General features: G+C 34.4%; 2 protein-coding genes and 1 non-coding gene across 4 annotated transcripts; 2 read left to right on the plus strand and 1 right to left on the minus strand.

The window, feature by feature from the left end:
* Nucleotides 1–1,367: 1,367 nt before the first annotated feature.
* Nucleotides 1,368–116,379, minus strand: LOC118202522 (complement factor B-like). Its single transcript, XM_085814144.1, has 17 exons — nt 116,285–116,379; nt 106,721–106,807; nt 100,898–101,089; nt 98,559–98,735; nt 94,821–95,012; nt 89,281–89,469; nt 83,831–84,010; nt 75,008–75,285; nt 68,420–68,552; nt 62,917–63,036; nt 52,823–53,032; nt 32,434–32,610; nt 26,337–26,473; nt 24,525–24,636; nt 17,922–18,095; nt 7,708–7,932; nt 1,368–2,242 (listed from the first exon to the last, which is right to left on the minus strand). Exons 2-17 carry the CDS (start codon nt 106,794–106,796, stop codon nt 2,034–2,036), a joined length of 2,781 nt encoding a protein of 926 aa, XP_085670270.1. The 5' UTR covers nt 106,797–106,807; nt 116,285–116,379; the 3' UTR covers nt 1,368–2,033.
* A 45,536-nt stretch (nt 116,380–161,915) lies between these two features.
* Nucleotides 161,916–469,035, plus strand: LOC118181714 (uncharacterized). Of its 2 annotated transcripts, none has more exons than XM_085814145.1 (23): nt 161,916–162,054; nt 375,576–375,627; nt 381,884–382,170; nt 389,036–389,347; nt 392,955–393,084; nt 402,042–402,193; nt 404,815–405,000; nt 407,391–407,624; nt 410,769–410,996; nt 417,136–417,381; nt 429,338–429,589; nt 430,736–430,939; nt 434,363–434,605; nt 441,669–441,872; nt 447,964–448,233; nt 450,590–450,796; nt 455,642–455,848; nt 459,716–460,027; nt 463,595–463,810; nt 463,915–464,141; nt 464,260–464,491; nt 466,086–466,238; nt 468,203–469,035. In XM_085814145.1, the coding sequence occupies exons 1-23, from the start codon at nt 162,009–162,011 to the stop codon at nt 468,205–468,207; spliced, it is 4,605 nt and encodes a 1,534-aa protein (XP_085670271.1). In that variant the 5' UTR covers nt 161,916–162,008; the 3' UTR covers nt 468,208–469,035. The 2 variants fall into 2 exon arrangements, with proteins under 2 accessions (XP_085670271.1, XP_085670272.1); XM_085814146.1 differs by having other exon boundaries at nt 161,994–162,054; nt 375,579–375,627.
* TRNAN-GUU (transfer RNA asparagine (anticodon GUU)) lies at nt 268,994–269,067 on the plus strand. The gene has a single exon. It is a non-coding gene; the product is annotated as a tRNA-Asn (tRNA).
* Nucleotides 469,036–576,716: the final 107,681 nt, after the last annotated feature.

The following is a 576,716-nucleotide window of genomic DNA, read 5'->3' on the forward strand; positions in this document are numbered from 1 at the left end:
GTGTAAAATTTTATTGTAATTTCGAGCTAATATTTTTGCAAAGCAAGAATGAATTTCCCCTTAAGGGAATTTAACTTGAAGCTGAAAATTAATCTTAGTTCCTATGCTTTTAACTATAGTATTTTTAAAGATCCTTTGATTTATATTAGGTTCTTTATCTTTAAAAATTATTTTAGTAAACGAAGATCTTACATTTTGCTTTCATATTTCATTCTAAACCGTTTCAAAGAAAAATGTGCTTTTGGTCATGCTGCTAATTATGTACCTCTCCTTGTATTTAAGTAAAATAATTCTCTCTCTCTCTGATATCTGTTAAACTTAAGCATGACATATTTAGACAATATTTTAAACCACAGTATGTATATTTATAAGGTATTCTTTTTGTTCTAATGCATTATGGGCCAATTTTAAAAACAGGAAACAGCTGCTTGTCTAAAAATGGAGTCAAACAAAATATTTCCTGTTCATGCTTTTCATGTAATACGAAGAACTGCATGTTAATTGAATGCTGTTTTTGTAAAAATGATCAGGATGCTAAACGAAATATTTCTCTTTGGCTCTGTTCAATGGGTTAATTGATGTATTTGAAAATAATTTCTTGATATTAAAGTATTATCAAACGAAGTACAAAAAATCATTCATTTTGTTTTAATTTGCACATTTCTACTCTATATACTCAGCTAGATTTGATGTATCTTTCTGTATTATAAAGTAATCCTACCTTGTGAAAATATTATAAATTAAGTGTAATTTCTGTCATATAAAAATGCATATCTATCAGATTATTACATATAATTAAGGATTTGATAACTGTTGTTGCAAAGAGCATAGAATAACAACAAATGGTGTCATTTAAATACCATTTACTATTGGAGAAACGCTTCATAATGAGGGCAATACTTTTATTTGAATCAACCCATGTTCAAAATGTCACAGTTATGAAAATCTTCATAATTGTACCTTGGTCTTTGCATCCTTACGTAAATTATTTTCTAATATGTACAAAAATCTATCTTCCTGGTATCCACCTTTATGTCCATAATGTAAGTAAATGTTTCATTTACTTTGCTAATCTGCATAGCAAAACAAGTCTGCTACCCAGGTAGCAAACATATGAAGGTTTCTTTTTAGAACTTACAAACTGGCCTTCATACTGGTTGGAAATGCTCAGAATAAACGAGCAGAAGAATTAATGTTAAAATAGGCATTAAGTGAAACATATTTTAGGACATACCATTAATTATTTTTGTTTATAACATAATTCATAACATTAAATAAAAATGAATGTTTCATCTCTACTTTATTTTTCAGTGAGAAAATGACTTTTTGTCGTTAATTAATTGTTGTTTACATTGTTACAAAAAGATATAAGTTATACCAAAGTATGGCACATGCAGCATAAAGATTAAATTCATTTTTTACATTATTTACTATTCCTATAAAACTTGGCTATGCCAGTTTTGCTGTCAGCATTTGAATTTAGTATTTAATACTTAATTTGGTGTTACTGAAATTAAAAAAGGAAATATGTAGCAGTTTTCAATATTTAATAATATTTTCGTTGATATTTTGGTAATGTTCGTTTTACTAATTTGTTGTCTTCACTTATATTTCAGATTATGATTTTGGAAAAATTAATTTGGAAAGAGAAAACTGTAAAAGAACTACGACTCTGCTTTCTAGAACTGGAGTAAGTTAGCTCCGTAAAGTGAATCGGTTCTTTGAATCAATTCCGTGCATGATAGTCTAAATCTACATTCGAATACTGAAGCAGAATGCAACTGCGAATTTATTTTTATTCTAACACTTCTAAACCTATCCCAACAAGAATGTGCTCGCTACATTTAGCCCACATGTTCAGAAATCTGTGTCACAAAATCATCTTCAATAATCCGAGTTGTTCAAAATTGTTATTTAGTTGTTTAAAACTGTGAATGTTCGTGCATTCCTTAATTATTTAATACACTTAAGTAATCATTCTTTATCTTCTGCAAAGTGCCTAAAATTTCGAGTTTATTTGAAATTAGGGTTTTTTATTCATTTATTGTTTGTTCGATTGTTTCTTTTATCCATGAAACAAGATTCTGTACATGAGTGTAAAATCCGTAAGAACCTTCGCGGCCACACGGCCAGAAGCTCCAGCTGGCGATCCCAACTTGTGTCCAGTAAATGTCGCCGTCAGAATCGAATCGTGGCTGCACAAGAGGAGTTCCACTATGACCTACACAAGCGTCTTCTCCATCTAAAATAAATAAATAAATAAATAAATAAATGATAGTTAAAAAAATGAAGAACAAGGTAATTTTTAGAGATCTCTCTCTGAAACTACATTTTAAATATTAAATGCAGGAAATTTCTCTCAGTTAGATATTTTATTATTTATAATAAGAAGCTAGAAAATTCATTAATTTATGAAAGAATCAGTGAAATGGAATCCTTTATCGAAATGGACAAAACGCTGTAAATTTCCGTTAAACAGACTCATCGTGAAAAGATTACTTTTGAATGCCAAGTTAGAATATCTTCTTCAACAGTTCGAAAGAAAATTATAAAATTGCACGATGTTTCTCTATTCTCTCCCCCAGGATGAAATTCGAATTAGTGCTCAAAATTGAAGAGAATTTTCTCATTTGGTCAATTGTCTCCAGAAATGATCAATAGTGTTTAATGAAATATTATATAAACATAATATTATGTAATACTGTAATACAACAAAAGAACATATACAGTAGAACTCCAATTATCTGAATATATTGTGACCGGACCCATGCGGATAATCAAAAATTCGGGTAATTGGGTTTCTCCGAAGGAAAGGTCTACGTACCCTTTAATTAATTTCTGTATGTTGAAAATGGGAGAAAAAAGCTATTTTTAAAGAAAAGGAGGTTTTAATCAATTAAAATGAAAAGGCAACACTTTTACCTACATGTTATATAGCCAACATGTACAGTACTTACAAGTGCTGAAAGTCACTGCTTGCTGAGCATCTCGGTCAAAGTAGGTTGTTTGAGAGTCTTCATCCGTTTTCGGGCAGCCAAGCAAGCAAGCAAGATTTGGGCATTCCCTGCTCCGTGAACTGAATCACAGTACAAGTCCACTCCCCCTTTCGGCACAGTAACCTCCACTATTACCCTTCCAGGGAAGCAGCGCACCACCTGGATAAGACACCAGGCAGCACTGGTCGTCAATTACTCCTGCCAGTGGCATGGGCGAGCCCGTCGCAGAGGGCCGTTATCCAGCAAACCGGGGGGCAACCCCCCGGCTACAGATCCAATCGCTTAGGACATGCCAGACCCCGAGGTCGGCCAATCAGTGACATTTCCTGGGGCCTTCAGAACCACCAAGTTCATTCAATCGGCCGAGACTCCCTAGGTACAGATCCTAGCTAGTAGCTTCGCAGAATTCTCTACGTCGAGCCCCGAGTCGCGCATCCGCTTACAGTGCGAAGCTGCATGTGGTCACACTCAGGTTGACGCCCCATTCACTTCAACGCAGTTTCAAGGCCGGCAAACGCTTCACTAGCTGATAATCGAGTTGCTTCAACTTCGCAATTAAGTTCCTAGGTTCTGCCTAGACATTTTCTTCTCTCACACTTTCAACTCTCACACTTTCACATTTAGAATTTGAGTCAAGGTTCTGACGACTCACACACGATCCATTCTGCTGTATTCTCAGCATTACCTTCTGATTATACACGAATTTTCAAAAAAATGTTTCTAAATTCCTCAAATGACTCGTCATCCTCATCTTTTCCTGTTTGTTCCCTCTCTCTTTACCTTAAATTCTAAAACCGATTCGGATAATCAGAGTTCGGATAATTGTAGTTGTAGTGTACTCCTATACTATACAAGAGTTCTGGTACACACTCATGATCATGCATAAAACTGATCGGCTCAGAAAGGTCTAAAACAGAGACTACCAGACTAAACTAAATACAGGCTAACAGAGGAACTCTAACAATCATACAACTCTCACAGCGTGGCTTCGAGGAAATGAGGCAGTTTATCAATCCATGGTTCCATCAGTATATCAATCAATCCTGATTCTAGAGTTTTCAATCCTGATTCCTGATTTCAATTCTGATTCTAGAGGGTTCTGGAAAGGAAAGGCGATTCACGATTGACTTCCCCATAGCGTCCCAGATATATCTCTACCAACGTCTCTAGATGTAAGGCTTATATACTTACATCTAGAGACTTTGGTGGCGCATCCAACCAGTTTTAGTATTTTTTTGACAGAAAATTAAATGGTTCTTGCCCCTTCGATCATACTGCACTTTAATCGGTGCTATAAAAAATTGTACTCTAGAACGGCTGGACTGCGAAAATATGTTTGATTAATTTCTATAACAAAAATCGGAAAACGAAAAATTTTAATTTTTAAGACCTGATTAATCACTATTATTTTTCATAGGTTTTTCTTTTCAATATTATACCGTTATTTAGATTCTATTTTAGAAGCATTAATAAGATCCAAATTAAAATTTTAATTAAGGTCAGCTAGAGGTTAAATGTAGCACAAACGTCGATGAAAAAATTTCAGAGTTTTGCCGAAAAGACCTGCAATAGAAACCAGAATAGGCGAACATTAAGAAGATGCAAAGCATTGTACCAAATATGCGAAATTCAAAGAAGGTTAGGTTATTCGAACATGGCAAAGCACGGAAGGATTATCTGCCTAAGGTGAGGGATGCCTTCGTATAGGAATTTCTAAGTGAAACTGGCTCACAGTCAAGTTACGCATGGTGGAACCTACGAAATCCAACCATGCAGCTAAACCAAACGCCTAGGATGGAACTTCTAGAGATAAACGGTCTCAAGTACTCGATCGCGAAGGCGAAATTAAAAGAAAAAAATTACGAATAAAGAATTTACTTAGAAACACAACAGTTCTCTTTATACTGTTCTTTAATAAACGGAGTATAAGGTGATTTTATTTTGATATTCTTAAAATATTATTACTTTATTATTCACCTTAAGTTTTTCTTTTCTCTAAAGTAGATACAAATATTCGTTATAAAAAGTCATAATGCGTTTTCAGACATTAATAAGTAAAATCATTGCCGCAAAGATTCCTTTGCTCATCATGCTAATGACCTGAGGTGCATAATTTAAGTAAACGTTCGGAGATCAGCAACGATATATGGCATTCATATTTTTTCCTTTCTACTTTTTTCTACGTACGTATTGTAATTGCAAATACATTCACTATCATATTTCAACGAAAATATCCATTTTAAACGCTCTGTAATCCATCTAAACAATGTTTTTGCCTATGGAATAAAGAACTACCGACAGAATAAAGGACTCTTTTTTCCAAAACGAATTGTAAGATAGATTAAAAATGGATTCAGAAAAATTTTTTGGTGACATTTGTATGTACGTATATATGTATGTATCTCACATAACTCAAAAACGAGTGGTCATAGAACGTTGAAATCCTGTAGCATCTAGCTGTGCAAACGTAGAGTAATTTTCTCTTTTTCCACGTAAAACAAAATTAGATCCTGCAATGAACCTCGCAAATTCTCGCACATGCTCGAACAAATACCAGCACAGAAGAAGGATGAAAGTAATCTTTAATTAAATTAAAATAGTTAACAGAAAAGCACGATCTTCGAGTGTTATAATGGCACCGTCAAACTTGCGGTGAAACTAAAAACGGAGGATATAATTCGTCAAACATCTAAAATAAGTAGTGCTGGATAGAACGTAAATTAAGCCTAACAAGTTGTCTCGCAAAAACCTAACAGGCGTGATGATAATATGAATGGCCAAGAGGCTGACTAGCGTAACAGCGAAACAACAACGAAACATGCGCTGGCTAGCGAAAACACACTGTGAATAAACTCAAAGATGCACCAGTTTAAATAAGAACTTTACTTGACTTGAAATTTACATCCTGGTGAAAAAATGTGAGGGGAAATTGAGACGGTTAGTACAGGTATCAAACTTAAAATAAATTTGTTATGCACAATAAGGAAATCCCTACGCACCTCCCTTTTTTATTGTAATCGCCTGCACCAAACGTATATCTATAGATATGTGTGCATCCCACTCACTCTATTACCCGGCTAGGGTGAGGTCAGTTTTTTTTTTTACTCTTGTATGTTAGCAAATTGTACATTTTTTGCTTTAAAACTCGTTGAATTATGTTGTTCCTATGTTCCGGTTAAGGTATTTGAGCCTTTAGTTAATCTGCATGTAATAGCTGTAGAATTATCACCAATTTAAAAGTGTCACTAGGCCTAACGAGGTCGTCATTGATTTACACTTGACACATCTAATATAATAGTGAATTAAGTCAGTTGGTGCCCCAGCTTTAGTGTTAACTTTTGATTAATTGTTAAATTTTCGACTAAATGTTAACTTTCGATTTCGTGCACCGAAATTTTTCTCTTTCTGCCGCTGGACGATTTGTTTGGTTTTAGATAGAAACTCTAATTTTATTTCTAAGATTTACTTTTTCAACTGTTTTTAACTATATTTGATGTTTAAAGTTTTTTACAATTTTGAATGAACCTCTTTTGAATATTTATGTAATTTTTCCCTGCCGCGAAGTGAAGATTGAATTGATTCAATGAGAAATATATCTGTGATGCAATTCGAGGAATATGTTTAAATGCAGAAAAAAATTTGTATAATTTAATAGATAGTGCAAGGAAGTCATGTAGGATCCACATTTAGATACCTGATGTTATACTTAAACCTATTTTACGGCATTCTTATCCTATTTAAAAAGAATATACTAAAAATAAATTTTCTTTCCTTTAACTTCCCAGTACCCACGAGGTGCAATTTGAAGCTGCAGCAAATATGGGAAATAATACAAGTGCTTAAGTACATATTTTAGATATTTATATTTTAATGCATACTTTTGTTGTACAGTATTAGATATTTATTTCTATCTCTGTATGCTGTAAATAAATACCACGGGTTACCCGGAAGATATTCTGCGAAGTGGTAAATTACAGTTAGCTCGGATGACCATTAGTTTAACATTCGTTTTTAGACACTTTTTGAAAATTTTATGACGATTAACTTGTCTGATGAGCTTTTATTAGTCCAAAGGGGCTTTGTCTCTGATAGACTACTGTTTTCGTTTTGCGTTTTTCCTTCGAACCACTCTGCATGTCCGTTTCACTTTTCAAACTGTTGCCAGCAAATATTATCTCCATGTACTATATTTAAATAAATTAATAATGAAGAATCTGCATAAATGTATGTGTATGTGTTCTAGCATTGTGATAAAAAAACGGTACCTACAGCCATCCAATTTTGAATGACGTAATCCTACTGCGAATCTGGGCATCTGAAAGCCCAAATTTGAAATTTGGAATTTGTTTTATTATCGATTTCATATTTTGTGAAACTTTAACGATTTTTTGATTAAAAAACTCAAGGATTCCAAACCGAGCAATAGCAATGTTGTACAGAAAAAAAGAATTTTTCTCCAGCAAAATTCTAAAGATATACTCAATTTAAGATTATTTTGCGATATTGCTTTTGAACTAAATTTTATGATTTAAGTGCGGAGAATATGACATTTAATACATAAAGGTAACTCTCAAATATTAAAAAAAAGCCACTTTAGATGTAATTTAAAATCTGAAACATTTCAGATTTTTTTTTTTATTAATAAAATTAAGTAATGCATTTTTTATAAGCAATCAGGTCTGTTTTATCGTCCTCAATTTTTAATGCTTACCTCCACGGGTACATAGCATTCTTTCCGTGAATTTCATATTTCGAATCTTCTTTTTTAAAAAATCGACACAATTTTCTTTTGATTGTAAAGTAAGATTGACTTCTTTCACGTATCGCCTCATTCCGAGAGCTACATATATTCCTTCATCCTCTCTGACATCTGTACCCCAACCGGTTACAATGGCGGTTTCATTAGGTTTGTACAGAGTGGTCTCCGGAGATAAATCTGCAAAAGAAAGAGGCTGCGAATTAAAAAGCACACGGCATATCTTCGCTGCCTCAGCTCACAAGTAAGATATTTTCAACAGTAAATACATAACTTTCTTCCTTGAGGCAAGTCAGTGGTAATCTATAGAACTCAACCTGCATAGTTACCTAATTGTCATACGCTATCCACCAAATCCATAACTGTAATTTATAGAAGAACGATTGTCACCTCTTGTACCTGGGTAACTTTTGGCCCCGGTTCGAACTCCGAAGAAGACATAGATGTTTGTAAATATATGTCCGGGCGGCATTGGGTCCTCTAAATATGAGGTGAGTCGAAGGTCCTTTCGATTGGTTGTTGGTAGGGAGGGAAGACTCTGGGACCCGTTCCCCTCCTCGGGGTTCTCTTCATCAAAACTGGAGGCGGAACTAAGCTAAATTACACTGTCACCTGTAAAGGGGCGATCATATCTGCCGACTGGTACGGCTTTGTGGGACATTTCCGAGAAACGAGACTCTAGTAGCACTGGTTTAACCCTTCCCGGCACGCTACCTTTTAAAGTCGGAGTTTTGATTTAGAAAAAGGTAGTCAGTCTAACTAGGCCTAGAGGAGTACACAAGTAAAATTTTGTGAAGATAGTACTTATCGTTTTAATTCTGTGGGTGTGCCCAAAGTGGTACACTGATGGAATAAAGCTTCGAAAAGAGTGCTGAAACGAGCATTCTTGTCAATGAACTGACTGGTGAGATGCGGAGAAACAAAGAATACAGACTCTCCGTTGTCCTAGATGATCGGTGAGCCCGGTCTGGGCATACCTAGGGTTCGCCGTTTGATTTTAGACAAGATTTCAAGGTAAAAGTTTAAAACTAATATAGAATAAGGAGATTAGCATACAGCCAAAAAATAACATAGAAATTTCTTTTCAAACAATTCCTTTTATACCCTAAAAAAAAATCGGAAGATTTCTTTGAAAAATGAGGGTCTTAAAAAACTAAACATGGCTAAAATGTATGGACTGGTTTGTGTTGAGCTGCCATCTACTATAAATAAAGAAGGTTCAGAGTAACCTATACCAACCCATAAATCCTTTTTTCATTCAATTTTTCTGTGCGTATAGTAGGAAATTTTTAGGTGTGTCCAGACCGGACACCCTGTGCCGCAAAGGATTAAACGGGAGATGTCCGTAAAATGTTTCGCCTAGCAGAGGAAGAGTTGTTCCGGTTATGCGAAACACTTTGAAACTTTTCCGAAAATGTTTCGTTCGCAGAGATCAACTAATCAGACGAAAGTTCTGATTCTGAAGGATCACGGGTAATTTTCAATATAAGGATGGCTGCAACTGTGAGATCCTGAACGGTGAAAATAGGCGATTTAATTGAAGAAACACGGGAAAAGCCGTATATTTATTGTTGTTTTACTATAGTATAACTGTCTAAGTCATTTTAAAAATGTTTATATATTCATTAAATTTATTAATCGTGGAAATTTCAGATTGGTGATGACGTGCTATTTCTGATGATTGGTTTACAAATTTTTCGTCGCAAAAAGTTTTCTTAATTCGTTGTATTTCGTGCTGATCGTGTGAAACGAAATGTTATTGTTATATAATATAATATTTTTTTTTTACTATTTAATGTGAATATTTTTTTAAAATCTGTTTTCATATGCGCGACTTTACTTTTCTGCTAATTGCTTTTACTGCTTTTAAATTCAAATTGCATAATCAGCGGTTATGTATATTTATTAAAACATATATTATGCAATAATGAGGATACACATTAAATTTGTATGGCATTATCGTTATGTTATTAATGTGTTTTATAGTTCTTAATGTGTTTATAATCTAAAGATTATAAACACATTAAGAACTATAATTTTATTCTAAATGCTACATATTGAAACATTGGAAATTTATGGATTTATTATTATGAATGATGAAAAACATTTGTAGATACATTCATTAATATGAATCTTAAACTAAACTAAGTTCCGCAATTGCCCTAGTGGGCCAGGGGCGAGCAGTGCTCCGAAATCTGCTTTCTTGACTGTGGGCCCCGGGGTGCGTAAGCTTATGCCCAGAACAAATGGTATCCTCCCTAATGTACTCTGGCCTATTTAATATATTTGATTTTGATTTAGATTTAGTATTATCGTGATGTCATTAACTAGTAATAGGCCTATTCTGTCTTATCGTGATGCCCTTAACTTATAACACGCCTTCTGTGTTCTGTACTCATTTTTCCTGTAACTTGCTTTATCTTGTAATCTTTACTTCTTATTGTTAAATTTGTACAATCCTTGATATATTATTAATGTACTTTACTCAATTGTATCTCTCTACGCCCTTGTTTGTCCATGTAAATATTTCTTTGGTCTTTAATAAATCTGACGCCTGGGCGACGGGGTGTGGGTACCCTATGGGCCTTTGGTTCGTTGAACTGCCCTGGGTGGATCCGACGTTGGGCTTCGTCTCTCTGTGCACGGCTCTCGTGTGGCCTCTTTGGTTGCTCTAGATCTTGGGGGGCGCGGTGCTGAACTGATTCACCACTATGGTAGAGGTACAGTGCTCGCGTCTTCCGTCACCTGTCACCTGTCGCAGGATCACCAGTGTTTAGTTCCCAAGCGAAGTTGGTACTCATTTTATCGACCCAACGGATAGAAATCAAGGGATGAAAGGCTGAGTCAACCTTGCCCAAACCGGGATCGAACCCCGGACCTGTGGTGCTGCTGCGCGATGCCCTAGCCACTGCGCCACAAAGGCCCTAATATGAATCTTATTCATTACATTAATACTAATAAACATACATCAACAAATTCTAAACCATCGTATCTCTGTCTCTATGTGTATGTTAATATATGACTTATTAGATCTATATATATATATATATATATATATGAATACAAAAATGAACATTGGCAAAACGTTGATTTGAAGTTACTTCTAATTCATATAACGGTCATGTAATTGGCAGCAGCTGTAGTCATCAGTTCTTTGCAAATTATCATGGATATGGAATACACAGTTGAAAAATAATTGAAGCGCATTCTGCGCATTAGGCTAGTCATTAAAATTCACCCATCTGCACACAACCTTTGCATTTGTAATTTACTTGGGAATTTAAACTAAACAACAACAAAAAAAAAAAAAAAAAACTGAGCAAGTAGCTTTTACGAAATATTTAACATTTGGGAGATAAAATAAACATTTTTCACTCATCACAAAACATATATCAGTAAATCACATTATATTGTGAACATAAAAGTAATTAAATATATATATGGATACAAAAATATTGTTTATACTAATAAAATCAGAAATAATGACAAATCGCGAATGTACTATGTAAAAGGATTTGCAAAAATATATACTACAACAGATAATTACAAGAATCGGAGTAAAAAAAAATATACAATTTAAATGTAACAGTTAATGTAAAACACACATGTCATTTTGACAAGGTATTAAGCCAACACTATTAAATTAATTACAAAATATATTTTTAATATGCATGAAATTTGAAAGCAAACTTCTCTTTCGCCAATCTGATCGATAACGGATTCCTGTTTGGCTTTCAAGTCAGTTTGCCAAGTTAAGATGTTAACCCGTTTTCGTTGAACCGCAGTTCCAAGAAATGTTTCTTTCGACGTGGTGTTCCGGCAATAGCGTATGTGATAGGGGTTTAAGGTGCTCAAGGCTGTTGCCAAAGATAGGCGTAATCTTGCGCTCCTTGCTACGAGTAATTTCGTGGACTTGGACTGACTATAGGTGTAGGAAGGCTCTACGAATGTCCGCAACAACGCCTATTTTCTTTAATCTAAAACGATTCATGATGGCCGGAATGACCTCGACGGTGTTGGGACCCTTTTCCAGGCAGTCGTTGATAGAAGGTGAGTTCTTTTCTCTGGCCGATCCATCAAAGACCGGTTGAACTCTTGTAGTGGAATTTTCTTTCACTACAGCCCTGTGAGGTAAGAAGTGTTCACTTTCTTCTTTACAGGAATTCTTAACTTCTTCAATAACGCCTTCTTGAAGCCACTCTCTAAACACTTCTTCGTATGCTTCTAAGTTTCCATTCCTCTTCAGTGATTTAACGCAGCCCTTTAGCCTTCGTTCTGCAACATTTTTGCAAGGTGGACAAAGGAGGATGATCTTGTATCCACGGGAGACTTACAACGTACCTTCCATCGACGGCTAATTTTACACTTCTGTTAAAATGTTCTTCAGCTGCCATCTCAAGCTCTTGTCGACTTCTTTTCTCTCCAGGGTCTAAAATTCCAAGTGCATCAAGTCGCCATAAGTCTGAAATTTTTGCATCGTTTACATGTAGCGACATAACGCTATTTATACTATCTGAAGTTTCGATCGTATCAGTCTTACCCATTATTGTCCATCCAAACCGCGTTTCCATCAAGACTATACCTGAGTCTAACTGTTTTATGTTTCCGGTATACAGTTTACCTACGACATGAGCCCCTACGAGTCCATGAATCTCGTCAGGAGAGAATTGATACTACAGATCTATTTTATCATTCAAATCAGACAGCAAAACTTTACATTTCTTAACTTCAATCATAAATTTACCACGCGGTATTTTTGGGACTTCGGAACAAATTTTTTCTTGATTTAACACCTCGAAATTACATCGATAATTATCCGAAAAGTCACTAAGGGGAATTAAGTATCTCTTATGCGTTTCCGTAGTTTCTATATCGCTGAACGAACTATGTGTTAAAATTTCTTCACCAATACATTCATATCCCATTTCCATTATTGCAAAATTTGACAAGTAAGATTTACTGCTACCTGAGTCAATTAGTCCCCTTATGTATTTCGTTTTATTCTTATTTCTAAGACGAAAATTAAGTGTTTGCAAGAGAACTTTACGAGTAGCTGTTTTGTTAGATAGAGCGAAGTCCTTACTTTTGATTTGTTTCTCTTCAACCTGTAGCGATCGATTCGAATTTTCAGGATTACATTTTTCTGTACACATTAATTTAAAATGACCCTTACCGAAAATCTCACATGGTGGTACTTTCATTTTACAAAATCGGGAAATATGCTTTCTTATTGTTAAACATCTGAAACATGTACCCCTTTTTAACAACATTTGTTTTTTTCTCTTCATAAGGCAAATTATCAGCATACCTACATTGTCTACTCATATGTGCTTTGTTACAAAATGCACAAGTTTCCTTTTTAATATCCGAAGCGTTACATAACTCTGCAGCTGTCGGAGTAAATCCTTCCCGTCGTGCTGACGCGGGTGAAATAATTTTGCTTTCGATATCGGTTTCATGGTTAAATCCGATCCATGCTAGACGCACTTTCTCTTCGCTTTCAATCTCGTGACATAAAAATTTCATTAGGTTATCTAACTTATCAACAGTTTCTTCTTTAGATGTTAGGGATATGGAATTCAAATTTCTTTCCCAAACTGTCAATATGTCGACAGGCAAACAAGATTCAATCAACGGATACAATATTGAAGAATAATTTGCGCTGGAAACACCTAACATATTTAAAGACTTAAATAAGTTTCATTCTTATTGTAAAGTTTAAAAAGAGGCATTTTAGGGCCTTTACCGATTGCATTATTCATCATCAATGAAAGAACTTCTCTAATATAGACTTCAATTAACATGTCAGTTCGGCCAACTCTCGCCTTTAAACGCTCTATTACGTTTCCAAACTATCAGTTGTGGCCGGAAATGAATTAACAAGTTCTCGCGCTCTAGAACCCTTTAATGTAGCTTTTAATAAATACTGATATTTATCCTCCTTCGCGATTTCATTATCGTTGTGTATCTTCTCATATTGTGCCCAAAATGACAACCATTCTTTGATATCACAGCCGAACAACTTAAATTCTATTTTAGGAAGCTTAAAGTTCCGTTTCGATGAATCATTAACTATTTGAGAATTAGATTCTTCTGGTTTCAAAGTACTTTCGATTTCAGAATCAGCTATCTTAAGGGATTGAAACTTATCGTTTAAGAGTTCTAAGTCTTCTTCTAACAAATTTATATCAACAGAAGACTTATCTAGTTCTAATTCTATTTTCTTAAGAATTCTGGTAATGGATGTTCTCAAACCACCTCTCCTTTTCTTTAGTAATATCTTCTACTGACATGTTTACTGAATCGAGCATATAACATGTAAAATCTTAAAGAATTCAATTAGTGCTTTTCAAATTTAAAATACATAAAATCATTAATATCAGTCTGCGTTTAATTCGCTTTTGTCTCGGCACGGGATGCCAAAATTAATATTGCCTCAATTCAATAGACAATATTAATCAATGCGTAAAGCATTCCAACAGTAGATAAGCAATATAGCACTTACCTGAATCACCGGGTTCTTCATTCAGGTATATCCAAAAAACACGCACAGGTTCAGCTTTTTAAAACTTTAATTTGTACACAAGTTATAAAAGAGAGGTTATGGTTATTACAAGTGATCAAAAACTACGCATCCATTTTCTAAGGCATTCAAAAATAAACTAAACTAAAAATAGAACACTGATTACATCATAAATCGTTGAGCGCGCGGTTAAAACTTACGTAATCAGTTCAATCTGTCATGGGCACGCACAGGCCGAAGTATCACATATTCAACAGGTGATGCCCATATCGCTGCACAATACAGTGCTATGTTTCCTATATCAGTGTTATACAACAGCTTTTGTATCTTGGAGTTTAAGCCTCATCCGATAGCTTGCATTTGTTTCAGGTTGTTAGCTATACTTGAGATTTTCTTCTCAATTTGCTGTAGATGCTCAGTGAAGTTAAGTTTATTATCTATTGTAATCCCAAGATATCTTAAGGATTTGACTATTTTGATTTTGTTGTTGTCAATGTGGAATTTCGGTAATCTGGTTATTTTTTGACAAGGCATATGAAATATCACGGATTGAGATTTTTCATGAGATATTGTTAGTTTTTGGTGCTTGCAAAGTTCGTTGAAATTTTCAAAGTGGTATTAACATTGGCCTCTAATACTTGTTTAGAGCGTCCACTGATTACAAAGGCTGCATCATCAGCAAATGCAACGCACTCTGTGTGGTCTGGGCAGTGATGTTGAACTATTTTGTTAAATGCTATATTCCAGAACGCAGATCTAAGACAAGAGCCTTACGGACGGAATCTTTTTCGGTTTCTCTCGATGGTTCTGCTGTTGGTTATTATTATGCTCTTTCTATTGGAAAAATAGTTCTGGAATATTTTAAATAAGTTCGAACTGTGGCCAGGGAAGCATCTGTACACCTTATGCGAGCTTGGATAATACGAGCAGTGTGTGATCGAGCCTTATCCTGCCGGATAAAGGGCACTGGGCATTTCCCGAAGTGAGTGTCACCGGCCGCAGCACATCATCCACGTATCGTTGGGCCACCATAATGCCCTGAATACGAACTGTGACCAGGAGTGACCAGGAGTCTTACGCAATTGCACTCCAAACCGTGATGCCATATTGTCGCGCAGTGGGGCGTTCCACAGTTGCTGCCGAATTGGATCTGTCTCCACATCGATGCCATATTCGTAAGTAGTGACTATCATTGGAGAAACAGAAGCGTGACTCATCTGATAACATGACCCTGTGCCATTCCTACGTCCACATCGCTCGCGCCCGGCAGCATTGCATACGCTTCACGGGCGCAATTAGCCACCAATCGATGGTAAATATTCAATATGGGACATCCAGGGTGTCTTGAACATGCTACAGAATAGATGTAAAAGTGGTTTACGGGTGTTCCTTCCGCTTGGTGAAAGAAGTGGTTTACGGGTGTATGCAACGGTTCCGGGCGCGAGCAATGTGGACGACGGAATGGCACAGGGTGATGTTCTCAGATGCGTCACGCTTCTGTTTCTCCAATGCTAGTCGACATGTACGAATATGGCATCGATGTGGAGACAGATCCAATTCGGCAGCAACTGTGGAACTCGGCGGATGCGTCGATCCAGGCGTGTTAACGTCGTCCTGGCTGTACCGGCACACCTTGATCTTGCAACATTCCTTGTTCCAGCCATCGTCGCCACAGCTGGTGCGCTGTGGACGCATCCAGGTGTGTGTCAGCTGATATTTGTTGCATGTACCAACCTGCCCTTCTCAATCCGATCACCATGATTCTCGTAAAATCGTCTGTCTGCTGAAATTGCCTCCGTTGACGACGGCTACCATTTCGTTAGAAAATAGCCAACCTGTTACTCCGGAATAGCGTTCCCGCACGGGTTCCAGTTTTCTGCGAAGAGAGTTCATCTAAACTGACGGCTGGCATTATCTGCTATTACACGCGTTCAGATAAGAACAAATTTTCTACGATGATTTCCTTAGCAGAAATAACGGCACGAAAATTTAACATTCTGTAGGTTCTTTCCCTTATATCTTCTTCAACAGGCGCTGGAGAGCTTCGCATTTCACATCATTACCATAACCTAATGACGTGCGTCTACCCTGAAATTTGCACAATTTTCGGACCACACCTTCTTAGTGTTGCATACTCAATGCAGGTTAGCGTAGATCGTAATTCTAGCTGGTGCACACAGAAGTCCTCGCACTTCTTTTAAATAATCGAACAATAATTTCAGCAGAAAATAATTTGTATTTCAAAAATTTTATTTTGATAATAAATAAACATTAAAAATCGATCCTTATTTTCCTGACACAGTCTACTTGCGGGTTAGAATCATAAAGGCAAAACATCGTGACCTAAAAGTGGTGGACTTTTCGTTTTGATATCAACATATCTCCATTAAAACTTCCTTCTGTACTCTCACATTGTTTCTAGCATTCTCTCTATTCTCAGCAGAGAAGCTTTAACGGTTTATTCTTTTTCATTGGTGCGCCTGAAAAGTAATGGTCTTTGTTTCTTTCATCCTCTGAAATAATACATTATGCTGCATGTTCAGGTTTTAAATTCAGCCGGAACTCATTTAAGCAACATTTTAGTTTGTGAAACAGTAATTCTAGCCGGAATCCCAAACATGTCGAAGTACAGTATTTTATTTTGTTATTCAATTATTTCTCATTAATTCAATAATTTATAAAAATTTTATTTGCCTGTTTATATTTTATTCAATTTTAATTTTAATTATTAATTATTTTATTTATTAGCTCAAAGGAGCGTTAGTGCAGAAAGGCTATTAGTCTCAAAACGGCATTTTAAATCGAATCACTATATACCGCTATATTACTTTTCAAATTGTGGCCATGAAATATTATCGCCCTTTTATATTTAAGGACATTAAATAAGGAAGAATCTGCATTAATGTAGTACGTATGTTTCTCACATTGTGAAAAAACAACGATACCTAGAGCCGTCAAATTCTGAAAAATGTAGTCTTCCACGCGGACATGTTCACCTGGAAGCCCGAATCTTGAATTTCGAATTTGTTTTATTATCTGGCTCATATTTTTTAAGCTTTTGCGAACTTTTGATTAAGAAACTCAATGATTTCAATGTAAACTGTGCGGAATAAAATTTACCTCCAGCGGGCGATACTGTCTATCGAAAATTCTAAAGATATGCCGTTTTTAAATATTTTAAGCCCAAAAGCAATTACTCCCGAAACGCGTAGTATGTGTAAATGAAACAAAAATGCCCCTTTGGGCGTAATATCAAATCTGAAAGATTTCAGCACTTTTTCTGACGAATTTCTTTAGGACTCTGGTGTTTCTAATTTTAGAAATTAAGCTCTAGACATAGCACAAACGAGATTATAATCGACTGATAGTAAATATCGCATTGTCGAATCGAAAATAATTAACTTTAGCAATCTATTGTTGAAAATCCTCAGTTTAATTATTTGTCTATTTAGTGACTATTAAATTTACTGCTCTCTTAAGTTTGTTACTTATTCAGATTCTGAATGTTTTTTCTTAGAAGAAAGCTTTTTAGAGATCGATTGATTCAAGAAAACTGCCAAAGAAATGCTATTATAAATTGTATGCATTAATACATGTATGCATAAGAATAGAATACAACACTACATAAGAATAGGATTATACATACTTGTTGGGGGCAGACAGATAGGCCTTACAAAGTCATTGTATACAATGGATCTCCCTAACTTCAGGAGAGCGATATCATAATCATAATTCCCGTCGTTGCGGTGTTTTTCGTGAATATACAATTTCTTGACATCAATCACTTCCTCATAAAGTCTGCTCTCAATATCCGTCAGACCTGAAAAATTTTAATTTAGCAACACTTACTCACTGGGCATGAAAGATGAAATTTATTCTCTTAACCAGTACAAGAATTAAATCTAATGCAGATTCTCTTATTTCTGCGGGCCATTTTAGCTACAACTTAGAACTTTTTTAGAGTTTATATTTATTAACCAGTTTTTTTTTTATTATTTTTGCTTTACTGTCACTTTTCTTACGTCGGCTTCTATCAGGAACTGCGCATGCCCGGCGCCATTGATGTAGCGTGGATTTGGAGCTCTCGAATTTTGTGCTTATTTTTGGTTATTGTGCGGTTAAACATGAAATTTTGTGCTGTTCTGTGAGTGTTTTTGTGTTCTGTACGTATCACAAGAAGAATTTATTTTATGCCAATTATTTTATTTTATGATTTTTGAGCATATTGAAGATTATACTGAATCGGGCTTGCTAGGCCTAACTGCGCAGGATGCTGCTCCCCCTAACCTAGAGTACTTCAAGATCATCAGGAACAATGAATCATCATTATCCAAGCGCCAGGCATTTTTGCTTTCATTCTACGATCTTCATTGATTTATTGTGACTCTCCAGCATGATACTACGTGATTACTTCACATTCATTATGCTTCGACGAGGCAAAGATCGCCTCTCAAAAACAAAAAAAAAAAAAAAAAAAAAACACCCGAATGGTTCGCCACTATCAAGGATGACTTCCTTGATGAGTATGAAAATGCTCATTCCACTGCTACACATACCTCAATTTCTGCCAGTACAGCAAACATTCTTGCTAATGCTACACACTCAAATCACGACACCGAATTTCCTAAGCTAACTCCAATCACTAGTGACAAATGGAACACAATACCCATTAAAAAATCTGTTAAAAAAATCTGGACGACAAATCGCCAATTAAGATCCACCCATCGCCAAACTATCCCAGCTATCTCAATACCTCTAACCAATTTGAACAACTGCAGTTAGAAGATTACTTAAATACAGCACCCACTGTGGAGGATAACGTATCTTTAAATGATAACGAAAGCTCAATCAACTAGCCTACCACATAAACCAAAAATAAAACTCAAAGCAAAGCTGCTACTCCTAGCAAAAGAAACTCTGCCATCAAACCAAATCCACAAATACCTAAAAGAAATAAGATACCTTCGATTATTGAGAAATTCACATTAGACTTTAATCTGAAGAAGATTTCTGTACTGCTCAACGCCATCTAAAAGACACCAAAGTTCCTTTTCATACATACAAGCTTCAAAACGAATTTACTATCAAAGCAGTAATTCGCATGCTCCTTCCCATAATGAATGCAAAGTAATCACGTGATATGAAGTATCATGCCAAAGAGTCACAATATGCCAAAATATACTCACGAATAGTCAATGAAGATCGTAGAATGAACGCAGGAATGCCTGGCTCTTGGATAATGATGATCCTGAGTTCCTGATGATCTTCTATCTAGCAATCATACTGATATTATATATGATTGCTAAGAAATAGAAGCACTACTTGTCGAAATAGAAGAAATTGACGAAGAATTAAAGAAACTTAATATCTCTCACTCAAATATCCGCCAAATGCGCCGATTTGTTGATGGTGAAATCATCCCTTTATCTATCTTTACCGTAGAAGTTACTCTGTGGACTTCGTGTTGAAATTAAAAAGTATGTACCTATGGACAATGCTTTCGCTGTCAAAGATTTGGTCACAATCAAGAGTCATGCGATAACCCGGCAAGATGCCTTAAATGAGGACAAAATCACTTCTCCTATCAATGTACTCTAAAGAAAGAAGATAAAAAGCAAAAAAGTGCAAACTGCAATGGGAATGAGCAACAGATACTGTAAGGATCTTAAGTTTTACTCACGTTTATTTAATTTTAAATCTTTACTATCACTTCTTATTTTCTACTTCCGGCCAGAATTAAAAGCTTTAACTTATTTATGCAAATTTGTCTGGCGAACGCCAAGTACTTAAGTTGTGGCTTTTTGCCAAGCAAGAGAGAGGAAGGAGTTAGTAGAAGCAGGCCGCTTGCCTTAGCAGTTTTACTCGGTTGCTGGTTGCCTTCAAGGCCAGAGGTTTAATCCTCTTGATAATTTTAAACGTATTGTAGTGTTAACAGTTCTCTGTACTACATACGGCTCCCTGTTAATATACGGCCAATCTTCTCGGAGGCCCTTGTTTGTTACTCCAAAGTTAAGTTAGAGTTTAGTTAATATTTTTATATTCTTACGTTCAGACCACAAGTGGTTGATCTCTGTATTCCGAAGTCCGGAAATCATTGTAAAGAGTGAAAAATAAAGGGTTTCGTATACCCTTCCTGTGTATCTTGTCTACTCCCCACATTTATTGAACATAGCTTTAGTAAGCTCCCTGTTCCGAGTCAGGTTCTTGAATGTTCCCAAAGCAAGTAAGGAGAAACACTGAACCTGATAATACTACCAATAAATCAGAATGCATGGACACAACGATTTCCCGCCAATCGGCAAACGTGGACCGTCCCTCAACCAAATGCTTCTAATATCAATACAAACCCAACTGCCAATGCTACTACAGCTCATCTTGATAAAAATCCTGCAAACAAATCCGCTGGCGTAACTTCTAATAAGCAAAAAGAAACCCAAAACTACAATGATGTAATCAACTGGATAAAGCTTCTACCGAAACATCAAAGCAGTTCTTACAGAATTTCAATAACGCAAAAACTAGCATTGAAAAAAAAAGGAGGCTGGCTTCAAAGTTAAGAATTCTTTGCCAATGAATCCATTCAATAAACCACCGACTACCCATTTAACCAACTCGTGTCTCTCGGTCCTTCACTAGAGTCGCCTTTTTCAACGCTAATGGTATTAAAAAACAAAAGGATCAACTTCAAAACTTTCTACTTAGCAATCTTAGTGGTATTATGTGTATTAACGAAACGCATCTAAATGCATCAGCAAAATTCAAAATTGCCAACTACAACATTATACACACTGACAGATCCCACAATAGTGGAGGTGGTACTCCTATAATTATTAAAATGCATACTCAACACTCGCAGTATCCTCTGATCAATGCAGGCAATTTAGAGGCCACTGGTACCCTTATCTACAGCAGTCGTACTCATAGCAAACATATGCGTATCATATTTGCTTATAATCCATCCAGAAATTCTCTCCTCACTACTAAATTAATCAATTACTCAATCACCTTTATCCTACGCTCGTCATGGGAGACTTAAATGCAAAGCATGCCTGCTGAAACTGAAGAAACACAAATCCTAATGGCAATGCACTTCTCTACTACATCTCTCGGTATGCTATCAACTTGTTTGCCTCAGATGAACCTATGCATACAGCGACTAATAGCACCAGAGTCATTCTTGATATTTTACTCATCAAAAATTGTAACATTTCACCTCACCTACATGTCATCAACGATGTGGATTCTGATCATCTTCCTATCACCTTTACAATGCACAACTATCCTATTAATCTTCCTCCAAGCAACATACTTATCAACTGGAATTACTATAGAAACTATCTTCATCAAAAGAATCCGATCCTAGAAAATAACTGTAGCACTACTACAATTGATAATAATATACATAACATTACTCAAGATATCCAAGATGCTATTAAATATTCTACTAAATTCAGGAATATCTCTGCTCATCATTCCTTACCAGACAACATCAGCACCAAAATTAAGCAAAGAAATAGGATCATAAAAAGCTATCAGAGCTACCTTGACCCTTGTGACAAGAGGGAACTCAATAAAATTAATAAAGAAATCAGGCTTCTCATTCATAACTATAGCAATTATAAATGGAATTTTAATATTGCCAACATCAACCATCAACCTAACGCAGTTTGGTCTCTCGCCAAAGCCATCAGAGCCACACCTAATAAAATAGGTACCATACATGCTCAGAATACTCTTATACATAAGGATGAAGAAATTTGCGAGCAAATGAGTACTTACTTTTCTCACTGTTTTTACTGAAAATGCACTTTTTGATCAAGAAACACAGGAGGAAGTTGGCAATTACATAGAAAGTGCATTTAAAATTGAGTAAATGGGTATCTCGTTAATTTGGTGAGAAATCGCCAAAAGTTTCCGACTTTGGCGACCACTTGGCGACATTTTGGTCTGGTCTTTGTATCACCCTAATATGTATTGAAATTGAATAAAAGAACCACTATGTTACCTGTAACCGTAATTCAACCCTGGTATTGCTTTCTCGTAATTTCGAGAAACGGCAAATACTATAAATATCTCTGCGGCAGATTGAAAAGTATTTAAGGCCGATGAAAGAGCTTCTGCTCTTGGTTACTTATTTATTGTTTTTGCGATTTGTTAGTTTCACGTGAATTGAGATATATCCGACTTTATATTAGTTCTTTCTCTTTTCTTTGACTTATAGTTGTTAGTAGTTTGAAGCATAACTAGTGATTGTACTGGGGCACACTGTGGACACCTTTACGAATATGTCTGGGGAAAATTCCAGAAATTTGAAGTATTTATTTTGATAAAAACAAGTTTTCTTAACCTCTCATCGGACCAGTGTGCATTCAATCGATTACGAACCCGTACGCACGCAACAACATATATGACAATATAATAATGTTTATTATTAAAAACAGTAATATAGCTTTAAAATACAATAAATCTTTGCCGAACGCGAGGGCTAATACATTACGCGAATGGCGACATTGCTTTCCGCATAGTTAACTTCTTATGAAAAAAATGCGTCAGGTATACTTCAGATTAAGAAATCATTACTACGAATTTTTTGTAACGTAACATGAACGTTTAAGAAAGCAAAGCTTCGCCGGAGGAATAGGACTACAGGGACAAGTCTGTAAGGTATTACACCCGCCTTCTTAGTATGCCTTCGTAATGTAATGGTCAGCAAACTCGGCGCGTATTCGAGAGGTCCGAGGTTCGAGTACCGGCGAAGGCATTGCTCATTTTTCATGTGACCAGCTTCAAAAATACTTAATGTCTCTACAGTAGTGCCCGAATTAAAAAGGCTGGTGGATAATCATTCTTCACCACCAAGATTTGGCGATTGGGCCCTCTAATCCCTAGTCGCCCTTAAAAGGGGAAGTATATAAAGTATTACTCCCGCCTTCTTAGCATGCCTTCGTGGTGTAATGGTCAGCACACACTGCGCGTATTCGAGAGGTCCGAGATTCATGTCCTGGCGAGGTTCGTGTCCTCATTTTTTATGTACTCTTGCTTCAAAATACCTAATGTCTCTACAAGTCGGTAAGCAATGGTTTTCGCGACTCATTTTTGTCGTCAAATTTGATAAGAAATCAACAAATCTTCCAAACTTGGCAATCATTTGGTGACATTTTGATCCGGTCTCTGTAAAAGTGTAGTACTGTAACTAAATGATTTTAATTGATCCCTGTAGGTAACTGTAACGATATCCAGCCTTTATGTGTATTTAAACCAGAATATACCTTCCGTACTCGAAATTCTTCGGTGGCCGGGAGAAAATCATGTAAGACCGGGAAGAGCATCAGTTCTAAGTTGTTTATTTCAAAATTAACTTTAGAGTATTGAAAGATCTCCGTCCAAGCTTTGCTCTTTAGTTGCGTTTTGGTTCGTGTTTAACGTTCTTAGTAGTTTGAAGTGGTAACTACTGACTATGCTGTGTCATAATAAGAAGAGCTGCAGGAGTACATTTATGGAAGTTACAGAATTGTTACATACTTCTTTTGGGAAAATAAATTTTACCAAACTGTCTTCAATTCTGTATACATTCAATCCATTACTAACTCCTACGCACGTAACAGTTTTGGGTGTCAGGTTAGGAATGAATTCCGCTGACAAGAGCGATGGAGGAAGGAGCACTAAGACAAGCGGTGATTGCCTTTGATGCACTTCAAGAAAATAGAAGGCGCTGTCAAGTCTGTGGATGAAGAGATGAAAATGGGCCAAGAAAAAGATTGAAGCATCTCAGGAGGAAATGAAACGAGACATTTCTGCTGTAATAAAAAAAAATCTGCTACCGAACAACAAATTAAAGAAAAAGAGTATCTTCCGTTCAACAACAAATCGAAGAGAAAGTTTCTGCTTTCGAACAATGAACTGATGAGAAGGTTTCTGAAGCTGTCGCCAAACTTATTGACGGCTTGAAGAACTCCCACATTCAAACCTGTATCCTTGTCCTCCTGACCCACACTAAAAGTATCCACGTATAACGATAAACTCTTATCAGGTCGATTGGCCCTCATGCTGTTACTTATTCTAGCTAGTCGTTGTTTGAATGGTGGAGAAGGGAGAAGGAATTAGAGATATTTTCCTCATTTATACGAGGTACTTGTGGTGCAGCAATGAGTACTCACAATTCGCAGCTGAAAGACTCGGATTTAATTCAAGGCAAAGGTGCAGTTGAATTTGCAATGACTCTACATATGTATGTAAAAGAATTTCTTACCTAAATGAACAGTGATTGGGGTATCTTTTTTTCTTTCTTTGAAAATGTAGTCGACGCAATCAGCATTTGTCAATATGTAAAGATCGTGGATGATGGATCCACTGCAGTGCATCTAAATAAAGAAAATTGTAATTACAGATACTGTTGATGTGCAAGATATTTAATACAAGTAGATAGAAGAAAGTCTGAAATCGCTCCGAAAATCCACTTTCACGTGAATAATTAATTTTTTTTAACAAAAAGTAACATAAAAAAAAATTAAGTCAATTCCTGCTTGGGTCATCAAAGAAAAATTTTACTTTATTATTTAATTTATTTTTTTATTAACATTATTTCGTTTCTAATGTTTTAGCTGGTGGTGGTCTATAATTTCTCACTCTTTCTATCTCTTGTAATGTTTCATTATTGCAAGGAACCATTCTAGTGAGTTTCGAGCAGTCCATCTAATGATTTCACACGACTCAAGGCGATATATGCTTGACCTGCTGCGAAGAGGTTTCGTACTAGATACATTACTGAATACTCTACAGTGCTATAGTGGCTATAATGCTTACGGCATAATCTGCACTGCTTCGGAACTTACTTTTCGAAGTGATGGGACATTACAATAATCTACAGTGCTAGAATGCCTACAATACTTACTGCATAATCTACAGTGCTCCGCAAATTACGTAGAGAAGTAATGGGACATTACAATAATCTGCACTGCTAGGTTGGCTACAATGCTTACTGCGTAAATCTACAGTGATCCACAACTTACTTTGCGCAGTAATGGGACATTACTTCCGCTTCATCCAACTTTATAAAACTACAGTTCTTTAATTCCATACGCTTTAAAAATCTTTGTAACTCTGCCTTAATGTTGCCACTTATTTTTGTTAAATATTACAATTCCATTTTCGCAGTCATGTACCATTATTTATAAGTTGTTCTAAGATTAATTTTTACAGCGCGTGAGAATTCCTAATAAACGGCCATTATTTGTAAGTCTTATAATATATTTCATAAAAACAGCATAGCTTTAGTTCCGATAAAAAGGAATCAATAAGTAGGAATTGACTCTAATATGTAAAACACTGTATTAAGATCAAGTGTCATCCACAAGAAGTTTAAAAAATTTATTTGAACTTGAGTGGATGAATAAAAAGTGTTTTATTAACGATTGAAAATTTGAACAAGATATACGGAGAGTGTGAGCTAATAGTAGGAATTTAAAAATGACATGAGACATCCTTTTATTAATATCAAATAATAAAATAATAAAATTTCAGAAAATACTCTGGATCTTAATAAATATTTTCACTAGCAATTTATAATAAACTCATGATTTACTTGAATACGGGAAAGACGACGGGCATCAAAAGTTAACAAAACACAATTCGTTCACTACGCTACCTAAAACAAAAAGTCCTTACTTGGAGAAGAAATTTACTTAACAACACATCACGATTATTCAGTCTGTTTCTGAAAACCGGAAAGCCTTTCCGGGATTAAGAAACAATATTTGAGAGTTAATAAAATAAGATTAGACAAATAAAACATGTGAAATTAAAGCTCTTAATAAGCAATTGCAAGTATCATATTTAACAGCGGATAAAATCCGGGCGAAGGATTCATTCAATTTTCTCTTTTTCAATTAAAACACTTCAGTTAATATCGCATTCCCAAAATTAATCTTACATGTTTAATATCAAGATGTTTCCAAGCGGAAAACTTTTGTCACCTCGTGTTTTCCTACCACAATATTCAAGAGATGTAGTTGATTCATTAAGCATGTAACAGTATCAATTATGTGTAATGAATTTTTCTTACAACTGGGAATCCAGTTCTTGGCGTAAAATAAACAGCAGCCATCCAAGGCCATGCTTCAGCGGCATCTCCGCCAGTAATCGTGTTTTCTCCATCTGTTCTTCTACCATGATTAGGGCGCAAACCACAACGAGAATAATCTGAAATATCAAATATAATTTGTCACAAATTTCTCATGTTTAAAAACTCCATTTTTATTATTTTGTCTGTCAGTTTATTTAGCACACTGTTGAAGAATCAGTGCCATTTTTTTCGGAAATACTGTTATGTGAAATTTGTATCCAGGAATACAGTGGAAGAAAGGAATAAAAAATGTATTATCTTAAGAATATTCCGAAGTACTGGACGTTTTCTAGGCATGTGGGCGACTGGTTATACCATTCCGTTGAACATGATTGCCACATATTGTCGAATTTGTAAGCAGAAGTATCACAAGTATGCTGTAAAAAATCTTCCGAAATTTTCTCATCCCCTTCCGCGCTCAAATACTCAGTAGACCAACGGGCATATTTCTTTGCTTTTGGTTTTTTTTTTTTTTTTTTTTTTTTAATAATCCGTATCATTGTTGATGATTAAAGACACTTGTTGTACTCATTTCAGTGTACTGCATCTTTAATCCAACAGAAACGATAGTCCCGAATGGGATATTAGTCTCGCAACGGCGTTTTCCGCCGAAATAGTAAAATGCGTTCTAGCACTTTTCAGATTGTTGCCACCAAATATTATCGCCCTGCATTGCATTTGAAAAAATTAAGTAATGAATAATCTTGCATGAATGTATATATGTTTCTTACACTGTGAAAAACAACGGAACCTAGAGCCATCTGATTCTGAATAACGTAGTCCTGAACACTACCGGAGAATCAGTACCTGAAAGCCCGCATTTTAAATTTCGAATTTGTTTTATTATCTATTTCATACTTTTAAAAATTTACCTAGTTTTTTACACAAGGATTACAAAGCGAGCCGTGGCAACACTGTAAGGAATATAATATTTTTATCTCGGTGCGATAGTCTTCTATCGGATATTCTAAAGATATGCTGTTTATAACTGTTTTGGGATTTTGCTGTTGAATTGAATTTTATGTGGCTAAGCGCCAAGAACGTGACATTTAAGTAAACACAAAACGTTAGTAATAAAAAGACTATAAAACTTTCGTAAAACCATCTTAGTGAGAAAACTGAACATTGATATGGTGAAGTGAGAAAAGACTGAAAAAAAAAAAAAAAAAAAAAAAGAAGAAAAATGCATGCCAATACTTAAAGCTCTATCGGGAATTTTGAACATATACTGTTATGTTGCTTTTAAAGTTTTTGTAATTTTGCTGTCGAATTGCATGTGCCGTAAGTGTGAACAAAATTATGCTTAATAAAAATGCTGGGGGGGCTTAGTATGTGTGTGTAACAGTAGAGTGCTAGAGTACGATTTCAGAGAGAGCGTAAAAAACTTTAGCACACCCTTTTGGGCGGCCGTTAAAATCTGAAAACTTTCAGATTTCTTATTCCAAACGAGCTCTGTCCCTGACGGACTATTGTTTTCGTTTGCTATTTTGCGTCGAATCACTCTGAATGTCCATTTCGCTTTTCAAACTGTTGCCAAAACGTATTATCGCCCTGTATTATATTTTAAGAAATTAAATAATGAAGAATCTGCATAAATGTATGTATGTTTTTTGCATTGTGATAAAACAACGGTACCTAGAGCCATCGAATTTTGAAGGACGTAATCCTACTGCGAATATAGGCATATGGAAGCCCAAAATTGAAATTTGGAATTTATTTTATTATAGATTTCATATTTTGTAAAACTTTAACGAATTTTTGGTTAACAAACTCGAGGAATTCAAAGAGAGCCATGGCAACGTTGTACAGAAAAAAACATTTTTATCTCCAGCGCGCGAGACTGTATCGGAAATTCTAAAGATACGCTCAATTTAAAAATATTTTGCGATATTGCTCTCGAACTGAATTTTATCGTTCAAGTGCGAAAAACATGATATTTAATAAATAAACGTAACACACAAAATGTTAAAAAAAAAGCAACTTTGGCCGTAATTTCAAATCTGAAACCTTTCAGATTTTTTTTTTTTTCATTATTATTATTATTTGCACACTTTATTTGTTGTTTTTGTTTTTTTCAAAAACACTCTCAACATTTATTTTAACTTCGACTTCTACAAATTTATTAAAATCTACTGCTTAGAGTTAGGTACAGAACAATCATTAAATTTAGTTAACGCACTAATGTCTCCTTCTGATTCAAGATATGTGCGAAAAATTATATAAACTTGAAATTTTAAAGGAATTCCACTCAATATATTAACAAATCGCTTCAGCATACTGTATTGTCATTCATAAATAGTTTGTGTGCAGAGTTTGAGCTCGATAGCTTATTAGGAATGTCATGTCGCGAATTTATTATTAATATGTGTTTTAAGTCATTATTATTCTAATATTTTTGTTTGTATTCATGTGTATTTTAATCTGGAAAAAAGTATTCTTAAGCTCTTAAGGTGTTATTTAACTTGTTGTTCTTGAGTAGGAATTGTAACTAAGGCGGGAAACGGTTGCGGGAGCCATCTGGTTTATGGCTTTTACCAACAGTGGTTGCAGTAGGGTAGGGGTGTCGCCCTTTTAGCTAATGCGTGTGAAACGGAAATCGTTCGTCTTGTCGCTTTGTAAAGTTTGCAGTTTTCTTACTTCAAGACAGTGGGGGTTTGGGTAATTGGATTCTCGTGGAGCTTATTTTTCGCTTGTTAGTTGGGGGGGGGTCTATTCTTTTTTCTCACGTTGTGAGTACAGATGTTTCGGATTGCATTGTCAGATTTTCTGGTGTTTGATTCGTCATGGGTGTGTCATTTTCTCAATTTAGATAACATAAAATTCCGGGATTGGTAAGATTTAATTTTATGATTTTTTGAAAGCCTATGAACTCACAGAGGCGGAGAAACAAAGATTTCCTGGGTGCTTGCACCAGGCTAGAGATCATTCTGATTCAGATTTCTGAGCGAAAAGGAAAAGGAGAAGCAGAAAGTTTTGCGGGGCGAGCCACTTGTACAAGCGGGCTGCAGTGATGGTTCTAGCGGAGTTTGATTTGAGTGAATTTTGAGCAGCCTCGATGTGAAAGAGAAAGAAAGATCGTGGGGCGCTTTGCTCTGCTGCGGGCTTCCTGAGCAAGAGGGACTGGGTACCGTTTTTCTTTTCTGCGGGATATTTAAAAGTTTTGTGCGAGATGCAAGGAACATTTTCCTGCGAGATGTCTAAAGAAATGTGCGCGAGCTGCAAAGAGCATTTTTACTGAGAGCTGATTGAGATGTATAGAGAAGAATGAGCACAGATTTTCTCTCTTCACCTGAATCGCCGGTTAGAGCCTTTTTCCAAAACATTCAGCATAAATGTTGCCTCGACGCTTCGATGATGCACGTGATTGTGCTAAAAAACTGGTGTATATTCAGCTACCTGTTATTGAATTGAAAAAAGATCCTTCTGAATTGGACTATTGGTTCCCACCTAATGGACAGTAAAGAAAAATGGGCTTGGCTCATTTCCATGTGGATTGGACACTAAGGATCCGGCTAATCAGGAAAAACTGTTTTCCATCTGTGAGTGAAATTTTTTTTAAGTATATATATTCTCTCTCTCTCTTTCTTAGTTTTCCCGAATGCAGAAAAGTTAATAGTGATTTATCTACCTGTATATTGTTATTGCTTATATAAATTAAATATTACAGTTAGAAAAATTGAGAAGTTATTTATAATTTTCAAGTGAATGCCAGTTTTAGGAGGATTAAAATTTGTTACACCTATTTAATTTGGAAAAAAATAATGTTAATCTTAATTAATGTAAGCTGTAATTTGGTGTAGTATTATGCGTTATTTTGCTTAGAAAAATATGTATTGCTGATCAGTTATCCATTATTTAATTATATAAACTAGTCAAGAATTTAATAAATGTGTGTTTAAAATGTAATTGCATTTGTGTATTAAATGTTGTGTATATTTTACAGTGGTCTGTCATGTCCCTCCATTTGTTTGAGCCGGAAGGCTTTTAAGAAGCATAGAGTTTAATTGAATTTGGGGTTATTCCTTTTGCATAGGTTACTCAAAAAGCGAACCTAAAAGGTTAAATTGTACTACCACTATACGAATGTTTATAAGAATGTCGAAATGATATATGAATATTATGAATTAGATTTTGAATGTGAATTATTTGATATTGGATTATATTTTTGAGTTAGTTTTGTCCAGCACCATGAATCAAAGTTTAAAGTTAAAAATATAAAACAAAATTTTTTCTGCATAACAGGAATTATATTTAAAATCCATGACAAACGTTTTAGTCGTAGTGAAAGTACACCATCAGTGAGCTACGTAAAAGCTAATGAAAACGTTCAGAGGTTTCGATCAGCTGCCGAAGCTGCAATTACCATGATTATGAGATAAACCGGAAGCATAAAATGATCCTCAAGTGGATACTCTAAAACAAAACACTATAACACGCAATTTAATGGGATATTGCACCACAAATTAATTCCAAAATTTAGTTTTGGGTACATTCCTGAAACTGTATATTTACAGCAGATAATACTGTAATAGCTTTTTAAGCTGCTAAGGTCTGTATATACTAAATAATTCAAAATATTAACATACTAGCAGCTTCGCTGCCAGCCTTTGTCTGGCTTTTAAATGTACCGGAAAAATGGCTGAAGGGAACACCAAACGTTAAATTTAAAAACTGCGTAGAATTTTACTCAGCAGAACAACTTCATAAAAAAACGTTATTACGTATAAGAAAATTACAATGAAATAAGCAGTATCCCTTAATACAATTATTAATTATCCTAATAAATAAATTAACCAACTTCCCTTTGCAAAATCTTAAGAACTCGAATGGTATAAAGGAGGTTAAGAATTTTGTTTCCTAAAAAAATCACTCAAAACTTTTTAATATCTTAAAACAGTGAAATGTGCAATAAATAACATAAAAGAATACAAAAGAAACAAAAAATTCTGAAAAGCAAAGTGTAATAAATGATGTTTTATCTTATACTTCAAAGAGAAAAAAATTACAATGAAATAAGCTATATCCCTTAATACAAATATTAATTATCCTAATAAAAAAATTAATCAACTTTCCGTTGAAGAACAAAAATCATGCAAAACTTTTCAATATCTTACAAACAGTGAAATAAACAAAAAATAACATGAAAGCAACTCAAAAAACATAAAATTCCGCGCAGAATTTTACTCTGCAAAACAACTTTATCAAAAAAAATCAATAAAAATGTATTATATATATATATATATATATATATATATATGACAATGAAATATGCCAATCTCTTAAAAGCAGTAACGTAAGAGATATGATAAAATTGTTGCCAAACCCATATTTCTAAAAGACTGAAACTATTCAAAATGATGAGATTTCATCAAAAATCTATCAACAACACTAAGACAGGGAAACTGTTACCAATATCACATTTTTAAAGATGTGAAATGTGAAAAGTGTACTCGGAAGCTTCAATTAAAATATTTTTTTTTTAAATACAAAATATTATAATTTTTCCAAAATTCTTTTTGTAAAAGCAGTCGATGAAGGTTTAACGTGTCCAAAAATCAAAGAAAAATAATCTGTATATTTTAAAAAATAAACTTTTTTAGAACAAATCCCGTTGAAAAGGTGTTAAACTCCCTTTGATAAATAAATTCGTATTGAATCGATTTATTGAAACACAAAATTTATTTTAAGATAGTAAAATAGCTAATTGCCTACGTTTCATGATGATGTGAAAATGGAGTGTGTAGAGTAAAATCTCGCTTTCCTTTAGCCCATTATGTCTCAAAATGACGCGATTTCCTCACAAAACATAAAATTAAAAAAAAATTCGAATTCGAATTTAGAAAAAATCGCTTCGAGGTGCTCTGGCTCTGGTCTAAATGCACCTATGTACCAAATTTCGTAGCCGTGGGTCTATTAGCTTACGCGCAGCGCGAACGATTGACACACACAGACACAGACAGACTCTTTCTTTTATTATATGTAGAGATATACATATAAATTATAGAAAATCATTTCAGAAACAAAGAGAAACACTTACGACGACAGAGTGGTCTTGGTGAACTCCAGTTTCCAGTGGTCAAACAAGCGAGAGTATCTGTCCCAACTAATTCAAAACCTTTCTTACAGGAATACGTGACAACATCTCCGACTAAACAACAACTTCCTTTCCTTGCACCATCGACGGATACTCCAGGATCAGGACAAGACGTTTTCTCTGTTAGAAAAAAAAATGAAGTGATCGATGTCTCAAAAATCTGTTTGAACAGTTTTCTGCATAAGTACACAAGTCAAGGAAATCCGCATTCTACAGAACAGAATTCCGAATTCTACAGAATCTTTTAGAATTTCTTATTCCTAGTTTAATATCGATCTCTAAAACTCAGAAAAATTGACATGGAAATTCACACAACAGCTATCTGCTTAAGGAAACGAACGGCTTCGTGGAGGACCTTCTAAATGATAAACGAAAATAGAATACCTTACTGATAGGTATTGTTTAGTTCCTAAAGATTGTTCAGTTCTCCCCGTTGTTTTGCTCTTAACGATTTCATCTATGAATTTAATTCATAGGCAATTTATAGTAGTGTGGAAGTATACGATATTAGTTTCAGTGTGGTTTGAAATACAGAGTTTATGTTATACAGAGTATATATTTTTTTTCTCTATGAAACGATCATGAAAAAAACTTTCTCGACAAATGATTCCCCAACACCCTACCCGCCTAACCTATACAAATAAAATTTCAAACACTACCACTATAAGGCACGTGCTTAAGATAGGGATGATTTAAAATAACAGAACTCCTTTTCCTGATTCAAGATCGGAAAAATGCGTTTAGCTTTTTCTGCTCATTTAACGGCTTTTATTTAAAACAAGTAATAAAATAATATTACAAAAGTAAAACTAATATATTTACGAATATAAACTACTTTTGTGACCGCTGCTTAAGTTAATAATATGAATAGGTAAAAAATTATAAATACAAATAAGAATTATATTGCTTTGTGATTGTCACTGTTTATAATAAGATAGGTTCTTAGAGCCTGAAGCTTCCGGTGAAAAGAGAATCTGAGAATTCCTGAGAATCTGCTGAAACCATTCACGAGCATTGTTTGTTGTATAGGGCAAAAAATTTAGATCTTTGGTTATTTGACACTGAAACAAGTAGTGGTCTAATGTATGAGGTAAATCACAAATGCAACTATCTGTGTTATGTAGCTCAAAACGCAATAAGTAGGCCACAAAATGTATCTGAGCTGTCAGAAGTTATGTCACTGCACTATTTGTAGAAACTAATTTACGTGAGGGGATGGGTAAGAAGGTAAATGATCTTCTTCCAGTGATTTCTTGTGACCATAAAATGTTCCATTGTAACATAAGACCTTTTTCTAAACGAGAGTTTAAGTAAGAAATTGGATTGGGCAAAGAAATATTTTATGTTAAAATACTGTTTGCAACCTCTCGTGCTAGCTGATTGCCCACATGCCTGATTAAAGATAGCTGTACCATGCTTGATTGATGCCGACATGCCTGACTCAAAATAGCTGTACCCTGATCCCAGATAGCTGTACTACAAGATTTGCTGTTCCCGACCAGAAATCTTTGGAGCGTATGACTTTACCGATTCAGAATCTGTTCCAAGGTTACTTCGTCATCTGAAAATTAAATGCGCCTGTGTCTGTCTTCATCTCGCCCGCTTCTCTAAGTTACGTTATGTCATTGAACTTCATCTTTGAAAAGAGGTTTTTATCTTCGAGAAGAGTCCAGGTTTCAAATAAGAGGAAAAGTAAGATTTTTGCTGGAAACGTATTTCAGTTATTCCGAGATTCATCACGAAATCAGTTGTGTCTTCATTTCGCTCACATCTCTAAGTGAAGGTATGTTATTGAACTTAATCTTTGAGAAGAGGTATTCATCATTCAGAAGAGTCCAGGTTTCAAATAAGAGAAGCAGTAAAATTTGTGTTGGAAAAGTATTACAGTTGTTCCAAGATTCCCCATAAAATTAATTAAGGCGAGAGATTCCGTTGTTCCTCACTTGTTCCGAGATTCATCTTCAGATTACTTAAATTGCACGGGGTATATGCAACGTTGCGTTCAGCTACAGACAAATTGTGCCAGCACTTCGAATATGGCTGCACAGGATTAACTTATGCAATCGACAAAAAGGAGGCCAGTACCGCCGACCACAGAGGATACTGTCCAGAAGGCTGAGTAATGATGCGCAGTAATCCGGATGATTGATTTCGATTTCTCCTACAACAGTCAAAGAAAAATACAAAAGTGGGGGAAAATAATAAATTCATCTCATCAGAAAAGGGTTTTATGCCCGATATTAACAAAACAAAGCAGGAAAGGAGTTGGCAGGATACCAGAATTTTACCTATACTATCCTAATATAGTATAGTTACTATCCTAATTCTGATTGATCATTTTGGTGGAGAACACTCCAAGAGACGACCCGAGGATATCGCCTCTTTCTTCCACCGAAGCTTCTCAGGAGGACCTTTAGCTCTCCAGCACTTTAAATGTCTTTACGCCGAACAGATACTAAGCCCTCATAAATATTCAAGACCTACTCCGAGATTCGAACTCGGTACAACAGTACGGAAGCTAACATAACTAACTACTGCAGCTCTCAAGGTGTCTCATTTATTCACAGGTAGAGGTGAGTCGAACACCAAAATTTCACCATTTTTTCACCATTGGTCGAATAGGTACAGTCCCGCCCCACTATCACTTCTTACTCAATTTTGAGGCAGACTGTTCCAGGAGCCTCTCGATCTTCTCATAGCCCTTTTCGAAGATTTTCCATTGCTGGCACTTACACTCAAATACAAAAGTAGGGACACCTGCGCACAAAAAAAAAAAAAAAAAAAAAAAAAAAAAAACACGCTCATAGCTGAATCGGTATTGGTAGTTTGTATAGTTTAGTGAAAGATTCGCACAAAAACAAATCTTCTTGTTTATCTTTCAGTAATTTGGAATAACTACATGTATTATTCATTTGCTTCGCAAAATTTTGAGCTACTGAACTGTACAAATATAGAATTTAACAAAATATTATGCATGTGTTAACATGTAAACAATGATAAATAAAGGAGTGAGGTACCTAAAAATATCAAAATATCTCCTAAATACAACGCATTTTAAAGCTCAGTACCTTTATAACTTGTTTAGGGACGTGAAATTTTGTATACTTATTTCGATATTCTTAAAAACGTAATTGAATATTTAATTTTCCAATACGTTATTTCAATATTAGTCCAAATATTAATATTAGTCCAATATAAATATATTTCAATAAATATCATTTTTGTCATCCATATAATACTATTACAGTATATTGCGCACATCATTATGTAAATAATATATATTTTTAGCTGATTTTTTTAAATAGAAAAATAATGTACAATTAAAATCACCTATGATAAAAAACAATATAATTCTATTTTTAAAAATTAATAAAATGTTATCTTTTATTATTTTCGTAACTTCAGAATCAAGTATTTTACATAGTTACAGGATATTGTTAGAGCAACATTCACTTTACTATCTCACCACCAGATGGCTGCACAATGCAGGAAGCAGTCTATTCACAGTTTTGAATATGGCTTGCCTGCTAGCATGAAATTGTGGGAAATAATAATAATAAATTATAAAATAGTGATTAATTAGAAAAGAAAAATACTGGTTGATCGTAGATATTGCAAACTGATTTTTTAAAGTGTTTTTTGTAATTTTTGTTATTGTTTATTTGATTGCCTAAGTTCCTAATTTTTCTCTTGTGTTTTTTTAACTGCAATTCAACTGTAACCTGATGTACTGATAACCATGACTAGCAAGGAAGGAGGGAGGGTTCGCGGTTTCCTCCAAGGAGGTTAGAATAGAAGGAGGGAAGGTTCAACTCAAACGGTGAAGCTTGGCGGCCATCTTCCTGTTATCACCATGACTTGTGCAAGGAAGTCTGTCATTGCAACATTTTTTTCTTTTCTTTTTGAAGCATGTCAGCTTATATTGCATATTAATGCACAAATAGATTCTCGAAAAATATTCCGGGCATTATTTTTCACACGTAAGTATTAATTTTCTTTTTTTATGTAATATGACAACTATGTCAAAAATATCACAATGTTATGTAGTTTTCTTTCCAGATGTGAAAAAAAAGGACTTAAAATAGGTTATTTAATATAACTATAATCAAAATATATTAAATACATTTTAATGTTTCTGTTTATAGCTGGTATCTTCGTTCCTTAAGACACAATGCTATATGGTAGGATTTAAATTGTATAATTTGAACGTTTTAGTAAATTCGTTTTATAACTTTCATGAAAAGTAAGAAATCAGTTGTTACTATTTTTATTAATTGTAAAGGTGTTAAATAAAGCAATGCTTTCCTTTATATATTAATTATTATTCATTTTTTTAAGTTAAGATAAACTGTTCTGTTGTTAAGAATTTTTTGTATAAACTTACAAATTTCTGCGCAGTGTAGTGATAAAATTAAGTAAAATTTTTACACAATTGAACATGTGGAGAGATGTATCCAAAAACTTATATAGGTGTATTTCTGTAATTCATCTTAATTAAAGGCAGTTTCTTTGAGATTAATAAATATGAAATGCGCATAAACTGAAATCAATGAATTCACATAAATCTGTTTTATTTTATTAAGATTTATTTTCTAACCTAAGCAAATTCGTGAAATATGCAGAAACATCATTTTTTAAAGGCTTTAATGTTATGCGCATGCATTTAGATTTCGAACTATTTCTTAATAATTTGCTGTACATAGTAAATTATGAATATCATCTTTATTACTTTAAAACAAAAATTCAACAATAGCGAGGGATTTCATTATAAATTTAACATATCTTTACTGGAAAATAAATGCACGGAACAGCTTAGAAACACGTACATGTCACTGCCGTAATGCAATGTTTTGAAGTCACAAACATGGACGCCGCTTGTTCGGCGGAGTTTCATTCCCCGATAGTGGAGGAAACTGCGAACCCTCCCTCCTTCTATTCTAACCTCCTTGGTTTCCTCCACTATCGGGGAATGAAACTCCGCCGAACAAGCGGCGTCCATGTTTGTGACTTCAAAGCATTGCATTACGGCAGTGACATGTACGTGTTTCTAACCTGTTCCGTGCATTTATTTTCCAGTAAAAATATATTAAATTTATAATGAAATCCCTCGCTATTGTTGAATTTTTGTTTTAAAGTAATAAAGATGATATCCATAATTTACTATGTACAGCAAATTATTAAGAAATAGTTCGAAATGTAAATACATGCGCATAACATTAAAGCCTTTAAAAAATGATGTTTCTGCATATTTCACGGACTTGCATAGGTTAGAAAATAAATCTTAATAAAATAAAACAGATTTATGTGAATTCATTGATTTCAGTTTATGCGCATTTCATATTTATTAATCTCAAAGAAACTGCCTTTAATTAAGTTGAATTACAGAAATACACCTATATAAGTTTTTGGATACATCTTTCCACATGTTCAATTGTGTAAATATTTTACTTAATTTTATCACTATACTGCCCAGAAATTTGTAAGTTTATGCAAAAAATTTTTAACAACAGAACAGTTTATCTTAAAAAAATGAATAATATTTAATATATAAAGAAAAGCATCGCTTTATTTAACACCTTTACAATTAATAAAAATAGTAACAATTGATTTCTTACTTTTCATGAAAGTTATAAAACGAATTAACTAAAACGTTCAAATTATACAATTTAAATCCTACCATATAGCATTGTATCTTAAGGAACGAAGATACCAGCTATAAACAGAAACATTAAAATGTATTTAATATATTTTGATTATAGTTATATTAAATAACCTATTTTAAGTCCTTTTTTTTTCACATCTGGAAAGAAAACCACATGACATTGTGATATTTTTTGACATAGTTGTCATATTACATAAAAAAAGAAAATTAATACTTACGTGTGAAAAATAATGCCCGGAATTTTTTTCGAGAATCTATTTGTGCATCCATATGCAATATAAGCTGACATGCTTCAAAAAGAAAAGAAAAAAATGTTGCAATGACAGACTTCCTTGCACAAGTCACGGTGATAACAGGAAGATGGCCGCCAAGCTTCACCGTTTGAGTTAAACCTTCCCTCCTTCTATTCTAACCTCTTGATGACTAGCGTCTACGGAGAGAAGGCAACTTTTGGGATCATGATCTGATCCTCCCGTGCGCATCTCAGTTTGCGCATATATTTCCCCGCTCTTCGTGAAAATCTGTTTATTTACGTGTAATACCGTGTTGCTTGGAAATTTGTCCCATGCGTTCAGAGTGCATGCATTTGTATTATGTATTTGTATTAAATCTGCATTACGCATCTGTATATGATTTACAGTTGAATGAATAAATAATAAATCGGTGTTTGTTTCAAAAAAGTAATTTATGTTTGGAGATAAAAAAATAAAATTTTTGCTACTGCAATATGCTAGTTTAATTCTTAGCAGGTAGGACTATGACAGAGAGTGCCTATTATTTGTTCCAGAAATTTCTTTATTGCAGTTATATGCTAAGCGTATGCGTTAAGGGGTATTAAACCGCTTATTTATGACACATATGAGCACATTCTGATGCATCAGCACATAGCTGAGCTTGTGGCACCTGAACAATGAATTGAACTATTGACATTTCATCATCTGTACAAAAGCAATGAAGTGCACTGTTTTTCATATATGCTGCCTATACTGTTAAATCAGTAAGTCGTGCATGTGAGACAAATGCATTAAATTGCTATTGCGATGGTGTGAAAACATGAATATTAATGTGACTTTTGAAAAAATACTTTCATCATGTTTTTCTCTATACATTTACAATGTCAAGCTATGTTGGTAACTTACCTAGGTATTTGTAATAATATATCATTTTGAAAAAAGTATATTATATGTCAAGGACCAGGTTGACAAAGAACTGAAAAGAATTCTTTCTGTAGCTGCCAATGAATCGATTATCTGTGCAACAGCTGGAGAACAAAGTTCTCCGAATTATTAATGCTCTGTGTTTTGTCTTAAAACATACATCGACCTGGATTTACAAATTAAAATTAATAAACCAAGAGGCTTAAATAGAAGTATCTAATTTTACAAGAACTGTATGAACCATAGCTGCAGTTTGCTTAATAACTCAGATGTCTGCGATTTTAGCACTAGATTCTGAGCAGCCTTTAAATGGATAAGGAGTATATAACATAACATTAAGCAATAAACTACAGTTAGCAAATTTTCAAAATTTTTATTGCTAGTTGTAAAGTTTATAATAAAGATGTTAGTGATGACCAATCCAGGTAGAATGTTAACTATAACTACTTACATTACTTCAATCTTGCATGTATTTTTACTTACTGTCGCCAGAGGGGTTGTTTTTTTGTTTAGATCCAGAGCTTCGATAATGTTTGCATACATGACAGTTCCACACAAATCGAAAAGTGGGGACACTTTCGCTTAAAAGAAACATTCATTGCTGAATGGATAATAGCAATTTGTATAGTTATCTAAAAATCATATCTTGGTTATTTTTCAATAACTTGTAACAGTGATATTTATTATAAATTTGTTTTATAAAATTCTAAGTTACTGGACAACAAAAATATAGATTTTAGCAAAATGTTTATATTATGTATAAAGAATGAAAAATAACTTAAGTGTCTTTTAAAATGTGAAAATATCGCAAAAATATAACAATCTTTAAACCTCAGTTTCCTTACAGTTGAGTAATATAAGCATGAAAATTTGTATAATTTATATATTTTAAATTATTTGTAATAATGTATGTATTTGTGAGTTTAGATCAATTAGTTGTTTTAACTGTTTTAAAAAATGAAGCAATATTATGCAGAGAAAGGCAGTGAAGATTGTGATCCAATGACAATGAGATTAATGTTTAAATACGAAATGAAAATTTGTTATTTATTATATTATCAGAGGACTATTAAACTGGGCATAATTGCTATTGGAGGTATTGAATGCTTTGCCAAAATATGCTTACTAGAAAATAAGTTGATAATCAATGTGACCAAACACATGTTTTAAGTGAAAAGTTTGAAACTTGATGGCTAAGTGTAAATATAAAATTATGGATGCTTAAATACTTGTAATTAGGCACATAGATTAGGTCAAGCTTTTTAAATAAGGTAATGCATGCAAGAACTATATGCCTAAAGAAAGAGATGCCTTCGTTGAGGAATTTCAAAGCAAAACTGACTTTTGAGTGCATATTAAAAATAATGCATCTAATTTTCATTTATTTTATACAAATTTCTTATGTAAAAAATTCTGCTATATGCTAAGTGATTGTTAATTACTTTAGTCGAAAAATATAGTGAATATACAGAAATTAAAGATTTGCGCATTCCGGAAATAAAAAGTATTAAATATATGAGTATGCATATCCTTGTGAAAAGCATGTATTTGCCTCTAGGAAAATGCATAAATATTTATTAAATTATTTATAAATGTATTTGGAAATGAAGGATTTATTCATTCATAAATTCCTGTAAATGTTATTGTGAAGAAATATGGTTATTAAATAGTATCTAAATATACAATAATAACCTTACCATTTAATTGCAAACATAAATTGAAATTCTGTTGATGAATATATTTATAAAATTTTTTAAGCAAGAATTGTTCGTACTGGAAAGCAATCTGATAAAAAGTGCTGTAAAGCATAGTTTACCAGATGTGTACTTAATTTTATTTATCAAATGCCTGGCCATTGACCATTAGGTCATTAGGCAACAAGCTCTCCAATATTTTTTACAATACAGTCCAAACTCTTAAGTGCAGAGCACATGTCCAGATGAGCAGCATCCATGACTTGTCCAGAATCACATAAAGCACATCAAGGTGAGGCAGTCAGATGTGTACTTAAGGAATTAGTAAAGAAGAATTTTTAGAATATGTATTGTTCAAATTAAGGATATAAAAATTTATAATAAGTATTAAAAGAATTACTTCCTTACATTTTATAATAAATCAGTTACAAGTTTTAAATAACATTAAAAAAACATTTTTAATCGCTTTCAAAAATACTCATAAGAAGTTAAGTACATGGAAATCAGCAGCAATATTTAATGTATTTCACTCTTGAAATGCAAGCTCTAATTTGAAATGAACCGAACAGAACATTAATTATAAAGTGACTTTTTATTTAAAGGATGCCTAAAGCTAAAAGAATAATTTTCTATTTGAGAATAATTATCTATTATTATATTTGAGAATAATTTTCTATTTATTATTTCTATTAAGTACAGGAAGAAGCTCTGTAAATTGGAAAGGAATATTGTGTAATTTTGATATTAATAGTATAATAAACTTTGATCTTAATTTTTGTAATCATTAACCAAATAAAATCAAATTACCTTAAAATTTCTTTCTGATGTAATTAAAAAAAACTTGTGAAAATATTTTATTCAAATTACATTCAAAGTATATAATTTAATTCTGTGCAGAATTAAACCTTGTTTAAAAAAGTTTTCTTTCTACACACTTACAACTCTAAAGTATTATGAAAAAAGAAATTTACAGTATAATTACAAAATTTTTACCTCTGATCATGTCAAAACCTATTGATTTTAATAATTAAACAAAATTCTCCATCTATTATTTTTCCCTAACTGGGCCATATATTTTTCTCAGTATTTTTCTCTCAAAGATTAGAAGTTTTTCTTTATCTGTTTTTGTTAATGGCTAGCATTCACTGTCATACAATATAATAACGTCTAATAAAAGTTGAATAAAGGTTTATTTTTGTCTTGAAGTTTAATAATTTAGACACTAATAAATTCTTTAAACCATCAAAACATCTATTAGCTCTAAATAATGCATTGAGAATTTCAATTTTTATATTGCTATCGAGAGATGATAGTACCAAGATACATAAACCGAGAAATGCCGTCAAAAGTATTAGCTCTAAATAATGTATTGAGAATTTCAAGTTTTATATTGTTATCAAGAGATGATAGTACCGAGATATATAAACTGAGAAATACTCTGAGAAAAAATGAAAGTATAAGAATTTATTCGCAGTGGGAGAAGATTATGTACTCTTCTAATTACTGCCATAATTTTTTTTTAACATTCATAAAACCCTCTGGTCCTGCAGCCTTGTTTTTATTAAGACTTTCAATAGCTTTCTACACGTCACATAAGGATGGTGCATCAGGTTTCTGAGTTTGATCATTTTCAACAACATTCAACTCGACAGAGCAAACAGCACGTTAGAAACAGCACCTTATAAACGTTTTTCTACTGGAGCTGATGTATTTGGTAAATGGATAGCACATCCTACCATTTTAAAAGCATTTCTGATTTCTGAAGCTGATATCAAGATGTAACATAATATAGCTAGTATAATAAAGATGTATCATAAATGTATATGTAAATAACTTAGGTAATATATTTGGATATCAAAAACTTCAACTATGATATATGATAAATATTATATGTAAGTTTAAGCACATATTTATTCCCATGAAATGTAGTTCATATAAAAATATTTTATGTAATAAAGAACTGTCATCCAGCTTATGCCTGTATAATTTTGCATTACATAGCATATTTATTATCACAGGGGCCAGATCTTGCAAGCATTCAAGCCTCCACCTCCTATTCACTAACACTAACCTCTCTGAAAATGAAACTAAATCCAATATGTCAGACATAGGCAGTGGACTTTTTTTTAAACCAAGGGCATCTTTGTCGCTTGCCTCATCATTTATGAACATGAGCATAGGCCGCAGTAATGTCAGGGGCGTAGCTAGAGGGGGGCAAGGGGGCATCTGTTCCCGGGCGCCAAACTGATGTTACGACATTTTAGAATTAAATGTTTTCCATCCTTGGCAAGCAGTAGGGGGGGGCGAAACCTTCAGTTGTCCCTGGGCGCTGAAAACCTAGCTACGACTCTGAGTAATATTATTTTTATTTTTCCAGGCAAGAGGTGACCTCTTTCAATGTTAATTATTTTTGAAAACCATGGACACTGCTTTCAAATTTCACATATTGGTACAAAAAAGTACAGTACTTCATTCTTATATTATGGCTAATTCATTAGCTGGGTAAAGTTTGTTAGACAACAGAAATATAATACAAATATTTTCCACACTGAAGTCTTCAAATTATTAATCCAATATTTTTTTTAAATCCCATTGTCCTAAATTTTAGATTTATAGCTTCAAAAATGCAATTATTTTGATATTGCTGGTTGCAAGGGTTTAAAGCTTTACTGTTGAGTTGATCAGGATGGAAATTGATGTTCTTTTTACAAGAATCTTGTAAAATTTCACAAATCGGTAGCAGATTTCTTATAGACAAATATAATACTATTGATTTAATTTGAGCTTCATGTTCTTTTCCACAAGAATAACATGACACAGTATCCAGAGGCAACTGATCTTTGTTATAATTAATGATAACATATCATGATTAGTAATTTGTTATCTGAAATTCTGAAAGTTTTGTAGGGGTGGACGATCCTTCTTCAGGAGGATTTATAATATCTGCAGGCACATGTGGCATCTTCATGAGGTCAGAAATTTGGCATCATGAACCGTATAAGAGATAGACTAATCCAGTGGGCGGAGCGTGCGTCACCCACATGTCCGCAAGAAAGAGAAGGGACGATCTGACTTACTTTAACACGGAAACCTATGGGGTTTGCATCACATAACTGTTTTTAATTATTAAATGTGATACGTTGTATAAGTGATGAGATTATGAAAGTCACAGTTTTTGCAAATAAGATTTAATATAGCTTATTAAAGCACTTTTTACTGCATTTTGCACATTTTTTCATGCGTAATTCTTGTACAAACTTTACTTTGGTAAAACGATAAAAATTCTAAATGCTAAACTTATGAACTTATTTCTGTGTACAAATAAAGTAAAATTAAATAATATTGATAGCACATGATGCTTTGAAACAAATAAGGTAAAATTAAACAAGATCTGATAGTTTTGATTTTATGAGTATTTCAGGCAGTAGTTTTTTAAATTATTATAGCATAACAAGACGATCATTTATTTGATTATATGATCATTAATTATTAGCATTACAAGATGATTATTTATTTTACTACTTCATAAAATTCGGAGCATAAACTTTTCTAAGTGTAACAAGGGGGAAAAAAAAAGATAAACTCGGATTTGATTTTATATTACACCCAAAGGAGCGTTTTTGTAATGTTTTATGTGTTGTAGAGACATTAGGTATATTTTTCGTAGCAGAAAAAATGAAAAATAGCAACCGCCTTCGCCGGGAATCGAACTACGGACCTCTGGAATACCGACCCAGCGTGCAGAACCATGAAGGTTAGAAAGTGGGAGAAATACCTTATAGTATTACCTTTATTTATTAAATATCATGTTCTTCGCAAGTAAACCACATAAAATTCAATTCAAGAGCAATATCTCAAAATATTTGAAAAGGGCATATCTTTAGAATTTCCACGCTGGAGATAAAAATGTTATTTTCTGTGCAGGGCTGCTATTGCTGTCTTTGAACTAGTTGAGTTTTTTAATCAAAACTTTGTTAAAGTTACAAAATATGAAATGGATTAAAACCAATTCGAAATTAGACCAGGTGCCTATGTTCGGGCAGACGATTACGTTATTCAAAATTTGATGGCTCTAAATTCCGTCGTTTTTCCGCAGTGCAAGAAACATACATGCATTCATGCAGATTCTTCGTTATTTAATTTCTTTAAATATAATACAGAGCAATAATATTTGGTGGCCACAGTTTGCAAAGTGAAACGGACATTTATAGTGAAACAAAGCAAAATGCCGTTTCAAAGCTAATAGCCTTTCTGAGCTGCTGCCCCTTTGAGCTAATAAAAGAAATTCACAATAAATAAGAAAACTTATGCAGAACTAGAAATAAATTTTAAAAAATAATCACTATAATATACTAGCACAAGTTAATTATTGCAGTTAAATACAATTTTTAACATTAGAATAAATGCATAAAAATATTAAAATGTTTATCACTATGATGTATTACGAATATTATTGAAACAAAACTCCTTTGTAGAATATCATGCTATAATATTCACCTATAATTTTAAAAAAGCACTACAATTAAGAATTTTAAACAAAAACTTTCAAAAACCCATTTTTTTTGTATTGTAGTATTTTTTCTTATTTACACCAATAAAAAAGCATAAAAATTGTAAGAGAAAATTGTTTGTTTGAATTTTTCTATTAGTTAAGATTTAAAATATTATTTTTTAAAAGAAGCAGATACAAATTTCCCATGTTGCTGTATATTCATATAATGAGAAATAAAGTAAAATTATTATATTTTGGAATCGTAAATTTCTGAAAATATATTCATGTCTATAAATCTGAATTACTTCTTAACTTGGCAAGCCATAAGCAAATGGTACATAAAATATGATAAATTATTTAAGTAACTGGTTTTATTTCATTTCACTGATGAGATTACTTATGAAAATTTTAAAAGATACGTGAATTTACTACAGAAGTATAAGCTATCTACTAAACATAATGTCATAATAATTAAAATCAATATATATATATTAATATATTGATTTTATTTATGACATTATGTTGTTAATAATTAATATGTTGTTAATATGTCACTAAAATATTATAGCCATTATAATTCAGGAGGACCTACAACTGTAATTTTTAAATGTTGAAAATATGGAATTTTTTTTTTCACTTTCATATTAATAAGCACTTTTTCTTAAATTTCAAAATATTTATATAAAGCAAAAAGCAGCAGAACACATACATGTAAAACTAGAATATTTGTTAGAACATTTACAGAAATTTTGTCATTTTTTATTTTCATATCTTGGATATTGAATTAGGCCTAATGCAGTATCCTGAGCTTCTACCGCTGTCAGCTTTGGAACAGAAGTTGCTTTTCTTTTTCTCTTCGTTGAAAATAATCTTCTTTGAGTGTCAATATTTTTATTTGAAGGTATATTTTTTGGCATATCAGATGGATTTTTATTTAAACGTATTGCACCTAATTTTGCTTTTAATGATACAATATTTTTGAAGCGATTCATGTTCATATTTTTTGAGGCAATTAGCATTGCATATTCTTTTTGCAGATTATCTTTAAGTTTCGATGGTGATACACATGATTGTTTATTTTTTTTTAAATCCTTCAAGCAAAATATCAGATTCTTCATAAGCTAAATCAATTTGAAAAGATTGCTCATGATTATTATCTTCATTTGATTCTGGAAGTTTACTTTTATTTTTTAAACAAACTGAATGAATATGCTTACACATATTCCAGCGGATTGCAGAACCAACACAACTGCAAGAATATCTATGAATACAAGCATTGCATTCTTTGCGTAATAGCGGACAGTTGCATTCTTTTGTTATCTCCTGTACATGATACAATTCTGTATTTTTGGAAGAAGATATTACCCACCCATCCTCCTGCTCCAAAATTTCTGCTTTTAAGAGCATGCTTGCTTTATGCCTTATCCTCAGTTCCTTTAGTTTACTAGTTAGTTTGCCTTTGTGAAGAATGATCAGTCTGTCTATTAGTTTGTCCCTGACAAACTTCATTATAGCATACACTGCTTTGTCGAGCCTTTTGACATTTTTGCCATGCAAATATATATATTTAAGTGTTCTGTGCATGCGCTCTATGTGCATATTTGTGTTTAATCCACTGTGCAATCGGTAGCAATATGCCCAAGAATTTGTATTGTTTCCATAATTGTTTCTGAAATAAACTGCAAAATCTTGTGTATCTTTGTCTTCAGAAAATTTTTTAATTGCACTTCCTATCATTATTTTAAAAGTGTGGATATCACACTCTTGCAACAGTGTTCTTAGAATTTTATACGCTTCAATATGTTTTTCTTTTCCATTTATTTTTTTTTAAGTTATTCCTCCATGCCCTGTCTACGTGCCATGTACAATACAAACGCATTTCAGGCACATTCATTTGTCTGACCCATGCATTAAAAAAGCATTCTGCCATGTCAGACATAAATACTTTAGGTATTAATTGCCCTACTTTATCCTTCAGATGTGCAAAGAACACTGACAAAACTTCCTGGTCAGTTCTGTTCGTAATAAAAAATGCACAGGGAAAGCCCTGACGCAAATCATCCAGTACGAGCAGTGTGATTAGTTCAAATCCATAACTGTTCAACCCATGGGTGCCATCTATACATATACAGTCTGCTCCAAACTTCTGTAGTAAGTGCCTCTGGGAGTCATTCATTATAATTAATGCAAAATCATCATTTTTAAACTCGGGATAATTTTCTAAAATTTTATTTTGAGGCTTGTAAAATAGAATACAGTTGTTGTCCTCGCTCACCATTTCATTCACCCAGGCTTCTACACTTACACAATCATTTTTATTCCTTACAGCATTTCATTGCAGATTATAAGAATTTTCAATGTTCCATAAGTCTTTCTTTGTCAAAAGATGCAACCTCTCAAGCCCTGTATCAGATAAAGAATCCCGAATTTCATCTAAAATTGCGTCGAAAGGGACTTTTCCAGCAATTTTAGCTGCTAATAATTGTCGTTCTGATTTTGAAAGAGGCAGATGACCTATATCATTTTTGTGACCTACGTGGGTTTTTCTGATATAAGCAGTGCACTTTCCGTTATTAAATTGGCTTACTTTTATAGAGGCTGGGCAATAAGAGTTTATTTTATTACTCCCTTGTATTTTTAAATGTCGCATACCTTGCGCTTTAGATATATAATGACCTGAACGATGGCATCCAAAATAAATATACTTTACGTGCAAATGGTCATGCTCCTTTGTAAATTTAACAACTTTAGATTTTGTTTCTCTTTCAAAACTCTCCTTCCACAGCATGAAATCCTCAAACGTAGAGAATTCTCTCTCTTCTTTTTCCATGGGTATTTCGTGTTCCATTTGTAAGTGTAGAGTAAAATTTTTCTTTGAAAAATTTTCATTACATAATGGGCATTTATATAAGTTTTTACGCCGAATGCTTAAGGGCAGCGAATGCACTCTCCGCTTGTGAAACAGCAAATTTTTGTTATTATTAAATTGACGACTACATAAACTGCATTTGAATGTAAGAATTTTTTTTTAAGCATTGTTTGTTGTGGCATATGGAATTTTATGCGGTGACGTTTGATATTGCTGCTATTAGCGAAACATTTTTTGCAATCAGGGCAGTTAAAGTTTTTTGAACTTATTGTGGATTTTGTAGCCAATATATTTGAAATCGAATTACCATTTAAAATGTCATGCTTTTTATAATCTGAACTGGATACTTCTGCAGCAGAAATGTGTTCTTTATTGCAATGTATGTTCTTCAAATGACGCTTCAAATTGCTGGCATTTGAAAAACACTTTTTGCATACGGAACAGCTGAAAGATTTTGAAATTGTTTTCTGAAAGATGTTATCGCTCGTATTCAAAGCGGAACTGTGAATTTCAGATGCAATGTCTAGTTGATCATGGGTACCATCATCTAGCTCGTTTAAACTGGTATTACATTTTCTAATATTCTGAATCAATTGATCAGAATATTCCGAAGTATTTGGCCCTGAAAAGGGCCTTTTATTTAAAAATTCTTCACTCATTATAAATACGTGAAAGAGATATAATAAGGATAAAGCGCACGAAATCAAATAACAGGAATTATAAACAAATTTCAGCGTCAGAGAAAAACGTCATATGATTCGCAAAAGCGAATGCGCATAAGAAATGAGGATCAGATCACGATCCAAAAGTTGCCTTCTCTCCGTAGACGGTAGTATAACCATGTGCTCGACCGGCAGTGGAGAAATTATAGGGGAGGGCGCTGTGATCACGTACGATGGAGGCAGGATCTTGGAAGAGCTCCTGAATTTTCAAAGGTGTTTTCCGGAAAATTTTCGCGAATATCCTCTGCATTGTCTCGTTCTCAAAGCCGGGAGTTCTCCTGTACCTGGGGGTCTTGTCTTTCTTGCAATCTTTTGCAGCACTAAGACGGAGCGTTCAGATAAGTGGAACTTCTTTTCTCTAAGCTAAATCAAATATCTGTCACTAAAGTACCTTTAAATTCATTTATTTATTATGATCATTATTATTATTATTCTCATTTTATTATGTTCTGGCATTAAATACTTAGTAATTGCTTTAAATCATGTGGTTCTTTTTTGGTTACTATCTCGTAGGGACGCTATCCTTATCAGTAGCCCTTATCAGTAGTGTTAGCACTACCCACTGGGGCCCCTTTGAGGAATTTCTCGAGAGGGAAAAACACGATCTCGAGCCTCAATGAATGTATAGAGTTGTAGATTTTGCTCCTTTAATCTATATTTCCTATCTATTTAAATTAAAAGCATATATTAATACAGTGTGCCTCAAATTGATAAAATAGTACACATATAATAAATTATGACCATTAACTTAATAAATAAATAAAATATTTATTTAAAAAAATTAATTAATTAATAAAAAAAACTCCGTAATTTATTTACTTATTTATTTTTGCTGATATGTTCTCGCCTTGTTTTGGATTTATGATTTTATCTGATGGTTTTTTCTGAGTATATAAATATGCTGGAAACCGCAATAGGTGATGTTACTTAGTTTAATGTATAACTTTGCATGATATTATATGTATCTTGATCTTATGTGTCTTCTGTTACTGTGTCTCAAGGTAGAGGCTAATATGGTTTCTATGTTAAAAAATAAAAGTTTAAATTAAAAAATTTTTTAATTTTAGTTTCCCTATTATAGCAAAAGTTAGCTTCTAGACTTATACTATATTGTGACTGGACCCCCAATATTTATTATTTTATTATTAATTTTCCCCCATCTTTACATCTATTCAGCTTTACAAAACACAGTCATTACACACACCTGGAAGACTCTATTTAATGTAAATGATAACAACTTTGACTACACTCATGAACACAATCATGTTTTTTTTTTTTTTTTTTTTTACAAAATTCTTGTATTTCCTTTCCTTTTCTTTCTATAGGCCCCCCCTTTTTTTTATTATAAATAATTTTTTTTCCCTCTCCATTACTTTTGGGCCATTTATTTTTTACTTTATTTCGTCCCATCTTTTCTTCCTGGCCTTTCGAACTCGTATAAAATATACGAAGTTCCTTTTTACTCTCCTCTGAAATACGAAATTGCCCCCCTTTCTATATACCTTTCCTTCGCACCTATGCTTGATTTTTCGCCCATCGGTGCAACAAAAGACATCTGTCTACTTTGTCTGTCTGTCTGTCGACCGGCAGTGGAAATAAAGTGTGTGTTTTGTTCACGTGCTGTCTTTGATGAAATTATTATTATTCAAATGGGCTAAGTAATATCTTATTTTTTTTTTATTCTCAATCCGTGGACATGTGAGCAAACGACGTGATATGCCCAAACATATTATTTTACATAGCACTTGTGGGAAAAGCTGATACTTTCCAGAATGAGCTGAACGCGTGTAACTATAATATCATTTTCTGCGAACGACAGATGGTGCTACATGCTGTCTGAGAGAACTCTGTTTTTATGGCAAAACATAGAAGAGGGATATAAAAAGATAAAAAACGATATGTGCACTTAAAAAGACGAGAGGGCCTTTTTCTGTCTTTCTTTACTGTGACAGTTTTCTTGTAAATATTCATGTTTTTGCCGTCCGTTTTCATACTGTGTAAAAACTAAATATCTCCATTAAATGTTCGGGTTACTATCAATCGGACTATTTTATTAGTGTCCCTTAGCCGCTAAAGCCATTTATGAAGTAAGTTATGAGAAGTCCAGGCGAGGATAGTAAGTATCTGGCCTATATAATTAAAGACATCTTCTAACATTTTTGCGCCAGAGGCGTAGAAGTTGGTCATTTTAAATTCACTTAGGATTTATACAGTTATTCAAATGTTTTTGAAAGTCTGACCAGCAGTTTTGGAGAAATCGTGTATGCAAACAGAAAAATTATGGTTACGAGAAAGCTTAAGTTATATACTTAAAGAATTTTGCATGCATAATTATCTTAAATTTAATTAAAACGATGAAGGCTGAGGAGTTTATGATTTAAAATTTTATTATAGTTATAATAGGAGAGCATAATAAACATTATAATTGCCAGTTTTAAATAGTCTACACAGTTAACCTTGAAACTCTTATGAGCCAAATATGTTCTGTAACTTTCGAAACTGCTTAATTTTGCTTCGTCATCCACCCTTTACATCTTTAGTTTGCTTTTAATACTGCTCCAAGTTTTAGAATTTGGATTAACATGAAACTACGGATTTGAATTTACATGAAACTAAGCTTTTGCATTAACATGAAATTAACGATAGTCTGCACACGGTTTGACTTCACATGTTGAATAAAGAGGAAATTTACTTTCCGTATATGTTCTAAAAAGAATTCGGGAAAAAACTTTAAAAAAACTGATAATACACAAGAAACATTGAAAACAACCGTCATGGCAAGAACGGACACTAATTAAGACAACCATGTCAATAGATCATAAGGCTGATTGGTTGTTTTTGACAGGTTATGCGGTCAAGTCATTTATTGTAAAAAACTTGTTGTATGTGCTCGAAAATGTCATATCCTTGCAGGGATGTTGTCTGCAAATACCACTTGGGCGGAACTACCATGTGTCCAAGTGTCATATCACACTTTCTAAGAGTAAAACTATGTCAAGAGAAAATGGATCAAAAATACTTCAAAATCTTTCTCTACATGGCACTCCCTGAAACGCTGAGGACTGCTACAGCCATTTATCAAGGCTTTAAACGATAAAAAAAAGCTATCCTTCGAATCAGCGATAAATTTTAGCTAATTAAATATCAGAATAAACATACCAATACTTATTTCCACAGCATTTTAACCAAAAGAAAAGTCATTGTTAGTGGATTGTCTGCAAGTGTTATCCAAAATTTTTTATGTAAATTGTAATGTTGTGTAATGTTTCTAGAAATTATTTAATCGACAGCATTTATAGAGAATATTCATCTTTACATTGTTTAGAAATTTTATTACATGAAGTGCACAAATTTGTTTCAGAAAGCTCCTGGAAGATATCTTCTGTTATCTTCTTCTGTCTAAAGAAGAGAGACCTGTATATGGTCGTTCTAGAAATCAACAGAGCTGTTCAAAATCTACTCCAATAAAACTAAAGGATAGTTTTGTCTGATTTTTAAATGGTTAATTAAAATAAACACCGAGAAGGTTTTGAAGAAGAGAAATATTTATAAAATCGCCCTCAAACCAACTTTATGGATTAAATCTCTAATCATATCTACGCCTAACTTTATGCTTTCTACCGTTGTGTTCTGGGCCATCTTATATAGAGAATGAGTTGCTGAATATTAAAAATTTCATTTCCGTGAATTTGCAATCAAACAAAACTTCTTTTATGGGAGATAAAGGAAAACTGACCTACTACTGTCAAATCTGAGATTTCTTTGCTTAGCCAGTTGAATACAGTATAGTTCTGAATAATAAAAGCATGTTCATTCTTTGGCTCGGATGCCATTTTGATGAGAGACCTCTGTGGTATGTAACTTGCAACTCCGATAGTATAGATCTCCACGCCTTCCTCTTTCAACGCTTCAGCTTCTACAATGCTGCCTTCCGTATTGGCCCGACCTGTAAGAAAATTCAATTACAACTTCTCAGAAAAATACAGTATAAATCCAAAACGATGGCAGTCAACTCCTGATTCACCAGTAAATTACTGGGGAAGGCTTCCCCAGTCCATTTGGTTTGGTTTGATTTATGTGATTATGGCAAAGCCTCGATGGCTATCTGCCTAAAGGTAGGGACTCCTTCGTGGAGGAGTTTCTAAGGCAAACCGACTCTTATGCACGTTCCGCCTGGAAAAAAACCGCAAACACTACCACGCAGCCAACCCGTTCGCGGGATTCGTACCTCGGACCAGCGACTTCTAATAAACCGACCGGTCGCTCGGTTTATTAGAACATTCTTACGGCTTATTAAGGCAAAATGCTTTCAAGGGGAAAATGGCTCGTACTGCACAATACACTTGGGAAAACCCTCGAAAATACCCATCCCTGGGATGATCATTACGCAGTTCTACCCAGACAGGAATGCTTCGTCGAACAATAGGCTATATTATTTTTAATCAGAGCACTTGCTGCTGATTGATTGACTATTAAATGTTTTATTTGAATGAGTGCGTCGACATTTTCGACGACTTTTCGACATATATTTTCAGTATAATCAGAGCCATACAGGCCGTTGAAAATCCTAGTTTTCTCAATCATTTATCGACGATATTAATTCTTAGTTTTCCATAATCCATTGCATATGTTTTTCAAAATAAGGCATTTTATTTTGCTACTAGATTTAAAGCTGTGGGCAATCATCCACGTTGCGTAAAACGTTCGAATTTCATCTTTGGAACACCGAAATTTATTGAGTGGAACATCAATCAATTACGAGGGCAAATAAAAATTATCTACACTTTTATCATAACTTTTCTTACATTGCGAACTTTGTGTTCTGTCTTCGCATATTTTATTGTTATACTGTTGGTGTAATGCTGTGAAAGGTTTGATCTTAATTCCTCGATTTTTCTTCCTTCTGTTGCAGATATATCATGGCTGCTCCATTAGAAGATTGCACCAAAGAGGAATGACCATCACATAGCGAAAGACTAAATCAGTCAGAAGAATTTGCAGCGGAAACATCACGCTAGTACCTGGTATGATACACTCTAGTTAACATGCATTCCTTGCCAACGACGAAGCAAGCTGGTACGTAGTGTCGCTGATCGTTTATTGTACCAGTAGCACTCATTCCTGTAGTAATGCATGTCGGAGGTCTTGGAAGGTGCCTGGCGACACAATGCGACCTGCTAGCCGTCATCCCAACATGTCCCACACTTGCTATATTAGTTTCAAGTCCTGTGATTTAGCAGGCCACGACCGATGTACAATGGTTTCACTTTCCAGAAAACTCCTCACTACTCAAGTTTTATGCGGGCGGGCGTTATCGTGCATAAATATTGCGTCTTTAAGCATTGCAGAGATAAGAAGAAGCACAAGACGTGTGACGACGTAAGAGGACGGTGCAGTATTTCGTCACGATATTGGACGGCTGTGACCGAGCCACCAAGAATTACGTAGAGGCCGGTGCGACAGTTCGTTGCTACTCCAGCCAATATAAGTAAGCCTCCTTCTTAGTGATGGTCTCTTTGGACGATGTTGGCCACCGGATAGTGTGTCTCTGACTCTCGCTACATCATTGGCCTTCGAGAATCGTTCTGTATGTTAAATCGAGCCTCATTTGTAAAGAGTACGTGGTCCCCCACTGCTCTGGTGTCCAACTGCGATGTTCACGGGGCCGATTCAAACGCGTTCTGGCATGCGATGGGGACAAAAGAACACAAAACACCGGTATTCGGGTGGAAAGTTCAGGGCATGCAGTCGATGTGACACAATTTGGCGGGATATGGGTTGTCCTGCAGCAGGAAAGAGATGCGACACCGGTTATCGTGCTGTTAGTGATGTAAGGCGTCTTACAACAGGAAGCGTCAGGAAACGATCGTCTGCCATTATCATAATCCTCCGGCGTCCAGACCCACTTCTTCTACAGGGGATTTAATTTCTTTAGTAACGATTCAATAGCCTATTGTGACACTACGATGCACATTCAACTCTGTTACAGTAGCGAATTGTCTTGCACCAGCTCGCAACATCCCGAGAAGCCTCCAACGCATTTTATCGTGGAAATAGTGTCTTCGGCTTGTTCTTTTCTCTTTAGCTATCTCGTATTACGAGGACCTATCGCTGTTTGAGAACTAACACATATTTACTTCATGCTTCTTAATAGACTGCGGAATTGCATTTTATGCTATTTGCATTCGGTAATTCACCTCTACCTCATATTTAAACTGAATGTTTTAATTCCCTTTCTTACATTCCTACCTTTTCTTTTAGTTCTTTTAGCGTTTTGTGTCTTACTTTTTGAACAGGAGTGTATATATCTGCCCACTATGCCTGTGTCTGTGTTAACCAAAATTTTGATCTGGCTGGATAGGCCAGACTGCTCCGACACAAAAAACAGATAAAATCACTTATGAATAGAAGCAAAATAATAAAATTTTTAAAATACTGACATATTAAATATAATTAAATCTAATTTTACTTATTATATGTTTATGTTTCTATCATTTCTATTCCATTGATTTTAGTATATAGTGAGATTTTAAAAATTTTATTAGAAATTTTAAAAGGAAGTTCTTTTCTGAAATCAGAGTGAACAAGAGATTTAAAGAGAGATTAAGTACATAATTTAAAACTTTCTTATATCACAATATATAGAATCTTGATTTCATTCATAATGCATATTAAATTATAATGTGTACAACAAATTTCATGTAAATATATAAACTGAATGTAAATTTGTAATTTTTACATTTTACTTTATTTATAATGAATTAACAAATTGTAAAATTTGATAAGCATCATTAATATCTTTATAGAATTAACACATATATTAAAAACAGAAAAATTCAACGTATAATTTATTAATATATAAACACCACATACATATATTTAAAACAGAATATGTACCTTTAATATTGTATAATAAATAATATTAACATTCCGCATATTTATTTGATATTATGTTGACATATTATTCTGTATAATTAAAATGTAATTTTATTAATATTATGCATATTTATTTGACGTGTTAGGCCCACCAGCAGCCGAGTCGATTAATACTTGTAGTTCAGTCCCGAGTTCGAGTCCCCGCAAACGGGTTGGCTGCGTGGCCGTTTCCATGGTCTTCTCCACGTGTAACGTGCATATGAGTCAGTTTCCTTTAAAATGTCTCCACGAAGGCATCCTTCCTTCAGGCAGATAGCCGTCGAATGCTTTGCCATATTTCAAATAAATCAAACCTAGCCTCTGACGTATTGTGCCTCACCAGTGACCGAGCTTTACACAAGCTCCCGTCCCGGAGAACTCGCTGGCTGCTTGGAGATTTCGCGGTATTTCCTTTTGTAACTTGAAATTGAGCCGTTATCCCTTAAAAAGTCTTCTTTGAAGGTCCCCGGTTCGTTAAGACAGATAACTCATTTTATTTGCTGAAATTCAAATAATGCAATCTTTTCTAGAACATTAAAATCTATATTTTATCGTTACTACGTTCATCATGCTTTTTTACCTCAGAAAATTCATTATTTTTATTAATATTTATGGAATATAGAATGAATAAAAATTGTGAGCCCTTACAATCTACGTTTAGCAGCAGTGATTCTTAAAATTTAACACACAAATCATCTAAATTTTTGCGAAAATTGAACGCTTCTGTAATTTTTTTTTCCTTAGGTTATTTGTGATTTTTCTTAAATTTTTCCCACGAAATGAAAAATCGCTGTTAAACATCTACTGTTTATTCAGGTTAATCTACTAATCCCATGCGGGATTTAAGCTCTAGATAAAACCCTTGTTAAAATTTAAATTCGGATACCATCAATATTTGTTTCTTCTAATGAAACCTTACGCAACATCATTTAAAATTTTCATTAGTAACTAGTAATGTAAACATTTATGCAATAGTAATTGCATAATAAAATGTCTCATGTGGACACCACGACTTCCTTGTATAGCCTATTAAGTTATACATATTTTTGCTGCATTTCATTTAAACTGCGTCTTAGAAATATATCTTACTCAATTAATTCAGTTCTCACATCGCGGCAAAGCAAACATACATAAAAACTCAAAATACCTTCATTAAAAATTGTAATAAACAGGAAAACATAAAACACCAAATACATTTAAACCAGTTAAAAATATTTCTACAATTAAAATTAGATTTTTTATGCAGAAATAAGCAATTCGGTAGAAATAAGCTTCAAGATGTCAGATTTTTCGGTGCACAAACTGAGAGTTTACTTTTGATCTCACTGGGCAAAAAAGACATTGAAAGTGCAGAAACTGACTTAATTCATTATTCTACCGAGTTTTAAATGTAAATAACTAGCGGTCTGTTAGCTTAACTCGCTTTTTTAAATCCTTGATAAATCTACAATTATTGCATGCATATTAACAAAAACATAAAAACTTTAACGAAACTAAAGATCACATACTTTTATCACTTTTAAAGCAAAAATGCACAATAATATGCAATTATATATATTGTTGCGGATGTACGGGTAATATTTTGAATGCACAAGTCTGATAATAAGTTAATAAAGTTTTTTTGTTTTTAAAAGAAGTAAGAACTCTGGAATTTTCCTCAGAGATATTCGATCAAGTGTTCTCAATATCACGCAATATAATTAGAAATTATTCTTCAAAATACTAAAAAAGTTAAATACAACACACTACAATGGAGATCTATAGAGAAAGCTAACTCGGATTTCCGGAGGGCGACCAAACAGAATATCACAAGGCAGACGAATGTCATAACCGAAGAGCATCTGGGATGAGGAATAGCCGGTAGTCTCGTGGACGGCACTGCGGTAAGTCAGTAAAAGTAGAGATAACTTCTTGTCCCAGTCCTCTTGTTTTCTGGAAACCATCTCCACCTTGCCGTCTGATTAGGCACTCCAAACCTAGAAATCCGAACTTATGTTGTATCAAAACCTCTGCTACCGTAATAGCCTCTTGATCGCGAATGGGATAAGTTTCAGGCCACTTGGTTAAGTAATCAATGGAAACGAGGTTATATCTGTTGCCATCAGCAGTTCGCGGCAGAGGTGTCAAGATGTCAAGAGCGATACGTTCAAAATAGGCATCTACATTGTAACTTTGTAGCTTCTCTCCGCTGCGTTTCTTTGGTCCTTTCCAACTTGTACAGGCATTGCAAGATTGGCACCACTTTTGCACATAATCCTTTGCATTACTCCAATAGAAGCACTGTTGAAATCTCTGCAAAGTCTTCATAACTCCGAAGTAAAATCATGTAGGGCTGCTATGTAGTTCTAAGGACGTCCAAGATCTGGAAGTATCAGCAGCACTCGGAAAGACTTTTCATCATCCGATTCGAATTTCCGGTATAATACGCCGTTTAGATTGTGGATTGAGTCCCAGAGGGCCCAATATTATTTCGTTTTAATCCATTGTTTCCCAACTGTCATAGAGGTATAATGTCTTACCAGGTAGGTTTTCTGTTTGATGACTTTATTAAGTAAATTATAGGTTTGATGTCGCTGTCTTTCAGTTGGTCTTTTCTTACTTCCTCATCACGCCACGAGTCTTAATCAGCTGATGTTGAAGTTCTAACTTTCCGGACGACTCGATTCAGCAGCTCGTACCCTGAAACAATAGCGGCAGCTTTATGGACAAGGTCTTGTTGACATGGCTTCGGCGTCTTCGTGTGATGATTACTTCCGAGGACGGATAGTGATGCAATATTCCTCGAATCTCTGTGTCCACCTCGCTATTTGACCATCAGGCTCCTTGAAATTTAAAAGCCAGGACAACGATGCATGATCCATGCTGAGCAGGAATTTTTTTTCGTAGAGATAGTGATGGAAATGTTCTACGGGTTTAACTATGGTGAGCAAGCTTTCCTGACGACACAATAATTCCTCTTCGGTTTAGATACGCACTTGCTCTAGTAGGCCATGTCACGTTCTTGGCCGTTCATTTCTTCGAACAAAACAGGACCAAAAATTTCATTTCTCGGATCTGTGTCGAAAATTAATGCTTTGTCGAGGTGGGAATGGGTCAAGATTGAAGCAAATGTTAAAGCTTCCTTCAGGTTGTTAAATGCTTTCTCGCATTGGTGGTCCACAAAAACTATAGCTTGCTCTCTATCAGCTTGTGAAGGGGTCTTGCGATGAAAGAAAAGTCCTTCATGAATCCCCTATCGTAGTTGCAAAACCGAAGATAACTTCTTAGCTGATGGACATTTTGGTGGCATCTCCAGTCTTTAACTGCTGACACGTCTTCAGGATCCGTACGCACCCCTTCAACAGAAATGACATATCCGAGTTAAGTGACTTCCTTTCTGTTAATTTACATGTAGCGGGACTAATCTTTAGATTGGCTTCTTTAAGTTTCTGAATCACGTTTCTAAGACTTTCTGATGTTCTTCGAAACTCTTCCTGACGATGATGATATCATCGAGGTATATCAAACAGACTTCGTAAGAAAAATCTTTCAAAACAGTCTCCATGAGGCGTTTGAATGAGCATTACAGAGTCCAAACTGCATCACCTTGAACTGCCTTGTCCGGTAGTAAATTCAGTCTGTCATAAGAATATAGCTCTACTTTCCACCATCCATCCTTTAGATCGAACATCGAAAACCACTGACTTCCAGAGAAAAGGTCCAGAATATAGCCCATTCTAAGAATAGTGTAGCTGTCTTTCGTCGTAACTTCGGTGAACCGGTGATAGTCAACGCGAAATCTGGCTAAACCGTAACCATCTGTAGCTCCTGCAACAATTATAAAGCCGGAGGATTACGCCCATCGACTAGGTTTTTGCGTCAGAGTTCAAGGAAGCATAGGAGGATGAAAATTTCCCCACCAATGATGATATTCAGCGTTGAAGCAACGTTCAACTTATCCGGGAAAGTTGGTGAAATAGTGCATAGACTTGTGAGTTTGTGCTTCTTTTCATATATTTTTCATGTTTGTATGCTTAATACTTTTGAAAATATGGCTTTTTCAAAATGAATGAATCATTTATGATACTCTAGCATAAATGATTCATTCATTTATGCTTATATTATATTATTTATTTATTCTGTATTTAGATGCAGTGAGAATGCTTTCCAAATGTTCCCAAGAAAATAATACTGCATACCATTTACTGAGCGCCGTAACCTGGCGATACGGATCCATGATTTCACATTCATAGCTTAACCATTAGCACGACGCCGTCGGACGTGAGACTCATGGCTGCATGCTTCTCGTTCCTAATCGTTGATCATCCAGGCACGATGTTCTGTAGCCCATGCTGGACACTGAGCGCGAAGATGTGTAATAGGAAGTGGTATTTGGTACATTAAACAACGTACCCTTTACAACTATCACAACACCTCAATATTAATTGCAATAACTCAATGTATCACCACATAAGTGCCAGGAATATCAGTCTAGCTTCATTACGTTCTGAGTTAGCAATGTTGAGCTACAAACTACTGGTATGTAGCATACGTTAATCAGTTCGTTGTGCAGTATAGAAAGGCAGCATTGTAAATTTATAATTACAATTTCAAACCTTTTACAAAGCAGTTGGACATTCATAAAGAACATCAAGTCAATTACAATGTTTTAACTATTTTAATTTTATACATCTCTGTAACAGAATTGTGAACTGGACTGTAAACATTTTCGTACTTTTGCTTGAATTTAATCCTATAATGTAACATAATGTTAATCTGGATAATTGCGCACATATGTACGCACACCGAAATCAATAAAGGTCACATAAATAGCAAGTAAATAATGTATAGAAACAACCAATGGCTGTGTTAGTTTCTACAATGAATGTACTCACGAGAGCCTTGTATATTTATGAGGTGAATTTGGTGTATATATATTGTTAATCTGGATTATTGGGTACGTATGGACGAAAGTCAAAATCAATAAGATGCACGTAAATAGCAAGTAAATAATGTATAAAAATAACTAATGAGTATGTTAGTTTCTACAATGAATGTACTCTCCAGAACCTTGTATATTTATGTAACGAACCTGACGTATATATGTTATGAATCTTGTGTATTTATGTAGGTCCTTATTCCGTAAACCTTGAGTAGTCACAATAATTAAGCCGTCCATTTTCACGCTGAAGTTTTCCATCTGCCAGGATGATGTTATACTGGAAGATCACGTCAGTGATCATCACTGGTGGCGCACAATAAGAAGCGGTACCCTATTAGTTTTCAGTTGCAAACGTCCATACGGTAAATCGAGTCTGGGCACTACCTCTGCTGTCTGACTCTTGCCTCTTACACTGTGGGGTGTTATTTTACTTTTCTAACAATTAATCTTATTTTTAGAAACAACATTTCCTTTACAGCCTCATTTTTTTAATCCACGCTTTTTTCTTTCAGAAATTTTCATATTCACGCTTTATGCAAAATAGGATAGAAACAATTATTTAAGCTGAGGTCTGAACTACTTCAGACAGAGCGTGTTCTGGCTTTCGGTCACATTGTTGCTAGCAGTTAACGTGGGCTAATTTACTTCTGTGCATATTGTCTTTTAATCCACGCCTGTGAAATTAGCCAAAGAGCCTACTCGTTAAATCTCTCTGTGTAGCTTCGGCTGATTATTCTACTTAGGATTAGCTTCTCCTTTTAAGTTAAAGCCATAAGTGCACGCCCAGGCGAGGCCACCTTTGAATCTAATGTAGTAAAAATAAAAGAGTAATTTAACCCTTCTGCTGTTAATTTAACCCTTCTGCTGTTGTTACTGACGCAGTAGAGCTCAGGGAAGAGTAGCTTTATAATTCTAGTAAGATGTAGCAGTCATATAACGTTAATTTAGCTAGAACACTGCAACTCAGTGTGACGGTCATCTGACTCCAGGTTGAATGTAGCTGGCTACGTATGATACAACTGAGTGTTCGAAGATCAGAATTATTCACAGTTACTTATCTAACTTGGATTTGGAGTTTGCCTAGTTACTTTTATCCGTTATTCGTGTACTCTTGCCATATTTCTGACATTGCGAAATGAAATATTTTCATTATTAAACTATTTCTAAAACTGAATGACCATTACATTGAGCACCGATTACCGCATTCTCGCATACGCAAACCGCACAGATGCATAAGTTGCACTTTTAACTTACATTTAAGTTAAAAGAAAAACATTCTCTAGGATAAGCCGAAAATAGCCAGTCTGCAATCTACATTTTTTTTTTTTTTTTTTTTTTTTTTTTTTTTTTTTTTCGTTTTGGAGATGTGAAAGTAGCTAACACGAAAACAGTTCTTACGCTGAGACAAAATTTTTATTATCTGTCAAAAGGAACACATTTTTGTTTTCAGAACTTCTTATTCAGTGTCACTGTCAGTACCACGAGATAGGGAGTTGCCTAAACTACCAATATCATTATCACTGGACCTGTACCCTACAGCATGTCACCACGTTCTGCAACTACATCCAAGTTTGTAGAACCCTCGGTAACGTTCATCAAACAGCAATGGATTTTATTTTAAAGCCAAAACATACCTTGTAAGCTTTGTCCAAAAATTAGTTTCTAGAAGTTTCGAACTCACATGCTAGAAAACTACGATGGGGGATATGCATATAAACACGTTAAATAGATCTGTGTTCGTATGTGTACCAAAGAGAAGACTGGTTTTGAGTCAAGCATATCAGAAAAATAATAAGGAACGCAGCTTTGATTTTTGCAGTTTTTCGAGAAAAAGATAAAAAACAGGAATACAAAATATGTAAGTATTTAAAACAAATTGTAATTAAAATAATCATTAAACCTATATGTTATATTCATTATACTTTGACAACCTTCTAAAATGTTGTACCTAAATTGCTTAATATTTTGCTTAATTCTTACAGTCTGTTACTCACCATCTGTAAGAATAAAAACAATAGACTTCAGTCCTCTCTCACCAAAAACCTCTCGAGTAACAGGAATGAAGGTAAATATTAGGTCTTCTAAGGAAGACAGAAGTGTTTCTGTCCCACTACCTGCAAAAGAGACATAAATGTAACAAATTAATAACTGAGACATTACGAAGAAGCTTACATTAAATTATGCAACATAGCTATAGAAAGATGTGTAACCTTAAAATTAGAAATAATTTCAACGCAGAAATATAGTTTTTAAATTTAATAAAAAGCAACAAAATAATAAAAATAGCTAAGGAAAATATGCCGAAGAAGATTGTTTTAATTCCTGGCAGAGATTCCTTTAAATATAAGCTAGACCGCTTTTGTTTTCCGAATTTTAATTTTTATATTGACGTGTTTTGATTCTATTTGAAATACGTTTAACATTAAACTTTCACTCTGATTTGTGATAAGAATATTTAGAAGGTAAGACGGGATTATAAGTGTCTGTCTGTCTTAACGGTCTTTTTCTGGCAATTTTAAATAGTTCGGAACTTTACAATGTCACCAAGCGAAAATAAAACCTTTTCAAAAATTCTTAAAATCTTTCTTAGCACCTCAAGTCGGAATTAATTTCCTGCAGACTAATTTATTAGCATAAATATTACAAAATTTGACTTTTTATACGTTTTTTCTTATATTTAGAAACATTTTGCACTCTTTATGAAAAGGAAAACACAAAAGATTTGACTCCGGTACGACGAAAACTGACCTAGATATTGGATTTTAAAATCTTGGAATTTTGACGTCATATTCAATTTGCATTGAGGCGCCTACTTAGTAAATAAATTAGAAGGAATTAAAACTGATTTTTCTCCCTTAACTGCCACTCAATGATATTCTTTTGCGATTTAGTGGTTCTTTGTTTACACCTTTATTATATTTGGTATGCCGAAAGAGTTTTTACCCAATTTATACCGTTTCAAAGTCTAAAAATGCGTTATTAATATTCTTATGAAGTTTTAGACTTAAGAGTCATCGTTCGGTAATCGTACCAAAAATTGATTAAAATATAAATATTATTAGTCTAGAAGGGCTATTGATTTCGTTTTGGCATATTGCGTCGATTCACTTTCTTCGTTGATTTCCTTTTCAAATTGTTGCCACCAACTATTAACGTCCTGTATTATATTTAAATAAATTAAATAATGTAGAATCTACATAACTGTATATATGTTTCTCGTATTGTGATAAAACAAAGGTACCTAGAGCCATCCAATTTTTAAAAGCGTAATCCTCCAGCGAATATGAGCATTTGAAAGCCCTAATTTAGAATTTGTTTTATTATTTACTTCATATTTTGCCAGACATTAAAGAATTTTTGATTAAGCAACTCAATGATTTCAACGCTAGCAATGGCAACAATGTACGAAAAAATCTCCAGCGCGCGAGATTGTGTATCGGAAATTAGAAACGATATGTTCATTTTAAAATTATTTTGTGATATTGCTGTTGAACTGAATTTTATGGTTGAAGTGCGAAGAACATAATATTTAACAAAACCTAACGTTAAAAAACGCCCCTTTGGGTGTAATGTAAAAACTGGAAGCTTTCAGATTTTTTTTTATTTTATTTTTAGTTAGTGCAAATAATATTATGAGTTGGCTTTGTATCACAAGTAAAGACTTCGAGTGTTTTCTAGAACACGAATTCTATACGTTTCTGGGAGTCAGACCTCCATTTTTGAAAGCAAAATATATTGTTGAACATTTTTCGCAGTAATCTGCGTAAACGTGCCCAGAATTTAACCTCTTAATATCCGAAACCATTTTCTAAACGATGTTATATTTCTGTGACGTACGAATGATCGTACATCACAGAGATGGTCGAGATTCTCCTGATTTAGAGCAATAGAGCTCTTACGGTTATTCTTACGGTGAAAAACATTTCAAAATTTCCCAATGGCAACAACCACATTTTTTTTCCTGTGCAATCTGCTCATTGCACTGAGAAACCATAAATGGGATTAGAAGGACACACGTATAACAACAATTGTCAACGTAAAATATTTGTAAAGAAGAGCATCGTAAAGGATTAATAACAACACAAGAGGGGAGAGGAAAAATACTTTTATTAGAATTAAAAATAAGTTTTCAACGTGCCCTCTTTGCAGACGATAATGCATTGCATACGTGAGGTTGTTCACAACAATGACGAAAATAACATCGCAGGAAGAACCTGTATAACTTCATATTTTATGACGTCTTTAAATTCTGACCAATATTACGAATCTGATGCGTACACCTTAGATTTCAGATACTCCCAGAAGCAGATAGCCATTGAAGTCAGATCGGAAGATCACGATGGCTGGAACTGGAAACTGGAACATTACATTACGGGAGATTACTCAATCTTGAAGGTTTGTACAAATTGAAAACTTGTAATCTTAATAAAATTTTTTCTCTGTCCTTTCTTGTGTTGTCACTTTTACTTTACAATGTTCGTCTTTGAAAGTGTTTTACGTCTCATCATACGTGTATCGTTCCAACTCCATTTGTTGTTTTTCAATGAACAAATCAATTTGCGCAGGAAAAAAACGAGTGTTACTATTGCAAAATTTCGAAATTTTTTTATCACACATACGTTTATAAAACGCTGGCAGTAGATATCCGCAGTGCTTAAGATTCTGTAACTTGCAATTAAACTTAATAACCGATTTTCATCAAGTTTCTATGTAATATCTAACAGCCGCTGAGGTTGCACAGAATTTACAAAATCAAACTTGGAAGTGAAGAAAATATACCAAGACTGAACTTCACAAGCCATCGGATGGAAACTCATTGCCTCTGTGGGAAGTTTAAAGTGCTCCTCAGCAATATCATGTAGAGTTTCTCACTCTTGTAAATGTCGAGGAACCTAGTGAACTGTTAAGGGGACATATGACATAAAAATTTTCAAATTTTAAATTTTGGGCTAAAAAATAAAGTAACCTGAGACGATTCCAAAAATATATAATTTATCCATGTTTAGAAATTTTAAGACCGAAATATTTCATTAAAATATGTAAACGTGCACTAGCAAGCCCATCAGTTGAGAAGGGACAGATGTCTGGTGTGGCAACAATAAAGCCATATCAGCTGGTAAAAAGTATGTTCATAAACATTTTTCGTTAGAACCTGTTTTATTAGCTGAGAAGAAGTCTTTAGAATTCTCTCTGACCAAAAACTACTCTCAAACTGCATTCATGAAAGAAGTCAAAGCCTATCGCTCAACCAGTATAGTGGTTAACGACGCTGACTACCGTACCGATGGCCCCGGGTTCGAATCTTGGAGAAGGCACTGGTGTTTGTATAGTGTCCGTGCGGCATGGAAGCACCCGAAATATGCTGCGAGCCGAAAGTCCTCTCGAGAGGTGGGTATTAGGGCAAGAAGGGTGGGAGACCTTCGGACCTAGGTAGGACCGGTACTACTTGGGGTGCTCTCCATTAAAATTGGAGGCGGAACTGGGCTAAATCGCACTGTCACCTGTAAGGTGCTCAAGGATGTTGCCAACGACAGGTGCTCCTTGCACTGTTATACGTCAGACAAGTGAACAACAAAAACTCAAAACCTGAATGAAAGTTTTAATTATTGCATCTGGACACGCACACCAAAAACTGCTTTCGTGAGTGCCATCACATTAAAATTAGGGTTATTAGATGCGGTAACATGTTTTAATGATGGTGTACAAAGCCACAATAAAAACTTGAATTATTGGGAATACAACCAGGGTTTTATACGGTAAAGGTTTTGCGAAAATAGATTGCGATAGAAATCGTGAGGCCCATCTCGCTTACCAAAAGCTTTCTAAAATGGGCAGGAAGAAGCATAAGTTAATAAAACAAAAACAACTAGATGCATAAATGCCAGTTCAAGATGATTATAGTGCAGGAAAATGTTAAACTGCTTTTTTTAATAAATTATAAGTGTTGAAATTGGTTTTTCAGTTTTTCTCAAAACGTGGATTTTTTTTTTTTTTTTTTTTTTTTTTTTTTTTTACTTTCGGTACACTTTTCTTGAACACTATTCAGTCTAGAAGGTTTAAATTTTCCACAGTCGTTTATCTCAACTATTTATTTGAAACTACGCAGGATATAAAATTTAAGATCATCAGTTTTGGATATATTAAAAATTTAATACCATTTCTTTCTATGATTTTCAAAACATTTTACTAATTTATTTTTAATATTTTTTTAAGTAAAATGTAAAATACTGCTTATTATTCTTAAATGATATGTCTTTAACCAACCATCAAACAAAATTTGAGGGTGTTTGATGCAGTATTTTTTAAGAAACGCGTACCAAATGAGCACAATGTCACAAAAGATGCCTCAAAGGTAAGAGAAATTAAACAACTGGTTTTTAAAAACATTAAGCTTTAAATTTACATTTCTTGTGTTTTATATAATCTACAAGCTGTCTATTTTAAAAAGAAAAAAGAATATAGAGTACACGTTTATTTTGAGAAATGTTATACCGTAATAACCTTTGTCCCGAAATAGTTGCATTTCGTTAGTTGCTATGTTCCATGTAAGCGACTTATTGCTTAGTTCAGATAACAGAAATCGTAAACTCAAGAAGGGTTAACTACCTTTTATTACACTTAAAATAAGATGAACATTGGCCCCTTTTTTCGGGCTTACAACAAATCCTATACTCGGGCTTGAAATTAAAGTAAGAAATGAGAACTAACTATGATTAAGAGACTTAGCCTAAGCTAAAACTAATCTAACGTAGTTGGCCTTTAATCTAAACTAGCTGGCGAATATCAAAAGGTATGTAATATACAGCCGAGCTTCTAGAGAGACTTAGCCCGAATGCAAACACGCACTACTCAGGAATCCCAGCTCTCTCTCTCTCTCGAAGCAAGTTGAACTTTCCTTTAATACTTCTTCTAACTCATTTGCATTCAACGCGATTCTAAAAACTCATTCTGGTTATAAGTGATAAGTGATATAAGTGAGAAACAATAACTGTGTTAAACCTTCTTAAGTTAACCCTTCTTGAGTTTACGATTTCTGTTATCTGAACTAAGCAATAAGTCGCTTACATGGAACATAGCAACTAACGAAATGCAACTGTTTCGGGACAAAGGTTATTACGGTATAACATTTCTCAAAATAAACGTGTACTCTATATTCTTTTTTCTTTTTAAAATAGACAGCTATATAGTGAGAGTTATAAGTGAGAAACAATAATTGATAGAAAAGGTTATCTAAATTAAAATAACTGTTATAAAATTAAAATATACCTTACAACCTAGCTAAATGCAGAAGAGACCAACAATAAGAATTTTCTCTTGTTAATCTCCAGCGCCGATAATTAGCCAACTTTCGAATGGCCTACACTTGCATAACCTTCTGTTACGAGGGAATAATTGCCATACGCAAGAGGAAACAAGACAGTAGACAACTTAGAGGCTGGCTGTTAATAAAATTTTAAAAAAAATAATTGCAACGGACTTGAAACAATTTTACTTTACCAGTGTACTTGATTTCATCCAGGGCGCGGAGAACATCTTCCGTATGCTTGTAGCTAGTAGGTAAGAATGCTGTCTCAGCATTAGAACCGAACGTCAAAGCTCCAATTCTTGCCCCATACTCGCTTACGCCAACCTTAAAAAAAATAGAGATTAGAAGGAAATGCTATTGCTTTATTTTGTTTGTGTGTTCTAAGTCTGCAGGCTTTAAATAGAATTGTTGTTTATCGTTAAGCACATCATAAAGGAACATAATATATATTTCTGAAATATTGTATATATATATTTGAATATTGTATATATTTCTGAAATGCTTTTGTATAGGCAAAAATGCATACAGCGTTTTTCTGTAATCAATTGCTGTATAGGGTTATAAAAGGTATATTTGTTTGTTTTGCTTTGCAAATTATATTCAATTCAGCGATGGTGTGTTTTCTTATTTAAAATATATACAAATAAACAGAAAGTCAATTTATGAATTTTTAATTTACTCTGGAGTTTTCGTCTTTCTCTCCGCATGTCTTCGTAGTGTACATGAAAAGCACGTAATCCGACTAATACTAATAGCCTGGAGTTCGGATCCCGGCGAAGAGCTCTCTGAATGTTTCTCGTACTCGCTTAAAAATTATTAAGTTTCTACAAGCGAGGCTCAAGTAAAAATGTGATGGATGATAATTCGTCACCACCAAAGTTTAGTGTTCCTCTTTAGTCACCATTTAAAGAGAAGAATGTGAGAAATTTTCTCTTTCCGCACTACACGCTTTCGAGAAATAATTTAAAAATACGCCCGGTTAGCATATTTCACAAGTGCACATCTGTGCAGCCACCGAGGGAGTGGCTTCTAGGATGGACCAATGGGCATCCAGTAATATTTCTGTCTTGTCACATGGCCTTTCGAGAGCTTTAAAATTTAAGCTAGATGGTTGAAAATATTCTGCCACGCAATTTTCTGTACAAAATAATTAAACCATCGTGGATTTCTTCTGAATCTTTTCATTATTAGATCAAATATAAGCAATTGTTAAGATTTCACTACCTGACTGAAAGAAATTGAAATCAATACAAACAAATGTTGGATACAAAATAATCAATACAAAAATATCCATGTGAGATATTACTTAGTAAGTGGCAAATAAGATAAAGAAAGAAATATGTGATAAACATCTGAGCCCAAATGCTATCTTTACATAAAACTATGCATGTGAGAAAAATAGTTATACCAATTATATATGTAAATAGAAGTCAGCACTATTTATTGCAGTCTATATGAAAAAAATGTTCTACTATAATAATAACCAATGCGGGATTTTATCCAATTGCAAAATAAGTTTAAGTAAACTTTACTAATTTGGATCCGTACACATTTAGTGTGTTGAATTTCACATTTAATAACTGCTCACTCTTTCTTTTATGTACTGTCTACACAAGAAATACTCATCAAACAGAATGAATTTATCTTATTCACAACGAATATATTAAATTTATCCGCATATAACTTTTAATATTAACAATGGATATAATCAGATCATGCACAGTATGTATTCTGAATCTTGCATTTTAAAAATCAAAAGAATTCTAGCAATGAAATAAAAAAAACAGTAGATTCATTGTAACACTTCCAGTCCTTCTCAGCACTCAGCTCAATTAAAAAAAAAAAAAAAAAAAAAATTAAACATTTGAATTCACTTAATCCACAGGTGTTAGAAAATGCATAATATTCAAGGCTAATTGTAGCTTGAGTCATTTTCTCAATGTAAAGAGCGATAATATGCCGTGAAGATCAATTCAAATATCAATGCGTGATAAATATCGCGAAAGTTATATGTTAGCGATTAATTAAACTCATAGAACGAAAGCACTACGAGATTTTCTACTGTTACGCCATACATTTATAAAGGCGAAACAAATGTAAATTAACATGCTAACAACATACGGTCACATGCACGAAGATTTAGCGTCACAAGAGCAATAGAAGCTCATTGGTCCATTTTCGAAATCCCTCCCTCAGTGGCTACGCTGATGTGCATTTGTGAAATATGCGTCCGGTTAGCAGTCGGGAGGTCAGGAACACGAACCTTGCAAAGGCATCGAGTACGCTTCATATCTTTTGCTTTGTAAACCTAATAACCTCTGAAAATTCTCTAAAAAATGAACTCGTTTACATTTCTTAGCATAAAGGCACCGCGTGTTCTAAAACGGCTCCATAAAATTAATTATTATTTTCTAATTTCATATTTTTGGTCCTAGTAGCTCGTTACTTCATACTAAAATGACGTCTGACAATTTTGTACCAATGTTGCTTAAATGTTATAAATCTGTTGTTGAAAGAATCGATTGATAAGCAAATATGCTGTATTTTGTACTTTCTGGAACTTACCACACGTTAAAAATATTTTCGCATTGTAATATTAAACCTTTAGTGGTATTTTACATTAAGAAAACTGTACACTTAGCTAACACTTAGCAATTTGCATACATTTGTGAAAAGAAATGATAATAAATATTTGTGTGAGATAAGAAGATAATTGTGAGATATTAACTAGACTAGCCATGTGGACTCTTATAGTTCGAGCATAGGGACTATTATATACATCGAGACTGTTATAGTTTGATATCTAATAAGTTCGGTAGTTTAAAGAGTGGAAACAGAGGGTAACGTGGAAAGGGAATTCCTGTCGAAAGTAACACATGCCATTCTATGCAAGTTATTTAGAGTAACATATACTTTTACGATACCAACTCAACTACAAAGTAACACCTATTACTTAAAAAAATGTGAACCTGGGATTAGAACTAGCCTTTAACTCTCATTATTTCTTGACTGTCTCATCACGTTTCAGAAAAGGATGAAACCATAAAAGAGACTTTGGGAGTCACAGAAGCTTCCACTGAGAGTAAAGCTCTCATAGGTGCGTTTGTGAGTAAAGGGAAAACGCTGAAAATTTGATTTGATTTCAATAATTATTTGGATTTAATTTATTTTTTATTTGATGAACATGATAAACAATTTCTTAAATGAATGAAGCATCTTATATTTCATCTTGTCTTTTATTTTAGATTATTCTTTTAGCCCTTTAGATTATCTTCTCAGTCTTTCGTCATTTTTGCAAATGTTCTTTCTATGTGACGAAGAATTACGAACATTTAAGTAGCGCAGAAATACTGAGGGTACTTAACTAGGTGTCCATTCTTTGTTTTGTTCTGCATTGAAAATTCCTTTAACGTTTACAATTTCGTATTTCAAAAATTTTAACTCCTTTGATACATCTCAAACTTTACCTAAGAATTTAGATTGCAGTATAAAACAACACTATTATAGAATTAATTTAATTAGCATTAGAAATAAAAAACGGTCGAATGATCTGAGTTTTACCACCAATGAGTTGAAACCTCTGAGCTTAGTTGCAGGACACACAGAGCGCCAATTCACCATATTATTAACATATACTTGAATTAAACTGTCATTACGACCACACTTTTCTGTAAGTAACTCAATAGCTACATCATGTTTCTCTCCCAAATCAGCAGGCCTTTCTAAGACCACGATTACTGATCCTTTCACTATCTATTTCAGATAGTAAAATATTTCGATTTCATTAAATGATTCATTCTTATGAATTGACTAATTCTTATGATCGAACTAAGCTCACACCTCTTGAAACCTCTCTAATGTGCCATCGTATTTTAAGATAGCTAATTCCGCTACTTTTATATTACATTTCTTTTCGTGTTCCGTTTCTAATATTAATTGCTTTCCGAATTAAAATCCTTGGAGTAGCTCTCAGCTGCGTTCTTGTGACTTATCTCCCTTATCTGACGAAATTCATTGTGGCAGTTTCGTCCCCAATTCTGATGAAGAGCACTCTGGGGGGGGGGTCTCACCCACAACTTCTCGATAGAACTTTCGGCTCGCAGCATGCTTAGAGTGACCCCATATCGCACAGACACTACACATTTACAAACATCCATCCTTTCTCCGGGATTCGAATCCGAGCGCTTCGGTACAGCAGCCCGCGTTGCTAACCAGTATCCCGGTTGAGCTGCAGCTTTCCGGTGCATTCGAGTTTACTTTTGCTTCTGATTTCCACGTAGTCTCAATAGACGGTTTAGTTCATACATGGGTAACTGAAAACGCGATCACTGTAAAAAGTTGATGATTTTTTTATGTTAGCTACTTCGTCTAGTTCTGGGGGCTCAAACGCCTCCATACGCAAGGCCGCGTATGGCCTCCAACACAATTTCACGCAGCCCGCGAACACATTTCATGTAAATTATGATAGTAAGAATTATGACAAGAGTTTGAAGAAAGGTTTACTATTTTAATAATTTTGAATCCAAGTTTCCTTTACTTTCAATAAGATTAAAAACGAACATCAGTAAACGCCTCAGAAAACCTGCAAGAGTTATAATCATGATATGAGTTTTAATCATGAAGATACAAATTTGATTAACTTATTTTTCGCACTTATCAAAACGTCATTGACCGCAGTCATTAGTTTTTGCAACAGAAATATTTGCTTTGTTTTGGAATGATGTGATTATACGTTCTCCGGCTGTTAAAATTTAACAAGTGTAAAAAAAGAACAAGACGGACAGATCAGTTTCTGCACTTCGTCGTGAAGATAGTTTCTAGTAATTTTTATCTAAATTTACGAACTGTAGCAAATCGAAACATTATGTAGTCTAATTGAAAGTTCCACTAAAAAGGAAAGAAGTTAAATGATGTACAAAAAGAAAACATTAATAAAGAATAGAAAGAGTCAACATTATGAAGACTGTCATTATTTTTTTTTTTTTTTTAGTTTAAGATAAAAGTAAGTTATTTAGTGGTTTATTTAACACTTTAGAACTATTTGAAATAGATATGGGGTTGAAATTTTAATATTTAGCTGTCAATGTGTTTAAATACCAAAGAGTATCCTCCTTTTTAAATTTTGCAGTTGCCAACCCCAAAATCTAATTTAAAACTTTCGTCATGCAGTTTGAGGATATACCGACAAACGTTTGCCTTCCATCCATATGCAGTTTAAGACGACTCGCCTAAATCATCTTTTGAGGATTCTGCATCAATATCAGTCTGAAATAACTATTCAGACTTCTCACATAAAGTTACGAGAAATTCTTCGAAAACCACTATTCTTTCGTTTTCTAATAAAATTATTATTTATAATATAATCAGAGCCGTAACTTCTGTTCCGGTCTAATACGCTCACTCATCAAGCTCCACGTTATAACGACTTGGAGCGAGTTCTTAAATAATCCGTTATCGTTTCAGGATCTTAAACTGTACACCAGTAAATTTGAGCAGTACTTGTCAATCCGTAAGTGAAGATATTTCCGAGCTCCAAAAAATGTTCTTCCTTTTAAGAGGAAGAAAATAAGATCATTTTAATTCCTATACCTGTGTAACATCTCTACCTACATAATCCTATTTCTTTGTCAAATTTCATTTATCTCATCCAATATTATTTCATTTCACTAGCCAGATTCGTATATGCAGTGTTCTTCAGTCGCAATATTTTCGTATTTTCCACGTTGCTGATATCCTATACATGGTTACAGCCGAAAACATCGCGTATGAAGCATGTATGAAAAAAGCATGTCTGCGATGTTATCGTCATGCGATGATTTGTAGATACTTTATTTTTTACTACGATATTTTCGATGACGATGCTTTTAAACTGCGAAGTTTTTGAACCGCTTTTTTTTCGACGACGATGTTTTGTACCACGATGTTTTAGGTCTGCGACGCTTTCTCTTTGCGTTGTTTTCTTCCACGATGTTTTAGGTCTGCGATGCTTTCTCTTTGCGATGTTTTCTCCCACGATGTTTTGTAGTACGACGTTTTCGCCTTGCGTTGTTTTCTCCGCGACGTTTTCGTCCGCAATGTTTTTGCCGCGATATTATCGGCGGACACCCCTATACATGTACTAAGAAGGTACTCAATTACATTTACTTTATTTCTGCATATAAATATTAGTAATCGTACACAAACAAGATGTTCACAAAAGACTAAATGTGCCAACTCTTTTTGGTAGCATGCACCAAGTCTAGACTCTTGAACACACGTAAAAGACTTATCGTTCTGTCTAATCAAGCAGAAATGTGAGGAGGGTGCAAAAGACCTTTCTATTAAGAAATCAAATAGTTGAACAGAAGGCACTCCTGGTGATTACAAAACCAGCCAGCTTTTATGGCGTTGACTCAGAAGTAAATAATTCAAATTTAAATTAAATCTAAGTAAGTTAGCCAAAGGCTACGCAGAAATATTTAACGCGCAAGTTGGTTCAAATCTACACCGGCTTGACAGCACTATTTATAAGATTAAAGCAACGCTTTAGACAGAATGTTAACGTAGAATAGCAACTAGTGACGTGGTCTTTAACAGGCGGAACATGCTCTGACTAACGCAGTCTCAAACCCTCACTTAAATACAATCTCTTTCTGCTTAACTTGAATACGCTCGAGCAAAAATTTGCATTCTGGCAGGAAAAGAGAAAAGAAAAAGTGACAGTAAAGTTTCTAAACATAAAATAACGGTTAATTTAAATAAATAAATAAATACCTTACAAATGGTTCATTATCACTTACCTTCTTTATAATGGCCTTAGCAAACTCTACAGTTCTGCGAAAATTGGGTTCTCTAATACTATGTGACGTGTCAAATACAAAATACAGGATGAATCTCTTTGGATAGTTGAGATCAAGTATTCTTTTCGAAGGCAGGCTTTCGTTGGTTCTATCCGGCCAAATGGCGCGAGATACAAGATGATATTCCCTTAAGTCCCGTATTTGTTGATGTGCTATTTCCTTCACTTTTAATTTCAAAATTTCGCTTACTCGATCACTGTTAACAAATTCATAAGGACCTAAATAAATGTAATAGATTTTTTTAATTTAATTTCGATGCAGTTCGAAACTTTGATTCCTTAAAATACTCTATATTTTCGGAAACAAAATCTAACTCTGTTATGCTTTTAACTATAAAAGCTGCAACATCATTAAGAAATAATCAGAATGGGATGAAATATTTAAGAATGAAATGAGATTTACAGCTTATTACTAATGTTTATTTTTATTTCCTATGACAGAGAGTAAGACAAACATTATACAAAGGGAATAGAACTCTGTTAAAATGTAACGTAGAAACGCAATATCTCATCATTTGACCTCCAAAGCTCCTATACCTCTCGGCTCCACGCACACGATAGAGATGGCTCGCGAAGCACACGTGATAACTTTCAAGCCTAGCACTAGCCACATCTAATCCCCATGATTTGCCTTCCCAAGATGTCCGTGTACCTATTCGTTGAAAAACGTCTCATAAGTTCATCTCTCAGTTTTTGTTCTAAAACTTTACAAATGTATAATCTTGCAGAAGGGTAAGAACAATTTGCAGGTATCTTTTGAACAATTTCTGTAACTTTTTTGCGAGTTTTTAAAAATATTAAAATTTGGCCGCCAATGAATGAACATGTGACGCTGCAGCACACACTTAACTGCCCAACTGATAGAATTTTAAAGAGGATATATTTCGATTCCAGGTGATAATTCTTTGTGAATTTCATTCCGTGGACTCAGATAGACAGAAACTATGCCTCACATACAGATCCACGAGGAAAATACAAAGGTGTTAGTCTTTGAGATAGGATGTGCTGTTGGGCTGAAAGAAGCCGATTGGTCTAACCAGAGAATCTCTCGCTATTTCGACAGGATTGGTGCCACTATTAGACGATGTTAGCGAGAATGGTGAACAATGGCCATACAAAGCGTCAAGTAGGAAGCGTTCCACCTAGAGATACCACAGAACGTGAGGACCGATGAATCGTCAGAGTAACACCCAGAGCTCCAGATTCATCAATATCGTACGTGCAACTGGTGCTTCTGTGACTGCAGGGACCATATATAGGCGGCTCAGAGAAAGAAAGGTAAACTCATGGTGCCCCTTGCGCCGACTACTATGAAACTCTGTACACCGACAATGTCGTTTGAAGTGGCGTCACGTACATTCGACCTGATATCTTCAGTGATAGGTTTCGCTTTAAAATCAGCCTATATGAACAGCAAAGACATGTCTGAAGGTGCTTCGTACAGTGATGGGATACCAACCTGATTTTCGCACACCATACAGCCCGAAAACCAGAAATGATGGTCTGAGGGGCCATTTCACCAAAGGGTTCTACGGACCCCGATGGTTGTCAACCACATCAACCTTGCATCACAGCGGTACGTCGACGGTATTCGACACCCCATTGTGTGGGACTCTATTAGCTGGTTCTCCCTTCTGTCTATATTAAAAGAAATTGGCATCTGAAGAGATGTATTTGATATAATTAAAAGTTATCTGGAGAATAGAGAACTAATTTTTATGGTCAACTCTAATACAATTAATCTTCATTATAAAATTGAAAAGGGCTGTCCCTAGGGCTCATGTAGTGCTCCCCTGTTCTGGAGACTCATAGCAAATAAATTACTACAAGAAAATGTACCTGATACGAATATTACCTGTTATGCCAATGATATTGTGGTAACTATTGCAGGAGACTCCCTTGGATAAATAGAGGCTACTTTTAACCTCCTTGAAAATGTTTTTAAGAAATGGAGTACTGAGCAAAATATAGAATTTAATATTGAAAAAACAAATGGTATGTTTTCCCTCGGGGAGGGTGAAATGTGAGAACCCCAGATTGGAATATGATAAAAAAAATAAAATTTGTGAATACATTTAAATACCTGGTGTAGTGATCGATGATAAGTTGAATTTTATAGAGCATTTTAAGTCAATGCAACGAAAGATAGAAAAAATTTTTAATTATTATAAAAATACTTTTACTCCAATCACTCTTTCTGACAAAAGCTTTACCCTGAGGGATATTTACAAAAATGTTATTATACCGAAAATTCTTTATGGTATTAGCGGATGGGGTGATCGAGCAGGGGAGCTGTTTAAGACAAGGCATAAATTAGACTCATTGCAGAGGGCCTGGACACTTGCAATTGCAAGATCATTTAGAACAGTCCCGACAGAAGTTGCTTACTGGCTGGTGTACCGCCTCCCTCACTACAATTTTAATTTACTTATGACAAATTTTGTCTGAAATATAGTATAAAACAGAAAATAATGTGTGAAGATAAAGCAATTACCAGCGAGGCTTTTTAGAACATAATCTGACTTCAAGCCATCCTAGCGAATATTACGGTATATCCTACGATAAAGACTATATTTCAGCTGGAGAAATTGGAATTTATACAGATGGATCAGGGTTTGTGGAGAGCATCGGCTGTGCCTTTGTTCTATTTTTCCACGGTATTGAAATTGATTACAAAACGTTTACTTTGAAACCATGAAATTCAGTTTATCAAGCAGAATTGTTGGCAGTTAAAATGGCTTTATCCTGGATCAAGAAATTAGTTGTGAGGTATTACATTAATTTATACTCAGATGCCTTACCTGCTCTTATGGCGCTCTCTCGCCCCTTTCAAAAGAATAATATTGTTAATGAAATTAAGCATATATATTTAGAACTACGAAAGAAGCATATTTTTGAATTTACATTGGATTAAAGCTCACGCTGGTCATTATGGGAATGAGAAAGCGGATGCTCTAGCGAAAGAAGCCTCCCTGGGGGTTGGTACCGTAAAGGTTTTTATTCAAGATTCGAAAAAGAAGACATATACTATAATATATGACAAGCTTATTAGAGACTGGAAAAATTTATGGGATCTCCCTGAAAGAAACAAAAACTATCTAAAATATATAAAAATTAGCAAAAAAATGAGAGTTTTAGGAGATGCAGATGTTAATCAAACTCTCACTGTACATGGACGGTTCCCTGCTTACTTAAAATGGTTCCACCTCCAGGGAAATGATATGTGTAAAAATTGTAATAAATTCGGCGATTCAAAGCATTTCGTCGAGGACTGTTGCCTGACTGGAAGTGTGAAAGAAAAATATAAATTTGCGAAGTTTGAGGATTTGTTTAAAAATTATAAATTGTTTAAAAAATTTGCAAGAGATATTATGCAAACTGTGAATGAGAATAAGAAGAATATTGGTATCGAGATATAACAAAGCAGAAAATCATACTGAAAACAGAAACAATTGAAGTAACTTGTAAATTTAAGATGAATTTCGATAATATAAAGAAGATTTGAATAATAATAACTAATTTAAAGAAAAACTTATAAAGATTTTAAACTTCAGAAAAAAGACAGAAATAGAAACGACGCATTTATATACTAATTCACCGAGAGTGTTTGGAATGTATGTATCTACTTTACTAGGTGGGCTGGGGGCCAGTGCTTAGAACTGACTAACTAACTTGTGTGGCACTTCCTGAGCACGCTATCCTCTGCTTACATTTCAGCAAGATAATGCCCACTCACACACGGCAATAGTTTCTACTTCTTAGCTTCGTATTTGCCCAATATTACCTTTGCTAGCAAGGTCTCCGGATTTTTTTCCCATTGAGAACGTTTGGAGTATTGTGGGCAGAGCCCTCCAAGCATCTCGGGATTTTGCCGGTCTAACATGCCAGTTGGACAGACTGTGGGACGATATTCCGCAGGAGGACATTCACCAACTCTATCGATCAATACCAAGTAGAATTAGTGCTTGTTTAAGGACCAAAAAAGGAGCAACGCGTTAGTAACTTTTCAATTTGTAAACCTCTTTCTATTGAATAATTCATTCCAGTTTTCTGAAATTGTAATCATTTGTTTTTCTGTATATGTACATATCACATCTACTGATTTTCCTCCAATTCGAATAAATTCTTTTTTGTGCGACTTTTTTTTTTTTTTTTTTTTTTTTTTGTCTCAGAGTGTATATATTTTTATATTTAATTTCATTTACATTTAATTGTATATTGTTGTCTACAATACTGTAGTTTAGCATCATTTCATTCTTAACTTTGATATGTATATTGTGTAATCCAGAAATATAAATGGTACTGAATTGGGCATGTGTATTGAATTGCACATAAACGCTGCCCGCCATACATAATACTATTTTCGTTTGTAAAATAGCACCATAATGATGTATCTACATTTGAAACATGTACTCTTTTAAAAAGCATTGTTTGCTCATGTTATTATATTTTACAGAAACATAATACAGCTGTCAGTGCTGTCATTCCAGCCCTTGTCTGGTATTTGGCCGAAGGAAGATCCACTTGGATGAATAGGTGATAATCCCGTATGGAGAGTACCCTTGACTGGAGGCTGCTCAGCAAGGTGTAGCAGCAGTAGTGACCATACATATGCAACCTACAATGTATCTAGAAAGCGGGTAAGCCAAGAAGTAAAGAAGATGTTTTATTGATAATTCAATCTCACCAACAATAGAGTGTTATCGGCTGGATTGTAATATGAAAGTCTATAAAAGGTAACTTTATTCTTTTGGCCAATCCGAGATTTTTCGCTTTTATAAACAATTTTAGTCTAGTTGATCATGCATCCGAAAATTTTACTTTTCTTAAGCGACTGAGTAAACTCGAATATAAGTAACTACTACGAAGTCAATATCTAGGACGATTGCAGATAATTTTTATGCCTGTGTGTCGTTAGTTTGGATCTTTTAAATATCAAAGGCAAATGACCAGACTTAAAGTGGAGTCGCTAGCATGCGAATCGGAAGGTAGGTGAATGATTCAACGTGTTCACGAATGAATCTAAATTTGGGTTGGAATCGGATAATCAATTTGTCAAAGTCTACAGAGTACAGGAACGCGAAACAATATAATATTATTATTGAACACCACGAATTCAAAAGTGCTGGCAGAGCGATAGAGCTGATTGGTTTCCCTGATCGACCTTCAAGGCTAAAGGTCAACTGAATGATGACCTTGGCACTTATGAAAGAATGTATACTGCATAATGTGTATATAGAATACTTGTGCCAACATTTATTTTTATTAATGATAATACTCTCACAACCCAGTTTATGAATATCTCTAGAGTGAACTTAGTGTTCTCATGGATTCATCATACGTTCGTCTGGTGTCGATACCAGTCAAACGTCATTTGCAGATCTTGTATGATGGTGAAAATCAAACACATTCGTTATTTAAGTAACTTTGTTTTCAAACATAATTTTTAGTGTACAAATTTTGATGTACACTTACAAGTAAAAGTGGGCGGGACACCAGACGTTCACCCATTGGTCCTACATTGTTCCGCCGCACTAACTGCGGAATTCCAATCCAATTTTAAGGAACGCCCATAAATTATTAAAATATATTTAAATATGCTAGCTTTCTAGGTTTTAATTATGACAATTGAGCCGAATCGCTTACCTATGTGAAAAATTTTGTATCGATCACAATGTAAATTTTTCCTAGTTATGTCCAATTTACTTCTGAAAATGCTTTACGTACTTACTTTTGGAGGAAAATGTTTATCATACTGATCATCAAGAGACGGTGTAGACTTCAGTCCCGCTGTATAAGTCATGTAATATCCGATATATAATAAACATGTCTTGCAGGAAAATAACTTTTGGGATTATTTGGTTTATATCTCGGCTACAATCGAACAAAAAGTTAAAATTTCAAACAACATTTGAAAATTCCCAGCAAAACGTCTGAAACTCATCGAATGCAGAATTTTGCTTCATGTTATTATTAAAAGGCTTATTTCAATTATTTAAGAAATCAATTATTATTTATTATTAAAAATTATTTATTTCAATTATTTAAGAATCTCATCGTGAAATTATTATTTATTATTAAAAATTATTTATTTCAATTATTTAAGAATCTCATCGTGAAATAATTATTTAGGCTTTCCTAAACTGCACACTGAAATTTAAAAAAATCACACTTGATCTTGAACACGGTGTAAGGCTCTATTGTTGTTACTAATAGTTATTTTAATTTATTAGCCTTTTCTGTCACTCCTTGTTTCTTTTGCGTTTTCTCGCCAATGTGTAAATCAGTTAGGGTGAAGAGAATGTATTTGAACTGAAGTAGAGAAACGTTTACTTAGAATCTAGTTTCGCAACTGAGAGTGGACGTTGTTAATTCTTTTAGTTGTTTGAACTTTGAATCTCGGCTCCGCATTTTTGCTACCGAAATTATTATCGCTGCGGTGTAGGTATAAATATTAAACGGGATGCGAAAAAAATCAAATTTGTATCAAAAATATTACATTCTGGGATATGCAAAGGATTAGCATTGCAACGTATGCGCACAAAGCAGATTTGAATAACGCCATCTACATTGCGCAAAAACTGGAAGATTGCACAAATAATTTTTCATTTAGAAATCACATTTAAACGTTGGTTTCTTTTTTGGTCTAAAAGTCGTGTTTATACCTTGTATGACAAGGAGAAACTTCTACCAACCGACGCCGGAATCGAACGCGGCTATATCGGGGTATATCGGTGCATCGGTTTATCGTTCTGGGAGACTGTTACTTGTGATGTTCGTGACAAATGACTACCAGGAGAATATGAAATCAATGAATTCAGAAGCGCCCTACTTAACGCCACTAACACTCCAGAGGACAGATTTTTTTTCTAATTTTTTCAAATGGCGGGCACATTCCTATAATGGCATTACCCACTCCTAAGGCCAGAACTGATAGCCATTTTATTGTGGGGCACATAATAGGCGTCTACCGTTACATCCTATGAAACGACAGACAGTTTTACATCCGTGCCTTCTCCGGGATTCAAACTTGACTCCTTCGGTACCGCAGTCAGGGTCCCCTAACCACTATACTGCTTGGGGCGACGACGAGGATTGTTTAGGATCGCATGTTTCCCTTGCCATCCTGACCTTACTCGATACAAAGGGTGTCCTCTTAAATTTTCGGGATCTTACAGCCACGTCACGTTCCTTAAGTTTACAACTTAGCTCTTGTTCAGAACAACAAATGTCCGCACGGACAATTCGACGACATCTGCAGTACCACAGACTGTCAGCACGGCGACCACTATTGCAACTTCCCTTGACGCTACTGAAGAGAGAGTTGCGCCTACAATGAACGACGTCACTCGACGTATTAATGGCAACCATGTCGTCTTTTAACATTAATCTCGGGTATTCTTACAGCATTATGTTTGATGTATCCTTTTGTGGAGGCATCGTGGAGAACGAAGGTTGCCAGCTTGTATTCGTCATCGTTATACGGGCCCAGAAACTGTGGGCCACCTTCGTCATATATCCGGCATGTTAAGGGCTATGACTGTGCCCTATCTTAGAGGCCTATGCCCCTGCATCATTCAACAAGATTGTTTAGGACCGCATGTTTCCCTTGCCATCCTGACCTTACTCGATACAAAGAGTGTTCGACTGTTGCTCAAGATATCGCATTCTCCAGGTCTGTCTCCGACTGAGGACATCCAGCCACAGTGATTTTAACTTAAAACAAAATCATCATTAGATTGTCGCTTATTTTCAAGAAAAACGTGTATGCCTTTGCAGCAAACCTTATACACGTATTTCTTCTTCAAAGTGTTAAAACATTTTGTGTAATATTCTACACACCGAAAAAGAAGCATGCTTTGAATTCTGCCCAAATGCATAAAGCTTTTATTTAAAGTATATGCTAATTATGGTTGAAATTAATTTACTTTTCAGTTCAAGTTGACAAGCTCCTTTAACATCAATAATTTGATTTTGTTATTAGCTTTGTTTGTGGTAATTTTAGTTTCTAGTTTACTTCATAAACAGCACGTTGTTCCTCAGCGTACAAGATTTAGCGCCCTTAAAATGTTCTACATTTTCTTATAAAGATTTTAAACTTACCGATGCATTTCATTTCTTTTGCTTACCAGGTCTTGTTCGGTAGACATTCTATAACATCTGATCCCATCAAAGCATAACCAGGCTTACACTGAAAGTGAATCTTACTTCCCATATCATAATGACTACTATTCTTCATTCCATTCACAGGAACACCAGGGTTAGGGCAGTAGTTATCTAGGACAGTAAACATATCTTAGTGAAAGCACTTAAAATGCTCATTCAAATTTCAGTCACGCAATCTGACAAAAGTATTTTGTGGAATTTTTTTTTTTTTTTTTTTGTATAGTAAAACGTTTTACCTCTATGCAAGTGATAAATAATGTGGTAAATACCAAAGAAATTAAATAATTAGCAACATGAACTGAAGCAGCTATAAAAATAGTTGTAGCACTGCATAGATTCGAAGGTCAAATGGAACCTTCGTTTTCAGCTGCGAATGTGAAAAGAGAAAAATAAAACATTTGTGTATGTAGAAAGAAAAACAGTAAGAATCCTTTTGTCCAGTGATTGAAAAATGAAGACGCCATTTATTTGTGGGAAGTAAATGAAAAGCAGCAAAAAATGGAATCCAATATTTAAAAATACAATTAAAGTTACATAATTGTTACTTTGATTATATGTTAGAGGCAGATTGTTATGTTTTTCACTTCATTAGATTTACCTTTGTTGTCACATCTGGCGACTTCTCCGCTCCACTGACCATCAGGCAAACAATAAATTTCAGGTGATCCGATGAGATTGTAACCCGGTAGACAATCGAAGATGACTTTGCTACCAATTTTTAAGCTTCTACTAGAAGAAAGGCCGTGCTCTGGAAACCCTGGATCTGAACACCGGATCTCTATATAAAAAGAAATTCAATGCATTTAATGCTCTTATTTACAGTGGGTTCCTATAACACGAATCACTACTTAATAAAGTATTAATTTTAATGAGGGAAAATGTGAGGCAAAGTAAACAGCACGTTTGAAATTTATTTACGTCCAGTTATTTTAAAATGTGGGTTCTTTTCTTTTCATCAAAATTTTGTGAACTATTGAATTAAAGTATATGCACGGTATACAGGATCGAAAAAGCATTGTGCTCTGAATATAGCAGCTGTAGTAAAGCTGATGTAAATAAACATAGTAATGAGTAGAAGTTAGGCCTTCATTAGATATCTGCCGGTCGGTCGCTTAATCTCTCTCAATTCCTTTTTATACACGGAAAGAACTGACAACTCAGATAATCCACTATTGCTTCAGGAATTGCAGCAACGACAACCATTCAAAAAATCTCATCACATACCCTAAGGAAAATTTCCGCCAAGATAGTGAAACATGCAAACAAGTCTAGATGTTGTTAAGGATCAGCTAAAACACTGCTGTGAAAGTAAGTACACAGAAATACGTTTAATGTAGGGCTTTAATGACTTTCTATCTCTCTGGATATGGACATGTTACATCCTTGCATAAATTGAAGGATCTGCTAAGTAGAATGAAGGGTATCTTTCTCCCTGCTTACCGCGTGATATCTTAATGCAATTGGAAAACGTGTCCAGAGCTCGAAACCGACGAGAGCTTTGTTCTGTTTCTTCAAGTTTTCCGGCTTCAAAAACATTTTAAATAGCTCCAAAAATATTTGAGGTAAAACTTCGGTTCGAAAACTGCTGTGCCACTAGAGAAGCAATATTGAAGTACTAAGACATATACAAAAATGAAGCTTTTTTCTCCGAAACAATGAATATAGAGGTGTATAGCACTTTATTTTAGTAAATTTCTAAATGGAACACATTGCATTCCTGTCGTTAAAGTTATATTTATTACTCTTTCACACAAATGAGAAATCCGTCGACTGAATGATTAAAGGTAAGTTGTCTGAAGTAACTATTTAAAAAATCAAATGCACCTTCAGTAGAAGTTCTGCATTTAAAGATTTCTTTCAAAAATAGAGCACAAGGATTTGATTAAACTTTTATCACCCAATGTATTATACTACTATATTTCACTTTGTGCAAAGCCGCAAGTTTATAATATTTAAAAATAATTTTCTGTTTTCAAACTATTGATGTTATAACGTCTTTTCTGTATGCTTGAAGAAAAATATGACCGGCGGTTTTCGGAAAGAATTTTGTTTTGTAGCTTTTTCCAATGATTACCTTATTTATATTGTTCTTCACTTCATATAAATTATACGTTTTATATATTTTTTCATTTAAAATTAGGCGCAACAACAACCTTGTGTTTGGCATTATTTTAATTGAAAATCTACGGATTTCGAGGGCAAATAGGTGCAGGTCCCTCTGCCTTAAAAAAAAATTTAAGTTGAATTATCTCATCAATTTCAGTACATGTGAAATAGAATTATCGAAATCTTGCTACCAATCATTTTGCTGGAAAGTTTGTAATCAACGATTTAATACCGAAAGAGACCATAAATGAGTTTGGTGGAGAAATGCCTTTGGCGTTTTCGAAGACTTTGAAAGACTTTTTTTAAAGTATAAATATTATTAGAAGGTAAAGTGAAAAAACTTAGAAGGTATTATCAATAAAAATATATGACAAAGTTATCTTTTTGCCTAATTTAAAGTTTTACTTTGGCGTGGTTTTCTTCTCTTTTGATGTTTACATTGTTTAATGTTTCTTGCTATTCTATAAACTGTAGTTAACAGTTAGTTAGAATTATATTATAATAATGTTTTAACTATAGAATGCTGAGAATATAGTAAAAGTCTGTTACGGCATGATAGAGATATATCTGATATAGAAACAAACAAAGCAGTTTCATTGACATTTTGAAATTATATATAAAGAGAGAGGAATTTCAGTAACACCGTGTGCAACAGAACACAAGTACTTTTTGTAACGATTCTGAAACACCTTACAAACTACTTACAGCAGTGATTACAAAATGGCGGCCCGCGATAAGCATGCGACCTGTGAGTACAATTTAATTACGTCTTTATTGCTAATACAAAGATTAATTAAAATAACAGAAAAGCACCAGCATGCATCATAGCAGTCGTTACATTTCAGTTGAGTTCACAGCTAGAGTTAGTAAAACGTGGATTTTTTCTGCACGTGTCGAATAAAACTTTAATGTATGAAAGAAAGCGAATAGGTTAACACTATTCATTCTCAAGTTTTGTTCCACTCGGAAAGTTTTAACTGAAAACTTGAAAATTTTCAGATTTTATATATTTTCAGTTTATGTTAAAAAGCAAATTACTTAGGGGTTAATTCAACATATCAGATATATTTGAAGTAAATAGCAGTAAGCGAATTAAGTATTTAACTTTTTGAATTACAGCAGATTGTTCTTAAACGTATTTCCTTACGAACACAAAATAGATAGTGGAAACTTAAATTATTCCTTTGCATTATTATCATTATTTTTGGTAAAACTTTCGTAAGTGAAATTTAAAATTAAGTTGAAATTAATTCGAAATTAGTTTTATTTTGTTAAAACAAATTCCGACTCGACAGCTGCTTTCAGGTCATGCATTCAGCCGTCAGGCAATTTGTGTTTGAGTCAAGTTTTTTGCCAATAAATGGCAACATTAGTTATATGACTAACCCTTTTCAATACAATTGTTTTCAGTTTTACTTTAGCTGTATCTACGTTTCAAGAAAGCAAGTGATTCATAACTGAAACTATTTTTAAATCTGTGAATGTTTTTACAACTTGTTCCTAATCGTATGTGACAATTGAAATCATTAATAAGTGCACATTAAGCTTTTAAAATGAGTCACTATTTTTAAGGTCTTTTTAGGCAGCATGCATTACAATATCTGTCAAGAAGTATTTGGACACCGATGCAAATGCCCATATCTGCCCTCCGCCATTAAACGCCGCGTAAGGAACAACATTGCCATTAGTCATATGCAAAATGCCACGAATTATCTGATTTTGAAAAAGGTGCAATCGTCTCGTTTTACAAAAATGACTGATCCATAAGAGACATACATGTAACGAGCTGAATACCCCAAACTCGACAGTCGCCTATGTGATTCAGAAGTGGAAGTTGAACTGTGATTGCCGGAACGTGTCCCAAGTCGGCAGACCCCAGAAACTGGGAGCTAGGGACCGATGGGTGCTATTGAGAGAATTTCGGATGAACCGCACCCAACCCATGGCCCAAATAATCCGGGAATTATAACAGACAGTCTAGAGTGTTGTTTGGATGAATAATTCCCATAAGATAGCATATCTAATTGGTTTTAATGATCGAGCTGCCGCCCATAAGACTGTGATCACGAAATCCAGCAGTGCTGCTTCGTTAATGTGGTGTAAAATATGTTGACAATGAACCGTAGAAACGGGTTGTATGGAGATATAAATAAGGTTCACTTTCTACGTTCGGATGGCGGAGTCTGGGTCTGGCGTCTGCGTCCTGCCAGAATGCATTGCGCCCACAGTAAAGTTCGGCTGAGGTGGAATTATAATCTAGAGGTGTTTCTTTTCACACGGGCCTGAAACCTTGATCCAAATTCATGGTAAACTCAGTGCTGACGACTACTGTAATATTTAGGATGACAGTGTGCTTCCTACGTCGTGCCAATTTTACTCGTTAGACCCATGTTACTTTCAGGACGATATCGCCAACTGTCATATTGCATAGTCCATTATGGATTAGTATAGTGACAATGGGCCCATACCTGAACTATACCAACAACCTCTAGGACAAGTTGAATTGCCGAATTGAGGAGTGCAACAACCCTCCAATATCGATGAAGGAACTTAAATTTGTTCTCCAAAGCCAAGTGGAAGAAAATATCAATAGCCGGTCAGACAAGGACTTGTGCAAAGCATTCCCCGGAGGGTTGAGACTGTAACTTACACTCGTGGAGGCTCTACCAACTATTGACTATGAATAGATTTTGTTTTTATTTTCTGTCACAGGCGTTCAAGTACGCAGACGGCACCAACTCATGCTTACAGAAGCCAACAGTTTTTGCATAAGATAATGGATGAACTAAAATTAAAGGAAATAAGTTTAGCCTTTCGGTTTCACGATTTGAATAACACGCAAGTTGGTTCTGACCTAAGGTCGATGTGACAAGCCTAATGGCAGAATAACTCAACGCCGCAGAATATTAATCGCAAAAGAATCACTTTAGCAATGTGTCCTTCAAGCAGGCGGAATGCGCTCTGATTCTCTCTCTAAAAATCTTCATTTAAATAATCTCTTCTTTCTACCTCATTTGAATATCGCACGCGGTAAAAATTTACTTTCTGGCAGCAAAATGGAAATGAGATCTAGGAAATTAAGGAACGGAAGGTAATTTTTCAAATTTCATTGACTTACTGAATTTTTTCGATTTAGCTGACATTTAAAAAATAAGAACAGAAATGCTATACATTTCATACCCTTCCTCAAAACTTTTATTTTGCTCCTTACTAATAATATTTGCACTGTATATGAAATAACAATAACATGAAATAATTTCATATTATCATAATAATTTCATATGAGGCAAATAGTCCTGCCATGTTGCGCGATAATCAATTAAACCAAACCAGTTTCGACATTGCTTACAGCATTGGCATTGCGCAGCAGATACGATCGCCCAAGAACAATTGAAACTTTAATGTACATTCCGATGTTATGAAAAAAAAGAGGGTGTGCGGATTGATGACGTGTTTATATCCCGTAATTAAACATATGATTCCATATTTCACTGTCTAATATTTAATTAAACTAACACTATTCACAAAATCAAGAACATCAGAGCACAGTGTACAATGCCCAAGGAAGAAATATATTTCAGTCTTTTCCTATATGGGGAAATTGAGTTGTAGAATATATTCTTGTGACATTGACAATTAATGTGGATACAATAGCCATAAAACAAATGTGCTCAATACAGGTCCGTCGGCTGCCAAATAAATACTTTCTGGCAGTTGCGTGAGTTGCTACTTAAAAAACTTTTGGCGACATCATGAGTTGCTATATAACATCTTTTTGGAGGTATGGTGAGTTGTGCCATCAACAGTTTATCGCGTTTTTTTAGTGGAAGTGAGGGTGATCAGAAAATGCCGGTTATCATTCCTTAAGTGTGGGCCAGTAAAGAGATCCCCTTATATTAGTCGCTTGCACAAATAGAAAGAAAACATGGGTATAAATCCTACCTTCACAGTACGGTGCATCTCCGGACCATCCATTCTTACTGCAGAGCCTCCAGCTATCACCAATCAGTCGGTAACCTTTGTTGCACACATAGGTGATCTCGAAGTCGTAAGGGAAAGCTGTAATATTGGTAGACTGTACCTCCGGAATAGATCCATTCACAAGTGGCTCTGGTTGAGTGCAAAAGATCTCTAAAAATTTTAATTAAAAAGAGGATAACCATTGAGGATGACTTAAACAAAGTTAGTTCTTTAAATAAGATGTTTACGAAACACTATTTGAATAACTAATTTTTAAAGAAAACAAGAAAAGCATATTTTAGAACAGAATAAAAAGCTTTCACACTAACAAAAAGAAGGAACTATATGAAATGTATTTCGTTATGTTTCTGCAGTTTCGTTTCTAGTATCGTAAATAATAAGCTGAATAGTTAAGAATAACCTGCTGGATCCGCCAGTTCCAATAGATTAGCATTTTACATATTTGAATATTCTCGGATAAATTACAGGTGAACTTCCCGACCAAGAATATACGTAAAATTAAGACTAGCTGCCATTTTGCTGTAACTGAAAACGTGGTAAATTCTTTTTAATACCATAAGCTCCTGAAGATTCAAAGTAATGCTAGAAATACCGCATCCCTAGGGAATGAAATTTTTCTGACATTCTCATCATGCAGATACAGTTATATAACAATCGATGTAACATACCAGATATCAAAAATGAAAGCTCGCAGCTTTGATTATTTGTGCTTTTCTTGAGAGCATGTTTACCTATTAGTAGGTATTTCTCGAAAGAGTTATCGTGTTGACTACAACTGACAGAAACACGGGCTACAATGCAGCAGGCTTTATTTGATTGCTGTTGATGATACCTAAATCCAGAATTTACAGAACTAAAGACTTGAATACTCATCAATAATAACTGGTATGAACTAGGGGACTTCCTTTGAAAAGTACAAATTTTGAAATCTTTGAGACATTGATGGTTTCGTTTATTACAACAAAGCACACTAGGGCTATCTGCTTAAAGGAAAAGAGGACTTTCTAAGGGAAACTGGTTAGCATTTACGTTATACATGGGGAAAACCACGATAACAACCATGCAGCCTGCCCGTTTGCGGGATTCGAGCCTCGGATTGAACTACCAGTGTTCAGCGACTCTACGTTCGGCTGCTGGCAGGCCCTTTGAATCATTGAAAGGTTCAAACTCCTGAAAATATTCCACATCTGTTAAATTTTCATAATCAAATCCTCTAAAATTTGGCACCTGTTTTTATACGTGGTTAATCATTATAGAAACTGGCATGTGCAAATCTGGAATGACAGTGGGACTTCATGTTGCTTATGACCAACGCAAATCATTTTCCAATGCAGTAGGTGGATTCGCGCAAAAGCAATAAACAGTAAGGCAGCTATTTGCGTAATGAACGGTGAATTAACCTCCGATAACTTATGAATTGTTTTGGATGTGTCTGAACATGCATAACCTGCTGGTCTTAATGAATATACACTCTTAGACAAAAGAAAAACGACTCACCAAGAAGGAGTTATCCCAATAGGAAGAAAATCGGTAGAAGTGATGTACATGTACAGAAAAACAAATGATTACAGTTTGAGAAAAATTGGATGATTTATTGAAGTGATAGAGCTTCACAAAGAGAAAAAGTCAGTAACGCGTTTGTCCACCTCTGGCCCTTATGCAAGCAATTATTCGGCTTGGCATCGATTGATAGAAGTTGCGGATGTCCTCCTGAGTGATATCGCGTCAAATTCTGTCCAACTGGCGCGTTAGATCGTCAACATCCCGAGCTGGTTGGAGGGCCCTGCCCATAATGCTCCGAACGTGCTCAATAGGAGAGAGATCCGGCGATCTTGCTGGCCAAGGTAATGTTCAGCAAGCACTAAGGCAAGCAGTAGAAACATGTGCAGTGTGAGGGTGGGCATTATCTTGCTGAAATGTAAGCCCAGGGTGGCGTGACATGAAGGGCAACACAACGGGTCTTAGAACTTTGTCGACGTACCTCTGTGCTGTAAGGTTGCGACGGATGACAACCAAAGGGGTCCTACTTTGAAATAAAATGGTACCTCAGACCACCACTCGTGGTAGTCGGCCTGTCTGCCGGAAGACAGTCAGGTTGGTATCACACCGCTGTCCGGGGCGTGTTCAGACTCGCCTTCGCTGGTCATCGGGGCCCAGTTCAAAGCGGGACACATCACTGTATACTATTCTACTCTAGTCAGTGACATTCCAGTGCGAATAAGCCCGACACCACTGCAAACGGGCTTGACGTTGTACAGAGATCAATGATAGTCAGCGCAAGGGGCGCCGTCACCCCAGCTCCCTTTCTGTGAGCCGTCTATGAATGAATGGTCCTTGCGGTCATTGAAGCACTATTTGCACGTACTATCGATGATAATGATGCATTGGGGCTGTGAGTGCCGCTCTGACGATTGCTCAGTCTTCACATTCTGTCGTTTCTCTAGGCCTACCGCTTCCTTCTTGACGCTGTGTGGGGCCATGGTTCACCCATTCCTACCAAAATCGTCTAATATTGGCATCGCTCCTGCTCAAATGTCGAGCTATTCGCCGATAGGACCGACCGGCTTCTTTGACCCAACTACACGACCTCTCTCAAATTCTGACATCTGCGCATATCGTTCGCGCACCTGTAATCGAGGCATAGTTACTCTCTACCAGAGTACACGGAATGAAATTCGTGAAGAATTTATGACCTGGAATCGTAATTTCTCCTCTTAAATATCCTGCCATTTCCGCAGATTAGATGCGCTGTATTGACAACCGTTTATTCATTGGCTGCCAAAATGTAAAATTTTGCCTTTTCCGTCGAAACCTGTATGCATATTAATTTGTGTCCAGTTTGCTTTATGTCTTGTCGGTACGTAGCGGTGCGTCGCTTTTTTTCCCCTTCTCTAAGAGTGTATATGACGGTGATGCAAAATAATACTAGGATAACATTTAAATCAAGCTTAAAAATTAATAAATTCTAGTGTAATTTAGAATAATTAATCCTTATAAATTCTATATTTTGTCTTCTAATCCAGAAAAAAAAGCCGAAGTTTCAGGAATGTAGAAAATCACTAGTCTCCCACCAATAGCATCAGAACCATTGGTTTCAGAACCATTAGCATTTTTTTTTCTAAACTAATATTTCCATTTTTCGTCACATACAAATTTAAATATTTCACTCTTCTATTTGTACACGACGCTTCAGTTTTCAAGAAACGTGATATCAGAGTTTAAAATTAAATATCTCTGTTTACCTTTGTCTTACGAGAAAAATATTTTGCATTTTATCTTTGCGTTTTGTGTATAGAAGGTTAGCTTCCAAGTTATTTAAAGAACTAGTTTTTTGAAATAAAAATTGTAATAACACGAATAATTTCCTTATTTAATGCATATTTGTATGACATTACGTTTTCAAAATTATTTCCCATTTCTGCATCAAATTTTGTATAGAATTTACATTTTCTGTTAGTATTTATCTGCAAATACTTTCTTCTAGTATCCACTATAATGATTCTGAAACTGCTACAAGCTACTTAGAATACACAAGAATTACTTTTCTAATACATGGAAACATCGACAAATGATAACGAAAAAGGATCGGGTAAGAGCTTTGATGGAAACATTGCATATAGAGACGAACAGAAAATTCATCAAATGTAAAAAATCTGTCTAGATCTTGTATCCCTTTCCCTTAGTTCCAATAACTAATTATTCAAATTTTTGTTATTTTTCCTGAACTCCTCAATTTCCCCTCGCATTTCCTCTCCAGGATGTAAATTTAAAGTTAAGTGAAGTGAGTATTTAAACGGATAAATCTTGGAGTTTATTCAGAGCGTGTTTTCGCTAGCCAGCGCAAGTTACGAATCTGTCCTTCCTGTTACGCGGAGTTGTTGCTACGCCTTTTGGCCATTTAAATAATTATCACGCCGAGTAGGTTGTTGAGTCAATCTAGTTACCCTTAACTTAAATAGATAGACCTTCACAACTGTTTAACCTCTAATTTATTGTGGAAATGATTCTTAAGTTCCACCGCAAGTTGTCAGTGTTATTGTAAGTACGAAGTACGTGACTTTTCTATTCAGAGTTTGAATAATAATTAAACGGTTATTTTTCCCTGTTTTCTGTTTGGTTTTCTTTTACGCCTGTGCGACAAGTCACCAGGTTCCTTAGAAGGATTAGATTGGATTGAATTATTTAATTATGGCAAAGCACACGAGGACTATCTGCCTAAAGAGAGGGATGCCTTCGTGGAGGACTTTCTAAGGGAAACTGGCTCGTATACACGTTACACATGGGAAAAACCACGAAAACGCCCGTGCAGTCAGCCCGTTCGCGGGATTCGAACCTCAGACCGAACTATCAGTGTTCAGCGTCTTTACCGCTCAGCCGCTGGTGGGCTACGGTTCCTTAGAAGGATCTAATATAGTTCCTATGGCCAAAGAGAACACGATCCTACCGCCTGTCAAAAACAACTTAGAATACTCTGAATCATCATTTTGACTTGGAAACTGGTTTTAAAAATTATACAAAATTAAAGAAAGTGGCAGAAAAACTTATTAGAGAGATAAATAGCAGGAAAATTGAATTTGGATTTTTGGTTTCAGTTTATTATTTTCGTCCTTCAGAGCCGTCTTTTTAAATTTGTTCCGTTTTGTTTTAATTTCTTTAAGTTTCACAGTGTCTGTGGACTGGGGCAAGCCCTGTGAGCCTTATGGATGAACGTCGTTTCGGCTAGATGGGATGGGAACTGTGCTCTGCTAATTACCAATTACCATGCAACTAATTTTAGCTACATTACTTCCCAACGAATTATAATTTACAGCCTTCACTGAGCTCATCCATTAGAAATACATTGTCAAGATGCCAGTCATAATCACTTGTTTGTTTTTATACTTTTGTGCCATGATTAAAGCCATTGATGGCAAACTTGTTACAATGCAACCTCCCATGTTCCATGAAAGAAAGGTAAGATTTATTTTTATTTGTAGCGCAATTATGTTTTGCCAAACAAATGTTTAAAATCGAAACCGACATTTTCTCCTTTTAGGATTATAGAAAATTTGTATTTATCTTATATGCTTGCACATTTTATCCTTTCTTTATTTTCATTTTGTATTTTTTACTTTCTTATTTATTTTTATCTTTGTATTTTTAGGATTATTTTCTCACAGTTAGTACATTGGCAATAGAATAGCACCCAAAAAAAAATGTTTCCTTCTCATTACACTACGAATTTTAGCGGTGAAAAGCAGATTACTTAACAGTGCGTTTCTTTAAATTTAGTTTTATTTGCTAAAACATTTAAGCCAAAATGCCCAGTATTGTTACTGTAATTGGCTATTGTATAATTCACTGTAAATTTGAAGTGGTATTTTTATCTCGAGTTTGTAATTATTATATACAAACTATATTTTATTACATAAATTCAAAATTTAGTTACTTTACTGAATAGTGATTATTCTAATATGTTGCGATTGTTTTTTCAGAGACATTATTAAATAAGTATCTCATACCTTTACATTCAGAGAAGTCCTCCTCCCATCCAATTTCTTCGATACACAAGTTGAATTCGAAACCCTGATATTCGTATCCTGGCTCGCAAATGATCTCCACTGCATCGTACGGTCGGTAGAAATCCCCCTCTTTCTCCCCCATGATTGAGCCATGGCTAATGGGAGGAGGCGAAATACAGTAATCGTCCAAAGCTGAAATAACATAGAATTAGCAGCACGCAGTCTTCTGTGATCGTTCTAAAGTTCTAAATTGTTCCGGCATAAAAATTTCAATTAAGTAAAATTTTAATTTTTACGTTAAGCTAAAATTTTCATTCCTATTACTAAAGCCGGATAAAAATGAAATAAATCTCTTAAGTGGAAATGGGATATTGGTCTAAATTATTTTAAAGTTACATATTTAATAAATACATTACTTCAAAAGTAAATTAATTCGGTCATTCAAATTCCTCAAATCAACAACATGAAAGTAAAGAATCATAAATCTTCTCAGGTACCTTGGTATAAAAATCAAAACATATATTTCAACAAAAATGAAAATTTAATTTCATTACCAAATATACCGTCTCTCATAATTATGTATTTTACTGCAGTCTCCAATGGAATTATTAAAATATATATCAAATTGCCAATGCATACTCCAAAACTCTAGATATAGCCACTAAATATTTTTTTTTAAATATTACGCGACCTCACAAAACGCTACAGAAAGAAATGTAGTATATATATAATCAATCAATCTGTTCATATAAATAACAATAAATATGCTTTAGCTATTTCATCGGCACTCCCTAATAACCAAAATTTCTCAGTAAATTCCTATGAAAGTTGATATTTTTGCGTGGTGTTTAAGGCATAATGTTCTAGTAAGCTCCACGTTTCTGAAAACTTTACGATTCAGATAAATGGAGCGATGAATGAAGATCACTAAATAAAAATTACATTGCACTCATTCACATTTTAAACACTTTTATTATTTTCAGATTACCATAAGCAAAAATAGCAGGGATTACTGGCCACGTCTTATTTCTCATTACAAACCTAAACATAATAAATCATTATTTTTAAATTACTGTACAACATTACAGTTAAAACAACTATCCTTGTCTTAACTACACTCATGTCCAAAATTATCTTTACATACCCAAAAAATGATGATATTCAATGAAATATCGAATCAATGTGATCCGTATTTGCAGGGAATGTGTGAAAACCAAGCCTAATTAGCATTATCCAATCAAAAGTAATTAAACGGTTTGTGATATGCAAATCTAGGCGTTACGTAATCCAAGGGTGAATCAAGCGCTTTGCGCAAACTGAATATTTGAGTGAATTTCTGCAATATAGCGTTTGATTTCAGTGTGTAGGGACTCAAAGCGGTTTGCTATGGCTTCGAAGTATCATTTGGAAGAATCTGTAAAGTGGTGAATTATCGGCCGTTTAGAAGCAGGGCAGTCAATCATGGAAACAGCCACATGTCTGAATATTTCAAGACAGACAGTCTCTAAGCTATGGAAACAGTTTCAAAATGATGAAAGTGTTGTAAGGAGGCCTGGACAAGGTCGGAAACGAATGACAACTGCTTCTGAAGATCGGTGTCTGGCATTAACTGCCCGTCGTAACAGAAAGGCTACTGCTCGCCAGTTAAGTTCAGAGCTTGCAGCCGCCCCTGGAACTGTTGCATCACGGCACACATTATACAGAAGGCTTAATGAAAAAGGCCTTTATGCCAGAAGGCCAAGGGTATGTGTTTTACTGTCTTCACAGAAAAAGAGGGATCGCTTTAATTGGTGTAAAGAACATCAGAACTGGACTGAACATCAATGGTCCCATGTTCTCTTTACTGATGAGTCGCGGTTTAGTTTAATTGGTGATCTAAACGTGTTTACATCTGGAGGGAGTCAGGAACACGAAATGATCCCTCGAACATTGTGGGAACGTGACCGTTTCGGTAGTGGAGGTGTGATGGTATGGGGAGGAATAATGATCGATGGACGTACGCCCCTACACGTGTTCAGCAGCGGATCTGTGACAGGCCAGATATATCGGTATGAGGTCTTAGATCCTTATGTAAGACTTTTCAGGGGTGCATATGAACCTGACTTTTTATTTATGGATGATAATGCCCATCCACATCGAGCAAACCTCGTTGATGAATTCCTTGAAAGTGAAGACGTTAAGCGAATACTTTGGCCACCAAACTCTCCTGACCTTAACCCGATAGAGAACTTATGGGACTACCTTGGAAGAGCAATTGTACGTATACATCCTCCTCCTAGAGATGGAAATGCTCTGAAGACGGCATTGCTGGAAGAGTGGAGATTAATTCCCCAAACTGTGGTTAACAACGTTATTTCCAGCCTTAAAACACGTTGTGATATGTGTGTACAAGTCAGGGGAGATCATATTCCATATTAAATTTGTAAGACTTAATTCTTTTTCTGAATCATTCCTTTTTTTCTTAACTCTCTTTGTCACACTTTATTACCATTTTTATTGTTTCATGCTACAATTTTATATTATATGAGGTGATCTTCAATTTTTTCTTTTGCATTTATGTGTCATCATGTTATGTATGATTCCACGAAAATTCATTAAATTATAAGTCATAGTCTCTGAGAAATCCGTGAATTTATGCATGTAAACATAATTTTGGACATGAGTGTACTTAAAGCATTTAGGTGCAATACTTTTATGGTTAAACGCTGTACAGAAGCGTTTTATGGTTCAAACATATTATGTGATGATTATTTATGGATATTTTCTCGCAGCCTGCGCAGGCTGCAACTGTATTTTCAACTATTGGAGCATACCTTATCGTGACGCAGTTCTGATTTATCATGACGTTATTTAAAGTTACCTTTACAGTTATTTAGTTACCTTACATAATTTTTTCAATCATTCTTGCTTAAAAGAGAGTAAAGTGTTTTTTTTTTTTTTTTTTTTTTTTTTTTTTTTTTTTTTCGTAACCAGATAAAATTTCAAAACTTTATAGAGAACGCAATTTTTATAATGAAATGTTTAACTAATAGACGTCAAAAAGGCCAAAGAAATCCAATAATTTTTGGCGATTCAGCAAGCAACCAAAAATTATTTTCAAACTTTCATATAAATTTTATTTAGAAGATTTCTTGCCGCTCTATACGATGGTGTAAACTGTAAAATTTGTGATATTTTTATTTTGTTTTTGAAAGGAAGATATGTGCAAACAATTGTTAAATTTGAAATTTTAAAAGACTCAAAATTTTAATAAAACTCTTCACCACAATGTATTGTCATTCATAAGGACTTTGCATGCAAAATTTGAGTTCTATTGCTTATTAGGAAATATTTGGAAAATCCATGACAAACGTTTTAGTCGTACACCATTAGTGTGCTAAATAAAATCTAATAAAACAATTAGAGGGTCGATCATCTGCCGCAGCTTTCTTTACCATGATTATGACGTAACCTGGAAGTGCAAAACACCCATTTAGTGAAAATTCTAAGGCTATAACAGGCTATAACATAATATTCAAGGCTATAACAGGCAATTTAATGTTATATTGCAGCACAAACTAATTTCAAAATGTTCAAAATTTAGTTTCCGGTACATTCTTGAAGCGGTACATTTATAGCAGATACTACGGTAGTAGCTTTTAATCAGTTAAGATTCGTATGTACTAAATAATTGAAAATATTAACATTTATACATATAAATTATAGAAAATCATTTCAGAAAGAAGGAAGAACACTTACGACGACAAAGTGGTCTTGGTGTACTCCAGTTTCCAGTGGTCAAACAAACGAGAGTATCTGTCCCAGCTAATTCAAAACCTTCTTTACAAGAATATTTGACAACATCTCCGGTGAAACAACAATTTCCTTTCCTTGCACCATCGACGGATACTCCAAGATCAGGACAAGATATCTTCTCTGTCAGAAGTAAAAATTCTACTGATCTAGATTTCAAAAATCAACTTAAACTGTGTTCTACATACGTATACAAATCAAGGAAATCTTACAGAAGACATCGCATTCTACAGAAGAACAGTGTTACAAGAACGTAATATCTATTGAAATCAGATAAAGAACACGAAATTTCACACAACAGCTATCTTCTTAACCTCTTCGTCGTCCGTAACGTGTCTAGCGCCAGTGGCATCACTTCAAGTGGCATCCGAACTAAAAGGTGGTGGATAATGGATAATGATTCGTCACCACCAGGATTTAGCAGCTGGTTCCTCTAATCCCCAGTCGCCCTTTAAAAAGGAGGAATACATAAGGTATTTTCTCCCTTCTTTCCTCGTGCTTTCGTGGTGTAAATGGAAACACACTCGACACTTATTCGAGTGGTCCAGGGCTCGAATCCCGGAAAGGGATTACATTTTCATTCCATTTTTCTCGTCTCCTGCTAAAAAAAACACTTCACTCTATATCTTAAGTGGATGAACTTTAACAAACAATTGCTCTTTTAGGTGATTTAATCTTGACAAACAATAGCAATCTAAAGTGAATGAATCGTGACAAACAACAACTCTCTTCAGGAATTTGTTTTAGAAAACGTATACTTTTTTTTTTCTCTTCTGATTTTTCAAAGGAATGTGAATGCACGAACGATACAACAGCTTGAAACTGTTACTAAAACAAGAATTAGTAGAAAAGTACGTTACACAGAAAATGTGTTAGACAGAACCCATCAGTTTGAGCCTGATAAACGCCGCCATACATTAATTTTGAACGTAATGTAAACATACATTTAATTTTAGACTAGCAAAAATAAATAATATTGAAATAAAAATACTATTCATTATTTAAATTATAATGTTAATTTTCAGCCACTTCATATTAAAAGAATATTTGTGAAACGTTTTCTGAAGAATAACTTACAAAATCGTGACACTATCTATTTGCATTCTTTCTGTATTAAACTATGGTACTGAAAATCTTGAACAAAGCTACAAATCTAAAGAAAATGTTACCATAAAAAGTAAAACAAGATTCATTAGCAAGGAAATGTCCAGATAAAGAAAATATTTCTCGAAATTAATACTATTCGTGAAAAGCTATTCTCCACTATTCGGCCCACCCATGTCATCCATATCACTAAAAACTAATTTATTCATTAAGTTTTCATAAAATTAAAAACCAGTTATAAACCAGTTATAAAGTGGACTATAACTTTTTATTAACAGGTTTAACCGCAAAAAATGAAGATTAGATCATTGCTACTTATCGATTACGAAACGCTCACCATCAGTTTGCAAATTGAAAGAACTTTACATTCCTGAAATCTTCGAATATAAGAAGTGTGGCATAGGCAAGAACTTACAAACAGCTTGATTCCGAAAATGAAAATATGTTTCTCATTATAATTTATCAAATAAAAATTTGGTATTATCCTAACTCGAGTTACAGTCTCATTTTATTAATTTGAAGATATCTGCCAACTGAACACTGTTGTACACTTGAAAGCTATGTAAAATGTAGTCAACTAAAAGCTGTTCACATTATCACAGCACAGCAGAATTATTCTAAATAAATTAAGTTTTGAAATTTAATAATGTTTCCGCTACCTAACTTACTAGAGAATTTAATAAAAATATTCAAATTTCAATTCATGAAACCATCCTTTATACCTCATGACTATATTGGAAGTGTATGAAATAAAGATTTATGTCAGGAAGAGAGTAGAATCATATTATAACTGTTGTTAATGAACTGATATTGCTTCCAATGTGATCGTGATGGGAGGAATGGATCTGCCTCTATCCAACTATAACCTTGAGGAGTTGAAAAACATTAAATCTAAATCAAGCTGTATTTTTTATTGCTAGAAGGATAAATCAAACAGTACTCCTTCTTACATTTACATCGAATTAAATTGTTTTAAAGTTAATAATTAACTAAAAAATTTAAACAATTTCGAGTTCATGAGTACGAGAAGTATTAAATAACTAAGTCATTGTACGAATAGGTTCTTTGAGGTCTATAGTCCGAAAATATGTCTGCTGTACTTCACTTGTTGTTCTCGCAGCCGCTTTATATATGTACCACAAAATCGAAGAAAGTTTCCATTAGCAAACAAATCTACTTACTAATGCATTCCGGGAATGGGCCCGTGCATTCTTCATCTTTGCAGAGTATTGCTCTTGGACCTATTCTCGTGTATCCAGGATTGCATCTGAAATGCAGAATATATGCTCCCTGGGCCAGAGTGGGCTTGGCGTATCTTCGAATATGGCACCGGATGCTGCCGTTGGGAAGTGTCCTCTGCGGAATGTTGCAAGCTGTAGATATGATGTAGTTCAGGCATAATGTTTTAAAATCAGAGAAACTCTTAATGAGAGATTATTATAATTCTGATTCATAATATTTTTGCAATCTGCACTCAGCAAATATAGAACAGATACACAGATACTATGTATCGCAGGTTCACTGGTAATGCTAATACGACTCAGTAATCAGTATGGTAAAAATAGTTCATATTACAATATAAATCATAAACTGAAGCTCGAGTTGATATTTGCAGAAAAAGAGAAAAGAATGATTCAGAAAGAAACAATGATAAATAATGGAAAATATATGATTTTAATTTTACTTTCTTTTACGAAGGAAATATTGGGTACTATTCCGCTTTGAGGACTGTAAAAAATTGCAGCGAAAATGTATGCGCAAAAGCGCCAAATCCAGCAAACGTGCTCATTTAACAGAGAGCCAAATCTAGCGTACGCGCTAATTTCAAATTGCGTAAGTTTAGATAGTTCTATATATCTTAAGACGCCATTGAATACTAGCTTAATTATTAAATCCTTTTTTGATATCCTACGGATTTAACAATTTGGCAATTGCCCATGACGAAAAGTCTGCAATAGAATTTTTTCAAAGAAAAGGCATCATTCATCATAGAAAATTATGTTTGAACAATCAACGAGATGAAATTATGCTTTAGCGATTACTCCGTAGCGAAATAGCGATGCAAGCATCCATTCAGTTAGGTTTAGCAATTTTTATATAAATTATAATAAATATCTGAAATAGTTATTTACCCTTATGCTTCCATTCAGTTATGTTTTGCCGTTTTTATATAAATTATAATAATAAAAATGTATTATATGAAATTAACCTTTCATCTAAATTAAAACAATAATCTTAGATTGTTATTTACTATTATATTTCCTTTCTTGCGTTAGGGTTGCCGCAATTATTTTTGGCAGCATTGGCATCAACGATAGTTTGGCGATTTTTTAAGGGTCCTCAAAACGGAATAGTATCAAATATTGGAACTGCGAAAATTTTCCAGTGTCATATTTCAATGGAAATATCCACTTTGGCCTTTCCTGAATTCATTTGCACGATTTATTTGCTTAACATCTGTATGTACACACATAAAAAGTGACTCTTATTACCAACACGGAGTGTAAAATGGATTTAAAATGCATTCAAAAGGAAAATTTTTGTGACGTCTGTACGTACGTACGTATGGATAGATATATCTCATATAACTCAAAACAGATCAGCCGTAGAACATTGAAATTTTGTACATGGGTCTGCTGTAATATCTAGTTGTGCGCCTGCATCTCCCATTTTTGTTTCAATTGGTAGTACCAAAACACACGCACACATATATATATCTACTCACCCCCTCATCCGGGCTTATTTTCACAATCGTATATTTCCATTTACAGAAGTGCTTAAAATTATAAAATTATTCGAGCTTTAGGAATGTCAAATTAAAAAAAAAAAAAAAATTCGGCAAATAAAGGAATCTGATTTTAAATGAGGTTTTCCAGTTCTTATACTTAAACATTGCTGGACAGTTGCTAAGGAAGACTCTCAAATCGCAATGTACCATAACATTAAGTTGGAGTGAATTTATTATAATTCTGATAAAGCAGGATAAAATATTTTTATTACACTGTTCGTACATTATAATGAAGAACATTTATTATTCGAGAAAATACAGAACGTTTTGAAATATCCAAAAGTAAAAAAATTATCCTTTGATGCTGTGTAAGGGAAAATGGCAAAATTTGAACGATAGCACTCACCTTTCAGAAAAGAATCAGTACAAGATAGTACGTCCATCATGGAATGCGATGCAGCTTTCTACGTGTCATGTCATACTTTGCACCACAGCATCATCGGGAACCTGTTGAGGCAACTGAATGAGGTTTAGATCGGCAGAATATGCTGGCCATACTAGTAAAGAAATATTCTTCACTTTCTAAATAATCCTGAACAGCGAGTATTCGATATGGTGCCTTGTCGTGCACGAAAAGAAATTTATCACCGAAAGCACCACGGAAAAAGCGTATTGCTGGCCTGTCACAGACCCACTTTCGATCACGTGTAGAGGTGTGCAGCCACTAATTATGTTAGCGGCTTATACCATAACATTGCATCTCGGATAAAGGGGCAAAATGTTGTCCGTCATTTGCAATTGTCCAGCAGTGTATTTGGGAAAGTTTTAGACTCGTTATGAAAAAATAAAATTATAAGAATTTTGACTCCTGTACAACAAAAATTGAGCAGGATTTTTAATTTAAGTTTTGCAGTATTTCATGGCATTTTCAACTTGCCTTGACATACCGGTTATTCAAGTTAAAATAATCGGAGGAAACAAGTGTAAATGAATTGCAACAAAAATGTGTACCATGAAATAGGCCGTACAAGGAAATCTTATGGTATCGACATCAGAGTTTTTGACATAATCGTGTTTCTAATAATTTTAACTAATAATAATCGTTTATTGGGAGAACTAAGGTAACAAAAATTAGAGCAATATTCATAAATTTGCCGGACTAGTTTCGAAGGTTTAAATATAGAAACTTCTTCTTAAGCTTTTTTATGCATTTATAAGCAAATACATGAATATTATTCTGATTCTTGTTGTCTTAGCACCTTTAAAAATCGTTATTCAAAGTGTTGTTTTAACTCATGTAATCAATAGCCTTTCAAAGGTTTATAAACTAACCAGATAAACTATACATTTATTATTTACAGGATAATAAAATATTGAAATAAAGCCGTCTCCAAGCACACGTGACACATGTAGCCGTATAGAACACCCATTTTTCAAGGACATAAGCTAAGTGGTTCTTATTAGCCACAACTAAATATATGTATACTTCGCTTTTAATTTATACACCCCACCATCTGTGCTCGTCGGCTAAGGAGCAAAATATGGTTCAGCTTTGCCTGTTGAAGTATCAACACTTAAAATCCTTAGTTATATTATATCAGTAATAACCGAATTGATTACCATAACTTTACGAGATGATAGATTTTTTGCACGGGTACAAGTGACACGTTTCGGCACAAACACAAGATATGAGATATGAAAAGAAACGTTGTTGATATGTGTTTTCTTTCAAGCAGTATGTAAATACTAATTGCTAGAGCGTCCACGGTAAGTACAGAAAATCATGTATCCGCCCCATAGTCTCCATTACTTTTCTGAAGAAATTTCGTTCAGTTACGTAAACATCAAAATGCAAACCCTAATTCACTTTTAAATTCAGATAAATGATTCTGGTATAGAAATAGAGATTTTAACACAGATTCACACTTTTTCTCTTGAAAGAAAGGATCCTGAGTCTGATCGTCTTCGAAATCTACGCCAAAATATAGGTTATATTTTGCTTTCAATTACGGTTCTCGCTCATTTAAAAACAACTGGACAATAAAACTACTTACAAGGGATGACAAATAAGCATCCCTTGTAAGTAAGTAATGTAACTAATATCCCTTGTAAATAGCATCAAGTAAAGCTAAATAAACACAAAGCTGATTTACTTGTGTATCAGTTCTGCATGCGTACACTTACGTGTGATGTTTCAAGATGAAAGGACAATTATCAAAATATAGTTCCTGCTACACATTTAGCGAACCACAAAGCTTTCGTCTTGGATGTTTTCCATTGCATTTTTATTTTCTTGACATAACAGCATTTCTAAAAAAGTTATTTTTATTTGAACTGGCCAGTAAAATATACTAAAACTCTAAAACAGAAATGACTTGAGTCTCCATTCCTTCGCGCCTGCAATATGCCTCCTCGCTAACGTATTTCTACCATATACATTGGAACATCTAAACTTTTTCGATCTCACATATAAAAAGTTATTTGCCAATAAATTTCTTTTGCAGACATGTATTGGCAATGCTAAATGAATTTGAAACTTTCGTTAGTGAAACCATTTGTTGGTCTTTTTCACAGTTTATTGAATGAATGATGAGATAGGTTTTTCTAAAATGTTTAAATTTGAGTATACATTCTGTGATTAAATTTTCGGTTAGGAAAGATATTACTCTTAAAGAAGTCAAACAATATGTGACGCATACGATGATTTGTCTCTTTTAGGTTCTACAGTCAAACAATGTGTAAAACAATTTCGAATGGCCGAGAATCCATCCAAAATGATTCACGTGAAGGTTAGCTATTAGAATCATTGTCATCCAAAAATACTGCTTATGCCGAGAAGGAAATATTTAGAGCTAAAAGATTAAAAATAAAAGAGATAGCAGCAAGATCGGATTTACCTAAAACAACTGTTTTGAGCCTTCTACATGAAGGTCTCTGCAAGGAAAAGTCTTTGCAAGTAAGGAACCCAAGATTCTTTTAAGAATTCAAAAGCAGAAAAATGGCGTTTTCTATGAACAGTGCTTTAGACATTTACAGTGCCAGCCAGAGAACTATTCTATAGTTCATTGTCACTGGGGATGAAATAATGGTCCTATATTATGATCCGTTATCGAAGTGGGAATCACTGAAATGCAAGTAACCTGGTGAAGATCTACGAATAAAGGAAAATTTTCAGTAATCAATAAAATCGATAATGGTAACCATTCTTTAATTTTAATTTAATTCATTAATTTTAATTTTTTAGGTTCGTTCTACGTAAGTGTTGCTTTATTTGATGGGCTTCATAACCTTTTGCTAACAGTAATTTTGAGTTTGCTATGTCTTTTTCCGGGGGTGAGAAGGACGGTGTAACTTCTGTTTTTTTTCCCTCTGTTACACAAGGTTCTGACCTAATTTAATTTTGTTGATTTGATCCTTTTTCTTGAGGGGTGCCCAGCTAGCTTTCTCGTTTTTGGTTGGATTAGCCAGTACTCCTTTTAGTCGTATGGCCGGCTTATGCCGGCTAGGTGAACTGGTAAATGCGGTAGTTAATACTAATACTAACAGTAACCAATTCTGTGGAACTGTCAAGGAATGTTCCTGGTAGACTTTAAAGTAGAACGGCAAACATTACTGGGGATGATTATGCAAAACATTTGCATAAGTTATGCAATGAAATTAAGGAGAAAAAGTACTGTATCCTAAATCGCGGAATTCATCTTCTCCATGATGACTTTTCTGCAAAGTTAGCTGTCATCTAAAGAAAAGTAAGGAAATGTGGGTTAAAGGGTCTTCATTATCTCCCGTCTGTCCAGATTTAGTTTCGAGAGATTATTAGCTATTATCGAAATTAAATCTGATCTTTGTGTAAAAAACACTCAAATTAATCTTTCAGGATAACAGCAATGCTGCTCAGGAGATGTAAAAAAAGTATAAACTTACTGCAGTACAAATGGATTATATTGAAAACAAGCTATTGGAATTTTCTCTATATTCCACAGAAATATATCAGGCCGAAAATGTTTTGGACCTACCTATGTTTATATTCCTTTTTGCCTGTATATGTCTGCATACAACAGTATACATAAAAATTTCATGCTCGTTGTCATGAAATTTTTAAACTAAATGATTTTTGTATATAACGTAGAAAGGCAATATCAGCATTGTAAAATACAACATAATAATAAAGAATGCAACAGACAAAGTATTTTTTACATACAAAACAATTAAAAAATCGTGTAATTTTAATTCAAAAAATCGTTGTAAATATCTTACGGAATGAAATATAAAGTCTTACCTCCTAAGGCCATTTGCAGGAGAACTGTGACCACACAGATCTCAAGCACCAAGTGATGCATACGAACTTGCGACATTATATCTCCATCTAAAACAAAATTTCCGAAAGTGTAAATATTTTAGAAATACGTATTTAATATTGCACTATAAATAACCTTTTTAGTGAAACATTAAACAAATATTTTTACACCAAAAATATTTATGATGATACTGATACATACTGATTTTGAAAAAAAAAAATTAGATAATTTACTTCGTGAGCATTGGAAAGTTATTGCGAGTATAAGTATCAGCAGTCGTGGTAAGAAAGAAACTGACCTATATTTTTTCCATGAAAAATAACAGTATTGAATAATCGCATGGATTATTTGGAAAAACTTCAATAATTAATGAAGTTGGCACACTGATTTTGCATATGGTGTTTACTTAACACAGTTTCACTACTATTGTACAAAAAAAGGTTGATTATCATGTTGCAGTTATTTCACTTGATGTTTCAAAGGCCTTTGATTTAGTTATTTGGTCATCGCCTATTTTAGACCTTTGAAAGCTTTAAAATACCAGAAAACAATTCCAAGATATTTTGTGTTTACTTTAGTGAAAGGAAAGTGTTATATTCTTATGCTATGGATTTTAGAGTCGAGACACCTTCTATAGAAGATGTCATCAGGGCTTGTCTAGTGCTCCGCTGCTCTGGAATGATGTTATTTATAATTTAGTAAAAATTACTCTTCCTCCTGGAGTCGAAGTCATCTGTTATGCAGATAACAAACTATATGTTATATATAATGTCTCGGAGAAACTGGCATCCCGCTTCTCTTTGGTTGGTGAAATTCTTAAAACATGAGAGGAGAAGGAGAAATTAAGATTTTAAGTACAAAGACTTTTTTTCCTAAGAGAGGGATATAAACTAGGCCTCTCAAATTAAGGTTCGAAGGGAATCTTTTAAAAAGAGTCAATCATTTTAAATATCTAGGAGTCTTGATAGATGGTAAATTTAGAATTGCATTTCAAAGAAGTACAAAAAAGGACTAGATCTATTCTATTATTTTAGGAAAAGAAATTTCTCCTCTGATGTTTTGTCTCTTACAAGAAAAAAGTCCATTTATGACGCAGTAATTATTCCCATAATTATGTATGGTGTAGGAGATTGGGGCTCCAGAACGGCGGAGCTACAAAGAATTCGCAATAAATTGCTTACTATTCAGCTTCTGTCACTGGCAAGATGTTTTAAAACGGTTCCTGCATAGATTCACCTGCTACTCTTCCCTCTCCTCCTCCTGCTGCTGCTGATCCTTCTCGTCCTGCTGCTGCCCTTCCTCCGGCTGCCGCTCCTCTTCCTGCTGCTCCTCCTCTTGCTATTGCTCCTACACGAGCAGGAAGAGAAGCAGCAGCGGGAGGAGGACGAGCAGAAGCAGGAGGAGGAGTAGCAGCAGGAGGAGGAACAACACTACGAGGGCGAGCAGCAGAAGGATCAGGAGGATCTGCGGCGGCGAATATTATTTTCTGATAAATCTTCGTTATTTGAATGAACAGCTTATGCTCAGAATATATTCAAATCACACAGAAATGAATGACACAAATCCCGCCACAGAGTGGAATACAATTTATTAACAAAAGACTGATACTGCATCAGTTAAGTATAATCTCGGCCCATGTCAATACACTTCTGCCATCGGGCTGAGAGGTCCCGAAGGACTTTGGTAAACCCATCTGTGATGGTGTTGGTGCATCACCTATGGACAACTGCATGCAATTCGGGAGAAGATTCAACATGTTGGACCTTGGCTGCGTCCTTCATGTTGTCAAGCTCGGCGTAGTCCGAGATCTTTGTTCGAGGTCCAAGGTCCACCGAATTTGCACACACATTTGTCATCTCCAAATCACCATGCACAATGGCCTGCAGTGTTCCTTGCGCAAACCTGCATCTTGTTGAACGTTATTGTCCTGTTCGCCATGGTCAAATGTTACATGGTTGCCACTTTTGATGCTGTATGCGATGTTGCTAGTCGTCCCGCACTGACACCGTCGGCTGCATGGTTGGTTCTACGCCATGTCCGGCGTCACTGATGTTTGCGTAATTTTTTTGGAGCTCTTGAATTTTGTGCTTGCTTTTTGGTATCTGTGTGATTTAACTTGAACTTTTGTGTGTGCATTGTGCTTCGAAAGTATTTTAATGAGAATTTATTCTGTGCGAGAAGATTTTTGTGCAAATTGAAGAGCCTTCTGGATCGATCATGCTAGGCCTAACTACGCAAGTACGTTTATTATTGAATTTTGACTTTTCCTGCGTATTGTATTCCTTTTCCTGCGTATAACAAATTGGTTACTGTATCTGTACTGAAGTAGTATTTACTGAATTTTTTTTAAATTTGCCGCTTTTTACGTGCTTTTGACTTTGAAGATTATTTGCTACGTCAAACTTTACAGCTTAGTACATGAGACAGAAATTTGATTAGATATGCTATAATTTCATTTGAAATCGTCTATTTGTGTTTTTACAAATCTTAATTGCTTACTTTGATAAATGTATGCTGTTTTGATTATGATATATGTGATGTGAATCTCGATACGGTGAAAGACTATTTTGCCTGCATGAAAGCCTTTTTATAAAACTTTTGAGAAATGTTTGTGCTTTTTATGTATTATGTATGCTTTTACATATGTTTGCAGCGCTTTTTGACATGTAAAATTTTTGAAAAATTACATGTCTTGTAGTTTGACAGTGCTAAGTTTTCTATTATGCGCATGAACGACTTTTTGTTTAAAAATTACTTAAAAGTTATATTTTTTAAAATTGCTGAGTGAATTTACGTTGTCCCGCCTATCGTATTTTTAAGGGGTTCATACACCTTAAACCCCTTATGATCTTCAAATATGTGATTGTTGCAAAAACTGGTATATTTTATTTATTTCAAAAGCAATTACTTCCAACATTTTACATCTGATTACATAATATAACTTGCTTTGGAGGTTATGTGCTCAGAGCGGACAATGGGTACAGCGGACACATGAGGATAGCTGGGTGGGCAGAGCGGACATTCTTCCACCTATTGTGTTGTTTCCCTAATCAGTCACATGTCATCTGCTGTGTGGTTTCGAGCTTTGCACCTGGTGTAGAGATAAGTCGATACTTTTAAGGGAAAAGATTTTTCTCAATTTCTCAGTAGATGTTTGATCCTTATGAAGTGTGTATGTCGTTTTATAGTGTCGAAAACATATGTGATGGAACCAATAGCCATTTCAAAATTACTCTCGACAAAAAAAGAAATAGAATGTTTAGTTTTAGATGATTACCCACACCGTTTACATCGAAAAATACATTAGGAATGAGTTGGGTATGTGTAAAAGAAAAGACACATCGTTGTAAAGGAAATGTAAAGACAAATTTTCAATACGAAGTAGTGAAGAAAACTGAGCATTCCTGCGTGCCCAACATTGCGGAGATCGAAGTTAAAAGGAAGTTAGAGACTTACAGAAAAAGAGTCCGAGAAGAAACATCGGTTCCCGTTGCTCAGATATTTCAAGAATATTAACTTTCAGAATTATATCAGAAAGGTTATTATTTCGTTAATAAAACACCGATATATTCGAGTGCCAAGACTGTTTTAAGTAAGGAGAGGAGAAAAGCTTTGGAAGCTACCCGAAATCTCCAAAATGCTAACGACAGTCAGTTTGCAAACAATACACTTATACTTTTTAATGGAGGGAAAAACTTTATCCGTTTAGACTTTAAAAATAACCAACATAACAGGAGTTTAGCATTTGGATGAGAAGAATCTAGTTACCGTTTGGAAAACGGAGACTTTTTTTCTTAGATGGAACATTTAAAAGTTGTCCGAAACAATTTGCTCAAATATATGTGAAGAAAAGAGCTGTCGACTTAAGGAGATCAGCAACTGAGGCCAACATTTATCCTGCGCTTTTTGCATTTCTGCCTGATAAGAGACAAGCAACTTGCATTGCAATCTTTCAGGAAGTGAAACGTTGGTGTCCTAAGTGGAAGCCGGAGATTATAAATTTGGATTTTGAAGCCGCAGCCATCAATAGCTGTATGTTAGAATTTCTCAGTTAGACTATTTCCGGTTGTAACTTTCATTTTAATCAATATTTGTGGCGTAAGATACAAGAAATGAGTCTAGTAAAGGAACATAAAGAGAATGAAGATTATAAGAAATCTTTGCAGATTGATTTCTGCATTAGCTTACTTGCCAACAGAACACATAGATGATGCTTAGAGCATTTTATGGGGAAAATATTTTAGCATTGACAAACGTACCACATCCATTGATTATTTTGTCGAGCAGTGGATGGACAATCCAAATATGCCCATTAAAGTATGCATATGGAATGCATATGGACAGCATCATAGGATAAATAATTCTGCTGAGAGGTGGAATTCCAAATTAAATGCAATCGCTACCAGAAACCAGCCTAATGTACACTTATTAGTTAAAATACTGAAAGAAGAAAAACAAAAATTGTCTTTTAATTTGAAAGCCAGAGAATTAGACGACGCTGGAATAAAAAGGGAAAAAAGCATATGTAAAATTGGATGAAAGAATTGAAAATATCCTAAAAAAATTCGAAACATCAAACAGTTTAGAAAAATGTCTAAAATCTTTAAGTTTTGTTACTAGGTTGCACTGAATTCAATGGTAAATGATATTTATGCTTTTATAATAAAGGTTAGTTAATATTTATTTACGTGTATTTATTTTTCTTTTATTTACTTGTATCTGTTTTATATATTTTACTTCTAGTATTTATTTTTACTTACATTAATGAAACTAATTAATTTTATGACAACTGCACCTGTTCTAATATTTATTTGACTCTAAAATACAGTTTTCCACAAGTGTTTTCCAGACATACTAGAATTTGTTCACACCCGTATTTTTGTAATTTAATCCGCTTTGTGACAAAAATTTTCGTCATATTTCCACCTTGCGCGCATGATATTTTAAAAATGGCTAATGGTATATATTTGAAATTTGATGGAGTTTTTTATATGGGCAATATTTTCTACCTGAACGAAAAATAAGATGAATATTTTAATATTAAAAACTTTTACGCACGAAAACATTATAGATTTTTTTAATAAAATACATTTTCTTTTAAATCAACTCCAAATAAAATAAACTGCAGTGGTAACTTCTACATCGTGTTTGCCATTTTCACTAAAAATTTTAAATGTATAATTTGAAGTATTATAAAAATTTGAATGTCAAAGTTCTCCCTACCAGTGCAAACCGATGTTGATTGTTTACTTCCGCTAATATTTCTTTTCAGTATACAAAGATGAGTTTGATGCGACTTTAATTTTTTTTTATTTTTGCCATTTTCAGTTGCTTAAAAGTTCATATTGTGTTTATTGCAACTTTAAAGGAGCAGGGCCCTCCGCTCATGGTTATGTTAGTTAATGTTAAAGGTATGTTTTATTTTCTTATTTGTTCTTCAACTAATTTTGATGACCAGCCACCACCTTACCAATTGTAACTTTATACTATTAAATCACCAAAATAAACGTTAGTTTGATTTACTTACTTTTGTATTGTTTTTCATTTTAATGAATTTTTACTAATTTTTACTTCAGTATTTGAACGGGTTATTGCACGATTGTTAATAACAGAACGCAATTTTGTTATTTGAAATTACTGAATTGTTTTATTGTTTATGTTCACTCTGATAAATACACGAATTGTTCTAGATTGTGATTTACACCGTATAGGTGTCACATTGCTCTATCTTGAAACCCTCTGAGAAATGTTACTGATGTTGAACATATTAACGCCTTTGTCAAATACAATATTGGCATGAATACTCTCACTTATATGAATGTTATATTCTAAGCATTGTTGATTAGTGCACATAATATTAGATAAAACGTTATACCATTCAAATGATAATACACCACAGGATAGAGAAATTTCCAGAAATGAATGCAAACAAAAACTGAGCATCAACTTATAAGACGAACCCGTTTTTCAGACCTATTTTCAAAGAAAAATATCTGATGTGTACACCACATGACTTCCTTGTAAGGAAAATTAAATTATACGCATTTTTTTTTTTTTTTTTTTTTTTTTTTTTCCATTTCGTTTAAACTTATTGGATTGAATTAAATCTACTTCGCCGACAACGCATAAACCACAATACAATAAATGCATTCCTTAAAATTCACTCTATTTGTTTAACATAACGATACTCTGGCGCTAGGTTCATTCAACAGTATTAAATTTCGTTCATATTATAACTCAGAATGCACAAAATGTGTTGTGTAGATAATTCTCTGATCGCGTTATAAAAAACTAGGTGAATGATTTTCTGATTTAAGAAAGTCTTAATTTTATTTGATTCTGAATTTTTATTTTAATGCTTTAATTTTGGGGAAAAACAGATGCTTCTGGGAATATTATTTAGTTTCAAAGAATATTATTTATTTTCCTTTTATTTGTAATTTTTGTCCAAGCTTTGATTCATTGTGAAAAGAAGCAGGGAAAGGAGGCGATTTTGCTAAGTCATGATTTCGCGCGTTTTGTCCTTTAGAATGTTCTAGAAGAAATTTCTTTGTGCAATTGACCTTAGGACAGGAAGTACGTGACAGAAGAGTCAGAGGTTGCCACTTAATCTTCGTGTAAGTCATTCGAATTTTGGCGATCGTGGGTCCGGTTGTTGGCTAAGTGAAGAAGGGCGCATGTGTGATCACCCTAATTCTGTCATTCTGGGAAAGAAACGCAAATTTTGTCCAGATTAAGGGGGTGATAAATGAAGCCATTGTGGGAGCCCGCGTTTGTGAAGGAGACTAAGAAAATTTGAGTTTGAATCACTTACTCTTAGGACTTACTTTTGAAACTTGCTCTTGGGTTGAGCGATAGAAAGGAGGAGATGTAATTTACGTCGTGAGATGTGTTTCCGGCGGGGAGCGGCAAATATGCTCCCCGGCCGCGTTTTGGCAAAAGGGCGAAATTGAAGAGTGGACGAGTTTTGCTGTAAGATTTAAAGACTTTTGGACTTACTTTTTTGACTTACTCTTTGGACTTACTTTTGGACTGACCTTTGACTAAGACTATAACTTCGAACTTGCTCTTGGGTTCAGCGATAGAAAAGGAGATGTAATTTTCGTGATGTGTTTCCGGCGGGGAGCGGCAAATATGCTCCCCGGCCGCGTTTTGGCTAAGAGGCGAGATTGAAGAATGGATGAGTTTTTGCTGAAAGATTTAAGACTTTTGGCCCGAATTTTCGAAGGTGAGGTGTGGAAGTTAAATTTCTGGTGATGAATAAAGGAGGGTAGTTATTCATCCAGTTGTGCTTACGACAGGGAACGGCAGTTATGCTATCCGGCCGCAGATTTGCTCTATGCCATTATCTGAAAACCGAGGACAATGTCTTTCGGGCTTGTATAAAAAAATACCTCACTTCATAGTCTATGATGTCCTGTTGGAGCTGTAAGTCCAGGCAGGCAGCCGTGCGGGGCAGCAGTTCTCTTGCCTTCCAGAGTGAAAATTCTTCGTCGTTAGAAAAACCAGTTACCGGCCGTGTGTTTCGCCAATAGTGCCAGGACAAGACGATATACTCTAAAACTTTGATTTGTAACCGAGGGGCAGTGCCGTTCGTCGACAGCGTGGTATTAGGACACAAGTTCTCCACTTCAAGATGTCTACCTAAGATAAGTCCTTTTTTCTGTGTTTGACGTATGCCTGAACTTTAAGTAAGGTTCCAGAAACTTCCTTGGAATTTTAAAAACAACTTTGAATCTTTAAATTAATTCTAAAGGACTAAATTGCCTCCCTTTTCCCTTCTTAATTTACCGAGACAAACCTGTAAGTCTTAATATGAAATAGGATGTAAAAATATAATTTGTTTGTGTAATCATCCTTAGAACAGATGTTGAATTGCAGATAATATGTTTCTTTTAACCTCTTAGAAATTACTGCAGTGGTTCATGTTAAATTAAAAGAGTCATACAGTAGATTTGCAAATCATTGATTTAAATGTAACAAAAAAAAAAAAAAAGAAAATGATAAATTGAAGAATTCACCTCTGTGTAAAATAAGAAAATTGAACTGTATCTTAATAAGAAACCTTTAACTAAAATAAGAAGATTGAGTCTCTGATTAGGATAAGATTTAATTGTAATTGTTGAGGAATTTGAATAAACTTGTATTTTAATCTGGAAACCTATTACTTATATTTTCTGTATATCTTTTATGTGTTTATTGATTTTACATCTTGTTTATTCGATCCTCTCACGGCACGGTCCCGGATGCTTAATACACAACGCAATTTGTACTTTATTTTCATTTATACGATCACTAAAAATGTGGAAATTAGCTAACTCTTAAGAATTTAGTTCTCAGTTGGTATTTAGTTAGTTACGGTTTCACCTGTCTGTTTCTGCATTAGTTTCCTCGCTAAGAGGAAGTAGTAACACAACATTGGTGCCGTGATTCTCGCGGCACGGTATAGAAACAGAACATTGGTGCCGTGACTTTAACAAATTTATATCATTTGAAGAATTACCTAATCATTGCCACATATTCTATTCAAATACTCTAATATATCTATAGAAAGATTTATAAAAGAAATTAAGCAAACAAAAAAAAAAGGAAACAGTTTTTCACAGACGATTTAGTATTTCTCATTCAATTAATTCAGTTCTCACTCCGCGACAAGGCAAAAATACATAAAAACTCAAAATATCTGCATTAAAAATTACGAAGTAGATCTTAAACGGTTATTTCCTCGAAAAAATTCCAGAAAGGATTAAGCATGATTTAATTCGCAATAATAAATGAAGGCGTTATCTTTGTTGTTGCGAAGCTTAGTCTCTCTAGATTGGCAACAAATCTACTTTTCTGCTGTTTTAAATGTAAACAAATATGCCCGCCATGTCATTTAAAACTTAACCGCACTTAAACAGCTTTTAAACATAATTCAATAATTTTTAAAGGAAAAAATGTACAGTTTACAAACATATAAGAATAAACAAACTGAGATCACTGAGCCGAGTAACAGAGTGGATATACATATTTATATACGTTTGGTGCTGCCGATTGCAATCAAAATACGAGGTGCACATCTACATGTTATAGTAGTCCTATAAACAAAATTTCAACGTTCTGAGGCTCGTTTTTGAGTTATGCGAGATACGTACGTACATACGTTCAGACGCCACGAAAATTTCTCTTCAGAATTCATTTTAAAGCAGTTTTATAATTTTTTTTGGAGGACAGGAGTCTTTTATTCTGTCCTTACATACAGATGTCACGCAAAAGCATCCTTAAATTGCATTCGATAGCGGTCAAAATGGATATTTTCGTTGAAATATGCTGCCTGAAGCTTTTCGCGATTAGAATACTTCCTTTTTACTTCGTACAAGGAAGTAAAAAATATAGCTTACTTAAAATCGCAAAGAATTTCGACATTTGATATCTGCAGTGATTCACTAGCCTAGTTTTAAAAATTTTTCATGAATTTCTGCGTTAGTTGTAAAATGATATATTGAATGAAAGCTATACTGGAAGGTGTCGCACATTAGAAATGAAATAAAAGTGAAACTCACCGGTGGTTAATGTTTTTGATTTCCTCAAATATACGTATTCCTCTTTCTTGAAAACAGAACACTGACAATAGCAATGAGGAGCGAGCTCTTGCGAAAACCAGTGTGACTTTTATATTTTTTAAATCTTATCGGGTAGGAAATTTATTTTCTGAAGTAAGAGGTCAAGAGATGAGATAACATCATTCGACACTTCAGGAACATATTTGCCGCCGATCATCTGATAATATGGGAATCAAAGGAAGCAAACATACTGAGAATTTTTACTTTCACATTGACTCTTAAATGCTAATTGAAATATTTATTTCTTATTCTGTTACATTAAATTCAGTCTCTTGAATTTATTAAACTCTTGTAACCGACAGTGAAAGTAACATACTAAAAATCTAGAGATGGTGCGAATCCTAAATTTTCTTTAATCCTTCGGATGAGAATAATAATAAGAAATGTACTCAAAATTTTTAATGAATGCAAAATTTAAAACCTATGTTCGGTAAAATACCGGATTAGAAAGCAGGATTTTAAAATACACTTGCATTTTTTAAAAATATATAAATTCAATTGATTAAATTAAATGCATGTCTTTAATTCTGAGTAATTTTTCATCATTTTGAAAAAAAAAAAATCTGTTTGAGCAGCAGTTTTGATTATTTACATTTTACAGAAACTTTTTAGTAAAAAAGAAAGGGAGAGGGGAAAGTATTATTTCAAAAGTACACACAAGTGTAACTCCTCATTAGCTGTGACTGGATCGACCGGGCTGCGAGTTAATTGGCCATTTCCGAAAGAACATTTGAATTTTTTTATTTATTGTAAAACTTTGGGATAAAAGACCCTCCTCAGAAACGATAATTCGCTTGGATTCATAGATGTATGAAGGCTATGTTCCTGGATCTTTCAAGTCAAAAGAAACACTCTGGGAGACACGGTCCTTGTGCCGTTTTTCTTGTTCTTCACTATATTATAAGATGACGCAGTCACTCAAGTCAGGTTCCAAGGCGATGCCCTACCCTGTGTGTATAGCAGATGGAGAAACTTTTTGGCATATTCAATGTCTTGTACTGGCAGCGAATGCAAATGACCAGCACTGCCAGCAGCAATCGTTTAATCAGCTTCATACAAAGACCCTAACACCGGTCTTGTTGCTCATTGTCACCCTCACCGAGCCTCATTTCATCACGCGTTGCTGAACTATTATCCGCATTCATCTTCTTTCCGGTGACCTGGCTGCTGACTCACTTTCTCATCGAGAATAGCGGGTATTTGTTCGTCAGCAAAAGCATCATTTACTACCATTGTTGCATTTTATTTTGATGATGTACCGGCAGCAGGCGTACTATCAATAGCGTCGCGGCTAGAAGCTGTTGGATCTGTGAATCTAGCGACATAGTCAACAAAGCTCCTTTCTGCGACGCAATGAAAGCTTCTTCAGCGGCCTTTATCTTACGTTTAGCAGCACCAGAGTGATAAGCTCGCTTCATTTCCATAACAGGGAGGACCCGAGAACAAAATCGAAATCGAGTTGTCCGTAAATTAGTGATGACTAATTATACCACTCTGAACAGTTAGACAACTCTGAACGCGCATACAGCAAAAAATACACATGGGGATGACCTCAGTCAATATCTCTAAGAGTGCCGCCACCGTTTTCCTATCCAGAAAGAGGAATGTTCACAATCTACTTCCTCCACTCAAGCTCTTCGATGAAGATATTCCTTGGGTGGAATCATACAAGTACTAGGGAGTACATCTGAATGCTAAGCTACACTGTGGGATCCACATCTCCAAAACCATATCTAAAGCCAAGACTGTAAGATGTCAACTCATGAAACTAATCTCTGGAAGAAGCCACCTCTCTCTCTACAAAACAAGTTACTGCTATATACAAGTACCATCAGACCCATACTGACCTATGCTGCAATAGTATGGTCCACTGCTGCCAACTCACACCTCAAGAAAATTCAAATCTTCCAGCATGTTACGCTCGGGATACTCTCAAATGTTCACTGGTATGTGCGGACTAAAGTGATGCATTCAAATTTCCAAATTCTTCCCTTTGACGCCTATTTCCGGCTAAATTCTTTAAGCGCTTAGCGCAGATAGACAATCCTATCTTGCATACTATACTTGCTTATGATCCGGGAGAGCCTAGCTCTGCCAAGTAAACTAGGGCTGTCATGGACAGAACCTTTAACATCTTCCATAGGAAGCCTAAGCGAGTTTTCTTGCTTGTTTAGGACTCTATCCAAATTACCAGCACTTCACGGGCTTAACCCGAGAACCACCTAAACTACTACTTCCCGCTAGACCTAATCTAGACATGTTCATTGGTTCTACTCCCGTACTAAGCATATTTTATAGCCCTTTACCTAGACCTCTCCTCTGACATCTCCAGCTACCATCACGAGTGTCACCACCCAGACAATCTTAACTTTTCCTTGCAACTTAATATGTTGTTATTTCACCTAACTTAAAGTTTACTCTAAGTATGCACATCTTATCTGCCATTACAATCTCAATTATCTTAATCTTAATTTACTTAACCTATTAAAATTTATATAAAATAATCCCAATTAAAATAACTCATCCAGATTTAAACCTCTAAATAAATGCTACACTTAAATCACTAGCAAAATCAGCTACGCGAATACGCGAATTTCTAATTTACCGCGAGTACTGTAGAATAAACTGACTCTGTCTCCCCGCAGTCTTTACTGAGGATCTCTCTTCTTACGCTCCAAACTTTTCGCCTACTGGTTCTTTGGTCAATGACATCTCGCCTCACCCTAGACCACTGATCAAGGCTCTTAGCAAACGCTGTTACGATAGAACCTGACTTACCTTTCCCGAAGCAAACTTTCGACTCGCTTCTTTATATCTGATATCGCTTCTTCTGCATCCATTCACGCTGGAGCGAGCCGGGTTGCCTTCTCCTTACTTTTCTACTACCTGTCCCGGGGGCGTAATGGCAGACCGCACATTGAGTTGAACAGTGTTAAACGAATGTCGCATACTGCGCATGTCCAGAAAACAATTTGGCGTAATTACTATGTCGGCGCGATTTGAAAAGAAGATAAATACGGTGTATGGTAGATGTATCGCCATCTAATTGTAAACAAATCTGGAGTTTAAATCTTCGTATTGTATAATGTAAATTAATTACTGTGTCAAAATACTATTTTTTGCTCTACTGCTCAAACAACTAGAAAGCTGAAATTATTGCGAAGTAATGTGAAGCAGTGTTTACATTCAAAATGTAAAATATAATACTTATGAAATTCTGCACATTCCTTTGGAACTGTACAAATTTTCGTTCAGAAAAAGACTGTAACTTAGGATATATTAGTTGAAAATTTATTCATTATACTTTTAAGCAATAAAAACAATTCAGGATTTACCATACGTTCCATTCGTACATACATAAAGAAACACTGAGGAATATAACAAGTGCTTGCAAATAACACTGAAGAAATTTTACAAGTCTTTAATGCTAGTTATTAAATTTTTTGAAATGAGAAAATAAAAGCGCGAATATACGCTAACAAACTAAGCGAGATACTCCAGTTTACAATTACTGAATTGTAACATGTAAACAAATTACATTTAAATAACGAATTATTACGAACATATGTTAACAAATATTAAATGCACTGTTATTGACAAATTAAAATGAAACATATATTAGAAAAATAAGCAAGTGCAATCGGCATGGACGTTAAAATAACTAATAAGCAAAGTTCCACAACATTGCAATTTTAAACATCACTTGAACACACTCGACAGCCATGGAGATCACGAATAAGCTAACGTAGGGTTGCTTAGTCGCCAATATTTCTCCCCGCGCCAAAGGTACACCATCAAGCATGCGCAGTAAGCGAAATTCGCCTAACACTGTTCAACTCAATTTTATATAAAATAATCCCAATTAAAATAACTCATCCAGCCATTACGCGTCCCGGGTGGCTTTGCGCTTCGTATTGTGGCTGACTGCAGGTAAATGCTCCTTTGTCCGTAATGGAAGACTTCCTTATCGATCTCTTTCTTAACCATCGGCTCTCTTTTCTTTTAAGTTACCGTATGCTCTTTCTGAACCGTTTCATTTCTAATAACGCTGATGTGGAAGTTATTGCATTAATTTGCAAAGTTACTCCGCAACATAACGCCTTGGTCCTTGGTCGAAGCGAATCACGCACAGAAGTGCAGCTTTGCGAAACGCTTTCTGATGCATCTTGCTTCGGCTATTTATAGATGAAGTATGCTCTGTGCACCGACGTCCTGACAGGCGCATCATTATCTACCCTCCCACTAGCACAGGAGTCTCAGCCTCCCCGCCCAAGTAATGAGAGATGTTCATGCTCGGGCCTCCAAGGGTTCCAACTGCTAAAAAATGTTGTCCTTTGGCAGTCACAGCCTTAGACGACTGCTTACGTGGCCTATGTCTAAGAACGCCCTTGCACGAATTAACATTCAATCCACGATTTTGCTTAGTCAGCATCACATTCACATTCTGTAATTATTTATGAATTATTTAAGGTCTAAGGAGTAGCAGAAACACAACACGAACGGGTGAGATTCAAGTTACATGAGATATATAATAAAGGAAACACAATCCAAATAGAAATAAATATATCTTTACTATAAATGCGTCCTCAGAAATTAAATTATTCACAAAATTTTCCTCTTTCGATTTTCGGACGATGAACTTAATTAAAAACATCTGATGTGGGCATCACATGACTTCCTTGTACGGCTGATTACATTATACACATTTTTAGCTTAATTTTTTTTAAATTATTTATTTTTACCTTCAGTTTATTTCCTCGAATTTCATTAGAGATATACTTCTCATTCAATCAGTTCAATTCTCACTTCGCAGCAAGGCAAAAATACATAGAAACGCAAAACATCTTCATTAAAAATTGTGAAATTCAGAAAAAAGTTAAAAACAGATAAAAAGAAATTGTAAATACTTTAGAGATTCTACTCAAAAACAAGCCATTCAGCTAGTGTGCAGGAGGACGCAGTTTTCGATGCACAGAACTGAAAGTTTTCTTTTTGCCCCACTGGCAAAAAGACACTGAAATGGGTACACAAACTGACTTAATTCACTATTCTACTAAGAGTTGTAAATGTAAACAAATTACGACCTCGTTTGGCTTAGCGTCATTTTTAAATTTTTGATAACTCTACAATTATTGCATGGAGATTAATTAAGGCATAAAACCCTTTATCATAACTTAAAAACAACATAATTCAACCACTTTTAAAGTCAAAAATAATACGCAATTTACCCACATATAAGAATACAATTCCGAAGCTCACCGATTTGGGTATATATATAGTTGGTGTACATATACGTTTGGCACGGCCGATTGCAACAAAAAGGGAGGTGCACAACTACCCTTTATAGCAGTGCTATATACAAAATTTCACCGTACCGCTACTCGTTTCTGAGTTATGCAGTATATATATATATATATATATATATATGTAATGATATTTTTAAATCAATTGATTAAATTAAATTCTATTAATATTGCTTAATAATGTGTTGGCGATTCTCTACCTAAATTGCATTCCTGTTCCTAAATTTTGGCGAAATCCTTTCTTTAGTATAAAATATATTAACCTGGTGGCGCCCGCCAAATCGCCAAACTCATAAATCTGTCATATTACATAAAGTCCTTAAGAACGCTCCTGATGAGAAGATAGCGTCACCTCGTGATTTCAATTAATATCGCTGATTGGAGGAGCCTCGTGACGTACACATATGTATAAGTAGGGCTTCTGCTCAAGGTACGAGGAGAAACGCTTGTGAGATAGATGCTAAAATAAACCTACCACTTTATATTCCAAAATTTGTCTCATTCCTGTTGCCCCGGCTGCACAAAACAAATAATGTATGAGAAATTACATTTCAGAAAGTCGGTAGGATACCACCTTCAAAGGGATTATCTAAAAAAAGAAGATACCCCAAGGATTATACGGATAAAATGTTACGCACTTTAGATGAATTTGCCGCTGTGCGACTTCTATGTTTCTACATTTTTCGCTAGGCGTTCTTGCTTCAAGAAAATCATCCTTCTGTTACCTGTATTCTGGAATTCTGCAGATTATTTTACGTCCAGAGAAGCATCCTTCTGGCCCCTGTGATGCGTGATCTGTGTTTCCATCGAAAGTTCGTCGTTCATCAAATGTGCTCTTACCGTTGACCTACTTTTGAGGATGGAAATCTTTCCCTACGTCTACGCCGTTCTGTGTTGCTCTCGAGAGCTTTGTGCTTGTGTGGTGATTGATCGTGTTTTGCGAAAATCTAATCAAGAGTGCACAAAAATGTGTATTTTCGTGTCGATTTCATCACTCGTATTCTCGTCACAATAAGTCAAACAGAAGCAATTAGTAAAAAGATTGGCGATGCAAATGATATTATTACTATTGAATTATAATTACTGATTTAATAATAGTGTTTTTATTTTGAAAATTTTAAAAAGTATTATTTTGGTATAAATGTATTTTAAATTTGGTATTTAAAGGATGTATTTTGGTTTTAATATTGTTTTGGGAAAATTTAAAGAGTATTATTTTTGAATTAGTTTTATTTATGAAAGTATTATTAGTTTTATTTATGAAAGTATTATTAAAAGAATAATGGCTAATGAAAACCTCTCTGATCCTGATGATTCATTAAGGGCAGATAGCGCTGAACCTGAAACAAGTATAATTCCCTTTGACGCACAGAATGATATGGATATAAATTCATGGCTTGAGTACTTTAACAAAACTCATTTAGATAAAGATGAAACGTGGAAGCTTAATAATGTAGCTCGATATCTAAAAGGTAATGCACTTAGCGTATATGTCAAAAACTGCCATAAAATTACTAAATATGTGGAATTAGTCCAAATTTTAAAGGAAAATTTTTTCGACCCCACTTTAACTACTACGTTTGGTGATTTTGCCAATTACAAGTACAATCATAAAGATGACATAACGCAATATTTTCGCAAAAAATTAGATATTGGTAAAAAATTAAATCTAACTCATGAAATGATCTTGGAGGGTCTGACGGATGGCCTTCCTATAGAATTAAAATCCGTAATGACGATCAACGCACCCTCTGAACCCATCTCTTGGCTTACTCATGTCCATAAGCTTATTAAGATTAGCGAAAATCAACAAATCAAAAGTGCACCTGCCAGATTTGTTACTCCGATTGGGAACAGTCCCCAAGATTACAATCGATTTAATAGAAGTAGAATTTCAGCTTCAAGCTATGAAACTACTGTGAGACAAGATTCTCCTAGACCCAATAATTTCCAACGTTTTCAGAGACCAAGTAATTTTTATAATCGGTTCAGTGGTCCAAGATTTACCAGCCATCATAATTATAATTCTCAAAATAGATTGCCATTGCCACCCAGTCCCTGTAGACTTTGCACCCGGAACGGAATCCAAAATGCTTTTTACTGGTTTCAGATTTGTCCTTTCAGAGGGGAGGGATCTGATACACCTAATGTTACGCCCCTTGCAATAAAACCAACCCCAGAAACCCCTCACAGTAGTTGACTATTAAAGGTGTCGGGATATTTGTCCAATAAGAAACGTATAGAGTGTGTTGTAGACAGTGGTGCCACCATATCAATAATTTCTTCCAAAACAGCTAGACAATTACGTTTAAAAGTACAAAGAGTTAGATCATTTTCAGTAACCCAAACTAAAGGAAAAATAATCTTCAACAAAATATGTTGTATACAAATGAAAATTGGACGGATTAGTAAACAAATTACCTTGTTTGTTCTTGATAATAATTTGAATTATGTAATTTTAGGACTTTATGAATGCAAATTATTTGAGTTGAGTATTGATTGTACTAATTTAAAAATTAAACAGAGAGCTATTGTACTTAATGATGACTGCCATTTTGACAGCCGACCCATATCTCTACACCTCCAACTTCAAGGTGGTACAACAAATGTTTATTCATGTGTTAATAATGATGATGATGTAAGAAATTTTCAAACCTGTAAATCTCGGACTACAAATCCAAAGGAATTAGTTTCTCAGTCTAACATTTATGTGAAAAATGCTGTTTCTAATACTGTCGATAACAAAGAGTATAACTTGGAAAAATTCTTAAATGATTATTCGTCTGTGTTTTCTAAAAATAAGTATGGTGTAGGAAAAATTAATATTGAACCTCAACGAATTAATTTAAATTCTGATTTGCCTGTATCATTAAGACCTTATAGAACATCCCCTATGGAAGAAGAGGAAATTAAGACCCAAATTGATCAATTATTACAAGCAGGTATAATTAAAGAAAGTTGTAGCCCATATTCGTCCCCCGTGACTTTAGTACTTAAACGTGAGGAAGGTAAGAAAACTAGATTATGTATAGATTATCGAAAATTGAATTCCCTGGCTAAAACAGATGCAAACCCTCTTCCTCGCATTGACACTTTGTTAGACAAATTAAGTAAAGCAAAAGTATTTTTTACAATTGATTTGAGATCTGGTTTCTGGCATATCCCGATTCACCCTGCGGATACTGAGAAATTAGCTTTTTGCACGAATTTTGGATTATTCGAATGGTTAAGACTCCCTTTTGGTTTCAAAAATGCTCCTGCAATTTTTAACAGAACAATTAGACGAATATTAACAAAAAATAAAATTAATTTCGCTTGCAGTTACTTTGATGATATAATCTGTTCTTTACACTTAATATGTTTCACAAACAATAATCAATCAACAAATGGACTGTATTCCTACACTTTTATTAAATTACACTTGTCAGCGATGCAAAATAATTGATACAAAATAAGCGAGCCATTCTACATGGCTGTCACAAACACAATTCTATCAATCAAATATCTTGTTGCCACACATAAAGTTCAAAACTAAAGGAAGAAAAGCAAAAAGAATTTACGCTGTTTGCAACAATAAAATGAAGCAAACGATACTCACATAAACATCCTGGCCCTCGTTGAAATCCCAGGGGTGGAGCATTTTGAAACTTCTTAGTCTGTAATAAAGATAAACATAAGAAAAAATAATACAAAATATTATATGCGAAGCAGTTCATAGTTTTTTAGTCTGAATAGGAAGAGGACACAATTTCACGACTAGTCGTTTTATGACACCATGACCAGTTTTAATACTAGCAACTCTGACTCTTTGATCTGAGCCCGGATGAACAGCAATTATTCTCCCTAACCTCCATTTAAGGTATCTGCCTACGTTAAAAAAACGATTTCGGCGAAAAAATTCGATTTTTTTTATTGCCCAATTTGAAACGTCAATTTTGTAGGATTCCGAAAATGGTTCATTTTTACGTTTGGGATAATTAGAAGAGAAGGTATAGCCAATTAACCGCACTGGAAGTGAAAGCAGAAAGACCGGAAGTGCCATTTAAAAGGCTCAACTTAAAGGTAAACAATGTTGTTATCCGCGTTTTTTTTAACTGTTTGTGTGTAAAATTGTGCTAAAACATTTCATTTTAATTCTGGGTACTTTTTTTTTTGTTTCTGGCAATAATTATTTGCCTTAAATCTTTGAACTGGGACTGGCAACATTGCGGTTTTTTTAACTGGGTTTGGCAACATTGCGATTAGGTATAAAGAATATGTTGCTGGGTGCATATATAGCCGTTTTAATTTTTAATTCAGGGTATCTTGGATTACTTCCTGTGTTTGAACATTTAGGCATATCAATTGAACAAGAAATGATTAAAAATTACTTTGGAATTGATAACGAAAGAATAAAGAACTCGAAAATTCATTCGTCGCACATTTCGAAAATAGCCAGAAAAAAATTAAAATCAAATAGGAAATCAAAGTTACTTAAGTATAAAGATATGGAGGGTGTGATGTACAAATGTGGAGAATTTTAAGTGTGTAAATACAACAGAACAGTTTTTCTGTTAATGTGAAATCTTTAAATGCGTTTTCTGAAAAACTAATTTTTCTAGTGTTTTTACATACAAGAAATGTAATTACTCAAAATGTTCTAAAGATATCTCTATTAAATTTCACTAAAATGTTTTCTATATTATTTATTAGGTTTTAAGCTACAATCTAAGTAATATTTATTAATTTGATTGTTTTATGAGTATTTCTATATAAAACGATAAGAAATATTTTACAAAAAACTGTGTTTTTTCATGTAATTACACATATTTTAGTAAATTTTAGAAATATCATATACATTTTAGTTCATAACACAGATAAGTGTTGTAGTAGTATACAGTATAAAAAAAATTGAAATATATGCTGTGAGAAAAAATATACGGCATTTAACGTAAGTGTTAAATTCTCCTAAAAATTTGCATAAAATTGCATATATTTCAAAAATTTATAAAAATATTCCTAAAAATTTACCTATTTTCATGATTTGATATCATATTTTGACTAAATAAATATATATTTCATCAGAATTCTATGTTTTTAAAAAAAGGTGCTCCGAACGTAGGCAGATACCTTAAGAGGCGGAAGGTTGTCTTCTTTGATGAGGACTAAGTCATTGACTTCTAAATTGTTTTGACTTTTTTGCCATTTAGGTTTTTGTTGAAGCTGAGACAGGTATTCTCGACTCCATCTTTTCCAGAAGTGCTGAAAAATAAACTGTCTCACATGCCATCTGTCAATGTGATTGAAGGAACTATAATTTAGGTCTGGTTCAGGTATGGCAGTTAAAGACGTTCCTATCAGGAAATGACCAGGTGTTAATGCAGTTAAATCATTTGGATCAGCCGATGTTGGACACAATGGCCTAGAGTTGAGACAAGCCTCAACCTGCGCTATCAAGGTCTGAAATTCCGGATAGGTCAGCACAGTATCACCAACAGTCCTTTTTAGATGTAATTTCATTGACTTTACTGCCGATTCCCATAGTCCACCAAAATGGGGAGATGATGGCGGGTTGAATATCCATTTTATTTCCTCTAAAGACAAAAATTTGTGAATTTCTTGATTTTGCTTACATTGCAAAAAAAATTTTCTGATTTCTTTGTCTGCACCTTTAAAGTTAGTACCGCAGTCACTATAAATCTCAAATGGTTTCCCTCTTCTTGCAATAAATCGTTTCAATGCACTTAAAAATGCCTTTGTTGACAAATCTTCTACCACTTCAAGATGTACTGCCTTGATTACAAAACACACAAATAAGCATACGTAATATTTAAATGATTTTTGTCCACGTCCTGCACGATGTTTAATCATGAACGGTCCAGAAAAATCTATTCCAGTTCGATGAAATGGTCGTGATTGTGTTACTCTAAATTCCGGTAGATCAGCCATTATTTGACTTGCAGTTTTAGCTCTAAGTTTACAACACGTAATACAAGATTTCACTACTTTTCGGATAGCAGATCTAGCAGCTATGATCCAAAATTGCTGTCTAATTAAAGATAGAAGAAGTTCCGGTGCTGCATGCAGATATTTGACATGAAAGTGTCTAATTATGATTTCTGTCAGATTGTGTTTTGAAGGTAATAAGATTGGATGTTTTTCATTTTCTGATAGTTGCGCATTTTTCAGTCTTCCTCCTACACGTAACACTTTGTTGTCATCTAAAATTGGACACAAGCTAAGGAGGTTGCTGTTTGTAGGTAAGTCCTTTCCCAACTCCAAACATTGAATTTCTTTAAAAAAGTGAAATCGCTGTATTATTCGGACAATACAGAAAGTTGCAGCTCGAATTTCATTACTAGATAAAAAAGACGTATTTCTTTCTAGATATGCTACTTTAGAATTCGATATGAATCTTAATATCCAAGCAAATATGCGTTGTAACTTTGGAAATGAAGATTTATTTGATATAATAGCAAGTTCCTGTACAGGTTCAGAAACTACAAATGAGACTGTTTTACGTGCATCTGGTAATGCCTCTTCATCTATAAGAATATTTTTAGATAAGGCAATCTCACTGCACTTTAACCAAGAAGGACCATTCCACCACAATTGATGAGATAATAGTTCTGCAGGAAATAACCCACGTGAAGCACAATCAGCTGGATTTTCCTTTCCATCAACATAACTCCAGTTCTCAGGTGGTAAGATGGATTGTATTTCAGAAACTCTATTGGATACGAATACTTGCCATTTTTTAGGATCTGACCTTAGCCATGACAACACGATTTGTGAATCACTCCAAGCTTGCACTAAATCAAAATTTATAACTAATGCAGCTTTTACAGACTGAATTAAGCGTGCCAATAACACTGCTGCACATAATTCCAGTCTTGGAATCGTGATAGATTTTAATGATGCTACACGAGTTTTAGCTGTTACGAGTTTAACATTAATGTCAGAGTTATTGCAAGTTTTGATATAAATAACTGCTGCATAACCTCTTTCAGACGCATCACAAAATCCGTGAAGTTCACATCGAAAATAATCAGGTAGCAGAATTTTCCTATGTATATTTATAGAATTCAAAAGTTTAACTTCTCTACATAGATTTCTCCAATTTCGATCAATCTCTTCTGTTACAGGATCATCCCATGATAACTGTAATTTCCACAATTGCTGAAGGATCATTTTAGCGAGAATTACAAACGGAGCTATCCACCCCAATGGATCGAATAGTTTTGCTACGAATGACAAAATAATTCTTTTAGTCGGAACACTTTGATACTCTATTACACCGACATTACATTTGAATTCATCATTGTCCGGATGCCATTCCAATCCCAGAACTTTCAATGGTTTGTCTTATATTACACGATGAATATTGTCACTATCTGTGTTTGTTAAGCCAGAGGTTTTTAACAACGACGGTTCACTTGTCGACCATTTGTGAAGCTCAAAGCCATCACTTTTTAGCAGATGTTGCAATTCGTCTATCAATGCAATACCTTCCGAACTATCTTTTACACCAGTTAACATATCATCAACATAAAAATCTCTTAAAACTATATTCTTTGCCTTTGGAAAGTTCAATCCTTCATCAATCGCTAACTGACTCAACACTTTGGTTGCAAGATATGGAGCAGCTGCAGTTCCATATGTAACTGTTTTCAAACGACAAACTTGTATTTGCTTATATGGGCTATCTCTCCATAATATTCTCTGAAAATCTCTATCTTTTTCATGAACCTTTATCTGTCTGTACATCATTTTAATATCAGCGGTTATTGCAATGTTATGAAGTCTAAATCTTAGTAAAATACAAATTAAGTTATCTTGTATTTTTGGGCCTATCATTAGTGTATCATTTAAAGAAACACCTGTGGTTGTTTTAGCGCTCTCATCGAAAACAACTCTCAATTTTGTTGTTAAGCTAGAGTCCTTCAACACAAAGTGATGTGGGATATAATAGTGTTTATTCTCTAATTCATAATCTGTGTCTGGCACTAATTCTACGTGTTCTAGTGAAAAGTACTCTTTCATAAACTGAATATACTGGTTGTAAATTTCTTTCATAGATAACAGCCTCTTCTCCAAGTATTGAAATCTTCTGTACGCTACTTCACGGGAGTCACCTAGAATATCTCTATTATGTTTGAATGGTAATGCAACTGAATAACGACCTGATGTGTCTCTAAAATGCGAGTTTTTAAAATGTTCTTCACAAAGTTTTTCTTCATTTGTTAAAGGTTGTACATTTGGAAACTTTTCTAACTCCCAGAAAGAATTTACTAACTCATCTGTGTTTGTATTCAAATGATTTACATATAGTGGCTCAAAATTTGTAGATTCAAAATTTGTAGTACCCGAAATTATCCATCCCAACCTCGAATTTAGAGCAAATGCTAGATCAGGACCACGTTTGACAATTTCTCCCGTCATTAAATGCAGAAATACATTTACTCCAAATAAAATGTCAACTGGTTGTGACTTGTAAAATAATGGATCAGCTAATTGTAAATCACTGAAGTTATCGAAGATGATTGATGGCAAAGATACATAGGGAATGTTATCTGTCACCTTGTCCAGTACAAGCGCTAATGTTGATACACGAATATCACTTTTAAAATGAGAAGTGAATACTAAATCGTCTTCCCCATTACTTATAGTATTAAATTCTCCTAAACATGATACAGAAATGGAATTATCTTTCACTCGTAATCCTAATTTCTTCACACAATCCCTTGAAATAAATGATCTCTGAGATCCAGTGTCACATAAACATCTACACTTCACAAATTGTTGCTTAGAATTTTGAACTTTTATTAAAGCAGTACACAATAAAATGTGACTGGTTTGATTACCTTTTGCATTCGAATCATAATGAGAGGCACAAACTGTGGCTGAAACGTCCTTAGGACTCGTTAATTCATCTCTTTTAGGGATAGATTGCGTAGGCGGAGATATACTGTTTAACTGAGTTTTATTCTTTGAATTATTTACAATGTGCAAAATACTGTAATGCTTCTTAAAGCAATGTTGACATGTATTTAAACTCTTGCATTTTTGAGCAAGTGCATATTAGATAAACAATTAAAACAGTAACGATTAGATTTTACAAAATCTATCCTTTGCTGAACCGATAAATTTAGAAATTTCGAACATTTGGCTAAACTATGATCTTCTTTACAATAACCACAACCCAAAGTAGCAACCAGAACATTATTCTTATTTTGAAACACAGATTTATGTACCTTATTACTTGTTGATTTGCTATTTTGAAGTGTTCTTGCATAGTTTTTTAGGAATTCAAGTCGTAAGTTTTGGAATTTCATTAGATTTTAACTGACGTTCCCACCATAATTTTGTAGCACGGTCTAATTTTTGCAAAATTAAATAAGTCATTAAAGTGTCACCAAAATTATCAATGGTTTGATTCAATACTTCTAAAGAACGAATTATTTCATTAATATTGTCAACTAAATTTAAAATAGCAAATGCTGATTCATTTTGAATAGTTGGTAAACTTAAAAAACGTTTAATATATGCAAAAATTTGTTCTCTCTTATTTGAATATCTTTCGTCTAACAGATTCCATGCTATTTCAAAATTACAATCCGAAATTTGAATTGTTTGAATAATGCGATATGCTTCACCTTTCAACGAAGCCTTCAAATACTGCAATTTTTGAGCATTAGATAAATTTGTATTATTTCTTACACAAGCACTAAAAAGATCTTTAAAAGCTATCCATTCTGTAATATTACCACCAAAAGTCGGTAATGTTAACTTGGGTAATTTAATATTGTCAAGAACCTGTTCTGAAATTACACTATTAGAATTATTTTTATTATTTTGATTTTTTAATATTTTTTCACCTTTAAATTTCCACAAATAAATTTTATCTGTGTACTCCTGAACATTATCTATTTCGTTTTCTAATTCTTTAGTATCTGTAATTAAACTTTCGATTTCAGAATCAAGCTTCCTTAACTCAGTTTCTTTCTGTTTCAATAATTCGACACATTCCTCTAGTTCTATTAAATTAATTTCATCTGCAGTTAAAATAGTTTCAATTTTCTTTACATAATTAGTAACACTCCTGCGTAAGACCGCTCTTTTTGTTTTAAAAGTTATAAGTTCACTCATAATTGATCAATTCAAAAACAGAAATTGTTCTTAAATCACTTAACACTATTATTAAAAGGAAATCGAATTCTATGTTGTATTACAACATTGTTCTTAAAATTTAACAACAAATTAAACGAATTTTTGTTCAAAATCCACTTACCTCACAAAGTGGATAATTTTCACAAACCATATGCAAATTTGCGTTGTTAGAATACACTTAGAACAGTCACTATCTTCACTAGCTCTCCGGCTAGACTTTTGACCAACAATATGTTTTCTATTAAACTTAATATGTTTCACAAACAATAATCAATCAACAAATGGACTGTATTCCTACACTTTTATTAAATTACACTTGTCAGCGATGCAAGATAATTGATACAAAATAAGCGAGCCATTCTACATGGCTGTCACAAACACAATTCTATCAATCAAATATCTTGTTGCCACACATAAAGTTCAAAACTAAAGGAAGAAAAGCAAAAAGAATTTACGCTGTTTGCAACAATAAAATGAAGCAAACGATACTCACATAAACATAATCGTTTACTCTTCCTCTGAGAAGGAACATTTAGAACATTTAAAAATTTTATTTGAGGTATTTAAAGAGGAGCGTATTAAATTGAATCGAAACAAATGTGTGTTCGCCAGAGATCAGATCACATTTCTTGGCTATGAAATAAAAAATGGTAGAATAATTCCCGATAACCATAATATAGAAGTTATTAAGAAACTTAAAAACCCCAGTAACACCAAAGAGTTACAAAGAGTTTTGGGAAGTGTGAATGTGTATCATAGATTCATTCCGAATTATGCAACTATTAGAGCTCCATTAAACAGACTCTTGAAAAAAGATGTCAAGTGGGAATGGGATGACCAATGTCAAAAAGCTTTCGACGAAATGAAAAGAATACTGATTTCCAAACCTGTTTTACAATTGTATGATTCCAGTAGGCCATGTCATATTTTTGTTGACGCTTCTCAAACTGCTGTTGGAGCTGTTTTGAAACAACCAGATGAAAATGATGTCCTTCACCCTGTATCATATCATTCCCGAACTTTAAGAAATTATGAGAAAAATTATACGATTACTGAGTTAGAATGTTTGGCCATAGTAGATGCCCTAGACAAATTCTATTACTATATGCATGCACAAAAATTTGTTATACATACGGACCATGCGGCCCTCGTTTGGCTCAAAAATGTTAAAAATTTAAAAGGTAGACACTTCCGTTGGTCACTCAAACTAAGTATGTTCAATTATGAAGTAAAATATCAGAAGGGCTCTACCAATATTGAAGCTGACATGCTTTCTAGACATCCTGTTTCACAGCACCTCCAACATTATGTACATTTACTTGATAGAAATGAAATAATCCAACAACAAAAAACTGATAATGTCTGCGGAAAAAATTACCAAGAGATAAATGATATGATGGTAATTAAGAAAAAGAATTTCTATAAAATTGTAGTACCTAAATCTTTAAGATTAAAATTGTTGAATAAAACCCATGAAAATTTTGGTCACCCGGGAGTTCAAATTATGCTTAACGTAATCACCCCTCAATATTATTGGCCTCATATTAGTGAAGATATCGGAAATTTTGTTAAACATTGTCATACTTGTCAACTTAATAAAAAGAAAAAACAGAAAAAATTTGGTCTTATGCAAGACGTACCCCCAACCGACAAACCTTTCGAATGTCTCTCTATTGACACTGTGGGAGGATTTAATTATTATAATTCTACAAAAAAATATTTACATATAGTTATTGACCATGCAACAAGATATGTCTGGGCTTTTCCCTCTAAAAGTGTAACTTCAGAAACCTATGCCAATTGTCTAAAACAAATATTTCAAATACAAGTCCCCGAAAAAATTCTGAGTGACAGGAATGCAGCCTTCACTTCTTCTAGATTCAAAAAATTTCTTAAAAAGTATAATGTTAAACAACTTTTAACTTCATCTCACCATCCCCAGACAAATGGTAAAGTAGAAAGAGTAAATCAATCAATAGTAAGTCGACTAAAATGTAAAGTAAATTCTTCTTCTAAAAAAGTACCATGGACTAAAGTGCTAGAGCAAGTTGTTATCGAATATAACAACTCCCCTCATACGGTAACTAAGTTCACCCCAGCATACTTACTATTTGGTAACCTCCCTTTTGAATCTCCAATTGATCAAAATAAATACCCTTCCTTAAATGAAGCAAGGGCTTTAGCAAAGGAAAGAACTATCAAATACCACCGAAAGAATAAAACTAGATATGACATGAGATTTGTAGAATCTAAATTTCAACCTGGAGATTTTGTCCTTTACGAGGAATTCGAATACCCAAATACTAGAAAATTGACTTCACCCTACTCAGGCCCTTATCGGAGTATGCATAAATTATCTGAAGTTAATTATGAAATCGACAGGGAAAATTTTCACACGAAGAAACCAACTGAGATTGTACATGCGTCAAAATTAAGGTTCTATTATCCACCCGAGAACTTTAAATTACATCATGAATAAATCAAAATTTATAAATCAATAAACTATCCATAACCCTTCTTTTAGTTTTCATCCTGTTGTCCCCCTTAATAGTTGATTCATCTCTCAGTGTCTGAAAAGTTTGTCTGCCCTTTTCTTTTACTGGGCTCCTTCAAACTTGAGTTTCAGGTTCAATGCACTTTCCGTGTGGGAAACACTCAATTGAGGCTATACTACAAGTAGAGTACTATACCCTCACATTCCCTTGAGCATATGTTTTCCTATATTTGTGTTATAGATTGTAGCAACAGTTGAAAAAGTTAAATTTCAGTTGTTGAAATTTCTGAATTTCATTTTATGTTTCTGCAGCATCGTGTACAAAAAACTGGTATGGATGTTGGAAGTTAAATTTTGTTTTGTTATCATTAATAAGAGAAAAATAGAGTGACAAAATATGTTAAAAACCTAGCAAAAGTGTATTTTCAACAAGAGTATAAGAGCTCTAGTATCGTGACATAAAAACTCAAATGTTTTCAGTGCCAATGCTAATCCATAATTCTAGCGCTAATTAAATGATCCGGAGATCTCCAAAGACCAGTAAAAGACTGAAGATGAGCCTGAATGACAACTCTAATGATTGTACGGACTCATACACAAACTGTGAATGGCATGCCCTAAGATATAAACTTACAAATTCAGTTATATTACTATTTCCTATCGCCGCGTAGCTAACCAGCAATATGTTATTAGTGCTTTATTTGTTCTGCACTTAGTTACTATATTATAATTTCATTAATCATTTATTATATTTTATATACTGTATTAATTATATTCAAATATTTTATGTCATATTTTATGTAAACATTTTGTGTGCCTTGAGGTAAATCCAATCAGTTTTCCTACTCACTTAATTTCCTAATAATTAAATTTTCTGCTCGCACTATCTGGACTGTCTTGGGTCGACGGCCGCGACTGCAAGCCTTTTCAGATGGGGGGGGGGGATAATCTGTATTGATATTTTTAAATCAATTGATTAAATTAAATTCTATTAATATTGCTTAATAATGTGTTGGCGATTCTCTACCTAAATTGCATTCCTGTTCCTAAATTTTGGCGAAATCCTTTCTTTAGTATAAAATATATTAACCTGGTGGCGCCCGCCAAATCGCCAAACTCATAAATCTGTCATATTACATAAAGTCCTTAAGAACACTCCTGATGAGAAGATAGCGTCACCTCGTGATTTCAATTAATATCGCTGATTGAAGGAGCCTCGTGACGTACACATATGTATAAGTAGGGCTTCTGCTCAAGGTACGAGGAGAAACGCTTGTGAGATGGATGCTAAAATAAACCTACCACTTTATATTCCAAAATTTGTCTCATTCCTGTTGCCCCGGCTACACAAAACAAATAATGTATGAGAAATTACATATATAAGCTTACAAAAATTACATAGCCCATTTTAAATCCATATTACAATTCGTTTTGAAAAAAAAGAGTCTTTTTTTTATTCGTACGTACAGATGTCACGCATGAATAGCATTCAAATTAATTCGAGAGTAATGGAAATAGATATTTTCGTTGAAATATGATACCCCAAATTTTTTGCGATTACAAAACTTGCTTTACTTCGTTCAGAGAAGTAAAAAGGTGGAAAATACACGAGCTAAAGTATGTAAATAGACATTGTTTAAACTACGGAAATTCAAATCAAAAGCACTTCCAAAGGCATTTTAGTGGCCCGATGAAGATAAGTTAAAAACGAAACTGTCAATGCAATTTTCACAGGTTCTGTTTTCTTGAATTTTCCTCATAGAGAAGTTTACGAGATATTTGATAGTTATCTAAGCCAAATCTGCCTTTTTTGAAGAGGAATATATTTTAGGCTCCCCACCTTGTTGACTAAAAGAAAACACGCGCTGGGTCTTTCTCATACCTTTTCATACGCATCTCGTTCAAAAACATAGAGGAGGGAGAAAAAATGAATTCTATTTTTTCTAATGATGCAATCAGATGGCAAAGGAACTGGTGGATGTAAACCTCGTGACCCGTTGGCGATAAGCAGATGATTTAAATTAAAAAGCTTATATTTGTTTCAAATTTTGAAATCCAGAAATGCGCCATGAATAAATGTCCGATGACAAAACATAACAACCAGAAAACGAAAACCTGAAACAAAGAGCAATTTCTTTTTAAGAAAAATTGCCACTCTTAACATTTTCGTTGAACACAAGAGCAAGGCAGTTTGCTTTATTTGCAACAAAAATGTAGCTGCAATGAAAGAATATAACATTGACAGCCATTATGATACTAAGCACTGGGAATATTTTGCATTGGAAAAAATGCTTTCGAAATGATATAAATCACTGACCTTAAAATCAGAATTTGATTGCCGACATTCGTTTTCCTTCAGAGCGAATAAAGAGTCCGAAAATAGTTTTCCTCTCAGCTACCTGATAGCAGAAATAATTGCTAAACGTGAAAAACCTTTCCTTAATGAGTTTCATAAGGAATATTCTCTGAATCACAGGTTATCACAGGCTCAAGCTACTTCGAACATTAGCTTGTCTGGTGTGAAAGTAGAGAAACGCATGGAAGATCTGGAGGCATATATATTCAATAAGTTAAAATCCAATGAAAGGGCGTTGTATATTATTCTGTATCAATGGATGAACTGACGGATACAACAGGTATTGCGCAACCAGTCACTTTCTTCGCAGACAGAAACTTAACGATTGTAGAGGAGTACAAGTGTCACTGCATAGCAACATTACTCAAATCTGATGCGAAGATATGTGGCTTTACACTTTACCATCCACTAAATCTGTTTATGCAAAAAGTCCTCAACATTTGATCATCTGATGATTATTGTTGTAGTTAATTTTATTCGATCCAGAGGTCTTAATCGCAGGTAATTTCAATAGCTGAGTGATTTGCAAACAGAACATAGCGACGTTGTTTGTTACGAGGAATTGCTTGGTTAAGCAGACAAAAAAAGCTTCAGGGCCTGTTGCCTTTGAAGAAGGAAGTTCAATAATTCATAGACACTAAAGAGAAATCCATTTGCCATGATGAAAAGTGATTAAAGTGTCTTTTTGTTTCTTTCTTAAACGATTCCAAGTAATAAAATTTTTTTATGTGTAAGGTATTTTTGTGTTGCTTGCATTTAAAAATTAGTAACTATTTAAAGTTAATTCATTATTAAAACTATATTTTATCATTTAAAAACTCTTTTTAACATTTTGAAAAATTTCCCGATTTCTTTAAAAAAATCTCCTGATTTTTGAGTTCATAGGTTGGCAAGTATGTAGGTGTAAACTTTTATTATAATTTCGAGCTAATATTTTTACAAAGCAAGAATGAATTCCCCCTTAAGCGAATTTAACTTGAAACTGAAAATTAATTTTAGTTTCTATGCTTTTAACTATAGCATTTTTAAAGATCCTTTGATTTATATTAAGTTCTTCATCCTTAAATTATTTTAGTAAATGAAGATCTTAACATTTTGTTTTCATATTTCATTCTAGACCGTTTCAGAGAAAAATGTGCTTTTGGTCATGCTGCTAATTATGTACCTCTCTTTGTATTTAAGTAAAATCGCAGTAAATTAAGTAAAATTCTCTCTCTCTCTCTCTGATATTTGTAAAACTTAAGCACGACATATTTAGACAATATTTTAAACATAAGGTATTCGTTTTGTTCTAATGCAATACAGAGGCTGTTCACACATTTTTTAGGCGATGTATATTGTATTCACAAAACTAAATTACGTAAAAGTCTTGTGTTTTAATGTTCTATTTGACATCCCTTATTCCGAACTATCTTTCGACACCGCAATTTCCAGGATAATAATGTCTTTTGAAGTGGCAGAAGAGATATTCTATCCAATTCCTCCCGAACAGCTTTCCAGAGTCTTAGTGTTTTGGGACAACGTTTGGATAATGCAGTTTTTAAAAGTCCGAAAGCACAAAAATCCATAGGTGACACATCGGGAAATTTAGTAGGGATATCAGTGAAGGGTATAAGCCTTGATACCAGTTTTTTGTTCCATTTCTTTTAGGAAATTTACAGTGGATTTTGATGTGTGACTGCTAGCTTTGTCCTGATGGAGTATCACAGATGGATGGCACTGTGGGTAAAGCGATGGAATTTCATTCAAAAAAATTGGCGATAAAATATGTTCCTGATAGTATTTGGAGTTAATCTTGACATTCCTTTGCAATCTCTTTATTTTTAACTTGCCATTATAAGAAAAACCAGCAACAATCATGAATCCCTTAGAAAAACTTTCTTTCGATTCTTTGAACCATGTACTTAAATTTTTTTCTCCCCTTTTATGATCATAAATGACTCTTGTTTTGTTACAATAATTTAACTACACCCATGCTTCATTTATTGTGACAATTGTTTTCCATTTTTCTTTGGATAGGTATTTCTCATATAGAATTCTGCAGCGTGTCCTGCGTTGAGCGATATGCTTTGGAAGAAGACGATGCACATTGCGTTTTTTTCACTTTCTTAAGATTTAAATCAACGTTTATCATTTTGTTTACAGTGGACACCGAGCATTTTAATGATTTTGCAACTGTCCTTTGACTAGGGTAATTTTCTTTTAACATTAAACAATGTAACTTTGCACTAGTCGAAGATGTCCGTTTTTTCCTTGGATACTTGTTTGGAATTTTTGTCCCACTTGAGAAACTGTAAAAGAACTACAACTCTGTTTTCTAGAACTGGAGTAAGTTAGCTCCGTAAAGTGAATCGGTTCTTTGAATCAATTCCGTGCATGATAGTCTAAATCTACATTCGAATACTGAAGCAGAATGCAACTGCGAATTTATTTTTATTCTAACACTTCCAAACCTATCCCAACAAGAATGCGCTCGCTACATTTAGCCCAAATGTTCAGAAATCTGTGTCACAAAATCATCTTCAATAATCCAAGTTGTTCAAAATTGTTATTTAGTTGTTTAAAACTGTGATTGTTCGTGCATTCCTTAATTATTTAATACATTTAAGTAATCATTTTTTATCTTCTGCCAAGTGCCTAAAATTTCGAGTTTATTTGAAATTAGGTTTTTTTTATTCATTTATTGTTTGTTCGATTGTTTCTTTTATCGAAGAAACAAGATTCTGTAAATGAGTGTAAAATCCGTAAGAACTTTCGCGGCCACACGGCCAGAAGCTTCGGCCGGCGATCCCAACTTGTGTCCAGTAAATGTCGGCGTCAGGATCGAATCTTGGCTGCACGAGAGGACTTCCACTATGACCTACACAAGCGTCTTCTCCATCTAAAAATAAATAAATAAATAAATGATAGTTAAAAAAATGAAGAACAAGGCAATTTTTAGAGATCTCTCTCTGAATCTCATTTTAAATATTAAATACAGGAAATTTCTCTCAGTTAGATATTTTATTATTTATAATAAAAAGCTAGAATATTCATTAATTTCTGAAAGAATCAGTGAAATGGAACCCTTTAGCGAAATGGGCAAAACGCTGTAAATTTTCGTTAAACAGATTCAAACTCATTGTGAAGAGATTACTTTTGAATGTCCAGTTGGAATATCTTCTTCAACAGTTTGGATGAAAATGATAAAATTGCACAATGTTTCTCTATTCTCTCCCCCAGGATTAAATTCGAATTAGTTCTCAAAATTAAGAGAATTTTCTCATTTTGTCAATTATCTCCAGAAATGATCAATAGTGTTTAATGAAATTTTATATAAACATAATATTATGCAATACTGTAATACAACAAAAGAACATATACAGTAGAACACTAATTATCTGAATAAAGACCCATGCGGATAATCAAAAATTCGGGTAATTGGGTTTTCCGAAGGAAAGGTCTACGTACTCTTTAATTAATTACTGTATGTTGTAAATGGGAGAAAAAAGCTATTTTTAAAGAAGAGGAGGTTTTAATCAATTAAAATGAAAAAGCAACACTTTTTCCTACATGTTATATAGCCAACATGTACAGTACTTACAAGTGCTGAAAGTCACTGCTTGCTGAGCATCTCGGTCAAAGTAGGTTGTTTGAGAGTCTTCATCCGTTTCCGGGCAGCCAAGCAATCAAGCAAGATTTGGGCATTCCCTGCTCCGTGAACTGAATCACACTACAGGTCCACTCCTCCTTTGGCCACAGTAACCTCCACTATTACCCTTCCAAGGGAGCAGCGCACCACCTGGATAAGACACCAGGCAGCACTAGTCGTCAGTTGCTCCTGCCAGTCGCATGGGCGAACCCGTCGCAGAGGGCTGTTATCCAGCAAACCGGGGGGGGGGGACCCACGGCTACAGATCGAATGATCAAGCTAGTCAAATGTAAGGCTTTCAGCTGCTGATTTTTAAATTTGAACTTAAAGAAGAAAGGAAGCTTGAAACGTAGTAAAATTCGTTAGAAACATTTGTAGTATGCTATCAAAATTCCTGAAACGTTATGTAATTTGAGTGATAAAGCAAATTGAAAAATATTTAAAAGAATTTATCCAAACTACAGAGAAACTGCAAAACGTGCACTAAAAAATATTATTGCTAATCTTCTCTGTTATGCCTGTTTTGCCTTTTTGACAACAGCTTCAGTCGATCACATATCCAATTACAGTAAACACCATACATGTTTAAAACAAGTTGCTATAAAACATTTACTAAAAGTTTGGGAAAATAAATGTCATTTATTTAAATCCTTCATAATGAGAATCTCTATCTTTACGGTAGATGGCAGCACTAGACTTCCTCAAGAAAGCCTAATGATATCTCACTAGTAGATGGCGACACTAAACATCCTGAAATTAAGCCTGACCTTTTCGCAGCACCATTGGATCTCTTTGAGATAACTTTCGTCCCCGAACAGAAACGGTAGTAGAACCTACTTTATAGCAAGTTTTAAAGCAACATCTTCTCCAATACTGATAACCTATTTTTCGGAATCTTCCGCGGAATGTTATAATATATCCTCTAGATAAGTAACAGAAGCTATTTATCTTAAATTTGTTCGCCCTAAATTGTTCATTACTAGATAGCTGTCTATGCGACATATTATTTGTTGTTAACACAATATTATTATTATTTTTATTATTATTTTTTTCATTCACTTCATTCTCCATTACTATGGGAAGCCACAGACGTAAAGAATATTGTGTCGTGCTGCCATCTAGTGGTACTGTTAAACACTAAATGTAAGTAATGGATTGTAATGGAGAGTAAGAAGAATGTTTAAAAAATACAACTTAGACGATGGTATTGGAGTATATTACTGAATTAAGATAGATAAAGAATAAATGCATGTCTGACATTGGACCACTTCATTTATAGGTTAAAATGTATATTTTCAGAAGCATTAAAATTAAAGGAACCATTAGTGTTCCATTATCATAAATAAAATCATTTTGATTTCACAACTGAATTTGCCTGAAATTAATTTTAGAATTGAGAAGTATTGTTTTTATCTATAATAAAACATAAAAAACATTTTGACACAATATTTAACAGGAATTTGCACTCGATGATATTGTTCGGGATTTCTTGAAAATATCGCTCTATAAATAAAATCGATTTATGACAAACACATTTCGTTTCTAATGAATACCCAAAACAATTATTAAAAAAAAGAAAATATATATACATGATATGTATATATATATTATTTGATCTTTATATGAAATTTGTTGATTATGAATTTCAATTTTTGGTCTTTGTGAAAAATTATTTCTAAATTTCAGCAGCTTAATGTGCGAAAATACTAGGCATGTTCACATTTTGTTTTTAAAAATAGTTTTGTAATTATGAAATATATATATATATATCAATTCGGTCTTTTACAGTAATATGAGAATTCTATTATTAGTCCTTCACCATCATGGCAACAATAGTATCTTTCCTAAATATGACATTTATTTTAACTATATATTAAGGTTTTACTTTAAACCTTTCCTGTACCTTCTATTTCTTCCATCAGCTTGCTTTGAATACAAGGTATGACGAGTTTAAATAGCGAGCGAAGCTCTAATTTTGACACAGTGCTGTGGCCAACCCATCAATAACTTGTTGACCGATTGACAGGCTGAGGGACGTAGATTAGAGACGTAGATTTCGTAGATTTTAAAGATTAGAGATGTTACTTATTAGACTAAAATTTCTTTGGAGTGTTTTTATGACTTTAAATACTCGAGTTCCATGTTGCAGTGGCTAGCTATTGTTTATTTTAAGCTTCACCAAAAGCTGTAGTCTTAGAAATTTTGTTGTTCAGCTTTTCCTTCTGTCTGTTTTACTGAAGTTTAATTAAACTTGTGTTTAGTTGTGACGACGGTAATGAATCAAATCTTGAAAGGAGTTAAATTTAGACGATTAGGATTAATGTTAATCATTTAATAAAACCTCGTTTTTTACTCAAAAGAATTGCCTTATGTGGTGCTAAAATAATTAGTTGCATAATACTAATATATTAGTGAACCTATCTTGATGGAATTCGCCAAATTTTCAGAACGCAGGAAACTCTGGCCTCCATGGACATACTAGTTCTTCAAACCATCATGCCCACAATGATTCTTCATTTTTAATGACTTCGCCATTTACGTTTGCGTTAGCTTTGCTGTGTTTCGTGTTCCAACTTTTTTTTTTTTTTTTTTTTTTTTTTTTTTTAAATCAAGAAATTTTCAGAACACAGAAAACTGTGGCATCCATGGACATAATATTCTTCAAACCATCATGCCCATAACGATTTTTCGGTTTTAATGATTTCGCCATTTTCCTTTGCTTTAGTTTTGTTCTGCTTCATGTTCTAACATTTTTATATCCAGAAATTTTCAGAACGCAGAAAACTGTGGCATTCATGGACATAATAGTTCTTCAAACCATCATGCCCATAACAATTCTTCGGTTTTAATGACTTTGCCATTTTCGTTTGCTTTCCCTTTGATGTGTTTCATGATCTAACTTTTTGTCAAGAAATAGAGATATATTTTAGTTTATAAATCAATTATAAACTGAGGACTAGTGGGATTTACCTGCAACGGAAGAACAGTTCTGCAAGAATGCAGTATTTTCCTCCAAACTGCTGAAATGTGTTGCTTGAATCTACTCTTAAAACGATCAGTATCCAAACAAAAGAAATAAAAACCCGTTTATAAATAGGTTTCTGAAATGATTTTTAGGGATAAATACGTGAAATGTATATACAGATTAAAACATATGTTTTCGTAGTTATGTGTCATATTTTTTTTCGTCTCTAGAAAATCCCTAGATTGCGTCCCAGATAGTTGATGTAAAATGTAAGCATGTGGCTCACATTTATTTTTGAGCCTCTATGCTTTTCAGTTTTATTTGTAAAATTGTATTATCAGTTACTAAATATTAATGAATTTGTTTTTCTTTCACATGGACTTTTCATCAACTGTTTTCAAACCTGCTTGTTTTCGAAAAAGATTAATCGAGATTTTTTTGGTAAAAATAAATAAAAGAATGAATAAATAAAATGATAATTCTTCGTTCTTTGGTGTTAGATTGTAATTTGATCCCGGCAGCAGTGCATTTCCAAAAGTTCAACGTAATTTACATTATTCTAATACATCACAGATATTTGAATACTTCAAATCTTTTTTGGATATTTCATATGCTTTTGGCATGTTTAAAATGATGAATAATTAAATTTCTGACATAACGTTTTGTCAATTCGTGGCGTCTTGTCATACTCACTGCAGATATAAAACGGTTAAATATGTATATTTTCTAAATAAATTCCAAATAATGAATTTGCCAGTTCTAAATGCAGAATAATTCTTGTGGTGTATTCATGTTTAAAACCAAACAACCATGACAAGAGATATTGACTTACCAAAAGATCTCAACAAAATTATTGAGTATCTAAATCATTATGTCGGTTTCTTTATTAGCACTTTTTGAATAAGTTATAATTATTACAAGGAATATTTCGACATTAATTTTGCAACAAGCCAGGCTTAAAATAGAGGAATAACTATACATTTCAAATTTGAAGTCTATGTTTCAATATTTAGTACAATATCGATGCAAACACGTTTCAAACTGCAAGTATTTGAAACCAAACGCGAGCCATTGTATGTATATAGATTAGTAACTGTTTTAAGGTAAAAGGTTTTACATGAGTAACAGAAATTTCTCTACTTATTACTACCATTTTGTTTCAATTTAAAAGAACTATTTTTCGAATCTGCAGGAGGATGCACTATATATTTAAAATCAGTTTTTCGCAATAAAGTACATTTGAAGAAATTATACAAAATACTCATCAGTTTTGTAGACAACATTTTGCTATAGTATCTACTGTATCGTATCGTATTATGGTATTGTTTTGTATTGTATAGTATCTTATATCAGTTGGCTTTATACAGGTTAAATATGTTAATTTTTATTCATTATAATCGTTTAATTAGCTTTTGTATTGTAATGTATTGTAGTATTGTATAGTATTGTATGGTATCTTATATAAGTTATCTTTTATGCAGGTAACTGCATCAATTTATTTGCTGCATTAGGATCACTGGTATCATGACAATTTTAAATGTATTTTTGTGTCACCAACACTGAATGTATTTTGTATTTTCATCACTAGTGTCATGAAAATTTTAAATGTATTTTTGTGTCACCATTGTACCGCTATTGCATTCTGTTACATTGTATTCTTTTATTTTTATTTCTTTTGGTATATCCTCTGTGTATTGCTGTAATCATTTACATTCATTATTTCACTATGTTCTCTATTTTTATGTTATATTGTCATTAAGTCTAATTCTACTGTCTATATTTTATTCATTGTATATTATTGGGCTGCCCAACATCAGACTGTACTTTAGCTTATGTACATTCTATATTTGTGTGTATTACACCTTTGTAAAATTTTTGCTTATTGTCAAAACTCGCTCTTTTTGGCCCTGCACGCTTTTGTTATTTTATTTAATAAATGTGGGGCCTGGGCGGTTGTTGGGACTGTCTTTCGTGGGCATTTGGTCTTTTGGACTGCCCCCGGGTTGAATTTGGCTCTGGGTTTGGGAGCCCGGTGCGTGGCGTCTTGTGATTCCTCTTTAGGCTCTAGATATAGGTGGACGTGGTGCTATACCGATTAACCTTTTGGTAAAGGGACAGTGCCCACGTCCTCCGTTGCTTATCGCTTATTATGTAACGCCACGGGGTACGTGTCATTACAGCACCTGTCAAATAAATCCCAATCAATAAAGATATACATGCAGGGAAGCCAGAAATCATACTCAGAGTTCATGGAATAATGCTTGGCTTATAAGGTATTTCTCTTGCCTTCTTAGCATGCCTTCGTGGTGTAGTGGTCAGCACGCTCGACGCGTATAAAAGAGGTCCGTGGTTCGAGTTCCAGAGAGGGCACTGCTCATTTTTCACATCTCCTGCTTCCAAAAAATCCTAATCTCTTTACTGTGGCGTCCGAACTAAAAGGTGGTGGATGATCATTCTCCACCACCAGGATTTGGCGATTGGGTCCCATAACCCCCAGTCGCGCTTTAAAAAGGGGAGTACATAAGGTATTTCTCCCGCCTTCTTAGCATGCCTTCATGGTGTAGTGGTCAGCATACATAAAACATAACTATATGGTGATGGTACTTAAGATATATTTACAAACAGGTACAGATGGTCCTTATTTACATATTGCGGTACAAGTAATAGACATAATTCGGTTGGTTGGCATAATGCAAATTGATTAAATAGTAGATTCTTGCTATATTACTAGGAGTGTTGGATACACCTTACGATAATTCACAACTATTCTGTGGTGTTGGTAGTTGGTGCACTGAATTACTATTCGTCTATATGGCTGACTAAGTATGGCACAGGGGTGTGTCAAGGTCAGCCAGTTTATAAATTAAAAGCCCTATTTTTCTAACCAAGTGCCTCTGTTTCATTGGCTCTGTTGATACCCAATGCAAAGGGTTTTGAATGGTAGAAAGGTATTTAATTTTCCTGCTTTGCATTGGGTGAGCCCATACTGCTGCTGCATAGGTAAGTATCTTTTCCACCACTGTGGTGAAGAGGACTTTCTGAATATGGGGATTGAGGCCCCATTTGTGGCCATGAAATAATCTCATTTTCTTCGCTACTGTCACTGTTCTAATTTTGATGTCCTTGATGTGTGGTATCCAGTTCATCTTGTTGTCGAACGTAAGACCCAGATATTTTAGTTGATTGTCTATTTGTATTCTCTGATTGTTGATCTTAATGTTTGGACTTCTTGCGAGAGAACCTCCCTTTTTAGGTATTAATAACACTTTGGATTTGTGCTCTGCAATTTTCAGTTTAAGGTTGTCACATAGGGCGTAGAATTGTTGGCACACTTCGTTACAGTGTCTCTAATTCTCTTCGGGTTCGACCTTTCACTATTAGCGCTGCGTCGCCTGTGTAGGCGTAGATCTGGGTGTGCGCTGGTTATGTAGCTGTTAAAACTTCGTTGAAAGTTCGTTTCCACAGGTGTGGACCAGCGCACGACCCTTGCGGACAGCCTCTCGTCTACTCCTGTTCTATTATGTCTGCGTTGTGAACTGCTAGTAGTTTTCTAACCTGTAGATAGTTGCTTAGCATCTTATACAGGTTGCTCGGACATTTTGCCTTCCGCAGAGCCTGTTTGATAGCCGGCCACCATAATGTATCAAAAGCGTTCTTGAAATCGATGCTTATCATGGCAGTATGGTGGGCGCTAATAGCCTGTTGGCTATATTCTCAAGGGTTGTTCACCACTTAAAGAGGGCTAGGCCAGAGGCATGAGTTCCTTGAATAAGAGTTGACGAATTGTCTTCCACTATATCCCTGTTCTGGCGCAAGTGTAGAATTTCATTATTCTTTTTAAGAGCAACATGAAGACCCTGCTCTGCTTTCTGCCCAAAAGCAGAAGTCCAGATCCCCAAAAGTAGAAGTCCATATTCGCATTAGGATTACGTCATTCAAAATTGGATGACTTTAGGTACCGTCGTCTTATCGCAATGCGAGAAATATACATACATTGATTCAGATTCTTCATCATTTAATTTCTTTAAATATAATACAGAGCGATAATATTGGGTGGCAACAGTTCAGAGTGACTCGACGCAAAATCGCAAAATGAAAACAATAGTCTCTCAGGAACAAAGCCCCTTTGGACTAAAAAAAAATCTGAAAGCTTTTAGTTTTTACATTACTCCCAAAAGGGCGTTTTTTTAAAGTTTCGTGTGTTACTTTATGTTCTTAGCATTTAAACCATAAAATTGAGATCAAGAGCTATATCGCAAAATATTTAAAAGAGCGTATCTTAAAAATTTCCGATACGCAGTTTCGCGCGCTGGAGATAAACATGTTTTTATTTTCGTACAGTGTTGCCATGCCTCGCTTTGAAATCGTTCAGTTTCTTAATCAAAAACACATAAATGCTTTGCAAAATATGAAATAGCTAATAAAACAAATTCCAGATTCCAAATTTAGGATTCCAGATCCCCATATTCGGGTGGAGATATACATTATTCAAAATCTGATGGCGCTAGATATCGATATTTTATCACAATGCGAGATACATGCATACATTTATGCAGCTTGTTCTGTAAAAAAAGTACTGTTCGTTAGATTTTGTGGTGTGAATTCACACTAATTGTACTACTGGCTACTTTAATCGCAAATAAAATTCATAGTTTGCTGTTTGATGTTTAGTGTACAGGACATGTGAACTTAAACTGTTTATCAACTGCTCTTTTTACCCTCACAAATATCGTGCCTCTATTCTCGTCACACCAAAATGTTCATTACTACTGCTCTCATGTACGAAGAAGGAACAGAGGTATTTTCCCATCACATTCCACAAGGACATGATGAATGTGATACGTGATAATTTTTAAAAAGATAGCATCATTGTGCGTATGATATTATTTGTGTATTACAATATTAAGCTCACTTTGCTGTCCCTCTACGCGAAATGAATTCGCTTTTACAACGTGCAAAAATGGTATCTTAAAGTTTGTTTCAAATAAATATTTTTCTTTTGCCTTTATATGTATATATAGACACTCAGGCGTTACAAATTCTGGCTCTGACAATCGTGACTCTGGGAGCATAAAATTGGGTTCTTAATGCCAAAAAGGCAGCCTATGCTGCCCAGGAGGATAGTAGCGTAAGCCATCCGAGTAGACAGCTCGATGGCCAGATGACAGGTCTTTCAAATTAGCTGCCTCAGCCTTTATGGTCTCCATATCCCTGAAGTGGTGACCTTTGCTGGGAAGCCGATTTAGCATCGGTTGATATAAAGGGAGATTTCAAATTCAAAAGTTCGTCGTCTCCGGAGTGGGTTCCTATGGACACTGCAGCAAGCGTAGTTATTATTAAAAAGGAGAATTTTTGACTTGGCAGCCCACATCCCGCCTAATACGGACACAAGGAGATCAGTCCGCTTAGTGTCTTGTTCAGTGCTGAATTCACACGTATCTGAATAGACTTACCTTTATATAATTAATGAATGAGTAAGTAGTATAAAATGCCATAAGTTACATATTTGGAATATTTGCCCACCTTCGCTGAATGGAAAAGCATAAAGCAGTCCCGCAAGAGATTTCAGTGAGTGGAACATTTAAGTGGGTAGGGCTCAAAATCTTCAGGACTATGGCAGGTACTAGACGGTATGGTCAACATTGAGTTCCAGTCGCTTCTGTTCGGTTACAGCTGAAAACATCGCGGACGAAAACGTCACGGAGAAAACAACGCAGGGCGAAAATAAGGTATAAAACATTGTGGGAAAAAAGAAAGCTGAGAGATAGCATCGCAGTTCTAAAACATCGTAGTACAAAATATAGTCGTCGAAAATAAAGCTGTTCAAAAACTTCGCAGTTTAAAGGAGGAATCTTTCCAACTTTGCATTATACTAACAAAAACATGGATATCTTTGGATAATGAGCCAGAACCACGTTTTAGACACTAATCTTAATTCAGATATTACATATCTAGAGAAAATTAAACAGCATTTTTATCCCGACTAAATATTACAATAAATCTGTTTTAGATTTTATAAAAAATTACGATTAAAGTTTTTTTTTGCTGCTAAAAAATATGTTTGTAGAGCCTGTAAATTAGATATGAGATTTTAATATTGTTTTCTGTTAATTGTTATTAACTCCCCCCCCCCTCGTAGAGTGTTGTTGCCATAGCTCGCTTTGAAATCGTTGAGTTTGTTAATTAAAAAAAATCGTTGAAGTTTTACAAAATATGAAATAGATAATTAAGCAAATTCCAACTTAGGGCTTCCAGATGCCCATATTCGGTGGAGGATTACGTTATTCAAAATTGGATGGCTCTAGTTACCGTTATTGTATCAGAATGCGAGAAGCAAACATACATTTATTAGATTCTTCATTATTTAATTTCTTTAAATAAATATAATACAGAGCTCTACTGCTTGGTGGCAACAACTTAAAAAGTGATTCGCCGTTTATAGTAAATCGACGCAAAATGTCAAAGCGGAGTTAAGAACTCTTCTGGACTAATAATTAGAGAAGGTATAGCCGATGAGTCGAAATCGTAGACTTGCAAGATTTGGTCTATATTAACAAGACAAGAACACACACTACTCCATTTTAAAATTTAAAGAAACTCAAACTCTGGAAGAACGGAGGAACAGAAAAATAACGCAGGTATTTTTAAAATTGTCACAGCCTGGCGCGGAGTCTAGGAGGAAAAAAAAATACGAGAAAAACACGGTAGTTCGTCTTGCGACAAAATGCATATCTAATGGAAGGCGTTTTTAAACTCTTAAAATTTAAGACCGCTGCCACAGAAGAAAAATATTTTCTCGAGCTTTCAGGAAAAGCGATTTCGTCTTTCCATGATGGCAACGTTCTCTGCTAACAGACACGAGTAGTAAATAAATAATTTTGCTTCTCAACTGCTCCGGAGAATTCATCATTCTTCAGATTTTATAAATGACAATCAGATCGATCCTCTTGAATGAAACTGATGAAAAATGCGAGCGCACATAATCTAACAGACACGATTTGGTTTAATAGATTAAGGCAAAACACATTAGGGCTATCTGCCTACGGGAACGGATGCCCTCGTGGAGGATTTTCTAAGGTAAAGTGGCTCGCATACACGTTAGATGTGGAAAAACCACGAAAACATCCATGCAGACAGCCCGTTCGCCTGAAATCGAACACAGACTGGAACTACCAGTGTTTAGCGATGCTACCGCTCGGCTGCTGGTGGACTACAATAAATACGGGACAGTTAACTGAAAATATAATTTTATCAAGAGACAGGAGAAGCACGCCAGAGGGCGACATAAAATTAGGCAAAGCAATAACCCTGTATTTGGCTTACATTTTCGTCAAGACACTATCGATTTCAAACTATCGATTTCGTCAAGACACTATCGATTTCAAACTATCGATTTCGTCAAGACACTATCGATTTCAAACTATCGATTTCGTCAAGACACTATCGATTTCAAACTATCGATTTCGTCAAGACACTATCGATTTCAAACTATCGATTTCGTCAAGACACTATCGATTTCAAACTATCGATTTCGTCAAGACACTATCGATTTCAAACTATCGATTTCGTCAAGACACTATCGATTTCAAACTATCGATTTCGTCAAGACACTATCGATTTCAAACTATCGATTTCGTCAAGACACTATCGATTTCGTCAAGACACTATCGATTTCAAACTATCGATTTCGTCAAGACACTATCGATTTCAAACTATCGATTTCGTCAAGACACTATCGATTTCAAACTATCGATTTCGTCAAGACACTATCGATTTCAAACTATCGATTTCGTCAAGACACTATCGATTTCAAACTATCGATTTCGTCAAGACACTATCGATTTCAAACTATCGATTTCGTCAAGACACTATCGATTTCAAACTATCGATTTCGTCAAGACACTATCGATTTCAAACTATCGATTTCGTCAAGACACTATCGATTTCAAACTATCGATTTCGTCAAGACACTATCGATTTCAAACTATCGATTTCGTCAAGACACTATCGATTTCAAACTATCGATTTCGTCAAGACACTATCGATTTCAAACTATCGATTTCGTCAAGACACTATCGATTTCAAACTATCGATTTCAAAGGCAAACAGGTGCAGACTCCTGTGCACCAGGAGCAAAAAAATTTGCAAAGACGTATCCTTTTAGGTATAAATACAACCGTAACCCACGGCGGGGATCCCTGCACCTGAAGACAAATATCCGGAACAGACAGCTGGTGGTAGGAAACCCGGTGCTTGATCCGAGGGTGCAGTCGTCGAGGAATGGAGGCCTATCCTCGTCTTCCTCAGTCTAGCATCGGCCTACTCATGGCACCCTCTGGAAAACATGCCGGCTTCGGCTGGCATGGGCTAACGATGCCTGACAACCACCTCTGTGGTCCGTCTGAGCGGGATTTCGAGAACCGACCATTTATGGAAGGAGACCCTGGGTTCTTCCAGACCACTGGCTAGACTTGTGTCTAGACAGCTTCGGCCTGCGGAGTAAATAATCAGACTTCACAGACTAGAGCTTTAGTTCATACTAAGGAAGGTTCGGGCTTGGCAGGGATCGTACTGATGCTGTCGTGTCCGTTCCTTTTGCCGTGGTGGAGTTAAATGGCGGAGAGTAGTAAAGGCTGTCTGTCATGTAGGTCGTGCCCCCGTCGGCGGGGTCCGTGCGCCTCTAGCGAGCAGAGCGATCGCTTAAGGTTGCCAATGGGCGTTTGGACCCTTATTAATTTTGGGCTGTGCATATCCTTTCTCGCAGCGCCACTGGGTGGAAGCCTGGAAGTACATGGAAGTTTCTTGATAAACGTATTGAGTTATGCTTTCCTGACTTTTGATTTAAACGTGACCGGAGTGGTGTCCCGCGTCGCTTTTATTTGACGAAAGCTAATCGACATAGTTTCCTCTTCCCCCCTTTGTGGGGTCGTGAAATGTGAGTTTTCCGTCTCTCTGTTTGCGGGGGCGGGCCGGTCTGGCCGATTGGCGCAGGGCCTACAGTCATCGTCTCCGGAGATTGGACTTTCATTCTGCGTAGGACTGGTCCGAGAGACCGGCCAGGAAAAGGAGTCTTTACTCTCTGGCGTTCCTTGTATTTATACCTAAAAGGAGTAAAGCGAATGAGGAGGTAGCGCGATCTGTCGGTAGAAACAGTAACTAAAAATTAAGTTAATAGAAATTCAAATTTGTTAGGAACGAGTGGATTCGAATTAATGTCATTAATTAGATAAACAAGTTAAATTTTCTTGAGTGTGAAAAGCTCCAAGAAAATCCATTTTTACCGGTAGAAAAAGCTTTTTGATAGTTTTTGCTTTTTGCCTAATAATAATGACTTGGAAATTGAATCACAATTTTGACTTTAGGTCTGCAAAAATTATGCAAAAGCTTCTTCCTTTCGTGTGTTGGGCCTACCATCGGCCGAGCGGTAAAGTCTCCGGACACTGATAGTTCGGGCTGAGATTCGAATTTTGACGAATGGGCTGGTTCGTTATTCCCTATGAAAATCACGTAACTGGCTCGTATTCACGTAACAATGTATATATGAGGCAGTTTCTCTTAGAAAGTCCTCCACAAAGGCATCCTTCCTCTTAGGGAGATAGTTCTCGTGTGCTTTGCCGTAATTAAAAAAAAAAAAAAAAGCCAAACCAAACCATTCGGGCATTGGATTTTTTTCAAGCTTTTCCAATCCAGTTCACTCTAACGCTTTTAAAATTTTATTAACTTCATTTTAATTGCTATTTTTGCCGACAGCTGGCGCTACCTTCCCGTTCGCTTTACTACTTATGGGTATAAATGCAACCATGTCTTTCCCTTTTTTGTAGATTTCTTTCCTTCCTGAAAAGGAGAGAGATGTATCTGTTTGCTCTCGAAATTGATAGAATCTTGACTAAAGTGCACGCCAAACACAAGTAGTAGCTTTGCCTAATTTTATATAATTTTATGTCGTATCATCGAACCCCAGTTGATGACTCCGAAAAGCCTGCATGCGGAATTCCTTAAAAAGTGTGCTTTGATAACTAAAACATTCTAATTCGGTTTTAAATGCCACTAGTGTCCGCAACATACCTAATGATCATTGACAGAGTATAAAAGTTCCCTATTCCCGTGGATAACATTTCTCACTGCGAATATTTATCAAAGGTAATAAACTCTTTGCTGGAAATATCTGGTTAATAATACGGTTTCAAATGTTATCTGATTGAAAGTGATTTCTAAATGAATTGACAAACCTCTCGAGAGGACTTTTAGTTCGCCATATATTTAAAGTGCCCCCATGTCGCAAATGCACTGTACATTTACAAATATCCGGGCCTTCTTTCGGGATTCGAACCCAGGACCCTCGGTACTGCAGTGGGCTCACCTAACCACTATACCGTTTGGGACGCCTAAGAAAAGATATCTGCGTTTAATGAAAAACAAAATTTCGACGACTTACGGTAACCGAGAGGTCAAATCGCTGAATACTGGTAGTTCAAATCCCGAAGAACGAGCTGGTTGCATAGGCCTTATGTGTTTTACCATTATCCAACTAATCTAGTTTAATCTAAATTTCAGAATACACTTTTAAAAAGCCTAATGACTAACCATACGACTTTCTTCTAGAGGCTAATAAATGGCACATTTTTTGCTGCACTTCATTTAGATTATTTTTCATGGAATTGTTCTAACATAAACGATCTCTTAAAGAGAGCTGAAAGTTAAAAATTTGGAAATTAAATATCCCAGTCAATTTTTGTCACTGGGAGCCAAATTTCTTGCATTTTTTTTTTTTTTTTTTTTTTTCTTACGAAGTGTTAGAATTTTCCCAAATATAAATAGTACAACAGTCAGACCACATTAAAATTATATTTGACATTACCTAAGCATAAATATATTTGTGATTTAAAAACTTCTGTAATTGTAAGTATACGACTATGACCAAAGATTGCAAAAATAAAGGCCAGGTAACGAGGTGGATATATATATATGTATATATACATATATATATCATTCATTTTATAACTCAGAGATCGCAAAAATTATATCATCAGAAAAATTATCTAATTGTTGCCACATGTTCTATTCAAATACTATAATAAATCTAAAAGGATGTATAAAAGAAATTAGAAAACAAAAAAGAAACAAATGTTGCTGCGAAGCTTAGCTTCTTTAGATTGGCAACAAATCCACTATTCTGCTAAATGTCAAATGTAAACAAATATGGCTGCTATGGTAAAAAATTAGGCTTAGTTGCACTTAAACAACTTTTAAATGGTTGATAATTCTACAAATATTGCTTGCAGATTAACTAATGTAGTATTTACTTTCAAAAGACATGGTAGAGCACGTTCAAAGCGTAATTACTCCTTTATTTTTACTAATATTAAATAAAGGAAATAAAAGATAAAAAAAAGTAAAAGTTAATAATTCCACTGGCAATCTCATGGTGAAGGCAAGTCCGACACTTATATAGGGGTCATATAACGATGGCTAACACTCAGTCCTTAAAAACATTCAAAGGCACGTTTTACCCACATAACGCTACTATGGACAAACGATTTGATGGATCTGCGGACCGTCTGTCCGCATCCATTTCATCTCAGATATCCGCTCGTCTGGAACGCGTCTCGTCTCCAGCACTTCCAACGCTCATCTGTAGCTTTTTAGGCTGAGCTACACTACGTCACGGCTCTGCCAAGTTGAAGTAGAAGTAAATGGTGTGGAAGGATCTACCGCTACACTAATAGCATAAAAACCTCGGCCAGAAGATAAGAACAACACAATTCAATCATTTGTAAAGCAAAAAAATGAACACTTTATATTTAAGAATATAATAAGGCAGCATATAAGAATAAGAAGTGTGCTCACGGAGCCGAGTAACAGAGTGGGTATATGTATATAATATATACATTTATTTACTTTTGGTGAACCGATTGCCACCCAAAAAGGAGGTGCACAACTACATCCCAAAGCTGTCCTATACAAAATATCAGCGTTCTGAGGCTACTCGGTTTTGATTTATGCGAGATACGTACGTACGCACAGACGCCACGAAAAATTCTCTTCAGAATTCATTTTAAATGAATTTTATAACTTTTAAAGGAGTCCTTTATTCTGTGTGTAGATTCTTATATGTAGATGTCATGCAAAAACATCTTTAAATTGCATTCGATAGCCGTCAAAATGGATATTTTCGTTGAAATATGATACCCGAAATTTTTCTGGATTACAATACTTCTTGTTTACTTCGTACAAGGAAGTACCAATATCAAACCATCTCGAAAGTCCATTAAAGCTAAAGAGTGATACACTGTATTTTATTTTCTAGGTGCTTTGTAAATTTTCCCCAAAGAACATAAGCACCAAAATCACGAGACTCGTGTTTGCTCCATTTTTTTCAAGTTAGTCTAAAAATCCCTGTGAGATAAAACGTTCCTGATCTCTTGGGGTTCGCATGCTAAAAATAGCATTCCCCACGTCATAGTGTTAATGTTTCTTTCCGCGGTAAAAAGTCTAGATTCCTAAAAGGAAGCATCTGCGTCCAGCATGAGGCGACTGATCGGGAAGATTAACCGACTGATTCAGCAACACATTATGTTCTTTAAAATGTCGCTAAAAAGTAAACAATGGATCGAAGGCTACATTTTTTTGCTGTTCGAAGAGAAATATTCTTATTCAATTATTAAAAAAAAAAAAAAAAAAACTGATGTGTACACCACATGACTTCCTTGTACGACATATTAAATTAGACCCATTTTTTCACGACTTTTATGTAAACATATATAACTGAATTAAATATATTTCATCGATAGCGCATAAACCACAATAGAATAAATGCACTCTTTATAAAGTTCACTAGATTTATTTACAATAGCGAATGTCTGGCGCGAGGTTCATTTAACAGCGTGACATCTCATTCATTTTATAACTCAGAATGGCAAAAGAGAATTATATCACCTGAAGAATTATCTAATCGTTACCACATGTTCTACTAAAATACTATAATAAATCTGAAACGATGCATAAAAGAAATTGTACAAATAAAATAAAAAATAAACAGTTTCTCACAGGCGATTGAGAGCTGCTACTAGAAAAGGTATTAACACATTTTTGTAACGATTTTGTGTTCCCCCACGAGTTTAAATATTAATTTTAAAATACAAACGCGAGTGGCCTTAAACTGGAACATCTAATTATCGTCTAATTATCGTCTGCAGCATTAAAAATATTCTTTTCTTTAATATGTCGCTATATGTAAAAATTGGATCGAAGGCTATATTTTTGTGCTGTTCGAAGAAAAACACTCTTAGTCAATTATTAAAAAAATGATGTGTACACCCTATGACTTCTTTATACGAAATATTAAATTAGACGCATTTTTTCACGACTATCATGTAAACATATTGAACTGAATTGAATCTACTTCGTCGATAGCGCATAAACCACAATAGAATAAATGCACTCTTTATAAAGTTCACTAGATTTATTTACCATAGCGAATGTCTGGCGCGAGGTTCATTTAACAGCGTGACATCTCATTCATTTTATAACTCAGAATGCAAAAAAGAATTATATCATCTGAAGAATTATCTAATCGTTGCCACATGTTCTATTAAAATACTATAATAAATCTAAAACGATGCATAAAAGAAATTGAACAAATAAAAAATAAACAGTTTTTCGCAGACGATTCAGCGCTGCATACCTAATACGCATGCGCTACTCGTAAACATTCTGCTTTGTCCGAAACAGACTGGCGACAGTATTTTCTGCTAATATGAAACACTTATTTCCTCGAATTTCATTAGAGATGTAGGTTAATCTTTGGATTATGGTAACTTGGCGATTTTTGGCGAACATTTGGCGACCAACCCTGTTACAGCAACCTGCTAGTTTTTGTTTGGACGCCATTTTGTTTTCACGAAGTAAAGGCAATTTTTTTTTTTTTTTTTTTTTTTTTTTTTACTCAACAAATTTTTTCCAACAATCTGCTAGCCGAATTAAGCTTATGCTAGAACTTTTATGGAACAAAAGTGCTTAATGATGACGAAGATTAGGTGCGAAATTGGGACAAAATCCAGAATCGCCCACTGCTTGCCGTGTTTCACGAATTGCACATACACGGTATCATCCATGTACACGTCGACCTATTTTCACTTAAAAAAATCCTAGAATTGCATAAAAATGGCATTGCGCACACTCTTGACTATATCCATGTACACTGCTAAAGTCCTAGCTAGTAACCTTTATCGCCTTACCAAAATGTCGCCAAACTACTTGTTACCATATTCCAAAGATTAGCCGAGATATATTTCTCGTTCAATTAATTCAGTTCTAACTTCGCGGCAAGGCAAAAATAATAAAAACACAAAATATCTTCAGTAAAATTTAAATATATATCCCAAGTAGCACGCGATGTTGCAAACTAGCTCGAGTAAAAGAGGTCGTGGTAACTTTTGCGACGTCTTTACACCGTTGAAAGACGCAAAATATTTGCCGTTGCATTTTGGCAATTTGTCGACGTCGCTGAGAAGCCATGATATGACTGCTTTTAGACGTGGTAGTTTTAGCATTTTTTTTTTTTTTTTTTTTTTTTTTTCATAGTTCATCAGCGTTACATTTTAAATGAAAAGAGACTAAATCTGCCCTTTCAAGAATCTGAAGTCTGCATAAGATTTACTTTGAAATGTCTCATTACTTTATTTCATCTAAAAATATTTAAAGTTTTACATAATATGAAATCAATAATAAAACAAATTTTAAATTTGGTCTTCCAGATGCCTATATTCGCAGTAGGATTACGTGATTCAAAACTGGACGGCTCTAGGTACCGTTGTTTTATCACAATGAGAGAAACGTACATACATTTATGCAGATTCTTCATTATTAATTTCTTTAAATAAAATACAATGCGATAATATAATATTTTGTGGCAACAATTTAAAAAGTGATATAGTCTTTTAAAGTTTTCAATGCAAAATTTCAAAACGAAGATCCTAGTCCTTCAGGGCAAGTTCCCCCTTAAAAAAAGAAAAAAAAAAGATACTTAAAAAAGAAAAGAAAAAAAGATAATTTCTGAAAGGTTTTAATTTTTAAATTGCGTCCAAAGAGGCGTTCTTTAACGTTTTGTGTTTTACCTTTATTCATTAAAAATCATGTTCTACGTACTCAAACCATAAAATTCAGTTCAACAGCAATATCGCAAATTAATTTTAAAATCATCAGATCTTTAGAATTTTCGATACAGAATCTCGAACGCTGGACATAAAAAGGTTCTCCCCCCCCCCCGTAAAATGTTGCCATTGCTCGGTTTTAAATCGTTGAATTTGCTAATCAAAAATTCGTTAAAGTTTTGCAAAATATGAAATCGATTATAAAACTAACTACAAATTTCAAATTTGGGCTTTCAGACGCCCATATTCGCAGTAGGATTACGTCATTCAAAATTGAATGGCTCTAGGTATCTTTGATTTTTCAGAATGCGAGTTATTAGTTAATTAGTTTTTCAGAATTAACATATATTTATGGAGATTCTTTATTATTTAATTTCTTCAGATATAATACAGGGCGATAATATTTGGTGGCAACGATTTGAAAAGTGATGTAGCCTTTTAAAAGTTTCCAACGAAAAATCGCAAAACGAAAACAATAGTCCTTCAGAGACAAAGCCCCTTCGGACTAGTAAAGATAGAAAAATAATAAAATAAATCTAACATAGTTTTTCAATAGCTTTATCGATTTTGTTAGAAATCAAACACAGATCGTTTTTCTTTAGGAGGAAAAAATATTCCCTGAAAACAGTCCGTTGGATTAAGGTTGCTTTTTTTATCTAATTTTAATACTTAAGAGTATAGAATTGGCCAAATAATTTCTAGGAACAGTTATGAATAGTAGATGTATTAATTTCTTAGTTAAATACATTATAAACAGTTTATATAAAACTTTCGCATTTTCTTAGTTAGAACGTTGAGAAATTATTTAGTTATTTTTATATCAAACTAGCGGAAGTACCGGATGCTAGTTAAGTTAGATTAAGAGTAATGTATTAGTTTATTCATGACATCATTTGAAAATTCGTATAATAGCATATTGCACGTCGTAAGGAATATTATGCGTCATTGTAATGCATTAAAAATGCCAAAGAAACAAAGTAATATTCGAAACATGTACCACAACTGACTACGTAATCATAGAATCGTATGGCATATATAACCCATATGACATACTATATTGGGTGAACAAAAATAAAAACAAATACATCATTATTTTGAGTAAAATGAATCATTTTGGGAGATATGGAACCCACATAAAAATTTCGCTAGAAAAATATACTAATTATCTTTCATTATATCATCAACAATGGCCCTCTGCCATTATTCATGATATGTCACTGTTGCCACTGTTGCTCATATCAGCACTGTTAACACTTGGAAAAATGAGGGCGTTAAATTAGTGTTTTAATAGCTTTTAATTAATATCTCTAATTTTAGCTCTTTTTTTTTTTTTTTTTAAATTACACGACGATCTTTTTCCAGGACCCAGAAAGAAATTGTAGAAGGTCTGGTGGTGATAGGTATACTGAGTTATTAGCGAACAAACAAACACACAGACTTCCTTCTTTATATATATATATATATAGTATATATATGTGTGATGTACCAGCTTTAGTCGTAGCTTAAATGATCAGACGATAAGTTTAAAAAAACAGGATCCATTTATTATTATACAGGATAAATAGCAGTTACAAAATCAGATATCCAGAGTAAGTAAAAAGAATTACTAATAACTTTTTGTATGAAGTTTACTGCATTGTGACATTTAAGAAAAAGCCCCGATATTCCCTTTGCGAGTCCTTTTATAGCCTCTGTAAAGGTGGAGCTTCCAAGAAATGATGTCAGCCTCGTAAGCCAATCCAGTTTGCTTTAAATATTTCCAAAACATTCTATAACTGTACGTGTAGAAAAGGTGGGAAAAACAACTTGACTACGGGGCTGTGGATTTAATTCCATGTACTTTCAAATAAGAGAACGTTGCCGTTAAAAATGAAAAGAACATACAATTCCATTGCAGTTAGAATTTAAGTGTATTCTTGACTATGGAATTTTATTATTACATATATATATATAAATTAGCGGAAGTACCCGATGGCAGTTACGTTAGATTGAGAGTAATGCATCTAACAACAGCGAGAACGATACCGAGGTAATTCTTCTCTAAAAACGATGCAAAAAATACTATTCATAATTATACATTTTTTTAGTCTAATGCAATAGGAAACCCACATAAAATTTTTCGATAGAAAAATAAGCTAATTCTCTCTCTATCAGCAACAATGGCAGGCAGTTTTTAATAATTTTCGTCTTTCTAATCAAATGATCGTAAAAGCTCAAGTTCCATCCCGTGTTTCACTTATATTCAATTTTAGTCGATTAAATATGGCAGAAAATTTATCCTAATTGATCAGAAATCAATATCGTGAACAAACACACAAACAGACATTCTTTATATGTATAGATTTTGTAAAATTTACACATTTTTGATTAACAAACTCTACGTTTGAGACCGATCAGTAGCTACACTTTTCGAAATAAAGCATTTTTTTCTCCAATGCACGAGACTGTTGCCATTCGGAAAAATAAGAGCGAAAATTAGCGCTTTCAGAGCTTTCAATTAATATTTCAGCTGATTAAAGTCGTACGAAGATGGGAACAGTCGAAATGGCTTCTCACGAATTTTTGGAATCCGGAATATTGTATTTAATGTTTGGCAATGCTAATTTTAATTCATCGTAAAAACTTAGAGACATTTTTTATTAACAAACTCTAGGATTTGAAAGCGAGCAATGGCAACAACTTTCGAAATAAAATAGATTTCCATCTCCAGCTTGCGAGACTGTTGCCATTCGGAAAAATGAGGGCGAATGTTATCGTTTTTCCGAGTTTTTAATTAATATCTCTGATTTTGTAGCTTTTTTTTTTTTTTTTTTTTTTTTTTTTTTTTTTTTTTTTTTTTTGGAAAAAGTGGACAGAGACCTTTTTAAGGACCCAGAAAATAACTATAGACAGTTTGGTGACCGCAGATATAGTAGTGATTGAGTTATTAGCGAACAAACAGACAGGTTTTCTTGTTTATATATATATGGATTAGTTAAATTCCATTGCAGTTTTGAAGTATCATTTTTATCATCTTCTAATGTTATCATACGGTTAATTTTATCAAAATAGCCGTTTATGTTTTTACCGCCTTCGGAATATCCACGACTTTTAATTAACCATGGACTTCGCCCCTGGTGTTACTGTAATAAACAGTGAGTTAACTGTAAATAAAAACGTAAACAATGCCACTATGAGTCTAAGAGCAACTACCTGGTCACATGCCAGAATAGAAACTTCGCTTAAAATTTACGCATTTCTTTTATTCTAAAAACAAAAGTGAGCTTTGTTTGCATGTGTCAAGCAGGAAGGAGCTTTACACGTTACGTATACTTCTTCCCGCTTTCATCATTCCCAAAGTATTGTGTGTTTTTTTATTGCGTTTATTTGCTCTAATTTAAAATTCTTCTTTCAAGGTTCCCGTTTGTCAAATTCCTTCCGGTCTGCGTGGTCTCGCGTTTTCGAAAAAGAAAATAAAACGGCGGTTGAGCCGCGTGTAGCTAGTTTCGTTTCCCCGCCTTTTAGTCATCCTTATACTCTTGGCAGTTGCTGTTCTAGCGGTTGGCAGCGCTCCCCCCTGGCCACTTGTGGAATCAAGCTAGAACTCGGAGTCATTCGATTCTCCGCAGCCAGCAATGGTGTTGTATTGCGAGCTTCCCGCTTACCGGCTGCTGTTCATAGGTAAGCTGCGGGTTTTTTTTCCGAACCATTTCGTTATTTTATTACGATTTCCAGTTTACTTGTTTTAACACTGAGTAATATTTTCATGTCTTTCTAAATTTTGTCTAAGAGAAACAAACATAAATCCTATCAGATCACATTTTTGAATTTTTACCCAAATAATATGAAACTTAAAGTAGACAAGTTCCGTTTCTCCATGTGTAGTGATTCTCGGGATAATTTTAATCCAAAGAGCGTTAACCCAAAAGGGCTATTAATTTCGCTTTGGCATTTTGCGTTAAAAGGTTTAATTGTCGGTTCACTTTTCAAGCTTTTCCCACCAAATATTGCAGCCCTGTTTCTTGTGAGACCAACTTAGTTGGCACCCTTGGGAATATTTAAATAAATTTAAATAGTGAAGAATCTGCGTAAATAGATGTATGTTTATGTATGTTTTTCGTATTGTGACAAAATAACGGTACCTAGAGCCATTAAATTTTAAATGGCGTAATCCTGCTGCGAATAAGGGCATCTGCAGCCCAGATCTGAAAATTTTAATTTGTTTTATTATAGATTTCTTTATTTGTAACACTTTACCGAGTTTTTGATTAGCAAACTCGAGGATTTCAAAGGGAGCCATGTCAGCGTTGTAAAAAAAAAAAAAAAAAAAAAAAAAAAAACTGAAATGTTTCAGATTTTAAATTGCGTCCAAAGGGGCGTTTTTTAACATTTTGTGTGTTACCTTCCTTTATTAAATATCATGTTCCTCGCACTTAAACCATAAGATCCAGTGCAACAGCAATATCGCAAAATAGTTTTAAAACGAGCATATCTTTAGAATTTCCGATACAGAGACTCACGCGCTGGAGATAAAAATGTTTTTTCTGCACAACGTTGCCATTGCTCGCTTTGAAATCCTTGAGTTTGTTAATCAAAAATTCGTCAAAGTTTTAAAAAATAGGAAATCGATCATAAAACAAATTTCAAATTTCAAATTTGGTCTTCCACATGCTCATATTCGTTGGAGGATTACGTTATTCAAAATTCGATGACTCTATGTACCGTTATTTTATGACAATGTGAGAAATATACATACATTTACGCAGATTTTCATTATTTAATTTCTTCAAATATAATGCAGGACTCTAACATTTTATGGCAACAGTTTGAAAAGTGAACCGACATTTATCCGTCCGACGCAAAATGCCAAAACGAAACTAATAGTCCTTCGGGATTCAAATCCCTTTGGACTGAAAAAAAAAAAAAAGAAAAAAAAGAAAAAAAGAAAGAAAAGAAAAATTATCTCTAGCGCGTGAGACTGTGTATCAGAAATTCTAAAGATACGCTCAATTTAAAATTACGTTGCGATATTGCCGTTGAACTGAATTTTATGGTTTAAGTGCGAAAAACGTGATATTTAATAAATAAAGATAACACACAAAATGTTGAAAAAAACGTTCCTTTGGACGAAATTTAAAATTTAAAACCTTTCAGATTTTTTTTAAATATATTTTTTCTTCTTACATTTTATTTCATTTGAAGTATATTTTTATTGCATTTTATTTATGACATTATTAAAATTTCGTTTGATCGTTTTTTTTAATCTACTGTAGACATCAGTAGATTTTATTTAATCCCTAATCATTAATATTTGTGTTTCATTTGATTTTACTTCGATATATGGTACATTTCTAAGCTTATCCACACAAATGCTATACAAATTATTTAATTTTGTTTACGTCGTATTTAAAAGCACTTTGTTAAATAAAAGCTTCCCTTCAGGAATCGGGATTTTCTCGATATAAATATACAAGAAAACCTGAAACGAAAATTAGTCAGAGAGTATAAAATTTAGAATATATAATTAAATGCTAGTATACTATTTTTCACACAAATTGTGTTTAAAATAGCTGAATAGCATGAAACATGCATTGTTAACTGAATTAAAGTCAATCTGGAATGTCTTTGAAATGGTGTTGCCACCCAAAGTCAAACACTCCTGGTTTCTTTCTGATTTTCTGCAAAAGTCTCCCCCTTTTTAAGATTTCAAGGTTTGTAGCTACGATATAAAATATAAATCCGTGTAATATTGAGATGTCATCGGGTTGTATAAAACAAGCCCAGATTTCATTGCAGCATCGTATTTTACTGAATGATTTTTTCTTTTTATGAGGGTAATTTATATCCTTACCTTTGAGTGAATATTTGAGCACGATTATCTTTAATTACAGAAGGCATGGCTTAATACGATCACCTTTATTCACCGCTATTTTGATAATATTAAGGAAATGATAACATTAAAAGATGAGCGAAAATATCCCTCAAGGCATCACAGAATTGAACCATACTTTCTCACCATGTTAGTTAACCAAATTCCGAAGTTTTCTTATAAATTGTTTGTAATGTCTTTAACGAAGAAATTTATACATGGACGGTTCGTAATTGTTTCTAGAAATTATTTGCCTGATTCTGTACTTCTAATCTTAATACTCGGAAAGAGAACATGCCAATGGAAGACTTAAAATTAGGCAAAATTGTTGCCACCAAATATTATCGCCCTGTATTTATATTTAAAGAAAGTAAATAATGAAGAATCTGCATAAATTTGTGTATGCTTATCACATTTGCATAAAACAACGGTATCTAGAGCCATGAAATATTTAATTCTTTCCACCTGAATATGGGCATGTGGAAGCCCAAATTTGCAATTTGTTTTATTATAGGTTTCATATTTTATAAAGCATTAATGAATTTATGTTTAAGAAACTCAGCGATTTCAAAGCGAGCAATGGCAACACTGTACAGAAAATAACTTTTTTTCATCTCCAGCGCGTGAGACAGTGTGTTGGAAATTCTAAATATAGGCTCATTTTAAAATTATTTTGCGATATTGCTCTTGAACTGAATTTTATCTTCATGCTATTGCTTATAAGGAAAATATTTCTGCTTCTGCTTGCTGTCTCTCGCTATGATTGTATTTTACCTCCATCTGATCTTCCTCATCCTTCAGAAAGAAATGCTGTTAATTTTATTCAGTTCAGCAATAAAATCGTAGATAATTCTCCTGTAACTTGCTGTATTGATGGCAGCAAAATCGATGGCAAGGTTGGTCTCGCATTTGTTGTCTTCACAAATGGTCTTGAATTTGAGCACTTTCAATTTAGAATTAGAGATGAATGTACTGTTTTTATAGCTGAACTTTAGTGCTTAAACTTCGCCATCAAACGGGTTTCTGAACAAAATAGTGCTGTTTCAGACTATCTCATTTGTACTGATTCCCTTTCATCCTTGGAAATCTTAAAATGTATTTCTTCTTCTAATAATATCATTATCGAGATTCAAAAAGAACTGAAAAACTTAAAAGATAAAAATATTTCGGTTGCATTTTTAATTGTTCGTGGTCATACAGGTGTTGTTGGGAACGAACGAGCCAATTTCCTTGCCAAGGCTGCGACTAAGCGGGAAATTGACACTTTTGTTAATATCCCTAATTCCTTTTATAAGAAGGTCATGTATGAAAGTATTGTGGAGTCCTGGAACCACGAATTCATTAATTCAAATAAAGGGAGCTTAACAAAGAGATTTTTCCCTTCTATCAAGATGAAATTACTATAAATTAACCTAATTTCTTACTGGCCATGGAAATTTCAAAAGTATTGAACAGATATTATTTGAACAGATTTAAGTTGAGCTCCTAGTTTGTCTGTGATTGTAGCCTCGGTGGAGAGGAGAATGTTGAACATGTGCTTCTTCTATGTCCTAAATATAAGAACGAAAGAAAAGTCTTGAAACTGGAACTGAAAAACTTTAATATTAACTGGCGTCCAGAATTTTACCAATTTATTTCCGAGAGAAGTGCTTTTAACACTTTATGTCAATTTATTGTGAAACTTTGTAATCATCCTTAATTTTATTTCAGTTTTTTCTTCTATTTATTTTGTATTGTGTTTCGTACTTACTTCTGTAAGCCCCATGTGGTACACGGGGAACTTATTGTGTTTCTTTAATAAAAAAAATAAATAAAATAAAATAAAAAACTTAATTTTATGGTCTAAGTGCGAAGAACGTGTTATTTAATTAACAAAGGTAACACATAAAACGTTAAGAAAATGCCCCTTTGGGCGTAATGTAAAATCTTAAAGGTTTGAATTTTTTTTATTTTCATGTCTAATTTTAAGTATTTGATCAAAACCTAAACCTAGCTGTTTGGTGATTTAATTTCCGCACTTGCTAATATTTCTCTGTCACTGTGAAATTTTTATAATTCATTTTGCTTTACACGATTTTATGTGCAAACGAGCGACTCTTCGTCACTTCTATAGCAATAACCGAAAAATAACATTAATCGTGATGACATTAATTGTCGTCTATATTAATTTTCGCATGGTATGTCCCACCATCTGAAGCATCATATTTCTCCGAATGCGATTTTTCTCTTCATGTGGGGAATTTATCTTCGTACTTTTGTTAATGAGTGAAAATGTGAACACGTTTTATCATAAACTAGCGGCAGTACCCGATGGCAGTTAAGATAGATTGAGGGTAATACATCTAACAGCAGAGAGAAAGATACCGGTGTAATCCTTCTCTAAAAAGGATGCAAAAAATACGATTCATAGTCATCCAGTTTTCACTCTGATGCGATAGGGAACCCACAAAAAAAAAATTTTCATAGAAAAATAAACTAATTCTCTCTCATTATATCAGCAAAAATAACACGCAGTTTTTAAAGATTTTCGTCGTTCTAATCGAATGGTCGTAAAAGCTCAAGTTCTGTCCAATATTTCACTTATATTCAATTTTAGTCGATTAAATGCATAAAAAAATTTATTGTAGTTATTCAGAAATCAATAACGCAACAAACACAAAGACAGACATTCTTCTTTATATGTATAGATTTTGTAAAATTTACGAATTTGTGACTAACAAACTCTACGATTTGAAAGCGAGCAGTAGGAACATTTTTCGAAATAAATCCTTTTTATATCCATGTTGCCACTCTGAAAAATGAATCCGAAAATTAGTGATTTGAGAGTTTTTAATTAATATTTCGGCTGATTTAAGTCGTACGACGATGGGAACAGTCGAAATGGCTTCGCATGAATTTTTAGAACCTGGAATAATGTATTTAATGTTTAAAAATGCTATTTTTATTCATCGTAGAACTTAGAAACATTTTTTCAACAAATTCTAAGATTTGAAAGCGAGCAGTGGCAACAACTTTCGAAATATAGCAAATTTTCATCTCCAGCGTGGGAGACTGTTGCCACTCGAAAACATGAGGGCGAAAATGGTCGTTTTTCCGAGTTTTTAATTCATATCTCTGATTTTAGCTACTTTTTTTGGAAAAACGTCGACGCCGACCTTTTCCAGGACACAGGAAAGAATTTTAGAAAGTTTGATGACGATACCTATAGTAGTGAGTGAGTTATTAGATGACAAACTACTTTATTATTTACATATATATATAATATTATCTCTAGAAATAGGCGAGGACATTAACATTCTTGATGGTTACGACCTTGCGAAAGATTCGAAATTCCGAAACTCGAATCTTTCGCACTTACCCAATAATCGCCTTGAATTTTTCGAATTCTAATCTAAAAATCCATTAAACAAAACATAAATATAACTGAAATATGTGGAAAGAACGGTTGTGTTGAATTTCAATGAGAAGAATCTTTTGCGGGGGCTGGAAGCGATTGTTGCAATTCTCAGTGCACCGGTATTACCTCATGTTGTTTCTGACTGTTTTAATTATCTGGAGATAATTTAAGGTTCTGTATTGAATATTTATCTCGATTCTGTCGCTAAAATAGATTTTCTAAGAAAATATTTCGAGGAAGATAAAAATTTAAATGTGTTTAAAAATATTAGCAACGTGTTAAAAATTCATCAATAATTCCAGAATAAAACAGAATCTGGTGTGAAAGCGCCTGGGAAATTTTCGTATTTTCCATAGAATAGTTTTTCTTGTAAACCTATGAAATTAATAATATGATTATGTTTGTACTTATTGAGAAAAAATGCAAATGCAACAACAAAGTGTGCATTTTCGTATGTGATCCCTTAAAAAATCAAACTAAAGATCCACACTGTGAAAGCTATGCTAATCAAAAAAAGTCCAATTTTATAGAATCATGATAAGGTATTTTCTTGTTTGGTGGCAACTGCATTCCTGTAGAAATTTTCTCGCTTAAATTTTCCGCTTCCTGCAGGAGATCCAAAAACTGTATATTTTAAAATCGAATTTAGGGTGAAAATTATCAGGATTTGTTTACAAATATCTATCATTCGAACTTGGACTACAGTAAGCATAAAACATACGAAAATAGCACATTGCTTGTTAAAACTTAAGTATTACTATCCGTATGATTGCAACAATACTGCCAAAATTCTCATTTTAGCTACTTCTACGAAATGGTTGCACTAATATAGAAGTATCGAATTATGTTTAGTTTTAAATAAATTAATTAAAAGATAACTGTTAGCGGTAAACATTAAAAAAACAATTAAGTTGAACCTACAGCCCCATCCCCTGTAAAGAGTATTCCAAATGTTCGTCTGGGCCCACCAGCGGCCGAGCGGTAAAGTCGCTGAACACTGGTAGTTCAGTCCGAGGTTCGAATCCCTCGAACGGGCTGGCTGCATGGGTGTTTTCGTGGTTTTCCCCATGTGTAACGTGTATATGAGCCAGTTTCCCTTAGAAAGTGCTCCACGAAGGCATCCCTTCCCTTAGGCAGATAGCCCTAGTGTGCTTTGCCATAATTAAATACACCAACACCAACACAAAATGTTCGTCTGAAGTCAGTCTTGATTTACCTTTTAACTTCCTTGTACGAAGTAACACGATGACTGCCAGAGTTTGTAAGAAAAATCTTCTTTAGACCACGGGGACCCACATGCGGCCTAGCGCTGAACGCTGGTAGTTCAATCCGAGGTTCCAATCCCGCGAACGGGTTGGCTGCATGGGCACTTTCGTGGTTTCTGCCGTGTGTAAGAGCTAGTTTTCCTTAAAGAATCCTCCACGAAGGCATTCCTTCCCCTAGGCAGATAGTCCTCGAGTGCTTTGTCATAATGAAATAAGTCAAGCCACGACCGCTACTATTACATGTGCCAATTGTTTTCGATCGTAGGAGTTTAGAACATCTGGAACGAAAGATTTTCGGACATGCATTCAGTTTAAAATCTTTCCTCAAGAAAGAAGTATCTAAGAAAGTTTTGAAAATTATTTTTTTTTTAAGATAAATGGTTGATTTTTTTTTTTTTTTCTTTTTTTTCTCTCTCTCTTTTTTTTTTTTTTTTTTTTTTTTTTTTTTTTATGTGAGTGTGTGTGTGTGTGTTTAAAATTGTTGCCCCACCTTTTAGCAATGTCTAAAAGAAAAATGAAAGAGTCATTTTGAAGTGAATCGCATGGAAGTGAAGGAAAAAAAAACCTGTTCCAAGGCTTACAAAAATTTGAAATAGTAGGCGATGAGGAAACGTCGAGACTTTTGAGAAAGTTTATAAGCAAAATTGTCTTCAGATTCCCATTCGAATATTGGTAAATGCAGTGATAAGAAATGTGGTGTAGATACGACTGGTCATATTTTACAAGTATTTCTTCTTTAAGAAGAAAGCAAAGTTGATACCGAAGAAAGCACAATTCAATTGAGTGAACGGAATGAATTTAGCTGTCGGCAACAATCATTTTCGTTTTTCAAATAACTGTCTCCCGAATACGAGTGATGCTGCACTCAAAGTAGTAACGGACGTACAATCAGGTTCAGATTTCGGTTTTTCAGATTTCATCGGAAGAATTTCTAGTTTCAGATTTCAACGGGAAATGGCCATTTCCACCGTTCTGAAATCCATTAAATTTTTTTTTCGTAATATATGTACACCCCCTTCCCCCAAAAAAGACACTTCTATATCTCCCGTTCTACTGGGCCGATTGACGAAATTCAAATTGCGTTTTTCACTTCTCAAAAGCGCGACTTGGGATCTACATTAGATTTATATATAGCGTTGTTATAACATAGGTATTTCACAGAATGGAACTTTTTCTGAAATGACATGCCACTTTTTTTCCATACGTCGATTCTACGACTCAAATTATGCCTAGATATTAAATTTTTTAATTTTGAGAAATTTATAGAGAAATTTAAAAATTTGTCTTGGCGCAATTTTTTCAGTTTGCGCCAAGAGTAATTCACTTGGCAAACTTCTTAATTTATACCAACTTATTTTAATTTCCGAGCGGGAAAAAGTCATCGTTCATTATTTCAAACAATTTTAACAAAGTGCGTAACCCACGTTTGACGTTATTATCGCTTATAACAAATATGCCTAATTTCAAAACGCGCCATTATGTAAATTCACAGATATCGTAGGAAATTTTGAATTAAAAACCTGTAATTTTTTACAGGTATACTTAGAAATACATCTACTTTAAGATGATGGTAAAAATATTGTTACGTTATTTTCTTCCTTCACGTTCGTACGGGGTTCATGTGGATTTGAAGTTAATAATGAATACACTTGATGAAGTATCGAAACACACTTTATTTAGCCAATATTAATCAGGATAGCTCCAATAACACTTTTTACAGTCGTCGAAGATCTACTATAAACACGCTTCAACAATCAGCGGCACAGCACTGTGAGGCAATAACGGTGGAGACAGCTTCCTGCAAAGCACCCGACTCTGCTTTCCGGAGGACAGCTCCCGACTCTGCTTGGTCGTTCTCGGAACTCCACGTACTCTCGAAACTGTCCACGCTACAACTCGCGATGCACTCGACAACCCACTCGGCACTCGCTGCCCGGCTGTCAGCTCGATCGACTCCGCACGGACTGACTCGCTAGACGAGACACACACTCGATACTAACTCTAGACGAGGCATTCACACTCACCCTCTCGATGAAGCACACACTGACTGACTGCGGACCAGCAGGGTTTATATAGCTTTCGGCCTGTGTTGGAGAACATTCTGGCCTAAACCGGTAAGAACTCGTTCCAGAAGGTTCTCCATACGTCCATGGGATATCGCCAATTCTGTCGCCACATGTCGCCAAATGTGGCAACCCTGCCTTTTCTTGCCATTTTATGGCAACCCTAAAACTGCTTTGCGGGGAAGCCATCTTACCTGTACGTTTCGTAACAATATTATAAGTTATAATATAAAACCTTTCAGAAATTTTTTAAAATATTTAAAAATACAAATTATAAAAATAAATCATAAAAAATGTGCGAATTATATTTGCATTAAGTCTAAATTTTGAATTCTGGAAGAAGCAATCAAAGAAGTTTAACTTAAAAAAAAAAAAAAAAGAAAAAGAAAAGAAAAGAGGAGTCGCGTTCCAAGTCTTGCTTTCGAGACGTGAAGAACGCAAGTTGAATTTCGGCAATCGGCCCAGTAAAACGGAAGATATAGGGTCCTTTTTTTTTTTTTTTTTTTTTTAATCCAAAGGGACTTTGTCCCTGAAGGACTATTGTTTTCGTTTTGCGATTTTGCGTCGATTCACTACAAACGGCGAATCATTTTTCAAATTGCTGTCCGAATGTATTATCGCCCTGTTCTGACATATCGTGTATTTGATGTGTATACCCACAACCAGTAACCCATCAGTGTGAGGTCCGGGTATCGCGGTGGTCACTAAACTGCAGTGTTGCAGGAGATGATTTAATCCTAAAACGTTGTACACGTTGAAAACTTGTCATTTCAATAAAGGTTTTTTTTTTTCATTCTTCTCTCTTGTGTTATAATGTTCTTCTTTACAAATATTTTACGCCGACAGTTTTCGTCATACTTTTCGTTAAAACATCACTTATTGTTCTTCTTTGCGCTGAGAAAAAGAGTGGCTATTGCCATTTTCGAAATTTTTTACTGTAACTGTAACCGTGAGAGGTATGTGGTTTTAAATCATCAAAATCTCGGCCGTATATCTTCAGATTGCAGTAACTGAAATTTCCTTTCGACTGGTTTAGCGGGTGGGCTGTTAGGGATTCGTATGTCGGAGAAGATTATGATCACTTTTCGTAAAAGCAAACTGTTGCCACCGCCAGATACGAGAAGTTGATAATGAGGGAGAACGAATTGGTTGTAGGGAACTTTCGTTATTTCCCCATGCCTAATCTGAATAAGATTCGGTTTTCCGTAGAAAGATCTCGCTTCCTTAAAGCATGTAGCCATAGATTGCTTTGCTATATAATAAATCATCCAATCCAATCGAGAATTAAGATTAAAATTTTGAAAATATAACTCTTTAGCTTGCTTGTTGTTATATAGAATAAAATTTTAAAAAAATTCAAAAGAATCCGTAGTCGCAATACAAATAAATATATTTTATTTTTCTCCAATACTTTTTAGTATGATATTTTTCTATATACTATATAAAGAAGAATGTCTGTGTGTTTGTTCGCTAATAACTCAGTCACTACTAAAGCTATGGTCAGCAAACTCTCTACAATTCTTTTCTTCGTCCTCGAAAAGGTCGACGTCCACGTTATTCCCCCAAAATTAGCTAAAATAAGAGGTATTAATTAAAAACTCGGAAAAATGATAAGTTTCGCCCTCATTCTTCTGAGTTGCAACTGTCTCGCAAGCTGGAGATGAAAATCTGCTTTAATTCGGAAGTTGTTGCCACTGCTCGCTTTCAAACCCTAGAGTTTGTTATAAAATATTTCTAAGTTGTACGATGAAATAAAAATAGCATTTTTTAACATTGATACACCATTAACTCACAATTAAAAGAGTAACGGGTAATCGAATTTTTACCTCATCAATTTAATCATCTAACATCAAAGTAAAGTTTCTAAATTAAAAGAATTATTTCAAACAGTCATATTTCTTTTCTTTGAGAGCAAAGGCAAAATGCAGGTCGCTTGACTTAAACTTTTAAGTCGCATCGTTTTCTATTCCGATTTTCAGTTATCATTAATCTGACAATCTAATTCAAAGCTGACATCCTGTGCGCTGTTCTGAGTCCAAAGGTTATTGGCGAAGTTTAGTAGGAAAGCTTCTAAGTCTTCTCTGAACTAATTTTATGGGAAACTCTTAAATGTAAGGATATAAAGCGGGGGAGTAATTGCCTTTTATCGAAACAGGCATTGCACTCTTTCGAACACTGCGGTTACTCCCACGCTTTAAAGGGCTTCTATAGAATTAAAGCCCGTGGTGTTAACTGAGGTTACTTGTGCGTATAAATAACATATTTATATCAATAACATATTTAAGGATGGTACGCGAAACAGCTCAGCGTCTTGATTGTTAAATAAAAAAAGCAGAAAAGAGTTGAGTGTATATATATATATATATATATATATATATAAAGAAAAATGTCTGTGTGGTTTGTTCGCGATTAACTCAGTCACTACTATAGCTATCGTTACCAAACTGTTTACCATTTTTTTCCGGTTCCTGGAAAAGGTCGGCGTACACTTAAAAAAAAAAAAAAAAAAAAAAAAAGACTAAAAGCAGAGATATTAATTAAAAACTCAGCAAACGCTTAATTTTATACCTCATTTCTCCGAGTGGCAACAGTCTCGCATGCTCGAGAGAAAATTCTACTTTATTTCGAGAAGTGTTGCCACTGCTCGCTTTAAAATCGTAGTTTGTTAATAACAAAATTGAGTTTTACTATGAAATAAAAATAGCATTGTCAAACATTAGCTACATTATTCCCGATTCTAAAAATTCGTGTGAAGCCATTTCGACTATTCCCATCTTGTTACGACTTTAATCTGCCGAGATATTAATTAAAAACTCTGGAAACACTAATTTTCGCACTCATTTTTTCCGAGTGGCAACAGTCTCGTGTGTTGGAGATAAAAATGCGTTATTTCGAAAACTGTTGCCACTGCCCGCTTTCAAATTGTAGAATTTGTGAATCAAAAATTTGTAAGTTTCGCAAAAATCTATAGATTGTTTTCTTTTGTTTGCTTTATTCATTTCTGATCAATTAAGATAATTTTTTTCTCTGTTTAGATGCATTACTGTCAATCTAACTTAACTGGCATCGGGTACTTCTGCTAGTTTTCATATAAATAAAAACTAATTCAGAGTATGATTTTTTCGTTGAATGAAAACTAATACGATTGAAATTTAAAGAAGTAATATTTCTTTTAAAAATCAATGAGGTATTTTTTCAAGTTTTAACTGGTTACAGGATTTCTGGCATCAAATCGTCCACTTTTCTGCTCTTTTCCAGGAAAAAAAAAACTGGTAAAGTGATTTCTATTTCATATGCTATTTTTTACTGATTACTAAATACAGAAGAATTTCAAAACCATTTTAATTTTCGTTATAAAAAGGCGTTTCGAGAAACTACTAACATCAGTGCTGAGTAATCCGACTCGTAGGCATGGACCTTATAAGAAATAGACTAAACCAAACGGGTTTTCTCCCTCGTCTGAGGCGTTGCCGGCTGTCACCTTGATCACAACCGAAAGAGTAGGGACGACTTACAGAAATTTAACATTGGTTGCCTATTGCAGCGTGTATAACTGTCAAGAAAAATCTGGTTGTGGCGTCTCATTTCACAAATTAGAATTTCTCCATATTTTTATTTTTGAAATTGAGATTGATTTTTAAAAATTTAGCATATTTGTTAAGCATAATTAACTTTCCGAATATTATGAAGCTATTGCATGCTTTCAGGACTGGATATTTTTTAGCTTTTCCTATGCGCTAAGGAAATTTGTAACTATTTCTTTTAGAAAATAATATTTTAAATCTGAACTAATAAAAAATTTTCTCTTGCAATTTTTATGCTTTTTATTGGTGTAAATAAGTAAAATATACTAAAATATTTAAAACGAATTTTTGAAAGTTTTGTTTAAAATTCTAAATTGTGCTGCTTTTTTTAAATTATGGATGAGTATTATAGCACAGTTTCTATAAAGGAATTTTATTTCAATTATATTTCATAATACATCATAGTAATAAACACCTTTGACTCCTTAAAAATTTTTATACATTTAATTCTAATATTAAAATTGAATTTAACCATAATAATTAATTTTGCTTGTATTTTATAGTGATTATTTTTTTTAAATTTATTTTTAGTTTTGCATAAGATTTTTTTATTTACTGTAAATTTAATTTATTAGCCCAAAGCGGCGGTAGCCTAGAGAGGCTGTTAGTTTCGAAGCGGCATTTTGCGCTGTTTTACTATAAATGTCCGTGTCTCCTTGCAAATTGTTGTTACCAAATATTATCGTCCTGCATTATATGTAAAGAAATTAAATAATGAAGAATCTGCTTGAATACATGTATGTTTCTCGCACTGTGACAAAAACAACAGTATCTAGAGCCATCAAATTTTGAATAATGTAATCCTCCACCCGAACATGGGCATCTGGACGGCCGAATTTCGAATTTGTTTCAATGTATTTCATATTTTGTAAAACTTTAACGAATTCTTGATTAACACACTCAACGAGTTCAGAGCGAGCACTGAACGGAAAATAACAGTTTTATCTCCAGTGCGGAAATTCTAAAGATATGCTGTTTTCAAAGGTATTTGGTTTACGGGCGAAGAACATGATATTCAATAAATATAGGTAACACACAAAACTTTAAAAAAAGGTTCCTTTTGGGCGTAATATAAAATTTGCGTGCTTCTAGATTTTATTTTATCTTTTTTTTCCCCTTCATTACGCTTAGAAAATTTTTTGCTCCGAATTTTATGAATTATTAAAATAACTAATCCACTTTAATGTTAATAATTTAATGATCCTATAATAAAATAAATATGATCGTTTTGTAATGTTATTATTGTTTGGAAAATCACTGCCTGAAAATTTTCATTAAATTTTTTTTAAAAAGTTATCAGATCTTGTTTAATTTTACTTATTCATTTCAAAGCATCACGTACTATCAATCTTATTTAATTTTATTTTTACACAAAATTAATTTCATAAATTTTGTGCTTAGAGTTTTTACCGTTTTACCAAAGTAAAGATGATTGTACAAGAATTACGCGTGAAAAAAATGCGCGAAATGCAGTAAAAAGTGCTTTAATAGACATAATAAATCTTATTTGGTAATAACTGTGGCTTTCATAATCCCATTACTATACAATGTATCACATTTAATAATTAAAAAGAGTTATGTGATACAAACGCCATAGGTTTTCAATGTTAAAGTAAACCAGATCGTCCCTACTCTTTCTTGCCGACATGTCGGTGACGCACGCCCCGCCCACTGGGTTAGTCTATTTCTTATAAGGTCCATGGCCGTAGGTTAATCTTTATAGTGCACTGCATAAAAATCCTCGTCGTTTTGATATTTAAGAGTTGGGAACGGGGAGACATATGTTTGAGAGATCGGACGTGTATCGTTTCGCTCCTGTTTTTTCGAGATTTTCTATTGGAAATTCTGCCGCCGAAAGTGCGCCGTTGGTTTTAAAGTGTGTATGAATATCTGCTACATGCGTGGATACTTTGTTTATGTGTGTGTGACCATTTTTTACGGAGATATAAGTGTTTCAGTGCAATAACAAAGGATTATAGGCTGCTGCAATTTCAGCGGACTTCTGTTCACTTACCTCGCCGCCTTCCCTACGGAAGGTTCCCGCCGGCGAAACACGTGGCACCGAGGTAGGCTTAACTTTTTGCTTGAAAGTCCAGAGATTAGACAATTGTTTTCAAAAATCCATAACTCTTCAAATTTTAGTGATTTTCATACCGGGTTTTTGCTCAAAATGTGTTAAATTTTAAGTTCTATCTTTTTGTATTACTTAATATAATCTTGTATTGATATTTAACGAGTTAGTATATAATAGCTATGTTTTTATGCACTTATGCTAAATTTCACCCTGTATTTAAATAGGCTTAACTGTATTTTCATATGTATTTGCTCCGAAGGGTTTGTCCTTTTGGCAGTTGTTTTTCGCGAAATTTTTAACATTGTCGAGAAGTTGAACTTTTTGCCGAGATCCAGTTCTCGTCATTAGACTATTGTCGAATCTCACTCGACAAGTGTTCGGTTTTCGTTTTTTGACATTTGTATTGATTAAAATAGTGTTTTAAGTATATTTCTTGATCTCTCAACTGTCTTATAATATTCCTTAAGCATTGTTTCACTTTATTTTATGGGTTTTTTTATGTAATTTAATTAAATTTACTGGACTTAGTTGTTTCATATTGTGAAGATTGAAATCTATAATCTCTGCCTATATTTAGTGTCTTGCTATTATAACTGCTGATAATATACCTCGATATGTATTTGAGTCAGTTAAAATTTTAGTCATTCTGCTGTCTAAACATTACTTTGTGTATATTGATTAGTTATACAGGAATTTTGCTTGTATTATTCTCTGTTATCACGTGTCACATAGACATTTTAATCTGATCGTTCTTAGTGACTTTTGGACATTGCACTTTTAGTCTATGTTTTACTACTGCTCTTTAATACTTTATAATGTCCCGTAAATCTGTTTTAACAACTGCCAGAGAAACATCACAGGGGGCTACTAGCGCACCCGATTTGTTAGACTCTGACTTACCTTATGCGGATAAAATTACACTACTCTGTGCTGATATACGCAAAGTAGCTACCACCAGCAGAGGTGGCAGAATCCTCTTATCTTCGGACATTCGAGAGCATCTGTTACAATCTCTGACAACGTTGCAAACTTTGGCCTTACAGGGGCCTGAGGGCTTACCTATTCCAGAATTGGTGGACGCTGAAGTCAATACATCTACCATACTTTGCTGTGAAGCGGTTCGACAACATTCTTTCCAGTCACCTGTTCTCCCATCTACAGCTGATCAGGCTTTGGCTCCTGCTCCATCTTTTGCGGATATTATTCGACGACCCAAAAAGCCTAGCCTTATTATTCGTCCTAAAGCTGACACTACTAGTGATACGCTTAAAGAACAGCTTAATACCAAAGTTCCGCTCTCACAACTTAAAGTTGGAATAGATCGTATTACTAAAATAAATAACGGAGGTTTGGAGGTCTTCTGTCAAACACCTGATGATGTTGCGATACTCGAACAAGAACTCACGCGCTCTGATGTACCAGCAGATGTCAGTAGACCAATCAGACGAAAACCAAGAATTGCTATCCATGACTTGCCGGAATCAATCACACCGCAAACAGTACTTTCAGAACTCAGCGGAGCCACGGGATTGCCAGAAACAGCATTCACGATGCGATTCCGTCTCAGGGAGCGACGGAAGGGATACATTAAATGGATTGTTGAATGTGTTTTGCTGCGGTCATGCGTCGGCGAAAAATTTTCGTCGGCTGGCAAGCTCACAGAGCCACTGAATTTATTGGAATTAAAAGATGTTACTCCTGTCAGCAATATGGCCATGTGCAAACAGAATGCAAGAGTAAGCGAAAATACTGCTCCTACTGTGCAGGAGATCACGGGCTCAAAGATTGCACAGCTCAAACACCTGAATGCATCAACTGTGGCGAAGCCAATAATCGTTACGGTACCAGATATGACTTCGCCCATCCCGCCTACCACCCCGATTGTCCAGAGTATCAACGTCGCGTCCAGCTCATCAGGGCAAACACAGACTACTAACTTTAATCCTTATAGTCTAGCATCAGGTAACTTAGTATCTGATTCTTCATTGGATCATATACAAAAAGATCTTAATACCACTCTTCTGCAACGAACTTTACCGACGGAATGTCTACAAATAAACCTTCAACATGCTCGAGCTGCGACGGCACAGACTGTAGAATATGCTACTTCTGAGCATATTGACTTCATCTTAATCCAGGAGCCGTATTGTCTAAATGGTAAGGCGGTTGGCTTTCCACTGCACTGGACACTATATCAAAAGGAAGATCCTTTACTTCCACCCCGTGCAATTATTGTCAATTGTAATTCTTCCTGGTCTCCTTTACTTGTCACTGCGCAGCGAGATATTGTTGCTGTTCTTCTGGAAGTTCATCATCTGACAGTCCTCCTGGTTTCCATTTATTCCTCACCGTCCTCAGAAATCGAACCTGTGCTCTCTGCGATGCAAGATTTACTGACCTCAATTCAAATTCCAAATTTGCTCTTTTCTGGTGATTTTAATGCTCATAATGTTTCGTGGGGATATGCTACTACGGACGTAAAGGGTAGACTTCTGGAAGATTTTATATCCAGTTTTAATCTCGTGAAACATAATTCACATGATGCTCCTCCGACTTTTGATCGTCAACATTCACATGGTTGGCCAGATTTGACTTTGTCTACTTTGCCTATGGCCTCTCTTCTTCAAGATTGGCGAGTAATTGAGGGTCTAAGTCTATCAGACCATAACTATATACGTTTTTCACTCGCGGGAACTACAGCCACCTCAATCATACGGCGTTATAATTTACCTGGCCGAAAGGTCAGACAGTTTACTGCAGCCATTCAAGCCAATTTGGCCTCTTATCATTCTCGTCTTCAATCTCTGCATTCTCGTGAAGATCTACAAAATTTTACTAGTGATCTTATGGCTACCATTCGAATAGTATGTGATAGTGTTTTGCCTATTCGTACCACTAAGAAGTTATGTACATTAAATTGGTGGAATGCTCAGCTTCGTACTCAACAACAAAAATGTAGAGCTCTTCGACGTCGGCTAAAGCAAGAGCGTCGAAATAATATCAGCTCCAATACTCTGCTTCTTTACCGACAGGAAAGAGCATGTTACAAACAAATGATTATACGTGCCAAATTAACTAGCTGGCGCAAATTTTGTTCTGAGACAACATCTGTTTATGGTATTCATCATAAGATTGCGACCGACAAGCTGTTTAAGCCAGCAACTTTCCATCTTTTACCTACAGTTAGTCCTAATAGTCACCTGACTGAATCAACTCTATCAGAAGTCCTTGATACGGTTTTTTCTACAGATGATAATTCAACTGATTCCTCCTTTCATCAGACTATTCGAAATCAAACTTCTAGTCTTCAAACACCAGACGATGTTATTTTTACTACTCAAGAAATTCGGCAAGTCTTACGCCAACTCCCTAATAAGCGCGCACCGGGTAATCTGGTGCGCATCTGGTGTCCCTAATAAGCAACACCAGATGGTGTTGACTATCATATTGTCAAATTGATTATTAGCACCAATCTCAGTCTCTTCCAAAGCCTGTTTAATAAGCTATTCAATAGTGGAACTTTTCCTCAATGTTTTAAAATTGGCCAGGTGATCTTATTTTTAAAGAAACACCGTGATCCAGCCCGTGCCGATTCTTATCGCCCTATTTGTTTGTTGTCAGCTTTTGGCAAAACTTTTGAAAAACTTCTTATGGGACGATTGAGATTTCATTTGCACTCAACAAATTATCTGTGTCCTTTTCATTACGGTTTTCGCACCAAAAGATCAACACTGCACGCTTTAAAGGAAGTTCAAGATACCATCCTGCGCAATAAGTTCTCCGGCCACCACACAGCGTTTATCTCAGTGGATTTAAAGAGCGCCTTCGATACGTTGTGGTGGCCGGCAGTTCTATATGCATTAAGAGATGCCAATTGCCCCCACAATTTATATAATACTCTTGCACATTATCTGTCCGATCGACATTTGATCATTTCCTATAATGGAGGCCTGGTACATAGATGTCAGACTCGAGGGTGCCCGCAGGGTTCATGTGCGAGCCCGTTTCTCTGGAATGTGACATACAATCTTATCCTTAAGCAGCCATGGCCTGAACATACAACTGTGGTTACTTATGCCGATGATACCGCATTCATAGTGCGAGGTAGGACTCGTGATCAACTTCAAGCAAACTCACAGGAGACCTGTTCTTTGTTTCAGACTAGATGTGAAGATTTTAAATTGCAAATCTCTGAAGAGAAATCGCAAATTCTGATCATTTCTAAGAAGGGTGGTTCTATGACTCGTCAGCCGAGAATAACCATAAATGGCAAGCGTCTTCGTATTAAACGTGAACTTAAATACCTTGGAATTATTTTCGACGACAAACTCAATTGGATTCCCCATGTGTTAGATCTCAAGAAGCGTACTGCTGTGATTGCTCAACGCCTTAAACTTATGAAGGGAATCCACTGGGGCTTAAATCCACATCTTCTTAAAGTTTTATATGCAACAGTAACTGAAAAGATTGTTTCATATGGTGCTGCAATTTGGGCAGCACCAATGCAAGGACGCAAAGTCCGACATTTAAATAGTATACAGAGACCATTTCTCTTAAATATCACTCGTGCCTTCCGCACATCACCAACTAACGCCCTCGCAGTTGCAGCTGGAGTCTTGCCTTTACCTATTGCGGTTGAAAAGGACGCAGCTTATCAGTTGATTAGACAACTTGGCTGTTCAGTTCAGTTTGGAGATCACTCTTTCTCCTCCCATGATTATGAAGCAGCAATAAACAGAGAAGATCAACACCCCTCCCTCTATGGTACGGGAGTTAAAGTTAATCTCAAACCGAGTCATCAAGTTTCTCATGCTGATCTGGTCTTTTATACTGATGGCTCTAAATTGGAAGATCAGGTTGGCTGTGCATATATAGCCATACTGCAAGATCAGACAACTCTTCACCAGTGGAAATGCCATTTGTCTTCTTTTAACAGCGTCTTCCAGAGTGAGGCTATTGCTATTCGACAAGCAATACAAACAATCATTAATCATCGATATTCACATTCCTATGTTTTTACCGATAGTCTTTCCACATTGTATGCCATTTTAAATCCCCTGCATTCATCCCCCATTATTGTGGACATTCAAACTAGCTTGTCTCGACATAAAAATCTACACATTTGTTTAGAATGGACAAAAGCTCATGTGGGGAACTACGGTAATGAAACTGTCGATAGGCTTGCTAAAGAAGCAGCACAGAATCACGAGATAACACAGACCTTGACGGTTTCACGCCCAATATCTAATCTAAAGCGTCACTTACTTCTCACAGCCATCTCCTTGTGGCAAAATGCATGGAGTTCGGAGGAAACTGGTCGCCGAGCATTTGCCCATGTCCCTAAAGTAGATTTAGACCGATTAATCATGCCACCACAGCTGATCTTCTACATTACGGGCCACGGGCCTTTTCCCTTATATTTCGAGAGACATGGACTCTCTTCCTCAGCACTCTGTAGTTGTGGACAACTGGGCAATCCAGAACACTATCTAATCGATTGTCCACTTACTACTGAATTCCATATTCCTTTTCCACCAACGGATAGGACTGTATTTAGTCGTTTTTTGATTAAGCAACGGCATCAAGTCAAAAAGATAGTCCGTTTAATTGACAAACTGATGAATCTGGGACTTGATCTTTGTGCCTTATAATATCGACATATAATTCAACTTCTTCAACTGCTTGTATATATTATAACCAATCTACTTTTATGCTCTGAAGTGTTTGTAACCATTGTAATCTATTGTAATCCTTCTGTTATAAGTCGCTGTGTATAGCAGCAGTCAAATATTTGTATATTCTCTCTCAGCATCTTTTTCTAAGTGCAATCAGGTAATATTGTCTATAACAGCTGTCCTTGAACCTATGGTACATTTAATACCAGGTGCTGTTTAATATCTGTATATCTTGCATTTGCCTATTTACCGATGAATAATAATGTTATCTTTTGCATATGCACATTTATTATCAAGTGCTGTTAAATATCTGTATATATTGAATTTGCATATTTATCTGTTGCATATGTATTGTCCTAATAGTCTCTTTGTTGTCCATAGCAGCTATCAATGTACTTATGGTACATTTTTTACCAGGTGCTGTTAAATATCTGAATATATTAAATCTGCATATTTACCTATGAATAATAATGTTATTGTCTTTATTTTTATCTTTTGCCCATGTATTATCAAACATATAACTGTCTGTATTCCCTCATAATGCACTATGATAATATCTACATTAAACGTATTTTGCGTTTTTCACTGTATAATAGTATATAATATCTTGGCATATCTAGTTGGGCGTATTAATGGTACATTGTTTGCCAGTTGCTGTTAAACATCGGTATACCATATACTTGCATATTTGGCTATACATTATACTGTTACTGTCTTCTTTTCATCAGTTGCCCATGTAATATCATACATTTAATTCTCTATGTAATAATAACACTGAATGTATTGGGGTCGCTAGAGATTTTCATTGTATAATATATCCAACCATTATCCATTGTTTTAAATATATCCATTGTATTTATACCAACATTGAATGTATTTTGTGTTTTTCACGGTATAATATATGTTCATAATTTGTGGCATACTTAAGTCTATATTTCATCCTTTGCAAATGTATAGTAACACATTTAACTGTCTGCATCAATTTATTTGCTGCATAAGGATCACAAGTGTCATGACAATTTTAAATGTATATTTGTGTTACCAACACTGAATGTATTTTATATTCCTATTGTATAGTATTGTATAGTATCTACTGTATCGTATCGTATTATGGTATTGTTTTGTATTGTATAGTATCTTATATCAGTTGGCTTTATACAGGTTAAATATGTTAATTTTTATTCATTGTAATCGTTTAATTAGCTTTTGTATTGTATTGTATTGTAGTATTGTATAGTATTGTATGGTATCTTATATAAGTTATCTTTTATGCAGGTAACTGTATCAATTTATTTGCTGCATTAGGATCACTGGTATCATGACAATTTTAAATGTATTTTTGTGTCACCAACACTGAATGTATTTTATATTTTCATTGTATAGTATTGTATAGCATCTACTGTATCGTATTATATTGTGGTATTGTATCCACTGTATCGTATTGTATTGTGGTATTGTATAGTATTGTATAGTATCTTATATCAGTTGGCTTTTAGTACAGGTTAAATATGTTAATTTTTTTTTTTTTTTTGTATTGTATTGTATTGTAATATTGTATAGTATTGTATAGTATCTTATATTCGTTAACTTTTATGCAGGCTAAATATGTTATTTTTATTCCTCATAATCGTATAATTAGCCTTATTGCATGTTTTTCCCACAATACCACGTGATCAAGTGTATTGTACCGCTATTGCATTCTGTTACATTGTATTCTTTTATTTTTATTTCTTTTGGTATATCCTCTGTGTATTGCTGTAATCATTTACATTCATTATTTCACTATGTTCTCTATTTTTATGTTATATTGTCATTAAGTCTAATTCTACTGTCTATATTTTATTCATTGTATATTATTGGGCTGCCCAACACAGACCGTACTTTAGCTTATGTATATTCTATATTTGTGTGTATTACACCTTTGTAAAATTTTTGCTTATTGTCAAAACTCGCTCTTTTTGGCCCTGCACGCTTTTGTTATTTTATTTAATAAATGTGGGGCCTGGGCGGTTGTTGGGACTGTCTTTCGTGGGCATTTGGTCTTTTGGACTGCCCCCGGGTTGAATTTGGCTCTGGGTTTGGGAGCCCGGTGCGTGGCGTCTTGTGATTCCTCTTTAGGCTCTAGATATAGGTGGACGTGGTGCTATACCGATTAACCTTTTGGTAAAGGGACAGTGCCCACGTCCTCCGTTGCTTATCGCTTATTTAAGAGTTGGAATTCCAGATTTCTTTGTACATCCATAACGCATGTACATGTACTGCGTCATGCAATGTACAGTGCATAAATGTCATTTGAGTGTAACAGCATTTTGAATTGCATCATGCTTTAAAAGAGCAAATGCAGCGCAAAAGGGGGCTTGAATTTTCGAAAAAGCTCCCATTCCGACTAATAATTATATATAACACATATTAAGATATTTTCTCTCTCCTTCCAGCATGAATTCATAGTGTAACAGTCGGCGTGTGTTTGAGAGGTCCAGGTTCAAGTTCCGGTGAGGGCATTGCTTATTTTTTATATCTCCTGCTTCATATTTTGAAATCATTCATTTTTATATTTCCTGCTTCAAAATATGAAGTAGTAGACATAAAAATGAATGACTAATGACTCTGCACACAAACAATAAAATATAAACTTATTTATTTAAATCTCGAAGCCTTTGGAATTATATTACGCCCAGAAAGGCTTTTTTTTAACGTTTTATGTGTTACCTTTATTGATTAAATATCATGTTCTGGGCACTCAATCTCATAAAATTCGAGAGCAATATCACAAAATATTTATAAACAGCATATCTTTAGAGTTTCCGATAAAAGTGTGACACGTTGAAGATTTTTTAAAAATGTATTTTTCCTATACAGTGTTGCCATTGCTAATTCTTAGATCCTTGAGTTTGTTAATAAAAACTTCGATAAAGTTTTACAGATTATGAAATCGATAATAAAACAAATTCGAAATTCAAATTTCGGGGTTCGAAGTGCCCATGTTCTTTTCGAGAACAACGTTATCCAAAATTAGATGGCTCTAGGCACTGTTGTTTTACACAATGCCAGAAAGATTCATGCAGATTCTTCATTATTTAATTTCTTTAAATATAATACAGGGCGATAATATTGGGTGGCCTCAATTGGAAATGTGAACCAACATTTAATAGTAAACCGGGGTAAAATGCTAAAACTAAATTAATAGCCCTTTTGAGCTAAAAAAACTTCAATAATACACAAATTTATTTCATTATAAGTGATTGCATTCACAGAGATTTCTCAAATATTTAACACATAACAAATATAAATAATATTTGCAAATCAGAAGATCTTTACATTTTATGCAGTCGACTGTGAAAACTGGCTACTATCGAACCTTGAAAGTTGAGGTACACTCTGCACAAAACAAAACAAAATAAACAACTACAAAATAGGACGCTTCTGTATCTTCCGTTCTAGTGGGTCGATTGACGAAATATAAATTGTGTTTTTCATGTCTCGAAAGCGAGACTTAGGATAATTGACTTTTTCTGAAATTACGAATTTTTTTTTTTTTGGATATTTCTATTCTACGATTCAAATTATCCTTAAATATGAAATTTTGGAAAATTTGGCGAAAACCAGAAATTTAAAAATTTATCTTGGCGCAATTTTTTTCAATTTCCACCAAGAATAATTCACTTTCCGTTATTATTATCTCTTGCTGAATTTAAAAACTCCCCAAAATATAAATTCACGTATATCCTGGGAAATTTCGAATAGAAAATCTTATTTTTCTTTTCATGTGCGCGTAGAAACAAATATGTTTTAAGGCATAAATGGCATAAATTTTATAATAGTAAAATTTTTAATAAAAATTATGTGTAAATAAATAATTAAATAAAAATATATCGTAAATTTGTAAAAATTAGCAAAAAAATATAGAAAATAAATATAAATATAAAATTATATGTAAATTAAAAATAAATCAGAAAACATCTGCGAATTTTATTTGGATTGAACCTTAATTTCAAACTGCTGAAGTAGAAATAAATCTGTTAAATTTAGTAAAATAAATCGATGTTAATAAATATGTATCAAATTCAATTAAGACTGACGAGCTAACATTTTGAGAGCTAATTTTTTGAAAACTACTCGTGTGATTTTTACAAAACTTGGCAGTTTGCCATAATTTGAGTCATAAAATCGGAATACGGAAAATGATCGGTATGCTATTTCAGCAAAAGTCCCATTTTATGTCAGGATACCTATGCTAGAACAGTGTTGCATATAAATGTAACATATATTCTAAGGTGCTCTGCGAGATTTTGAGAAGCAATAATGACTGCTTGTTCAGCCATGGTTCTAAATTCTCGCAAAAAGGATCTGTATTCTAAATAGTGGCTAGCAGTACAAATGTAACTTATCTGGAGAATTTGCAAGGATGTTTTAGTTTCGAAACACCATTTAATTTAATAGTAAAGATCTTCTGGATAACTTTTTGTGTGTAAGAACTTCATATATTCGACCGTGGCAGACGCAGTTGTGTATTACTTTGTCATAAAATTATGTATATTTACGGTGAAACACCGAAATCTGGAGAATGTCGACTTTCACCAGTGAATGTCAACATTCACATAGTCTCTTGGTGTATGTCCGAAATATTTTCCAAATACTCTTATTTCTGACTTACACCGGTCAGTGTCGACATTCACCATGTACTAATGGTGAATGTTGAACATATAACAATATTATATTTTCTTATCCGTAGTTCAGTCGCGAATAAACGCACTTGAGACTTGAAATAAGAACTTAAAAACATGAGAACCTAAAACACACAATACATTCAAAATGAGAATGGAAAATAATAGAAATTAAAAACTTACTTAATTGTACAGTACGTTCTAAATGAGAAAATAAAATAGCAGTAATAAAAAAAACTTCCTAAATTATGTGATTCAAATCTTATTTATTGCAACAACTTAAACTATTATGGCACTTTATGACCTCTCTTTTCGACTCAGAGCATATCTGTGATTGTCGACATACACCGGTGAGGGTCCGAATATACAAGAATGTAGTGAAATATTCGGTCTTTCACCGACGTATTTGGTGAATGTTGATATTCTCCGGTGAAAGTCGATATTCTCCAATTTCGGTCTAGCAAAATTAGGTTTTGCAAGCACGTTTTATAAATAACTAACTAAATAAATAAGAAGATGCAAAAATCAAACACAATGTAATCACAGAGTTAATTACAAATGAAAAAGGATCGGTATATTATCTTGAATTACTTAAGAGTAGATATCTCCCTTCTCAAGTGTTCCTTCTTTGAACACTAGAAAAATAAACAGAGAAAAAATTCCTACTTTATGAATCATGCCCATCCACACTATTTCATGAATATATCGGTGTGATTGGCGCATCCTTTTTTTGCTCATGATGGCGGCTGTCGCGTTTAAACTATAACAGAAAAAAATGGCGGTTAAGTCTAAACCAGCGGTTCTCAACCTTTTGAGTAACGCATACCATCTAAACAAAAATGGAAAAACGTTAGTACCATTTTGCAATGATTATTTTTTAGTTTCTCAATAGAAATATTAAAAACAATATTTTGCCATTTGTATTAGATTTGACCACATAAAAAATACTAGATTAAAAAATTGATTGCCATTTTCACTACCAAAATTTAAGTTATAATAATTTAATTCTAAAATTTAGTGTGAAATTGGGGCATGTTTAAGAGAAATCAATTTTCTTATGTCTGTCTGATCTTATTTCACTTAGTTTTAACCGTACATTAAAATTCATTTTTAATTTTTTTCTGTATTTTATTTTTCAAATATAAGATGGAGTAAAGTACTTGCTCACAAAAACAGGTTGTGCAAAAAGGTAATAAAAATTTATTAGATTTATTTGAAGTGCCTTTAAATTCTTTTTCTCGTTTCAGCCAAAAGTTAACAAGTGTGCTGTTTTTTAAATCTTCAGTTAGAGTTCGATCATAGGATATGTCTATCACTTGTTCTTATTCTTTTTGAATTTAGTAGTTAGAAATACTTTGCGTACCACCTATTTTCTCTTGCGTACCACCTATTTTTCTCTTGCGTACCACCAATTTTTCTCTTGCGTACCACCAATTTTTCTCTTGCGTACCACCTGTTGAAAATCTCTGGCCTAAACAATCGAGCATGTTATGGCATTTTCCGCATCAGCAACGTCGAGTATCTTCCACCCTCGATTTCCAGGTGAGCAAAGACGCAGAAGTTGTAGAAATCTGGACGGACGGAAAGAATGAGGAGTTAACACCTGTCCTTCTTCATTCTGCTATTCAATCTCCCGATGGTCATATTATCCATTTTGCAATGAATAATACGAGCGTCAGGAGCAACCGCTATATCTAAGCATTCCATCCAGCTTACCTTCCATCGAGCTGTGGAATTAGATTTAATGGGGTATGGGAAAAAGAAAGCCTACAAAGGTATCTTCTTAATGGGAGGGATGCTTTCGTAGAGGATTTTCTAAGGAAAATGAGCTCGTATTAAGTTATACATGAGGGTAACTATGGAAACACTAAACCATCCAAGCCATTCTCCGGGATATGATGAACTAAAAGTATTTAGAAAGCTCTCTTTACGACTAGTAGTAAACCACAATTTTGGGATACCGGAGGATAATAAATACAGTATACGGTAGTATGACATAAATACGCATAAATCATCTTTTCTTTCGTAGTTTAGAGTTAGGTTATAATTTTTTTTTAAATATTCACAATTTTTCCTTTCCCCTACTGTACATACTTAACCTGAATACAGTAGTTGTACAATTATCAACAATTTAAAATTTGTTCTAATTTTTTTTACGAAATACGTACATACGTACGTACAGAAGCCACGAAAAATTCTCTTCAGAATTCATTTTAAATCAGTTTTATAACTTTTTTGAGAGAAAAGAGTCTTTTATTTTGTCCTTACGTACAGATGTCGCACAAAAGCATCGTTAAATTGCATTCGATAGCGGTCAAAATGGATATTTTCGTTGAAATGTGATGCCTGAAAATTTTCGCGATTACAATGCTTCCTTTTTACTTCGTACAAGGAAGTAATAAAGAGGAGAAAAATATGCGAGGAAATACGGCACGTTGAATATTTATCAATGAGACAGTTACGGCCTTTACTTATAGGTGCTAGTTTAAATTTTATGTATTTATGAAATGATTTGGGGTGTTTTGCGTTCTCAAATATTAAACTTGTAAATTAATAGTTTATTAATTTTAGTCCAGTTCGGCTTAGCAAAGGTTTTACAGGAATGCTGTGCTTTTAGAAACTGCATATCATAAAGTCACATATTGTTACGAATTTTGTACTTAGGTAGATGAACTATAATCGTGTTATTTCGATTTTAGTACGAGTACAATCGTATGTGAAATTGTTTTGTTGCGTAATGCGACATGAAAAAAAAAGAAAAGAAAACTAGAGATATAAGCTATGCCAGAAAAGTAAAAATACAAGGGCAAGTCAATTTAGCATTGAGTAAATAGGTACCTCGGTGACAACAGTTTTGAAACCTTCTTTTGTCCCCAAATTTGGTGATAAATCGCCAAAAGTCGCCAAATTTAGAGAACATGTGGCGACGTTTTGGTCCGGTCCCTGTATCACCGTAATCAATCAGCCGTAACATGAAATAATACTTCAATAATACAGCATCCCTGGCCAAAATCCTGCCTAAAATTTCATCTTGGAAAAATTAAAACAAATATCTGGGAAAATGAATGGCAAAATAATGATGCAGGTAGAAGACTGTATGAAATCGCTCTTCATGTTATCGAACAATGCACAATGGTCAACCACTACAAAAATTGCTTTCTCACAGGACATGGCCCATCCCCCCCCATACTTTCAACAAAGAAACTTTCGATCAATGCGTATATGAGCATAGAGGAAGCCCTAATCATTGTATAAATGCCTATCCCTTAATTTGATCATTTCATATTAAATTGCCTACCTCAAACGCAAATGCTTTCCTTAAATTTGCAATCAAGTATAAGCATTTCAGAAAGAAAATAGAAAATAACATGATGTACCTTTCATCCACAGGAGAAAATCTTTTTACTAATTAATTAAACACAGCTCAGTTACCCAATAATTATAACCCCACAGATTAAGTATTAACACTCCTATTACGAATTGCACATAAATTTGACTATTATAAATCATGGATATGCAAACATATACTACAAATGATAAACTGTGAACTATGAAAACTAAATCTATTATAAGCCTGATCCTAAAGATCTAATATCATTAATTATGTACTGTGGCAAAATTCTGCAAACTTAAAAAAAAAAAAATGTCTTTGTAACAAAATTTGTACATTCAAAATTTTGGAAATGACTCCAAAGTTTATAAGTGCAAAGGCACCGATTGTAAACATTTATTTTTTATTACATTCTAAATTTTAAAAAATGTAATTAATAAAATTTCATTAATTACACCTCCGTTTTTGGAGCATAATTAATGGAGGCATAATGCTAAAAAATTGGAGTAATAACCCATTTATTTATAGGAAACATTGGGTGCCCTATTACACTTCAGCCTGTACCTGTATCACCGTAATAGGTATTGTAGTTAAATAAATGTAATTCATCACTATATTAGCTGCGACCGGAATTCGAACCCCATATTGCCTTCCAGAAATTTCGAGAAGCAGAAAGGACTAGAAATATCTCTGCGGCCGATTGAAAACTACATAAGGCCTAAGACAGCATCTGCTCTCAGTTATTCTTATTGTTGCAGATTGTTGACTCAGCGGGAGATTGGAGATATTTTTGGGTTAGCTTTCTCTTTAAATGCGCTTTACATTGCGTTATGCTTAACGTTCTTAGTAGTTTGAAGCGTAATTACCGATTGTATTCTGTGATACTGTGAACACCTGTACAAGTATTTCTGTGGAAAAATCCAGAACTTTGAAGTGTTTCGTTTCATAAGATAAATTGTATTAACTATCATCGAACGAGTATGCATTTAGTCCATTACAAACCCGTGCGCACGACACAATATAGCAAAAATTTGTAAATAGCCCCAAAATTTATTTTTAGCCCAAAAAGGGGCAATTTGCCTAGGAGGGCTATTAATTCCGTTTTGACATTTTGCGTTGATTCAAGCCTAGCGTTTCTCTTTTTAAATTGTTGTCACCGGATATTAGAGCCCTGTATTTTGTTTAAAGAAATTAAATAATGAAGTAAATAAATGTATGTACGTTTCTCGCATTGCGAAAAAACAACGGTATCTACAGCCATCCAATTTTGAATGTAATCCTCCTGCGAACATGTGCATCTGAAAGCACAAAATTGGAATTTGTTTCATTATCGATTTCATAATTTGTAAAACTTTAACAAATTTTTGATTAACAAACTTATGGTTTTCAAAGCGAGCAATAGCAACGCGCGCTAGGAAAAAAAATTATCTCCAACGCATGAGACTACGTATCGGAAATTTTAAAGATGTGCTCATTTAAAAATTATTTTTCGATATGGTTGTTGAATTGAATTTTATGGTTTAAGTGCGAAGATCATGATATTTAATAAATAAAAGTAAAACACAAAATGTTAAAAAACGCCCCTTTAGACATAATTTAAAATCTGAAACTTATCAGATTTTTTTTGTTTTAATCGTTAAGAGATTTAGTTTAGGTTAAATAAAATAAAGTTACCAGAGCATAAAAAAAAGTGTCCATTAGTAGGTGAAAAAGGTTGCTTGAAGAATATTAATTAACTCTGTAACAAAATTAACTTCTTCTTTTTCTGCCAACAATTTGTTTTTTGTTCCTTCGCATAGCCAGTTGTTTTGCTCCAAGTTTAGTTCTTTTCTGCGCGCAGTTTAAGCAGAAATGTAAATAATTCACACGAGACGGTAAATTAAACGTGGGCGAAAGAATTAATTAGAATATAATGTCGAATAAAAACTGCAGGAGGTCGCCAGCAGAGGGCAAGGACACTCACTCCACAGAACCCTCTAATTTAATTATCTTGTTGACGCGAATCACGGTTAGCAGAAAATAAAATGCCAAATATATCTTTTTCAGTTCATTTTTTCTTTTTATAAAGCTTAGAATTAGTTTCTTTATATCATATATTCTTAGCTGAAATGTTATTAAAAAGAGCGAATACTTAGTCGTCTTTGGCGGCAGGATATGAACTGTATCAAGGGGTATAACACAAGCTGCTTCTCTGTTAATTAGTAGGTTTCTGTCTGAGAAAAAAAAATCCAAATAAATGTAGTAAGAAAGTATCGACAGTAAGTAAAACAAGAGTTCGTTTGTAAATTTCAGATTTACAGTATGGCGACCCCAAAGCAAAGTTTGCTGTTAAAAATTTCAGAAAATGGTACTTAACAGTTTTATCAATGATCAGCGATTTATTGCTAAGTTTGGCGGCGTTTATCACCAAATGATATAACCAAAACGTAACCAAAGCCAAATAAAGTAATTCAGGAATCATTTCTCTCGTTTCCGCCCTCCAGTTCGAATTAAAAATGGTGACAATCCCGTTCCTGACAGCGATAAGATGCTATTGGCCCTTTTTGGATCCCTGGAAAGCAAATTACAGCATTCAAGTATTGGAATTAAGACATTTTCTTTACATTTTCATTAAAATTCCAGCCTGCATTGTTTTCAGTATGACGCCTAAACGTGGCGAACAGTGGTAAAAAGCCGTTGAACACTGGTAGTTCTTTTCGGTGTTTGAGTCCCTGCGCAAGGACTGCTCTGCACGGACGTTTTCAGGGTTTTCTACATGTGTAACGAGGATGTGAACCAATTTTCCTTAAAAAGACCTCCACGGCGCATACATTCCTTTCCATGTAGCGTCTGATGGGGGAGAAAATAATAAATAAATAATAATAAAAAATAAATAAATAATACGCTTCCCCCCAATCTTTTGTTTTTAAATTTCAAACTAATCTTATTGAGGTTTGATTTCAACATCTAGAACAGATTTGCGCTACTTATAATTCGAGTTTATTTTTTTCATGCTTTATTTTCTTTCTTTATTTATGTATTATTTTTCCTTTGCTTTATTTTCTTTCTTTATTTACGTATTAGTTTCTATTAGCAAGGTAACCTCGAAGATGTCTCCTCTTAGATAGATAGTTCTCATGTGCTTTGCCGTACTTTAATAAATCCCATCCAAATTACTATTTAAAGAAATAATCCCAAGAAATTTAAGGTACAGAAACATAAAATCATGTACTGTAAATCGTAACTGGCAACCCCAAAGACCATGCCTTCTCCGGGATTCAAACCCGGGCGTTTCGGTACTGTAGTTAGTCACTAACCATTGTCCTGTCTGCGCAGCGTGCCCTCCAGGCAGGGCAGTAAAGTCGCTGAACACTGGTAGTTCGGTCCGAGGTTTGAATCCCGCGAACGGGCTGACTGCATGAACGTCTTCGTGGTTTTCCATGTATGTAATTTGTATAGGAGCCAGTTCCACTTATAAAGTCCTCCACGAAGGTATCCCTCCTCTTAAGCAGATAGCTCTTTAGGCTTTGCCGTAATCGCATACCCAAACCCGTCTACTACGCAACACGCGATCAGAGTCTAAACATGATATCCGTTTATTTTTTATATACACTTTACAACAGATAAAGGTTGGGAAGTAATAAAGTATTTTCTCAATTGATGATGCATCTTAACATGCACGATCTCGCGATACAATAAGCTTTGATTCTGAAATGTTATAGTAACTAACTCTGCCGTAATTCATGATAAGTATGCTTCAGAGCTCTTTACTCCAAAGTTTGTCAAGACAAGCTTGTTAATGTTCATAAAATAGCACGAAAATGTTTTCTGGTTCGGTTTTGGGCGAAGTAAACTTTTATTTTTTGTACTCAGGGTTCTGAGATTTTAACGTGCTTACAACGACTGAATTATCATCCCTTCTGCTGCCATTTCTTGAGATTGTTTTCCGTTTGTGTTATTCGGAACAAAAGTCTTTATGGATATCTCTAAAAGTCTTAATCCAGTAGCGGTTGAGCGGTACAGTCGCTGAACAGTACCCATAAAGACTTAGTCCATTAGCTCAGAACGGTACAGTAGCTGAACAATGCCCACAAAGACTTAGTCCACTAGCGGCTGAACGGTAGTCGCTGAACAATGCTATTTCGATCCGGCTAATGGTGCTGGCTGCATGGTCGTTTTCGTGATTTCGTTTTTCTCATGTGTAACGTGTTCACGAGTCTGTTTCCTTTACAAAATCTTCGACGAAGGCAGCCCTTCCCTTACGCAGACAGCTCTCAAGGGCTTTGCGGTAGTTAAATAAACCAAACCAAACTTAAGTGCATTCATTTCTAAAGGGATCGTTTTGCCAACCCCCCAAAGTCCTGCTATGCTGCCTCAATGTGGCGGGGGGTGTCACTGGGCGGAACGGGCGAAGTACGTAGGGAGCATAGCTCCTGGTAGGGCCACTCTAGGTGTGAAGGCCGTTCCAACGTGCCCAGCTAAAGCATAGCAGGTGAAGAACCCTTAGAGGATTGCCGTCTTGGTGATCGGGTGTCACACTCCAGGGGCCCCAGTGACCTTTCCTCCTCTTCCTTTCCTCTCCTCTTGTCTAGCTCTCTCTCTCCTATTTCTCTCCCTTGGTTTCCTCTACTGGAGGTTGGGGCTCACTGTGAGATGCAGCTACTACTCTGGTTTATGTTTCACCATGGTGAGAATACCGCCTATGCGTTTGCCGTGCATGGTGACCCGTAGGGTGGGAAAGGATGATCCTGGCAGTTGAGAGGCTAGGTACTGTCCCCAACACACTGCTTTGGCCTCTGCTTCTACTTGAAACGGGAGGCACTTAGCTGTCCCCGCTAGTGTCAATCGGCTGGTCAATCACTGGTCCTATTGGTCAGTGGCTATGGGATAAGCTCTCGGAAGTCTTCGCTTTCGAGAAAGCCAACTGTGGGGCTTCAGTTTGCGTATAGGCCCGGCTAGCCCTAACACAGGTATCTGTGTTCCCTTGTTGAGCTCCATGGTGTGTGAGGCGGTCGGGCCCAAAACTTTCTCTCTTTTCAATATGAAAACTTTAACTTCTTCTCCTAACCATATGGATACGAAAAACTCTGGAGCTGCTAAAAAAATTTGCACTTCGACATTAGTTAGCACAAGCAAATGTCCAAAGTTCTTAGTTATTACTGGTCAGCTAGAAAATTTATCACCATTCTTCATCCATAAGCATATTGTGGCCTCAGCAGGCCAGCCAAAACACATAAAAAAGCTCCGTTCAGGATCTCTGCTCATCGAGACTACATCTGATGCACAATCTTCCTCTCTCCTAAAAATGACTAAAATGGGGGAACATTCTATTACCGTATCCCCACATAAGTCTTTGAACACGTCAAGAGGTGTCATTTCGGAAATAGACTTGATATAAGTCTCTGAGGATGAACTGTCAAAAGAACTCGCCGAGCAAAATGTGTGTAAACACAAACCCACGAGGGAAGCAAATTGAACAGCTACTCCACGACCACTGTCTCTGTATCCTTAACAACGCAGAAAGCACTTATTTTCATCAGCCAACAAGGACCTTCCATTCCATTGACCTTGCTATTGTTTCTCCACAGCTTTTGCCATTTTGTTTCTTTAATGTCGAGAATCATCTATATAATAGCGATCATTTTCCTATTATCATAAGCATTACAGGAAATAGGATTGTTTTTATACCTAGAACATCACGCTTTTTGTTGAACAAAGCCGACTGGGACTCTTTCATACATTATGCTCTTTTCACTGCAGAAATAGTAAAGAATGTGCACATTGATCAGGCTGTGAAGATCATTACAGATAAAATTATTCAAGCAGCTGATATATGTATATTAAAAACGTCGGTAAAAGAGCCAAAATACCCAAAGCCCTGGTGGAATCCTGAATGCCAGAATGCCATCAGAAAACAAAGGAAAGCTTGGAGCATTTTTCGGCGATATCCTTCAGAATCAAATCTCGTAATATTCAAAAGGGCTAAAGCAAAAGCTCAGCAGGTGCGAAGGAAAAGTCAGAAGAATTCTTGGATCTCGTATGTATCTTCGATTAGCTCTTCAACTTCGAGTAAGAAGGTCTGGGAGAGAGTCCGGAAAATGCCCGGTATCTACAAAGAGCACACACTTTCCATTTTAAAGACAAGTGGTGAAGCAGTTTCTAGTAGGGAAGGAATTGCCAACGCTATTGGACAGAGTTTCTCAGTCGTATCACACAGTAGTAACTACCCTCTTGAATTTCTTTCCGCAAAAAAATGCATTGAAAAGCAACTAATTTCAAATCTCGCAATACTGAACCATATAATCAGGATTTTACTGTGCTTGAACTGAAAAGAGCTCTGTTGCAGACAAAAAATTCATGTCCTTTTCCAGATGATATTGCCTATCCTATGCTGAAACATCTTCCTTTTAAGTCATTGGCAGCCATCCTCTTTCTCTTTAATAGAGTATGGAAGGAACAAGTCTTTCCAAATGCCTGGAAAACAGCTTTTGTCATCACCATTGTTAAACCGGGAAAAGACCCTACTAATCCGTCAAATTACCGCCCCATCGCTCTAACTAGCTGCCTCTGCAAACTCTTTGAAAAGATGGTCAACACTTGTCTGGTCTATTATTTAGAGAGAAATAATTGTATCTGCCCTTATCAGAACGGTTTTAGAAAAGGAAGAGCAACTGTCGATAATATCCTACTCTTAGAAACAGGTATCCGTAGAGCGTTCGTTAGAAGAAATCATTGTTTCCATTTTCTTTGATATAGAGAAAGCCTATGATACCACCTGGAGATACGGTATCCTTCGTGACCTATATAGCAATGGTTTACGAGGAAACATGCCAATATTCATCAAACATTTCCTACAGGATCGGAAGTTTCATGTGAAGATGGCGATACACTTTCTGACATGTTCCATCAAGAAGAGGGCATTCCGCAAGGAAGTGTCTTAAGTGTTACATTATTTAGTATAAAAATTAACTCTATTTTAAAACAACTGCCTCCAGCAGTCCAGGGTATGCTCTACGTCGATGACCTGCAAGTCAGTTGTCAGGGAGAAGACCTGAAAGACATTGAGTGTAAACTGCAGACATCTCTCAATAGAATTGTTAAATGGTCGCAGGAAAATGGTTTTAGATTCTCTACTCAAAAGACTGTGTGTGTACATTTTTGTCGAAAGAAAATTCCTCACCCTGACCTCGAACTTTATCTGAAAAATGTGCTGATTCCTGTAGAAAAGGAAATAAAATTCCTAGGAATGATATTTGACCATAAGCTTACGTTCCTTCCCCATATTACCTATCTAAAAAAGAAATGTTTAAAAACTATGAATATTCTGAAAGTACTGTCAAATACTTCTTGGGGTGCTGATCTAGGCTCAATGCTTCTTATATATAGAGCTCTCATTCGTTCGAAACTAGATTATGGATCAATCATTTATGGGTGAGCAAGGCCTTCAGTATTAGCCAAACTTGATCCGATACATCACCAAGCACTTCGGATATGCACTGGCGCCTTTAGAACTTCTCCAATGGAAAGCTAATATGTTGAAAGTAATGAGACCTCCCTGCGGTTAAGACATGAAAATCTTTGTTATAAGCATTATTTCAAAGTCTTATCACAAACCGAAAATTCTACGCGGTCAAAATTGCTTAATGACCAATACTCCCGTTTATATCAGGCACGACCATCATGTGTCCCATCTTTCGGCTTGCGGATGAGTGCTTTGTTGGAGGAGTATAATTTGTCTAATATAGATATACAGGTGGAGGATTTTTTTGGAATTCCTCCCTAGAAAGATTGGAGAATCCATTCTCTGGATACTTTTCGACACTGGAGTAAATCACAAACTAACGAAATCATTTACAAGCAGATTTTTTTTACATAGAAACAAATATAGGAAATATATCCCTCTATATACAGACGGATCAAAATCCCAGGATCATGTTGGTGCCGCTTTCGTCACAGAGAAAACAATAGTAGGGGTTCGATTACATACAGTTTGCTCTGTGCTTACTTCTGAGCTTACTGCAATCCATCTGGCTTTGACTTACCTTTCAAAACAAAAGTACATAAAGTTTATTATCTACACAGATTTCATGAGTGCCTTAATGTTATTGGAAAATCACGCTCAATGTACTCACCCAGTTGCAACCAGAATCATTCTTTAAATTGAAGTTGAATCATTCTTTAAAAATTCGGGGATACCAGATTCTTTATTCGTGGATCCCTGGACACGTTGCCATTAAGGGGAATGAATTGGCGGATATTGTAGCTAAAACTGATACCAGAATTTACAATCCTTAGATTCCACTAGCAGATATCAAAGGGTTTGTCAGAAGCAAAATTCTCAGCAAATGGCAGAAGCAATGGGATGACAAAGTATATAACAAGCTGAGAAATATAAAACCCACCATTGGATAATGGCCATGTATGGCTAATAAAAGGGAGGATGTCCTCTTGACTTGACTGAGAATTGGCCATTGTCGTCTGAACCATGAGTATCTTCTGAAGGGAGAAGAGAATCCCAGCTGCCCAAACTGCAATGCAAATCTGACAGTCAATCATATCTTGGTGGAATGGCAGAGTTTTAATTATTTTCGCTAAAAACAATTTAATTGTTCAGAACTGGACTTAAGAAATTTAATTGGAAAAACACATCATCGTAATTTGTTTCTGTTTTTAAAAGATATTGGCTTTTATAATAGACTTTAACCTGTTTTTTGAAAAGATATCAGATTTTATCATAGATTGTAATCTGTCTCTTTTTACCTAAGCTGGAAGTTTTTACAAATGACTAATTGAATTGTTACCATTTGTCTGGCGCAGATAACCTTGACAGGTTTTGTGCCAAATTACAATAATCCAATCCTAATCCAATTCGTTTTGCCAACCAGCAATGATTACATTCTATCATAAGATTCCATAGACGTAATGTAAACCAATTTGCTATTACGCCGCTGGAAAGAGGAGGAAAATTCGCCAAGGAATTTGACGACGGAACCTGGCGGCGAGAATTTCTCCCTCCGCGATGTGTACAGGGAATTGAGGAACACGTGTTAAGAAGAAACGTTCTTTGACTTTTCGTGACAATATAAGCCCACCAGCGGCCGAGCGGTAAAGTCTCTGAACACTGGTATTTCGATCCGAGGTTCGAATTCCGCGAACGGGCTGGCTGCATGGGCGTTTTCCCATGTGTAACGTGTATGCGAGCCAGTTCCCTTGAAAAGTCCTCCACGAAGGCATTCTTCCCCTTAGGCAGATAGCCCTTGAGGCTTTGCCATAATCACACACACACACGTGACAATATAAACTCGGATTTTTTTACTTTTTTTTTTTGGCTCAAAACAACTAATCCATTAATTAATTTACTTGCGCGAAAAAAATATTTTCATTTCCTTTAAAGACATTTAAAACAATATTAGTTCTATGGACTCTTGATAAACGTGACCTTCGAAGTTCAAAACCGGCTTCGAACTTTGGCGACATTATATTTCGCGCATGCGCAGCTGTTTCCCTCTACGTTGGGACGGAGCCATTCGTGTTACGGAGAAGTTTCCCTTCTTAACAATACATATTCTTTGACTGAACGTCACTGTACTTTCAACTGGGTGAGTTTCTAAGCGAACTACCTGGCTTGCATGGTCGTTTTCAGGTTTTTTCTCCCCACTGTAACGTGGATACTAGCCATTTCACCTTAGAAAGTCCTCCATGAGGGCATCCTCCCTAGGCAGACAACCTTCGCTGCTTTTGCATAATCAAATTAACCAAACCACATCAATAATAATGAGACGAAGGGTGGGAAAACTAATCTTTCGAGCAAATTATTTGGTATAGTGTTCAGGGACATGAAGACTGACTAACTCACTTCTCCGTTTTGTGTACTGAAAAGGGCGAAAAGGCAATCTCCATTCTCTAGTATACTAGATACTGCCCACAGGCGTCTTTACTGGTTATAAACATCGCGGCTTTAAATTCGGCGTCCCGGTTCCAAAGTTTTCTGAGTTGTAATCAAGGTTTCGTTCGCATATAGCAATGGATTCTTCCTATCCTTCATTCATCACATGGCAGTCTTCGAAATATTATAAGTACATAAGTCAATTTATTTGATCGACTACCTCTCTTGCTGGTTTAAAATATACTATTATTTTTCGTGCGTAATTAGTTAGCGATAATGCTGTAATTTATAATATTATAACAATCAGTCCAAAGGGCTATTAATTTCATTTTGGCATTTTGCGTTGAAGACTTGAAATGTTAGTTCACTTTTCAAACTGTTGCCACCCAATATTACAGCCCTATATTATATTTAAAGAAATTAAATAATGAAGAAGCTGCATGAATGTATGTATGTATGTTTCTCGCATTGTGATAAAACAGCGGTACCTAGAGACATCGAATTTTGAATAACGTAATCCTCCTACGAATATGGGCATGTGGAAGACCAAATTTAAAATTTGTTTTATTATCCAGTTCCTATTTTGTAAAATTTTAACGAATTTTTGATTAACAAACTCAACGATTTCAAAGCGAGCAGTGGCAACACTGTACGAAAAAAAAAAAAAAATTTATCTCCAGCGCGCGAGACTGAGTATCGGAAATTCTAAAGATAGGCTCATTATAAAATTATTTTGCGATATTGCTGTTGAACTGAATTTTGTGATTTAAGTGCGAAGAACATATTTAATAAATAAAGGTAGTACACAAAACGTTAAAAAGACGCCCCTTTTGGGTGTAATATAAAATTTGAAAGCTTTCAGATTTTTTTTTTTTTTTTTTTTTTTTTTTTTTTTTTTGTCTTCTAGATTAGAAAATGTTCCCAGAATACTGTCGATAAATTTTCAAATTTATAAACGAAAATGTTGGTTCCGGGAAAAGGTATCGGCTGGTTTAAGTTCAATTTTGCATATATAGAAAGGAAGCAATATTCTTTTTCATATTGCTACACAATCAGGTCAGATGTTAGGAAGAAAAAGAATCTCTTTATTGATGATCCTCTGGCAGTTAACAGCTGCAACAGATACACATTTTTTTTTTCACTTTTCTTATCTCGTTTTGGCATCACTCATTGGCACTTCCAGCACGATATCGTTTATGCTGGATTAAATTCTACGGCCCAGCCTGCGTCACGATTTATACTTACTTTTGTTTTAAAGGATAGTGACCTTTTACTTCATTTATGTTTGCTAAAACAGACTCTTGAAACGAAAATGATAGTATATGAATATATAATTTATCTTCAATTGTAGCAAACTTTAGCCTACAAAGAAAAGCGATCTTATCTCCTTTTTTTTAAACAGCATGTTCGTGTTTCTTTTAATTTATCAACTAAAGAAACTTTAAAAAATAAAACCTTTCTCGTCGAATTCAGTTATAACTGAAGTTTTGTTTGTCCTTTTAAATTTTGTTATTACATTGTTATTTAATTAGAGGAAAAGGTTAACTAATGAAGGGGAAAATTTATTATTCCAGTTTGAATTAGGCAAAACAGCAGCCTTGTGTTGGGCGTAGATTTTAACTGAAACTATCGAGTTTGAGGGGATGCTAGTACAGGTCCCTCTTCCTTAGGAGGAAAAATATTCTGCTAATTTTCTGCAACTTAGAATATTTTTGCTCCTGACGAAGAGAGACCTCTACCTGTTCCCCCTCCGAAATCGACAAGAGTGTCATTTAAAATCTATGCTAGACGCAAGGTTGTTAATTTTCCTAATGTCTTCTTTCCGTTTTCCGCGGTGTCTTTTAATATGTTCTTATTTCGAATAGCTTCCTTCAGCTGACTGAAAGAAGCCAAAGAGCAATAATTTTCTTTCGTGACATTTCTATTTGTATAACGGCCAACAAAAAATGCATTGTTGTTTATTTGTTTCGCTAAAACTTCCTGACTATAACATATATTTTTGGCCAAACAAGTGAAAAATAACTTTCAACTTTCATTTTTACCATTTGCAAGTATTTACGTTGCCTTTATTTACATATATTACCAAATTCTTCCTCGGTAGGGATGAAATGTGTACCTCTGGTTATTCAGTTTTCCGTGGTCTATATTTCTTTGTACAATCAGTACCTCTATTATTAAGTTTTTTGCTGCTCTATACTTCTTTGTTAACGTGTAATGTAGCATTTTCCGTATATCATGTGTAGTAAGAGGAGTATAATTAGAGCAGAGGTCTCCAAGTTTGCTCTTAAGTGTCTGCGGGCCGCGTCCAGGATCCGAAAACAGTTCATGTGCCAGAAGTGTTTTTTTAAATAAAATGAAAAATTTTATTAACAAAATATATCTTAAAAATATAAAAGCTGAAAATCTGAAAGCTTTCAGAATTTATATTACGCCCAAAGGGGCGTTCTTTTAACGTTTTGTGTGTTACCTTTATTTATTAGAGATCATGTTCTTCGCGTACATGTATTGTAATATATTTAAGTATACATGTCTACAAATTTAATTTGTTTCCGAAGAAGAGATCTGCGTCTGGTTGCCCGTGAAGCCGACTGATTTTTCCCCCAGCCAGTTATCCCTAGAAAGTCTGCCACGAAGGTATTCTTCCTTTTAGCCAAAGAGAACTGTCCTGTCTGTGCAGCGTGCCTATCAGTGGCAGGGCGGTAAAGTCGCTGAACACTGGTAGTTTGGTCCGAGGTTCGAATCCCGCGAACGGGCTGGCTGCAAGGACGTTTTCGTGGTTTTCCCCATGTGTAACGTGTATATGTGCCAGTCTCCCTGAGAAAGTCCTCCACGAAGGTATCCCTCCCTTTAGGCAGATAGCCCTCGTGTGCTTTGTCATAATTGAATAATCCCTTGCTTTGCCATGATCAGAAGTATCCAAACCAAACCAAGTGTTTAATACTTTTCAGGACTAATTTTTTTCCATTTATTTATTTCTTAATTTTCCAATACTTTCATATAATTCTTTTTTCCTTTTTATCAGAGCAAAAACGGGTACATTATTAGTATTACGTGTAACGGTTGTTACTCTGTTTTAACGTAACCGCGGCAAGTCTTGTTGTATTGTGTAACTTATCTCTCTTGTTTGACAGTCACATCAGAAAAAGCCCGCGAAATTCATCATGGTAAGGACAGCAAGACTGCGTTTGCCGTTAGTAGAGTCTTAGTAGAGTCTTAGTAGTTAGTAGAGTCTTGAGTACCATACGGATCACAGTACGACTTCGTTCAGCTCTGCCCTAATTTTGATGGCCAGCCAACTGTCCCCCCGTAGGGGGGACGGCTTCCCGCACCTTTTCACCTACCTCCAACTTCTCTAGAGGACTTTCGGCTCGCCATGTATTTAGAGTGCCCTCCTGCCGCAAAGACATTAAATCTTGAAACGCGTTACCGTCTGATATGGCTAACCAGTGGTCATGTGTGTGAGACCACTGAATATTAATTAAGATCATGTTCTTTTTTTAATGAAGAAGCTGCCTAAATGGGGTTTTTCTCTCCATGTATAACATTAATACTTTGCTGTTTCTTTAAGAAAATAGGGGGCTACCAGCGGCCGAGCAGTAAAATCACTGAACACTGGTAGCTCCGACCTGAGTTGAATTCCAGGCGAACGGGCTAGCTGCGCTGGCATTTCTGTCGTTTTCCCCATGTGTAACGTGTATACGAGCCATTTTCCATCTAAAGTCCTCCACGAATGCATTCCTTCCCTTACATAGATAGCCCCAGTAATCAACCTAGTAATCCTTGCCGTAGTCAACTAAATCAAACCATCCTGAAAGAAAGTCCTCCAGGATAGCTGCCTATCATATTTCTCCCGACTGGATAACTATAACAGCCTTCGGTGAGTTTCTGATTTTCTTAGTTTAGAAATAGCATATAAATTAGGTTGGTTGATTATTTAAATATGACAAAACACATATATAAATAATGAGATTCCTTTGTATCTGCCAAAAGGGAGGCATGCCTTTCATGTAGGACTTTCTAGAAGTTGGCTCGTATTTACTTCTTGCATGAAAATTCCCACACAACCAGTTTATCTGCCGGGACTTCTGGCTCGGATGGCTTGATTGTGGTTTATCTAATTATGGCAAAATACGCAAACGCTGTTTGCTTAAGGAAAGGCTTGCCTTCATGGAGGACATTTTAAGGTGAAACTGACTCGCTTAGAATGGTTCCAGCTAACACTCGAATATATACGAAAAATTCCTGATATATAAAGATTTTCCACTCGTGCCTGACAAATGAAGTACTACTTTTTTCTGCAAATAAGTAAGAATGCACGAGCGTTTTGAATAGAACTGACAAAAAGTTGACTAGTTTAGACGATCGATAGACATTTATATTATTGTAACTGAAAGTTTCTGTGAATTTGTTTAATTTTAAAATACTAAACTGATTTAAGCCAGCGGTCGTCAAACTTTAGAACTTCACGGACAACTACATACATAATTTTATATTTGCCGGACCACTCATATGAATTTTAAAAAAAAGGTAAATACAGTAATAATCAGCAAACTACACATATTTCGTTCACATTAAAAAATTACATGAAAAGTACAAAAATCTTACCTTCTTGTACAGAAAGCTTCACATTTCCACATCACTGAAAAGGAAATTCACCGAAAACAAGCACAAACCGGCAAGTGCAAAAGCAATACCAATAAATGGATAGTGTTATGCCGCAAATTTTTAATTATTGTAAACGCAGCAATGGCGCCATCGACAAAACAAAAACGGAAACTTTCAGTGATGCAATTATGAATAAGAATGCAGATGTTTCTCATAAAACCCATCAAGTTGCCTATTGAAACGGAGAAAAATTGTGATATTAACGACTACAACAGCACATGTTTGTAATTCAAAAGGAAAGGGGGTTCCAATTCGCGCTATAATTGATAACAGCAGCATATCCATGGATGCCAACTCTCACTTTCAAATGTCGCTAGATACACCTGCAAAAGTAGCTAAAAAGTCTCTAAATTCAAAAGAAATTTCGCTAAAAGTAGTAGCTAAAATTTTAAAAAATATATAATCCATATTCCGTATTAGGTGTTATTGCTCGTGATTTTTTAAACTGAATCTTCATAAAAATATAAATTATGTCCCAATTTTTCTTCAGACCATCAAAAAGTCTTCAGGGACCACCGGTTGGCGACCGCTGATTTAAACTGTCTCCTGCTGGTGCAAATAAAGTGGGTGTAAACTTATAACTTTGAAACCCTTGAAAAACGCATGCAATGAACAACAACGTTTTATGAAATTAAGATAAGGATTAGTTAACTAAAACAAAAATTAATAAGAAAATGATATGATACAATAAACATAAATCTATGGATAAATGTAAATCTTATCCTGCCTCCTAAGCAGCTTCGACTGAATCGCTGAGCTACAAAAATATCCCTTGAGGTGAAAGTGTAGAAAGTCGTATTTCTCTTTCTACTAATGGTTTCCATTTTCTAAATAGGACGTAAGGGAAACACTGCAACGGGCTAAATAATGAGATTCCTTTGACGCTGAAGGCACTTTCTGATAATGGAGTAGTTTGAGAAAATGTAAGGCATTAAGTACTAAGAATTCCTAACGAGTTGCACTGTTTCGCTGGGAGAACTAGCGTCATCTATTTTATAGTATCGTTTAATGAGAAAGTGATTTTTTTTTCTTAAGAAGTCTGTTGATTAAATTCTGTTTGTAATAACGTTTTAGGATTCGTAATTCTCTTTAATTTATCCGTTTTTCTAAAAGCCAACATGATTATCCATGACGTGATAGAGAAAATTATCATCATCGAAAGTGTTCTTGACAAAGGTAGCAGCTTGATTGGAAAGTAATTCAGAACTGACACGGACTATTTCAAATGAGGAACAGGAATATTATTGCAGAAATTTAATAATTAATACAATGTAGTACACTGCGCGCACACACACACACACAAAAAAAAAAAAAAAAAAAAAAAAAAAAATTGACAGTTCTATATCTCTTGCTTACTGGGCCGATTGACGAAATTCAACTTGCGGTTTTTCATGTCTCGAAAGCTCGACTTAGGATATGTATTAGATTTACATATAGCATTGTTCTTGTTGATAGCGATTGGTAGTTGTGGGCTGTATTCAAGTTGAAAAACTGAACAACATTTATTTTCTTTCATGCACAATGATGCAACTTAAACAGGGAAAGAAGGAGTAAGGATTAACTGCCGCTTTGATCGGGCAGAGGAAAGGAGACTCTGTATAGACCGAGTGCATGCGTATCACTTACTGATTAGTACTGGGCTCTTGCCACTGACATTACTTGGCGCTGCAAACGTTAAAACTCCTTCGCTCCGACTGTCACGTCTACGTGCCAGCAACGAACACACTCACCTCCCGGCCGACACGCAGGCGTGACAGAGCATTTTACCGTTTACTACCGACTGTCACGTATTTGTGCCAGTGTCCTGGAACGTTTTTCAAACTATAATTTCTGCCACAAGATGGCACTGTATGTCCATATGGTTTCAGGTACATGTACATTAGACCTTCTACTCGAAATGAGAGAAGCATGACTCACATACACGTGTTTTTGATTATATAAACAAACGGGGAACTAAATGTTTCCGAATGGCGTGATTTATGACGTCTCTTTAAATCGCACTTTATTCGCACGTGGTAGTTGTTTATTGTAAGTAGAAGTTTTATATGCGCTAAAGCGTTGAGTATTTCCGTTTACAGTTCAGTTTTTAGAAAATAATTAGATCTTGTTAGACGTGAATTCTTTCTGTTTTTACCGTTTCAATGTCGAAAATGTTTAACAGAGCATGAAATAGAAATGATGCAAAATATTTCAGATATTGATTCTGAAATTTTGATATTCTGATATTGATTCTGAAAGATTAACTGAAAGACATTTTCCAAAACTTTGTTCAGAAGAGATTGATAAGAAAATGAGACGACGATGCTTCGTTTGTTCACATTCCCAGAAAAATCCTCCAAAACGGCAAATGAGTTATTACGAGTTCAAGGAATGTAACGTAGGACTGTGTGTAGATCCCTGTTTTAAAATTTTTCATACGAAAAGAGAATTTTAAGTAATATATTTAGTTTTCAGATGTATAATGTTAAAAGTCATAAAATGGTGAGTAATTAAAATAAAATGTGTAAAATATGCATTTAAACAAGAAATAAGGTAATTAAAGTATATATATAAAAGTATCTATAAAGCATAAGCCGTTTAAATACTCTATAGAGCATTATTAAACAATGCGTTGATACTTCGGAAATTTCATGGATTTAGGCTTAGTAGCAAAAAAGCTCCCGGCCCTGGAGAGACGCTCGCATAAGACACTGCCGGCCTCCGCGATAAGCGCGCGTTTTCGCTACACGGCTCGAAGTGGTTAGGCCAGTACAGATAGACAGAAATATTCGGACCGAGACGGAACAGTTCTAATATAGGTATTTTGACACAAAATCGGACTTTTTCCGAAATGACATGCCAATTGATTTCCGTTTTTTGATTCTACGACTGAAGTTATACTAAACTGTCACGTTTTGTAAAAATCGCACGAGTAGTTTTTAAAAAATTAGCTCTCAAAATGTTAGACCCTCAGTGTTAATTGAATTTGGTATATACTTATTCATATCTCTTTTTCATTAAACTGATTTGATTCTTCCTTTCACATTTCGAAATTTCGTTTCATTCCAAATAAATTTCCTCCATTTTTTATGATTTATTTTTAGATAATTTTTATAAATTTTTCGGAAAACATTTTAAATTATAAAGTATAAAATTCTTACCATTATCTTAAAGAAGTTTTATTTCTAAGTATACCTGCAAAAAGATTGTTTTTTTTATTCAAAATTTCCGAAGATATGTGTGAAATATTGGCAAGTTTTGAAATTCGGTTTATTTGTTGAAAACGATAATATCAAATGTGGTGTAGAAACTTTGTTAAAATTATTCGAAAGTAGGAACGATGCGCTTTTTCTCCGCTCATGCACAATGTAGAAAGGAAAGTAAGTTGCCATATATTACGATGTTCGCAAAGTGAAAAAAAATGCGCCACTCCGTAAATTTCGCACCAAATTTTAGGCAGTTTAATATCTAGGCATAATTTAAATCGTACAATCAAAACATGGAAAAAAATATTTCATATTATTTCAGAAAAAGTCAGATTTTGTGTCGAAATACCTATGTTAGAACAATGCTATATATAAATCTAATATATATCCTAAGTCGCAGTTTCGAGACATGAAAAACGCAATTTGAATTACGTCAATCGGTCCAGTAGAACAGGAGATGCTGAACTGTTCCTTCATTTTTTTTCGGGGGGGGGGGCGCAATGTAGAGTATTTTCTGTGATTTTGCTTAAGAGTCGGGTACTTTTTTCAAGTTTCAGTTTTACAGAATTCTTTTGATTTCGAAGCAAAAAGTTGTTTTATGACATTTTCAATTTTCTCTTCACTGTGTAAACTTTCGCCAATAGGAAAATGCTGCATCGCCGAAACACGTAGTGAAGAATAAGCCAATGTCTAGACGCTTAGAATGAGAAGAATTTCCGTCATTGAAGTTTTGTTGAACCAATGTTGCAGTAAGGTATTTAATATTAACCTCCTAAAGATGCACGTCGAGTCTCTTGGTTGAGTGTGGATATCGGTGGCTAAAGGGTGTTTAAAATTATATAACTCATAACAATAATGTTACGAATTTTGTAATTAGATAGCTAATTTTAACAGAATTATAATTAAAATAGTGTTTCCTCATGCAACGCAGCCCGAGACAAATTTTGAGAGAAAGCCATGTCAGAAAAGTAAAAAGGCAGGAGCACGTGCATTTAACATTTAATAAATAGGTCTTTCTTTAATTTGTGAGGAAATTGAATTAATGCAATTGACCACTATATTAGCCGTAACTGTATATACATTTTCATTTTTCTTTTCAGTAATTTCGAGAAGTAGAAAGTGCTAGAAATATTTATATTGACCGATTGAAAGCTATAAAAAGCCAGAGAGAGAACATCTCAGCTCAGTTATTTAGTTACCTGCTGTTATTGTTGCGATTCAACGTGAGATTAACTTTCTCTTTAAATGCTCTGTGCCTTGCGTTCTGTTTAACGTTTTTAGTAGTTTGAGGTATAATTACTGGTTAGGTTGCGTGATATTGTGTACATTTGTACAAATATCTCTGAAGAAGATTCCAGCATTTTATTATATTTCTTTTCATGAGAATAAATTTTATTAACCCCTTTATCGTACTTGTGCGTTCAATCTATTTCGAACCCCTACGCACGCAACAATAGATATTTGCATTAAAGGTTGTATTAGTTAAAAGTAAACTACACCGTATAAATGTCTGAGTGCTTGCAGTATGAAGCTTCTTTGAATGTTGTTCTGCTTTCTCAGACAGACTTAGTGTCTCCAACTTGTTCGCTCAATCAATGATTTAATTTTCGAGTAAACATTAAAAATAAATAAATAAATAAATCAAAATCTGAAAAGTTTCAAATTTTAAATTACGTCCAAAGGGGCGTTTTTAAAATTTCGTGTTAAAGAACATGAGGCATATCTTAGGAAAAAGGAAATCCGCTGTCGCTCAGCAGTGTTGGAATAAAAATCACACTTTCCATATTTCTGCAGCCAAAATTATTCAGAAAACGTCCTCCATTGGTGAATTAGATTTTTTTGAAGCGTTTCACATCCAAAAAAACATTTCTATTCCAGTTAATGATCTCAATTGCAATCCATCTTTACCTCTAGCCTTTAAAGAAATTTTGTTTTAGTTTTTCTTCTTTCATCAATAGATGGCGCCGGTAGCTTAACTTTCTCCAACTTTTTTTATCTTTCTTCAGCCTTTATTTGGTTCATTTTCACTTATCAGCAGCTGAGGAAGGATTGTAATAAATAACAAATGTTTAAAATATAGCATTACGGTCTGAAGTGTTAATATATTTAATTTATACAGGATTTCCAACTACACTTTGAGTTACGAAAGTACTGCAATCGACGCAGATAATCTCTGTTCTAATGCATAACTTCCCTCCACAGTGACCGAGTGGACATCACCGCTGAATACTGGGCGTTCTAGATGGTTTCGATCTCCGGTAAATAGGCTAGCTGCATGGTTGGCATTCGTGGTTTTTCTTCATGTGCGCCGTGAAAACTAGCCAATTTTACCTTAGAAGGCTTCCACGAAGTCATTTCTTTGCCTAGCCCTTGAGGGCTTTAACATAGTTGGAAAACCTAATCCATATAATTACAAAACATTGCTGAATTTTTGAGAATAATAGCTAATTTACTGCAAGAAAACCTCCACGAAAGCATCCTCTCCTTACGAAAATTCCCTAAGAATTTCGATTCGGACTTTTGCCATAACCGCTTAAACAAGAAAACTTCAGTAATAGCTCATCTGCTAAAACAAATTTGGCCGCTCAACCGGTATAGTTGTTAGCGTCTCTGATTGTCGGGCCGAAGACCCCGGGTTCAAATCCCGGAGAAGGAATAGATGTTTGTACATGTATAGTGTCCGTACGGCACTCCAAATATGCGGCGAGCCGAAAGTCCTCTCGTGGGGTTTCGTAGAAGGGGACAGGGGTGGGAGACCCTCGTACCCGCAACCCCCCGGGGGGCTCTTCATAAAAATTGTGGGCGGAACTGAGTTAAATCGCACTGTCACCTGAATGATGCTCAAGGCTGTTGCCAACAGCAGACGTAATCTAGTGGTCCTTGCTACTAGGAATTTTGTAGGCTTCGTCTGACTACGTCAGAGAAGTAAGCATAAGAAACAACAAAAACAACAGGAAATTTCGAGTTAATTTTTCATCTGGTATTAGTGTGCTTAATTATTAAACTTATAGTGAACATTCTAAAAGAGCCTATGAAAATTAGTTTTCTTGGTGTGCTTGATATTTGATTTGCATCCACTTACTGAAAACTAATTACTTAACTTACTGAAAACTAATTAGTTAACTTACTGAAAACTAATTAGTTAACTTACTGAAAACTAATTACTTAACTTACAGAAAACTAATTAGTTAGTTAACTTACTGAAAACTAATTTTGTTTCCGTTTTTGATAAATTGGAAATGCGCAGATGTTGAGAAATACATTTCGATGCAACATTTAAAGGGTCAACTCGGAATACATCTTTTTTACGCCACCTCCACAACAACATTACGAAAAAATAAGACCGAAACCTGTTAAGTCATCTCTCCGTCACGCTCAAGCAAATTTAACGTACGTTGATGAACCCTGCAGGAACCTAACCCTTCTCGCTTTTGACTTGCAGATGGAAATATCTTTCAAGGCGTCATAAATGATAAAAACGAATACAAAGAAAGAAACTCGTTTGTATTTCGTGGAAGGTTATGCATGCACGAGCTCGATCGATTCGTTACAGTCCGATGTTACGAGGAACGACCGATCTCGAAGAACTTTCTTTGTTCTTTACACTCTTGTGTGATAATAATTCAAAAGTAATTATTGTGGTTAAGCTATACTTCCAGAAATAATGTTTAGGCAGCGGATAATGTGCAAAGCAAGAGCAAGAACTAATTTTATAGAAATTTATCTTAAGAATTTTTGACTTTACCACACAAAGTAGCCTACATTTTTTCTCTTTGATCAGTGTAAAAAAGAGCTAATTTCGTGCACTGCTATGAACCAACTTTATTAGCCCAAAGGTCGCTGACCCAGAAGGGCTATTAATTTCGTTTTGGCATTTAGCGTTGAACTTTAAATGTAGGTTCACTTTACAAACTGTTTCCGCCCAATATTACAGCCATGTATTATATTTAAAGAAATTAAATAATGAGGAATTTCCCGCATTCGGATAAAACAACGGTACTTAAAACCATCAAATTTGAACTTAGAGCCATCCACTTTTGAATAACGTACGTCTCCATCCAAATTTGGGTATCTGGAAGCGCGAATTTGGAATTGGTTTTATTATCCGCAGTAGAACTCCAATTATCCGGATCAATTGGAACCGGACTTACCATTCGGATAATCGCAAATTCGGATAATTGGATTTTTTCTGAAGAAAGGGTTCACGTACACTTTAATTAATTAGTGTATGTTGAAAATGGAAGTAAAAACTAGTTTTAAAGAAAAAGAGATGTTAATTAACTAAAATGAAAATTTATTTAAAATTTCTTAGCGAGCCGTTTCTTGCTTTCAAGGATAAACAATCAAGCTTCTGAGCTTATGATCTTAGCTTTTTCACAAAGAATCGGACACGAAATTGCGTTTCCCCGTAGAGAAAGTTACTGCAAAAACCACTTGAAAGCAACATCTATTTTTTTGTTGTTGTTGTTGCCGTCATTGATTTTGTTGAAGAACTTCCAACTTCGCTTTCAAGCTGTTAACACATAGTTTAAAAGTGTAGGTTTGCTCCTTTTAATGTATGAAATGGTTGATTGCCCAAGACTATGCTTCCGTAAGGAAGTATTGTAATTGCAAAAAGTCTCAGGCAGCATATTTCAACGAAAATATCCATTTTGACCGCTATCGAATGCAATTTAACGATGTTTTTGCGTGGTACTTGTACGTAAGGACAGAATAAAAGCCTCTTTTCCGCCAAAAAAATTATAAAACTACTTTAAAATGAATTCTGAAGAGAATTTTTCGTGGCGTCTGTACGTACGTATCTCGCATAACTCAAAACCTAGTCGCCTCAGAACGTTGAAATTTTGTATATAGGACTGCTATAACATGTAGATGTGCACCTCGTATTTTGGTTGCAATTGGCCGCACCAAACGTATATAAATATATATATATATATATAATAACAGAGTGGATATATATATATATATATATCCACTCTGTTACCCGGCTCAGCGATCTCAGTTTCTTTACTCTTATTATGTTTGTAAATTGTACATTTTTTGCTTTAAAAGTGATTGGATTATGTTGTTCTTATCTTCCGTTTAAGGTTTTTATGCCTTTAGTAAATCCGTATACAATATTTTTAGAATTATCAACAAAGTTGTTTATGTGCCGCTGAGCCTAATAATTTTTTTGATGGCGGCCGTTGCTTGTTTACATTTAAAACAGCAGAATAGTGAATTTCTTGCCAATCTAGAAAAACTTAGCTTCGCAACAACAAAGATAACGCTTTCATATATTATTGCGAATTAAATCAGGCTTAATACTTTCTGGAATTTTTTCGAGGAAATAAGTGTTTCAGATTTACTTCGTAATTTTTTATACAGATATTTTGAGTTTTTATGTATTTTTGCCTTCTCGCGAAGTGAGAACTGAATTAATTGAATGGGAAATACTCAATCGTCTGTGAAAAAATGTTTCTTTTTTGTTTTGTTTGCTTAATTTCTTTTATACATCGTTCTAACTTTATTATGGTATTTGAATAGAACATGTGGCAACGATTAGATAATTCTTCAAATGATATAAATTTCGTGCATTCTGAGTTATAATATGAACGAAATATAATACTGTTAAGTGAACCTAGCGCTAGAGTGTCGCTATGGTAAGCAAATAGAGTGAACTTTAAAGAATGCATTTATTCTATTGTGGTTTATGTGCTTTCGGTGAAGTAGATTTAATTCAATCCAATAAATTTAAATTAAATGCTAGAAAAAATAGGTATAATTTAATATTCAGTACAAGGAAGTCGTAGTGCCCATATTCAGATTTTTTTAAATTATAAAACCGATTCGAATATTCGGAATTCGGATAATTAGGGTTGCACTGTATTTCATACTTTGTAAAGCATTTATGAGGTTTCGATTAAGAAACTCGACGATCTCAAAGCAAGCAATGGCAACACCGTACGGGAATTTTTCTTTTAATCTCCAGCGAGCGAGACGTGTAACGGAAATTCTAAAAATACGCTCTTTTAAATATTTTGTTACATTATATTTGAATTGAATTTTATGGGTTAGGTGCGAAGAGCATTATATTTAATAAATAAAGGTAACGCACCAAACGTTTAAAAAAACGCCCCTTTGGACGTAATGTAAAATCTAAAAGCTTTCAAATTATTTTTTTAGTCCAAAGGAGCTTTGACCCTGAAGGACTATTGTTGTCGTTTCCCGATTTTGCGTCGGAATCCTATAAACAGCGTATAATTTTTCAAATCGTTGCAACGAAATGTTAGAGTCTAAGCACTTTTAATTGTTCCCTGAAGGACTATTGTTTTCGTTTTGCCATTTTTTCTTGGTTCACTATAAATGTCAGTTTCACTCTTAAAACTGTTGCCACCAAATATTCGAATCCTGCATCATATTTAAAGAAATTAAATAATGAAAAATCTGCATAAATTTATGGATATTTCTCGCATTGTGATAAAACAACTACATAGAGCCATCCAGTTTTGAATGACGTAATCCTACTGCGAATATGAGCATCTGAAAAGCCAAATTTGAAATTTGGAATTTGTTTTATTATCGACTTCATATTTTGTAAAACTTTAACGAATTTTTGATTAACAAACTTAACAATTTAAAAGCGAGCCATGACAACATTGTACGGGGGAAAAAAATCTCTCCAGTGAGCGGAACTGCGCATCCGAAATTCTAAAGATATGCTCATTTTAAAATTTTTGCGATATTTTTGATGAACTGAATTTTATGGTTTAAATGTGCGAAGATCATGATATTTAATGATTAAAGGTTACACAAAAAATGTTAAAAAAACACCTCTTTGGGCATAATTTAAAATTTGAAAGCTTTCAGATTTTTTTAAAATTCAAAATTGTTTTTGGAAATTTTTGAATCATGTATATATAATTCAAACAATTTTATCAAGTTTTTATTTTCACTTTAAAAGTCAGTTTTTTCACTTTAGTTTTCCCTTTAATTTTTCACTTTAATATTTTCACTTTAAAGTTTCATTTTAAAATTATTTTGCGACATTGCTGGTGGACGGAATTTTATGGTTTAAGTGCGAAGAAGACATTTAATGAATAAAGGTAACACACAAAATGTTAAAAGACGCCCGAATTTATTTTAACGTAATTTAAAATATGAACCCATTCAGATTTTTTAGTTTTTAAGTTATTGCATAGAAGTTTTTTAAGAATTTCCAGGTAATGAAATAAATGAATGTCCCTCTTAAAGGCTGCTTTCTCACTCACGGTCGAGATTTCGTAAGCATTTACTCTGGAGACTTGATTTTATTAAACATGTAAGTGTAAACAGCATAATCTGTACTGGCATGTGCTTTACATTTTGCATACTCGAACAGCTCGGAGGATTTATAACATGGCCATAAATATAAAAAAAAAGACTCGCGATGTATGAAATTGATATTCAGAATTAAAGTGCAGCTAAGCGAGGAAATAAATGATCTGCTTTCGACTAAAAGAGTTGGAAGCATTTAATTAAAAATGCCGTCGCGCATAAATATTTCGAAGGAAATTAGTGAAGCGGCAACAGCCAATGTCATTCATTTACTTCCCCCCCCTTTCGGGCCATCATTCTCAAAACGCCTCTTCTTTCTTTTGATTATACCAACTTCATTAACTCTTGTCACAACACTCGTCTTATCGCCGCCACCGCCAAGCACGTTCCATATGCTAAATTTGTTTTTCCTATTTCAGCGCAATGGATATACTTATTTATGATTTCTCACCCCCCCCTTTAAATTCAGCGTGACATTACGAGAGGAGTGAGAAGCTTGGTGCTAAGTAGAAGCCGGCGAAAAGCTGAAGAATTATTGAATGAATAAATCATCATAACAGAGCTACCACGACAAAATTTTGATTTAAAGCCGAAAACGTAGTGAAAGGTCAAACGGAAAAAAAAATGACCAAACACATTTAAAGTTACTTTTGACCTCCAGGAAACGGATTTTGAATAAGTATCCTTCGAAAGGCTGCGGATGAGTGAGAGTTAGATAAATTGGCAGACACACTGCGTAGTTTAGAAACACTCAACAAAAAAGGGAGAAAAATGTGGATATATCATGGATGCTTAAAATAATTATACATGTACCTATTTTCACTTTTAAATGTATGTACATACATATATATACATGTAATGAAACTGTGGTTGGATGACACGACATGAATGATTTAATCGTGAATGCGGTACAAACTTGCATTAAAATTTTCGATGAAACAGCACTTTTCCCATGATTTACTGTGAACATAGCTTAACAAACTAGTGTAGAATTTTTCATAATTAGAACTGGCCGAAGAATGTAATGACGGAACACTTTTGGAAAAACTGGAAATAAGAACACTGAGACAGAGATGCGTAGAAGTACTAATTGCGTACATACTTGATGCTTAGAGCTTCCATCCATTTTGAATAAGAAGCAGTCGAGCCGGATTAAAGTCGTTTTATTTATTTAAATTCCCATTTTGTGGCCACAATTCACTCAGCCCTCTACTCGTGCCCTTTAAAAAACATTAACAATTTTGATGTTATTGCCATAGAAGCGAAAGTAGCAGTACACCTGATTGCAGAGAGGCGTCTGGCCGAGAGGAAATCACACGCAAAAAAAACGCATCAGTTCATAGAAAGAAGGGAGGGAGTTAGTTTTTAGTTATGGTTTACAATCGCGTGATTGGTCAAGAGGCATCCGCATTAAGGGTTACGTAAGATCGCATGATTAATTTGAATGACGCAGTTTAGACTTAACGCTATTTTTAGAACAGATAGATGAAGTTCCCAAATGAAATAAAAAATAAAAGAGGTTATAGTGAATTAAATTTAGAAGTTTGCTTTCATAGTTTTCATCTTACATACATATTGTTACGTTATTTTTTTCCTTCACGTTCGTACGGGATTTGTGAGGATTTGGAGTGAATAATAATCATACTACTTGATGAAGTATCGAAACACACTTTCTTTAGCCAATATTAATCAGGACAGCACCAACAACACTTTTTACAGTCGTCGAAGATTTGCTATAAACACGCTGGAACAATCAGCGACACAGCCTTCACACTGTCAGGCAGCTTCCTGCAAAGCACCAGCTCCCGACTCTGCTTGGTCGTTCTCGGAACTCCACGTACTCTCGAGACTCTCCACGCTACAACTCGCGATGCACTCGACGACACACAGAGCACAGCTCCTGACTCTTCGGTTCAGTGGTTCCCGGAGCTCAACACGCTCTCTCGACGATGCATTAACCGCGATACACTACGAGACTCTTTCGGTGAACTCGACGACCCACTCGGCACTCGCTGCCTGGCTGTCAACTCGATTGACTCGCTAGACGAGACACCAACTCGATACTAACTATATCGCACTTTACGAGGCACTCTCACTCGCCCTCTTGAGGCACACACACACACTGACTGCGGATTAGCAGGGTTTATATAGCTTTCGGCTCGTGTTCGAGAACATTCTGGGCTAAACTGGTAAGAATTCTTTCCAGAAGGTTCTCCATCCGTCCATTGTATGTCGCCAATTGTGTCGCTAAATGTCGCCAAACGGGCTATTTCTCGCCAAATGTGGCAACCCTAAAACTGCTTTGCGGGAAAGCCAGCTTACTGCGACTGTACATTTTGTAACAATATATATAAATGTGATGATTTTAAAATGCGTAGATGAAGACACTGGAACTTTAACAGCTTAAGATACTGCGTAGATGAGCGAGAAGACCGCAGTGGGGCAGAGTGGAAAGCATGATGACGCAATTTAGCACAACGTATTGAAAAATCACAATCTTTATTTTTTGCGCATATCAAATCATCCTTTTTCAGACAAGATGTTTCCTAATTATATTTGAATACAGTAAGTTGCATTTTGAAGTACGACGTCGTTCTAAGCAAGTAAGCGGTAGCAGCATACATGAAAAGCCCCTTGCCGGCAGGAGAGCTTATGCGGAAAAGGGAAAGTATCATAGCACTTCAGAGGAAGAAGTGTGGGAGTGGGAAAGTTTCAGTTCAGAGTTTTGGTTTACAATTAATTTGATTGAACAAGAGGCATCTGCATTAAAACGTTAGGTAAGATAGAAAAATCTGGAACCTCTGAAAAGATGAATTTAGGGGGCAGATCACGAAATTTAGAATGTTAATTTTGAGGTCGCCAATTATTTTTTGAAACAGCTATCATATTTTGTTATATCTTCAATTATAATTTTATTTTTCAAAAGCTAATATATTTTGTATGTTTCAAAATTACATACCTCATGCTTTGCTACTTTAAATCTTTTGTCTTGAAAAGGCTTCTCTATCTCTCCGCCTTTTTCTTTTTGAAAGGGGGGATGTGTAAGATAAAAAATATGAAAGCAAACTTCTAAATTTAACTCTTAGCGCTCCGCACGTTTTTGTACCACTGCCTACGAGCAACTCCGGCACATTTTCGTAGGATCCAGTGTTTTTAAATGCAGCATCCAGAATATCTGCATAAATCTTTCTTGTACATATTTTACCAAAGAAAGAGATGTGACTATTCTCCTTGACTGACCAATAACACTGCATATTCGCCAGGGGTATCGTACCCATATTGATAATAACTCCAATAAAAGCCCAAAACTCATCCTCTTCCACCGCACTCCACGTTTTACAAATAGAATTACTAGATATTTCTTTATTCTTTAGAACATTTTCTGCGTAATTGTTGGTTTCTTTTATAATTTCATTTATCAGTTCGTTTGTGAATTTGAAATATTGTGTCGGTTGTACCATATTTGTAGGAATTTGTGGTCCAATGACCTTTGGCGATACACTAAAATGTATTCTATCCGGAATATCTAATTCTTCCGTCACATCGCGCCATTCATCTAAGTCTTCCAGCGACTCTTCGCTTTCACTTTCAATAACTACCATTCGTCGTCTCTTTGGTAATATAATTTCGGAACCACTACTTGAAGTGTCAAAATTATAATCAACATTGTCTTCCGCAATATCTTCTAACAATAAAAAATCAAACACATTTTCACTATCACTCAACTCTATATTCTCATCACAATAATTATTTTCTCCATGTTGCTAACCATAAAATCTGTCAAATAATGTTTCAATCGTAACAGTAGCGAGGCTGAGCACGTTTTAACTACAGATAAGAATTGCCAACGCTCGTGAGCCAACGGAGAGCTAAGGGTTAATTCACTATAACCTCTTTGATTTTTTTATTTCAGTTGGGAACTTCATCTATCTGTCCTAAAAATAACGCTTAAGTCTAAACTGCGTCATTCAAATTAATCATGCGATCTTAGGTAACCCTTAATGGGGATTTCTCTTGACCAATCACTTAATTGTAAAACGAAACTCAAAACTGAAACTTTTGCCTCCCCTCTTCTTCCTCTGCATTACTACTGCGACACTCACTCTCGTCTGCCTTATGCTTCCATCCCGTTAAGACGCTTTCGCTTCAGCTTTTCCTGGCCAGATGCTTTGCGGCTGCCTTCTTTGTTCAAGGAATATGTGCTGATGTAACAAAAATGGAGGGCGCATAAGACGCTCGTCCGTATGTGAACCAAATATTGCGAATCCCGACTTGTGCTTCTTCAATAATAAAGTTATCTTGAATCCGGACATGTCTGCCACGTTTCTTCGCTGCTCATCTATTACGTCATCGCCAATTTCCAAATCATTCATTTTATATCGTGTCATTTTGTGTACCTGCTGCCTAGAACTCCAATGGGAAAAGTATCTGCAAGTTCATCGTTCTTAAAGTTAGATTATCATCTAGTATTCAAATGTGGTGCTTACTTCATTTTGCAAATACTTCAGATAAAGTGCGTGGAACTAACTAACTAACTTCAAATGTAATGCTTCCAAAATTTGTGTTTTCATTATATATATGAGATAATAAAAGCAAGGAAAAGCCAGACTTAGATGGCGTATTGGAGAGGAAACTTTCCGATTACGCAGTATGCTAAAACGTAGAGTTCGTCATATCTAAGAAACTTGGCGGTCGAGTCAGTTTTAATTGCATTTCTTTTTTCCAGTTCACGTTTGTGGCCACAATCACTTGGCACTCTAGTCGTGCCTTTTTACAGAACATTTACATTTTTGATATTATTGCAACAGCAAGCAAGACAGTGAAGTTACATTCTAGGAGGGTAGAAAGCGAAGCTGAAGTGCGTACGTATGCAAGATAGAAGCAGACGAAAAGAAGTTTTGGTTTGAGTTAAAGTTTCAGTTCCCAATTATTACGTCATCAGCGCTGCGCAGGCAATGCAAAATGGAATGGTCTAGAAATGACGCAATCCAGAGACGTCATTACGATTTTTAGTATTGTAATCGCGAAAATTTCAGGCAGCATATTTCAACGAAAATATCCATTTTGACCGCTATCGAATGCAATTTAATGATGTTTTTGCGTGATACCTGTACGTAAGGACAGAATAAAATACTCTTTTCCTCCAAAAAAATTATAAAACTCCTTTAAAAGGAATTCTGAAGAGAATTTTTCGTGGCGTCTGTACGAACGTATGTACGTACGCACGTACGTATCTCGCATAAATCAAAAACGAGTAGCCTCAGAACGTTGGAATTTTGTATATAGGACTGCTATAACATGCAGATGTGCACTTCGTATTTTGGCTGCAATCGGCCGCACCAAACGTATATAAATATATTTATATATATATCCACTCTGTTACCCGGCTCAGTAATCTGTTTCTTTACTCTTATATGTTTGTAAATTGTACATTTTTTTTCTTTAAAAATGATTGAATTATGTTGTTCTTAGCTTCCGGTTAAGGTTTTTATGCCTTTCGTAATTCTGGAAGCAATATTTGTACAATTATCAACAATTTAAAAGCTGTTTAAGTGCGGTTAAGTTTTAAATAACATGGCGGACATATTTGTTTACATTTGAAACAGCAGAATTGTAGATTTGTTGCCAATCTAGAGAGACTAAGCTTCGCAACAACAAAAATAACGCATTCATTTATTATTGCGAATTAAATCATGCTTAATCCTTTCTGGAATTTTTTCGAGGAAGTAAGTGTTTAAGATTTACTTCGTAATTTTTAATACATATATTTTGAGTTTTTATGTATGTCGCGAAGTGAGAACTGAATTAATTGAATTTATTATAGTATTTGAATAGAACATGTGGCAACTATTACATAATTCTTTAAATGATGTAAATTTTGTGCATTCTGAGTTATAATATGAACGAAATATAATACGGTTAAGTGAACCTAGCGCCAGAATGTCGCTATGGTAAACAAATAGAGTGAATTTTAAAGAATGCATTTATTCTATTGTGGTTTATACGCTGTCGGCGAAGTAGATTTAATTCAGTCCAATACGTTTAAATGAATTTTAAGAAAAAATGCGTATAATTTAATATTCTGTACAAGGAAGTAATGTGGTGTACACATCAGATTTTTTTTTAAATTTTCATATCAATTTTAATGCATAAAAAGTGCTATAAAGCAATATTTTGCCGCTAAATTAAGTGGGAGAAACCACATTTTTAAAACTTCATTTTAGAAAACCCACCAGACTGCCCTAGCTTCAAGTGACTGTTTGGCTTAAAAGGTCTTCCCCGTAGTATCTTTTATCGTCGTTAGGAAGTCTGGAGCGAAAATCCTCCTTAGTCATTAGCGCTGGCCTTGGGGATGGAAAGGCAATCAGAGGCAAACTGGTACAAAAATGACCCGTCGCACTCGATTATGACCTGCATGAACACCCACTAACTATAGTTAATGTTTCTCGTTTCAGCCTTGCCTTTAACTAAGCGTCCTTCATAATTACTATGAAATAGTGCCCGATGACGTTTGTTAAATAAATGTTTATTTTTATTGAAATTGAACTTATAAAACATATGCATTTAGAATGCTGAGGAAAAATATCCTTATTTGCTAGTATATGAATATTAAAATTCTTTCCCATCTTTTCGGTTGATAACAATTTATTCTGTTAGAGGTCGTTCCAATTGTTGTTTACATTACTTATCATGATGATTAATGTACTTGAGAATTAACTTTCATTTCCCTTGTATATTTTACGTATTCAAGTTCAGAATATGAAACGAAATAGGAAGCAGATTGATTGAATATGACTAAAATAAAATTATAGTGTCTATTAATAGTAAATAAATATGAAATGGGAACTGTATGCTACATTTCACATTTATTTACTATTACTATTATCTGCATATGATAAAAAATATTAACGTTATTATGTACTTTAAAACATGGCACTGAAAACAGTCTGTAGCTGTAGCGCGACATGTATTAAATATCTTTATTTATCTAGAATGCTTCAAGCTTCAAATTAATATATAAAAAAAATTGATAGCTTTCAGATTTTACATTACGCTCAAAAAGGCTTTTTTTAACGTTGGTGTGTTGTCTTTATTTATTAAATATCATGTTCTTTGCACTTTAAACATAAAATTCAATTCAACAGCAATATCGCAAAATAATTTTAAAATGAGCCTATCTGTAGAATTGCCCATACAGTCTCGCACTGGAGGAAAAAAAAAATGTTTTTCCCTCCTTGCTCCGTACAGTGTTCCCATCGCTCGCTTTGAAATCGTTAAAGCGTTACAAAATATAAAATCCATAATAAAACAAATTCCAAATTAGGTCTTTCAGGTGCCTATATTCGGTGGAGGATTACCTTATTCAAAATTGGATGGCTCTAGGTACCGTTGTTTTATCACAATGCGAGAAACATACATACATTTATGCAGATTTTTCATTATTGAATTTCTTCAAATATAACACAGGCTGATAATATTTGGTAGAAACAATTTGAAAAGTGAAACTGTCATTTAAAGTTTTCAACTCGAAATGCCAAAATGAAATAAAAGCCCTTTGGAAGTAGAGCCTGCACTCAAGAAAAAAAAGGGGGGGCAGTTCTATATTTTCCATTCTACTTAACGCAATTTAATTTGCAATTTTTATGTCTCGAAAGCATCTCATTCTTTCAAATAGTTTTAAAAAAGTGCGTAAACTACATTTGGCATTATTACCGATTACAACAAATATGCCAAATTTCAAAATACTTCAATATCTACAAGATTCACGTATATGTTGGGAAATTTTGTGTAAAAGAATAAAATTTCGCAGGTATACTTAGAAATTCATCTACTTTAAGATGATGGTCAAACTTTTATAGATTATAATACAAAATGTTTTTCGAAAAATTTATAAAAATTATTTAAAAATACAAATTTAAAAAATGAACCATAAAAAATGGGTGAATTTTATTTGGAATGAACCTGAATTTCGAAATGGGAAAGAAGAAGCAAATAAGTTTAATAAAAAAAGAGAGATTAATAAATATGTAGCAATTTCAATTAACATTGAGGAGATAAAATTTTAAGAGCTAATTTTTTAAAAACTACTCGTGCGAGTTTTACAAAACTTGGTTGTTTGGCTAATTTGAGTCGTAGAATTGAACTATGTGAAAAAATCGGCATGTCATTTCAGAAGTGCGATTTTGTGTCAAAATACCTATGTCCTATGTTAGAACAATGCTGTATATAAATCTAATATGTATCTAAGTCGCGCTTTAGAGGCGTGAAAAACGCAATTTGAATTTTGTCAATCGGCCCAGTAGAACGGGAGATATAGAACTGTCCTTTTTTTTTTTTTTTTTTTTTTGGCGAGGTGTTCTTTGTCGTTTTATCATTATAAAATAATATCTCGATGCAGTTCTTGTGGGGCCCAGAGAGGGTCTAACTGTAGATAGTTGCGAGATCCGGAGTTACCCGAATAGTTTATGAAAGTCGCCTGTGTGTCCAGACCCTGCTATCACCTTTTTTCACCTATTACTTTTATTTGCATGGTCATACGATATGGCGACACATTCTGTTAGCACAAGAATATGCACTGCTGTTCTAAGTTTTGTTTTAATAAAATGTCTGTTTAAACTTTTCCAAATCTTTGTACTTTCTTCATCTCAAAAATTCGCTTTATATTCATTGAAGTTTGGGACTTACTTGGCATTGACGTTTTAAGTAAAAATCTTACAAATATATTTATTTTTAATTTTTTTCTTTGATTTAAGTAACAAAGTGCAATACAGGATATACTGTTTTGAGAAATAGTGTATTATATTGTAATTTAATAGTTTAAAGTCAATAAATGAATAATGTCTTAACGCTTTGCTGCGTAGAATCAAGTTATACATTTTGCAAATTAAAACGTTTTTTTTTTTTTTTTTTCATTTAGCGTAATAAAAACAAAAATTCCCGATAAGTTTTAAGAGCCTACGTTCATAAAAATTAATTTCGTTGTTTAGTATTATCGAAGAAAATGCTTAGCAATTTGCTTCATAGAAATAAAATTACTTTCATAACTGCATAATATTTTTTGGAAAAAAGTGCATTGAACAAAAAAAAAAAAAAAAAAAAAAAAAAAAAAGCAGACAATCAGGTTCTTGAATAAGGTGTATATTTCTTTAAAATAATTTTTAAAGAAATGCTAATAAAAAGATATGATGAGCAGAATTGGCATCTTTAATTACAGAAATGATTTATAAATAATTTCCATGGCCTGTTTCATAGACTTTTTCCCCCTTGTTTCTTCCCCTCGTTGATTGCATTTTCATGAAAAGACGTGGGTTATACTTTTCTTTTTAAACACCTGTATTTAAACTATTTTCCTCGGCGGTCTCAAAGAATTTACGAGGGAAGAATCCGGACACCCACGTTCTTGCACGACTCGTTCAAGGAGCGTCTTTTAAAGTTCCATGCGAAATTTAATTTAGAGCAGAGGTAGCAAACAGAGAGCCTACATGTCGCATGTAACGAACCTCAGACTTTAAAAATATATCTTATTATCGTCATTGTTAAATATACTGTTATAATTTCTGTCCATATCATGTGCTTGTATGTGTTCATACAGATTTTTATTAAGCTTGTGTGCGTAGTCTGCGCAAAAATAAAAATGGGTCAGTTCTATATCTCGCGTTCTGCTGGGCCGATTGACGAAATTCAAACTGCGTCTTAGATATCTCGAAAGCACGACGTGGGATACGTATTAGATTTATATCTAGCATTGTTCTAACATAGGTATTTTGGACAGAAAATCGGACTATTTCTGAAATGGCCAATTATTTTCCATATTTCGGTTCTACGACCTAAATTCTGGCTAAATATTCAATTTAGTAAAATTTGGTGCGAAATTTACGGAGAAATTTAAAAATTTATCTTGGCGAATTTTGTTCAGTTTGCGACAAAAAAAAAATTCACTTGGCGAAATCCTTGATTTATGGCAACCTACTTGCTTTCTTTTTTCTTCAATGATGCACGAGCGGAATAAAGGTCTATCGTTCATTCTTTCAAGTAATTTTAACAGAGTTCGTAAACCACATTTTCGTTGTTATCCCTTATAATAAATGCGCCAAATTTCAAAACACGGCAGTATGTAAATTCATGTATACCTAAGAAAATTTTGAATTGAAAACTCTAATTTTTTGCAGGTATGCCTAGACATACATCTACTTTAAATTGATGTTAAAAATTTTGTAGGTTATAATACAAAAATGTTTTCGAAAAATTTATAAAAAAATACAAATTTTAAAAATAAATCATAAAAAATGGGCGAATTATATTTGGATTAAGCCTAAATTTCGAATTCTGGAAGAAGAAATCAAGTTTAATAAAAAAAAAAAGAAATATTAATAAATATGTCAAATTCAATTAACACTGAGGAGCTAAAATTTTGAGAGCTAATGTTTTAAAAACTACTCGTGCTTTTCACAAAACGTGGTAGTTTGGCATAATTTGAGTCATAAAATCGGAATACGGAAAAAGATGGGTATGCCATTTCAGCAAAACTCCGATTTTATGTCAAGATACCAATGCAAGAAGAGTGTTGTATATAAATGCAACGTATGTTCTAAGGTGTACTTTCGAGACAAGAAAATCGCAAGTTAAACTTCGTCAGTCTGTCCAGTAGAACAGGAGATATAGAACTGTCATCTTCTTTTTTATGTGTCTCCCTTTTTATCACATCTGCGAGATCTCGCGGGACAATAATGACTGCTTGTTCAGCTGTGTTTCTAAATTCTCGCAAAAAGAATCTCCATTCGAGATAGTACAAATGTAACTGATCTGGAGAATTTGCAATGATGTTTTAGTTTCGAACAGCATTTAATTTAATAGTAAAGATCTTCTCGATAAATTTCGTGTGTAAGAACTTCATATATTCGACCGTGGCAGACGCAGTCTAACAGTGCTATATTATATATAAATCTAATACATATCCTAAGTCGCGCTTTCAAAACGTGAAAAACGCAAGTTAAAGTTCCTCAATCGGCCCAATAAAACGGGAGGTATATAATTTTTTTTTTTTTTTTTTTTTTCGCAGTGTACATGCTTTAAAAGTAAGATCTATTAACAGTGAAGTGAGTGTAAGCTAACTAGACTTGTATTCATTAAGACATTTACATTATTAAAGGAAGTAAGAAATCAAAATATCTTAAATTATAAAGCTAATATATATACCAAGAGACAAAAAAGACAAAAAAAAAAAAAAAAAAAAAAAGTCTCGTGACCGTATAAACCCGGTCATGGTCCTCGGAGGATTAAGACATTCACAGCACCTCTAGCGGCGAACTGAAGAAAAGAAGAATTCCAGAAAGGGAAGCGTACTAAATGTACAGCAGTATTACTACAGTAATTTATTAAATTGAAACGTACATATATATTTCAATCCCCTCCTCCTTCAAAAAAAAAGTCTCGCATAACATCACGGAGTAAAGTGAATGTAGATAGAAAATGGAGACTTATAGGCGTAATTTACAACAGACTTTGCAGTCACAGTAGGCAGTAGGGATCGTTAAATTCCAATGTACGATGTGTTGTAGTGCGGTATGGTATCCGCAAAAATGTTCAGAAAGGATGTCAGGATGTTTTCTCATTTTTTCTAAACAGTTTGAACTTCGTACATATTTTGAAGTGCGAGTCTCCTTTGTGCTTTATTTGTACACTGAAAGCATTTGAGACATGTTCGATGGAACTGAATATATGTTCACTCTCCAATATTTTAGTCATAGTCTTGATTAAGTGAGCATGATCATTCGTCCACGGAACGTTGGTATCCTTAGCTCCATAGAAAATGTGAATATGATTCAGAAATGCATGTCCACAGTATCTTTTTGCCCTAAAGTAAAGTTATACAGCAGTGTTACGTCATCATACACGATTGTTGTTCGCACCAGTATATCAGGAATAAAATCTGAATGGTTTCAGAATTTAAATTACGTCCAAAGAGGCGTTTTTTAATGTTTTGTGTGTTACTTTTATTTATTAAATATCATGTTTTTACACGTAAACCATAGAATTCAATACAACAGCAATGTCGCAAAGTAATTTTAAAATGTGCCTGTCTTTAGAATTTTCGGTACGCAGTTCCGCGCGCTGAAGATAAAAAGGTCCCCCCCCCTTTCGTAAAGTGTTGCCATTGCTCGCTTTTCAATCGTCGAGTTTGTTAAATCCAAAGATTTTTAACGTTTTACAAAATATGAAATCTATAATAAAACAAATTACAAATTTCAAATTTGGGCCTTTTTTTTTTTTTTTTGCAAATGTAACCCCGTCCATTAATCTATACAAGGCCGAATGTGGTGGTCTCTTTATTATGGAGACACCTAATAGGTGGGCCACCATCGCCTTTCCTATGAAGGGACGGACAGTTACAACCATGCCTTCTCTGGGATTCGAAGCCAGGTTCTTCGGCATCGCAGTCAGCCTCCCTGACTACTATACGACTGGACCGCAATTTGGGCTTTCAGATGCCCATATTTGCAGTAGGATTACGTCATTCGAATTGGATGGCTCCAGATACCGTTGTTTTATCACAGTGTGAGAAACATGCATACATTGATGCAGATTCTTCCTTATTTAATTTCTTCAAATATGATACAGGGCGATAGTATTTGGGTGACAACAATTTGAAAAGTGATACAGCCTTTTAAAGTTTTCAATGCAAAACGAAAACGATCATTATTAGTCCTTACGGGACAAAGCCTCTTTAGACTAATAATGATCAACTTCTTTCCAACAACCAATGTATGATTAATGGTAATATGTTTCACATTCTTTGCACAAGGTTTTGATGTCCAGAACCGCTCGTAACCGTAAGCCAGCATTCATGTGAGAAAAGTCTCATTGATCACTCCAGATGGTCCCCGTTATGCAATGATGATGCTTCTTTTGTGAGTTTTACTTCAATTCACTCAGTTATCTTCATTATTTTGAATTTGCTTCTACTTTTGTTAGCTTCCACCAGAATACAAAATAGCTAAAGTATAACTCAGCGCAGAGTTGTTGAGTTTAGTAGCATCAGCTCAGGCTGACCGTCACTCTGCTTCGCTTTACTGCTTGTTGAATTGAACTATTCGGCTTCAGCTTCGACTAGCCTCTATTGCTTCGCGAACAAGTAGTGAGCCAAGATTTACTACGAAGTGTTAATCTTGTATATAGCATTCGACTGAATTCGAAAGCATGTTCTGAGTTACTCGAAAATATCGGAGCTTTGTGTCTGTTAAACTTTTCAGTTTTTATGACCGTTATATTGTTGAATTAATAAATAGCTTGTATTTTAAAACTTAACTCTCAGTATTGATAGGCAGGCACGATGATAAGATGTCTATCAGTTTATCTGTGTTTATTTTTTGGTACTATGGCACTTTAAAGTAATAGAATAACCACACATTTTCACAGTAGCAGTGCTGTTTCACAACTGTGCAATCCTAACGAAACACATTGACTTCTGTATGGAGAACCCAAAAGAAGTCAGTCAGAATAATGAGGTTAGTGTCGATATGAGTATCTATAGCAGGGCTTCTTAAAGTTTTTTCAGTCGCGACCTCTTTCTATCATTGAGATTATTTCGCGACCCCAAGACCCCATAATATTTACGAAAATTTTATGGGACCCAATAAGCATTGCGCAAATCCGAGACACGCGTGAGTGAAACTGTCAATTTTTTCATTTGTACTGTAATATATTACTGCAGGTTTAGGTCATTAACTTTAATTTCTAATTTTAAGACATAGAACAATGTGAAAAATTTAAATAAGTAACAGACGAAATGACAGCGTCACGTGCAAAGCAATGAACGTTCATATTATAAAAAGAATGCGTCAAAACGTTTTCGTTTTTTTGTTTGTCTGTATTGTCTTGTATTTATCTATTTTCAGACATATTGCGTAAAAATATTTGGTAATTGTACAATATTATAATAAGTTAAAGAAATATCAAAACTGTTAAAATTTTTGGCTAACCCCTGCTGCTGGTCGCGACCCACAGTTTAAGAAACTCGAATCTATAGCATTCCTTAGATCCCCGTACCAATTTATGTGGGTATAGCATTGTTATTTTTATTGTATTCTTTTGTTTTGTTTTTAAGTAGAAACTTTCCTCTCATCTCTTGAATATGCGCAGTTCCTTGCGGGCAATATCATGCATTAGGGCTGTTCTTCCAAACTGGGAGCTTTTTACTTCCTTGTACGATATAGTACGATTTCTTGTTAGCCCGACATGTGGTCCCGATTTCAGTGAATTTTCAACACATCCACGCTGTTTCCATCGTTTTAAAATATCGGAAGCTTCATAATGATGACTTTTTTTGAATATTTCGAATATTTTTACCTTCTTTAAAATGATAAGTAATTTCAATTGTAGGAAAACTTATCGTTAATTTGTAGCGTTTTGCTATGCTAACACCATCGTCTTCCAAAGCACCTCGACAAAACTTCCGAACATCCAACTATTGTGAGTCATTGATTAACAATTTTGGAATAAATTATTTTATTACAAAAAATGTTTTTCTGTTTGTTTTGTCAAAAGTACGTTATTTTATTGTTGAGGGTATATTTATTATTTTGTATAAAGCAAGTTATTCCATCGCAAAACTATTGTGGTTATTTGTTTTGTAAAGAGCAAATTATTTTATTGCAAAGGATATTTTTTTTTGTTTGTTCTGTAAAAATTAAATTATTTTATTTCAAAGAATGTTTTGATTGTTTCTTTTGTAAAAAGCAAACTATTTTATTGCAAAGAATATTTTGGTTGCTTATTTGTATTTCGCTTTTAATTATAAAATTTGTTGATTTATAAAACCCAAGACCTTAATAATTAACTTGAGTACTAAATGCTAATTTTTCTTGTTTGGTAATATATTATTAAAATATATGTAACGATTATTAGACTCCATGTGTGTGTAAATTGCTCGAGCAGCCGTAACTTACGCCATTATTGACCAGAACAGTAGATTTTTTTCGCTTCTATTAGTTGTCAAGGTTTCTATTTCTGCATGAAGATTAAAAAAAAAAAAAAAAAAGGTCTCTCTCTCTCTCTTTTTTTTTTTTTTTTTTTCTTTACCGACATTCATTGTTCAACGTTCTTGATGATTCTATGCCTATCTCCGCCCACAATAGGGGAAAAAAAACATGAGCGAAATTATGTTCGCTTTATTTATTTATTTATTTTTTTTTCATTCTTTTGCAACAGTTGTTTCAGCAAAAGATTTTCGGATTTCCAATAGAAATATTGAAATCAAAAATAGAATTTTCCGTCGTCAGTTCAATTTTGCGTCATTTAAAATTCGTTTTGTTTTTCAATTTGCTTTTGATTTTAAACGTTAAGGACCAGAATACTGTCGGAAGCTGGAATTCGCGAAAATACAAACCTAGTCCTTTACATTCTTTCCTTTTTAATTATTATCATTTAGAAGAAAGTATATTATGCTATTCGATTATTACGTAAAATTCTAGAACAAAAATGTCGTGCCAACTGACGATGGAGAAGACACCATCTAGTAGTAACATTTGGATAGTAACGCTATCGAGTCTTTTAATCTGGAATCTTCTTTCTAATTCTGGCAACTACTTCTGAGAGTATAAGCTAGTCGTTTATAAGCCCTTGGACAATCACTTTATTTTTAATTAGCTAAAAGGTGCATTTGCACCGCGTCCTAGGGACGATAAAATTTTGACGTTGTGGCAAGTCAAGGGGATAAATTAAGAAATTCTTCTTAAATCGATCAGAAATCACTTAAAATGCAATTATACTTGTAGGTGCCTTTCATATCTGCTGACAATTTGTGAAAAACTAGCTACGTTAGAACTTAGAGCAGTACGTGAGAGTTAGAGTCAAGTGACATGGAGTCGCGTTCTTATTGGTCCATGCAAACATTACTTTAGCTATTCACATTTTCGTAAATTTCTTTTAATAAGTGCGTAACTGAATTAATAATTGTAAAATACTTTAAGTTATCCATTGCCCATTCTTTCGTAAATGTCTTTAAACATGAATTAATCACTTTTTGGAAATTAATCGAAGTCATCGAATGAATTTGTAAGTGGGAGGGGAGGTCACATGGTCTTTGATAGCCAGTTGTTATTTGTAGCTGTGATTTTTGATTTGCTGTATCTTGGGAGTAAGTAAGCTTCACATTCAATTTTAAACACAGAAATCTTTACAACAAGTAATCTGCTTTGCCAAATCCAGTCCATCTTGGAGAACAAAATCCGTAAAATATAATCACAAAGCACTAACACGAGAACTTGAATAAATGCGCAAGACTCTGTTAAATAGTAGAATAACTTGGTTAAACAAGAATATTTACAATATTTACAACAACACCACCTTGAGTTGTGGTGTATTCTTATAATATGGCAAATTATGAGTGTTGCCACTCATGTAAACGGAAGATCTTTAATGTATCTCTTAAACTTTCTTATTGACTCAAAAACTAGGCAATTGTACAGCAATAAAATCAGTGTTAATGATTCAAATAATGCATCTAATTGATACAAATCAAAATGAATTTTATTTATAGCCTAGCCAACAGACCATTTTGTGAGTATCTGTAGTTTTGTTGTTTGTAATAAGATTGCATTTGGCAAATTATGGCGAAGCTGAATAAGAATCTGCCTAACGGAAGGGGAGTGTTCTCGAAAAATGTCTAAAGGGAAAAGTCATATTCACATTGCACATGGAGAGCACGAAAATGACCATGCAGTTAACAAGTTCACCAGATCTGAAAGTGGGTCAGACTACCAGTGATCAGTGTTCTCATCCGTTTGACGATCGTCAACCTCACGTCATTATTAGATCTTTTAACAGTATGTGTTACGCGCAGTGGCGAACAAAACACTGCATGACTTAAAAAATAAGCATTTTCTAATGTTAACGCTTTACCTTGTTCGCATAAAATTATCTTAATTTCTGCAAAGCAAGATCATTCCACATTCTTATTGCATCTAACAGCGCTTCCGCAATTCTATAAATAACGCGGAAGAAAAGTATTCTGTAAAATGTTATTGTTAATCACTTGTTACTTTATAAGGTATTTATTTCTCCCGCCTTCTTAGCGTGCCTTCGTGGTGTGGTGGTCTGCACACTGGATGCGTATTTCCAGAGGTCCGAAGTTCGATTCCCGGAGAAGGCGTTGCTCATTTTTCATCACTCCTGCTACCAAAAATATATATATATATATATATATATCTGATGACTCTACACTGGCGCCCGAACTAAAAGGGTGTTGGATGATGATTCTCCACACCCAGGATTTGGAGATTGGGTCCCCTAAAAACCCCAGTCGCCCTTTAAAAGGAGAAGGATACAAGGCATTTCTCCCGCCTTCTTAGCATGCCATGTAGTGGTCTGCACGCTGGGCGCGTATTTCCAGAGGTCCGAAATTCGATTCGTTGCTCTCTTTTCATCACTCCTGCTTCTAAAAAATACCTTATGTCTCTACAACTTATATATCTCGTTATTCTTTCCGATTCTATCCGAATGAGTGGTGCCCGGAAGCAAAGTAGTGTGTTTAAATTTACAGTGTATTTAAATTTGCAAAATATTTTTACGCTTTGCCGAAAGTTGGGCAGAGACTGCGAGGGTTGCGCTCGCTTGGACGAGGGTGTCTGGACCATAGATGATACAACCCCAATAGATAGAGACGGAGATCTATGTCTAGCATCTGCCTGTACATAATAGTCACGCAAGTGCTAGAGATTTAAAAGCTGAATTTGAGAAAGACCGTGCTGTTAATTTATTTACGTGAACTGTCCAAAGACGCCTTGCAGAATGTAATCTTCGCCCCAATAAAAAAAAAAAAAAAAAAAAAAAAAAAAAAAAAAAATACAAAAATAATAATAATAATAATAATAATAATAATAATAATAATAATTCTGAAACGTTTCAAATTTTTAATTAAGGACGTTTTTTTAACGTTTTGTGTGTTACCTTTATTTATTAAATATCATGTTCTTTGCACTGAAACCATAAAATTCACTTCAACAGCAATGTCGCAAAATAATTTAAAAGGAGCCTATCTTTAGAATTTCCGATACACAGATCCGCGCCGGTGGAGATAAAAAGTCCTTACCCCGTAGACTGCTGCCATTGCTCGCTTTTTAAATCGTGGAGTTTGTTAATCAGAAATTTATTAAAGATTTACAAAATGTCAAATCGATAATAAAACAAATTTTAAATTTCAAATTTGGGTTTTCAGATGCCCATATTCGCAGGAGAATTACGTCATTCAAAAGTGGATGGCTCTAGGTACCGTTGATTTATCACAATGCGAGAAACATACATTTATGCAGATTTTTCATTATTTAATTTTTTCAAATATAATAGAGAGCGATAATATTGGGTGGCAACAATTTGAAAAGCGAACCGACATTTTCAACGCAAAATGCCAAAGCGAAATCAATAGCCTTTCTGGTAACGATTTGAAACATGATACACAGTTTATACTGTTCCAACGCAAAAATCCCCGGGGGTCGACGTAGAGAATTCTGCGAAGCTACTGGCTGGCCTCGGGGTCTGGCATGTCCTGAGCAGTGTGGAACCGTAGCCGGAGGACTAGTTCCCCTCGGTTTGCTGGGTAACGGCCCACTGCGACAGGCTCGCCCATGCGATTGGCAGGAGCAATTGACGACCAGTGCTGCCTGGTGTTATATCCAGGTGCTGCGCTGCTCCCCTGGAAGGGTAATAGCGGAGGTTGAACCTCCACGAAGTGCCCAAAGGGGGAGTGGACCCGTAATGTGATTTAGTTCACTGGGCGGGGCAGCCAAGATTGTTGTTGTTCCGACGCAAAATCCCAAAACGTAAACAGTAGTCCTTCAGGGTCAAAAACCCTTTTTACTAAAAATGCAGAAGCGATATTCCTTGGGCGAAAGAGCATGTTTCATGGATAAAGGGTTACTGTTATCGGTCATTTTTTCGAATGAATCTAAATTCATCCTACATTGGATCGGACGCTAAGTTGTATCTTTGGAGACTTATAAGCAGAGCTTATCATCCATATTACATAATATTTACTGTGAATTTCCCAGCGAGCCAAACTGTCAGCGAATGCGTATCCATCAAAAGATGCTGAATGCCTGAAATGTATTGCTAGACCTGCGAAACTATCTCCCGTTCTACTGGGCCAATTGAGGAAATTCAACTTGCTTTTTCATGTCTCGAAAGCTCGACTTAGCATATGTGTTAGATTTTTATATAGAATTGTTCTAATATAGATATTTTGACACAAAATTGGAATTTTTCTAAAATGACATGCCTATTTTTTTTTTTTTTTTTTTTTTTTCCCATATTTCGAGTCTACGACTCAAATGATGCCGAGCCAAGTTATGTAAAAATCTCACGAGTCGTTTATAAAAAATTAGCTCTGAAAATTTTAGCTCCTCCATGTTAATTGAATCTTGTATATATTTATTAATATTTCTTTTTTACGTTAAATTTATTTGATTCTTCCTTTCACTTTTCAAAAGTTAGATAAATTCCAAATCAAATTTGCCCATTTTTTAAGTTAGATAAATTCCAAATCAAATTTGCCCATTTTTTAAGTTAGATAAATTACAAATAAAATTCGCCCATTTTTTAAAAGTTGTATTTTAAAATAATTTTTATCAATTTTTTGAAAAATATTTTGAGTTAAAACCTATAAAAATTTTATCATCACCTTAAAGCAGACGTATTTGTAAGCCCACCTGCTAACAATTAGTTTTTTTATTCAAAATTTCCAAGCATATACATGAATTGGCGCGTTTTGAAATTTGGCGTATTTTTTTATTGGTGATAATATCGCCAAATGTGGTTTACGCACTTAGGCAAAATTATTTGAAAGTATGAACGGTGACTTTCTTTCCTTTCCTCTACAATGAAAATACGTTGCTATAAACTAAGCAGTTCGCCAAGTGAAATATTTTTGGCGCAAACTGAAAACAATAATAATAATAATAATAACAAGGCTTATAACATTCTTTTAATTGTATTATTGGAACTTTCAAATTCACCATTTTAAATATATAAAAGAAAAGAAAATCTGAAAAGATTCAAATTTTAAACATTTTGTTTGTTACCTTTATTTATTAAACATCACATTCTTTGCTCTTAAACCATAAAATTCAGTTTAAAGGCAATATCGCAAAACAGTTTTAACTAGAGCATATCCTTTAGAATTTACGATACAGAGTTTCGGCCGCTGGAGATAAAAATGCTTTTTCTGCACAACATTGCCATTTCTCATTTCAAAATCCTTGAGTTTATTATTCAAAAATTCGTTTTACAAAATATGAAATCGATAATGAAACAAATTCCAAATTTTAAATTTGAGCTTCCACATGCCCATATTGGCAGTAGGATTACGTCATTCAAAATCCGATGGCTCTATGTACCGTTGTTTTATAACAATGCTAGAAATATACATAGATTTATGCAGATTTTTCATCGTGTAATTTCTTCAAATATAATGCAGGACTCTAACATTTAGTGGCAACAGTTTTAAAAGTGAAAGGGACATTTAGTGAACCAACGCAAAGTCGCAAAACAAAAACAATAGTCCTTCAAGAACAAAGCCCCTTTGGACTAAAAATGCGCCAAGATAAATTTTTAAATGTCTCCATAAATTTCTCACCAAAAATTACAAAATTTAATATTTACATAATATAAGTCGTAGAATCGAAATATGGGAAAACATTGGCGTGTTATTTCAGAAAAAGTCCGATTTTGTGTCATAAAACCTATGTTAGAATAATGCTATATATAAATCTAATATACATCTTAAGTCGCACTTTCGAGAGATGAAAATCGCAATTTGAATTTCGTTAATCTGCCCAGTAGAACGGAAGATATGGAACTGTTTTTTTTTTTTTTTTTTTTAGCAGTGTAACTATGACAGTGATGGGAGAAACGGTAAAAGCACGACAACTGAGAAACGACTTCATTCATTACCTTGGTAATTTAGTGTACATGTTGAGGACGGTAAGCCCACTCCTACTGCATTCGCAGGGCGTGTTTTGTTTACGTAAGGATGTGTTTGTGGTTAGCTGAATTTGGGCGCTGTTCGTCACGTATGACACGTGATGAATTAACGCTCACTAATTTAAGGTGACTGTTTACTGTAATTAATTAAAGTAGCTAAAATAGAACTGGAATTGCTAATGAAATTATTCATTTATATTACATTGACATTTCTTTTTCTAGTATTCTTCAGTGTGTTAGTCCAAAAGGAATTTGCCCAGAAGGATTATTCCTTTCGTTTTGACATTTTGCGTTGGTTCACCATTCAAATTGTTACCACCAAATATTATTGCTCTATAGTGTATTTTCAGAAATTAAATAATGAAGAATCTGCATAAATGTAAGTTTCTCGCACTGGGATTAAAACAGCGGTACCTAAAAATATCAGATTTTGAATAACGTAATCTTCCATAGAATATGGGCATTTGGAAGCCGAAATTTGGAATTTGTTTTATTATCGATTTTATATTTTGTAACACTTTAACGACTTTTTGATTAACAAACTCGACGATTTCAAAACGAGCAATGCAAACATTTATGCAGATTCTTCATTATTTAATTTCTTTAAATATAATACAGGGCTGTAATATTTGGTGGCAACATTTTGAAAAGTGAACCGACAAGTTTTCATTTAATTTCATTCGACATTTAAAGACGAAAACTTTCATTTCGAGACTATAGCGTCTTTTGGGCTAACAGGCTTAGTTTGCAGCAGATTTTAACTTAAATTCAGTTTCGGGAATGAATTCCATAAGCTGAATTTCTACTTGTTTTTATATCCTTCTTTGGGACAAGACAAAAACTGATACTCTAGAGTCTAGAGCTTCAATTAGCCGCCAATCTGTGACATCCGACATGATGAGTAAGATTATGCACGGTTGCTGGAATATTATACTATAACATACTGGTAATCAATATCGAAAACTCATTCTAATCGCAATACATTTGTATCAGAGTCGTAGCTAGGGTTTTCAGCGCCCAGGGGCAACTGAAGATTTCGCGCCCCCTACTGCTTGCCAAGGATGGAAAACATTTAATTCTAAAATGTCGTAACATCAATTTGGCGCCCCTTGGTTTCTCTCATGGAGGTAGGAAGTAAGAAGGAGTCGCCCTAAACAAGTTTCTCCGTACCCTGCTCTGAAGCACCGGCGATCCCTACGTGGTGACCAAAACATTGGGTCATTTACCTTTGAGTTCTATGGGATTTGACGCGTTCGGGTGTAAATATTTTGTAATTACGTCGCAAATATACATATAAATGTATATATTTTCTTTTTCTACAACACTTCAGAGTCCTAAGTATGTGAAAACAACATATTTTTAAACAACATTTCATTCTGAACGGAATTAAATGCTATACTTTTCACAGGACAGTTTTCTCAGAATGGTTTAATTTGAATGAAATATTTTCACAAGTTTTTGTTAATTACATTAGGAAAAAAAATTAAGGTAATTCGGTTTTATTCGGTTAAGGTACAAAAATTAAGATCAAAGTTTATTGTATTATTAATATTAAAATTATGCATTATTTCTTTTCTATTTATAGAGCTTCTTCCTAAAATACTTTCTTAAATATGACATGATTTTTTGGCTTCTTTTAAATCGAAAAATGTAAGTCAGTTTATAATTAATGCTCTATTCAGTTCATTTTAAATTAGAGAATTATTAGGAATTAAATAGTATTTGACTTTCTCTGAACATTTCTGAAAGGGAATAAAATAAGTTTTTTTTTTAAGTATTATTTAAAACTTGTAACTGAGTTATTATAACATGTAAAGGGAATAATTCTTTTAAATATACTTATCAGATTTTTTTTTTTTTTTTTTTTTACTCTTCATTTCAACAATACATATTCCAAAACTCTTTATTACGTTCTTAAGTGCGCATCTCATAGCATTTGCTTTACAATACCTTTTAACAGATTGCTTTCCAATACGAACAATTCTTGCTTAAATAGTTTTATAACGTATTTGTCAACAGGATTTCAATTTATGTTTACAATTCAATATTAAGGTTATTATATATTTAGATAACATTTATAATCATTATAAATTAGATACATTTAATCATTAGATTTCTTCACAGTACTTTCACAGTTGTTTATAAGGGAATAAATTCTTCATTTCAAATACATTTATAAATAATTTAAGGAATATTTAAGTATTTTGTCAAAGGCAGATACATGCTTTTTGCAAGCACATGCATAAATACCCATACATATTTCCTATTTATCATTTCCGGCATGTGCAAATCTTTAATTTCTGTGCATTCACTATATTTTTCGTGTAAAGTAATTTACACTAATTTAGCATACACCCGAAAGTTTTACATAAAAAATATATATGAATATAATTTGAATGAAAATTATAAGTATTATTTTTAATACCCACTCAAAGGTAAGTTTTTCTTCAAAATTCCTCCACGATGGCATCTCTCTCTTTAGGCCGATAGCCCTTGCATGCGTTACTCTATTTAATAAAAACTTAATCTGACCTATGTGCCTAATTACAAATATTTTAACATACATAATTTTATATTTACATTTAGCCATCAAGTTTCAAACTTTTCAAATCTTCTAGAAAATAAATTTTGGCAGATCTCTTTTAGCAATTTTCTTAAAATCTATATTTTTGTAGTGCAACAGCTTAGAATTTTATAAAACAAATTCATAATCAAAATCGCTGTTGTTAGTTATCGAAAAATAACCAAGATGTGATTTTTGCGTAAATGTCAGTAAACTATACAAATTGCTATTATCCATTACACTATGAGTGTTTCTTTCATGCGAGAGTGTCCCTTTTTCGATTTCTATGAAACTGTCGTGTGTTGAAATACTATCAGAATCTTGTCAAGCGAGCTTCTGAATGTAAACAAACAACACCCCGTCTGGTGACCCAAGCTTCAAAGCAGTGCTTCACTTCTAGCGCGGAATGGCCCCTCCTCCCTTTCTTACCTCCATGGTTTCTCTGCCCGGAAACAGATGTCCCCCCTTGCTCCCCTCTAGCTACGCCCCTGAATTGTATAACACATGACATGTATTCGAATGACATGAACTATATGGTGGCACAACGTGTGCTGTACGATCCACACACTGATCGTACGAATCACGAAGTGTAAGCACCACACACTGGTACTTCGGTTCGAATCCATTTGAAAACGATGGCTGCATGGACATTTTTTTGGCTTATCGAAAACATTTGGTTAAAAGAAAGCAACTTTTCCCTCTGTGTAACGCAAATGGGAGCTAGTTTTCTTTAGAAAGTAATGGCAGAGCGGTAAGATTGCTGAATACAGGTACACTGCAGGGGGGAGGAGGGGAGACAGTCCTATATATATCTCGTTCTACTGGGCCGATTGACGAAATTCAAATTAAGTTTTTTATATCTCGAAAGCGCGACTTAGCATATATACTAGATTTATACGTAGCGTTGTTCTAATATAGATATTTTGATACAAAATTGGCCTTTTTCTGAAATGAAATGCCAATATTTTTCCATATTTCGATTCTACGACACAAGTTATGACTAAATATAAAAATTTTTTTAATCTGGTGCGAAATTTCCAGAGAAATTCAAAAATTTATCTCGGCGTATTTTTCAGTTTTCGCCAAGATTAATTTATTTGGCGAACTTTTTAATTTATAGCAACCTATTTCCCTTTCCTTCTTTTTTCATTGTAGACGAGCGTAAAACAAGTAACCATTCAAACTTTCAAATAATTTTAACAAAGTGAACAAACCATATTTGGCGTTATTATCGCTTGTAATGAAAATACTAAATTTCAAAACTCGCCAATATGTAAATTCACGCATATCTTAGGAAATTTTGAATAAAAATTATTATTTTTTGCAGATAGGCTTAGAAAGACATCTACTTTAAGATAAAAATTTTATAGATTATTATTCAAAATTTTTTTCGAAAAAATTTAAAGTTATTTAAAAATACAATTTTTAAAAATAATCATAAAAAAGGGCGAATTTTGTTATTTCGAAATATGAAAGGAAGAATCAAATAACTTTAGTAGCGAAAGAGTTATTAATAAATATATAATATTCAGTTAACATCGAGGAGCTAAATTTTGAGAGCTAATTTTTTAAAAAATACTCGCGCAAGTTTTACAAAACTTGACAGTTTGGCATAATTTGAGTCGCAGAATCAAAATATGGAAAAAAAATGCCATGTCATTTCTGAAAAATCCAATTTTTGCGTCAAAATATCTATATTAGGACAATTCTGTACATAAATATGTGATATTTTACTGCGTGGTCGTGATGGCTGAGTGGAAAAGGCAGGAAGAAGATGTTGACAAAACTAATTTCGGCGAAAATCTTTATTTTTAGGCACATCAGAATAATTTCTTATTAGATAATATACCTTTTGATCATAAACAATTACAATAGCTTTTATATACACAGGTACAAAGATACGTCATTTTAGGCAAGCAGCTTGGAAATGTTGGCAGGGTGGAAGTTAAGAAAAAGAGCGGCGAAGTTACTTACGGAACCAGTATTTATTCTGAGAAGGTGCATTAGGACAGCTAACTGTGATTAGTTAATTTTAGGTTTTATTTCCTTAAGCGTTTGGCCCTGAAATTTATGGATAGTCATAGCAAAGGCAGGTTTTGCAGGAAAGTGTCTACATCTCAATTGAAACAGCAGCCCTGTGCCGTGGCAACTTCACCCTATTGGCTAGTACAGTTACGAAAGCAACAAATAAACTATCGGCGACAAACAGACACTTAAGCCGCATATATATATATGGGGTGAAGTAACATTATCTCCTCCTAAACGGCTGGCTCCCGGGCTTAGCGAAGCACACCGTTGGATTCCACAGGTCCGTGGCATGCCATTTTGACCATTCACGTCTTCTTGTACTTTAATTAGCCGTGCCCCATAGCACAAAACATCCTCAGGATGTCCTATTTAAGTCGCAATATCCCGGGACATACTTAGGATGTCCTAAGGAGGTTGATTCTCAGATGTCCTGAGGAGATCGTAATTTAACATCCTGAGGATGTCTTATTTAAGTCGCTATGTCCCGGGATATGACAGGATGTCCTGAAGATGTTGATTCTCAGATGTCCTGAGGAGTTCACCAATTTCACATCCTGAGGACATTCATTCTGCATTGTCCGGAGGACTTTCGTTGTCAAACATTTTGAGGATATTTGTTCTCAAATTTACCAGTTTTAATTTTTTGACATTGCACATCTGAAACTTGCACATTATTTTATTTTTCATATGTATTTTACTAAGTTGTTTCTAAATGCTGTACATTAAAAATATTGATATGATTGATGATTTATTCTTGTTATTTTGTTATTAATTTTAACTGCTATTTTTTCTGACGTTTTTAAAAATTTATTTAGTTATGGAAAAGATTTTTTTCAATGGATTAGCATTTTCTAGAATATTTGCAAAATTCTAAATAACATATTTTTTAATAAAAAAATGTATAAATTACATGTATAATTACTTACAGATTACAAACCCTACTACAAATATAGGTAAAATTAGATATATATATATTTAATTACGGAAACGAATTTTTTTTTTTAAATTTGGGTATAGAGACATTAGGTATTTTTTTGGAAGCAGGAAACATGAAAAATTAGCAACTGCCTTCGCCGGGAATAGAAGGACGGACCTCTGGAATATCGGCCCAGTGTGCAGAACCACTACACCACGAAGACACGTTAGGTGTGGTGGTGGTGTATTTAATTATGGCAAAGCACACTAGGGCTATCTGCCTAAGGGGAGGGATGTCTTCGTGGAAGACTTTCTAAGGGAAAGTGGCTCGTATACACGTTACACATGGGGAAAACCACGAAAACACCCATGCAGCCAGCCCGTTCGCGGGATTCGAACCTCGGATCGCACTACCAGGGTTCAGCGACTTTACCGCTCGGCCGCTGGTGGGCCGAAGACACGCTAGGAAAGTGGGAGAAATACCTTATATTACTTCTCTTTTTAAAGGCCGACTTTTTTTTTAAGGGGATCCAATCACTAAATCCTGGGTGTGGATATACCTCATCCAACACCTTTTTAGTTCGGGCGCCACTGTAGAGACATTAAGATTTTTTGGGGAAGCCGTAGAGATGAAAAATTAGCAACGCCTTCGCCGTGAATCGAACCACGGACCTCTGAAATACCGGCCCAGCGTGCAGAACTATTACACCACGAAGGCACGCTAGGAAAGCGGGAGAAATACCTCATAAGGAAAATTTCTTTCCTCTAATTACAGGACAGAAAATGTTTTTCAATCGCGCGATCTGTTATTGATATTGAATTACAGTCGTGCGATAATTTCGCAGTAAAGATACATCTCTGATGACTATCCAAGATTCTAGAAACTTTGGTCTTATATAGAGATGGTTGTCTTATAGAAATAATGCTTAATATCAATATTTATTTATAATCTCAGAACTATTGGTCACTTTCAGAAGTGGTCGTTTGAGAGGCGATATTCTATATATTTATTTACTGATACTCTCAGATTCCAAAATTTGTTTATATTCTCAGAAATATTGGATGGAAGGTGGTCGTCCCATGCATGCAAAATTTTACATTTCATTAAAAATGAATTCGGCGTTATTTAACTATTTCCCTATTAATTAATTAATTAGATAAAGAAAAAATTAGGAAATAGTACTGTTTATTACGGAATAATGTAGGAAGTTCTACAGAACTATATTCTTTCGCTTCATTGCACATTGTATCCGGCAAACTACTAGTTCCTCGTATTCTTCCGCAAATCCGTAAACATCTGTCTGATTTGAAACGAAATTCAAAATGGCTGCGCCATGAGGTTAACTTGTATGGATATTTTTTGTTGCATGAAAGGTAAGTTCAGTTGCAATACTTGTATGTTTACTTTTTTTGCTTTTCGAATTTATGTCATTTTGACAGTTAAATGTTTCACAGCTTTATGAATTGTTACCATTCTGTCGTGAATTACGTGTATCTCAATGGCTGGCTGTCTTTTCAAATATCTAATTTGCCCTGCTATCCAAATGTTTATGACTGAATTTTTTTTAGTCTAGTTTATGCATTCAGTTTCAAAATAATATGTGTGATCAGATTGCTTATTATTTTATTGCAGCAATAAATTTATGTTAAATAGTTTGAACAATTGTATAAAAATAAGAGTTTGCATTGTTTTTCCAAAATATGTATGGTTGAAACATTATCTTAATCTAGTTTGTAATTCAAGTTTTTTTGGGGGTACTGTTCTGTACCAGAATCGGAAATGTATGAACCTGTGTTCGTAAGTATGTGCATAGATGTGTATATGTAGACACACAAACATACAAATATACAAGCATACATAAATACATTTCTGAACCCGGTCCTGATAACAGAACAGTACCTTTTTTTAATCTTTTTTGAATATTTTATAAAAGGATTAAGCATTTTTCAAACTGCATATCATTTTAAGATTCGACTTGCAGGAAGACAAAATATGGTCATTCAATCAAATGCTTATGAATGCTTTTATCATTTTCTCATAAATATTGTTTGCATTTTTATTGTATTTTAGATACTTTAGTTATGTAAAGTGAACATGAGAATATTAGGAAAGCTGAAGAATATGAATAGCTACCATAATACATGTATTTTTTCATTGAGCCCATTGTTTTAGGAACCAATGCACCATTATTATATGCTGGCTTATTTTATAGTTATATGCAGTTTAATTTTATGTTCATGTTACTGTAGTATTGTCATTATAGTAAAAGTATTGATAATTTTTGTTGAATCTTGCAAGTTGCCTAACATTCAGAATTATTACTACCGAATTTTACTAATAGGTTTTTTCGAGTTGACATAATCTGTCTGATAAATAAAATAAACTGGTGTTTAAATTATGTGCATTTCTCTTAATGTTTCATTGAAAGTGAGATGGAAATATAAATGCTATCCAGAAAAGTGAATTCTTTTTGCCTGAAATAACAAATTGTGCTAAATGATTAATGTTTATATCATTTTAGAAATGTCAATATTAAAGTTTCTCCTCCTTCTCTTCTTTGATTTTGAAATAATTTATAATAAAATAATATATGCATAAGTGTAATTAATGTAAAGTGTCATTCAATAATATAATTTATTTTTACTGATATTTGTATATTTCTTATCTGGGTTTTCTTTTGGTGTTAGAAGGAGGAAAAGACTGTAATGTTTTAATTAAGGAAATAATTAAAACATTACAGTTTTTTAAATAACACAGTTACAGTAATGTTTATTGAAGCAATCAGTACTGTGTGATTGCCAGTGATTGAATAATGTTAAAATGCATTGTTCATAAGGAAATCTTTGTGTTATAGATTTTATTTTGACACAAGCTGAAATTTGAATTATTGGAAGCACTTTGAAAACCCGAATTATTTCCTGAATCATTAATCAGGCCAATATATAACATACAAATTTTCATACAAAATTATTTCTTTGAGCATATTATAAAGAGCTCATTTAATTTTATTATTTGTACAAATTTTAGACAAAAGTAGCATGTAACAGTTAAAGATTTATTGAAGCCTACTTGTTACTTGTGGTAACAAAGAAGTGTGAAAGATATTGCCACATTAGCGAACATGACGATCACTGATGCTTAGTTTAGAAATTTAATAATATATTGAGAAATGCTCGGAACTTTCAGAAGTAGACATTTCGGAAATGATGGGCTTGATAAGAAATTTACATGGTTTTATTATTTATTCTTTAGTTAAGAATGGATTTTAGATGTTCATGTGAAAGAATTCTCTTTAGTTATATGTGAAAGAATTGTTAAAGTTTGGCATTTAAAAAAATGAATTAATAATATGCAATTATCTTTTTATTATACATATATTACTATATATTTCTAATGTGCTATGTAAATGTCAGTGCTAAACAATTGAGATACTATTTTCAGGACAATGTTTTCTTATACATGAAAAATTCTGATACTTTCTTATCATCTGCCCTCACAGCTTCAACTTACGCTAAAACAGCAAGAGTATGCACACAATAATAGCAAACTATGAATATGCATACCACACACATGTATTTACGTGCTTTATATTTAATCTTTATTTCTGAATAGTATTCCATTGGATGAAAAATATGTGAATATTGACCCAATATATATATTTTTGTGTGTGTGCATCCTAAAATTTCTTGTTTCTTATAAAGTGCTTATTTGAATTACTACTTGTGAACAGAGCAGTAGATATGAACCGTAAACTAACCATTTTGCCAATTTTCACAGCTTTGCAGATAGTCAGAAAGCACCAAAATTTGTAATAATGTTAAGTTTAAATGATGTTCTATACTTTTGTGTTAATTTTTCTATTCTATTAATTCTATTACTGTGTTATCAAACTTTCTGCAGGAATTTCAACTGGTTAAGATGTTATTACCATGTGGAGAAGAATTTGGTTTTCAAGCTAGAAAAAATTGCAGCTGAAGGATTTTGTAGAAGGTCAGTCAAAATGGTTTTAGTTAATTATAATTTAATTTTGGGTGAAGAATTCTCAAATTTATTTATCATAAGTGTCTAAAGGTCTTCTAAATTAAATTCTGCTTGTTTTTGAAATTTTTTATGACATTCATTTTTTGATTATTATTATTATTATTTTTTAATTTATTAACTTATGTCCAGGCACATAATGTTGCATTTAATGCCATACCTTAAATATTGTAAAATGTTAAAATAATACATTTCACTTAAAAATGTGGTTGTGACAGTAAATTTTCTGTTACATTTAATCATATCTATAAACATTGGTATACATCATTTTTCAATAATCTGTATATTATTTTGTGCATTTCATTTACATGCAAGATCTGGCATATGACTTGCTTTTCAAACTGATAACATGGTGTAATAATGTAATCTAATGGTTAAAGTTTACTATGGAACGGGCCAAATTTAATAAATTATTCTTTGATAGAAATTTATTCATGTGTTCAGTGTGTCTCATCTCTTTAAATTGCTAAAGTAAATTTTATGTACTTGCATTTAGGAATTTTGACTGTATCAGAGTAATTTTGTTTCAGTTATTATAACATGCAAGGGAAAAAATTCATTCATAGCTCCGTATTTAAAATTAGTTAATTAAAGTCCTTAATAAAGAGGGACGTTTTGTTGTTTTTAATGTCGATAGAGTTTAATTCAAAAATATGCCACATTAAGGGTTACTTTTTAACCTAATTTAAAATTTTCATTACTTTAACATGTCCAATAATTGTTATTTTAACTCCGATATTGTAATATCAAAATTCCTTACTTTTTGATAGGTAATCCAAATGTAAAACAAGAAAAGAAAAAATTAAAATCTAGAAGTATATTTATTTCATACCTCTAACAAATAAAAACAACGCAAGCACTTTTTACTGTCTATCTGCATAGTGTGGCATGTCCCGTAAGACTGAGATTTGTATGGTCAAATCCATGTTTCAGTTAAAGGAAAATGCATGCACAGTCTTCTGATTTTCCCTTCGATTAAGGATTCTGTATATACTAGCATAAGAAATATATTAGTTAATGCAGTGTTATACATCAATATTTATAGACAATTATTGTGGCTATGTTTATTATAATTTTGTTCACTGTAATGGCTGGAGTGCCTAAACCATCATGCTGTGTAAACAAAACTCAAATCTTCATCTCTGCATACTGCTCCACTAGTGTGTTTAAACCACTGAAATGGTGATTATGGTAGAACATCTTTGGTAAAAATTTACTCTACTGTAACCCTTGGCGAATCGTTTCTTTTTTTTATATCAAGATCGTCACCTGAGAGGATCGGCACCAATTTCAAGGTGGCCGCTACACAAAACCAAAATAAGAAGCACTCAGGGACAACTGAAGATTTCGCGCCCCCTACTGCTTGCCAAGGATGGAAAACATTTAATTCTAAAATGTTCTAACATCAGTTTGGCGCCCCTTGGATTCTGCGCCCGGGGACAGATGCCTCTCCTTCCCCCCTCTAGCTACGCCCCTGATCAGATTTTATTTTCTGCCCGTAGCTAACAATTACTTATGTGTTGTCAGATAAATGTTACCAGATGCAGTTAATTATTTTTTACTTGCCAATCTCATGAGACAAGTTTTTTTTGCTCCTGCAAGACTTTACTTTGTGTTGCAAAATAAATTCATTCTCATTCTGTTTGGACTTGCCTACACATTAAATTTAAAATAGTTTTATGAATAGGTAAGATGTGATTATCATAATTTTGTTTCTCTCTTTATCTTGGCAACTTTATATGTTGATTCAGTATCCAGGTTACCTACCAGTGGCTGATTGATAAAACTGCTCATATGTTCAGCTGGTGGTTTGAGTTTATTTTCTGACATAAAAAATTTTAAAAGGCATCCCCCATGTTTATTTTACTATAATCGAAAATCAAATAATTGCTACTCTGTTTATAGGTATTAAATGTTAAAATATTTTAAATGCTTTCTTTAATTTGCATTCTAATAGTCATTTGTTTAAATTTAATTATGAATTATATTCACATATAGTAATTGTAAGTGTTTTTTTATTTTAGGTGCTGTGAAAGGCAATGACAGAGATCCAATTTATCAAGAGTTCTTATATACATAAGAATACATGGATATAAGATTGTTTTTCATGAATTCAAATAAAATGTGATAAATTGGATTAATAAAAACTATTTTGAATTTTGAAAAGTGTTCTTCCTCTGTTAATCATAATATAGTGCCATAAATTTCTGAATGTGTTTATTTTTCATCCAAATAAATAGCTTTACAAAAATTTGTCATATTAATAGATATTGCATAATTTAGCATTATTATAAATATTTATTATAGCAGATTTAGCTGAACTACTTTTTAGTCTCTCTGCAGATGAAGTCACAAAGGTAAGTGGTTAGATATTTTTCTGTATTCCCCATTAAGTAATTTTATCTGGTAAATTACCATTACTTATATACTAAAGGTGAAAGAATAAGCTTTCCTTGAAGATACAAAAATTTGCAGATATTTCAAAAAATTGGTATACGTAAAAAAGTTCTTAAATTGCCACATATGCGAAACTGAAAATGTTATATATGAAATAGTTCAGAAATATAAATATTTTCACTATTTTTTAACTATAATTCACTGCATTTGTTATATATAATCACAATTTAAGGTAGCAGTGCTTTTCTCACTGTGATTTCTCATGTATTTTGATTCATAAATACACGTACATAAATCCACGTATTTTGATTTCTCTTTTGAGACCGAATAAAAAATGAACTAAACATTCTTGTTGACATTGAGAGTTGAATAAAAGCTCACCTCAAAATAAAATGAATTAATAAATTTATGGAAAATTTTACATAGCATATATTGAGCAGAAAGAGTAAACTGAATATACTTAATGGAATTAATAATTGGTAGAGTTGATTGCAGAATAAAATGCCTTAATTGCATGGTAAACAGTAGATCTTTTGAAGTTTTTCTATGTTGCGTAAAATGCAGATTTAAATTTTTGATATTGATTGTCATATAAATGGCAATTACTGTTTTATTTTGCTCTGAAATGAATGGTTAGTAATAAAATTCTGGATGAGACAACCTTTAACATGCGCTAGAATTTACAAAGTTTAATTTGGTGCTGATTTCAACAGGTAAATTTCATTTTACTGAATTTTGCGTAAAATAATACCAATGAACCATTGCAAATTATTTTCAGAACTTTTTTTTTTAATCTAAAAGGGCTATTAATTTTGAAATGTGACTTCATATCGTCAGTCGTAAACTTGTTTCGCTTTTCATTCAAGTCTTGCCATTTGGCAAAATTTAACATATTTACCTTTAAAACCTAATATATTATTGACTAACAAGCCAAGCTATTTAAAAGCATTACACACAGTTCTTAACAATGCTTTTTTTAATTTTTAATCTGATTGATTTAAAATGCATTTAATTCATGATATATCTAATTGAAAACATTTTAATATTTCTACATAATTACATGATACATTTCTTCATTTTTCAAATATATAGAAGATATATAACTTTCTGGTGTCGGTATCTTATAAAATGTTTTGCTATTTCCACTGCCCCATCTGTATTGATAATCTATGCATTCATAAACTTTTAGCCTCTTTGAGTGACTGCTAAAATCTGAGGCCTTTCAGATTTTTTTTTTTAATTGTATGAGCAGAAAGATAGAATTTTAGAAGAGCTTCTTGAGTTACCTTTTGAATGATATAAAGAATTGTTAACATAATGTCAAATTTTTACAACTAAATATTAAATATATAAAAAAGCCTGCAGCATTCTCATGTTACGAAAACATATTTATTTATTCTGAGGCTAGGAATTGATTTAGTTTTAAAAATACAATTTATTCCTTTTAACAATTTCCCAACAGTGTCATCAAAACACTATAAATTCCTTACATGTTTTAAAGAAAGATGATTCATTTATGTAAAGATTATTAAATGGCAAATTTTATTTTTCAATTTTTAATACAAATTAACTGAAATTAGAAACTGATTTTGTAAAACAATTTAATTATGAATAATTCAATTTGGGGGCTATTGGATGTTTAAAAATGATCAAAAGATTTTTAATATCTTAAAAATAAAAGCAAAATTTTCAGTTTTAATATTTTGTATTAATAATTCATTTTAATTTCCTTGCTCAGTTTTAATACATTCACAAATTCAGATTTAAAAACAAAATAAGTTGTATAAATATTTTCAACATTTCTGATTTTTCCATAGTAACCATAGGAGAAGGATTTGAGACTGTGTAAAAAAAAGTAGGTTTTAGATCATCACACCTTCATATACTTTCACTGGAATTTTCCTCTATATATACTGGGATGTGACACTAAGCAGTTGAGAGTATGTATTTAAGAGGTTAAAGGGATATTGTAACTAGTGTTTCAAATCCTGATAACATCCCATACGCTGTCGGTGGGACGTAGATAGGATGTCCTAAGGATATACTGGGATGTGACATTAAGCGCTCAGGAGGATGAGTTTAGGAGGAAATTGGGATATTATGGGATGTCCTGAGGATGTAGTAAGTAGGACTTTAAATCCTAATAACATCCCATATGCTGTCGATGGGACATAGATAGGATGTTTTTAGGATATAATGGGATGTGCTTAGGAGGTTTGTGGGATATCCCGGGATGTCCTGAGGATGTAGTAAGTAGGAGTTCATATCCTAATAACATCCCGCACGCTGTCGATGGGACTTGGTTAGGATGTCCTGAGGATATCCCGGGATGTGACATTAAGCACTCGGGAGGAAGTGTTTAGGAGGTTCGCGGGATATTGCGGGATGTCCTGAGGATGTGCGCATATCCCGCGAGCAACATCCTTGGGATATCCCAAGGATGTTTTTGTGCTATGTGGGGTTACGTTTTCCCTACATTTTCCACCCATTTTCTTGGGTTTTCCCTATTACAGTGATTTGGCTATGTGCCAAATTCTTTTTTCTCGGGTATCTACGGAATGGCGCCGAATTGAAATTCGAGACGCGTATTCTCGGATTCCGAAAAATTCTCCGAATCCATCGATACCGTTCTCATCTTCTTACGACTTTCATCGGCCGAGATATTAATTAAAAACTGGGGAAACAATTTCCGCGCTCATTTTTCAGAGTGGCAACAATAAACTATCGGCGACGCACACTTTAGCCTCTTATATATATATAAAGATATATATATTGCTAAGATTTTTGGATTGATTTATTTAGTTTGCTATTTTTAGTAGAATTGTTATTAAATAGTTTCATTTCCCCGAGCAACGCTGCTCGCGACTTATTTGAAGAGAAAGCTGCGCAGGAAAAATTAAAATACAGGAGCTCGCGCATTTAATAAATAGATATCTCATAATGGCACGCTTTTGCTTTTCGGGAAAAATCGAGAAAGTTCTCGTGCATTTAAAAAATCTTATAAAAGAGGCATCAAAACACCTCAATTCAGTTGTTTTATGAGTTTGTTTAGAAAACTGCTGTTGTTTACTGTAGCGATTTCGCGATCGGATTAGCTTTCTCTACGTTTCTCTGTTTTGAATTAGGTCTGTTGAACGTTTTTAGTAGCTTAAAAGATAACTACTGTGAGATATTGGGATATTGTACGAATATCTGAGGAAATTTAAGCATTTTGTTTTATTTGTTGTGGTAATAATAAATTTTATTCATTTTTCATCGGACTTGTGCATTCAATTCATGACAAATCCGTATGCATGCAACAATATATACACACACATATATATATAAGTTACAACATTTATTTAATTCATAGATTCACAGATTATAAGTATTTCCATATCCCCCCCCCAATGGTGGACCTGCAGCCACCTTCGGCTTGGTCACAGCTAAGGTCAGAAGTGGTGGTCACTTTATTTTGGAGGCACCTACTAGGTGGGCCACCTTTGCCTCCTATGAAGGGACCGACAGTTAACAACCATGCCTTCTCCGGTATTCAAACCTGGGCCCTTTGGTCTCGCAATCGGCTCTTCTAACTACCATACCATCTGGGCGGCATATTTTCATATTAAAGGATAAAATTTATCGAAACATTTATTCAGTTTTTTGGTGTCACTGAAATAAAAATCAATCATGTCAGTTTTGACATTTCTTTCCACTTAGCTTTAAACATTTCTAGAAAGTTCAACCACCTTTAAAAGCTCTTTTCCCCCTACGTATTCCTTTCCGCAAATGCTAGCTTTTGAGCGCAAGAACTGCCTCTTCAGCGTCTTCGTTCGTCTAATTAGCCAGGGAGTGCGATTCAAGAGGCTGTTGGAGAAATCTCCAAGATTAACACCCGTGCCCCACTTTTTTTTTTTTTTTTTTTTTTTTTTTGTGCTTTCCGTCGTTATCTGTTACAAGTGCACGCAAAAGCACGTCTGAACAGTGGAATCGCTGTTGCTTCAGACTGGCATAAGAGTGGGCGGGAGTGTTCAAGCTAAGCACCCTTCTTTGCGGCTTTGCAGATTTTATCGGTGTGCGAAGTTTACAGACCGTTCAAGCTGATAACAGGGTGTCATTGCGTTGTCTATCAAAAGAAGAAAAAAAAAAAAAAAAAAAGGCTCGCCCCTTTACCTAATGAGAATAAACGCCCACTTGCCGCATAATTAAAGCCACTTGTATAGTCAATACAAGCGAATATTTACGGCTGTATTTTTTAGGATCGTTGTCTTGATAAAACTTGAATATATGTTGCATTCAAATTTTGCTTTCAGGTGCTTTCAATTTTTCATTAAGAATATATATATATTAATTCCAAATTATTTTCGACGAACAGTAAATTTCTTTTTCAAAAGGCAGGGAAACATGCCCAAACCATTATGTCTCTAACCCCGTGCGTAACACTAGGCAATAGGTTTCTCGAATTCAGTTCTTAATTCGGCTTTTACCATATATTAATTCGTCTATTGAACATACACAAATATATTAAATCGTTACTTTTAGCAAATATATTATTTTTTCAAGCTTATTATAAATTTTGCGAATTTCAGTCGTGTTTTCTGTTTTCTTGTTAACGAAGAATTTCCTTCGTATTGATCGCTCACTGTACACATGTGCCGTAAATGACTCTCTTATATGCTTCAGACTCAAATTATTTATTGCAAATCGTTCTTTTAAATACACTGGTTTTACAGCATTAAATTTGCGGTGTTGTTTGAATTTCACATGACAAATCTTCTATTCCTCAGTGTTAGCTTGGAACGTGGCTCTTGACTACAACGCATTTTCAACAGTTCCACGCAGTTTCCTGTGCTTTATAACACCAAAGATAGTTGAACGCTTATCGTCAAGTAATTTTTAGATATCTGGAACTATTACCATCTTTAAAAAGATGAATTATTAAATTTCTAACAAAATTTGACGTTAATTTCTAGCGACTGGCCGTAGTCACTTCAAATATGGATATTTTAATACATTTTGCAAAGCAAGTAAATATTTCCAAATGCAGACGATAATCATTGTGATGTATTATAATTTAAATCAAAGAATTGACATGAAATATTGCTTGCCAAAACATTTCAATGAATCAGTTACAAATTAACGTTTTTATAACAAATTATTTTATTATAAGGAATATTTTGATATTTATTTTACAATAAGCAAGGTTTACAATAGAGAAGAAATGATATATTAGTATAAAATCTGAATCAGGTTTTATATCACGCTCAAAAAGATATCTGTACTATTACTATTACGAAATTAATAGTTATATCAGGCTCATTTTTAACGTTTTGTGTGTTACATTTATTGATTAGATATCATGTTCTTCGCACTTGAAACACACAAAATTCAATTCGGCAGCAATATGCCAAAATATTTGAAAACAGCAAAACAGCATATCTTTAGAATTTCCGTTGTACTCTCGCGGGCTATAAATAAAAATGCTTTTTTTTTTTTTCGTATATTTTTGCCATTGCTCGCTTTAAAATCGTTGAGTTTCTTAATCAAACATTCATGAATGCTTTACGAAATACGAAATAGGTAATACATCAAATTCCAAATTCGGGCTTCCAGATGCCCATATTCGGGTGGAGACGCACATTATACGAAATTGGATGGCTCTAGGTACCGTTGTTTTATCACAATGCGAGAAACATATGTACATTTATGCAGATTCTTCATTATTTAATTTCTTTTAATACAATACAGAGCTCTAATATTTGTTGGTAACAGTTTAAAAAGCGATTCGCCCGTTATAGTGAATCAACGCAATATGCCAAAACGAAATTAATAGCCCTTTTGGGCTAACGCCGTTCGAGTTAGTAAATAAAAGTAGAAAACACTCGAGTAAATTGGTAAATCATTTTTGTATTGGTGTACAATGAATGAGACCTAAGCGATAGTGGCTGCAACAGCTAGTACTGGTTTATTTTCCTGAGACAATTTTCAACAGAATTTGTAGCAATCACAAAAGAAGGTTGCCATGCTAGACAGAGAAAACTTACTGTTTCCCAAAACAAAGATAAGCCTTCGTCTTGTTCCTAACCCACAGTTTCACGAGAGCTGTGGAGCAATGGTCTCATCGTTCCCATTAAACGGTTGATGAGCAATTAGCTTAGGTTTGTTATCTTTGTTTGTCAACGATACTTATCTTTCTTTTTGCCTGTTTTGTTACTGTACTCGATGCTCTGTCATCCTCTTCATCGTAGTTAAATGCCACAATAGATCTGTAAGAACACTCGTGTTGGCAAACTGATAAACAACATAATCGACTAAAATTCAAACATTTTACGTTAAAGTAGCGCATTCAGCTATAAAGTAAACAAAAAACACTCTGTCGACACTACGGTAATATCTCTAAGGTCGCTGTTTCAAGAAACACTGGTTTTTTAAGTCACCAAAAGAATGTATTTTTTCTAGTAAGCGATGAAATCCTGTCACTTACACATTAAAACTGGAAACACAAGATCACGTTGTTACCATTTGAGCATGCCAGTTGAGTTCAATACTGTAGAAGCGCGTTCCTCATCAGCTTAACCAGTTAACTGTGACGCCCTCGTTTAAGAGTGCGCACAGTTTTGTGTCGCTAGAATCGATTCATGACGAGTATATTCGTCAATCACAGAGTAAGTTGCGCTGGTAAGATACTGGATGAAAAAGATGGGTTTATTTTATAAAATTGAAAATTTTATTACTAATATTTACTTATTGGTTAACATAAGCATATATTGCATACATATTAAGCTAAAAACGTAATCAATTAAATTAAATATTATACATATAAAAGTAAGAATTTAAATTCCTGCTGTGGAGTGATATTCAGCGAAACAGAGTACTATACAAATGGAATTTTGCAAATAGAACACCAGTAACGCGGTTCCTTCCTGATCTTACGTGTGTAGCAATGCGAACACCTTCGCGTAGGGTTTTTTTTTTCGATGTTCCGCGTATATAATCCGGAACATGATTCTCGCCTAATTGGCTTATATTAGGTCTAAATGGGCGAGTTTGTGTCAATTTATTTCATTCAATTGGATACGTCGCAAAAGTGTCCAATACATTTGAGCAAAAAGTTGATTGACAATAATGTTCCATTATTTTTATATATAATATGAATGCATTCAGACACGTAATGTCTAAGAAATGGAGAAATATCTTTCTGTAGTACTTTTTGAGTCGTTTTCTTGCTATGAAGTACACTATGATAATTCCATTGCTCATATCTACTCCACACATATTTTATTATAATCAATCACTAGCTCCGGTTTCTTTGTTATTATTTTTCCTCTGTTTCTATTACGTTGTCGTTATGTACAGTACTTATTAAATAAACCTCCCTCTTTTCTTTCCATTTCATTAACATAATATACGCATGATGATTATACTCGTCAATACACAAAATCGAGTCGCTTCTCTATAAAAAGTATACTCGTCAATCACAGTTAACTGGTTAACAAAGTGAACCATTTTTTAAAGACTCGTTCTCTTAGGTAGCAAAAACTAACAAGCTCTAGAAGGCCTGAATGAGGAATTATCCGTGGGTCTTAAGACAACAGAAAAGTCAGAAGAAGGGTGTAAAGCACCCTTTATTTAATATTCAATCCAATATGATTGCATAGATGGCCCTACCTGGGCTTAAAGCTAAACAGATAGTCTTGAACTTAAAAATGTAATTAATTTAGCTTAACAGCTCACAGGATAAATTAACGTGCAGGAAGGCTCTGACTCGTACAAGCCGGCGGAAACGAGCTTCGTGGCTAGAAGCACTCAGCGCCACAGAATCAAATCGCTCGAAATTCAAAATAACAACTTGGCCTTCAAGCAGGCATAACAGTTTCTAAAATGGCCTTCCGAAATCTTCGCTGAAATAGCATTTCTTTCCCCATCAATCTGAATACACGCGCGCTCTCCGATTAGCGTCCTGGCAGGAAAGCGTAGGGCAAAACGAGACTGGAAGTTCCTTTGACTAAACATTAACTCTTAATCAAACTAAATATTTTCCTTCAGTTTAAAGCGTCATTTCGCAAGTTGTGGTCCTTGAAGACTGCTCTAGTGTTTATTCTAAATCGGCGGTTCTCAACCGGAGGTACGCAGGAAAAAAATAGATAGTACGCAAAGAAACAAAGTACTATTAAATAAAAAAAAATCGTGAAGAAAAAGAACACTTGATGGAAATTCCTTAACCGAAGATTTCAAAAATAACACTTGTTAACATTTGGCTGTACCAAAAGAAAAACATTTAAAGACATGTCAAATAAAGCTATTAAATTATTATTATCTTTTGGCACAAACTATTTGTGTAAACAAGAATTGTGTTTCCTGTTATATTTGAAAAATAAATACAGAATAAAAATTAAAAGTGGTTCCTAATTTATGGTTAAAATTCTATGAAATAAAACCAGACGAAGAAACTGATATCTCTTAAACGGGCCCAAATTTGACACTCAATTTTAGTTATAATTGAAGAATTATAACTTAAATTTTGATAATAAAAATGGTTACCCATTTTTAATCTAAAATGTTTTATGTGTGCATATTTAATACAAATAGCTTATGCAAACGGCAAAATATATTTTCTTGTAATATTTCTATTGAGAAACTGAAAAATAATCATTGAAAAATGTAGTAGTGGAACTAAATGTCTTCAATTTTTTGCTTGGGTGGTACGCGTTAGTCAAAAGGTTGAGAACCGCTGTTCTATATTAGGGAAATCTGACGTGGCTAGAATACGACTTCTTTGTACCGACGTCTTATTCAACACGGATACGACTTCCTATTAACACATTAAAGGCGATGGTCGTAGTACTACGATTTATCTCGACTGTAGCTTAAGGGCGGGAGTCGTAGTACTACGATTTATCTCGGCTGTAGCTTGCGCATTTATCTCGCCTGTAGCTTGTGCATCTCGACTGTAGCTTGCGCATTTATCTCGACTTTAGCTAGCGCATGGATTGCGCAATCTGGTTGCTCCACTTTACATTTGTATTTAGTATGTTTAGTGGTTTGAAGCTGTTCGGTTGTTCAAATTCTACTTACAGTAAATTTTGAAATCCTTCAATATGGTTTCACGTGAAAATAAAGATATATATGCAGACGATTTGATGGACATTGAAGAGCCACAACCTGGTACATCGAACTCGGCACCACGGACTCCACGATATAAAATTGATCCGCCTGGACGTCTTTCGCTAGACATCAAAAAGCACAAATTAATTCGGATAGAAAATAAAGGCAAAAAGCTATATGCCCAACGAAACTGCGTAGTTTGTGCGGCACACACAAAAAAAGAAAGTTGACTTGCTTCAAATGCGAGTTTTGCAATGCACCTCTTCACCGTGGCGAGTGTTATCCATAGACCTGTTATATACTAGACGGAGTATCGCCATTCAAAACCGAGACGGAGTATCGCCATTCAAAACCGAGTGAAAAAGCGGCACAGGAATGAGCTGCAGGAGTTTGGGCATGAAATGGAACTGAACCCAGACTTTGGCGTACTATCGCCATGGCTGGCAATTTTTTCCTCTCTTTTCTCTTATTTCGAAATGCGAACTTGGAAAGATGTCATTTCGCAGAAGCTGCCGTTGAATTTGCAGAAGAGGTTAGATCGATAAACACCAACCAAAATTATTAATTTCCCTAAAATTGGACACTTTATTTTAAAATTTAACTTTATTTTAAATTTTAATTTTTAAAATTTAAATAATTTTCATGCTGTAGAATAATATTTTGTAATATGTTCCTCGGCGTCTACAAAATTTAAAATAAAATAGAAAAAACTGGAGAGAACAAACTAAATAATAAACTAATAACTAAATAATAAACTAATAAATAATAAACTAAATAATAAATAATAACCTAATAACAAACTAAAAAATAAATAAGTAAAATAAATAAATAAAAAAGAAGGTTTTTTAGTACTTAGGACAGAATAAAAAAAAATAGATAACATAAGAAAAATGAGTGAAAACAGAAAATAGTACGAAAAGGAAATTTAATATTAATACGAAAAGGAAATTTAATGTTAATACGGTGTATTACAGAGAACTACAGAGTAGGCGAATCAAAGTGAGAAAGATATTAAATTAATTGAACTAAAAATGAATGTTAATATAGCAGATATAAGTTAAAAGGAAGAGAGAGACTGGTAAATAATTAAATTATGAAACTAAAAGGTGGTAAATTAAGACTTCCTTTTACTAGCAAATGTATATATATATATTATGCACGTTGCACAATGTAGTCGCACTTATTTTAAATAATTTTAGAAGGTAAAATTTAAATAATGTTCATTATTTTTAAAAAGAAACTTAAAACTATTAAAGTTTTGAAATTTAACTGCTGTATAATTTCTATTTTCTTAATACTTAACAAATTCTTAATATTGGAATAAATGCCAGAAACATGATATAAGAAAGAAAATACGTGATTGAAAGTAAACATATTTGTTATATTTGGATGCAAGAAAAGGGGATAAAATAAAGTCATTCATGTCCCCCCCCCCAAAAAAAAACATAATTTTATGCAGTTCTTACACAGTGTTACATCAACATTACCAAGTATTAAATACATACATTACTACTTCGCACGTGTCCGCATGAGCAAACGCATACAAAGAATATATAAACAAACGCATTCAAAGCAGTCTGTTGGCGTATGAAAAATGTCCCCAAAGCAGAATACTAGACTAATTAAAATTATATTGTATTACTAAAATTTTAACATTTTTTTTTTGGAACACAGTTATTAGAAACATACATATATATTAAGACACTTTTATTTAAATGTTATTTCAAGTATGCATATATTATATAAAATTAGAAAATTTATTTTTTGTTAGAAAACGGCAAGTAGAGTGGATAAAAAAACCTTTAAATTTTATATAATTACGTTTTAAAACATTAGAAAAAGCTCAGCTGTGAAATGTTACTCCTCCACCTTTCACGTATCTGGAATTTCATCTATATGCGGAGCACGAAAGTACCATTTTTGAAGTCCGAAACAATGCGCGTACACGCAAAACATTTGCTTCTCACAAATTCTCCATAGAACTGTAATGGGAAGGAAGATCCGCGGGAAATACGATTTGGGAAATGTTCCAAATGTCACGTGGTTCGCATTCCTGTTCCCCTTCAGGGTTGCCGTTTCTCTCTCTAGTACATTACAGCTCTATGGTGTTATCAACATTATCACTCATAAAAAATACTAGATTCTTCTCATAAATATGTGTACTTTAAAACATTTTTTGTAATTAGTGTTTAGTTCTTTTTTAATATTTCTTGCAGTTTTAAGAGTTTAAATAAACTTTTTAAGTCTAAAATTTTTTATGTTTACACAAAATATCGCCCGCTCTAGGGCGAAAAACGAGGCGAAGAGGTCGCCGCGTTACCTACCATACTTTCGTCAAGATCTTTAATGTGTTAAATTAGTCACATTTTTTGCGCTTCATTTAAATTTATTTCCTTGAACTTTTCTAACTTAATTACCCGATCGCGCAAGACAAGTTGAAAAAGAAATCAAAAACTGCAAATTTTGAAATTAAATATCCCATTCTTTTTTGTCGTACGGGGGTCAAGATTTTTGTAATTAAATGTTTTCCTGACGAGTATAAAACGTTTTCAAATATACGCATAAAAACCGAAGACCGCATTAAAAGTCAGATTTTGTTGTTTCTGGAATTTTGTTTTTAAAATTTGACACATTGCCAAAACATTTTTGTCGTTTGAAACATTTCTTTAATTGAAGGTATATAACTACGACCAACGATTGCGAAAATAAAGGCCGATTAAGGGTGGGTGGGTATGTATGTATGTATGTATGTGTGTACACACACACACTTTGGGTGCTGCCGATTGCAATAAAAGAGAAGTTTACAACTAGATGTTAAAGCAGTCCGATATAAAAAATTTCATCGTTCGACGTCCAATCGTTCTTGAATTATACGAAATACATGTAGACGTCACAAAAACATACACTTTGAAAAAAAAAAAAAGATTTCTTTATTCTGTTCATGCATATAGACGTTAGGCAAAAAATAGTCAAAAGGGATTCGGGAAAGGTCAAAATGAATACTCTTTTGAGAGACCATAACCTAATTTTTTCGTGACTACGCTACTTCCTCTTCTGACATAAGGAAGTAAAAAAGACAAAAAATAAAATTCGGATTAACTGCGTATACCGTACTACAGTTTAAAATCTAAAAATTATTGGTCTGTCATTCCCCCCCCCCAAAAAAAACGACGTTTTATGAAATTTATTACCGGTTGCCGTAACTATGGACTTCCTACTGTAGTCTTAGTAACAGAAGAGGGATTTAACACTTTGACTACGAAATTAAATCGAATTTTAGCTCTTAATCGAGATGGTATCGAAATCATCCTTCCACGGCCCCTCACAAACTTCAAATACAGCTAAAACAAACTACTGCAGAATATTGCAAGATTTTGGAAGAAAGTTTCACAGAGATACGCACATATAATTCGATCTCCAATGAAAACTTCGCATCTCTGTAGACCAGTTCTTCATAAATTACTATGCGACAGATACGGACACTTGCCCACATATTTCTACGCAAGAAATATGGCGAACTTCGACATCCGTATATTGTGGGGACAGGGAACTCCTGATTACTACACTTTCTTATGCCTCTTAACTGAGGATAATCACATAAATTCTCCACAATTTCCTGGAATTCCAAAAGCTTCTAATCAAAGATAACCATCAGTATACGAAGTTAAAAAAAAATTACGCAACGCTCCCTTCCTATGGCTTAGAGCTTTGTCAAGTATAAGTTCCTCATGCTATCGTGCAAAAATAAAATTTTACATCCTATTAATATGCTCAAAAAGATTTCATTTGTGAACTGCATAAACTGTAATAATCTGCTCCAGCATACCATTTTAAGTACTGTTTTTGCTTCCTTGCACGAAATACTGTAATAACGAAAAATTCGGGTACTGTGGATGCGGTACCCCGAATTTACAACGAAAATATCCATTTTGACCGCTATCGAATGCAACTGAACGACGTTTTTACGTGATATCTGCACGTAAGGACAGAATAAAGGACACTTCCCCCCCCAAACGAATTATAAAACTGATTCAAAATGGATTCAGAAGAGATCTTTTTGTGGCGTCTGTACGTACGTACGTACGTATGCATCTCGTATAACTCGAAAACGAGTAGTCTCAGAACATTGAAATTTAGTATATAGGACTGCTATAACATGCAGCTATGAACCTCCCTTTTTGGTTGCAATTGGCCGCACCAAAACTATATATATGTATGCCACTAAACCTAACTTTTGTTTTTACCATAGCAGACATATTTGTTTACATTTGAAACTTAGCGGAATAGTTAATTAATTCTTTCTGCACCTTCAGTGTCTTTTTGCCAAGTGGGACGAAAAGGAAACTTTTAGTTTTGTGCACCAAAAATTCTGTCTTCTTGCACGCTGGCGGAATTGCTTGTTTTTGTCTAGAAATCTAATTCTAAAAATGTTTTAAAAATTATTTTAACAGTATTTGGTGTTTTATGTTTTTCTATGTTTTAATTTTTACTATAGATATTTTGAGTTTTTATATATTTTCGCCTTTTCGCTAAGTGAGAACTGAGTTAATTGAATGAAGAATATATCTCTAATGAAATTCGAGAAAATAAGTGTTTAAATGTTTCGTATTAGCAGCAAATATTGTCGTCAGTCTGTCTCGGACAAAGAAGAATGTTTACGAGTAGCGCATGGGCATTAGGTAAGTGGCGCTGAATCGTTTGTGAAAAACTGTTTCTTTTTTATTTGCTTAATTTCTGTTATATATCGTTTTAGATTTATTATAGGGTTTGAATAGAGCATGTGGCAACGATTCGATAATTCTTCAAATGATATAAATTTTCTGCATTCTGAATTATAATATGAAAGAAATATAACGCTGTTATAATTGAACCTAGCGCCAGAGTGTAGCTATGGTAAACAAATATAGTGAATTTTAAAGAGTGCATTTATTTTATTGTAGTTTATGCGCTATCGACGAAGTAGATTTAATTTAATCCAATAAGTTTAAAGGAAATGAAAGAAAAATGCGTTTAATTTAATATTCCATGCAATGAAATCACGTGGTGTACACATCAGCGTTTTTTAAAATTGTGTTGGTTTTAGTATTATTGGTACAGTTCATTAGAACATTGTGTTACCAGTAATTACTATATTTATCTCATTATGTTTATCTGTTATTTTTGATACATCAAAATAGATGCTGTCAAATTAATTTGTGAATTACAAATTGTATTGAAATTACGTTGTAATCTCTTTATGACCTCTAAAATCATTATTTTTAATATATACTGGGGTTTACGGTGGATTTGTACGATGTACCATAATAGGTAAACTCTAGATCCTTTAGAAAGGTTCAGTTATTCATCTCCTAAATAACTTTCTTTAAAAACTCTTATAAAGCTTTGAAAATAATAATAATAGGGTTAGTCAATGTGGGAACGCATTGCCAGTTGACCCGTACTACTTCGCTGGCGTCCCCCCAAGCTTATACCCGTATCTGTATTTATTATATTCGCGGAGTCGTCGTATAAATTCAAATTCCCTGAATTAATTTCACATTTTTTTTTTTTTTTTTTTTTTTTTTGCCAAACATTTCCTGCTACGAAATATCCCTGAAACTAAATTTCAGCCTCGAACGTGAATCCGAAATTTATCTATTCAAACAAAGCCATGAAAACCCATGAAACAAGAGAATGGTTTTTAAAATTCCGTCACGTCATTTAAAAAAGAAAAAAGGAGCGAAAAAAGTGTTGTGGGCGATCTGCTCTCGTCGGCGTACGAGGCCGCCGGGTAAACTGATCGCCTTTTGACCTCTAATTGGCGATGCCATAAAAATTCACGAGTCGTCCGTCTTTTCTTACCGCAGCAGTAACCTTGGCTTGGAGGGAGACTTGTCAATAAGGAAATTAAAGAACTGTAACTTTCACCGCGAAAGTTTTCTCTTATATCTCAGATATAGGTTTGTAATTTTCTATCGGTATTTATTTCCCCCTCTCAGCTTTAGGTATTATATATAAAACTAGCGGAAGTACCCGATGCCAGTTAAAGGTTCATTGAGAGTAGTGTATCTAACAGCAAAGAGAACCATACCCGCCGTAATCCTTCTCTAGTAACGATGCAAAAAATAAGATTACATAAATTTTTTAGTCTGATGCGATATAGAATCCACTTAAAGAATTCCACAGAAAAATAAACTAATTCTCTCTCATTATATTAGCAACAATAAAGCAATTTTTAACGATTTTAAGTCGTTCTAATCAAAATGGTCGTAAAAGCTCAAGTTCCTTCCAATATTCTATTTTAGTCGATTAAATGTGGCAAAAAATTATCATAAGTTATCGTGAATTAATAACGCGAACAAACAAACAAACATTCTTCTTCATATGCATAGATTTCGTAAAACTTACAAATTTTTTATTAACAGACTCTACGATTTGAAAGCGAGCAGTGGCAACACTTTTCGAAATACAGAATTTTTATCTCCAACGGGCGAGAGTGTTGCCACTCGGAAAAATGAGGGCGAAAAATTAACATTATTCAGATTTTTAAATTAATATCTTTGATTTTATTTATTTATTTATTTAATTATTTATTTATTTATTTATTTTTTAAGTGGACGTCGACCTTTTCCAGGACCCAGAAAATAATGATAGAAAGTTTGGTGACGATAGCTGTAGTAGTGACTGTAATCGCGAACAAACACAGAAACGTACATTCTTCTTTATATATTTAGGCAAAATAAAAGAAAGCTATTATGATGAGAAAGTTACTTCCTTCAAACATCGTTACTGAGATGCAACTTTCTTCTGTACGTGCCCTACCGATTAAAAAATATGAAGATAAGTGATCTATTATCTCTTAATAATTCCTTCAAAAAAAAAGATAACTGTTTAATAAATCGATTAAAAAAATTTTTCATCAAGATAATTTATTTCGACTCTTTGACCACCAGCAAATGTATCAGATTCGTATAATTAAAGCAGTTCTGTTTATTTATTTATTTTTCCTGTGGAAAATCCCCCCCATTCAGAGATGACTTCAGTTTTTGAAAGCCTAAGCTACTTTCTCCCTGCATCAAGCATGCCTCCGTGGTGTAAGGGTTAGCACACTCGGCGTGAATTCGAGAGATCCAAGTTGGAGTCCAGGCGAGGTCATTGCTCATTTTTCACATCTCCGGTTAACGGCGTATCCTGTGACCTTTTTTAAACTGGAATCCACGAAATTTCATTAGGTTTGTAGGAACGCAAAAATTAATGGAAAAAATCTGATGTGGACCGGTCGCGGACACCATGACTTCCTTGTACGGCCTACTAAATTATACACATTTTTGTTGTATGTCATTTAATCTTAGTTCCTCGAATTATTTTAACTTGAATTATCTAAGTCTCAAAGCAAGTTGAAAATGACATAAAAAATTGTAAATTTTGAAATTAAATATCCCGGTCAACTTTTGTCGTAGGGAGTCAAATTTCTCGTGTTTTTATTTTTTTATCACGAGTATAAAAACTTTCCCATATATAAGTATAGAAACCTTTCTATACTTAGATGTGTAGTATAGGGCTGCACTAAGACGGCTGACTTTGAAAATGACCCTTATTTCTGAGAGCATAAATATCAGTGACGAGCATCATCACTCAAAAGCGACCACTTCTGCAAATGGAAGAAATTATTTGAAACCGTAGGAGGTCGTGTTAGAGAGGATTTGACGTATTTTCAAATATGCAGGCATAATGCAGTTTCTCTTCGAATGTTCTCCGTGAAGATATAATCTTTTGTGCAGATGGCCTTCGAGTGTTTTCTTTTGTATACTTCCATGTGGGTCATCAATGGTAATGCAGTGAGATCGCTGAATATTAACAGTTCGACTCGGGTTCGAAATCTGGTAAAAGGACTGACCTTCGTTTTCATAGCTTTCTTACGTGTAACATGAATACGTGTCAACTTCTCTTAGAAAGTTGTCCACGAAGGCGTTCTATTCCGTAGGTAGATAATCTTTGAGTACTCTGGTATAATTAATAACAAACAGCAGTTAGAGTAAGAAAAAGGTGGCTACCATGAGACCATTGCATGGTATAAGATCTTCGAATATGTGACTGTTGCAAGAATTGGGATAACTAATTTATTTTAAAAGCAATTACTTCCAACTTTTTACAGCTGACTAGATAATACAGCTGCTTTCTGAAATAGTAATCAGAAAGTTTGCGTAGCCACAAACACTTTTATAATTTATTCCGCTTTGTGACAAAAGTTTTCGTCTTGTTTCTACCTTGCGCGCACATTTTAAAACATTCTGTTGCATAATTTAATTCCATATTTAATATATAGCTTTTATAACATTTGGAAACTACTGTGAACCAAAAATTCTAAGAATTTAATGTTAAATTTTTGTTTTATTTATTTTATTAAAAAAATCTGTAATGTTGTCATGCATAAAATTTTTTAATATTAAAATATTCACCATATTTTTGGTTCAGTTAGAAGATAGTGCCCATATAAAGAATTCCATCAAATTTCAAGTATGTACCATCAGCCATTTTTAAAACATTATGCGCGCGATGTGGAAACATGCTGAAATATTTTGTCCCAAAGCGGATTAAATTACAAAAATATTTGTGGCAACAAAAACTTTCTGGTTACTAGTTCCCAAAGCAGCTATATTATGTAGTCAGCTGTAAAAGGCTGGAAGTAATTGCTTTTAAAATAAATAAAATATCATAATTCTTGCAACAGTCATATATTCGAAGATCATAAGGCGTTTAAGGTGTATGAGCACCCTTAACGTTCGAATGAAACCTGTATAATAAATAAGTATCATGTTTTAATAAGCATTACATTACAATAAATTTTTAAAATTTCATTTGCACTTATAAGCCAATCAAATTCCTGTAATGTTATTATGTCCGTTGCTTGAGATCAAGATCTTGATTTATGTGGATAGCGCGGCGGTGCGAAAATGGTGTGTGCGGTCCTCGCAAGTCACTGTTTCCAAGCTTTTATAATGTGTCAGTTGACATGGTCTGACATCGCACACTCAATAATTCGTTCCCGTTGACAGTGCAAATGACATAACTTCTCGACTAGTATCGAGAGAAGTATTGTATCTGTCGTCAAAGCCTCTCGATTTCAGGAGAGCTGACGAACGAATGACCTTGTTTTCCCTCTGATATCGTTCCAGATATAACAAATCAAAGGTTATAAAATACTACTGAAAATTAAGGAGGCGTGGCTAATTCAAACTGAAGATTTTTTCCAGCCGAACAACACCCCAGAAGGCGCTTGAACGTTCGACCAGAGAGATCTTCGTTAGCAGGTTCCTCCCATCACGAGGACTGTACTTCGCTACCATCATTTTTCTATGCTATCCATTAATTATATATGTATGTGAAAAGCTTCTCGTGATTGTAATAAATATGTTTTGAGTTCAGAAATGTAGTAAGTATTACGCAAAACTGGAGATTAGCATACTGGATTGGAGAGAGTTTTGTACATGCATTTTCTTCATGAACGTAGCGTCTGTTATAGGGTTCTGCCTACTACTGGACTAGGAATAAAGATTCCGAACACTGGTAGTTTGGTTCCAGGTCCAAATCCAGGCGAACGGGCTGCTGCATGGGCGTTTTCATGGTTTTCCCCATGTGTAACGTGGATACTAGCCAGTTTCTCTTAAAAATCCTCTACGAGGCATCCTTCCCTTTCGTGAATACCAATGTATCAGTCAACGTAATCAATATAAAAAAAATGAATAACTAAGAATAAAAAAAAAGAAAATTCTGAAAGGTTTCAGATTTAAATTACCAAAGGGGCGTTTTTTTAACATTTTGTGTGTTACCTTTATTTATTAAATATCCTGTTCTTAGTACTTAAACCATAAAATTCAGTTTAACAGCAGTATCGGAAAATTGTTTTAAAATGAGCCTATCTTTAGAATTTCCGATACACAGTTCCGTGTGCTGGAGATATAAATGTCCCCCCCGTTAGAGTGTTGCCATGGGTCGCTTTTAAATCGTCAACATTTTTAATCAAAAATTCGTTAAAGTTACACGAGATATGAAATCGATCATAAAACAAACTGCTAATTTCAAATTTGGGCTTCCACATGCCCGGATTCTCAGTAGGATTACGTCATTCGAAATTAGATGGCTCTAGGTACCGTTGTTTTATCACAATGCGAGAAACATATATACAGTTATGCAGATTTTTCATTATTTAATTTCTTCAAATATAATGCAGGTCTCTAACATTTGTTGACAACAATTTGAAAAGTGATACGCCGCCTATAGTGATTCGACGCAAAATCGCAGTAGCCCGACCGGGTTCGTGTTTCCTCAAATGCATGAGTTTTTGAAGCTTCCCATTGTGTAATGTATATAGGAGGCAGTTCTTCTTAAAATCTTCATCCACAAGCCATTCTTCCTCATAGACACACGATTAATTAACCAGTTAATTGGTAACGTATTTTTAAATATAAGTCTATTAGGCGGGAATCATGTTCGGGATTATATACCCGGAACATCGGAAAAAAAAAAAAAAAAACTACGCGAAGGTGTTTACATTGCTACAAACGTAAGATCAGGAAGGTATCGCGTTACTGGTGTTTGATTTCCATAGTCCCATTGTGTCTATAGTACCCTGTTTCGCTGAATATCACTCCACAGCAGGAATTTAAATTCTTACTTTTATATGCATAATATTTAATTTATTGCGTTTTTAGTTTAATGATATGTTTCGTATATCGCTAAATATTAAAACAGTTAAATATAAAATGTAACATAATAATTATAATAGAAATTAAAGGAACATCCAGAAGTCATAGATGTAATTATATTCTCGAAATCTATTGAAATCTAAAATTCACTAAAATAGACTCAGGAATTTGCGGTACGAGAAAATAACTACCTAAATAACCGAGAAGTAATTTTCTCTAGTGTTAGAAACAAATATCAGTGACATTTATTTATAATTTATTTTTCAATTTTCAATTGAAAGACTTAGACGTAATAAATTAGATCCGAAGCTCGAATTTTTTTTTAAATGATGGCAAACATATGTTACGACTGCATACAAATTTTACTCTTACATACAAATTTTAACTAAACGTAAAATTTTTATTTTTCTTTATTGTATCAAAACTATTTATATGATTTGTATCTAAATATCTTTCTTCTTTGCAGGTAAGTTTCGTCCTTAAATATGTTGGTGTTTATTACAGCTGTTGGTAAGTTATTTTACGAAAGTAAAATCGAAACATTTTTACGTTTGTAAAAATATGTCTTTTCATATTTTAAGGAAATCTTAAAATATTGCTACTCTCGCCTCTAAGTATCAGGAGACGTTGCTTTCTTAAAGAGGTGGACTAATATTTGACACAAACTGTCTACCAGTTGCCCAAATCATGTAAATATCCAGTTATCAACTAGATATACTGTAAATTATATCACCGAAACTATTTTGTAAAGAATTAAACATTTGTAAGCGATATATGTATTGTAACATATTTATAAGAATACATGTACACAAAATTGAGGAATAGGTATTTGTGCCTGATTGCTCTTAAAAACTTGATTGAGTTAAGCACAATTTTGCGTTATTTCACTTTTCAATCGAGTCTTCCGCCATTCTGCAAAACTTAAGATATTTATTTTTTAAATTGAGTCTGTTCATGATGGATTAGCATACTATATAAGGTATTTCTCCCACTTCCCTGGCGTGCCTTCGTGGTGTAGTGGTTCTGCACACTGGACCGTTATTCCAGAGGTCCGTGGTTCGATTCCCGGCGAAGGCGGCGTTAATTATTCATCTCTGAGGCCTCCAAAAAAATCCTAATGACTCTACAAGTGGCGCCCAAACTAAAAGGGCTGTGGATGATGATTCTCCGCACCCAGGATTTGGCGACTAGGTCCCCTAAAACACTAGTCGCCCTTTAAAAAGGAGAGTATATGAGGTATTTCTCCCACTTCCCTGGCGTGCCTTCGTGGTGTAGTGGTTCTGCACACTGGGCCGGTATTCCAGAGCTCCATGGTTCGATTCCCGGCGAAGGCGGTTGCATATTTTTCATCTTTTCTGCTTCCAATTAACCTAATGACTCTACAACTAAAGCTTTTAAAAGCAAAAGATCCGTTTCTTAAGAACTTGAACGTTATTTTTTTTGTTTTTGTATGGAAATGATTTAAACAAAAATGTGCTTAATTCGTGATTAAGCATCCAATATTTTCATAGGAATTCCGCTATATATTTTTTCAGTTTTCAAGTACACAAAAGTTATAGAACATTCCATAATTAGTTTAAGCGCATATTCATATAATATCCTGTAAAAGTTTGGCTATTTCAACTGAGCCGTCTCTAACGAAAATTTCTAGTGATAAACTGTACTGTACTTTTAAAGAGTGCTTTTGGCAATTGTTAATTTTTTCAAAATATACTTCAAAATAAAATAATAGTTTTTTCAAAATAAAGTTTCATTTCTTTTAATTAATTTTAATGTATACTGTGTCAAATAAAAATGGACAGTTTTATATCTCCCGTTCTACTGGGCTCTTTGACGAAATTCAAATTACGTTTTTCATGTGTCCAAAGCGCGATTTAGGATACATATTAGATTTATATATAGCATTGTTCTATTATAGGTATTTTGACACAAAATCGGACTTTTCCTGAAATCGCATGCCAATGTTTTTCCATATTTCGAGTCTACGACTCAAATTATGAAAAACATATATTTATTAATTATATCCTTTTTATTAAACTTACTTGATTCCTATTTCCAGATTTAGAAGTAGGTTCATTCCAAGTAAAATTCGCCCATTTTTTATGATTTGTTTTTAAAATTTGTATTTGTAAATATTTTTTATAAATTTTTCGAAACAAAAATTGGAATTATAACCTATAAAAGTTTTACCATCCTCTTAAAGTATATTTATTTCTAAGCATATCTGCAAAAAATTTGAGTTTTTTATTCAATATTTCCAAATATATACGTGAGTTTACATGTTGCCGCGTTTTGAAATGTTAAATATACATATTAGCATATTTGTGATAGCGATAATAACGCCAAATGTGGTTTACTGGCTTTTAAAACTTTAGTCCAAAGGGGCATTTCGCCCAGAAGGACCATTAATTTCATTTAATTTGGCATTTTGCGTCGATTCACGATAAGCTTTGTTTCACTTTTCATGTTGTTGCCACCCAAAATTATCGCCCTGTATTATATTTAAAAAAAATTAAATAATGAAGAATCTTCATAAATTTATGTTTCTCACACTGTGATAAAACAACGGTACCCAGAGCCATCAAAATATGAATAACGTAATCTTCCATAGAATATGGGCATGTGCAAGCCCTAATTTGAATTTGGAATTTGTTTTATTATCGATTTCATATTTTGTAAAACTTTAACGAATTTTTGATTTACAAACCCAAGGATTTCAAAGCGAGCCATAGCAACACTGTACAAAAAAAAAAAAAAATTACTTCCAGCGCGCGAGACTCTGTATTTGTGTGATTATGGCAAAGCCTCGACGGCTATCTGCCTAAGGGGAGGGATGCCTTCGTGGAGGACTTTCTAAGGGAAACTCGTATACACGTTACACATGGGGAAAACCACGAAAACGCCCATGCAGTCAGCCCGTTCGCGGGATTCGAACCTCGGACCGAACTACTAGTGTTCAGCGACTTTACCGCTCGGCCGCTGGTGGACCGTAGACTCTGTATCTGAAATTCTAAAGATAGGCTCATTCTAAAATTATTTTTCGATATTGCTGTTGAACTGAATTTTATGGTTTGAGTACGTATAACATGATATTTATTAAATAAAGGTAACGCAAAAATCGTTAAAAATGTCCCTTTGGATGTAATTTAAAATCTGAAACCTTTCAGATATTTAAAAAAAATTTTTTTTAAAGTATGTATGATGACTTTTCGTCGCTCGAGTACAATGAAAAAAAAAAAAAAAAAGGAATATCTCGTGCGGGTCCACTGGAGCCAGAGCGCGCTGTTCGCAGGTTAATCTCCAAGTATCTGGATAGTGTTAAAAAGAAGGGTGGGGGAAAATGAAAGCTGAAATCTTAGTTGAATATGTTAACACTTGGTTTATTGAGTTTTAGTTTTAAATGAAACTGAAAAAGTTTTATCATTTTCAGATAATAAAGTTAATTTTCGATTTTTCTCAAAGCAGCTTAGAAAGCCATATGACCATATTGAAAGAAGATAAGCCAGATGACATGCTGTGTAAGTAAATATTGTCATAAATATTCCTTATCTGTAGAAAAGAAAACTTTTTGACAATGGCGTAGAATACAAATTAGCTGTTAATATTTTATTCTATCTTCCGCTTTGAATTTACGGATCTAATTCGAGTGGTTTAGAAAGTATGCATTATAATAATTTTGTTGAACGAACAGGTTAATTATATGTTTTCAATAATTATTATGCTTAACTCTTACTTCCTCATTTATTGTGAATGGAATGACCTTTACGTCAAACTGTACGCCTAATAATAAATTCACTTTTGAGGTGTTAATAATCTCTGCTTTGATGCCTTTCCTTACGAGTCCTTCTGTGCAGGGATTTTAATTAAGAATAATGATAAAAATGATTAATTATGAATGAAATTACGTCTACGCAGTTATTATCTGTTAAGATTCTTGAAATGTTTTACGAGTTTGAGAGTTCTTAACAATCACTGTTCTTGTACTTCCCTTTTCTTCTAGTTATTATATAAATGGCTGTCATATCATGTTTCCTATATTGTACATTTGTTTAATATGAGCAAGAAAACATTTTATGTTTCATTCAGTAGAAAAATTTGCAACTGCATTATGAAGATCCACTGTGAAACGGGAGAAATTAAAAATTTAATCAAAAGTGGAATATAGAAATATGTGACATTCTATCTTCCGATATACGAAATGAGTCTGATGACACGATAGATAAGCATTTAATCTTGTAGAGACATTAGGTATTTTTTTTTGGAAGCAGAAAAGATGAAAAATGAGCAACGACTTCGCCGGGAATCGAACCACGGACCTCTGCAATACGCGCCTAGCGTGCAGACCACCACACCACGAAGTCACACTAAGAAGGCGGGGGAAATACCTTATATACTCCTCCTTTTAAAGGGCGACTGGGGTTTTTAGGGGACCCAATCGCCAAATCTTGGATGTTGAGAGAGAGAATGAGTGAGTGCACCGCTATGATGGCTTCCGTCCACGGACATGAACCAAACGGAATTATATACCATCACGGCGGGGAAGACTCCAGAGTAACAAGGTTGAATATTATATACTAATAACAGTTTTTACATATTGATAACTGGAAGGCACTAAGCGTTATTCTGGTTATCTGCTTTAAGTTCTGAACATTTGAAACATTATAATATTATCCACGGTTGTTTCTGCTTTATCAAGGGCTATTCTGTTTTTGAGTATGTTAGTCGTCCACATTGCCCAGGCACAGTCCGCTGGTTTCTTCAAGTGCCAGGTTCTTGTATGTACACAATGGAAGTAATAATAGTCCGTGTCGCCTTCCTCTCCGCATTCGCAGAAAGGAGTATCCCTAAGTCTGAATCTGTTCAGGTATACTGGGAATGGTCCATGACCCGTCAAGAACTGTGCTAGGCTAGCACAGTGGGTCTTTATTTCCATGTTAACTTTTGGCAGTAAGCGAAATGTCCTTCGTCCTACCTCTGCCTCCGTCCATCTACTTTGCAATTTTGTAGCAGACTTGTCAAAGTTGTTCGCTTAATATGAGACCAAGGAAGTTTAGTTGGTCTTTCTAATATATCCGTGCAGTTGTCTGCCTGCTTGACCAGTAGGTCAGCGGCTTCATTGCCTTGAATCCCTGTGTGAGCGGGAACTCATTTTAAAGTGGGTCTTTGCGAAATAGGCACTGTCAGAAGCTGTGTCTGAATTCTGTATACCAAAGGACTCCGACTGTTTTGACTTGCGATGGCCGCCAGACTTGATGCCGAATCACTGAGTATGGAGAATTTCTCCTGTTGACATGTGTTTGCATATCTAATTGCGGCACTGATAGCTAGAAGCTCTGCTTGGTATACCGAGTTGTTAAAGCCTAATTTCCTTTTCCACTCGAATGTTACAACTCCATTTTCTAGTCTACAGAAGGCGCTGCCCGTGCCGTTCTCAGTTTTGGAGCCATCTGTGAAAAGGTTATTACTGTGCCTCTGAATTGGTTGGTCGTTTATACTGATACCGTCGGAGAGATTAAAAGCTGCTGGATGAAAGTTATTGCAGTTGTTTTGCTCCTGGTAGTCCGAGTGGTGATAACTATGACCCCAGAGTGTTGAAGTTTGACCCAGCCTGGTAACCCTTACGATATTGCAACGCCCTCGCCGGGTATCGAACCTCGGTCCTCTGGAATACTCGCCCAGCGTGCAGACCACTGCACTACGAAGGCATGCTAAAAGGCAGTATAAAAACCTTATAACCTACTGAAATGGTTTGTCAGAAAAGAATGTCATTCATTCAAGATTGTTAAAAAAGAATGTCAAGTCGGTGCTAAGGATAATTCTGTATTTTGTTTTGAATTTCAGCAATAACTATATTTGAAAACATTTCTTATTAACTAACTACATGTTTAACAGTTTCGGGTTTATAATTCAGCGTGTAAAAGCTCTGTCATGTGCGAAAGAACATTTGCAATACTGTATGCGATTTCATGTTACAATTCAGATAACGTTGCATAAAATGGCTCATCTCTTTCTTAATAATGATCAGTGTTCCTAATATAAGTTGAATACTGGGGTCTAGGACTTTCTGCAGTCGCCATTCACCGTGGCCGTTTCGCCGTCGGGCTGATTCGCCGTCAAGACTTATATTTCTTTACATGACTGTATCATACCTCGCCGTATTATACTCGTTTTAAATTAATTTAGTTTAATAATTGTGTTTACCTTTTGTATGCGTAATAAAGCTTGCTTATATATAGTTGTTTACAAATATGAGATATAAAGAAGTTACATTTAGTTAGAAAAATATGTCAGTAGCAAAGAGAACTGGGGCTAAACCTCTGCTATAACAGAAGTTATATTATCGATTTCAAAATTATGCAGGTCCTGTTTTTACACGATCAAATCGTCAAAATTTCTTTAAATTTTAATCGGTAGTTCAGAGAAATAGCTTATGCAAGCAGGAAATTCACATTTTTATGAAATCCGAATGGACAACGGAATTATTTCGGAATCATGTCAGCAAAATTATTATGTCATGCGTAACGATATATTTGTATAAAATTGTATACAAAAACACTGTATATATTATTCAAAAGCTTTTAATACGAGGAATTTGCTAAACCGTAATTGTTTATAAACTATCTGGTTCTTTAAATGACAAATGTTTAGAAAGTTCTTTTATGCGATTTGTTTAGAGTACCTGCAAGGAATGGCAAAAGGTTTTCTTTTAAAATTTCAGATAACCGGAGGTACATAATAGGTAGACAAAATTATTAAATTAAATAAACTTAATAATATAATATGGCAAGATATAATAAAAAGAAAAATTTCTCTTAAATATGCAACAAACAGAATTATTAAACTAAATCAACTTAATATAATACGTCAAGATATAGAACAGCCATGTAAAGAAAAATATGTATTGAAGGGGAATAGTTTATTTCCTTTAATACTGATATTAATAGAACATAACTTTACTCTGTGACCAAAAGACTTTTGACTTTGACACCAGTAGGATGACCGCTGTCCTGGCTTTTCTTGGGAAAGTTTTTCAGTGTTTAGTCATCCTGGTAGATACCACGTGATACTAGCTAGACCTCTCCACGAGAAGGGTTAGGTGACAGGTGACGGAGGACGAGGACGCCTGAAGTTTAACAGTTTAACAGAGGTTAACAGGCATATGTCCCGCGTCCTCCCCTGGAGTTTATTTAAGAATTAAAAGTGTGGATACATAGCCATACAGGGGCAGCTGTTCAACATCTGGCATTTGAAGTAGTACATTTGAATTAACATACAGGCACGGTAAAGAAAAAAAAAAACACTTAATAGGTTATAACAAAAGAAGAAAATTAAACACCTAAAAATGGTATTTAATTTTCTTCTGCTCCTTATGCAGTCAGAGATTAGATGGTAGAGCATTAGAGTATATAGTATTGGTGTATAAAAATGATATATATATCATTATAATGAATGGTATATGTTGATATAGAATAAATGATATATTGGGCGTCCATGATTGCAGATCCATGATTATGGTATAAAAGTCCATGGTACTTTGGTCGATGTATCATTTTAGAGCTCTATTTAAGGTTCTCCATATTGCCTTTTCCTTTCTATTAAACTGTCATTATACTATGTCTGTTAACTGAGGCGTACTGTACCACACACTGAACACTGGTAGTTCGGTCAGTGGTTTGAATCTCGCGAACGGGATGGCTGCATGGGCGTTTTTATGATTTTCCCCATGTGTAACATGTATACGAGGCAGTTTTCCTTACAAAGTCCTCCACAAAGGCATCCCTTCCCTTAGGCAGATATCCTTCGAGGCTTTGCTGCAATTAAATAAACCAGACGAACAATAAACCTAAAAAGTAACTGTTTCATCCTGGAGGAAGAACCAATATTCAATGGGTTTCATCTACTACGAGTTTAGTAACCATTTTAAATCAACGTTTTCAGCTTCTGCTTAAATAAAGCTATGAAATATGCTTTTAAATGGTTAATTAAGTAGCCTTTTATCCTTCACAAGGAATTTTGAATGCTTAAAAGAACAGGTAACGAAATGAATGAAATATTGCAAATTCTGTAATGCGAAGAAAAAAAAATCTGAACGCTTTCAGATTTTACATTACTCCCAAAGGGGCGTTTTTTTAACGTTTTGTGTGTTACCTTTATTTATTAAATACCATGTTCTTTGCAGTTAAAGTATAAAATTCAGTTCAAAAGCAATATCGCAAAATAATTTTAAAATGAATACCGATACAAACAGTCTTTGGAAATTTTGAAAAAAAAGCTGAAATTTTTTGCAGGTATGCTTAGAAATACGTCTACTTTAAGATGATGGTAAAAATTTTATAGGTTATAATTCAAAAGTTTTTTCGAAATATTTATAAAAATTATTTAAAAATAAATCATAAAAAGGGTGAATTTTATTTGGGATGAACCTAAATTTCGAAATGTGAAAGGAAGAATCAAATAAGTTTAATAAAAAAGAGAGATTAATAAATATATACCAAACTTAATTAGCATTAAGGAGCTAAAATTTTGAGAGCTCATTTTTTAAAACCTACTCGTTCGATTTTTACAAAATCTGATCGTTTCACGTAATTTGAGACGTAGAATTGAAATATGAAAAAAAAAATTGGTATGTTATTCAAGAAAAAGTCCGATTTTGTGTCAAAATACCTATATTAGAACAATGCTATATATAAATCTAATACTCTAAATTTGCTTTTTCATTAGTTTAAATTTGTTAGTTTAAATTTGTTAGTTTAAATTTAAACTAATATATATTAAGTTAACGTATTACCGATTTGATATAAAGTCACTAAAGACGAATGTTGGGCATTTCTTGTTAGATACATTTTTACTAATTAAATGCATGCATTACATCCTTGAGATATTTCTTGTGGTAACTTATATGTGTGTGCATAATATCGCTAAGGGTTTTGACGGAGTTTTAGTGCTTTGCGTAGGTTTTGCATTATATCCTCCACACCTTTTTTTTTTCAGGCAAACAAACTGCTATTGGTCGACCTCCTGTTGTTTTTCAAGAAAGGTTAGAAAGTCTTGCGTAAAGGTTACTGGAAGTTTTCCTTGTTTCGAAGAGATTTGTATGCAATTTTCTTACCTCTTCCCGACAAGCAGTAAATAGTACTAGCTTAAATGTAACTTAAAACTTCCGAAACCTATTACTTTACCATTTGTTGTTGAGTCATCGAGTTACTTATGCCATTTAGATAAAGTGTTTAAAAGCTGTAACATGGCTTTGAAATAAGTTTAGTATAATAAAGGTTAAATATTTGAATCGTGTTTAACCTTTATAATGCCGAGCAAAAGTATCGTTCCTAGGTTAAGAATATCGAAACATTTCGGCGAATTTGTTAAGGTTTGGGGAAAAAGCTCAGATAAACCAAACTAAGAATGATATATTTACAAAATCATTTTTACGTAAGTTTGTAGCGTTTCTCTTATTTTTCTTAACAAATTATTTTAAGTTTGATAACTTTCCTGAACCTCTCATTTCCCACCTAGCATTTCCTCGCCAGGATGTAAATTTAAAGTTAAGTGAAGTGAATTTTAATGGGGTTAATCTCTTGAGTATTCATAGCGTGTTTTCGCTAGCCAATGCACGTTTCGATGCCATCTCGCTGTTACGCTAGTACATCCCCCCCGGGAGAAAGCGATTGGAATACGATTAGAAATGCGATTAGAAATGCGATTTTTACTATAATTAGTGAATAAAATCGTAATTTTTACGAATATAGTTTACTTTGTTTTTGATTTCTTGTGCTTTCCCTGGAGCTCGGGTACCTTGGCGTGGTCGGGGGGCTCCCTCTTTTCAGAGGGTCGAAATCCTGAGCTATACGAGCCTACTACTTACTGACTTGACGTGAACCCTAGGGTACCAAGTCAGTTTTTACCCTAGCATTTGAACTTTCTTTATTTTGGCATCTTATAGTGATCAATCCTCATGGATTCAAAAGACATTATTAAAGAAGGTCAGGCTTATGTAGCCAACCTCGAAACTATTCTTAAAAATAAGGCCAGTGGATTAAATAAAAATGTGACCGCAGATATCAGTATCAGTACGCGGATGTTTTAAAACGTCCAACACGAGATCGCTCTCGATCTAGAAAAATTCATTACCATCCTTTATCCCACAAAGGATGGGGATAAAACGGACTCAATTAAGAAAAAAGTGTTAAAGTCCATCGATCCTTCTAAACTCCGCATCGGAGTTAAACGCGTTAAACAAGTTTCAAAAGGAGGACTCCTCATTGAAACGAACAAAGAAAACGATCTTGAGATACTAGAAAAAGAAACTAGCTCCGTCCCAGAACTGAAGGAGGAGCTCCAAATCGTACGACCATTAAAACGGTCTCCTAGAATAATTATTTATGATATCCCAAAGGACATCACAAAAGATGAGCTATTGATAGCCTTAAAGGCTCAAAATGAAGGACCTGACGGGGATGGTTTATTAGTTAAATTCTCCATTAAGCAAAAGCATAAAAATCACTGGGTGTGTGAGGCCACCCCAGAATTATTCAAGCAACTTCTTAAAGTTAAAAAGGCTTGCATTAACTGGGAACGATTTGGCGTCAAAGAATACTTAAGACCTACACAATGTTTTAAATGTTGCCAATTTCGGCACATCTCAAAGCAATGCCAGACTGAAGAGGCCTGTGGTCAATGTGGTGAGGTGGGCCACTCTCACAAAGATTGCGACAGTTCTATTCTTAAATGCATAAATTGTGCAGAACGCAATGCAAATAACGAGCAGCAATATGACGAAGGACACTCAAGCTTTGATAAAAACTGTCCATGCCGCATATTAGAAATAGACGAACTCAAAAAACGCATGAATTATGGATAATCTACCTCAAACGAATTTTATAAGAGCACTACAAATAAATTTAGCCAGATCTCATGTTGCAAGTGCACAACTTAAAGTGCACATTTTTTATTATGATTTGGTCTTTGTGCAGGAACCATATTGTATCGATAACAAACCGGTTGGTTTCCCAATACAAACTAAAGTCATATCAACAACTGACGTTCTTCCAAAGACGGCCATAGTGGTCGTGAATCCTAATCTTACGGTTCTTAATACGCTGACCACTCCAACTTCGAATATTATAAAATTGAAATTTGAACAAAGATCATTAACGATCTTTAACTGCTATAGCCCACCAATCACGGACCTTACAGACTTAACTTCTCTCTTAGACTTGGTCGAGAGAAATTTATCGGACAATACTGACAATATTACCCTGGGTGATCTCAACGCCAAAAGTGAACTATGGGGTTCTCTGTTTGAAGACCCTAGAGGTAGAATGGTCCGAGAATTTCTGATATCTAGACAATTTATTATTGAAAACGACCCAAATGGTCCCCCAACATACAAATGTTCCAGAGGAAAGAGCTGGATAGACTTAACAGCAAGTCAAGGAAATATAATCAATGATTGGCGAGTTTTGGATGATTCATCGCTTAGTGATTATTGCTATGTTTCTTTTGAAATCTCTCGTGATAAAAGCACAGATCAGATTATACGAAGGAAGTATAAACTGAACAAAATGGATTGGCTGTTACTTAAAGAAAAGCTCGGAAGTTATTTCTCCATCTTTAACCCCCAATATGTGAAAGATACCGTTGATCTGAACGCCCTAATAAAAACGTGAACTCCTAAGATCCAAGATATTTGCGACTTGGCAATAAAAGCAAAGGGAAAATTCCTCAACGTACAGCACAAAGGGGTCCCTTGGTGGACTCAATCGCTCAATATTATGAGGAAAAGAATTCTAGCCGAAAGGAAACGCTATCAGCGTTGCACTCAAGATGATAACTTAAGAGCAGTTTATAAGCAAATATATAAGAAAGACTTGGCCAAATATAAACGAGAAATTCTACGTTCCAAAAGAACGTGTTGGAAAAAATCACCTAGAAAGTATAGATCCGAAATCTCCATTTGGCATACATTACGACATGGCGAAAGGAAGTATTTCCTTGCCATTTCAAATCAAAGCGCTACTTAAACCAGATAATTCTAAAACTCAAAATATTGATGAGACTCTAAAATTGCTGCTGGAACACCACTTCCCAGCCGATGACTGGAGCACAGACTCCTCAGAGCATAATTTGATCAGAACACAAATCAAGACCCGTTATGGAGCTAAAAAGGATCTCCCGTTCACCAGACAGAAAGTTGAATTTACGATTAAATCACTCAATTCAGGTAAAGGTCCTGCCTGGACAATCTACCTAAAGAAATAATTTTAGAAGCATTTTATGCCAACCCAATGTTACACACTGAACTATTTAATGAACTTTTAAGTCGCGGTATTTTTCCTGAATGTTGGAAAACTGCAAAACTCGTTCTCTTCTCTAAAGAAGGCAAGAACTCGGAACTCCCAGAGGCGTATAGACCAATATGTCTATTAAACACATGGAGCAAAGTCTATGACAAATTAATAACTAATAGACTAAACTACTATCTATTTTCTAACAACAAACTCAGTAACAAGCAATATGGCTTTACTGCTGGAGTTTGCTCCACGGATGCCATTAAAGATATAATTAACACGGTTGAAGAAAACCGAAAAAATAATTGCTATACTAATATTATATCTCTCGATATTAAAAGCGCCTTTAATAACATCTGGTGGCCTTTTCTTCTACAAGAATTAAGAAATCTTCTATTTCCAATTAATCTATATAAAGTTATAGAATCAATGCTGGAAAATATACAAATCATCTACGAAGTGAACAACACTTCTTTAATTCACACTCAAGAAAAAGGCTGTGTCCAAGGATCAAATTCCGGACCATTGTTCTGGAATATAGTCATGAACACTGCACTTCAAATAGACTATGGAGATGGTGTCCAAATACAAGCTTATGCAGATGATGTGCTTTTTATAGTGACAGATGCGACCCACCAACAAATTTACAATAGAGCTAATAATGCCCTGATCCAAATAACTGAATGGGCGAAGAAGAGCAAACTTAGCTTCTCCCCGGAGAAGTCTAGCTCAATGTTTATAGCAGTCAAAAAGAGGGGCGCAGCATATTCAGCCCCTACAATAAAGCTGAATGGCACAACAATTAAAAGACGCAAATTAAATACTTAGGAATAATAATCGATGAATGTCTGACTTGGCTTCCACATCTGGATTACACTAAAACTAAAGTCTGCAAGATCATCAATCGGCTCATGAAATTCCCTGGCCTTTCAAAAGCGGTTATGAAGGAACTCTACAAACGAGCTATAGAAAGGACTGCAGTATACGCCTGCGCAGCATGGTGGTTTCTACCAACAGTTAAAATGCGAAATAAAGCAAATACTATTCAAAGAGTAGCCTTATTAGCTATGACTAAATGCTACAAAACTGTTCCAACCTCAGCTTTGCAGATCTTAGCTGGCCTGATTCCTTTAGATATCAAACTGGATCAAGAAAGTGCAATCCAAAGAACCAAAAGAGGCTGGTCAGATTTTTCAATTGAAAACTTTCACTTCTTAAAAGAAGTCCTCGACTTTCCAAAGCATAAATGGTTTAGCCATCCAGCATCGATAAAGACTTGCGAATGGAACGATCATCTTCCATCTAATAGAAGCTATGAAATATTTACGGATGGCTCCAAAACTGAAGTTGGCACTGGAGCGGGATTCTGTGTTTACTGGAATGGTACTTTAGAAGCTGAATATTCTTTTCAACTGAACCCAAACTGTTCAGTATACCAAGCAGAAACCCAAGCAATGAAATCAGCTTTACATTGGCTAAAAGCACACAAGCATACAACCCATATATACACGGACAGTCAAGCAGTATTGAAATCACTGGAAAAATTCGATATCCTGAATCAAGAAATCATCGAAGTTAAAAACCTCGTTTATTATACTAAAGCTAAATTACATTGGATTAGAGACCATCGTGGCCACAGAGGTAACGAAAAAGCGGATGAACTTGCCAAAAAAGGCACATCTTCTGAAGTGCGTATAGATTGCAAACTTCCTCTGAGTTATGTCGTAAGAAAAGCTAAAGAACAAGCTCTCCTTCTGTGGCAACATCGATGGCAAGAAGAGGATACTGGCAGATCAACATTCAAGATTCTTCCTAGAATCTCTGAAAAGAGACACTTCAACGATTTCTTTGTTAATCAACTGCTTTCGAATCACGGAGCCTTTCCTAGTTATTTCAATACATTTAAACTCAAGACTCCACCCAGCCACTGTACATGTGGACTAGAAACAGCGGACGCATTGCATATGATTCTAAACTGCCCGAGCCTGGACAGAAAAAGAAAAGAACTCTTTCCACAAACACTGACTTTCGATCTTTTATGCAAACTTATTTTATTAGACACAGGTCGACAAATACTTTTCCAAATTTATGGAATTCTTGTATTCTAATGAGAATACAATCTATGTATAACTTACGATTTATATGGCTTGAAAATGTATTTCTAATTTTTTGATTGCACTTATTGATACATTTATTCCTATACTCTGCTTTATGATCCAATTGTAACAAAATTTATGATCATTCTGATTTATGGCTTTTGTATACTGTTTTTTGTATTATATATATTTCATTGATGTAACAATTGATCACTGTATTTTTGAACTTTTGTAAATAAAGATGTTGGCGAGGTCAATACATCTTCCAGTTAGCGAACCTCAAAATTTGCTAGGATTTAAATTTCAAAAATTTGAATACTAAATGTATATCTTTAGCTTTGGCTGATTAGTTAAAATTCTTAGCATATGGCTCCGGTGATACCTCAACACTCAGGTGAGGACTGGATATTTCATTCTTATGTTACGCTAGTACGTCCCTTGACCATTTCGGATAATTATCACGCCTGTTAGGTTTTGTTGAGTCAATTTAAGTTAGCCATACTTTATCCTGATAATCCAGCACTATTCTAATTCTAATTGATTTACATTCTACGTTTACGTCTCACCGCAGGTTGACTGTGTTATTTTAAAGTACGAAGATTGTGCTTTCCTGTTATTAGTTGGAATTAATGAAGGGTTTTTTCATCCTTCTCCTGTGCTGGTTCTCCAGATTCATCCAGAATTCTCCAGATTCATCTTAGGATCTAGTTTAGTTTATGTTAAACAGAAGATGCGTATTTTACAAGTATATGATTCATTCATTATAAGTTGACTTCCTTATGACAGAAATTGAAATGGATATTAAGAGGTGTTGGAAAACCAAAATCTTCAAAAAGTTGTGATTTCGGATTTTTGCATTTTCAAATTCTTTAAACGTTTATCTTTCTAAAAATACCATTTTTTTAATCTATATGAAAATTAGAACTGTAAAAAAAATCTAGTTTTAATTTGTTATCTACTGCTTTGATCAATGAGGATTTTTACATAAAAACGCGTTTTTCTCCAAACGTGATTTTCTTATACTCGATGTACCTTTTCTCAGGAACTACTGCTCACATGTATCTAAACTTTTTATGGCTTATTTATTAGGTTCCCTAATATTTACTGAAATGAGCTTTTTGTAACAAACTTAGAAAAAAAAAATTTTTTTTTGTGTGTGTGTGAGAAAAGTGCTAAATTTTACTATGCCTAACAAAATATTTTGTAATTTACTTTAAAATTCAAAATGTTTCAAAAGCTCATTTCAGTATAATCCGATAGGTATACTTTAATTACAGAAAAAAAATCAAGCTTGTATCTACAACAGAGTTTGAGAAAAGGTACATTGAAAGTGGCCAATTTACCATTGTCGGTATAGGGGTTCCTGATATCCCTTAAATTTCAAAAATTTTCAAATTTTTTGTCATTTTCAACTTTTTTCATAGAGATCGGTTAATTAAGTTATAATAATTCGAAGAAATAAGCTTAAATAAGTTCAAAAGTGCGTATTGAAAACTTAATATCCCGATCAATTTAACAAGCCTCACAAGGAAATCAAATGGTGATCAATTGATTTCCTTGTACTGTTTCCGATTTCTAAGTTTTGTAGAGTTAATAGTGAGTACTAATCAGTTAGTTCAGTTAGTCGTTTAACAATAATAAAAAAAAAAAAAAAAAAAAAAAAAGATGACGAAATATATTTGCATGAATTACATTATTTTGTATATTCAATTAACATGATTTCATTTAACACGGTATATGAGAGGCATGGATTTTCATTTAACGCGATATGGGATTGAACAACGGTGTTAAGCGAAGAAATCGTGCATATACTTTAGAGACATTATGTTTTTCTGAAGCAGGATCATGAAAAACGGACATGATCCTGCTTCAAAAAATTCCTCTCCGGGACTCGAACCGCGGACCCCTTGAGTACGCACAGAGTGTGCTGACCATTACACCGCGAAGGCAAGCTAAGGAAAGCGGGATAAATACCTTTTATACTCCCCTCTTTTAAAATGCGACTGTGAATTAGGGGACCGAATCACCAAATACTGTTGAGATGAATCCCCTCGATCACCTTTTTTAGTTCGGACGCCACTGTAGAGACATTAGGTATTTAGAATCAGGAGATGTGGAAAATGAGCAATGCCCTCGCCGGGACTCGAACCACGGACCTCTCGAATACTCGCCGAGTGTGCTGGCCATTGCACCACGAAGGCAGGAGAAATACTTTGTAATACGAGACCCCAGCGTCGTTCGAAGCTCAGCTGTTTTTGAATCTTGGAATAATTAAATTGCATAATGTTTGCAGCAATTAATTTCTCTGCGTCTAACTTTTAGCACCAGATATGGAACAAATGAATGGGGACGAAAAGTGAGTTTTGAAACTCACGCATTCGTTTCGTGTTCGAATCATCTGCTCCTGCGAAATGTTAACGCCATGTTTTATTTTAAAAAGTTAAATTAGGAAAGAATTTATATGTATGATTGCATATATGTTCCTTGCATTGTATAAAAATGAGTGCACATAGAATTTCTAATACACGTAATCCTCGACCCCGACATGGTCACCTCGAATCCCGAATTTTGAATTTCCAATTTTACATTTATTTCATATCATGTACAGATTTAACGAATTTTTGATTAAAAAACTCAGCAATTTGAAAGCGACCCATGGCGACACTGTTATGGGGTTCTAAAGAAATTGCTTCGAAATATTTTGTAACTTTGCTGTTGAATTGAATTTTATATGCGTGTGTGCGAAAACGTGATATTTAAAAAATAAATTTGACTCACAAAACGTTAACATAAAGTTAAAGATTTTTGTTATCCATTTTAATAAGAAAACTGAATGCTGATATGATAAACTGAGAAAAGACAGAAAAAATCTGAAAGGTTTCAGATTTTAAATTACGTCCCAAGGGGCGTTTTTTAACGTTTTGTGTGTTACCTTTATTTATTAAATATCATGTTCTTTGCACTGAAACCACAAAATTCATTTCAGTAGCAATGTCGCAAAATAATTTTAAAATCAGCCTATCTTGAGAATTTCCGATACACAGTTCCGCCCACGCTGGAGATAGAAAGGTTTTTTCCCCCCGCCGTAGAGTGTTGCCCTTGCTCCTTTTTAAATCGTAGATTTTGTTACTCAAAAATTCGTTAAAGTTTTACAGAATATGAAATCGATAATAAAACAAATTCCAGATGCCCGTATTCGGGTGGAGACGCACATTATACGAAATTGGATGTCTGTAGGTACCGTTGTTTTATCACAATGCTAGGAACATTTTTACATACATTTACGCAGAATCTTCATTATTTAATTTCTTTGAATATAACACAGGGCGATAATATTGGGTGGCAACAATTTAAAAGTTATTTAGACTTTTAAAGTTTTCAACGCAAAATGCCAAAACGAAATTAATAGCCCTTCTGGGTTAACGCCCTTTGGGTTAAAAATAGACTTAGCCGGAGTCAGTGCACCAGTAGACTGGTAGACTGTGCGTAAAATCCTTAAAAACTCTTTTAGATGACTGTTAAAATTGAAAATTAACTTTTCAAGTTTTATTAGCACAAAGGAGCGTTAGCTCAGAAGCGCTATGGATTTCGTTTTTGGTATTTTCTATGGATTCACTTTTAAAACTGTTGCCACCAAGTATTACAGACATGTATTATATTTAAGGAAATTAAATAATGAAGAATTTGCATCAAGGTGTGAATGTTTCTCGCATTTTGATAAAACAGCGGTACCTAGAGACATCAAATTTTGAATAACGTAATCCACCACCGAATATGGGCATCTGGAAACTAGACATTAAAGACTTATTTACTAAGTTCAACGACTTCAAAGCGAGGAATGGCAACACTGTACGGAAAAAAAAAAAAATATCTCCAGCGCGCGAGACTGTATCGGAAATTCTAAAGCTATGCTCATTTTAAAACTATTTTGCGATACTGCTGTTGAACTGAATTGTATGGTTTAAGTACGAAGAACATGATATTTAATAAATAAAGACAACGCGATTTTTTTAGTCCAAAGGGGCTTTGCCCCTGAAGAAGTATTATTTTCGTTTTGCAGTTTTGCGTTGAATCACTATAAAAGGCGAATCACTTTTCAAACTGTTGCCACCAAACGTTAGAATCCTGCATTATATTTGAAGAAATTAAATAATGAAAAATCTGCATGAATGCGTGTATATTTCTTGCATTGTGATAAAACAACGGTACCTACAGACATCGAATTTTGAATGACATAATCCTCCTACGAATATGGGCATGTGGAAGCCAAATTTGAAATTTGTTTTATTATCAATCGCCTATTTTGTAAAACTTTAACGAATTTTCGATTAACAAACTTAAGGATTTCAAAGCGAGCAATGGCAATGTTGTTACAGGAAAAAGATTTTTTATCTCCAGCGCGCGAGACTTTGTATCGGAAATTCTAACGGATAAGCCCATTTTAAAATTATTTTGTGATATTGCTGTTGAACTGAATTTTATGGTTTGAGTACATAGAGCATGATATTTAATAAATAAAGGTAACACACAAAATGTTAAAGAAACGCCGCTTTGGACGTAATATAAAATCTGAAACCTTTGAGAATTTTTTTAATATATATATATATATATATTTATGCAGATGCTTTTTTACAAAAATAATGTAGAATTTCGCAGCCACATCGAAAAAAGACTTAACTAAAATTCTATGCTAAGGATTTCCTCATTAGCTTTCAGTTTATAGCAGCATTATTTCTTCTTTTACCTCAATACAGTCACGAGTAAATGTACTGTATTTGCGGATCCCTTAGGTTAAGAGTTATTTAATACGAAGTAGCAGATCTATTCACTTTGACGTTTGAGACCCAGACGCGTCAAGGACGATAATAGGCGATGACACACAAAGTGAAGTCCCGCCAGCGGCATTCGTGTTTTCGCTGTCATGTCTGCTTTTGTTTTTCAGTATCTTTTTTAACATGGAGGGGATAGCTTTACCTCCCTTGACAGTTAACGCTAATCCTGAAGGTAGGTTTCGGGATAAGTTCATTATACTGGCGCTTTTTAAAATTACTGTATACTTTGCAGTTCCGATTTTGTGACGTAAACTGAACTGAATAAATTGTGAAATATCCGATGATACAGAGCTATAAAGATGCGTTATTAACCGTTTAAAGTGTCATTTTTTAAATCCATATACCGAGTAAAAAGGAAGTATTGCAATCGTGAAAAATTTCAGGTACCACATTTCAGAGAAAATATCCATTTTGACCGCTATCGAATGCAATTTAACGATGTCTTTGCTTGGCATCTGTAGTAAGGACAGAATAAAAGACACTTCTCTCCTTCAAAAATTATAAAACTGATTTAAAATGAATTCTAAAGGGAATTTTTCGTAGCGTCTGTGCATACGTACGTACGTATCTCGTATAACTCAAAATCGAACATTAAAATTTTGTATATAGGACTGCTATAACGTGTAGATGTGCACCTCGTATTTTGGTTGCAATCGGGCGCACCAAAAGTATATAAATATATGTATATATATATATATATATCCACTCTCTTCCTATAGTATATATATATATATCGATTCGGGCCACCAGCGGCCGAGCGGTAAAGAAGCTGAACACTGGTAGTTCGGTTCGAGTTTCGAATCCCGCGATCGGGCTGGTTGCATGGGCGTTTTCGTGGTTTTTCTCATGTGTAACGTGTATACGAGCCCTCGCGGGGTTTGCCATAATTGAATAAGCTAATCCTATCCTGTTACTCGATTCAGTGATCTCAGTTTTCGTATGCTTATATGTTTGTAAATTGTGCATTTTTTGCTTTAAAAATGATTGAATTATATTGTTCTTTACTTCCGGTTAAGGATTTTATGTTTTTAGTAAATCTGAATGCAATATTTGTAGAATTATCAACAATTTAAAAGTTGTTTAAGTGCATCTAAGCCTAATTATTTTTTCCATGGCGGTCATGTTTGTTTACATTTAAAACATCAGAACAGTGGATTCGGTGCCGACCTAGAGAAAGTAAGTTTCGCAAGATAACGCCTTCTTTTATGATTGCGAATTAAATTATGCTTAATCCATTCTGGAATTCTGCAAAAATCTGATGTGATGTACACATCAGATTTTTTTCCAGTAATATTATGTTGAAATATTTTTGGGATTAAGATTGATTTATAAAAGGAAATTCATTTAGCTTAGTACCTAAAATTAATTTGAATTTTAAGACCACATTTTTTGGAGCGACGCACGTTACCCACCGCCTATCTATAGCTATTCATAGGTAGGAAGGACAACTTACGTTTCGCATTTACTTTTGTATCGATCTATATGATACTAATAATATATATTTTGCAAATACTAAAATCTGCAAAATAAATTATAAATTAGATATGGCTTGTATTAAAAGTTATAAAAAATTAAAGAATTTATATACATTACTTTCCACGAAATTTCAGAAAACGGGGATCAACACACAGTGGGACATTGCAAGCTCTACAACCGTATCTTGATCTCTTCTCATGAGCTTTAGTAGAGCACAAAAAGCAACGTCAATATGTTTTACGTAAAGCTGGCATATCTTCACCAACTTTAGTCAATCGTATACCATCTGGAGTAGTTTGTTTGCTGCTCAGGAAACGTATAGGGTTCCAACCTCTTCTCTTATAGCTAAGTATGCAGACCTCGAGAACTGGTAAGCGAAAAAACGCTTTAGCTCAGCAAACAGAAAAGTAAACTCAAGAAGTGTTAATTACCGTTTATTTCTCAAAACAAGAATGTACAGATGGCTCTTGCTCTTGCGTAAATGAGCGTACAGAAAAGCCTCCACTTTAGCTTGACCTCAAGAGTACTGAGAAATTAAACTTAACTAATGCTTGACTAAAATGATAAAGCCGAAGCTATCAAAATTTTAAAGGAGTTGGCCCCTAAATATTAACTAAAAGGCGAAACTATCAAGGGCCTAAAATACAGCCGAGCATAATTGCTTAGAGAGAGTGTAGCCAAAAGACGAACGCGCGCTAGTCAGAATCTCTGGCTTTCTAATGAAGTCGGCGGAACTTCGACTTAAGTACTGCTCTTCCTTCATTTGCATTAATCGCGATTCTAAAAACACACTGTGGTAGGAAATTGTAAGCTGAAATTAGAAGAGACAGGAAAGTAGCTTTAACTAAAGATAACTGCTAAAAACAGAGGATAAACCTTACATATTTCGCTGCCAGAATTTCAATACTCGAAGAATAAGGTCTCGAAACGACCTTGTTTAAGAGTTTAAACTCTCAAAAACATCTTAAAGGTGAATGTAAAAACTTCCTAACTCTGTGCATTTAAAAGTTTTTAACTATAAGCTTTTCTGTTTAGGGCCAACTTTACACAACATCTAAAGCTAGACTAAAACTTGTAGAGTCATTAGGTTAATTGGAAACAGAAAAGATGAAAATTAGCAAACGCCTTCGCCGGGAATCGAACCACGGACCTCTGGAATACTGGCCCAGCGTGCAGAACCACTACACAACGAAGGACGCTAGGAAAGTGGGAGAAATACCTTATATACTCCCTTTTTTAAAGGGCGACTAGGGTTTTAGGGGACCAAGTCGCCAAATCCTGGGGGTGCGGAGAATCATCATTCACAACCTTTTTAGTTCGGGCGCCACTTGTAGAGTCATTAATATTTTTTAGAAGCAGAAAAGATGAAATAATATGCAACCGCCTTCGCCGGGAATCGAACCACGGACCTCTGGAATATCGGCCCAGCGTGCAGAACCACTACAAAACGAAGGACGCTAGGAAAGTGGGAGAAACACCTTATAAACTAATTTTAAAAAATTTACAAATTTTTACAATTTGCACTGAACACACATCTGCTTCTTCTTGCGTTTCATCGTCTTTTCTGGATCTTACTCCTTCCATATTATCTGGAAAGAAATCGTATTACTTTTATCGTTTACAAAAATTTCCAATTCCTTTAATTACTCTTTATCGACCTTCCTTTGGCGGTTTGTTATGTTCAATATGCTGTTTTACGAACAAACTAATGAAAAAAAAAAAAAAAAAAAACTAATTAAGAACCATTACCCATGAGAATTTTCTGTCGTCAAAGGTTTTTTTTACGTAAGAGTACTATTAAATGAAAATCAGTTCTTGTTTTCTAATGTGAGAAAATGATTTTTTTAACTGATTTTCTTTATTGTTATGAAACAAAGGTTTTTATCTTTCGTCTTTTTTCTGTTGCATACCACTTTGAGATAATTTGCTTCGATTGTAATACATATGCATTTTACCTCTAAAAAATTATTAAAAGAATCTGAAAGGTTTGATTTTAAATTACGTCCAAAGAGCATTTTGTTGTCATTTTATGTACTACCTTTATTTATTAAATACCAAGTTCTTCGCACTTAAAGAATAAAATTCAGTTCAACAGCAATATCGCAAAATAATTTTAAAATCAGCATATCTTTAGAATTTTCGATACATTCTCTCGCGCGATTGGATAAAAAATTTTTTTTCCCGTACAACGTTGACATTGCTCGCTTTGAAATCCTTGAGTTTGTTAATCAAAAATTCTTTTAAGTTTTACAAAATACGAAATCTGTAATAAAACAAATTAAAACTTCAAAGTTAGGCTCCAAGATACCCATATTCGGGTGGAAACATTCAATATTCAAAATTTGATGGCTCTAGGTACCACAATGCGAGAAACATACAGGCATTTATTCAGATTCTTCATTATTTAATTTCTTCAAATATAATACAGTTCTATCGTCACCAAACATTCTACCATTCCTTTCTGGCTCCTGAGAAAGGTCAACGTCCACTTTCCCCCCAAACAAAATCTAAAATCGGAGATATTAATTAAAAACTCTAATTTTCGCCCTCATTTTTCCGAGTGGTCTAGAGATAAATTCTGCTTTTTTTTTTTTTTTTTTTTTTAGAAGCGTTGCCACTGCTCGCCTTCAAATCGTAGACTCTGTTAATAAAAAATTTCGAAGTTTTACGATGAAATAAAAATAGCATTGCCAAACATTAAATATATTATTCACGATTCCAAAATTTCGTGGGAAGCCATTTCGACTGTTCCCTTCTTCGTACGAATTTAATCAGCCGAAATATTAATTAAAATCTCCGACAACACTCATTTTCACATTGGCAACAGTCTCGCGCGTTGGAGATAAATATGCTTTATTTCGAAAAGTGTTGCCACTGCTCGCTTTCAAATTGTAGAGTCTGTTAATCAAATATTTGTAAGTTTTATGGAATCTATGTGTATAAAGAATACTTGTTTGTGTGTTTGCGTTATTGATTTCCGATTATTTATGATCACTTTTGGACACATTTTAATCGACTAAAATTGAATATAGGTGAAACATTGGATGGAACTTGAGTTTTACGACCATTTGATTAGAAACATGAAAATCATTGAAAACTGCGTGCCATTTTTGTTGATATAATGAGAGAGAATTATTTCATTTTTCTATGAAAATTTTTATGTGGGTTCCATATCGCATCAGAGTGAAAATTGTATGCCTATGAATCTTATTTTTTGCATCATTATTAGAGAAGGATTACAGCGGTGTCGTTTTCTCTGTTGCTAAGATACATTACTCTCAATCAAACATAACTGGCGTCAGGTACTTCCGCTAGTAGATAAATAGAAATAATTTAATTTAAAAAAAAATCGTCTGAATGGCTTATTCCTTCAAGAATACCTTCATGCCCTGCTTTTATTATTTGCTTGAGGCATTCTGCAGATATATTCACGATCATTATTACGTTTTTGATTACCTATATAACATGCTTCTATTTGAAACATCTTGTTTTCTGTGACAGTTTTATGAGTGAAAGTGTCGTCTTCCGTTTCATCAGCAACCGACCAGAGTAAAATAGTGAAGCGCTTTTGTGCATAATACTCAACATTTTTATGTGCTAGGCATTTTGAAGGCATGAAATGAAAGAAAAGACTAGTTTTATCAACATAGAAGACACCTTTAGTTGATATCCGATCGACGTTTAGCTGACGGATGATTTCATGAATCTTCAATAAATTCGGCTGAGACATCTTTGAATTCTTCATTTATGACATGATATGACGTTCAATGGCGTAATTTAAATTAATACAACCCTTCACTGAAAAAAACATTCGACCTTCTCGATGTTGGTTTTCCTGTTTTTTCCGCTGATTTGAGCTCATTCGCTAGAATATTTGACACAATGTACTGAGTTAAAATCTCAACAAAATATGACTTGAACCTCTAAATATTTCATCTTAAACACGCCGATTTCCTGAAGCAGTTTTCTGCAAACTGATGTTCTGTCTTCTGATTTCCTTCTTTTAGGAATATTTGCTTGCAGTGTTGACACAAGAATGTTCGGTTTTCGGACAGCTATTTTCTATAAATTTTGCATTCTTATTAAATTCTTTTAAAGCTTTAGTTGTATCCTTCAGGCAGACTGTTTTTCATATGCTGGACATTTTAACTGAAATTAAATTTAAAGCAAACCGCGGAGGTCAATATTTCAGTCAAAACGGGCCCACCAAATGATAGAAGAATAAAGCATCTTCCAAACAATTTTTGTTGAGAGAATCCATCGTTAATTCTGTTTCATTTAGCAGTCCGATATTAATATCGAGTGGAAATATTAATGAATCATATAATTTGCATAATTTTTAAGACCAATAAAGGACATATTAAAGAGCATATTTTTCATAATTATTCGTAATAGAACGGGTAAAAAATGCTGTTTGAAACAGCCTTTGTAATAGGCAGAAATTTATATTTCATATAAATTTTAATAAAAGATGTGATATGATAAAAATCGTTAAGCACTTAAACTTAGTTATACTGTTAAATATTTCGTTTTTTACGTTGTCTTTGCTTTACAAACTGTGGTAGTGATATATCGTGCACAAGATTTTCGCTTTTAAGGAAGAAAGCCAAGAATGAATCCATGTATAGTCAAATTTCAATAAGCTGAAATTGAAGGAACACATCGTTCAAATAAAAAAATTTAACAATTTGAAAGGGGTTCCGTATTTTAAAGTGATTCGACGCAAAATGACGTTTTGATACTCCATAGCCCTTTTGGGCTAACACCCATTTAGGCTAATAAAGTCTGAAAGATTTCAGATTTTATATTACGCCCAAAGGAGCTTTTGATTTTCATTTGCGGACATAATGCAGAGCATTTGGGCTAACGCCACATTGTGCTAAAAATATTTAAAAACATCATATCTTTATAATTTCCAATAGATAATCTCGCACGTCTGGAAAAATGTTTTATTCCCTGCAGTGTTGCCACTGCTCGCTTTAAAATTGTTGAGTTTGTAGGGTTTCTCACATTAAATACTATAATAAATATAAAACGATGTATAAAAGAAATTAAGCAAAGAACAACAACAAAAAAACCAAAGAAACAGTTTTTCACAGTCGATTCAGTGATTCTCATTCAATTAAATCAGTTCTCACTTCGCGACAAGGAAAAAATACATAAAAACTCAAAATGTCTGTATTGAAAATTGTGAAGTAAATCTTAAACACTTATTTCCTCGAATAAATTGCAGAATGGATTAAGCATGATTTAATTCACAATAATAAAAGAAGGCGTTATCTTTGTTATTTCGAAGATTACTTTCTCTAGATCTTAAACAACTTTTAAATTGTTGATAATTCTAAAAATATTGCATACAGATTGACTAAAGGTTTAAAAACCTTAACCGGAAGATAAGAACAGCATAATTCAATCATTTTTGTAGCAAAAAATGCACAATTTACGAACATATAAGAATAAAGAAATTGAGATCACTGAGCCGAGAATATTTTGGTGCGGCCGATAGCAACCGAAATACGAGGTGCACATCTACATGTTACAAATAATAATTTCAAGGTGTGGTAGGTTAGCTGAATGGCTCACAGAATCCTTTAACCGCGTACGAAGATCTCTGATCTGTAGTAACTGGCGAGACGAGCCTCAAACCGGCGAGAGTACACTATAACTAATTTCCGAAAACCTTGCTTAAAAAGCACTTCGGTCTACCTTAATGTGAATAAACTCTCGCTATATTGTTTACATTCTGACATGAAAAGCGTTGTTAAAAGAGAGTCATAGAAAAGGTTTTTCAACTTAAAATGAACTATTCATTAAAAATAAATAGATAAACCTGACAAGATAAAATAAACATAAGTCTACTGGTTTGAAGCTGTGGACAAGTAACGAGTATGGAATTAAGATAACATTGTATTAAACATTTTTCAAATTTAAGCTTGTATTTATAAATCTGTTAATAATCGGTTTCATATTTTGAAAACTTAAGACGTAATAAATAATTAAAAAGTCTGTGTACACAACATGACTTCACGGAATATCAAATTATACGCATTTCCCCCCTGCATTTTATTTAAACTCATTTCCTCGAATTTCATTAGAGATATACTAGTTCTCAATTAATTAATTCAGTTTTCACTTCGACGCAAGGCAAACATACATAAAACTCAAAATATCTTTATCAAAAATTGAAAAATATAAAACAGTAAATACGGGTAAAGCAATTAAAAAAAATTACTATTACAATTAGAGTTTCTATGTAAAAAGGAGCAATTCTGCCAAGGGGTAAGAAGACAGATTTTTTGGTGCACAAAACTAAGTTTCCTTTTGTTCTAAAAAAACTTGCACAAAACTAAGTTTCCTTTTCTCGGCAAAAAGACACTGAAGGTGCAGAAAGACTTAACTATGACATACATTTGAAGCTTACTCAGAATTGTAATTATAACGTCCTATGACAATTCTGAGTAAGCTTCAAATGTAAACAAATATGGCTGCTGTGTTAAAATAATTAGTCGCACTTAAACAACTTTTAAATTTTTGATAATCCTGCAACTAATGAATGCAAATTAATTAAAGCCATAAAAACCTTAACCGGAAGATAAGAACAACATAACTGAATCATTTTTAAAGCCAAAAACGCGTAATTTACGAAAACATAAGAATACAAAAACGGAGCTCTCTGAGCCTAGTAACAAAGTGTATGCACACACACACACACACACATATATGTATGTATATACACTTTTGGTGCTGCCGATTGCAACCAAAAAGGGAGGTGAACATCTTTATGTTATAGCAGTTATGTATATAAAATTTCAACGTTCTGAGGCTACTCGTTTTTGAGTTATGCGAAATACATACGTAGGTACGTACAGACGTCACGATAAAAAATCTCCCTTTTTGCAACCCGTTTTGGGAAAAAGTGTCCTTTATTCTGTTCTTACGTACATATGTCTCGTAAAAACATCGTTAAATTGCATTCGATAGCGGTCAAAATGGATACTTTCGTTGAAATAGGATACCCGAAAATTTCCGCGATTACAATATTTCCTTTTAAAGGAAGTTTAAAAATGGTTTGCAAAATTTACGCTTCGAAGTATTTAAAACAATGAGAAAGGTCATGTTCACTTAAATTTTAATAATATCTATTTTAATGCAAGAAATTTTAACTGCTGGAACAATACGTAAATCCATGCAAATAATAGTTTGATTTTGTATGGATATTCGAAAGCCAATGAGTATATAGTTTTAAGAAAGATCCAACAGAGCTGTTGTAGATTAGAAATTGTGAAGCTAAAATCTCGTCAATAGAAATAAAATTGCTATTTAAAAATATTTTTGGACTCGCTACGTATAGCTTTCTGGCATCGATTGCATAATTAGTAACTATATTTGAAAAATAAATTGGAGCATAATTGCATAATTTTTTATGTAATCGTAGTTAAAGAAATTACGAATCCGATTGAAATCGTTGTCGTAAACTCCACGGGGTTGCGAATTCTAATAACTCAGTTTCGCTGTTCGTCTCCTTGCGAGGCCTTAAGAAACGCAGAACGTAATAACTCTAATTATATTCAGCTCAACACTACGTGACATCACGTTTATAATAGTTTTCAATCATACACTAGAAGATGCGAGACGGGGATATATTTAAAGAAAGCAATTCCGTTTTTCTCTTACAATAAACAAACATTTGAATGGCAGAGGTGGATCTTTGAAGGCAATCTGGATGGGTCTTTAGAGATGTTGAGACAACTGATGCATTACCGCATAGTTTTTTTTAGGGTGAGGATGGACCTGACTACAGAAATACAATGAATGGTGGGTGTGTTGAGAGCAGTGTAGTTCGTTATGCAGTTGATTTGCGACGTTTCCTTACGCGCCGTGCATTTAAGTTTCCGATCTTCTTTTTCTCAGTTTAGAATATTAGTTTTGAATTCTCACTGCTAAATATCTGTACTTGTTGATTCAGCTTTATAATTAATGCCCTTGCGCGTCAATTTTATTAACTTAGGTATTTCACATTTCATCCTTTATAGTTATTTTTAATTTTTTTATATTGTAGTTATTTATAATTTTTTTTAATCGAGTGACGAGTCGAAAACAAAATATATCGATAAAATTATGTGTGGAAAACAAATTCTTCCAATCCGCACAAGAGCAAGTAACAAATTAGTAAGTCTTTCAGACTCTAGTGTAGAATTGGGTGCCCCTTCGATTAGCGACAATTTTTTTTTTTAATTTTGGAGATGAAACCTCACTTCTGGTTACCATGATAGTTTAACTTTGTTTTAGCTTCCTGATTTTATTTAAATGAAAATAGATTGATGTTTACTTGGACAAACTTAATGCAGTGCGCAATGCTTACCTTGTAGTTTGTGGAATTATAGGATGTTTTTTTAAGTGAAAACAGATCGATGTGTACATGGACACAGAATTTGTGCAATTCTTTGACTTCTTATTTTGATTTTGTGTAGCGGCCATCTTGAAATTGTGCCTTCCTGGCACCGATCTTGGCGTGAAAAAATGATCCCCAAAATCAAGGAGCACCCAATTGTAAACTTTTACCGTCTTTCATTCCGTCGTATGTAATTTGGATGGATGTTTTGAATAAACCTGAAGACTTCTAAGATTTTATTCCAGTGTTTAATTTAGGTGTAATACAGGGTATAAGGTATTTCTCCCGCCTTCTTAGCATGCCTTCGAGGTGTAATGGTTAGCCCACTCGAGGCGTTTTCGAATCCCGACGAGGGCATTGCGTATTTTTCATCTTTCCTGCTTCAAAAAATTCTAATGACTTTACATTGGCACCCGAAAGATAAAACGTGGTGGATGATGAAACGTGTACACTGGTAATATAAATTAAGAGAATTTTCATATATGATTGACGATCTCCAGAACTACACGACAGATTTTGATAAAATCGGATGTGAACATAGGCTGATATAATACAAACAAAATAAACTTTCAACAGTTATAATAGACAGACATGTTCGTGTGTAACACTCATGGGAGACTGAAGGTCTGAAACAGCGGTTGTAGAAGACACAAAAGAAATGGGTTATTAGGGGGTATGATCCTGTCTTACAGCCACGCAGGCCTCGCAGCGTGATGTCATATTGGAAATGACACATTTTATCAGTGCCTGTGGCAACTGGTCCCACTCATTCAGCAACGCAGTTTTCAGTTTCTGGATGGTTCTCGAAGGGGGGGGGGGTTGCGAGTTGCAATTGCCCTCCCCAAAGCGTCCCAGACATGCTCTATAGGGTTGAGGTCTGGAGACCTGGCTTGCCAATCCATCCGGCGAATATCCTCACTCTGGAGAAATTCGTCGCCCAGAAGAGTTCTATGTGGCCTTGCGTTATCGTCCTGTAAGATGAACTCGGGGCCTACTACACCCCGGAAAAGGGACGAATATAGGGCTCCAAGTCCTCATCCCTATGCCTAACAGTAATTGTCATAAAATGAACCTGTAATATAAGTACCATTCCCTATGTTACTTTGTTTTGTACTCTATGCTTATCTGTATCTTAATTGTAAACATATTTAATGATACTGTGCCCTATGTATGCCTATGTGTTTTTAAGTGATTTATATCATGTGATCCTAAGTGTTATGTGCTCGTATATATTACGTGTTTTATGTTATATGTTTAGGTGTTTATTCTTCTTTTATTATAACCTATTAAGTGTTTTTCTTTTTCTTTCTTACTTTTCCTTTTTTTTTAAACATGCCTGTATCAACAAGTTAATTCAAATGTACCTCAAATGCCAGATGTTCAATAGTTGCCCCTGTATGGCCATGTATCCACACTTTTAATTATTAAATAAACTCCAGGGGAGGACGCGGGACACATGCCTGTTAACCTCTGTTAAACTTCAGGCGTCTCCGTCCTCCGTCACCTGTCACCTGCCTAACAGTAGTCACAGAGCCTCTGTCAAAAACGTGGAGAGGTGTGCAGCAATCCAGCAGGATGCCTGCCCAGACCAATACACCGCCACCGCTATAATTGTTGATTTCGCGGACATTGGACGGTAGTTAGATTAACTGATCCCTCTTGGCAAGTTGAAAATGACATCAAAAATTGTTAATTTGAAATTAAATTTCCCGGTCAATTTGTGTCGTAGGGAGTCAAATTTCTCGTATTTTTGTTTTTTCATAACAAGTATGAGACTTTCCCAAATATAAGTATAACAGTCGGGAGACCGCATTAAAAGTTAGATTTCATAATTTGTCCAAATTTTTTTTTCAATTTTACATTGTCAACACATGAATATTTTCGTGATTTAAAAGACCCACTTTCGAGATCCTTCCATGTTATGTAACGCTACTTAAAAAGGGCACCTAAAACTAAAATTAACCAATTACAGATTAGCTGTACTTATACACCAGACTTATTAAAAATACCGCTGGTGAATTAACGACGTCATTCTTTTGCTAGTTTCTACCTTGCTAACATCTTCGTGCTGCTTCGCTTCTTAAATGCCTACGCCATTTCTTTTAAAAATCAGTGTACATAGGATTTATTGTATTTCATTATGATTGGAGAAACATCTACTAAGATGGTTTCTTACGCATGAAAATAACGATTGTGACTTATTGAAAATGCATTGGTGTCGGCGTCACCTGTTCGTCTTTCCGCTCAGCCACCACGACTGCGAATCAAAATTATCACATGTATATGTATATATTATATGTAAATACTCTTGGTATTGCCGATTTCCGCAAAAAGTATAGGTGCACAACTAGATGTTTATTGCAGTTCCATACACAAAATTTCAACGGTCTACGATTCGTCGTTTCTGAATGATGCGAGATACGTACGTGCGTACAGACGTCACGAAAAAATGTACTATGTAAACCTTATAAATACATTTTACAATCCTTTTTGATAACAAAAGTCCTTTGTCCAGTCATACAGATACAGATGTCAAGTAAAACAATAGTAACATGGTTTCGGGAACTTTCAAAACGGATACTTCCGTTGAAATATGATACTCGAAATTTTTCTTGATTACAATACTACCTTTATTCAGAACTTATAGCAGTCTCCTCTGCAATACGCCCATATAGTTTATTGATTCGAATATTCGCTAGCACTGGAAGTTTGTTTTATGTCTTGGCTAGGATACGGTTTATTTTTCAAGGTTTCCAAAAAAGCCTATAAACTGTACCTGCTTTTCATCTAGAAACATTTGTGAGGCAACGTTTAAACCGTAGTATGGCTGTTGCAACTGTTTTATTCGATAGCTTCATTCACGCTAGTAATATTTTGCCGCCTAGATGGCATATTGGTTAGTGATGATAACCTTTTTCACCGAAAGGTTTCGACTCAAATCCTACAGAAGGCATGGATGTTTGTAAATGAATAACGTCTGCGTGACATGGGGACTCAAAATATATGATGAACCGAACGTCTTCTCGGATGATTTGGTGGTACGGGAAGCGGGATGAAGATCATCGGACCCTGTTCCCCGGGGTTGCTGTCTTTCAATATTGCGACGGTACTAGTGAAAGTCGTACTGTAGCCTTCAGTGCCTGGATGACAGTAGTTTAGACTAGCAGGTGAAAGATAGCGTCTGCTAGTCTGAAGGCCTAGCAGACGCATTCCTAGCCACTGTGAAACTTATTTCCATTCCTTGTCACCAATAAAATCCGGGCTCCTTTTCGTGAATCCGGATAAGCTACAACAACAACACACTTGTGAAACAAAGTTGAAGTTGCAACCAATTAGAGAAGGTAAAGTGGAGCAGGGGTAAATGTTCAGATGATTCAGCTAAATAATCGATTGGATTTCAGTCTGTATTTACTTCACTGTAATTGCTCAGTACTTAAACCAGGTTGGCATAAAATTGGGCAGTTGGAACATTTAGACGAACTTTTTATACCAGTTCTAACGATGTAGCCAATAGATGATTGCCTAAGATAGGAAATTCAGCTTGTGCAATTACCGACTGTTGTACCGTTGTCTGAACGCTCCTTGGTCACCGCTTATTTCATTGGCAATAGCAGTGATGTTACATAGATCGTGTTATGAAGATTTGAAGTTTAGATGATAGTAAGAAAACTGTCTGAACGCGAACATGAGACATTATCCTCTCTTAAAATGTTTTTCTGCACCATATCCAGATATATTGAGCCTAATATTAAAAAACACATATGGAAATAATTTGTTCATTAATTTTTGCTTTCAAAAGAAATATACTTAATTTATCTCATGCTTATTATTTACAGAGTTTGTTTCGGCTTGTGTCATATGGAGCCTGTAACGTGTGCGACCCCGTCTTATTTTCATATACGATTTCATGTTCTTTGAAAAACGCCTTCAGATTCAGAAGATCGTCTCACATTAAGGTTCCTGTAAAGCCTGAAATTTAATTAGGAGACAGGCACTGAGTTTTTAAATTACGCGGAAGACTGTTAAGACATTAATCACTTAATTCAAAATAAAAATTTCCTTTTGAAAATGATCGATGAAATAACAGGCACTTTCATTCCCCACGGAATCGACTTGTTACATGATTGCTTATGTCCTTTTCTTGTGTATAATGTAAATAAACCAGCATCACTTAATCATGTCATCTACTAATGTGTCCGTCCAAAGATAGATTTACATGCCTAATCGTAATAAATTACCTCCCATTTAATAAAATAAATTTTACCTGATTTTAAACTTAGGTATAACAAATAAATATCGAAGAATTTTAAAAATACGAAAGCTTCCTTTCTGTTTGATGTATATTTTTAAAACGAGATATTTTATATTTTAAAAATATATAAGGGGTGGTAGCAAGAATTGTTTGAAGCTATGTAAGCTCACAGTACTTGGCAGAAATCCCCTTTGGTTTTTAAGGAACTGGCTGATGAACGAACCGTGTCACAGACGCCTTTTAAGTAGAAGTCTGCTGTAATATGTCTCCATAATATTTTTTTCTTTTGATTTAGTGTACTTTGTTTTTATTGTTTGGTTGGAAACTGTGTTTCTTTTTAACTTAGAAGAAGACTGCTGAAGATGAAAAATTTTCACAATGAAAGCAACATCGTTACATCAACAAACATTACCTTATAGAGACATTAGGTTATTTCGGAAGCCGATCACATGAAAAATGAGCAAAGCCCTTCGTCGGGAATCGAACCGCTCGAATACGCGCCGATCGTGCTGACCGCTACGCCACGAAGGCATGCTAAGAAGGCGGGAGAAACACCATATATTGTAGAGTCATTAGGATCTTTTTTATGCAAAATAAGGAAAACCCTACATTTAAAGCTGGGAGAGGAGACGCTTCAGATGTCAATGGTATAATAATTTATTACCTAATGGTGTGACAAGGACGTGAATTAAAATATGCTTCAATCTGGTAAAATCCAAAGACGGAATTGACAGAATCCACAATCGAGAAAAGCTAGGGAGTTAGGATCCAACGTTCTCTGTTTTCTAAACGCTCCGGGAAGCTGTCAATGCTTTATTAATTATAATATTAGAGCCCAGCCCTGTATTAAATTTCAAGGAATTAAATAATGAGGAATCTGCATGAATGTATGTATGTTTGTTGCATTATGATAAAACGATGGTACCTAGGGCCCATCACATTTTGAATAACGTACGTCGCCACCCGAATATGGCATCCGGAAGCTCAAATTTTTAATTTGTTTTATTATCTATTTCATATTTTGTAAAGCATTTATGAGTTTTTCATTAAGAAACTCGACGATTTCAAAGCGAGCAATGGCAACACTGTAGGAAAAAAAACATTTATCTCCAGGGCGCGAGACTGTGTATCGGAAATTCTAAAGATATACTCTTTTAAATATTTTATGATATTGCTGTTGAACTGAATTTTATGGTTTGAGTGTGAACAACCTGATATTTAATAAATAAAGTAATACACAAAACTTTGGGCGTAATATCCCAATTGGAAAACCCGCGATCCCAGTTGGGGTCGCTACCGACAGTTTAAGAAACTTTACCTTAGACCAAGAGTTCCTACCCTATGTCCTCAGGACCATGGCGCCCGCCGATCGTTTAATGTGTGCCCTCCCCTGAGCGATCGCAGTAAAAATGTTTGTTTCCAATGAAATTCTATGTGACAGTTTTCTGATTTTTAATGTAATAGAAGTTGTGTTTAACACAGATACCAGCACAAAGCGAAATGCGACCGATCTCTTTTCTATGTGCATGTATTATTAACTGTATTCAACTATAAATTCACCTTGGAAAAGTAAATGGTGCTCGCCGTCCAATAGATATTCTAGAAAGTGCTCTTTGGTACAAAAAAGTTGGGTATCCCCGTTTGGACTCACCCTCAATTACAAGTTTATAAATTAGAACGAATGTGAGGCATTTCATCAGTTGAGTTTCAATCTGTAACCTCGTAGGTCATAAACATTCAAGCACCATTAAGTTTTCTCAACTCTTAAAAAGCCGTAAAGCGCCATTAACGACTTGATTGCTGGAGATAGAAAAGACTCCCTTTATCTTCTCTTTAATAACGACTAAGTCAAGATTGCGTTATCAGTAGCATCTGTTTATTTGTTGATTTTTTGAAGGTTTGCGGAAGTTCTAGAGTTCATTCGCCGATGTTAATTCATTCATTATAAAAGCTTTTTACAGTTCTGGTCCATCAATCACTTTTTGTTTTCCAGAAAGAGCCTCTTCCTTAAGTTTTTCTTAGGGGTTGCGATTTGAAAAGGATAATATTACTTTTCCACCTGTTTGGCTATTATGTTTGCAGCGGTGTGCTGTGTTAGTAAGTAATTTTTAATCAGTAAAGTTGACATTTGATTACAGATAAACTCGTATCCGACAACTTGATTCTTTTCCAATGTAAATGTCAATTTTATACTTATTTGAACTTCTCATTGTTTGAACGGCTAAATCTGAAATCATTTATGAATAACTGGTTTTGTTTATTACGGCTTTTCTTACATAATATTCCAACCAATTATGTGGCAGAAATATTAATAGAAATGTGTAAGGAAATTAAGTCTGTTGAAAATAAAATGACCATGCGACCAGACGGTCGTTCGTTTGCAATCGCCTGATATTATTCTCGGCAGATTTAGCGAGAAGAATTTATGTAAACAAATCTTTAGAATTCTGAATGTAACGGGTATTCTTAGCCCAAACGGCGTTAGCCCAGAAAGGTTATTAATTTCGTTTTGGCATTTTGCGTTGATTCACTATAAACGGCGAATCACTTTTTAAATTGTTGCCATCAAATATTAGAGCCCTGCGTTATATTTAAAGATATTAAATAATGAAGAATCTTCATCAATGTATGTATGTTTCTCGGTTTGTGATAAAACAACGGTACCTAGAGCCATCCAATTTTGAATAACGTAACCCTCCTGCGAATATGGGCATCTGGAAGCCCGAGTTTGAAAATTGGAATTTGTTTTATTATCCATTTCATATTTTGTAAACTTTGAAGAATTTTTGATAAACAAACTCAAGGATTTCAAAACAAGCAATGGCAGCGTAGAGCAGAAAATACATTTTTATCTCGAACGCGCGAGACTATGTATCGGAAATTCTAATGATAGGCTCATTTTAAAATTATTTATCGATATTGCTCCTGAATTGAATTTTATGGTTTAAGTGTAAAGAACATGATATTTGATATACAAAGATAACATGCAAAATGTTAAAACAACTCCCCTTTGGACGTAATTTAAAATCTGAAGCCTGTCAGATTTTTATTTTTTAATTTTCGCGTCTGATTAATTATACTTGGATTATTTTTCAGTCTAATATGTTTATGTACGAAATGTGTTGTGAACAAAAAAGGAGAAAAACTTGGACAACATGGTCTTCATGCGAGAATCACATTTATTCTTTAGTGTGATATAATATTATTTTTTTTTCAAAACCTGTTAAAACTGAGGCCAATATAAGTACTCTAGATTCACAAATGACGTTACGTTTACGTATTGAGGATCAAACTAATAATAAAAGTTTCTTTGTACATCAGTGGGCCGATCAGTTTCAGTACAAAGCCACGCAAATGTTCCATTTTCGACAATAGATGAGATTTTCTACATTTTTCAACAAGCTCTATTTCATTTTTTGATAGAAATTAATTTATACATGATGGTATAGCCAGGGTACAAGTCAAAATAGTACTCTAGATGCACCTAGTAATGCACTTTGTTTTCTGGGTACTTACGTATTATCGCAACCAGGTTGGCACGATTTGTAAGTTTGAGTAAAAATGTATGAATAGAATGTACATTTATTAATTACACATAATTTTTAATACAGTTTTTATATTATTTTGTTTTAAAATATAAAATAGCAATTAAACCCTTCCGGTTTCGAATTTGAATAAGTTGCAGAATTATTTTTTCGGCGGAAATCTTTTGGCTATTGCTTTTAGCACTGATTGAAAACCGTCTTCGCCATTAACAGCTTGAGCTTGGCGCCATTTAAATTCGATAAGGTATGAGTCAAGATGATGACGGGCTGTTCCTCTCTGTTTTTTGTTGCGCCATTTGGCTGAGCCCCACGTGCGCTCTACATGTTGTGTGTGAACGCCCGTGTTGGGATCCACAAAGTTATATTTGTGATTAACAGTTCCATGCAGAAATCCAGCATTTTCGAACTCACTTGTATTGTATCCTTTCCAGAAATCCGAATAAATGATGCTTCCTTCCTTGATATTTTCGCAAATTTTTTCCATGAGGGTAACGGCGCTTCTGTTAGGTACTGTAACCAAAAAAGTCTCTTTCTTTTCTCGGCAAATTCCGTCGAAAACCCATTGCTGTGGTAGTACACGCCCAGTGTTATTTTTTCTTTTTACAAATAAATTCTTTTTACAAAACTACGTATAACACGTAGGGTTGCCGTAAGTAGGGTCGCCAAATTTGGCGATTTATGCGAATTTTAACCTGGTTGCGTTAATACGTAAAGTACCGTTTTCTGCGCACATATTGAAGATGAAGTTGTATAGGCGGTTATTCAGTTGTGTAAGGCGAAAGTGCAAAAAAAAGATGCTTGATAATAAAGCTAAAACAATAAAAAAATGGTTGTATTTCGGGGGTGTAACAACAGACCGGTAGACTGCGAGCTCAGCGAGAGTGTAAGAAACTAAACAAACTCTTTTGGGCGGCCTTTAAGATCTGAAACCTTTCAAATTTGTTTTAACTTTATATCATTAAAGTTTTGTATGCTTATTTATTAAATATCACGTTCTTCGCACTGACGCGACATAAAATTCAACGGTAAAACTGCTAAATATTTAAAAACACCATACATTTAGAATTTCCGACAGACAGACTCGCGCGCTGGAGATTAAAAAAAAAAAAAAAAAAAGAAGATTCATTCCGTATGGTGTTGCCTCTGCTTGCTTTGAAATCATTGAGTATGTAAATAAAAAATTGGTTATCTCTACATATAATAAAAGAAAGAGTCTGTCTGTGTCCTTCCTTCGCGTTGCGAGTAAGCTAATAGACCCACGGCTACGGAATTTGGTACATAGGTGCATCTAGACAAGAGCCAGTGCACCTCGAAGCGATTTTTTTCGAAATTCGAATTCGATGTTTTTTTTTTTTTTTTTAATTTTATTTTTTGTGACGAAATCGCGTCATTTTGAGACATAATGGGCTATAAGAAAGCGAGATTTTACTCTACACACTCCATTTTCACATCGTCATGAAACGTATGCACTTAGCTTTTTTACGAACTTAAAATAAATTTCGTGTTTCCATAAATCGATTCAATACGAATTTATTTAACAAAGTGAACTTAACACCTTTTCAGCGGGATTTTCTTCTAAAAGAGTTTATGTTTAAAAATGTACAGTTTATTTTTCTTTGATTTTTGGACACGTTAAACTTTCATCCTTGCGACTGATTTAAAAAAAAGAATTTTGGAAAAATGTTAATATTTTGTATTTAAAAAAAATTTTTAAATTAAGCTTCCGAGTACACTTCTCATATCTTTAAAAACGTGATTTTGCCAACAATTGTCCTGTCTTATTGTTGTTGATAGATTTTTGATCAAATCGCATCATTTTGAATAGTTTCATTCTTTTACAAATATGGGTTTGGCAACAATTTTTCATCGTATTTCTTATGTCACTGTTTTTAAGAGATTGGCATATTTCATTGTCATTTATATATATATATATAATACATTACATTTTTATTGATTTTTTTTATTGGTAAAGTTGTTCTGCAGAGTAAAATTCTGCGCGGAATTTTATGTTTTTGAGTTGCTTTCATGTTTTTTTTTTTTTTTTTTTTTTTTTTTTTTTTTTTTTTTTTTTTGCTTATTTCACTGTTTGTAAGATATTGAAAAGTTTTGCATGATTTTTGTTCTTCAACGGAAAGTTGGTTCATTTTTTATTAGGATAATTAATATTTGTTTTAAGGGAAATAACTTATTTCATTGTAATTTTTTTTCTCTTGAAAATATAAGATAAAATATCATTCATTATACTTTGCTTTTCAGAATTTTTTGTTTTTTTGTATTCTTTTATGTTATTTATTGCTCATTTCACTGTTTTTAAAATATTGAAAAGTTTTGAATGATTTTTTTAGGAAACAAAGTTCTTAACCTCTTTTATACCATTTGAGTTCTTAAGATTTTGCAAAGGGAAGTTGGTTCATTTATTTATTACGATAATTAATATTTGTATTAAGGGATATTGCTTATTTCATTGTAATTTTGTTATACGTAATAACTTTTTTACATGAACCTGTTCTGCAGAGTAAAATTCTACGCAGTTTTTAAATTTAACGTTTGCTGTTCCCTTCAGCCATTTTTCAGGTACATTTAAAAGCCAGACGAAGGCTGGCAGCGAAGCTGCTAGTAGTTTTATAAAGCATGAAATAGATAATGAAACAAACCCGAAATTCAAAATTCGGGCTTCCGGGTGCCCGTATTCGGGTGGAGGACTACGTTATTCAACATTTGATGTATCTAGGTACAGTTCTCACAATTCGAGAAACATACATACATTATTTCTGTTCGTCCTTATTGATTTTCTTTAAATGTAGTACATGGCGATAATATTTGGTAGCAGCAGTTTGAAAAGTGATACAACGCATTTAAGTGTTCCGACGCAAAATATTGCTTCGAGAATAATATTCCATTTTCCACTAACGTTCCTTTTGGGCTTAAAAAATGTAGATTTTGGTTCAGATTCTTTGCGTTTAAAAATTAAAGTAAAACCATCGGTGAAAATCGTTGGCTTATTTCAGAGCAGAGCGTAACATTAAATTAGTTCAATATCTGATTTTTCATTGTACACGAAACTATATTTAATGCATTTTGTAATTTGTGGTTTATTATATTTTTGCTCTCTTGAAATAAATTCACCATTTTAACAATCAGTGTGGTGTATTTAATTATGGCAAAGCACACTAGGGCTATCTGCCTAAGGGGAGGGATGCCTTTGTGGAGGACTTTCTAAGGGAAACTGGCTCGTATACACGTTACACACGGGGAAAACCACGAAAACACCCATGCAGCCAGCCCGTTCGCGGGATTCGAACCTCGGACCGGACTACCAGTGTTCAGCGACTTTACCGCTCGGCCGCTGGTGGGCCGCCTTTTCACAATCAGATCTCTCCTTATATATAATCCTCTTCATCTGAGCTTACAGCCAGAACATGTCCAGGAATTTTATCATGAATAAGAAGCAAGAGTTAAGCCTGAAACTTGTCTAAAACCTTTGCTACCCTTTAGGCTTCGATCGGGCCAAGATTTTTTGTAATAATATCTTACGGCTTAAAGCGAGAAATCCATTAAATCCGTTCACACTTGTGTAACAGGGTTTAAGTCGGAGCTATTCAAAGGTAAAGTTAGTTGTGCTTTCGTAAATGTGCAGCCGACTCAGTTAAACCAACGACCAAATGTCAGTTCGTGTTTCCTTCATCGTGATTGGTAGGACATGGTAAGACATGTACTATAATATATGACAAGTTTATTAGAGAGTGGAAAAATTTATCGGATCTCTCTGAAAGAAACAAAAACTATCTAAAATATTTAAAAATTAGCAAAAAAATGGGAATTTTAGGAGATGCAGATGACAATCAAATTCTCACTGCACATGGAAGGTTCCCTGCTTACTTAAAAAGGTTCCACCTCCAGGTAAATGATATATGTAAAGTTTGTAATAAATTCGACGATTCAAAGCATTTCGTCGAGGACTGTTGCCTGACTGGAAGTGTAAGAGGCTGCCACCTGCAGCATACATACACTGCTGTGCAAAGATGTTGACAGCAATATTTGCTACAAGGAAATTGCTGACGAAATGAAGGTTCTGGAAGGCCAAGGAGCAAAAGTGCGAAGCAAGATAGGATGATTGTTCGCCAGGATCGAACCGCCCAAACCGTATCATTGTCGACTATTCAACGCACAATAGCCACGTCTAAACCTTCCTTAGCAACGAACACTATCTCACGGCGCTTGTCCGGAGCGAGGTTACGCTCACAGAGGCCTTTAAGACGTTTGCCTTTGACCTCACAACATCGGCGGAATCGTCTGGAGTGGTGTCACAGCTGATCATCATGGCTGCCATCAGACTGGCATCGTATAGTGTTCAGCGATGAATCCTGCTTCACTCTTGACGTTAATGACCACCGTGTTCGAGTCTGGAGAGGACGGGGCCAGCGGTCCCAATCAGCCTTTGTTTTACAAAGATATACAAACATAACCCCTGGAGTGATGGTGTGGGACGCTATTTCTTATGACAGCAGGTCATCTTTAGTTATCCTCCGTACATCTTTAACAGTTCAACGATATGTTGATACCATCTTGCGGCCGGTTGTATTACCTTTCATGGCACGTCATCCTGGGGCCATTTTCCAACAAGATAATGCCAGACCACATACCGCTCGCATATCTCTGGACTATCTCCGTGCGGTTGTTACTCTTCCTTGGCCAGGAAGGTCACCAGACGTTTCACCAATCGAGCATATCTGGGCATGGTAGGCAGCTAGATTCGGGCACCACAAAATATCGTAGATCTGGAGCAACAACTGATGATTGCCTGGCAGAATGTGTCGCAAGATGACATCAGGAACCTCTACCACTCCTTTCCTCGACGAATTCAAGCATGCATTGCCGCCAAGGGCGGTTCGACCAACGACTAATTTGAACATTCAATGGGTGATTGTGAGCCGAGAACAGGTACAATGATCTTGATTCTTTAATCATTTTATAACCTGTGTATGAGCTATACACGTATTCAATTTCATCAAAAACAATCATTTCCTTCATGGTGCTGCGATTTTTTTGAAAAAGAGGGTATATATGTTTATATACTTTTGGTGCGGCCGTTTGCCACCAAAGTAGGAGACCTATATACAAAATTTTAACGTTCCGAGTCTATTCGTTTTTGATTTATGCGAGATGCATATATACATACGTGTACGTACAGATGGCCACGAAAACAATATCTTCTGAATTCATTTTAAATCAGTTTTATTATTCTTTTGGGGTAAAAGTGTCCTTTAGTCTGTCCTTATGTACGAACGTCACGCAAAATCATCGTTGAATTGAATTTGACGATGGATTTGATTTGACGGTCAAAATGGATATTTTCGTTGAAATATGATACCCGGAAGTTTTCGTTTTTACGATAATTTCCTTACTTCGTACAAGGAAGTAAAAACGGCAGCTCAAATAATTAAAAATTAATCCTTCATTTTTACAAAGCATTACTTATAATAAATGATCACTGAAAATCCTCAGGTTTGTCAAATATCAAAATCTGTTAGATTTCAATGGGGTGATTAGAGGAAAAACTTACGATCAAATCTCTAAAGAGTCGCAAATCATAAGTTAATGCATGGAAGACTGTAAGTTGGAAATCACCGCTGTAAAGCTTGAAAGTTTCTTAAGTGTAAAAACAGCTACAGTGTCCGGATAACTTAACGAAGAATCTACACAAAATAGGCTCAATTAGAAATGCAAGGGGAAATAAAATGACAAAAATGCCAATGAATAATTCAGTTCAAAGCAAATTTAATGCACTGAAGGGAGTACAATTTGCCAATAAACTAGACCTCAGAGGGAAAACCTAAGTACAATAGAGAAAGATAAATTGTGGAAATATTTGTAAAATTCTCAAAACTTAGTTCTAAAAGCCTAGGGAGGATAATATGCTAGGTAATATGGTATTTGGTTTTTGAAAGATTCTAGATATATGTAATTCATATACAGCAATTTTAATAAATACATTGAGAATTACGCATTTATGAATGCCTATATTAAGGAAAGTCCATTTTTTCAGCATTAAGGGGGCTCTTAAGTCTTATAAAACCTTTCAGACTTTCGAATATGTTACTGTTGCAAGAACTGGGATATCTTATTTATTTTAAAAGCAATTACTCCTAGCTTTCTACAGTTGACTACATAATACAGCTGCTTTGGAAACTAGTAACCAGAAAGCTTCTGTCGCCACAAATATTTTTATAACTTAATCTGCTTTGTGACAAATTTTTTTATGTGTTCACGTCATGTTTCCACCTTGCGCGCACGGTTTAAGGCATTCTGTTTCATAATGTAATTCCATATCTAATACATAGCTTTTTTAGCATTTAAAAGCTACTGTGAACCAAAAATCCTAAGAATTTCATGTTAAATACTTATTTTATTTCGAGTTGAGTTTATAAAAGATATTTTGTTAAAAAATCAGTTACGCTTTCATGTATAAATTTTTTTTAATATTAAAATATTCATCAGATTTTTGATTCAGTTAGATGATAGGGCCCATAAAAAGAATTCCATCAAATTTCAAGTATATACCGTTAATCATTAATAAAATATGCGCGCAAGGTAGAGGCATGACGTGAACGCTTAAAACATTTTATCACAAAGCAGATTAAATTATAAAAATATTTGTGGCAAAACAAACTTTCTGGTTACTAGTTCCCAAAGCAGTTGTATTATGAAGTGAGCTGTAGAAAGTTGGAAGTAATTGCTTATAAAATAAATAAGTTATCCCAATTCTTGCAACAGTAATATATTCGAAGATCTTAAGGGTTTTCAAGTGTACGATTCCTCTTAAATACGAAAGTACACTAGAAAAAATTGGAAGTAAACCAATTTGATAAATACAGTTTTTTAATAACGAACTTGAATTTTCCAAACTAAATGGTTTCCAACCATAGCGAGCGTACATGCTGTGGTTGACGCACTCGTTTTTCCCTCTGGCCACATACAGCGTTTCGCACCGCAAGCCATGATATTTGCCTAAAGATGATGGCCCACAGAGACTAATTTATATTTCCAGTTTTTTTCGGCGAATGGCTCGTGTGTTTTTTTCCTATTTTTACATTGCGGAACGAATAGTTTTGGCACTCAGAGTGTCCGTAATGGATAATGTCTCCTACAACTTAAATCCTTCTGACACTTTTATGGTTTGCAGATGGGAAAGAACGCCCAAAGCTAAGCGTCTGACGCGTGTCACTTATTTTTTAAGTTATTTTCAGCCATTTCTCGTGTAATTTTCCTTTGACGCTTTTCGACTGAAAAGGGAACATTTGACCTGGACATACTTTCCCGTAGAAACAGACAAATATATTACAGAGTCACTTTTGTAAACTGTGGAAGAGTATTTTTACTCTGTAGAGTAGAAAAGTAAAGAGTAAGTATTTTTTTTTAGGTTCAACTAAACTAAAGTAAAGTATTTTTTTTATACTTTACTAAAGTATACTTTACTAAAGTAAAGTATTTTTTTTTAGGTTCAACTCTGCGTCACAATTTCTTTATTTGTGTTCTTAATCGTTTTTTCTCTGGAGTCACCTCTGGATGGAACGTTAATTTTCTTTGAAATTCACAAAAGAACTTCTGATGTGTATATCACAAGACTTCCTTGTACGGAATATTGAATTATACGCAATTTTCCTGAATTTCATTTAAACATATTGAATTAACAGTTAACGACTTCGTAAACCATAATATAAATGCACTCTTTAAAATTCAATATATTTATTTACCATGGCGACATTTCGGGGCTACGTTCACGTAACAGCATTACATCTCAACATTTTTTTTAAAAATTTACAATAAAAATTACAGTTTCTACGCAAAAACAAGCTAATAACTTAAATGATAAGAATAAATTAAGCATAATTTAATTCGCAATAATAAAAGAAGACGTTACTTTCTTGTTGCGAAGCTTAGTTTCTCTGGATTGGCAATAAATGATCTATTCTGCTAAGTTTCAAATGTAAACAAGCATGGCTGCCATGGTAATCAAAATTTAGGCTTTGCCGCACTTAAATTTCTTTTTAATTGTTGATAATTCTAGAACTATAACATGAAGGTTAACTAAAGGCATAAAAACTTTAATCGGAAGATAAGAACAACATAATTTAATCATTTTTAAAGCAAAAAATACAAACATGTAAGAATAAAGACACTGAGATCACAGAGCAGAGTAACAAACTGGATATATATATATGTATTTATATTCTTTTGATGTGGCCGATTGCAACCAAAATGGGAAGTGCACATCTAAATGTTATAGCAGTCCTATACACAAAATTTCAACGTTCTGAGGCTATTCGTTTTTGAGTTATGCGAGATACGTACTCACGTACGTGCGAACGTACAGATGCCAGGAAAAAATGTCTTCAGAATTCATTTTAAATCAGTTTTATACTTTTTTTGAGGAAAAAAATTCTTTTATTCTGCCCTTACGTACAGATGTCACGCAAAAACATTGTTACATTGCATTCGATAGCGGTCAAAATGGATATTTTCGTGGAAATATGATACCCAAAAATTTTCGCGATTACAATACTTCCTTTTTACTTCGTACAAGGAAGTAAAAAAGTAAAAGAAAATCTGAAAGTTAAAAATCTGGAAAAGTATCGATTTTAACGTTGCACCAGAATATTTCTTAACGTTCTTTTTGCTCTTACTGAGCTCGCAGTTTACCAATCTGTTCATGGACTCCTTCTTTTTTTTTTTTTTTTTTTTTTTTTTTTTTTTTTTTTTACTCTGTAATTATAAAACCATTTTCTTCGCTCTTACACTACATAAAATTGAACAGCAAAATCACAAATATTTTAAAAGCACCAAATTTTGAAATTTCAGATAGAGTGTCAAGTGTCGCTATGCAATTTTCAGCCCTAAGAAGAGGTGTTAGTCTCGAACTCACCCTTGAATCTAATCTCTTTTCTTGTCAGTTTTACTTTTCAAAAAACTAGCATCTGGCGAGGCCAGTCGTCTAAAACAGTTATTATAGAAGAGAAAAAATACGTAATACTTTTAACATACTCATGTCCATAAATTAAGGATAATGCAAAATCAGGCAAAGGAAGAGTTAGAAGCAAAACACATTTGACTTATTTGTAAAGATTATTTATTAAACAAAAGGTAATGAGCAAAAAAAGATCCTATATGTTTGATATTATTAAAAAAATTAGCAATTTTTTCTCCCTGGAGCAAATTACAAAAAAAAAAAATCTATTTACAAAAAACTAATATTACGTGGTTGGTATGATTGTTAATACATTGCATGTCTCCCAGACGATGCAATACAGTCCGTACAACGCCTAGGCATGCTGAGTATCAAATTATCGATCTGATCTTGGGGGATATTACACCACTCAAAAAGCAATGCTCTCCGAAGTTCCAGTAGACATATAGGAAGAAGTTGACGGGCTGCAACTCGTCAGCCAAGCATGTCCCACACGTGCTCTACTGGATTCAAGACCGGTGAGAAGCGTGGACAGTCCATACGGGTGATATCATCCGATTGAAGGCATTCGCTTACGATGTTTGCACGGTGAGGACGGGCGTTGTCATCCATAAACACAAATTGTGCGCCCATGGCGCACCGAAACAAATGTACATGTTGTTCCAGAATGACGTCCCGATAGATTTGGCTTGTCATGGTTCCAATTTGAACACGCAGGTCTGTTCTGGAACCCAGAATAATTTCACCCCAAACGAGCACTCCTGCACCACCGTAACGGTGTCGTTCAATGATGTTTTCTTGGGGGTAACGGGTACCTGGAGCTCTCCATATGAAAGTCCGGCGAGAATCAGACTGCAAGCTAAACCTGGACTCGTCGGAAAACATCACACAAGCCCACTGTTGCGGTGTCTACAATGCATGCTCTCTACTCCAGGCTAACCGCAGGCGACAGTGAGTTGCAGTAAGTGGAACGCATTTGACAGGTCTACGAGCATATAGACCAATTTGCCCTAAGCGTCTGTACACGGTCTGCCTTGAAATTATCGTACCAGTGGCTGAAGAGAGCGGACGAGACAGGACTGAGGCTATGCTCCGCCTGTTTCTTTTGGCAGTAACTGCCAAATATCGGTCCTCATTCGGCGTTGTAACTCTGGGGCGACCTGTGCTGTAACGTCTTCTCACATTACCATCATCTTGGAATCGTTGCGAAAACCTGGAGATGACACTCTGTGCAATTCCAAGTTCGTCTGATACTTCCAGTTGGGTACGTCCACATTCCAGACGGCCGATAATTCTACCACGTAAAAAATCATCCAATTGCGTCCTTTGTGTCATAACTATTCTGTTATTGCACTGAAATGCTTATAAAGCGCCTGCGAACAATTTTACTTCTTTGCCTGTATTCGTTATATATCACTCTCTTACACTCTCGTCATTCTGACGTACCATCGGTGTCATCTGGTTACTTCCTGAAATTTGCATATGATTCTTGAAGATGTGTGTAGTGATTTTACAGGTGATATATTTATTTTAGAGTTCGATTTCCGCGTGACTCCGAATTGTCCTTAATTTATGGACATGAGTGTAAATCAAACTAGTGTAATTTCAAAGTTCTAGCTAGTAATTAATAGTAAAAATAAGAAACTGCTTTATCGCTCTCAAGTCGCTTAGTTTGTTATTTATTACAAATAAAGGAGAACAACAACAGTTTGCTCCTTAATAAGAGGTAGTTTAAGTTCCAAAGAAAAATTAAATATATTTTGCTTCACTAAATGGCTACAAATTGACGCGTGGAAGATAAAATTCTTTATACCAGGCAATGTAAACACATTTCTTTTAAATTGCTGAGAGAATTACAGACATCTGTGAATAAAATAGTTAAATGGTCGCAGAAGAATGGTTTAAGATTTTCTGCCCAAGAACTGTGTGAGTGCATTTTTGTCGGAAGAAGCTACCTTATCCTCATCCCGAACTTTACTTGTAGGACGTACTGTAGAAAAGGAGATAAAATTCGTAGACATGTTCCTCAAGCACACTCTTATTTTCCTTCCCCATGTTATCTCTCTAAATAAGAAGTGTTTAAAAATTATGAATATTCTGAAAGCCTTGTCGAATCGCAGTTCAAATCATCTCACATAAAGCGCCCCTGTCCTTTCAATATTTGACTACGTATGAGTTATTTAAGGGAGGGCAAGGCCTCCTGCCCTGGCCCAACTTGATCCTATATATCACTTGAGATCTGGACGGGAGCTGTAAAAGTATCTCCAGTGGAAAGCCCTGTGAGTGGAATGCTGCGAGACTTCCCTGCATTTAAGACGCGAACATCTTAAAATCATGTAGCAATAAGCTTCACGTTCCTTTACATCTACTCAATGATTCATGGCCATGTTTACATCAGGTATGACCAGACTGTATACTATTATTTGGTCTTAGAGTAGGCACCTTGCTGAACCAGTTACGGTATGTATAAATATCAAAAAAGAACTGGAGAAGCTTTTGGAAATTTTTCCAATGAAAAGTATTAATATAGAAGTCAAACAGAAAAAATCAGCCTTATATTTTCAAATTTTCACAGGCCTAGTTTCGACGGTTTTACCGAACCATCATTCTCAGCTGCAAAAGCGCAAATAAACAAGATAAAATATAGTGCTTAGATAAGATAAGATAAAGACTGAACAGGTGTTAAGCTACTGGCGCCATCTGTTGATGAAACGAGAAATAAACATAACTTTTTTAAAGGCTGAAGGCGAAGATATTTTTATCTTGTTCATTTGCGCTCTTGCAACTGAAGATGATGGTTCGGTAAAACCATCGAAACTAGTCCTGTAAAAATTTGAAAATATAACGCTGATTTTTGTTGTTTGACTTCTAAATTAATACTTGTTCGGCGTGTTATTTTATCTTAATTATCTTAATCAATGAAAAGTTCTTTGAAAATTCATGGGAGGTCTGAAAATTCAGCTTCGTGATACCATCCAACATCGGGATAAATCTAACACTAGTAATATCATTTACAGACAGATCTTTGAGAAGCGTAAACATAAATATAGGAATTATATTCCTCTCTGCACAGATGGATCAAAAACCTGAGCTCATGCTGGGGGGGGGGAAATTGGATTTTGTTTACACCCAGCCTGCTAGGTTTTCACTTCCGAACTTATCAAGATTTAATTTTCCTCTCGAAACAATTTATAAGAATTTTTATCTAAGTGTTGAGGAACTTATTGAACAGCTAAGCGAATAATCGCTTAGTTCAGGAATAGAAACGTAAACTCAAGAAAGGTTAATATCATTATATTCCTCGAAATAAAGATTAAAAGATGGCCCCTTTCTCAATGCGTACAACAAGCCTCCGTCTCCACTTGGGCATAAATTCAAAATTATAAGAAATATGAACTAGCTAACGACTAACTAAAGATATTTAGCCAAAGCTAACACAAATACTAAAATAGTTGGTCCGTGAATTTAAATTAGCTTGAGAAGCTACCAAGGGCACGTAATACTGCTGAGCGTAGTAACAGCTTAAAGAGACGTAGTCAAAAGGCAAACGCGCGCTATTCCGGAAATGTAATTCCCTCTGTCAAAGTCAGGTGAACTCCTAATTAAATACTCTGCTTCATATTCAAAAACTCTGCTTCTCATTTATATTTAACGCTATTCTAAAAACTCATTCTGGTAAGGAATTGTAAGCTGAAGCTAGAAGAGATAGGAATGTTTCATAAACTTAGAATAACTGTTATAAATTTAGGATATACCTTACAATGTTTATAAATTCTTTGTCTTAGCGTCATTGATAGTACTCGTACTTCGAATCACTACTCATACTTCATCGTTATTACAGGAATTCGGAAGTTAAATTAGATTCTAAAATATCGAGAATATCAGATTCTCTACTCTCGGATCCCTGGCCACGTTGGCATAAAGCGAATGAACTAGCGGACATTACGGCTGAGGTTACCACTAACTACAATGATCAACCTTCCGGCCGGCATATAAGCATTCTGTACCGCGCAACGCCCATAGGGAAAACTCCCTCCTCGTGATTGGATTTGGCTTCCGATGACATCATTTCCTCTACGCGTAGGAACGTCTTAACTTTCCTTGGGCTTCAGGGTACACATTCATACCGTTTGTTTACATTTTGATGGCACTACCGAAAAGAATTTTACGTACACGTTGTATTTTTGTTGCTATGAGATTTCATTTCTTACATCTCTGTAGTGTGGTGAATTTAATATAAAAAAAGTAGCAATTTTTTTTTCCATAGAGAGAAAAAGTATTATTTCTTCACGTGTAATAATTACTCCGTAAATGTGTATTAATTGCAGATAATTTTAATAAATGCATTCTTATTTTAAAATCCTTCATATTAAAGGTGTTGTGATCATTAATTCATTATTTCGTGTTCATTATATATCTATTCTCTGCAGATGCAATCTCCGAAATCAGGAGACAAGTCAGTTTTCGGAAATAGCAAAAACGACGTTGAGAGCTAACACAGTACAAAGTAAATTCAAAATATTTATAATCAGGTCTGTAAAAGTAAAATTTATTCTTGAAGTCAGATTAATATAGATTCGGCCCAGAGAAATAGAGATACGTATTTTAAATTGAATAATATTATTTATGGATATTGACCATTTTTTAATGTGTAACATCTTTTGTACCTTTGCATAAAAATAGTGTTTGTCAGAGAAGAGTTTCTTTTCTTGTACACGTGTATTTAATTCAGCGTAATACTGAATGCACTTTTTTCTTTCATTTAAGGCAACAGAATATTAGAAATATGAAAGACATAGACATTAACATGGAAATAACATGGACATTAACATGGAAATAACATAATAAGGAAATATTTTCTGCAACGTGAAAAGAGCAGGATGTAATAAAATTGCAGTAATAAGAATCTACTTACTAGCATACAATGCCTTTATACACTGGTTATCATAAATTAAGGAAGAATCACAAAAATCCCAATTATTGAAAAAGTTACATGTAGAATTTTATAAAACTTACCCACAGTATACAACATATAGTAAGGTATCAAATAACATAAATAACATAAAAATAAATTACCAGACAATTATGGTAATGAGTGAGTAAGCGCCACCAAGGAAGACCACTGACCTGGCCTTAGCCTCAGAGTGTGTTATCTTCCTGGCAGAAACCATCTACTCTCTGCTCCATCCTGCTCCGGGAACGCAGCCGAATAGACGGCTAAGAGCCTCATAAAGTCTACATATAAGCTTGGATGTTGTTGTACGGGGAAAGAGTATCCTGTTAGGAACTACTTAAAATTAAGCAAAGAATCAATCAAAAGACTGTTAAGAATCGCTGTTAGAATAGACAGAAACTTGTGTTAGATAAAGTAAAGATAGGAGGACTCTGCCTGAAAAATTAACTGCCATGGATTTTCTGGACTTGCTAAATGTCTACATGCGGGTGCTAATCCTGACACAACTGTCATATATTTATGGGGCTTTTGTGAAATCGTTGGTCCTGCATGGAGGAAAGTTGTAACTTATTAAATTATTGCACACAGTAAACTTAAAAAAATAAAAAATAAAAGAAAATAAATAAATAAAGAGAGAGATTAAAAGATGATTAAAAAAAATCCTAGCGCCCAAACATAATTTAACGCAGTTTACTTTCCATGTGCCTGACTCTTATGTAAGAACATTTAAAAGAATGTGTACCTATTATCACTAAGATAACAAATTCCTGCATAATTTAGTTCTTTGCGCATACTTAAACTGTAGTTGTTTTACAAATTGAACCATCACCTACATTTTCTTTCGTAGTACTTGCAGACAGGATAATACATACTTAAGTACAAAACTGAATATTAAAGTGAAAAAATAACATGATACTGAGTACAGAAATACAGAAAGCTGATCCCTAATGCCTGCATACATAACACTTAAAAATGCATACATAATACATGAAAACTAAAAACAAAACTGATAAGCATAATGCATAAAACTGATCATTAAGTAATGCTATGTAGTCTAAATCCTAGCCAACTACGAACTGACCTTCATAGTACATGCAGAGAAGGAATAAATACAGACTTGAGTACTTTAAAGTGAACATAAACAGAAAAGTACAGCACCGTACTCAGTAAAACTGATATCTGATTCCAAACACTTGAATACATAATGCTGATACATAATTACAAAGAGAAACTTATCTACATTAATTCCATAGTTAGTTTTATCACCTTAGAACATGCACATAATTTATACAAAACATAATTAAGCATGTAATGCTGATCACTAGGGAAGAGATTCAAACATGCAATTGATCACATAAATACAGATATTTCTTCCCTAAAATTTATATAAAAAGTTGAAAATTTATTAAAATTTATAGAAATTAGCACATGTATAAAATGAACAAATCGAAAGTGTCAGTGTGCTATAGGAAAAATACCTTCAGTATGGAATATGGTCGCCTCTAGAAGCAATACAGCACATACAGCGATGCGTGATGCTTTCAATTATGCGGTCTGTCAGTTTCATAGGAAGCGAGAGCCATTGCTCTTGCAAAGCAGTTACAAGCGCGGCAAGGGTCTGAGGGGGCGGATTGAGAGCAACTAGACGTCTCTCTAAAGTATCCCAAACGTGCTCGATAGGATTCAAGTTCGGGGATCGAGCTGGCCACTCCATGCGCATAATTGTTTCCCGTTGAAGATAATCATCTACGATGTGAGCCCTGTGTGGTTTTGCGTTATCGTCGTGTAACAGGAAAGCATCACCTATTGCCCCGGCACATGGGCGCACATAAGCATCAAGGATGTCATCTCTATAAACCGGAGCATTCACGGTTTCCGTTGGAAAGACGTGAAGGTCTGTGCGTCCACCCAAAGTGATGCCACCCCAAACACAGACACTGCCTCTTCCGTATGCATCTCTTTCACGGATGTTTGACGGATGATAACGGGTTCCAGGCTCTCTTTATATCAAATAACGCCTACTATCGTTTTTTAGACCAAACCTGGACTCATCCGTAAAGAGAACCGCCTTTCATTGATCAGGCGTCCAGTGGACATGTTGTCGTGCCTACTGCAAACGGTCCCTCCTATGGCGTTACGTGAGCGGCACGCAAATGGCTGGTCGTCTCGCATACAGACCACATTCGTGAAACCTTTCTACGCACAGTTGACGTTGACACCAACCTTCCGGTGGCTGCAGCAAGGGAGAACCTAAGAAAAGTCGGAGTAGCCGTTCTATTCCTGCGTTCACATAATGTCAAATATCGGTCATCGGCGCTCATCGTAGTAGTTGGCCGTCCTTGGCTTAACCTCCTTAGATGCCGAATCTGTGGTTTGAAATCCTCTCCAAAATCTATGAACCATAGAAGACTCACATTTAGCCATCTGGCCACTTCTGTTTGATTTTATCCTGCCTCTGGTCTCCCAATGGCTTTCCATCGTAGTTCTGCAGGCAAATGATGCCTGTAGGTCATTGTTACGAATTGGCTATCTCGCATTTCCGATGTCACTATCACAGTGAAATATGTGGGCTTCCTCTCAAACATGGACTTTTATTCTCCTCGCAGATGACGTATTCCGAGTGCAGTGCCACTAATTTGCATATTGCAGTTTTACTCAGCTATTCGTACTTGGAAAAATTATCAGGTTCAATATTTCTTCTAACCTTCTTCGGAAACCTACAATGACCTGACTAGAACAGAGAGCTTACTAAAGCTATGTTCACTAATTGTAGTAAGTAGACAGGATACAGACGAAGGGTATACAAAACCCTTTATTTTTTTTCTTTATATACAATGACTTCCGTACTTCGGAATACAATGACCCTCCACTCGGGGTCTAACTTAAAAGATATCAAAATAAAACTAAACTCTAATTTAACTTTAGAATAAGATTGGCCTTATAATAACAGAAAGCGTATGTAGCACAGAGACTGTGAACACTACAATACGTTTAATTTATCAAGAGGATTAAAACCTCTGGCCTGGAAGGCAAAGTAGCAACTGCGTAACTTCTAAGGTAAGCGGCCTGCTTCGAACTCACGGCTTCCTCTCCTCTGCTTGGCAAAAAGGCCACACTTAAATACTTGGCGTTCGCCAGACAACTTTGCATAAAACTCCTTCACGCTTATAATTCTGGCCGGAAGTAGAAAATAAGAAGTGATAGTAAAGATTTAAAATAAAATAAACGTTAGTAAAACTTAAGATCCTTACATACTTCCCGCCAGAGTTAATTAGTTTGAAACTGAGGTCTAAAACGACCTTGTTGAAAACTTTTAGCTCTAGAAACTAACGCGAGGCCAAACTTTTACAAACATAACTTAGCTAGAAACTAGAAAATTTTAAAAGAAAGAAATTTGTTACAATAGCAGCTCCCGGAATATACAACAATCTTTTTTTCTTTTTCATCTGTACTGCATCAAAACAGGAGCTTTATTCAATTCTGGTTCCTTCCAGAGATCTGGAAGGAAAACTAGTTTAATGAAATGTTACAGAATGACATTGAAAATAACATATAGAATATACTTTTCTTAACATTCTTATTTCATTCATGACTATTTTAATTATCTCTCCCCGTGCTCTCTGACATGTGTTGTAAAAACACCAAACACGAATGTGTTTCTGTCTATGTGTTCAACACTTCCTCCTACAATCAAAACACTAATGTGTTAAAATTCAACATACGAGACCTCTTAACACACCCTAATTTCAACTCTAGACCCTGAGGTACTATTCTGAAAGTGGCTAACTCTAAAGTGTAGCGTCAGAGAGCCTAACTACATCATTCAACCTTTAACACATATTCACCATGATTTAATCTTTACAGTCACACGAATAACAAATTTTTTAACATTACTTTCACTTTTACCATATCACGGTATTTCTAAACATTCAAAATAACAGTTCACATGTATACAAGAACATATCAAGATGCCGTTAATTTTACACATTTGAAAACATACATTAGTAGTACATTGTTAACTTCTATTCTTTTCAAAGCAAGTGCCAATTCTTTCTACATTGAAATAATACTACATTTCAAAAAGTCTTTCAAACTAAAACTTCTTTCTTGTTAGAATGTTTTAAATAAAATTTATACAATAACTTTTTACAATATTTAAGTCTTTATACAACGCTATTATACATCAACTTTAGTTTTACGCGCGAGTAATTGAAAAACATAATAAGAAAATCGGTCACAACTCATTTCTCGCCCTTTTGGCGATAAAGGTAGACCTCGCATGAGGTAAAACTTCTTGATATCTGCCACTTGCAGTAAGAATGAAAGATTAACTTAAGTTTGTAAAGTAACATAAAATTTTACTTATCTTTGTAATATTCAGACATCCTTTTCTGGGCCCAGTCTTTAAAGGTGCTGCAGACCGTAGCTTGGTTGATCCTCCTTCTTGTACGGGCTCGCCCTTCAGTGCTTTCCTCTGGAAGCTTCCGTTTTTCACCACTACGGCCACCCTTGAACATCTTCCTTCTGTCCTCTGCTTGTGGTCTTGGCCGTTTGAAGGCAGCTGGTCTTGGTGGAACCGGGAAACTTCTGTCGTGATCCTGCTTGGACCTCGTTGTTGGCCGTTCCAATTTTTCTTGTACTTTTTCCTCCGCCGCTGATGGCCCTTCCGCAGTTCGGCGACTTTTGCTGCGGAGAGTTCTGTCGGATGAGTCAATCTTCCGTTTCACAGCCGGGTTATAGTTGCCGTCCTTTCTCCCGGTCTTTTCCACATACGTCGTCCTTCTCCCTTCTTCATTCTGGGGGTGTTCGTGAACTCTGTTTTTTGGACGGTGGAACGGCTTCTTTTTCTTTGTACCTTCAATTTTTCCGCGGGGCAATTTTCTTTTCACTTGCTTCTGTCTCTCATTGGCTTGCCCTTGTACTTGTCGTTTTCCCACCTCTGGAACTTGTACCTGCGGTGTCTGCCGTCCCGGATCCTGCAAAAGATCTGAAAAGATTTGCATTTTATTACGGTCATAGAATGGTTTTATCTGGTCAATGTTTGCGGAACAGGTTTCACCATTTCTTGCCTTTAATACTACAACAGCGTGAGTTATTTTTTCTATAACATATGGTCCTTCAAAGCGTGGGAAAAATTTGGCAGTTTTATCTTCTGGTGCTGAAGAAAGTGAATGCTTAATTTTTAGTACTTCATCCCCTACTTTATAAGTTACTCCCCGTCGTTTCAAGTCATAATACAATTTTTGTTTTCTTTGTGCTACTTCTGTATTCTTTTTTGCTTCTTTTATTAGTTTTTCTATATCACCCATTTTAAATTCTGGGGCTCTTTGTTGCACATAAAATAGTTTATCTAACGGTGTTATAATCTTTCTGCCTAGAAATAACTCAGCAGGAGTTTTTCCCGTTGTATCATGTTTTGCGGTCCTAAGGGCGAAAGCAAATTCATTGACATAGTTATCCCAGCTTTTATGAAAATTTTTAACATAACTACGGATAATTTTCACTATATTTCTGTTGACCCGTTCCGCTATATTTGATTGCGGCCGATACGGGACCATTTTTAAATGACGTATGCCCAGTTTTTGGCACATGTCTTCAAATATATTACTTACAAATTGAGGACCATTATCCGATATAACTTTTAGGGGCGCCCCGTATTTTAAAATATATTTATTTAAAATAGAATCGGTAACTAATTTCGCGGAGGCTCGTTTTAAGGGAACAATTTCGGTCCATTTACTAAAATGATCAACTATAACAAGGAGATAGCGACTTTTGTTTAACTGACTTTTTGGGAAAGGGCCCAATAAATCGATGCCGATTATTTCATTTGGAAATTCGGATTTAATACTATTTAGAAACCCGGCCGGGCGGAAATTAATATAATTAACGGCTTGACATGTTGGGCAGGACTGGACATACGCCCTTGTTAACTTTTGCAGTTCAGGAAAGTAGACTGCCTCGCGTACGCGTTGAGTAGTTTTTCGAATACCAGCATGAGAAGCTAAAGGGCTGTCATGGAGCTCTTGCAGGATATTTAATCTAAGACTAGCTGGGATAACAGGTCGAAATTCGTTGTTGGAATTCGTAGTTTTTGTATAAAATAATAGACCATCTATTAGTTCGTAATGGGCCGCCCTATTTCTTATCGCCACAATATCTTGGTGGCTAAAATTTTCAGGATCCTTCAAATACTCATAAATACTTCCAAACTCAGGATCCTTACCCAGTTCGGTTATTACAGTTTCTCGGGAATTTATTGTACACGCTGTCAGCATTGCAACTTTTACGGTATTACCCTGTTCGTCTAATTTAATTCGTGACAGGGCATCTGCTACGATATTTTCCTTTCCGGGGGTATGCTTGATTACCAGATTATATTCTTGCAGCTTGAGTGCCCATCTTATTAACCTTGGGGATAAATTTTTTCCAGAGTACAATCTAGTTACCGCCGCATGATCAGAATATACTGTTATCGGCGCCTTTCCAAAATAGACTCGGAACTTTTGCACTGCTAACAGAACTGCAAGTGCCTCTCTCTCGGTCGCGGAATAGTTTCTTTGTGTTTGATTTAAAGTTCGGCTAAAAAATGCTACTGGCTGCTGATTTTGCGAAAGTACCGCTCCTACCGCATAATCCGAAGCATCCGCTGAAATTTCTAAATTTTCATCCTTTTCAGGAAATTTCAACACAGGGGCTTGCGTTAATGCTTGTTTTAATTTTTCGAAAGCACTATTGGCTTCGGCCGTCCACGAGAATCTTGCCTTTTTCCTTTTTAATTTTAACAATGGCTCAGCGATAGCCGCAAAATCTTTTATAAAGGACATATAATATGAACAAAGTCCTAGAAAAGAAGAGAGCTTCTTTGCCGTGTTTGGAGTCGGATACTTTTGTACAGCGATTATTTTTGATTCATCTGTCTCGATCCCTTTTTGCGATATTTTGTAACCTAAATATTTTAATTCAGGGGCTGCAAATTTGCATTTTTCGACATTAACTTTTAGACCGGCCTCATTTAATAAAGAAAACACCTGTCTTAAATCCTGTACATGTTGGTCTAGATTATCACTAGTAATAATGATATCGTCTAAATAGATAAATGTGGACTTTCCGAGAACAGGTCTTAACACAATGTCCATGCATCGCTGAAATGTTGCTGGGGCGCCTGAAAGGCCAAACGGCATTCGCAAAAATGCATAAGTGCCAGACTTGGTTATAAAAGCAGTCTTAGGCACGTCCTCAGGCCTGATCCCTATTTGAAAATAACCAGTCGTTAAGTCTAAAGTCGTCATAAATTTGGTTGATTTTATGTTCCTTAAAATTTCTTCTATAATCGGTAACGGATATACCGGATATTTCGTTATGGAATTTAATTTACGGTAATCAATAGCGAATCTCCACCTTTTTGGATGCTCCAAAGGATAATCATTATTTTTCTTACATAAAACCACCGGACTAGCATAACTACTTGAGATAGGCGTTACGATCTTTTTACGTAGCATATCGGTAATATGCCATTCTATAATTTTTTCCTTATTCTTATCATACCGGTATGGTTTTTGACGAACCGGCAATGCATCTCCGGTGTCAATACTATGGTTAGTAACCTGGGTAAATCCTGGAATATCACTAAATAAGGAAGCAAATTCACTTACCACTTGTCGGATTCTATCTTGCTCGTCATTAGGCAGGTGGTCGAGATTTACCCTTGGCGGTTCAACCTTTTCTACACGCACTGGTTTCATCGTCAACTTAAGAGACGCTTCATTAAAATCCAGTGTAGCTTGTGCGTCTGAAAGAAAGTCTATTCCTAGTATTAAGTGTGCTTGCAAATTCTTTACTATAAAAAACATCACCTTTACTTGTTCGTCCTTGATACGGATGTACAAAGGTACTTTACCTACGCACTTACATTGTTCTCCTTGCGCCGCTAATACTGTTGTATTATCCGCATTATATATGCGGTATTTGCGAAAATACTTTCTAAAAAAGACTTCTGCCACACAGGAACACTGCGCGCCGGTATCCAGGAGTGCGGTGGCCGGGATATTATTTACCAAGACTTCAATCTTCGGAAGAGTTAAATTTTTCACCATTACTGTATTTAACTTGTAGGAAGAGGGGTTTTCGTGGCCTTCGGATTTCCGCACCCTCTCGTCAGCAGAAATCCGTTTTAGTTTAAATTATTTTTTCTTTCGGTGCTTTCCTTCTTTCTCCACTGGCCTTGAGACTTTTTTTCTGGGTTGCTATTGAACTGTCGACGTTCGCCGGCTGTTTTTGAATGCTCGGGTTTCCTTGCCCACTGATTCGCTTTTTCTCCGTAGCCATGTGCTTGAGTTTGCTGTAGTCTTGGCGTACCAAATTGGTTTCGCTGTTGATATTGGCGTCTTCTTTCGACGTCCGCCGTTCTTCTACTTTCAAACTGGATTGCTAGCTCAAATAATTTTTCCAGTGTAGTCGGATTTCTCAATTCAATAAAGTCTTGCACTTGGGGTAGTAACCTCGGCAAAATCACTTGAATTATTTCAGGATCCGGACGGTTTCCATACAAGAGCTTGAAAACGTGAATTTTTCTTAAAATAAACCTGGAGAGGTTTTCCATTCTTTGTTGATATATACTGAAAAGTTCTGTTTCTAATTTCGCACGATCCCTTACAACAGGGAAGGCTTTTAGTAGGGCAGTCTTGAAATTTTCGTAGGTATAGGTGGGACTTCCTGCTTGACCCAAGAGACTTCTGCCGATACATTTGAACCAGTTAAGCGCTTGGCCCCTCAAAGCGCTGGTAGCTAAGGTAACTTTTTGAAACTCGTGCACGGGGTAGAGCATGAAGTGGTCATCCAATTTTTCCAAAAAACTGGTTACCTGTGAGTGTCCATTAAACGTTGCTTCTGGTTTCATCGAAGCGCGCATGGTCTGGACAATATACCCAAATCCTTCCAGGGCGGCAGCTGGCATTTCTGGATTCTGAGCTGTTTCTGCAGGCAGCACAGGTTCTTCTTGAAACTCGGCCATGGTTATTCTTCGTCGGGCGCCACTATCAGGTTCAATATTTCTTCTAACCTTCTTCGGAAACCTACAATGACCTGACTAGAACAGAGAGCTTACTAAAGCTATGTTCACTAATTGTAGTAAGTAGACAGGATACAGACGAAGGGTATACAAAACCCTTTATTTTTTTTCTTTATATACAATGACTTCCGTACTTCGGAATACAATGACCCTCCACTCGGGGTCTAACTTAAAAGATATCAAAATAAAACTAAACTCTAATTTAACTTTAGAATAAGATTGGCCTTATAATAACAGAAAGCGTATGTAGCACAGAGACTGTGAACACTACAATACGTTTAATTTATCAAGAGGATTAAAACCTCTGGCCTGGAAGGCAAAGTAGCAACTGCGTAACTTCTAAGGTAAGCGGCCTGCTTCGAACTCACGGCTTCCTCTCCTCTGCTTGGCAAAAAGGCCACACTTAAATACTTGGCGTTCGCCAGACAACTTTGCATAAAACTCCTTCACGCTTATAATTCTGGCCGGAAGTAGAAAATAAGAAGTGATAGTAAAGATTTAAAATAAAATAAACGTTAGTAAAACTTAAGATCCTTACAAAATATTCAAATTTTACACGGTTTGGCTTATTTTTGAGGGAGTTATCGCTATTTTTGTGATTTTTCCTTAATTTATGATAACCAGTGTAGTTGGGTCGTGATCATCGTGTTTTCGTTTTTGCATTAAATTCATGAACTCAGCTATTTGTATAACCTAAGACCTTAAGCCCTGTGATTGCTTCCGATATTAACAACACCTTTGAAAGATTTTATAATTTTATTATTCCACAAAACAGGAAGCCATCTGCAGAACTGAAAAAAAAAGTCCCGCCTAAACGTCATTACGCTAAGAGAAAATAATGGCATCGGAAAATATGTCCAATCACAAGTACGGATTTTCCCTATGCGCGTGGCGTGGTACAGAAAGCTTATAGGCTTCCGGCCCGAATCACAGATACGAGGGCGTCGGTGAAGCGTAAAATTTCTCATAAATGGCATATGTGATTCACTCATAATTATCTTCGGAGGGATCTTTTTGTGGCAACTGCAATGCATAAGGCGAGACTGCAATGCGTAAGGCAATGCTATAAGGCGAGAAAGATCGCCTTTGTGTCAATTGCAATGCACTTCTGAAAATCCATCCTATTGTTACGAAATGTAAAGGCGCGGTGAGATGGCTTCCCCGCAAAGCAGTCTTAGGGTTGCCACATTTGGTGAGAAATCGCCCATTTGGCGACATTTGGCGACAGAATTGGCGATATACTATGGATGGTAGGAGAACCTTCTGGAACGAATTCTTACCGGTTTAGTCCAGAATGTTCCCGAACACAAGCCGAAATCTATATAAACCGTGCTGGTCTGCAGTCAGCAAGTGTGCTTCATCGGAAAAAGTGTGCGTCTCTCATCGAGTGAGTGAGAGAGCGTCTTGAGCTCTGGGAACGAGTGAACCAAAGAGTCAGGATCTGTGTTCTGTGTGTCGTCGAGTGCATCGCGAATTGTAGCGTGGAGAATCTCAAGAGTACGTGGAGTTCCGAGAACGACCAAGCAGAGTCGGGAGCTGTACTCTGGAAAGCAGAGTTGGGTGCTTTGCAGGAAGCTGTCTCCACCGTGATAGCCTGATAACCTGAAGGCTGTGTCGCTGATCGTGTCAGCGTGTTTATAGTAGTTCATAGACGACTGTAAAACGTGTTTTCGAGCTGTCCTGACAAATATTGTAAATAAAGTGTGTTTCGATACTTCATCAAGTGTCGTCGTTATTCACTCCAAATCTACGAACCCCGTACGAACGTGAACGAAGAAAATAACGCAACAATGGGCGTCAGAAAAAAATAAATAACGTAACACTATTTTACTGTAATGCCATTGTTTTAAAAATTTTTTCTCTTAGGCAGTTTAATTGCTTTAATCTCTATTATCTTATCATTAGATCTCGCCGTCGATCCTCATAAGCCGCCCCTTCAAAGCACTACACAAATATTTACTATCCTCTAAAATATTTCGTAAATATTTTATTGACGGTGATGACAATTTCATCGCGATGAACTGAAGGAGTAGTAAACAGAAAAACAGTTTTTTCTCTCTCTGAAGAGGTTTTACCAGCAAAAAGTGTAATTGGGGAGAGTGTTCGTTTTTTTCTTTGCTACGAATGAAATCTCGAATCATTTTCGAAAGATTACATTGTTTCATATATTTCGTCAGTAATTTTTTTTTTCCTCCGACTGTTACTGATAAAGCGCTGTTAATTAACTCTAACGTATAAAAGATCTTGATTTGGGCAACCCAAGACTTCTTCGTACGCGTATCACATTATAAACACTTTTTCTTGTACTTCATACTGAAAGTTATCTAATCATTTAAACTTACTTTCTCGAACTGTTCTAACTTAATTAACCGATTCCTTCGTCCAGGCAAATTGAAAATAACATCAGAAGTTGCAAATTTTAAAATTAAAGGATCCCGGTCAATTTTTATCGTACGGAAATCAATATTTTTATAAACTACCCAAAAAAAAAAAAAAAAAAAAAAAAAAAAAAAAAAAAAAAAGGAGGTAGCAGTTTGATATCTCCCGTTCTACTGAGCCGATTGACGAAATAGAACTTGCGCTCTTCATGTCTCAAAAGCGCGACTTAGAATATGTAATAGATTTGCATATAGCATTCTTCTAATATAGGTATTTTGACGCAAAATCGGACTTTATCTGAAACGACATGCCAATATTTTTCCATATTTCGATTCTACGACTCAAATTGTGCCAAACTGCCAAGTTTTGTAGAAATAGAAATCGCACAAGTAGCTTTTGAAAAATTAGCTTCTCAGTTTAAATTTGGTATATATTTATTAATATCTCTTTTTTACCAAACTTACTTGATTCCTATTTTCAGAATTTGAAATTTCGGTTAATTCTAAATTAAATTCGGCCGTTTTTTTATGATTTATTTTTAAAATTTGTATTTTTAAATAATTTTTACAAATTTGTGGAAAACATTTTCTATTATAACCTGTAAGATTTTTACAATCATCTTAAAGCGGAGGCATTTCTAATCATATCTGCAAAAAGTTAGAGTTTTTTATTCAAAATTTTCTAGGATATACGTGAACTTACCTATTGGCGCCTTTTGAAATTTGGCATATTTGTTATCGATAATGACGACAAATGTGTTTATGAACTTTGCCAAAATTATTTGAAAGTATGAAAGATGAGTTTTTTTCGCTTATCTGCAGTGAAAAAAATCTGATGTGTACCCCACATGACTTCCTTGTACGGAATATTAAATTATACGTATTTTTCCCGCATTTCATTTAAACTTGTTGCACTGAATTAAATCTGCTTCGCCGATAGCGCATAAACCACAATAGAATTAACGCGGTTTTTAAAATTCACTACATTTATTTACGATAGGGATACTCTGGTGTTAGATTCACTTAACAGCGTTACATCTCATTCATTTTATAACTCAGAATGAAAAAAAATATATACATCTTCTGAAAAATTATCTAATTTTTCCCACATGTTCTGTTCAAATACTATAATAAAACTAAAACGATATATAAAAGAAAATAAACAAATAAAGATATATGCAGTTTTTCACAGAAGGTTCAGCGTTGCTTACCTAATGTGCATGCGCTACTCGTAAACACTCTCCTCTGTCCGAAATAAACTGGTACATTTTTCATTCAATTAATTCAGTTCTCGCTTCGCGACAAGGCAAAAATACAGGAAAATTCAAAATGTCTATATTTAAAAATTTAAAGATATAGAAAAAAAAAAAAGACACCAAATACAGTTAAAACAATTTTAAAAAAATTACAATTAAAATTACAGTTTCTACGCAAAAACAAGTAATTCGGCGAGCGGGCAAAAAGGCAGATTTTTCGGTGCACAAAACTGAAAGTTTACTTTTGGTCTCACTCGGCAAAAAGACACTGAAGGCGTAGAAACTGATTTTGTGGACGCTGTGCAGAGTCAATACGGGATAATTCAGTAACTTAAATGATAATTCCAGAATAGATTAAGCATAACTTAATTGGCGTTAATAATTACAATTAATAAAAGACGTTACTTCGTTGTTGCGAAGCTTAATTTCTCTAGATTGGCAACAATTCCACTATTCTGTTAAGTTTCAAATGTAAACAAATATGGCTGCTATGGTAAAAAAAAATTAGGCTTAGCCGCAATTAAAAGCTTTAAAATTGTTGATAATTATACAACTAAACATGCAGGTTAACTAAAGGCATAAAAACCTTAATTGGAATATAAGGCCAATATAATTCAATCACTTTTAAATGATAAGCAAAAAACGCACAATTTACAAATACATAAGAATAAAGAAACTGCGCTCACTGAGCCGAGTAAGGGAGTGGATATATATTTATATACACATATATTTATATACTTTTGGTGCGGCCGATTACAGCCGAAAAGAGAGATCCAAAGAATTTAGCAGTTTTGATTTTTCTTTAACTTATTATAATAATTTTACAATTACCATATATTTTTACACAATGTATCTGAAAATAGACAGAGATAAGACGATACGGATAAAGAAAAAACGAAAGCGCTTCGACGCGTTATTTTTATAATATAAACGTTCATTTTCCTTGCTTTCACATGCTGCTGTCATTTCGTCTGTTACTTATTTAAAATTTTCACATTGTTCTATGTCTTAAAATTAGAAATTAAAGTTAATGACCTAAAACTGCAATAGTATATTACAGTAACAAGTGTAATAATTGACAGTTTCACTCACGCGTGTTTCGGATTTGCGCAATACTTATGGGGTCCCACAAAATGTTCGTAAATATTATGGGGTCCTGGGGCTCGCGAAAAAATCTCTGTGATAAAAAAGGGGTCTCGACTGAAAAAAGTTTAAGAAACCCTGATGTAAATAATGACTCGATCCAAACGTATCGAAATAGTTTCGTCAAAAGAGTTAGTCGCAGCAGCCTATTGAAACTGACTCACATTCACTGCACGGATAGTGCAGTGAATGTGAGTCAGTTAATGGATGAGTCATATTAATGGATGGATATTATTCACTGCATGGATATTAATTTCGTTTTGGCATTTTGCGTTGATTGACTATAAATATCGGTTCACTTTTCAAATTGTTGCCACCCAATATTAGAGCCCTGTATTATATTAAAATAAATTAAATAATGAAGATTCTGCAGGAATGTTTCTCGCGCTGCGAAAAAACAACGGTAGCTAAGACACATCAAATTTTCAATAAGCTGTCCTCCACTAGAATATGGTCATCTGGACGCCCGAACTTGGAATTTGTTTTATTATCTATTTCATATTTTGTAAAAATGGTACACTGTCTGTCCCAGTTAAAATTCAGAGAAAGAGCACATTCGCTACCTTCTCTCTTCTCCTGTCAACAGTTTTCTGAGTGGATTTCGTCTTGCCATGTATTTTGAATTCTCCATCCCCCTTGCCGTACAGATACTATACGCTTACAAACATTCACGCCTTCTCCAGGATTCGAATCGGGGCACTTCAGAACGTCAGTCAGCGACGTTAACCGGTATACTGTCTTGGCGGGAACATAAATCATATAGGGTAACTAAATCCCTTCTGGAAGGAAATTCAAGAAAAATGTCTTTTACGTTTTTGAAAATGCCCTTTTTAGAATTTTCAAAATTTCAACAAGTTGGAAAAAATTACTTAAAAATTTTTGCCGGCCGTCTCCAATTATACAGCATACATTCTTGCCAAGGTTTTACAGAATAGTTTCTGTCAAAAACACCGCTTTCTTTATAACTCGTAGGTTGATCGATTTAAGAGATGCAATTCAACAAAAATACACAATAAAATGCTTTAAAGAAATTAATTAATAAATGAAAACAATACATAACGTAAAAAATACATGAAAACCAAAATACCATCAAATAAACGCGGATTTACATAAATTAACAATAACAAAAAAAAAATTAATAAATAAAAATCTGAAAGCGTTTCAGTTTTTATACTACGAAGGGCGTTTTCTTAACGTTTTGTCTGTTATCTTTATTTATTTAATATCACGTTCTTCACACTTAAACCATATAAAATTCAGTTCAGCGGTAATATCGCAAAATAATTTTAAAATGGGCATATCTCTAGAATTTCCTATACACAGTCTCGCACGCTGGAGATAAAAATGTTTTTCTTTTTTTGGTACAGTTGTGCCATTGCTCGTTTTGAAAAAGTCGAGTTTGTTAATCAAAAATTCGTTAAAGTGTTACAAAATATGAAATCTCTACATATAATAAAAGAAAGAGTCTGTCTCTGTGCGTGTGTGTTTCGTTCGTGCTGCTCGTAAGCTAATAGACCCAGGGCTTCGAAATTTGGTACATAGGCGCATCTAGACAAGAGCAAGTGCACCTCGAAGTGATGCTTTTCAAAATTCGAATCACATTTTTTTATTTGATCTTTTTTGATGAAATCGCACCATTTTGAATTCTTTTAGAAATGTGGTTTTGGCAATAGTTTTCAATTCAATGCTTTGTATACTTGACTCCTACCTGTTGAAAATATAAGATAAAATACTTAAATACTGAAAAGTTTAGCAAGAATTTTTTTTTTTTTTTTTTTTGAAACGGGAAGTTGGTTCATTTATTTATTAGGATAATTAATATTTGTATTAAGGGATACTGATTTATTTAATGCTGATTATTTTCTTTTGACTTTTGGACACGTAACACGCACATCGCAAACTTCTTATTCTGACGCGCATGTGTTTCGCGAGGCAAGAATTCGGAAAGAATTTATCTGTATTTTCTCTCTCTCTCTCTCTCTTTATTAGCTAATGGTAGAGACGTTTGTATATTTTGAATTATGCCATCCACAAAGCACAATTTTGATTGGTTATTGCTTTCTGATGATAGTTTCATTCTTTTAGGAATGTGGTTTTCGCAACAGTTTTTCATTTATAGCTTTGGATACTGGACTGCTGACTGTTTTCTCTCGAAAATATGAGATTTATTGTTCATTTCATCGTAATTTTTTATATTATGTTTTAATTATATATAATGTTAATTACATAAAAATTTTGCATGATTTTTTTAGGAAACAAAGACCTTAACTTCCTTTGTACCATTTGAAGTCTTAAGATTTTGCAATGAGAAGTTGGTTATTTTATTTATTAGGATAATTAATATTTGTATGATATGGTATTGCTTATTTGATTGTAAATTTTTTAATATGCGATACATTTTTATTGAATTTTTTTGATAAATTTGCAGAGTAAAATTCTGTGCAGGTTTTAAATTAAATGTTTGGCCTTTGCCCTTTAGGCATTTTAACGGTGCATTTAAAAGCCAGACGAAGGCTGGCCGCGTAGCGGCTAGTAGATAATAAAACAAATTAAAAATTTGGGCTTTCAGATGCCCATATTTGGTTGAGGATTACGTTATTCAAAATTGGATGACTCTAGGTACCGTTGTTTTAACCCAATGCGGGAAAATGCATATATTTATGCAGACTCCTCATTATTTAATTTCTTTAAATATAACACAGGAAGATAATATTTGGTGGCAACAATTTGAAAAGTGAATCACGCAGAAAGTGAATCGGCGCAAAGTGCCAAAACGAAATTAATAGCCCTTTTGAGCTAACGCTTCTTTGGGCTAATAATATGTATGATATGTATTTGCTCTTTTGACTTTTTAAGTGCAATTTTTTATCATTTCTTCATTGACAAAACAGCATTTAAAGAAAGGTATAATATAACTTTCCACCATAAGATTTGCCCTACGATTATTATTATTAGCGAAAGCTGTTTTCTTTCCGTTGCTGATTTATTGCTGCTTAAAATTCCATGCTGGAAAAAAGAAAGTTTGCTAGTCGATAACATGTTTCCGTTTAACATTGTTCATTTAACCGTGAACTCTTTTGAGTTGTTACATTCACGTGTTTTTCCCCCTTTACATTTTTAATTTTTTATTCCCTTCAGACAACCTCATTGCAATCGGTCTACTGATCTCTTCACTTTTTCTTGATTTTTGAAGGGTTCATTTCTTAGAGGCTAAACTGGTTAGCTACACGATGTTTTAACTATTCGCGTTTAATACTCTTTCCAAGCACAGAAAAAGTTATATTCAAAGTACAGTAGAAATCCCGTTATCCGAAACAACTGGTACCGGACCCCATTCGAATAATCAAAAATTCGGATAATTGGACTTTTCCTGAAGAAAGTGTATGCATACGTTTTTAATTAATTACTGTATGTTAAAAACGGGAGAGAAAAACTATTTTTTATAAATATAGGTTTTAATTAATTAAAATGAAAAGGGAACACTTTTACGTACATGTTATGTAGCGTAGAGTACGTACAAGCGCTGAAAGTCATTACTTGCTGAACATCTCGGTCAAAGTAAGCTATTTGACTGTCTTCATCCGTTTTCGAGCAGCCAAGTCGCGCATCCACTTGACAGTCAAAAGTTGCACGTGGTCACACTCTGGCTGCCGCTGCATCCACTTCGACTCAGTTTCGAGATGGGTTTCGAGATGGTATAGATGGGATAGTCGGCAAATGCTTCGCTAGCTGATGGTCTCCTGTTTGCTTCAACTTCGACATTAATGTCATTTTCTTCCTCGACACTTTCTTCTCTCACACTTTCAATAAGTTCATCATCATTCAGAATTGAAAACCCAGGGTCTGACGAATCACAAACCACCCATTCTACTGTATCCTCAGCAATAACTTCTGAACATTCAGAAATTTTCAAAAGAATATTTCGTAATTCTTCAAGTGGCACGTCATCTTCATTTTCTCCTGGCTCTTCCTTTTCCTTTTTTTGAGCTTGTTTTTACTTTTTCTTCTCTTCTTCAGCTGATTTTGAAAAATTCTGAAAGCAGTTCGGGTAACCAGCCATTCGGATAGTCGGAGTTCGGATAATTGGAGTTGTACTGTACTTCCAAGCATAATTAAGAATGCGACGTTGTGCTCTAAGTGTGACTGGTAACTATACCGGAATATATTACAATAAAAAAAATCAAAATATTGTGATTTACATTTAAATTTCAGCTCTATCTAATTTTGAGCTTGATTGACTTATTATGACTTATCAATATTTCAATATCTTGACTTATAAATATTATTATCAATATCAATTTTGACTTATCAATATTTCTGTGACCGAAAAATGTGAAAGTAATAGTGACGAAGTCTGTAGACTCATTAAGATATTTTGAAGCAGGGGATGATGAAAAATGTGCACTGCGGTCACTGGGACTCGAACCCTGAACCTCTCCAATACGTGCCGAGTGTGCTACTCTTACACCATGAAGGCATGCGGGAAGGTGGGAGAAAATACCTTATAACTGATATATAAGGTAAATGAATACGTAAAAAATAATAATAAATGTATGAGCTTCTTTGATATGGCTAGGCAAGTAAGGCACCGTCACTGATATGAGTAGGCAAGTGAGGCAAGTAGCGCAGGATATTGGCGCCAAACTAGCCGCAAAATGTGAGAAATATCTTTAAATATTTTATAAAAATGAAAGGTTTCCGCTATTAACGATCGCCCAAAAGGGCTTTTTTTTTTTTTTTTTTTTTTTTTTTTTTTTTTTTACTCTTTCTCTGAGCTTGCAGTCTTCCAGTCTGCTGTCTCTTTAGCTTATTATTAAGAACTGCTTTCTTCGCACATACGCCAAATACAGTTTCAGCAACAAAATTACAAAATGTTTAAAATCTGCATAGAAGAATGTGTTTAGAATCCCGATGCATTGTGAAGTGTTGGCAAATATTTTTCTATTGTTTTCAGTCTTTTCTCAGTTCTTCAAATCACTATTCAGTTTGCTTAGTAAGATAGCTTACAAAAAATTTGTTTTGTCTTTTCATTATTAGCTTTTTATGTGTTAACTTTATTTCAATTGAACAGCAAAATCACAAACTATTTAAAAGCAGCGTATCTTTAAAATTTTCGACCGACAATCTCACGTCCTGGACATAAATTATTTTATTTCGTACAATGTTGCTTTCAAATCACTCTTCCGTTTGCTTAGTACTTAATTACTTATGCATATATACGGACGTATGTACGTATCTGGGATAACTCATAAACGAGTAACCGTAGAACATTGAAATTTTGAGTTGTTAATTTAGTTGAGTTTGTTAATTAAAAGATCATTAAAGTTCTACAAAGTATGACATATAAAATTCGAAATTCAAAATTCGGGTTTACAGGTTTATATGTTCGGGGATAGGACAACGTTATTCAAAATTTTAGTGGTGCTGGGTAACGTCGTTTTGAATTTTTCTCATAGTAAGAAAAATTCGTACATACATACAGATTATTCATTTTTAAGTTCTTTAAAAAAATACAAAGCGATAAGATTTGGTGGCAATAGTTTGAAAAATGATATACCGTTTATAAAGAATCGATACTAAATCCCATTTCGAAACTAATAGCTCCTTTTGGAGGATTAGGATTTTTATGATTGTGATTTTTACATCTTTCTTCGAAGTAAAAGGAAATATTGTAATCGCGAAAAATTTAGTGTCTAATGTTTCATTGAAAATATCCATTTTTACCTCTCCCAATTGATTTAAAGGATGTTTTTGCTTTTCATCTATGGAAAAATTGCGTATAATTTAATATTCCGTACAAGGAAGTCATATGGTGGTGTACACATCAGATTTTTTTTAATTGTCTGATTCCGTTCCTACGTAGTGCAGCAATTCGGCAAAAAGCAAATAACACTGGTAACATTCGAATGTCCTTAAATGTCAAATGCCGTCGACTACAACGGAATTCCATTCCTTACTTGCCCAATAAATATCACCTTCGATGGATCCTCGTGTCTCGCAGACGATTAACCCTTATAACTGGAGAATGGATCACCATCTGTCTTTTTTCTTGTATAGGGTATTCTTAACCAATTTAAGGGGTGGAATTCTGTCGAAGAGTCCCAAGTATTAGGACGCCTGTCGGGCGGCCTTAATTACTAGCCACAGCCAGCAATAATGCTTGCTTTTGCCATGATCCCGCTGAAGGGTTAACGACGTCTTTTTCCATTCCTGTTATTTGGTTCTTTGTCTCGAATCATTTCCCGCTTAGGCTTATCATTAGTCGTTTCCATTTCCCCGCAGTTGTTCTTTTAAGGGCGTGAAAAGCGTCGATGCTCCCGCAAAGAGCATCTGTCACTACTGTAGCTGAAACTTCGCGTATGCATTATCATTAAATGAATAAATTGTTATCATGGAAGAGAGAATTTTGTTTTGATCAAAGTCTGATTGACATATCTTCCATTAAGTTGTTGATCGCTGATGGCAGTTGTCAGTTCATATTAATTCATTTACTGGAGCTGATTGACAAATTGCATGTATTGAGAATACAGAGAAGAAATTATAGCCATTCTTAACCATTTATTTCTGAAATCTCCGGTAATTTATTCATTTGTGGTATTGCTTATCTATTTATCTATCTATTTGTAAGGAAGAATCTGTCTGTGTATATGTGTCTTTCGTTCCAGCAGCGAGTAAGCTAATAGATCCAGGTCTACGAAATTTGGGACATAGAGGCAAGAGCCAGTGCACCTCGAAACATCGACTCAGATATTTTTTTATTTTATGTTTTTTAATGAAATCACATCAAATCCATAAATCTGCTCTCATTATATCAGCAAAAATGGCACGCAGCTATTGTTCCTGATGTATCACTGTTGCCGTTATTGCTGATATCAGCACTGTTGCCACTCGGGAAAATGAGGGCGATAATTCTGTGCAGTTTCTAAATTTAATGTTTTTCTTGGATACCGGACGTTTGTCGAGAGAAGGCAACGGGAAGTTGGTTACTTTATTCATTGAGGATAATTAATATTTGTATTAATGAGTATTGCTTATTTCATTGTAATTTTTTATATGTGATACATTTTTATTGATAAATTTGTTCTGCAGAGTGAGTGAGTGAGTGAGTGAGTGAGCGCCATCAAGGAAGACCACTGACCTGGCCTTAGCCTCACAGTGTGATATCTTCCTGGCAGAAACCATCTACTCTCTGCTCCACCCTGCTCCGGGAACGCAGCCGAATAGACGGCTAAGAATAAGTCTACATGTAAGCTTGGATATTGTTGTACGGGGAAAGAGTATCCTGTTAGGAACTACTTAAAATTAAGCAAAGAAGCTATCAAAACACTGTTAAGAATCGCTGTTAGAATAGACAGAAACTTGTGTTAGATAAAGTAAAGATAGGAGGACTCTTCCTGAAAAATTAACTGCCGTGGATTTTCTGGACTTGCTAAATGTCTACATGCGGGTGCTAATCCTGACACAACTGTTATATATTTATGGGGCTTTTGTAAAATCGTTGGTCCTGCATGGAGGAAATTCTGTGCACTTTTTAAATTAAATGTTTGGTGTTCCGTTTAGGCATTATTCCAGCTCATTTAAAAGCCAGACGAAGGCTGGCCGCGTAGCGGGTAGGAAATGGATAAATTATTATACAGAAACCTGTGTTTTGTCCTATGGTTTCCATTCCCAAGCTACCCAGTGTTCCGCCAATTTACCTTAGAGAACCGCTGTTATTTTTGTGACAGACTTCCACAGACAAAAACAGGATAGTTTTTATCCGCGAAAGTATCGATGCGAAAGAAATGTTAGAAATATTCTAATAAAAGTCCTATTTGTGAGGTCCTCGTCCTGTCTTATAATTTTCTAACATCTACTAATTTTAGACATTAGGTTATTTCGAAGCAGAAGAGATGAAAATGTGCAGTGCCCTCGCCGGGACTCGAACCTCGGACCTCTCGAATACAGCCGAGCATGCTGACTATTATACTCCGAAGGAATACTAAGAAGGCGGGAGAAAGACCTTATATATTCCTCCATTTAAAGGGAGATTGGGATTAGGGAACCCAATTGCCAAATCCTGGTGCTGAAGAATCACTATCCACCACCTTTTTTTAGGTCGGCCGCCACTGTAGTGTCACACAAAATGTTTTCTTTTTTTGCATCAGGAATTTGAAGACTGAGCAATGTCCTCGCCGTGATTCGAACTACGGACCTCTCGAATACGCGCCGGGTGTCATGACCATTACACACCGAATTCATGCTAAGAAGGCGGGAGAAAATACCTTAGAACTTTTCACATTTAATTTCTTATTGAAAGTTAGACCATTGGAAATAATGTGTAGCTTATAGTTTCCTAATTATTATAAATATAGAAAACATATCAAAAGTCAAAATTCAAACTAGTTATAAGCAAAATCCAAGCACTCAATGATTTTAAATTATATGTCAGGTTTTTCTTTCTGTCTTTTTGTGCATGCATATGGTATGCATTCAAAAAATAATTTGTTCAATGTTCAGCACGAGCTCATTCAGTAACATAAAGTTTCAGTTAGAACATCTATGCCAGATGACTTGAACCTTTTTATTTATCAAAATGTCAACTGAAATATGATAGAACTATAACATTCTAAATTTGCTATTTTGTTCACCGAGTATTCTGATGACAGTAAGAAGATATGGTATTCATTAAAATGTGCTCCAGACATTCTCCGATTCATCGAGATTTCTGTAATAAACGTAAGTATTAGCTTTGGCGAATCGCCGTTGAATTATCATATTATGCATGCGATACTCACCGATACTTGCGAAGAATCGTATTACACATACCGATACTTGCATACAATCGTATTACACATACATAATTATCGTGTTATACAAACCGATACTTGCATACAGTCGTATTGCACATACATAATAATCGTATTATACACACCGATTCTTACATACAATCGTATTACACATACCTATACTTGCATACAGTCGTATTACACATACCGAATAATTGTATTACGCGTACCGATACTTGCATACAATCGTATTACACATACCGATACTTGCAAACAATCGAATAGTACATACATAATAATCGTGTTACACATACTGATACTTGCATACATCGCAAGCCCAAATCAAGTCGGGAGGAGCTACATATTTTTGATTACCTAGTAACAATGTATTTTTGCCACCAGTGACATAGCGGCCACTCAACAGGTGTTTTAGGATGTTTAGTTCCGTCTCAGTTTCTACAACAGGTGTAATCATGGTTTCAATTTCAAATAAGAATTCTCTGGAAAGAGAATCTAAGGATCTCTTCTCTTTCTTTACCATCTACCTCTCAGGAGAACTTTAGGCTGGCCAATATTTCAAGTGCTTCCGTTCTGCTAAGGTACAACGCACTTACAAACATCCATGCCTTTTCGAGGATTCGAGCCAGAAAATATCAGTTTCCCAGTATTTTCTGTCAGATGTACCGATTAGCACTCATGACCTTACATGGTATAATAAAAACTCCAAAAACATAAAATTTTAAGTTCAGTAATTCAGTCTTTCTTTATATTTTTATTTGTCATTAAAGGGAAAAATAAGGCAACAATTCTGCATCTCAGTTTCAACAAGTTATTCTCTAAAATATGACATATTCCATAATTTATTATAAAATATATTTAGTATTAAAATATTTTGCCCAGCTTTTGTTTAAAGTAAATGCTTTGTGATTATTACGAAGCACTCCGCTTCCGTCTACCTAAAAGGAGGGATAACTTCGCAAAGGATTTTTTAATGGAAGTGTCTTGTATACATGCTGTACACTGGAGAAATCCCCGAAAAAATCTATATAACCAACCGGTTCGCTGAGATATGAAAACAGGTCGAACTACTAGTGCACAGTGATCTTATCCATTCGGCCTCTGATGGCTCTTGTTTAATTTCAGCTAAGTTAAAATTCAATGATTGCTTAGCGGAATGCAACTTCCACTGTAAGTAAAGAAATGCATATCTATACTTACTTTGAACGAGTATTCAGAATTAGAGAATTATGCTTAGTCTAAACGAGTATTCAGAAATAAAAATCCAGTTTAGTTTGCATTACATTATAAGGTAATTTTTCAGCCTTCGTGGTGGAAGGCTTTGGTCAGCACACTCGACGCGAATTCGAGAGGTCCATGGTTCGAATTCCGGCGAGCGCATTGCTAATTTTTCATCTTTCCTGCTTCCAAAAATTCTTAACGTCTGTACAGTGGCGCCCGAACTTAAAGGGGGTGAATGATGATTCTTCACCACCAGGATTGGGCGACTGGTTCCCCTAAAACCCCAGTCGCCATTTAAAAGAGGGAGTATATAAGGTATTTCTCCCGCCTTCTTAGCATGCCTTCGTGGTGTAATGGTCAGCACGCTCAACGCGAATTCGAGAGATCCGCGGTTCGAGTCTTGGTGAGAGAATTGCTTATTTTTAATCTCTCCTGCTTCCAAAAATTGCTAATGTCTCTACGCCACAAATATAGCTACATTTTGTGAATGAAAGCATTTGTTGAAAATTTGCTTTTAATTTTTAAAGATATATTTCCTTAAGTATTTAAAAATTTCTTCACTGGTGTGCCCTGGATTACATCAGAATAGGACATTAAGAAATTCGATGTGTTTGCTAATGCAGTATTTACTCGCGCAATAGTCGCAGCCCCGTTTTGAAGCAGAAAAATCGTCAAAAGTGCGTAGTGTTATGTAGTAGATTTTCCCCGCGTAATAGTCGCACCTAGACTTTCATAATCAAAGAGTGGCAAAAAAGTGCGACTATTACACGAGTAGAAAAAAAGGTAATTAACAATGTCCTACACACTGAAATAAGCTGGAATTTTTGGAAAGACTCATTATCATTAGCCCAAAGGTGTAATTTGCTCAGAAGGGCTATTAATTCCCTTTTGGCATTTTGCGTTGATCCACTATAAACGGCAAACGACTGTTTAAATTGTTGCCACCCAATATTAGAGCCCTGTGTTATATTTAAAGAAATTAAATAACGAAGAATCTGAGAATAACGAGAATATGTATATTTCTCGCATTGTGATAAAACGACGGTACCTAGAGCCATCCAAATTTGAATAAGGTATGTCTCCACCCGAATAGGGCCATTTGGAAGCTCAAATTGGGAATTTATTTTATTATTTATATCATATTTTGTAAAGCATTTATGAGTCTTTGATTAAGAGAGTGAACGATTTAAAAACGAGAGCGCGCGAGACTGTGTATCGGAAATCCTAAAGATACTCTTTTAAAATTATTTTGCGATATTGCTGTTGGATTGAATTTTATGGTCGAGATTATGGTCGTCATAAAGAGATTGATTATTTTATTATTTCCCTCGCAAACTAATACTCACGTTATGTATGTAATGACGTTAAATATTAGAGCAAGTTAAATAGTAATGAGGTTTATGAGATTTGTAATGTTTTTCATTTTAAGGGGGCTCGTACCCCTTAAAAACCTTTAAGATCTTCAAATATGTTACTGTAGCAAGAATTAGGATAACTTATTTATTTTAAATGCAATTACTTCCAACTTTCTACAGCTCACTACATAATACAGCTGCTTTGAGAACTAGTAACCAGAAAGTTTATGTTACCACAAATATTGTTATAATTTAATCAGCTTTGTGATAAAATGTTTTATGCGTTCACGTCATGCCTCTACCTTGCGCGCATATTTTAATAATGGGTAATGGCATATACTTGAAATTTGGTGGAATGCTTTATATGGGTATACTATCTTCTAACTGAACCAAAATTCTGATGAATATTTTAATTTAAAAAAATTTATACATGAAAGCGTAGCAGATTTTTTTAACAAAATAGATTTTATAAACTCAACTCGAAATAAAATAAGAATTTAATATGAAATTTTTACGATTTTTGGTTCACAGTAATTAAGACACAATAACACGCCGAATAAATACTGATTCAGAAGTCAAACAACAAAAATCAGCGTTAATTCACAAAATTTTCACAGGACTAGTTTCGATGGTTTTACCGAACCATCATCTTCAACTGCAAAACCGCAAATGAACAAGATAGGAAATAATGTTTAGATAAGATAAGAAAGCCTGGACAAGAATAAGCAAGTGGCGCCATCTGTTGGCGAAACCAGAACTAAAACATAATTTCTCTAAAAGCCGAAGGCAAATTTGGATTGGAATTAGGATCGTTAACTAGAACAGAAAGATTTTTATGAATGTGAGATGCCTCTAGAAAATCCAGTTCTCCAATGGAAGATGTTTTTTGAATAATTTTGGCAGCAGAAAAATTGAAAGTGTGATTTTCGGACCAACAATGTTGAGCAACAGAAGACTTCTGTGTTTCCTTTTTTCTAACATATGCCTCATGTTCTTTGACGCGAAATTTTAAGGCTCTCTTAGTTTGGCCAATGTAAATTAAACCGCACTGGCAAGGAATCCTATAAATACCCCAGGAATTCATATCCGGAATGGGGTCCTTGAGTATAGAAGTTGGAATTTTATTGATAGGAGAGTAAACAACCCGAAAGTTAAATTTCTGCAAAATATGTGCAACTTTATAGCTAATTGATGGAAAGAAGGGAATGACAACAGAATTTTTATAATCTCCTAAAATAAGAGTGTGGCTTTTAGTGTGTTGAGATGAGAATTTTTTAACTGCGTGATTAATAATGTTGGGTGAAAAGCCCCTGTCAATAGCTATTGCTTTTAAATAATTTAGTTCTTCATCAAGGGCTAGTTTGGAGGAGCAAACTTGAAGAGCACGGAAAACATAGGAATAAAATGAAGCTAACTTTTGTTTAGTCGGATGACATGATTTAAAGTGTGGTGGAAGGCAAACCGACGAAGGTTTACGGTAAACTGTAGTACTGAAGTTGGATGTGTTACGTGTGACCAGAATGTCAAGAAACGGAAGAGAATTGCAAGTCTCAAGTTCAAAAGTGAACTGAATAGCAGGATCAATAGAATTCATTGTTGAAAGAACTCTATTTAAATCATCTTTATTACCTTCAAACAGGGTAAAAGTATCGTCTACGTAGCGGAACCATGCCGGGAAGTTTAAAGTTTCAAACAATTTTGATTCATAATAATGCATGTAGATATCAGCCAGGATGGGACTGAGGGGGCTTCCCATGGCTAATCCCTCAGTTTGCTTGTAATATTTATTTTGGAAAACAAAATGTGTTTGTTTCAAACAGAGTTGAGTGAGAGAAATTAGCTCATCAATTTCGATGCAAGAGAAATGAAATTCGCGAAGTCTGGTTTCTAGACATCTTAATGCACCCTCCACTGGGACATTGGTGAATAATGATTTTACATCAAAAGAAACCATGAGTAAATTACGAGGAGAAATGTTTTTAACCTTTTTTACAAACTCTATTGAATTTTTTATGGTGTAAATGTTATTGTCTAATAGAGTGGAAAATCTAGAAACTTAATATTTAGCTAATGGATACGAGGCAGTACCTAAATTTGATACAATAGGGCGGAAAGGAATACCACTTTTATGAATTTTGGGAAGAGCATATAATCTGGCACAATTCGCAACAGATGGGATAAGCGAATGTTTTAAGTTGCTTGAAATGATTTGCGAAGATTTGATCGCAGTTTTTATTTTGGATAAGTCCGAAGGTGAAGGATCTTTAGGGATCGGATTATATGGTCCTTCGTTTAAGAGTTTAGTGACACCATCAATGTAAGTGTTCTTATCCATGACGACTATCTGGCCACCTTTGTCGGCCTTTGAAATGACAATATCCGGGTTAGAATGAATCTCGCGCATTGTAGCTCTTTCTCTCGCAGTTAGATTTGGTTTCAAAGGTTTATTATTGAATTTCACATTATGAGCGATAAGATGCCTAATCATTTCTTTCTGTGAATCTGAAACTTTACTGAACTTGAAAGCTTTTTCGATAGGAGCCAAAATCTTTGGAATCGAGGGTTTACAGGTTTGTGAGAAGTTAAAATTATATTTTAGAATTCTCTCTTGTTCTTCTGAAAGACTAACATTAGAAATATTAACTATTGGCTTGATGTTTACAATGGGAAGATTTTTTGAACTACTTGAACTGGAAGACTGTAAAAGAAGTTTTTCGAATTTAACTGCAAGGGTGTTTTTATGACGGTTAACTGCATTCTCCGTTCTAGAACAAGACTTTTGTTCAAGGGCAGTGAATTTTGGATATGTTTTAGCGAGTTCCAGATGAAGCTTATAGAGTTCATGTTCAATTTTGGACAATTGTTGACGTGTATCCCTTATCACGGACCGAAGTAAGGCAAGTTTGCAATTTAACAGAATTCTTGAAACGCGACTCGAAGGTTTTTGATTAGATTTGATTTGAATAAAATTGGGGATCAATTTTTTACATTTACATTTAAGTAAAAAGTCAAGATGATTCAGGAATTTTTGCCGTTTCAGGCGTAATTTAGTGAAACGATTAACGGATGAAGGCATGATAAACAATGCAGAAAATCAAACTAAATTAACTGAGCAATAATAAAGTACACACAAAATAGCAGAAAAATCCCTCACTGAAATGAATAGAAAACAAAATGTTTGTAAGCAAAATGCATGAAATCAGATAAGCAAAGCACAATATCCAAATGTACAAAACATAAACATAACTTGAAAATTGCAAAAAATGTACTCACCGAAACTCCTACAATCAAAAAAATTTTGTGATTGTAGGAGTTTCGGTGAGTACATTTTTGCAATTTTCAAGTTATGTTTATGTTTTGCACATTTGGATATTGTGCTTTGCTTGTCTGATTTCATGCATTTTGCTTACAAACATTTTGTTTTCTATTCATTTCAGTGAGGGATTCTTCTGCTATTTTGTGTGTACTTTATTATTGCACAGTTAATTTAGTTTGATTTTCTGCATTGTTTATCATGCCTTCATCCGTTAATCGTTTCACTAAATTACGCCTGAAAAGGCAAAAATTCCTGAATCATCTTGACTTTTTACTTAAATGTAAATGTAAAAAATTGATCCCCAATTTTATTCAAATCAAATCTAATCAAAAACCTTCGAGTCGCGTTTCAAGAATTCTGTTAAATTGCAAACTTGCCTTACTTCTGTCCGTGATAAGGGATACACGTCAACAATTGTCCAAAATTGAACATGAACTCTATAAGCTTCATCTGGACCTCGCTAAAACATATCCAAAATTCACTGCCCTTGAACAAAAGTCTTGTTCTAGAACGGAGAATGCAGTTAACCGTCATAAAAACACCCTTGCAGTTAAATTCGAAAAACTTCTTTTACAGTCTTCCAGTTCAAGTAGTTCAAAAAATCTTCCCATTGTAAACATCAAGCCAATAGTTAATATTTCTAATGTTAGTCTTTCAGAAGAACAAGAGAGAATTCTAAAATATAATTTTAACTTCTCAAAAACCTGTAAACCCTCGATTCCAAAGATTTTGGCTCCTATCGAAAAAGCTTTCAAGTTCAGTAAAGTTTCAGATTCACAGAAAGAAATGATTAGGCATCTTATCGCTCATAATGTGAAATTCAATAATAAACCTTTGAAACCAAATCTAACTGCGAGAGAAAGAGCTACAATGCGCGAGATTCATTCTAACCCGGATATTGTCATTTCAAAGGCCGACAAAGGTGGCCAGATAGTCGTCATGGATAAGAACACTTACATTGATGGTGTCACTAAACTCTTAAACGAAGGACCATATAATCCGATCCCTAAAGATCCTTCACCTTCGGACTTATCCAAAATAAAAACTGCGATCAAATCTTCGCAAATCATTTCAAGCAACTTAAAACATTCGCTTATCCCATCTGTTGCGAATTGTGCCAGATTATATGCTCTTCCCAAAATTCATAAAAGTGGTATTCCTTTCCGCCCTATTGTATCAAATTTAGGTACTGCCTCGTATCCATTAGCTAAATATTAAGTTTCTAGATTTTCCACTCTATTAGACAATAACATTTACACCATAAAAAATTCAATAGAGTTTGTAAAAAAGGTTAAAAACATTTCTCCTCGTAATTTACTCATGGTTTCTTTTGATGTAAAATCATTATTCACCAATGTCCCAGTGGAGGGTGCATTAAGATGTCTAGAAACCAGACTTCGCGAATTTCATTTCTCTTGCATCGAAATTGATGAGCTAGTTTCTCTCACTCAACTCTGTTTGAAACAAACACATTTTGTTTTCCAAAATAAATATTACAAGCAAACTGAGGGATTAGCCATGGGAAGCCCCCTCAGTCCCATCCTGGCTGATATCTACATGCATTATTATGAATCAAAATTGTTTGAAACTTTAAACTTCCCGGCATGGTTCCGCTACGTAGACGATACTTTTACCCTGTTTGAAGGTAATAAAGATGATTTAAATAGAGTTCTTTCAACAATGAATTCTATTGATCCTGCTATTCAGTTCACTTTTGAACTTGAGACTTGCAATTTTCTTCCGTTTCTCGACATTATGGTCACACGTAACACATCCAACTTCAGTACTACGGTTTACCGTAAACCTTCGTCGGTTTGCCTTCCACCACACTTTAAATCATGTCATCCGACTAAACAAAAGTTAGCTTCATTTTATTCCTATGTTTTCCGTGCTCTTCAAGTTTGCTCCTCCAAACTAGCCCTTGATGAAGAACTAAATTATTTAAAAGCAATAGCTATTGACAGGGGCTTTTCACCCAACATTATTAATCACGCAGTTAAAAAATTCTCATCTCAACACACTAAAAGCCACACTCTTATTTTAGGAGATTATAAAAATTCTGTTGTCATTCCCTTCTTTCCATCAATTAGCTATAAAATTGCACATATTTTGCAGAAATTTAACTTTCGGGTTGTTTACTCTCCCATCAATAAAATTCCAACTTCTATACTCAAGGACCCCATTCCGGATATGAATTCCTGGGGTATTCATAGGATTCCTTGCCAGTGCGGTTTAATTTACATTGGCCAAACTAAGAGAGCCTTAAAATTTCGCGTCAAAGAACATGAGGCATATGTTAGAAAAAAGGAAACACAGAAGTCTTCTGTTGCTCAACATTGTTAGTCCGAAAATCACACTTTCAATTTTTCTGCTGCCAAAATTATTCAAAAAACATCTTCCATTGGAGAATTGGATTTTCTAGAGGCATCTCACATTCATAAAAATCTTTCTGTTCTAGTTAACGATCCTAATTCCAATCCAAATTTGCCTTCGGCTTTTAGAGAAATTATGTTTTAGTTCTGGTTTCGCCAACAGATGGCGCCACTTGCTTATTCTTGTCCAGGCTTTCTTATCTTATCTAAACATTATTTCCTATCTTGTTCATTTGCGGTTTTGCAGTTGAAGATGATGGTTCGGTAAAACCATCGAAACTAGTCCTGTGAAAATTTTGTGAATTAACGCTGATTTTTTGTTGTTTGACTTCTGAATCACAGTAATTGTCAAATGTTATAAAAGCTATGTATTAAATATGGAATTACACTATGCAACAGAATGTTTTAAACTGTGCGCGCAAGGTGGAAACATGACAGATTAAATTATAAAATTATTTGTGGCAACATAAACTTTCTGGTTCCTAGTTCCCAAAGCAGCTATATTATGTGGTGAGTTGTAGAAAGTTGGAAGAAATTGCTTTTAAAATAAATAAGTTATCCCAATTCTTCCAACAGGAACATATTCAAAGATCTAAAAGGTTTCAAAGGACACGGGTCCTTTTAAAATACGGCGAAGGAAATATTTATGCTTTGTTGAAGAGTGTTATACGATTGCTGCATATTTTAAAACTATCTAAAGATTAATACCATAATAGTAATAATTTATAACGAAAGTTTTATCTTTCGATATTTTATTCATAAATCAGTTTCCTGTGTGCAGAAATGTAACCTCCCTAAACTGCAGGTGGTTTTATTTTTACGCTATTTAGACCTTTCATTCTAATCATCATAAAAGTACCATTCTTTCATTTTTACCTAGAACCATGCTGTTACGAGGCGGTCTTCCGAATGAAAAATTACCAGAGTAAACTCAAAATGCTTTTCTGCTGATTAGAAGAATTAATAGAAGTATGTCTGTGTAATTATCACTCTGTTACACCTCCCTTGGCGCCTCATCGTCATTTGTTAGGTGTTGTCCCGAAAAGATACCTTTTTTTTCCCATGAAGCATTAACGGAAAAAACTTTCAAGTGCAAGAATAATTTTGTTCTCAATTTAGAAGTTATTAGCATTGGATTATGAGGATGGAATTATGAATTAAAAATTAAACTGAGATAAGAAATTTTCCTGAATTAAAAAATTACAGAATAGAAAGAATTTAATTCAAGTATTTATTTATGCAATTAATTAAATTGAAAGTTTTAAAAATTTATAATGTTGAATAATAATTATTGATTGGTTCATAATGACCGATGGTGCATTGATTTAACTAACGTAAGGACATTCAAATTCGCACTAAGAAACGTATTTTTGTCAACAACATTTAACTACAATGAAAAGCATTCTCTTTCTGAAGTATCCTCATTTGATGTAATGTGGTACCATTCAGCATCGATGTTGAATAGTGACCGAAGCGTATTTCATCTAATCTTAATCTTATGTTGGGAACTATCTCATTCAGCATCGATGTTGAATAGTGACCGAAACATCGATGTTGCATAGACATTCGATGTTGCATGGTGTTTCGATGTTGGATAGACATTCAGCGTCGATGTTGAATCCTATTTCATCTGGCAAAACCTTATATCAGGAATTATCTCGATAGGACGTAGTGATTAAAATTTCAAAACATTGAAATTATACTTCCACATTTATTATCCAGTTTCGTTTTTGAACCTGAGAAAAATGACCTTAATTCAGAAGTCAAACAACAATTCAGAAGTCAGAAGTCTTAATTCAGAAGTCATTTGCGGTTTTGCAGCTGAAGATGATGGTTCGGTAAAACCATCGAAACTAGTCCTGTGAAAATTTTGCAAATTAACGCTGATTTTTGTTGTTTGACTTCTGAATTAGTATTTATTCGGCGTGTTATTGTGTCTTAATTAAAAATGACCTTGTTTTCGTATATCGTGCTAACGATACCTTTGGAGTTGTACACTTCTGTTTGGAACTGATGAAACATATATATCAGACCGTGATATTGTATATATGTTGCTGAAATCTGCAGTACCTCTGTTTGTACTGTTAGTTGTTATGAAACGTCAGTGATGGAAGGGAAATTTATCATTTGTATTTCGTAATGGGGATGCTTCGTATATCGTCAACATTTGTACAGCGTGGAAAAAAAGTCAGTCAGTTTTATATCTCCCGTTCTACTGGGCTGAATGACGAAATTTAACTTGTAATTTTTATGTCTCGAAATCTCGACTTAGGATATATATATTAGATTTACATATAGCATTGCTTTAATATAGGTATTTTGCTACAAATTGAACTGACATGACAACTATTTTACATATTCCGATTCTACGACTCAAATGACGACAAACTGCTAATTTTTGTAAAAATTACACGAGTAGTTTTTAAAAAATTAGCTTTCAAAATTTGAGCTCCTCCATGTTAATTCAATTTGGATATATATTTATTAATATCTCTTTTTTTCATTAAACTTATTCGATTCTTCTTTTCATATTTCGAAATTTAGGTTCATTCCAAATAAAATTCGTTTATTTCTAGGATTTATTTTTAAATTCGTATTTTTTAATAATTTAAAAAAATTTCTCGAAACAAATTTTGAATTATAATCTATAAAAGTTTTGCCATCATCTTAAAGTAGTTGTATTTCTAAGCACATCTGGAAAAAATTAGTTTTTTATTCAAAATTTCCTACGATATACGTGAATTTACATTTTGGAGCATTTTGAAATTTATCATAAGCGATAATAACAAAAAATTTGGTTTACGCAGTTTGTTAAACTTATTTGAAATATGAACGATGACTTTTTTCCGCTGGTGGACATTGAAGAAAAAGTAAAGGAAAATAGGTTGCTATAAATTAAGAAGTTCGCCTTGCGAATTATTATTGGCGCAAACTGAAAACAATTCGCCAAGATAAATTTTTAAATGTTTCCATAAATTTCTCATCAAAAATTACAAAATTTAACATCTAAGCATAATTTAGAGTCGTAGAATCGAAATATGAAAAAAAGGTGTCATTTTAAAAAAAGTCCGATTTTGTGTCAAGATACCTATGTTAGAACAAAGATATATATAAATCTAATATATATCCTAAGTCGCGCTTTCGAGCCATGGAAAACGCAATTTGAATTTCGTCAATCGGCCCAATAGAATGGGAGATATAGAACTGCAACCCCTCTTTTTTTTTGCTCAGCGCACCACAATGAAAAATAGTAACATGTCAGATATCTGTCAGCACTATTTGTACCGAGTTATTGCAGTGAGGGTTCGCCGTTCTTTTCTACGAACCTTGTTGCAGTCGTGTCGAGAAAGAAGGCCCTAAGGACAGAATCCTCTTGTATTATGCAAAGAACTATGTTCATTCTTATGCGTCAGTGATCACCAGATCTTTGATCGCAAATGCAATGGAGAATGAAGTATTTATTGTCAGTAAAACACTTTCACCTAAAAACTGACTATCTCTGCAACAAGACCAGAGCGTAAGTCGTCACATCCACGCAGGAATCGCCTTCGGAACTTTAGGTGCAAGGTTTGGGCGTACCGGCATGGGACCACTGCTGTGGTTGTTTCTTATTCTCACTTTTGTCTGACACTGTCATCCCAAGCCCACGAAATTCCGCGTCCCAAGGAGCGCTAGATTACGCCTGCCGTTGGCAACAGCTTTGAGCAGCCTTCAGGTGACAGAATGATTTAGCTCGGTTCCGCCCTCCAATTTCGATGCAGAGTATCCCAGCGTGGACGTGTTCGAGAATCTTCATCTCCCATCCCTCTCCCCTTCCACCAAACCCGATGAGAGGACTTTCAGCCATGCCGCATCGACACTATGCATTTAAAAACATTTATGCCTTCTCCGGAATTCGAACCCGGGCCCTTCGGCACGGCAGTCAGCGACGCTAACCTCTATGCCGGTTGGGCGGCTTTAGGGAACCACTACTCGCCGCCTGTGGTTGACCATCTCTTTTACGAAATGAGAGAAATTTTTGGATGTAAAGTTATCTCCTGACAACGAAGAGTTCCAACAAACAGTACCTGCATTTCTTAATGAACTAGTGGGCAGAAGACGTTTCCCCGGGGAACGAGTATTCCGTGATGTGTTCCCCGGTTGCCTTCATGGAATTATACATCAATGCATATACTCTCATATATTTCGATCAACTGATTTCTTTTGCTCTTTTTACTTCCTTATACGAAGTAAAGGAAGTATTGTAATCACGAAAAGATTTGGGCACCCTGTTTCAACGAAAATATCCATTACATCGCTATCGAATGCAATTTAACCATGTTTTTGCTTGACATCTGTACGTAAGGACGGAATAAAGAATCCTTTTTCCCGAAACGAATTATAAAACTGATTTAAAAAAGATATTTTTTCGTAGCGCCTGTACATACCTACCTACGTACGTATGTATGTATGTATGTATGTATCTCGCATTACTTAAAAACGAGTATTCTCAGAACGTGGAAATTTTGCGTATAGAACTGCTATAATATGTTGTTCTGCACCTCTCTTTTTGGTGGCAATCAGTTGCACCAAAAGTATATAAATATCTCTTTATATATATACCCACTCTCGGTTCGGTGAGCTCAGTTTTTTTAATTCTTATATGTGGTAAATTGCGCATTTTTAGCTTTAAAAATGATTGAATTATGTTGTTCTTACTTTCCGTTAAGGTTTTTATGTCTTTAGTTAACTTACATGCAATAATTTGTGAATTATCAACAATTTAAAAGTTGTTTAAGGGCGGCTAAGCCTAATTTTTGTATACCTTAGCAGCCATATCTGTTTACATTTGAAACTTGGCAGAATAGTGGATTTGTTGCCAATCTAGAAAAACTAAGCTTCGCAACAACAAAAATAACGTTTTCTTTTATTGCGAATTGAAGCATGTTTAATTTCATTCTGGAATTTTGGGTTATTAAAGTATGCCATATATTGACTCAGCGTCCACAACAAATTAAGTCAGTTTCTACGCCTTCAGTGTCATTTTCCCGAGTGATACCAATCAGTTTTGAACACTGAAAAATATGCCTTCTTGCCCGCTGGCCAAATTGCTTGTTTTTGTGTAGAAACTTGAATTTTAATTGTAAAAGTTGTTCTTTAAACTGTTTTAACTGTATTTATGTTTCATATTTTTCCGTATTTTTTCGATTTTTATTGAAAGTATTTTTAAGTTTTAAATGTTTTTGCCTTGTCGCGAAGTGAGACCTGAATTAATTGAATGAGAAGTATATCTCTAATGCAATTCGAGAAAATAAGTTCAAATGAAATGCAGGAAAAATGCACATAATTTAGTGTTATGTACAAGGTTTTCGTGTGACGTATACATCAGATTTTTTAGTGTAAAGCAAATATTACTGTCTAGATTTGCTATACAAATTCGTAAATATCTTTGGTAAATTCCTTAAAACTGGCATCTCCATAGTTGTTTCGTAGCATTGCCCTTCTGTATTAGGCATCTTGGACATACCTGATTTTTTAATAGCGTACGAAATAGGGAATTAATTGAGTACATTGAGTATAGTAGTCAATACAGAATTGTCGCTAGTCAAAAACAAGTATTCTTTTTTAAAAACTACATTTTATCAAATATAACATCAAAGAAAACAAAGCTGATGGATAGTAAATTGACTTTGTATTTAGAAATGAAATTTGAGCTTCAAATTTATTTCCTCGTACAAAGTTGTTTTAATAATGAAACTATGCAACCAAACAATTCCAGACATCTCGAACATGCGAGAAATTTTGCAGGCAGTATTCGTGAGGAAATTTCTGTTAACACAATTCAGATTAATTTATCATGTGTCAGGACGTTAATTTATCATTTCCGAGAATCCATTTATATGATAGTTTAGTTCACGTGCTTCTTGTTTGGTGAACGTAGTTAACATCCCGTTAGGTCTTGTACTTTTAATACTTGACTGCTACAAATAAATTGGAGAGAATCGCTTTAATTCTCGTAGCTTATACCTTTTCAAGGTTAATGAAAATGTCCTCGTAGAGAAAATATTTATTAATGCCATATTTTTCAACATCTCATAATTTAAAAAATTGTGCGAGCTATTACGACAGGGCGTTAGAGGGGCTATTAATTTCGTTTCGGTACTGCTCGCTTTCAAATCCTAGAGTTTCTTAATATAAATTTCTAAGTTTTACAATGAAATGAAAATAGCATTACCAAACATTAAATACATTATTCCGGATTCGAAAATTTCGTGGGAAGCCATTTCGACTAATTCCCATCTTCGTACGACTTTGATCAGTCGAGATATTAATTAAAAACTGAAAATAATTTTCGCACTCATTTTCCCGAGTGGCAACAGTCTCGCGTGTTGGAGATAAAAATGCGTTATTTCGAAAAGTGTTGCCACCGCTCGCTTTCAAGTCGTAGAGCTTGTTAATGAAAAATTATGTATAAATTTTACAAAATCTGTACATACAAAGAAGAATGTCTGTGTGTTTGTTCGTTCGCGTTATTGATTTCTGATCTATTATGATCCATTTCTTGCCACATTGAATCGACTAAAATTGAATCTAGGTAAAATATTGAATGGAACTGGAGCTTTTACGACAAACTGATTAAAAACACGAAATTAATTAAAAACTGCGAATTCTATGTATAGCTTACTAGGATCAGATTGGACAGGACCGCAGCAGAAATAGTTTGACTTGCCTTCCAATGAACAGGAACAGGCTCGCATTTACTTGGTTTTTCTCATCTGCAACCTTGATATGTCCCATTTCCATTGTAAATCCCTTCATGAAGGTATTCCATTTCTTAAGCAGATGAACTTCGTATTATTCTCCGTAACTGAGTAAAAATACAAACGAAATACGAATCTCTATAGCTCTTGCACAAAAATATGATACTGAATCTAGTCTACATGTATACAAAAGACATCAGCAATATAAAAGACACCATAAAGTGATTTTTATATTTATTTCGTTCAGTATAAAAATTGAAACAATTTATCTGTATTTACGTAATGTCATGTCTGAACTAGCATTTTATTTGAAAATTATATCTTTCCTCTAATGAACCTTATACAATAGGAAATTACGAGTCGGTTCATTAATTGGTTATGGCAAAGACTGCCTGTTTTTGGAGAGATGCTACCGTGGTGGCTTTTGTAGAGACACTTGCATTTAATCACGTCCAATAACGCCCTATGATCATCTTAAGTCGATACCTGTATTAGAAAAATAGGGTCTTCATTAATTGTCCGTTCACTCCTTATGATTGCGTGCCCAGTTCAACAGCATTCTGATGTTACGTAGAATGAGTTATTACTGGCGGTCTCCAGTAATTCATGTGGTTAAGTAGATACTTGGTTCACCAGCAGCAAAACGGTAAAATCTCTGAACACTAGTAGTATGGTCTGAGGTTCAAAACCCGCAAACGGGCTGGCTGCAGGGGCGTTTCCGTAGTAGTTTCCCCATGTGCGACGTATTATTACGAGCCAGTTTCCCTTAGAAAGTCCTCCACAAAGGCATCCCTCTCTTCCGTGTAGTGCCTTAGGACGAAACACGTAAAAGATAATGATAATAATAATTTAGATACTTCCGCCATAAGGAGCCTTGTACATTAAAAAAAAAGCTGATAAATGCTCCCGGTACAATAGTTCTACAGCTAAATATACATTTCGACCGTGCACTATGTCGTTAACTGTAGGCCTTACTTGACTGGATCTTCGGAATGAAAAGTGCACATTTAAATCGCATTTTAAATTCATATCTATAAAAATATGAAGGCTGGTATTTTGTTGCGGTACCACATTGGAATTCGTTTATTAAATAATATATCGATTATGTAAATAAATATTCATCTACTTCTCTTCACATCTGCCTAACAAAATATTTACTTCGTATTCTTTTGTACGTACTTAGAGTAAGGACTTAGACCTCACTTAAAAACAATTTTTATTTGTGCCAATATATGCGACGAATCTCATTTTCATATGATGTTAAAAGTAACATTACATATCGTACTTTTACAACAGTCACAGTATTGGACGTAGTCATTGTAAAGTTTCAGACTGTTCCTAAATTAAAGGTAATTACTGTGTTGAAAACTGTGATAGTTATGATAAAAAATAATAAGGTAATTCTATTTAACGCTCTACGGCTAATCGGTTTTAAGTTGTGGGAGGTACAATACTTCCTTTACTACGTGCAGCGACGTAAAAAGCTTCCTAATCTGCCATTTTTTATGATTTAAAAATGATTTTTAACTTTGCTGTCTGTAAAATATTGTGATGTGTGCACTACAAGACTTCCTTCTACGGAATATTAAATTATACGCATTTTCTCTGCATTTAATTTAAACTCGTTTCCTCGAATTCCAATAGAGATATATTTCTCAATCAATTAGTTCAGTTCTCATTTCTCAGCAAGGGAAAAATACATAAAAATTCAAAATATTTTCATTAAAAATTGAAAGATATAGAAAAACACCAGATACAGTTAAAAATTTTTAAAAAAATCCTTGCAATTAAAATTACAGTTTCTACGTAAAAACAGGCAATTCGGCCAGCAGGCTAGAAAAAGAGTTTTCAGGGCACAAAACTTAGTTTCCTTTCGATCCCACTCGTAAAATATACACTGAAGGCGCAGAAAGAATTAATTCACTATTCCGCTAAGTTTCAAATGTAAACAAATATTGCTGCTATGGTAAAAAGAAAAAAAATATTAGGCTTAGCCGCAGTTAAACAACTTTTAAATGGTTGACAATTCCACAATTATTGCATGAAAATTAACTAAAGGCATAAAAACCTTAACCGCCATACTTTATATAAGCGCTGCGAGATTTCCTACTAAAATGATAGCGGCATTTATACACCACACATTTATAACTGCAAAACAAGCGCAAAGTAAAACGTAAACATAACATGTGCTCATAATACACGGTTTCAATGTTTCAGCATCACAAGCGCAACAGAAAGGTCATTGGTCCATTTTTTAAAAACCCCCCTCGCTCAGTGGCGATACTGATGTGCACTTCTGAATTATGCCCCCGGGCATCCCTTCCTGGGTACACCCTTGCCTGTAACTGGTGTAAAAATATAGATGAGTATAAAAGCAGTTATAACCATTTGAATGACAAAACAATGTCACAGCTGTAGCACTAGGAGAATCTGCGACAGCATATCCGTGGTTCTGGAAACATTAGGCGAAGCTTTGTCCTAAGTGTTTACTCCCAGAATAACAATATTGCCCATAAAAGTTTTAAGTGGCTTCGAATTACAGATTTTATAGTACGTAATTCTAATTCTAGTTGAGGATATTCTGCTGTTTACTGCAATTACTTTACAGTTACAGGAAAATTCTGTTGTTTACTGCCTCATCATTTTATTCGTAGGGAATGCTTAACATTTTCATAATACCTCTTGTCAACTACAATTCATCTGCTTGTCAACTTTCTAACTGGTTTGGGGATTAGCACACTCTGATCTCACGGTCACAGGTTGCATTCAGATGCTAGGTTAAAGGCTGATAAGTTTGTCTTTGGGATGATGCTTTCGTCCTTCACTGTATTTACCAAAATGGAGAATAAAAAATCTATTCGTGGGTACTCTTCCATTTGATCACGCTGCTTAAATGTCATATTCGTTTGGATAATTAAAATAAGTATTTGATTACCTATGTGAAAGTCACTCATGTTTTGTTTCTTGCATGTCAACGGTGTTAAACTCTTGGAAATAAAAAGCCACCTTTTGCATACTGAAGGACAGAATGTTCACGATTTGCGTTTATGAGAAAGACAGTTTGGAAGTGTTTAAATAGGTCGACATGTGTAAGGATTCTGTTGAAACGGATTTTGAATAAATAAACATGCTTCACGTAATACTTTTGTTTTATTAACTGGTCATGTATTACTTTGATGATAGCGTGGAAAGAACCGAAGCTTAAGCTCTGATTTACTTGTAATTTAAATACCTTTACGAAGAATTTTTGAAATTAGTTCACAGAAAATTCCTTTTTATGGCTTCTAACAGAAGAATTGGAAAGATTTGTGTTGCTCATAAAAGTTTGAGTCTACGTTCAGAATGTTATGGTGATTATCGCTACCGCCTGCTGTGTTGTAGCACCGGGGCTAAATCTACAGTTGCAAGTGTATATTGCGTTTGCTATATGCGGGCACTTAAAATACCGTGAAGCCGAAAGTCCCCTTAAGAGGCTGATGGTTGGGAAAAAAATGCTGAAGACTTTCTATCTTTCTACGGAATACTCTGTATATCGATTTGGAGCGAAATATGTACATAATATTATATAGTCATTAGGTTATTTGGAAACAGGAGATATGAAAAATGAGCAACGCCCTCGCCGGGAATTGAACCACGGACCTCTGGAATACGCGTCGAGCGTACAGACCACTACACTGCGAAGGCCCACGCTAAGAAGGTGGGAGAGGGAGAAATACCTTATAATATAACGAATAAATTAACGAAATATCTATATTTAAAACTAATATTTTATATTTGAACGATCGAATAAATTTGTATTGGGACCTGTAAGGTGCCAAGGCTCTGTGTAATGGTAGGTTCTACTCTCTCTTGACCGTGATAAACTAACATGATCCAATTCAGAGCCTCTCAATCCTATGCCCGCGGGCACCATGGCGCTCGCCGATCGTTTAACGCGTACTCGGCGCTGTGCAGTCACAATACAAATGTTTTAGTTTTCAATAAAATTCTATGTGAAAGTTTTCTCGTTTTTAATGAAATAAAAATTGCGTTCAACACAGATACTAGGACAAAGCGAAATGCGACCGATCTCTTTTTTTATGTGCATGTATTATTAGTTCTATGCAACTATAAATTCACCTTGTAAAGTAAATGGTGCACACCGTCCAACAGATATTCTAGAACATGCTCTTAGGGACAAAAAGGCTATGTACCCCTGATCTAAACGGATTTGATCTCATCGAGCCTGCTATAGATTATTCTCCTATCAGGAAGATTTAATAACAACAACAAAATTTATGTTATAAGATATTTTAAACAATGTTAAATTATATTAACTTTAACAATGTTAATGACCCAGTTTTTATGCTTCTGTACTATTAGCTCTCCTTTTCGCTATTCCTTACCAAGATTAGCATCCTAAATAAATATAAGATATAAGCTTAAAGAATATTTAATGCGAGGGGTTTTTAATGTTTTAGAAACAGAACATTTGAGAGTGACACTTTAAGCTTTAGTCTTTATCGGCCAGTTCTACGAGTTAATATTGCGACATTAGCTTTTTGCTAGCCGACGCCATTTGCTAGCCATTGCACCATTAAAGTTTGAGCTAGCTTAATTAACCCAGTTTCGTGTAGTCCTGGCCTAGGAGTATTTTAAATTATAAATTTAACTTTATGTTGTTTTAATCCTCGCAGTTGGTGGGCTTTTCATTATATGCACACTTTCAAGCTTAAATAGAAATGTTTATTTAAAACCTTCATAAGATTTTGATACATTTACAAACGGTGTGATAACTCGTTTGGCAGTGTAATAGGGTCTGAAGGTCTTTGAGTTCATGTTACGGTACACCGCCAAGATGACATCCGTCTTATGTCGACAGAAAAATAAAAGGGGAAGAGAGAGTAAATATGAGAAGAAATGTAATAAAATAGGTACTGCTGAAAAAAAAAGGGGGGGACATTTCTATATCTCTCGTCCTACACGACCAACTGACGAAACTCAACTTGCGTTTTTCATGTTTCGAAAGTGCAAATAGGGTATGCATTAAATTTTTATATAGCATTGTTCTAATTTAGGTATTATGACACAAAACTGGACTATTTCTGAAATGACATGCCAATTTATTTCCATATTTCGATTCTACGACTCAAATTATGACAAACCTGCCAAGTTTTGTAAAAATCGCGCGAGTAGTTTTTAAAAAATGAGCTTTCAAAGTTTTAGCTAATCAATGTTAATTGAATTTTATATATGTTTATTAATATGAATTTTTGTATTAATCTTATTGGATTCTTCCTTTCATACTTCGAAATTTAGGTTCATTTTAAATACAATTCATCCATTTTTTATGATTTATTATTGAAATTTGTATTTTTAAATATTTATTATAAATTTTTCGAAAAACATTTTGAATGAAAAAGTAGCATTGCCAAATATTAAATATATTATTTCCGACTCCAAATATTCCATTTCGACTGCTCCCCTCTTCAGCCCTTATTCAGCCGAGATATTATTTAAAAATATGAAAACACTCATTTTCGCAGGCATTTTTCCGAATGAGAACAGTTTAAGATTCAAAAAATGCTTAATTTCTAAAGCTCTCAGATCTCAGCTTTCTCTCAGATCATACAGTTTTTTAATAAAACATTTCTATGTTTTACAAAATCTATACATCTAAGGAATGTGTGTTTGTTCGCGTTATTGAATTCTGATCAATTGTAATTCATTTTCTGCCACATTTAATCGACTAAAATTGAATATAGGTGAAATATCGGATAAAATTTGAGCTTTTACGACCATTGGATTATAAAGACGAAACTCATTAAAACTTGCGTGCACTTGTTGCTGATGTAATGAAAAAGAGCTAATTTGTTTTCTATGGAAATTTTTTATGGGGTTCCATAAAGCATCACAGTGAAAAATGTATGACTATGAATCGTATTTTTTGCATTGTTATTAGAGAAGAATTACAGAGGTATCGTTCTCTGTGTTGTTAGATACTTTACTCTCAATCTAACATATCTGGCATCGGGTACTTCCAATGCCAGTTATGTTAGATTGAGAGTAAAGTATCTAACAAGCTTTTAAAAACTTTGCCATCATCTTAAAATAGATGTATTTCTCAGCATACCTGCAAAAAATTAGTTTTATAATATGAATTTTATGAACGATGACCTTTTTTCCTCCTCTCGTGGACAATGAAAAAAAGAAAAGGAAAATAGTATAGGAAAAAAACCTCCATAAATTAAGAGAATATAGTTTGAATTTCTTCAATCGGCCTAGTGGAACGGGTGATGTGGAACTGTCGGACTTTTTTACGCAGTGCACATAAAAGACCATAAAAAATTACATGCATAAGTTTGCAGTATTTTACATGAACTATATTACAAAATAAACATTATTAAAACGGGAACCTTATGATGTCACGAATATTTATACGAATATGAAAACCATTTTTCAGCGAAACCGGCCAGGTAAAAGCGTTTTCAAATAAAATACGCAAAATTTGTGATTATGTAGAATTTTGTCTTGAAGGAAAACTTTTAAAAATACTGTGTGACAAAAGTGACTTCAGCAAGCTTCAAGTACGCATAAAAAATGCAATTTTTTGCATATCACTTGGCGGAAGTTTCATAGAACATTTTTTTCATCAGACAAAATTTATTAAATTAGTCTTAATCACGAACGTTTGTTTTTGCATGATTTTAGACCAGAGACGTGAGAACAGAGATTAGAGATCAAATGAGAGGTCAGCTTGGCAGCTGGATTTTGAATGAAAATTCTTTTTTAATCGATGGAGAAACGACGGGAATTAGGCATTTTAAATATAAATGCTTCGAGGGACCACCATGATAGACAAAGGTTGGATTCTGGCAACAGGAGGCAACACAGACGGTTTGATGAGCAATGGGCTTTGAGTTGGTGGTAACGAAAAGGTAATGGCAATAAGAATGCATAAAAAATTCGTTTTTATTTTTAAACTAACGGAAGCACTGCCCGTTATGTTAGAAAGAGAGTGAGTAAAGTATCTAACGACACAGAGAACGATACCGCTGTAATCCTTCTGTAATAACGATGCAAAAAATACAATTCATAGTCATACATTTTTCAGTCTGATGCGATATGGAACCCCATAAAAAATTTCCATCGAAAATAAACTAGTTCCTCTTTCATTATATCAGCCAACAATGGCACGCAGCTTTTAATAAGTTTCGCCTTTCTAATCAAATGGTTGTAAAATCTCAAGTTCCATCCAATATTTCACCTATATTCACTTTTAGTCGATTAAATGTGGCAAAAAAGGGATCCTAATTGATCAGAATTCAATAACGCGAACAAACAAACACACATTCTTTAGATTAATAGATTTTGTAAAAATTATAAATTTTTTATTAGAAAACTGTATGATTTGAAAGATAGTAGCTTTCGAAATTAAGCATTTTTATCTCCAACTCGCGAGACTGTTGCCACTCGTAAAAATGAGTGCGTAAAATAGCATTTTCAGAGTTTTCAATTAATATCTCTGATTTTAGCTATATTTTGGGGGGAAATGGACATCGACCTTTTCCAGAACCCAGGAAAGAAAGGCAGAAAGTTTGGTGACGATAGTTATAATAGTGACTGAGTAACAACCAACAAACAGACATTCTTCTTTAAAGAGATTGATTTTTAGAGGCAAATGTGATGCATTTTAAATCATAGCAGACTTAATGTTTTGAACTATGGCAGCTCTCAGCAGAAATAAACCAGTTGAATAGACCTATCATTTCGATGTTTTAAAGCATTTTTCCTCACAATGTAGAGCAGCGGTATACCGAAGGCGATGGCGGAATTGGCTGTTCTAAAGCCTCTGATCAAAAAAGCCTCGGAAGAAGCTTAAGCTTTTAAGTATATGCACCTATATGTAAGAATATAAAATGCGACGAAGCTAATATGTAGTCTGCATTGAAATGTTAAAAGTTTATTGTGGAAATGAACTTCCAAGAATTAGTCTCGAACTTACATTTGGCAGTAAAGACTTCTTTGACAAGTTTTCTTCTTCTTTGTACTTCAGCTGCTTCTTGCAAGAGAAGCCTTTCAAAGCTCTCTCGGAAGTTGATTTAAAATCTATCTTCGATCAACAATCAGCCGAGTGAAACTTAATGATATGGAACCATTACCTTTAAAACCATTGAAAATGCAGCAGGTCCTTACCATTAAATGGTGCCATGGAACATTAAAATTAACCATTAAATGGATCATGAAATTTACCGTGGACCATTAAATGACCCTTACCATTGAAAATGCAGTAGCTAAACCATTAATGTTCATGAATCTACATTACTATTTTTTTAAGCTCTCAAAAAAAGAGTTTTAAATTTTTTACTGACATAAAAGTTAAAAGAAATAAATTTTTTAAAAAAAGTTTTACATTGCCAAAACATGAATATTTTCGTCATTTAAAACGCTTGTGTAATTAGAAGTATGCCTAAGACTAACCATAGCAAAAATCTTTATTTTCCGGGTAAGAACTTTAAAATACGGTTAGCTGGTAACGTGTATTTACGTGTTTTATGGTAATGTTTATTACGATAGTACGGTAAAGTGTATTACCGATTGCAATAAAAAAGGGAGATGCACAACTAGATGTTAAAGCAGTCCATTATACAAAATTTCAAAGGTCTACGCAAAATCGTTTCTGAGTTATGCGAGATACCTACATGCATACATATATATGACCTAAATCAATCGATTCTTCCCGAGTTCACTTTCAGGCGCTGCGTAGAGATTCTGTAATTTTTACTCTGTGTAATGCAAAGATAAACCATTTTTCTTAAGTACATCTTCACAACAGCAATTTTTTAACTAAGGCGAGCAAGCATTTACAAGGTTTGCCACATTAAGGTCATTCTGATACCCGAATGGCTGTCACAGGTCCCCCGAGTGGTAAAGACCGCTGAATAATATTAGTTTGACCCCGGCTTGAAACTACTCGAGCGGCTGGCTGCATGGTGGTTTTCGTGATTTTACCTGTACGTAACGTGAATACGGACCGTTTTCCCTTCCACAAGGACTACCCCCTAGGCAGATAATTCTAGTGTGTTTTGCCATATAAGGTATTTCTCACGCCTTCTTGGCATGCCTTCGTGGTGTAGTGGTCTGCACGCTGGGCGCGTATTGCAGAGGTCCGCGATTCGATTCCCGGCGAAGGCGTTGCTCATTTTTCAAGTCTCCTACTTCCAAATTACCTAATGCCTCTACAGCCATAGTGAAGTAAGTTAGCCTAACGATATTCAAATGTGGAATAGATGGTTTGGGCTATGGCAAAGAAGCGAGAGCTATCTGCATAAAAGAAAGCATGCTTTCATGGAGGATGTTTTAAAGGAAACTAGTTCTTATTCATGTTACATTGGGTAAGCCAATGGAAACACATGTGAGGGCGTCCGGTTCCTCCAGTTTTCAGCACGTCAAACTCTGTCTTTCTTCTGTACCAATAGGGGCAGTGATGTGTCTTGAAGGTTGGTTATTTTGAATGTCACAAAACGAAGAGAGCTGTCTAAGAGCACGAGGGCTGCCGTCATGGAGGACTTTCTGAAGGTTTCTAAGGCTCATGTTCACATTACACTTGAGGAGAACTAGCCGTGCAGCCAGACAGCTCGCCTGGGTTTGAATCCAAAGCAGCCTTAACTGCTAGTATTCAACGATCGACAGAATCAAATCATCTACGCTTCCCAACCAACTACGACACAGCATAGAAATAATTTATATAAAAAATATCGTGTGTCAGTTTATGATATCTGTAGAAGTATGTATATAATATCAGAGATGGGGCAAGATATATGTAAACCAGGCTAAACTGAAGTATTAACTAAGTCATCAATTCGCAACGGATTTTATTCTGCTGAACGTTCTCAGCAGTGACAAAGCTGATCACATCGGCTGAACATGACTGATGAAATTATGAGTTTTTTTAAAACCTGTTGAAAAATTTGCATCATTAAATAACAGCAGTACAATATAGAATAACAGTGCCGTTATGGCGAAACAGCAATAAGCACTACTTTTTAATTTTTAGCCCAAAGGGCTGTTAATTTCGTTTTGACATTTTGCGTCGAAAGTTTTAAATGTCGGTTCACTTTTCAAATTGTTGCCCTCAAATATTATATTTAAAGAAATTGAATAATGGTGAATCTGCATAAATGCATATATGTGTTTCTCACACTGTGACAAAAGAATGGTACCTAGAGCCATCCAATTTTGAATAACGTAATCTTCCATCGAATATGTGCATCTGGAAGCACTGATTTGGAACTTGAAATTTGTTTTATTATCGATTTCATATTTTGTAAAGCATTTATGCTTAAGAAACACTCAGCGATTTCAAAGCAAGCAATGGCAACACTGTACAGAAGAGGGGAGAAAAAAAAAGAGAGGGGAAAAAACATTTTTATCTTCAGCGCGCGACGCTGTGTACGGGGAATTCTAAAGATACGTTCTTTTTAAAATTATTTTGAGATATTGCTGTTGAATTGAATTTTATGTTTTAAGTGCAAAGAACATGACATTTAATAAGTAAGGTGACACTAGAGGTTAAGGTAACTCATACACCTTAAAACCCATAAGATGTTCGAATAGGTGACTTTTGCAAGAATTGGGATAACTTATTTATTTTATAAGCAATTACTACCCACTTTTTACAGCTAACTACATAATATAGCTGCTTTCTGAAATAGTAATCAGAAAGTTTGTGTTGCCACAAATATTTTTATAATTTAATCTGCTTTGTGACAACATTTTTCGTCATGTCTTCAACTTGCGCGCACAGTTTAAAACATTCTCTTTCACAATTTAATTCCATATTTAATATATAGCTTTTATAACAATTGGAAACTACTGTGAACCTAAAATTCTAAAAATTTCATGCTAAAATTTTATTTTATTTTGAGTTGAGTTTATAAAATGTATTTTATTAAAAAAATTTTTAACGTTTTCGCCCATAATATTTTTCAATATTAAAATATTCGTCAGATTGTTGGTTCAGTTAAAAAATAGTGCCCATATAATGAATTCCATTAAAATTCAAGTATATACCATTAGCCATTTTTAAAATATCATGCGAGCAAAGTGGAAACACGGCGAAATATTTTGTCACAAAGAGGATTAAATTACAAAAATATTTATGGCAACACAAACTTTCTGGCTATTAGTTTCCAAAGCAGCTATATTATGCAGTCAGCTGTAAAAAGTTGGAAGTAATTTCTTTTAAAATAAATAAAATATTCCAATTCTTGCAACAGTCACATATTCGAAGATCATGAGGGGTTTAAGGTGTACGAGTCCCCTTAAGAAAAGTCCCTTTGGGCATAATGTAAAAAATCTGAAAGTTTTCAGATTTTTTTATGTACCTTTACTTTTGTGTTCTGTGTTATGTGCATGCATATTTTGTAAGTCTATGTCGTATGGGTATATGTTATGTACATTATACCAAATCCCGAAGCAGCTCTCTTGTTGCCTCTGGGAACCGTTGCTCTGGACTGGAGAGAGCATGGGACATACACTTGTTTACTTACGTTGTCCTCGCCTTCCGTCATCAATCACTACCACCAGCATTCAGTGACTTTAAGAATTCGGATACTGGTTGTGCATCTAAAAGTTGAAAAATTATACATGTTTTGATGATATCGTATGCCGCCAAATATGTTTAAAAACTGTTTAACTAATTGAATGTATAAAATGTGAAATTTGAACGTCTGTTTTCATATTTATCAAACTGTAATTATTAAATTTAACTTACGACAGGATGCTGATTGGAGTTTTTCACCACGTCCTGATCTAGGAGAATCTAAATTTAAGGTCAGATTACTGGATGTTATTAATAAAAAAGAATATATTATTAAAACACACAAAAGTTTAAAAAGTACATTATTTCTTTCAGCATTAATCATTTCAGATGGCAGAAGTGTTTTTCGCAGTTTTATCATTTAGATCCCAGTTAAACATTAGAAAATACACTAAAACTGTATTTATATGATGTGAAACATATTAGTGTTGCATAAATGCAAATACCTGTATTACATTGTGGTTTCCATTTGTTTTTCCATCCACTTATTGCATTGAAACTTATTTTCAAAAGACTTCTACAACAAGGGCTATTAATGAATTGATTTAAAATTTTACTCTCATATATTGTTATCGTTTTCAAAACTTGCATACTCAAGAGATTTCTTAAAATATAATAATTCATTCAAAACATGCTCGAAATTAACTCATTTAAATTCATTCAGACTTATTCAGACGCTTAGAAGAACACAGTTAGTAATTAACAACAAATTTGCAAATTAAAAAAAAAAAAAAAAACGAAAAGTTTCAGATTTTAAATTACGTCTAAAGGGGAGTTTTTTTAACATTTTGTGTGTTACCTTTATTTATTAAATATCATGTTCTTCGAACTTAAACGATAAAATGCAGTTACAAGAGCAATATCGCAAAATAATTTTTAAATGAGCAAAACTTTAGAATTTCCGATACACAGTCTCGCGCGCTGGAGATAATTTTTTTTTTCTGTACAACGTTGCCATTACTCGCTTTGAAATCCTTGAGTTTGTTAATAAAAAATTCGTTAATGTTTTACAAAATAGGAAATCGATAATAAAGCAAACTCCAAATTTCCAATTTGGGCTTCCAGATGCCCATATTCGCAGTAAGATTATGTCATTCAAAATTGGATGGCTCCATGTACCGTTGTTTTATCACCATGTGAGAAACATATATACATTTATGGAAATTCTTCATTATTTAATTTCTTTAAATATAACACAGGGCTCTAATACTGGATGGCAAGAATATGAAATATTATACACCATTTATAGTGATTCAACGCAAAATGCCAAAACGAAATTAACGCCCTTTGGGCTAAAAAGATTTATAGTATGTAGTTTTTTTACGTAATTTGAAAAGTTTTTAATTTGATTTTCCACTTTTAAAGAAAACATCTGCGTAGAAAACATTTTTTAGTGCATTTGCTGAACTTTATGCGAACAAAAGAAAAGTACAGGAACTGTTATACTTATCGTTCTTCAGTGCAACTCCTTTCATCATTCGGAACTTAGTTGCAAAACAAGTACAAAAATTCTTTAAGAATGCATTTATTCTCGAAACATCATGATTTCAGTGTCAAGAGAGGAGGGGGGAAAAAAGAAAATTTTCGCTATTGTTGATAAAATTAACAGCTTCGTGAATAACGTTTACAAAAGAGGTTATAAATCACCTGCAGAACAGGTCTCGTTTCTTTTGCAAGTAACTGTTTGCTCGATTCAAAATGATGTCGATTATAGTTTGGAAGATAAATGTTGCGGAACTAAAATAAAAAAAGATGTCTGGCTCCTCAGTTTCTTTTTATGGAAGCGGAAATGAATGTGATTCTCGCGCATATTGAAGAATAGTTTACCTTTAACTCTTGCGGATAAGCGTAGATGAATCGATTTTTATTATTTTTACATTTCAATACCAGTTTTATTGATCCAGAAAAGAAGTTTTGCTCACTATTTGAGCAACGTCTTGAAATGGATCTGAGAATGCTACACATGTCGGAAAATAAGAGTGCAAAATTTTCGAGCCTCATTGATGAAGATATCTAGTTTTCACCTCAATTAAGAGAAGTATTTGTGTATTCCATTTAAACATTTAATACGAAATTCCGTTCTACTGGACAGATTGTCGAAATTTAGTCGAAATTAGTAGCTTTTAAAAAATTAGCTTTCAAAATTTTAGTTCCTCCATGATAATTGAATTTAGTATATGTTTATCAATATCTGTTTTTTTTATTAAATTTATTTGATTCTTCCTTTCACATTTCGAAATTAAAGTTCCTTCCAAATAAAATTCGCCCATTGTTTGTGGTTTATTTTTAAAATTTTTATTTTAAAATAATTTTTCGAAAAGCACTTTGTATCGTAACCCATAAAACGCTTACCAAAATCTTAAATTTCCTAAGATATACGTGAATTTACGTATATTGTCACGTTTTGAATTTTTGGCGCGTTTTGAAGTTTTGTGTTAATCCTTAAAAGAATCAATCAGCATTTAAGGAGTTAATTTTAAATGACGTTTTATTAACACCTAACAACAATACACGAAAACGATAAAACTGTAAAATGAAATTGCATTAAATAGTTTTAAAGTTCAGAGCGTGAGTTCAAACAATCACATCTCACTTCTGCAGCTCGCGTGCATTGAACTGAGTATTTTCTCTATATCGTCGGTAGAGCGCGTTGCCGACGATACTCATTTGTTACAGTCTTCCCCCCGGCTACGAAGACGTCTCGGTGAGTAGCCAGAGGAAGAATTGTTTCGTTGATTCTTTTACGCAACAGTCTTAGAAATGTTCTCTCTTGGTCTCCATTTCCAAGTGGAGTGCTTCTTCGTGATATTACTCAATGGTCTTGAGATCTCTTTAAATTAGGAATGTAGCGTCGATACCAGCTGCAAGTCTGAGGGACATTCTGTACTTGCTTCACATTCTTTGGCAAAGGAATCTGTTGAATGACTTTTAGTTTGACAGAGTCTACTTCAATTGCAGAACTTGTGATATAATGTCCGAGATATTTCACTTTAGAGCAAGCAAAATGACATTTGTTTCGATTGGTATGAAGCTTGAATTTGAAGAGTCGATCAAAGACTAAGCATAAGTCTTCGAGATGCTTCTTAAAAGTAGAAGACATCACAATAATACCGTCGCGATAAGGAACAGTGTTGACCTTTAACCCATTCCGGAAAACATCCATTAATCTTTGGAAAGTGGCTGGTGCCGCTGATAGTGGAGCCGAAATTGCTCCACTATCAGCACAAGCCGTGCCATATATTCCATTGATGGAGATATTCATGACTGCAGTTGTCTTAGTATTGCTTAACTTTTGTATACAAATGTTGTCAAAACGAGCTGAGGCTGAACTCGTGGCGTGCTAACAATCTGGGCATTTTGATTTTGTAAATCCAACTTTGCCACAACCATAGCAAGAGAGGGCTGGTTTATCTGCTATATTGGTACATGTCCTCTTCACTGGCGTGGATTTTGGGATACCACCTTCCGAATTGGAATTTTCTTTCGAGTTGGTGAGATTGCAGCTCTGATTATTATGTAAGCAATCGTAAGTGTCCAACATTTCTGCTAATTCTGCGGGCGAGTTTAATTTCGACCAAATGTCCAAAAAATGATCTCTTATTTCTCGAGAAACTCTTTTTCATTTGGTTAGTTATAATGAGCAGCTTCAAATCATCAAATTTTGTAATGTTTAATTCTCTAAGCCAATTTTCAAAATAAACTGGTCAATTCAAAGTAGAAATCGCGCCAAGTACTTTCTGATTTCTTCCGACGTAGAGCAAACAGTTGTCGAAATTTATCAGCGGTGAGCTTATAAAGGGTGTCCCAAAATTAACGCAAGATTTGAATTTGCCACTCTTCGTGCAGTAAAGTTTTGGCAACCCTATTAAAAACCCATTTGACAGCTGATAGTTTAGGCTTAGAAGAAAAGAAGCATTACACGATAGTACAACATGTTTTCATTGTTGAAAAATATGTCAAAAACACTGAAAGTCTGGCTGCCACAGTTCGTAAATTTCGATGAAGTCCATTTTCACCTTGATGGCTTTGTTAGTCTTCAATACTGCTGCATTTGGGATTCAGTGAACCCACATGTGGTTGTCGGAAAACAAATGTATCCTTAAAATGTCACTGTCGGATGCGGAATTTGGGCTAGAGGCATCATTGGAGCGTAAAGCTAGTCAAGCAATGAAGTTACTGGTGCTCGATATAGCGCCACGATAACACAGTTCTTTCTGCCTGAATTGGAGGATATTGATGTGGACGACATTCGGTTTCAACAAGACGGTGCCACATGCCATATTGCCCTTGAAACAATTCAATTACTGCATGAGACATTTCCTGGCCGTATACTCTCTCGTTTCGGTGACGAAAATCGGTCCCCTAGATCGTGTGATTTAACACCATTAGATTTCTTCTTATGGGGTTATTTGAAGTCAAAGGTTTATGTCAACAGGCCGACAAGCACGCGTGCACTGAAGGATAAAATTGAACGCTGCATCAACGAAATTCAGCCACATTTATGCGAAATGGTCATGGAAAATTTCGACAGAAGTGTGAGTATGTGACAGCAAAGCCGTTGAGGCCATTTGCCCGTGTGTTATTCCATACATAACCCTATCCTGTGTACTCTACGATTCAATAAAAAAATAACAATTTAAATAAAAAAAACTGTTTTTTTTTTATTTAATTCAAATCTTGCGTTAATTTTGGGACACCCTTTATCTCTTTAGGAGCATCTCCTTTATCTTTTGATAACCACTAGATTCCTCTTCTGGTTCACGAGCAATCAATTTTCCAATTTCTGTTGGTAACGATCCCACTAAATACGGAACCCAAGTTTCTTCCGGAACCTTTAAGAACTTTTGTTGCCTCTCAAAAAGATTTAGGAACGAGGCCAATGCCATTATCCTTAGGATCATAGTTAGGTAAAATTCTCTCAAGATCCCAACTGGGTTTTTCAACCTCAACAACAGGACCTGCTATAGTGGAGAGAGGTGTCTTCTCAACTTCAAGTTAAAGTCTCAAGCGTTAGAATTCATCAGCTCGCTCTTCTTCTTTTTCTTTGACTAATTTCTCTTCCTTAGCTTCTTCTTGAGCAATACGTTCTTTCTCGTTCTCAAGTCGTTCTTCTGTTATATTAGTTAACATATGTTTCACTAATTCTTCATCATAATTATCGGATTTCGTTATGAGTTCTTTTAATTGTTCTTTTAGATTGTCTGCCACCACTAAATCCAGTTCAAGGTCAAGAATTTTTAAATCTTCTTTTCTTCCCTTACCCAAAAAGGACACTTTGACTTTTGTGAAATTTAAAAACAGTCGTAAAGTGCACACTATGGCTGCTAAAACCTAATATTCTAATTTTATACTTGTTTGAATTTTAAATGTATTCAAATTCGTCCTTCAGTCTTTAGATATTGTTGATAATTTGAAGCCCTTAGGGTCATACAAAAGAAATCAACTTCGAAATAATTGGAAATAAACACTGCTGGTTCATATTACTTACAATTCACACATTGGACACAACTTAGAATCAATTAATGTTCTAATACTACAAATAATCAAATATTATTCAATAGTTTTAAATCAAGATTACTTATCTTAATTATACACATCGGGGTAGATGTTAGCAATGTACCTCTGGGGTAAGAAGATCCATTCCTTTCATGTAAGACAACAAAATGGTTATCGCAACATCTGTATGAAGTATCCTGAAATAAAAGTAAATCCAACGCATTCTGCTACTCTATACTGCTGCCGCGAGTTGAGCTCCAATTTTCTTTATAGTATTAATACTTATAAGAATCAATAAGCATTTTAGGAGTTAATTTTAAATGACGTTTTATCAACACCTAACAATAACATACAGGAAAATGATAAAACTTTCAAATGGAATAACATTAAATAGTTTTAAAGTTCAGAGCGTGAGTTGAAACAATCACAGCTCATCGCAGTGTATTATTTGATTTAAAGTATGTTTTTTTTCGAGTTATTTTTAAATTAATACAATTTCAATTTGCCCATTTAGTTTTAATTTAATTTAATCTATATTTACTATAAGTATATAATATATGTATAAATAAATAAACCCCATGCGAAAACTAAAAAACAGAAGCACAGTGAAAATTCTCAAGAAATAGGGGGTTAAAACGAAAAATGATATTCACATCTTTCCCTACATCGTCATCAAGGGCTTGGTGCTACGAAGAAGAAGTAAACAAATAAAGTAGTCTGGCCCTTAAAAAATTATAGCATCAAAAAAGACAAATTTGCCGTAATAATTAATACAACCCATTCTATATTTGTTTCATTGTTATGTGAAACTGTGTTTTCCCTCATCATTTCTTAAAAACATTGCATATTAAAGTCTATTCTTGTTCAGACAAAGCGTTAATCGAGAAGTTCATAGTGTTTTCTTTATAATCAAGGTCTACTAGTGGCCGAGCGTTAATTCGCTGAATACTGGTACTTCCCTCCGAGCTCGAATTTCGACGAAACGAGCTGACTGCGTGGACGTTTCCGTGATCCCCCCCCCATGTAGATATGAGCCACTTTCTCTTAAAAATGGTCCTTCATGAAGAGATCCTTCCCGATAGACAGGTAGCTCTCGAATTACACTGCCTAAATTATTTAAATCTTTCGCATCGAAAGAGGGCAAAATCTCTTTTCCTCAAACAGCGATAACGCCCGTGTCTAAGAATTTCTCCTGGAAAGCCTTTTCTTCCCCCATGACAAGTTGAATACTACAGCACTAACAATAATATACGTAAAGCGAGAACTTCTTTCTTGGACGCTTTCACCCTGTATGAAGTTCCCTCTCGGGACGGGATTGCAACTTCGGGCATCAAAAGCTAAACGCTGACAGTAAACAAAGGAAAGAGAAGGTGCATTAAAGTAATAGAACTACTTTTAGTAGCTTCAAAAGAATGATTGACATGTCATTTAACAACACCTAAAAGCAATCAGTAATGCAGTAACGTGACGGGAGGAAAGCAGTAGGTATGAAATTATTCAGGCGTTCTGGGCGTCCAGCCGATATCTGAATGCTCGGGCGTTTGGGGCGACTTCGATGCAAAAGAGTTAACTTGTCGGGCCCATCAGCGGCCTAGTGGTAAAGTCGCTGAACACTGGTAGTTCTGTCAGAGGTTCGAATCTCGGGAACGGGATGGCTGCATGGGCGTTTACGTGGTTTTTAAGTTTCTATTAAATGATTAAATAGTGCATTTAAATGAAAGTATTGATGCTCAGATAATTTGCGCGGGTAATAATTTCGCCTGGATCTTTGATTGTGATGCCATAACTGCCTTTCATATATTTAGAAAGGGAAATTACTGAAACTTTTAGAACAATCAATGTGATCCTGAAAATTTTTAATCTTGATTTGAAACATTATAAAGATTTTTATTTATCGTTCTCCCATATCAGGTATTCTGATAAGTTACAGAAATATTCTTAGAAAGATATGAAAGAAAATTGGGGATTAGTAATTTAAGAATCTCTTTCTTTTATATAATATTTTGTTGTTTTAAATTAATAATTTTCATGGAGTTTCATAGCTTACTATTTGATTCCTTGTTTCTTTGCAGCAGTTGGCTTGTATCTCAGCGAACATTTCGTCCTTGGAAATCATGCTAACCAGTAAGTACATATTTTTACGAATTTTGCATATATGTAAACAGTTGTAGCAAAATTATATATAAATTGTAGTATCTTTGTATAATATAGTATGAAAGTCTTCATAGTGCGAAATATAATAGAAAAAAATAAGGTTACGAGGATCCATTCATTTACAATGAGGTAAAAAATTTGCCTTGCCAAATTGGCTCTATCTCGCCAATGGGCCGATTCCTATGTAACGGTATCTGTATTCGACCCTATTGTTGCGCCTTACGGGTTCGCGGATTTGGAGAGATTGACGACAACACTTGATGAAGAATCAAAACACAATTTATTTGACAGTACTACTCAGGATAGCTCCCAAAACACGTTTACAGTTGTCGAAAACTACGACAAGCACGCTGAAACAATCAGCAACACAGGCTATAACGGAGAAGATAGCTTCACGGCAAAGCACTAGACTACAGCCTCCGATTCGGTTCGGTCGCTCTCGGAACTCAACGTACTCTCGACACTCTTCACGCTACAACTCGCGATGCACTCGACAGCCTCAACGATGCACTAATTGGCGATACACTTGACGACCAACTCGACACTAGACTAACGGTCAACTCGATAGGCTACGAGGCACTCACTACTCCTCGTACCAGCAGGAGTTATGTAGCATTCGCCCTGCCTTCGAGAACAATCTGGGACAGAACGTTAAGAATTCGTTCTAGAAGGTTCTTCATCCGTCTAAGTCCAATTTTATCCTCAAATGTCGCCAAATGATCGATTTCGAGCCAAATCCGGCAACCCGAATATCCCATTTTCTGGCAGCCCTAAACCTGCTTTGCGGGCTATTATTCTTTCTATACGAAACAAAAGTTTAAAATGTTGAATCGAGAGAGAATTTTCGTATGTGAGATTTTAAATTTATTAAAATTGTCACCTTTGTTTTCAGAAAATATCTGTACCCGTTTTGCAGTTCCAAATTTGATATTGCCACAATGACTGTATTCTCGTCTCTTACCTCACCAACATTTATTCCTTTCAATTTAATTTTATTTGCGTATTCTAACTACAGCATTGTTCCTTCCCAACGTCATTCCTTTTGACAAGCTTCGTTAATACCACCCACCTTGTCGAATAATCATAAGTTTCTGGCAAAAATGAGTACCTCACTCTCGTCTACTTTAAGTTCTATATTTATTCCTAAGTTGTCTTTGAAGTGTTCTCAGTTTTAGCTGACTTCAGTGTTTACGTTTTGCCTTTATTTTTAAAAGAATGGAGCTCAGTATCATCTCTCTGAAACGAATAACAACTAGCTCCGTAACACGTGTTTTGATGTAATGCATTTATACGACACATGGATTTTAGCGGGACTAAATGTTGCATTTGATAATGTTAACTGCCTTTATCTTCGTTGTTAGCTCGTTTTAGAGTGAAAATATTTGTTTCAATCAGCTTCAACTGGAATCTTAATTTTGATGAGATTTTAATTTATAGTCATTTGTTTAGTGCATTCTTACTAGCTTGGATATTATTTATATGCTTTGTATTCATTTTCCTGCTTATTTCTAAAGAGAACGTGGGTACTTGTGGTAGTTGATATTTAACGTAGTTAGTGGGTTATTTTATTTGTTGTGCATTTATTTATCTGCATGAATATCATTAATATATTTAAGTGCCCTTGAAACATCTGTCACATTGCATTCTGTAACAGAATTATTTAACAAATGACGATGAAACAGAGGAAGGAGAAGATTGCAGAGTCATTAGTTTTTTTTTTATTTTTATTTTATTTATTTATTTTTATTTGATGCTGGAAAAGTGTAAAATGGGCAATGCCCTAGCACCTCGACCTCCCGAAGGTGCGACCGTTGCAACACAAAGGCATGCGTAAAGGTGGGAGAAAATACCTTATATGCTCCCTCCTTTTAAAGGGTGACTCGAAATTAAGGGATTTGGCAATCGCGAAATCCTGGTGGTGAAGAATCGTCCTTCACCACATTTAGTTCGGGCGCCACTGTAGAGTCATTAGGATTGTTTGTTTTTAAGTAGGAGACCTGAAAAATGAGCAATGCCCTCGCCGGGACTCGAAACTGGACCTCTCGAATACGCGCCGAGTGTGCTACCATTACACCACGGAGGCATGCAGAAAGGAGGGGGAAAATACTTTAAGTTTTTCAGTATAGGTTTGAAAAATTGCATTTATGATACTTAGATCGAAGTGTAGTTTCTTTTGCTATTTAATTCAAATAAATATAAACCTTATAAAACAAAAAACGCAACTGAACTGCAAATTGGACGCAAATATAAATGTTTAGGAAAATTTACGATCTCATGTAATGTGACCGGGAAGTGAGTCATGAAATCATTTTATAGGCTCTCAGTGATTCATCTAAAACATAACAGATGTAAATTAAGATAAATTTATGCTCCCTATGCATCATAATAAAGTACAGGTTATCAAGCTATTTAAAAAAATAAATCCTGTTCAGAGACGAAACTGCAAAGCTGTTCTACCGGCTACTTTTTTGTTAAGTTGGAAATTTTTTGAAAGTTGAATGAGGTTGCCCTTTGGCAGTTGAGAAACTATTCTTATTTCTTACCCCAGAGCCAACTGATAGATGCATATATTTTAACTCGCAAAGTTCATTATAATGTTCCTTCTTTTAGCCAGAGGTTATAGAAAGTGATTTATCACCGTCAATACCTACAATTGGAGCTCATTATATCCTTGAAACGTCCTGCTTTCATAGATCTGGCAGATGTATATCAGAAAGTTTTATTTTGAAATACATTACTCAAAGTCTGTTACATATTTTTCTGCATAACAACTTCACACTCAAGTGCGAAAAAAACGTTAATTTTATTTTTACATTTTGTAAGATGTTCTGTAAAGCAGAGTGTATAAATAGTTCACATTTACTAACTTTATTTTATGCACTTCATTTCAGTTGATATATTTGTATTGATTAAGTACTTTTACATCCTGTTTTGCTTGCCGCTATAACATCAGCATATAGTGCACTGCTTTTCGTTCATTTTATACCTGAAGTTTATGAATGCTGTCTATCGCTCTGAGTCGGTTTCATTATGAGGGTAAATTGCAGGCCTAAACTTCAATCTGCTACGTTGATGTGTGCTTAAGAGTCTGATTGTGTTAATATCTAAAACCAAAGAAGGGTACAAAATCTCGATGAGATAAGTTTCTAGTGATCATAAGCGTACAATTTATTAACCCCAAAGGCGTTAGACCAGAAGGGCTATTAATGTAGTTTTGGCATTTTGCGTCGATTCATTTTCTGAGTTGATTCACTTTTCAAACTGTTGCCACTGACTGTTACAACTCTGTATTATAAAGAAATTAAATAATGAAGAACCTCCATAAATGTATGTATATTTCTCGCATTGTGATAAAACGACGGTACCTAGAGCCAAGTAATTTTGAATAACGTCATCCGAATATAAGCATTTGAAAGCACTTATTTGGAATTTGTTTGATTATCTATTTCATATTTTGTCAGACAATAAAGAATTTTCGATTAAGAAGCTCAACGATTTCAAAGCGAGGAATTGCAACACTATATGAAAAAAAATTATCTCCAGCACGCTAGAGTCGCTAGATTGTGTATCGGAAATTCTAAAGCTATAACTCATTTTAAAATTATTTTGTGATATTGTTGTTGAACTGAATTTTAAGTGCGAAAAATATGTTATTTAATAAATAAAGGTAACCCGCAAAACATTGAAAAAACGCCCCTTTGGGACGTAATGTAAAATCTAGATTTCAGTAATTTTTGTAATCCCATATCAGTATTTTTAGTGAATTTCAGTATTTTTAAATTTTTTTTTTCAACATTTTTAGTTGTTGTATTTTGTTCCATTATTTTTTGTTATATGTTCTTCATTTTAGGTTTCAGTTTGTATTTTCAGTGAATTTCAGCATTTTTTGTTTTGTCTTTTTTCTATATTTTTTTGTTGTATTTGTTTACTTCAGTAATTTTTGTTATATCTTCTTTCATTTTCAGTTTCTAAAAGCAGTTGAATAACCGCTAAAATTATATCTTAATAACAAAGATATATTTTCTCGTTATACGCTGATTTACAGAGTTGATGGCATGAAATTCATTTGCAATACTGAAAAGAGTATCTGCAAGAACGTTCCAAATATTAACATTAGCTATTTCAATACCAAATCCGTAACATTAATTATTGGCTTCATTTCAGCAATGGAACAATGCATAATATAGCATGTATTTATTTAACCAAGCGTCTTTATGATAGTTTATTTGCGCAGATAATTCAGTTTGTATAACAGCCAGCACATATAGTAGTGTGGCAATATGCACAAATTATACATAATTGAAGCTGTTAATTGTTTTATTGCTTATATATGTAATCGAGTTTTATATGTAATCAGCGCAAAATTTTTTTGTTAATACAATATCGAAAAGAGTATGTTTCTACAATTGTTTTTTAATTATTTGATATATAAATAATATATAAGAAACACAGGCGCATACGCGCATCTTGTTATATACTTAGTTATATATCTTTTCAAGCTGTAGTAACATTATTTAGACCAGAAACATAAATCAATACGTATGTATATATATGCGATTATGTTAATAAAAGAACTCGGATGCCTATATAGTTTAACTATATATATAACTGTGCATTTTACATGGGCCTTGTTTGCCACATACTATATATACTCTTTTATTTTGAATTTCAATAAATGCTGTCTGAACCGCTAGCCCTACCCGAGGCAATGGATAGCATCTGTCAAAATGACATTTCACTATTAGACCTTTTTGAAACGTTAATATCATTGGTCACCCATGGAAGAATTTCAGTCACTAGCCACTAACCCGCCTAGGCGGTAATAAAAGGAAACAATTCAAGAGATGACAGATCTGGCGAGTAAGGTGTGAAATCTAAAATTTATTCACTCCATTTATACTACAACACCGAGCTAAGCTGTCTCAGGTACCTGGATATCGCGTCACACATTTCTCTTTTTCAGAGCATTGCAATCGCCAGATTCAAATATTACAAATTTCCTTACGGGATATAATTTCCCGTGAGCGGTTTGAACATATAGTGAAAGTTTTTGAAAAATAGTCATCATCTTTGCAAATATCAGTTTATAGTAAAATTGGGATTTATGCCCTTAAAATATTGTTACGAATTTTGTATTTAGATAGCTGATGTTAGTAGAATTATAATTGAAATTGTTTTATTTCCCCGTGCAGTGCAGCGCTAGATGAATTTTAAAAGAAATCTGTACCGATAAAAATATAGGAGCACATGCATTTAACATTGAATAAATGAATGTGTCTTTAATTTGTATTGAAATTTAATCAATGTAATTGACTGCTGTGTTAGCTGTAACCGTAATTCCATCGTCTTGTTGGTTTTCAGAAATCACGAGAAGCAATGAAATTAGCAGAAATTTTTCGCGACCGATTAAAAGCTATTAAAAACCGGAGAGAGAATATCTCAGCTCAGTTGCTTAGTTACTGTTATTCCGATTTGTTTTAGGTTCGCGCGAAATGAGATATCTGAATTAGATTTCTCTTTCTCTTTGAACTGCATTGTATTTTAACGTTTTTAGTAGTACGAAGTATAGCTACTGGTTGTATTGCGTTCTACTGACTATGAGTGTCTGATATTGTGAATACTTGTAACAATATCTCTGAGGAAATTTCCAGCATTTTATTATATTTCTTGCGATAAGAATAAAAATTTATTAATCTTTTATCGGATTTGCGCATTCAGTCTATTACAAACCCGTACGCATGCAACAATATTTATGGATTCTAATATATTTGTAGTTAAATATTTAAGTATATCTATTAATTTTTTGGTTCCTTATTTTCAATTGCATATAAAATATTTTTTATGCTCAAACCCTAAAATTTTAATCTATGTTAAATATATTTTTCCTATTTAAAGCAATGAAATGTTACGTACATTAATTTCACCCTATAATATGTGTTCGTATCGGAAGTGGCGCTTTACATATTTGAACACTGTGAAACATTGTTAAACTGCCGACGACTCACGTAAGTTTCTATGCGAAAAGGGGCGACAGGTTAAATGCTGGCATCTCTGCCCACTGAGATTTTGTGAATAATTTTTTTGCATACTTTTTAACCTTTCATGTTTGTCAGTTAGCAGACATAATGAAAACAAATGTACAATATACTGACTCTGAACTTAAATAAGTTTAAATAATTTATCTATTAATTGAGGAAAATAATGTTAGGCCTTTCTCTCAACTTAGTGACGAACATGTTCACTTGAATGACAGGAAGATCAAACAAGGCGATCCAATCACTTCAGGAAAAAGGGAGCAAATTCAAGCATCTATAATACCAAAGATAGGCCCTCAACGACACGACACCAGAAGCCATCCAATCAGTTCTAGGCGTCCTGAAGCGGAAGTAAGAATATTAGTTCCGGGAAGCCGCATTCTTTCTCCTCCTGACACAGACCAGTTGTTTCGTGCGTCTTCAATCCTAATGGATTTCGATGAAGATACCAGGCAGTACTTTCTGCCAAAAGATCATGGTAATATTTGACATTCTTTTTCAATATTCTTCTAAAGAAATACATTTTCTTTTTATTGTTGGTTATGCGTGTTACTTAACAATTTTTAAATCAAAGAAAATCTGAAGAATACCTTAGGTTTAAAATATAGACAGGTAAAATGCTTTTGTGTGTGTGTATATAAGTACGCGCGTGTGTGTTGGTATTAATATACGTTTCTTTATTGTATGTGTAGCAGCCCAGATCTGCAGCACATGCTACAAAATTACCTTTATCGAAGTATAGGTAACCCTCCTATTACACGATAGATAGGTTCCTAGAAAATGCCGTGTTGTGTGAAACCGTGTTGTATTAGACCCAGAAGCAGTACAAAAAGGGGGGGTTATGTTCCGAAAACTTATTGAAATCAAGTATTTTTTTAATTCTACATAAATAACTTAATTTTTATTAAAAATAAAAGTCTATGTACAACATAAAATCAAAAATATTATTTGAATTTAACGCAACTTTAATTTTCTTTGTCGTCATTGCTCAGTATAGTCAACCGAGAACGTTTTTTCGATAGAATGAGATCGCTTTCACTTTCAGAATATTTTTCTTCATTTAAAGTTCTGGCACCTTCTTCTCCTTTTTCTTTTTTTGATATATAGGTTCTACTGGGCATTTTTTCTCACCACAGTCCAGTTTTGTCGGCATTGAAAACTTGATCTGCTGTGTATCCCTGCTGTTCTGTAATATTTTGAATTTTTTCAGGAAACGTCCTAGGAGCTTCATAATCAGCCGATGCAGATTACCCTTGAATGCATATGTTATGAATGGCAAAACGCTTTTTGAAGTTTTCGAACCAAACTTTACTTGCCTCAAAATCTGGGTTGACAGAGGATTCTCCATGTTAAGGTGCTTGTAAATTTTGAGTGATTTCTATTTAATGATATGTTCAGCCAACGGAGTTCCTTTTTTGACAATTATCATCAAGCTAAATGCTGGGTACCTTTTCCATCTTCTCAATTATTGGCGCCCGCGGGCGAGCTGCACGTTTTGCGGATGTCGAAGATCCTGCAGCAACTGCACTTCTTATTTCTTCTTCATTTTTTCTTTGATGGTCCATTTTTCTGAATGGTCCGGACTGTTGCTTCATTGAAATTAAGACGTTTTCCAATGTGAGATGCCTTTTCTCGTTTTAAAAGACGATCCAAGATTTGCATCTTTACTTCTAAAGAAATAAATTTTCTCTTAAACTTTGTTTTTTATCTTTATTGGGCATATTTTGCGACTGAAACTTAATGCAAAAAGTTATGCTTTAACACACCATGGCATCAGCGTGAGATCATCGGCGTGAGACGCTTTTGTTTTCAGACCACGTAGGTCAAGTTGTGTGTTTTGGAACCCTTAATTGTGACCTCGCGTCATTCAGTTTCTGCGATAGTGAGATTCCTTTATTGTTATCTGATGGCTTTGGTCTTTTTTGACTGGTCATTGTTTCTGTTGTACTATACTTTGACGGTCATGGAAGGTAACACTTTTCACTTGTTACCAGTGAAAAATTTAACAGCCGGTCTTCCCCATGTGGCTCGTCTTCCTGAGGATTTTTGTTTTTATCGGAACTGGATCTTGCAAGACAACTGGCAGGACTTACGAAACAAAGATTCTTATGCGTTAACTTTTTAAACGTTGAAAAGTTTGGAAAGGCTTACTTAAAAAGACCGGAAATAGGAATGTTACTTCCATCTCCTTCAATTGCCATTTCAGTGTGAAACTCTACTACTTTCCACGTGTTACGAATCTTCTTACTTTTACATCGACTGTATGCTTGTCAAGTGATATCATATATAGCTTGCGTTCAATCTTCACAAGAACTGATAGAAACAAACATGCGATCGAAAATCATCATCTATTTCAACCCGGAATAGCGTATTTACGCAGGTACCCATCACACGCAAGCTGCAAATTTGCCTGAGCCGACAATGACTATCCCCGCACCCTGAGGGGTGAAGAGGCAGAATTTCTCTGACCGATATTTGAGTTAGAGCCTTTTTTTTTTTTTTTTTTTTTTTTTGAGACCCTACAAAATTCGGCCACCGTCTTCTTATGTTGGTGCTTTGCTCAACATAGAAAAACTTCATGCGGAGTTTCTTAAATTTCTTGGGATTTCTTGGTCAATTGTCTTTTCGTGTTATCGGATGCCGTGTTGTAGGAGGGTTACCTGTACATATTTTCATGCTCAGAAGAAGTCCGATTTTGTGCCAAAATATGTATGTTAGAACAGTGCTCTATATATAAATCTAATACATATCCTAATTCGTAAGAGACATGAAAAACGCAAGTTGAATTTTGTCAATCGGCCCAGTCACACGGAGGATTCTCCATGTTAAGGTGCTTGTAAATTTTGAGTGCTTTTTAGTTAATGATATTATCAGCCAACGGAGTTCTTTTTTAGCAATTATCATCAAGCTATACGGGAGATATAGAACTCTCCTCTTTTTTATATAATTTTCTTTTCGGGGGGGGCGCAGTGTACCTGTACATTTGGGTCAAGTTGAAGTTTTTAGACCTGCTAATAACTCCATTTTAGCCCAAATCTCAGCTAAACTATCAACATATATGACTACAGGAAAAAGAGTGGAAAAATAGTGATACCAAATGAAGCCTCCCCCCCTTTCAACTTAAACGTCTCGTCACTCTCGACATAAACAGTCGGAATCATCGAATCAGTTGGTTGAAGACAGGACATGGTACCTTCTCCACTTATTTTTCCGAACGAAACATAGCTCATTCCGATCAATGTATATGTGGCGAAGAGGGCAAACATGACCACTATATCGTCAAATGTGCATTAATAGAAAACCATCGCTTAAAACAACCAGAGGCAATCAGTGCATCCAAATAACGTTAGAAATCAAACAACCAAGAAGAAATATAAAGCTCTCAATCACGTTACTCGCTAGTACAGAAGAAGAATTGTGGAATACAATCTAAGCAAATAATTAATACATACGAATTTTCAAAAACTTAAATTAGAATTGATAACACGAGCTACTTTACAAAAAGACAGAGACAAAACCACGAAAGCACAGTTTAGAATTGACAAAAAGACAAGAAAACCATACAAGTCCTATTTGCATATAACAAAACAAAATAAATTTTTTTTGGTAACAATATGCAAATTGAAATTATGTTTAAGTCTCTCTGTAGAGTCACTAGGCAATTTTGACGCTGGAGACGTGAAAAATGAGCAATTCCGTCGCTGGGAATCGAACCTGGATCTCCCTCTCGAATATGTGCCGAGTGTACTAACTGTTACACTACAAAGGCATGCGGAAAGGAGGAAGGAAATACAGAGTTTTTCTAAATGAATATCGGTGTGCCTACAGACCACGTGCCAACTTTGCACATGAAATGTGGTTGCAAGACGATTTTACGGAACATGTTGTTTTCAGTGATGAATCGACATCTCACCTCAGTGGACACTAAGCCATTGTAGAGTCATTAGGATTTTTTGATGCTGGAGACATGAAAAATGAACACTGCCCTCGCTGGGACTCGAATCTGGACTTCTGGAATATGCGCCGAGTGTGCTAAACGATACACCATGAAGACATGCAGAAAGGAGAGAAAAAATAAGTTATAACTCTATTTTCATCCATCCTTATCTGTTTCAACCTGGCCTCGTATAATTTTGGCCGAAAAGTTTGGCCCAGTAAAAAATTTTTTAAGTTACCATTTGTGGAAAAATAAAGTTTCGAAACAATTTGAATGACTGAAAAGAATTGTCTTCGAATTATCGAAATATATTTTACATAATGAACCGAGTAAAATTACAACGCGTTTTAACTAGCCAAGTAGAATTTTGAAAAAATAAAATTTAGTGAGCAGCACATCAATCCTCCATACCTAGGAGCTGCAAATTTTGGTCTAATAAAAAAGACGGCTTAGAAAGGTTGTTGAATAAATCAGCGTTGTCACATCTTCCCAGAAGGTAGAATAAAATGGAACCAAAAACCAAAATGTATAAAAAGAAAGGGGAATTTACTTTAGGAAGTCTGAATTACCTAGCGATTGTGCAAGCATCAGCCATCACCTTCCAAAGTAGCAGGCATCTTCATAGCGACTATTTCCTATTCCAGCGTTTGTTACTTCATAGCGCTTTTCAAAGCGAGCTTTCTTATCAACGCGCTGCACCGAGAATGACACAGCTCGGCAACAACCAGCACTTCTTCCGTTTTCAGAAAATCTCTAAAATGTCTGTATTTTTCACTTCGAGTAAGTCCTCAGAGAAATGATGCACGCCAGAAAGCTGCCAATGAGTAATTAGGTGTGGCTAAATATCGTTCCCAAAACCCAGACGAATTTGCAGCAATGGGCTCACTGAGCTCAAAGGTAGCCAAAGATTTAGAAGTACTTTGTTCCATTCCATATATGGTTAATCAATATGACCAAAACTTTTCGTCATGAACCACATTCAAATTGCTTCCTCAAAGAAGTTTTGTATTATGCCTGAAACAGTTTCTGAAGCTTTGACTTGGATTGATGGTCCGGCTTGAGAAGAGAATTTCATTTAACCACTTTTTTAGTAGCGCAGACACAAAAATGTCTGAAGGTTATAAGACAGGGCTGTAAGCGAATTATTATTTGATGATCTTATAGAGCTCCTCACTTTTATTCTGTTAAATTAAATGTCGAGGAACCTAGCGAACTGCTAAGCGAATAACCGCTTAAGTCCAAGAACAGAAACGTAAACTCAAGAAAGGTTGATTACCCTTTATTTAAAGTAAACGGTCGGTCCCTTTCTCAGGGCGTACAGCAAAGCCTCCACTTGAGCCTAAACTCAAAATGTAAGAAATAAGAAAAAAATTCATGACTGACTAAAGAGATTTAGCCGAAACTAACACAGTTCTAAACTAGTTGGCCCGTAATATTAAGTTAGCCAGCGAACTATCAAAAGGCACGTAATAAGGCCGAGCATAGCAATAGCTTAGACAGGGTAGCGCAAAGGCAAACGCGCGCTTCTCAGGAATCCTCACTCTCTCTAGCGAAGTCAACTGAATTTGACTTAACTACTATTCTCTTTCTTATTTGCATTGAACGCGATTCTTAAAACTTGTAAGGATTATGTTAATTTTGTTAACAGTTAAATTTTGAGTGAAACTTCCTTTCCTATTGATTCTTAATTTCGATTTACCACTTCCGGCCAGAACGTAGTTTTAGAATCACGTCTGAATACTAATGAGGAAGAGGGGTATATAACCGCGAAGTTCTACAATCTTAGTGAGAAAGATACTAAGTATTCCGGCTGGCCGCGTCCGCCTTTTTAGGCTACTCTCTCGTAAGCTATTATTACGCTCGGCCATACTTTAGTCCCTTGACAGCTTCGCAGTCTATTAGCGTTAAGAGGCCAACTCTGTTAGAATCTTGATAGCTTTGACTATATCTCTTTTTTTAAGGTTAGTTTATTTTAATTCTTAGTCTCTTAAGTTCAAGCCCTAGTGTCTGCTTTATTGTGCAAATCAAAGGCAGAGTTTTGTTAAACGTTAGTTGGACTAATAAAGGGTTATTTCACCCTTCTTACTTGTTGTTTTCTATCTCACGAACTCAAGCGATTATTTGCTTACTAGTTCTTAAGGTTCTGTACTTTCAACTGTAACTTAGAAATACACAGTGGAGAATCCTACAAACACATTCTGCTAGGGAATTGTTAAGCTGAAGCTAGGAAAGTCATAAAATGTGAACCAAATTAAAATAACTGTTATGAAATTAAAATATACCTTACAGTCTATCTGAACAAGATTCCAGGTCGCCGGCAATATGGCTGATGGTAAGTTTTAACATCGCCTATTCGTGGCGCATAGGCTTACAATTTCCTTCGCTAATGACAGTTTTGTCTGTTGGCAAGGCGCATTTCCTCGCAGAAACAGTATTAAGTAATTCATGCAGTTTTGCAGTACGTTCACTCAAACAAGAGCTTGAATTCCTGTTTTGGTACCTCCTTTACATGAAATGCCATCTTTTTCAACCTCGTAGGCTCAATGACGACAAAAGAGCACAAACACATTTCTACTTTTACCCAATTTGTTTTACTCCAGGGCAGTAGTGGGGTTCCTTAAATGGAAGAATGGGAACCCCTTGAAAAGTGGGATTCCTTGCCAACACAGAATATAGCGATATTCTAAAATTTTGCTTTACTATGTACAAAACTGTAATTCAGTACTTTTTCGTTTAAATGTCTCTTGCCTGTACCATCAAATACAGGGCTAGCATAAATGATTCATTCATTTTGAAAATACTATATTTTTAAAGGTATTACGCATACACACATAAAAATCTAGGAAAACAACCACAAACTCACCAAGTTGTTTTTCAGTATTTCATCAAGTTTCCCAGAGAAGTGGAGAACGATGCTTCGTCGCTGAATAACAACTTGATGGCGAAATCTTCGTCCTCCAGTGCTTCCTGCATGTTGACGCAAAACTCTTGTCGACGGGCGTAATCATACGGCTTTATTTGGTGCAGGAGTTACGCATGGTACGCTTTGAAATGCAACCGTTGACGCAAAATCTTCCACGCAATTTTTTTGTGGTATTCTGGACATCAGACCAATTGACAAGACGAACATCTGGACAACAATGGTACAAAATGTATCAAATCAGCTCGAGTATCGTCTGGACGTGTATCCGCGTCACCAAAGAGGCACATACTGAACATTTGTAGAGCGTGTATAAACTTGGTGAGTTTGTGGTACTTTTCCAATATCTTTCATGTGTGTACGTGAAATACTTTTGAAGATATAGCCTTTTTAAAACGAATGAATCATTTAAGTTAAGCATGTGTAGTTAATGCATTTATCTAATGTTTTGGATTATTATAAATATATTTGTAATATACTTGATAGCGATCCATGAAGATGGAAGACAACATCGTATACGACATGGTTCTCACAGATATGCATCATCAACGAAACCTCCGGATATTTTCCATGCTGCGAACGATGCTCCTCTGGATGAGCATTCAAGTACGACCACACCAGAGACACTGGCGAAACCGTCTCATATTTTGGCGAAATCTTTAGATTATCCCCATCATAGCAGAGTTGCATTACCTCGTCGAAAGATTGACGGTCTCGGTAATCTACGTCCGATAAATGATAGCATTTGGATATCTTTTCACTCTCCAGAGAAAATCTTCATACCGGTGAGATACAATGGTAAGTTCAGATTTCAATTTCAATGTTGTAACTCTATAAATTAAAATATTCTCAGCTGGAAGTTTGGAAATCAACGGTTGCTATTTATATTGTATAGCATGCACAAAATGCAAATTTTTGAATTCGGATAAAATTACTAAATAAACTTCGACAAAATTTAATTTTGAAACTAACATTTCAATGGAAATTTGTTTATCAATATTACCAAAGTTACATATTAAACCTGATTATTCAAAATGCGCTTTACAGTCATAATATTTACAGTCGGTAATATTACAGATTATTATTATTTACAGTCTGCAATACTACAAATCTGTATTTATAGTACTGTAAATATTACAGTTCCTTGAATTTCCATTAAAATGATAGTTTCAAAATTAAATTTTGTGTACTTCTGTGCACGTTTATGCACAGAATCAATATGCTTATACGCAGATTTAATTCCGAAGAAGTGAAAGCGCTTTATTCATTAATATTGTTGCTTTTTTCTTTTCTGACACCAGTTGTTACGCTATTTTCTTCCTTCACGTTCGTACAGGGTTTGTAGATTTGGAGTGAATAACGACGACACTTGATGAAGTATCGAAACACACTTTATTTACCAATATCCAATCAGGACAGCTCCAAAACACTTTTAAAGTCGGCGAAGATCTACTATAAACACGCTGGAACAATCAGCGACACAGCCTTCACACTGTCAGGCAATAACGGTGGAGACAGCTTCTCCGCAAAGCACCAAAGTACAGCTTCGGACTCTGTCGGTCGTTCTCGGAACTCCACGTACTCTCGAGACTCCCCACGCTACAATTCGCGAAGCACTCGACGATACAAAAGAATATAGCTCTCGACTCAGCACAGTCTAAGACAAAACTCGACGATGCACTAATTCGCGATACACTAAGAGACTCTCTCGATGCACTCGACGACCAACTCGGCGCTAGACTTCGAGACACTCGCTCAATGACTTACTATCAGCCTCGCTAGACGAGGCACACACACTAACTGACTGCGAACCAGCAGGGTTTACATAGCTTTCGGCTTGTGTTCGAGAACATTCTGAGCTAAACCGGTAAGAATTCGTTCCAGAAGGTTCTCCATCCGTCCATGGGATATCGCCAAATGTCGCCAAATGTGGCAACCCTGCCTTTCCTTGGCATTTTATGGCAACCCATAACCTGCCTTGCGGGGAAGCCATCTCACCGCGCCAGTACATTTCGTACGAATATGAATGATATGAATGACCGGCCAGGATTTTCGCTAAGAAAGCGCAAATTTCCCGAAACTACTATGAGAAAAAATTATTTTCTTGATTTTAAAGTAAAAATTCTCCGAGTATCTTATATCTGGATTTGTGTACTTTTAATATTAGTTTGCCTTAGCTTCTTTGACATATTTTAATATCCACGTATATATACGTTCTTAGAGATAACACAGAAAATATTCTAGGCCGTGTACATACGGCCGTGCCGTTTAGAGGGGAAATGACCATCCAGAAAATAAATAAAAAATAAATTCTTTTACCATAATTTAAAGCGTTTCAATGATTGTCAAATTGACGGATAATCCTTCAAAACCAACTTGAACAGTTTACGAATAAACAGCTGATTGCTAATTTGTCCACTTATGTGAGTAATTAATTTTTTATTTAATATATTTGTGCCATAAAAATGCGAATAATAATTTACGTATCGATCACCGTGGCACTGCATTCCATACACCTGGATGTTTTACAGAATTTATGTCCTCTTGAAATTGACTCGAATTTGCAAGTATCTTCTTTAATCTCTCTTGTCAATCTTCGTCACTTTTTTAGCTAATAATAATAATTTCTTTCATTAGTTCGTGTAAATAATAGATGCAGCTGAAGAGAGCTAATCAGAATTTTTTAAAGTACACAAAATGAAAAATTACGTAATTATCTGTACGTAAGGTATATCTAACCCTGTAAGAACATATTAGACAGTTAGAAAATGAGGGATTAGTGCCATGAAAAAGGCAGAAGAGTGGATGCCTCAAATCCAAAGAGTAATTACGTAAAATCAACATTCAGAGTAGAGTTGATTAAATTTAACTTATATATGCAAAAGCAGTTGTTGGAAACTGATGTATTGTTGCATAATCATGAGATTTATTTATTACGTATTACTGAAGCATTTTCATTACTGAGGCTGACAAATAGATGATATGCTTCTATGTATCAAAAGCCTGAATTGAATCAAACTTTCCGAAATATTTAATAACGAATAATATTTAAAGAAATTAAATAACTAAGAATCTGCATGAATGTAGGTATGTTTCTAGCATTGCGATGAAACAACGGTACCTAGAGCCATCCAATTTTGAATAACGTACATCTCCACCCGAATGAACCCGATGAAACAACGGTACCTAGAGCCAACCAATTTTGAATAACGTACGTCTCCACCCGAATGAACCCGATGAAACAACGGTACCTATAGCCATCCAATTTTGAATAACGTACATCTCCACCCGCATTTTTAGTTACTCGGAATGTGGTGTGAATGGGACGCCCCCTTTTTGGACCATAAGATCACTTTGTGATCAGGCGGGTTGGGGCGTTCTAGCAAAAACAAAAACAAAAACATCTCCACCCGAAATGAACCCGATGAAACAATGGTACCTAGAGCCATCCAATTTTGAATAACGTACATCTCCACTCGAATGAACCCGATGAAACAACGGTACCTAGAGCCATCCAATTTTGAATAACGTACGTCTCCATCCGAATATGGGCATCTGAAGCTCGAATTTGGAATTTTTTTAATCTACTTCATATTTTGTAAAGCATTTATGAGTTTTTGATTACGAAACTCAACGATTTCAAAGCGAGCAATGGCAATACTATACGGGAAAAAAAAAAAAAAAAAAAAAAATATTATCTCCTGCGCGCGAGAAAGAAATTGTATCGGAAATTATAAAGATATGCTCTTGTAGATACATTAGGTTAATTGACAAAGCCGGAGAGATGAAAAATTAGCAACTGCCTGTGCCGGGAATCGAACCAAGGACCTCTGGAATACCGGCCCAGCGTGCAGAACCACTACACCACGAAGGCACGCTAGGAAAGTCGAAGAAATACCTTATACTCTTTTTAATATTTTGCGATATTGCTATTGGATTAAATTTTATGGTTTCAGTGCGAAGAACATGATATTTATTAAGTAAAGGTAACAGACAAAATGTTAAAGAAACGCCTCTTTGGGCGTAATATAAAATCTGAAAGCTTTCAGAATTTTTTTCATTTAACTGAAGATTAGCCAGTGTGCCCAAGTAAATTTTCCCAGTGACGTCTGTCGACTGATTCACTGTTCAACATTAAGAGCTTGTGTATGCTTAAAAACATGGTTTACAGAGTTATAAAAAATGTTTGTATTTTCCTTACAATATAACAGCATTATCCGATGGTAAAATCCTGTTTATGCCCTTAATACAAATGTGGTTGTATCTCTCTCTATATGCATAGTTTTATCTTAAGTTTGTTTAAGTACTTCTATTTCGTAAAGATTATTAAAGCAATTTCCCGCAAAAAATGCATTATATTTTTTTGATTGCTCACTGTCCTTTTTTTTTTTTTTTTTTTTTGCAGATGAGCGGTCCATCTCGGCGACTCCCGCCAAGAGAGGCTGCGTGCAGTGCTCAGCTAATCTCACTCTGACAGCGGCTCGAAGTGAAAGTACTGTTGAAGTTCCGGTTCCGGTTATTTCCATCTGCGCTCGGTAATTTATTTTATTTATACTCTTAGTCTGAGGAATCGGAGAAGTAGTGGTATTAGTCATACATTTCTCGAATGACTTGAATTGGAAATGGTACTTCTCTTAGTCCATCATTATCTGTATATTTAGGATATTTTCGTCAATTTGCATCCCAAATACAGATAGTATTGTATAAAAAAAGTTGTAGAGACATTAGTTTTTATTTATTTATTTATTTATTTATTTATTTTGAAACAGGAAGTAGTGAAAAATGAGCAACGCCTTCGACACGAATCGAACCGCGGACCTCTGGAATATGTGCTCCGCGTGCTGACCACTACACTACGAAGGCCTTCTAAGAAGGCGGGAAAAATACCTTATACACTCTCCCTTTTAAAGGGCGACCGACTGGGATTAGAGGACCCAATCGCCAAATTCTGGTGGCGGTGAATCGCTCTCCGCCATCTTGTTTTTTTAGTTCGCGCGCCAGTGTAGAGCTATTAGGTTATTTTGAAACAAGAGAGCTGAAAAATGAACAACGCCTTCGCCGGGAATCGAACCGCGGACCTCTGGAATACGCGCCCAACGTGCAGACCACCACACCACGAAGGCATGCTAAGAAGGTGGGAGAAACACCTTATAAAGTATGGCATCAGTTAAGATTTTTTAGACATGAATATTGATTCGCTGACTTCTTCGATATGCTAAAATAAAATCATAGCAGATTTAAAGAGTGTATTAGTGTCAAATGCAACAAGATGTAACAGAATGAATGATCGCAGCTTTAGTGGGCGATAGAAAAGAGAAAAATTAGCAAATTTCGTAATACGATATGTGATAGAATGCTAGATGCTTTCAAAGAAACGCAGTAAGTACAGATAAAACATGGAAAGGAAGGTCGCTTTAATCATGGATATTAAAAAAAAAAAAAAAAAAAATGACAGTGTTTGAAATTTATAAATAAGAATTGTTCAACTAAATTACTACAAACTGGAACACATGCATGAAAATGATGGGGAAGTGACTGGCAAACATTTTAAAGGAGGCCCGGCAGCATAATTCACAAGTGCACATCAGTATCGCCACTGAGAGAGGAGTTCCAAAGATGGACCACGTTTGTGACGTTGAATCTGAAACTGTGAATATGGGCGCGAGTTAATGTTTACGCTTTATTTTGCCTTTGTTTAGCATGACGAATAAATGCTGTTGTCAGTTTAGTAGAAAATCTCGTAGTGCTTTCATTTTGCTAGTTTGCTTAATCGTCAACATTTCACTTTCGCGAAACCTATCACGCACTGGATATTCGGATTAATTTTCGTCGCATGTCATTGCTCTTTATATCGAGAACGTGTATCAAGCTATAGCTATCTTCAAATATTATGCTTTTATCAACACCTGTGGATAAGAGAATTCAAGTGCATAAGTTTTTATTGAGCTCAGAATAACTGGAAGTGTTACAATTAATCTAGTATTTTCTTATCTCAATGCTTGCATTCCTTTGATTCTGAAATTTTAAGTTTTAAAATATACATCGTGAATGATCTTATTATACATATTGTTGATATTAAAGTCATATATCAATAAATTAACAATATTCGTTGTGAATAAGATAAATTAATTCTGTTTGAAGAGTATTCCTTGCTCAGACAATAATACATTTAAGAGTGAACAGTTATTAATGTCAAATTATGCTCCCTGGTTGTAGATGTATAGAAATAGAAATTTATAGTTCACTTTAAATAAAACTGTGCATTGACTATTATTATAGATCATCTTTTTCATGCAGACTGTGTGTTTGAAAATTTCAAATATATAACGCTGACTGGTCTAGAACTGGAACGCTGGACTAGAATGCTGACTGGACTGGAATTTTCATTTTCGAAAATTTTGAAAATTTCAAAATATAACGCTGATTTTTGTTGTTTGACTTCTAAATTAATATTTGCTCGGCGTGTTATTGTATCTTAATGTATAGTTATGCTTATATTTGATTTAACTTCGCAATGAAAATTTTCACAAGAAATGCTTTAATTATTCTCTACAGGAAATTGCGGGGCAAAACACTTTCAACTACCTTGCTTAAAGCGTGGCAAATGTCATGTGGAATGATAGAAATATTACTAGAAGCTCACTGGTCCATTCTAGAAGCCACTCCCTCGGTGGCGTTACAGATGTGCACTTACGAAATATGCTGCCCGGTATGTCACGTCCGTCTACAGCTGAGACGCTAAATCTGGCGATAAGGGTTAATCGGCGGCATTTTATAAACGAGATCTGCAGTCGGGGTGATGCAAGGGCATGCAAAAGACGGCCCGCGGGCCGAATGCGGCCTTCTTAATTACTTCACCAGAGCGGTTATAAAACATTGTTCGACGACATTTTCCTTTCTTTCATTCCCGAATTCCTGAGCAAACTACCGAAATCAGCAGCATGAGTGCGCATCTTTTGTTACAGTGTATATGCACATATGTAGTCATGATTACAACTGGGCTGACCAGTGGTCGACAGGTAAATTTGATGAACACTGATAGTTCTTCTGGGGTTCGAACCCCCCGGCTAACGGGCCGGATGCATGGACGCTTTCGTAGTTTTTCCGAGGTATAATGCATATACGCGAGACAGTTTCCCTTAGAAAGTCCTCCATTAAGGCAATCTTTACTGAGGCCCTAGTGCGTTGCCGTAATTAATTAACCAAACCATGATTACAACTAGTGGTCAACTTCAGCTGAGAACATTAGATATGCTAGAAAGCATATGCATCCGTTGAAAAATATAGTTCTGTCACTTCTAGAAGCTTTAATTCAGAAATCAAGTATTGAAATATGAATGTATATAGAGCTATAAATTTATAAAAACGATTAGTTATCTATTAGTACCTCTTTCTGCTTCACATCCCTGAAATTTATTAGCGTATTTTGCATTTTGCTGGTTGATCCGCACGTAGGGCCTCGTTTACCGTCTGGGGTAAACTACTGATTACTGCGTTTCGACAGTTACATTTCACATTCCATCTCATAACGATATTACGAAAATTTTTATTTTTATCTTGTTCTATCGCCCTTGTGTTTATAAATTCGTAGCTAAGGTTGTCTTTGAGCTGTAAGCGAAATGAAGACTAATGGATCGATGAAATTAGCATTCCAAATTCCAAACTAGGTACACTGCGAAAAAAAAAAAAAAAGACATTTCTTGAATCTCTCGTTCTACTGGGCCGATTGACGAAATTCGAAATTCAACTTTCTTTTTCATGTCTTAAAATCGCGACTTAGGATATGTATTATATTTATATACAGCATTGTTATAATATAGGTATTTTGTTATTTAATATTTAAATTATTTGTAGTACTGTTTTATGTTATGTACAACTTATCATGCCTGTTACAGTCGTTTATTTCTGTTTATTTATGAAAATGTAATCCTTTCATGGCAGTATGTAAACTCGTATATAATCATTCCAGCCCTTGTTTGGCCGTGTATTTGTTGTTTTGTTATTCAATAAATATGGCTCTAGATGGGGGTGGGCACGGTGCTAAACCGATTAACCTAATGGTAAAGGGACAGTGCCCGTGCCCCCCGTCACCTATCACCTATAGGTATATTGACATAAAATCGCACTTTTTTCTGACAGGACATACCACTTTTTTTTTTCTATATTTCAATTCTACGACTCAAATTATGCCACACTGCCAAGTTTTGCAAAAATCACGTGGGTAGTTTTTAAAAAATTAGCTTTCAAAATTTTAGCTTTTCAGTGTTAATTGAATTTGGTATATATTTATTAATCTCTCTTTTTTTTATTAAATTTATTTGAGTTTTCCTTTCACATTTCGAAATTTAGTTTCATTCCAAGTAAAATTCGCCCATTTTTATGATTTATTTTTTAAATTTGTACTTTTAAATAATTTTATAAATTTTTCGAAATTTTTTTTATTTAAAATCTATAAAATTTTTACCATCGTCTGTACATAGACGTATTTCTAAGCATACCTGCAATAATTATATTTTTTTATTCAAAATTGCGAACATATACGTAAATTTATATATTGGCGCGTTTTGAAATTTGGTATATTTGTTGAAAGTGATAATAACATCAAATATGATTTAGGCACTTTTTAAAAATTATTTGAAAGTAGGAATGATGCAGCTGTTTTTTTTTTTTTTTTTTTTTTCGCTTATGCACACTGTATAAAAGGGAAAGGAAAATAGGCTGCCATATATTAAACAGTTCGCTTAGTTAATTATTCTTGGCACAAACTGAAAAAAATGGACCAAGATAAATTTTTGAATTTCTGCACCAAATTTTGCAAAGTTTAATATTTAGGCATATTTTGAGTCGTAGAATTGAAATATACAAAACAATTGTCATGTCCTTTCAGAAAAAGTCCGATTTTGTGCCAAAATACCCGTATTAAAACACTGTTATATTTAAATCTAATACAGATCCTAAGTCGCGTTTCGAGATATGAAAAACGCAATTTGAATTTCCTGAAGCGGTCCAGTAAAATGGGATATATAGAACTATCCCCCTTTTGTTATCGCAGTGTATATACATTTATTTATATTTAAGTATATTTAAGTATTCGGCATTCTGTCTTTCATATGGTAAAACACGAATTTCGGTTTAAACGCTTAGAAACTTTTTGCTGGTTTTTTATGAATTTATTTTCCGTTTTCGAATGCAATGTCTCAGTTTATAAATCAATTCTTAATTCAGTTTAGAAACAATTTTTTTTTTTTAGTATTATAAATGGGGACTTTTAAGTTGGCAAATTGGGTGCCTACATCATTAGGACAGTAGTAAATTCATTGTCTGCAATTTCAAGTAAAACTCACGTTGGATTGTTTTAATGTAAATAACTATGATTCTTAAAACAAAATATTCTTCTCTCTTTTCTTGGTTTAGAAATCTTGTTTTTACAGCTGAATATTTGCTCTGTAAACTAGCCTTTTATTTCATTTATCCTGTATATCTTTTTAAACTTGGCAAAGATGTCATGATTTTCAGACGCTTTCGTAAGATACTTCTGCAGATCTGTTTTAATTGCTACAAATAAATCCTTTCGAAGTTTCGAACTTTTCTCACAACTATAATGAGGGAAATAAAAATGAAATACAAACACTGTAATCACGCGCTTTAGTGTCAGTTTGACGAAGATGAAAGCGGCGATATTGTTACTTAAAGAACTAATTTCTATTCTTTACCATTAAAGGAAAACCACTCTTTACGAAAAAGCTCTTATTATATATAAAATGCTAATTTAAGTGTTCAAGAAGCGAAACTACTTAGTTTTTTTTAAACCATCTTCTTTAAGTAATAAGTAAGTGCTTTTAGATGATTTAAATTGCTTTAATGATGCTCGAAATAGGTTTTGAGCCAATATATTGAATATATTCATCCTCGTTTCTACTTGCATTTAATGGTAGTGCAAAGAGGACAGAAGACAATTTGCACTTATATGCTTTTTAAGAACTTTACAGGAATGCTTTTCATAAATTAAAAATAATTATTTTTTTAATTTAATTCTTAAATGGCTTCTTAAAATACAATTCATGTGTTTGAATTTTTTGCCATCCTTGTGCGTGCCTTCGTAATGTAACGGTTAGCACACTCGACGCGTATTCGAGAGGTTCAGGTTCGAGTCCCTGCGAAGGCACTGCACTTCTCCTGCTTCAAAAACACCTAATGTCTGAACAGTGGCGCTCAAACTAAAAGATGGTGGTTGATGATTATTCACCACCAAGAGTTTACCATTGGGTCCCCAATTCGGCAGTTATCCTTTAAAAGGGGAAGTATATAAGGTATTTTCTCCCTGTTTTCTGCATACCTTCGTCATGTAAAGTTAGCACACTCGGCGCGTATTCGAGAGGCCCAGGTTCGAGTCCCGAAGAGGGCATTGCACATTTCTTTAGCTTTCTAACATCAAAACAACCTACTGATTCAAATTAAGGTGATATATTCATCTGAAATTAAGGTGATATATTCATCTGAAATTAAGGTGATATATTTCTTCTGACAAACACATTATATAATGCGTAAGAAGCTGTTAGCATACTGATAAACCTCATAGCTCATAAAATATTGTAAAAATGAAAGAAAAAAATGAGGTTTATCTCGAATATTAAATTTATTTCGTCTAATCTTTAGAATATTCTGGGTAATGTTTTTTCACTTTTTCTAGGACACCCTTTGTGTTTGTAAATATTTAAAAATACATTTACAATATTCCCCCCCTCCGGTAGCATTTTCATTGTACCTTGTATATAGTGTTTCCCTATAGCATTTTACTTTACCTTCTATGCATGATATGATGAAAACAAATGTTAATCAACAAATTATGATCTATGTAAAGTTTTCTGGTAAAACGTATGCTGCTGATAATAAAGTTTTGACGACTGATATCTGGATTTTGGTCAGTGGGGGTGGCATTTATTACTCCCCTCAATGCTCAAACATCCAGTATATCGAATTTATAGTTCTACTTGTACAAAATTTGTGACAGTTTGAAATGGAAATGGAAATTCTGTTCAACATTTTAATTACCATTTAATTTTATGGAGAATTTCAAAATATAATGTACGAATTTCTCGAAAATCATAATCTGAGATTTTGTCGAGGTTTTTCGTAACAGGGCTCTCGAGTATGTTCATTGATAGTTTACTTTATATGACAGATTAATACAGTGGAACCTCGAGATACGAATTTAATTCGTTCCAGCATTGAGCTCGTTTAGCAAATTTCTCGTGTTTAGAAAAATCTTCCCCATTGAAAATAATGGAAATCCAGTTAATCCGTTCCGCACCCCAAAAATATCAACATAAAAATATTTTTCTAATAAATAATACCAGTAAATAATATAACCGTAGTTTACCTTTATGATAGCTTCCGACACCGACCTTTATTAATTGTTATTTATCGTTAATCCACAGTAACAACAGCTTCTCAACATCTTCTAGGAGTTTGGGCCATTGCTTGGAGGTAACAGTAACACCTTTGGCCACATCAAAGTTTCTTAATTTCTTCCTGCTTCTTCAGAATAGTGCGAATCGTCGAAGTCTTCGCCAATTCTGTCATTCTTACATCACGCTTATGTTTATCTAAGATTTCTTTCTTAATCTTAACGATCATGGCTTCCTCATTTTTCTTTGCAGCACTATCTGAGGCAACAATCTTCTTGGGAAATGTAATAAACAATTCACTCACAAGCCAACAAACACGTAGATCAATGAACAGAGTGATCTGAAGAGGGGATTCACCGAGTCGAGCCGGATCGGGAAGTGGCGCCACGCATACCAACAGCATCCTGGCTAATTGCTCGTTACTCGAGTCAATGCTCGTGTTTAGAGACATTTTTCTCTCATACTTTCCTCGTATCTCGAATTTCTCGTATATAGAGGTGCTCGTATCTCGAGGTTCCACTGTACTGGCGAAAATTCTGACGTGCCTTTTTTTACTTTTCAAAAGTAGAAAAAGGTACGTCAGAATTCTACGAGTTTTTTACGATGTCTTTTCTTCGGTTAACTTTTTTCTGACCTTCAAATGAATTATATGTAAGCTGCATCGGTGTTATAAATTGCTTTTGAAATGTACACAATGCGTCTTTAAGTTTCAAAACTACGTATCTGCAAAACTGATTAGTTACTGAATGCAACATTCTTCTTTTTAAGCCTTCGAAGGTGTCATGTATCGATGCGGTAAGCCAATCAGCTGCCTGCCAGAGCCCAGCAAGTGAGAGAGACAACAGTTGCATGTTAGCCTCAGAGGAGGAAAGAGGCAGATTTCGTTATGTTGTAGGAGCGAGATACTGCTCCGAGTATACTATTATTCTTTGAACGTTAATTTTTAATAAATGTTTGTTTCGTTGTTTTTTAATGGTGCCTTATTTATCCGTGAAGCCATTACAGAAGGGTAGTCTTTGTTAGTTTATACATTTCTTGGAACGTACACTGCGGAGGGGGGGGATGAACAGTTCTATATCTTCCGTTCTACTGGGCCGATTGACGAAATTCAACTTGTGTTTCTCATGCCTCGAAAGTGTGACTTAGGATATGTATTACATTTATATATTGCATTGTTCTAATATATGTATTTTGTACAAAATCGGACTTTTTCTGAAATGGCATGTCAATGTTTTTCCATATCTGTGTTCTCATATTTCTGTTTTTCCATATTATTGTTTTTCCATAAGTCTGCAGCAGGAAGTCACTACCGTAGAAACGTGCACGACCAGGGTATCACTTTTAGTTCTTTGAGGAATACAAAATGTACCCGCTGTCATAAATTCATTGCACATCCTGTAGGATGAGCCTTTGACATATGATTGGGGGGCTTTTCTTTCCTTAAAAGTCTCAACCTCTGTGCAAGGCTTGAGTGCGAGGGTAAGGCAGGCTTACATTCAGAAGTTAGAATTGATTTTTAAGGCATGTTTACTATTAACCTTTTGAGGCCGGGGCTTTGGTATCAGAAAAGTTACCAAAGGACGGGGAATCTTGAACCGAATGCTTTCCCCCTTTAAGAAATCACCTCCTATTTGCAACAAAGATTCTTGTGTGTAATTTAATGGATTCTCAGAGGGGTGCATCTATGTCGCAAAGGGAATACCTTTGAAAGAGAGAAGTGGTTAAAACCCTAGGGACGTCAAATTTGACATTTCACTCCACGTTTCAGCCTGGAAAATGGGGAAAAAGACATGGCCACTAAAGTGGACAACCCCGTCTTTTGAATGGCCACTACAATGGCCATCCCGTCTTCAAAAGTTTAAAGCAAAATTTTTCTGCTAAAATTGTGGCTCACTTACGTAAAAGGAGTCTTTTAGTTGGGGCTCAGGTGCGCTGTGGCTGAAATTATAATTTATCTCGAAAACTGAAAAGTACCGGCGCAGTTTAAGCTCTGGTTACATCCAAATAGTTCTGTTACGTTATTACTTTTAGGATTTCAATTTTATTGTTTTACTAACAATTATTGAATTCTTTATTTACGAAAGATTAGCGCGCCGACGAGGAAGAATGAATATTGCTGTATCGTCAGGACCTCGTCCAGGTGTGCGAGTGTTAGAAGGAGAGTATCCGGTGCAGGTCATAGCCTGGAAGAAAGGCGGAAACGTGTATTCTTGCAAGTACACGCTGAGCGTAACAGGTGAGCAATCATTGTTCAGCATATTAAAGTTTAAAAATTTTGATCTTTCGTCTTGAAAATGTATTTTGTGACGCAAATCCGTTATGTTGCATCACCGAAATGTTTTCCGTCATCACGATCTATCTCTGATACAATACAGTCTGACAATCTAAAATGCTTGAAACGACTTTCAAGCAATAGAATTATCCTGGTGAATATAAGATTATCGCTCTCGGTGGAGAAGAAGGTGAATGGCGTGTGAATTCAAGCGTCTAACGATAGTTTTGTTGAAAGTTTACGGTCATAATTGATTTTCTATGTAATGGTAACTAGAGACATTCGAAACCGCTCTTTTATGGAATCGGATCAGAACCGTTCGCTCATTGAAACGACCCCGGAACTGGTCCTTTGAATTAGTTCCGGAGTGGATCGATCAATTGTTATGGTATCTAAAATTTAAAAAAGTCGAAAATATTAATCTAAATTGTGTCTGTTACCAAAGCGACAGTTTCTCTCCTATACGAGGGCATTTCGAAAAGTAAAGGTACACCGTACTCCAGAGGAAAAGAAAAGTTTTGGTGAGCAAGTTGGCAGCACAGGTGTTAACCTTGAACCGTTAGCTTTCTCCTCGCCGTCGTTCGGCATTTCAGCGTTGATTCTGGTTGGAGTAGGTCGTGTTTAAAATGGCTGCGCCGATTCAGAATCCCGCCAAATGCGAAGTGCGCTCCGTCATACGTTTTCTTCATGCAAAAGGTCAGCGACCAGCGGATATTCACAAAGAAATTGTTTCTGTTTATGGGAACATTATAAATAGACAAAATGTAACGAAATGATGTCGTCATTTCTCTGAAGGTAGGACCGATGTTCGTGACGAACAAAGAACAGGTCGGCCATCTGTGATCTCTGATGCCCTTCTTCAGAGAACAGAGGAAGCAATTCGTGCGAATAGACGTCTCAAGTTGAAAGAATTGCATCAGATCATACCGAAAGTATCAATGACAACTCTTTATGAAGTTGTGACTGTCAAGTTAGGGTACAGAAAATTGTGTGCGCGCTGGGTTCCAACAGGCGACAACCTTCTATGACTGTGGGATACAAAAGCTTGTGCACCGACTTAACAAATGTTTGGATAACGGGAGTGATTATGTCGTAAAATAATAAATAATCCAGTTAATAAGATGTAACTGACGTTTTCTAAATAAATCTTTTTTTAAGGAATGCGAGCCGTTGAATCTTTACTTTTCGAAATGCCCTCGTATTTAAAAAATAATCTGATGCAGACTCTTCATGACTTCCTTGTACGGCCTATTAAATATTACGTATTTTTGAAAGTTGAAAATGACATAAAAATGCAAATTTTTAAATTAAATATCCGATTCATTTTTGTCGGATGGAAGTCAAACTTCTTATAATTTTGTTTTTTTTTCATTAACAGTGTGAAACTTTCTCATATATAAGTATAGGAACCGGGAGACTGCATAAAGGTTATATTTCTTTATTTATCCAAAATTATTTCTTTCTCTCTTTTTTTTTTTTTTTTTTTTTTTTTTTTTTTTTTTTTTTAATTTGACATTTTCAAATATCGTGGCTCGATATTTCCAGTTTTCCTTTGAAATATCATCACATGTTATTTTCTTGGGCCGGATTTTCCCATTTGTTTTAGTACGATGGGCTACACAATTTGAAAATTGCCTAATGATGTAGAGTCTACCGTAAAGATTCCTTCAGGACAAAGGAATATTTCATAGCAATTGACTTTGCTCTCAAAATCATCCGATGAAGTTAACTTTTGACTCAAGCAAAGCTACTATATGGCGTTGTTACGTGCGTTCGTGCTGTGAAAAAAAGGGTTGAGATTAATATATTGGCTGATTAAAGTCATACGAAGATGGGTGGTGTATTTAATTATGGCAAAGCACACTAGGGCTATCTGCCTAAGGGGATCGATGTCTTTGTGGAGAACTTTCTAAGGGAAACTGGCTCGTATACACGTTACACATGGGGAAAACAACGAAAGCGCCCATGCAGCCATCCTGTTCGCAAGATTCGAACCTCGGACCGAACTACCAGTGTTCAGCGACTTTACCGCTCGGCCGCTGGTACGAAGATGGGAAAAGTCTAAATGCCTTCCCACGAAGTTTCGGAATCGGAAATAATGTGTTTTAATGTTTGGCAATGTTTTTTTTATTTCAATGGAAAACTTAGAGTTTTCAGAGTTTTTAATTAATATCTCTGATTTTAGCTATTTTTATTGGAAAAAAATTGGAAGTTGATCTTTCCCATGACCCAGAAAAAATGATAGAAAGTTTGGTGACGATAGATATAGTAGTGACTGAATTAATCGAGAACAAACACACAAACAGATATTTTTCTTTATTATAGATTTATTCCAAAATCATCTTTATTATCCTCTTTGTTTTCCTTTACCAGAAGAGACATGAAGCGTAAAAGACAGACGAGTTCCTCAGCTTGGCATTCAGTTTCAGAAAAATGCATTCATTTGTAAGAGGCTTAACATCAGCCGTGGTAGTTTAGTTTAATAAAAATCACCATACTTTATCTTACTCATTTTTTCCTGTGTTTAAAGCTTAATAAATGCTATAAGATGGATTCTGCTCAAAGTTCCTGTATTTTTTTTTCAGTTAAAAAATGCAGTAATGTTCCTGCTCTGGAAGGAGGGTCGGTGGAGTGTTCTAACGGCACCATCTGGGGAAGCAAATGCCATTTCTCATGCTCTTCGGATTATGTATTGCAAGGACAACGTACAATCGAATGTGAAGGAAATTCGGACAAAGTTGCTTGGTCTTCTGCCTTTCCCGTTTGCAGAAGTGAGTAGTATTCCAAATATTTTCTTTTAATTAAAAGATGCTTTAGAACAATGTACAATATGTGCACAGACTGCGAGATAATGATTGCAAAATTTGCTAATAAAGCAAATATGCTCGTTATCTATATCTGCCTCCCAGTTCAGCAAATACATATATTAATATTTAAATTTGTTGCCACCAAGTTTTTACATATCATAAACTTTAAGAGAAACATTGTTTTGAGAATAAAACAGAGAGGTTAATCTTTCTAAAAGCAATGTTCAGGATAAAATGTATCGTCTGAAATGAAAAGAAAGTTCTTAATTAAAATTATTTAAAAAAGGATTAGTTTCTGGCTTGCTGGAAACGAATAAAGTCCCAATTCCACATTTAATGCTTTTATCTTATGTCATTATTAGTGAATAAGTATAAATGTTTAAGGATACTTTAAGAAATTGCCTCTAAGGATAATGACAGAAAATCGTAGAACTTAGGGGATAACGTTCCAAAAATTTCGTACACTAAATCAAGATTATGACCCGTTTTCAAATTTTGCTTACATATGCTGTCCCAGAAGAAAAGAAAGAAAATTTAAGATAAATTATATCTAAAGTTTAATTTGACTAATCCGTTGCATAAAGATGATTGTAAATATATTACTGCAATTCAAAATATAAAAAAAAAATTGATATTTTTAGCTGTCAATCTTAAAATGTTTGATCGTAGGCAAAAATGCCTGCCCCTTTCAAGTTTCATGTTATTCAATCTCTTTGTTTTGTAACCTAATTTATTTTTTTAAATAAAGAAGTTTAATTATTTTAAATATGAATTATCAGTGTGTTATATTCGTGATAAAAATTTATTACAAAAGTTTTTTTTTCTTTAGCAAATCGATACAAAAATAATTTTTCTTCCACTTCATTACCTGGAGATTATTTTACCCACAATTAGTTTGTAAATCTGCCTAAAGGGCGTAGTTCATATTCAGTGACATACATAAACTAGTCAAGCTAAGTTTGACTACTTTGAATATGTACTGCACTCTTTAGGCAGATTTACAACTAACTGGGAAACTAGATTTACAACTAACTGGGATAATAGGGGGACCGGAAAGAAATGTCGTTTCTGCGCATGTCGACAACAACATGCTAAGGGCAGAAGTGGAAGCAAATCTATGTCAAACACTCTTAATTAACCTTGGTCGACCATCCAAGAACATTTAAAGCAGAATGAAAAAATAAGCAAAGCAGGTGTTTGAGTCCCCCAATAATCTGTCCGAAAAGAACAAAGCCAACCTATCCATCACATGCAACGTGTTGCTTCAACGGCACCCTACAGAACCGTTTTTTGATCGTTTGATTAGTGGAGACAAAAACTTAAGTCCTATATGATAATCCAAAACTCAAAAAGCAGTTTTAATAGGGGTTACAAAGGGTTTACATCCTGAAAAGGTGCTTCTGGGTGTTTGGTGGAGTATTCGCGGAATGGTTCATTTTGAATTGCTGAAACCTGGAAAAACTGTTAATGTAGACCTTTATTGTGAACAATTGGATTTATTGAACTAATCTTTGATCGAAAAATACTGGCGATTGTCAACGGAAAAAGCGTCATTCTGCAGCACGACAATGCAAGACCGCTCTGTGCAAAATGAACACTGGATAAATATAATGAATTGGGGTGGGAGGTACTGCCTCACCCACCATATTCGCCCGATATCGCACCCTCGGATTTACATTTATTCCGATCCCTACAATATTTTCTTAGTGACAAAAAACTTGAAAATTTGGCTGATGTCCAAAATGCCATCTCGAGATGTTTTACTCAAAAACCAATTGATTTTTATCGGTCTGGGATTGAAATCGTCATACTAGATGGCAAAAGGTTGCTGATAGCGAGGGTGATTATATTATTGAGTAAAAATAAAAATTTGTTACAAACTGATTCGTTTGAATTTAATGCAAGAAAGCGACATTACTTTCCGGTCTCCCTATTAATTTCAAGGTAACGGACTTGACAGGAGTGGAAGACAAATTATTTTTATTGATTTGCTAAATTTATACCTAAAAATTTTCATTTTATTTTTTTTTATATTTTAAATTCTAGAAATATATTTATAGTCATATTTATGCAAGGCGTTGCTCAAATTAAACTTTAAATATTAATTTATCTTGAATTTCCTTTCTTTTCTTCTGGCACTGCTTATGTGAGCAAAATTTGAAAATGGACCTTATATAAATATAGCTGTTAAGACAAATAGATTGTAACAGAAAAATGGCGAGTAATTATTCTCAGTTTTTATCAGCTTTCGTTAAAATGTTTGTGAATAATTACTATTATGTTTCTTGTGAGTAAAAAATTGCATAATAATCTACCTAATTTTAATAGTGTGATCATAGACCTTCACTTTACAGAACATCTAGCAAAGGATGTGTTCAACGTGAGGAAACTGCCTTGCATGAAACCACCTTTGCCAGAGCATGGAACGGTGGTATGCAATGCTAATGGCAAAGAAATCTATCCCGATGGTAGTGTCTGTCAATTTTTCTGTTACCCTGGCTTCCTTATAGATCAACTATCCACTACTAATGTTCTTATAGTGTGCAAGAATAGTCGATGGACACCCAGTGCAAGTGTTCAGTGTGTTGGTAAGTTGAAAAGTTTAATAACGTGTTATGTTTAACCGGTTACAAAGATATAATTATATATTAATTACCATTGTGTACTAAATCCTTCTCTAGCGCCGAAGTTAAATCGTAGTTGAGCAATAATAGTTTATTCCGAGTTTAAATTACAGATGGCGTCGGTATAGTGGTCAGGGAAGCTGACTGTGATGTCTGAATTCGAAGATCCCAGACAAGTCATGTTTGTAAGTGTCCGTCCCTTCATGGGAAAGGCGATGGTGGCCCACCTCCATAATACGGCCTTGTATAGATTAATGGACTGGATTCCATTTGTAATTGTTCACAATCTGCCATTGGAAAAAAATTACAGATGGCTAAACCAATTAAACTATTTCAATGTTTTATGGATGTATCGATCCATAATGTGGCCATGACGTAGTTTTCTTTATGAAGCACTGCAAGAAGATTTTTCTTTCTTAACCAACCAGATCTGCAATGCGTAGACATAATAAATTCATCTCGATACCAAAACGATAATGCAGTCGCGTACCACAGGGTAATTCACCTCAGAACGCAGTATGAGAGTCTATGTTCCAGTTTATTGTTGTAGCCGTGAATTCTAGGGGTTTGAAGTTCACTGAGAGTTAACTGTTTGTTAGTTCAATTTTAAATTTAGCTCTGGATGGAGTTTGTTCTTGCAAGAGGGAAAAACATTTTCATGAACAAGCCGTGAACATCAAAAACATTTGCAAGAATCTGAAAATTAACAAAGTGGTGGAATTCGTTCACCAACTGATGGAAAAATTATAGTGTGCTTAATCTCATTTATATTTTTCCCATTCGCTGTCAAAAGCATTGCAGGGATCAAGTAATCCTCAAATTACTTCTCAATGCTTTAAAGTACAACGGTTTAGGCAGTGAGAAGTAGTGCCTTACCCTCACTGGAGGAAGCCAAAAAAGAGCTTAATGACTCGCAGAAATCAAAACATGAAGAGAATTGAACAACTCATATATTCTGATACATTGTATAGTATTCTGATCACTCGCTGATACGTTGTACGTTTTGAGCTATGGACAGCATTTTGTACTCTATGAAATTAGGTTTGTGCTGAAACCCGAAATGTGGTCTTTAATAACTCACTGAGGAATCTGTTGCAAAGCCTGAACATTACGCTAAGTGTGGGCTCGTTGGCAGTCTTCATACAAGAGATATTCGCCTCCCCATCATGCTGATGTGATCCTACTAGAAAGGCAGAAAGAATAAGCAGCATTTTTGCAGTCGTTTGTGGATTAGATGTAAAATTATATAATTCATCATAGGTTTCAATTGGTTGGTTAAAGAACGTGAGAGCTACCTAAAGAAGGGATGGTGACATGGAAAACTTTCCAATGGAAACTGGTCAAGATTAGAACTTGATCTGAAATAACGGCTTTCAGTGATCTTAATTCATTCTGGCGTTGGTGGGGTTTCACAGTTTTTAAAAAATAAATGATGGAAGAAAATAAATAGACCCAAAATATGGTAGAACTGTCAACGATGGCTGGTGCTGTCGCTGTAAGATGTTTTTAGAATTTGCCGAACTCGTGGCGTCATTTATAATTGATGTTGCGAATCAGCTTCTTCTTGATCTACGCAGCTAGATAAATAAATGGCTGTATTTTCCAGTAGAGGGCATCCGTGAAGCTCTCTGTTCTTCCTGACTCATGCTGCACTGTTGAATACAGAAATCGGAACATCGTACCATGGGTTGATCGCTGAACCGATCAAGTCAGAAACAGCGGTCCCTGACGCGAGAAATTTAAGCGATATCTGTCCAATGCGGCAAGCGCAGTGCCATAGAACCAAAGCAATCACATAGTAAAATTAAAGAATATCTGCATTCCCGGAACGGAGGTTTAAAAAGCTTCATCTTTTAATGGGTTATGAAAAGTTAATGAGATCTTAGCTACTCGTAGTAATGCAATTTTTGCTCCAGAAAGCGATACTTCCCCCGTTACTGGAGTTGTGTTTATGAATTAATGAAGATTTAATTCTTTTATGTAACTATAAAATTTACCTACAAAATTTAGAAAAACTTTCTATAGCGAGCATAAAATGTCACTTGTCTATCACCTAGTGTTTAGGGTGAGAAAAACATGAGGAAAACGTATTCATGTTGAAGTTTGATAATGATTGCTTTACATCAGTAACACTGACCAAGTTTCAATAATTATATTTAATGGAATCGCAAACAGAACAAGGGGAAAAAAAAAAAGCCCTGAAATTTTCAGATTTTATATTGCGACTAAAGGGGTGTTTTTAACATTTTGTGTGTTACCTGTACTTATTACATATCGTAGTCTTCGTCAGGGCACTCAAACCATAAAATTCAATTCAGCAGCAATATCACAAAATATTTAATCATTCAGTGTTTGCAAGTAACACTCCGCTGCTTGTGGGATTTCAAAGTAATAAAAAATGGATATTTAAAATTTCAAGGACATAACACAGCCTAATAAGCACTGGCTTAATTCTGACTAAAATGCGCAAGTATTCGGCTAGTAAAAAGGCTAACACCCGATAGCATATATCTGAGAACTGTGCGAGGAAGTATCACAACGGTGTTATCTCAAATCATAAGACCATGAGTTAGTTAAAATATTACTATAGTATTACAACATTATATTTCAAATGAAATTTTCATTGGAATGTTATATATTTTTAAACATAATTGTACGTTAATTTTTAATCAGTTGTAATGGATGTACTACAGTTTTGATCGTCAATAATTAATTTATTGACATTTTACATTAATTTTTTAATTTTGAAACTTTACCTTTCTGAATAAATTTAATTATTGAAATTGTACATTAATTTTTAATCAGTTGTAATGAATGAACTACACTTTTGATCGTCAATAATTAATTTATTGAAACTTTACATTAATTTTTAATTTTGAAACTTTACCTTTCTGAATAAATTATTGAAATTTTACATAAATTTTTAATCAGTTGTAATGGAAGGACTACAGTTTTGATAGTCAATAATTAGTTTATTATTTTAATTGTTTTATTGAAATTTTACATTAATTTTTAATTTTGAAACTTTAAATTACTAAATAAATTTAGTTATTGAAATTGCACATTAATTTTTAATCAGTTATAACGAATGTATTTTATTTTTAACAGCTGCCTATTGCCCCGAGCCCAAAGCTCCCAAAGATGGATCGATGCGTTGTAGCCACCCGGACGAACAAGAGACCAAAAATGTTGCTTTCAAGTCGAAGTACAGGAACGGCACAACTTGTTCGACTCGCTGCGATATCGGCTACGTTATACCCACGTCCCAGCTGCCAAGAAGTAACATAGTCTGCCATGCACCCACGTGGAACGACTCATCCATACCAGAGTGTAGGCGTAGGTTCAGGGTAAAATATCTTTGCTGTGTTGGTTTGTGAATGCTTGTATTGCTCGCCATTTCCACTATTTTGATTCAGTAAACTTTCCCCCTTTAACTGTAAGGGTATATGCATAGATTTGAATAATTAGTAGTAGCTATATAAAGGGATCGATTTACTCTTATGAAGGCCTCCTCTTCTAGCATGTTTCGCAGCGTATCCGATTTACTAATAAAAATTACGTGAAGCATTTCACTAAATAACAAAACACTTCAATATTCTTTATCTGAAGTTATTTTGGGAATGAAACAAAAAGTTCTAATTTTTGGTACGTCTTGTTTTAATTTATTTTGTGTTATAAGCCAAATTCGTACATTTTCTAGGAAGTTAGGTTAAGAGTAAAACGCCCAGCATCTAAGCCAGCGATTCTCAGCCGGTGGTATGCGTACAACTGATGGTATGCAAAAGAAAAAGAGGTGGTACGCAAAGAAACAAAGTATTTTTAATTATTAAATTAAAAAAATCTCGTGAAGAAAAAGAACAATTCATAGAAATTGCCTGTCGTCAAACTCTAATTGAAGATTTCAAAAATCACACAAATTTGGCTGAACCGAAAAAAAGAATTTAAAGACATATTGACCATTAAGATAAAGCTATTACATTTTTATTTCTTTTTTTGAACAACCTATTTGTGTAAACTAGTATTTTTTCCATGTTATATTTGAAAAATAAATACAGAAAAATTTTAAAAGTGGATCCCAATGTACGGTTAAAATTAAGTTAAATAAGACCAGCCACAAAGAAATTGTTCTCTCTTAAACAGGCCCAAATTTCACACTCAGTTTTAGAATTAAAGTATTATAATTTAAAATTTGATAATTAAAATGGTAACCAATTTTAAGTCTAATATTTTTTATGTGTGCACATAGCCAATAGGTTATGCAAGTGGCAAAATATTTTAATATTTTTATTGAGAAATTGGAAAATAATCATTGTAAAATGTAATGTTGGTCCTAAAGTTTTTCAGTGTTTGTTTACATGGTACGCGTTAGTCAAAAGGTTGAGAACCGCTGATCTAAGTCGCTATCTGCTTAACATTTTGGAAAATAAAATTAAAAAAAAGAGGCTTAAGAATTGTGAAAATATTTCTTCTAATTTTATAATCGCTTGAAGAAATATATACATAATTTGACATATTTTATATACCATATTTTAAAATTTTATACAGTATTTCAATTATATGTTAAAAAAGGATACTAAAAATACGTCAAATTCGAATATTAGCAATTAAAGTACAATTTTTAGGCCTTCCTCAAATTGGAAGCCCGATGCGATACCCCATGTGTCCTTTCCTAAATTAGGCACTGGTTATGCATATTAAGTTAAAATGATTAAATTATTAATGCAGGACTCCAACACTTCACCAGTGGTGTTATACGTATCATCTCACTGCATTAGCAGCATAATTAGTTTAGTGCCAGTTTCAATAAATAGCATCAGCGGCACAGAATCTGAGCGTCCATTATTTATTCATATCCTTTAACTACCATATTTAAGGCCCGCAAGAAGGAAGACAGCATTATTAACCATTATATTGACTAGGGCGACAAATAGTTAATACAGCAAGGAAGAAACATCAAATTCTAATAATTAACATACATTTTCTTATTTACTGGAAAGTGTTGTAATTGCTAAAAAAAAAAAAAAAAAACATGTTATCAGATTTCAACGGCAATACCCATTTTAACCGTCCCGAATCCCTTTTGACTATTGTTTTGCGCTATGTCTGTACGTACGGACAAAATAAAGGACTCTGTTCCTAAACGGATTGTAAAATGGATTTTTCGTGCCATGAAATGACATTCAAATGAAATTTTAGTTAAGAAATGACATTTTAGTTAAGATAAGTGGGCTTTATAAGAATTCGCAAGAGCAGCACAAAATTATCATTAATCAATATTTTTTTAAGGAACTGATTATTAAAATTTTAGCATCCTATTCGTTTGAATTCCATCTATTGAAGCTATTATTCCAGCTATTTTTTAAATGTTTCAAATTTTGCTCCCTAGGTGGCAGCACCACTAAAAGAAGGTCAATTTCTTATTCTATAATTTAAAGGATTTGCTACAGTTCAGTTGATTTGTTATAATACTTTGTTCGTAATAAGCCAGCTTCATGAAAGTAGTATGTAGAGAATCAGAATGTATGAAACTTCACAACAGGGCTCGTTGAAGAGAGATTGGCCCTCTACGCAAAACTTTTCAGGGAAAAATTTGCACTTTTCTCAATACAGTGTTATGTTCGAAATCATAACAGTATTTTTGTAAAAATAAAAAATTAATATCTCTTTTTAACTGGAATTTAAATTTTTTATCTTTAAATAGAAAATACAAGGAATTTCCTCAAGTACGATATTTAATGATTTCTTACGATTTCTCTTTAATCAGTTGTAAATTCTCAGAATATCCTTTTTTGATATCGATAGCAATTTAATTGCAGTGATTTAGTTTAGTAAGTAGAGAAATCAGCCAGAAACTGTTTTTTCTCATTGATTAGACCAAGGCCAGCAGATTGGCTGAATAATTTCAACTAGAGCTTCTTTGGATGTTTGTAACCTTATAGGGCCTGTGTGGCAAAAAGATATTCAAAAGATAGGCTGAGATGAAAATGTTCTTAAGAGTTTAGTGGCTGGGGAAGAGGACTTGGAGACGTCCGAACCACCTCCGTGCCATTCTCCCTGGAAATTGATACAGAACTGCATACTTATGGCGCGTGACTATGTATGAGGAATGGTGAAATTCTGTTGTTCGTGGGAATTTTTTCACCCCCCCCCCGATATTTACCAGTCATGATTAATTTTTCCTTTTTTCCCGAGGAAAATGCTCTTTTATCGTTTTTACAATTCTTAAATGCATTTTATTTCTTGGAAATTGTTTAGGAATTATTTACTTTCATTAAATTAGTATGTTTTCGAATACGATGGGGGAATAATTTCCTATTATTTGAAAATACGAAGCTGGTTTGTCATTCCTATCGACAGGACACTCCATGTGCATGATTCTGAGAGAGGGAATATGGCTTGCTGCAATATTTACTTATAAAGGTAAAATTATATTAATTCTCTTTTGATTCTAAGACACCCATAGCTACAAAAGAGAGCTGTTTAAACTTTCTAGAAATTCTCTGATCAGATCTTTCAGCGAGAATCCATTGCCTGCTCATTTCAAATGATAAATGTATTTCTCCCGAATTCTTAGCATGCCATCGTGATGTAATAGTCAGCACACTCGGCGCGTATTCCAGAGCTCCGAGTTAGACTCCCGGTGAGTGTATTACGCATTTTTTACATATGGTTCTTAAAAAACCCTCATTTCTTTACAGTGGCGCCCGAACTAAAATAGGTAGTGGATGATAATTTTTCATGTCCAGGATTTGGAGAATAATTCCCCTAATCCCAAGTAGCCCTTTAAAACGGGGAGTATATAAGGTATTTCTCCCACCTTCTTAGCTTGCCTTCGTGGTGTAATGGTCAGCACACTCGGCACGCATTCGAGAGGTCCGAGTCCCAGCGATGGCAGTGCTCGTTTTCCACATCTCCTACATATAAAAGAACCTAATGTCTCTACAAATGAAGGTGGTGAGTTATTGCATTATTTTTGTGAGTTCTGGGAGTTTAAATGTTGGTGATTTAATTTCAGACAACAAGTAAACCAGCGGAAATGTGACAGTTTCAGGGGGGGGGTTGCGATCAATCTTTTATGTAGCTATTTATTATTTAGTTTTCGGTTATGAATATATTTAAAAAAAACAACTTTGTTTCAGGTTATGGTTTTTATTAACTTTTCCAATACTTCTGTCATTTAATTGACGAAACGTGTTAAAAATTTATCTTAATCTAAACAAATGTATACCTATTTTTTAAGTTTTGGAAAGGAGGGGGGATCAAGTCTAGCAGTGATGAAAGGGGTGCATGGGGCAAAAAATCTTGAGAACCCCTAATCTCCTCTCTCCTTCGTAATCACAAGCATTGCTTAGGGAAAGCTTCGAAGAAACGATTTTTCAGTACACTACCGGACATAGAAAATGCAACACAAAGGAGGAGTGCCCAGAAAATGATGCAAATTTTCGGGGTAGACGCACGTCGCCGAGTTATGCGAATGATGTGAAATGCGCAGCTGTCCAGAGCACGTTGAAAAAGATATAACGGAAGGAACCTGCAGAATAATCAATTTTTTCCCGAGAAAGTCAATAAATAATTATCAAGCAATTATTTTGAGTTTTGATTTTAACTATTTCTAATAGGTTATGACGGGTTTTCAAACCCGGTTTTTAAAGTAAATTTGTCACATTTGTCATTTTCCTCTTTCGGTTGCTTGTAAAGTAAATTTATAAAGTAAAGTGAATTCCTTGAGATGCTTGTAAAGTAAATTTATAAAGTAAAGTGAATTCCTTGGGATGCTTGTATTACAAATTCCTTGGGATGCTTGTAAATTTGTCATTTTTTTATTAAGAAAAGCGGTTTTATTTTTGACATTATTACATAAAAATTAATTTTGAAATCTCTAGTAAGAAACACCATATATTAAAAAGATAGGAATTAAATTTATTTCTTGACTGCAAAACAAAAACGGGATAGTATGGATGACAAGATTGGAAGATTTCTGGCATTAAAAGAATGTGTTGGTTTAGCAATGAATGATATTGGATCTGCTTATATGTGAAATGAAGCTCAATGTCCTAAACCTTTAAAACTTCATAAAGTCTGGAGACCGATTCGTCCAGTAGCTGAAGGCTTAGGGCGATGAGAGACCAATTTACTAACAAGTGAAGATATATTTGAATTTCTATTAAATGAACTAAAAAATTTACACACTGAAGTAAGTCTGAAATTATTATATACTTTTAGAAGAACAAATTCAAGAAATTTGCAATTCTTCGGCTGTATTTGCAAAATCGACAAAATGCTTTAGTTCTGCGAAGAAATCTACTGTAATCAAAATCGTAAAAACAACCTTGTATTTAGCATAAGTATATTGAAACACTCAATCGATTTCGAGGGCAGCTAAAGGTCCCTCCTAATCAGGAGAAAGAAAAGAAAAACCTAGAAGGAAGAAAAATAAAGGGGAAGGAATCTCAGAAACACGTGGTCCTTATCAGCACTGCACGTGGTTATAACCGGTTTTTAAGCTAAAGAAATCTACTGTACCTTCTTTAGCTAAAAAAAAAAAAAAAAAAAAACGAAATTATTAAGTAATCTGGAAGGATATTGTCTAGAATATTTCCAAAATCTTATGTGGAAACCGATTCTGATGAAGAGCAAATCGAAGAAACTACTCATCACAGTAATGCCCTTTTAAAAGAAGCCATAGAAAAATCATTTCACAAGTTTTTTGAATAGCCTAAAAGCTCAGTAGCTAGAGAAAAAGTATTTTCAATTTCAGGCAGTTTTGTGTCTAATATAAGAGCAAGATCTAGCCACCATTCAGTAAGTAGTTTTTTTTTTTTATTTTTTTTTAATCCTATTTTCTTAGAAGAAATTAAAACTAGTGAAAATAATATAAATCTTGTATTTGAAATTTTTGTTTGAGTTTTCGCTATTTTGTGTGAGTAATGTGCATACGTAATTCTTATTCTTGTAATATTTTGACTTTGATATTGATTTCGGTTCTTGTTATTTTATGTAAATAAAATAAAATATTTCTCCCTATTCTATTTTTTGAGAAAAATTCGAAAACCGGTTTTTTTGGAAATACTGAATTCGAAAACCGGTTTTTCAAAAAAGTTATTTTTTGTATGAACCCTTATTTATAATTTCTGCAAAAAAAGATGTTTAGAAGAAACTAAAACATCTGTTTACAACAAGCAATAGCAATTTTTTTTCTCTTGGAACTAAACTATTGCCAGTTTCGTTGAGGTAGCAATTAAAATAATTGAGCTTATACGCGAAGTTCAGAAAATAATTAATTGAACCCTTTTCTATATAGGTAAAGAAACGATTTACATCATTATGCAAAAGTCAGTGTCCTTTGAGTTATTCACATTCGGTAGCAGAGCAGACAATTATACCCAAATAATTAAGGGCTTCGATGTATTATTTGCTCTAATTGACAACCGTTATTTGTTCTATCCCGGAAATTACAGAAATGTCTGACTTGCAGGTGCCATGCCTCCGGAACAAGTGTCTGGCTGTCACAACCTGACCGTTGCTGTAGGCGTCGGTCAAACCTTTCAAGTCGAAGTTCATCGACTTCCAAGCTTTGTGTCTGAGAAAGGCGATCTACTAATCCCCAATTGTGAGCTGCAGGGAAAGAAGCTACCGAAAGGCGTGCATCGCAATTTCTGCGAAGCCACGGATAAGGAATTAAGAGTTACTACTGTTTGCAGTTATTATATTGAGGTGGAAGGTGAGTTTGATAAAGTTTTTATTCAAAGTATTATCCACACTAATTTAACTAATTTAATTAATACTTTAATAATAATTAATTTATCCACACTAATCTATTGAGGTTAGCAAATTAGCTTATCTATCTATATATACATACATCTATATATACATACGGTATCTATATATACATAAAGAAGAATGTCTGTGTGTTTGTTTGTTCGCGATTAACTCAGTCACTACTGTAGCTACCGTCACCAAACTTTACAATTCTATTTTAGATCCTCGGAAAGGTCGACGCCGACTCCCCCACCAAGAAAAAGTATTTAAAACCAGAGATACTAATTAAAAACTCTGAAAACGCTAATTTTCATTCTCATTTTTTCGAGTGTCAACAGTCTTGCATGCTGGAGATAAAAATCTGCTTTATTTCGAGAAGTGTTGCCACTGCTCGCTTTTAAATGGTAGAATTTGTTAATAAAAAATTTCTAAAATGAAATAAAAATATCATTATCAAACATTAAATATATCATTCACGAGTCTAAAAATTTGACGGAAGCCATTTCAACTATTCCCATCTTCGTACGAATTCAATCAGCCGAGATACCAATTAAAATCTTTGAAAACACTCATTTTCAGACTCATTGTTTCCGAGTGGCAACAGTTTCGCACTTTGGAGATAATTATCCTTCATTTCGAAAGGTGTTGCTACTGCGCGCTTTCAAATCGTAGAGTCTGTTAATAAAAATTTGTAATTTTTACAGAATGTCTCTATATAAAGAAGAATGTCTGTTTTTGTGTTTATTCGCGTTGATTTTTGATCAATTATGACGAATTGTTTGCCACGTTGAATCGACTAACATTGAATATGGAATGGAACTTGAGCTTTTACGACCATTTGATTAGAAAGACGAAAATCATTAAAAACTGCGTACCATTGTTGCTGATTTAATGAGAAAGAATTAGTTTATTTTTTTATCGAAATTTTGTATGTGGGTTCCATAGCGCGTCAGAATGAAAAATGTCTGAGTGTGGACCGTATTTTTTTAATCATTATTAGAGAAGAGTTAGAGCGGTGTCGTTCTGTCTGTTGTTAAATGCATTACTCTCAAATATTTCCGCTAGTGTCATAATAGTTTTTTTCTAAATCGGACGAAAATATTCCCAAAAGACTGCTGGCATTAGCTAAGCAAAAATAAGTTACGCATTCTGAAATATAAGAACAAATTTTAGAATCATTACCTGTATGAATTTTGTAAAATATCGTATTTTTCTCTTTCAGAAATGTGACAGTTATCATAAAATTGTTTTCAGTTATCAAAGAATGCATAGCATGTAACACTGAAAATAGCGCTGTTACAAATTTTTAAAACTGCGTTCTTCGAGTTCAGGGATAAATTATTCGACAGTCGTTTTATTAATAACGAGAAAATAAATTAATACTCGATGGGTCTAAGACCTTTCTCGATTTAAGCTCAGCATTTTACTTTACGTCACAGGAATCGCGGGTACTTGCGTATTAACTCGATCACCTTGGCGCAGTTTGGAGATATTTTGTAGAAGAAAAATATGATAACTTTAAATCGGAAAAAGTTACTTATTTCATACATGCTTATTATTTATTAGCTACGTATTTTAGTTTTAGTTAGGTATTTTTCTGAAAACCACTTAAAAAATCTCTTTACAAACAAGTTTATGTTCTTTCTCTTCCGGTGGAGACTTCGCTTCAAGAATAGATTGAAAGCAATTGCTTTCTTTATTTGCCTGGTCGGGACACTACATAAATTCCGCTAAATACGATTCCAGGATTGGCTGTGACTCAATGCTTTGACAGGCTGTGGCCCAGTGCTTCTTGTTATGCCATTTTGCGGATCCTCGCATTCTTTCTTCGTTTCGCGTACGTACGCCAGTACTGGGGTCAAGAATGTTACATAAAAGATTAACCCTTTTGTGCATAAATCCAGCTTCTTCTGGTTCTTGATTTTTACATCCGGAGCAACAATGTGAATAGATAAATAAGTTATTCCTTAACATTTTTATTTATTTTCTTCTCTCCTGCTGGGGGTATAAGGTATTTCTCCAGTTTTCTTAGCATGCCTTTGTAGTGTAGTGGTCTACACGCTGGACGCGTATTCCAGAGGTCCGTGGTTAGATTCTCGGCGAAGGTGTTGCTCATTTTGCAAGTCTCCTGCTTCCAAATAACTTAATGTTTCTACAGGGGCGCCCGAACTAAAAGGGTGGTGGATGATGATTCTCCACACCTTTGGCGACTGGTTCCCCTAAAATCTCCAATCGCCCTTCAAAAGGGTGAGTATATAAGGTATTTCTCCCGCCTTCTTAGCATGCCTTCGTAGTGTAGTGATCTGCACGCTGGACGCATATTCCAGAGGTCCGTGGTTCGATTGCCGACGAGGGCGCTGTTCATTTTTCAAGTCTCCTGCTTCGAAATAACTTACTGTCTCTCCAGCATCTGTAACTAAAAAGGTTTCTTTCGTTTCCTGGCAGATTCCTTCCAGAATCCATTGCGGCGGTAAAACGAGTCAAGTATTATGTGTTTTCTACGTAAATAAACTCTTATCTATTTCAATGATTTGAGCGTCAAAGTAGCTGAACACTTGTAGTTCGGTCTGGGATTCGAATCCCAACAAATGAATCGGCTGCACGGGCGTTTTCGCGATTTTTCTCACTTGCAGCGTGTATACAAGCCAGTTTCTCTTAGATGGTCCTCCATGGAATTATCTCTCGCTCGAAGTTAGGCAGATAGCCCTGGTATGATTTGCCATAACAATAAAAATGAAAAATATAATTTTTGTTTTTAAAAAACTATGTCAGCTTATTACTCACATATTGATCACTTGATATTCAGATTTCTTTGTAGTCCTGTACCCATAGAGCGAAAATATGTCCCGTGTAATGTACAGAGATTGCCTTTTTGAACTTTAATCATATGTGTCCGGCTTGTCCTTTTGCTACTGTAATTATGAATTCCAAGTAAATTATTATTATTATTATTTTTTTTTTTTTGAAAATTTAAGGATTTTCAGCTTCCCACTCTTTGTAACTGTTTCTGTGGTGTTATCTTCCCAAGAAAACATTCATTTTCTCTTAAATTCATTTTAATATCAATCTGAAGAAAAGCTTTTCCATCAAGTATTTATTGTTTTCTTTTCACTATCTCGTATCCGGGCAAAACAAAGAACTGCCGGTCGGGAGAATATCTGTTACCAACCCCATGCGTAAGTGGTCCATTGAGCATTATTTTGCCATTGGTATTTGAGACTTCTCTTAGTGAACCAGTGATTGAGTACCTTTCTGCCACCAGGTGATGCTTTGCAATTCATTAATTAAAAGCATAAATGAGTCTCTTATGATACTTCGAAGATAGCTTAACAATGATAGTCAGCTACTTTGCCATGTGGAGCTAACAATGATCCCCCACTTTTTTCAGCCCGAAGGAGCAATTTGCCGAGATCAGCTGTTAATTTCGTTTTGGCATTTTGCGTTGACTCACTTTAAATGGCGGTTCAATTTTCAAACTGTTGCCACCAAATATTAAATCCCTGTGTTATATTTAAAGAAATTAAACAATAAAGAATCTGAATAAATGTATGTATATTTCTCGCATTGTGATAAAACAACGATACCTAGAGCCATCCAATTTTGCATAACGTAATCCTCCACCGAATATAGGAATCAGGAAAACTTAATTTGGAATTTGGAATTCGTTTTAGTAACGATTTCATATTTTGTAACACTTTAAGGAAACTTTGAATAACAAACTCAGCAATTTCAAAGCGAGCAACGGAAATACTGTATAAGGTATTTCTCCAGTCTTCTTAGCGTGCCTTCGTGGTGTAGTGGTCTGCATGCTGGGCGCGTATTGCATATGTCTGTGGTTCGATTCCTGGCGAAAGCGTTGCTCATTTTTCATGACTCCTGCTTCCAAAAAATACCTAATGTCTGTACAACTGTACGGAAAAAAAAATCTTATCTCCAGTGCGCGAGACTGTGTATCCGAAATGCTAAAGATATGCTCATTTAAAAATTATTTTGCAATATTGCTATTGAACTGAATTTTATGGTTTAAGTGCAAAGAACAGTATATTTAATAAATAAGGGCAACACACAAAACGTTAAAAAAAAAGGCACCTTTGGACTTAATATGAAATATGAAAACTTTTAGATTTTTTATTAATAAATAAAATCATAAGAACGTAACTTTAAAACGTAATGAGATATAACTGCTGCTGATTGTAAAAAGGCTGATAAAAGCATGAACGTTTTGCCATGAATAACAAACTTTCAACAGAGTATTGCACTAAATGAGAAAACATCAGCGATCATTTGTGTGGAAATATTCATCACAACAACATCTGTCTTTGACTAAATTATTTTTCCAGTCTCTTGAATTTAACGAAAGTTAAAAATAATAGACGGATTTTAATTAGAAAATATGTGATGAAATCAGGATTGCATGATATCTGCATGATATTTTTAACACACATTTCATCTCCAATGTAAATGCAATTTGTTTCAGCGAATGTAATTTTTTCCTCTAAAATGTTTGTTGCCTTAACATTTACCTTAAATCCAGCAGAGTAGTAATTTCTTATCTGTAAAGATACATTTGATTCTACTTCATTAAGTCATAATCTGGAGTTATGTCAATAGTCAAATAGGCTTACTAAATACGGAAAAATGAGTGTAAGGTTCGTGAAGAACAATTTTCAGTATAATATTATATATTATCAGTATAATATATTGTATATGAATCTTAGCCAAATTCATTAACAATAGTTTACAATAAAGCTTCGAGAATCAAACTCTCGATTTATCGTTTTTCAGTGGGTGGATTGAGAAAAGCAATGAATGCAACAAAGCATTAAGGAGAGAAATTATTATACATTCCACAGAAATAACCTGCTGTAAATGAATGACGTTTATACTTTCGTAGTAAATATACTATATTTTGTAAAAAACATTCGTATACTGTCTTTTGGTACTTGGCTAAATTTTGCATTAATTAAAACCCCTGAACTGCCGCGGGCGTATATATACGCCTTGCTCAGCCGATGCGTTAACTGCTCCGGGCGTATACATACGCTTTGGTCAGCCGATGCGTTAACTGCCCCGGGCGTATATATACGCCTTGCTCAGCCGATGCGTTAACTGCCCCGGGCGCAAAGTGTAGTATCAGGTTATACGCCCTTCCAATATACTATCATTTGCTTTGCGCTGCTACCCGTAAAATTATTCGCAAAGCTTTGGAATGCAACACCACAAGGACCTTGACAAAGTATGCGAAGGAGGATACTGTTTCAGAAAAGTGTGGGAAGAAACTGGAGAGAGAGATGTGTCTAAAGCGGTGAAAGTAATGACTGCGCAATATTGGCTGATGTTGTTTAGGTAAAACGTATTTTTTTATTCCGTGTCCTCGGATTTCGTTTACTTTTTGTAGTAGGTTCCAGGAATAAAGAAAGATATAACGGATGTTTCAAACCCATTTATATTTTTTGAAACTTTTTTGATGAACTGCTTTAGCTTCACACTGTTACTGAAACTAACCGTTTTGTAGACGAGTATGTGAACCAACACCTTGCAAACGAAAAATCAAGAACAAAATCCTGGCATTCAACCAGTTCAGAAGAAATATATGTTTTTTTTAGGCATACTGAATTCACAAGGTATAACACTGAAACCTGATATTACATTTTACTGGTCTAAAAATGAATTGATCAAAACTCCATTTTAAGGATCTTTTTTATTATAAAAACATCATTTTTATTATACTTACATGTTTTCATTATACTTTTACTCAAAACATTAAATTTTGTGCATTCATTTTTTTTCTTTTATTCTTTATTTTGTGAAAATAAACAGTTTTAAAAAGTAAAACTTGCACTTCCCCCAATAAGTCGCATAACTACGAGCGCCTGTGTGAAAAACCGTGGCACTGTGAAATGAATCTTGTACATTTTCCGCTGCAGTTAAGGGGTTAAAAATACAAACTTTTGAGACTTTCAAAACGTTTTTACAGTCCGTTTATAGCTTCTATTTCGATCACAAAGAAACTCCTCAATTTTCTGTAAACTTATGTAAGCCTGGATGAAGTTGAGTACCACCTTTCGATCGTTTTTACCTTTTTCATATTCCTCCATATTTTTTTTTTTTAACTCAAACTGGAAACTAACCCTGAAATTCTTATAAACTTACAGGAATTAAACTAGCTAAAGTAACCTTACTGCAGACTTGAAATAAATTACCATTTTAAAATGATGCTAATAAAAAAGACGTGGATTCGATACCATGTGCAAATTGGTATTCTGCTACTATTCTGCCAAATTTTTAAGCTAAAGACAACTCAAGTCAGAATCGTTATTTCTATTCGATTAATACAGTAAAACAATGGTTATAGAAATAAATAGCATTCTTTATATGGAACTCCCTTTTACCTCAGATCGGCAGGGGGCTTCAGTAAGAACGACAAATTTCCCAAAACTGTATTCAGAAAGAGGTATTTTCTTGATTTAAATCCCAGAATGTCCTTGCTTACTAAGTACCTGGATTTATATACTTTTAAAATATTATTCTAATTTCTTGAATATATTGCAAAAAGCATGTATATATATTTTCTTAAAGACGTCTCAAATAATGTTCTTTGATGTATATGTACAAACTTGCTGGTCCGAAGGATAAGGCCACAAATGGTAAACTATACCTATGAGAAAATGATCGTACCAGGAAAGATATATGTATATTTATTCTATCCAAATAGCTTCCCTGTACAGTAGGCTACCTAGCAAGCTTGATGTATGAGCAGGGAACGCCGACATACACTTTTTTTCTTATTTTGGAATAAATACTCATCTTGGCTTGTAACAAAGTTCTTCGGCAGTGGTTCTTAATCTTTTTTCCCTCATGCACCCCTTTCCTAAATGCTGAACGATCACATCTCCCTCCTTTGTAAAACTGAAAAATACCTATACAGTTATTTAAAATTTGCTTATTTTTAATATGTTCTCTAAATTAACCCTACCCGTCACGCTACCTTTTAAAGTCGGAGTTTTGATTTAAAAAAAAAAGTAGGCAGTCTAATTAGGCCTACACGAGTGCACAAGTAAAATTTTGTGAAGATAGCACTTATCGTTTTAATTCTGTGGATGTGCCCAAAGTGGCACCCTGATTGAATAGAGCTTCGAAAACAGTGCTGAAACGAGCAATGTTATCAATCAACTGACCGATGAGATGCAGAGAAACAAAGAATATAGACTCTCAGTTGTCCTAGATTATCGGTGAGCCCGGTCTGGGCACACCTAGGGTTCGCCGCTTGATTTTAGGCAAGATTTCAAGGTCAAAATTTAAAACTAATATAGAATAAGGAGATTAGCATACAGCCAAAAAATAACATAGAAATTTCTTTTCAAATAATTCCTTTTATAACCTAAAAAATCTGGAAGATTTCTTTGAAAAATCAAGGTCTTAAAAAACTAACATGGCTAAAATATATGAACTGGTTTGTGTTGAGCTGCCATAAGCTATAAATAAAAAAAGGTTCAGAGGAACCTATAGTAACCCATGAATACTTTTTCATTCAATTTTTCTGTGAGTACAGAAGGAAATATTTAGGCGTGTCCAGACCGGACACACTGTGCCGCAAAGGGTTAAATAAGAAAAAGGTGTAAAAAGGTTTATAAATAACAAAAACTTGAATAAAAGTAGTTTTTAATATTCATAACTGAAACTGAAGCTAAATAAAAAGCTGCATGCGTTTCTCTTAAAACTAATTTCCCCAGAGTAGAATCCCTTCCTTGTGGAGAACCCCTGTTTTAGTGCAATGCAGAGACATCGGAAGAGAATCCTGACTTGAAATAAGGTACTCGATTCGCTTTCTAATTTTAGCTGGAAATTATAAGGTTCCTACATAACACTGAGTACTTAAGACAAATGCCGTAAGGAATACAGTAGTGTATATTTAAAGTAGATACTTTGGAAGCCATCATAAAGAATCCTCTATATAATAAGGTACTTTTATAACATGCTGCAGAATAAAGTATAAATGGAAAAACGATAATATCACAAAAGTTTTAACTGAACTGCAAAATTTGTATGAAATTTGTAAGACATTGGGATTGACTCCAATTTGGAAAAGCAATTTTCATAAACAGTTCTCAACAATAGACTTACCAAAAACAGTTAATTATGGCAGGCACCAAACGTATATAAATATATATATATATATATATATTTATATACGTTCGGTGCAGCCGATTGCAACCAAAATACGAGGTGCACATCTACATGTTATATCAGTCCTATATATAAAATTTAAAAGTTCCGAGGCTACTATTTTTGAGTTATGCAAGATATGTATGTATGTACGTACGCACAGACGCCACAAAAAATTCTCTTTAGAATTTATTTTAAATCGGTTTTATATTTTTTTGGGGGGAGAAAGAGTCCTTTATTCTGTTCTTGCGTACAGATGTCACGCGAAAACATCATTAATTTGTATTCGATAGTGGTCAAAGTCGATATTTTCGTTGAAATATGATACCTGAAATTTTTCGCGATTGCTATTCTTCCTTTTTACTTCGTACAAGGATGTAAAATGCTGTTGCCCTATAAACTGAATGTGCTTTGTAAATTATACATACACTGGTGTGCAAAAAAAATTAAGGGAGAAGTCGAAAAATTAGCATATCAGCTGAACGAAGAGGCAGAGCGGACAGAAAGACCAATCAGGAGATTAAGTAAGGTGATGTACGGTAGCACATGCGCAGATATGCAGGTAGACGTAATGGGGGCAGTGTCTGAGTAGTATAAAGCATGTTGTCGGTGTAAGATCAGTATTTCTGGCAAAGAGATTGCACCCCGTATAGCAGTTAAAATCACACCGAGTTGCTGCCTCAGCGAGAAATGGCGAATAATCAATCTGTTAGACGACATCTGGATGCTTTTACCCGAGGTCGAATCATTGGAAAGTTGGAGGAAGGCTGCAGTGTGACAAGTGTGGCTGCAGAGTTCGGAATTGCTCACAGCATCGTTTCACGACTTTGGAGACAATTTCAAACTACAGGAACAGCTATCCGGGGTTTTAGTAGTGGTCGTCCACGAGAAACCACACCTGCAGATGACCAGTATATTGCCATACAGGTCAGAAGAATCAGGCGGCAGACAGCGGGAGAAATCGCTAGACACACGACACAGGCGACTGGACGACCGATATCGCGTTTTACCGTGGCCAGAAGACTGCACGGTGGTGGTCTGTTTGCACGACGCCCTGTACGGTGTGTACCTCTAACGCCTGCCCATCGGAGAATGCGTTCTCTGTGGCGCCGGGAACACTGGAATTGGAGAGACAATGAATGGGGACGAGTACTCTTTACAGATGAGAGCAGATTCAGTCTGAGTAGCGATTCTCATCGCATACTCATCTGGAGAGAGCGGGGAAGCCGCAATCATCCCTCGAACATCATTGAAAGGGACAGGTATGGAGGTGGCGGTATCATGCTTGGTAATCGTATAGACCTTCACATCTTCGACGCAGGTTCAGTCAACGGGACCCGTTATTGTAACGAGATTCTTCTTCCATATGTGCGTCTTTTTAGAGGCGCTATGGGTCCGCAGTTCCTTTTCATAGACGACAATGCACCATGTCATCGCACAGTAGCTGCCGAACAGCTCTTAGAGAGTGAGGATATTGAACGTATGGATTGGCCGGCACGATCTCCGGATCTCAATCCCATCGAGCATGTATGGGATTTTCTAGGCAGACGCTTGGCAGCTCGTACCTACAAAGTATCGCACCAGTTTTTTAGTGATTTTAAATGTTTAAATGTTTTAAATTTTAACGTTCCCGACACGTTTGTGAAGCACTTGCACTGAACGTTCTTGTGCTAGTTGTGTTTTGCTTACAGATTTTAAATGTCTCTAATATGTAAAAATAATTTAATGACTGGGAATGTATGCTTCGTATTGGGTTCGAACCCAGGTGAGTGGGCTGGGTCCATGGTTGGTTTTCCATAGTTTCCTGATATGTAATATGAATATAAGCCGATTTCTCTTAGAAAGTCCTCCACGAAGGCATCTTATTCCAGATAGCCTTGGAGAGCTTTGCATATTCCAGTAATCATTTAAATAGGCTTTAAATTGAAATGTAATAGCTTGTACAATCAATTTCCCTGCCAACCATATTGTCTGCGTTAGCAATCATTCTCGGAAATTTATAATTTAATGAAAGCTGGAAAAATTCGATTTAATGGAAGAAACTTGCAAATATATGTTCATACATATATATATATATATATACACTTGCATTGAGTATATCTATCCCTCATACTGAAAGCAAGCAAAATTGAGAGATACCAACAGAGATGAATAATTCTGCACATACAATGACTTGCGAAAGCGGTAGACCATGAAACACATGGATTATCTCAACTATGTAGTACATGTTTAGAAGGTATAATGCAGTTCACATTGTTTTATTTCATTACTTCCTTAACTTCATACTATCGTTCTTGTCCCACAAAATTAAAATAATAACTTGATTAAATATGTTACTAACATCAACTAATGCTGTGAAATCTAAAATTTAACTATGCATACTAAACAAATGCTGCCACTTACTAGCACTTTTGCCTGCCAGAACTTTGCAAATTTAATTTTTAAATTAACCAGATATTATATGATTCGTCTTTACTATAATGTTTACATTTCGCATGCCTAACCAGAATGCAAATGTGTAGCCAGTATTTAAAGTAAGATTTATTTTTGGATTTTAAGGCGGAACTTATTATATTTCTGGTTTCGCGTGTTAGTTTCCTGCGTTCTCGTTTCTGGCTACGTGTTAGTTTCCTGCCTTCTCGGATAGCTGTAATTTTTCGGCTATGCAATCTGTCGCTGCCGACACTTTGATGCTCCGTTTGAGCCACCACCTAGTAATATTCAATTATGTAGTCTCTCACTACTTTGACTTTTCTGTTTTAATTGCATCACCACACGCTGTGGCTGCCATCGTTGCACAAGAACGTGCCTTTGTGTTCAAATTCTGCTTAAATAAAAATGGGTATTTAAATCTTTTCAAAACTTTGCCCTTGTTTCAGACATAATGATAATTCTCTTCACATATGTCACCGTTTTTGGAAGGATTAACATATAAGGTATTTTCTCCCTCTCTTCAGCATGCCTTAGTGGTGTAACGCTCGGGTCATATTCGAGAGGTCTAGGTTGGAGACTCGGTGAGGGCATTGCTAATTTTTCTCATCTCCTGCTTAGAAAAACTTAATGTCTCTACAGTGGCGCCCGAACTAAAAGGTGGTGGATGATGATTCTTTACCACCAGGATTTGGCTTCCCTAATCCCCAGTCGCCATTTAAAAGGGGGAGTATATCAGGTATTTTTTCCCTCTCTTCAGCATGCCGTTGTGGTGTAACGGTTAGCACACTAGGCGCGTATTCGGGAGGTCCAGGCTCGAGTCTGGGCGAGGGGCATTGCACATGTTTCACGTTTCCCGCTTCAAAAACAACCTAATGACTGTACAAACATTAACAGATCAAGTAAGACTCTACAAGTGGCGACCGAACTAAAACGTGATAGACGATAATTCTTCACTACCGACTGGCCGACTGGATCTCCTCATATCCAGTTGCCCTATAGGAGAAGCACATAAGGTATTTTCTTCCTTCTTTCAGCATGCCTTTGTGGTGCAACTAGAATCACGTCCGACGCGTAATTGGGAGGTTTGGAGTTCGAATTCGGTGTTAGAATTCACATTCTTCACGTCTTCTGCATCGAAAGAAACCTAATATAATCACTTCATTCTTTGCTATCTGACGTAGTTTGCTCTTAGAAATATATTCTGTAAGTTTGAATTAGGTTAATGGAAAGTAATTTTTCTGCTTGTCTGAACACTAGCAGATCTTATTTGTTTTTCAATTTTTTCAAACAGTTTTCTAAGTTACTTTTTTTTATTTTAGAAAGAAGAGCACCAAGACCGTATTTGAGAGACTGTAAAAACAGAACTTTGATTGCAACACGAAGAGGAACTGTAAAATTGAAGTCCCCACGATTTGTTGTCACAAGAAGTAAGAATTCAGCTAAAACTTTTCTTCATGCAAATTGTACATACAGCGGCGAGATAGTTCCTGGAACTTACATCAACCTCTGCTCAGCTTATGATGAAGCCACTAATAGCACTGGTTCATGCTCATATTCAGTAACTGTGAAAGGTTAGTACTGCTTTACACATGAAACTCGCTTTACAAAATTATATAAATAAATGAAAGTATAATGAAACTCTGAAACAGTTTTAATACATTACAACAATTTAAAGCAACAAGTAGTAACTTTAAGATAAGCACACCTCAAAATCTGAATTTTTTTATTCAACGCGAATAACCTATTAAGCGTATACTATAACGGTGTGGTGCTGCCATCTACTAGCAGATGTTGGAACAACAATTTAAAAACTAAATATTTTACTGTATAAGTTTAATAATGTTAAATCAAATAGGGAAATTTTAGAAACGTTTGCAGTTGACTAAATAATTATTAATGGTATATCTTATAATCGGAAACTTCTGTTAATTATTACATTTAATAATTATTACAATTAATGAAATTTATCTATTAAATATACGAAATTGATTATTCTTTACTAATATATTAGAGTTATATATTTTGTATAAATTGTTAACAGATTAATAAGGAATTATAAGGTGCTTTATTATAAATTGAATATAAGAAGGCATTTATGAGATATAAAAAAATTGAAACCTAAGAAATTTGAAGATATTAATAACGTAAATATATTTCGAAATATGAGCGCATTTTTCTTGTTAGTAGCTGTATTAAAATAAAAATCAATAAAATAGGCTCAGAAGGAATACTTTTTATGTTAAGAATTACAGTTAATGATATTTTCAGGAAATAACTAAAGCTATAATATACTGGTAGTTTTTTCTCAGGCAGTTCTTTAAGAAATCTTGCATGAAAACAGTCCTTCTTGCTAGGAAACAGCAATTGTATGCATAAAAATGCCCAATCCTTAATGCAGAAATTACCTTGAATCCTTCACCTGAATTGCGAGATAATTTTTTAATAATATAGCTATAAATTTCTAGACAAATCAAACTGCATACCATTATACTCAGATTTTAGGTTAATTATTGAAAATAACTGAACTTTAATGCGTGTTTTCATTAAAATTTGAAAAGAAAAAAAGAATCCTTGTTATATATCTTTTGCGGACGAGTAGCTAACAAAAAACATGTAAGGAAAGTATTATTACTGCTCGTGAATTTTTTTATGCTTTCCTGTAAATTGATTATTAATTTATAAAATTTGAAGTTAATAAATATTTTTTAATATTTTAGAAAGATCTTGTCAACCATTACCTGTGATTCCTCACGCTTCACTTGACTGTGATCTTCAACTGAACGGATTATATTCTCCACGCACAACATGTAAATATGTTTGTGAAGAAGGCTTTACTATCCCTAAGAGCCAAAGAAGGAGGCGTGTCAGGCGGTGTACCTCAAAACTCGTTTGGAAGCCAATTATGGAACCATCTTGCAAAAGTATGCTGCTAGTTATTTCATTATTGTGAAGTCATTATTTAATGGTGGCAGAATTTCCATAAACGTTTGCTGTTTCCAAATATGCTTACGTAATTAAGACACAATAAGACGCCGAGCAAGTATTCATTTGGAAGTCAAACAACAAAAATCAGCGTTAAATTGAAAATATAACGCTGATTTTTGTTGTTTGACTTCCAAAACAATTCTTACATATTTGCACGTGATGAAATAGCAGTGATCAATATAAATGCAAGCCCGTAAGAATTTTCCCTCAAGATATGTCATGTCGATCTTGATTTATTTTGGCACATTTTGGCATTGAAGGTTGCCGCCTGTGTTATGTAGTTCCACCAACTAGGATACCTCACATAATAAGAAATCACAGTTAAATATGTTTGCTGCCTGTGCTCATACAATTACAGAAACATAGAAACTAAATATCATCTCCACGTTGTAAACTCAAAATCCAAAACTACGAGACAAATACCAGCAATACAGAGTATGCACTGTAGAAATATTCTGTAGCAGGCAAAAGAGATAACTGGTATACTGAAAACATGAACTGCATATACACAGATATATGGATGTTAATACAGCATAACCGATTCATTCAATTTGAAAAGGTTCTGGTTTCAAAGTATTTCGCGTACACACATGAGAAATATATGAAAACAACCACAAACTCAACAAGTTAACTTGTTCACCAAGTTTCACCAAGTTTTCCGGATTTCGTCCTTCAAAACTTCCTGCATGTTGATGCAAAAATATAATTGGCGGACATAATCCTCCGGGTTTAATTGTTGCAGGAGATACACATGGTACGCTTTAAAGTGCAAACGTTGATGCAAAATCTTCCACACAGTATTTTTTTTTTTTTTTTTTTTTTGTGTGTGTGTGTGTAATATTCCAAATATCTGCTCAATTGACAAGACGAACATATGCACACCAATGCTACAAAATCTATATAATGAGCTCGATTATCGTCTGGACGTGTGTCGTGTCACCGAAAAGTCACATACTGAAATTGTGTAACACTTGATGAGTTTGTGGTTCCTTTCATGTGTGTATGTGAAATATTTTTTAAAATATGGCCTTTTCAAAACGAATCATTTATGCTAACCCTGTATTATTTGTAAAAGTAAAAAAATTCAAGCATATCAAACAGACATATGTTGATAAATACATTTGTTTCCAGATTCATTAATAGAGCCATATGCATTCAAATCTACCACTTACTATAATTAATGTTCATTACGTAGGTGACGATTAACACGATTGCATTTGTCAAGGAGGATTTTGGTAACATTAATCCAATGATAACATTTAAGTGATGAGAAAAATATCGTTCAAAATATCAATAGAAGTTAACTAATTTAATGCAAACATAATTAATATTTGTTTTGTCTGGCATCCGTCATCTGAGAGTTTGTAGGAAAATTCATCAACTTTGTCATTTTCTTCTTCAGAAAGTTTACCACATGATGTTCTTGGATTTCTGTCAGAAAACGGCTGGAGGATATCTTTTTCTGTCATTGATACCGCTATTTGAATCCTCTTAGATATTTTCACGCAAAAGACATTTCGCATATATTTTGGTACAAAATAGCAAAGTCGTTTAGAATTTCTCTCAGTAATTCGGTCATTCTGATTAATTCAATCGATCTTCATGGAGCTTAAGAAACACATTCCTTTGTACACTGCGGAAAAAAAAGGCACGACTTAGGATATGTATTAAATTTATATATAGCCATTGGTCTAATATAGGTATTTTGACAAAAAAATCGGACTTTTTCTGAAATAAAATACTAATGTTTCCCATATTTCGGATATTAGATTCAAATTATGCTTAGATATTAAATTTTGTAATTTTTGGTGAGAAATTTATGGAGAAATTTCAAAATTTATCTTGGCGCATTTCTTCTGTTTACGCCAAGAATAATTTACTTGGGGAAATTCATAATTTATAGCAACCTGTTTTCCTTTCCTTTTTTTATTGTAGAGAAGCGGAAAAAAAATCATCGTTCATACTTTCAAATAATTTTAACAAAGTGCGTAAACCGAATTTGGCGTTGTTATCGCTTATAACAAATATGCTAAATTTCAAAACGGGCTAATATGTAAATTCACGTATATCGTAGGAAATGTTGAATAAAAAAAACACTTAATTTTTTGTAGGTATGCTTAGGAATATATCTACTATAAGATAACGATGAAAATGTTACAGGTTATAATTCAAATTTTGTTTCGAAAAATACATACAAATTATATAAAAATACAAATTTTAAAAATAAATTATAAAAATAGTTGAATTTTATTTGGAAAGAAAATAAATTTTGAAATGTGAAATGAAGAATCGAAAATGTTTAATAAAAAAAGGATATATTAATAAATATATGCCAAATTTAATTAACATGGAGGAGGTAAAATTTTAAAAATCACTCGTGCAATTTTTACAAAACTTGGCACTTTGGCATCATTTGAGTCGTAGAATCGAAAGATGGAATAAAAGTGCCATGTCATTTTAGAAAAAGTCCGATTGTGTGTCAAAATAGCTATATTAGAACAATGCTCTATATATCTCTAATACATATTCTAAATCACTCTTTGCAGATATGAAAAACACAAATTGAATTTCATCAATCGGCCCATAGAACTGTCGTATTTACTTTGCGTAGTGTGCATGGTATTTTTAAATAAAAAACTAAGCTGCTTGGCGACTTTTCTCTGCTATTTGGTGATTAATATGATGGAGGAAAAATCTCCTTCCTCATCATATTGATCATGAAATCCATTGTGATTTCGTTACCTTATTTCAATCTTATTTGGCGATTTTATCTATCATCTGACGATTTTATTTCAGTTTAAAAACATGCATTCTGCAGTATTTTGATTAATGTTATTAAATTATTTGATTAATGTTACCAGCGATGTATTTTCATATTTTCGTGCGTAAATGAGAGAGATTTTGCCATATCGGTGACTATATTCGATTAACTACTCGATAACTATAGAGAATTCGATAACTGTACTCGAACGATAACATTAACCACGATGACATTGGTACGTACTGTATGATGTATGCAGATAATGTGAAAAAAAAAGTCGGACATGAATAAAAGACGAAATGATTTTTTAATTCCCGAAGTTCTGTAGATTCTGGATTTCAAATATTGTAATTTGATAGTTAATAAATACTTTATTGAACTGGGAAATACCATTATAAAATGTAACCAGTATATTATGTGTAACAGGATTTTATCTTATAAATTCGCTGTATGAAGCATATTACATGCTTTCTTAGCTTTCCTACTTATGTGTGATCTGTTTGTTATGACCCAGGTTATAGGGTAGCGTAATTTCTGTTTATTTTTCAGATATAATTTTACATGGTTTTTAATTTTATTAAATGATTTTCCATTGTAGGAGTCATACCTCCTCACCCAGTAAGGGATGCATGCCTACCCCAAACATTCATCTTAAAGAACAATAGAACATTTGTGAATTTGAAACCTCCAAAATTCAAGTCATCATTGAAAGGGAGTAAGGCGAAAGTACAATGTTCATTAAATAAAACATTGCCAGCTGGAAATTACATCAATGTATGTGATGCCTTTGATACGGAGCTCGAGATCTCTGCTTCTTGCAAATACAATGTGACAGTCAAAAGTAAGATATCTTATAATATTAGACAGGAAACCATATTATAGTTTATGCAAAAATATATATTAATTTTGTTGAAGGTATATTTTTAATTAAATAGCTTTTTAACCAATGAGCTTCCTATAACTATCCTCAGTTTTATAATGCTAAAATATTCAATTGTTGCCGTATATACAGAAGCCGACCCATTGCCAAGAAGGACTACAAAAATATTTTTGTCACACGTTTTATAGATAAAATTTGATAGATGAAGGCATCGATGATTTTTTCACAGCCAGCGTACTGATATTGATCAATCGAAACGCTGCAACAACTTCTTAATATTGTACTACTTTAACTTTGGGGTGCAATCTGTCACTACAATCTGGCACAATTCGACAAATCAATAGTAAGTTGTCAGAGGAAAATTGGACTACATTTATAAGCAGAAGTCGTGAAATTCCTGTTGATTGTGAGGATGAGTGGCATAGTTAGGGGGATAAAATAAAATAAGATTATTAACAGGTAAATAAAAGGCTCACCTTATTCACCCTCTGAAATGGAAACTCTCCTTCAAGAAGGAATTCCCTCCTGGTTGAGAATTCCTGCTGTAAATCTTTTAGTTTGTCTGCAAATTGATTTAAATGAAGTAGATTATAGCAGTTATTTTCACAAGGTATGTTTTAATAAAAGTATAGTTAATTTAAATTTTTATACAAGTCATAAAGATAATTAAAAATGTCAGTCTCAAATTTCTTTTCATGGTAAATTTGTCATAAAAAATCCCAAGTTTATATGAACAAATTGTCCTTCATATATTGCCAGTTGTAGTTTTGGAGACTGTTTAAAATATTCATAACAGGTGCTGAATTGTTTTGTTGCAGATTTCTTTGAAGTACATTTTATAAAAGGAAAAAATCAATTTAAAAATAATAATCTTAAATTACCATTCAAAAAAATGGTCAATTTTGAAATCATATCTTTATTGAAATTGACCGTTTTTTTACAACCAGGTAATTGTTTTCAAGTGAAATTAGCTTATTATGTAATTCTGGAAATTGTTTCATTGCCGAATTCGCATATTACGGATTTGCTTCCTCAAAATATATTAAATAGAATATGAAGAAACTTTATATGTAAGCATAATTTATAAAAAATTAATTTTACATGCTTTAAAATGATTTAATTACATGCTCAAAAATTCTTAAATAAAATAAGAAGAAAATTATTAAAAAGATTTGAATTTTACATGCTTTAGAATGCATCTATTGACCAAAACTCTCAATGCGACTGAAATCTTACATTATTCATCATTACTGTGAAACCATAAATCTTCTACATACTACTCAAAAACTACAGATCATGTTATAACTATTCAGAAATAAAGTGTTAGCCGTGAAGCATTTCATAATGAAATAAGTAGGATAGTTATGAAGTTTATAAATATTTCTAAAACACTATATTTAAAAGTGATGAATTTATTAATGTCATAATGCAGAATCATTTGAGCTCAGTTAGTTTGCCTTTGTCGAAACTAAAAAATTAAGGAATATATATTAAGTTATGTTGTGTTATATAGATTACCGTGAGAATTCAATCCAAAAAAAAAAAAAAAAAATTACTTATCTGGTAAAGACATCTTGACCAATGTTATGTTAAAAGAAAGTTTCGACACCAAGGTTAAATAGTTTTACTTCTAGGTACCATGTTATATCTGAAATTCCTATATTGTTAAATGTTAAATATGAAACTACTTGCCGTTAAAGGGAGTGATCGTATAGTGAAACGTGTACAGCATTTTTGCGTTGTGAAAAAATTGCATTCCGGGACCGCGCCGTGAGAGGATCGAAAACATAAAACATATACAAGATATAAAGGAAAAGTTCATATTAAATATATAAAAAAAACATACTGTAAGAGGTTCCAGATTAAATATCAATTTATTCAATTACAACACAATAAGAAAAATCTTAACCTCATCTGAGAGTCTGTTCATTTAAATTCAAAAAAAAAAACTTAAGGTTTGTCTGGTGATTTAAAAGAACGGAAAGGGAAACAATTTAAGGCCTGAGAGTTAAATTTTAGATTCGACGTTGTTTTTTACTGCTAAGGACGTTTTTGAAAAAACTTGCCTAGGGTTCAAACACACCAAAAAAATACAACTTAGCTTGAGGGGACATCTTGAAGCGGAGGACTCTTATCTTATCAAGAGTTGATGTCGGCCGGGCTCATCTTGACACAGGTTCTAAAAATGTAGACTCCACTTCACTACTGTAGAACAGAAACTGGAGCACTGCTGCCCAGGGCGGTTATCCGCTTGGTCCTGAAAGTCCTATGTCCACACGCAGGTAACTCGTTCAAATTTCGCCTCTTTACCAGCACGCCGCAAGGAAGAGGGTTTTCAGGCTCAGGTCAGAAACGTTTTTTTTCCTAGGCCATTTCAGCTCGCCTGTTCTTACTCATCCCCAGAGCAAGCTCCACGAGTAACGACCCAAGTAAATTCCACCCACCAGTCAGTAAGGGAGAGAATCCAACTCCAATTTTCTTCAAGCCAGTTTTCAAGAGCAACGTCCACAAGACCAGCAAACCCGAAAGTCAGCGAATCCAAGCGTGAGTGCCTAAGCGAGTCCAAGAGTAAGTGTGTCTCGCCTCTTAACCTAACGCGGCCGGGGAGCATATTTGCCGCTCCCCGCCGGAAAACACCTCTCGGAGTCACTTACATTTTGTCCAGCAAGCCCAAAACTCAGCGAGTCAGTCCGAGAGTCAGCCAAAAGTAAGTGTGTCCAACTCAAATTTCCTTCTCCTTCACCAAACGGGCTCCCACTATGGCTTCACTTATCGCCCCCTTAATTATGGCAAAATCTTCGTTTTCAACCCCAGAATGCGGAAAAAAAGGGTGATCGCGCATGCGCGCCCTTCTTCACTTAGCCAACAACCGGACCCTCAATCGCCAAAAACCTGAATGACTTACATTGAAAGACAAGTAGCAACCTTTGACCTTTCCGTCACGTACTTTCCTCTCTTAAGGTCAACTAACAATGAAAATTCTTTCTCGAACATTCTAAAGCGCGCGAAATCATGACTTGGCGAAAATTGCCTCCCTTTCCCTGCTTTTTCACAATGAATCAAAGTTTTGTACAAGATTTGCAAATAAAAGAAAATAAATAATATTCATTTAAACTAAATAATATTTCCAGAAGCATCTGTTTTTCCCCAAAATTAAAACCTTAAATTAAATAATTCAGAATCAAAATAAAATTTAAATTTCCATAAATCATAAAATCATTCACCTAATTTTTATAACGCTATCCGGTAATTTCTCTACATAACATTCCTTTCCCCTAAGGAATTAAATTTTGGTTTACCAAAATTTAGCAGACAGACACTTCTTGAAATACCATGACTCATACTGTGCAATAAGGCTAAAGGATAACATAATGTAACAATATTTCACACGACTCCTTGGTAACAGTGACGTTACTGACACATTAAATTTCAAGTCCAAAATGTGCAAGTAAAACAACAAGATTAATCAAAGCAATTACTAATTAAAATACTCAAGGAAGATCATCAAAAATAATTAATCAAAAACATCAATTAAATCACTTAATTAAACCTAGAAATACTCAGAACATATACAAAAATAAAAATAAAAATAAGGCGCTAATCACAAACAAAATATGTCTAAGATCAATCAATAAGATAATTAACGCGCCGCAGATACATAAAATATATTCCTGAGAAAATAAACACACTAATAATTCAAACAATTCCAAATAAAATATGTCACATGAACGTATTCAAAAAAAGGAGTAAAGACCCCCTTAAGTACTACGAAATTGACTAACTTCCAGGAATGAATCCCAAACAATCACGTCTAAGAACAGAAGCGGCCTGATCAGGGCCAAGCATTAGAAAAGAAAGGAACGTTACAACACAAGGAACCTCGGAACCAGCCGAAAATACCCCACACAAAGATCAGAAAGAAGGAAAACGTGATTGTCCAAAAATTCAATTCAACCAAAATCAATTCCGAAAATAGCATAACGAATACGCTGTGCAAATACCAATTAGAATTTTATCCAATACACACACAAAAAATAATAATAATAATACAACCTAATGCATATACAAAATAACGTTTGGTCAAACTGAAAAAGTCAAACTATATACTACCAAGATACACATAAAATGAAAATACAATTAAACTGTAAAAATTTCGTACATAATTCAAATGAGCAATGAGATCAGTGATACTTAAAAAAAAAATTTTAAACTGCAATACCTAAACCAATACACACCTAATCATTACGTTAAACCATATCAAGTCAAAAATATTTCACTGTAATTCAAATCAAGCCAAAAAAAAATCAACCAGCAAGAGTGAAGTGCCGCTAAAAATTTCAAACCACACGGTAAACACTAGTGAGTAACAACACCAAACTTAAGTCCCCTTAGTAAGACAACACCAAAAAAAAAAAATCCAGTAATTCTAAAAATCCATTAGATCCACAAAAAAAATTTCAACTAGTCAAAGAAATCAATCAAAGCTGGACTGAAGCACGTTACTAGAACACTAAATAAAATATCACAAATCAACAAAGTGTTCAAAACAAACCCCCCAATTTAGGCAAAAACTGAGATCTATTTTGCATCAGACTCTTCCAAAACGTTGTATAGTAACCTAAGTAGCAGCCTTCAGCAACACCTCCACCCAAACAAAAGAAACAAAGTAACTCTTTACCGCGTCCATGTAAGCTGAGAAAAGCGCTGTATTATAAATGACAGACTCAAACTTTACGTATCAAGCAAACCTCCAGACACGTTGAAAGAGAACATAAGATCTCTTATCTCGGAAAGAAAAGTGCGCCGACTGAAACGTTACAATCCTGAACCAACACCATGAAAGAGATACAACAATAGATTTCTCAGATAACAAGTTCCTGTTTGCCCCCGGTGTAAGAGGTCAAGTGCCACCATGAAGTGCAAGTATTTACAAGAAAACGAGCTTTCAGGACATTACAACTTCACGCAAGACCTAACTGCAAGCAACAAATGCAAAGTTCTCAAAAGTGCTAAACTAAAAAAAAATACTCATAACTCATAATTCAAAAAATCCCTAAAAATCACACAAATGAAATCCATAACTCAAATTCTTCTATTTTCCTAAGACCACAGAAATCTCAATTCTTCCACAGAAACTAAACATCAGAGAACTTACATTTTACGGACCTTGGCAGAAACCACCAGAAAACAACACACAAACTTGATACAACTATCTTGATACTAATAAGTCAAACCAAAACAAGAATTGACCCCAAATTCCGCAACAAGTCCAACCAAGAAAGAAAATTCAGTACCTCAAATCACATCTATTACGATTAACTAGCAAATTCAAGACAAACTACTTGTAATCAACAGAAAATTCCCGCTCATGAGTACAGAGCAAAAGTAACTAATCTTCTCAAACTTATCTAAAAATTTCCACAAACCAAATTCCCGTTGTCACCAAAATTCTCATTAAAATTCACTTTCTACAATTCACAAGACTAAATTTCTACTGTTTAAACAATTCTCACCTGACAACTTTTCACAAACTTAAAACTCAGAAGATAACTAATCTCAATTACTCTGACTCATTAAACTAATTAGAACTTCACTCAAGCTGATGAATGCAATACAAAAAAATTAAATAACCAAACATCACTATTGCTGATCTCAGGCAAAAATTCAAATCTAACACATGTTCACTTTAAAACAGAATTTTGCAATTGCAAAACAACCTTCAATTTTGTTTTTAACTCATTCATTTGTATTATTATGCCTTCAGAACTTATAAAATTCCTTGCTCAATACTAAATTAAATTTTCTAACACATTACACAATATACTGGAATTATAACAAAACATTGTAAATCAAAACGCAATAATATACTACGCTAGAGAATCATGAAAACATTACATACATTTCACAAAATATTATTCAATTAAGTCAAAAAAATCAAAATTTCTCTAACGTTACCCCTCACAATTATACATTTCACAAGATTCTAGGTTAAATAATTAGCAAAAACACACACAAAAAAAATTTCTAGCTACGCATAGCTATGGCTTGTCTCATTCAGTAAAATAATTAGAGTCTTTAATCTCTTTCTCTTAGAAGTGCTCAAAAAATGAGTCCAGTTTTTACCGACAAGCACTCGAAACTTGTTACAAGGATACACAAATAGCATAGGATTATCGTGAAATAATTCATTTTCCATCTTGTATCAGAAATCAGAAATCAAAAGTATACATCCAGAAAACACTCAAGGATTTTCTACAGTAAAAATATACAGTATCTATTCTCCTACATTAAAAATATATATTTTTCCTAACTTTAAAGTTCAATTCTGTGTGCCTAACGTTAAAGTCCAAAATTCCTGAAATTCACACACATTTTCAAACTTTATCACTCTCGTATTAACAAATAAGCAAACACAAATCAAAAACTCTAATTAATCCTAGCACCTAAAATTTAACACCTTCTTAAAACAGTAAGTTATACGAAATAAATAAATTCACAAAATCAGTTACTGATTCGATCCTTCACTAAGTAGAGGTCACGGCACCAATGTTATATAGAGAAGAAAAAATTTTTCGAGACCATTCTAAAGCGCGCGAAATCATGACTTGGCGAAAATTGCCTCCCTTTCCCTGCTTTTTCACAATGAATCAAAGTTTTGTACAAGATTTGCAAATAAAAGAAAATAAATAATATTCATTTAAAATAAATAATATTTCCAGAAGCATCTGTTTTTCCCCAAAATTAAAACCTTAAATTAAATAATTCAGAATCAAAATAAAATTTAAATTTCCATAAATCATAAAATCATTCACCTAATTTTTATAACGCTATCCGGTAATTTCTCTACATAACAGTTGCTGAGTAGTATTATTTATGTATTTTTTATAAATTTTAAAGAATTTTGTTCTTTAAAATACAAATTATACTTTTCTTTGTCTTTTTTTAATTCTTTTATAAAGTTGTTTAAAATGTATTGCAGAAATCATATCAAAATCGCTAATTATAATACATTTTGTATTACCAGACGCAGAATGTCCGCCATTAGAGCCCATTTTGCTTGGTTCTATCAAGTGTGATAGTGAGACAGATAGTGTTCCTAAAGTTGGAGCCTTGTGCAATTATGAATGTGATGAAGGTTATGTCATTCCAACAAGTTTACTTTCGTACGCCACAAAACTATGTACTTACTACGGAAGCTGGAACAGTACAGTATCTCCTATTTGTATTCGTAAGTATTTAATGTAAATACTACTGAAATCGTACTAAATTCATAGTTTTCTATCTTAGTATTGCAGAAGTAGTATAATGATCAACTTTTTCTCTAAAGTTCTTTCGTACTAACCTGGAATGAATCATTTCATTCATTTTTCCGATTTCTTTTACTGCTCAAAAGTAATAATGGCTTTTAAATTCTTGTTTTGGCTAAGTCTGTATATTCAAATACAGTACAAAATAGCAGTTCGGAATTGTTGGAACTTCAGTGATTCAGAGTTTCAGAAATTTATGGATTTTATATCATCAGTTTAATTTAGTAAGATGACATGCAGAAATAATCAAAAACATCTTTATTAATAACTCTTTAAGAAAGAGGATTTTGAATAAAAGAAGATTTTTTTTAAATCGCCACTACATGAAGGGCAAACGCGATTCGGAAAATTTTGCTTTTTCTTGGGATGTCCCAAAATCTTCAGTTGCTTAGCTCTCATCATCATCATCATAAAATTAGGTAGCTGGTTATTAATTATGTCATGTATTTTTTAAAAGACATATCTGCAGATCCTATGATCTTACAACCCCACTCATTAGATTTTATGTACAGGGTGCGGCAGCGTTCATAGTAGGATACTAAAAACACACCATAAGGCGGTAACTGCAATTTATTTATTACATTCTTATTTCAATGATTAGTTAAAGGTATGCCATTTACTAATGTGTAAGTCATTGTCCATTGCGTGGATTACTTTTTGAATAGGATGCCTGTCAAATGATGCCTCCTCTGCACAACACATTCATCTATACGGCGTTGGAAGCTTGCCATAACTCGACGTAACGTATTCCCTGGGACACTGAAGATGGCAGTTCGGATGCGATCCTTCAACTCAGAATTGGTGGCACAACGTGTTCGGAAAACTTCTTGCTTCAGGTGGGCCCAAAGGAAGACGTCTGCGCGTCTTCCTTTGGGGCGGGAAATTAAACGGGAAATTACTGTACTTGGAAATGTCTGTAGCAATGGTCCTCCCATCCGAATCTTTCCCATGACGTTTCAAGTTGAAATGTTGCCGAAATAGATGCTGGGTAGCAATAACAGAGTAGTTATTCTTGAAATGACTTTCAACAACAAAGGAACGATGCTGTGAACTCCACCGATCCATATCACTGTCACACTCGAAATGGCAGCTGATTAGTACACGAATGCGGCACGAGCTGGCGTGCATTCATGCAGTACGTCATTGTACTACCAAGTCAAATTTCGGTATGAACGCTACCGAGTCCTTCACAAATATTTCTGAACGTTTTGGATGGTCTTGCATCAGTATCTTTTTTTTAAAAGCTATTTTATATCTGCATTTCAGTCTGCACAAAATTCCGATACCCATTAGCTGATTGATGGACGTATATTTTTCGGAAAAAATAAAATGGGCGTTTTATCATTTACAAAAAATGGGAATTTTATAGGACTAATAACAGATGTAACAAAAGAATAAGCTGCTTCAAATCAGAAAATTAATAGAAATGCGCTGTGTTAATTGAACTTAGGTCTTTTGGAATCTAATTTTTTCTGTCTTGCATGCTGCCATGCCAACAAACGAAAAACATTATGAGCAAAATCTTATTGCAGATAATTGTCTCGGAGTCTTGTTTTTTAGATCAGACAGAAAAATACTGCCCCCTTCCAACAGCTTAAGGGCTAAATGTGTGGTCATATAAACACACATTGCTAATAACAACTGAATCAATCTAATGTTATTAGCCATGTTGTGAATGCCTAGCCCATAAGAGTGTGAAAGTGACATACAGAAATATCATTTGGTCAGGAGAAAAATCCCTTTTATAGGCACACCTGCTTTTACTGGATTCCTAGACTTTGTGAAGAAAAAAATGTTACTTGTGATCCAGACATTGGTCATCCGTATTTCAGACTTTGGGCTGTAATAACTTAATATAATTAAAAACACTAACAAATTAATAGTGTTTAATTTATTCTCTTCCTCTGTGCTGTTGAAACTAATTACTGAAGAAGAAAAACACAACTTTCAAATAATAAAATGTAATAAAGTAGAATTTGTTTTTTTTATTGAATATTTTCATATGTTAGGTTTAAAATGTGGTTTTGCAAATGAATGTAATGAATTATCTCATATTCATTTAACGCTTCATTTGATTATTTCAGAAATCAGTTATAAGCATTTTGAAATTACATTCTACTGGTTTATAGAATATTTATCTCATGCATCAATTATGTATGTATAAAAATTCATGGATGCTTATTAATTAACTGCTCATTAAATGAGTGATTACAGAGTAAACCAACCTTCTACTCATTCATATGTTGCCTCAAGCTGTTTTGAGAATGATGTTAGTTTATCCTAATTTAGCCACTTTACTCTTCGCGCTCAAACGACTCGTTGATTTGAAAAAATATCGCGATGAATCAGCAACAAGACACACTCCTTGGATTTAAATGTGGCAAAGTCTATTACCTCCAAGAGAAACTCGTCGTTTTGTGATTTCTAGCCTTCAGAATGGGGTGAAAATGAAAAGAGATTTATGGCCTAACTGGTCATGCTTTCCCCAGAGCAAGTTGTATCAAGATCATGCAAATCAAAGTTCACTTAAAAAGACGGGCAATAAGAATCACTTCAAACCCACCTTTCAGACGACGTTGCAATGGGAACTATTGCATTGAAATGCTTGAAAGCATGCCTGTAGGAGATTGTTTTACATAATTTTTAGGTAAGAGCCTAGGAAATACAAAAATATTTTTTTCTCCTTCTTAGAGTGAATTTCTTCAGTACTGTTGAGTGGTAGGTAGTTTCAAGTGATTTTGCACAGACTTTTAAATTAGGTATTCACAACTGGTGACAGGGAAGAGAATAATTTCTATCATACACTGAGACCAAATGCATGGGCGAAAGGTTTCTAATCATTATCTCTTTGAAATATATAATTCATTATTTACAGATAATGTTTCTGTTAAAATTCAAATATATCTTCCTTCTGTTGAAGTGAAAGTATATAAATCTACACCTTAGAAAATATTGTGGCATGCCTTTTCTTATACTGATGTTATGTGATGATGTAATCTTAATACTATGCAGCTTGATGAATTACAACTTGCCAATTGTTTTAACCCTTAGCGCTCCGCACGTTTTTGTACCACTGCCTACCAGCAACTCCGGCACATTTTCGCAGCGGAATGCAGCATCCAGAATATCTGCACAAATTTCTTTCTTGTAAATATTTTACCAAAGAAAGGCATGTGACTATTCTTCTTAACTGACCAATAATCCTGCATATTCGCCAGGGGTATCGTACCCATATTGATAACAACTCCAATAAAAGCCCAAAACGCATCCTCTTCCACCGCACGCCACGTTTCCAAATGGCGATACACTAAAATGTATTCTATCCGCAATATATAATTCTTCCGTGACATCGTGCCATTCATCTAAGTCTTCCGGCGACTCTTCGCTTTCACTTTCAATAACTACCATCCGTCGTCTCTTTGGTAGTATAATTTCGGAACCACTACTTGAAGTTTCAGAATTAGAATCAACATTGTCTTCCGCAATATCTTCTAACAATGAAAAATCAAACGCATCTTCACTATCACTGAATTCCATATTCTCCTCACAATAATTATTTTTATCCATGTTTCTAACCATAAAATAGGTCAAATAATGTTTCAATCGTAACAATAGCGAGACTGAGCCCGTTTTAACTACAGATAACAACTGCCAACGCCGACGATTCCGTAAGATCTTAAGCCTAATCATGCTAAAAACATTGGGCTTCGCAGCCTAGCCTACGAAGTTACGGAACAAATGACGGACGACTCCGTAGCGGAACCAACGGAGTGCTAAGGGTTAATAAGTGACTGGCTAGGAAATATAAATGATTAAAGGAGATATTTAACTATTGCCATCCTTAAGATTTGTAAAGCTAAGTTTAACTGCTGCTGTCAAGTTTGTGAATTTCTCTAATCTATAAAATCCATGGAAATCCTAGATTTCTTTCTGGATGCCTAGATATTTTTTATGCTGCATTCTGACGCATTTTAACCCTAGCAGAAACTTCAAAGAATGTGAAAATACTTTTGCCTATGAGGATCATGAAACATGAAGAACATTCTTTTTTATTCAGTCAAAGCTTGGATATGGAACAATTTCTGTACCTTTTCAGCTCTAAGTGAATTTTAGCTCTGTACGCCTCTGCTTGCAGTTATACTACACTGGTTATCATAAATTAAGGAAAAATCACAAAAATCAGGATTACTGAAAACGTTGCATGTATAATTTAAGGAAACTTACCCACAATATACAGCACATAGTAAGGTATCAAATAACATAAAAAGAAATTACCAAAGAAATATGGTAGTATAGAGACTAGCACATGTATAAAATGAACAAATGTAAGGTGTCAGTTTGCTATAGGAAAAGTACCTTCAATATGGAATATGATCGCCTCTAGAAGCACATACAGCGATGTGTGATGCTTTCAATTATGCGGTCTATCAGTTCCATAGGAAGCGAGAGCCATTGCTCTTGCAAAGTAGTTGCAAGCGCAGCAGACTGAGAGCAGTCTAGACGTCTCCCTAAAGCATCCCAAACGTGCTCGATAGGATTCAAGTCCGGGGATTGAGCTAGCCACTCCATGCGCATAATTGTTTCCTGTTGAAGATAATCGTCTGCGATGCGAGCCCTGTGTGGTCTTGCGTTGTCGTCCTGTAACAGGAAAGCATCACCTATTGCCCCTGCATATGGGCGCACATAAGCATCAAGGACATCTCTATAAATATGGGCATTCACGGTTCCCCTTGGAAAGACATCGAGGTCTGTGCATCCACCCAAAGAGATGCCACCCCAAACACAGACACTGCCCCTTCCGTATGCATCTCTTTCACGGATGTTTGACGGATGATAACGGGTTCTAGGTTCTCTCCATATCAAATAACGCCTACTATTGCTTTTTAGACTAAACCTGAACTCATCAGTAAAGCGAACAGCCATCCATTGATCAAGCGTCCAGTGGACATGTTGTCGTGCTCACTGAAAACGGTCCCTCCTATGGCGTTACGTGAGCGGTACACAAATGGCTGGTCGCCTCGCATACAGACCGCCTTCTTGAAGCCTTCTACGCACAGTTGACGTTGACACCAACCTTTAGGTGGCTGCAGCAAGGGAGGATCTAAGTAGAGTCGGAGTAGCGGTTCTATTCCTGCGTGCACATAATGTCAAATATCGGTCATCGGCGCTCGCCGTAGCAGTTAGCCGTTCTTGGCTGAACCTTCTAGATGCCGAATCAGTGGTTTGAATTGCCTCCAAAGTCTATGAACCACAGAAGGACTCACATTCAGCCATCTGGCCGTTTCTGTTTGACTTTGTCCTGCCTCTAGTCTCCCTATGGCTCTCCTCGCAGTTTCTGCAGGCAAATGATGCCTGGAGGTCATTGTTACGAATTGGCTATCTCAGATTTCTGATGTCACAGTGAAATATGTGGGCTTGTTCTCAAACATGGACTTTTATGTTCCTCGCAGATGACGTATTCCGAAAGCAGCGCCACTAATTTGCATATCGCAGTTTTACTCAGTTAGTCTTACTTGGCAACATATTGAAATTTTACACGGTTTGGCTTATTTTTGAGGGAGTTATCGCTATTTTTGTGATTTTCCCTTAATTTATGAAAACCAATGTATCATAAGTTTTACAGAAATCATATTTAATTAGGTGATGTCAAACATTTTTTTACTTAATTAACCTATATTATCTCTAACTCTATGGCCAGTGTTGACTGCAAGGTGATATTACGAGATTCTTTCTGGCTTCTCGTTTTTCCCCTCTTAAATTGTGACAGATTCACATGATATGCCATGTTCTGATACGTGAAAGCCATCACATGACTGCTACGAACAAAATGCATGTAAGTGGTCTGTTGGAATGTGATTGAAAGTAAGCTTATAGTTCTTCTATTTCGTATGTGAGTGTAAAACAGAGTAATAATAGCTGGAAGTTTATTCATTTTTATGTATCAAAAAGTCAACTGTTTTCTTTTTCACTGTATTTTGACAAAAATGTGCTCATAAATGATTTATCTTGCAGCTCATATACCTCCAGTTCCAAAAGAAGGTTCCTGTCTAAATGGTGTTGTAAGTGTGGAAGACCTGAGCAGATTTAATGTGCCTCAGCCAGAATTTGTATCTTCAAATGGGGTTGATCTAGACATTGAATGTGATCCTTCAAATATTACCAGTTATGGAGTATATAATATTACATGCATTGCTTTGAATCCACAATCGAGAGCCTCTTCTTCCTGTATTTTTCAGCTTGATGTACAAAATCCAAATGAAGAGACTGAGTTGGATAGAGAAGGTAAAAAATAACTTTCTAAACACCGAGTATGATCGTGTGATATAATTCAATATTTCTTTGGAATTTAAATGCAATAATGCATCATTCTATATCCTAAACAATACTATGAAAATTCGGTTTTTCTTATATTTTTAAATAGTTATTACATTTTTAATAATTTAATTTTCATTACTCAAGGGAATTAAAAATTGACTTTTGAGTATATTGTTGTTCTAAATGAATCATTCATTTGATTAAAAAATTTTGCTTTTGTCATTCTGTTTCGTAATTTTTTTCCATTCATATTAACTAATTAATGGTAATGTCAAAATGTATAACGGAAACATCTGATGCTCACTGCTATTATAATAAGAAAATAACTTGAGCAATCCATAAAAATTATCATTACTTATACAAATAAATAAATAAAGACATTTGTTTGATATATGAAAAGATTAAGAATTTTTGGACATGAAAATTCATTGATAATCTTGAGATAAATTTAACAGAATTACTTCAAATATAGTCTCTTTGATGCCAAGCTAAAGAAACCTTGGAAGTTTTTGTACTAAAATCAGAGTTTATCTGTTATTATAAAACATCCTCAGTAGTTTTTGAGAATTTGCTACTACGGAAGTGTGAATAGTATACATTGTGTAAAGCATGCAAGTTTCTATTAAAGCAGAACCCCAATAGCAGCCGAGCGGTAAAGTCGCTGAACACTGGTAGTTCAGTCCGAGATTCGAATTTCGCGAACGGGCTGGCTGCATGGGCACTTTCATGGTTTTCACCATGTGCACTGTGTATACCAGCCATTTTCCCTTAGAAAGTCCTCCACAAAGGGATCCCTTACCTTAGGCAGATAGCCCTCGAGGCGTTGTCATAATCACGTAAACCAAACCAATTAAAGTAGGAACTATGTTTTTTATATCGAATTTTGTGCAATGTAATTGTGTTTGTAATAATACAGGATTTTGTAAAATTTTTGAAAGCTTTGGATAACAGAAAGTAACACTGTATATGTCCTCCCTAGAACTTCTAGAACTCTTATAGTAAAAAAAGGCTGTTTCCATAAGGGATATTTATTTTTTATATATTAAAAATTACGTATTTTTCAAGTTAGTTTTAAGCTTTCATTAAAATATTGTATCATTTATATAGCTTGAAAAGTGGGTCTTCACACAAAGGTTTAAAAGACTAAAACCAAAGTTTACTGGTATACTTTAGTACCAGATTATGTGTAGATTTTAATTTAAACTCTATCGATTTCTAGAGGCATACAATTTTTGCTCCTGGCAAAGAGGGATCTGTACCTGTTAGCCGTCGAAATCGGTAGAGTTTTAGTTAAATTCTGCATCACCCGCAAGGATTTAAAGCTTAAAAAGAGTATATGGGAATGTAGAAAGCAACTTCATTGCGTGGTGGCTGCTTTTTACTGTTGGTGCCTGATTACACTTGCTATCATTAGCAAATGACATAATTTTATCTATTGGTTGGCATTGCATACCAAAATCAATAAGAAAAATACCCTTGATGACTACTACACTTTTAATCAATAATATGTCCCCATTAAATATTTCATAAAAACTTATATGGAAATAAGTTTAATTTATGGAATGTGAATGCTATTATTAGGTTTGATTTTCGGTTTCTAATAATTACAAAAATAATGGTCTTGACCGTAATTATAAATGACGTTTTATATGCAAAATGGATTGCAGAAAGTTGGGCCTTCTTTTGCAGAAAGACAAAGAGAAAGATAATGCTTCAGTGAGTAAAAGGATTATTATATAGGATTATTATGTATTATTATGAGGGATCGCTTCAAGTAGGGTCATAGAAGAGTCCTGTATAGTGTAACAAGTATTTATTAACAGTTTTAAGTTACACACGGACATTACATTTAACTTTATAAGAAAATTACAGAGCCAGAGTCTGGTACAACCTATCAAGTGGGACACTTGGCTTTTACTGAAGTACTTCTCTGGATACTCACCAGAGGGCAACCTTGTTGTCACAGTTAGTCCAACAGTTTATGTTAAAGAAATGGTTACATTATTATAATAATATTAATTATAATATTATAATTATTATATATTAATATTATTATAATTATTATTGTATTAACGAGTGCAATTATTTTACTTCTTTTGTGACTGAAATTGTCCTATGACACTTCAGAAGAAATAATAAAAGTTTATTTCTTCTATTACTTATTTTGTACATTAAGAAACTGTATTTTTTTAGAGTTTGTATATATAAGTAGTTACTTCATATATCATGCTTTGTAATAATATAAAGTCACCAATCATTAATTTGCGATAGTAATAATAAATGAAAAATTATCAAGAATTAATGAAATCTCCATATATTTTAGAAATAGGTTGTGTGGAACTCGGAATAGTCGAAAATGGAATTGTCCACTGCAATTCAACTGAATCTAAAATTCTACCTTTCAAAACATTATGTGAGATATCTTGTGACGAAGGATATGTTATACCTGCAAGTCAAACACACTTAACACCTGCAATTTGTGAAGAGAATGCTGAATGGAATGTTTCAAATGTTCCTCACTGTGTTAAAGGTATTCAAACAAATTTTACATTTATCCCTGATAAAAAAATGCTTCATTTCTCTTACAGTACCCCAATGTTTACTTTATTCAAACATGTACTGTTTCATCTGCATTGTAACTAGAATTTTGATTAATAATTTAAAATATGATACATTTCTTATTTAACTGATTAAATTTAAAAATTGTAACTGTGTAAATGTAAAAATGTAAATTGTGTAAATGTATTTGTAAAACATGATAAACTTTCTTATTAACTAAGTTATGAACAAATACTTCTTAAATTGATTTTTTTGATGAAAAAGTTTCTTACTTAAAAGATACTTTAATTATGCATAGGATGATAGATATTTTTTGTTTTATATGTGTTGTTTAAACATAATGTTTGAAAACGTGCAAATAATTAGAACTCCAAAAAATTGTTTGAGAAATAGCTGCAACAAGAGGGTGTATTAAGAACTGGTAAATACTTCTCTGATACTTTTGAAGGCAATATTTGCATACAGTTATTTAATTTTTTAATTCTATTTGAAGACGATTCAACTAAATGCATCTTGTTAGCTAAGTCTTTCGTCAAATAAGAAAAGAAACATTTCCAAGCAAAGCTTAAAATTAGGAGAAACAGAAACCTTTTGGAGGGAGGTAGATTTTTTGCAGATGGACTTTTTTGCCAAAATAAGGTTACTGTTTTGTTTAATTTTATTCATTGGTATGTTAAGAAGACTGCAGTGGCATTCTCAGTAGATCGTTAGTGGCACAGTTGGGAGGGCAGTGTGCCCCCAACTGTGGGCCGACCAATTTAGGCACGGCCTTTTATTTGTGTGAAACATTTTGTACAAATTTGTCAGGTGCAGGGCTTAATTTCTAAGAGTAGAAGTGCTGGAGCCCTATGGAAGAAGACCTTCAGTAAAGAGGAACAAGAATAAATAAATAAATAAAATGACTATTAAACTCATTAATAATTTTAAAATTAAATAGTTAATTATTATCAAATTAATTAATAGCTGTTTAATTAATGTTTATAAATTGTTATTTAATCAATAGTTATTATCGAATTAATTACAATTTAATTGATAATTATTAGATAATTAATTATTATTTATTGAAATAATTAAAGATTGAAGTAATTAAATAATTAAAATTAAATAAAATGTAAAGAGATAAATTGAAATTTTATACTCTATTTTTTAATTTTAAATTTAATAATATTATTAATTTATAATAATTTTATAATTTTATTGTTAAATTAAAATTTTCGAAATAAAATTTCTACCGAAATTGTTATTCAATTACATAAAAGAAGTGCCGCAGCCTTCTTATTCAGGGCTCCGGTGCGTTCCGGCTAGAATTATGATTTATTACAAAAACTAGGAAGCACCAGAGCCGAGATCCGATGGGCTCCGGCCCAATTTAAGCTCTGATCATAAGAAGGGGAGTTCTTTTATCGTCACAAAAATTAAATATATTTAAAGCATAGCTGATGAAAATTCCAGGGCGAAACAGAATGAGGGTATGAGTGGGTGGAAACAAAAAATAAGGGGAATCGTAGTGAGAGAGAACGTTCTCTTTGATCACGGCTCTCTGCTGATATAATTATAGACATCAAGCAGATGTACGTCAGGTGTAAGATGAGTCCTGAATCTGACTCCTAAGGTTGAATTTAAAGTTGCTGGTTACGCTTTCCGCCCCCCCAATTAGTGGATACTGAGGGAAGACGGTGTATAGGACGTGCTTGACCAGTTTATCTCAGTATTTCACTCTTATTGTACTCGCTGTCACTTAACGCACATTTAAGAATACAAATTTTCCTTTCTGGCAGGATAATTAACTGTACGCATCAATAACAATAGACTAGATACGACGACATGGCGAGAAATTTACGCGTTCCTAAACAAATTCCCCCAAATTTATTGCCTTTCTTAAAGAGAAAGGTTTCCGCATGTGAGTGAGGGCACTTTAATTGAAAGTTTCATGTTCTCATGAGTTCGTATTTCTAGGGAAATAGAGTATTGCAAAGTTTGATTATTGTTAAACTAAAACGCTAGGAATTCTAATTTTTCTCCATTTAAATTATGGTTCAGTTTTATAAAAAGAAGTACCGGAGCTCATCTTATTTAGAGCTTTAAAATTGAGAAGCACCGGAGCCGGGCACCAGTGGGCTCGGGCGCAATTTAAGCACTGGTTGGATCACTGAGGTGAAGAATAATTAAATTCTAAAATGTCATACAGAATTAAATTGAAAAGTAAAAGAACTTTGTTTTTAGTTAAAGTACTGAAAGCAATCGCCTTGTGATTACAACTATATGCGTTTATTATACATTTTTTTCTTACTTCGGGAAAATTTTTGAATGCAAACTACAAATAATAACGAAATTACGATAACGGTGATAATAATACCAAAGATGTTTTTTTTAAGAAAAAGGCATCTGAGAGTATTTTCTATTATTTCCAAAAAAAATCGAAACAGAAACATAGAAGGACAGTCCTTTTGAATTTTTCCGTTTATTCTATAATATAAATACAATCTCCAGAACAGGGATCTAAATATTGTGATACTAGTTTGAACTTTCCTCGCAATTGTTATAAGCGTTGGTAATTGTGAGAAACGTGTTCTAAATAAAGGAAGTATTCAAGAACTACAACGGTATATTTTGCATTTAAGAAATATCTATTCTCTACGTAATCAAGCAAACGAATAGACTTCTATAATGTCTTTGGTGGTTTTCTGAACAAGCAAACAAGCAAAAACATTTATGTCTCTACATGTCATTTTGATATTTTTATATTGTTATTGGTTTGTATATCAAAGGGGGCTGCAATTTCAAGAACCACCCCAGGTGGCAAACTCAGGCACCACTCTGGTGGTAAAATTTCTACCTGCACTATCGTTACGAGTTATTAATCAATTAACCTTCAGTTGTATAACTTAATATTATGCACAATATTTTATTACACTTCTGTGGGACTTTTTAATATAAATTATTTTAAACTGACGTGATATAATTAATAACTACATGATATAATTAATAAACTACACTGTTATTTAACCTATAGATTGAAACTGCATACCAACATATACGATGATTGATGTTGCGATGTACAAAGTTTGCTGAAGATTACTATTAATTTGCATGCCACTTCAAAGACTAAAGAGCTATTAATCTGTATTTATTTGCATAATTAAACGCAGTTGTTTATATTTCAATATTATAATCCTGTAATTAACGTGTTCCCACTACATTATTCCATGCGAAATTTCACACTGTTTAATTAAAAGCGGGGGGGGGGAAAGATCCAGCATAAATTTTTTTCACTCTTTAGTACACTTCACATGCATTTAATTAAGCACTCCACATGATTAAAGTAAAATAACACGCCGAACAAGTATTAATTTAGAAGTCAAATAACAAAAATCTATATTTGCAAATTTTCACAGGACTAGTTTGGATGCTGAGGCTGATGGTTCAGTAAAACCATCGAAACTAATCCTGTCAAAATTTGCAAATATAACGCTGATTTTTGTTGCTCTAATTCTAAATTAAAATTCCGCATGCTTTTAATTAAAAAGTGCTAAATAAAATTAAGCATTCTTTAACTAAAAGCATATGGAAGTAAAGTTGTAATGTTGAGTTTAGGTTCTTATAATATAAATTAATATAAATAATTAATGTAATATAAATAATCATAAAAAGAACGTTCTTATTAACTCAAACAGCATTAACCCTGAAGGGCTATTAATTCCGCTTTGGCATTTTGCACTGAAAGCTTCAAATGTCAGTTCACTTTTCAAATTGCTGCCACCAAATATTACAGCCCTGCATTATATTTAAAAAAATTAAATAATGAAGAATCTGCATAAATGTATATATGCTTCTCGCATTGTGATAAAACGACAGTACCTAGAGCCATTCAATTTTGAATAACGTACGTGTTCACTCGAAAATGGGCATCTGGAAGCCCAGATTTGGAATTTGTTTTATTATTTCATGTGTTGTAAACCTTTAACGAATTTTTGATTAACAAATTCGACGACTTCAAAGCGAGCAATAGCAAGACTGTACGGAAGGAAAAGTTTTTATCTCCAGCGCGCGAGGTTGTGTATCGAAATTCTAAAATTATTTTGTGATATTGCTGTTGAACAAAATCTTTTGATGCGGAAAACATGATATTTAATAAATAAAGGCAACCCACAAAACGTTAATAGCAAGATCAAGTGAAGGAGTGAAGCTTCATTTGGGAGGGGGGAGATATTCATTTGGATATTACTAAAATAATTATTTTAACTCTTGTTACTATTAAAAGAATACCTGTGAGACTTCAATAAGAGATCTAATTCTTTATTTAATCATTTTATCAAAGATATTTTAGTTCCTTTGAAACATATTTTGTGCATTAACCTTTTCATGGAGGTTGTGGCATGCATGTTTTTTGTGTTATCCTGGGGGGGGGTGTAAAATGAGGCTGAATCTATTATGGAGATTTAAAATTCACTAAATAGGGAACAGTAAATGATAAAAACCTGTTGATGTGCTTTTCTGTTGTTTGCTGACTAAATAACTGAATAAATGGCTATAATACTTAAAAAAAGTCTTTCTAGAATATGGGAAAGGTTTTTCATATTTAAAAAATGGTTTATAGTTTACAGTTTATATTACAAATTAAATTATTACCAAGCATGATGAATTATTCAAGTATTTAATTTATACATTATCTGACATTATCAGTGTTTCTTTAGTATACAATACTTTTATAGTAACATAATTTCTAAGATGCCAATTAATGAGTTACATTATTTTGCAATGGGTAACAATGGATAAAAATTTATCATTGTGTTTAATTATCTCTTTATTACTCTAGCAACAGGTTGTGTGGAACTGGGGATTGTTCAGAATGGAATAGTCCACTGCAATTCTACTGAACCTAAAATTCTGCCCCTTAAAACATTATGTGAAATATCCTGTGATGAAGGATACGTTATACCTGCAAGTCATAGGTACTTAACACCTGCAATTTGTGAAGAGGATGCTGAATGGAATGTTTCAAATATTCCTCATTGTGTTAAAGGTATTCAAATAGATATTTTATGCCTTTTGTAATAGTTATGCATTCTTTTAAAGTTTCTCAATGTTTAAAATCATTGAAATTTGTATGATTGAATTTACAGTGTAAAATAAATTATGACTAATGATTTAAGATACAATAAAAACGGCCTTTTCGTTAAAGTGAATTATAAGCAAATCCTTTCCAAATTGATTTCTATATAAAAGGTTTAAAATAATAAGTAGCATTTAAATTATGTACTATGTGATTATGTGTTACTTTTGTTACAAACTACATTTTGTTAAGAAAATAAGAAATAAGAAGTGACAGTAATACTATCAATGGTAAATTCTGCCCTGAGAGTTATCTTAACCAAATATTCTGTGCAACATAGTGTCAATTAAGTTAGATGTTACAATATCTGGAGATTTTGTCAAAATTTTGTGTCTGGTTAGCAGTGCTGTTAGTGTAGGTTACGTAAAATCTGCTGATTTTGTATCTGCTGTAAGATAAATGTTTTTTGTAGGTACAAGTAGAAAATCTTTTAAACATTTTTCATTCATACTGAATGAGGAAAAATCGGAAAATGCAGGTATTATACAAAATCAAAATAATAGTTATCGTAAAAACTTAAATTTAACAAATTTTACGTAGCAATTTTTCTAGCTTTTCTATTTCCAAATACATCTATTATATCATCATAATTTAATGGTTTGGGAATATTTTCTTCAGTTGCCATTATAGAAATATTAATCGTTCTTGTCCAACAGAAGAATATACGTTCACTTTCACAATATTCACTTTGCTAAATGAAGAGCAGGAAACTGTTGTATCAGGAATTATTAAGAAAATCCTCAATGTAATATGGATATGCATTGTGCAGTAATTTTTTTCAGTATTTAAAGAACATCCATATCGTTTGTTTTTAAATACTTCCACTGTTTGATATTTGAAATTCTCTACTTCACGCACTAATTCAGAAGTATCTAAATCAGTATTATATTTCAAAGCCAAGCCAGCTGCAAATTGTTTCAGGTGGATTAGTGGCAAAAATTTTAATGCTGGTCCACATAAAAAACTGAAATCTTTTGCAACCTCTTGTAAAGCTGTAAATGTAACATTAAGTTTCCTGAATATTAGATCTATATATAAAGGCATTTTTGTTGTGAATGGTGCTCATCTATCATTTAGCCATCACATCACCCCAGAACGCTGCCCATATTGCACCACAGGTTTAGACTGATATTTCACCTAAAAGAAGGAAAGGAAGAATACACACAAACTGGCAAGCTTTATATGGAATACAAATCTACAACCTGGAATTTGGACTAGCAGTCAGCTTGTGTTAATAAATATGCCATCCATAGCAGCAAAGAGGGTACGACGAAAAATAAACTAAAGACTTTGTTTTGCACCACGGTAACATGCCAACTGTGCATAATAAATTCTGCTGCTAGATTTTTTCTATTGTCACAAATTTTGTGCAAATATAGATAATTTTAGTGAAATGATATATGAAATTGTTGCATTACTCTGTATAACGTAACATTCAGATCTAAAGAGACGATGCTGTGCCGGAAAAACAAGAATTCGTGAGTAAGTCCGTTTAACACTGAGTAAATGGTTATCTCGCTAACTGGATGAGATATCGCCAAGTTGGCGATGGTTTTTGGCAACTAAATTTGCGAGAAATCGCCAAAAGTCGCCAAACTTGGCCACATTTGGGTCCGGTCCATGTATTACCGTAATAGGTATTGTAATTGAATAACTTGTAAGATTCCAACCTGGGGTACTTTTCAAGTTACGATTAAAATTGAGGAACCTTAAGAACTGATAAGCGAGTAGTCGCTTGAAATCGTGAGACAGAGAATAAAACGGGATAAGGGTTAAATTAACCTTTATTATTCCAAATAATGTTTAACAGATGACTCCTTTCTTGGAGTTTTACAATAAAGCTTCCACTCGAGCTTGAACTCAGGAAACTAAGAACTAAAACTTGACTAAAATAAAAAAAGTATAGCCGAAGCTATCAAGATTTTTACATATTTGTCCCCTTAATTCTAATTAACGTCGAAGCTATCAAGGGCCCAAAGTACGGTCGAGCGTAATAATAGCTTAAGAGAGAGAGTAGCCTGAAAAGGCGAACGTGCGCTAGTCAGAATCTCTGGCTCTCTCACGAAGTCAGTAGAACTTCACAGTTAAATACTTCTCCTCATAGGCATTCAAACGCGATTCTGAAAATACGTTCTGGCCGAAAGTTGTAAGCTGAAATTCAGGCAGATAGGAAAGTAACTTTTAATTAAAAATTAACTGTTAGAAAAATTAACATAAACCTTACAAACTATAAAAGATTTCATATGCAACTGTAACCTTCTTCGACTCTCATGTATCTTTCAATAATTTCAAGAAGCAGAAAGTACTAAAAATATCTCGGCGGCCGGTTGGCCGGTTGTTAATTATTGTTCAGCGTGAGTTCGGAGTACTGAGATATCTCCGGGTAAGCTTCGTTCTTTAGATGCTCTTTGAATTGCGTTGTGTTTAACGTTCTTACTAGCTTGAAGTGTAACTTCTAATTGCATTGTGTGGTACTGTGAAAAGTTCTACGACTATTTTTGTGGAAAGTTCCTCTGGACTCTGAAGTGTTTCTTTTGATAAAAATAATTTTTATCAACATATCTGACGTGTGAGCACCCAATCTATTATGAACCTACATGCGTGCAACACTATTCTTTGTCCATCCCGTTTTCTGAGACATATTCCTGTTAATGAATTTCTTTTGAGAAGATGTTGTTTTGTAGAGTCATTAGAATTTTTTGAAGCAGGAGACATGAAAAATGAGAAATGCCTTCGCCAAGACTCGGTCCACGGATCTCTCGAATACGCGACGAGTGTGCTGACCACTACACCACGAGGGCATGCTAAGTAAGCTTTAGAAATACCTTTTATATTCTAGGGGGCGAATGGGTATTAGAAGACCCAATCGCCAAGTCCTGGTGTGGATAATTATCACCCACCACCTTTATTATTTCAGGCGCCACTGTAGAGTCATTAGGATTTTTTTTAAACAGGAGTCATGAAAAATGAGCAATGCCCTCGCCGGGACTCGAACAACGGACCTCTCGAATACGCACCGAATGTTCCGACCACTACACCACGAATGCATGCTAAGAAGGCGGGAGAAATACCTTATGGTTTTACGTAATATCTAAATGTAATATACCTATGTAAAAATTGATTACTTACTTTTAAGTTTTATTGGCTATTTGATTATTCCCGAGCAGTGCTACAGCAATCTACTTTAGAAGGGATGATTTCATAGAGGACTGATAAAGGGAACTGGCCGGTATTCTTGTTACATATGAGAAAAATTATATAGTCAGCAGTTTTCTTACTCAGCGTCAGATACTTTAACCCATATTATTCCGTTATATACAAAACCTTGGTCTTCTGCATATAAATTTATTTTTGTGATGTTTCTAGTGAAATATGGAGGTCAATTCACAATACTTTTGCTACTTTCAACATACATATTTTGAAGGTTAAGAATGTTAATTATACTTTAATTATTAATTTAATAATTTTGCTGTTTTCCTATCAGTAAATAGTTTACTTAAAACGTTATATATTTTATATGCTTTAAGACATTTATGGGCACATGTTCTATTGCTGTTCATGTTTGTCCCAAAAATGTCCCTGTCATAAAATGCCAGTATCTTTTGTTTTTGATATTTTAAATCTAGTGTTTTCTTATTAGATGCAAAAATTTAATAGAATAGTTATTGGGATTTCACAAACATTTAAAACGTTTTACCAAATGGGTAGCAAAAGCTGTATTCTGTTTGATTTGACGAAGTATGATTATGCATGTAACCTGAACATTTTATTTTTAAGCTGAATCACCCATCTTGTACTCGGGATGTAAAGACCAAGTTATTCAGCTAACACAGCTGTCCGCTGTGGACTTTCATTTACCGGAATATAATACTGTCAGAGGAACACCAACCAACATGGCATGCGCACCAGAAAAATTAACTTCTTATGGATTACATAAAGTCTCATGCACTGCGAAAGATGACGAACTTGAAACCTATGCATCATGTTCTTTCGGTGTCACTGTTCTAAAAAACAATGAGGAGGACATAATTAGTACAACTAATATTCCCGATGATGTTACTACTACTCAAATAACCACGACTGAAAAATGTAAGTATGTAATATGTATCTGAATGTCAACAAATGCTATGTTAGAAAATCTTTAATTATTAATTTAATCAAAATTATGTTTGTCTCTAGATAAAATAGGGAATTCATTGATACGTAGCAGGTTACTAGTATACATGAAATAAATTGAGATAGGATATACACCAGACTTTCCAGGTAATTGGATTGCTAAATCTTTGCGTATTGAAAAATCTTAATTAGACTGTTAAATCTTTGCGCATTGAAAAATCTTAGATTGCTAAATCTTTGTGTATTGAAAAATCTTAATTAGATTTGCAAATCTTTGCGTATTGAAAAATCGTAATTAGATTGTTAAGTCTTTGCGTACTGAAAAATCTGCCTAACTGTATAGTCAACACTCGTTATAAGGATCTTACGGAAAGGTAATACAGTTCGAAGTCTGTAATCCGGACTCGTCGGGACTTCTGCGATTCTGGATTAGGGGTTTTTCCGGATTATAGATCATCAATTTAAATCTGGTATGCAGTAATATGGCACGCAGAAATTATACAATTAAAAATATGAAACCGTAATTTATGAAATAAAGAGCAATCATGATCTAAAGGGTACCAAATTTTACAAAAAAAAGCTTAATATTTATTTGTTTACTTTATTAAAAAATTTCTTTCAACGCGCGCATGAGTAATGTATGCGCATTCTTTACGCGCATGCGTAATGTGTGGGCATTCTTTACGCGCATACATAAAGTTGTGGCTTTGAGGTCCGGATTATAGATGATTCCGGATAATAGACGTCCGGACTACGGACTTTGTACTGTACATTATAACGAAGGTCTGCTATAGAGAAAATGTATTTATTACACTCTCATCAGTGCAATTTTTTTTTTTTTTTGATATCCAATAAGTATTCATAATGAATATATTTAAAATAGCGTATAATTTCTAACGTAAAATTTTAATTAAAAATAAATTTAATTTAAAATGTTGGTAAATCAGATAGCAACTAGGACATAATCAAATTAGTAAAGAAAAAAAACTACCTAATTTTTCAGCCTTTAGAATGAAATTCATTTAAATGAACTCAGATATCATACAAAATCCGACATCGAGAATCCACGGGATTTTGGACATTTCCGGATTCTTTGAACATCAGCTTAAATCTAGTAAGATGCCATGTAAGTATGGCAACACTGAGGCTTTAATTATTATTTTAAATTAGAGGAATGAAGTAGGACACACAGTTTTAAAATCCGGAGAAGCATAGATCAGCAAAATTGTAAAACTTAGGAGAGGTACTAGACAGCAAAATTTAGGTTCGTTTAATATTTTTTTTTAATTTAGAGAATTACTGTACAGCAGAATTTACGATATGCATAAACTGCACCAGTTGGCAAAATGCGTGGCTGGGGCCCTGCCTTTCCAAAACCACTCAAGGACTGGAAGTGTTATCCTGGCCAACTTCAACATAAGATCAATTCAAGGTGCTATTATTAATTGCGATGTGACTCCCTATGTAGTAGATATATGGAAGTGACATGCAGGAATGGATCCAGGAAAAAAAATCCCATTTATGGCTATCTGCTTCCTTTTGTTGAATATTACATTTTCCTTTCTTAGACTTTTATATTAAAGAGGCAGAGAAACATTTTTTATTATTTTATTTTATTTATATATTTTTGGCTGATGGTACAGATTAATTTAAAACTGTTAGAATTTTCTGAAACAATAAATTCTTTTAGTGGTACGAGAGATTTAGAATGCAGCTAAATATATTATGATGGATTAATTAATGACACGTATGGATAAAGAGGAAATTACCAATCAATTTTGAATCAAGCTGTTCACAATTTCTAATTTTGTATTATAAAGTATTTTCTCCCTTCTTTCTGCGTGCAATTAACTTCTTATGGATTACATAAAGTCTCATGCATTGCGAAAGATGAAGAACTTGGAACCTATGCGTCATGTTCTTTCTGTGTCACTGTTCTTAAGAACAATGAGAAGGACATAATTAGTACATCTAATAAAGCAACTAATAAAGTAATTGGAAGCATATTTGAGGCGTGTTTGAGAGATCCAACTATCGACTCCCGGGAAAGGCACTTCAAAGTTTTCGCCGCTCATGCTCCAAAATAACCTAATGACTCTACAGCATTAAAAAGCTTTTGGTTGAGACAGCCTTATTGGCAAACACAAGGCTCTAAATGCTGTGCAGTTCTATTTCCCCGTAAAGCTAGAAGTCCAAGTATCTCTTTTTCTTGTATTCATGAAAATAAAGGTGCCACCTTATTACGATATTCCAGTACCTTTCCTAACTATGTCAAGATTAATCTATTTCTTTCTCAGATTTCCAGAAGATCTTACCCACCAGAGAAAGATCAGAATGCTTTTGCTATTTACCGTTGCTTTTGCTTTACTCAAACAATGATACAAATTTACTCATGAATGGCACGTCATCTTCTTTTCTGGCAAATTACATTGTAGCAGCATAGAAACTATGCCCATGCATCGCTGGATCAGTGTGTGTCCATGGGAATTAGTTATTGGAGTCCTACATTATTCAAGATTATACTGGCCCAGTATCTTGAATTTGGAATGTGGTGCCATTAGATGATGCCCGTTTGCTAGTCTTATGTTTTCCTTCACTCACGTCGGCTTTTAAACGAAGAGGGTGTAGAAAATATGACAAATCCTTCCATTTACTCAAGAGATGCAGTAATCTGAAGTTTAAATTTGGATCCTGGTGACTCCACAATCAATTCTCTAAGACTCATTGTCCCAAACTCCTAACGTTGTGCAGTTTGTCCCATCATGTTGTCTAGATTTATGTATCACTGCAAAACAGTTATTCATATTAAATCAGAAGTATTCAACCAAGAATGACTAATCGTAAATACGTTTGCTGCTCTAAATCATGGGGGAAATGCAGTTGTGTGAAGAATGACGATGGAGAGGAGTCTTAGCTTACGATACCGTAAATATTGTGCAAGATGTTGCAAGGTATTGTTATTGTGAGTAGCTCATAATATAAATCATCAAAAGTACTGTTATGTTCCTTTTATGCAACTTTAACATAGCCAATTGATATGCATCCTCCTTTAACGCTCAAGAAAGAGCATTTGATGTTATTAATTACAGCGATATTTCAGAGGTAGAGCGGTAGACAAAATATTTTTCCTGGCATTGCAAAATGTCCCAGGTACATACGAAGAGCACATCGTTGAAACGAGTTGTTTCGGCTACCAATTTCTTTCCGTTTCTATCGAAAACGAAAAGTTCATTATTACGATGTTACTCAAGTGGATTAGGCTATGGTGAAGTGAATGTTGTTTAATCTGGATCATAGGTTAGATAGTTACGTTGCAGTGAAAAGTATCAAAGGGATATTTTTCTTAGTATTGCCGTTAATTATATTACACCTCGCTTCTGTTATGATGTAGTGTTACACTAAAACCTTTGGAATCGTTAGGAGCTATGTTTTATTTGTACTGATTTCCAATGTATACTCGAATGAATTCTAACAAAACTATGTGAATAAATTTCTGGAATTTGATTCTCGTTAACTCGTGTGAAATATTTTCTTTTTCAGTTTTGGCCTGTAAATCTTTAAAACTGCCATACAGAGGCATTTTAAATTGTTCAAATCATGATGGACCCGAACGTTGTACAGTAGGCTGCGAAAATGGTTATGGCTTTTCTTCATCTTACCGTGCACTGGGAGGAGGATTGATTGAATGCGATGGAACCGATGGACTGTGGGATTTTGAGAGAATATATCACACAACTCAACTTCCAGAATGCCTTGGTGAGAACTATTTTAAGAGTAACTTTTTCAAAATTTTGTAGGAATTTTTGATAAATATTTACTCCATATATGAATTTTTTTGGTAAATGTGTTTTAATCCTTAGGTCATCTTCCTAACACATCTATCAAAGTAACACTGAGCTTTAGAGCTTCTGTTGAAGAATGTTCCAGTGACAGAGAAATCCACTACCACCAGACAGTTAAGCACTTGCTTTTGAATTTGAACAGAGAAATGTGCAGTTTAGTTGATTGTGAAAGTTCCATTCAAGTTAACTGTTCACAAACCTATACGGGAAACAGATTTATTCTAAATACCATTTGGACGCTTCTGGTAAGGAAGAATATTAATTTTTCTGAAACTTTTCTTCTTTCTTGTTTCACCGTCTGATACTTTTGCATCTAATATTTACAAATATTATCAAATAAAAAATTACTTTTTTTTTTGGTAGGCTGTGTTTCATCCGAAGGATTATGAGGATTCACTTGAAGTGCCAGATGCAGAATTGCAGTTAGAAGCCATTCTTGAAACTACGCGTAAAGCAATCAGAAAAGATGAAGTGTTCAGACAAAATCTCTCGCAAGTTGGCATTCAGTTACAGCAGGATTCTTTCAACAGAAGTTTCATTGACCTCGTCTGCCAAGCAAACGGTTATGCTGCTGATCCAAGAACGTATAAATGCAGTAAGAATTAGAAAATTACTTTAAATTTTAGAAATGTCTCTATATAAAATTAAGTGAGACAATTTTAATAGATAATGTACCTTTCAGATTTTCTTTTTCTTTAAATAAATTTTAATAAAAATCATTTAAAAAATTTTAATAAATATTTTTTTATTGTGTACTTTTTTCCTTTTGCGTTTTTATTTTTAGATTTTGTGCTACTACGAATTCTTATTTTAATTACGATATATTTGAATTTTGTGTTAAATCTCTTATACACGATTGCTGATTTTAATATTGTTAAAGAAATAACCTTGCCTTTGGCTCCAATTTACTTTCAACTTTAGAATCTTAAAGTCTCTCTCTCTATACATATATTTATTATTCTCTCACATGGATTCATTGCTCCATATCTGTTCACCATATATTATTTCACTAATTAGAGAATTTCTGTTCCATAGAATAAATTTACCTCTGGAATGATATTCGGTGATTAATATTAAATGCATTTAAAATTTTTCATTTATATGAATTTTTCATTAGTCACTACCTATATAATGAAATATAAAAGAAATCAGATATAATCAAAAACGTTTACTTATTATAAGTAGCAGAACTACATTTAAGAAACACGAACTGTTTTAAAAGTCGATACCACTCTAATAATTTAAATAATTAATAATTAAAAAATTAAATTATTAATTATTGAAATAAAATGAAAATCTGAAAGGTTTCAAATTTTAAATTACGTCCAAAAGGGCTTTTTTTTAACATTTTGTGCGTTGCATTTATTTATTAAATATCACGTTATTCGCACTTAAACCATAAAATTCAGTTCAACTGCAATATCGAAAAATAGTTTTAAATTGAGCGTATATTTAGAATTTCCGATACACAGTCCCGCGCTCTGTGGAGATAAAAATGTTTTTTCTGTACAATGTTGACATTGCTCGCTTTTAAATCCTTGAGCTTGTTAATAAAAGATTCGTTAAAGGTTTACAAAATATGGAGTCGATAATAAAACAAATTCCAAATTTCAAATTTTGGCTTCCATATGCCCATATTCGCAGTAGACTTACGTCATTCAAAATTCGATGGCTCTATGTACCGTTGTTTTATCACAATGCGAGAAATATATATACATTTATGCAGAATTTTCATTACATTTCTTCAAATATAATGCACGACTCTAACATTTGGTGGCAACAGTTCGAAAAGTGAAACGGACATTTATAGCGAACCATTGGAAAATCGCAAAACGAAAACAATAGTCAGGGACAAAACCCCTTTGGACTAATAAAACATTATTGTCCAAAATTGAAAAATGCCATAATTTAAGCTATTTTTGTTTGAAAATCGGGTACCACTCTAATAGTCTAATAGTTTGAATAAAATGTTTTTGCCCTAAATCAGAAAGTTAACTAATTTAGACTATCTGTTTCTATAAATTTCTGAACCGCATGAGCGTTGGTTAATAATCTGTTCATAAAGAATCTATTGATATAGGGATCGTGCTGAAGTTTCTGAAAAGAGAGAGAAGAATTGAATGGTTTTTCCTTTCCTTTTTTCTTCCCTTTCGCACGAGGAACTAATTTTTTCTTTTGTTTGGTCCTAGTGGAATGTGCAAGCGGTACCATGGAGGTTAATGGTCAATGCAAACCCTGCCCGCAAGGCACTTTTCAGCTAAGGGCTGGGCAAACTAACTGTGAACGCTGCCCAAGTGATTCTGTGAAATTTTTCAGAGGGAATGTTCCAGCCACTTGTGGAGGTAGGTAATTTCATTTCTCAAAAAGCCAACTTCAGAATGAAATATGCCATATTAATGCAATCTTAAAGATTTATTTACCCAGTGTTATTTAAAAGTATTTAAGTTTTAAATTTCATAACAGTAAATACACATTATACGATAGAATATACTCGAGAAGAGATGAAGATTTTGGTTCAGTTCATTAGTTTTTTTAAGGGAAAGATGAAGATGTTTTCTTCAAGAATATGCTTTCTCTAAGAATAGACTTCCAGATCCTCCATTTGTTATCCATTACACCAGGAAAATATGCAGAAAGATATGCGATAATTATTGTAATGGGATTCCTACAGTGTAATTAAGAGACTACTGTTTCTTGTTCTTGTTAAATATGGATAGTATCGTTCCAATTGTAATGTGCATTTAAATGAGGGAAAAAACAGCTAGGGGTATCAGTTTCGTAAACAATAAAATACTTAGCGTGTTTTTAAAGGAAGTGCCGTTTTCTTGTTTACACTAATACGTGTCGCGCGGGTGGCAACGAGTGCCTGCGTCGTGTCCCGGCATCACTTGGCAACAGTTGCATTCAGTTGCAGCTGTGCAGGTAATCTGTATGGTCTGTTCGGTGTCTTTAAAATGTTCAAGATTATCGAATCGCCCACCTCGTGTAGGGTACCGATTAACCGTAAATGTAGAGGGATGGCGCCCACGCCCTCCGTTACTACTGTTACTGTCAGATTTATGAAGTTTACGGAACTACAGCCAGCCGTGAGTGAAGTGCATAAGTGGGTCAGAGATTTCAAGCCTAGTCGAGACAACGTCTATGATGAGTCCTATTCCCGTCGCCCATCAGTGATCACAGACGATATGGTGATAATTCCTGAGAACAGACGCATCACCATAAGCATTCTTTCAAACGAATTTCCTAAAGGGTCTAGTCTAAGTGAAAACGGCCGTCACTTTTTGGTTATCGGAGCAGGTGGCAAGTTTTTATGAAGAGGGTATTCAAAATATAGTTATAAGGTATGATAAGTGATTAAACAAACTTGACAACTATGTTGAAAAATAGAAAAACGCATGTAGAATCTGGAAATAAATTTGGTTTTTGAAATTTTTTTTCGTTTGGATTTTAGTTTCAAACGGCACTTACTTAAAATCATCCCTCTATTTATTTTCTATTTGAAATCTAAAGTTAGGCACTCGTAAAAGATATTTATTGGTTGTGCTTTGTAATTCAAGCATACTGACAGCTAAATATTAAATTCTATACTGACATTCCTCTCAAATATTTCTATTCTGTTTAATTAATTGCCTTACTTTATTGCGAGTGCTGTTCAACAAAGTTTGATGCAACATTCACCCTTAGTGTGTCATACACTTTAGTTGAAGTATTATCTTAGCATCTGTATTTGGGAGTGAGGTCAGAACATGTGGTATTTATTCATTATTTTGACCAAATTTCGATTTTCTGGCAAGCTTTAACATTTTTTACAACGTTAAGACCTCTTGTACTGGAATATGATCCTCAATAAGTAATTTTTGTGCAAATACGAATTTAAAAAAAAGTTATTTGTAAGTTTTCAGTTACGAGATCATCCTATGCTTCGAAATGGTGATCCACATTCGAAAATGTTCTAAACTGTTGAACCACCAATGACGTTGTAAATGTCCTAAGCGAAGCATTGTTTGAGGTTCTGGAACTATTTTGATGAGATGAATACAAATAAGTGTAGAGGTGAAGCCTAAGTCTGTGACACACTGCTTAAAACTGTTTTTTAGTTTTAACAACTTTGCAGTTTTGTTCATTCCTACCAGTTCTTTCCACAACTAGAACTCTGGAGTGTCATGTACTCTTTTATACAGTAAATAGTGCATCGTTTTTTGTTGAGCAGCATGCATAATACTGTAAATAAGTATGCATGTAGCGTAAACTGAACATTCCCTTTGCATTCAATGCTGATTTAATTTTAAATAATGTTTTTTTATAGGCTAGGACGATAATCACAAGAGGAATCGGAAAATTTGTGTTCACCTCAGCATTGTACCATAAGATCCAGAGTACTTCTGCTGGTGACGATGACAATGTATTCTCGATTACTTTCTTTTAAATATGAGTTCCTAATTAAAGCAAATTTTTATAATTATGTTTTACTAATAAGAAATATTTTCTTTTTAATTTGTAACATTGGTTTGTGTTTATTAGTACATTTATAAAAATTTTTAACATTCCTTGGCTCAAATTGCTTATTTAATAGCGAACAAAATTTTCTATTAACGTTTTTTGTGATTTTTTATTTACAAAATGCCTAGTTTATGCCTTTAGTTAAGAGAGATATTTCTTATTTCATACTTTGATTTCATTTTAAAAGTATGTATTAAAATATATCTTTCTCACATGAGTATATATGACCGTGATGACTTTGTGTAGCTTAGCTAGCTAAAGGCTTCTAAAGCTAAAGGCTAAATAAAGCTTCAAACAAATATTTCAGACAAATTTTTGAAAACAGTTTTGTTACATTTATTAAATTTTATGCATAGCTTGTATAAATTCTTTTTTTAATATGTTCAAAAATAATTCAAATTTTGACAATATCATATAATTTGCAAATAGAAATGCATTATGTTCGTTAATGTTGTTTTATACCAAGCCATTTTTAACGTCTTTAGTTTGACTGAATACTCAGCTGAATTATACCTCACTGTATTTATTCAAACATCATCACTTTTTTTCATTATGATTTGAGAATAAAATGATGAAGTCATTCACTGTGTGTTGCTATATAAATTGTGAAAACTGGTAAATAAAATATTCATGTTTTGATTTACGTGTATGTTAATTTACCTCTCAAAACTTAAAAGTATTATGAAGTTGAATTACTATTAAAATATGTACAACTGCAATACTAGCTCTAATAATTTACTCGGATAATGTGACTTTACTTGGATAATGTGTCTGCCATACGAAAATTGCTAATCGATGATAATCTCTACTCTTACCAAATGATACAGAAAAATCTTAACATTTGATCCGCTGCCATGCATAAAATTATTCATGAAGAATTTCCTATTGAAAAAAAAAAAAAAAAAAAAACTTGTTGGCCGTTGGATTCTCCATACTGTAACTATGGAACTACTGTTTCATAGTTACAGTATGGGGAACTATGAAACATGTTTTCAACATACAGTAGCTTTGTTTTTGTGATTAGTTAATTACCAAATCGAAGAGCGTCTCAGAATCGGTAAAGAAACCCTTAAATTACTTTTAAAGATGGTGGTCACAACGTTATTTCTAAAATCGTAACAGTGAAACGTTCATACCGGTTTTTAACGTTCTAACACTTCAAGAAAGTGAAGTATATGTCTTTGAAGATGATCCCAGGTCAACAATAGTGAAAAGACAACTTGGCATGAAAAACGAAATGCATGCCGTTTTCCTCAGAAGTATAGGACTGGTCGAACCTATCAAGATGTAAGAACAGAAGACAATTCCCAGCTAAGTGGTCCCCACTCAGTGGTATACCAACACCACTTCCAGAAATTCTTCAGGATGTGAATGTTAGAAGACTCATGCTGCCACCACGACGATGCATCCTCTCATTCAGCAAGATAGACAGCTGAGTTTCCTGAACAAAAACATATCATAGGCATAGAACATCCAACCTGTTCACCGGATATAGCTATGTGTGACGCTTGGCTATCTTTTAATCTAAACGAAAACTTATGTGGACGCCTTTTTCATTCGGAAAATGAAATTGATGCGGCTATAAATGCACGTTTTCGATCGATTCCAAGAAATGAGTGTCTCAAGGCATTTAATCTTCGAAAACTCCGCCTACAGAAATGCACTGATGCTGGAGGAGCCCCTCTGAAGACTATTAAAGTTTCCTAAGTATAGCTTTAAAAACCTATGTCCATATTCAAAATTTCAATCTGACCCGTAGCTCGGCCACATTGGATCATCATCAGGAAACATCGTACGATCTGCAAAGAAACTTTAGCCTTCCATTCCCCGTCGTGATCACCTGCTCTCTCCAACAGACTTTTTTCTGTTCTCGCATCTGAGATGATCCCTAAAAGAGAACGATTTTGGGGATATTCTAGATATTCAAAATAACGTAATGAAAGTCTCCCATACGATACTGAAGGAGGATTTCGCCCCCCCGCCAGTTTTCCTGAACTGTACAGTCATTATAAAAATGCCTTGCAAATGACAAACATTCCTTCGAAGGAATATATTTTATTCCTGATTTAGGAGAGGGTCTTTCGCTTATGAACACATTCACAGAAATTTATTAGCATGTCTTGTAAGCAAGGTATTTTGAAAGTTGTAGGAATTTAGGTATTTTTTATTTCGTCAGTTTTTATTACTATTACAATACAGTTTCTCTGCACAATCCATATTTAACTGAATACATTTATCCCAGCGGAAAAAAAACCTTTTCTAAGCCGCCCTCAAACACCGCTTTCCGTGCTTCCTCTCTGCCTTCTTATGGCAAGGTAAAAATATCAAACCTCACATCCCGTAAAGGTGTATTCAAATGTGGGAACAGCTTTCTCTTCGCAGACGTTGAATAATTTCTTCACTTTTCAATTCTTTCCATGAATAGGAAAGGATTGCTCTTCGCATCTTCCATAGTTGCGAAAATAGTGCTACAGAAATGCTCCCCTATCATTCCAAACATCCGGTTTGGTTTATTTGATTATTGAAAAGCACTCGAGCGCTACTTACCTAATTTTATGAATATCTTTGTGGAGGACTGTCTGACAAAAACTGGCTTGTATACACGTTGGACGTAGGGAAAATCACAAAAACGCCCACGCAGGCAGCCCGTTTGCGAGATTCGAACCTTGGACAGAACTACCAGTATTCAGCGACTTTACCTCTCGGCCGCTGATGGGCCTCAACCGAATCGGATTGAATAATGTTGCCCGGAATAGCAGACACTTCAGCAAAAATCTTGGTTTCAAATCTCGGATGCGTGATATTGTGGATTGGATTAAGAACTGCAAATGAAATTATAAAATCTGTTTTAAAGCTATTCAAAGCAAACAAAATATGATGTTCATCGCCTAAAGCCGAACTCGGCGTAAGACTGTGTACAGATTGCTGTATGAAAATTATTTGTAGGTGAAAAATATATAGTTACGATTGACGAGGCTTGGGCATCTGCGATAGAAACTGCGATAAAAAAAGTTTGATTTACTACCTTATCTAACTGCGATAGAAAAAGTTTGATTTACTCCCGAAAAAGAGGAGGAAAAGGTCTAATATGATAGTACAGAGAAAACAAAGAAAGATTTCTAAACGTTTTATGGTTATCACAGAATTCTCTTATTAAGGAAAACTTAAAATAAGGAAAGTAGAAAAAAAAGGTCAGAATGTATTCGGATTACTATCTGAGATATATATTAACACCTATTTTGAAAGACGAAATTCCATCTTTTTATCCAAACAATCTTCACCGTGTTATGTTCCATCGGGATAAGGCTCCAAACCATACCTCTAAATATTTTTTTTTTTTTTTAAAATGAGAAATGAAACCGGAATGGTAGCTAATTACTCTTTAAATGCATCCCACCCAAGTCCCCTGATGTGTTTCCTGTGTATTACTGTGCATCTGGACTTTTAAAACAAGTTCTGTATAAGCGGCATCGCAAAATATTGGACGGCCTCTGAAAGATTGTGAAGGGGCAATGGAATAAAATCAATCTTGATGTTTTAAGAAAAGACTTTTATCTTGAAAATCAAGATGTAATATGACACTTCAACAAAAAGATGATATAAAGGTTTATGACTGAACATGTTAGAAAATGAAATTCTAAGCTTTGTTTATATATAAATCTTTTCAAAGTCGTTACAAAAATGTGTGAACAACCCTCTGCAATGTGTAGGTACGAGCAATTGGCTAAGGAAAGAAATATATTTACTGTAAAAGGTTTTCACGGCATTGCAAGCGTACCGGCAGGAAAACTATCCATCGCTAAACTAACTACGCTTGTGGATATAATTCATTAAGTCATTATATACATGCGTGGTTGATTAATTATACGATTCTCTGTTTAGAATTAATTTTCGATTTATACGTTTAAATTTTATTACGTTAAAATATATTAAATTACTATATTTATTAGGTTAAAATTCACGTTATTTCGAGTTATACGTTTTAGAATTAATTTTCGATTTATAAGTTTAATTCTCCTGAGCTGCAGCATATTTTAAAGACACGTTTTATAACTTTAAAAGTTGTATATTTCATAAAATTAATATCAGCAATTATGCTTTGAATTTGAATGCATGAATATCTAGAAAGTTTTAAAAATATACTATTAATAAAATAGTTTTAAACAGAAAATGAAAACTGTCGTAAAAAAAAAAAACTATCACAGAAGGGAAATTTTATTTCTTGACAGGATGAAATTAAAAATGCTGATCAGCAACTAAATTCATCGCTAATAACAATTAGGTAAATATTAAATATATGTATCAAATTTTTAGAGCAAAACCTGAAGACAGCACAATTAAAATAATGAAATAAAAATTTATTTATATGTAAACAATTTGATATTGAATACACACAATTTTTATATCGGGACAATAAAAAACAAATTAACACATTCATGACATGTAAACAATGAATAAATCATGCTGCAACATTCAATATTTCTGAAACAAAATCGATTGTATATTTAACTATTGCATATAATTGCATAAAAATTCAGCTATAGGACTGCAGAAAATAATTTAAAATAATTTATTCTACTATGATTCAATCAATAAGGACACTTGCCCACTGATGTTTTTTCATTTCATAGATCACAAATTGTAAGACAAAAATATCAGAACCTGCATATAATCCATACTAAGCAGGTTAATTTACGGATATGAAATAATATACGGATAATTTACGAAATAATATACGGATTTCTAGTAACACAGTTCAGTTTGTACCTGCTGTGAAAAAAAATTAATAACGACATTGAAAAATTAGCTTATAAGTGAAACGACGACGTACATCGGACTGAAAGACTTATCAGGAAATCGACTAGGGACAGACATACTGCGAGGAAAAAATCTGAAAGGTATCAGATTTTAAATTACGTCCAAAGGAAGTTTTTTAACATTTTGTGTGTTTCCTTTATTTATATCATGTTCTTTGCACTTAACCAAAAAATTCAGTTCAATAGGAATGTTGCAAAATAATCTTTAAATGAGCATATGTTTAGAATTTCCGATACACCATAATTCCGTGCGCTGGAGATAACAAGTCCTCCCCCCCTAGCTTGCTTGCTTTTAAATCGTTGAGTTTGTTACTCAAAAATTCGCTAAAGGTTTACAAAATAGGAAATCGATAATAAAACAAATACCAAATTTCAATTTTGGTTTTCCACAGGCCCATACTCGTAAGAGGATTCAAAATTCGTACCGTTGTTTTATCCCAATGCGAGAAACATACATACATTTATACAGATTCTTCAAATATAATACAATGCGATAGTATTTGGTGGCAACATTTTGAAAAGTGATTTACCGTTTATAGTGATTCAACGCAAAATTACAAAACGAAAACAAAAGGTGTTCAGGGACAAAGCCCCTTTGAACTAAAAAATATAAAATGAAAATCTGAAGCGTTTCAAATTTTAAATTACGTCCAAATGGGTGTTGTTTTAACATTTTGTGTGTTACCTTTATTTATTAAATATCACGTTAATCGCACTTAAACCATAAAATTCAGTTCAAGAGCAATATCGCAAAACAGTTTTAAATTGAGTATATCTTTAGAATTTCCGATACAGAGTCCCGAGCTGGAGATAAAAATGTTTTTTCTGTACAACGTTGCCATCGATCGCTTTGAAATCCTTGAGTTTGTTAATCAAAATTCCTTAGTTTTACAAAATATAAAATAGGCAATAAAACAAATTCCAAATTTGAAATTTAGTCTTCCACATGCCCATATTCGCAGTAGGATTACGTCATTCAAAGTTCGATGGCTCTATGTACCGTTGTTTTATCACAATGCGAGAAATAAACATACATTTATGCAGATTTTTCACTATTTAATTTCTTCAAATAAAATGCAGGACTCTAACATTCGGTGGCAAAAGTTTGAAAAGTGAAACGGACACTTTTAGTGAACCATCGCAAAACGAAAACAATACTGCTTCAGGGACCCCTTTTGGACTAAAAAAATAAAATTACAGTTCTATATCTCTCGTTCTACTGGGCCGATTGACGAAATTCAACTTGCGTTTTTCATAACTCGAAAGTGCGACTTACGATATGTATTAGATTTATATACAGCATTAATCTAACATAAAATTTTTACCCCAAATAAGACTTTTTCTGAAATAACATACCCATTTTTTCCATATTTTGATTCTATGACTCAATTTATGCCAAAGTGGTAAGTTTTCTAAAAATCGCGTATGTAGTTTTCAAAAGATCAGCTATCAAAATTTTAGCCCCTCGATGTTTATTGAATGTTTATTGAATTTGATGTTTATTGAATATTTATTAATATCGCGTTTTTATGACACTTACTTCATTCCTTCTTCCAGAATTCAAAATTTAGGCTTACATCAAGTATAATTCGCACATTTTATATGATTTTTTTTAGTTTGTTTTTTTTAAATAATTTTTCTAAATTTTTCGAAAACATTTTTGCGTTAGAACTTAAAATACTTTTAACATCATTTTAAAGTAGATGTATTTCTAGACACACCAGCAAAAGATTAGAGATTTTTTATTCAAACTTTCAGAAGATACACGTGACTTTGCATATTCGCGCGTTTTGAAGTTTGACATATTTAATATAAGAGATAATAACGAAAATGTGGTTTTGCATTCTTTGTTAAAATTATTTGAAAGAATGAACGATAGACTTTTTCCCCCTCGTGCATCAATGAAAAAAAGGAAAGTAAGTAGATTACTATAAATTAAGAATTCCGCCAAGTGAATCAGTCTTGGCGCAAACTGAAAGTCAATGCGCCAAGGTGAAGTTTTAAATTTCTCACCAAAAATTACAAAGTTTAGTATCAATGTGTAATTTAAGTCGGTAGAATCGAAATATGGGAATACATTTTATATTACTTCAGAAAGCATCCGATTTATTTCAAAATACCTATGTTAGAGTAATTCTATATAAAAATCTAATACATATCCTATTTCGCGCTGTCGAAACATGAAAACTTCAATTTGAATTTCGTCATTCGGCCCAGTAGAACAGAAGAGTTCTTTATCTTCCATTTTTTATATATAATCCATTATAAATATCCATTTTTTTCGTGTGTTTTTTCGAGTGTGGTTACCGAAACCCAATTAAACTGTGTCGCCATCGAGAGCGATCAGATATAGGTAATTTTTCCATTTGCTGAAGCAAAAGATTATTGCTTCCAAAACAAGTGGAATTTATTTCTTTATCCCTCTCGAAACCACTAGAGATTTATTAGAAATGTAAGCCAATGTAAGTTTGTACTGTAGTCTAATTTAAAACAGCGGTCATTAAGAGAGCGATTAATTCACCGAACACTGGTAGTTTAACCTCCACTCTGCTCCAGGAAAACGGGGTGGCTATATGGGAGTTTTCGTGGCTTTCCTCATGTTCAATATACGAGACAATTTCCTCGGAAAGTCCTCCACGAAGACGTTGTTTTCCTTTAGGCGAAGTGCCCTCGAGTGCTTTGCCGTGACTAAATAAATCAAAGCTAATTTTGATCAACACATATTCGTTGATTAGTTGGTGTACAGTCCAGTATTAAATGTTTTTACAGAACCCGTAAATCGTCACATAACTTGTCTTCAAAAGCTGGATTTTACGCTGATGTTAAAATATAGAATATGTTAAATAAGGCAACAAAATTCCCTAAATTCATTTTTACGTTACGAACAGCGCATGATTAGAATGTCTCTTTAAAGTGCACTATTCATTACTGGAGAAAAGTAGAATAAAGCTAATAGCTTTTTCTCCCACCGAGTTAAGTGACTTTTAATGGCTTTTAATATTTTTCATGCTTTCTCTTACCTTTCGAGGAGAGATTCAAATTTTAGTTCTTTTTATAAAATTTTTCGGAGCCTAATAACACATTAAGCTACGGAATTTGTAATTGTTCTGCAAAGAACTGCAGTGAAACTGTAAATAAGCTTATCTTTCGTTTAGTTGGTTTTAAATTGAGTAAAAAATATAAATCTTTCCGGATTATAGAGGGTAAATTGAAATGGAATTATTTGAAAACGAGAATTTTAAAATAATCATCTAAATTGTTTTGAGGAACATTTGTTCATAAGGAAGAGTAAAGATTAAATGTGAAATCATTTAAGCTCTTAATGACCGAATTTATATTAAAATATAGGCCGAAAATCCCTGAATTTTTTATAACATTTTTATTATCTACAGATATAACTCACTAGATGTATCTTTGTAAGGCGCGAAAAACAACAAAATCATTTCTTCGAGGGAAAAAAACAAGATATTGATTATGGTTCAGGCATTACCCGTACAAAATCGTAGCCAAAGTAATGATAGGTAATAAGAGCTAAAGTAAAAATCAAATAAATCATTTTACGATCCATAAATGTCATTGACAGCGTGCTACAGTCTGAAACATAACGGCACGTCACAATTCGCAACAGCGTGATAATCTGGTAATTTGCATACACTAACAAATCAAATTTGCGGGAGAGAAAATTTGGTGTAGCACCAGTGTGCTTGGGTGTAAGACCCTACCCCTTATCAAAAAACTGAATTTACAGTTCATTTATAACGCGGCCACGTCGCCGACTGCAGCTCAATCACAAAAAACCGCTTGGATCCCTCCCACAGCTAAGAAAATGTATGTGGATTGCCCACGATATTATGGCTGATGGCATTTAAATATCTGTAAAATCTTCAGCGCCCGAGTTAAATCGTTGGAAAGAAAATTGAATCGCCATCTATTCCCGATATATCTCGGACACGGTCGTTAATTTCGCCTCATAACGTGTTGACTGCAATTTTCCTTTTAAGTGTTTAACATATTTGCGTGATAAACCAAGGTATGAAAGGTCTCAAATTTTTTCCCTTACTTTAGGAGGGGGAGCGATATTTATGACATTTAACAAACTTGATTATATATAAACTTGATTATTATTTATTTTTATTCCTCTTAAACAGGTGCCATTAAATCTGTCACCTGTTTAAGAGACACATTTAATGGTACCTGTTTAAGAGATTATTCATTTTATCCAGGAATAAAATGAGTGCACAATTGATATTTATGGCATTTAAAAAACTTGATTACATATATTACTGCAATTCTTTCTGCTACACCACTCACCAGCGGTCGACCGGTAAAGTTGCCGAACACTGTTAGTTCGGTACGGTGTTAGAGTCCGGGTGAAAGGGCTGGCTGCATGAGCCTTTTCGTGGTTTTCCCCATGTTTAACATGAATACGAGCCAGTTTCTTTTAGAACCTCCTGCACGAAGGTATCCCTCGTGTGCTTTGCCGTAATCAATCAAACCCAAAACGTTCTGTTAATGATTGAAGAAAGATGACTGAAGGCTAGTAGTGTTCGATGTGGGTTCGAATCCAGGCTAACGGACTGATAAATGGTTGTTTTCGTGTTTCTTTCCATGTGTAACATGAATACGAGCTAGTTTCCATTAATCTTTTGATGGTTATTAACGTGCTTAGCTGACATTCAAGGTACGCACTGTAGTGGGCGCGAACGAACGCAGCTCGCATTAAGAATTTACGACTGACAGATATTGTGCGTATTTAGGAAGTAAGAATAGCTTAATCTATTAATTGCCAATTTCCGTTTTCTGCGAGATAATATATAGGCATATCTCTTTTTATTATGGTTTGCAGGTACTGGACATTTTTACAAATCGAGAAACACGAGGTATTCATTCCTTGGACCATCCTACATAGTGAGTCCATAGGCTAACCGTGGAAATTGTACCATTTATATAAATAAATGGACTAATTATATAGTTATAATAACTATGTGATAACACAAATTTCTTTCTTTCTTGAGAAACAGCAATCCTAGCTCTTAGTAACGAAGAAACCAATCGTGTATATCCGCACAATAATATTTCCACTGCTAAAAGTAATACTGTGGATGACAATAAAACACAAAATAGGAAATTTTGGCAGGCCAAAATCTTGTGTTTCGGCTCAGTTTGACTTTGGTAAAGGACCCGAGGTCTCTCAACCTAAAGCGATTGATGCCTTCATGGACTTTTCAGACTCGTATTCGTATTGCATAAGGACACAACCAAGAACTCTCACCCTGGCGCCTGTATTTTAACCCGGACTGAGCTATTAATGGTCAGGCCAATGGTCAGGTATCAATAGTCGCTGAACACTGGTAGTTCGGTTTGAGGTTCAAATCTCGCGAACGGACTGACTGCATGGGAATTTTCCACATGGTTTGTCTAATTTAAAACTGCATGGGAGTTTTCCTCATAGTTCCGCATGGTTTTTCCTATGTGTAACGTGTATGCCAGCCAGTTTCCCTTGTCATTAAATAAACCAAACCAACTTCCTGATGCTTTTTACCTAAGGATCTTCTGTTGATGAAAAACTGGCGTGATCTCTGGGTGGCTGACAAAGTTATGGGACTAACAGAAAATGTATAGAAGAAATTCGTCAAAATTGTACAATTAGAACAAATTAGATAGAGTTAAAGGATCAGGATGTTCAGACAAATTAGATGGAGTTAAAGGAAAGGATCAGGATGATCAACCTCAGGATGTCCTATTTATCTTGTTAAATATTTTCAGTTTCTATATTCGTTTATGCAATTTTTAATGAATCTGCTGTTTATATGAAAAAAATCTTGTATATGCTCTTTGCTTAATTGAAGGAGAAAAATTATCGGGTAGTAAAAGAATTTGTTAAAATATTTATAATTGCACCTATGCACTTAATTTTAAAATTTGAAATAAACAATATCAGGAAAAATAGTTATGATTTCAAATTTAGTTTCTGTCGACCGGCTTTTCAATTTTTGATGAGGTTACAGCTCCAGCTGCTTTCATTAATCAAAGTTATATTGTACTTTAAAGCAAGATCAAATTAGACTGTCACTCCTATCCTCAGAATGTCCTATTTAAATCGCAGTGTTCAGAATATTCTGAAAGCCTTGTTTCCCATATGTCCTAAGATTCCGCAATTTAACATTATGATGATGCATTCTTACGTCCTCTGAGGTTAAGATTTAAGGGTTTTGAAGTTTCTTTACGATTTGGAACGACAGGGGAAAGTCTTAATTGACTGGTGTGTAAATAAATTTCTACTTAGTAGCCATTATTGAGTATCCTGTTTGAAGGAAGAAAATGTGTATGGTCGAACGTCGGACGATACCGGCACAACGGAGGATATTTTTGACTCTTACTTTTGTGAATTTATGTGGCGACTCCGATATACGTATTCTAGTTCAGATAATTTTAGGAAGGTTTTGGATGCTGTTAAGGAATTGTTTTTGACTGAAGATATGTAAATTTGTAAATAAGATAAGTGGATATTTCCTTTGTATAGTGCTAAGTTGAATTTCCTTTTTTATGTTATTTCATTGTTCTGCGTGAATATATGTATGATTCTCTCATGGTGATAAAACAACGGTATGTAGAGCTATCGAATTTTGAGTAATGCAATACTTCACTGAATATGAGGAAATCCAAATTTGAAATCTAGAATTTGTTTTATTATCGATTTCATATTTTGTAGCACTTCAACGAAATTTTGATTAGCAAACTCAGAGATTTCAAAGCGAGCCATGGCAACACTGTACGAAAAAATAAATTATCTCCAGCGCGCGAGATTGTGTATCGGAAATTCTAAAGATAGGCTCATTTTAAAATTATTTTGTGCTATTGCTGTTGAACTGAAGTTTATGGTTTAAGTGCGAAAAACATGATATTTAATAAATAAAGGTAACATACAAAACGCTAAAAAAAGCCATCGTTTCGAAATAGATAAAGTTCTAAATTTTACTTTATCCTGGCCAGTTACACACTGAGAACTCTACGAATCTGTAGTATGCAACACAGGGAAGAAAACCAATCGGTTACTGCAACCATGGAAATAGCTACTAAATACTGGAAAGGAAAAGTATTCAAATTTTATTTACCTATAATTGCAATTTCCTTCTTCAAAAAGTTGGAATGTTAAATTAATCGTATTATTGCCTAGATGGTAATTTTGATATATTTTTGGTAATTGCGTAAGGAAAATAATGTAAATATTTTTAACAAAAATGTTTCTAACTTTGAAAAAAACTCGAAGGCATTTATAAGTTGTTTCTTAAACATAAGTTAAGTCGAAGACCACACAGGTACGTATTGACCATTGTATAAATGAATTTGAAAGGTTTTGTTAGGTTCAAGCGAGTGCAAAAATCGGTAAATTCATGCTAATCATCATTTTTGTCATTAATCGTTCCCTTTGATTTATTAATCTCATTTTCTACCACAATAATCACAGCTTTGATCGATATATCATTAATCAAAATGAAAGCCGTGTATTATCATAAGAATCTTTTTTCGACACGTTTCAATCATTAAGCATTTTCGGAATCATTGTCGCGAGATAAATAAATTATGGAGATAAGATGAAGTCTTAAGCTCTTTGCAATAAATATTCAAAATAAAAAGAATTTCATAAGATGCGCTTCATTAAGTCTACGTCACAAACTTTAAGGAAGAAAATGAGTGCTTCTTTCGAGTTCCGAAAATCTTTAAGCGTCATATTTGCTTCCAACAAAAAGCATAGGATTTTGTCCGATTAAGACGACAGCTTATTTTACAGAACACAGATTATTTTACAGCTTAAGTAAATTGGAAAGAGAAAAAGGTTTTTCACAAACTATTATTAGTAAGAAGATCTTCAAAAGGATTTGATTCAGAATTGCTAAAACTGAATAGAAGTGTTCGTTCCATTTTTGAGAGGATTCTAATGCAGCACATATTAAAAACTCAGCGCTGTTATATCAGGCATTTTGCTCTTTATTATTTTAATTTTTAGATCGTTTCGTTTTGCACTTCTGGTTTGTGATGATGACTTTTTCATTTCACAGTGAGTAGCCTCGAAATTCTTTTACACTGGGAGGCCCACCAGCGGCCGAGCGGTAATGTCGCTGAACACTGGTAGTTCGATCTGAGGTTCGAATCCCGCGAACGGACTGGCTGCATGGGCGTTTTCGTGGTTGTCCCCATGTGTAACTTGTATACGAGCCAGTTTCTCTTAGAAAGTCCTCCACGAAGGCATCCCTCCCCTTAGGCAGATAGCCCTCGAGGCTTTGCCATAATCACACACACCACACCACCACCTTTTATACTGGGAGCTGTTAAACCACAAATTTCGAAAATTCGTTTCCTGTTAACCCTTTGCGGACACACCTAAAAATTTCCTTCTGTACGCACAGAAAAATTGAATGAAAAAGTATTCATGGGTTACTATAGGTTCCTCTGAACCTTTTTTTATTTATAGCTTATGGCAGCTCAACACAAACCAGTTCATATATTTTAGCCATGTTAGTTTTTTAAGACCTTGATTTTTCAAAGAAATCTTCCAGATTTTTTAGGTTATAAAAGGAATTGTTTGAAAAGAAAGTTCTTGTTACATTTTTGGCGATATGCTAATCTCCTTGTTGTGTATTAGTTTTAAATTTTTACCATAAAATCTTGCCTAAAATCAAACGGCGATCCCTAAGTGTGCACAGACCGGGCTCACCGATAATCTAGGACAACTGAGAGTCTTAATTCTCCATTTCTCCGCATCTCACCGGTCAGTTCATTGACAACAATGCTCGTTTCAGCACTCTTTTTGAAGCTCGATTCAATCAGTGTGCCACTTTGGGCACACCCACAGAATTAAAACGTTAAGTGCTATCTTCACAAAATTTTACTTGTGTATTCCTCTAGGCCTAAGTAGACTACCTACCTTTTTTTTTTTTTTTTTTTCCTAATCAAATCTTCGAATTTGAAAGGTAGCGTGCCGGTAAGGGTTAATAGGGTGTTGCCCGTTCCTTTTCAAATGATTAATCTGATGGCTTTGACTACCATTCTGAACATTGATTTTCTTGAAAAACGGATATTTCTTAATTTATCACGAGAATATTTTCCTGTTTCAATTAAGTTGCTTTACATAGCCTGTCGGTTGTCTATGGTCAGCTCGCAGGAAATAACATAAAATAAGCATGAACCAGAAATGCTATAGCTTCGCAGCTCTCACGTCACCTGTATGTTACCACTGGAACCCCAATTTAAAGATCTACAGTCCCCCGAAGCATTCACGTAACAGAACTGTACGCCACTGCTCCGCTCTCTGCAGCACACACGACAGAGCATTTAGCATGGTGCAGACGACATGCAGTTTGGACCAGACTTCAGTTGAATGCCACGCGTGTTTGGACACTGATTCTCAGCGACCATGTATCTGCAGAGATCCTGGAACACGATACCCTCTTTCTTCAGGGAAAAAGATCATTACGGTGGTGAAGGTGCAATGGTTTAAGTAGGCATTATGTTGGAAGGCCGCACATCCCTGCATGTGTTTGACAAAGGCTGTCTGAGTGCTGTGAGATATAGAGAAGAGGTTTTAGAGAGGTATGTTCGACTTTTTAGGGGCACAGTTTTTCCTCGTATCCTATCAATGGACGGCAATGGTCCACATAGGGCTCAACTGGTTGACGATTACCTAGAAAATGAGGACATCCGCCGCATGGATTGGCTAGCCACATCTCCTGACCTTAACCCTACACCGCATGTATGGAACGCACTTAGGGTATGGGGCTCATTTCCTTTGATGCGAAATATATTACTATATGCATCTCGTGGTTACGGACAGAAGACAGAGACTTAAGACAAAATGTATGCAGAGTATAACTATGCTAGTTTTTCACTATTTTTTTTACACTGTTTCAATTGTTTTTTCAATATTTTGCTGCAGTTGCATATTCATGTATTATTTTTATCGTATTACTACAGCTGCTAATTGTATGCATTTCCTGTTCCCACCGTACTTGAAATTTTCCTTTTTACCTTCTTTTATATTTGCAAAATTTCTATTTTTTTAATGTGAATTTCACATATTGCTGCTTATTAGCAATTAATGTTTTCTGTGATAAGTTGAGGAAAAATAATATGGTCTGGGGAAATACTATAAGATATTCGAAAAATTTCTTTAGAAAATGGACTTCGCCATATGAGGATAATTTTTATAATGGATTTCTATAAGTATTTCTAATTTTATAAAGAATTGGCTATTGGCTACCACCACAGCAAAATATTTGCTAAACAACGAAATTTTCCAAATAGACGTTTGTTATTGAGAAGTTTATAATGATTTAAAAGAAGGAATATAAAAATTCAAAAAATCTTTTTTTTTTCAAATTTTAATTACATTAAAACATAAAATAAAGTAATTTGTCAAGGCTGATTTACAGAATCCTCCAAAATTCTCAAAAAAAAAAAAAAATTCTTATCAAATGACATAAATTTTTTAAAAGATAAAATGTGAAAATTCTTTCCATAATGTAAATTATGTACTTACCTAACGTTTTGATCTCTCTTCCTTGTGAAAGACCTCATTTAATGGCTTCATGGGGAGCGCCTTGTTCAATAGTTTACCCTACCCCAAATTTCTTTTGCAAACATACTGGAGTCCTGAATAAGAACAGGGAGTTTACTTTAAACTATGTTCGCCCAAGTGGAGAAGATATGGCACAAATGGGAAGGGTTTAATTACCATTTATTCTTCATAGTTTACAGCTGTTTTCTCACTTCAGCATACAAAGACCAGTGCTTATGGTCTGAAACGTAAAAATAAGAACTACAAACTAACTAAATTAAATAAGAACTAAACTCAACTGCTTTGCAAATTCTAGTAACGCGAAGATTGGCCTTTTAAACTTTACGCATGTAGTAAGCAGAATATGTTTACTACAATACCTCTTCAAGTATCAAAGAGAACTAAGTCCTGGCCTTAAGGCGGAATAGAAAATAAAGAGAGGATAGTAAAGTTTTAAAATAAAACAAACGTTAGTAAAACTTAAAATTTTTACAGACTAATAACTCTATAACAAAGTTACTTTCCTGATCAAGTTTTCTTGTGACGACAACAAAAATAAATAAATAATAATAAAAAAAAACATCGCTGATCTTTTTCAGGTCGACCTTTCTTTAGTTGCAACCAGGAGGCCTTGACAATTAACTGCAGCTATTACCTGAAATAAGGCTCCTGGGGAATACAAATGATCCTATGTTCCCAGAACTTTAGCATCCGTTATCTAATCGAACATTATTTGATATTTATTACTTTGTTACTCTTTTCTTTTACGGTCATTAGAGAAGGCCACGATGGATCTAATTCGGTTCTTCTGGAAAAGAAAAGATTAGTTGCTTCTTCCAGTCCGATTATTGGAAGAATTATTTTGTCTTAGGACTTCTAACACTAAAGAATAAACCTTAGCAACTGTACTTCAAAGCGCATTAAGTGTTGACTGGAGTCGTTTGAAATACAGACTGATGTTGAGTGCTTGTTTGAAACTTTTCTCCAGTAAAGTACATTTATTGAATTATCCAGGATTCAGCGAGAGCTTTCGGAAGTTTGAAAAATGGTTGCTGTCAGTTACTGAACGAATTCTTATGTGTTTTATTTCTACTTTGTTTTTCATCTTCATATCTTCTGTTCTATTTTAAAATTCAATTTCACCGTTGTTGGGAGGATAACTGTACAGTAATTTTGCTGCATTTTAGTCGAACATGAACAGTGTGTTGCAGTTACGACGAAGAACGCTCTAGAATTGTAAATTATGGTATATGGCGGAAAGAAGAGACGTGGGGCTTAGAACAGGTTTGGCCACACCTCGAACAGGAACAGAATGGACGGTCTGTCATTAAGGATATTCTGCTAGTGTGAAAAACCAGTACTTTAGTAATGTTAAAGGGTGTGTGAATATTTAAAAACCATGCATTACGAAAAATGGCATTTGTAGAAAAATTTACGATATAAATGTAAATAAATGGAATATGTTTCTATGAAGAGTATAATGAGGCATGTTTTGCCAAATTCATAACAACTTGAGGGCATTATCATCTGAATCAACAAATAAAATCGAATGATGACGATGAAAATTCACTTTTACGTTAAAATTCTGTCTCTCTTTTCACATGTTTATTTTTCCGCGTGTTTGTCTCTTTATCGTTATGTACAATAAAATTATGACCCCATAAGTCTGCTTTTCAATTTGAGTATTTCGCCTATATGTTGTAGAGATATTAGGTTAATTAGAAAAGTCGGAGAGATGAAAAATTAGCAACCGCCTTTAACGGGAATCGAACCACGGACCTCTGGAATACCAGCCCAGCGTGCAGAACCACTACACCACGAAGGCACGCTATGAAGGCGGGAGAAATACCTTATAATGTTCTAAAAATAGTATCGTGCTTATAATAAATCTCTTTGAACCGCAGTACCTCCGAATTAAACAGTCATATGATTCATAACGTAACATATCTTTCAGACAATAATATGAAAGTTCGAACTAAACCTTTATTAGATTATAGAAATGAAAACATATATAACTGTATAATTTCTAAACTGATACGATAGATCAAATTCTATATAATATGTATTCTATTCAATGATATTTCTAAACTGATAGTCAAACTATTGGCTGGACCGAGAACGTGATGATTGAATGTCTGTTGTTAGACCAGTGCCCTCAAACGTTTTTATCATTTTGCAATTTATTGTTCAAAATTAGCACATTACATGTTTTTGCTTTTTAGAAAGGAAGTATAATAGTAAATAACTATCTAAAGATGGATGTTTTAATTTAGATGAAAGTTAATTTCATATAGTACATTTTTATTATTATAATTTATATAAAAAAGGCTAAACATGACTAAATGGAAGCATACGAGTAAATAACTATTTCAGATCAATTTTATAATTGATATAAAAATTGCTAAACATAATTAAATGGATGCCTGCATCGCTATTTCGCTACCGAGTTATCGCTAAAGCTTAATTTCATCTCGTTGGTTGTTCAAACGTAATTTTCTATAATGAATGATGCCTTTCCTACGAAACAAATCTCAGTAAAGTGCGGAATCGCCCACTTATTTGTTTGCCGCTTTTTATAAGGGTAAAAACAATTGGATTTTTGTCAATTTTCTTTTAGGTTTTAAGTAAAAATAGGTCGATGTGTACATAGATAAAGTCAAGGGTGTGCAGAGAGCCATTTTTGTGCAATTCTGGGATTTTTTTTTTAAAGTGAAAATAGGTTGATGTGTACATAGATACCGAGTATGTGCAATTCTTAAAAACGCGTCAAGCAATGGGGGATTCTGCACTTTACCCCAAATTCCATTGCAGACTTTTCTTAATGGGCAATTCCCAGATTGTTAAATCCATAGGATATCAAAAATGGATTTAAAAATTAAACTAGTATTTCAATGGCGTCTGAAGAAATATAGAACTATACAAACTTACGCAATCTGAAATCAGCGCGTACGCTAGATTTGGCGCGCTGTTAAGCGGGCGCATTTGCTAGATTTGGCGCTCTTGCGCATACATTTTCGCTGCAGTTTTTTTACGGTCCTCGAAACCGAATAGTACCGACGGACTAGTACCCTATCAATTTTTATGAATATTGCGTATGTTTATTTTTTACTAAAACCAGTCATTTGACTTTTTTTAGAACGTTTAAATATTTGTCGACTTTCATTGCGTGTTTTTCGAAGTGCTATCTTATCACTGTATTCGAATCCCCTATGGTCGACGAAGTTCAACATAGTTTCATCAATAGAAGTCATTGGTGTCTCGGTACTAATGTAATTAATAATCTTATTCACGTGTACATTCAGTATCACTCTCGGCATTTTCTGCTCGTTTTCTATACTGTTCATAGTGCATTACTCATCAGCTGGAACCTCGTTTCAGTTGAATAAGCCATCGAAGCATTCCTCGATGTTTTCCAAGTAGACATTAGTATTTTATATTTTCAGTTTTTGTCTTACAACTTCAGTACTTAATTCGTTACCATGCAACGCTCTTGGCCATAGAACTTTCAGCGTGGTCTGTATTAATTTTTTTAAATCAAAAATTAAGATTTTTGAAAGAATCAGAAGAAAAATGCACGGAAATACGTATGCAACAAAAACATCCTTGTGAAACCACCGATACCGTGCCTTCGACTGTGCACCTACGGAATGAACTTGCACCTACGGAACACCTACGGACTGTGCACCTACGAGCAATCGTTGAAACTAAGCTTAAAGACGCTGTTTAGCGGTTGTTAATGCATATTTGGAATTGCGCGGTTCTTTAGACCAAAAGGGCAATTTGCCCAGAAGGGCTATTAATTTCGTTTTGGCATTTTGCGTTGATTAACGCAAATTGATAAACAGTGAATCTCTCTTTAAATTATTGCCACCAAATATTAGTACCAAAGAAATTAACGAAGAATCTGTATAAATGCATATTTTTCGCATTGTGATAAAACAACGGTACGTAGAACCAACCAATTTTGAATAACGTAAGTCTTCATCCAAAGATGAGCATGTGGAAGCCCAAATTTGGAATTTGTTTTATTATCTGTTTCATATTTTGTAAAGTATTTATGAGTTCTTGATTAAGATTAACCACGATTTCAAAGCGAGCAATGGCAACACAGTACGACCGAAAAAAACATTTTTATCTCCAGCGCGCGAGACTGTATCGACTATTCTAAAAATATGCTGTTTTTAATATTTTGTGATATTGCTGTTAAATTTAATTTTATGCTTTAAGTGCGAAGAACATGATATTTAATAAATAAAGCTAACACACAAAACGTTAAATAACAGGCCTCTTTGGCCTAATATAAAATCTGAAAAGTTTCAGATTTCTGTTTTTAGTTTTTTTATTCTTTTTTTCACTGTCGCGCAGAGTTGAGTATGCATACGTGGGGACCGCTACGCACGGATAATCCACAAACCGAATAATCAGCCCCCGGATAATTGAGAGGACATTTTAGGACACTTATCACTGCCGGGAAAAAAGGCTAGCGCACGCAGGTGGGGAAGTGCAAAAGCAGCATGAAACCATATGAATGAAACCATGAAATATTTAATTTAGAAGTCAAACAACAAAAATCAGCGTTATATTTTCAAAGGACTAGTTTTGATGGTTTTACCGAACCATCGTCCTCAGCAGCAAAAGCGCAAATGAGCAGATAAGATAAGAAAGCTTGGACAGGAGATAAGCTATTGGCGCCATCTGCTGATGAAACCATAACTAAAACATAATTTCTTTAAAGGATGAAAGCAAAGAAATTTCGAAAATTTCTAGTTTCGATGGTTCGGCAAAACCATCGAAACTAGCCCTGTGAAAAGTTGAAAATATAACGCTGATTTTTTGTTGTTTGACTTCTAAATTAATATTTGTTCGGCGTGTTATTGTATCTTAATCATGAAATATTTAGTTACAGAAGAATTCTCTCGAGTGCAGTCTTAAAGGAGAGATTATCATTGAAGATTAACGAAGTTAATTATCAGCTGATAATTTCCTTCCTGATAATCAGGAAAACTCCTTCGATTACGTTTATTGATACGATTTATTTTAACGTTGTGTTTAATACTACTAAATTGCAACTTAGTAAAATCTATCAAATTGGTAATACTGATTTTGAAAATTTTTCAATGCAGTGTATTAATGTTACGAGAGCTTAACACATCGCTAGGGTGCGGCTGCTGCAGGACTGAATTTGCCTTCTCATAAAGTACTTTTTCATAGATAAAAGGAAGTCCTCTCATGTGATTCAAATCGATTCATTAGAAAACTGCAGTTTGGAGGAGTGTTGACGGAATCAGAATACCGACCGACTTCGGGATAACAAAGCCAATTTACTTGGGGTAACAGAAAACCTTCGGTAACTAACTGCAAATAAATATATCATAGTGTTTGAAGAGGGCTCTTTAATTATGTCTATTAATCGAACAGCATTATGTTTAATTAAACGATTTGATTAAACGTATGTATTTATTTATTATTCAACTGCCACAAAGGAGGTAGCTGAGATGTGAGTCTCTTTGGAAATTATCATTTAATATTAAATTAAAGTACACCAGAAGGATTTCAAATACATAAGATTAAGCTAATTATAAGGAAGCCAAATGCTGCGATGAACATAGAACGGAGTCTCGTGCCAAATATCGAATTTAGTGATTCATAAAGATGGGTACACGAATTAAATAAAAGGAGATTTAATTTGACTAAAATAAGATACTATGAACGCAATTGATAATATTTACTAATTTACGACCAAAATGAAGTTGGTTGCACACGTATCCCTGAAGCTGCTTTTCACATATATTTGCAAAATTTCTGATCCTATGGAAACCACGAAAGAAATATTTGGAATTACGGTAAACTCTCATATAATACAGAAAATATCGTAGTCATTTGAGATTTTCCAATCACAATATAACAGCAGTGTGACACAAATCGGAATTAAATAAGTTATTCAAAACATTTTGCTGCTTTTGCATTTTTCCGTACACAGTGTTTTTTATAAGACAGCAATATACGTTATTTTATCTGATTTGATTATGTCAAACCAAGCCGGTCTATTTGCTTAGAGAAGGAACGCCTTCATGGACCACTTTCTTAACCCTTTCCGGCACGCTATCTTTTAATGCTGGACTTTTGATAAAAAAATAAATAAATAAAAAATAAATAAATAAATAAATAAATAGACAGTCTAATTAGGCCTAGAGGAGTGCACAAGTAAAATTTTGTGAAGTACACTTATTGTTTTAATTCTGTGGGCGTGCCCAAAATAGGCACACTGATTGTATAGAGCTTCGAAAAGAGTGCCGAAAGGAGCATTGTTGTCAATGAACTGACCGATGAGATGCGGAGAAACAAAGAATACAAACTCTCAGTTGTCCTAGATGATCGGTGAGCCCGGTCTGGGCACAACTAGAGTTATCCGTTTAATTTTAGGCAAGTTTTCAAGGTAAAACTTTAAAACTTATATATAATAAAGAGATTAGCACACATCCAAAAAATAACATAGAAATTTCTTTTTATACCCTAAAAAAGACTGGAAGATTTCTTTGAAAAATGAGCGTCTTAAAAAACTAACCATGGCTAAAATATATGGACTGGTTTGTGTTGAGCTGCCATCTACTATAAATAAAGAAGGTTCAGAGTAACCTATAGCAATCTATATATCCTTTTACATTCAATTTTTCTGTGCATACAGAAGGAAATTTTTAGGTGTGCCCAGACCGGACACACTGTGCCGCAAAGGAAACTAGATCGTAATCGGCGTTACAGGCTGGAAAAATCAAAAAAAGGCCCACGGAGCCAGCCTGTTTGTTTGCAATCAAAACGAGGCGAAAATCAGGGCTCATCGAGTTTACCGATCGCTCGGCAGTGGACACAAGATATGTGGGAGTATTTATATGCCTAAAAACAGCAAACCCAGTTGAGGACATGAATGATGAAGAAGTGTCCTCAGATTTTGAAAGAAAAATTACTTAATTGCTCCCCGCTCGCTTGAGCAGACATTTGTCTTTTTTGGGAGAATAATGAAGTTAGATTATTTATGATGATTCAATTAAGAGGCAATATTAAAATAACGTCATTTGAAAAGTCCCGTACGCGTACGTGAGGATAGACGTGACAAAAAAAATCTTTTCTGAATCCATTTTAAATAATCCATTTTACAATCTGTTTTGTAAAAAAGGTCCTTTATTATGTTTATACGTACAGACGTCACACAAAAACATCGTTCAAATGCATTCGAGAACGGTCAAAATGGATATTTGCTTTGAAACATGATTCCTGAAATTGTTTGCCTTTACGATACTTTGTAGAAGGAAGTAAGGAAGTAAGGATACTTTGTAGAAAGAAGATACTTTGTAGATACTTTGTAGATAAATGTTGCTTAAAAATAATACATGGCCATAATGTTTGAAGGCAATATTTCTTTATTTGAAAAGGGATAGAGACACAAAATTGACACAGACAAAGAAGTGAGGATTGAAAGTATGGCAATCGTGCTTCAAAATGTCTGGTAAAGAATTTCTCAAGCACGAAATAGCAAGAACAAAAGAAATCTGAAATACTCAACGGAGAACATTTATTACTATTATCAACGGTTAATTTGTTTTGCTTGTATGCATGATTATCACTGATTTTATAGAAATGAAAGAGCCAGTTTCTAAATTTGCCATAGAGATCAATATTAGGATTTCAAAAAGCTATTGGAAATTCTTTAATTACGAGAAGCTAATATGAGTGTAGTGAATAATATATTTTATCTTGTTATGCTGAGCGTACCAAAAAATTCTTTCTGTCTATTAATCATATAATATAGTCCAAGCCTTTCCGCCGTACAAATTTTAAAGTGTCTCAGTTTTTTCTGGTCACTGTAAATTTGCAAGTTTCCCATTTCTTTTCAGTCTCAGATCAAGTAAGCACGTAGATTCGAAAAAAATACCTCAAGATATGGAACATTTAATTTTTCACCTGTTCTACTTTCGATGCCCTAGATTATGCTTGCAAAATCATTTTAAAATGCTAGATGCGACTTATATAATAAATTGTTTTTGGTAAGCCCAGACTGCTGTTCTCTGGTTTTGTTTGTAAGGATTATGTTAATTTTATTAACAGTTAAATTTTGAGTTAAACTTCCTTTCCTATCGATTCTTAATTTTAACTTACCACTTCCGGTTTTAGAATCACGTCTGAATGCTAATGAGGAAGATCGGTATTTAACCGCGAAGTTCTTCTGTCTTAGCGAGAGTGATACCAGATATTCTGGCTGCACGCTTCAACCTTTTTAGGCTACTCTCTCGTAAGCTATTATTACGCTCGGCCGTACTTTAGGTTTTTCATAGCTTCGCAGCCTATTAACGTTAAGGAGCCAACTCTGATAGAATTTTTATAGCTTCGGCTATATCTCTTTAGTTAAGATTAGTTTAGTTTAATTTTATCTTATTTGGATAATAAAAGGTCTTTTAACCCTTTCAGAGTTTATTTATTATCTCACGAACTCAAGGGATTATTCGCTTACTACTCGTAGTTCTTAAGATTCTTCACTCATAACTGTAGCTTAGAAATACACAGTGGAGAATCCTACATATTCATTTTATTCTCGTATGTAATATTTAATGTTAATTAACGTACTTTTTTGAACCATCTGTAGCGCATTTGTGGTACGTGTGGAGTTCATATATGTTAAAAAAAAAGTAAATAAAGAAATGGCTTATTCACGAAATTTACTTAGATAATTAGTAAACGCAAAAGGTCTGTGTGTATCTACGACTCATAATTTTTTTTGGTTTCGAATCATCGGTAAAATATTCAAATTAAAATCCGCTTTTAAACAAAAATAGAACCTGTTGTTAAGAATGTATTGAATAAGCGTGCGCACTACTACTACTAGAACAAAATGACCCGGTAGCTCAGATTAATGATAAAGTAATTGCTTTTTTTTATTAACATTTAAAAAAAATCAGTATTTGCGGAATTCGAAGCGACTGCAGTAGAATTTCAAATACTGAATCAGTTGCTTTTACTCAATTACTTATTCCTGGTAGAGTTTTGAACCTTGCAAAAATATAAACACAAATTTAACGCTAATATGGAGGGAGGAGTAGTTTGAGATAATTAAATTTCCGTCACTGATTTTGCTACTTATTTGCATATTCCTTGAGGACTTGAATTAAGATAATGTATCTGGAACATGGGTTGTTAAATGAAACTTCAAAACTGGATCCCAAATCAGTGCGAATTTCAAATGAGTATTATATATCTAAAGAAACATCAGTTATTTTTTATTATCAGAATGTACTTAGATTAGTCAATACCGAAGCTCTCCTTTTTCTAAAATATTTCATAATATATGATTTCATTCAAAGATGTAGTTGTATGTACCAAAAAGAAGAAATAAAAACACATCTAAAACAATAGTATTTAAACAATAGTAAACCTCAGGTTTGTTTGAGTATCTTTATTTGCTTTTCTTCAAAAAGACCCACATTGCCAGTGCATAAAATGTGAATGTCCACCACACTTCACAATATTTATATTCATACAGCCTCAAACAGAATGCTTATTATTTATTATTCAGTAAAGTATAAGGAATTGGTAGCTAAAACAGAATTTCAATTTCGTAAAATCAAAAATGGGTAGTTTACTGACTGTTATTTGATATTGTTGCTGTTGATCAACAAGTTATTAAAGCAGCAAGCAGGCATAAATATACTATACATAACCTCCTTACATGCTCCCGAAAACCTTTTCACTGCAACGTTTCACCATTTGGCAATTAAAGGACTAAACGTTACTTATTATTAAGTGTGCGGTTTATAAATGCAGTATAATTTTTAAATTTTGCTCATTTTTTGAAATATATTTGGGAACACATTATCAGTTCTCATTTAACTTTGCCATTAACAACTCGGAGCTTTCGATTTCCGAATCGGCGCAAATATTCAACATTGTTTTAAATATTTTATGTGCTCTACTTTCTTTTATCTCTGCGTCAATGAAACATCTCTCCCCCCTCCAAAATTGTATATTGCAGGAAAAATAACTGGAAGTTAAATATATTAATATTTCCTTTTCACTGTTGAAAGACGCTGAACACTGGTAGTTCGGTCCGAGATTCTAATCCCGCGAACGGGCTGGCTGCATAAGCATTTTCTTGGTTTTCTCCATGTGTAACGTATTTACGAGTCAGTTTCCCTCAGAAAGTCCTCTACGAAGGCATCCCTCTCTTTAGGCAGATAGCCGTCGTGTGCTTTGCCATAATTGAATAATCCAATTCAATCCTTTTCACTGTTGCCATCGAAACTTGAGTATTTCAGATTACTCTCTCCCAATTTTGCAGCAAGAATAATTTAACAATGAACGTAAGATTATTTTATCTAACTAATGTACAAATGTAAGTAAATAAATAAATTCATCTTTCTATAAACCAACAGTCGAAAGGATTCATCATATGCATGAAACATCCCTCAAAATAAAGAATGGTTCTTCGATTAATTTTTTTTCTTCCTCCATCAGAAATGCCATTCGTATTTTTTCCATTAGTTCAAGAGGTGAAATCTTATTGAAAGGATGGAAATTGGATGTGGTCCGAATTTAAGAACGAAAGGTTTGCACTACTTTTCTAAGATCCAGAACGCTTTGAATTATTCAAAGAGCTAGGAAGTTTGAAGTTCTGACGCCCTTTTGTTGAATCATTACTGCCACACATTGTGAAAACGCCCCCTCCCCATGCTTTTGTAACACACTGCCTTATTTTTCTATCAGTCTAAAAGCGAAATCTCGTGTGTGCGTTTTGATATTCATATTCATAATTTTTATTTGGCTAATTGCTGAATTTATGCAATGAGTTTGTCGCTTTAATTTTTTTTTAATATTCTCCTAAGTAATTAATACCAGTCAGGATTAACTAGATATATTTTAGATACATTTCATCGAATTAAAAGGAATCTTATGGTCCTCAGTGCACATTAACTCAAGATGACTTGCTATTCTAAGTAATCTTTGATAATGAACAAAACAAAATAAATTATCAAACTAATTCGTCGGTAATTATGAAGAAAATAAGATGATCAAGGTCCCCCAAATACTGCATGCAAATGCTTACGGACCTCTCACAAGCGAATAGGATGATTCTGTACAAAGGATTGCGTTAATGTTCAGTTTAAGAAGCATATAAACCTTTAATACATCTATATTTATATTAAACAAAATAAAGTGGGATTTTTGGGCCTATTTATCTGGGAGCGGTTCGCTATCGTATCCTGCGAACAGATATGGGTAGAAGTGGGCGAGACACTAGAAATTCACCTTTGATTGTACAGGTATATTTTAATCGCGCTCAATTTTGAGGGACATTTTCCCGGCGTTGGAGCAAGGGTTTTCCACCCCTCATTCCTTACCATCAACGTCTCAAGAAAACTTTCGTCTCGCCGTATATTTGGCGTGCCCCTTTGTCACATAGACATTACACGCTGAGAAGCATCCATGCTCTGGAATTCGAATCTTAACCAATCCTGATTGCATGATGCACTAATAAAAACCTTTCAGGCCGGGGTTTAAACTATTTCCCAAACCTGTTCTAGAACGAATTTGCAACTGGGATTTATTTGAAAATACTTGTAAAAGGAACAGAGTTTTAAGGTTAATATAGTTTAAATATAAAAAAAAAATGTTTTTGTGTTTAAAGGCACCTGACCCGTCTTAGTGCTCAGGTAATTTGATTAATTAACTCGCGTGGGATATGACTTGGAAAAACTTGACAAAATTGGACATAAAATTTTCTGGATGCCTGTTGATGAATTTGATTTTATAAAGAAAATTAAATATATAACTTTGATATAATTTATCACAGAATTTAATGCAGAATTATTTTTAACACAATGAGTGAAGAAAAGTAGAAGTCTTAGTGCATCCTTAACTTGATTAATGAAAGTGAAGTTTAACATCGTTTTCTTCATTAATATTAATGGAAAAACTATGCTTATGACAAGATAAAGATGTTAAGAATTCGGTTATGTCTGTCCTGTAGTAGCATTTTTTATCTTTCAATTAACCATTTTCTGATGATACATTTAATTTTACTTTCCTTGTTCGATACATTAGCGTGGGTTATGTAAATCAAGGAAAATAGGTGAGACATTCATCTATCCACCTCAAAAACTCATCATTTATTAGGAACTGCTGCTGAAAAAATTACGAAAACATGGTTAACAGTCGCATTTTTATTTCATATATCGCGTCAGATGAAAAGTTAACAAATCATTTTTTTCTTTCCTTATCTCGCAAGACGTTAGTCGTAAATTGGTCATACTAGCCGAATACAAAATAAAAGAAAAACCATCGAATTAAATTACGAAATGAGTTTTGTTGCATTCCGATCTTTACAAATGCTTTTTCAATGCGTTTTTAGTGCATCGTTATTTAGAAATTAGAATGCATCCTATAACTGCCTGTTGTTAGTTATTATAGGAAAGTCATAATTTTGGAAAAGATAAACAAATTTAATTTTATTTAAAGTCTAATATATCTAAATTGCCCACTAGCGGCCGAGCGGGGAAAGTCACCGAATGCTGGTAGTTCAGTCCAGGGTTCGAGTCCCGGCGAACGGTCTGGCCGCATGGGTGGTTTCGTGATTCTCCTCATGTGTAACGTGGATACGAGCGAGTTTCCCTTAAAACGACCTCCACGGGGCATCCCTCCCCTAAGTAAGTGAGTATAGTGCCTGAGGGCGGAGCACGTAATAAGTAAAAAATATATCTAATTTACGTTTTGCAAATATATAAAGTTCCTTTTGTAAACATTTTGAAACAAAGGTGTTACATTTTTAATGAAATTGCTAGTTACCTAAATGACTACAACTGTAGGTAAGCAAATACCGTTGATTATGTCTTAAAACTCAATTCCTGCATAATATAATTTAGTTAGCTAATTTTAATACATTATTTTGAAGACAGATTTCGAATTAACGATAGACACATATAAGATTTATTAATGGAATAGTTTTAAAAAATTGCTCTGATAAATACTGATAAGATTTCCATCGATTTTTAAATCTTTCAGAGATTATTCGCAAGAAAATTATGCGAATATGTAAAAATTTATTAAAAGTGTGCATGTTTAAATGTTAAATGTAGCAAAGATGTGCATGTTTAAATGTTAAATGTTGCAAAGATGTGCATAAGTTAATAATCAAAGTAAAATCAGTCGGTATTGAACAAAACCAAAATCACTTTGAGAATAAAATTGATTTAAAATTAAGCATATGTTCAATGTAGCCAGACAGTTTTCAACCAAAGAAGCAGAAGAAAAATTATGAAAGTCGAAAAAAAAGTCGCACATGACTTCAGAGATAAGGTGATTTTTGCGACGTCATAGTTATGCACTTTCACATGATGTGGACGTCATCACAAATTTAGTCTCCAACGGTTCCGTAAGACTATAATTCGATGCTTAAACATTTTAACTACATAGCTCAGTTTGGAAGAATATTTTTAAACAACATTATTAGCTATCCACTGTTTAAACATTCCTTTTTCTTTTGATTATTAAGTTTTTATTTTAAAATTAATTTGTTCATATCCATTGTTAAGCGCTTCCTCGTGTATGGATTGTTAACGCTTCTGTGATAATTGAGTTAATAGTTCATTTTCTTAATTATATTGGCGAATCATGAGTCGCCAACATGTTGCTGAATCTACTGCAATGGTGTGAGATAATCACAAAGTAAGAAACTGAATTTTAATTTTTTATACGTTCCTCAAAGAGTAAAAAAGATACAGTCTGTTCCAGTATCCGTAATTCTGAACAGCAGACGGAAGACGGGAAAAAACCGCATGTGTTTTTAATTTCTGTGAGCGAAGCAAAAGAGAATCCTTAATATAGTCAGCGCGGCGGCGGCGGAACGGCGAAAGTCGCTGAACGCTGGTAGTTTGGTCCGTCGCTTGAATTCCGCGAAGGGCATGGCAGCGTCAAGCGCCGAAGGGAATTGTGTGTTAGACGCATAGTGTGTTGGTGCGCGATTTCTGTGCTTTGCTCGGAGTGGTGATTCTTACAAAGGACGGTGAAAGTTACTCGGCGGACGATGAAAGTCCGGCTCTACCTCACTGTGTTTTCGGAACTTCGGTCTCAACCGTTATAGATACCCCGAAATTTAATCAGTATTTACAGGCTAAGACTCCTAACGGACATAAAAAAGGTCATGGGACTTTCTGTTGATAACGAAAATTCAACTATAGATTTTTGTAGCACGACGTTTTTCCCTTGCGTTATTTTCTCCTCGACGTTTTCATCCGCGATGTTATTGGCGGACACCATCGCGGTTAGTGCATCGTCGAGAGAGTGTGTTAAGCTCCGGGAACGACTGAATCGAAGAGTCAGGAGCTGTGCTCTGTGTGTCGTCGAGTGCATCGCGAGTTGTACCGTGGACAGTCTCGAGAGTACGTAGAGTTCCGAGAACAATCAAGCAGAGTCGGAAGCTCGACTCTGGTGCTTTGCAGTGAAGCTGTCTCCACCGTGATAGCTTGATAACCTGAAAGCTGTGTAGCTGATCGTGTCAGCGTATTTATAACAGTTCGACGACTGTAAACGAGATTTTGGAGTTTTCCTGATTAATAACGGCCAGCAAGGTGTATTTCGATACTTCATCAAGTGTCGCCGTTATTCACTCCAAATCGAAACAAACCCCATACGAACGTGAAGGAAGAAAATAGCGTAACAACTGGTGTCGGAAAAGAAAAACGCAACAACATGTATGCTCGTCAAGAACTTTATTTTATTGAAGGTCAAGTGTGTTGTAATGAAAAGCACGGACCATGAACTATCTGCTGGACCATCCGTTACTGACTCTGACATTCATAGAGATGAGTACATGCCTGAAGTCCGAATGTTAACCAAGCAGATTGAGGTTTTAGAAGGTAAGTGTAAATTTTATTTGGCAAATAATTCAAATTTTGTTATAAGTAACAATAAAGGTAATGATGATACCTTCAACGCAGCTCCCGAGCCTCATACTGTTGCACGTAGTGACAGTAGCCATAAGGATTCTAAAAGTAAAATAAAAGTTTGTACTAATGAATCTGAAATATCTGACAATGGCAAAAATTTCAGAAAATCTAGCAAAACTGCTAGTGCACTTAAACCTAACTCTAGAAGTAACCTTGATTTATCGAATAGATGTAATGTTCTTAATCCTAGAATACTAACCCTTATATTTAGTACATTAATATTAACCATGCGTAAAATTTACTCACTATGTATTTAAAAAGCATACTTCTTGTATATAAGCATACATTTAAATTCTACTCGAAAGAACTATTTATTAAACACATCTTTGTAATAAAATTCAGCAAGATAAGCATGTTTAAGGAGTTAAAAAATAACGATGAAAATTGCACTAATGTATTGCTACAAGTTTAACAGAATTCCTGCTGAAGTTTGATACATATTGGATTTTTTACATTTACGACAATAAGTAGTAGTATGTTTTCTTTTAAAATATTAACAAGGAGAATAATATTTTCTGAGTCCTTTGCGAGCGCATTTCACTGTTGTGCGAGTAAAATGTGGAGAGATTAGTATTCTAGGTTAACAGTGTTGTTACTTCTCGTATTCTTGCAAATAAACCTGCGCCTAGTAATAAGGATCTACATTTTATACATAAGGGGAAAACCACGAAAATGCCCGTTCAGTCAGCCCGTTTGTTGCGACATGAACCCCGAACCGAACTACCACTGTTCAGGGACTTTACCGCTCGGCTGCGGTTGAGCCCTCGAAATAACCTATGCCACTACGCTTTCAGGTGAGCACAACACAATATTAAAATAGATTTTAAATTGTTAAAGATTTCAAAACCCAGAGAATTTTTTTAAATAGACATTACAAATCTGTAGACAGAATAAATAAATAAAAGCGTATTGTTCTATATAAAATGAGTATTAAAAATATATTCTCTAAAACAAAAATAGTGTGTGGGAAGCCAAATATCTTCAAAAAATAGTGATTTGGGAATTTTACATTTTCAAATTCTCAACACTTTTAGCTTTCTAAAAATACCATAGTTTAATCTCTATGAAAATTTGAACTGTAAAAAATCTAGTTTTAATTTGTTATCAAATGCTTAGATAAAGGAGGATTTTTACATAAAATCGCGTTTTACTCCAAACTTGAGTTTTTGTACTAAGGGCCTAATTGAGGCCCTTAGTACAAATTAAAAATAATTTTCAGGCCTAAATTAAGACATAACATAACGTTTAATGAGTCACCAGCGTTCGCTATTTTGTGCCCATGTCAACATCTACACACAACCACCCTGCTTCAGCTTGCACCAGGAAGAACACAGCATTCCGTATAGCTTTCCAATTTTATATAGTGGCATCACATGTTAGTATATAGAATCTGCTTTTAAGAGGTCACGATTTTATACCGTTTAGTGTTTTAACTATCACCTTTGCGAATGAACACTTTCTTGTTACGCAATTAAACTAAAGAAATGAAATGCGCCTAAAACTCGAAAAATCTTAAAGAAATTGTAATATTATTGCCAAGAACTTTCACTGTGATACGATTCCAAAACCACAAGTCGCCTGCATTTAAATGGACTTCGTTTCGAGAAGCTTCGAGCGTATTCCAGGAACTCGCGAAGGATCGAAAATGAGTGAGAACTTCTCAAATGTGCAGTTATTAGCCAGGGACAAGCACAGTCTGCTAGAGGAGTTGCTAAATTCAACTTGCTGATTTTCATTGCCTAATTAAAACTTACGATAATATAATAATTAACAAAACATTTTTCACATGGAAGCTTCATTCATAGTCATGCTCATAAGCTTCTCAAGACGAAAGTGGAAACAGGAACAATGAATTAAAATTTTCTTGCGCTACTATGTTACAATGCAGTCAGAGGGGTTAAAATTCTTGAATCATTAATCCTTTCCATTTCCTGCCTTCGGTGCAATAATTTCTTTCACAAGAGGAACAACTGTGTTGCAGTGTCTTAACACATTCTTTACGTATTTCAGAGTAATTAATATTACTAATGGAGCGATTCTGGCTTCACTAATTGCGTGTCTCGAGCTATATTTACTGCAAATTGTCACTGGTTTAATATTTGTTTGAGATTTGCGTGGTTTGTGTTCTAAACTAAAATTCCATTCTTTTGCATTGAAACGACTTTTCACTCTTAGCGAAACACGTGCAATTACAATAGGGCGTAACAGTTCATATTGTGCGTATTTAAGGGTAAGAATGTAAGTTTGACATTTTAAAATAAGATCCACAGGCCATATTTCACTTCCTTTTATTATACCATTTTGTTGGTCCAAAGGAGAAATTTTCCCAGAAGGACTATTAATTTCGGTTTGGCATTTTGCGATGATTCAGGACAAGCGTTGTTTCACTTTCCAAATTGTTGCCACCCAATATTATCGCCCTGTATTATATTAAATGAAATTAATGAAGAATTTGCTTAAATGTATGCATGTTTCTCGTATTGCGGTAAAACAGCGGTACCTAGAAACATCCAATTTTGAATAATATAATATATAGAATCCTCCTAAGAATATGGGCATCTGGAAGCCCAAACTTGGAATTTGTTTTATGATCGATTTCATATTTTCTAAAGCTTTAACAAATTTCTGATTAACAAAATCAAGGATTTCAAAGCGAGCAATGGGAACACTGTACCAAAAAAAAAAAAAAAAAAAAAAAAAAATCTTCGGCGTGCGAGACTCTGTATCGGAAATTCTAGTCATATACTGAGGTTAATCTTCGGTTTATGGTAACTTGGCGATTTTTTGGCGAAAATTTGGCGACCAACCCTGCTACAGCAACCTGCTAGTTTTTTTTTTTTTTTTTTTTGGACGCCATTTTGTTTTCACGATTTAAAGGCAATTTTTTTTTTTTAACTCAACATTTTTTCCAAACAATCTGCTAGCCGAATTACGCTTATGCTAGTGCTAGAACGTTTATGGAACAAAAGTGCTTACTCATGACGAAGATTAGGTGCGAAATTGGGAGAAAGTGCAGAATCGCCCACTGCTTGCCGGGTTTTTAAGAATTGCACATACACGGTATCCATGTACACGTCGACCTATTTTCACTTAAAAAAATCCCAGAATTGCACAAAAATGGCATTGCGCACTTTCTTGACTTTATCCATGTACACTGCTAAAGTCCTAGCTAGTAACCTTTATCGCCTTACCAAAATGTCGCCAAACTACCTGTTACCATATTCCAAAGATTAGCCTATACTGTATTTAAAACTATTTTGCGATATTGCTCTTGAACTGAATTTTATGGTTTAAGTGCGAAGAATATGATATTTAATAAATAAAGGTAACGCATAAAAAGTTAAAGAAAGGCCCCTTTGGACGTAATTTAAGATCTGAAACCTTTCAAATTTTTTCTTTAATTTTAGTTTTATCGTTATTTATAACGCTTTTAATTATTTGCGTCCGTGTTATGTTTTCTATTAAAAACTGCCTTATTTTTCAAAATATGTCTGCATACGTTATATTGCCTAACAGAAACTGAGCACATTGGAGTAACGTAAAATGTTGCTTTGTTGCATATATATGTATAATTTATGTTCCAATATCACGTTAGTATCATAAAGTTGTCCTCCCGATCGACAAATGCAACCGAATCGACTGTCCTCGTTTGACAATGTAACAAAAGAATATTTCAAACGAGCTCCCGAGGAGACGTCTCGAGGCCTAACGGCGAATTCCACCTCTACAATTGCCGGTGGGCGCACAACAATACCTGGTTATCCATGTTAGCCCCCAGATGTCTCTGTCTTTTGATCTTTCCATCCAAATTTGGCCGCTCAGTTGAGGAAGTGCTTAGTGATTGCCGTACCGATTGGTTCGGGTTCGAACGCCGAGAAGGAAATGTTCGTAATCGTATAGTGTCTGTGCGGCAAGGGAGGTAATCAACATACGCAGGAAGTGAAAATCCTCTATAGAGTTTGGCGGTAGTGTAACAGGAGTGAAAAACCCTTCGATCGCCCTCCTCCCGGGGTGATCTTTCGCAAAATTCGAAGCTGGGACGAAAGTTCGCAAGGTATACTCGATATGCCTACATGAACGCACAGGTGCCGCCTTGTTTCAACATGTATCTGTCTCCAAATGTCAAAAGGATGCATTAATTGAAATTAAACATTCCTTTATTTGAATTTTTAAGTCTTTTTTTTTCATATTTAATACAGGTGAAAAAAGGGATTTTAAATGTCTCACAAACAGGGCTGATAAATATTAGTATGGTATGTGATCGCTTTATTTTTTATGTAAATTTCTCATCTGTGTTTTAGCCCTTCAATCAGTTGATAAAGAGTAGCAGAAAGCAAAAAGTGCCATCCACAACGCCAAATCCGTAAATTGTGGTTGCTTTCAAATTGTAATCTTTGTCTATCTGTCCGTCATATTTTAATTGAGTGTCCAAGTTTTAATAATCTTCGTTAGAAATATTTTAATAGTTGTGACTTACCTCTCAACCGTTTAATCGGAAGAGAGCTCAATTTTAATTAATTTTATTATTTAAAAGAAACTGGCTTTTATTACCTAATGTAATCTGTTTCGAAGATTGCGTACTGTATTTTAACGTGTGCTTTTACCTAGTTTTTATATGACTTCACCCTCTGAATTTGGTGCACTTGTCCACCCTTTTTATTTACTAATAAATTGTTTGATTTCTTCAAATTAGAGCATTCTATCTCACGTTTGGCGCATTATAATCATCTTTGGTTCAGCGTTAATAATCTCAATCACTCACATCTTTTCCGTGAATGAATCGTATTCATGACAAACGTAGTGGAATGAATATCTCCTTGCTTTCCAATAAAACCTAATAAATCTTTCATATACAAGCAAAATGGAATCTACCTACTACTTATTTTGCTTGTGCTTCTTATTGTTTCTGCTGCACTGTTGGCTTTGTTTAATTGTTTCATTTCTTTCAAAGGTTTCGGATTATTTGAAAGATATTTAAATCAGCCATTTACTGTAAGAATATATGCGTATCCATATTAACAGTAATTTACAATTTGTATGCATCCTTTAATTTCGATTATAAAGTAACTTTAATAATAAATTTCATCGTTATTCTTCGGCCAATGGCAGTAGAAACATTTTTAATTCTTTCAGCATTGAATTCTCCTTAATTAAGAGAGTGTCTTAAAACGTTTGTTCCTTATGACAAACTGTTCGTTGGGCTAAATGAGTGATATTTCCGATACGAAGTTACTTATTACGAATTTACTTATTACAAAGTTACTTATTACGTTATTACCGATACAAAGTTACTTATTACGTTCAAAAGAGATTTAAAATCTTAACTGCAGAATAATTTATCGCATTTAAATTTGTATTTTATTGACTTTATTCTGGAGAATCAGTTATCATGTGCACGAATTTCAGGGAAGGATATGTTGCTCAAAGAACGAATCCGAATCGGATATCAAAGCAGAACCGGAAACACAATCTTAACGCCGGAAATCGTAATTTGACAACTGCAAGGAGATGTGGTAGAATAGATTTCACAAACGCAGTGTTAACAGATACGCACCCAGTGTATCTATGTTGCTGGCATCTATGTTTGTAAGTGTATAGTGTCTGCACGACAACGGACACTCAGTACACATGATGGATTCTTTCGAGATGTTGGTGGTAGGGAAAGAGGGGGGTGTCAGATCCTTGAAGCCCCCCTGGTTGTTCTTCATCGAATCAGAGGCAGAACTACATAGTAAGTGCGGTGAGTCTATACGTGTACTGCCCATGGTGAAATTTTTATGCCCTGTCTAGTTTTATCTGTATGAATTACGGTTGCTTCAAATAATATGTGATACGAGTTCCTTCGAGAGAAGTGAAGTGAATTATAGATAGCACGGGCCATTGAAACTGAAACACGTGCATCATCAAGCAGAAAACACACTTATTGCCAAAACATGAGCAATCGCAATCTCTTCGGTGTTCTCAAGCACTATTTTGGTGTTCCTGAACTCAATTTACTTGCACCCATATGTGTACCGTAATTGCAGTCTCATCATTACAGATAGGTTTGCTTTTTCTCGATGATATATTCAAAGCAGAGTGGCGAGCTTCTTTTTTTATGGCTTCAGTTTTATTCACAGGCGAAACCTTCTTCACCAAGAAAGATTGCTACAATGCACATAATTGGCATGTGCCAGCAGTGGAGAATCTCCAAGCTACATGAAGATATGTCTGCCAAATGTTTAGTTTCGTACTTTGCAGAGCCTGTTAGTAGTCTCGAACGTCTTGCCTGCTTTTTGTGCCGATGGTATTACGGGTTTTTTGTAGAGGACTTCTTATCCGAACTGCTGAATGACCCATAGATCCAGCTGCCGTTGTGCCACGATGTGTTAGTCCAGCAAGATGCTACTTGAGGCGATTCCTGCCGTCACATCCGGAAACTATTAAATTGACATTTCCCTGTCTTCTCCATGACTCGAATCTGGACCCGTCAGTATGGAAAGCAACGTTACTAACTGGCTTGCGTTCGTTTGATTCCACGTTCAGCTTGAAAATATACTGGACGGAATATAGACACGAGAACATCATCAGCATCGCCAGCAAAACATTACTCATGGCCATAGTAAAGATTTATGCGCATGCAAATTTATAAGTTCTTAAAAATTAACATAAAAGAGTTAATAAAAATTTTAAACCATATCTTAATTATGGAGTGTTGATCTAAAGCATTGGCTAAAATGACAATATAAAATCGTACTCATAAAATTGCTACATTGCTAAGATTAAATCTTTATTCAACTATCTTTATTTGAAATTTTAAAAGCGTTTTGGGCTTTCATCATGGCACTTTGACCATTTATTACAAAAAAATAGCATTCCTCCCATATGAACAGCTTTACAGCATCTGAGAACCCGAGCTTAAGATTGACATTAATTTAAATTCCAAAGAAAACCTCAGATGCATTTGCTTTTAGATTTTTTTTTTTTTTTTTTTAAGACTGTACTTCTTTTTGTGTGACGTGATGTGAGTGTCGTATTCATTGCAGAAAGCGATTCCAAAACACTGCGATCGTTTTCTTATTTCAGTCATGAAGAGTTGTTTTATTTTCGAAACATCAGAGGTTAGGTATATTATTTTTAAAGTTCTTTCCATAAACAACGACAACAGAAGTGTAGTAATCTCTTTACGCTCTTGTATTCTTTGGTACTTTTTGTTTTTAATTTTCAAGAAGCCTGTGAGGGAAATGTTGCCTCTGAGTAACCTTTTGTTATCTTAACCTTAGCTCTGAAATTCATCTTTGTTTTATGTTGTCTTTACCAAAGCCTCTAACACACCACAGAAAAATAATTGCAATGAATTGTATTTATTCGTTCTAAATACGTTTATACTTATGAATAGCTCAGGAAAGTAAAGATATAACAAATATCAAATGATTAAGGTTTAATTTTTGCTTTTTAAAAGTCTATAAATATTTTACAAGCTATATCAAAGAAAGCTATACTTGGTAACATGTAAATGTATCAGTTATATACTAAAGAAACATAATAAACAGTATTAGTCGTTTGAATGGCTGCTTAATTTTAGCATATTCTAGACTTCTCTATCTTTTCCAGATTCGTGTTATCGTTTTTATTCGAATTACTCCTATGCGTTGTTCTTTCGTATGTTTATCCGGTGCACCTTCCATAGAGAAATGGGACAGCTCTATAACTTTCGTTCTACGGGGGCGATTGACGAAATTTAACTTGCATTTTTCATATCTCCAAAGAGCTACTTAGAATATAAATAATAGTATTCTTCTCTGTCTCTGTTATTCCACATAAACTAAATTAGATCCTACAATGAATCTGGCGAATTCTTGCACAGGCGTGAATTAAATACCAGCACAGAAGAAGGGGGAAAATAACCCTTTATTAATTCAAACTAATTAACAGAAAGGCACGGACTGTGTGTTACAAAGGCACCGACCACTTGCGGTGAAAACTAAAACGTAGAGTATAATACAAGTCAACCTGAAATAAATAGTGCAACAGCGCATTTAAGTTTATGCCTAAGAGGTGGACTCACAGGAATCTAACCGGCGTGATGCTAATCTGATAAGGCCAAGAGGTTTACTAGCGTGATCGTGAAATAACAACGAAACGTACGCTTGGCTATCGAAACACGCTCTGAATAAACTGAGATATTCACACGTTTAAATAGTCCTTCACTTAACTTTTAATTTACATCCTGGCGAGAGAATGTGAGGGGAAGTTGAGAAATTTAGAACAGGTATCAAACTTCAAATAAATTTGTTATGCAAAATAAGGAAAATCCTACATTGTAACATAGGTTTTGAATCCAAATTCGGACTTTTCTGAAACGACGTAACTGTTGTTTCCCATATTTCGATTCTACCCCTCAAATTATGCCGGATTTGAATGTTAAGGGTATATAAAGTAAAGAGATATCTAACCTCCAGTGTCCGAAAACGAAATTAACGAATTATAAAGGAAACTATATTTTAAATCGAAACGAAATTATATTTTAAGTGTTTAATTTAAATCTCAATTTTTTCTCAGAGTCATACTGTCAAAACTTAGCCGTAAAGTTTCTTCCAAAGTTCAGTGAAACCCAGTAGTTTACGTTTCAAGAGATATTTTACATTATTCCCCAGAGCATCATTAAAGTTGTTACAATAAATTCGGTTTCTGCAATCATATGCTGTTCAATGCAAACACTTCTTCGCTCGTTACGTGTTATTTTAAATTATTTTGACTCTTTATAGAAGGCTATCTACATTTTAATTTTATTATTATGCAAGGGTAGAGTCCTGCAAGCCTAATTTAAGAGATAACATAGCGTTTAACGAGACACCAGCGGTTGCTACTTTGTGCCCATGTCAACGTCTCCACATAACCAACCTACTTCATCGTGCAGCAGGTAGAACGCATGGTGGTATTCCGCTCAGCTTCACATATTAATACAAAGAATCTGCTTTTAAGAGGTCGTGATTTTATATCATTTAGTGTTTTAACTATCATCTTTAATAATGAACACTTTCTGAACTAAAGAACACACAACTGAACTAAAGAAATCAAATGCGCCGAACCTTTATATTGTTGCGTGTTTCGTTTCTTCTGACACCAGTTGTTACGTCATTTTCTTCCTTCACGTTTGTAGATTTCGAGTGAACAACGACTACACTACTTGATGAAGTATCGAAACACACGTTATTGGCCAGTATTGTCAAGACAGCCCCAAAGTCACTTTTTACAGTCGTCGAAGATCTACTGTAAACACGCTGACACAATCAGCGACATAGCTTTCAGGGTATCAAGCTATTACGGTGGAGACAGCTTCACTGCAAAGCACCAGACTACAGCTCCCGACTCTGCTTGGTCGTTCTCGGAACTCTACGTACTCTCGAGACTCTCCACGCTACAACTCGCGATGCACTCGACGACACACAGAGCACGGCTCTCGACTCCTCGGTTCAGTCGTTCCCGGAGCTCAACACGCTCTCTCGACGATGCACCAACCGCGATACACTAAGGGACTCCTTCGGTGAACTCGACGATCCACTCGGCACTCTCTGCCCGGCTGTCAACTCGATCTATCGAATTTGCAGGGATTGATTCGCTAGACGAGACACCAACTCGATACTAACTATCTCGTCCTCTAGACAAGGCACTCACACACTGACTGCGGACCAGCAGGGTTTATATAGCTTTCGGCTTGTGTTCGAAAACATTCTGGGCTAAACCGGTAAGAATTCCTTCCAGAAGGTTCTCCATCCGTCCATGGCATATCGCTAATTTTATCGCCAAATGTGGCAAACCTAGCTTCCCTTGCCATTTTATGGCAACCCTAAAACTAGTTTGCGGGAAAGCCATCTTACCGCGCCTGTACATTTCGTAACAATATATATAGGAAAGGTAATGAGCTGACTGACATCAAAGCAAAGTCTGCTGTTGAAATCTCCATTTGGCTCATTCCTTATAAAGATGTCAGCATTGTTATCAAGCAGAGGGTGTTGTATAACTTGGCATCTATTCTGAGATGTTCAGCTATAGAAAGAAACAAGCTGAGGAACATTAAAAAGAGAGTAGAGTATCGGGAGGCAAATAGAAATCTGAGAGTGGCAGTTCTTTTAACTGTAATTTAGACTCTAACTTAACTCTAACTTAGAATCGGTCATTCATGGAGTGACGCATAATTACCTTTTAAAAGCGGAGAGAGAGCCCATTTTTCGCTGATGTTGTGGCGCACATTCCGTTATTAAACACATCACTACACATTGCTAAAATTACATTAATAAATTCACATTACTAAAATATGACACATGTTCCGTGTGTCACATTTTAGTAAAATACCCGTACTTTAATGCATTTCATGAGAAATATTTTAATGGTTCGGATGTAATTCTTCATCGACTAATCGGACAAGACGTTACTACTAACATACAATGTGTGACACAAAGAAAACGAGACTGGTCCAATAAATCATTGTACTTACAGAATCAGTTCTCCGTGACATTATCACCTTCAAAGTAGTTCTCTTCAGCATATCTGCAGACTTCTGCACTCGGTGCTGCCATTGCCGGTAACAGTTCTGGAAAGAGGGTTTTTGGAAGGCCCTTTTTTCAGGAGAATTTTCGTTTTTGCGTGAACCTCTTTAGCTGAGGGATCCCTTTAAGTAAGATTTAACTTTAGGAAATTAAAAAAAAGTCTCCTGGAGCCAAATCAGGTGAATAAGGAGTACAGTACACAGTAATGTTCACATCACAGTAATGTGTTTGCTGGTCAGAAACTGTTTGGCAGATAGGGCCGTGGAAGCGGGTGCATTGTCCTGATGCAACAGCCATTCATCACTCCGGAACTGTGGTCTTTTTGTTTCCAAATTGTTTCACCATGTCTTTTTAGTACTTCAAAGTAGTAGTGTTAATTAACAGTCTGACCACGGGGAATCCATTCAATCATCATGAGCGTGTTGGAAGCCCAAAGGGGCGCCCAACACGTTCATCATCTTCCACACTATCCCTTCTTCCTGAAAACCGCTCATGCCATTGAAACACACGTGCAGGAGACAAAGTTCATCTCCATTAGCCTTGGTTAACATTTGAAATTTCTGCGTGGCTGATTTCTTAAGATTCACAAGAAACTTGACGTTGATTCGCCGCTCGGTTTTTACATTAGATATTTTTCCGGCAGAATTGAGTTGCACATATTCACTAAATGACGCAGTACCCCCCACTGGCATTTTCGGTTAAGTCGAAACTGACAACATGGTTAGGGGAGGTGTGTGTGGCATGACGCCACCAAAACAGTTGTTGCCAACTCCACTTTGTTTTCAAGCTACACACTTAGTCTCGCTTTTTTGTGTCACACCTCGTATTCTTATATTTAAGGGATACTGGTTATCATCACTCATTCTGAAATAGTTGTAATATTTCTTTAATGTATCTTAAATGTTTATAATATGTGAATTTTGCCTGTTTTAATAGTTGAATTATCTGAATTTTATAGTTTTCTTAGCTTTCCTCATTTTATTATTTCTGTTGATTTTATCAATGTGCTCGTATGTTATTTGTGTGTGTAGTAGTTTGCTTGTAATTTATCTGTGTTATTTGTGTGTATCGATAACTTGTGCTTTTACCCAGCTTACGTCTTAAAATATCTGATGTTTGCTTCGGCGCAGATAACCTTTGCGGTTGTGCGCCAGAAATCCCACAACGAAGCAACCGAGGGGCTGCAACAATTGCAGCAAAATGCATGATTCAGTCCAAATAAATTCGACCGTAATGTTTATATATTAAACTGTGTTATCAAAATTTATTACTGAAATATTTACGCAAGAGGACACAGAACGCAAGGAAGAGTTACAAAGGTGTCCTTTAAAAGTTCAACCGAAAGATACTTCTATAAATAACAAATTATAATTTTAAACATAACAGCTGTCATATAGTTCAAGAGGTTTGACAGAGTACTAAGATAGTCTTGAAATTATTCATATTCATCCTATGGTTTTAAGCATTAAAGAGATTTTTCAGAGCTTAAAGTCGAACGAAGGACGTTCTTACTGCCTGAGGAAAAATTTGTCAGAGGGGGGGAAGGGCTAGACTGATTGAAAGAGGAATATGAGAGACCTAATAAATGTTGAGCTATATGCAGGTATGTTAGCGTATTTTCAAGTTTAATTCAATAATATGAAATTAAAATTCGTTTTACTTAAAACTGGATTTTACGCTTAAATTTTCTCGTATCAAAAGTGATAGCTCACAGTCTATAATATAACGCGGTAAGGACAGCGCGTCATTGGTAAAGCTTTGTGTTGCCACTCTACAAAGAGAAGGATGTTGCAAATTTAATCGCAAATTTCGGTGATTAGATGTGTATCGCCTCTTGCAACATATTTGTCGAATTTTCTTTCACATTTATTCTTTTATTTATTAACAAAACAAGCGATTTAAAAGCAATAAAGACAGTTTCATTTCAATTATTATTCATTATTATCTGGACCCGTGAAATCGCACCACCTGAATTCATTAAAATCATCTATAAAGATGAATGTCTTTTTGCTTGGGCATAATACTTGCTAATTTAGTAGTAAATTTTGTATATGAGACTGCTGTAACATCTACTTGTGCACTTCCCTTTTTCGATGCAGTAGGTCACACCAAGCATATGTAAATAAAATATATACCAACCCCTCTTACCCGGCTTTGTTTTATATGTTAGTAAAATGTGCGTGGTTTCTTTAAAAGTGATTGAATTGTGTTGTTCAGATTTCCGGTTAAGGTTTCTATGCCTTCAGATAATCTGCACGCAACAGTTGTAGAATTGTCAACAATTTAAAAGTGCAAGTTTTGTTAGGCCTAATGTGGCGGCTATTTGTTTACACTTGAAACTCTTAGCAGTATAGTGAATTAAGTTAGTTGATCCAACAGCTTCAAAGTGTTTTTGCCTAGTGGGACCAAAGGTTAACTTTGAAATTTGTGCACCGTTGGTCGAATTGCTTGTTTTGGGGTACAAAACTTTAATTTCATTCGTAATTTTTTATTGTTTTTAAGTGCACTTGATGTTTTAGGTATTTCTGTATTTTGTAATTTTTAATAAAGATTTTTTGAGTTTTCTTGTAGTTTGTTTGATCTTGCCGTAAAGTGAGAACTGAATAGATTGAATGAGAAATATGTCTGTAATGAAATTCGAGGAAATAAGTTTAAACGAAGGGCAGAAAAATATGTGTATAACTTAAGACATCGTACGAGAATGCCATGTAGTGTCCCCATGAGATTTTTTTTTTACTTTATCATGGGACCTCCCTCCCATGCTTTTGTTATAAGAGATATAAAATTGTAGATCATTCTGTAAATAGAAATATTTAATCTATTATTGTTATAAACTATGTTATATTTTTTTCTCTTTCTACTGCATAAATCATAGTATCCATTGTAAATAAAAGAATACTGTATAGGAACTCTTCTTTTATTGCATTCTCAAACGCGCACCTAAACTGTCTGAAAACTTTAGATGCAGTGTAAGAGCAGGCTGCAAGCGTTGATTGGAATTCCGTTTAGAAATTTAACATATCTCTGCCCCTTTAATTAGAGAAATTTGATCACTTGGAGCATGAATTCCGTTACGGTTGAAGCCGAAGTCTTTTAATCAAAAAGTCGAAAAGCAGCTTCGCTATCCTCTTTTAATGATCGCTTAGATAGAAGAATAATGAAAGGAAGAAATTCTTTTGTTACAGATCGCTTGTCGCTAATTAACGACAACTCCTCTGTTGGGAGGAAGAAAGAACTGTGTTGACTTTCCAAAGCTGCAGAACTTTTTTAAATACTTGCTTCAACTATGGATGACTTAATGATGTCTTATTGAATTCTTTTTTTATAGGAAAAGTAATAAATTTACTTAATAAGCACAGAGTTGGAAAAATAAAATGGAATTTATTTTGGATATAGAATTGTTTATTCTCTTTCTTTGAAGAAAGAAGTTAATAATATCTTTCGTGGCAACACCGTTCAGATTGTTTAGTTTTGGCTGCGGGGAAAAGATCGCTTGGGTAAAATAATTGCTTTGGTATTTATATATAATATTTTTACTTGCTAGGTTTCGTAATTTACATGTTAGCTGAAATCTTCTGAAAGTGAACTTCGAAAGGAATTGTTACTTAACGATTTTTTTTTTCGTTGCTTAGAAATGAAATAGATTACGTTCCTTATTTTTATTCAGATCTTTTCAAAACATTATGTTTGCCTAAGACGAGATGGTAAAACAAAAGGAAGATAGTACGAATTCCTTCATTTCTGGGGAATAATTTTGTGAATTGTCAAACAAAAGTTTTGAAAACATCACAACGAAAACCATTTTAAAATGGTTACACTTCGAAAACTGTGCATTTCAAATACGAAAACAAGCAAATTTCGATTCACATTCAAAATAATCAAAACATAAAATAGCTTATTTTTTTGTTCCAGTGCCATTTTTGTAAATATACGAAGGTCAAAAAGGTTAAAAACCTAAGCATTCTCTTACTGTATTAAGCCTAAATGGATATTTTGACTTTTGAACAAATCTTATTTAAGCATCACAGTTCTATTATATTTACAAACAACAGATGATAAGAAGGCAAAAATTTAAATTAATTGTTACTATTCATAATTAAGACCAAATAAAATTTCTGAGTAATTAAGGCGCACATGCAATGTTCAACAATGCTGTAATGTTAGACAACTACAGTCTTGCTTTTTTTTTAAAGTTTACTCTATTTTTTAAAATTAAGTAACATAAAACTTTCACGTTTGAACTTGTACGTTTTAAGCCAAAATTACATATTTTTATTATTAGATAGTTATAATGAAATTAATAGGTTATTAAACTAAAAAGCTAAGCTCAGTGGCGTAACAGCCCAGTGGGCCAATGTCTGCAGTGCCCCGAAATCTGCTTTTTTGACCGTGGGCCCCGGGGTGCGTACGTATATGCCCTGAACAAGTGGTTAGCTTGTCGCAGGACCCCAAGCGACCTTGGTACTCATTTCATCGACCCAACGGATGGAAATCAAGTGAGGAAAGGCTGAGTCTACCTTGCCTAGCCCGGGGATCGAACCCTGGACCTGTAGTGCTGCTAGCCACTGCGCCTCAAAAGGTTATTAAATACGATTATTAACATTGGTAATTTTCAAATATGTATATCTAAAGTAATCTAAAATAATTTTCATAATTTAAGAGATTTTAATTTTAAATTCTAGCAAATGCGGCTGCCAGATTTTGATGTGTGAAATTTCTACTCATAATCCTTAATTTTTGTAGCGTTACGTTACGTTACCAGGGCATTCTGTAGCGCCATTCGTTGTTTGTGGAGCCGGCTACCACATCGTTGGATCCGGTTTTGAAACCAGAGAGAGTATGCATGTTTGGATACATAATTTATAAGTTTCTGATTTTTTTATTTAAAAAAGTTCTAAATTAGTATATCTTCTTAATTTTAATTTCGAGCGATTGCGAAATTATTAAATCTTTTATAATTTTAATCTTGAGTGATTGCTAAATTTGTTATTTTTCGTAACTTTTAAGCACAATTGAAAGGACTAACGAAAATGCATGTTTAGAGGTCGTTTTCGGGGATATAACCAATGCATGAAAGTCAAAATGATCATTGTTTATTTAATATATTACTTATTTGTATTATAAATATGTAATGTAATATGTAAATCTAGCATTTTAAAAGTTTTAACTAGGAACAAAATTCTCTTGAAAAGATTAAATATTTCTCGATATGGGGATAAAGTGTTTCTTTTCTAAAAGACTTTACATTTTCAATTCATTGAAATTTATTTATTTATTGCCGGTTAAAGAGTATCACTTGCTGTAAAAAAGAGAAGCACCAATAATTCTACTAAAAATATCTTATACTGTATATATAAATATCTTACTAAAATATATTATATTATTAAACATTAAAATTCAGATTTAAATAAATAAAAATTAAGTATATTATGTTAAAGTATTAAGTATATTAAATGTAATTTATAAGATGTAAATTTATTATATGTCTCTCCGTTTTTAAAATAATGTATTCTTTTAAGCTGGAACACTGTATAAAGATATTATTCATGTCAAACGGCAACACCTGCGAAGTACAACAGATGGATGGAACTCCAGAACCCTTTGAATGGTAAATGCATTGGCAATATATTTTGTAAAATTTGATAGTACTGTTGTTTTTGTGCATTGTTATAAGGTTATAGTATGTTGTTTCGTTTTATTTATTTAAGCAAATGTTGCATTTTGTTCGTTTTTGTGTAATTAAGTTGGTATACGTTTATTTCTGGCATAGAACTTTACAGTTAATTACAATAGTACAATTTTACAGTTAAATTGTGAAAACAACACAGTTAGAAGTTTCGAACCCCGGGTCGAGCTACCAGTGTTCAGCGTCTTTACCGCTCGGCTGCTGGTGGGCCGAGAAGTATTTTGTGATTTCTAATTTAGTTGATAAAATAACATCACGATTTGATGAGTAACATCACGATTTGATGATGATTACCTTTTATCGATTTTCCGGAAGTTATTAACCTTTGTTAATCAAACTTTAGACATTCTATTTTTCTTCGTATTCCAGCTATTTTACTACGTGTGTAATGATTAATTCCTATGTACCCTTAACACCGCTTAGTTTCGAATTTAATGATTAATTCACAAGGTACTAAATTCTGATATAAATTTTTAGTTTTAAGGTATATTTTAAGGCTTTTAATTTTCTATATATTCTAAATATTACCTTATTTAATAAATCTTCTATTTATAATACCACATTTTCGCCTCAATTTTATGAATTTGCACATGGGTATCAAAATTATAATATCATTTCATGCAAACATGTTTTTAATTTTATTACATCACTCTTTGCCACTTTCATAGATTTTCGAAAAAAAGTTTCCATATTAAACAGAGGAAATATTCATGCTGTAAGTCGAAAATCTTATATGTTAATTTACTCTGTTTGAAAAGATTTATCCATGTATTCACTCAATTTCTTCGTTTTTCTTATTTATAAGCACCGATGGAACATAATAGAACATTTTTTAAATGCCCATTATTTCCTCAAGTGCTATTTCTGAAATGTCTTTGATGTAACCAATTAAATACATAATACTATTAATCACTGTTGCTAGGAAATTTAAACAATATTGTAGCTGTAAGGAGAAAATTTTATTGCGTTTAAAATGAAAACTGACCGAAATCTGTAGTTTAATACTAATGGGGAAATCTTTAACTCTTTCGTTTCATAACAAAAGCAGTCAGAAATGATCTTCAAAATATTCTATATAGGTAAATTTTTTCCTACTTTTAATGCCATTCCATTTCCAATGTAATTTGATTCATTTTCAAATAGTAACATGTTTCATATTTTTGGAATCCAATGCAGTTCCTGTCTAACATATGCTCATTACAATGACATCTTAACAAAGCTACAAACACGTTAGAAAGGTGATTGAATATTTTGAGAAGTATTGTACATTTCATTTCGAAAAGCTTACATGAATGTCTTCATTTTCAATCTTTAACATATCTTTTGCCGCATCTCAAATAAATTTTGAGACAAAATGTTAATTCCTGACCGAAGTTATATGCGGGTAACTGGGATGTTAACGTGTTTTCATAAAAAGTTGTTTTCTTGGGATGATCTTTATCGAAAACCTTTTGAACACTTTGAATACATTAGCTCTTTTTACATTGCAAATCATTCAGTTTTTAAAAACTTTCAATTTAACTTTTATAGTGTTGTCTAAAGAGAGTAAATTTTACTAATTAGTTATTTTGATTGATTTATTAATTTTGTTGCATGCTTGAAAGATTCAACTTCAACGAACGTTGTTGGCGAGGAATTTAGAAAAGAAATGGAATTTTATCTATGTATACTACTATGATAGATTAATTTTCTATGGCACTGATGTATTACCATGTAGATAACGTACATTTTTAACGCAGCTGCAAAGGAAACTGAATAATTTCTCTAATTAATCATGATCATTGACTTGCTTTAAGAAAAATTCATTAGCTCTAAGGAAACGTTCGCACCTACTTTCATAAGCAATAAGAAAACATAAATATTTCATGTTAATAACAAACATCAAGTTTCAGAATGCATTAATTGAAATTACTCCAGTTTTTTTTTTTTTTTTTTTTTTTTTTTTTTTTGTGAATTCTTTTCGACTCAAAGATTACATTTTTATCATATTCGAAGAAAACATTTAATGTTACATAATTGGAGTGAGTTTTTCTTTACGAAATTTTTACTTTCTGATTTTATTCTCACAAAACGAAAGCATTCATAACTAATTACGAAACATTTTTTTTCATGTTTCACTTGTGTTTTCCTTTTTGATTAATTTTTATACCATTGGCTTATTTATGAACTTTGTTTCTTAATGCAGTGCTAATACATTACTAATTTTCGCTTTCTGAATGCATTTCTTATGTGACACGTACTCAGGTTAGAAAATGTCACTTAATATTAACGACTTGTATTGCGTTCTTGAACCGAGTTCATGCTTTCATTTCTATTAAATGTCATTTGAATATTTAAAGAAAAGGCATGTTGTTTTCACTTCCTTGTACGAAGTAAAAAGGAAGTATTGTAATCGCGAAAATTTTCAGGCAGCATATTTCAACGAAAATATCCATTTTGACCGCTATGTTTTTTGCATGATATCTGGACGTTAGGACAAAATAAAATACTCTTTTCCACCAAAAAAACTATAAAACTGCTTTAAAATTAATTCTGAAGAGAAATTTTCGTGACGTCTGTACGAACGTATGTACGTACGTACCTACGTATCTCGCATAACTCGAAAACGAGTAGCCTCAGAGCGTTGAAATTTTGTATATAGGACTGCTATAACATGTAGATGAGTACCTCCCATTTTGGTTGCAATCGGCCGCACCAAACGTATATAAATATATTTATATATATATCCACTCTGTTACCCGGCTTAGTGATCTCAGTTTCTTTACTGTTATAGGTTTGTAAATTGTACATTTTTTGCTTTAAAAATGATTGAATTATGTTGTTCTTATCTTTCGGTTAAGGTTTTTATGCCTTTAATAAATCTGTATGCAATATTTTTAGAATTATCAACAATTTTAAAGTTCTTTAAGCGCCGCTAAGCCTCATAATTTTTTTTTTATGCCGACCATTGCTTGTTTACATTTGAAACAGCAGGATAGTGGATTTGTTGCCAATCTAGAAAAACTTAGCTTCTTAGCTTCGCAACAACAAAGATAACGCCTTCATGTATTATTGCGAATTAAATCTTGCTTAATCCTTTCTGAAATTTTTTCGAGGAAATAAATGTTTAAGATTTACTTCGTAATTTTTTATACAGGTATTTTCAGATTTTATGTATTTTTGCCTTGTCTCGAAGTGAGAACTGAATTAATTGAATGAGAACTACTCAATCGTCTGTGAAAAACTGTTTCTTTTTTGTTTTTGTTTGCTTAATTTCTTTTATCCATCGTTCTAGATTTATTATAGTATTTGAATAGAACATGTGGCAACGATTCGATAATTCTTTAAATGATATAAATTTTGTGTATTCTGAGTTATAATATGAACGAAATATACTGTTAAGTGAAACTAGCACCAGAGTGTCGCCATGGTAAACAAATAGAGTGAATTTTAAAGAAGGCATTTATTCTATTGTGGTTTATGCGTTGTCGGCGAAGTAGATTTAATTATGAACAGAAAATGAAATGAATGCAAGAAAAAATGAAATGCAAGAAAAAATGCGTATAATTTAATATTCCGTACAAGGAATTCATGTGGTGTACACATCAGATTTTTTCTTCTGTTAGCACAATTTTAAACAGTATTTTACTATTGAACTGACTTCTTTAGAGTGTGTTTCTTAAAATCTTAATGGTTAAACTAAATATTTTGTTTTAATCTTGAAGATTCTGGATATATTATTCTTAAAAAAGGTGTTCATAAAATATCAGCAAAATAATTTATACATGCACTTTGCTGTAATCCCTCTTAATTTTCAAATTGCTACTTAACTTGATACTTGTGATGCATTCAATTGATTATTAACTTTCCGCTTTTCCAAAGAACTCCATAGCCACATATGTTCAGTGCAGAATATTCTCCTGACTTACCTATTAATATTCTCCTTTACTACCTGTGATTTCGGCAACGTTTTATAGTTGATAGTCTCTTGGACAACATTGTTAGTCTCTTACACACTGAGAATCTATTGTGACTCAATGTCCAGCTGCGACTTTTATCGCAAAGCAGGGTTAGGGTTGCTGGAAAGTTTCATTGAAAGGCAGAATTGCCAGGTATGGCGCGAAATTACAGATTTGGTTACGACAATATCGGCGATGCAGAAATTGGAAGTTTAAAACTAACGAAATGTAAAAGCTAGCTTTAGATATGTTAAAGGTTAGTTAGGCAGGCTCTCTTGCTACCTAACTAACCTTTAACATATCTAAAGCTAGCTTTTGTTTAATGCATTTTGAATAAGTGCACTAGGGGGAGCTTGAATGTAGGGAGTCTGTTGAAGTCTAGTGTGCCTGAGTTTATTAACATGTGGGCTGTCGGTCAGAGGGAGAAGCTGTTATTTAAACACTCCATTTTCAATTGCGTTTAAATATTTCAGTACACTCATATGCTGGAGAGCTAGGGGTGGAAAATTAAACTTCTGAAAACGAAGTTTCATGAATTGTCTAGCCAAATGCATGTATTATCTAAAATTTGTACTAATTTTGGTTTTCCACACCCATAGAAAGGACATGAGATTCAAAACGAATATGTTAGGCGAGATTCCAAGTTGTTTTTCTTGAACTGTATTGTTAAATTTTAGAACTTAAAGTATTGAGTAGCATTAGATTGTAATGCTAGCTCTTCTATTTTAAGTTAAAATTTAATATTTTCGAATAGGTCGTTTAAAGACCTTATTTTCAATTATTTTAAACATATGAAATATTGTAAAGAGTTTATTTTGTTCTAACCAATTATTTTTTTAATTTCAGAAACTTTCTTTTCTCTTCTGATTTCAGTTTCCTACCACAATGTAAATTTTAATGACGTGTATGCAAATCCGAAGTGAGTTCGGAGTCCGTATTTAAACAGCGGTTTTAAGAGTTCGTGAGTAGTAGTAGGAGAGTGAGTTCCGAAGTTATGCCGCTTGTTTAAAGTAACCGTGATTGTGAATTGTTGGTGGTTAGACACACTGTTTAGATTATATTGAAATTATTGGTTCGGCTTTGCTTGGTGCAGTCGATTTAGAGGTTTTTAGATAAATGAAGAGCTAATCGTGTAGTCAGTGTTATTGTTATTTTAGATTTTTATTTTCTGTTCGAGTTACTTAGCCACAAGCGGTGGTAAATTGTGAGCATCGAGTGATGGCATTTTTTGTTTAGTTCAAATAAAAAGATTATTTAAACTTCCTGCAGTATCTGTTCTTCAAGGACTTAGCTACTTAGTCTTTCCAGTGTGTACCCTTGGATGATTCGGACACAGACAAGAAGACTCTGCAGGTGAAATACAAAAAATGGGCATTTTTGAACTTTTTATATATTTTTATATATGACTTATCGTGAACCAATAAAAAGTCGTCACATAATCACACACACAGAAAACCTCAATCGTTAAAATAGTGAAAAACGTGTTGTAGGGACCCTAACTCTTACTTATTCATTACTATTTAATACCTGTTATCTATTATTACTATTTAATACCTGTTATCGAATTTTTGCGGCAGAAACATTACCTCTCATATCTATGTATATTTAATTTAAAAGCACTGAATTCAAAGTTGTGATATGTATACTTCTAGAAATAAGAATTTATATATTTCGGCAAGTTCGGTTTATGGACGTAGAGAGAGATAATAATCTTATTCGTTAGCTGCATTTTCTCCTAACCAATGACGTAAAACTATTTTTGAGACACTTTTGTAAACGGGGAGAACCAAATTATTTTCTTAAATTACCCCGAAGATATCAAAATTTCGCTTTGGGTTCTTTATAAAAGCCTATATACCACACGTTTCTTTGGGTTTTTTTTGAAAGAGAAATCCAGAAATATTTCCTTCGCAGGCCGATCTCAAAGTAAATACTGTCTGTAGGATGTATTTTCTTTTGCTTCCGACTTCACAAAGTAAATAAAATTTCCATGTTGAAAGGAAAAAGAGAGTTTTACAACTTCAGAGGAGTGACACGAGAGATACTGAACGTGTCAGAAACCTGTCGCCCATCAAATACTAAAGAATACTTCGGAAGTCTAACTCGGAGTTTCTTAAGTTCGTGCCATAGGAGGCTTGGAGCAAAATCATCAATAGAAAAGATTTTTTCAGCGTTGGAGAATATTACGTATCTGCAGTAAACAGAACATAATATTTCAAATGTAAAATATATATACAGCGTATCATTATATAGAATTACAAACAAGTTTCTAAAAAGTCACTACAAATTTCATTTCCTTAGTTCGTGGTTCTAAACATGTGTTTCCAATTTCAATCAAAGCTTGTTGTGACGAATTTCAAGAGACGGAACGTTTGGCTTACTAATTGCGAATCGTTAAAAAACCTGATTAACTCACGGAAAGGGGGGGTGATCTTTCCGATTTTATACTATGCTAAAGGGGCTTTTTTCATTTACACACACATACGCGTTTCGAGAGCATTTGAAACTATCCCCCACACTGCTAACAATTAATACATTGCATGGTTTAAAATAAATATGAGATGGTTTACGTTTTAGCTCTGTAAAAGTAATGCTGTTTCGGGCTTGACTCTTATGAAGAAAGCGTGATAGAATATAGTATTAAAGCAGTGAAAACGTTTTAAGATTTAGCTATCAAAAAAATTTATTTTTTATTTAGTTTTTAAGCTATTGAAATTTATTGTTCTAATATTTAGCGATCAAAAATATTATATGTGTTATGAAGTGAGATAAGACCTTGTAACTCATCGTGAACAGACGCATATCTTGGAGGGTCGAAAGGGCTAAAATCCTGTAGTCCCATTCCGTAATATGTACATAGTATTGTGTTTAATTATCGTTATAAATGTTGTGTCTGAACTTCGCTTATTCCTTGAAAAGTTACCGGCCACAAACAGCATCTTGTAACTACACATCTGCTTTTAGATCGCTCACCTACAATAAGAATTAAAATAATTACTGTATAATCTACATACAAAAACGTAAAAGAATTGGAAGTTATAAAAATGTGCTTTTTATGTAGTTTTTAATCGTCCATCAAACATATTAGATCTTCTGCATAATTTTTACTATAGCATCTGTAATATTTTGAATTATAAACTATACAAAGGTTAAAATACTAACTACAAAGAAGTCTAAATAACAGTCATTAATGCTAGTGGTGAAAAGCATGTTATTTAAAGCCTTTGTTCGTTTAAAATATACACAGGTTTCACTGTAAGTAAGGAAGGAAATATAAAATTAAACATGTATTCCTGTCCATGGGGGGGGACATTCTCTTTAATGGAAATAACATCGAATTATTAGGCCAATTTACATACTGAAATTTATTTATAAATCATTAAAGAAACACATAACTGTTAGAACGGGACTAAAACGAAGTGTAATTCGAGTATATTTCTTTTCTTTGCCTAACCTATAGGTACTTCATTTAAATAGACTACTTACAATGTAGTGCACACAAATAGTCAGTTTTAAGTACAGTTATGATTCCTGTTTTTTTTTTTTTTTTTTTTTTTTTTGAGGGGGGTCGAAAGGTTTTAAAACTTAAGGACAATTGCTGTATGCTTTAGAACGTTTATGCTTTAATAATACAAAAGATAATTAAGATAATTAAGATAAAGAATAATTAAGATTAAAAAAAACGATTCTTGACCTTCATTTTTACTAAACCTCTTGCTTGTATTTCATAACCATCACGTCTTTTCCAGAATCTTCCGACAGTGATCGCTGATGTGGATTTTCAGAGCTGCAAAGAAAGATAAACGAGTGTGTAAAATTAGAAGTTGACAAAAATAAACAGAATAGCACACGCAAAGAACTTCGACATTCCCCCCCCCCCGACACTTAGCGCAAAGAACTGTCGGATGGAGATAAAGGCATCTGCATAAATTATGTTGTTATATAATTTATGCAGATGCCTTTATCGAAGTGAAAAATCAAATTCGTAGTGAGCTAATAAGCGAAAAATGTACATCCGGCAAGTTTTAATTGGCCAGCTATATGAAAGAACATTAATGTGGAGTAAATTGAACGTTGTAGTAAAAAATGTCTATTAAAAAGATACCTTTGCTGATTCTCTGGTAGATAAAAACAGGTCATAAAATATTTTAGCTATAAAACAGTCTGCAGCAGAGAAGAAATAGCAATGTTAGCTGTGAAAGATATGGTAGAAACCATCAATTAAAGATACTCTTCAACTGGTTTTATTAAAGGTCAAATTAAGTGCCATTTTTTTGCATAATGACAGTTTATTGGTAGTTAAGAGCACTGATAGCAATTTAGAGGAAAAGAAAAACTGTTTCCCCCCAAAAGAAAACACGTTAAATGCATTTGAACTATTAAAAAAAGAAGTTGACTACCGTATTTTCTCACGTATTACCCCTCTCTAAATTCTTTTTGTCGTTCGAAGACTGAGAACGAAAATTTTGCGAGTTATTGAATGTCTGAAACACATGTTATAGAATGTCTGAAACACAAGTTATAGAAGAACGCAGTCGTCGATAAAAAGTGTCCAAAATGTGTATATATACAGAAATTCTTCTACTGCGCTTCACACACTTTAACTCTCACTCCTCTTGTTCTCTTTTTATATCCACTAGCAAACGTCTGAACTAAAAACGAATTATTTATAAAGATTCACGACAGTATAACAAAAAGAGTTTCTCTTATACTAAATTTTAACAAAATGAAAGATTTCCAACAGTTCATTAATCATCAAAAGGAGTAAATCATATAATTAATGTTCAGCTTGAGGGGAAATAACTCGCAAAATTCTTGTTCTACAAAAATAAATTCTCCAACAACTTAACTTTTGCAGTAAGCCCTGCATATTATTTTAAAGATAAAATCCGCTAGAAATTAGGTTGGCAAAAAATAGAGAGAATAGCCGAAAGCGTGAAAAAAAATAGATAGACAAGAGAGATAAATATAGGAATATCTTCGGCGTAGATTAAGTACTAGAGGAAGTAGCAGATGCTAGTCAAGTTAGATTGAGAGTAATGCTCCTAACAACAGAGGGAGCGATACCGCGGTAATCCTTGTCTAATAACGGTGCAAAAAATACGATACATAGTCATACATTTTTCAGTCAAATGGCCGTAAAAGCCCAAGTTCCATCCAACATTTCACCTATATTCAGTTTTAGTAGATTAAATGTGACAAAAACATTTTCTTATATTATAATTGATCAGAAATCAATATCATGAAGAAACATACAAACATACTGTTACGGATTTGGTACTTAAGTAGCTAATGTTAGCTGACTTATAAATTAAATGGTTTTATTCCCCGCGCAGTGCAGCGCGTGATGAATATTAAAGGAAAGCTAAGCCGGAAAATTAAAAATACAAGAGCATGTGCATTTACCATTTAATAAATAAATATCTCTTTTTGGTTTCTAGAAAGTTCAGAAAATTCTCGCACGCAATTTAAAATATTATAAAACGAGGAAAACCTCTCAGTTCGTATGAGTTTAGTTAGTTTGTTGTTGTTTTAAGAGTTTGTTTACAAATCTGCTCTTGTTGACTGTAGGGAATTCGCGGATTAGCTTTCTTTAGCTGTTTTCAATTAAGTTCTCTTGAACGTTTGAGTAGTTAAAAGATAACTACTCTGAGATATTGTAATACTGCACGAATATCTGAGGGCATCTCCCCTCGTTCTTGTCAGAAAGAAAGACGGCTCAACAAGATTTTGCGTTGACTATCGCCGATTGAATGAGATTACGAAGAAAGACAGTTACCCTCTTTCTGGAATTGACAACATTCTGGACACTCTTTCTGGAAGCAAGTGGTTCTCAACACTTAATTTAAAGAGTGGGTATTGGGAGGTAGAAATCCAACCTGATGACCGAGAAAAGACGACATGTACTACGGGACAAGGACTTTGGCAGTTCAAGGTGATGCCGTTTGGACTCTGCAATGCGCCGGCTACATTCGAGCGTCTAATTGAGACTGTTTTGAAAAGTCTTTCCTACGAGGCGTGTCTGATATACCTTAAGCTAATCCAGTCGTTAAATCCTGGAAACGTCCCGAAAATGTCCATCAGCTGAGAAGCTTCCTAGGGCTTTTCACTTACTATAGCAGATTCGTGAAGGACTTTTCTTCCATCGCAAGACCCCTTCACAAGCTGACAGAGAGCAAGCAAAAGTTCTTGTGGACAAAAGAATGCGAGGATGCATTTAAAAACTTAAAGGAGGCTCTGTACCTACCTGGCTATTTGACACTCAGTATTCTTGAAATTTAAAATCCAGGTCAATGATGCATGATCAGTGCGGGGCAGGAATTTTCTGCCGTGTAGATAGTGATGGAAATGTCATCATCTTAACATCTGCTCCGATCCTGACGTATCATCAGCTCGACAGGCCATTTATCCTCGACACGGACGCGAGCAATGAAAGTGTCGGTGCTGTTTTGTCCCAAGAAATAGACGGCCAAGAACGTTTAGTGGCGTACTGGAGCAAGTGCCTGTCTTGCTCCTTATAAGAGGACCTTATAAGAAATAGACTAACCCAAACGGGTTTTCTCCCTCGTCTGAAGCGTTGCCGGCTGTCACCTTGATCACATCCGGAGGAGTAGGGACGACTTGCAGAAATTTAACATTGGTTGCCTATTGCAGCGTGTATAATTGTCAAGGAAAAGCTGGTTGTAGCGCCTCATTTCACAAATTAGAATTTCTACATATTTTTATTTTTAAAACTAAGATTGATTTTTAACAATTTAGCATATTTATGAAGCATAATTAACTTTCCAAATAATTATAAAGCTATTGCATGCTTTCAGGACTGGATATTTTTTTAGCTTTTCCTATTCTGTAAGGAAATTTGTAACTACTTCTTTTAGAAAATAATATTTTAAAACTGAACTAATAGAAAATTTCAAACAAGCAATTTTCTCTTGCAATTTTTACGCTTTTTATTGGTGTAAATAAGTAAAAAATATTAAAATATTTAAAAACGAATTTTTGAAAGTTTTGTTTAAAGTTCTAAATTGTGCTGCTTTTTTAAATTATAGATGAGTATTATAGCACAATTTCTATAAAGGAATTTTATTTCATTTATATTTCATAATACATCATAATGATAAACACTTTTGACTTCTTAAAAATTTTCATACATTTAATTCTAATATTAAAATTGTATTTAACCTTAATAATTAATTTTGCTCGTATTTTCTAGTGATTATTTTTTAAAATTTATTTTTAGTTCTGCATAAGATTTTCTTTATTTACTGTTAATTTAATTTATTAGCCTAAAGAGGCGGTAGCCTAGAAAGGCTGTTAGTTTCGAAGCGGCATTTTGCGCTGTTTCACTATAAATGTCCGTGTCTCCTTGTAAATTGTCGTTACAAAATATTATCGCCCTGTATTATATGTAAAGAAATTAAATAATGAAGAATCTGCATGAATACATGTATGTTTCTCGCACTGTGACAAAAACGACAGAAAATTTTGAATAATGTAATCCTCCACCCGAACATGGGCATCTGGTCGACCGAATTTCGAATTTGTTTTAATCTATTTCATATTTTGTAAAACTTTAACGAATTTTTGATTAACAAACTCAACGAGTTCAGAGCGAGCACTGTGCGGAAATGGTTCAGAGCGAGCGCTGTGCGGAAATGGTTCACAGCGAGCACTGTGCTATGGTTTTATCTCCAGTGCGAAAATTCTAAAGATATGCTGTTTTCAAATGTATGTGTTTTACGGGCAAAGAACATAATGTTCAATAAATATAGGTAGCACACAAATCTTTAAAAAAAGGTTCCTTTTAGCCGTAATATAAAATCTGAGTGTTTCTAGGGTTTATTTTATCTTTTTTTCCCCTTCATTACACTCAGAAAATTTTATGAATTATTAAAATAACTAATACACTTTAATGTTAATAATTTAATGATCATATAATCAAATAAATATGATCGTTTTGTAATGTTACTATAGTTTGGAAAATCACTGCCTGAAAATGTTCATTAAATTTAAAAAAATTATCAGATCTTGTTTAATTTTACCTTATTTATTTCAAAGCATCGCGTACTATCAATCTTATTTAATTTTACTTTATTTTTACGCAAAATTAAGTTCACAAATTTTGTGCTTAGAGTTTTTACCGTTTTACCAAAGTAAAGATGTTTGTACAAGAATTACGCGTGAAAAAATTCGCGAAATGCAGTAAAAAGTGCTTTAATGAGATATATTAAATCCTATTTGGAAAAAACTGTGGCTTTCATAATCTCATCATTATACAACGTATCCCATTTAATAATTAAAAAGAGTTATGTGATACAAACGCCATAGGTTTCAGTGTTAAAGTAAACCAGATCGTCCCTACTCTTTCTTGCCACGTCGGTAACGCGAGCCCCGCCCACTGGATTAGTTTATCTCTTATAAGGTCCATGGTCTAAACCGAAGAGGAATTACTGTGTCACCAGAAAGAGTTGCTCGCCATAGTCAAAGCTGTAGAACAATTCCATCACTATCTATACGGCAGAAAATTCCTACTCCGCACTGATCATGCATCATTGAACTGGATTTTAAATTTCAAGAATACTGAGGGTCAAATAGCCAGGTGGATACAGAGACTCCAGGAATATGACATCACTATCCGTCATCGTAAGTGATCATCACACGGAAACGCCGACGCCCTGTCTAGAAGACCTTGCCCAGAAATCTGCCGATATTGTTCCAGGGTGGAAGCGAAATACGAGCTGCTTAATCCAGTTGCACGACAAATTACAGCATCAACATCGGTTAATAGAGACCCGTGGAGTGATGATGCAGTCAGGAAAGACCACAAGAAAGACCGTGACATTAAACTCATAATTGATTTAATGGAATCATCGAATAGGAAACCTACATGGGAGGAAATTTCTATCTATAGTACTACAACAAAACAATACTGGGCACTCTGGGATTCATCTCACATTCGAAACGGCGTCTTATACCGGAAATTCGAATCGAATGATGGGAAGACGTTCCGTTGGCAACTGATACTTCCAAGATCCCGGATTCCTGATGTGCTTAAAGAACTACATAATAGCCCTACAGGAGGTCATTTTGGAATAATGAAGACCTTGCAGAGAGTTCGTGAGCGCTTTTACTGGAATAATGCAAAGGATGACGTGCAAAAGTGGTGCCGATCTTGCGATGCCTGTGCAGGTAAGAAAGAACCGAAGAGACGCAGTCGTGGTAAGCTGCAACGTTACAATGTAGGCGCGTCATTTGAACGTATCGCCTTTGATATCTTGGGACCTCTGCCACGAACTGCTGATGGCAACAAATACATACTTGTTGTCATTGATTACTTCGCCAAGTGGCCTGAAGCGTATCCTATTCCTGATCAAGAGGCTGTCACAGTAGCTGAGGTGATGATTCAGCACTGGATTTCCAAGTTCGGAGTGCCTCTTCAGTTACATTCCGATCAGGGAAGGAATTTTACCATGGCAATAATCAAAGAACTATGCAAGCTACTCGGCACTGACAAAATCCAACCGACGCCATTACATCCCCAGTCGGACGGCATGGTAGAGAGGTTCAATCGAACCATCCTTAATAACCTCTCATTAGTGGTTTCCAGAAACCAACAGGATTGGGACAAGAAATTACCACTGTTTTTACTGGCTTACCGCAGTGCTGTCCTTGAGAATACCAGCTATTCAACATCACTGATGCTCTTCGGTCGTGATCTTCGTCTGCCTTGTGATCTCTTGTTCGGTTGCCCTCCGGATGCTCCCGCATCGCCTGAGGAATATATTCAAGATCTCCAGGCCCGGTTTGAAGTGCTGCACAACTTTGCGCGAGAGCAAGTCAACTTGGCGACGGAGAAGATGGAGACCCGATACGACGCAAGAGCTACTGAACATCAATTCCACGAAGGAGACACGGTTTGATCATGGAATCCGACTCGACGGAAAGGACTGTCCGAAATTACATTCATCTTGGGATGGTCCGTACACAGTCCTAAACAGGCTGAATGACGTCGTGGTTCGGATCCGTAAGTCTTCGAACTCTAAACTTAAAGTCGTTTATTACGACAGGTTAGCTCATTGCTATGGCCATAGTACGTAATGTAAATAATTGTAAATAGTGTGAGACCATGGTCCTTTTTGTTTCTAAATGTGTATTTGATTTGACTTGTATTTAGTACTTGATTTGTTTTAGTTATTGCATTTATGCCATAGTTGCAAGTTTGGCTTCCTGTCCAGGGATTGTACCCCCGGGACGTGCAGTCCTTGGGAAGGATTTGGGAAGTATTTTACGGATTTGGTATTTAAATAGCTAATGTTAGTTGAGTTATAAATTAAATAGTTTTATTACCCGCTCAATGCAGCGCGTGTGGAATATTAAAAGAAAGCTAAGCCGTAAAATTAAAAATACAAGAGCACGTGTATTTAACATTTTATAACGTTGCGCGCCTCCAACTTGCACGCAACCAAGAGGTGACTGTGAAAGCTGTATAAACCACAGAGTCTTGTAAAGGGTTTAAGTCCCTTTTTATTCAACGTAATAAATTACAATTGCGTCCTCTTGACGCTTACAAACGGTGCCAACCTGGCAGTCAAATAAAAATAATAACCTGAAAAGAAAATAAAGACAAGATTCTAACTACGAGGCTCTCTAAAATAACTAACTCACCGCGTTTTACAATACCGCTGCTAATTCAGCAGACTTGAAGCTCACTGGAACAATTTCCACTACTTCCCGCCAAGCACATAGGCCGCAACGCGGGGTTCTTCAATTCTCGCTAACTACCTCCGCGCTCGCTACGTAAGAATCTCACACCGAACTCGTTTCCTTCTATTTAAATCAGAATACTTCCGCTGATAATTTGAATCCTTGCGCGTTCTACTCAAATTTACATATTCTGGCATTGGCAGTTCCAGGGGAAAGTAAGGCTTGACAGGAAAGATAGTTTAAACTTAAAATAAATGTTAGTTAAAATAAATATAAACCCTACAATTTAATAAATAAATATCTCTTTTTGATTTCGAGAAAGTTACAGAAAAATCTCGCGCGCGTTTAAAAATATTATAAAAGGAGGAAAACCTCTCAGTTCGTGTGAATTTAGTTAGTTTGTTGTTGTTTTAAGAGCTTGTTTAGAAAACTGCTCTTGTTGACTGTAGCGAATTTGCGGATTAGTTTTCTTTAGCTGTTTTGAATTAAGTTCTCTTGAACGTTTGAGTAGTTAAAAGATAACTACTGTGATATATTGTAATACTGAACGAGTATCTGAGGAGATTTAAGCATTTTTGTTGTGATAATGAATTTTGTTCATTTTTCATCGGACGTTTGCATACATGTCATAGCGAACCCGTACGCACGCAACAATATATTCTTCTTTATGTGCAAAGATTTTGCAAAACTTACAATTTTTTTTTTATTAACAAACTCTACCATTTGAAAGCGAGCAGTAGCAACGCTTATCGAAATAAAGCGTTTTTATCTGCAACGCGCTAGACTGCTGCCACTAGGAAAAATGAGTGCCAAAATCAGCGTTTTCAGAATTCTATTTTAATATTTTGAAATTAAGGTCGTACGAAGATGGGAATAGTCGAAATGATATCACACGAATTTTTTTAATCGGGAATAATGTATTTAATGTTTGGCAATGGTATTTTTATTTCATGGTATAACTTTGAAATTTTTTATTAACAAACTCTAAGATTTCAATGGGAGCAGTGGCAACAATTTTCGAAAATAAAGCAGATTTTCATCTCCAGCTTGCAAGACTCTTGCCACTCCGAGAAATGAGGCCGAAAATGATCGTTTTTCCGAACTTTTAATTAATATTTCTGATTTTAGCTTTTGGGGGGGGGAAATGAGCCTTTTCCAGCATCCAAAAAAGAATTGTAAGAAGTTTGGCGACGATAGCTATAGTAATGACTAGGTTATTAGCAAACAAACACATAGATATTCTTCTTTACATATATAGATACTTTCCTTACCAATTAAAAAAATAAAGAATTAAGAAATATAAAAAAATAAAATTTAAAACTTTAAAAGACTTTTTGTTAACCATTTACTTACTGAATTCAAATCTTGCTAATTTATTATTATTTTTTACTTTAGTTAGATGAAAATTATGTCTATACGTATACTTATTTTCATAGAAAACATTATGTATTTAGTCTTAATGTTACGCACATTCTTAACAGATTTTTTCCGTTTTTGTTTCTAATGTATTACCCTAAGAAGAGATTTATCATCCACGCAATCTGACAAATGTTGTCATTCCATAAAGCGTGGGAAATATGATTTAAAATTTACACGACATAGCACATTTCCATTTTTCAGTTAAAAGGGGTGTTGCGAGTCGCCATTTCATAAGGCAATAGCCTCAAATCCAACTTCCATGCGGAATCTGAAATCAATTAACCGTACGCAACTTTTTTTCAATAATTAAATGGAATGTTTTAAACAAAATAAAATTTTTTAATAATAAAAAATAAAATTAAATCTTAAAGATTTCACATTTCATATTACATCCAAAGGGACGTTTTTTGACGCTTTGTGTGTTGCCTTTATTTATTAAATATTATGTTTTTTCCACTTAAATTCCACTATAAAATTCAATTCAACAGCAGTATCCCAAAATAATTTAAAAAGAGCCTATTTTCACAATTTCCGATACACAGTCTTGAGCAATGGAGATAAAAATGTTTTTTTTTTCGTTCAGTTTTGCCATTGCTCGCTTCGAAATATTGAGTTTCTTAATCAAAAACTCATAAATGCTTTATAAAATAAGAAATTCAAATTTATATTTAATTCCTAACTAAAGCGTGATGTTTCAAGGCAATTTCTGTTGGTTACATTTTGTAATTCAAACGTATCAACAGATAAATATTAATTTTCAGATTATTACTGGGTTCAAATAATTCGAACATTTACATTTATTACTTAAACCAAAAATAAACAAATTACGAAAGCTTTCTTGGAAACTTCTGAAGTTCATACTACCAGCTATTGGTATTTCCAATCTGTTAAATTTTGTAGCTTCGAAGAAACATTGCTGGAAATTCTCTTCATCATGAATTCATGCCCATCATGCTTCATCATGCCCATCAGTCAATCGTTTTTGAACGACAGCGTAAATTGTATTCTTCTGGAACTGATATTTCCTTATTTATATATGTAAAAAGTAGAGTATGCCATTCTGTGCGTGTGTCTTTCGTTCGTGCTGCGAGTAAGCTAATAGATTCCAGGGCTACGAAATTTGTTTCACAATTACATCTAGACAAGAGCCTGTGCACCTTGCAGCAATATTTTTTAAAAATTTGAATGAGGGTTTTTTAAATGGTTTTTGATGAAATAGCATCAAATTGACAATTCTTTCTCATTATATCAGCAACAATATATCAGTGTTGCCACTGTTCCTGATATCAGCACTGTTGCCAATCGGAAAAATGAGAGCGATAATTCTGAGCAGTTTTTAAATTTTTTGTTGCTCTTGGATACTGAACGTTTGTCGAGAGGCACTTGGATACGACGTTTGTCGAAAGGACGTTCGTCGAGAGGTTTGTCGAGAGTGACCGCATAGCGGTTAGTTAAAAATAAAATATGCAATTTTATAGCAGACAACACCACAAATGTTTACATAATGTCCGATTTATCTTGCAAAGTTATACTCTCTCATAAACGTTTTTTTTTGTTCCATTTTTACAGACACGGCTCGAAGTTTAATCTCCTAATTAAAATTATTGTTATAATTTCATTTCCAAATTCAACAAGTATTTTCGCATGAATGCAAAATAATAAAGATAAAACAATAAAGTGGCATTATAATGTACGTTTGACTCCATTTGCATAGTAATATAAATTTCGCAACTGTGCATCGAACTAACCACTTTGTCTGAAGAGTCATTGCGTTATTTTTGATGTCAGGAAGTTAAAGAAATATCCAGTGCCCTCGCCGGCATTCGAACCTGGACCTCTGGAACACGCGTCGAATGTACTTTCAATCACACCACGAAGGCATGCTGGATGGAGGGAGAAAATAACTGACTCAAGAAAAGTATACATCAAAAGTACCAGTTTACTGGGAACGAAAGGAAAAAAATCCGAAATCCTTCGATTTTAACGTCGCACCAGAGGATTTGTTAAATTTTCTTTACGCTCTCGAAGAGGTTCGCAAATTACCGATCTCCTCTTGAATTTAATCCTACTAGAGCAATTGTTTTGCCTTTTTTAGCTTTATTATTAAGCATCAGTTTCTTCGCACTTAATTCAAATTCAAAAGCAAAGTTACAAAATATATAGAAACAGCATATCTTTAGAATTTTTTATAGAACAAGGGTTCTCAACCGGTGGTACGCAAGAGAAGAATAGGTGGCGCGCAAAGAAGCAAAGTATTTTTAACTATTAAATTCAAAAATTAAAATCCCGACATCCTGATGGAGTTTTTTCTCTAACACTCGTAAATTTATGCGATCTGAGCTTTGTCCAAGAGTGGTGGTGGTAGTAGTACTTTGTAGTGGTGGTACTAAAGGTTTTAAATTTTTGTTTAGATGGTACGCGTTAGTCAAAAGTTTGAGAACCGCTGAGAGTATTACGTATTGCTGTACAGTTTTTCACTATTTGCTATATTATTTCTTCGAAAAATGGCCACCCGAGGGGCCAACCGCCTAAAAGAGTTATCATAAAAAAGTATATAAAAATATAAATAAATTAAATAAGTAAACTAAAAAATCGTAAAATATAAAAGTAGAATTAAGAAATATCTGAAAGCTTTCAGATTATACATTACGCCTAAGGGGGCGTTTATTTAACATTTTGTGTGTTACCTTTATTTAATAAATATCATGTTTTCACATTTAAACCATAGAATTCAGTTCAACAGCAATATCGCAAAACAATTTTAAAATATCTCGCGCGTTGGAGATAAGTTTTTTTTTTTTTTTTCCCTCTGTACAACGTTGCCATTGCTCGCTTTGAAATCCTTGGATTCGTTAATGAAAAATTCGTTAAAGTTTTACAAAATATGAAATCGCTAATGAAAGAAATTTCAAATTTCAAATTTGACTTTCAGATGCCCATATTCGCAGAAGGATACGTTATTCAAAATTGGATGGCTCTGTGTACGGTTGTTTTATCACCATCGCAGAAACATACATGCATTTATTCAAGATTCCTCAATATTTAATTTCTTTAACTAGTGCCCACCAGCGACCGAGCGGTAAAAGCCGCTGAACACTGGTAGTTTGGTCCGGGGTTCGAGTCCCGGCGAACGGGCTGAATGCATGGGCGTTTTCGTGGTTTTCCCTATGTGTAACGTGGATACGAGACAGTTTCCCTTAAAAAGACCTCCACGGGGCATCCCTCCCTTTCCGTGTAGTGCCCAAGGGCGGAGCACGTAATAAGCAAAATTTCTTTAACTATAGTACAGGGCGATAATATTTGGTGGTAACAGTTCGAAAAGTGAATCAACGCAGAAAGTGAATCCACGAAAAATGCCAAAATGAAATTAGTCCTCCTGGGGCAATTGCACCTTTGGAGTAATAATTTTAAGTCCGTTTATAAGAACTGCGTTTATTGATTTTCAATCAATTGGTTTGCTACTTACTAAGAAAAAGATGAAATGTGAAAGTTAATAGGCTTTACTCCATGGCAACACGTTGGTGGGTGAAGATAATAAGTACTCTATTAGAAACAGCGGCAAGACATTACTTTCAAATAGTCAAATCTGTAGATTAATATCTTCGCTCACGAGGTCGAACGACGTTCGGTGGTGCCCGTGATCTTGGAGCGTTAAATGTCATTCTGCGCCCCAGCGCAGTTTGCAATTAAATTAAGCCTAACATGGAAAAATAATTCCTATAAAATGTACATTTCAGTTCAGATATTTAGATTCTGGCACACGTTACTTATATAATATTTCTTACCGGATAAACAAAATATCCTAACTCTTAAATTTAAAATAAAAATTCAAAATACGTTAAAGTGCAATATTAGCAATAATGATAATATTCCTATATTTAACTTCTGTACAATAATGAAATAAGAAACTTTGGGATTTAAATATCAGTACTTATTACGTCCTACTGTAGAGTTGTTCAAAAACAAGAGATATGAAAAGTAAACAATGCCATCTCCGGGAGTCGAACCTGGATCTCTCGAATGTGCGCCGAGGGTACTACCGTTACACAACAAAGACATGCAGAAAGAAGAAAAATGTACCTTATATACTCCCCATTTTGAAGGGCGACTAGATTAGGGTACCCAATATTCAAATCCTATCATCCACCCCCTTTTTTTAGTTTGTGCGACATTGTAAAGACATTAGATTATTTTAGAAGTAGGAGACGTGAAAAATGAGCAATGCCCTCACCGGGACTCGAATCTGGACCTCTCTAATTCACGCTCAGTGTGCTACTGTTACACCACGAGGACATGTAGAAAGGAGAGAAAAGTACATTATGTACTCCTCCTTTCAAAGGGCGACTCGGGATTAGGGGATCCAATCGCCAAATACTGGTGGTGAAAAATCATCAACCACCACCTTTATTTCTTTTTTTAAGCTAGGCCGCCACTGTAGAGGCATTAGGTTATTTTGGAAGTAGGAAACACGAAAAATGAGCAAAGCCCTCGGCGGGACTCGAACGATGACTTCTCGAATACGCGCCGTATGTGCTACCGTTATACCAAGAAGGAATGCAGAAAGGAGAGAGAAAATATTGTTAAAATGTGCAGGTGCGGTAAGATGGCTTCCTAGCAAAGCAGTTTTAGGGTTGCCATAAAATGGCAAGAGAAGGTAGGGTTGCCATATTTGGCGAGAAATCGCCCATTTGACGACATTTGGCGACACAATTGGAGACGGGCCATGGACGGATGGAGAACCTTCTGGAACGAATTCTTACCGGTTTATCCCAGAATGTTCTCGAACACCAGCCAAAAACTATATAAACCCTGCTGGTACGCGGAGAGTTAGTTAGTATCGAGTTAGTGTCTCGTCTAGCGAGTCAATCCCTGCGGAGTCGATCGAGTTGACAGCCGGGGAGCGAGTGCCGAGTGGGTCGTCGAGTGCAACGAAAGAGTCTTGTAGTGTATCTCGGTTAGTACATCGTCGAAAGAGCGTGTTAAGCTCCGGGAACGACTGAACCGAATTGTCGGGAGCTGGGCTCTGTGTGTCGTCGAGTGCATCGCGAGTTGTAGCGTGGAGAGTCTGGAGACTACGTGGAGTTCCGAGAACGACCGAGCAGAGTCGGGAGCTGTACTCTAGTGCTATGCCGTGAATCTGTCTCCACCGTGATAGCCTGATAACCTGGAGGCTGTGCCGCTGATCGTGTCAGCGTGTTTATAGTAATTCATCGACGACTGTAAAAACGTGTTTTGGAGCTGTCCTGACAATATTGGCCAATAAAGTGTGTTTCGATACTCCATCAAGTAGGTAGTATTGTCATTATTCACTCCAAATCCTCAAGAACCCTGTACAAACGTGAAGGAAGAAAATAGCGTAACAACAGATGTCAGAAAAAAAGACGCGACAATATCTTATACTTATACTATTGCCATATTTACCTACATAAATTTAAGCCGTTTGCACACCGTGAAATATTTCTAAATTCCGAAAGCGCAGATTTTACTTTCGTAGAATGAAATAAATACATAATATTCCCCTCAACAGTGCTTACACTATAGAGATTCTATTCAGGAAATTTTAGCAGCATTTTGGCAAAATTTATGCGCGTTTAAAAATAGAAATAAAAGGTTCCGTTTTGGCGTATAAAATATGGTAACAGTGGCCGTCAGTGGCACTTCACTCTCCTATCAGAAAAGTCGCTTGAGTTTTACACACCAGTGTATGTAGAAGCACGTGTCATGCGGCGCTCTATGTTACTGAATTGGGACAGCAGAAATTTAACGGACAGCTGATTTCGGGTAACAGTGAACAAAACTGGTCTTTAAAATCATGTGATCTTAATACCGTGTGACTTTTATATCAGGAGGTTTGTAAAGAACGTGTTGAGATTGTGCGAGTGGAAGACATTTGCCGATATGGCAAAACGGCACGCGGAGAAAATTATCAGATATTATTTTCTTTAGTGTCTGCTGTTTCAAATTATGTCCCAGATTTCCAAGTTCATGAACAAATATCGGTTCTTTTGCAAATTTAAATCCTACACTACTTTTAAGGCAGTTTAAAAGTTAAATAAATAAATATTTGTTTAATAATATATTATGATCTTACCGGAACATGAGTTTGCTCATCGTACTGCAACCGACCCATGGGTAGCATAAAATAAGTCAGATTCTACTCGCCACTGCAGCCTTTTAATGTCAAATTTTGGGGAGATTTCTGGAGGGAGAGGACAGTGTAGTTTCCTTCGACATCACCGTTCTCGTCGATATGCATCCATGCCCCTGTGATGCATGTGGGAAAATTTCAAATGCATTAGGCACAGTAGAACATTTATACTCAACATCTTGCACGCTATTCTGATTCTTTATCAAGAAAAATTGGTTTGAATGCTTTTCTTCTCAATTCATTTATTTTTTGATTTACTTCAGCGATAATTTCTTAATAATATCCGTAAAATATTTTTCCGCTTTGAGTAACAGATATCAACACAAATATTATCGAACAGAATAGAATTCTTCTCTAAAATCAACACGCATCTAGGATAAATTTTGCTTAATTGTAAAGTTCACATTCGTGTGGCTTAAATTCCATTCGTTGTACTTTACATATACATTACAAAGCCTCATTGAAATACTATTGCATCTATTTGTAATTGTATATATTTTCAATTATTTTACACTGATGTTTCGTGGATTTACGTTCGCGAAGTAGCGAAAGTAAGTTCAGAATTCATTGATATTTCAGGACCCGAAAATAAACAAGTGTCATCCATGTTATTTTTCTGCGAGAAAAACCATGCATCTGGCAGTCTTTCAACGCATAAATCAAACTTTATTTTGAAAAGAGCAGAATTTCATGGAACATTGGATGAGACTGCCATTTTCATGTCACTCGCGCAGTCGATGAAAAATTTTGTTTCCGCCAAAGAGTCCAAAGACACGAATCGCACATATTCCGACAGCTCCCTATGACAATTTACCGTCAAACAAAGCATTCTATTTCTAAATTTGAATGAACTCCTAAATTTCTAATCTGAACCGATTTCTAGCTGGAAGTGGTCTAGGTATAAATCTGAAAATATTACGTACATGAACAATTTCTTGTTCCATCCTGAAACAGCAAAATGGTAGCCGAGTTGCTTAATTATGCGAAATATTGGTATCTAGACGAGGATCGATTCTTAACGGTCGAACATGATTGAAGAAGTTTACTACTTATCCTAACACGGAATATAAACATAGACCAGGTTACATATAATAAAAACAAGAGTATGTCTGTCTTTGTGTGTGTGTTTTTCGTTCGTGCTTCGCGTAAGCTAATACACCCAGGGCTACGAAATTTGGTACGTAGGTCCATCCAGACAAAAGCCAGTGCACCCCGAAGCAATTTTTTTCAAAATTCGAATCAGATATTTTAGTCCAAAGGAGCTATTTGCCAGAAGAACTATTAATTTCGTTTATGCATTTTGCGTTTATTCACCACAAGCGTTGTTTCACTTTTCGAATGGTTGCCACCAAAGATTATCGACTTGTATTACTATATTTAAAGATATTAAATAATGAAGAATCTGCATAAATCTATGTATCATTCTCGCATTGTGATAAAACAAGGGTACCTATAGCAATCCAGTTTTGAATAAGATAATTTTTCTGCAAATGTGGGCATCTGGAAGCCCAAATTTGAAATATGGGATTTTTTTCATTATCAATTTCAGATTTTGTAAAACTTTAACGAATTTTTGGTTAACAAATTCAAGGATTTCAAAGTGAGCAATGGCAACGTTGTTCAGGGAAAAAAAATTATCTCCAGCGCGCGAGACTGTGTTTCGGATATTCTAAAGATATGCTTCTTATAAGATTATTTATTTAAAAATTATTTTGAATTACACGAGGTGCATACATACGTACGTACGTACGTGCAGACGTCAGGAAAAATATAAAAATATCTCTTCAAATTCATTTTAATTCAGTTGTCATTATAATATTTTGGGGGAAAGAATACTTTATTCTGTCCTCACGCAAAAACATCGTTAAATTGCATTCGATAGCGGTCACAATGGATATTTGATTGAAATACAATACCCGAAATTTTTCGCGATTATTGTACTTCCTTTTTACTCCGTCCAACGAGGTGAAAAGGAAAGGTAAATAGGCTGCTATAAAATAAGAAGTTCGCAAAGTGAAATTAATTTTGCGTAAATTGAAAAAAATACGCCAAGATATGTATTTGAATTTCTCCGTAAATTTCGCACTAAATTCGACAAAATCTAATATTTAGGCATAATTTGAGCGGTAGAATTGAAATCTGGAAACACATTGGCATGTTATTTCAGAAAAAGTCCGATTTTGTGTCAAAATACCTATGTTAGAACAATACTATATATAAATCTAATATATATCCTAAGTTGAGCTTTCGAGACATTAAAAACGCAATTTGAATTTCGTCAACTGGCCCAGTAGAACAGTAAATACAGAACTGTTCTTTTTAGTCCAAAGGGCCTTTGTCCCTGAAGGAGTATTGTTTTCGTTTTCGATTATGCATTGAAAACTTTAAAAGGCTGCATCACTTTTCAAATCGTTGCCAACAAATACTATCGCCCTGTATTATATTTGAAGAAATTAAATAATGAAAAATCTGCATAAATCTACGTATGTTGCTCGCATTATGATAAAACAACTTTTGATCTCCAGCGCGCGGAATTGTGCATCGGAAGTTCTAAAGATATGCTCATTTTAAAATTATTTTGCGACATTGCTGTTGAACTTAATTTTATCGTTTAAGTACAAAGAACGTGACATTTAATAAATAAAGGTATCACAGAAACCGTTAAAAAATGCCCCTTTGGACGTAATTTAAAATTTGAAACCTTTCAGTTTTTTTTTTTTTTTTTTTTACTTTTTTTTTTCTGCAGTGTACATTTTAAAATATAAAACATCTTTTTTTCAAAAGAATAATTTTCTGCATTGTTTTTATTCCTCTATCTTAGCTACTAGGAAAGAGTGTAGATCTTGTCAAACATAAGCCAATATACGAATTTCTCTGGATTATTTGACAGGAATTTTAGTAAAGAAATTCTGAAGTTTCCGTAGAAAAATTTCATTATTAAGCGAGTAAATAAAAAAAATTAAAAAAAGGTAAAAGATAACTCCGTAGTATGTTTCCAGCTATAGCGCAAAATATAGTAAAACAAATTTCTGTTTACTGAAATCGCTGAAGTTTGCAGAACGACAGAAAAATTATAGAGATTAAGCACTGTAATTTTTTTTTTTTTTTTAATTATACGCGTATCATTCAAAGCAAAAATTTCAGCTGATTTTAGATCTTCCGAAATGATCCAGAACTGGAATTAGCTTTAAGGGATTTACAATGAAAACCATAAATATAAACAGTTTTTAGAACCTACGTTTTATGACCCAAGTTCCTTTTTACAATAAAATTTTATTATTTTACTGTTAGGTTGACTTTCATTTTACTTTCTTATCCACACTATTTTCATTTTACTGACCTGTTCTAAAATTCCGTCGATGAGAGAGATCAGGATGAAGGAAATGTGATTGCTTTGTTCGGGCAAAAAGAACTTAGACTGTAGCGACATTAGATTATTTCGAAGCAGGAGACCAAAAAAAAAAAAATGTGCAATTCCCTCGCCGGGACTCGAACCACGGGCCTCTCAAATACGCGCCGAGCTTGCTGATCATTACACCACGAAGGATTGCTAAGAAGGCGGCAGAAATACCTTATACACTCCACCTTTTAAAAGGCGACTGGCGATTAGGGGACCCAATTGCCAAATCCTGGTGGTGGAAAACATTATCCACCACGTTTTTTTTTTTTTTTTTTTTTTTTTTTTTTTTTTTTTTTTTTTGGTTCGGGTGCTACTTAGATTATTAAGTTACCTCCATTCGAAGCAGGAGACATGAAAAATGTGCAATGCCTTAGCCGGGACTCGAACCTCGGAGCTCTCGAATACGCGACGAGCGTGCTGACCATTACACCACGAAGGCAAGTTAAGAAGGCCGGAGAAACACCTTATAACATCATTTAGACGACAGAAGTGAAAGTTATAACTTTAAGTTATCCTGTGATTACAGTAGTCTCTTTCTTAATTGCCGTCAATAGACTTTCACTAATTCCGGATAAGTGATTTTCCCAAATAATTGAACATTACGAGACTTGTAGAAACTGCTATATGGAAAGACCGTTGGTCGTATTTTCCGATCTGTGGAACAATGTTAAGTAAATAAAAAAATCTGAAATCTTTAACTGAATCTGAAACATTTATATTACTCCCAGAGGGGCGTTTTTTTAACATTTTGTGCGTTACCTTTATTTATTGAATATCACGCTCTTCGCACTTAAACCATAAAATTCAGTTCAACAGCAATATCGCAAAATAATTTGAAAATGAGCGTATCTTTAGAATTTGCGATACACAGTCTTGCGCGCTGGAGATAAAAATGTTTTTTCTTCCGTACAGTACTGCCATTGCTGGCTTTGAAATCGTTGAATTTGTTAATAAAAATTCTTGAAGTGTTATAAAATCTGAAATCTATAATAAAACAAATTTCAAATTAGGGCTTCCAGATGCCCATATTCGGTGGAAGATTACGTTACTCAAAATTGGATGACTCTAGATACCGTTATTTTATCCCATTGCGAGAAACATACATACATTTATGCAGATACTTCAATATTTAATTTCTTTAAATATAATACAGGGCTGTAATATTTGGTGGCAACAATTTTAAATGTGAAACAACGTTATCGTGAATCGACTCAAAATGCCAAAACGAAATTAATAGTCCTTCAGGGCATATTGTCCCTTTGGACTAATAACTGGAATTTATTCGCTAGTCGCATGAAAAAGGTTCGGGGCTGCACATGGTCTGCCCGTTTGAGATCAGTGACTTAATAACACGCTTGTAAAATGGTTTGAACCAGACCTAAATATATCTGTTATTTTGTCAGTGTCAACAGTTTCTGTATCGCGTGGTAAAAAGTTTGCTTTATATGGAACTTTCGTGACATTTTTTATGCACTTAATATAATGAATGAAAATAAAATTTTAAAAGCATAGTTTAAACGTTTGTCTGATGAAACTGATGAATTACGGCTCTGGCCGTTAATCACGGGAAATCCTCCCCCGTGAGATTCCATAATTTCAGGTTGCGAATTCGGTGCACCTTTTTAGCCCAAAGGGATAGTTTGGCCAGAACGGCTATTAATTTTGTTTTGGCATTTTGCATTGATTCACTTATAAGGTATTTCTCCCACTTTCCTAGCGTGCCTTCGTGGTGTAGTGGTCAGCACACTTGGCGCGTATTCGAGAGGTCCGTGATTTGAGTCCCGGCGAAAACGTTGTTAAATTTTCGTTTTCTTGCTTTCAAATATATCCTAATGTCTGTACAGTAGCGCCCGAACTAAAAGGGTGTTGGATGATGATTCTAGACACCCAGGATTTGGCGACTGTATCTCCTAAAAACCTCAGTAGCCCTTTAAAAAGGGGAGTATATAAGGTATTTCTTCCGCTTTCCTAGCGTGCCTTCGTGGTGTTATGGTTTGCAGACTGGGCCGATATTGCAGAGGTCCGCGGTTGGATTCCCGGCGAAAACGTTGTTAATTTTTCATCTTTCCTGCTTCCAAAATACCTAACGTCTGCACACACTATAAACGGCGAATGACTTTTTAAATTGTTGACACCAAATACTATTGCCCTGTGTCATATATAAAGAAATTAAATAATGAAGAATCTACGTTAATGTTTCTCGCCTTGTGATAAAACAACGGTACCCAGAAGCATCCACTTTTGAATAACATAATCCTCCACAGAATATGGGCACCTGGAAGCCCAAATTTGGAATTTGTTTTACTATCTATTTCATATTTGGTAAAGCATTTAAGAGTTTTTGATCAAGCAACTCCACAATTTCAAAGCGAGCAATGGCAGCGTTGTACTGGAAAAAAAAAAAAAAAAAAGTTTTTATCTCCAGCGCGCGAGATTGTGTATAGGAAATTTTAAAGATATGCTTTTTAAATATTCTACGATATTGCTGTTGATTTGGATTTTATGGTTTAAATGCGAAGAACATGATATTTAATAAATAAAGGTAACACACAAAACGTTAAAAATACGCCACTTTGGGCGTAATATAAAACCAAAAAGCTTTGATTTTTTTTTTTTTTTTTTTTTTTTTTTTTTTTTCATTTTTCATTTTGTTATTTACCTGCTAAGTATTGAGTTTTACTTTATGAATACAAAAAACTATCTTTATTCAAAATTTTTTCATAAGAATAAATAGAATTAATATTAAAGTTAGATTAAATTTAAGTAATTCTCTTGCACTGGCTTAATACGAACAGAGAATATTTGTTAAATTCAAATTTATTCAAAATTTGATATTTACCAATATTTTTCCTATTTTTTCTTCTTTAATTTGTAAAGCGCGTTACAAAAAGTAATGCAGAAAAAGGTTGAGAATTAGACTAGAGATTTTAAAAGAGGGAAAAAAAATCGCTGTTGCGACATGTAAAAATTCTCAGAAAAAAAAAGCGGTTTGCCATTTCAGTATTTGCTTTTCGCCTGCTATGCAAAATACGTATTTGGATGAGATATAAATTTATTCGCGTCACTTTTTTTCTGCCGCTCTTTGAAAGATTTTTGTAAATTTTTGAAGAGGGAAGAGAAAAAATGGTGGCGACAGACTTACATCTGTGCAGAGAAGAACGCATAGAGATTTCTCATACATTTACTTTTTGAATTTCGAGAGTTTTCCCAAACGTCACTGAAGGTAAAAATTCTTGACTTGGAGACTTCATTTTTTTAGATGTCGACTGGGAGGGACATTTTGAAATAATATAATGCATCATTCCAGCGCTCAAATTTCCAAAGCTTAGGAAACATTTTCTTCCAATATAGCCAATATGAATATTAATCTGCTCTTTCTTATTAACAGTTATAAACAACATACTCGTAAATGCAGTTCCCTACAGGAGCGTTATCGAATTCACGATTTCCATTTATTTTTTATCAATCCATTTTTTTGTACATATTATCCCTTAAATATTTCTAAATGAAATACTCCACTGGTTATTTATTTAAAGGAAGTATTTAATTAAACGAGAGAAACTTCAGCTGCAATAATTAAAAAAGTCAGTTTGCAGGACAAGGTTTAAATATAGAACCTTCTTCAAACTGCAGAAGCGCAAAATGAAAAAAGCTGATATGTACACAACATGAATACCACGTACGGGATATTAAATTACACGCATTTTTTCCTGCATTTAATTTAAATTTACTTCCTCGAATCTCCTTAGAGATATATTTCTCATTTAATTAATTCAGTTCTCACTTCGCGGCGAAGCAAATATACATAAAACTCAAAATATTTTCATTAAAAATTGAAAGATATACAACAACATAAAACACCAGATACATTTAAAACAACTAAAAATCTATTTTTATAAATTAAAATTACAGTTTCGACGCAAAAACAAGCAACTCGGCCAGCCGGCAGAAAGGTAGAAATTTCGGTGCACAAAACTGAAAGTTTCCTTTCTGTCTCAAAAGGCAAAAATTCACTGAATCTGTAGAAAGAATTAATTCACTGTTCTGCTAAGTTTCAAATGTAAATAAATATGCTGCTATGATAAAAAAATAGGCTTACCCGCACTGAAACAACTTTTCAATTGTTAATCAATAATTCTACAACTATTGCATAAAGATTAACTAAAGAATAAAACAACAAAATTCAATTATTTTTAAAGCAAACAATGCACAGTTTACAAGCATATAACAACAAAGAAACTGAGCTCACTGAGCCGAATAACAGAGTGGATATATATATATATTTATATACGTTTTGGTGCAGAGGATTGCAACCAAAAAGAGAAGTCACATATACATGTTGTAGCAGTCCTTTATAGAAATTTCAACGTTCTGAGGCTATTCGTTTTTGATTTATGCGAGATGCATACGTACACGTACGTACAGACGCCGCGAAAAAAATCTCTTTTGAATCCATTTGAAATCCTTTTTATAATTCGTTTGGGGAAAAAGAGTCCTTTATTATGATATCAGGCAAAAACACAGTTAAATTGCATTCGATAGCGATCAAATTGGATATTTTTGTTGAAATATGGTATCCGGAATTTTTCGTGATTACAATATTTTACATTACTTTCGTGATTATAATACTTTTCCTGATTATAATATAGTTCGACCGCCTCATGCGCGACCATGAGCGCCAACACGCATGCGCCATTCGGACCGAAGTATTCTCAAAATCGGGTGGAAGGATGGGGACTTTCTTTTCTTCCAGAATAACTCTTTCCGGAGATGAGACCTTTCACGTCGCAGCAAGTAATAACGCCCCTTTTGTGCGTGTGTTTTGGCAAAATGCCAACCAGGGTTGCGCTTGAGACGGTCGAACTATACCTTTACTTCGTACAAGAAAATAAAAATTGACATCATGTATTAACAATAAGAGAAAGGTATTGACGTCACCTGTGGATGAAAAATGTAAACAACAAAGAAATAATTTTCTTGAATGCTGGGATGATCGTTAACTGGAACTGAAAGTGTTTTTCTACGAATGTGAAACTATAATTCGCCATTCGAAATTAGCAGTTGAATAAGCAGGTAAAATGTTCGAAATTATTTCTGTAAATTTATAAATATTACGCTGATTATTATTTCTTTACCATCTCCAATTATAACGTCATTTTTAGTAAAATAAGATAAATATCTATTATTAGAGTAAAATTCTAGAAACAATATCCGGATAGCATTTGCTCTAGTAATCAGCAACAATTATTTTACAGCAACTTTCACAAAAATATGAAAATTTGATATGTGGACTTCCTTGTACAGCCTGCTAAGCATACCCCCTTTTTTCCTGCACTTCAATGAAACTGATTTCCTCGAATTATCCCAATTTAATTCAAAAATCGCAAACTTTGAAAATAGATATCCCAGCCAATTTTTGTCGTACGTGAGTCAAATTTCTTGTATTTTTATTTTTTCACAACCAGCGTAAAACTTTCCCAAATATATGTACAGGAAATCGTTGAATCATTAAAAGTTAGATATCGTCATTGGTCGAAATTTTTTAGCCCAAACGGCGTTAGCCCAGAAAAGCTGTTAATTTCGTTTTGGCATTTTGCGTTGAAAACTTTAAATGTCGGTTCACTTTTAAAATTGTTGCCACCAAATATTAGTGTCCTGTGTTATATTTAAAGAAATTAAATAGTGAAGAATCTTCATGAATGTTGTATGTTTCTCGCATTGTGGTGAAACAATGGTACCTAGAGTCATCCAATTTTGAATAACGTAATCTTCCACCGAATATCGGCATCTGGAAGCCCAAATTTGAAATTCGTTTTATTATCGATTTCAAATTTTGTAACACTTCAACGAATTGTTGATTAACAAATTCAACGATTTCAAAGCAAGCAATGGCAAAACTGTCGGCAAAAAAAAAAAAAAAAAAAAAAAAAAAAACATTTTTATCTCCAGCGTGCGAGACTGTTTATCGGAAATTCTAAACATAGGCTCATTTTAAAATTATTTTTCTATACCGCTGTTGAATTGAATTTTATGGTTTAAGTGCGAAGAACGTGATATTTAATAAATAAAAGTAACCCACAAATCGTTAAATAAACGTCTCTTTGGTAATGTAAAATCTGAAAACTTTCAGATTTTTTTTAAAAATTTTATTTGACACTATCGGAAAATGAATATTTTTGTCATTTAAAACACTCCTGCAGTCGGTAAATATAGGACTACATCCAACGATTGCGAAAATGAAGCTCGGTTAATGGAGTCAACTGTTAATGGGGGAATTGAACTTCTACCCTTATTTACAATCCACAAGATTGGATTATTTAGTCATGGCAAAGCACACGAGGGCTATCTGCCTAAAGGGAGGGATGCCTTCGTGGAGGATTTTCTAAGAGAAACTGGCTCTTATACACGTTAGACATGGGCAAAACCACGAAAACGCCCATGCAGCCAGCCCGTTCGCGGGATTCGAACCTCGGACCGAATTACCAGTGTTCAGCGTCTTTACCGCTCAGCCGCTGGTGGGCCAACAATCCGCAAGAAGAAATATCCATATGTGTGTAAACAGTAAGAAATTTATTATGATAACAAAAGGTAAGCATTGAGTAATATTCACAGCTATTACACCGTTAGCTTAGCTCGGGGTTCTCAACCGGTGGTACGCATACTATTGGTGGTATGGCAAGAGAAAAATAGGTGGTACTCAAAAATGCAAAGTATTTTTAACTATTAAATTCAAAAATTGAAACCCCAATATCCTGATTGAGTTTTTTTCTCTTACATTCGTAAATTTTTGCGATCTGAGCTTTGTTCAAGAGTGATGGTGATAGTAGTACTTTGTAGTGGTGGCACCAAAGGTTTCAATTTTTGTTTAGATGGTACGCCTCAGTCTAAAGCAAGACTGAGGCCAAATCAAGGGCGAAAGAATGGTTTATGCTAATGAGGTTGCAAACTGTGTAAGTATTTAAGACGTGGCTTTTAGCCAAGGGAGAGACTTCTCGTTGCCTTATCACTCGCGTGCTTTTGAGTCAGTTCATGTCTGCCTCAAGGCCAGAACTTAGTTCTGGCTGATATTTGAAGACCTATTTGTAGTTGCATTTTGCTTACTACATACGTAGTGTTAAAAGCCAATCTTACTACTTTCTATAAGGTATCTAAGTTTAGTTCTTATTAAGTTAGTTTTACTTTTTATCTTCTACGTTTCAGACGATACGTGCTGGTCTCTGTATCCCTAAGTGCAGGAACGGCTGTACGCTGTGAGAAATAAAGGGTAAATTTAACCCTTCGCATTTGTACTGTATGTTCTACATACGAACGAATATAAGTTTTGAGTAAACTCCCTGTTCCTACTCAGTTTTCCAGTTATACTTGTATTTCCAAAAGCTATTAGAAGAAACAGCAGTCCTGACAATATCACACGAGGATTAGCACGTAACCCAAAATTAGCTACTACACCGAATAAACTCTGGCAAAATGTCGAATAGGAATGTATCTGAAAGTTTCATTTCTTTCTTTCAAGTTAATCTAAGAGCACTTTTTGTTGTCCATGGCACTTACCACGTATTTCTTTACCTACCGCAAGTGGACGGGTGTGCAAACTAGTGCAATAACTAGTCACTGATTTTAAGCAAAGTTCTTCTTAAGTTGCTTATTTGAGATTTAAATTGCGAGCTGAAAAACCTTTGAAAATGAAATCAAAATAAATTCCACAACAAAGTAAATCTCGTTATTGTTAACAATGTGAATATTAATAGAGGTAGCCCAGATTTTAATGAAAGCCTTTACTCCATGAAAAATAACGCGAAATCAAAAATTCTCTTTCAGGTACGTTTCTACGCCTTTTCTCATTAATCATACCCAGATTTCACGGTAGCTGTATTTTTTAACAAGCAAATGCATCTTATGTGAAAGAAAATATGAATTCGTTTTTAATGGACTTTTATAAAACGTTGTCGCAAGGTAAATTTCATTAAAATTCACCAAAATCTGAATATTAAAATGTCAAAAAAATGCGTCTCCGCTACTTAGAAAGTATGCTGAAATTTAATTACAAAATGAAGATTATTTAATTTTAGTGTCGTGTGCAATGGTTTCTCGCTTAACTTGTATGAGAGTTGCATTTAAAACATCGCGTTTATCAATCATGTTATTCTTTTCCTCTGCAAGAAAAAAAAAAAAAAAAAAAGAATTATTTGATGGATTTTGCTTTTTCTAATTTCTCCTCCTCCTTTTATCTGTAAGACGAACAACAATGTAACGTAAAAAATGCAAAGAATAAAATATTACGTTTTCTCATTTTAAATTTTCTGAAATTATTCTCAGAAACGTTTTTCTCAGATGATGACTTCAAAAACAAATTAATCTCAAACAAAGAAAACAAAGAACTCCTTTTATTATTTATTTTTATAAAAGAAAACACATCCAGAATAGAATATAGAAGCGTTCTTCCGAACGCCATTACAGCAAATTTGTATTGGTAATGGTAGCTCCGATTGCCATACGACTTAGTAAGCGAAATGGCTTGGTTTGGTTTATTTGATTATGACAAAGCGTTTGGTACATCTGTATATATTTATTTGGTAAAGGTACATCTGCTTAAGGTGCCTTCGTGGAGGACTTTCTAAGAAAAACTGGCTCGTATCCACGTTACACATGGGGGAAAGGACGAAACCGCCATGCAGCCAGCTCATTCGCATGGAATCTAGCCTGTGTCGAGCTATCTGAGTTCAATAACTTTACTGTTCATCCGAAGCTACTGGCTAGGATCTGTACCTAGGCAGTCTCGGCCACTGGTATACAAATTACAAACCTAATGTGTCTGGAGGCCCCGGAAAGGTCACATATTGGCCGGCCTGTGGGTCTGGCATGTCCTAGAGCAGAAGGTTAGCGGGAGGGAGCGTCCGGGGTTTGCTGGGTTATGTCCCTCTGCGACGGGCAGCTCGAGCGACTGGCAGGTAGCAAATAGACAACGATCGGTATCGCAAAAGCCATACATCCCCCTTTCCAAGGTGCGGGGGCACGGTTGAACGCCTGGTGCTTGGTGGTGCGGGGTGAGGGGACCCTTAGTGACCATTCCATGTTGTCTCAATTTTCTCATCGTTTCGTCAGCAGACTATAGACTAATTTTGCGTTGTATGTTTTAGCTTAAATTGTAAACTACCACCATGTGAGTAAATAAAGTGTTAGTTAGGTTTAATCGCTTAATACTTTGTGAGGACAATAGTTTACCTTTGTGCAAGGACTATTTTTGAGTGAACCATGAGATAGGTAAGTTTGTACAGAGAAAGGAGAGTTACAATGTAGTGAAAGTAAAGAATTTTATTTTTTCGTTTATCTTATTTTATTTCAACAATGACTAGACGTTTTAAGAAAGAAAATACTTATTTCCGTTAATACGAAACACCCTTTTCCGACGAATTTTACCGTTGAAATTATATTTCAATCATAAAAAAAGCATTATTTTTCAATTAAAATAAGATAATGAATTTAGTTTTTATTTTCTGACGCTTTAAAGAGTCTAACTTATACAAATCTTTCTTCAGTTGTTGCTGTATTAGAGATTAATCAAAGAAATAGTTTTTCTGACTTAAATGATATGAAATATATCTTTTTTATTCCACTGAAATTAAGCAAAGGAGTCATTTTGCACCCATAAAAGCGATAGACGGAAGGCTTCAACAAAATAATACACTTAAAGTGTAATATATACTGTTAAATTTAATTTACTTTATAAGGCCTTCTTAGCTTTCTTTTTCCAGCCTTCTTAGCATGCCTTCGGAGATTCCATGTATGCATTTTAAACCTTGCCCTGCGTTGGAATTACTTTACTCAGAGGTCTTATAAGGTATTTTTTTCTTCCTTTTAACATGTCTTCGTTGCGTAACGGTCAGCACACTCGGCGCGTATTCGACTGGCCCATGGTCCTAGTCCCGGCCAGGGAATGGCACATTTTTGATGTGTCTCTACAGATTTGTCTACAGATTTGATTTGTCTCTACATTTTGTTTTTGATTTTGCACATTTGTCTCTACAATGGCGCCCGAATTAAAAGATGATGGCGGATGATGATTCTTCACCCCCAGGATATGGCGACTGTATCCCCTAATCCTCAGTCCCCTTTAAAAGGGGAAGTATATAAGGTATTTCTCCCGCCTTCTTAGCGTGCATGCCTTCGTGGGGAAGTGGTGAGCACACTCGGCGCGTATTCGAAAGGTTTGTGATTCGAGTCCCGGGGAGGGTATTGCACATTTTTCATCACACCTGCTTCAAAAAAATCCTAATGACTCTACATCTTGTTAAATAAAAAATCGAAGCGTTTGAATAAATGAACAACAAATTTGATTTTACTTATTCTAAAGATAGGGAAAATTACATAAAGAAAAAAAAATAACGAACGATGCAACATCAATCACGCTAATATATGTCATTAAAAACAGCTCTTGTTCATTAAAAGAAAGCTACAAATTGTTACAGAAGTTATCGGATGGCAACAGTAAAAATGAATTGTATTACAATCTACATCGATTCGATATATTATTAAAGATGTAAAATACGGATTTTAGTTAAAGACTACGTTTATTGCACTTAAACAACTGAGTCCTCTCATGTGGACTGGTGGAAAGGGAGTGGGGTGCTCTCCTTCAAAATTGTGGGTGGAAAATAGAAGTCCAGCCTCTCTTCGGAGTAGGCTCTGGCAACCATTGTTCCGCGTAATATGGACAAGACAACAACAAACAACTCAGTTAGTTACATAGTTACAGTCTGATTAAATTAAAACGATAAATTAAACATCTTCATTTTGCGAACTGGGAACACTCTCGGAATTATCTGTGCATGTGTCCCGCATGCGAGATAAATTACGGACTTCAGACTTTTCACGGTATCGCCAAGAATCTTTTCCCCATGAGATTCCAGCTTTTCTCAATAAGTTAAGCGAGCCCTAACAATTTCGGTCGAACATTCTATAAGAATACATTATTCCTGCTTAGGCGTCCATCCCGTGATTTCCTCGATCAAGTACAGAAGGAAGCGAAAGAGCTAATTGATTCGGAATAATCAAAATATCTAATTATTAGTTTGTAGTGATTTATATTTATTTTGAAAAACCAATTTTAATTTTAGTTTAATTTTAGGCTTTCCTATAAGCCTTCATTCCCCTTATTGTCAATGCCAGAATATTTAAATTTGGTAGCTCGCGTGAAGGAATGCAAATTCTACATTGTGGAGAAAAGATTTAAATAATGAGTTCTAGAAGGGAAAGTTACAGAATGTAAGCAAGCGCTGTACCTTTGTAGCATGAGCTTCTGTTTGTGCTTTTATTGCTGGTTAAAGTGGCGTAACAGCAAGCTGCAGTAGATTTCGAAGCGGGTTTAGGTAACTTCATTATCTGAGCCCTGTAGAGTAATTCTACTGCTTGTAATTATTTTCGAATTTTTAGTTAGTTCTTGTGAGCTGAGTTACCGCCCAAGTGAGGCATAGTTTATTAGCGTCACGTCGACGCATTGTGAATTCCAAAGAGTTACAATAAAGGATTCTTTTACCCTTCCCCTGTGTGGTTCCTACACGTACTTCAGCTGTCACATCAGAAGGTAAACAAACAAGTAGATTAAGACACAATAACACGCCGAATAAATACTGATTCAGAAGTCAAACAACAAAAATCAGCGTTAATTCACAAAATTTTCACAGGATTAGTTTCGATGGTTTTACCGAACCATCATCTTCAGCTGCAAAACCGCAAATGAACAAGATAGGAAATAATGTTTAGATAAGATAAGAAAGCCTGGACAAGAATAAGCAAGTGGCGCCATCTGTTGGCGAAACCAGAACTAAAACATAATTTCTCTAAAAGCCGAAGGCAAATTTGGATTGGAATTAGGATCGTTAACTAGAACAGAAAGATTTTTATGAATGTGAAATGCCTCTGGAAAATCCAGTTCTCCAATGGAAGATGTTTTTTGAATAATTTTGGCAGCAGAAAAATTGAAAGTGTGATTTTCGGACCAACAATGTTGAGCAACAGAAGACTTTTGTGTTTCCTTTTTTCTAACATATGCCTCATGTTCTTTGACGCGAAATTTTAAGGCTCTCTTAGTTTGGCCAATGTAAATTAAACCGCACTGGCAAGGAATCCTATAAATACCCCAGGAATTCATATCCGGAATGGGGTCCTTCAGTATAGAAGTTGGAATTTTATTGATGGGAGAGTAAACAACCCGAAAGTTAAATTTCTGCAAAATATGTGCAACTTTATAGCTAATTGATGGAAAGAAGGGAATGACAACAGAATTTTTATAATCTCCTAAAATAAGAGTGTGGCTTTTAGTGTGTTGAGATGAGAATTTTTTAACTGCTTGATTAATAATGTTGGGTGAAAAGCCCCTGTCAATAGCTATTGCTTTTAAATAATTTAGTTCTTCATCAAGGGCTAGTTTGGAGGAGCAAACTTGAAGAGCACGGAAAACATAGGAATAAAATGAAGCTAACTTTTGTTTAGTCGGATGACATGATTTAAAGTGTGGTGGAAGGCAAACCGATGAAGGTTTACGGTAAACTGTAGTACTGAAGTTGGATGTGTTACGTGTGACCAGAATGTCGAGAAACGGAAGAGAATTGCAAGTCTCAAGTTCAAAAGTGAACTGAATAGCAGGATCAATAGAATTCATTGTTGAAAGAACTCTATTTAAATCATCTTTATTACCTTCAAACAGGGTAAAAGTATCGTCTACGTAGCGGAACCATGCCGGGAAGTTTAAAGTTTCAAACAATTTTGATTCATAATAATGCATGTAGATGTCAGCCAGGATGGGACTGAGGGGGCTTCCCATGGCTAATCCCTCAGTTTGCTTGTAATATTTATTTTGGAAAACAAAATGTGTTTGTTTCAAACAGAGTTGAGTGAGAGAAATTAGCTCATCAATTTCGATGCAAGAGAAATGAAATTCGCGAAGTCTGGTTTCTAGACATCTTAATGCACCCTCCACTGGGACATTGGTGAATAATGATTTTACATCAAAAGAAACCATGAGTAAATTACGAGGAGAAATGTTTTTAACCTTTTTTACAAACTCTATTGAATTTTTTATGGTGTAAATGTTATTGTCTAATAGAGTGGAAAATCTAGAAACTTAATATTTAGCTAATGGATACGAGGCAGTACCTAAATTTGATACAATAGGGCGGAAAGGAATACCACTTTTATGAATTTTGGGAAGAGCATATAATCTGGAAAAATTCGCAACAGATGGGATAAGCGAATGTTTTAAGTTGCTTGAAATGATTTGCGAAGATTTGATCGCAGTTTTTATTTTGGATAAGTCCGAAGGTGAAGGATCTTTAGGGATCGGATAATCCGATCCCTAAAGATCCTTCACCTTCGGACTTATCCGATCCCTAAAGGTCCTTCAACTTCGGACTTATCCGATCCCTAAAGATCCTTCACCTTCGGACTTATCCGATCCCTAAAGGTCCTTCAACTTCGGACTTATCCGATCCCTAAAGATCCTTCACCTTCGGACTTATCCAAAATAAAAACTGCGATCAAATCTTCGCAAATCATTTCAAGCAACTTAAAACATTCGCTTATCCCATCTGTTGCGAATTGTGCCAGATTATATGCTCTTCCCAAAATTCATAAAAGTGGTATTCCTTTCCGCCCTATTGTATCAAATTTAGGTACTGCCTCGTATCCATTAGCTAAATATTTAGTTTCTAGATTTTCCACTCTATTAGACAATAACATTTACACCATAAAAAATTCAATAGAGTTTGTAAAAAAGGTTAAAAACATTTCTCCTCGTAATTTACTCATGGTTTCTTTTGATGTAAAATCATTATTCACCAATGTCCCAGTGGAGGGTGCATTAAGATGTCTAGAAACCAGACTTCGCGAATTTCATTTCTCTTGCATCGAAATTGATGAGCTAATTTCTCTCACTCAACTCTGTTTGAAACAAACACATTTTGTTTTCCAAAATAAATATTACAAGCAAACTGAGGGATTAGCCATGGGAAGCCCCCTCAGTCCCATCCTGGCTGATATCTACATGCATTATTATGAATCAAAATTGTTTGAAACTTTAAACTTCCCGGCATGGTTCCGCCATGTAGACGATACTTTTACCCTGTTTGAAGGTAATAAAGATGATTTAAATAGAGTTCTTTCAACAATGAATTCTATTGATCCTGCTATTCAGTTCACTTTTGAACTTGAGACTTGCAATTCTCTTCCGTTTCTCGACATTCTGGTCACACGTAACACATCCAACTTTAGTACTACAGTTTACCGTAAACCTTCATCGGTTTGCCTTCCACCACACTTTAAATCATGTCATCCGACTAAACAAAAGTTAGCTTCATTTTATTCCTATGTTTTCCGTGCTCTTCAAGTTTGCTCCTCCAAACTAGCCCTTGATGAAGAACTAAATTATTTAAAAGCAATAGCTATTGACAGGGGCTTTTCACCCAACATTATTAATCAAGCAGTTAAAAAATTCTCATCTCAACACACTAAAAGCCACACTCTTATTTTAGGAGATTATAAAAATTCTGTTGTCATTCCCTTCTTTCCATCAATTAGCTATAAAGTTGCACATATTTTGCAGAAATTTAACTTTCGGGTTGTTTACTCTCCCATCAATAAAATTCCAACTTCTATACTGAAGGACCCCATTCCGGATATGAATTCCTGGGGTATTTATAGGATTCCTTGCCAGTGCGGTTTAATTTACATTGGCCAAACTAAGAGAGCCTTAAAATTTCGCGTCAAAGAACATGAGGCATATGTTAGAAAAAAGGAAACACAGAAGTCTTCTGTTGCTCAACATTGTTGGTCCGAAAATCACACTTTCAATTTTTCTGCTGCAAAAATTGTTCAAAAAACATCTTCCATTGGAGAACTGGATTTTCTAGAGGCATTTCACATTCATAAAAATCTTTCTGTTCTAGTTAACGATCCTAATTCCAATCCAAATTTGCCTTCGGCTTTTAGAGAAATTATGTTTTAGTTCTGGTTTCGCCAACAGATGGCGCCACTTGCTTATTCTTGTCCAGGCTTTCTTATCTTATCTAAACATTATTTCCTATCTTGTTCATTTGCGGTTTTGCAGCTGAAGATGATGGTTCGGTAAAACCATCGAAACTAGTCCTGTGAAAATTTTGTGAATTAACGCTGATTTTTGTTGTTTGACTTCTGAATCAAACAAGTAGATATTACAAGCTATTCATTACAAGTTTGCAAAGAAAGTCATTTTTTCTGATTCTCCCGCAGCCACTTATACAATTAGCTCTGTTGAACATCCATTAACACCTGAAATTTTACAATTTCAAGAATTCATGAGAACTCTCAATTTTAAGCGGAAACAAATCTTTTTCCGGGTGCCCGGACATTGTAGCCTTTGGGGCAATGCACAAGCGGACTTTCTTGCAAAAAGAGCTGCCAGCTTACTACAGCATCCTAATACAGCCATTTCGTATTGGAGGAACTAAACTGTTTTTGAAACGTTTATTTACGTCTAATATCTAACGAAATCGTCAGACTCCTACAGCCTTAAAAAGTTGGAGAATGGTTAAGTCCTTCTCTTATTCCCGATAGTCCAAGATGCAGTTGTTGGGGCTTTCTGTCTGCGTATAGGGCATGATTGCCTTGCCGCCCACGTGCACCACATCGACATTTTAAGCGATCTTATTTGCCCCCTTTGTGATTCTGGAGAAGAAATGGACAGGGACTCACCGCTTCCATGGAGGGCTTTTCGGAGGATTCGAGATACTGGGAAGCAAGAGCGCTCCTTAGGCAACGACTTCGCTCTTTTTGTTCTTAATTCTATTTTTGTAATCTCTGTTTTTAAGATACAAGTTTCTTTGTCCTTTGTAACATTTTGCCTAGCCACTGGAAATTAAAAAAAAAAAAATCCAAATGTCTAGAAACCTGAAACATTTCCACAGTGTTACACTACGCAAATAAATGATTTACGAATTGCTTTAATTTTTAGTCCAAAGGGGCAATTTACCCAGAAGGACTATTAATTTCGTTTCGCCATTTTGCGTTGGTTCATTATAAATGCCGGTTCACTTTTCAGATTATTGCCACCAAATATTAGATCCCTGCATTAGATAAAAAAATATTTAAAAATGAAGAATCTGCATAAATGTATGTATGTATGAATGTTTCTCGCATTGCGATAAAACAGCGGTAACTAGAGCTGTCAAATTTTGAATAAAGTATGTTTCCACCCGAATATGGGCATTTGGAAGTCCACATTTGGAATATAATTTATTACCTTGTAAGACTTTCACCTAGTGTAATATTCAGTTACTGTAGAAAGTGACGAATCTTAAGAACTAGTTAGCGAATAATCGCTTAAGTTCGTGTGACAAGAAACAACAAGATGAAAGGGTAACTAACCCTTTATTATTCCACTAAAATTTAACAAAACTCCGTCTTGGAGTGTACAATCAAAGCCTACACTTGGGCTTCAATTTAAGAGACTAAAAATTAAACTAAAACTAAGATTAATGAAATAAATATTGCCGAAGATATCACGATTCTGGACTAGTTGGCCCCTTAACCCTATCTGAATACGAAACTTAACAAGGGTCTCAGTACGGCCGAGCGTAGTAACAGCTTTGAGAGAGAGAGTGGCCAAAAGGCAAACGGGCGTAAATAAGAAATTCTGATTCTCTCTCTAACTCTGCAAGTAAACTTCGTGGTTTAAATACCGCTCCTCCTCATTAAAATTCAGAAAGATTCCAAAACTACGTTCTGGCCGGAAGTAGTAAGTTGAAGTTAAGAATTTGACAGGATAGGAACTTAAAATTTGACTCTTAATAACATTAACATAATCCTTACAATCTATTTCATATTTTGTAAAACTTTAACGAATTTTTTATTAACAAAGTCAGCGATTTCAAAGCGAGCAATGTCAACACTCTTTCGGGAGGGGGAAAACATTTTTATCTCCAGCGCGCGAGACTTCGTATCGGAAAAAGAGAGGCTCATTTTAAGATTATTTTGCGATGTTGCTATTGAACTGAATTTTATGGTTTAAGTGCGAAGAAAATGATATTTAATAAATAAAGGTAACACACAAAATATTAAAAAAAACATTTGGGCGTAATGTAAAATATGAAAGCTTTCAGATTTTCATTTTTTATTTACTCTTTATTTTTATCTCTTAAAATATGTTAATTTAAATCACAGTACGGCATTAAATATATTTATAACATTTATTCAAATTTAATCTTCTTTTACTTTTTTTGAGCATGTTTACTTTTTTTTTAGAAATCTAATTAGATAATTAAGTTTCATCTGGTTTAGTTTTTGAAATAAGTACGTGACTAGACTTTGAAATGTTCAGCTTCTAAGAAAACATAGAACAAAATCATTGTTCTCTTCATAGTATATAAAATTAGGAGCGAGCCATTGTTTCGCAGCGAAGATTCTGCATTTATTTTTCGAAGAATGACAGTTTAATTGTTTTTTCTAAATGGACGATTTTCCAGTCGATGCATTTTCTTTAAAGTGCATAAACGTGTAATAGGAAACTCGTTAATTAAGTCGGAATGCAAAAATTAATTAAAACGCTTTCAATAGCCATGGGCATAAAAAGCCTTATCTGCCTGTAGACAGCTTAATATATGTATAAATATAAATCAAAAGCCTGTACCTTTTTATTTAGGAATAATTCTTCCTGTTTATTGAAGTTATAAAAGGAAAAAAAAGCTCATATTAATAAAAATGCAGAATTAGTTATTTATTTTTATGTTATTGCAACAACTGAGATTACTTGGTGATTATTTTTTAATTCGACTCGTAGTTTAAATTTATTTTTAAAGCTATTTTTAAAGCTATTATTTTAAATTCGTTATTACTTTCAAAAAGTGATTGTTTAATTATACTAGAAAAGAATTATTTTTCCATTTAAGTTAATCTTATGTACTCTTCAAAGTGTGAGGTACACTTTTTCATCCAAATCACAATCTTTCATATTAAAGAATCGATTAAGCAACAATTCTGGGACATAAAGTATACTGGCTTTCTTTTCATGTTATTTAGAAATGCGTTCTTTAAATCATTACTTGCAATCCGGATATCTCCTCTTTCTAAACTTATTAGTTCAAAGGGGCTTTGTCCACGAAGGAATATTGTTTTCGTTTTGCGATTTTGCGTTGAATCACTATAAAAGTCCGTTTCACTTTTCAAACTGTTGCCACTAAATGTTAGAGTCCTGCATTATATTTGAAGAAATTAAATAATGAAAAATCTGCATCAATAGATGTATATTTCTCGCATTGTGATAAAACAACGGTACATAGAGCCATCAAATTTTGAATGACGTAATCCTCCTACCAAAATGGGCATATGGAAGTCAAATTTGAAATTTGGAATTTGTTTTATTATTTATTTCATACTTTGTAAACCTTTAACGAATATTTCATTAACAAACTTTACGATTTCAAAGCGAGCCATGACAATATTATACAGAAAGAAAAACATTTTGATCTCCAGCGCGCGAGACGGTGTATCGGAAATTCTAAACATAAGCTCATTTAAAAATTATTTTGCGATATTGCTGTTGAACTGAATTTTATGGTTTAAGCTCGAAGAACATGATATTTAATAAATAAAGGCAACACAGAAGATGTTTAAAAAAATGTCCTCTTGGGCCTAATGTAAAATCTGAAATGTTTCAGATTTTATTTTTTATTTTTTATTTTTTTTCGATATCTTGCAAAGTCTCAAAACAGAGCACTGATGAAGATGATTAAGGAAAACGTTTTTGAAGGCCTGCCACATTAATTATGCGTGTAATTGTATTTGCCGAGGGAAGATGAATTGATGTAATTATTGGAGAAATATGAAAAGCGGTCTTACAAATTAATCATGACGGAAGTGAATATAAAAATTATTAATTAGCTCCACTCCATTGCATAAAAGGCATCATACCAAAACAAAAGTTTTAATGGATTCAAGAATATCTATATATACAAGAATAAAATTAAGATAAGAAAGAAGATAACGTTTTCATTTAATGACCTCCTCTTTGGCAAAGTTTTCCATTTCATGCTGAAAGGCTTCCAGCAACACCTGTTGCTGACGTCTAATCTATTGGAAAAAGTTAACGATGACAGATATTTTTAGCCTAAAAGGGCTATTAATTTCGTTTTGGCATTTTGCGTCGAAAACTTTAAATGTCCTTTTCACTTTTCAAATTGTTGCCACCGAATATTATCACCATGTGTTATATATAAAGAAATTAAATAATGAAGAATCTGCACAAATGTAGGCATGTTTCTCACATTGTGATAACAAAACAGTACCTACAGACATCCAAATTTGAATAACGTAATCCTCCACCGAATATGAGAAACTGGAAGCCCTAATTTGGAATTTAGAATCTGTTTTATATTTTGTAAAGCATTTATAAGTTTTTTATTAAGAAACACAACGATTTCCAAGCGAGCAATGGCAACACTATAAAGGACAAAAAAATCTGATGTGTACACCACATGATTTCCTTGTACGGAATATTCAATTATACGCATTTTTTCTTGCATTTCATTTAAACTTATTGGATTGAATTAAATCTACTTCCGTCGATAGAGCATAAACCACAATAGAATAAATACACTGCTTAAAATTCACTATATTTGTTTATTATAGTGACACTTTCGCGTTTGGTTCAGTTAAAAGCGTTGCATTTCATTCATTTTATATTTCAGAATGCATAAAATTTATATCATCTGAAGAATTACGTAACTGTTGCCACATGTTCTATTCAAATATTATAATATATCTTAAACGATGTACAAAAAATTAACAAACAAAAAACATCAGATCTGTACACCACATGACTTCCTAGGCATTTTTTTCCTGAATTTCATTTAAACTTATTTCCTCTAATTTCATTAGAGATATATTTCTCAATCAATTAATTCAGTCCTCGCTTCGCGACAAGACAAAAAATACATAAAAACTCAAAACATCTTCATTAAATTTTGGAAGATATAGAAAAACATAAAACACAAATTACAGTTAAAACAATTAAACAAATATTTTTTATAATTAAAATTACAGTTTCTACGCAAAAAAAGCAATTCGGCCAGCGGGCAAAAAGGCAGGTTTTTCGGTGCACAAATGTAAAAGTTTACTTTTGGTCTCACTCGGCAAAAAGACACTGAAGAAACTAACTTAAGTTGTTGTGGACGCTATGTTGAGTCAATATATGCGATAGCTTAATAACTTAAATCATAATTCCAGAATGGATTAAGCATAATTTAATTCGAAAACAAAATCTAAAATGTTTCAGATTATCAATTACGTAAAAAGGAGCATTTTTTTAACATTTTGTGTGTCACTTTTATTTATTAAATATGATGTTCTTCGCACTTAAACCATAAAATTCAGTTCAAGAGCAATATCGCAAAATAATTCTAAGTTAAGAACATCTTTATAATTTCCGATACACAGTCTCACTCGCGGGTGATAATTTTTTTATTATTTATTTATTTATTTATTTATTTATTATTTTGTGCAACGTCTTTGTCAAAAGTATCTTTGGACTAATAATAAATGAAGATTTTTACTTTGTTTCTGGAAATCTTAGTTTCTCTAGATTGGCAAAAAAATTCAATACTCTGCTAATTATGTAAACAAATATGGCTGCTGCTTCAAATGAAAAGAAGCTGTAGTAAAAGAATTAGGCTTAGACGCAATTAAACAACTTTTAAATTGTTGATAATTTTACAACTATAACATGCAGGTTAACTAACGGCATACAGACATTAACCGGATGATAAGAACAACATCATTCAGCCTTTTTTAAAGAACAAAATACACAATTTACAAACATATAAGTATAGAGAAACTGAGCTCACTGAGCCGAGTAACAGGGTATTAGTAGTTATTACAGGAGGTTTTTTCGCATAAACTTTAGCTGCTTTAGTATTGTATTATTGTTTTTACTTGATGTTACTTGTGTACTCTAGAACTGCAGTATCAAATGTATTTTAAAGCATCAGGAATTTTTTTACATTTCTCTTCTGTGCTAATGGATAAATAGTTAGATTTAAGAAGCAATGTACCTGTCATAGAGAGCACGTCACGAAATTAATATCCAAAATAGAAAATCCTATATCTGAATCTCAGATAGAAGTAGATAAATTAGAATGTCTTTTAGTTCAGTCACAAATCAAAGACGAACAGCTCAAATCTATTGACAATAAAATCGAAAATCTTTTAGATGGTGCAGAAATGCACTCGGAAAAAGAACTGATTAGTATAATGAAGTAATTTAACTCGGTAAAATTAAAAAATGATATAAAACCGTTGCAATACTTATTTGTACAAGAACCTGCATCTGTGCAACCCATAACAAACTAAAGTAAGCCAAATAGAAACGCGCAGTTACCTAAACTGAAAGTTCATACGTATTACGGTGACCCATCTGAGTATTTATATTTCTGGAATCAATTCGAAAATTCTATTGACAAAATTTCTTCCCTTTCACATAAAGAAAAATTTTCTTATTTATGTAGTTGCCTTGGAGGTGAAACTCTTTCTTGCATTAAACGTTTCGCTATTACTTCAGACAACTATAAGTCGACTCTTAAATTAATCCAAGATACCTTTGGCCATAAGGACGTGTTAATCAACGCCCATATGTCTAAAACTTTTGAACATGGTACCTTTAATGAACATTTCTAATTTACAAGAGTTGAGAAAGCTTTATTTTAAGTGCTAAACTCAAATTCGTTCCCTTGAGAGTTTACGTATAAATTCAGAAAATTATAGCGTAATGCTTTCGCTGTAATTTTGAAACGTTTTCCCAGCGACCTCGTTTTGGAATCCAGCAAAAATCAAATCTCGAGCACAAATCACAATTTCAAGGAGCTGATGGAATCTTATTGGATCTTGGAACATCCAAAGAAATTGGTGGGTTTTGATTCTGGGAATATTAGGTTTCCATGCTTAGAAAGTGGATAAATCAGAAGCAGTATTTTCATAAAGTTTGCAATCGCTCCATGGAAAATGGGAGGCGCCAGTTTGAACAGAGAATTTACGACGAGAGAGTTTTCAACCTTCCTGGCTAATCATCGAATCGAACTAACAGGAAGAAGACCACATCGGTCTGTTTTAAGTAACTATCAGCAGACAACAATAATGTACCAAATGAACATCTTTAAAGTGGTTAATTGGATAGCTGCACGGATTCTGGCAGAGTTTTCTTCCAGAAGCAGTAAATGTATCGACTCGTATTTACCCCGAAAAGGAAATTTTTTTATTATCGTCTACAATATGAATTACGAATTTTGAATATTATATATAACACTTGGAATATGAAAAGCGTCACTTTATAAGTATCTCGCAAAATGAATATTCAGCGAACACCCCCCCCCCCAAAAAAAAATCTTTGATACATTTAGAATGTAAACGTGAAAATATATTGTTGCGTTTCTGGACGGAGTTCGTGGATTTGGAGTGATTGACGACAACACTTGACGAAGAATCAGACACAATTTATTTAACCAGTTTTACTGAAGATATCTCCAAAATAACGTTTACAGTAGTCGAGAAACTACGACAAGCACACTGAAACATCAGCAACACAGCTTTCAGGCTATCAGGCTACAACTGCAGAGACAGCTTCACGGCACAGCACCAGAGTACAGTTTCCGACTCAGTTCAGTCGTTCTCGTAACTCTACGTACTCTCCAGACTCTCCACGCCACAACTCTCGATGCACTCGACAATAAGCACTAGACTACAGCTCCCGACTCGGTTCGGTCGCTCTCGAAGCTCAACACACTTAAGATAAAACTCAACGAGGGCACTAAAACGTGATCAACTCGACAGACGAGACACTGGCTCACCGTCTATTAACTGACTGTTATTCCGCATGCAAGCAGGGTTTATATAGCTTTTGGGCTCCATTCGAGAACATTCTGGTACACACCAGTAAGAGTTCGTTCTCGAAGGCTCTACATCCGTCGATGGCATATCGCCAATTTTGTTGCCAAATGTCGGCAAATATGGCAACCCCGCCTTCTTTTGCCGTTTTCTAGCAACTCTAAACCCGCCTTGTGGGGAAGCTATCTTACCGAGGTTAGACATTTCGTAACAATACTAATAATAACACAAAATTTACAATGAAAAAAAAATCTGAAAGATTTCAGATTTTTAATTACGTCTAAATGTTTTCAAATTTTAAATTTGGGCTTTCAGATTTCTCTATTCGCAGTAGGATTAGGTCATTCAAAATTGGATGGCTCTAGATACCGTTGTTTTATCACAATGCGAGAAGCATGCATACATTTATGCAGATTCTTCATTATTTAATTTCTTCAAATATAATACTGGGCGGTAATATTTGGTGGCAACGATTTTAAAAGTGATACAGCCTCTTTATAAAGTTTTCAACGCAAAATGCCAAAACGAAATTTATAGTCCTTCACGGTAAACTGCCCCTTTGTTCTATCAAGAACACAAAAATTCACAATGAAATAAATAAAGGAACAGGTTTTTGTTTTCTTTTTTGTGATGGAGTGTTCGTTAAATTATTTTTTCTGAACTTTACTGTCATAAATGACTATTTACTTGGATAACAAAATGGCTTCATTGACATTTTCATTTGCTACGCAGTGTTACTTGGCAGCTAGCTCGTATACGCACCTGATTGGAGTAAAACTACGTAAAATGATTTTAAGTGAGGAATTTTCCATTGTGGTTTAGCGGAATGCTCCAAACTTATGTCCATTCCGTTCTCCAGAAACTGTATTATTTAATTTCTTTCTGGGTACACCAAAGTTCACATAGCCCGGAGGAGTGTTGTTGTTTAAATCGAAATACAGATAATCCAGACACTTGAGATTGTTTAGTCAACACCGCGTGAACAGTAATTGAGAGTCTGTCAGGTATGCTTTAAGCAACAAAATGTTCACAAACTGGAATTTGCAGATGGTGCGACAAACGAAAGCTTTCTAAGTACCGCGTACACTTCTCTATAAACAGCATTAATAACATTATAAACAAATACTGCTCTATATACAATTGTAACAGCGTCTGAAGATTCTTTGTTTCCACTATTTATACGTTTTTCCCAATTAATAATCTTTAAATTGTTTTTAAATGTGATAATATTCTTGATGGTATTCCGATTGCATTAGGTTTAATGTTAAAATAAATAAGCCACAGCACTTTACGATACACGGGCTGTTTATTATTATTTTTTTAAAGCACTCGTAAAAGAATTTAATGTTTTAAATAAAATGAAAGAATTTTACTGTTTAAGAGCTGATAAAATTAAAGAATAATTTTTTGATAAAGAGTTTTAATATTTATCAGCCGAAAGGGCTTTAGCGGAGAAGGGTTATTAATTTCGTTTTGGTATTTTGCGTTGGTTAACTATAAATGACGTTCACTTTTCAGATAGTTGCCACCAAACATTAGACCCTTGTATTATATTTAAAGAAATTAAATAATGAAGAATCTGCGTAAATGTATGTACATTTTCTCGCACTGGGATAAAACAGCGATACATAGAGTCTGAACAACGTAATCTTCCACAGAATGTGGGTATCTGGAAGCCTCAATTTGGAATTTGGAATTAGTTTTACTGTTTTGTAAAACTTTAACGAATTTCTGATTAACAAACTAAACGATTTTAAAGTTAGCAATGGCAACACTCTAAAGGAAAAAAAAACTTTTTTATCTCCAGCGAGCGAGACTGTGTATGGGGAATTCTAAAGATAGGCTCATTGGAAAATTATTTTGTGATATTGCTGTTGAATTGAATTTTTAGGATTTAAGTGCGAAGAACATGATATTTAATAAATAGAGGTAGCACACAAAACGTTAAAAAAACGCCCCTTTGAGGGTAATGTAACATCTGAAAAGTTTCAGATTTTTAATTATTTTTTTATTTATATATTTTATTTATACTATTACAATTATTTGTTACAATTATAGTTCATTTGCAAGCTATTCATTGAAATAAATGCTTAACTATTTCTTGAAATATTAAGAGTTTTCTTTATGAAATAAGTGCCTAGGTCTCCACCTGGCAATCACTTTTCATTAAACAGCATCATCGGAGTTTACGTTCCTCCTGCCATTTAGCTTTGCCATTTTGAAGATACGTTTCTAAGTACATTGCTTCCTCTCTGAGGTGACCCACTGTTCCTACCATTTAGCTTTGCCATTTTGAAGATACGTTTCTAAATACATTGCTTCCTCTCTGTGATGACCCACTGTTCCTACCATTTAGCTTTGCCACTTTGAAGAGACGTTTCTAAATTCATTGCTTCCTCTCTGAGGTGACCCACTGTTCCTACCATTTAGCTTTGCCATTTTGAAGAGACATTTCTAAATACATTGAGTCCTGTCTAAAACGACCACCCACTGTTCCTACCATTTAGGTTTGCCAATTTGAAGAGACGTTTTTAAATACATTGAGTTTCCTCTAAGCTGACCACCCACTGTTCCAGATGAATTTCATCTTCTGTGGAGATGGTCTCAGGAAATTAATGTTTGACGTCGAGGATTATATCAGGTCTTAGAAATACTGATCACTTTGGAAAAGTGGTTGTCTAAGAAGATGGTCGTCGTGAGAGAGTTCAATATATATAACTCGATGTTCTTTAGCTAGAATTCCTCGGGAATAAATTATTAAATTAATAGGCTAATCGCAGCATTTTTAGCTTGAATTTCTTTTAGGCTTTAAACTGGAATTAGGCCACGGAGATAAAAATGCCATTATTTAAATTCGCATTTTTTATTTTTAAACATTTCTTTTTATTTTACAGAGGTAAATATAAATAAAAAGCAAATACGACACCACAACAAACAAAATAAGCTTACAAACTCACAGATGACACGTAAGAGAAATAAAATAAAATGACAGTTTCACATATGAAACGAAAGAAATATACAGAAGAAAGAGAATGCCATTTTATCCAGGGCAAACACGTGAAGAGAGGGAGGAAATGAAATGTTCACAGAGTTTAACTTAGAACTGAGTTCTTTTCGTCCTTCCGTAAGCTTTGAACAATAGAACAACAAAAGTTCGACATTTTGCACTCCCCGAAAGCAGCAGAAACATAAATCGGTATTAGATAACCCAAATCTCTTCAGATACGAGTTGAAATTACCATGTCCAGTTAGAAATTTAGTAATTTCAAAATTGCAGGAAATATTTTTTATTATTTAGTCTGTGAGGAATGGAAGGACAAAAAATTAGTCAGAGTCCATAGTAGAATTTCTGTATAATTCATTATACTTCAGGATTCTTTCCTTCCTACTTTTTTCTTGAAGAATTACTTGGGCAGTATCTTTGGAGTTATTAACTTGAAGATTTGTTGATTGTTTTGTCAACCAATCAACCCTTTCATTTTCTAGATTGCCAGTGTTGCCACGTACACTACGTAAAATAAAAAAAAAAAAAAGAAAATTTAAAAAAAAGAGGGGCAGTTCTATAACTCCCGTTCTACTGCGCCGATTGACAAAATTCAGCTTGCTTTTATCATGTCTCGAATAGGCGATTGATATGTATTAAATGTATATATAGCATTGTTCTAACACAGGTGTTTTGAAACAAAATTGGAATTTTTATGAAATTACATGCCATTTTTTTTTCCTTATTTCAATTCTACGACTCAAATGTGCCAAACTGCCACGTTTTGTAAAAATTGCACGAGTCGTATTTTAAAACACTTAGCTGTCAAAATGTTAGCTCCTCCATGTTAATTCAATTTGATATACATTTATTAAACTTTAGTGTCTCTTTTTTATTAAATTTATTAGAATCTTCCTTTCACATTTCAAATTTAGGTTCATTCCAAATAAAATTTGCCCAATTTTTATAATTAGTCCAAAGGGGCTTTGTCCCTGAAGGACTATTGTTTTCGTTTTGCGATTTTGCGTCGGACTCATAAACGTCGGTTCACTTTTCAAACTGTTGCCACAAAATGTTAGAGTCCTGCATTATATTTGAAGAAATTAAATAATGAAAAATCTGCATAAATGATTGTCTATTTCTATAAAACAATGGTACATAGAGCCATCGAATTTTGAATGACGAAATCCTACTGCGAATATGGGCATCTGAAATCCCAAATTTGGAATTTGTTTTATTATAGATTTTATATTTTGTAAAACTTTAACGAATTTTTGATTTACAAACTCAATGCTTTAAAAGCGAGAAATGGCAACGTTATATAGAAAAAAAATACTTTTATCTCCAGCTCGCGAGACTGTGTATATCGGAAATTCTAAAGATATGCTTAATTTAACATTATTTTGCGATATTGCTCTTGAACTGAATTTTATGGTTTAAGTGCAAAGAACATGATATTTAATAAATAAAGGTAATACTCAAAACGTTAAAAAAACGCCCCTTTGGACGTAATTTAAAATCTGAAACATTTCAAATTTTTTTTCTTTTTTTTTATTTCTAAAATTTGTATTTTTAAATAATTTTTATAATTTTTTTCGAAAGAAATTTTGAATTACAACCTATAAAAGTTGTGCTATCATCTTAAAGTAGACCTATTTCTAAGCATACCATCAAAAACTTAAAAGTTTTTTATTCAAAATTTCCTAAGATACGCGTGAATTTACATTTTGGCGCGTTTTGAAATTTAGGGTATTTATTATAAGCGATAATAACGAAAATTTGGTTTACGCACTTAATTAAATTATTTGAAAATATGAATGATGCCTTTCTTTCCGCTCTAGGACAATGAAGAAGACGGAAAGGAAAATAGGTTGCTATAAATTAAGAAGTTCGCCAAGTGAATTATTCTTGGCACAAATTGAAAAGAATTCACCAAGATAAATTTTAAAATTTCTCCATAAAGGTCTCACGAAAAATTACAAAATTTAATATCTAGGCATAATTGGAGTCGTAGAATTGAAATATAGGAAAATATTGATATGTTATTTCAGAAAAAGTCCGATTTTATGTCAAAATAAGATGTTAGAATATGTTAATATGGTAATAATAATATGTTAGAACTAAGCTATATATGTAAATCTAACATATATCCTAAGTCGCGCTTTCTAGACATAAAAAACACAATTTGAATTGCGTCGATCGACGCAATAGAACGGGAAATATAGAATTATCTTTTTTTTTTTTTTTTCCCCGCAGTGTAATGAGAAAAGGTGACATCAACACCTTTATTATTAAGGTCTTTAAGAATGATATTAGAATTTACAATTAATTTATTACATGATATTTTAAAGATTTTTAGGCACTTTTTTTTAATTTTTCGAATTTTAACGCTAAGGTCTTCGAGCTGTTAGGTTACAATCTGGAACTTTCAGACAGCAAATTTTGTTTCTGAAAACTCTCATCTGAATATATTCTTTAATCAACTTGCTTGCCTTTTACGACGCTTTGCTATTTTCAGCTTTTATAATTTCGCTAAAATCTTTTAACCGCTAACTCTGTTTATTGATCGGAACGCTTACTATTCGAATCTCTTGCGTATGACATTTACTCCCTTATTTACGGCAAACTTTCGCTTTCGATGCATATAAACGACGTTAAATATGTGCTCATTTACTCGAAAGAAGCCTACGTTTCGTATTCTGCAGAGCAGCATTTTGTTCCAAAACCTTTTCCAAATATTGCACAGGAACCAGAACAGGAAACAGTCAACCTCAAAAGCATAACGGAGCTTGAAAGAAAAACATCCATTAGGACAGTAGCATGTCATTGGTAAAATATTTGCCTAGAGTTTATTTACTCTCACCAAAATTTTCCAGAGAAGCGTAGCGTATTTAATATAAAATTGATTAACGTATAAACTTCCAAAAGAAACATTATTTTTTTTGGTATGCTTAACTTATGTTTTTTTTAATTTTACAACAAAATTAATTTAACTAAATTGAGATTTTAATTGCCTAATCATAGCAAAGCGCTTGACGACTGTAAGCTCATTCCTTTGTGTATGTGTTTGCTAAGACTGAAATTTACTAAAATGAAATTTCTGTGGAAAGAAAACTAAATATACTCATTTCTATAAAACTAGCGTAGTGATCCTCACTTTTATCTATTAATTAAGTGTTGAAGAACCTATTGGACCACTAAACAAATAATCCCTCAAGTCCAAAAACAGAAACAAAATTCAAGAAGGGTTTGTAGAAGCATTAGGTATTTTTTAGGAAAGATGAAACATTAGGAAAGAAGGACATTAGGAAAGATGAAAAATGAGCAACGACCTCGCCGGGAATCGAACCACGGATCTCTGGAAAAACGCGTCCAGCGTGCTGACCACCACACCACAAAGGCATGCTAAGAAGGCAGGAGAAATACCTTACATACTACCCCGTTGAAAGGGAGACTGGGATTTTAGGGAACCCAATCGCCAAATCCTGGGTGTGCAGGATGATCATTTACCATCCTTTTAGTTCGGGCGCCACTGTAGAGGTATTAGGTTATTTCGAAGTAGGAGAGATGAAAAATGAGCAAGTCCTTCGCCGGGCATCAAAACACGGACCTCTGGAATACGCGCCCAGCCTGCAAACCACCACACCACGAAGGCATGCTAAGAAGGCGGGAGAAGTACCTTATAGGGTAATTACCCTTTATTGCTCAAAATAGTTTCCCAGATGGCCTCTTTCTCAGGGCGTACAACAAAGTCTCCCCTCGGCCGTAGACTCAAAAATGTAAGAAATAAGAACTAAGAATGACTAACTAAAGAGATTTAGCCGAAGCTAACACAATTCTAAACTAGTTGGCCCTTAATAGTAATTTAATTAACGAAGTTATCGAAAAGGCACGTAATACGGCAGAGCGTAGTAGCATTTAGAGAGACGTAGCCAAAAGACAAACGCGCGCTAATCAAGAATCATAACTCTCTTTCTCGAAGTCAATGGAACTCTGACTTAAATACTAATACGATTCTCATTCGCATTTAACGCGATTCTGAAAACTCATTCTGGTAAGGAATTGTATGTTTAAGCTAGAAGAGATAGGAAAGTTTCATAAACTTAAAATAACTGTTATAAAATTAAGGATGTACCTTACATTATATTTTAAAACTTAAATAATTTTTTTAATTTCATTACATGTCTAAATCAAAAATATCTAAATCTGTAGCGTCAAAACAAATAACAAGAAACAAGTCGCTAACAATGCAGAACAAATTATCTACTGCAGAAAGATAAAAGTTTCAAATGTAAACTTTACTTAATACATAATTAGGGAAAATTCTTTACAATAATATTCAGTCATAGCATATAGTTGCGGAAAAACAAATACCTAGTTTGAATTTTGACGTAAATTTACCTAAAATAATTTGACCTAAATTGTATATTATGGTGCACTATAAATCAGTGCCTTAGGTTTTTATATAACAAGAAATATATGTAAAAGAAAAAAATTCTTACTTAGGTCAACAAAGAGAAATTTTATTTAATATGTGAAAAATCTGTATTAACACCAAGTGTCATCCACTTCAAGTTTAAAAAAAATGTATTTGAACTTGAGTGGCTGAATACAAAGTATTTTATTAACGATTGAAAATTTGAATAACATATAGCGAGAGTGTGAGCTAATATTAGGAATTGAAAAAGTAACTAGAAGGTGAAGACCCGAACATAGAAACAGACAACGTCTGCAGAAACAATTCGCAGTACTAATGATTAAGTCATTAGGTCATTTTGAAGCAGGAGAAGTGAAAAAGGAGCAATGCCCTAGCCGGGACTCAAACCTGGAACTCTCAAACACGCGCCGACTGTGCTAACATTAGACCACGAAGCCATGCAGAAAGGAGGGAGAAAATACCTTTTATACTCCCTTTTCCCTTTTAAAAGGCGAATGGGAATTAAGAGACTCAATCGCCAAATCCTAGTGATGAAAATTCATCATCCAAACCTTTTTGTTCGGGCTCCACGAAGGACTCCTAAGCTATCCTACTGAAGTGAGCTGAGACTTTCTTCAATACTCCTTCTACCTCATTTACAGTCAACGCGATTCTATAAACTCATGCTGGTAGGGAAGTGGAAAACAAGAAGTGAAAGGAAAGGGTTTCAAAATTAAAAATGACTTGTAAAATTAAAGTACACCATACAAATGACTTCAGTGGATTGATAGGGATGATCCTATACTCTAGCTCCTAGAAATCCTGATTCACTTCCTTTTACTATGAAAATAATGTAATAGCGAAATATTTAGCAGATTTCAAGGGATCGAAAGATCTATTGATTCACCGGTTCGTCCAGACAGACAGACAGGAAAAAGCAATAAGTTTAAATGAAATGCAGCAAACAATTTAAATAATTTAATAAGCGGTACAAGAAAGTCATATGGTGTGTATAGAAGATTTTTTTTTTCTTTTTTAATCGGAGAACACGTAAACTTGAATTCTGAAAAATGCAGTCATCTAACCAGTTTAGAGAATAAAATCATCCCAAATGTTCCTGCAACCCACAAGATAACATTCCAGCGTACACGGAAAGGAGCAAAATGCCTTTTTTGATATCTGCAGGGGAATCTGTGAAACTCGTATTGAAATTTTATAAATAAATTGTTGAACATTTTTTTAAATTTTATTTTGTAACTAGCCGCTACGCGCCCAGCCTTCGTCTGGCTTTTAAATGTACCGAAAAAATGTCTAAAGGGAACACCAAACATTAAATTTCAAAACTACACAGAATTTCACTCTGCAGAACAATTTTTTGAAAACACACACACACACAAAATTCAATAAAAATGTATTATATCTATAAAACAATTTACAATGAAATAAGCAATGTCCCATAGTACCTATATTAATTATCCCAATTAATAAATTAACCAACTTCCTTTGCAAAATCTTCAGAATTCAAATGGTGTAAAAGAAGTTAAGACCTTTGTTTCCTAAAACAAAATCATGCAAAACATTTTATATAATTAAAATTATATATAATTAAAACATAATATAAAAAATGACAATGAAATAAGCAATACATCTCTTATTTTCGAGAGAAAACAATCAGCAGTCCAGTATCCAAAGCAATAAATGTGAAAACTGTTGCCCAAACCACATTTCTAAAAGAATGAAACTATGATCAGAAAGCAATAACTGATCAAAATTGTGCTTTGTGGATGACATAATTAAAAATATACAAACCTCTTTGCCATTAGTTAATAAAGACAGTGAGAGAAAAAAAAGGAAATTATTTCTGTTGTGCCTCCCGAGACACATGCACGTCAGAATTAGAAGATTGCGATGTGCGTGTTGCGTGTCCAAAAATCAAAAGAAAATAAGCAACATGAAATAAAAGATAAACATTTTATCTCATATTTTCAACAGTCCAGTATGCAAAGGGACGTTTTGCGGTTCCTTTATTTATTAAATATCATGTTCCTCGCACTTAACCCAAAAAATGCAGTTCAACAGCAATTAATTCTAAAATGAGCATACATATCTTTAGAATTTCCGATACACAGTCTCGCACGCTGGAGATATTTCCGCCCCCCGTACGGTGTTGCCATTGCTCGCGTTGCGAGTTTATTAATCAAAAATTCGTTAAAGGTTTACAAAATATGAAATAGATAATAAAACGAATTCCAAATTTGGGCTTATATTCGGGTGGAAACGTTCAATATTCAAGATTTGATGGCTCTAGGTACCGTTGTTTTATCATACTGCGAGAACACATACATGCATTTATGCTGATTCTTCATGATTTAATTTCTTTAAATATAAGACAGGGCTCTAATATTGGGTGGCAACAATTTGAAAAGTTGTAATGTTCCAACCTATAATTTACAGCTAAATGTGTGGAGCTAAACACTTGTGCTTGAACTCAGGAATACTAAGAAATAAAACTTAACTAAACTAAAAAGCTATAGTCAAAGCTATCAAAATTCTACAGGAGTTGGCCTCTTAACGCTAACTAAAGGCGAAGCTATCAAGGGCCTGAAATACGGCCGAGCGTAGAAATAGCTTTAGAAAGAGAGTAGCCTAAAAGGCGAACCGCGCTGGTCAGAATCTTTAGCTCTCTAACGAAGTCAGTAGAATTTCAATGTTAAATACTTTTTCCTCCTTCATTTGAATCTCACTGCAATTCTGAAAACACGTTCTGGCAGGAAATTGTAAGCTGAAATTTAGAAGGATAGGAAAGTGGCCTTAACTCAAAATTAACTGTTAAAAACAGGATAAACCTTACAAAGTAAACCTATATTTATAGTGAGCCAACGCAAAATGCCCAAACGAAATTAATAGGCCTTTTGTGGAAATTGTCCCTTTGGACTAAAAATTTAGAAGCTTTCATAATTCACAGATTTTAAGGTGTCGAAAAGGATATAATTGTAGAACACTCCGCTCGGATTCGTGGTTCGAGTGGCAGCAATGGCACTGCTCATTTTTCATGCCTCCTGCTTCAAAATAACTTAAGAAAACACTATAAGAGGAGTTAACTCAAAACACTATCATAAACTTTATAAGAAATAAAAAACCAATTTGCACGATGAAGAGAAATCGTATGAATAAAATGTAAATACCATTCGATGAAAACCAAAAAATATCGAGGCAACAACTGACTCAGCAAAGCAATCGCAGTGATATCGCAACCCCTATGATATGGTATGATAAATGAATAAAAATTGCCTTTTATTTTGCTTTTCGGAATCGTATTCGAAGCATAAAACAGATAATCAAATAAATAAATAAATAAATTTGCTTAAGAATAGCATGGTTATAAATTCTAAAGAAAACACATAATGAATGGAGACAGTTTGTTTTCTGTTTTTAAAGATCAAAGGATTGCGTGTAATTGCCTCAGAAAACATTTTTATTCAATAAACTAAATGAGCGATTCTCTAGATACCAAATACATTAAGCTTTGGAGCACTCTTTTTATATGTCTCGTTATCCTCAAAGGACAACAAACAAAACAGTAAGAAAGAAAATACAATTTACATTTTATAACCGACTTAGGAAGAAATAGCTACAAAGGAACAATACTTGAAACTTACGTCAAAGACAGAAGTAAAACGCTGGAACAAAAAAGAAATTGAAATGAAAAGAGATAAAATGTTCAGAATCGAATATGTACAACGGTAAATATGCATAAACAGAAACCTAAGATTTTTAGAGACGATTGGTTTCAGAGAGATATCATGCGTAAAATAATTTATTCAGTGCAGTGACTGACATAAACATATAAAAAATTAAGTGCCTTGGACTGTCTCGGTTTCTGTGAACAATAATAAAAAAAGAAAACCTTGAAGAAACAGCTGTTCAAAATTAATTCAAAACACACAATCTCGAAATACTTATGCGGAAAAGGAAAAGCATAAATTTAAACTTTAACAAGAATGAAAATGTTCGTTACATTTTACATACAAAGTATTATCTTCTATGAAGCGTATGAAAATCCAGCACATTTTTGCAAAGCATTTTGTAATACCAAAATTTACTACGAAGAAAAATTGATGCCAAGATTATTAACTTTCCCATAAAAACATTATTAAATAAAAGAAAAGGGTAATTATTTTTGTTCCGGTTTACAGTTAATATCATTTAAAATCATTCTTCTGATATTAGCACACATGAGCACGCGTACAAGCGTTCGAACTACGCATCCATACGCACTTACAAACACGCATTTATTTAACTACATAGGGTACCAACTGTAGAAATGAAATCCAAACTCCAAGTTTTCGGCGTCACTTTGACAGACTGTGGCGGCGCCGATGGAATGAGTCCTATTTCCATTTTAATCGGCGCGGACAGTATGTGAAAAATAGCAAGCGAAGAAATAAAAAGGATAAACAGAAATGCCGTAGCGATGAAAATCTTGTTTGGGTGGTGTATACAAAGCAAACTTTCTTCATCAGACTTTCAAATCCATGATGCGTGTTTAAACGTAAGTGTAGAAGAGAAACTTCTAAAAAGCGTCGAATCGTTTTGGGATATTGAATCTATAGGAGTTAAAAATATTTCTGACGAAGAACAAAATGAAATGGCCTTGCAAATATTTAACAACTCGGTTACACAAAAGGGTGATAGATACGAAGTTAGACTTCCATGGAAAGATCAGAATGTGACTTTAAGAGACAATTTTAAGAATGCCGAAAGACGATTTTTAAATCTGATCGAACAATTTAAATCAAACTTGAAATTTTATGCGCAATATAAAGAAGGGATTGACTATCAGTTTAAGGAAGAAATCATAGAAAAGGTCGATCTTGGTGCTCCATCTGGGAGACGAACTTACTACATACCTCACCGTGCTGTCATCCGTGAAGATCATAATTCTACAAAACTTCGCATTGTTTATGATGCTTCTTCAAAGGAAAAAAATCATGAATCTCTAAATGATAATTTACTACAAGGACAAAATCTTCTTCCTGAACTTTTGAAAGTTTTAATAAATTTTCGACTTAATCGAATTGCATTTACGTCAGACATTGAGAAAGCGTTTTTGCAAATTTCTGTTGCACCTGAAGATCGAGATTCAATGCTATTTTTGTGGATTGATGAGAAATCAAGTTTGAGCAATCCGAGAATTCAAGTTTATCGGATGTGTCGTGTAATGTTTGGAGCAAAATCAAGTCCACTTTTGCTGAGCGCTTGCATTAAGCATCATTTAAAGAAATTTGAAGACATACATCCCAGAACTGTAGAAATGTTAGAAAACTTCATGTATGTTGACGATTTTATTTGTGGATCAGATACGGAGAAGGAAGCTATACAAATATATCGTGAAGCCAATGATATTATGAAAAAGGCATTAATGACTTTGACCAAATGGAATTCTAATTCTGATACTGTAAAAACCCAGTATAAATCAAGTGAGAACTTCGTTAGCTTTAAACTGCCTGACTGTGATTCCCCCTCAAAGATTCTTGGACTTCAATGGGATACAATTAAGGATATCTTCTGTTTTAATGCTAAAGACGTTATTGATTTCATCCAGTCAAATGACCAAACAAAACGCTGTGTTTTAAAATCCGCTTTCAAAAATCTTCGATCTCGTTGGGTTTCTTGCTCCATATGTTATTCATGCAAAAATTCCGTTTCAGGATTTATGGCTGAAAGGGGTTGATTGGGATGAAATTATCCCACCAGAATTGCAAGACAAGTGGAACAAACGGTATAGGCAACTATGTGATCTACCTAATATCCAGATACCTCGGTGGTATTTTCGTA

This window comes from Stegodyphus dumicola, chromosome 3, assembly GCF_044657685.1.
Source record: "Stegodyphus dumicola isolate Sdum_Otavi_A_Nest chromosome 3, ASM4465768v1".
NCBI lineage: Eukaryota > Metazoa > Arthropoda > Arachnida > Araneae > Eresidae > Stegodyphus > Stegodyphus dumicola.

Coding starts and splice junctions, on each gene's coding strand:
- LOC118202522 (XM_085814144.1), bottom strand. CDS start 106,796: ATGTCGCAAGTTCGTATGCATCACTTGGTGCTTGAGATCTGTGTGGTC. Junction 101,090..106,720: donor CCTGCAAATGGCCTTAGGAG/GTAAGACTTTAT, acceptor TCATATCTACAG/CTTGCAACATTCCGCAGAGG. Junction 26,474..32,433: donor ACCAAGACCACTCTGTCGTC/GTAAGTGTTTCT, acceptor TTGATATTTCAG/ATTATTCTCGTTGTGGTTTG.
- LOC118181714 (XM_085814145.1), top strand. CDS start 162,009: ATGGTGTTGTATTGCGAGCTTCCCGCTTACCGGCTGCTGTTCATAG. Junction 393,085..402,041: donor GTTATTTCCATCTGCGCTCG/GTAATTTATTTT, acceptor TATTTACGAAAG/ATTAGCGCGCCGACGAGGAA. Junction 441,873..447,963: donor AGTATCTCCTATTTGTATTC/GTAAGTATTTAA, acceptor TTTATCTTGCAG/CTCATATACCTCCAGTTCCA.